The sequence below is a fragment of the Triturus cristatus genome, chromosome 10 (genome assembly GCF_964204655.1).
Source record: "Triturus cristatus chromosome 10, aTriCri1.1, whole genome shotgun sequence".
NCBI classification, from domain to species: domain Eukaryota; kingdom Metazoa; phylum Chordata; class Amphibia; order Caudata; family Salamandridae; genus Triturus; species Triturus cristatus.
The window spans coordinates 453,426,765-454,003,480 of NC_140593.1; positions in this window are offsets into that span (position 1 = coordinate 453,426,765).

Here is a 576,716-nt window from a genome sequence, read left to right on the forward strand (position 1 = left end):
CCATACCATAGTCACGGAGGAAAGCAGAAACAGATTTGTTGACGTGCTTTCTTGCTTTGTCAATCTGCGGACAGAAATGATTGGACCAGTTCCATTTTTGCCTTTGGCATATGTTAGAAAAAACAAAGGCAGTTTTAGGAAAAAGTGAAAACAGTTGTGCAAAGGTCTCCTTCATAAGCATTTCCAGACCTACCACAGTGCACTATTATGAGGTCAGGGTGTTGGATTTGCATGAAGGATTTCACCAATGGCATCAATTGGTGCCACTTTAACCCTCTCTGACCAATCCATTTAATGTCTACATTTGGCAAAGCAAGGTCTCTCACCATATCTGTTTTCTCTGCATACTTTTCACTCCAGAAGACATAGCTGTGCCCTGCAATCCACACTGTGAACATCTTCCAAGGAGATCTGGATGCACTCAGGAGGTGTAATTCAGTAGAATGGGAAAATGAAATGAAAGACAGTTTGGAAATGGAGGCATACATATTTTTTTTTTTTTAAAAAGAACTGATTGGCTGTTTCATACCATTCTAGAATAAAAACTAGGCTGCATGTGTAAATTAATAGAAGCATGTTTTGTATTGGTACAGAAAAATGTGTTACCAAAGAACAGTACTATGGATTTGCTGTTAGGTTTGAAAAGTCAAGCACTCTTGCTCTGTGGAATTGAAACATTGTGTGGCGATCTTCTGACCTAACTCCACACAGCAGTGTTCCATGAGCTGTTGCTATGGTAGCAGGCAGAAGTCAAGTTGGGGGAAGGGTACTAGGCAGAAGTCAAGTTGGGGGAAGGGTACTTTTGGAAAAGGGTTGGTTTTCAACCAATAGAAATGTGTGATTACATTTGAAAAAAAGGGGGAAGCACTGAGATTTGAAATTAACATGTATATGTGTGGAAAAAGAGAGGGAAAGTATGCCATTATCTGGTTCTGCTGAGAGGAGAGAGGTGTAAAGAAAAGAGATCCTGGCTCTGATAATCTGCTGTTTGAGTGCCACATTTCTTTCACAGCTAACTAATTTTAAAGGTGAGTTTAGAGTTTGAGAGGGGATGTATATGGTAAATTAAGAAATGAATAATAGAAATGGAATTCCTTTTGTTGAAGTTGTGTTTATCATTTTCTGTTTTGGGAGAAATTTAAATGTGAGGAACATGTAAAATAATATGGACTATGTTTTCACGATAAATTAAGGTGTACTGGTATAAAAAAAGAATAGTTTAAGGGTTTGAGGTTGCATTAGATGGAAAGGGGGAGTCATTTTTTGGTGCAGAAGCAGACTCTTAGCACACACCCAGCTGCTAACCATGTGGAATCATGCACAGTATTTACAAGCGAGTGGGGTTTGAGGTTTCAGTCAGTAATGCAAATACTTTCAGCATCACTAAGGCTGGTTGCCCTTGCTGGAGTGTAGGCAGTCACCCAGGTTACACATGGTGGTGGTCTGAAAAAGCAGTTTGGACATGTGCTGTTTTCAGAATCTGAAAAGTGGATTCAAAATGTGACAGACTGTAAAAGTGATTATCACTTGCCAAAAAAAAGAGCAGTAAGTGTGCTTTTAAATTGGCAAAGAAATTTCGTTTTGTGACTAATGTGAAAACATGACTCTGTGTGCAAAGAGGAATTATAGGCAGAGATTTATTGCGTATTGCTCTGGTGATTTCACAGTTGCATTAGATGGAAAGGGGGAGCTATTTTTTGGTGCAGAAGCAGACTCTTAGCACACATCCAGCTGCTAACCATGTGGAATCATGCACAGTATTTACAAGCGAGTGGGGTTTGAGGTTTCAGTCAGTAATGCAAATACTTTCAGCATCACTAAGGCTGGTTGCCCTTGCTGGAGTGTAGGCAGTCACCCAGGTTACACATGGTGGTGGTCTGAAAAAGCAGTTTGGACATGTGCTGTTTTCAGAATCTGAAAAGTGGATTCAAAATGTGACAGACTGTAAAAGTGATTATCACTTGCCAAAAAAAAGAGCAGTAAGTGTGCTTTTAAATTGGCAAAGAAATTTCGTTTTGTGACTAATGTGAAAACATGACTCTGTGTGCAAAGAGGAATTATAGGCAGAGATTTATTGCGTATTGCTCTGGTGATTTCACAGTTGCATTAGATGGAAAGGGGGAGTCATTTTTTGGTGCAGAAGCAGACTCTTAGCACACACCCAGCTGCTAACCATGTGGAATCATGCACAGTATTTACAAGCGAGTGGGGTTTGAGGTGTCAGTCAGTAATGCAAATACTTTCAGCATCACTAAGGCTGGTTGCCCTTGCTGGAATGTAGGCAGTCACCCAGGTTACACATGGTGGTGGTCTGAAAAAGCAGTTTGGACATGTGCTGTTTTCAGAATCTGAAAAGTGGATTCAAAATGTGACAGACTGTAAAAGTGATTATCACTTGCCAAAAAAAAGAGCAGTAAGTGTGCTTTTAAATTGGCAAAGAAATTTCGTTTTGTGACTAATGTGAAAACATGACTCTGTGTGCAAAGAGGAATTATAGGCAGAGATTTATTGCGTATTGCTCTGGTGATTTCACAGTTGCATTAGATGGAAAGGGGGAGTCATTTTTTGGTGCAGAAGCAGACTCTTAGCACACACCCAGCTGCTAACCATGTGGAATCATGCACAGTATTTACAAGCGAGTGGGGTTTGAGGTTTCAGTCAGTAATGCAAATACTTTCAGCATCACTAAGGCTGGTTGCCCTTGCTGGAATGTAGGCAGTCACCCAGGTTACACATGGTGGTGGTCTGAAAAAGCAGTTTGGACATGTGCTGTTTTCAGAATCTGAAAAGTGGATTCAAAATGTGACAGACTGTAAAAGTGATTATCACTTGCCAAAAAAAAGAGCAGTAAGTGTGCTTTTAAATTGGCAAAGAAATTTCGTTTTGTGACTAATGTGAAAACATGACTCTGTGTGCAAAGAGGAATTATAGGCAGAGATTTATTGCGTATTGCTCTGGTGATTTCACAGTTGCATTAGATGGAAAGGGGGAGTCATTTTTTGGTGCAGAAGCAGACTCTTAGCACACACCCAGCTGCTAACCATGTGGAATCATGCACAGTATTTACAAGCGAGTGGGGTTTGAGGTTTCAGTCAGTAATGCAAATACTTTCAGCATCACTAAGGCTGGTTGCCCTTGCTGGAATGTAGGCAGTCACCCAGGTTACACATGGTGGTGGTCTGAAAAAGCAGTTTGACATGTGCTGTTTTCAGAATCTGAAAAGTGGATTCAAAATGTGACAGACTGTAAAAGTGTTTATCACTAGCCAAAAAAAAGAGCAGTAAGTGTGCTTTTAAATTGGCAAAGAAATTTCGTTTTGCGACTAATGTGAAAACATGACTCTGTGTGCAAAGAGGAATTATAGGCAGAGATTTATTGCGTATTGCTCTGGTGATTTCACAGTTGCATTAGATGGAAAGGGGGAGTCATTTTTTGGTGCAGAAGCAGACTCTTAGCACACACCCAGCTGCTAACCATGTGGAATCATGCACAGTATTTACAAGCGACTGGGGTTTGAGGTTTCAGTCAGTAATGCAAATACTTTCAGCATCACTAAGGCTGGTTGCCCTTGCTGGAGTGTAGGCAGTCACCCAGGTTACACATGGTGGTGGTATGAAAAAGCAGTTTGGACATGTGCTGTTTTCAGAATCTGAAAAGTGGATTCAAAATGTGACAGACTGTAAAAGTGATTATCACTTGCCAAAAAAAAGAGCAGTAAGTGTGCTTTCAAATTGGCAAAGAAATTTCGTTTTGTGACTAATGTGAAAACATGACTCTGTGTGCAAAGAGGAATTATAGGCAGAGATTTATTGCGTATTGCTCTGGTGATTTCACAGTTGCATTAGATGGAAAGGGGGAGTCATTTTTTGGTGCAGAAGCAGACTCTTAGCACACACCCAGCTGCTAACCATGTGGAATCATGCACAGTATTTACAAGCGAGTGGGGTTTGAGGTTTCAGTCAGTAATGCAAATACTTTCAGCATCACTAAGGCTGGTTGCTCTTGCTGGAGTGTAGGCAGTCACCCAGGTTACACATGGTGGTGGTATGAAAAAGCAGTTTGGACATGTAGTGCTGAATGTTTTAAAATTACTATTTGGCCATGAGGAAAGGTAACCAATTGTATTGTGGACTTATTTAATTATTAAATAATCTTTCGGAAACCAAATGTTACAGAGAATCGGTGAGATCTGTACAATTTAAATTATGGAATTTTATTGGATTACCATTGGAAATTTAATCAAAAAAGAATTTTAAAATTACTATTTGGCCTAAAGGAAATGGAACCAGATGTATTGTGGAGTTATTTGAGATATATTTTTGTGATTATACTTCTGAAACAAAAATGTCAGACGGTATTTTAAAGAAATAAGTTTTGATATTAGATGATATTTTTTTGAGAATATTATGCATTTCTTTAAAGTTATGTTTAAGTTAAAAGTGATTCTGGGCTTTTTTTATACAATCTTTGAGATTGTTATTTTTTTTTTGCCCGCTGTAAAATGATGAATGCAATTGCTTTCACAATTTATAGTGAAATGCAATATATTCTGAAAACAGCAAAAAAAAGGCAAACATTTTTTTGGGAACAATAAGTAAATATGTGTACTGTGTTATATATTGATTTTTTTAATATTAATACTTTTTTCTTTTTTTCAGATTGTGAAAGAAAATTTTCAAGAAAAAACCAACCATTTTTTTGAAGTTAATACAATTACATTTTAATTATAAAATAAAATGGTGGGTGGGACAGGTAAGTGAGAAATTAGAAGGTCTCTTTCTTCCACTTTATCTCAAAAAGATTTTTAAAAATTAGTTATTAATTTCTCAAGGATCTTGAGATGTGGTAATTGATTTTTAGTTTTTTTAAAAAAAAAAAGTTTCAAAGAAAAAATTAAAAAAAGTTGAGAGGTAAGGTTGGCTCTTATAAGAGCCGTTGGGTTCATACAGGGATGGAGGAAAGAAAGAATGGGAGTATTATGAGCGTCTACAAACATGCTGGTCTATCTTATTGTTAATAAGGGAAAGACTGATCTCCCCAAAAACAATAAGACCACCACATCTTGTACACCTCATTTCAACCCTCCCAAATCGAGGGTTGATGTCCACAGGAAAAGAAGAAGGTGATGCTCCAACAACAGAGGAAGGGCTCAGCTGAGCTGCCGATGATGTACTCGGCTGAGCATCTGAGGCTGGGCTCTGGTGACTTACTGAAGAGTTTTCTCCAGTATGTCGAGCAAAGGTCCTTGGGTGTCTGTCCTGGAGGTGTCTCTTCATAGAGTGATTTCCAAAGGAATATTTCTTCCTTGGATTTCCTCTTGATAAAACACGACCACAAAGTCTGCAAGTGACCAATTGAGCATTAACCTTTTTCTCCCCCTCTGGAAAAGTGAAATACTCCCAAACAAAAGAAGTCTTTTGTTTCCTCCTTCTCTGGATCATGGTGGTGCTGCTAGCCTCACTGTCAGAAGAGGTCTGCTGTTCTGCCATTGTATCCCAATGTCAATCCAGCTCCTGCTCCTACAGAATCACAAGCAGAAATGAGGGGAATGGGTGTGGTGTGGGAAGAATCTGGAACTGAAAGTAGTTTCAACCAATGAAAAGTGTTCTTTCAAGCAGTAATGAGGGGAATGGGTGTGGTATGGGAAGTTTCTGGAAGTGAAAGTAATTTCAACCAATAAAAAGTGTTCTTTGTTAGTCACATGACCTGCCGTGCGCGCACGTGACGCTTACGGTGCGCTTACGAAGCGCGTACGTCACTTTCGCGCATGCGCATTACACGCCCCTGCGTAACCGCGACGTTGCTTCCGGGTATACGCGTATGGCACGCACGTATCGCGCATCGCGCATGCGCATTACACGCCCCTGCGTAACCGCGACGTTGCTTCCGGGTATACGCGTACGGCACGCACGTATCGCGTATCGCGCATGCGCATTACACGCCCCTGCGTAACCGCGACGTTGCTTCCGGGTGTACGCGTACGTCACGCACGTATCGCGTAGGCGCGCTGTACTAATGACGTCGAGAGCGCGTAGCGTCAGCTTACCGTACGCGTATCCTACGAAACGCGTACCGTCAGCTTACCGTACGCGCACGGGAAAAAATGCATAAAAAAAAAAAACATTTTCATAATGCAGGATATAGTACATATATTATTTTATACAAAGGCTTACAAAAAATGACAAAAAAAAATTTGCATTTAAAAAACCGTACAAATTCACTGAAAAAACCATGGGTTTCACACACGTTATAGTTAGAAATTAGCATTTTAAAAACCTTGCCAATTCAATGAAAAAACCATAGGTTTCAAACATGTTATAGTTAGGGATTAGCATTTAAAAAACCTTGCAAATTCACTGAAAAAACCATAGGTTTCACACACGTTATAGTTAGGAATTAGCATTTAAAAAACCTTAGAAATTCAATGAAAAAACCAAAGGTTTCACACATGTTATAGTTAGCTGGACATTTCACTCGTAAAAAACCAATGAAATTTCCCCGTTATAGTTAGTTCAGCTAACTATAACTCGCGCGCCCGCAATGCACTACTGATGACGTCACATATTACATCACTCATGACATGGTCACTGACATCACTCATGACATCACTGATGACATCTCAAATGACATCACTGATGACATCACTGATGACATCATCCTTGTGAAAGAGTAGCAGACCTCCTCTCACCCTAATATAACCTTTGATACACACATTCAAAAATAGAGACTGAAATTTTCAAAAAAATGGACATACCAATACCAATTACAACAACATCTTCAATAATTCTAAAAACCACATACACATCCACTCATTCACCAACAGTCCTCTACAGTCACTCATACATGTACTCACTCATCATATGTATTCATACACCTATACATCCTGTTACACAATGCCACTCATCCATAGAGTTACTCACACACATAGTCACTCATGCTAATAAAGAATCAAACATCCATTTACTTGCATATACAGTTATACACACACCACCACACCTACTTCTACAGAAACTTACACATACTTAGTCTTTTAAACAATCACTTAAAGAAACACATACTTATTCATACAGGAACTCTTTCAATCTCTCACTCTCACATATACTCACTTATATACACCAATAGTCACATATACTAGTTAAAAACATATGTAGTTACTCATGGAGACACTATTGAGACAGTCATTCACTCACTAACACACCCATGCACACAGTCATCCACCCATACAGCCCTGCACACATGCTGTCTTCAACACATACAAACAGTGAGTCACTCATTCATGCACCTATGCACTACGTAATACCCCCCACCGAACCATACAGACACTCAGACACTCAAACTGACAAAAAACCTACTAAAAACCTATATAGACACTCGTGTAGATACTCACCAACCCATGCAGCCACTTATACACAAAGTAAGAAACTGATACAGATATTTTCATATTTAAAGATTACTCAGTAAGCCATGTATTCACTATGATACACTTAATCAGTCAGTTACACTAAAAATACCAATTTATTCTTCCATTGACCTTGAGTTATACATAAATATAAAACATATTTAATTTTCAGAAAAACACACAATCACAAGGATGATGTCATCAGTGATGTCATCAGTGATGTCATTTGAGATGTCATCAGTGATGTCATGAGTGATGTCAGTGACCATGTCATGAGTGATGTAATATGTGACGTCATCAGTAGTGCATTGCGGGCGCGCGAGTTATAGTTAGCTGAACTAACTATAACGGGGAAATATATATATATATATATATATGCATATATATATATATAGAGAGAGAGAGAGACACATATACATAGAGGGACAGAGATAGTGAAAGGCAGAATGCAGTCATTGAATATATTTAAATTAAAGGGCTTTCAGTCAGCCTACTTCATCCATTGATCTTATGTTGCTCTCTTTCATATTTTTCTTCTCCCTTCTTCTACAACATACAACATGAAGCAATGGAACATCCCATTTCAGTCATTGTCTAGCATCACTGTGAGTGACAGTATTGTAGTCTTGCACCTCGAGAACATCCGCACACTGAGATGTAGTCCAGTGCTAGGGGTTACTATGGCAATGTGTGATTTTTGAGATCAAAATAATTATTTTGCTTTTAGTCAATGCTTTTTTTTTAATGATGTTGAGGGCCCAGCAGATCCTCTCCCCCCCAAGAAGCAGGTTGTGCAAAAACCGCGCAAAGCCAAACAAGCATTTACAAAGCCAACGGCTGCCAGGTAACATCACATTTTTTTTTCTTTGCCAATGCTTGTTAATCTTACTGCTATTTTTGCAATGAGGACTAAGCGAAACGATGAAATGAAAATGTGTTTGAGAGCAAGAATCTGCTAAGCTCTTATTATTTGTAGAAGCTTCCTCTTTCGCTAGCCTCAATCATCCGGCCTGCATCTCCGTCAACTAAGTACTGCTGGGCCTGCAGGGCTTTCATAAATGTAAAGTCATTTTTATACATCATCATTCAATTTTATATCGTATCATTAGTGATGAGATAATTAGCTGAATTTATAACATGTGATTGCCCATAAATGCACAATTAGATTTAGATTCAGTGACTGTATTAAGCATCATTTATGTTGTAAAAAAGGGAAAAAAAGTAATACCAGGTGCTTGTTTAAACAGGGCTTACTGCTCCTTTCTCATAAATTCTGCCTTAGTGTGTCAGCACAAGTGGGTACTTTTCAAACAAGAGAAATATCCATGCAGCCTTGACAATGTGGAGCTCAAATATAGTTCAGTGTTTGCCCATGATTATCAACTTTCGGTTGAGAAGGATACATGCCATATTAAATACAAGGAAATACTGATTCATTTTCAAAGAGTAATTTTGAGTTTATTTTGCTAGATGCCTCTTAAGACGGTAAATTAGGTGCGAAGCTGGTGTTTTATTACAGGACTCGTTCCAGAACTAGTCATCTCCTGCTTATCGACATTGGTTGACTGCTTCATTGTGACGATGTAATACGGTCAGATAAGGAACTAGGGGGCAGATTTACAAGCCCCTTGCGTGACTTTTGCGGCGCTGTTGAGTCACTTTTGTGATGCAGCTGCGGCATAAATGTTGTGGCCCATTTACATCGTGACGCATCTAGGGAGATGTGTCACGTTGTAAAGCCCTGCGCCACATTATACCTGCGTCAGGTATAATGTATGCAGGGTGGGCGTTCCCAAGCAAAAAGCCATGTAGAACTGACGCAGTGAAATCTATAAGATTTCACTGTGTCACTCCATGCCTTCACTGCGTCAAAATCCCTACGCCTGCTAAGACCAGGCGTAAGGAATAATGCACGGGTTTTTGAATGGGACTCACCCATCTATTGTGGCGCATTGCTGGAGTTGCGTTACTTTCATGAGCAACACCAGCAATGCGTCACTTTTGCGCCAACAGATGCGTCAGAATTTCTGACGCATCTGTTAATCCTTGCGCTATGTAGCACTGTATTGTAAATACAGCGGGGCAGATTTACAAGCCCCTTGCGCCACTTTTGCGTCACTTTTAAAATGAGAAAAGTGACGCAAATGCGGTGCACGGGGCTTGTAAATCTGCCCCAGCGCATCCATAGTGGCGCAAGGACATTCAACCCTGACGCAAGGAAACTGACGCATCTATTCAGATGCGTCAGTTCCTTGTAAATCTGCCCCATGCAGTTCAATGAGACTTTACTACTGGTGATTGCCCTTTGGCAATGCCCACCAATTCAGTGAGCCTCTACCCAAAACATTTGCCATATTAGCGCTCTGAGGTGATGGAAAGTCGACTCAAAGAGCTGTATGAACCTTCTGTACTTGTTATAAATGTTGCTGCTGTCTATTTACTGACATTCGCAACATAGCTCCATGCCATTCGGACAGCACGTTTTCAGTTCCAAGGTTCCTGTTTATAAATGATTCACAGCAGTGCCGCCTACCCCAGAGAGTTCTGCAGACAGGGAGCTTGGTGGCAACCCCACCATGGCTGGTTTTTGAACCGAAGTCAGGTTATTGAGGCAAATCTGCTCTGCAACAGGAAATGCAGTTAAGAAAGTCAGTTAGGTGTGCGCCTCCTGCTGTGTTTTTTCTGTTGATGATATTTTTTTTTACCAAAGGCTGTGCATCTTTCTAAATATAGATCTGAAATGTAATGTTAAGTATTTTTCATAGCTCGCTTTTCAGACACACAGACAAGCAAAAACAGGCCCTCCCACAAACATGCGCACGCACACACAGATGCACATGGAGCTCCCTTCAAACAGATATGTGGTAGTGGATAGCTCCTCTATTCTAGCTCCCTTTCTATTTCCTGCATACATCAAGGGACTGGATATATATGGATTTTTCTGATCAGTTATGTCCCCTATCTTGGACCCCAACGGTTTCATGTATGAATCACAAGTACATGTATGTTCCCTCCAGTTCCAGTTATGAAGACGCAAACACTTGTGCGTCCACCGTTAACATGTCCTCTTTCAGATCCGCCATGAATGGGCCGGATATTCCATTCCTAAGTACGAAAGGCCACCGGCTTTATATGGTTCACTTATGCTATTTTTCAGTCCAGGCGAGTAGGCCCTGATTCTGCCATCAAGCTTTTCCTGCCTTCTGCCTCTGAGAGCTCCAGTCTGAGCCTGCATCTGTATCCATGAACTTTGTCCTCATTCTCTGCGCAGCTAACAGTGCCTGATCCAGCCCGTCGCCTGCCAAGAACTGTATTTCACCTTCAAGATTATCTCCTCCGTCCCTATCCAATGCATTCCTGTCTAGTAGTTTAAGTAAACATTCTTCCAGCTACCGAGCAAAGGGCCCGGCTTCTCTGTCTTTATGCAAGTAATTCATAGCCCTGTTACCATGGAATATTCCTACCCCCTCGCATTTAGTGTAGACACTTAGACTCTTGTACACGCACTAGTCAGTATAGTCAGTATAGAATAAGATTCTATCCTAAGAGACCTCTCTTTTTGGATAACACAGTTCTTTAAACATAGGATGTTAGATATGATTTGGGATTAGGTTGACATAACCCCAGACTTTTGTCTCCACATGTAGAGCTAAATGTCAAGTCCCTTTCTCCCTCTAGTTGCACGTCTATCACACGTCATGCGACTGCGCACGCATCTCTGCCAAATATTTCTGCTGACATTGCAATCCCCTCCAGGTATCCACCCACACATGACAAATTACCCATTATCATCAAGTGGACGCCCACATGGACGCCCACCTTCACGCCTACTTACACGCCCACATGCTCTTATCTCATTCTCTCTTGCTCTTTTGCTTACGTACAATTGAGAAATGTATATATACTGTACTCTGTGAATAATGTTTTGAGAATATTGAGAATACTTTTGAGCCCCTTTCCAGATCCAATTTTGGTGATGGAAATATTCTCCCTTTGACTCGAGTTATTGGAATAAATCCCTTTATGAACCTGATACCACAGACTCAGCCTCTTGCTTTATGCATGATCTTATTTATATTTTAAAAGTCTGAGAGCGTAATATTTTATTTACCACATAATGGCGCCCGAATAGTTTAATCTCTTTCCCCACACGCCGGAGATGAAGGTCCAGTTTTGCCCCCTTCCACAGCCGTGATGGACTTCAAGCGCGCACGTCGCGGGTCTTCCCGCCAACTCCCTCAGGCCAACGAAGGGGACAGACTGCGACCAGGCATCCATACGAGGCGGTGAGGAACGCAGATTGTCCTACCCAGAGCCCACCTGCGAGAGAGCTGTGTCCGAGGTATACAGAGGCCCACCAGATTCCGAAGTCCCGAAGTATCCAGGTCACGAGTCGGGTCCAGTCCAGTCCAGTCCAGTCCGGTCCAGTCCAGTCCAGTTCAGTTCCGAGGCCTTCCGTTCCGAGCTACCCGGTGAGTACCATTGCCGGGGAGGCGTTCTGACGTGCACATAGGTTGTGCCGGTCAAGACGGGTTTGGGTACACAAATCCGGTCTGCACTGTTTCAGCAGTGTATCTGTACTGTTTAGCAGTATATCTAGTATGTCTAGTATATAATTCAGAATCATCTAGTTAGTGTCGAGTATTAAGCTAAGTGATTAGTTCCCAAATGATCATTGTTGTTTGTTAAATGTTAAATGTTAAATGTTTTAAATACGTTCTACATATTGTGGTGTGAATGACTGTTCATTATTGTTCATTATTTTGTTTAATTGTATTAAGTATGTTTAAGATTAAGTATCAGATCAGTTCTCAACATGCCGCTCTTTTCAAAATTAAGACAGATCAAAACTAGAAAAGGGGTACTCGAAGAAGCTGTTCCTATTCCTCCTAGGGACACTCCAGGGTACTTCATGTATCATAAACACGGCTTAGACGCTATATTATTTCTTGATTTATGGGTAGACTACACCAAGGAATTACCAGAAAGTCAGAGGTGGCCCGCAGCTGGGACCTGGGATGCAGATTGCATCATGAGAGTAGAAGAAGAGTTATGGAAAAAGACAGCCAGACAGTGACTGAAATATGACATTGAATTATGGCGTAAAGAATAGCATAGACGCACAGAGTAAGCGCTCAGAAAAGAAGAGAAAAGTAGGGAGGATTCAGACAAAGCCCGAGAAAACGTGTTAGTTGAGGAAGGTATCCGAGTAAAAGTAGAACAAGTAGATGGACAACGAAACACTCTTATGAAAGAGAAAATGTAGACCAGCTTGGAAGGATGCCATTGAGTTTTGGCGCAAGGAGTCACATAGTAGGTCAGAGTAAGTGTTTCACGAAGCAGAGAGGAGTAGACTGGAGTCTGGAAAAGCCAAGGAACAGATGTTACAGGAGTAATTGGAGTAGGTAAAATGAGCGCAGGCTGACAGAGAAAGAAATACTGACGTTGCTGGTATTTATCACGTCATTTCAGAGGACCTAGCAAGAGTGGCCCCAGTAGAAAGACCAGTTAGAGTGCCACCGCAAGTACAACGATACATATAATATTGATATAGTAGCCCAAAGGTTCTTGAGCCTCCCACCAAACGAACAGCGCATGGCTGGTGTTTTCATGGTCCCACATTTGTTCACGTTGTTAAAAGGGAATGGGGAGGGGTGTAGCTAGAGAAAGAGCACCACCTGTGATTTGATGACACCCCTAATGTACGAAGTGTTAACGAAAAATAATTAGTGATCCATTAAGGGTTTAGCTTGAGAAAAATTGTGGGTATTTCGAATTTGCAAATTGTTCAAGAATACAGGTTTGTGTTCTTGGTGGTCCAGTGAGCCAATGTGCTGGGTCAAGTCGGTAAGATTATGACCCCCTGAGTGCAAATTGTATGTAAAAATAATTTTTCAATTGGGCGAATTATTGCAGTTTTTATGGAATTGAGTAGTCTTTTTGTCTTTGACAGCTTCAGAGTGAGGAGAAGGTGGGGGCTGTGTAGAGCAGAATGTGATACAGAAATCGGAGACAGATTCTGACCTTGTAGCCAGTGTAGGTGGGGGCCGGTGAGAGGAGCAGAACAGAGGCACTGCTTAGAAAGCTTCTCTGACATCGCATCTGTGTAATGCCTGCAGGCGGAGAGCCTTGGGGGCAAGGAGTAGGAAAAACAAAAAAAGATGGCTGGCAGCCCAGGCTCAGGCCGCGCTGAGGGGCTATTTTTAGCTTCTCTGATAAGACAGGGCAGCTGAAAACTGTAAGTCGAGAAAGATTCCCTTGTTCTATTCTGTGCAAAACAAGTGCCCCGAGGAAATGTCTATGGAGAAGATTTGTTTTATTTTTTAGCAAATGTTATATTGCTTCTGGCCAGAAAGTAAAATGTTGCTCTTGCTTGGAATTTTAAGGGCTATGTGCCTATATAAAAACGATTTTCAAATTCAGACATTTTTGAATTGTGGCCACAAGCTGCCACCAGTTGCATTGGATAAATGATCCAGTGGTTAAAAGTCTGTGAGGAGAGATGAGAGGTGCGTCTTCGTCTGGGACATTAGGGTACATTGTGTTGACGAAGATGCATAGCTCATTTTTATAAAAGAAAACAAACAGGTTCGTGTGTTCTTCGTTTTTGATTATTATTGCTGATTCTGTGTGTCAGACTTGACACGGTGGTTTTAAATGGGGGTGTATAGGGCAGGTAAATAAGTTATTGATTATAAGCCTGACAAATTAAGCAGGCCAGAGTGTTCGCCTCTGAGCTGTAGGTACTGTAATTGCGCATCGCTGCTCATTTATATATGTTAGTGTAATTGTCTATGCTTTCTGTGCTTGGTATACTGATGGCTTGGCATATGTATTTTATATATGTTTTGTTTTTGTGTTGTATTGACCAGTCTGTTTAGCGTTTAATACCAAGTTCTCCTGTGCAAGTACAGAGATAGTCGTGACGACGGCGATCTTTGCACAGCGCTTGGCTGGAACTTGTTCACAATTACTAAATTTCACAGACGTGATATTACCTTTATCATGCTGTCAAAATAGCAGACAACACGTTATCAGTGTATGTCTAATTGGTGTTGGAGATGAATGAAATAAAAGGAAAAATTATGCAAGACTAAAATATTTTTCACATAACTGCCTTTCTCTTATAGACAGGCAGCCTCGGTCATATGTTTCCAGATTGGACATTAAGGAACAATTATGATCTGTGCACTCGCATCTTAACTCTTGAAAGGCCTGTTTTAAATAAGGACTGCCACCACAGAGTGACAAATGAGGCTCGGTATTTAGGGTAATGCGAAAATATCTGACAGGATTTCCTTTTTAAAGTTTGCTTTAGTAAGCTCATTCTTGTAAGTGGTGGCCCCAATAGTTGACTTGTTTTTAAATTAGGCTATTTATTGTATAGGTGGAAATTATTGCAAAATGACTGATTTTTTTAGCAGATAAATTATTAATTATCAACATTAACAACTGTTCTTAAACTTGGTTTTCCGAATATTTAGGTAATTTAGCATTCCTATTAGGGCCTACTAGCATTAATATTGACTTCAGATTGGTGTAGGTTCATGTAATAGGGACATTTGCATATGAGATGTCATTTGGCCAGCTTATGAGCTAACACAATGAGGTTTGTACATTAATTTGAAGGATTTCTCGCCGTTTCAAATACGCTGTGTATCTCCTATAATTTTGCTTACGCCCAGTAGCTACACACAGGGATTAATAGTGTTGACAAGACACAGGGTTTGATAGTGTTTGACAGCAGTGAAATCTGTTTCAGATTTCCTCCTGTCAAAAAGGGGGGGAAGGAGGAGAATATTGGCTTTCTGCTGGCCCCTGAGGAGGTTCGCTTCCCGCTAGCCCCTTAAGAAATTAAGCCCCTTAGAAATTAGCCCCCTTAGAAATTAAGTCGAGGAAATAGGTATGGTGCTTTCCCCTTTTTCTCATGTTTTATTGTGATCTTTCAGGGGAATTAGTCCAAGCCCCTAATACAGCTTCTACTAAAGTCCTCCCTTGGACACAAGAGCACACTGTGGCATTTGAAGAATTAAAGAGAGCTTTATGTCAAGCACCAGTTTTAGCAAACCCTGATTACAACAAATCGTTTATGTTTTTTGTGACAGAGCGGGATGGAACAGCACTATCTGTCCTAACACAAGATCATGCAGGAAAACACGAGCCCTGTGCTTATTTTTCTAGTACATTAGACCCAGTAGCACAGGCTTTGCCTGCGTGCCTAAAATCAGTTGCAGCAACGGCCTTAGCCATAAGACAAAGTGACTTGATAGTGCTGGGCCACCCTCTGACAGTACAAGTACCACGCGCAGTAGAGGTTCTCTTGAACCGGACACAAACACAACACCTGACTGTAGCTAGACTGACAGGCTATGAGCCAACGTTATTTCAACCACACATAGAGATCAGACGATGCAACGTACTGAATCCTGCTACCCTTTTGCCCTCCAGTACAGAAAGCGTTTCACCACACGACTGTGTTGAAGTAATACATACCGTGACTAAACCAAGACAAGACTTGACAGACGTTGCACTCCCAGACCCCGACCTAACACTATAAGTTGACGACTCATGCATGAGGACAGGGGCGGGAGAATTAGTGGCAGCATATGCAGTGACTACTGATACTGTAATAATAGAGACTAAAAGAATAGACATATTGTCAACACAAGCAGCAGAGCTCATCGCCCTGACACAAGCGTGCATAAGAGCTAAGAGAGCTGAGAGTAAACATTTACACCGATTCTCTGGCGAGAAAGAGGTTTCTTGACCTCTCATGGGGCCAAGATACAGCATGGCCCCCATATTCAAGCCCTACTGGAAGCAATACATTTACCAACAGCCATAGCTATCCTAAAATGTAAAGCACATACTAGAGCCACAGATACCATTTCCCAAGGCAATGATCTGGCAGACCGAACAGCTAAACAGACAGCTCAGACCCCACTAGACATGACAAAGTTACAGGTTCAATAAGTGTCCAAAGCCATGACAGTTAGGGATCCTTCCAAGGATGTACAAGACATACAGACACATGCTACTGTAGACGAATTAAAGAAATGATCGGAACAAGGAGGGGTACTGACTGATCAAGGTTGGATGACAAAGGGCAAATCCCCATGGTTTCTTTCTGATTCAATGGTACAAATAATCATAAATACCGCACATAGTCCTGCACACTTAGGAGAGAAAGCAATGATAGATAGCTTACAGAATATATGGTTCAACAAGCACCTGCGTGCAGCAGCGAAACAAAAGGTCAGAACATGTATGATCTGTTACCAATTCAATGCAGGTAAAGGCATTCCGATGGAACAAGGTGGATTCCATCCACCTGACCACCCTTTTGAAGTGCTCCAAATGGATTATATCCAAATAAACAGATGTAGAGGTTACAAATATGTCCTGGTACTAATGAAGCAGGTGTCCCTTCTGTTAGGGTATACCTGGAAATTCCATTGTGTGCGACATCCTGAAGCAGCAGGCCTTGTAGAAAGACATAATCAGACATTAAAAATTTGCGCAGACAAAGGTATAGATTGGATGGTAGCCCTGCCGGTTGCCCTCTTTTACATGCGAATGGTAGCTCATTCTAGAACAGGCTTATCTCCCTATGAAGTGGTCTTTGATAGACCACCAAATATGTGGGCACTCCAATGCCTAAAAGATTACTGATGTTAATAGTAACATGCTGACAGATTACCTGGCTTCCTTGATGTCTGCACTACTCTCTTGTTGTTCGCAGGTTGCTGCCGCCTTCCCTGACAACACCCAGGTCAAAGAATACTCCATCGCTCCTGGATGGAAGGCGCCAAAGTCAGTGCTCTGGACCACGGGGACGGCCATTAAAGTCAAAGTGCACCTTCACCACTCTTTTACAAAGGAAAAAGACTTTAAACTTGGAACTTGGATTTTGAACACCATTTTCTAGAGGAGACTCCCCAGAAGTTTCCACAAAGCTAAACTTTGATCTAAGAAGTCAGAACCCGTTTGATCAATTAAGTCCACTAGGTGGTGAAGCGGTTGAACATGTATTCTGGCTCGCATAAGATCTTGGACAATAACATAAAGCAAAAATAAGAGAGCAAGATAAGAAGCAAATAGATGTATAGTGACTGTAATTTTTCAATCTCTTCTGTGCATCACGATAATATGTATCAGCTTAATACTACATGCTATTTTTCCTCCTATTGCCTCACTCTTATACTCCTCCACTAATGATACCATAAAGCACACATTTAGTGATCTGCCATCCTATGAGCTATCATATCGACTTGCCTTACGCAACAATACCTTTATTCAGATGCTGCACCATTCACATCAGACTAGCAATGCTACAGACTGCTGGGTCTGTGGCCGACTCCCCCCCTATCAGAACAATAAGGGAGTTTTGCCCCTCTTTCTCTATCCGTTCACACACAATGGCTCCTGTGGAGCATGGTTTAGTTTGATTAATTCCCTAGATTCGAATTCCGCAGTTTATCAAGACAACTGGGTATGGGGAAACCTGAACTTAGTTTTGCTTAAAGTCTGCTACCCTAACAAGGAGGGACTTCCCAAAAGAACAGGAACTGATCTAAGAAATGAAGTATATGGATTAGGTAATGTTACACTTAACCTCATGATCCTGAACGTTGAATATGAAGCTCCACCAATCTTGCCCGCCATGTCCGTATTCCCAGTAGAAGGGGAATTATGTATAAGAAAGAATGGCTCCATACACATGGGCCATAGTAAATGCACCACTGTAATAAAATTCAGTGATCAAGGCATGTCTACATTTAGAGCTTCTCGTCATTCCTACTTTATATGTGGCCAGACCGCATATATACGCCTACCTCTAGATTGGGATGGTACCTGTTACATAGCATTCCTCCTACCACCTGTTTTCCTAGCTCCTCCTGATTATCATAGAAATACTCATTTAGTACACAATAGACAGCAGAGAGATCTCCCAATTGTCGATTACACTGAAACAGCATGGGAAAAATACACAGATTTCAATAAAGGTTTCTTTCCCTATATAGGTACAGTTACCAATAGTAAGCTGATACGTAGATTAACCAGAACCCTTGAAGCAGTAGTGAACGAAACTATTTCCGCCTTAGGCAATTTAACAGAAGAGCAGTCTGCTATGCGGATTGTTGTGCTTCAAAATCGTCTTGTCCTTGACGTTATCCTGGCCGATAGGGGCGGAGCTTGTAGGGTCATCAAATCAAGCTGTTGCATTTTTCATACCAGAAAATTCGCCATCTGTATATAAAGCCATAACTCGCCTTCATAAGATTGTAAGCCAGATACACCAGAATCCAGGCACCTGGACTTGGTCCGGTTGGTTTTGGAGTGTATTATCTACCTTTGGATGGAGGGTCCTATCCTTCCTAGGTATTGGCTTTCTCATACTATTCAGTTGCTGCTTATGCCTACAAATGTGGACCAGCGATTTGTGGTCTGTGTGCCACATCGTGTATTCCACCACCAAGATTTCATTCATCCCAGAAGAAAAAAGAAGAACAAATGATGCTATATGAACAGATCAACGGATTGATGAAGATTGATATCTCTTAACGGGCAAGTAGGGGACAAGGAGGGAATGTGGAAATATGGATTTTTCTGATCAGTTATGTCCCCTATCTTGGACCCCAACGGTTTCATGTATGAATCACAAGTACATGTATGTTCCCTCCAGTTCCAGTTATGAAGACGCAAACACTTGTGCGTCCACCGTTAACATGTCCTCTTTCAGATCCGCCATGAATGGGCCGGATATTCCATTCCTAAGTACGAAAGGCCACCGGCTTTATATGGTTCACTTATGCTATTTTTCAGTCCAGGCGAGTAGGCCCTGATTCTGCCATCAAGCTTTTCCTGCCTTCTGCCTCTGAGAGCTCCAGTCTGAGCCTGCATCTGTATCCATGAACTTTGTCCTCATTCTCTGCGCAGCTAACAGTGCCTGATCCAGCCCGTCGCCTGCCAAGAACTGTATTTCACCTTCAAGATTATCTCCTCCGTCCCTATCCAATGCATTCCTGTCTAGTAGTTTAAGTAAACATTCTTCCAGCTACCGAGCAAAGGGCCCGGCTTCTCTGTCTTTATGCAAGTAATTCATAGCCCTGTTACCATGGAATATTCCTACCCCCTCGCATTTAGTGTAGACACTTAGACGCTTGTACACGCACTAGTCAGTATAGTCAGTATAGAATAAGATTCTATCCTAAGAGACCTCTCTTTTTGGATAACACAGTTCTTTAAACATAGGATGTTAGATATGATTTGGGATTAGGTTGACATAACCCCAGACTTTTGTCTCCACATGTAGAGCTAAATGTCAAGTCCCTTTCTCCCTCTAGTTGCACGTCTATCACACGTCATGCGACTGCGCACGCATCTCTGCCAAATATTTCTGCTGACATTGCAATCCCCTCCAGGTATCCACCCACACATGACAAATTACCCATTATCATCAAGTGGACGCCCACATGGACGCCCACCTTCACGCCTACTTACACGCCCACATGCTCTTATCTCATTCTCTCTTGCTCTTTTGCTTACGTACAATTGAGAAATGTATATATACTGTACTCTGTGAATAATGTTTTGAGAATATTGAGAATACTTTTGAGCCCCTTTCCAGATCCAATTTTGGTGATGGAAATATTCTCCCTTTGACTCGAGTTATTGGAATAAATCCCTTTATGAACCTGATACCACAGACTCAGCCTCTTGCTTTATGCATGATCTTATTTATATTTTAAAAGTCTGAGAGCGTAATATTTTATTTACCACAAGATTGTGAAACACCCCCTCCCAACTCTCCTGTATGCAGATGAAGCAGTTATTATTGCAAGAAATGTTAATGGGCTGCAAATGTTGCTGGACTTTTTCACTTCATTTATGCTGGATCTGGATTTAAAAGTAAACTATCCTAAATCATTTGCAATGACTGGCAACCCCAAAACACTAAGTGCAGTTCTCATCTGATGGAGGAGTCCTTCGCTAAGGTTAATCATTTTAACTATCCAGGGATTCTGTTTGATTCTGTCAAAAATAGGCCTTATTTACTCAGTTTAAGATCATAGCAGTTCCCCAGAGTAATGGGCTCGATTTTTCGTTTTGCCAGGATCTTAGGCCAAGGGCCTGCGTGGGAGACTTTACAGCCCTATAAGAGTAAATTAATCCGGATGAGACTTTATGAGACTGGAGTCTGCTGTTGCACTAAAGAGGAGACTCTACAAAAAGGAATAAAACAACTTTTTATGTTGTTTATTGTTTGCTCCGCAGGACAAAGCAAAGCTGAGGTAGGAATGAGTTCTCTAGAAGGTGCTTTAAGTATTGCCTCTCTTTACAAGTCTACAACATTTATGTTATGGATTAAGGTTTGTGCACCTCAGAGGCAGGACTGACTACATCAATACTTAAGGAGTGCATATCTCTGGATAAAAGATCCCATGGCTCTCCTATGTTAAACGGACCCTTCAGTACTTAGCACTACCAGAGATTTTTCCAAGCCAAGTGTCTATGGACTCCAACGCCAAAGAGTGAATTAAATCCTCGAATACTGACTATCATTCTTAGGCAGGCAATGCTGAAGCAACGCCAGTGCAGGCATTTGTAGCCTACTGTACTTTAAATACCAGTCTTTGGGTGGAACCGTACTTTTTTAATACATAATGCGCAGTATAGATTTTACCTTACACATCAACGATTAAATATGTTAGACTTCTTGTCAGTTTTCCTGGTGCAGGGCCATTGATTGCCATTCCTCCTAAACAGGCCATGTGAAAAATGATCTCTCCAAAGTACAGTGCACCTTATGCTTTTTTGCACTTTATGTAGTTCATTACTTACCTGTTTTATTGTTCCCATCTTGCATGCAGCCAATATTATGAATTTCAGTACTGGCATGCTTTGTTTGCAGCAGATATGGTCCGTAGATATTTACCATGCAGTGATTAATCCTATAGATGATCCGTTTTAAACATCAGGAAAAGATATGAAGAGGAAAAATAACTGTAATTATTTGAAATTAACAATTGAGATAACATGTCCTAACTTTTGCATGTTATAATGCTATAGACAATGTCTTATCATTTTTTACTTCAGTCTGAAGACATTCTGATCAGTTATTAGGCACTATCAATGAGGTTTGTGATCTGTGTATGTGGTATTGAACGAGCAAGATAAGTTCATAGTTGTTAGATTGATGTCTTGTAGTTTTTAGCCATGTTTCTATTTTTGCATATTCTGTGTATTTTATTGATGTATTCTTTTATGGCTTATTGCCAAATAAAGGAATTGAATTGACAACTATTGCTACCAAATTCATGAACCATATACAGCTTCTGTCATATTTTGTCTGTAAAGGCTCCTGACCATTTCTGCGAGAAATGCATCACCCAACTTCAGAAGGAAAATGCACTAGTCGATTGATACATAAATTGCCTATAAGGGATGTATCTCTACTGACCAAAAGAGCTGACTCAGAAGCTTTGGCATTGATGCTCAGAGACATACATATTGTACATGGCATACAAGACTGCCAAATTTGAGCAGTGATTTTATCTCCGAGCAAATATTACCCTCTTCTATGTGCAAATACATACTTAGACGCTTCACCGTTTCCAGGCAAGATGGGATTCTTCAAGAAATGGGATGTTGTGGGAATGATGAAGAACTCCTTACACGAATACCCAAGGTATAACTTACTACTACTGGAGGCCTGATTAAGAGGTCATGGCAGATATTGCCTTTCTGGATAATTGATCACACAAAGTGACAATGTCTATCTCTCTGGTAGTTTAAGTCTTCTCTGCAATGGTGTTATATTCAAGCAAGATTATAAATTCATCTAATTGTGGAAACTCTGAGAAAGCTAAAGAATGTATGGAATTCACTATAATCAGATAGTTGCGAATTACCTCGGCCTCTGCCCATCCTTTGCAGCAGTCCAACTGGACACATGTTCAGTCTCTTGCAATCTAGTGCTATGGTAATATGGTAATATGGTACCATGGGGATAGCTTATGAAGACTTATTGTATTGTATTATTGAATCTTGGCACGTCTGAGGTCTATTAGTGCAAGTTTAATAACTTGTCCACAAACTCTCGGAATGAGAAAACTGTACTATTTAGTCTGGGCCGCTTAATATGCTGGTGCTAGTGAAATAATACGAAATCTACATCACCACATTCAGTTGAGGTTTACAACATATTACAAAAAATGGTGTCCTATTGAATTATTCATACATGCATGCTTCTCAATGAAGTGGGGGCACTCATTGGTCAACAGAGTATCCATTTAAAAGGATCTATGAGTTTTTTAGGCTCCTAAGGTATGTAGGGAATTAAAAGTCCAGAAGCCAAATAATACATATTTGAAGTTGAAAGAGATCTTGTGTCAGAACTGACATCAGGTAAACGGACTATGTTACCATGTTTGTGGTTGTGTAAGAGAGCATCTAATGGAAAAGTCCTGGGACGTGCTCCCAGGTCCCCGCACCATCTGTTTTGTGGACAAACAGATCTCAAATAACTCTCTACCACAACTGCATTATTCCAGTAGGCACTGGTGTTACAAACCAACCAGAATGTGAGGAGTGGTTCAACTGAATGAGCTGCTTGTATTCATTGATGTATCTCAGCCACCTCTCCTGATGGCCTCCTAGATAGTTAAAGGCAGCTTATACTCGGATAGTGAAACATTATTCCAATTTGGGGATGCATCATCATGCAAGCTTTGTTTCACAGAATACAGGAGAGATGATAAATGAGGCTTCTTCAAGAAAACTTTTCAACTCATGTCATGCCCATTCCTAGCTTGTTGGCTGCACTGGATCATACAAGAGGTGAGCAGAGGCCTGATTCTTTAGTGACCATTCCATGAGGTGTATCATGGCTTATTGTTCTGGAAATGGCACGGACATCAATTCACCGAAATGGCAGGGGTATCGGAAGTGACATCACATGCCCTTTGACCTCTACTTTCTCTCACACACACATGCTTACACAACACACACAAATCCACACATATACACTCTCTCACACATAAACACACTCGCACCCACAAGCACGCACCCAACATACATTTAAAAGTATTTTTTATTTACCTCAGCTGCCATGGAAGGGCATATTCCAGCTTATTGTACTCCATTTTTATTACACGATTAGTGAATGATTATTCACTGTTAGTGTAATAAAATAGTGACAAAATAAAGAGAGTGGAGTCCCAGCTTCTCCTGTGCTCTTGTCACCGAAATTGCCACCTCAGAGGCCAGGGGTCGCAAAAGCAGTACTAGGGGTAGCAAAGGGCAAGCCAGGGGTCGCAGCTGCAACTCCTGGTGACCCCTAAATGACGTCCATGGGAGAGGGGCGAGCTAATATTTAGAGAGAGGCAGAATATTTGTGTAGCTCTACTTTTAACATGCTCTTCTGTCCATGTAATCGACCTTTCACTAACTGTTTATGAATAAAGGTAAGACTCTCTGGGTCAAATTTATAAGCCCCTTGCACCACCAGTGCATCACTATATGTGAAGCACCGGCAGCGCATTTCACTGCCCCATATTTGCATGGACAGGAAAAGTCACCATGCATGAATTTTTCTGCCCTTGTAAATACGGCCCCTTTACACGCAACACTTTGGAACCTGACACATTTCCAGATTTACGAGGAATCGTAAACCTGGAAATGCGTTAGAATGCTACGCCACCGGCGTAGCAAGGCGCAACGAGGAGAAATGTTTTCATTTCTCCTCGTTTTTTCCTCTTTCAATGCGTGCTGCATTCTACAGCACGCATTGAAAGAGGAAAATGCCTGTAGTGATTGTTTTTTTGCAGGAAGGTGCCCCTTCCTGAACAAAAACAATCTCCCCATGACGCAGGCATCCTTGCACCATGGTGCAAGGATGCCTGCGCCGGCGCATGGCAGCTGTTTGTGCACCAGTGCAGGGGATAGCACAGGAATGCGACATATTATTGTAAATATGTCGGATTCCTGTGCTTTGAAAGTGCTGCAGCGTGGCGCAGCCAAAGGGCTTGCGATGCCGCGCTGTGGCACTTTCTTGTAAATCTGCCCCTCTGTTTCTTGAAATGTTTTAGTGAATGAATTGTTTCCCTTCATTGTTAAATTGCAAACTAAAACACTCAAAACAAATTGATCATCAGTGAAAAGGCATCGTGGGAAGATAAAATAAAGTATTCTCAGTATGGTGATAAATGTCCCAGGGTTGAGGTTACGATTTTATATTGCATTTAGGATTTCTCAGCTTGCATGAGCCTTGTCTGTCTTTTAGCTTAATGAAGTGGTGAGGGAGGGAGTGCAGGAGCTTCTTGCCCCAGGCATTACAACTTTCTGAGGATTAAAGTAGCTCTCTATCTCGGGGATTGTTCCCAAAGGTTTTTCTTTGCCAGTATGTTCAATTCATGGATCTTATCACAAGTGACAGCAAGAACACCTGCTACAGTTATATTTACAGCCTTGTAGCTTCTGCATTCTGAAGAGTGTAAGAGAACTGGAAAATGAATTATAACAATCTCCGAGTCTATAAAAAAAGTATGATTTTGGAAAATTGTAAAACACATAAATGATGCATTATATACACTGAAGATATTCCTATCTGTATATTTGGGGATTGAGTATTTTGAACATTTTGTTAAATAAGCTAATAGAAGAAATCGAAATAAAGAGATGCTATTTTTTATACACAAATGAACAATGGGCATTCTTCTTTTAATGAGCGTATGCTTTTTATATTGCCTGGGCCTGTGTAACACCAACCTGGTCCTATAGACATTTCAACTTGGCATGGACAGAGACTCCCTCAGTAACAGCACACATCACTCTTTTCCTTTATACTTGTGGCACTACTCACCATTTTCCATCTACCAAGGGCAGTCGATAAAAAAGTTATCACAGGGTCCAGAGACATCAGCAAAGGAGGCAGCAGCAAAGTGGCTGGGACACCAGTAGAAGCATGGTCAACTGCAGTAGTCATTTCTCCCATCTTCTCTGAGCAATATCTCACACAAAAGCTGTACAATCACATCAATTATTCATCTTAATTCAATGCTGGGCTGTTGCTCCCCAAGTGGCCTGCTTTTATGGTTCATACTACGTTTTGGTGTATCCGTAGCTTATGAGAATCTTAATTAGAATCTTAAATAGCTTATTGAACAAGAGGTGTGTTACCCAGGCACTGTACAACCAACCACAAGTACTAACAGCTGATCATTATTGTATGGCAGAATTTCAGAGTGTCCTCTGTTTGTGAAAATGTTTGAAAATATAGAACATGTTTGTAAATGTACCCCTAACATTAATTTTCAAACAGGTGGCAATAACTAAAGAATGGAATGATACTGACAAAATAATGAACATCCTTCACAAAACCTGTAGTTTTGAAAACTATGATAGGTAGTATATATTTGCGACAGGTCCATGTAGAAGCATGAAAACAGTCAAAGTCAATGTGTCGATGTCAAGTTATTCCCAAATGCTGATGACTTTCAAGGTACAGCATCCACAGCACAGACTGCGCCTTGTCAGGCAAGCACCACACCTAGGTCTTGCTTTCCTTGAGGGAGAATAGGCATCCACTGTGCATTTTAAATAAAGGCTTCTACCAGTGCTTATTCCAGCGAGTGACAAGTGTTAATTATAATGTACACTGGCTTGATAATTGAAGTCAAACTGAATAGACTGGTACAGTAGAAAAGTGTCTTCTCTATTATTTGTCACAAATACTTCACAAATACTTAATAGATACATGACATGAACGTGCACTTAGCATATGTTTCTTGTGTGGTTTAATGATTAAAATAAGTGTTGTACTTGACATTGTTTTTAGAGTGTATTTACTGTAGGACTAGTGAACTTACTCATAGTAAGGTGCCAATTACGATCCTGTAAAAAATTTCCCCGTACGACTCGTATCCGGTCTTTTTACCGTACGAATCGTACAAGTGCCGTACAAACTGCCAACTACGATTCGCATGGGAAAAAGTCCATACGAATCGCATTGGGAATAATTCCCCACACGTCCTCGGGTCGGAAAATGTGCCCGACACGTCTCCGGACGAATTACCGTACAAATGTGAAAAGTGAAGTCCGACCGCGGAAGTACGATCCATCCCGTGCGTCCGATGTTACAACCGGATGGAAAAAGCACCGTCCGCACCGAACTCCCATAGCAACCATGGAGACATGTGCCCGCATACGCGCCCAACACTCCCCCCAGCCCCCGTATGTACGCGCCCAACCACCCCCCCAGCCCTCCTATGTACGAGTCGAACCCCCACCCGTGTATGTACACCCGTGTACGTACGAGTCGAACCCCCACCCGTGTATGTACACCCGTGTACGTACGAGTCAAACCCCCACCCGTGTATGTACACCCGTGTATGTACGAGACGTACCCCCACCCGTGAATGTACACCCGTGTATGTACACCCATGTATGTACACCCGTGTATGTACGAGACGTACCCCCACCCGTGTATGTACACCCCCGTATGTACAGCCCATACCCCCACCCGTGTATGTATGGAGCGTACCCCCACCCCAACCGTGTATGTACGGCCCGTACCCTCACCCGCGTATGTATGGAGCGTACCCCCACCCCAACCGTGTATGGATGGCCCGTACCCTCACCCGCGTATGTATGGAGCGTACCCCCACCCCAACCGTGTATGTACGGCCCGTACCCTCACCCGCGTATGTATGGAGCGTACCCCCACCCCAACCGTGTATGTACGGCCCGTACCCCCACCCGCGTATGTATTGAGCGTACCCCGACCCCAACCGTGAATGTACGGCCCGTACCTCCACCCACGTATGTATTGAGCGTACCCCGACCCCAACAGTCTAAGTACGGAGCGCACCCCAGGCCCCAACACCAGCACCTTCACCCAACATCGCGCATGTACGAGTCGAACCAAGCCAGAGACAAGGACAGCACTGTACAACAAAATGGCCGATGTACACACCGTACACACGCTAAAAACACACGTACACAACCAGAACGAGTGGGACGGGTATGCTCAGACGTGAGTCCCGTGATCTCCATGCCACTGGAATCAAGCTATCCTGGCTGAAGAGGGGTGAAACCCCGAAACCGGTCCTAGGATGCTTGGTTCCAGTCCAGGGAGGACCTGGCTTGGCAGTTCGGGCTGGACTGTTCCCATGAGGCACAGCGTCAAGACTGATTTGCATATGGCTGGGTTCAAACTGGAATGGCATGGTGAGCAAAAAAACGATGGATTTAGGCCCAGATCTCTGTACTGGGGTGAATGTATGACATTGTTCTGCATTCTGTCCATCAATTGTTGTTTTTGCACAACCAGGACAAAGCAAAACAACACAAGAATACTCTATTCGAATCGCACAAAGCCACAAAACATGTCCAACAAGCACAAATACAACACATTCACTGACCTGCAACTGCCAAACTCCCAAACAGAGGCCCAAAACACAACCACTCCTTATAACACACCCACCCAAAGTTCAAACACAGCCACACCCACCAATGGACCAATAAAAAGGGCCCACTAACACAAACCATGAGCCTTTGCAACAGACTCACTGCTGCCAGACCCCACAGACAACCCACAGCACCATACTTGAACCTTTACTACACCTTACACTTGCACACCTTCACACAACCACCTTCACAAACACCCCCTCATCACATTCACACACACCCCTGCACAACCACACCCACACACCCACAACCATCCACACCCACACCCCCCACAACCATCCACACCCACACCCCTCACCATGCCCACTAACAAGAATCCAAAGTTCACTAGCCAAGAGTTGGAGGTCCTTGTCGATGAAATCCTCAGAGTCGAGCCACACCTCTTTGGAACATTGGTCAGACAGACCAGCATTTCCGAAAAAACAGCCATGTGGCAGACGATTGTCGATGCTGTGAATGCTGTTGCGTCCACCAGAAGGACCAGGCATGAATGCCAAGCCAGGTGGTACGATCTGCGGAGGAGGGTCCGAGTAAAAATGACCGACGACCACAACCAGGCCAACATCACTGGAGGAGGGCCGCCCCGCAGACGCGTACAATACCATCCCTGGGAGGAGAGGGTGATGGCCATACTGCTGGTGGTGGCAGTGGACGGAGTAGAAGGACTCCGAGAGTCTGGGGAGTAGACAAACATCTCACCTCACATGGGGGGAACGTCATCCACAACCAAACTCACAATCATGCACGCAACCACCCCAAGCTATCGCATGACTCAACCACACTCCATAAACACGCACATGCCACTAGCGCCACCATGCCCCATGCACCCAGCTGGACAATCCCAAGTCATAGGCCACAGAAAACACCAACACAAGACACGGTAACCCGGATGGCGGGAGTGTGGGCCTCAAAAATCACATAGTGCAACTCAGAAGCAGACAACAATGCCCTCTGCCCATATGGCCTAGGTCACAGCCAGACAAACAGTGTGTCCCCACACAGGAAAGACTTGCCAGCAAATGGCGTACGCCTTGCATTAAGACATGGGGGTGAAGGCACTTTTTGCACATGACAGCAGCTAATGAACAGCCAACACTGTGAAAGAGTGGCAGCACACACCACCACAGCAGCAGCGCAGACACAGACACTACCCCCAATGGGTGCCTGGAGATCAGAAACAAACTCACATGAACAAGCCAAGGGCCATTAAAAGATCTGCAAAAAGTGTGTGCCTAGTAAGCTGGCCTGAGGGAACAGAGGGTGACACACAGAGGGAGGGAGAGGGGGAGAGAGAGGGAGGGAGACACAGGGAGACGGACAGAGGGAGGAGGCTGACACAGGGAGGGAGGGAGAGGGGGACAGAGAGGGAGTGAGAAAGGGAGACACAGGGAGACCAATTCAGCCTTGGGTGGTGTGTGAATGTCTGCTCGTCAGCAGGTGGACTGCGTGCATGTAGACAAGGGTGGCCAGTGCCTGAATCCCCCTCTCTTCTCCATGGCAAAACACTGGGCCATGTCTCAACCTGTGCACGAGCACAACGCCAGCTACCTGCATTATATAAGTGTGTGGAATAACTCCATGTGCCCACGTACAGTGCAACACGGAAGGCGCCAATGCATGGCTCGCCACACCTGCTCACTCCACTGCTGACTGCAGTCACAATTGACGCAGCAAGTAAGACTGTGTCACACATAGGTAAAGTCTCAAAAGCTGTGGCCAAGGGACATACCCATGCACAAGTGCACTGTGAGTGGAATGCAAGACATATCCAAATACCCAGAGGAAATGTGCCAACCTTGAAACGAATGAAACATGGATGTAGCATGGCACAAAAATAACATTGTCTCTCTCACACACAGGTCAACGTCATGGATCACCCCCCAACACTGGGGGGGGGAGACTCACAGGACCCGGCTCTGCGGGATGACGATCCCACCGGCAGCGACGACTCTCACCACTCTGTGGACGACCCCGACCAACCTGGCCCCTCTGGTGTCCAACCACCTGCAGCACCTGCGTCAGGTACAACTGGGCCAACCACCACCCCCACTCCTGCCACATCCCAGGAGACACCCAGGATCCCTGCCCCACCACCACAACGCAGCCTGGCTGACCAGGAGGAACACGGTGTACCGGGCACCCAGGAGGAGGCAGGCGACAACGCAAATGCCACCCCTCAGGGGTCCCGGAGACCCGATGTGCCCACAAGAGCAGGCCAGGTGCAAGTGGGCAGGGGTGGTGGGAGTGGAGGACGGCAGAGGCGCGATCCTGACCAGTTGGCTGCGGAACCGGTATATTCCCATGTAAGAAACATCCTGGACACATACCGGCAGGACACCACGGGCATGAGCCAGGTTGTGTCCACCCTCAACGAGATGAAGGGGACCCTCGAGGAGATCAAGACCCAGCAGGCCCAGCAACATGCGGAGCAACATGCCTGTCAACTGCGACACCAAGGGCGGATGGAGGACAGACAGGCTGAGCTCGTGACGGTGTTCACGGGAATTCACCGTACACTCCGTCGGATAGCCAACAACATGGGCAACCCTCCCTGTGCCACCAGGCCAAGAACATCACCACCCACAGGGAGGGATCAGGAGGAGGAGGAGACATCCGACGGAGCATCCCAAACATCGTCACGGCCTGCTTCTGAGGGTTCCCGCAGGAGGGCGGGTTGTCCACGGAAAAGACCGTGAGGGTCGGCGCAACAGCACCATCTCCCAGGACACCTGGCCTGGCACCTGGCCCACTGGACCAACAGCAGCACATCAGCAAAAGACATTCTCTGCCACATGGACTTGCTGGTCACTGTCTGACCAATGTTGACAGAGACTGTGGCATGGACTCTGATGATTTCCAATGGCAAGGACACCAACTCCCCCAGTGAACTCTGGATTCCACACACCCGGAAAGCCCCTCTTGTCATACCCCCCCCCCAACACGTACCCCAACACAAATAAAAAGTTACACGATAAAGAGATGATGCCTACATTTTGCATTATTACCGTACATGTGTCTTGTAAAGTCTAACCATGCCTGAGTTCTCATATGACTTCAACCATCCATACCCTGGGGCCTGAGTCTGGCACAGGACACACCTGGGTCACAATGTATTAGGCAAGACAGACATGGAGCACCATACACACCCGTGATGGGCCCAACCAGCTGAGGGGGTGGCCGCACAACCGTGCCGACAGACATATTGAATACAGCAACAGTCATGCGCAGAGGTCAGGGATCATGTGGAATGTCCTGGGGGGCACCCAGGTATGTGTAGACAGGTGGCAGAACCATGTCCTGCAAGCCTGAGTCAGGTGGATGCAGAGAATGGTGGCCTGGCCAACGTTGGATGCATGGGGATGGCACATGTCACAATACCCACATAGTCATGGACATCATGCACAATACAGAGTCTAATCCCACACAAACAGCTTACATCTTGCTACTCTACACATAGACACATAGCCACTATCACGGAAAACCATGCCAGACATGCCGGATGCACCGTGGCAACACACCAGCATTGACTGAGAAGAGGCACCTTGGAGGCATAGGGACACCTTTATTAGTCATGTATTCCGGAATGCAGAGGCCACTCGGAGTACACATACACAGGTCATGTGGAGTAACATGTGGGTCCAACACTGGAACCCCCCTTCTGCAGCACAAATGCGTGATAGCCATGGAACTGGCACACAAGTGTCGGGTAACAGCTAAACACCCCCTGCTGCTCACGGAGAGGCTGCCATACACCATTGATCCTTTGATGTGGAAGTCCCACACCATGTCAAGCCAATGCAAACCGTATGTGTCCGAGGGCAGTGTTACACACATTGATGCCATCATCACAATCCACTATCCCATCACAGATGACTGTCAACAAGTCTGACCATCTATTCAGGTGTTTCCAGCTACATGTAATGTGTCCCATGGTGATGCGACATGTCTGCCAAGGAACCAAACATCGACTGGGGCAGTGTGCACACATCGTAAACAACTGCCACACCCAATACACCCCTGATGCATCCCTTACCCTAAGGAGACTTCCAAACTTGTCCGTGCGTGTAACGCTGAGTCAGCACACGATGACGTGTCCATGAGGAATAGCAGTGCCACAACAATGCAACCAGCAGACGGCATGCGCAAGTACCTGGGGATGAGAGACACACAAGAAGTCAGCCACAAAAAGCACAGCCACTTGCATGTGCATGTACTCGACACATGTAAGGATGACAACATGCTAGGTCACAATTATGACTGTGGAAATACACTCATCACTGGCACCATCACTCAGGTGACACATCCACACACACCTCTGACTCACGTGGCATACATGCAGATGGACACACACATTGCAACACATGCCACACGGGGACCAATGCGTGCACACTCAGACACTGGTACTCACCACTAAGCAAAGAAGTCGCGTATGAGCCGACTCCGAATGTCCTCTTGTGGAACCACATCCTCCACATCACTAGCCCCATTGCCAAGCCCTTCGTCCTCCACGGGTGGATGGTCCTGATCATCTTGATCCAGGATGAGTGGCACAGCTTTCTCAGCTGCCATGTTGTGCAGCATGCAGCAGACCATGAAGATTTTGCAGACCTTCGCCGGGGCATATGGGAGGGTGCCGCCGGTCTTGTGTAGGCACCTGAATCGGCTCTTCAGGAGGCCAAATGTCCTCTCTATCACTCGCCTTGTCCGGCCATGGGCGGTGTTGTAGCGGAGCTGGGCCGGTGTGCTGGGGTTGCGGAGAGGTGTGATCAGCCATGGCATGTTGGCATAGCCAGCGTCCCCTACATGGAAACCACATGGACATAAGTAGGACAGGAGAAGCGGTCGTGCTGGAAGTCTACGCAAAATACAGGACAGACAGAGTGTACCCACCAACAACACATGCTCGTTCGTTGCGCAGCTGCGTCATCATTTCAGGCACCCTGCTACGCCTCATGATGTAGGCATCGTGTGCTGATCCTGGAAAACGAGCACCGACATGTGAAATCACCATGTTGGACAGACACACCACAAGGGCATTGATGGAGTGGTAGTGTTTGCGATTCCTGTACGCTACCTCCTGTGCCTGTGGTGGTACCAAAGCCACATGTGTCCCATCTATGGACCCAATGACATGGGGCATTCCTCCCAGAGCATAGAATCCACACTTGACCCCAGTCAACTGTTCAGGAGTTGGGAAATGGATGAACTCATCCAGGTAAAGCAACATGGCCTCTAAGAAATCATGCAGCACACGGCTGAACATGCTCTGGGACATGCCACCAACATGAGCTATGGTATATTGAAAGGTACCCGTGGCAAGAAAATGTAGGGCTGCCATTACCTTCAGCTTGGGTGTCAGTGCCGTAGGATACCTGTGCAGCGGTTGCAGATGTGGTGCCAGCCTTGCCGTCAACTCCTCAATCAACGGTTGTGGGAAGCGGTAGCAGTGTATACAGTCATTCTCCCGCATGTCAGCCAAGTCCAGAATTGGTCGGGGAAGAGGCGGCGCTCTGTAGTAATTTGGAAGTGACAAGGAAGAGTGAGTGCACTACAACAACAATTTATATGTACTGAGCACATGTTAATCTGTCAATACACATATGCTACATAGGGAGTCAGGTATGTGCTACATGCCCTGGACACGTATGGCTGCCAGGTGACACTCCTACCAAGACCCAGCTACACACGGAGATTGTGAACTTCCACATCCCATGGCATGGGACTAGCTGTGTCCCAGTGTAAGTGAACAGCCAGACGCAACACAGGAGTGACATACATCAACACATCAGCAGAAGTAGGATGTCGATTGCAGAGACAGGTAGCGGAACACTAGAGCCACAGGTCACATGACATTACACTAGGACAGCCCACACACCTTGCCATTAAGGTGTACATGTCATGACTCACCACACATACATTGAGAGGATGCAGACAGGTCCTTGTTACGCTACTCCGTGTCCCATGCATACATACACACCTTACATCCGATACCACATGTGGCCTGGTGTGCGTAACAGTGTGCCATGGCCATCTACACACAGACACATGTTGGTTGCTGCAACAGCAGATGCTTTTGAGGGAACACCAACATCAAGCTAATGGGAACACACCACACATACATGACATAGACACATCGTGCACCGTGGGTAGTCACATGTCTGGTGTGGTAACCCCTGTAGCAGGCATCAGGGGACACTTGCGTGTGTTGTTGACTGTGCCATGCCAGTGACGCTCATCCCAAGTGTGCAGTACGACATGCACACATGTCAAAGGAGTTAAGGGCATGTCTGGCACATATTGCACCGTCACACATAACATCTGTACACATCTCATCATACATCTATTGCCTTCACACCTCAGGAGTAATGTGCCACATCACAGCCTTTCACACCTGTACCCCACACATGTAGTACTGCCCAGACAATGCCTTGATGTCCATCCATGGACAAGTATGTCAGCTCTATTCCTTCCTGTGTGCTGCCTGTCACCACTGTGATGTGTGAAAGGCACCGTACATTCGCTCTGAGGGCCTGTGTACGTTCCCTATCACTATGGGAGTGCTGCCGTAGGCCTAACCATGGTGATAGTGAGCATACGCGCGTGTGTACGGTCCATATCACTATGGGTACGCATACGCGAGCACACCCATAGTGATAGTGAGCGTACAGGCGTGTGTACGGTCCGTATCACTATGGGTACGCATACGCGAGCACACCCATAGTGATAGTGAGCGTACGCGCGTGTGTATGGTCCGTATCACTATGGGTACGCATACGCGAGCACACCCATAGTGATAGTGAGCGTACGCGCGTGTGTACGGTCCATATCACTATGGGTACGCATACGCGAGCACACCCATAGTGATAGTGAGCGTACACACGCGCGTACGCTCACTATCACTATGGGTGTGCTCGCGTATGCGTACCCATAGTGATACGGACCGTACACACGCCTGTATGCTCACTATCACTATGGGTGTGCTCGCGTATGCGTACCCATAGTGATACGGACCGTACACACGCCTGTACGGGCCGTTGCTATGCATTTGGGGTGCCCTAGGGCCCCAGAACGCACCGTACCTGTGTGTGAATCTCCAAATTACATAGGGGACACATGAGGGACAAGTATAAAGGCCTACATGCATGCTGGTTGTCATGGAGACCAAGTTTAAAGTATGAATTTTTTTGCTGCAGGTGCACAGCAAAAGTCGGTTTGAATGAATCTACTTTGTTGCAAAGTGGTTGTGGAGTTGACATGTCCCCTGTCATGTGGGTGGGTGCATATGTGGAGTGTAGCACCCAAGCTGCATGAGGGATGGATATACCCTGCCCATCTGATGTGAGCAGGGAGCAGTGCTGTGTGTCTGACGTGCAGAGCAAGCCCCACACCTGTGAGCCCCCCCGTCTAGTGGCACACGTGCAGAGTGAGGTTTGTAGCTGCATTTGGCAATGGCAGGTGAATGTCCTGTGCCTGTGTGTGTCTGTGTACTCTGCTGAGGTAGCGTCAGTGGCCTGTGGCATGTGACTGCTTTGAGGTGCTGCACATAATCCTGGTGTAGCTTGTGATGCACAGTGTGAGCCTGGATCATTGATTGTGTTGTTGCCCTCATTCCACCTGTGTACTTTCAATGGCACGTACTGCTTTTGCCCTTCCCCAGAGGATAATGTCCCTATGACAAAGGTGCAATGCGTTGGATGCATACTATTCCTTGTTGTAACCAGCAAATTTGTTCTAATATGTGTCTCTGTGACATGTGCCAGGTGTATTGATGTAGTGTCACTTGTTCATCCTCACAGGTAGGCGCCTCTGCCAAGAAGCAGATCTGGATGAACGCCGTCAGTGCCGTGAGGAGGACGGAGGGCCTGTGTACGTTCCCTATCACTATGGGAGTGCTGCCGTAGGCCTAACCATGGTGATAGTGAGCGTACGCGCGTGTGTACGGTCCATATCACTATGGGTACGCATACGCGAGCACACCCATAGTGATAGTGAGCGTACACACGCGCGTACGCTCACTATCACTATGGGTGTGCTCGCGTATGCGTACCCATAGTGATACGGACCGTACACACGCCTGTATGCTCACTATCACTATGGGTGTGCTCGCGTATGCGTACCCATAGTGATACGGACCGTACACACGCCTGTACGGGCCGTTGCTATGCATTTGGGGTGCCCTAGGGCCCCAGAACGCACCGTACCTGTGTGTGAATCTCCAAATTACATAGGGGACACATGAGGGACAAGTATAAAGGCCTACATGCATGCTGGTTGTCATGGAGACCAAGTTTAAAGTATGAATTTTTTTGCTGCAGGTGCACAGCAAAAGTCGGTTTGAATGAATCTACTTTGTTGCAAAGTGGTTGTGGAGTTGACATCATGCTCAAGAAAAAAAACAATAAAAACCCACTGACTGTGCTAGGTTTAAAGGGATTGGAGGAAACATAGGATGCAAATGTGAGTGACCAATCACTCTGTACTCCTGTGCATGAAACAGGCCAGCAAGGCAGATATAAGGCAGCCAGGTCCCATGAGAGAGCACTTGCCTGCACATCTTTGGATTCTACGACCCAGCTGCTGCTCGTGATTCCCTGGAACCATGTCAAGGTCTGTGGAGAGGGCCCAGCCTTTCACCCTGGAGGAGAACCTGGCATTGCTGGATGTGATCCTCCCACAGTACCCCCTGCTGTATGGGCGACCAGGGTATCAGGTGAGTGCAGAGTCCACTAGCACAGACTGTGTCCCTTTTTTGTGACTGGGACTTCTGGCATTGTGTCCAGGTGTGACACACATGCAATGTACTGTAGGGGGGGTTCCAGGGGGGGGAATGCCTGATGTCTCCCAGCCAGAGCATGCTGTGGTGCATGTCTGCCGTCCTCACTTGCATTGTGTTTACTGTGACAATCACTGCATGGTGCATGCCACATTCTGCCTGTCTTATCCTCCTGGGAATGTTGCCTCTACAGTCCTCATGTGATTATGTGGTCAGCCCAGTGTGACAGGTGACTGTACCCACAGATGTGTGTTAGTTCTGTGTACCTGTGCTGAGAGTGTCCACATGATGTGTTCGTACCCTGGACATCGGTGTGTGTGTAAGTCCCCTGTCATGTGGGTGGGTGCATATGTGGAGTGTAGCACCCAAGCTGCATGAGGGATGGATATACCCTGCCCATCTGATGTGAGCAGGGAGCAGTGCTGTGTGTCTGACGTGCAGAGCAAGCCCCACACCTGTGAGCCCCCCCGTCTAGTGGCACACGTGCAGAGTGAGGTTTGTAGCTGCATTTGGCAATGGCAGGTGAATGTCCTGTGCCTGTGTGTGTCTGTGTACTCTGCTGAGGTAGCGTCAGTGGCCTGTGGCATGTGACTGCTTTGAGGTGCTGCACATAATCCTGGTGTAGCTTGTGATGCACAGTGTGAGCCTGGATCATTGATTGTGTTGTTGCCCTCATTCCACCTGTGTACTTTCAATGGCACGTACTGCTTTTGCCCTTCCCCAGAGGATAATGTCCCTATGACAAAGGTGCAATGCGTTGGATGCATACTATTCCTTGTTGTAACCAGCAAATTTGTTCTAATATGTGTCTCTGTGACATGTGCCAGGTGTATTGATGTAGTGTCACTTGTTCATCCTCACAGGTAGGCGCCTCTGCCAAGAAGCAGATCTGGATGAACGCCGTCAGTGCCGTGAGGAGGACGGAGGGTCGCAAGCGGCGCCTGGCCCAGGCGAGAAAACGCTGGCAGGATATCCGGTGCTGGACGCGGAGGATCGCACGGGTCCTGCTGGGGGACTCACCTGAGACCCATAAGAACCGTGGGCGCCGCCGTCTGACCCACATCCACAAGCGTGTGCTGGCGGTGGTCTTTCCAGACTTGGACAGGCGCTTACAGGAGAAGCAGCAGCAGGAAGGGGGTAGGTACATGTGTGTTTGTTGTGTGTCACCAGCATTTGAAAGTGCGCAGTTGCATGGATACACTGCCAGGGTTTAAAGGTGCTGTGCAGATCCTGTTACCCACAGTATAGCGGTGCTCTCCTGCCTCCCTTCCCCTCCTTGCAATGTGTTGCCTGGTCTGTGTGTAGTCACTCCTTCACAAGGTTTTCTAGGCTGGCAGTTTATTCACGTGAACAATGCCTGTAGCATCATGTGTGGGGGTGGTGTGTAACAGGTTTTGGGACCTTGCCTGTGCCCTGTCCAGTTCAGTACTTGTGGGTTCCATGTCAGTTGGCACTGATGCTGAGTCCAGACATGGGAGTTAGTCTCTCAAGTGTCATGCCTTACAGCACGCATGTCCTATGTTGTGGCCTGTTACATGATGTGCATGAGTGTGCGATACGCATAGTGCAGGGATGGTGGCGTGTGTTGCAGTCATTCCCATTCAGGACCATGGAGTTGTGTGGCCACTACTGTCCCCTGGGGCATATTTTCCTAGGTGTCATGTGTGTCATCACAAAATGTGGACACTCTCAGTGTCTACAGCATAGGTTGTGCTCTGTGCCATTGTCCCCTGGCACCATGTATATTGACGTAAAATGTAGTACAAGTGTCCACTGTACAGCCTGACCTGATTTTCCTTGTTCATACTCACGGTGGCCAGTGCCTGTGTGTCTTGTTACAATCATCTGATGATGCCCATTTGTACATGATTATTTGGACAGGCGCACCTTGGGTATTTTGTGTCCAATCTAGCATTTTTCCAGCCCATGTGTATTTCACCCAGACTAAGAGATGTAAGTGCTTCCTGTGTCTCAACAAATTGTCTCATGTAGGGGGTGGTTGGTGCGGGCAAAGCCTACATGTCAAAACCTGAAATCTCCTTGCTAGGTCTGGCCAGTGTGTGATGTTTGTCTGGACATACACTCAAGGTGCAGTGAGCCAGTCATGGTGGGCATGTTTTCAGTATTACCTATGCAGCATGTGCCTAAAGTTCATGGATATGGTCCCTGCTCATCCCTATTTTCGGCAACGCTGTGTGGTGCAGATGCAGTGCTGGATTGTCCCCAGAGCCTGGCTCCTCTGTCAAAACCCATTTCATGTCATTTGCTATTGTGTCATGCTCTCCATAGTTTTTCAGTGGCATGGTGGGTCAACCAACTGTGTGTTGCAGGGCCTACATATGTACCTTGTTTTGTAGATATTACTCATCTTTCTTTTCAGGCTATGCACTGTAACCTATGTAGATTGGACTCATGTGACATATGTATACAGGTGTATGATTAATTCCTGTCTCTTCACCTTGCCCACAGCATCGTCGGGGGACACGGATGGAGACATCAGCACAGACCGAGCGGAGGGACCGAGCACCAGTGCCAGCAGTGACATCTTGGCTGGCACATCTAGTGGAACTGAGGCGGAGGGGAGTGAGGCGGAGGACCTGTCCACTGCCAAAACAGAATATGAAGCTGACGGGTCCGAGGCTGAGCTCTCCGAGTGGGCGGAGGCTGCACCACCAGCTGACAGCGTCACAACATCTCTCCCCGCCCCCTCCATTGCCATCAGCCGCCTCCCACTTGCTCGTGTCCATTCCCAGCGTGCCCGGTCACCACATGTCTCCTTCCTGCCAGGCACCGCACCCCCTGCCCCTGTCTCCACTGCTGCCACCAATGCCGAGTCTGTGGACATCCAGCGGCAGATGCAGGTTGGTCAGGCTGCGATGCTTAATGTCCTCCATGGCCACAGCCAAGTGCTGAACAACATGGAGGCATACTTGGAGGGCATTTTCTCATCGCAGGCTGACCAACGCAACTTGCTGAGGTCCATTGACTCGACACTGACTGCAGCAGTGGGTCTCCTGCAGCGCTTCGTCCAACCCCCTACCCCTGACCCATCCACACTTCCCACTCCCATGCCTGTCCCACGTACACCCAGACGTCAGCATGCACCCACCACAACAGACACAGGCACCACACCAGCAGGGAAGGTCAAACGCACACCTCCTGGCACGCACACACAGGGTGAAGAAGGCACACCCACTGGGTCGGGGGGCAAACGTAAGACACGCAGCCAGAGTGGGAGTCCGCATTCCACAAAATCGACTCCCTCCAAATCCCCTCAGCTCTCCTGGCCAAAAGTCGGATACAGGGTCAGTCCTGCCCAGTCTGTCCATCAGCCCCAGTGTGGCACCACCCCGCAAGCGGTGGAGGCAGGACACCGGCAGGGGAGTTGAGTCCCCCCCATGTCCACACCCTCCCCCAGTGGCGCTGCGACCCATCCCTCCGACCCCCCCCCTCCTTGGGGCCTGTGGTTCCTTCGGGTGCAGGGGAGTCGCTGGAGGACCTTGCTAAGGTGTGCAGCGCCATCCTGACCTCCGCCTTTGGTGCTGCCCCACCCCCTGTGGTGGAGTCCTCCGTCCCTGCACCCACAATGCCTACCCTTCGCCCTCATGTCCCTGCGGTGCCTGGTCCTTCCCCCCCACATGATGCCCCCCCCCCCTCTGGAAGACAAAGGAGTCTGACTGTGCAGGCAAGCTAGGGGACACGCGTCCCACTGTGTCCCCCACCTGGATTTGAACTTTGGATTGCCCTATGGGCATTGTACATTTTTAACTTTCATGGGACAAACAGATTTTGGGATGCTGAATAAAGCAATTTATTTTTCCTTAGTACACTACTGTCTATCTGGTATTGCTGTTGGTGGACCTGCTCCATTATTTTGGGTGGTGATAATGTGTTGGGTGTGTGGGAATTGTCGTCTTGTGCTGGTCATAGGGTGGACCCTGGTATCTGTGTGCCATCACAAGCTGTTGGCTACATAACTTTGTTCATGTAAGCAGTTACTGCATGGTGACATCGCCCCAAGGTGTGTTCCTTCCTCTGTGTAACCTGACATCTTCCCTGCAGGCTCATTCCAATATGTGGTGCTGAGCTGTGTCTACATTGGCTGGGTGTGTGACGGACTCGTTAGACTTTGGCCATGCATGCTGAGCGATGTCTCCACCTGCATCATTCGTGGCGTCCTTGGTGGTCACTGTACTTGTGTATGTAGACTGTTGACATGACTTCATGTGGACATGTTTTCTTTTCGGCGCTATGCATGTGTATACTCCCAGCCTCACACACATGTGGTACATGTACTGCAGGATCTTTGTGCACCTGACTGACATTTGTGGGCATTGGATCTGTGGGTACTCCACCCTTTTCTTTGCAGGGGCACTGCTGTGAGTGTTAGGCACCCACCCCTCCTGTGTCTGGGCACTGCTGTGAGTGTTAGGCACCCACCCCTCCTGTGTCTGGGCACTGCTGGGAGGACTCTGCACACACCCCTCTTATGTCTGGGCACTGCTGTGAGTGTTAGGCACCCACCCCTCCTGTGTCTGGGCACTGCTGTGAGTGTTAGGCACCCAACCCTCCTGTGTCTGGGCACTGCTGGGAGGACTCTGCACACACCCCTCTTATGTCTGGGCACTGCTGGGAGGACTCTGCACACACCCCTCTTATGTCTGGGCACTGCTGTGAGTGTTAGGCACCCACCCCTCCTGTGTCTGGGCACTGCTGGGAGGACTCTGCACACACCCCTCTTATGTCTGGGCACTGCTGTGAGTGTTAGGCACCCACCCCTCCTGTGTCTGGGCACTGCTGTGAGTGTTAGGCACCCACCCCTCCTGTGTCTGGGCACTGCTGGGAGGACTCTGCACACAACCCTCTTATGTCTGGGCACTGCTGGGAGGACTCTGCACACACCCCTCTTATGTCTGGGCACTGCTGTGAGTGTTAGGCACCCACCCCTCCTGTGTCTGGGCACTGCTGGGAGGACTCTGCACACACCCCTCTTATGTCTGGGCACTGCTGGGAGTGTTAGGCACCCACCCCTCCTGTGTCTGGGCACTGCTGTGAGTGTTAGGCACCCACCCCTCCTGTGTCTGGGCACTGCTGGGAGGACTCTGCACACACCCCTCTTATGTCCGGGTACTGCTGGGAGGACTCTGCACCCAACCCTCCTATATCAGGATATGTACGCTTAGAACATACACGGGTGTGGGTTCGCTCCATGCATACGCGGGTGGGGGTACGGTCCGTACGTACACTGTTGGGCTGGGGGGTACGCTCCATACATACGGGGGTAGTGTTACGGTCCGTACGTACACTGTTGGGGGGGGTACGATCCATGCATACGCGGGTGGGGGTACAGTCCGTACGTACACTGTTGTGGTGGGGGTACGCTCCATACATACGGGGGTGGTGTTACGGTCCGTACGTACACTGTTGGGGTGGGGGTACGCTCCATGCATACGCGGGTGGGGGTACGGTCCGTACGTACACTGTTGGGGTGGGGGTACGCTCCATGCATACGCGGGTGGGGGTACGGTCCGTACGTACACTGTTGGGGTGGGGGTACGCTCCATGCATACACGGGTGGGGGTACGGTCTGTACGTACACTGTTGTGGTGGGGGTATACTCCATACATACGGGGGTGGTGTTACGGTCCGTACGTACACTGTTGGGGGGGTACGCTCCATGCATACGCGGGTGGGGGTACGGTCCGTACGTACACTGTTGTGGTGGGGGTACGCTCCATACATACGGGGGTGGTGTTACGGTCCGTACGTACACTGTTGGGGTGGGGGTACGCTCCATGCATACGCGGGTGGGGGTACGGTCCGTACGTACACTGTTGGGGTGGGGGTACGCTCCATGCATACGCGGGTGGGGGTACGGTCCGTACGTACACTGTTGTGGTGGGGGTACGCTCCATACATACGGGGGTGGTGTTACTGTCCGTATGTACACTGTTAGGGGGGTACGCGCCATGCATATGGGGGTGGTGTTACGGTCCGTACGTACACTGTTGGGGTGGGGGTACGCTCCATGCATACGCGGGTGGGGGTACGGTCCGTACGTACACTGTTGGGGTGGGGGGTACGCTCCATACATACGGGGTGGTGTTACGGTCCGTACGTACACTGTTGGGGTGGGGGTACGCTCCATGCATACGCGGGTGGGGGTACGGTCCGTACGTACACTGTTGGGATGGGGGTACGCTCCATGCATACGCGGGTGGGGGTACGGTCCGTACATATCCGTACCCACGCTGTGGAATGCTTGTGCGGGCCATACCCAGGCCTTTGCCACGTGGGTACGAGCCGTCCCGCCATTGTTGGGGTGACGTAGGTGTGGGCGTGGTACGACTCGTACCCACGCTCTTAAGGCGTGGGTACGGGACGTACCTGTATTGTTGTGTTACCGGTTCGCGTAGTCAACCACTTCCGTTGTTGCGGATGCTGGCTTTGCTGGACACGCCCCCACCCCCTCGTAGTGACCAGGGCCTGGGGGGCAGTTATGTCCAGGGCATGTGTGCTGTGTGACTTGGGTGGGGGTTTTGTGGCCTGCCCCTGCTCCTGCCCCCCCCTTTCCCCCCTCCCTTTGTTGTTCTGACCTTCTGCGGCGTCTGCGTCGGAACCTGTAGAGGAGGTCGACTGCTATGAGGGCCGGGATGACACGTAGGTTCGGGTCCATGTCTGTCCGTCGCGTGCAGGTACTCCTTGTTCGCGTCGTCCTGATTTCCCGGCAGTTTTTGGCTGCCGGAAAATATTCTCCGTGCGGGATGACGTCGGTGCGAATCGTACTTCCTGGTTCGTGAAAGGCAGGCTGCGTGCGTCCCGACGTCACGTCGGCGCTTTCCCGGATCACATTTGTATGTATATTTTCGTCGGTCGGTGTTTTGTACGAATCGTACGGAAATAGTATTTCCGTGCGAATCGTACTTCCATGTTTGTATATTGTTCCGACCGGGTACGCGTCGGACGGAGAATATGCTCCGTCCGACGGTTCGTACCCGGTTTTTACAGGATCGTAATCGGCACCTATGTGTTTTAGCTGAATTCAAATGAGAAATTAACACACCAGCCTTACTTAGTAGATATGTATTCACTATAAAACGAGTTCGACTTACATATTGTGTGCCTTATTTCATGAATTGACATTTACTTTTTAGATAACTGAATAGATACCATCCTAAGATATTCAGAATGTGATTTCACTTAAAACGATAACGAGATTATGTAATGTGTGCATTAATATTTCATCTATTTTATTCAAATGTAGTTCCTAGCCATACTTACAAATGATTATTTTAAAGATTTACTGTATGTTACATATAATGTGAATCTGATGCACTAGAAACACATATTCATTTGTGTTTTATTCTGCACACGCATATAAATGTGCACAATTTAATTAATGCTTTTTCTTGACTAGGTCTGTATTTCACCATGCTGCACAAATACTGTTTTCCATTTTCTGCTAATGTGACATTTCTTGCAGGTATTTACATGCATTATTAGTTGGAGAATAGATACATTATTCTACTAGCGATAGAAGAGAGAGCCTGAGAAAAAGACCTTGATGAAATGAACATGAGGAGCCAGAGCATCAGCTGAAAGGCCTATTCAGCAATGATGCAATCTAACCAGTATGTGAGACAGAGATGCCATTCCCATGTCCAGTGTGAGATTTTTCCCAGATTTTGCAGTCTGCATGCTGAGAAATGGACAAGAACAATGGATCCCCTGATGATGCATACAAAAAGGGGTGTAACACAGAAGACTCGTGTGTGTTATAATGTAGTGTTCACACTGTCTGAGTTCAGATGATTTCTTTCAGATTTCAGAACTCCTTTTTCCAGAGATGCTTTAGGGGATCTTATTTGGAATCTTCCCTGCCCCTATAGAGATTACCTGTCCTTTGGACTCTGAGAGGCTTAGACCTCAATGCTTACTTTTGATCCTTTCTTCAGTGTGGCTTAGGCTAACTCTTATTCTCTGACCTATAGAACATTCTTGTCTGAGCTTCTGAAATGCTGACACATTCCTACTCTGGGGCCGATACCGATGTCGGACGGACTCAGGTCCATCCGACATCGGTCAGGAGCCGTAACCGACCGACCTGCTGTCGTCGGTTATGGCCCTGCAAGTATGATGCGACCGAACAGGGTTCGGTCGCACTCGTATACTTCACAATGCAAGCATGCATTCCGAGCGGAATGCATGCTTGCATTGTGAAAAGCAGGGGTGCAGTTCATTCCTGCACCCTGTGGCCGGCACCCCAAGGTGCCTGCCACCGGGTGCAGGAATCCACTGAGGGGCACCATAGGTGACCCCAGGCTGCCATTAGGCACCCTCGCACCCATGGGGGCCCTACTGGGGGCCCTCAAAGACAGTTTCCAACTGCCTTTTCGTGCCAGAAAGACCGGCACGAAAAGGCAGTGAAAAACTGCCATCGTACTCCCTCGGTCGTAAAGAGGTGGCCGGGGGAGTACTGAGGGATTTCCGGATGGCGGACAGGCTCTCCGAGCCTGTCATCAGCCATCCGGAAATCCGAGTTGGATTCCTTTCCGACTGAGCCCATCGGAATGGCTCGGTTGGAAAGGAATTCGGCCGACACGTTCCAGTTCGGTCGGAAGGGCTCCGGCCATCGTTCGGAGCCCTTCCGGCCGAAATCGGAATCGGACCCTTAATTGTTATTGTGTCATATAAGGAATGAAATATAAAAAATGGTGCAACAGCAGGCGACAGTAGAGAGCATCACACAGCTATACCTGGTAAAAGAGCAGTGCTAAAATCTCATGCTGAGAAAGAGGTGAAGAGTTCACTTGAAGACAGAATGCATGACTTGTAAAGTCGTAGGTAAAGGAAAACTTGAGTTTGGCAAGTTTGAAGGAATTTGTGGCCTTAGCGCAGAGGCCCACTGGCACATATTCTGTGTTTTCAATAGATAGAAATATAATTAGGCAATAGGAGATTGAATTAGCTAAGAACACACATAATCTGATAGGAGGTCTTAAGAGCACAATGATAAAGCACACATGCAAATAAATATGCTTTCACCACAGATACACATGCATTCAAAAGTAGAATAATATTTAGTTGGTTAAGTATTGTTAGAACTGCAAGAAAGGATGTGTTGAGAATTTGGTTAAAGTTTAGGAACACAAGTGATGAAATTTTTCTGTAAACCAATGTGTAACTTTTAAGTAACTAAGTGGCTGAATACGATGGCGGGCGGATCGCCACCGGATCCGCCCGCCATCAAAAGGTGATTTACCCACTGCCATATTATGATGGCGGTGGGAATCACTATAGTTCTGTGGCAGTCGGAAAGACCGACCGCGATGGTTCAGCATGGCAGTCCTTTTTGCGGAACCCGGAACCAGGCAATCATTGCAGGCGGTGCCTTGCAGGAACTGCCATTGTAATTACAATGGGCCTCTCTGCCTGTCTTTTTGCGGCGGATTCTCTGCCTCAAAAAACAGGTGGAGACTGGCTTTGGGGGCCTGTTGCAGGCCCCCTGGGGGGTGGGGGTCAGCTGTGCACTGGGGGGGTAATGGTACCCCCCTCAATTTCCATGCACAAGGTGGCAGTCACTGCACGGTGCCTGCCACGTTGTGCAGGGAAATGCACAACATGGCCATTTCACATTGTGGCGGGTGCTGCAGCCAGCAGCACCCGCCACAATGTTAAATTGCCAGATGCGACCGCAGCGGTGGCGGTCGCATCATAATTAGGGTGGCGGGACTGCCTCATGGCAGGTGGGCTGTCCCATTACCGCTAGGGTGCCATACTAATGACCCCCTTAATGTTTAAACTTTTGTTACAAGTATTGTCTGACTGTGTTTAAATGTAGCTGCCTGTGAAGCAGCACATTGAAACTGGCTCCTCACCTTTGTGGGGATGGTCGCTCCCTCTGCCGCAACAGTAAAGAGCTATTTTCACATTGCCAAAAGGAGTCTGTCTTCTTCTTTATTTTTAAGTTACCCTTCAACACTTGCCTTGTTCTAATTTCTTTGATGAAAACTCTTTAGCAGGAGCCATTTTAGCTGATTTAGAGCTATCCCTGCATAGACAACAAAACATGAGACTATTTATTGAGCATCAAGTACTTCTCTTAATCTTTTGTATTGCCCTGACTGAACTACTTGTTTTCCTAATGTTGGTCCCCCTCAGTTTCTACCGTAGGTTGGGCGTACCTGTTGCTATTTTGTATTTCTATAGCATGGTTTTAAGAGTTGTGTTTATTGACTTGATTTCGCATTTGTAATAAACCTTTGCAGCTCTATCTACCGATTCCTGGTCCTCACTGTGTAGCAAAATGGGTTACACTGTTAATTAATTTGATTGATGTCAACTCTCATCATCTCTCAGTTGGACAAAAAGGTCCATTGGAGGACCAATGGTAAGCAAATGGGCCCAGAGAATGTGGTATCAAATCCATTGCTGGTTGTATCTAATGGCAAGGAGAAGGAATGCACAGCAGCTGAGATAAAATGAACTTCACAGTAGAGAAATGGAACGGGAAAATCTTGAAAGCTTTGAGGATAAAGCTGGTGACAGAGCACCTTAACTTGGTCCCTGACAGGTGTAATTTTTTCAGTTCAGTATTTTCTTTGCAATCTGGTATTTGTAATTTTATTTCTCATTACAAACATAACAATGCAAATATACAAAAATATAGAAAAAGTGTGCGCTAGCATAGAGAAAAGATGAGGGAAGGAAGTGGCGGATCGAAGAAAGAGGAAGGGGGATCCATGACGAATTAGAACTAAAAAGGAAACCAGCAAATCAACCCAACAATAAAGGTTAATGATAAAGTACTGAAGCAACCCGTTAAGTTTCTAAGGGGCTCATTAGGATGAAGGAAGGACTGCCACCGCAAGCCATGCGGTGATGGTCCTTCCGTCCTCCATCTACGATTTCCCCCCGACAAAATAGGATGGCGCGGGAATCCCTCCCTGACCGTGGCGGTTGCAAAGACAGTGCACCACGGAACCCCTACAGGCAATCCTTACAATTGCCTGGCTGAGCAGTCTTCATAAGTAAAATGGCTGCAGTGCCTAGCAGGCACTGTCCACCAAATTACGATGTTGGCTGTAGACAGCCTTTCCATGGTGGTGGAACCGCCATGAAAAGGATGGCAGGATTGCGTTTGGGAGACTGTTGCGGGTCCCCCTTGTGTTGGGGAGGTAAGGGTGGATTTGAGGGGTACCCATGGTAACCCCCTACATTTCACAGCACTACGTGGCAGGCACTGTGTGGTGCCTGCACGTAGTGCTGTGAAATGCGCAACATGGCATATTAACATCGCCGCAATGTTAATGATCAAGATCCGACCGCCATGGGACCGCTGCATGCATGGCGGACGGTCCCGGTGTACAACAGGATGGCGGATGAACTTGAATCCGTCCGCCATCCTAATGAGCCCCTAAGTTTCTAAGGTAAAGTCAGCCACATTAAACATTTACACACTTCATTATAAACTAATCCCTGCAGGTCTGTTTTCATCTTGCAACATGCCGAGCCATATTGTGGCCCAACTAGTTGAGAATGGTAAATGTTTTTTTATTTGGTTTGACCCTGTTCAGGACTGTGCAGACTTCTATGAAAACTTTATTTGAACAACTGGTGAGAAAACAAGTGTCAGTGAAAAGAATGTGCTTACTTTTTTGTTGGAGCAATTTCAATAGGATTTTTCATCCTATTCTTTGTAAGTGTTTGACCATCTTATTGTGTGAGAAAGTAATCATTGTCCTGTACAGACCCCTTGCAAACATTCCATTCACCCTATTTGTGCTTCATACTTGAGGGTGCAGAATAGACTGTTGCGATCATAGTGAGGACTCTTTGCAGATGTCTAACAGACCTTTTTCATCAATGCCAATATTTTCTGCGGAGTCCTTTTTGTCATTATGTATTTTTCTTCAACCTCTTTCCATTGAATATATATGTGAATCATTGGAATTCAGGCCCTCTTTCACAGAAGTGACTGTGTTCTGTTATGACATCTTCATGTTGAAGTTGTTGATCAGTGTTGTACCATATGTATCATCAGTATTTTAACTTCTGCAACAACACCACTACACTGACTATCTCTGAATTCCTTTTTCAAGTGTGACATTCTGCAAATGTCTGTATTTTGCTAAGTTCTTCAATCAGTAACTATATCTTTTTGATCAATGTGATTTCTAAGTACTAAGTTGATTAGAGCAAAAGAGAAGGCTTGTAAAGGGGCACTTGGAGCTGATGAAGTTTAACCTAGAACTCATTGCCCCACTAAAAGCTTTTCAATGATGTAAAACATGCCGTAATTTTAAAAGGAATCTAAATAACCAAGTATTGTTCAGTTCAGCTGCAAATATTGTGCCATTTAAATAGCACTGGTGAATATAGCACTATTTTTGTCCAGCATGCCAATATGTGTCCTACTCACCCATTTAACCAGAGTTTCGCAATGCCCATCAAATGCTTCTGTATGCTGAAATGTTAATTCCATCTAACACACAATAGGTGAATGGGACTCTTTAGTCTAGAGTAGCTTGGTTCCATTGGCACCATGAGCATGGGACCAACATCTGGGCACTCCCTGGCCACTTTGAACATTACATCACACACACAAAAGGTTATTAAATGAATGCTTGCAACAAAACTAACCACTGGCTGGCTTTGGGTAGCATTCCACCCCATCATTCCTGTGCCCACCACCTCACCTCAGATCAGACCCAGCCATCAGCAAATCAGTCTTTATCATGCTCCAAAATGAACAGTCCAATCAGGACTGCCAAACCAGGTCCTCTCCAAAATAGGAGCACAAGCAACCCAAGAACAGTTTAGCCCTTAATGGGGCTCTCCAGTCGGGTGCAGCTAGAGGACACTGGCACAGTGAGTATGGATCAAAAAAAAGGATCTCTTGGAGAAATCAACAATCAGATGGATCGCACTCCTCTGGCTTCACAATCATATACTCCTCATTATCAGTCTTAAAAGGACCCTAGAGGCAATTAGACAAAATCTATTTAATAAAACATATTATAAAACCAATTGTACAATTATATAAAAAATATCTAATGAGAAATATATTGCACGTATATTATTAAAACATTATATCAAGAGAGACATAACAAACAAGACATACATATTTATCATTCAAAATGATTGTTAATTTGAAGGAATCAACCATTTAAAATATCTAAATAATCTTTTCCTAATAATTCATCATTCCTCAAATTTAACAACAACAGGGGGCGTCAACGCATTTCAGTGGATAAACAATGACAGACCACCTTCTTCAGGAAAACAACAATCTTTATCTCTCTAACCAAGGAACAAAACATGTATCAAAAACGTCTCATAGTATACATTTTTATTCAAGAAAGTTAGCATTTTCTTAAACTGTTTTACATTTAAAAAAATATATATTTTTTAAATGTTTAAATGTTTAAATCAAAATTATATATTTATTTGTATTTATATATTATTTCTTGTTGTGTTTGATTTACAAATGTAAAAAAATACGATTTATTATAAAAACAAGTTAATAATTTATTTAAATGTTTTTTATTGTTTTTAATTGTAATAAATTTAAAAATGTAATTTTTAAAAACAAATTTAGGATTAAAAATTTAAATTTCTTATTTTTTGTACAAAACTATTTCTCATTTTTTTACTTTTTTAAAGATTATAATTTATCATATATATATATTTTGGGGAAATTATTGTATATTTTTAAATGTTCTTACAAAATATTGTAAATTTTTAGTGTTGAATTTCAAAATGTTATAAAGATTTGAATATTTTTTAAAATTGTATTTAAAAAAAGTTTGTTTTATTCATAATGTTGCTAATTGTTATTTGTTATATATATTTTTTTATTTTACATTATCTAGCACTTTCCCTGAGTTTAGTTCTTTTTGTGAATTTCAAAATGTTATAAAGATTTGTATATTTTTTAACACTGTATTTTAAAAAAGTTTGTTTTATTCATAATGTTGCTAATTGTTATTTGTTATATATATTTTTTTATTTTACATTATCTAGCACTTTCCCTGAGTTTAGTTGGTTTGGAGTTGGAATCGTGTTTTTTTATGGTTTAATACCCAGCACTTTCCCTGAGTTTAGTTGGGTTAGAGTTGAAATAGTCATTTTTTATTTTTTTGTTGGCCCCTACGTTTCCTCAGTTTAGTTTGTTTGGAGTTGGATTAGCACTTTTTTAGGGTTTATTATCCAGCACTTTCCCTGGGTTTAGTTGGTTTGGGGTTGGAAAAGTAATTTATAATTGTTATTTGTCCAGCACATTCCCTGATTTTAGTTTGTTTGGAGTTGGAATAGTCAATGTTTCAGTTTTATTATTCAACATTTTCTCTGACCTTAGACATACATTATAAAAAAAAGGAGACATATGTGAGTTGTTTGTTAGCATTTTTATTCACAATAAAGTGTATTTATTTTAGTTGTTCACAATTAAATTGTTTAAATTCAGTTTTACTTTACAATTTTGTAAATAATACTACAAAGTTTAACACATTTTGATGTTAATCAAAATACATTATAAAGCATAAAATATTCAAACATATGTCACAGGAGACCTTTCACCATTGTATGGTCACCACGGCAACATGGCTGAGTAACAACTCGCTGCAATTCAACAGCTCCAAGACGGAGGTGTTGCATTGCTCAGCGGACCGTGTCCCGCGCCCTTTACCGCAGAACTTCTGGCCCCCCTCCTTTCAGGGCACGGTAGCAGCGGCAGACTCGGTTCGAAACCTGGGTGTGACAATGGAACCTAATCTTCAACTGGATGGCTTCATTGATAAAACAGTATCTACCTGCATGGGGCTGATGCGTACCCTGTGGAAGATTCTCCCTTTGCTTCCCGCCCATGCCAGACCAGAAGTAGTGCGCAGTATCATCTTAAGCAGACTTGATTACTGCAATGCACTGCTTCTGGGGGCACCTGTCACTGCATTAGGCAAACTACAACGGGTACAGAACTTCGCTGCCAAATTAGCACTTTCCCGCCGACGTCTTGATTCATCATCCGCAGCACTTAAAGACTTGCACTGGCTGCCCATTTCTCAGTGGGTTGAGTTTAAAGCTTTATGCTTGGTCTTCCGGGCCCTTCATGGCTTGGGACCGTTGCCCCTACAGGAGATGTTCTCTTGGTACATCCCTATTAGATCTCTCCGCTCTGCTTCAGCCTACTTGGTAGTTGTCCCCAAGATCCGGAGAATGCGGATGGGTGGCCGTTCCTTTGGCTTTACGGCATCCAAGTTGTGGAATGATCTGCCACTGCCGCTCAGATGCTTAGGAGACCTTCTCTCCTTTAAAAAAGAACTAAAAACTCACCTGTTCCCTAGGATAGTGTAGCTTGCTGATATAGTATTGACTGTGTTTCAGGATCTGTTAGATCACAGCGCCAGGATGCCCGTTGGGTGACAGGAGCGCTTTATAAGTGTGTTATACATACATACATACATACATATTTGTAATGTACAATTACATTACAAATATATTGTTAAATAGATTTATATTTCCTTAAACAATTTTGAAAAATGTTACATTTTTATTCAAACTCAGTTATGCAATAGTAAAATGAGTGTATTTCTTGTAGTTTCATTACAGACTTTTTAAGTTTAGTCATTTTAAAGAAAAATAAACATTTTAGTACGTTCATTTTTACACATTTTTTAGTGCATTTTAAAATATATTATGTATTTTACATTGTCATAGTTTATACATTTTTTGGTTATTATTTAGTATATTAAATATAATTATTTTTCTAAAATAATGTATAATATATTAAATAACTTACAAATGTGTTTCAAAAAGATATTTTTGTATCATAATTTTTCTTAAACATTGTTATATTGTTTGCTCATTCACAATATATTATTGTATTTATATAAGTAAGTACAGCAAATAAATATACATTTTAATATATATTAAATATTATATTTTATGTTTTGTGATAAAATAATATTTAATATAGTTTTGACAATTTTTGTAAATTTTGTCTATATTTTTTCATAATTTTTTCAAAATATAAAAATATATATTTAATTTTGGGGATTTTTTCCAATTTTCCATTCTTGTCTATGGGAAGGTAGTATTTTTTAAATTTTTTATTTTGCAGCCATTTCTTTTTTCTTTTGCTCTATTTCATTTTTAGGTAATTTTGGAAGACAGAACTTTGAAGTTGGGAGCTGCGTTTCATCGCTTAAGGTAAGTTTAATTTAATGTACGTTTAAGGTAATTTTAGGCCAAGGAGAAGGTAGTGGTAGAGTTGTTAGACTTGTGAGAGTGTTAAATGTCCATTTTTTGTGTGGTTTGGTGTTGTTTTGGTAGTTTAGGGGCCAATTCCGATCTGGGTCGGAAAGCACTCCGACCGAGCCAGATCCGGAGTGTTTTCCGACGGAGTCCTGCAGTCTGACCAAGCGAGTACGATGCGGCCGTATGCTGCCGGACTCGGTTCGGTCGGACTCCCATAGAAGTCAATAGGAGCCGGTCGTACGACGCGTACATGGGCTCCCATTGACTGAATGGGTACATCGCGGACAAGTGCGCCCCCTACAGTGGGTACGCGTCGGTGCCATCCGCACCGTACATGCCTGTGTTGGGGAGACCCATGGGTCTCCCCCTGTGTCCGGGTCTTAGGGGTGCGGGTGACAGAGGGTCCGACACGGACCCCCAAAGGCAACCACCCGGACAATTTGCGAGCCGGTCACTCCGGCTCGCACAGGCCGTCCGACGTGTGCATCGTACTGGCTCGGTCGTGAATCACATCCATTGCACGCCACGGTTAGCTTACGACCGAGACGTACGGAGCGGTTCGGACCCGGAAACGACTCGGTCAGTGGATTTCATGTAGCTCGCATTGTACTTGCTCGCTCGTACAGATGTACGAGTCGGCCGGAAAATATGCGTACGGCTCGTACATTTTCCGGCCGGAATGCGTTCGGTGACCTTCCGACCCGGATCGGAATCTGCCCCTTAGTGTTTGATGTGTTGACATAGTTTTGAAGAATAGTATAGTGTTATATAGTGTTAGTTATGTGATATTTAATTATGGTATATTGTATTTAATATTGCAATGAATGTGTGTGGGTTTGTATGTGTTTATGTGGGAGGGTGTCTTTGAAACAAATTACTTCTTTTTTTTCCTGGTTTGTTGGAGCTTTTTTTTTACACCTAATTTTCGGGTTTTTGAAGGTTTTGTTACCGAGAGGATTGCGGCCCTTTAGCCTTTTTTGTACAGTTGTATTTTTACTTTTTTTTTGGGCATTCCTTTTTTTCATGGATTCGTATTTCGTTTTAAATACCATGGGCCTGATTCTGATGTAGTTGGGAAGGCCTCCTAATGGCATTTGCTCTGTCCAAATCGGATCGGTAATGTGTCTTTCCAACCGACTCGGAAGAGTTTCCAACCCAGTGAGTATGAAGCGAGTAAGTTGTTAGGAATATCCCAATCCAAACCCGACAGCATTTGGAATGACCACGCTGTATGGAGCAGATTTGTATGTCTCTATGGGCTGCGTTTCCAAACGACCAAGTACGATGCTGGATTTCGACAGCCTTTCCAAATCGTACCATCTGACTTGAATCAGCAGTCAGAATCAGACTTTGGGGGCCAGTAGTGGGCCCCATGTACCTGGAGCTTTACCAATCGGGCCCGTGGGGGTACCCATGGGTCTTCCCTTACCAGTCATGCACAGTGTGGCAGGCACCAGGGGGTGCCCGCCACAGGGTGCCCGATTTTCCCAAACCACCCCTTTCTACAATGCATTTGGTCGGAACAAAGACTCCCATTGAAGTCAATGGGTGTCCAACCAAATCGTATCTGTAAGCATCCAGATGCATCGTACTCAGTCGGTTGGAATCTCCCAAACCGATTCGGTTGGAAACCATTCCCAAACCCATTCAATTGGGAAGCTTTCCAAACCGCATCAGAATCAGGCCCTAAGGGACTCATTACATTGGCGGACGGAAAAGCACTTTGACCGCCGTGGTTGTGGAAAAATTGCCTGCATGTTCCGTGGCAAAACTGGTGGTCACATTATGACGCAATGATTGAAAAATCTGACAGCGGCGGTCGGATTCCACAAAACTCCGCCCGCAACGTCCGGAAAACCAGAAAATCTGACCGTGGCTGACGAAAATGCTGTGGAAAGCGCCAAAAACGAAGATCAATAAGCGGAATGACCACAAGTGAAATTATGAAAAGATGGCGGAGCTAACGGAACGATCAGTCGTTTCCGACTGTCGCAGTTGCTCAAAAAGATGAATGGCAGAGCTGGCGGAATGATCATTGCATTCAGACAGCTGCGGTCGCGTGGAAAGAAGAATGGCGGTCGAATGTAACCACACATCAAGTCTACCAAGTCTGGCTGATTGTTTTCCGCTGCCTCCAAAAACACTTGACACACCCCAATGACACACCCCCATGTCAGTGATGGTAGATGAGATAATCAGAGTAGAACCACATTTGTTTGGAAGCATGGTCCAACAGACACTAGTAGTCAGAAAAAATCAAATGTGGGAAAGGATAATCAACAAAGTTAATGCAGTAGGGACCACCCTGCGCACACTGAGTAACATCAAGGGAAGGTGGCATGACCTCAAGACCAGGGTGAAATACTGTGCCAACAGGAACCATGAGGCGGCTCAGAGGACTGGCGGTGGCTCTCCCATTCCACCACTAGCATTCACTGAATGGGAGGAGAAGGTGTTTGCCATACTGCATCCAGAGAGTCTCACAGGAATAGCCGCGGGAGTGGAGGCTGGTAAGTACCAACAAATGTCTCCCATCACACTGCCATGTACTGTCTTGCACAACTAGAAAGCTACACTTCCTAGATCTAAATCCACTTACGTACAACACACTCTTCCCAACACATGTCTCACAAATGTACCATTTCTTTCCTCTGAATCGCCTCAAAGGTAGCTGGCAATATTTCCATGCGGGCATGTATACAGACAGCCAGCACTACAACTCCCACCATTGTCCTACAGCTGCGTAGGATGGAACACTCCCCACACCCAGAACAATGTGGCAGCCATTTCATTGCTCTCCTCAAACTTACAGGTAGGTAGCCTTCTAATTATCTCTTGTCTCACCCCTGAGCAGGATGGAACCCTCCCCTACCCAAGAGCCATGTGTAACCTATTCCCTTCCTCTGCTCCACTTCACAGGGAGGTGGCCATCTTAACAGTGAGGGGGTTTGTGGTTAGGCAGCCAGCACTACAACTCCCACCAGGCACCCTTGTCCCACAGCTGAGCAAGATGGAACACCCGCCCCACCTAGAACCATGTGGCAGCCATTTTATTGTTCTCCTCAAACTTACAGGTAGGTAGCCTTCTCATGCTCTCTAGTCTCACCCCTGAGCAGGATGGAACACTCCCCCACCCAAAGCCATGTGTAACTTATTTGCTTCCTCTGCTCCACTTCACAGGGAGGTAGCCATCTTAACAGGGAGGGGGGTTTCTGGATAGGCAGCCAGCACTACAACTCACACCACGCATCCTTGTCCCACAGTTGAACAAGATGGAACATTTCCCACCCAGAACCATGTGGCAGCCATTTCATTGCTCTTCTCAAATGTACAGGTAGGTAGCCTTCTCAACAGGGAGGGGAGTTTGTGGATAGGCAGCCAGCACTACAACTCCCACCAGGTACCCTTGTCCCACAGCCGAGCAAGATGGAACACTCCCCACACCCAGAACCATGTGGTAGCCATGTCATTGCTCTCCTCAAACTTACAGATAGGTAGACTTCTCATGCTCTCTTTTCTCACCCCTGAGCAGATGGAACACTCCCCCCACCCAAGAGCCACGTGTAACCTATTCCCTTCCTCTGTTCCACTTCACAGGGAGGTAGACATCTTAACAGGGAGGAGGTTTGTGGATAGGTAGCCAGCACTACAGCTCCCACCAGGCCCACAGCTGAGCAAGATGAAACACTCCCCACATCCTGAACCATGTGGCAGCCATTTCATTGCTCTCAACTCCCACCAGGCACCCTTGTCCCACAACTGAGCAAGATGGAACACTACCCCCACCCAAGAGCCATGTGGCAGCCATTTCCCTCCATTGTGTTACCTAACAGGTAGGTAGCCAGTGCATGCACCCTGTCATCCTTCTCAAAAGGCATGGAGCCATATGAACACAACATCCCTCACATGTCAGCCAACTCTGTATAGATCCAAATGCTACATCCAGTGTGCAGACCGCTAAGCACATGTAACTGTCACAGAAATTACACGTTGACTCACCAAGTTACATGTGAAATAAATTCAGGGTCCAATCATGTACAGAATGCAATGTTTAAGTGCCATGGTGTCAGAGCATAAAGGCCCATATGAGCCCAAAACATGCACATTCAATCTGTCAAACAATCAACAGTACATGAAATGAAAGAACATTTAAATTATTAAATTGTCTAGTTTTGCATAGCTGAAACAGATTCTATGAAGAGTAAACAAAAACCACGCATTGCCAAAAGTTGATGTGCACAAAGTTGGTAGATAATAACATGTCCTAGTAAACACACTATCTGTACGTGTCCCATGGTTGCAATTTACATGTCACACTAATGACAAGTAATGTATACCTCAACATCATGTCATGATGCTCATTATCCTTCAGCCATACCAAGTGATTGCAATGTAAAATGTTTGGCGTATCAAATGCAACAAAGCAATACCAAAGGGAATGATGGACGGAGTGTTGAACATTGCAAGTAACATCCAAAAGTCTGACACCAAGCTTGTGGAGTGCACTTAACTGACAATCTAACCTCTGTTCAACAGGAGATCCCCAAGCAATAGCTGGTGAAAACACCACCAACCAGCAGAGCCAGTCAACCCAGTCAACCGACCCCCCCCCCCCGGAACATGAACTCTTTGATGCTGGTTCTCTAAGTTTCTCATATGAGGAGCAACAACCTGGCCCCTCTTGAATGCCAGGGCACGCTCCATCTCAGGGCCTCATTGTCCCCACCACCACCACTAACACACCAGCGACAACCACAGCGCTGACCCCTGCTACAACGACCTGTGCTGCAGCCACCTCCACCATCACCACTTCAACCTGAAACACGGTCCCTGCCTCAGTGGTGAGCAACACCACCACACAAGCCGAGGATGCCAGAGAGAGTGTGCGGGTATGTCGACTTCCAACGCCACTGGTCTGTGTCAGCAGGACAGGTGGGTGGGCAATTGGTGGACAATCACATGAGGACGCTGAGACAGAAGCCCTGGCCACCATTGCAAGAGTCATTGGTGCATACCAACAGAACCATAGACAGATGGGCCAGGTTGTTGAAGAACTGTGTGAGCTCCGCCTGCTGCAGAGGTCCATGGACACATGAATGGGCCAACTTGTGGATCTCATGGGCCAGATTGTGGGTGTTCTGAGGGACATACATGCTGCTCAAATGACGGCTCAACCCCCCTCCAGTGGTCAGCCTGCTGAAACACACACCACCTCAGCTGTGGCCACAGAGAGGGGTGAGTTGCAAGACACTGACTCCTCAGACACTAATGATTCTGCAGCAGAGTCCCCCCCTGTCAAACGCAAGATGGGAAGTCCGAGAAACACCATGGGAGGATCATGTGGCAAAGCACCAACCAAAGCCAAATTGCTGAGCCAACCATGATAGCACTTGTGTTGCCCTGGACATTGACTTTGTTGATTAACCTATCCCACATTGCCATGTTGATGGCAGGAGTTTGTTGGACTGTGTGATTACATTAACTTGGGGACTAATCCTCATCTTCCATGTTTCCCAGCACTGGGAAAGGCTGATGCACGTTTGGTCATCTCCTACGTATTCTGAAAGAGGACACATGTAAATTTAATTCACAGATGAGATGTGGCAAACATCTTACATAATGACTAACACAGCACCAACAGTGACACGACTGTAACAACAGCTTAATGCACAAGTCACATGCACAGGCACCTTGATCTCATGTAGTCATTCATGTGGTCAGTATGTACATACTAACTACTTCCAAATCAGAATCAGACTATGTGAATGGTTAATGGTACACTCCTCCATCTTGTGTCATCAGCCCTGGGTGTAGCTGACACAGCACATGTGGCAAACAGAAACAATGCTGAGTTGTACGTAGCTGCTGTCCCTGCACATCCTTCTTGCTTTAGTCTCACTAAGCACAACATTATTACACAATGAGCACAGTGAGTGTAAGCTGGACAACTATCAAGATACATACAGCAGTGTACACAGTGATATAGGCACATTATGTGGTCAGTCCATCATGACTGTGGGATCAGTTGCCATTTCACACATTGGCATGTTCACAAATATGAGACTCCATTACACCTCAAATCTGTATACATGCACACAAATATCATATTTGACATGTGAGTAAGTACATACCAATGCATGTACTCATGTGTACTGACATGACATGTGTGAGCATTATTGAGTGAAATGTCACACTAATTTCACTTTACAACCAGGTGCAACAATATAGTATAAATGTATAGTGATCAGTGATATGAAAATTGCCAAGTGGAAATGCAATAGTACAATGTGTCCATAGGTGTGGTAGGCGTGCTCCGCCACTGCGGTCACGGTTATTGGCCACAGCTGAAAGATGTCAGATTGCAGGAGAGACCACCTGGCCCCCGCAGTGTGACACCGCCTATGCCAATGCCATTGCAGCCAATGGGAACCGACATCGCAGTAGTGTAATACAGTTTTAAAACTCACGATAGGCGCGCACCGCCACTGCAGACACGGTCATTGGATACAATTGAAAGATGCCGGATTGCAGTAGAGACCACCTGGCCCCCGCGGTGTGACACTGCCTCTGCCAATGCCATTGCAGCTAATGGGAACTGCCATCGCGGTAGTGCAATACAGTTTTGAAACTCGCAGTAGGCGTGCTCTGCCACTGCGGTCACGGTCATTGGATACAATTGAAAGATGCTGGTTTGCGGTAGAGAACACCTGGCTACAGCGGTGTCACACCGCCTATGCAAATGCCATTGCAGCCAATGGGAACTGCCATCACGGTAGTGCAATACAGTTTTGAAACTCGTGGTAGGTGTGCTCTGCCACTGCGTTCACAGGCATTGGATACAATTGAAAGCTGTAGACGAGGCCCACCAGTTGGATCAGCAGAGTGCCACTAAAACAACCCTAGGGGCCTATAAATGTCTGTGAGAGAGCCACACATGTCACATGCATTCAGACACTGATGCCTGCCATTCATCACCACCAACTGCTGCTGTACCTCTACTCTGGACCCAGTAATGGCTCGAACAGAGAACATCAGGGCCTGTCCCTTCACCACAGAGGAGCTGGAGGTCCTGGTGGACGAGGTCCTTGCCCAGTATGGGAGGTTATATGGTGCTCTAGAGGTACTGTAAGTGTATGAGTAAAAGTTTAAGTGCTCAGATTGCTCACATGATGTTACTGTACAGTAGTATGTGCCTGTGAGTGCAAGCCAATGTTCATGCATCAATATTTTGCCAACAGTATGGTCCATACATGACCTAGTACTTATTGCACTTGAGTATGTGGTGAGGATGGCAACATAGACACTGTGCAGCTCATTTTAAGCCAAAAAACACACATGTTGTTCTGAGACTGGGTAATGTAAATGTGTGAGACACCGCCTAGCATGCTGACTTCACGTCAATGGGGTGTGTAGCCTTATTTCCACAGATCCCAGACTGCATTTATTGATGGAAATGACATACTGTGCTTTAGCAATTATACAGTTACACTGCTGATTTGAACTCTGAACACACATTCCCTGTGCCAGGTAATGTCATAGTCCATTAAGTGTTCATATGTTCATTTGTGACATTTCAAATGTCGATTGGCCAGAGGGTGCTGAATAATGTGTGTTCTGCTTTCAAATTGACCCTATGGAGATGTGTCCATTCTTTACAGGAGTACAATGCCTGAGTCTATCACTATTAGCAGTAATTCACCTATGACACATCGGCTAAATGTAAGGTGGACATGTAATCCTTCTATTGATTCCATGATGTGTTGAGTCTCGCATGTGTATGCACTGTTTCTCCATTCTCATTGTACATGCATGTGATGTCTGTGATGGACCACATTTATGCTCAGTGTAACGCCCTCTGGCCTGCACAGTAACTGCCCAATGTTACAAGGACCCACCACTAAAATGACTCAGAAAAACATATATGTTGTCCATCATCCGATTTCTTGATGAGATATCATAGGCCTGAGGAGTACACAAGGCAGGACTACACCTTGTGAGAAGGGTGTGAGGATGTAAGATCAGGGACATAAATGAGACCACCTTGACACATGTAGCTATGCAATGGTCAAGGACATTAAGGGGTGTGTAGTGTAGGACACAGTGAGTCTAACCACTACACATCATTTCCAGTGTATCATATGGCATGCTCACTCATCACAGATGAGGCCCATTTTTACATTGGTTTCTGTGCTGGCACTCTGCATGTGTATGAGATGGGCATGTAGTGTGTCCATCATCATAGATGTATACATTGCTATGATGTGGGTTGATCCAAGTGTACTATGTGACATGCTGTATGGCTCTGCTCTCCATTGATATATTAGTGTGCTATGTATTTTCATGCTCTGTACTGTGACACAGTGGTAAACAACAGTGTTACAAAAACGACTTCTTGTCTCCCATGCCTGCAGCTCAAGGTCCATCAGCGTAAAGCCATATGGAGGGCCATTGCCCACAACAGCCTCACCCCTTCCCCTTGTGTGGTCTGATTACTTTCTTCTCAGTTTTAAAGTTAGTAGAGAACCTAACTGTCCCAAATTTTATGGGAAGTCCCGTCCCTGCAGTTTTAGACCTTTTCACCAAATCACGTCAGACACCCTGAGCTCTGCCCCAGTAATCATCTGATTCCCTTTAGTTGTAATCTCGAGAATGATGCAGTCTGTTTGGAGAACAGGCTACAGCTTCACGTGTGGGAGTTTACACCCCCCCTTCTCGCTCAGCAAAGTCAGCTCGAGCCTCTGCTCCTTGGTTTACAGAAGCCCTCAGAAAGAGTAAGAGTGTCTGTAAATGTTTGGAGAGGGTGTGGCGGAAGAACTTTAATCTTAATGACAAAATAATTTACAAACAGGCACTGAAGGTTCATTATGATAACATTTATGAGGAGAAGAAACATTTTTTCTCCTCCAAATTTGAAGTGGCAGGAAACAAAAGCAAAGAAATTTTAAAAATAGTAAGAGAGTTCTCATCGCCGAGTGCGGTTGTCAGGCCATTCACCTCCACTGATTCATGGACTAGCCATTTAGCCGCTTACTTCATGACAAAATTAAAAATATTCAAGATGCTTTTCCGGATCAGCCCATGGTCACAGGAGGATAATCGGGCCCCTGCCCCCTTCCACCTATGTGAAGAGACCTTCTCTCTTGCAGTTTCCTCCTATTCCCCTGGAAAAATCCTTGGAAGTTATGAGATCCCTCAAATCAGGCTCACCCTCTGACCCTTGCCCAGCCAAAGTATTGTCTTCCATAGCTAGGATTTTCAACCCAGCTGTGCATTTGATTCTCAATGCTTCACTGCTGAATGGGCTGGTACCTGACAGATGGAAGAATGCAAACATTCTCCCTCTATTAAAAAGCCTTTATCTGATTCCGCGATATCCTCTGATTACAGGCATATATCTTTGCTCTCCTTTTTTCCAAAGTACTGGAGAAATAGGTGAACCTTGTCACCACTGAATATGTGGAAGCCAACCAGGGGCTACACCAGAGCCAGTCCGGCTTCAAAGCAAACTTTAGCATTGAAACAGCGCTACTGGAAGTCTCTGCGGTCATTAAGGGGACTTTAGACAAGGGAGGCAAGGCTTTATTGATACTGATGGACCTATCTGTGGCCTTTGGTACTGTGCCCCATGACCAGCTCCTGCAGAGACTCCAGGAGTGCGGCCTTTGCGGCACGGTACTTAAGTGGTTTTCCTCCTTTCTGAAAGGCCATCAGCAAACGATTTGGTCCCCACCCTTTGCTGCCCCCAGTTCCCCCATGAAGGTAGGGGTTCCTCAGGGCTCAATTTTGAGCCAGACACTTTTTAATCTATATATGGTCCCCCTAGCGCCCTTTGCTGAGGCCTATGAAGCGGCCATAGTATGATACGCGGATGATACACAACTGCTCTTTACCTTTGACAAGGGCACTGATTTTAGAGGGGATGTGATTAACACCTGCCTATCAGAGGTGTTCTCCTGGCTACAATTGAACCAACTAAAGTGTAACTCCAAGTAATCGGAGATCATTTTCTTTGGCCTTCCGCCTTGCGATGTGTGGCGCCAATGGTAGCCCTCGGACATGTCTCCTCCTACAACCACGGTAAAAACAGTCAAGAACCTGGGGGGTCAAGCTGGAGTATAATTTATCTATGAGGGCCCAGATCCAAGCAGTAGCTGGGTCCTGCTTCGGCCTGCTAAAAATGCTAAAACAGTTTCTGCCCCTACTTCCAGTTGCACACAGGAAAACGGAGGTCCAGGTTTTGATAGTATCAAGGCTGCACTACGTGAACGTCCTGTACCTGGGTCTACCGGAATATTTATTGACACCCCTTCAGGTGGTCCAGAAGGCAGTGACTAGGGCGATACTCATGCTAGATTCTAGAATGCGGCTGTCCGCCCATTTGAAATCCCTTCATTGGCTACCAATCCGCAAGAGGATCTGGTTCAAAGCTTTGGTCCTGGTCTTCAAAGCTCTCCATAACACGTTTGCCTCCTATATCAGGAAAAGAGTCCAGTACTATATTCCGCCGCCGAACTTTGAGGTCTTCATTGCAGCAGCAGGCGCTCACCCCCAAGTTCGCCAGTGCCCGCATAGGTGGCCACTCCTTCCAGGTGCAGGCCTCCCGTCTGTGGAACTGCCTGCCATTGGCACTCAGACAGGTGCAGGATCTACTTACCTTCAGGAAGCAACTGAAGACATGGTTATTCCAGCAATAGGCTATGAGCTGAGTCTATGGAAGTTATACTGTCAGTGTCTGTCGTGAGGTCTTACAGCGTGGGGAAACTCTAGTTGAGTAGCTGCGTGCTCTATAAGTACCAAGTTACAATTACAATTACAAGTTACAAGTTGCGGTCTCTGGGTGTCTCAAACCGACGACATACACACTGCCACAAGAGGTGGGATGACATCTGCCGCCTGAGCAAAAACATCGCTGAGATGACGCTGGGGCTGGTCCCTCGAAGTGGCAGGTTGGAGTGCAGGAGCATGACACCACTAATGGCCCGCATCCTGGCAGTGACACAGCCAGAGCTGGATGGATGCTTGAGGGCCCATCAGCAGCAATTTGGGGGTGAGTATTGTGCAAAGTGTGACTTTGCGTATGAGTGACTATTTGAATCCAAGCCCTGAGCAAGTGCGGCCGTCTGTGATGTCCCTAGTGTGATGCAATGGCTTCTAAGTGGCCTCAGTGTTGAGTGCAGAGGTTCTGCATTCGTGCAACATTTTGTTTCTCATGAGGAAAATACATGAACGTTGTCATAGCAAATCATTTTGCCATGTTTTCATCTTACATTTTGTGAATGTCTGAACTGAGACCTTCCTACAACACAGGAAAATTCTTTGTGTGAAGTGTGTAGCCCAGGACACTTGTCAGGCTTGTGTGTGCTGTGTGGCTACCACAATAGTGTGCTCATGTGATGATGTGTAAGTGGCTAGAGACATACACAGATGTGGACTCAGGGTGCAGTGAGTTGGTAGAGGTCACACCTGTCCCATGGGTCCTTTTTTTCACAATGATAGAGATGACAGCACCATTGTAAAACATATTAGCCTAATATCAGCAGCAGGGCATAACATGGTGTAATTTCATGCCACAGTGACAGCAAGTGCACACAGGTGCTGATGGGGTAGATGGTGATGATTAAAGTGATGCATTGGCTGATTAGCATTTGCCATTTGAGCATATGGCAACATGACTGGGATGGTTAGACTCTGTGATTTAAATGCAATGTAGCTGAACCTGGCTATTGTGAAATTGTTTAGGCACTATGGCTTAACATGGTTGGATGTGATCGATGGGTGTGGCAGTGACTGAGGTGGTGTATAGTAATTTGAAAGATAATAAGGAGCAAAGGTTACTCAGAGTGTCAGTCCTCAGTATGTATGCATTGTGGAGGGGTCTCCATGTGCATCAGTGCATAGTGAACTTGTGGCTAATGATTTTAATTAGTGAGTGAATTTTGGCACATTGATGTGTCCTCAATGTCATCAGTCAGCACAACGTAGGGCTGTCATATGCCAGACCCTAGGTATTCTCACACATTAGCTGTCCTAATGGAGGCCACTGACTTCCTCATCTACATAAGACACTATCATGCCTTGCATCAATGAGGGCCTGTCAGGCACTTGTGGAGATGTTAGTATGTGACATGTCACAACCTATGAAAGCCTTGCATTAATTTCACATTATGATGCTACTGTGAATTGTCTATGTGACTACATTGTTACATGGAGCTTATTTGCACTTCATTAACAAATAAGATGTGTCCTTATGACATATGCTGCAATGTGAGTGTCAGAGACATCAACTGGCAGAGAACTGCAGTGAGCATCATGTTAGTGTGCATTTAGAGATGTGTGCTGTGCACATCAAATACATTGTAACATCTACACGGCTGACACCAATGGACAACTGTAGTTGTGCTTCAAAGCCCAACATGGTGGATTTCAGGAGGTGAAGGATATATTTCACTTTGTATCTGTGGTGTTCCATGAAATATACTTCATATGTGACTGAGACAACATGTTTGGATGTATAGCTATCTTACCTACAGGCACATAGGTGTGCCTACAGACAATTGTATGTGTGGTTACAGGTAGGCACTGGCCCAAGTATTTGGCTGTGTCAATGAAACATGGAGCATGACTATCAACTAAGCATGTTTCCATGCATCAGCTAATGATTGCATAAATGTGCCATATGCTAAAAGTACATGGAGTAGTTCAACATTGGAGTTTCATTCGAAGGATTGGACTTTGTATTGCAGATGATGTTTGTGAGTATGGCACTATACTGAACCTATGTCTCTGTCTCTTGCAGTATCTACCGAGGGCAGGGAAGGACAAGGACCTGACAGCACTGGGGAAGCAACTGGCACAACTGGTACACAGGAGTTCAGTGACACTGAGGGTACCAGTGCCTCGGAGGGGGACAGGAGTGCCCTGGAGGATTCCTGCCCGGAAACACCAACCTCCACATCTTCATAGTCCAGTGGTGACTCCTAGATGTTGGTGGGCACCTAAAGTTCAAGATCTGCGTCTACTTCCGCCACACCTCATCCAGTGTCCACCCTCCCGGATGCTCCCCCAAGTGCTATCCCAGCATGCAGCCCTAAGAAGGGTAGAGTCTCCTTTCCCCAGGCACCGCTGCCCCTGCCTCCCCTGCTGCCCTTAGTGTGGAGGCCATAGACATTTTGTGGCAGCTGTGTTTGGGTCAGACTGCTCTCCTGAATGCCCTCCAGGATCATGGTAACAAGTTGTCACAGGTTGTTGCGTTCATGGAGGGTATTCATTTGGACGTGGGTGGCCTACACCAAACTGTCCAGTCTTTGTCCTCCACAGTGACGGCAGCCATACAGCAGTCCCAAGCTCCCAGTCCAGATCCTGTCCCTTTGGCAACCACCCTGCCAGTGCCCCACCTGACCAGAGTACACACACACCAGAGCCCTCAGGCACCCGGTCATCCACACACAGCACACAACATTAGCACTCTAAGCGTACCAGACACCATACACCATAACCACAGCACAAAAAGAGCACACATGACCTCAAGACAAAAAGTCCATCACAGGACACTCAGGGACATAAGGCATAAAAACATGCATCCACATTACATTCCTCCAAATCATCACCATACAAGAGAACTCCCCTCCCCACACCTGATCCCAAAGACACACAAACACTTGCCCTGTCTGCAGTGAACCTGGTGCCTGCCACAACTAAGCCCAAACACATTCCAAAGGCAGTTTCACCCAAAACTTCGACTTCAACCCACACCCCTGTGAAGCATGGACAAGAGAGCAAAGTAGGGAGTGTACCTCAACAACAGGGGATGCAGGGGAAAAGAGAAGCCCACCCCCAGCGTACCACCAGGTCCAGCAAATCCCCACAGGGAGAGCCACCAGCACCTGCTACACCTTTGGAAAAGAGTGAGGCTGTTGTGCCCACCTCACTTCTCTCTCCAGCCAAGACACTTGTGGGATATCGTATCCCTAAACAATTGAGACCCAGCCCTCAACATTCACCCTCAGCCACTGAACCTCCGCACAGCATGTATCCACCTTCCCATGCCACCACTCCACCCGGTCCAAGCAGCCCTCAGGCTCCCACATCCATGGATCCCTCTACCTCAGCCAGTTCTCTCCTTCCCAGGTCCAGTCCTCCAACTGGCCCTGACAATCAGCCCCCTCCCAGTTCAACCTCAACCCAAAGTTGAATTCAAGTCCCCCTTCCCACACCATTTCTCCCTGAGCGGTGCCTGGACTGCCCATTCTAAGCCCCTGACCTGTGGTGATTTCCAAGGCAGTGGACTATGTTACCTATTTGATGTGCAAGTTTTCATGCGCACATGTGCAGACCTGAAATTTGGACTGGCCAATGGCCTTGATGTTTTGCACTTTTGATGCCTATACAGAGTTTATGTAATAAAGACTGTTACTCATGTTGTGAGCATTGTCGCTGCCCTTGCTAATGATACTGTGCAATGTATGTGTATATGTTCATGTGACACATGCTCTGTATGCCACATTCACATTGGCATATACTTGATTTCCTTTTGCAGAGGTTGGCAAAGGTTACAGACACTTTTGTGCTTCTTGACTCAAAGGCTTGAGGGAGCAGAGATGGTTGTCTGTGAAGATCTACTCTTATCCTAATCATGCTATTGCCAGGTCTCCAATTTTGTACACGTCATATTTGGATGCTATACCACAACAGAAGAGAGTTCTTTTCACAAGATAACTTGCGGGGTGGACAGGGTCCGTCATATCTGTGGGATCTATCTTGATGTGTGAACAGCAGTGTAGATGTTCAGTCATCTTGTGTAGGCCTGGCTTCATAGTCACATGGGTACGTTTGAATGTGTGCACTTGAGTAGTCATACAGTGTGATTGGCCTGTCATTGGCTGAAGTGTTGATGTGTATGTGCCCCTGAACATGATACCTACACACGTATGATCCAGGTAATGAGTGCCTGTTTGTTTACATTATCAGACACCTGCTTAAGATTGTGGGCACATGTAGGAGTTGTTGGTTGAGCACTGTGCAGTGTGTCGGTATGACCTCGCAGTCCTGGGGTACACCCACTTGTTGTCGCTGTCATTTGTTAGTATGCAGAGTGTGTCACTGCAATGTCTGTGTTGTGGTTTGATGATCAGCTATGGCTCTTTCTTACGTTTGTGCTCACTGTGCTGACCTGCTCAGACAAACTGACATTATAAGTGACTTTTCTAATACATTGATGTCCTTTTACACTTTTTTTTGTACAACTATGTGGTATTAAGAGTCATACCATCACCAAGAAGGGCTTTTGATGCCTACACATTGTGAGTTACTCCTCTATGTGTTTTGCTCTGTACACTCCTCACCTGTCCAATACTAATGTACACACCACTTCAGTCTAATAGCTTTTACCCCATGTCTTGCCAGTGTGTGACCCTCCCCACCACTTCATAGTGTGACACTATACTGTGGGAAGATGATCTGTGTCCAAGACCAATGTTCCACTCAGGACTGTTTCACTATTTGTTATGCGCTATTTTCTTCTACTTGATTGCAGTCATGGTTGCTCATGTATAGTGCAGATGTTTTTCCAGCACAGTCCTCTAGTCATGTTCCATGCATCTGTGGTTTCCAGAGTTGTGCAGCAGTAGGTGATAGCTAAAGTGTATGTCTGTTTGCTGAGGTAATGCTACCCATTCTGAGTGTGATGTGATCTATGCCCTGTGAGGATTTGTGATGTTGAAGTTCATGGTGGAGCACTCATATATGTGTGATACTGGTTTTGTTGGTGTTCACACACTGCTTACTGAGCATGCACTGCTCTCAGTGTATGTTGCCTTGTCCTTGCCTGGTGTGAGTCCCCCTGATGTTCAGCTGAGTTTGCTATGCGATAATTTTGTATGTGCATATGTTGTGTATTTGTTGTTGAGGGATGCAGTCTTTGGCCTGTGTTGGCTCTTTCTACTGAGAGGTCCATGTGTGTGTAATGTTATTTTTGCATGACATTGTGTGTGAGGAATTTGTGTATTGGAATACATTCAGATGTGTGTTGAATTTGGAGTGTGCATTTCTTGTGTGAATGTCACATGCAACAATATGGAGTCTTGTTCATTAGCTTGTTTTGAGTGCACAATTGTGTTATGGCCTCCTATATTTGAACAGTCACTTGTCAGGAGTGTGCATGTGCATGCTTGTGCTATACATTGACACCATGCTCACTTTGTAACTAGTGTAATATCTATGTCTGTGTTAGCAGATTTGTCATATTGCACAGTTAGTGTTCATGATTGGCATTTGATCATGTATTTTTTGATTGGGTTGGATGATGGTGTCTGTGCAGTTGGCCAGAGTAAAAATGTTATCAGTTCAGTTCATAAAGTCTTTATTTCGATTATAAAACCATAAAAGACATTGCATCAATTAAAATTTAGCACTTAAAAAAGAAATCTTAGTTAAAATAATTGAGTCATAGCAAAGTAGCATTAATGTAGCAGACACGATAATACAATTAAAATAAGTATTAAACCACGATTCATCTTACTCATATTATAAAACAATTATTATAAAAAGAATGTAGGATATAAAATAGGGTAAGCCATACGACATCTACCCCTTTTATACAAAAATATATCCGAATCAAGCTACCCCACATCCCAAAGACAATTTAAGCAAGTCAGGTCAGTGTGCCTTAAGTTTGTTAGCCCGAATCACCCATACCCAACTCATGAATTTTGCAATAGCAATAATAGATTCCTGGGTACATGTCTGTAGAATTCTCAAGGCCTCGATGGCAGCTCTTGTGCCAATATTAGTACAGATAGGTTTGAGCCATTTCCTCCTTGATGATCTATAGGGCGGGCAAACAAATAGTATATGGGGGATGGATTCTGACTGGGCCAAACACGAGGGACACAATTCTGTCGTGGGCTTGTGCCATCTACTGGTAAACGCTCTAATTGCCAGGGAACCTGCCCTGAACTGGTTATAGAGCTTCCTATCAATTGGTTTTAAAATGTTATCTATTCCAGTGCTGTCTAGGATCACCATGCCTATCCACTGTTTGCCTGCACATGGCTGAACTTGTTGGACTTCTTTTGATGTTGTTTGTGATACATGTGTTTGGCAATTGGTTTGTGATCAACATTGGCTCAGACATCCCTGAATGGGATTCTGATATTTGTAGATAAGCACCAGGGTGTGGCATTGGTTATCAGGAAAGTCACAAGACCTTATTTTCACCTTTATCTGTGCTTCTCACAGGTGTGGAGTAATGAAGGTGTGAACTGGGTAGATGAGGGGTATGTGTGAAGATCAAACTTGGGTTTGACAGTCAGGAAGTGTCACAATGAGCCATGAGTGTTGTGTTGGTGGCATACACATGTCATGATAGTTGACACAGATTAGGGGCTGGTCACTGTATGGCTTATGACAGTTCCTATCATTCCTGGGTCAATGCATTGCTTACATTGCTGTATCATAGGGATATTGCACAGATGTTACTTTAGTTCAATTTCAATCACTGTGCCACCCTTGTATGATATAATGGCCTAGGTGTAATGTATTATGTGGCACCTCTTGCATATCATGTACAAATGGTATCAGGAATAGCTCCATGTTTGTCCTGCACTGTGCACCCCACTTTAGGCTAGTTTAGTTATTGTCATACATTGCTGCTGACTTATGGCATGTTTATGAGGCTAAGTTTAAGTGTGTGAGCTGGACTTCACATGCAGTGTGAACAGTTCCAAGGTTGTTAATCTGCACAGTGACTCTTCATTTCTTCAATTACTCACTTTAATTCACATGAGTTGAAGGCAGGTGTGAGGAGGAGGAGGGTTGTCATGAGTCTCAGGTCAGAGTTTCTTGCTGTCAAGATGGACTCTTCCTGACACTTTGGGGCCAATTCTGATCCTGTAAAAAGGCCGTACGAATCGTCGTACGGAGCGTTTTCTCTGTACGACTCGTACCCGGTAAACTGTCCGTACAACCTAGGAAGTACGATTCGTACAGAAAGCCTATTTCCGTACGAATCGTACAAAAGACCGTACGGGTAAAAAAACCCTACGAATCTGATCCGGAACAGCCTGTACGCGACGTCTGTAAGCAGCGTTTTACGGCCCAGCAAATATGATTCGTCCCTACGGCACTCCGTACGGCTCTTTTTTTACGGGAGCCAATAACAGCCGTAAAAGCTGAGTCCCCAGGGGTACTTCGTAGCATCTAACTAATCCTATTCACATCTTCCCCAGCATGGTTCTTATTTGCCGTTATTGCTCGCATCAGCACTGTACGCTTTTGGCCTAATTAGCCACCTTGATAGGTCACACGCATATCCCTAATCCACTATACCACGTACCCTATCACTTCCAGTACCGCTCCTTAACTACGCAACTCACTACCACTCACCGTTCTTCAATCCACACCTTCCTGAGTTTAAAACCGCGTTGTCTTTTAACTTCTTGACATCTAAGCATATATACCCTAATTGCCTCCTTGTTGTATTTTCCTTCCACACTTTCCCTTCAGGCTAATAGGCTCTACCTAACAGGCATGTGCCTTATGTCCCGATGATGAACCGCTCATTCTCTCCACCGTTCGAAACGCCGTCGACACTTTGATACACCTTATACAAAAAACTGCTATATATTTATTTGTAAAGGTGTTTTTTGCAATTTGTTCCTCACAATTCTGTGTATACTCATGTGTAACAAACCAATTAGCATTGCCAGAGCCTCCTGTTGTTCACCGCTCTCTCTTGTATCTCATGGCTAAGTAGGACACAGGATTGTGTCCCACTTTATGTACTGTTTGTACTAATTGTTTTTAATTATTGTTTAAAAGTAAATATTAGACCTCTGTCCGGATGGGCAAGTCAAGCCAATATAGTAACAACTGAGTCTATATTCATTTCGCTCTCAAAAATTCTTCCTTCTAGGGACCATTGTTGTCTAGAATAATCACCCCACACTCATGTTACTATACAATTGTTGATGATCCTAGTGAGATGTCACTATAGACAGTGTACCTTCACATGACTTCTTGCTGCAGATATGTTGTACTGAGGGGTGCTTCTTTTAAGATACATGTGGTGTGGATATTGTGATGTTGGTCTTGCTTGTCTGGGACAATGTCCTGTACTCCTACTACATTGTGGGCACGTTTTCCCATGGCTTTACCGCTGCGGTGACATGACCAGAATGACTGGGCTAGTTGCAATCATTTCTATGGGGATGGGTGACCCCGATGCAGAGGTGTCAACTTGTGACATGCAGGACATGTGTACTTACAATGGGGTATATGTTCCTGTCTCCACCAGGGTGTCTGATGTCGACAGGACACATATTTCAGCGCGACAGTTGTGTGTTGGGGCTGTATGCGGGGATGAGTTATTGACTTACATGTGGTGTTGACCGCAATGGCGTCTTATCTGCTGGTAGTGAATGAGGTACAGCAGCGGAAGGGTTTGCAGAGCAGGATCCATGGCGGCCAGGAATGTGTGAAGTTGTCTCGGACTCAAGTTTCTATCCCCGCAGTTATGCTTCCGCTGTCTCCGAGTAGCTGGTTTCTCCGCTGCATTTTGATGAGCTGGTTGAGGCATCGTGATTTGTCCGGCGGTCGGTACGTCATTCCGCACAGCAGTCTTTCTCTATTGGCTCCCTCCGCCACCGTTGCGGAACCAAATATCTAGTGGACCCGGAAACTCCGTGACGGATGGGAAATGGGCTATCTTTTCCCATTGTAATATGGCGGTCGCAAGAACCGCTGCAGGAGTAACTAAATGACCGTTTTCCGCCAGCACTGCGGAGGTGACTACAACCGCCATCGTAATTGGCCACTAGGTATTTGTTTATTTTTGAGGACCATCTACTGCGACAAAACTGTACGTGTTTTTTAATTATTATGGGTGGGAACTGTTTTTTGGTAACATTTTGTTTGTTTGTTTCTTTTTTATATTTGCTAATTATATTATGTCATATATTTTTATGTGCATTTTTTATTATTAAATGACATAAATATAATTATTACTTTAAAAAAGAGTAGAAATATGTTGTTTCATTGATTTGTAATTTTTAAATTCTGAATGGTGTTTGTGATTATCTTAATTTTAAAGTATAGATTTTGCTATGGTGTCTAGGCATTCTAGTCCTTCGGTGTTTGGGTAGAGCCTAGCTTTGTACTGTAGGTGTTCGTACATTGTTTTTGTTTGCTTACTAAATTTAGGACATATTTTAGTGAGGGATTGTTCTAGCCTTAATTCTTGGTAACTAGGGGGCTCATTACGATGGCGTAACGATCGCCACTGCCGAGCCAGCGGTGGCGACTCTTACGCCATCATGATGTCAAATACCCCCCGCCATATTATGATGGCGGGGTATCGCGGCGGACCCAAAGTCTGTCCGACGTTTTTTCTGCCGGTCGGCAATCGTTCCAATTGCCGGCCGGGCAGTGCTTGGTCAGTAATATGGCGCCAGCTATATTACAATGTGGGTGGCATACAGGCCCTTCCATGGTGGCGATGCCACCATGGAATGACTGACGGGGATTGGCTTTGGGGGCCCGTTGCAGGCCCCCGGGGGGTGCACTGGGGGGGTACCATCTGCAGTTTCCTGCACCAAGTGGCAGGCATGGCTTGCTGCCTACCATGTGGTGCAGGGAAATTCCAGGAATGCGATTTTGACATTGCGGCGGGTGCTGCTGTAAGAAGCACCCGCTGCAATGTTAAAATGCGGAATGCGACTGCCAGGGTGGCGGTCACATCCTAATTCACAGTGCGGGACCGCCGCATGTCTGGCGGCCGGTCCCAACACCGCTGAGTCCGCCCGCCATCCTAATAGGCCCCTTTGTTCTTTTTTGATGGCTTCTATTAGTTTGTGCAAAGTTGGTTGTACTTTTCCTATTGTGGCTTGGAAGGCATTATGTCATCCTTCACTGCGTTATTTGTTTTAGCTTTTTGTCTAGGGTGCTTTCATGGACATTCCAACAGGGTGTTTGGAATTTGGGTTGTCTTCGGTGCCCTGGCCTCTGTAGTCTTTCAACCCAGGTGTCTCAAAGTAGTCAAGCAAGGGTGTTAGTTTTGCTTCATTGGCATGGTAGAAAGAACTTTTGATAAGTATAATTATAGTGGTTACTTCTATTGTTGGTACATAGGCCAGGGCTATTAGATTTTTTATTTGGTAAGCAAGTTGCTGTTTCTGACATATGCTATACTTATGGTAGCTTTTTGAGATGTCTCCATATATTTTCGTTGAAATGATAATAGCAACCTTGTATTGCAGTATGTGGATATATTTTTTAAATTGCTTGAATCATTGCTTGCTCAAAATCTATTATTATTTTTCGTGGGAAGTAGTTTTCTGTTTGTTGTTTAATTATTGTAAGGAGCTCTATGTAGGTATTATTTGGTTTGTTGGAGAGTAGGGCGTATATGAAGGGGATGTTGGTTACTTCATACCCGCAATGGAGGGTATAGAGTAGATAAAAAGGTCTAAGGCAAGCTTTAACCCCTTCGCTGCTGCGGACATTCCGCTGCAGCGCTGGGGGGGGCAGGGGGGCAGCGCGGTGGGCCTGTGCTCATGACGGAGCCGCTCCGTCATGAGCCACAGTTGAGCTGTGCTCATGACGGAACGGTTCCGTCATGACTCCGCCCATTTGCGTTGTCCCCCCGCACAGGAGGGGAACCAGCGCCGCGCAGGCGGAGCGGCCGCCAACGGGCGTGTCATGACGGAACCGTTCCGTCATGAGCACAGCTCAACCGTGGCTCATGACGGAACGGTTCCGTCATGAGCGGGGAAGGGGTTAAATGTCCCATCCATCATCCATGTTTCACATTATTTTACCTTTTGGATGTTGGTGTTGGTGGCAAAGATGATAAATCTTTTTTCATGAATATTGTTGTCATACAGAATGAATTTTTCACTGTTGTCTATAACTGTGCATTCTTGTAAAATTATGAATCCTGCAATAGTTTGGGGGGTGGTGTTTGAGAAGTAGATCTTTAGGTTCTGGCTATGAGGCGTTTTAGAGTTGGGATTGTAGGTAATTGTCCTGTTACATGTTCAGGAACACAAATTAGTAAATTTTTCAATATTTGGGAACTGGTTTGTTGTGAGTTGGTGCTTGCTTCTTTGATATTTTCGAAAACATCTCTCCCCTCAATTTCTGTGGTGTTATTGGTGGTTGTGCTGCCTAAAATTAATAACACTTGTTTCTATTGTTGTTGCTGTCCCAGAGCAAGAATTGGAGTAGTATTTACTACATTTGAAATGGGTTTTATTTTCGGTTATTTTCTCTTGTGTATAAGTATATCCCATGAAGCACAAAAGTAGTTTTCCTGTTTGTGAGGAAATGAACTTTGCCCCTTCTGAAATTTTCTTTGTATATCTGTGAATGCATTTGTATATATATACATATATATCCAACACAAACCAGCGAACAAGCTGTGGGCCTCTCTCCGCGGCCGGCAAAAGCCGCTCAACATCCAACACAAAGGGTAGTCCCAAGGAGAGAAGCCGTAGGCTGTTAATAAGTTCATTTATTGCGTTTCACAACTTGCAAACAGGCTCTCGTCAAAGAAATAGCATCCAATTCAATCCGTTCAGGTAAGCCAAACGCGTTTCAGGAATCTCGTTCCCTTCGTCAGTGGCGCTGATTGAGATTCATCAAGCAGTGTTTCTTGCGCACCTATTATAACAATGTACCTACCCCAGTGGGCGTGGCCATTTTTATGGCCTTGTGGTCCTTGTGGTCGGACAAGGTCTACCCATGTGAGTCTGCTGAATGATTCACAAAATGTATAAAACAAATAACTCCCAAGTGGGTTGGTGCCAAGTTCATGTCAGAGTGCCTGCCCCGCTTTCCAGTTGAAAAATCTTTAGACCATGCAGCCTTCCAAAGTGCCTGTTCCCACTGGGCGTCAGCATGGACCAGTGAACAAGCTGTGGGCCTCTCTCCGCGGCCGGCAAAAGCCGCTCAACATCCAACGCAAAGGGTAGCCCTAAGGAGAAAAGCCGCAGGCTGTTAATAAGTTAATGTAATTGCATTTCACAACTTGCAAACAGGCTCTCGTCAAAGAAATAGTATCCAATTCAATCCGTTCAGGTAAGCCAAACGCGTTTCAGGAATCTCGTTCCCTTCGTCAGTGGCGCTGATTGTGAGTCATCAAGCAGTGTTTCTTGCGCACCTATTATAACAAAGTACCTGCCCCAGTGGGCGTGGCCATTTTTATGGCCTTGTGGTTCTTGTGGTCGGACAAGGTCTACCCATGTGAGTCTGCTGAATGATTCACAAAATGTATAAAACAAATAACACCCAAGTGGGTTGGTGCCAAGTTCATGTCAGAGTGCCTGCCCCGCTTTCCAGTTGAAAAATCTTTAGACCATGCAGCCTTCCAAAGTGCCTGTTCTCACTGGGCTTTAGCATGGACCAGCGAACAAGCTGTGGGCCTCTCTCCGCGGTCGGCAAAAGCCGCTCAACATCCAACGCAAAGGGTAGCCCTAAGGAGAAAAGCCGCAGGCTGTTAATAAGTTAATGTAATTGCGTTTCACAATTTGCAAACAGGCTCTCGTCAAAGAAATAGCATCCAATTCAATCCGTTCAGGTAAGCCAAACGCGTTTCAGGAATCTCGTTCCCTTCGTCAGTGGCGCTGATTGTGAGTCATCAAGCAGTGTTTCTTGCGCACTTATTATAACAAAGTACCTGCCCCAGTGGGCGTGGCCATTTTTATGGCCTTGTGGTTCTTGTGGTCGGACAAGGTCTACCCATGTGAGTCTGCTGAATGATTCACAAAATTTATAAAACAAATAACACCCAAGTGGGTTGGTGCCAAGGTCATGTCAGAGTGCCTGCCCAGCTTTCCAGTTGAAAAATCTTTAGCACATGCAGCCTTCCAAAGTGCCTGTTCCCACTTGGACGTCAGCACGGACCAGCGAACAAGCTGTGGGCCTCTCTCCTCGGCCGGCAAAAGCCGCTCAACATCCAACGCAAAGGGTAGTCCCAAGGAGAGAAGCCGTAGGCTGTTAATAAGTTCATTTATTGCGTTTCACAACTTGCAAACAGGCTCTCGTCAAAGAAATAGCATCCAATTCAATCCGTTCAGGTAAGCCAAACACGTTTCAGGAATCTCGTTCCCTTCGTCAGTGGCGCTGATTGAGAGTCATCAAGCAGTGTTTCTTGCGCACCTATTATAACAAAGTACCTACCCCAGTGGGCGTGGCCATTTTTATGGCCTTGGGGGTTCTTGTGGTCGGACAAGGTCTACCCATGTGAGTCTGCTGAATGATTCACAAAATGTATAAAACAAATAACACCCAAGTGGGTTGGTGCCAAGTTCATGTCAGAGTGCCTGCCCCGCTTTCCAGTTGAAAAATCTTTAGAACATGAATCCTTCCAAAGTGCCAGTTCCCACTTGGCATCAGCATGGACCAGCGGACAAGCTGTGGGCCTCTCTCCGCGGTCGGCAAAAGCCGCTCAACATCCAACGCAAAGGGTATCCCTACGGAGAGAAGCCGCAGGCTGTTAATAAGTTAATGTAATTGCGTTTCACAACTTGCAAACAGGCTCTCGTCAAAGAAATAGCATCCAATTCAATCCGTTCAGGTAAGCCAAACGCGTTTCAGGAATCTCGTTCCCTTCGTCAGTGGCGCTGATTGTGAGTCATCAAGCAGTGTTTCTTGCGCACCTATTATAACAAAGTACCTGCCCCAGTGGACGTGGCCATTTTTATGGCCTTGTGGTTCTTGTGGTCGGACAAGGTCTACCCATGTGAGTCTGCTGAATGATTCACAAAATGTATAAAACAAATAACACCCAAGTGGGTTGGTGCCAAGTTCATGTCAGAGTGCCTGCCCCGCTTTCCAGTTGAAAAATCTTTAGAACCTGAATCCTTCCAAAGTGCCAGTTCCCACTTGGCATCAGCACGGACCAGCGGACAAGCTGTGGGCCTCTCTCCGCGGTCGGCAAAAGCCGCTCAACATCCAACGCAAAGGGTAGCCCTAAGGAGAAAAGCCGCAGGCTGTTAATAAGTTAATGTAATTGCGTTTCACAACTTGCAAACAGGCTCTCGTCAAAGAAATAGCATCCAATTCAATCCGTTCAGGTAAGCCAAACGCGTTTCAGGAATCTCGTTCCCTTCGTCAGTGGCGCTGATTGTGAGTCATCAAGCAGTGTTTCTTGCGCACTTATTATAACAAAGTACCTGCCCCAGTGGGCGTGGCCATTTTTATGGCCTTGTGGTTCTTGTGGTCAGACAAGGTCTACCCATGTGAGTCTGCTGAATGATTCACAAAATTTATAAAACAAATAACACCCAAGTGGGTTGGTGCCAAGGTCATGTCAGAGTGCCTGCCCCGCTTTCCAGTTGAAAAATCTTTAGAACATGCAGCCTTCCAAAGTGCCTGTTCCCACTTGGACGTCAGCACGGACCAGCGAACAAGCTGTGGGCCTCTCTCCGCGGCCGGCAAAAGCCGCTCAACATCCAACGCAAAGGGTAGTCCCAAGGAGAGAAGCCGTAGGCTGTTAATAAGTTCATTTATTGCGTTTCACAACTTGCAAACAGGCTCTCGTCAAAGAAATAGCATCCAATTCAATCCGTTCAGGTAAGCCAAACGCGTTTCAGGAATCTCATTCCCTTCGTCAGTGGCGCTGATTGAGAGTCATCAAGCAGTGTTTCTTGCGCACCTATTATAACAAAGTACCTGCCCCAGTGGGCGTGGCCATTTTTATGGCCTTGTGGTTCTTGTGGTCGGACAAGGTCTACCCATGTGAGTCTGCTGAATGATTCACAAAATGTATAAAACAAATAACTCCCAAGTGGGTTGGTGCCAAGTTCATGTCAGAGTGCCTGCCCCGCTTTCCAGTTGAAAAATCTTTAGACCATGCAGCCTTCCAAAGTGCCTGTTCCCACTGGGCGTCAGCATGGACCAGTGAACAAGCTGTGGGCCTCTCTCCGCGGCCGGCAAAAGCCGCTCAACATCCAACGCAAAGGGTAGCCCTAAGGAGAAAAGCCGCAGGCTGTTAATAAGTTAATGTAATTGCATTTCACAACTTGCAAACAGGCTCTCGTCAAAGAAATAGTATCCAATTCAATCCGTTCAGGTAAGCCAAACGCGTTTCAGGAATCTCGTTCCCTTCGTCAGTGGCGCTGATTGTGAGTCATCAAGCAGTGTTTGTTGCGCACCTATTATAACAAAGTACCTGCCCCAGTGGGCGTGGCCATTTTTATGGCCTTGTGGTTCTTGTGGTCGGACAAGGTCTACCCATGTGAGTCTGCTGAATGATTCACAAAATGTATAAAACAAATAACACCCAAGTGGGTTGGTGCCAAGTTCATGTCAGAGTGCCTGCCCCGCTTTCCAGTTGAAAAATCTTTAGACCATGCAGCCTTCCAAAGTGCCTGTTCTCACTGGGCTTTAGCATGGACCAGCGAACAAGCTGTGGGCCTCTCTCCGCGGTCGGCAAAAGCCGCTCAACATCCAACGCAAAGGGTAGCCCTAAGGAGAAAAGCCGCAGGCTGTTAATAAGTTAATGTAATTGCGTTTCACAATTTGCAAACAGGCTCTCGTCAAAGAAATAGCATCCAATTAAATCCGTTCAGGTAAGCCAAACGCGTTTCAGGAATCTCGTTCCCTTCGTCAGTGGCGCTGATTGTGAGTCATCAAGCAGTGTTTCTTGCGCACTTATTATAACAAAGTACCTGCCCCAGTGGGCGTGGCCATTTTTATGGCCTTGTGGTTCTTGTGGTCGGACAAGGTCTACCCATGTGAGTCTGCTGAATGATTCACAAAATTTATAAAACAAATAACACCCAAGTGGGTTGGTGCCAAGGTCATGTCAGAGTGCCTGCCCCGCTTTCCAGTTGAAAAATCTTTAGCACATGCAGCCTTCCAAAGTGCCTGTTCCCACTTGGACGTCAGCACGGACCAGCGAACAAGCTGTGGGCCTCTCTCCTCGGCCGGCAAAAGCCGCTCAACATCCAACGCAAAGGGTAGTCCCAAGGAGAGAAGCCGTAGGCTGTTAATAAGTTCATTTATTGCGTTTCACAACTTGCAAACAGGCTCTCGTCAAAGAAATAGCATCCAATTCAATCCGTTCAGGTAAGCCAAACACGTTTCAGGAATCTCGTTCCCTTCGTCAGTGGCGCTGATTGAGAGTCATCAAGCCGTGTTTCTTGCGCACCTATTATAACAAAGTACCTACCCCAGTGGGCGTGGCCATTTTTATGGCCTTGGGGGTTCTTGTGGTCGGACAAGGTCTACCCATGTGAGTCTGCTGAATGATTCACAAAATGTATAAAACAAATAACACCCAAGTGGGTTGGTGCCAAGTTCATGTCAGAGTGCCTGCCCCGCTTTCCAGTTGAAAAATCTTTAGAACATGAATCCTTCCAAAGTGCCAGTTCCCACTTGGCATCAGCATGGACCAGCGGACAAGCTGTGGGCCTCTCTCCGTGGTCGGCAAAAGCCGCTCAACATCCAACGCAAAGGGTATCCCTACGGAGAGAAGCCGCAGGCTGTTAATAAGTTAATGTAATTGCGTTTCACAACTTGCAAACAGGCTCTCGTCAAAGAAATAGCATCCAATTCAATCCGTTCAGGTAAGCCAAACGCGTTTCAGGAATCTCGTTCCCTTCGTCAGTGGCGCTGATTGTGAGTCATCAAGCAGTGTTTCTTGCGCACCTATTATAACAAAGTACCTGCCCCAGTGGACGTGGCCATTTTTATGGCCTTGTGGTTCTTGTGGTCGGACAAGGTCTACCCATGTGAGTCTGCTGAATGATTCACAAAATGTATAAAACAAATAACACCCAAGTGGGTTGGTGCCAAGTTCATGTCAGAGTGCCTGCCCCGCTTTCCAGTTGAAAAATCTTTAGAACCTTAATCCTTCCAAAGTGCCAGTTCCCACTTGGCATCAGCACGGACCAGCGGACAAGCTGTGGGCCTCTCTCCGCGGTCGGCAAAAGCCGCTCAACATCCAACGCAAAGGGTAGCCCTAAGGAGAAAAGCCGCAGGCTGTTAATAAGTTAATGTAATTGCGTTTCACAACTTGCAAACAGGCTCTCGTCAAAGAAATAGCATCCAATTCAATCCGTTCAGGTAAGCCAAACGCGTTTCAGGAATCTCGTTCCCTTCGTCAGTGGCGCTGATTGTGAGTCATCAAGCAGTGTTTCTTGCGCACTTATTATAACAAAGTACCTGCCCCAGTGGGCGTGGCCATTTTTATGGCCTTGTGGTTCTTGTGGTCAGACAAGGTCTACCCATGTGAGTCTGCTGAATGATTCACAAAATTTATAAAACAAATAACACCCAAGTGGGTTGGTGCCAAGGTCATGTCAGAGTGCCTGCCCCGCTTTCCAGTTGAAAAATCTTTAGAACATGCAGCCTTCCAAAGTGCCTGTTCCCACTTGGACGTCAGCACGGACCAGCGAACAAGCTGTGGGCCTCTCTCCGCGGCCGGCAAAAGCCGCTCAACATCCAACGCAAAGGGTAGTCCCAAGGAGAGAAGCCGTAGGCTGTTAATAAGTTCATTTATTGCGTTTCACAACTTGCAAACAGGCTCTCGTCAAAGAAATAGCATCCAATTCAATCCGTTCAGGTAAGCCAAACGCGTTTCAGGAATCTCATTCCCTTCGTCAGTGGCGCTGATTGAGAGACATCAAGCAGTGTTTCTTGCGCACCTATTATAACAAAGTACCTGCCCCAGTGGGCGTGGCCATTTTTATGGCCTTGTGGTTCTTGTGGTCGGACAAGGTCTACCCATGTGAGTCTGCTGAATGATTCACAAAATGTATAAAACAAATAACTCCCAAGTGGGTTGGTGCCAAGTTCATGTCAGAGTGCCTGCCCCGCTTTCCAGTTGAAAAATCTTTAGACCATGCAGCCTTCCAAAGTGCCTGTTCCCACTGGGCGTCAGCATGGACCAGTGAACAAGCTGTGGGCCTCTCTCCGCGGCCGGCAAAAGCCGCTCAACATCCAACGCAAAGGGTAGCCCTAAGGAGAAAAGCCGCAGGCTGTTAATAAGTTAATGTAATTGCATTTCACAACTTGCAAACAGGCTCTCGTCAAAGAAATAGTATCCAATTCAATCCGTTCAGGTAAGCCAAACGCGTTTCAGGAATCTCGTTCCCTTCGTCAGTGGCGCTGATTGTGAGTCATCAAGCAGTGTTTCTTGCGCACCTATTATAACAAAGTACCTGCCCCAGTGGGCGTGGCCATTTTTATGGCCTTGTGGTTCTTGTGGTCGGACAAGGTCTACCCATGTGAGTCTGCTGAATGATTCACAAAATGTATAAAACAAATAACACCCAAGTGTGTTGGTGCCAAGTTCATGTCAGAGTGCCTGCCCCGCTTTCCAGTTGAAAAATCTTTAGACCATGCAGCCTTCCAAAGTGCCTGTTCTCACTGGGCTTTAGCATGGACCAGCGAACAAGCTGTGGGCCTCTCTCCGCGGTCGGCAAAAGCCGCTCAACATCCAACGCAAAGGGTAGCCCTAAGGAGAAAAGCCGCAGGCTGTTAATAAGTTAATGTAATTGCGTTTCACAATTTGCAAACAGGCTCTCGTCAAAGAAATAGCATCCAATTAAATCCGTTCAGGTAAGCCAAACGCGTTTCAGGAATCTCGTTCCCTTCGTCAGTGGCGCTGATTGTGAGTCATCAAGCAGTGTTTCTTGCGCACTTATTATAACAAAGTACCTGCCCCAGTGGGCGTGGCCATTTTTATGGCCTTGTGGTTCTTGTGGTCGGACAAGGTCTACCCATGTGAGTCTGCTGAATGATTCACAAAATTTATAAAACAAATAACACCCAAGTGGGTTGGTGCCAAGGTCATGTCAGAGTGCCTGCCCCGCTTTCCAGTTGAAAAATCTTTAGCACATGCAGCCTTCCAAAGTGCCTGTTCCCACTTGGACGTCAGCACGGACCAGCGAACAAGCTGTGGGCCTCTCTCCTCGGCCGGCAAAAGCCGCTCAACATCCAACGCAAAGGGTAGTCCCAAGGAGAGAAGCCGTAGGCTGTTAATAAGTTCATTTATTGCGTTTCACAACTTGCAAACAGGCTCTCGTCAAAGAAATAGCATCCAATTCAATCCGTTCAGGTAAGCCAAACACGTTTCAGGAATCTCGTTCCCTTCGTCAGTGGCGCTGATTGAGAGTCATCAAGCCGTGTTTCTTGCGCACCTATTATAACAAAGTACCTACCCCAGTGGGCATGGCCATTTTTATGGCCTTGGGGGTTCTTGTGGTCGGACAAGGTCTACCCATGTGAGTCTGCTGAATGATTCACAAAATGTATAAAACAAATAACACCCAAGTGGGTTGGTGCCAAGTTCATGTCAGAGTGCCTGCCCCGCTTTCCAGTTGAAAAATCTTTAGAACATGAATCCTTCCAAAGTGCCAGTTCCCACTTGGCATCAGCATGGACCAGCGGACAAGCTGTGGGCCTCTCTCCGCGGTCGGCAAAAGCCGCTCAACATCCAACGCAAAGGGTATCCCTACGGAGAGAAGCCGCAGGCTGTTAATAAGTTAATGTAATTGCGTTTCACAACTTGCAAACAGGCTCTCGTCAAAGAAATAGCATCCAATTCAATCCGTTCAGGTAAGCCAAACGCGTTTCAGGAATCTCGTTCCCTTCGTCAGTGGCGCTGATTGTGAGTCATCAAGCAGTGTTTCTTGCGCACCTATTATAACAAAGTACCTGCCCCAGTGGACGTGGCCATTTTTATGGCCTTGTGGTTCTTGTGGTCGGACAAGGTCTACCCATGTGAGTCTGCTGAATGATTCACAAAATGTATAAAACAAATAACACCCAAGTGGGTTGGTGCCAAGTTCATGTCAGAGTGCCTGCCCCGCTTTCCAGTTGAAAAATCTTTAGAACCTTAATCCTTCCAAAGTGCCAGTTCCCACTTGGCATCAGCACGGACCAGCGGACAAGCTGTGGGCCTCTCTCCGCGGTCGGCAAAAGCCGCTCAACATCCAACGCAAAGGGTAGCCCTAAGGAGAAAAGCCGCAGGCTGTTAATAAGTTAATGTAATTGCGTTTCACAACTTGCAAACAGGCTCTCGTCAAAGAAATAGCATCCAATTCAATCCGTTCAGGTAAGCCAAACGCGTTTCAGGAATCTCGTTCCCTTCGTCAGTGGCGCTGATTGTGAGTCATCAAGCAGTGTTTCTTGCGCACTTATTATAACAAAGTACCTGCCCCAGTGGGCGTGGCCATTTTTATGGCCTTGTGGTTCTTGTGGTCAGACAAGGTCTACCCATGTGAGTCTGCTGAATGATTCACAAAATTTATAAAACAAATAACACCCAAGTGGGTTGGTGCCAAGGTCATGTCAGAGTGCCTGCCCCGCTTTCCAGTTGAAAAATCTTTAGAACATGCAGCCTTCCAAAGTGCCTGTTCCCACTTGGACGTCAGCACGGACCAGCGAACAAGCTGTGGGCCTCTCTCCGCGGCCGGCAAAAGCCGCTCAACATCCAACGCAAAGGGTAGTCCCAAGGAGAGAAGCCGTAGGCTGTTAATAAGTTCATTTATTGCGTTTCACAACTTGCAAACAGGCTCTCGTCAAAGAAATAGCATCCAATTCAATCCGTTCAGGTAAGCCAAACGCGTTTCAGGAATCTCATTCCCTTCGTCAGTGGCGCTGATTGAGAGTCATCAAGCAGTGTTTCTTGCGCACCTATTATAACAAAGTACCTGCCCCAGTGGGCGTGGCCATTTTTATGGCCTTGTGGTTCTTGTGGTCGGACAAGGTCTACCCATGTGAGTCTGCTGAATGATTCACAAAATTTATAAAACAAATAACACCCAAGTGGGTTGGTCCCAAGTTCATGTCAGAGTGCCTGCCCCGCTTTCCTGTTGAAAAATCTTTAGAACATGCAGCCTTCCAAAGTGCCTGTTCCCACTTGGCGTCAGCACGGACCAGCGAACAAGCTGTGGGCCTCTCTCCGCGGCCGGCAAAAGCCGCTCAACATCCAACGCAAAGGGTAGCCCCAAGGAGAGAAGCCGCAGGCTGTTAATAAGTTCATTTATTGCGTTTCACAACTTGCAAACAGGCTCTCGTCAAAGAAATAGCATCCAATTCAATCCGTTCAGGTAAGCCAAACGCGTTTCAGGAATCTCGTTCCCTTCGTCAGTGGCGCTGATTGAGAGTCATCAAGCAATGTTTCTTGTGCACCTATTATAACAAAGTACCTGCCCCAGTGGGCGTGGCCATTTTTATGGCCTTGTGGTTCTTGTGGTCGGACAAGGTCTACCCATGTGAGTCTGCTGAATGATTCACAAAATGTATAAAACAAATAACACCCAAGTGGGTTGGTGCCAAGTTCATGTCAGAGTGCCTGCCCCGCTTTCCAGTTGAAAAATCTTTAGAACATGAATCCTTCCAAAGTGCCAGTTCCCACTTGGCATCAGCACGGACCAGCGGACAAGCTGTGGGCCTCTCTCCGCGGTCGGCAAAAGCCGCTCAACATCCAACGCAAAGGGTAGCCCTAAGGAGAAAAGCCGCAGGCTGTTAATAAGTTAATGTAATTGCGTTTCACAACTTGCAAACAGGCTCTCGTCAAAGAAATAGCATCCAATTCAATCCGTTCAGGTAAGCCAAACGCGTTTCAGGAATCTCGTTCCCTTCGTCAGTGGCGCTGATTGAGAGTCATCAAGCAGTGTTTATTGCGCACCTATTATAACAAAGTACCTACCCCAGTGGGCGTGGCCATTTTTATGGCCTTGTGGTCCTTGTGGTCGGACAAGGTCTACCCATGTGAGTCTGCTGAATGATTCACAAAATGGATAAAACAAATAACACCCAAGTGGGTTGGTGCCAAGTTCATGTCAGAGTGCCTGCCCCGCTTTCCAGTTGAAAAATCTTTAGACCGTGCTGCCTTCCAAAGGGCCTGTTCCCACTGGGCGTCAGCATGGACCAGCGAACAAGCTGTGGGCCTCTCTCCACGGCCGGCAAAAGCCGCTCAACATCCAACGCAAAGGGTAGCCCCAAGGAGAGAAGCCGCAGGCTGTTAATAAGTTCATTTATTGCGTTTCACAACTTGTAAACAGGCTCTCGTCAAAGAAATAGCATCCAATTCAATCCGTTCGGGTAAGCCAAATGCGTTTCAGGAATCTCGTTCCCTTCGTCAGTGGCGCTAATTGTGAGTCATCAAGAAGTGTTTCTTGCACACCTATTATAACATAGTACCTGCCCCAGTGGGCATGGCCATTTTTATGGCCTTGCGGTTCTTGTGGTCGGACAAGGTCTACCCATGTGAGTCTGCTGAATGATTCACAAAATTTATAAAACAAATAACACCCAAGTGGGTTGGTGCCAAGTTCATGTCAGAGTGCCTGCACCGCTTTCCAGGTGAAAAATCTTTAGAAAATGCAGCCTTCGAAAGTGCCTGTTCCCACTTGGCATCAGCACGGACCAGCGGGTACTTTGTTGACCGGCAAAAAACAGGTTTAATGTGGTGGCGGTGTCTGGAAGACACCGCCATCCATATTACGATGCAGGCTGTGATCAGCCTTTCCATGGCTGCATTGCCGCCATGGAAAGGCTGGCGGTCCCTGCTGTTGGAGGCCCGTTGCGGGCCCCCAGGGTGTTGAGGTGGTGGGGGGTGCACATATGGGTACCTATGGTACCCCCCTGTGTTTGCATGTACAATGTGGCAGACACCGAGCGGTGCCTGTCACATTGTGCATGTAAAAGCACAACATGGATTTTTTACATTGCGGTGGGTGCTGCTTGCAGCACCCCCCACCGCAATGTAAAATATATACAGGATGCACCCGCCACAGTGGTGGGCGCATCATAATTTGTATGGCAGGACCGCCGCAACTATGGCAGGCGGTCCCTTTTGCAGCTGTGATGGCGGGCACACTTTGTCCGCCCGCCATCGTAATCGGCCCCCTAAGTTCCAATAACTAGATTTTAATATCTTTTGGCTTGGTTAAGGAATCAATTGAGGTTCTGACCAATAGGTGTTCAGGTATAATCAAATTACTAAGCATTTCACATGATCAACCCAAAGATCTGTAAAGTCCCTGGTCTGGATATATTATCCTCTTTATAGACACTCAACTCAGCCACAGTCCAGATGTGTAGCCAGAACAGATGTGTTAATTGTGCAAGAAAATATTTGGGTTTTAATGCAAGGTACTTCTTGGAATCCTCAATAGAGATTTAATAAATGTGCTCTTACTCAATTTAGATTAATGCAGCCATTTTATGGTTCAGAACTAAGTCCCTTTTAATTGATTGAGAAGAACATATGCTAGAATCTGGGAGCCTGATTCACATATAATCAAATTAGTGGATTCTCTCCAGGTCAAAGTCCTTTGTCATGATTGATTCCGAAAATGATTTATGTGGATTTAGTGCCTTATAACTGATTTTGAAGTATTTATTTCTAACCCTTGCTTTGTGCAAAACTGAAAAAATCTCTTTCAAAGAATTTTAGAACCATCAGGAGTTTTAGACAATAATGAAGTATCGTCCACAAAGAGGAGGGCTTGGACCTTTTGGCCTGCAGTACTAGGAGGGAGTCATTAACACAATTTGCTAAAAAATCAAACCACCCATTCATAAAGAGTATAAAAAGGGTTGGATCCAAGATGCAATCCTAGCAAACCCACTCTTTATTTTCCTCCACATGTTAATTCTCCATTTGACCCTACCAAACTTGAGCAAAATAATCAGTTTAGAAAAGTATTCTTAAGGAGAGAAATTGAAGAAGACTCCCTATTTTCCAAGCACCTCACACTGTTTTGACCTCGGTACTAGATCACTGACTGCACATGCTACATGCAAGGGGCAATCACTGATATCAATGGTCTTGATATAATTAAAAGAAAACTGAAGACTTGGACCATGGTGCTGACCTTTGATTGCACATCAGCCTAAAAGTGAGAAAAAATCCTATTGTTCTCGATCCATGTTAAATGTTTATTAAGACTCTGCCTGCTAAATATTTTTGGGATTTTATCAATTAATCTTAAACCCTTTTTGTTGATTGGAATGATTTTGGCTCCCCTTCATGATTCTGGGATGGTCTCCTCTTTCCCTATTGTATTTCATAGTTTATTTATGTAAGAAGCCCATATTATTGGTTCAGATTGAAACAGGTCACCAGGAATGCTATCAAGCCTTGGGCCGTATCAGGATTTTTGGCTCTGATGGCACCTATAGTATCAGTTAAAGGCAATTCAATGGGAGGGGTAACATTTATATTTAATAACTCTAATCCAAAAGCACCCCCCGGATTTTCTAAATTTAATAGAGGCGTTCCATGTAGCTTAGCGAAATGACACTCCCACTCATGGGTTTGAATATTGCTTCATTAGTTCACCTCTCCTACCATGAGAAACAATATGCAAAAAGGTGTTTGAGTCATGCTACTTTGCACCTTCTTTGAGGTCATCTAAAGTCTAGTTTTCCAATTTCTTTTAGACATTTGTAACATACATTTATAAGGAGCCCTAACTTGAGAGGATTTTATGTTTTCTCCTTCCTTAATAGCCATTTTTAAGAGTTCTTAGCAGGTCTAGATTCAGTATTAATCCAACCTTTCTTTTTTGATGAAGGCTAATTTGTTTGAATTCTCTAGAAAAATATTTCTTTACATCGTCAAAGAGGGTTGCTTGACCAGCAGATATCCAACGGTTGTGGTCAAAACTTGAGTTGAACATCTCTAATACACTATCAAATATTTCTATATTTCCATTTGAATTTGTGGCGAGGAAACTATCATTTGCACAATTTATGTTTCTACCATTAGTGGAAATAAATGTTCTATTACATACATTTTTAAAACAAGATTCTGCTGGGTGCATAAAAAGGTCCTCTGTTAATGTTAAGATAAGGAGCTCATGGTCACTATCCTCTCTAGGATGCGCTTACATGTCCATCATTTTGTTCCATACTTGGAGATTTAACATATTATAATTATTTTTAATTTGCTAAACTGCACTCTTAAAGGTGGGGTTTGCAAAAGCATCTAAACGAGAATAGCCATTACAATCACGAATATCACACATTGTGGTCAGTGAAACAATCTGTAGGGCTGATTTAGACCAGGTGGTTTTCTAATGAAAGAGATAGAAGAGGAACACCCCAATATGTGTCTTCCTCCTTTTTGAAGTAATATGTGAGTCCAATAGGTTTGTAGCAGGTAGCAAACGCCCCTCGTATAATCGAATAGTGATTTTGTATTGCAAATTGCCAAGAATAATGGCCGATATCTTTAAAATGATAATTATTTATTCAAAGGAATACCTCTGTTATAAATGTTTAATAGGACCAATGATTTTCCACAGGAGAGAATGATAATCAGGCCCAAAATATTATGCATTTTTCACATTAATGTACTTGATCTTACAATCAAGTGACATATTAACACTCACAGCACAGTCATCTTTAGGACTTCCTAAGTTAGATCCAGGGATTACAATGCTATAAGTTTCAAATCCCACTCTATTTAGCTGGGCAGTTGCTCAGGTGTCTTAGAAAAAGCATGATACCTGTTCATAAATAAGCCAGTCTGTTAATTTACTTTTGGTTCTTGTTAATTTACTTTTGATTCTAGCTATATTCCAATTTACAAATGTGGTTGACACAACCTCTGTGGTTAATACTTCTTTGCTGTTAGTCTTAGGAGTTATAGTTAACCAAAGAATTTCTATCAATATCAGATATACCAGGATGCAAGGTGCCTAAATCGACAATCTACGCTGGCAACTTTATCCAGCTCTTCATTATGTGTTATCAATATGGGGGTCAAAGTTTCACTTAGCCTTACAGGGGCAGTGACTATTTCTCTATAGTTCAATGACTGATTAGATAACAGTCAATCAGCATTTTTCAGGGGGCTTGTAAATTATGTGTCATTTTATTTTGTTATATTATGAAGTGTTTTGATTTATGTGTGCTTTATGTTATTGCATGTTTATTGTTTTATTTTGAAAAAGATTTTTATCATTTACAACAATTGTGTTTCAAAGTTTTAAAATATTTTTTCAGTGACATATATGAAGCAATATTTTACATTTATAAAATTAATCAAATTGTTATTTATTTAGTTTTAATAGTTTTTAGTTAATTTCTACAGATACTTTTTACATGAGTGTTCAGGCTATTGTTTCAAGGTAGGGTTATTAGTAAATATTTAGTCTTCACTAGGTAACATTTCATATATTTGTTCAGTTTGTTGGGATATTTTTGGTTGTAGTTGTGTTCGTGATTGTTTTAATCATAGCTCTTTCTAGCATTGTTCTGTTTTGAATGATCAAAGAGATTGGAATAGCGTAGGATCTCTTCTTTTGAGTGTTCCTTGGAAGGAATTGCGCCACTGAATTGTTCGTTTTTGTTTCTTGAATCATTAACGCTCCTTTGGGAAACTGCTGAGGGCAAAAAAGAACTGCAACACAAAGGAGGCTTATTACAATGATCAGAGGATTGTGGTGAAAAGATTCAGGGCGCAAGGTTACCCCGAGAGGGTTCTCAACAAGGCAATGGCACTAGTTAAGAAGTTAGACAGAGGAAAGATTTTGTTTAACAACACCCAAGGTAGTGATAGAAATTAGCAAAACCAAAGGAAATGATGGACGGAGTGTTGAACATTGCAAGCACTCACCCCCAGTCAACTGATCTGGGTTTAATCCACCACCGTTCTTTAGCCCACTCTGCCACCCCAGTTCAGACATGGCCATATGCAAATCAGTCTGACCCTGTGCCTCATGGGAACAGTCCAGCCCGAACTGCCAAGCCATGTCTTCCCTGGACCGGAAACAAGCTTCCTAGGACCGGTTTCTGGCATTTCAGCCGTCTTCAGCCAGGCTTGCTTGAATCCAGTGGCAAAGTGAGCAAGGGACTCATGTCTGAGCATACCCTGCCAACTTATGGCGAACAAAGCAAAACCAAAGGAAATGATGGACGGAGTGTTGAACATTGCAAGAACTCACCCCCAGTCAACTGATCTGGGTTTAATCCACCACCGTTCTTTAGCCCACTCTGCCACCCCAGTTCAGACATGGCCATATGCAAATCAGTCTGACCCTGTGCCTCATGGGAACAGTCCAGCCCGAACTGCCAAGCCATGTCTTCCCTGGACTGGAAACAAGCTTCCTAGGACCGGTTTCTGGCATTTCAGCCGTCTTCAGCCAGGCTTGCTTGAATCCAGTGGCAAAGTGAGCAAGGGACTCATGTCTGAGCATACTCTGCCAACTTATGGCGAACAAAGCAAAACCAAAGGAAATGATGGACGGAGTGTTGAACATTGCAAGCACTCACCCCCAGTCAACTGATCTGGGTTTAATCCACCACCGTTCTTTAGCCCACTCTGCCACCCCAGTGATAGAAATGAACCTGAGACTACAGTATTGGTGATGACGTAGAGTAGCTATTCTAATGTAATTCAGACAGTGATCCATAAGAATTGGGATAGCCTTAAGTGTGATCCAACTCTGGGAAATTTATAATAGACAAGCTCAGTGTGATGTTGTGGAAGGGCTCTTTCCCTAAAGGATCTTCGGTGCATAGTGACATCTGCATTACGAGTAAGGCCAATGACCAGGTATTGAACTTTTTTTTCACCTGTGGGAGATGCAAAACTTGCAAGAACAAAAGCAGCAGAAACGAGTATTGGGTGTTGCTTGGTAGGGGAACCAGTAGTGTAACAAAGAGTTTGACTTGTAGTTCTGGGTTTGTGGTATACACCCTGGCATACCCTAGTCAAATAAAACATGCAGGCAGCACATGCTGTCAAGAAGTGGATTTTGGAACATATGAGAGCAATTGAGAGTGGTGACCCCCACTACCCAGTGACATTTTGGTGAGCTGCACTTTGGAGATAGATCAAAGTTATCATATGTTGCCAATGAGTAGGTACCAGATAACATCAGGGGAGGCAACAGAACATTACTACTCTGAAGGAAAGAGTCTATCTATATCATTGGTCTAGAAACCATAGGTCCCCGGGGTTTGAATACTGAGGAGGAGCTGATTGGTACACCTGGGTGATAGCTACAATCTACTGTAGCCTTCATTAAAATGTTCTCTTTTTAGGCATTTCTTTTTGCCTGTAATCGATTTTAAATTGTAAATATGTCAGATTTTTTTACAGGAGAAAAAGATGGGAATTTCAGTGTGATGTGGTGGATCGATAAGACAGGAATCCCCTACTCTGTTCTTCTGATCCACACCTGGGTATTTGCACAGCACATTACAGATCAGATGTCTACTTTTGCTTGTTTTGTCTCTTATTTCATCTTTGGGTTTCTAAGTGAGGATGCAGGAGGGTACTTTTTTCCAAGTTATTTTATTTGCTTTGTGGTGGATATGTTGCCAGGTATCCATCAGGAAGACGCCCACTTTGGCTTTATATTTGGTATTCACTCCACCTAATTATGTTCTTTAGCACCTACATGTGGTTGATTCAGCACTATGAGGAAACAAGCGTGACTTTCTCCTAGTTATACGTATTGGACATAAAGTTAGCTGGAGGGACTGGCAAACAATAGGGGGTATGTTTCATGTTCTGCAGTGAAATATGGGACATTCAATAAATCTGGCCTCTAGTTGGGTCAAATGGCCTCATTTGTGAAGGTATCATGTATTTCAACTCAGAGACTGAGCATGAGAATGAACTATTATGGTAGCCTGCCTGATTTGTATTAGTTAAAATATATTCTATGTACTCGTATTATTGCCTGGTAATTACCTGTTGGCTGTGCAGTTTGTGCATTTTGTTTGTATTGATTTGAATACTGAAGTATTGATGTAGGTTTTACACTCATATGTATGTATTCATTCATATATGTATTTTTGTACTTCTCCAATATGCCACCTGTACTCTTCAATAAGCTTGTTTTCACCTAGTCCACTTTCTATGTCACTGAGGTCAAATGTTGGAATCTCACTGCCATGTTTGTCATGTTGTCATGGCCACTTTCAGGCCAAAATGCATTGTGAGCTGTTTAAACAATAAACCTGGTTTGCACTGCACAGGGCTCAGAGAGAGAGTACATATTCTCATCGGGTAAATTTGTTTTGTTGAGCTGTCGATCTCCTCCAGTGTCACACAATGGCATAACATAAGCCCTGCAGCCTCCGTGGTGCGGGGGGTCTCCTCAGCAAAAGTGCTAGTTGGTGGGCCAGGGAGTGGGGGGCCCTCCTTGTACTTTGCAGGGGGGCACCCTCAAATTGCGTTACGCCACTAGTGTCACACTCCACCCCCAGACTTTAAAAAGTTGAAATAAATGAATTTAATTAAACATTATCTTCTCTTGGTTTACAGTATAAGTCCCTGTCTCCATTATTTTCTGTGGAAGGGCCTTGCAGAATAAGTGATTGGCAATAAGTGATGGTGGACATACTACTGATCCTTTTGACAGTCGTAACCAACTGTTGTAAATTTGGCTCTAGCCCCTGTTTAAAGCAATGCAGACAAGCAAGTCCACACTTTAGAGTAACTTTACACTTGTAAATGGTTAATAGCCAAAATTACACTTGACTTACTTACAAGTGAAAGTTACCTTTGTGAATAGCCCCTTATGTATAGAGCATGCCCCAGATGTAAAATTGCATATGAAGTAAAAAATAATACCATAACCTACGTTCCTGAGACAGAAGCACTATGTCATGGTAATAGAATCTCCATATTATCAAATAATTTGAAACAAATTTTCATCACCAATGGACTATTTTGAATACAGGTGAGTGGGGTGCCTGCACCAACCAGAAGTTAGGCGCCAGCCTAATTTTAATTTACCATGTTGATATGATTATCTCAAGAAGCAAAAACTAACAATTTAGTGCAAGGGTGGCACAATTCCTTCCAATGAACACTTGGAAAATGCCACCCCAAACCATACCAATTTCTATGAATGTTCAAAAAAGAACAAAACAACAAAAAGCTATGATTACAACAATTACTAACACAACTAAAAACTCAAAATATCTAAACAAACTAAACAAATTAATGCAATTCTAACAAGCAAAATGTGAATATCTACTAATAACTCGACCTTGAAACAATAGTCAGAACACTGTGGTGAACATATCTGTAATAAATAATTAAAATACATATAAAATAAAAAATAACTTAAGCAAGTTTATGAATAGTAAAATATGATTTAATTTCTATAATGCGGAAGAAATATTTCAAAACATGAAAACCTAATTCAGAATGATAAAAATAAATCCTAATAATTATGGTTTACAAAAATGAACACCTTAGGGTCAAAACAGATACACAAAGGTGTATATATTGGTCAAAACACATTGCAGACCATGCATAAAATAGTCTCTTGGGATACCTGCAGGAGACCTTTTCGAGCAGTCTTTGTCTCACCCACAACTTCTTGCATTAGTCTCCTTCTGGCTCATTTAAAAACGGCCACACTACCTAGTCCATCCTAATTCACCAGAACACATCCTCTAGTTCCCCCACAATATAAAACCCTGGATTCACGTGTCTTACACACAACCGTACACACCCATACTACGAGTTTCTCTGTACCTCCAAAACCAAATTGCTCACTGAAAACAATTCTGTACTTAAATGCATTCTGGACAACCCATTATGACTATACTTCTTTTTCTGTATTTCATTTACGTATTGTTTTTTCTGCCAATATTAAAATCTCAATAAAAAAGTTTCTTAAAATAAAAAAAACATTGACGCTCGAATCTAGTAAACCACTTTTCATTCTGAATGCATAATTTTATAAATTGTTATGTAATTTCGTCCAAAAAAACGCAATTTTGCAGCAGATTGTAATTTGCATTTGTACTTTAATAGGTGTAAGTCATAGTTGTTTGTTGGAACCGAACATAAGTTTGTTACGTTTACTCACCGCCTGACATACGCCTGATAATGTATTTGTTTGGCATCTATGGGGCACATGCATCAACAATGCCATTAGCGATTCCTTATTAGCGAAAAATAAGGAATCGCTAATAAGGAATAGCAAAAGGCTATGCATGTAGGAATCGCTATTCAAATAGCGATTCCTTAACTTTCCTTAATTGCGACTAGCAAATTGCGAGTAGCAATTAAGGAATGCCGTCCCAATCATTCCTATGGGCCTCCAGTAGGTTCTCGCAAATTGCTCATGCAATTTCAAGGGTGCAAGGGTGTCAAAATGACACCCTATTGCACCCCTGAAATTGATATGTGCACATATGTTGCACACACACATACTCTAAGGGCATGTGTGTGCGCAACATGAAACTTTGAAAAATGCACAAAAGTGCATTTTTCAAACTTTTAGCACATTACCATGCAGTTCATCTTCATGGTAATTTGCTCCCCCTATTAGCGAATTCGCTAATTTTTTAACTTTCATGCATTGCATTTAAGGAATCTCAATTTGGGATTCCTTAAATGCAATCGCAATTTAAGGAATCGCTATTTAAGGATTCCTTAAATAGCGATTTTTGTATTTGGGTTGATGCATTGGGATTAGGTTTTATTTACTCGCTAACGGGTGTTATTAGCGATTCGGTATTTTACCGACTGGATTTTGGCTTGATGCATGAGTCTGAAAATGACTCACCAGAAAGTGGCATGGATGGTCGTCACTTATGCTTTGCATAAGTGACAACATTTTTCCTATTTCTTGTAAAAAAGCCATAGTGTGTGTTTTTTTCTTCTCAAAAGCCATTGAAAGTTATACATCTGGGGAAAAATGTTGTTGAGCCCAGAAAAAGAATAAAGGAAAAAAATAAGCTTCTGGGAACCTGTTAACAGAACGGTAAATCGTTAACTTATTCTAAGTAGGGTAACATAAAAAAGCACGGCTCACAGAGGCATTTTACGGCAACTAGCAGCTACATGCTCTTTTCCCTTTTCTCCAAGGCAAGTGAACCTTCCCTTTGGGACGGCCCTATCCCCTCACGCAAACAGTAATAGAACAAGCATTGGCATAGCCAATAGGTCTCGCCTTTGGGACCTTATAAGTGTTTAGCCATGCAACAGTTGCATAACTAAATACTTATAAGGTCCCAAAAGCGAGACCTATTGGCTATGCCAAGCGGCCGTGCGGCCTCGAAAGTGATCGCGATCAAACATCAAAGTGGCCTTGCGGCCGCGAAAGTGAAAGAAATCGAGGTGCGCGCGCCCGCGCACATGCACTGTACCTTTAGGCTGGCCTGGTAGCACTTTTTGGAGCCCTCTCAATAAGTCTCGCCAGACCAGCGCATGCACTGGGTCAGGCGAGACCTAAAAATCTGCCACCAGTCAAAACCACGTGGCCAGGCGTTCTTCGATATCAAACCCCCTCTCAATGTGAGCCTTTTTTTGCACGATAGGACGCTCCAACAAAAGCAAATTCAGTGTGGAAATTAATAAAGAGTTGTGCCCATTATATAGCTGCCTACAGCTTTCCCATTCCAGCAGACCTCTGAGAAAAATGCCACCTTTTCCTGCTCTTCTCGCAGTTATCAGTCTGTCACCTCGCTGGTCTTGTTGTTTTGTGTTTTTCTCTGGTGACATTGTTCTCGTTTGCGGGGAATGTGCCTTCAGTGCACTGAACCTTCTTTTCAGCCTCTAAAGATGTTGCATTGTTCTCAATATGTTCACTTTTCACAACCCTTTGGCGTTTCCAATTGATCGCGATGAGTCACAAGACAACCAACAAATGTAGTTTTATGTTGCAGAGATGACGCAGATAATATAAAGAGGTTTAACCACATCGAAGTTTTAAGGTGACATGGGCCTGTTCCTTGCAAATTTCACAATATATCTGAAGTTTGAGCAAAATAGAAAAATAGGAATGATGGCAGGAGATAGATAAATAGGAAATCAATGTGTATTAAAAACAAGATTCACTGGCACATGCATCAACAATGCCATTTGCGATTCCTTATTAGCGAAAAATAAGGATTCAATAATAAGGAATAGCAAAAGGCTATGCATGTAGAAATCGCTTAAAAAATAGCGATTTCTAAACATTACTTAATTAAGGAATACCTCCTTATTCATTCCTATGGGCCTAGAGGCCCATTCGAATGAATGGGAAGACATTCTCAATTTGCGATTCTCAATTAGAGAATCGTAAATTGAGAATGCAATTTCAAGGGTGCCAGGGTGTCAAAAGGATACCCTGTTGCACCCCTGAAATCTGCATATGAGTACATCTTGCACACACACATGCCCCAAGGGCATGTGTGTGTGTTAAATGGAACTTTGAAAAATGCGCTTTAGTGCATTTTTTAAAGTTTTTGCAAATTACCATGAAGTTCAACTTCATGGTAATTTGCTCCCCCTATTAGCGAAATCGCTAGTTTTTTTACTTTAATGCATTGCATATAAGGAATCTCAATTTGCGATTCCTTAAATGCTATGGCAATTTAAGAAATCGCAATTTAGAGATTACTTAACTTGCGATTTTTGCATTTGGGATATTGCATCCCAAATGCAAAAATACCGGTCGCACAGGGGCAGATTCTGAGAATCTGCCTGTTTGCGATGGGTTTTTGCTTTGATGCATGTGGGCCTCAGTTTCCATATTCTGCTCCAAATATGAGAAAACATGTAACGCTCATTACAACCCATTTTACCACAGGCTCAATGCCCTCAAAAAGCTTGAAGACATACCCAAACTCCACAGACCTGTGGGAGAATAAACATTAGTGGCAAATATTTGTTTGTTATTAGAGGTGGGCGACCCACTGTAAGTTGAGCTAGGCAGATGCCTCGTTCTGGCTCAGGTCGAGGGACTCTTGGGACCTCGAGCCCAATACCATTAGAGCTTTCATGTGGCTTCTACCTTCCTCCCTCGCTCTACCCTCATGCACAAAGAGTTAAAAGCAAAGCCTTAACATTTGAGGTAAATAAAGAGAGAAAAATAAATACCCATTAAGGTGCCGATTCCGATCGGGTAACATTTTTTCCCGTATGACTCGTATCCGTATTTTTTTACGTACGAGCCGTACAAGTCCCGTACAAACGGCGAAGTACGATTCGTACCGTAAAAATTCATACGAATTGCTTCGGGAAAAGTCTACGAGACGTCCCCAGACAGATTTACGTACGAGTCGTAAAACTGAAGTCCGAGCGCACAAGTCCGATCCGTACCGGCGTCCTGAATACACAAGCGTATGGAAAACGTCCCGTACGGAGCGAACTTTGTACGACCCCTACCCCGGGTACACTTGGGCCTGGGGTATGAGTTGTTTGGCCCCCCGCCCCACCCGTGCATGTACGTGCCGTACCCCAGCACCCGCGTATGTACGCACCGGACCCCCCCACCCCAGCACCCACTCCTGTACGCACCATACCCCAGCACCCGTGTCTGTATGCGTCGTACCCCCCCACCCCAGCACCCGCGCATGTACGCGGCGTACCCCAGCACCCGCGTATGTATGCGCCGTACCCTCCACCCCAGCACCTGCGCATGTACGTGCCGTACCCCAGCACCCGCGTATGTATGCCCTGTACCCCCCACCCCAGCACCCGCGTATGCACGTGCCGTACCCCAGCACCCGCTTATGTCCCCGCCGTACCCCCCCACCCCAGCACCCGAGTATGTACGCACCGAACCCCAGCACACGCGTATGTACGTGCCGTACCCACCCACCCCAGCACCCGCGCATGTACGTGCCGTACCCCAGCACACACGTATGTAAGCGCCATACCCCCCACCCCAGCACCCGCGTATGTACACCCCGTACCCCATACCCCAGCCCCGTACTTGGATGCACCGTACCCCAACACCATACCACAGCATCGCGTATGTACGATTCGTACAACACCATTGCATATGTGATCACTGTACAACAACATAGCCATGGACGCACCTTACATACGCGAAAACGACTCGTACTGAACCAGGACACTGTAAAACAGCACAAGGAGGGTCAATTCGACTCGCACAACACAACAAAACACGTCTACAGGACAAAAAAAACTAAAACACTGACCTGGCACATCCAAACAGTCAAGCAGAGGCAAAAACTCAAAACCACCTCTTATAACACACCCACCAAAAGTTCAAACCCAGCCACACCCACAAATGGACCAATAAAAAGGACCCACAATCACAAACCATGAGCCTTTGCAACAGACCCACTGCTGACAGACATCACACACAAACAACTGCACCCATACACTTTAACTTACACACCTTCACACAACCTCGTTCACACAGACCCCCTCTACACATTCACACCCACAACCATCCACACCCACACCCCACACCATGCCCACAGACAAGAATCCAAAGTTCACAAGGGAGGAGCTGGACATCCTTGTCAACGAAATCATCAGAGTCGAGCCACAGCTCTTTGGAACATTGGTCAGACAGACCAGCATATGCCAAAAAACTAGCCTGTGGCAGAGGATCGTCGATCGGGTCAATGCTGTTGCGCCCATCAGAAGGACCAGGAATGAATGTCAAGCCAGGTGGTACGATCTGCGCAGGGCAGTCAAGCGCAAAATGAAGGAGGAATATGCCCAGAGTAACATCACAGGAGGTGGGCTGCCCCGCAGACCGGTACATTACCATCCCTGGGAGGAGAAGGTGATGGCCCTGCTTCCGCCGGTGGGAGTACACGAAGTAGAAGGAGTTCAAGAGCCTGGTGAGTACACAAATAACTCACGTAACATGGGGGAATGGCATCCACACCCCAACTACAACAAATGCACTCACCTACCCCCAAGCCCTCACCTAACACAACCACACTCTAAACAACGCTCAGGCCACTAACATGAGTATGCCCCGTTCACTAAGCAAGGCCATGCCATGTCCCAGCCTACACAAACCACAAACCCAAGACAGGATGTCCGGGATGCTGGGATGGTGGGGATCACTAAACATATTGTACAACTCAGAAACAGACACCATTGCCCTCAGCCCATATGGCCCAGGTACATACCCATGCACCATGCGCAATGCACAGGGACTGGCAAAGTACTGAAAAGGTAGCTGACAACTTGGCCCTGCTGTAGGCAGCACAAGGCCCTCCTGTGACAACTGCAAACTCGAACACAAACACAAGCTCAGAAATCTAGGACAGGAACTCACACACACTGACATGGCAGCATGCGCCATGGTGGGACAGATACATCACCTGGGAGACCCACTGCCAAATCACACCACACCCACCAGCAGGCACCGTCAATCAATCAACAATCGATCAGGGTACTTGTAAGGCATGCTATTTACCTGTCAGAGTCTCACGGCGCAGAGGGGGGGGGATTCCACCACTGCTCGAAGAGCCAGGTTTGAGGAGTCTCCTGAAGGCAAGCAGGTCTTGGGTCAGTCGTAGGTGGGTTGGGAGGGTCTTCCAGGTGTTGGCGGCGAGGTAGGAGAAGGATCTGCTGCAGGCAGGCATACGTTGGATGCGGGGGACAGCTGCGAGAGCGAGGATGCCGGAGTGGAGCTGGCGGGTGGGGGTGTAGAAGCGGAGTCTGATGTACAGGTAGGCTTGTCCGGCGGTGTGGAGTGCCTTGTGTGCGTGGCTGAGGAGCCTACAGGTGATCCTCTTGTCGATGTGGAGCCAGTGCAGGTCTCTCAGGAGGGGGGTGATGTGGCTGTGGCGGGGGGCGTTGACGATCAGTTGTGCCGAGGCATTTCCGAAGCGTTGTAGCCGCCGTTGGTGTGTGGATGGGAGTCCTGCGCAGAGTGCAGTGGCGTAGTCCAGTCAGCTGCTGACGAGGGCCTGTGTCACTGTTCTACTTGTTTAAGTCGGGATCCACCAGTAGATCCAGCGGAGCGTACATAGGGTGTCGTAGCAGGAGGAGGAGACGCCGTTGACCTGCTTGGACATGGAGAGGGAGGATGCGAGGATCAATCCTAGGTTGCGTGCGTGTTTGGTGGGTGTCAGTGATGTCCCCAGAGCGATCGGCCACCAGGAGTCATCCCAGGGTGAGGGTGTGGGTCCCAGGATGAGGACCTCCGTCTTGTCCGATTTCAGTTTCAGATGGCCGCTCCGCATCCAGTCGGCGATGTCCCTCAGACCCTTGTGGAAGTTTTTCTTGGCAGTGTGAGGGTCCTTGGTGAGGGAGAGGATGAGCTGTGTGTCGTCGGCATAGGAGATGTCTTTGAGGTTGTGGTGGCGGGCCACTTGTGTGATGGGGGCCATGTGGATGTTGAACAGTGTCGGGCTGAGTGATGATCACTCACCCCTTACACAAGCACACACCCCTGGGGCAGCCAATGGAGTCACACACTCTCACAATGGACATGTGACACAACAAGATCAAGCCACAGCCAAAAAAGCATCCAAGGCCAAATGCGACATGTCAAAGACCCTGGATAACATTTCAATCAGTCCCCTGCAACATACCCATCCACAAGTGAACATTGATGTGAATGCTAGGCACATACAACTACCTGGAGGAACTGTGGCTACCAGAACATGTATGAAACATGGATGTCGCATGAAACAGCATTAACATTGTCTCTCTCTCACACACAGGGCAACGTCATGGATCTCCCCCAACACTGGGGGGGAACAATCACAGGCCCAGGCTCGGCAGGAAGATGATCCCACCGGCAGCGACGACTCTCAGCACTCTGTGGATGACGCCAACCAACCTGGACCGTATGGTGCCCAAGCCCCTGCAGCACCTGTGTCAGGTACATCTGTGCGAACCACCACCCCCATTCTTGCCACATCCCAGGAGACACCCAGGAGCCCTGCCCGCACAGAACAACTGAGCCAGTCTGACCTGGAGGGACAAGGTTCTCCGGCCACCCAGAAGGAGGCAGACAATCCTGCAAATGCCATCCCTCAGGGGTCCCGTAGACCCGATGTGCCCACAACGGCAGGCCAGGCTCGTTTGGGCAGGGGTGGTGGGAGTGGAGGCAGGCGGAGGCGCGAACCTGACCAGCCAGCTGAGGGAATCGGTATGTCACACATACGCCACATCTTGGAGACATACCGGCGTGACACCAGGGGCATCATCCAGGTAGTGGGGACCCTCAACGAGATTAAGAACCAGCTGGCCGAGCAACACGCCAGTCAACAACACCAAGGACAGATGGAGGCAAGACTGGCTGAGCTCCTGGCGGTGCAAACGGACATAAGCCGTTCACTCCATCGGATCGCCGACAACATGGGCAACCCTCCCTGTGCCACCAGGCGAAGACCAGCACCAGCCACAGGGAGGGAGGAGGAGGAGGATTCGTCCGACGGAGCGTCCCAAGCATCGTCAAGGCCTGCATCTGAGGGTCCCGCAAGGAAGGTGGGTCATCCACGGAAAAGACCGTGAGAGGCAGCAGACCATCCACATCTCCCAGGTCACCTGGCCTGGCACCTGGCCCTCATGCGCAACAGCAGCACCTCATCCAATGACATTCTCTGCCACATGGACTTGCTGATCACAGTCTGACCAATGATGACCAGCACTGTGGTCTGGACTCTGATGACTCCAAATGACAAGGATGCCATCTCCCCCTGTGAACTTTGGATTCCATGCACACTGTATAGCACCTATTTGTCCACACGAAACAGGCCCCCCACGAGAATAAAGCTTAATTTCTACAATTACATGTTGCATTCATTTTGCATGAGTACACAACCTACGTGTGGGGAAATGTCAAACTATGCATGAGTGTTGAACTAACTTCAGCCATCCATACCCTGGAATCTGAGTCTGGGACAGGACACACATGGGTCACAATGTATCATACTATACAGACATGGAGCACAATACTCACCCGTGATGGCCTCAAGCTGCTGAGGGGGTGGCATGCATTACTGTGCGGACAGACCAATTGGGAAGAGTATCCTGAAGGCGTAGAGGTCATGGCTCATATGGATGTTGCCGGGGAGGGAGTAGCAGGTATGTCTTGCCAGGTGGGAGAACTATGTCCTGCATGCTGGAGTACGGTGGATGTGAAGAATGGTGGCCAGGGCAAGGTTGGATGCACGGAGTTGGCACAACGGGGTCTCGGATGACAGACGGCCAAGATTGGTTTGGGGTCTGGGGTTGTGGCCTGCCTCCTGAGTGTGGGTGAGGAGTCTGAAGGTCATCCTGCAGCACAGTGATCCATTGCAGCTATCTCTGGTGGACGGTGATGTGGCTGGGGCGCGGGATGTTGATGCTGAGGTGTGCACATGCAGCCTGGATGTGGACAAGTTTCCCAGGAGTTAGGACGTACTTGCTCCGTAGAGGGCGGGGCAGTAGTTGACACGGCTTGTGTCGTGGGCCTGGGGGATGGTCTGTCTTTCCCTGGAGTGGATCTATCTGTGGATCATGTGCATCATGCAGAGGGTGTTGCACCCTGAGGTACAGATGCTGGTGATTAGCATGGCAAATGTGAGTGACAAATCCATGATGCACACCATCTTGTGTGCGTGGGCACTGGGTGCATGAGCAGGGCACTTGCGGGTGGGACACAAGCAGTTAACCCACTTGTAAGGGGACAATCCTCAGATGATTACCTCAGTCCTGAACAAGTCCAGCCTCAGGTGGCTGATGTTCAGCCATTCATCAATGGATCTCATGCCTTCTTGAATGTTGGAACTGGCAATGGCTGCGTCTTTGGTGAGGGTGAGGAGCACCTGGCTGTCAATGGCATACGAGCTGATGATGAGGTGCTGTGCGCATGTGATGCCGGTGACGGGGACCTGGACACATTGAAGATTGACACGCTGAGAGATGATACCTGGGCCATGTGCCAGATGATGCCACTATACTACATGCTGAAGGCTTGAATCCCACTCCCATGGCCTTGCTGGTGTACGGAGCCGGTGGGGAGTAGGAGGGACATGACCTGGTTGGTGTGACAGGGCCTGGAAGGCGGGGCAGCGCTGTGTAGGCAGTTGGAGTTGCACACTCATCATGCAAAGGTGTCGTGTGTGTGCCTAGGGTATGCCTGAGAGCAGGAGATAGCTCTTCGGATGGACAATGCTTGGAGGGTGGCTGCAACATCAGACTGTAGCGTGATGTGGGTCATGTAAGGACATGAGGGTCGTGCAATGTGCACGTTAAATGCGCTGACGGTCCAGCCTTTGGCACCGCGTGGGCGCAACAGTGGCACAGACAAGCTGATGCCAGCCAAATGAATGGGTGGAGGGAGGAAGGGAGGAGTATCTTTGAGGTGTGTGTGTTGCCGAATCTGTAAACTTTGTGTGCCCTTGCTGCAGGGGCCGCAGCAGCAGGCGGCTTGTCCTGGGAACTATGCCACTAGTTGCACACAAAGACAAGGATGTCAGAAAGGACTACTGCAACAGGCGTATGTAAAGGAAGGAATGTCCGGTTTCCCATGGCACACCCAGAGACAATGGATGCACAATCACCAAAGATAACTGACACCGGATCATGAAACTAAAGGACGAGCTGCGCACAGGATACACTCCCTCAGCCGGTGTTGACGGCCTGTTGTGGTCACCAACATGCCCAAATACATACACAACCATGGACATCATGCACAATAGAGATTCAAATCCCTGAAGAACTGCATGCATGTTGCTAAACTACACATAGACTCATATGCACAATCTTTGACAACTATGCCAGAGATGCCGCATGCAAAGTGGCAAGAGACCTGAATTGACAGAGATGAGGCACCTTGGAGGGTGAGGAACACCTTTATTGCTCAGGTTCACACCTAGGGAAAAGCATCAATATGAACAGACTCACAGGTCATTTGGCTGAACATGTGGGACCTACACTGGACACCCCCTTCACAACACAGATGCTGTAAATCCATTGAACTGGCACACAAGTGAAGGGGGTGAGCCAAACACCCCCTGCTGCACACGGAGGGGCTGCAATTCCCCATTTATCCTCTCATGGGGATGTCCCACACTATGTCCACCCGTAGCATCCCATATGTTTCAGAGGGAAGTTGTACACACATTGATGCCTTCATCAGATTCCACAGTCCCATTACAGATGACTGTTACGAAGGGTGACTATCAATACATGGGAGTCATGCAACATGTCATGTGCCCCATGGTGAGTCGACATGTATGTATAGTAACACAACATGCACAGGAGCAGTGCCCACACATTCCAAACACCTACCAACACCAAAATGCCGTGCAGCAATCCTTAACCAAAAAGACTTTTCACCATGTCCGTGCATGGGACGCTGATTCAGCACACGTTGCAATACTCATGAGGAATAGCGGGAGGCCAACGATGACACGAGCAGACAGCATGCGAAACGACCTGGGGATGACAGACACACAAGAAGTCAGGGAAATGATTGTCATCCGCATGCATGGTCATTTAGTCTACAGGAATAAGTGTGTCACCATGCTATATTAAAATTGAGTGTCTAAGCTAAAATGTGTGGAAGGACATCATCACTCGAGTGACACATCTGAACACACCTCTAAGTCACTTAGCATACAGTCAGCTGGACACACACATTGCAACACATGCCACACAAGGCTCCAGGCGTGCACACTCAGACCCATGGACTCACCATTATGAGAAGAAGTTGCGTATGAGCTGACTCCGGATGTCGTCCTCTTCATCCTCACTTGCCTCGTGACCAAGCCCTTCATCCTCCACGGGTGGATGTTCCTGCTCATCCGGATCCAGGATGAGTGGCACAGCCTTCTCCACTGCCATGTTGTGCAGCATGCAGCACACGACGAAGATCTTGCAGGCCTTCACCGGTGCATATGGGAGGGACCCGCCTGTCTTGTGAATGCACAGGAACCTGCTCTTCAGGAGGCCAAACGTCCTCTCGATCACTCGCCTGGTCTGTCCATGTGCGTTGTTGTAACGGTGATCTGCAGCTGTTCTGGGGTTGCGGAGAGGCGTCATCAGCCATGGCATTTTGGGATAGCCAGAGTCCCCTACATGGAAACATCATGTAAAGAAGTGGGTCAGGAGATGCCATAAGATACAAAAATAGCGCTAAACAAAGGACAAACAGAGTATACCCACCAACAAGACATGCTCGTTCGTTGTGCAGCCGCAGCATCATTTCTGGCACCCTGCTACGCCTCATTATGTAGGCATCGTGTGCTGACCCTGGAAAACGTGCACAGACATGGGAAATCAGCATGTTAGCAAGACACACCACAAGGGCATTTATAGAGTGGTAATGTTTACGGTTGCGATAGGCGACCTCCTGTGCCTGTGGTGGTACCAAAGACACATGTGTCCCATCAATAGACCCAATTACATGGGGCATCCCTCAAGTTCTCAATCAACTGTTGCGAGAAGCGGTAACGTCTTATGCAGTCACGTTCCCTCATGGCACCCAAGTCTGGCATTGGTCGGGGGAGAGGCGGTGCCCTGCAGAAAATTGGAAGGAATAACGAAGAGTGAGTACATAACAACATCAATGTCAATGAACTGAGCACATGCTCAACTGCTACTACACAACTGCTAAATACAGAGTCTGGTCTGTGCAATACATCCAGGACACGTATGCTAGCCAGGTGATACTCCTACGACAAGACAGCTACACCCGTTGATAGTCAAGTTCTACATGACATGCCCCGAAACTAGCTGTGGGCCAGTGTAAGTGAAGAGCCAGAGACATCACAGGAGTGACATACATCCACATATCTGCATTTGAAGGATGTCATCTCATACAGACTGCTGACGGCAAGCTAGACGCACAGGTCACATGTCATTGAAAATGTACAGATCACACACATAGCGATGAAGGGGTACACGTGAAAAACGAAAACACAGACATGGATACGGCGCAGATATGTCCTCATGTCAAAAAATCATCTTTGAAGCATCCAGACACACGTAACGTGTGAATCCACATGTGGCATGGTGTGCGTATATGTGTGCCATGCCCATCTACACACAGACACATGTTGGATGCAGCAACAGCAGATGCAGTTGACGGAACACCAACAGCAAGCTCATGGGAACACATGACACACACAGGACATAGTCACATCGGGGCACGCTGGTACTTAGATGTCAGGTGTTAGTGTCCTTGTCCCTGGCATCAGGGGACATTTGCGGGTGTTGGTGACTGTGCCATACCAGTGATGCAGTGCTTGACACGTTTGTACTACATGCACACATGTGCAAAGTGGGAAGGGGAAGTGTGCCACATACTGCCCCATCACACATGACATGTGTACACAGGTCACCACACATCTATTGTGCTAAAACATGAGGAGACATGTGCCATATCACTGCCTGACACACCTAGGCCCTGCACATGAAGGACTGCAATGACAATGACTTGATGTACAGCTGTGCACGAGTCTGACACCTCCATTCCTTTCGTGTGCGCCTCCTATCACCAGTGTAAGCTGTGAAACGCACCGTACACACGCTCTGAGGGCGTGTGAACGGTCCGTATCATCACATTGGTGTTCCCGCCGGAGTACGGGTGTGTGTACGGACCGTACACATGTACATGTACTACCAGTGTGTACACGTACGTGTACGACCAGTGTGTACACGGACGTGTACGACCAGTGTGGACACGTACGTGTACGACCAGTGTGTACACGTGCCGTAGTACACGTACGTGTACACACTGGTCGTACACGTACGTGTCCACACTGGTCGTACGTGTACGACCGTAGTACACATACGTGCCCACACTGGTCGTACACGTACGTTTACACACTGGTAGTACACGTACGTGTACACACTGGTCGTACACGTACGTGTAAACACTGGTCGTACACGTACATGTACACACTGGTCTTACACGTACGTGTACACACTGGTCGTATACGTACGTGTCAAACGCACTGTGCAACTGGTGCCGTAGGGGTACGTGTGAAACGCACCGTACCTATGTGTGGATTGCTAAATTACGTAGGGACACATGAGGGACAAGTATTAGGGCCTAAATGCATGCTGGTTGTCATGGATACCGATTTTCAAGTTCAAATGTTTCCATCATGTGGCCTGTAAAAGGCAGTTGGCAACTAAATACAATGTTGCAAAGTGGTTGTTGACTTAACATTATGCTCAAATTTTGAACCATGCAAAGGCACTCACTGGTGTATGTTTGAAGGGATTGGAGGAAACGTAGGATGCAAATGAGACTGACCAATCACTCTGAACTCCTGTAAATGAAACATCCCAGCAAGGCAGATATAAGTCAGCCAGAACCCATGAGAGGGCACTTGCCTGCACTACCTTTCACTCGACACCTCTGCTGCTGCCTGTGCTTCCTCTGGCACCATGTCAAGGTCTGTGGAGAGGGCCCAGCCATTCACCCAGGAGGAGAATGAGGCATTGCTGGATGTCATCCTCCCTGTATGGGAGACCAGGGGAGCAGGTGAGTGCTGACTCCACTACCTTTGACTGTGCACCTTTTTTGTGACTGTCACTTCTGGCATTGTGTCCAGGTGTGACAGACATGCAATGTTGTTTAGAGTGGGTCCCAGGGGGGGGAATGGCTTATGTCTCCCATGCAGAGCATGATGTAGTTCCTGTGTGCACTCCTCACTTGCATTGTGCTTACTGTGACATTCACTGCATAGTGCATCGCACATTCAGCCTGCCCAATCCTTTGGCCCATTTTTGTTCTATAGTCCAGAGGTGATTCAGTGCCCCCCCCCTGTGTGACAGGTGACTGTACCCACAGATGTGTGTGAGTTGAGTGGAGCTGTTGTGAGAGTGGTGAGAGTGTCCAAATGATGTGTACGCCCCCTGGACATTGATGTGTGTGAATGTTCCTTGTCATGTGGGTGAGTGTCTATGTGGAGTGTTGCACCACAGCTGCATGGTGGAGGCAACAGCTCCACCCATCTGATGTGAGAAGTAAGCCGTGCGGAGTGTCTGACTTGCTGAGCTAGCACCACACCTGTGACACCCCACAGGCAAGTGGCACATGTGCAGAGTGAGGTTTATATCCACTGTTGCCAATGGCAGGTGATTGATCTGTGCCTGTGTGTGTCTGTGTACTCTGTTGAGGTTGCGTCAGTGGCCTGGGGCATGTGACTGCTTGGAGGTGCTGTCCATCAGCCTGGTGTTGCATGTGATGCACAGCGTGTGCCATGATCAGGGAGTGTGTTGCACCCCTCATGCCACCTGTGTACTTTCAATGCCATGTAGTGCATTGGGGCTTCCACAAAGGTTAATGTCCCTATGACAAAGGTGCTATTTGTTGCCGGCATACTATGCCCTGTTCAACATATAAAAGATGTTCAAATGTGTGTCTCTGTGACATGGAGCAGGTGTAGTGATGTTGTCTCACTTTGACATCCTCACAGGTAACTGCCTACGCCAAGGGGGAGATCTGGAAGCGGGCCGTCAGGGCCGTGAGATCGGTGGAGGGTCGCAGTTGGCGCCTAGCCCAAGTCAGGAAATGCTGGCAGGACATCCGGTGCTGGACCTGGAGGATCGCCCGGTGCCAGCTGAGGACTCACCTCCACGCAAGCACGGCGGGCGCCGACGCCTGACCCACCAGATGAAGCGTGTCCTGGCGGTTGTCTTCCCTGACTTGGATAGGCGGTTACAGGAGTTGCAGCAGCAGGAAGGGGGTAGGTACATGTGTGTTTGTTGTGTCTCACCAGCTTTTGGAAGTGCTCAGTCGCCTTGATACACTGTGAGGGTTAATTTGTGAAGTGCATATCCTATTCCCCAAAGTCAAACGGTGCTGTTCTTCCTCCCTTTCCCTCCTTGACATGTGTCCCCTGGTCTGTCTGTAATCACTATTGCACATGGTCATCTAGGGTGCCAGTTAATCCCAGTGCACATTGCTTTCTGCATCATGTGGGGGGGGCCTGAGACATGTGTTGTTACCTTGCCTGTGCCCTGTCCTGTTCAGTCATTTGGGGGTCCATATTAGTTGGCACTGATGCTGAGTCTCAACATAGGAGTGTGAGTTTTCAAATGAACAGACTTGCAGCATGCATGACCGATGTTGTGGCCTCAGACATGATATGCATGAGTGGGAGATATGCATAGTGCCGGGACGGTAGCTCATGTTACAGTCAGATAATTCCAGGACCATGGAGCAGTGTGCCCACTACAGTCCCCTAAGACACCCTTGCCTCGGAATCATGTGTGTCATCCAACACTGTGCCCATTCGCTGTGTGTTCATCATAGTTTGGCCTCTGTGGCATTGTTCCCTGGCCTCATTTGTATTTATCTAAAGTGTGCTACATGTGCCCATTGTACAGGCTGACCCCATTTTGCTTGTGCATCCTCACACTGGGCAGTGCCTGTGTGTCTATGTACAACTATCTGCTGATGGTTGTTTGTCACAAATATGTGTTGGCAGCCTCACAAGGTGATGTGGAGTACATTTAGAAATTCTTGATGCACATTTTAGTAAACCCAGATTAAGAGGTGTAACTTCTTGATCGGTCTCAATAACATTGCCTCAGGTATGGGGGGTTTGTGCGGGCAAGGCCTACATGTCCAAACCTTATGTCTCCTTGCCAGGTCTGACCTGTGTGTGATAATTGTCTGGACAGACACTCAACATGCAGTGACCCAGTCATGTTGTGCAGGGTTTAATGTTTGTGCTTTGCAGCATGTGTCAAAATTTAAAATACATGGCTCATGCTCATCCATTTTTGCCACCAGTGTGTGGTCGAGATGCTACGTAGTTTGGTCTGTGTGTGCTGACATCTGTGTGGACATTCTTGCTTGCCATGAGGGTGTCTCCTCAGTGCAGGTGCTCCTTATCCCGACACATTGCAGGCCCATTAGCTAATGCATTGTCCTGTGTTTGGACATGTGTGCCACTCCACATGACAGGCAGTGGGTCAGATGTGTTGCCAACTGTGTCATCATGGTATGGATGGCCATGTGACAGGTGGCATGATTCAAGTTGTTAGTCAAGAAGTATTGTACCTTGGCACTCACTACACTTGTCAACATGTCTCAATTTTTCATATGCTTGACTTTGCTAGTTTGTTGTGAAGGACAATAATGTGCCTGCATGACAGATGTCTCCCAGGGAAGTGCAAAAGAAAGTACTTTTACACTTTCCGTGGACACGCTGACACATTTTAAAGAAAGGCACAGTTCGATTACAACTTTTTTTCTGATTATACATATCCATGTTCACACAGTGTGTTTGCATTTGGGTAAGTCCTTGGTTGTTGCTAATACCAACTAACGAGTTTCAAGTCATCCAGACCACCGTGGTGCCATGTATATGTACTTACTGATACCCCATTTCTTCTTTACAGTGGCTTATTTGAATTCGGCTGGCAGCTCATACAATGACTGTGTAAATGTAGTTTTGTGTGCACCTCATTGTGTGACTTCTGTTATACAGGCATATGTGTGTTCTGTTCACAAAGTGGCACATTCACACATTCTAAACATGTACATTGTGTAAAGTGTTGTGAGTCCCAAGGGATCGCAATGTTTTTCGTTAGGGTTTCCTAAGTACTCACAGGTCTCAGAGTGTGGGGACACCTTCAGCATTGAGGTCTGTTATTTGGCCTTGGGTGCACCAATACTGTTTCGTTCACAGTGAACTAGAGGTGGCATGCCTTCATAGTCTTGCTGTGCTCAACTGTCACCAGACACTAGCTTCTCAGTATAATTCTATATCAAGTTATTTGCTGTTGTGTCATAATCTCCATTGTTTCCAAGTGGCATGGTGGGTCAACCAACTGGGGAGTGCACGGTTACATATGTGCGAACTATTCTAGATGTTACTCATGATGCATTTCGTGATATGCACTGTGACATTTTTGTTTGGACTCATGTGTCAGTTGTATATAGGTGACTGATTATTTTCTGTATCTTCACCTTGCCCACAGCATCATTGGAGGACACCGAGGGAGACACCTGCACGGACGTGGAGGAGGGATCCAGCACCGCTGCCACCACTGCTGGCGAGTCTGCGGGAGCAAGTGGCACGGAGGGCGAGGGGAGTCAGGCAGAGGACCTGTCTAGTGACAACACTGACTACGAGGCTGACGGGTCCGAGGCTGAACTCCTCGAGGGGGCGGAGGCTGCTACAACACCTGGCAGCAGCACTACATCTGTCACCGCCCCCTCCATTCCCATCACTGCCCTCCCAGTTGCTCCGGTCCCTTCTGTCCGTGCTAGGCAACACCGTGTGTCCTTCGTGCCTGGCACCGCACCCCCTGCCCCTGTCCCCCCTGCTGCCCTCACTGCAGAGTCTGTGGACATTCTGCGGCAGTTGCAGGTGGGCCAGACATCGATGCTGAATGTCCTCCATGGCCACACCAGAATGATGACACAGATGGTGTCGTACATGGAGGGCATGTCATCAGCGAAGTCTGACCAACGGATGTTGCTGAGGTCCATGGACTCTTCACTGATGGCAGCAGTGAGTCTCCTGCAGCGCTTCGTCCCCCCCTACCCCTGCACCATCCACACTTCCCACTCCCATGCCTGTCCTAAGCACACACATACATTCCCAAGTACGCACTCCACCAGACACAGACAGCACACCACCACGTAAGGGCAAGCGCACTCCTCCTGGCACGCACACTCAGGGGGATGAAGGCACACCCACTGGGTCATGGGCACACAGGCATACACGCAGCCAGAGTCCGAGTCCGCATGCCACACTACCCAGTCCCTCCAAAGGCACTCCCCTCGGCTCCCCTACCACACAACCTGACAAGGAGGCCTACTTGGCTGTGCTGGGACTCAGCCCCTCTGGCTCTCCAGCCCGCAAACGGGAACGGCACTCCACGGGTAGGGGAGTTGAGTCCCCCCCTGTCTACCCCCTCCCCCAGTAGCGCTGCACCCCATCACTCCGACCCCCCTCCTCCTTTGAGCCTGTGTTTTCTTCGGGTGCAGGGGATAAGCTGGACGACGTGGCAGCAGTGTGCAGCGCCGAGCTGACCTCCACCTTTGGTGCTGCCCCCCCCCCCCTGTGGTAGAGGTGTCCGTCCCTGCACCCACCACACCTACCCTTACACCTCCTGTCCCTGCGGTGCCTGGTCCTTCCCCACATGATGCCCCCCCCAGTCCACGAACCTGAGGGTTCTAATGTGCAGGTTAGCTAGGAGTGACGCGTGGCCATGTGTCCCCCCAAGGACTTCTGATCTGGACTGGCCATGTGGCTTTGTAAATAGTGTCCTTTTATAAATTTTCATTTAATGCTGAATAAAGCATTTTCTTTTCACTTTGAACACTATTGCATTTCAGGTATTGATGTGGGTGCTGATGGTCCAGGAGTTGGGGTTGTGGTAATGTGTTATGTTTCAGGAAAAAGTTGTAGTCTGATGCTCATGGGGTGGACCATGGTATCTGCGTGCCATCACAAGGTCTCTGCAAAGTATCTTTGGTCGTGTGTGCTATTTGTGTTTGGATACATTGTCCCAAGGAGTGTTCCTTCCTCTGTGGCACCTGACATCTTCCCTGCAGGTAGTTGCACTTTTGTTGTGCTGACCTGTGTCTACATTTCCTTTGTTGGTGACGGATCCCTTCAACTATGGCCATGCCTGCTTAGCAATGTCTCCTGCTGCATCATCTGTGCCATCCTTGCTAGTCACTGTACTTGTGTATTGAGCATGTTGTAATGCCTTAATGGCGACATTCACCATTTTCCGCATTATGCATGTGTGTTATCCCAGCCTAGCACACAATTGGTACTTGTTCTGCAGGGTATTTGGGCACCTGACTGACAATTGTGGGCATTGTATCTGTGGGAACTCCACCCTATTCCTTCCATGAGAGGCAACATCTTGGTGGCTGTCCCAGCACCTGTACATTCCTATCAGTCCTGGGATGTGTGTGACAGTGTGTGTTCCCTTTGGCTCTCTTAGTTTAGTGGGCATTGACATGAGTATACAGTCTTGTGGCATGATCTCTGTGTGTGTATTGTGCTGCATCCGCCAAGGGTGGGTATGCATGTGTCATTTGTCCTCACACCCACATGTGTTGTGTCATGCAGTGGGGGAAAGACATCCATCCTCATGGGAGTGGGACACTGCTGTCAGTGATGTGTTGTTATGGCACTATCAACATTGTCGAACATTAGGGATGCGTACATTCACCCATGGAGTTGTGCTCATCTGATCATGATGTACACACCCCCATGACTCTGTCTACTGCTGGTATTCCTCTGCACCCACCTCTCACATGTCTCTGTCCACTGCTGGGAGTGATAGGCACCCACCCCCATGTCTCTGTCGCCTGCTGGGAGTCCTCTTCACCCACCCCACACATGTCTCTGTCCACTGCTGGGAGTGATATGCACCCACCCCTCACATGTCTCTGTCCACTGCTGGGAGTCCTCTGCACCCACCCCTCACATGTCTCTGTCCACTGCTGGGAGTGATTGGCACCCACCCCCATGTCTCTGTCGCCTGCTGGGAGTCCTCTGCACCCACCCCTCACATGTCTCTGGCCACTGCTGGGAGTGATATGCACCCACCCCTCACATGTCTATGTCCACTGCTGGGAGGGATAGGCACCCACCACTCACATGTCTCTGTCCACTGCTGGGAGTGATATGCACCCACCCCTCACATGTCTCTGTCCACTGCTGGGAGTGATAGGCACCCACCCCTCACATGTCTCTGTCGCCTGCTGGGAGTCCTCTGCACCCACCCCTCACATGTCTCTGTCCACTGCTGGGAGTGATTGGCACCCACCCCCATGTCTCTGTCGCCTGCAGGGAGTCCTCTGCACCCACCCCTCACATGTCTCTGGCCACTGCTGGGAGTGATATGCACCCACCCCTCACTTGTCTCTGTCCACTGCTGGGAGTCCTCTGCACCCACCCCTCACATGTCTCTGTCCACTGATGGGAGTGATAGGCACCCACCCCTCACATGTCTCTGTCCACTGCTGGGAGTGATATGCACCCACCCCTCACATGTCTCTGTCCACTGCTGGGAGTGATAGGCACCCACCCCTCACATGTCTCTGTCCACTGCTGGGAGTGATAGGCACCCACCCCCATGTCTCTGTCCAGTGCTGGGACTCCTAGGCAGACACCCACCTGCACCCTTGGTGCTGTACACTGCTGTCCTGGCCATGAACACACCCCAATATACTGGTTATATGCTGCACCGGGCCCCAAGCCAACATTCGTGGCGTGTGTACGCCTTGTATCACTTATGTACTGGTGCCCTAGAGGTACGGGTGATGCGGTCCATACCACCTCTCTGAGGGCGTGGGTACGGCCTGTACCATCATTGTAGTGGTGATGTAGATGTACGCGTCGTACCCATGCCCTCAGAGCATGTGTACAGCCCGTACCACGCGTACCCCTACATCACCACTACAATGGTGGTACAGTCCGTACCCACGCCCTCAGAGCGTGGGTACGGCCCGTACCACCATTGTAGTGGTGATGCAGGTGTACGCGCCGTACCCATGCCCTCAGAGCATGGGTACGTCCCGTACCACGTGTACCCCTACATCACCACTCCAATGGTGGTACGAGCCATACCAACGCCCTCAGAGTGTGTGTACGGCCCGTACCACGCATGCCCCTACATCACCACTACAATGGTGGTACGGTCCATACCCATGCCCTCAGAGCGTGGGTACGGCCCGTACCACCATTGTAGTGGTGATGTAGGAGTACACGCCATACCCACGCCCTCAGCGCGTGTGTACGGCCCGTACCACGCATACCCCTACATCACCACTACAATGGTAGTACGGGCCGTACCCACGCCCTCAGAGCATGGGTACGGCCCGTACCACCATTGTAGTGGTGATGTAGGAGTACGCGCCGTACCCACGCCCTCAGAGCGTGTGTACGGCCCGTACCACGTGTACCCCTACATTACCACTCCAATGGTGGTACGGGCCGTACCCACGCCCTCAGAGCGTGGGTACGGCCCGTACCATGCATACCTCTACATCACCACTACAATGGTGGTACGGGCCGTACCCACGCTTTGAGGGCGTGGTTACGGGCTGTACCACCATTGTAGTGGTGACGGGTACACGTACGCGGGGATTGGTGGACACGCCCCCCGAAGTGACCAGACCCTGAAGGTAATGCATGGCCAGTATATGGTATTTTTAAAATTAGGTAGAGGTTATGTTTCCTGCCCCTCGCCCCCCCTTTGCCCCTGGGTGTTGTGCTGACCTTCTGCGGCGTGCGCTGCAGTTTCGGTGCACCAGGTCGTAGGCTAGGAGGGCCGGGATGACACGTAGGATGGCTGTCCGTCGCGTACCGCTGCTCCTTCTTCGCGTCGCCCTCAATTTCCCGGGAGTTTTTGGCTGCCGTAAAAAATGGTCCGTGCGGAGTGACGTAGGCACGAATCGTACTTGCTGGTCCGTAGAACGCTGCCTGACTCCGTCTGGACGTCACGTACGCGATGTCCCGGATCGGAATTGTGGGTATTTTTTCGTCGCATGTAGTTTTTTACGAATCGTACGGAAATGGTATTTCTGTACGAATCGTACTTGCTGGTTTGTAAGGAGCATTTCCCGGGTACGAGTCGTACGGAGAATACGCTCCGTACGACCATTCATACCCGGGTTTTACAGGATCGGAATCGGCACCTAAGTGGCTGAATTGCATGAAGTGAAACCAGAAAACATGAGATTATTTATCCCAGCTTCCTTGCTTACCCAAATTGTGTGATTTTAGGCAAATATTTTATTTCCATGATCCTTCTTTTTAGATTGAAGCCTGCCAGCTGTCTGCTTGTGAAAAGTCATTTTAGTGACAATCTGAAAGGGAAATTACCTTTCCCATGAGGTCAGTACCACGCATGACCATAACCACACAGTCTTCACCACACAATGTCTTTATCACTCATCATCAACCATCAAAGATCCTTTACTCAGTTTCATAACCATCAAAGGTACAGAACATCCATGTAGTACATGCAACAGATTTTGCTTCGTTCAATATCCTTAATGTATCAACATACTGTAATAATACATTAAAATGAAATCATAAAACTTAATCCAAGCAGACCAGGTGCAGTGCAGGTTCATTGCAGCAGTTTCTGTTGGAATAATTCCTCACAATAATAGTCCTATCACTGCATGTCTAGATTAGTAATTAAAATTAATCCCAGGTTTCAGAAAAATATAAAATTCATGATATTTTATATAATACAATGGCGTAAAAAGTTCATTAAAATGGATTGGCCAACGAGTATTAACTGTATAAAATACAATGTACACGTATTACATATATAAATATAACAAGGCCATGAGGTAACGGCTGAAACGCGTTGATGTTTCACTCTAAGGAATAAAGCCAGATTGCAAACCTACGGAGTGCCGATTTCAATTTCAATTTAAAAATAGGAGGCGTTTTGCAGTTACACATATATTTATATTCACTGAAAAAACCATAGGTTTCAGGGGCGTTATAGTTAGCTGGACATTTCCCTCGTACAAAACCCTAGAAATTCCCCCGTTATAGTTAGTTCAGCTAACTATAACTCGCGCCCCCGCAATGCACTGCTGATGACGTCACATATTACATAACTCATGACATGGTCAGTGACATCACTGATGACATCACTGATGACATCTGAAATGACATCACAGATGACACGGACAAGTTGCCCCGGGGGGTGGCGGTCCCCGGGGCTGGGGGGGCCTGAGAGCCCCCCATCGCAAATACTTTCAAGCCCCGGGGCGTGGCGGTCCCTAGGGCTGGGGGGGCTGTGAGCCCCCCATCCATTTTCTATAAGCCCCAGGGGTGGTGGTCCCCGGGGCTGGGGGGGCTGTGAGCCCCCCCATATAGTATCTCTGAGCCCCGGGGGGGTGGCGGTCCCCGGGGCAGTGTGGGGGGGATTGGGACCCCCCCACACTTTTTTATTTCTGCCCCCGGGATTTGGCCCCCCGGGGGCCAATTACCAAAGAAGCGCGGGAGCCCCGCGCTTCTTGTTTTTTTTATTTTCGGCCGAAATTCGCGCTGGGTGCGCGAATCTCGCCGATTTTATTTAAAAAAAATACTTTTTTTGGCCCTGGGGGTCCTTGTGGGACCCCCTGAGCAGGCCTAAGGGGTCAGGGTGCTTCTACCCTGCCCCCTTGTCGCGTTTTGCGCCTAGTGTTGGCAGCCAATTAGCATTCAGCTCGTGCTCGGGAGGGTACGGGGAGGGTGCGGGGAGGATCCGCGGATCCTCCCCGGCCATAGATATCACTAACTTTTAACTCTAATTTTCTCAGGAACAACTGAACGGATTTACACCATTTAAGCAAAAGGTACGAGTCTGAACTGAAGACTACCTCCTTGCCAAATTTGGTGTAATTCCGTTGAGCAGTTCGGGCTGTAGCTGCGACAACAGGTCCTATGGGAAATTGCATGGGGAAAACGCATTTTGGGACCCCCCTTTTTTCTCGGCCCCCGCTTGACGAATCTCCACGAAACTTTCAGGGTAGGAGCGGAGCGGAGCTGGCCAAAAGTTTGGAAAATTTCGCGAAGATACATCAACCGGCGCCAAAGATATTCCCAATATGGAAAATAGGTCCTAACTATAACTATTTACTGGCGACCGCCAGTAGATAATATATATATATATATATATATATATATATATATATATATATATATATATATATATACACATATATATATATATATATATATATGAAAGGCTCAGGTGTAAAAGCAATGCACTTTCCTTGGATGTTCATACAACGTGGAGAGGTGCCAGAGTTAGCGGTAATGGGAGATGTACAAACTGAAGGGGTATACAACACTGGATATTGATCGACCTATCCCTCCCTCCCTACCAACTACCGCATCCAATGAGCATCCTGCTCTCTCAATTTAAAGAACGGACACATCCACGTAATGTTTAGCACATGCGAGCTGGAAGAAGGCAAGAACGCCGAAACGCGTCCTCGCGATGTGTGCTTTGAAAATAAAGGATTGAACTTCCCGTGAGTGCATTGTGTTTTTACACCTAAGCCTTTCATATTTAAGTGGACCCACCTCCACTTATCTTGCACCCATCTCAAGAGTGCAGTACGCCAAGGTGGACTTTGGAGCGTGATATATATATATATATTCACTGAAAAAACCATAGGTTTCACACATGTTATAGTTAGCGGAAATTTTACTGATAAAAAACCAATGAAATTCCCCCGTTATAGTTAGTGCAGGCAACTATAACTCACGCGACCGCAATCCTCTGCTGATGCTAATACTGTATTTAGACACTTATTTGCCCATGTCTTCTTCCATACATTTTTAGCTATACATATATTGCAAATATTTTTTTTTCATAAAGACACATATGTCATCAGCAGAAGATTGCGGTCGCGTGAGTTATAGTTGCCTGCACTAACTATAACGGGGGAATTTCATTGGTTTTTTATCAGTAAAATTTCCGCTAACTATAACATGTGTGAAACCTATGGTTTTTTCAGTGAATTTGCAAGGTTTTTTAAATGCTAATTCCTAACTATAACGTGTGTGAAACCTATGGTTTTTTCAGTGAATTTGTACGGTTTTTTAAATGCTAAGTTACTTTACGCCATTCGTGGCGTGCGCGCCCACTTAACGCAGTTCGTTCCGTGCGCGCACAGTGAGCACGCGGTGCACTTTACGCAGCCCACGTTACGCTAGATGGGCCATGTACGCACGCTGCGCTTCGCGCACCGTGCGCACATGGAGGACATATGATGCACTTCGTTTTGAAAGGTAATATTTTAATTTTTCGTATATTTTATAAGCCATGCACAAATGGTGCCCTTCGGGCACCATTTGCACACGGGGTGGAGAGAGTGTGGATAATTTTTTTTTTTAGTATTTTTTTTAAAAATATTTTAGTTTATCTCATCTCGAATAAGCCATGCACAATAGGTGCCCTGCGGGCACCAATTGCACACGGGGTGGAGAGAGTGTGGATAATTTTTTTTTTTTTTTAATTTTTACCGTACGCGTACGGTAAGCGTAATCGGCGAAATTACCGAAAAAATAAAAATTCCGTTTTTGGCCTTGGGGGATCTTTGGGGACTCCCTCAACATGGCTATGTGTGTGGGAGCTGTCTAAACAGCCCCTTTACATGTTTTTGGGCTTTATATTTTAGAAATCACTCTCAGTGCGAGAGAGAAAATGGCGGCCGCCGCTTCCTGGTTTCGGCCAATTCGAATGTTTACTAAGATCTAAGAGCCAATCAGAATCGCGCTCGCGCACACCACCGTACGCGTACGGTAAGCGTACCGTAAGCGCACCTTAAGCTGGCTCAGATATATATATTGATTTAAAGGCTATTTTCTCAGAATCTACTGAACAGATTTACACCAAACCTACAAAAGGCACTTCCTTGACCTGAGGACTACCTCTCTGCCAAATTTCTAGTAATTCTGTTCAGCCGTTCGGGCTGTAGCCCTGTCTAAAGGTCCTATGGAAAAATGCATGGGAAAAACGCGTTTTGGGACCCCCCTTTTATCTCAGCCCCCGCTTGACGAATCCCCCCGAGACTTTCAGGGTAGGAGCGGAGCGTAGCGCCCCACCTATTTTGAAAAATTCGCGAGGATTCGTCGACCGGCGCCAAAGTTATTCAAAATAGAATGTTGCGGATTTCCTATGGAAACGTGGTCCTAACTATAACTACCTACTGGCGACCGCCAGTAGGTAATATATATATATATATATATATATATATATATATATATATATATAATATATATATATATATATATATATGTTTGATGTCATTTGAGATGTCATCAGTGATGTCACTGACCATGTCATGAGTGATGTAATATGTGAGGTCATAACCAGCGAAATGCGGGGGGTGTGAGTTATAGTTAGCTATAACTGCTGAATTTATCTGGTTTTGTATGAGTGAAACCTGAGGCTAACTATAATGTCCCTGTAACCTCTGGTTTTTATAATGAATTTCCAAGTTTTTTTAAATGCTAATTTGTAACTATAACGTCTCTGTAAATGTTTGTTTTTTACTGTGAATATCTATGGTTTTTAGGTCTCGCCTACGCAGCATGCATGTGCTACATAGGAGGAGACCTCTTGGAATCGATTTGCTTTTTAGGCCAAAAACATGCACGCATTGCATTGTTTTCGATGGCAACGCTTGCACGTTTGGCGATTCCCTTGCGGGAGCAAGCTTTGAGACCATCTGTTTGTAATTAACTTTTAAACAGATGGTGCCCTTGCTCGCTCCCACAAGGGAAACGCTGTGTGTGCTCTCGGCCGCACTCCCCCCATCCCTCCCCCCTCAGCGTCTACAGGCGCGCATGGGCCATATGTTTCACACTGTAAACATCGGTATTGTAGTAAGGCGTAACTTTTCATATTACCAAACTGTGTAAACACCATGCCCGTGTTTCATTTTTTCTCTTGAGCACGGACCTTGAGACATTAGCAGGAGTCTAATTTCCTTATGAAAACATTCACCCCTTCATCAGCGGATTGCGACCCTTGACGGGGCTCCCTACTGTGAGACTCATTAGGGGCTTCCCGTTGTGAATAATAGCCGCATTCTCGAGCTACGAACCTCCCGATAAGCAAGCGGCAGGAGCCGTTTGTATTTATATTTTCCCAGTGAGTGTGCTTGCAAGCAGCAGGAGTTGTTTGCATTTCCTTTTACCGCATGTGTACGCAGAAGCGGCATGAGCCGTTTCTCTTTGTTACTTTTGTGTGGGGTTATGCCGAAGTGGCAGGAGCCATGTACAACTCTCTCTCACCGCATGTATGCCCCAAAGCGGCAGGAGCCGTTTACATTTACCTTCACCGTGTGTGTACACGGAAGAGGCATGAACCGCTCAGTATATCATTTATTGCCACATGTGAGTGTGAGAGTCTTTGATGTTGCGTAAAGCATTACGCTTGTAGCAGGCAACTCTCTGCCAGGCAACATTACCTCCAGCCGAGACGATTTGGGAGGGTTTGCTGAGCATGAGCTTCATTGTTTGAGCTACGAAGGGAACCACTTCGAGAGCTCTTCTTCCAGTACTTTTCGGATTATTTGAAGGGTGATTGCTACAAGCTTCCTGTGAAAGGAAGTTTGTTTTCCTTAATTATCTACTGGTCTCTTCAGGATGGCGCTGCCAAGGTCATAACGGACTGCAAGTCGTGTGACATGTATGAGTGACCTTTTTTCGTTTCCTTCTTCAGCTTATGTGAATATCGAACTCTGAGAGATAATATGATATTACAGAGCTATATGTTTGTTTCCTTAGGAATGTTGTGTCTCTTTCCTATACTGTTACAGGGTATACACATGGCCCCCTGTCTCTGCACTATTCATTTGCACCCCTGTTGCCTCTGCACACACCACCAAGTGCATCCCTGTATCTTCGCTGTACTTGCCCCCGTGTTTTCAGTGAAAGCCTCTCTGCGCCCGGCCTTTATCTGTCTGTATATCTGTACATGGCCTGTTTCTGTGTGGAGCGTACTTCTCTGTGCACCCGATGGCTTTCTTAGGCATTTGAAGTATGCCTGTGATTTCATAAAGGTATATTATGGGGTTTACAGCATGGGGGTTTCTCTGCTCCACTAGCTCTTGTGCATGGAGGTGGCAAGGCGTGGGGCTCACATGTGGCTGCGCCATGGATAAGCAGTGCCCAGATGAGAGGAGTATATGTCTAGCAAGCAGCTGGTACCTCTGCTGGCACAGTGGCATGTCTATGCCTGTTGAAGGCAGCCCTCTGCCCCCTCCTCCGGTCCTTCTGCAGCTGCGGGTTGAATCCATGTCCTCGGTCCTTCTTATCTCGGTCTCTTTTGTTTTCAGTGTGTGACAATGGTGTGATCTCTTCCTGCCTGAATCTACAGGCATCACCAAGACACACTCCAATGTCTGCCCTGCCTCTGTCACTCTACTTCTGTATGTATTTGTCTATCTCTGTCAACGTGCCTGCCTTCATCTTTTCATCTGTCTACAAGCGCCTCCCGGTTTCCCTGTTTCTGCACATGCACCACTTTATATATCTGTCCATTAATTCGGGTGTGCGCCTTTCTGTCTCTATCAGATAAGGTTTTTATCTGCCTTTCTATATTGTCCATGTCCGTTGGTTGGTCTGTCACGGATGCTCTCATCTTGTAAAGGGCTTCTTTTTTGTCTATGTCATACCCTCTATCTATCGCCTGCTGGGGGACTCCTGTCTTGCATAACTGCCACACCTGCTGTCACCTGGTGGGGTTCTCCTGTCATACAACTTCTGTCGCCTGCTGGGGGGTTGCTACCTGTATCTTGATCACATCTGCTGTAACCTGGTGGTGTCTTCTTTCCCCGTGACTGTCACATCCACCGTCACCTGGCAGTTGCCTTCTGTCTACTAGAGCTGGTCTAAATCCTCCGTCTGTATGTCTGTCACATCTGCTGTCACGTCATGGTAGTGTACCTTTTGTATGTCTGTCACATCTCTGTCACCTGCAGAGGGTCGGCTCACTGTAAGACTTTCATAACTGCTGTCCATTATTGGGAGGCTGCTGTCTGCATGTCTGTCACATCTTTTGTCACGTAAAGTGGGTCTCCTGTCTGTCACCTGCTGGTTGTCTCCTGTCTATCACGTGTGCTGTTACTTGATGATCTTGAGACCAGTGCTGAGCGGTCAGGGCATAGTATGTAAGGTCTGTTCTTACTGGATGTCAAATTGCATGTTACCATGGTGAGAACCCTGCTGTTGCTTTCTGCAGTGCTGATAAGGTAGAAGCTTAATATTTTTTGTTTACTTACCGCTGCATTTTATATAGCTTCTATATTAGACCTATGGCCTTGCTCGCTGCTTTGGCAATGTTAACCCCAAAGTGGCAGTGATGACTCCCATCCCAACGCTGCCAGCTGCAACTGCTGGTCCAGTTGTACACCAAGTAGTGGATGGACTGTGATATGGTGGGGCTTTTTCATCTCTAATTCTCCTTGTATGAGGTCAATCGTTAAACAGACTATAATATCCACGAAATACACCCAGCCAACGGGATTCTCCACCATTGAAAACCTGTGGCTGACCTCATAGTGTCAACATTGCAGGGGTGGAGGGGCATATCCTCTGTGAAGCATTGGCATAGCCAATAGGTCTCACTTTTGGGACCTTATAAGTATTTAGTTATGCAGCACAATATCCTTAGTGCAACAACATCAGCTGTTGCATGGCTAAACACTTAAAGGTCCCAAAGGTGAGACCTATTGGCTATGCCAATGCTTGTTTAAGTAGTTGTCTTTGCAGAGTGGCGGAGAAAGAGGGGTGAGCCTCTGAACAGCACTCAGGATCCCCACTGTGTAGGACCTACAGGAAGTATCGGGAGGGCTTCTTGGCCACCAAGTTCCCTCAGGAGTAAAGTGGACTTCATCCCCCAACCAGTAGTGCACCAGGAGGTTCGTTTGCAGAGGGGTGAAGAAAGGGGGCATGGCCTCCAAATAACTTTTGCCAGGCATGGCCCCCTCCTCGGCTGATTTTGGCCCCAGGGAACGCATCCCCTTGGGCCTGGCCACAGTACTGGATGCCCTGGTCCCACCCAGGGCACCAAGTTTTTTCAAGTTGGGGACCGTGGGGGGAGCCTGAAGACTCTTGCCCGCCCTGCCAGTCCCCTGCATCCTGCGGGAGCCGACATTGCATTTTCTGCTTTTGCTTACTAGAAGCGGAGCAGAGTTTGCTATGGCTTGGCAGGAACAACGCTCCTGCCAAGCCATAGCAAACAGCAATGTCTAGGGATGGGCACCCCGGGACATTGCTTGAGTCGGCCCTGGGGGGCCATCTAGCACTCTAGGAGGGGGGTCTGCGTGGCCCCCGCCTTTGTTTGTATTTCCCCCGGGAAGGTTGTGGTCCCCGGTTCTTTGGGGGGGCAGCACGGCCCCCTTGCATTTTTTTTACATTAAAACCCCAGGGAGGTGGTGACCCGGGGAACTGCAGCAGGGTCTGCCTGGCCCCCGCACTTATTTCTAACAATCCCCCAGGGAGGTGGATGCCCCCGGGACTGCAGGGGCATCTGCGCAGCCCCTAGCACTTATTTTCTTTAAAGTCCTGTGGAGGTGGTGGTCCCCAGGGCTGGGGGGGTGGCCCTATGGGCCTCCATGCATTAATGAAGCCCCAGGAAGGCAGTGGACCCCGAGTCATAGTAAGTCTCAGGAGGGGGCCCATGTGTTTACAAATGCCCCCGGGACCTGGCCCTCCCCAGGGGACCGACAATAAACTAAGCGCGGATACTGCCAACATTATTTTTTAATGCTTTTTTTTGGCCCGTGGGGGGGTCCCGGGGGCCCCCCCCAAAGAGGTCCAGAGCGTCACCTCACTGTTTTTCTACCCTACCCACTTTTCTTTTTTTAAAACATTTTTAGTGGGACTTGATTTAACCAAGTCCCAAGATGGCTGCCAACACTTCCTGGTTGAAGTGTTGGCAGCAAATAAAATTTCAGTAGGGTCTCAGTAGGCTGTTGGACTCCCGATATCTATAATTTTTTTAACTTGAGTATCTCTGAAACTACTGAATGGATTTTCACCAGATCACAAAAAGCACACTTTCTCGACCAACATCTAGCTTTCTGCCAAATGGTGTAATTCTGTTCGGCGGTTCAAGCTATAGTCTTGTTAAAAAAAATCGCTATAGGCATAACATGGGGAAAATGTGTTTTGGGTCCACCCTTTTCTGCCGGACCCCACTTGATGAATCACCCTGAAACTTTCAAATCAGCCACTGAACCAAAAAGGGGAAGTTTTCAGAAAATGTTGTGAAGCTTCGTCAAGCAGTGCAACGTTATGAGAAAACAAAAAACGATTTTCCTATGGAAACTTTGGTCCTAACTATAACGACCTACTGGTGACCGCCAGTAGATAATATATATCTCGTAAACCACCTTCAAAACATGTAAATATATATACTGGTGGAAAATCAGGAATGAGTGTTTTTAAAACTCTTTTATTTTCAGCAGAGGACAAAAATAATGTGATTCAACAGCACTTGGTCTTGGTCACATGACCCATAGGTAGTGTGACCAGATTTTGAGAAAGGGAAAACTGGGACAGGCCTGAAGACTTTAGCCTTACTTTTATGTCTGGCCTGTCCAGTTTTTGCGTAGCCTTGTAAATGTACAAACACACACACCACACACGCGCAAACACATTCCATTAGCTATGCGCCGACCTCTAGTCTGAGTGCGCCCCGCCCCCCTCCATCCCCACACTGTCTCCCTATCTGCTGCAGCCGACTTGCTGTGCTGCTGTGAAAGAAACAGTATACTTAAGGAGAACACACCTTTAGTTCTCTTTTCTGGAAGACAACCTTTGTCCGGGGCATACGTTTAAAATTAAGGAAAGCGTTGGGACACCAGGACAGTCCTTTGAAAATTGGGACTGTCTGGGGAAATCCAGGATGCCTGGTCACCCTAACGATATGGCATCTACCCCAGTTATGTGTCAGCATTGTTATGTAACAGGCAGTAACAAATGACTTCAAAGTGAAATGTCCGTAACATTGTAACACATAATCAACCAAAACAAAATCCTTCCTTGTTACATTGTACATTACTATGATCAACTTAATCTCAAAACTTCATATTTGTTTATACTGGGTAACTCGTATTTCAAAGAAAGAGAATGGGAATTTGTAATTCAATTTCAGTGCCTCATTGTGGCAACTCTAAAACTTTGCACTTTTCACAAATTATACAAAAATCTTCAATTAATACCTTGTTGGCTAAGTAGCCTGATTTATATATTGCCAGCTTTTGAAGGGCCGCATCATGAATCCAACCAGTGGTGTTGTATTCCATAGTGTCCTCATAAAATTTTGCTGTAGAAGCCACTCATTGTATTACATTATCTTTGCGGTTTACTGCAACCTTCCTTATCAGACTCTATGTATCACATTATTCACTTTCCGGGTCTCCCAATCTTAGTCTGTAAAACAATACATAAAGAGCAAAATAAATCTGCCAAATAAATAGGCAAATCCATCCTCCTATGAGTTCTAAAATGGACGCTAACACACAAAATAATTGCTTCTACTGTTCATACATCCTTCATCAGGAAGCCTTCTCTTTTGTTCAATTATTCACAAATGCACATGTAGCTCTTTGTCAATGTTTATTCCCAGTGGTGCTATACACCATACTTCCAAAATAAATCTTGATTCTGCTTTGCTAAGGAATGGTACCCTATCCCCTCCCCTAGGGTGTTTACGGATAGTGTCAATGCCGAAGAACTTAGCCTTCTTCCAATCTCCTTTGTGACACAAATTGAAATGCTTGGCAGTACAATAGCTTTGATCATTATTGGATATAGCATGCCAATGCTTCAAAATGCATGTTTTCACTGGAAAAATAGTGGAACCAATATACCACTTTCCACAGGGGCCTGTGAGACCCATCTCTGTCTTGCACATAATCGATTTCATGATGTGCCTTTTTCTCTGTGTTCGTGCTAGTGGCACTTCCTGCACATTACTGCTAAATTTGCAGGCTTCACATTGGCCACATCAGTCAGTCAAGACATCTTTATTCTTAAAATTCTGTTCAAATAATAATTCATTCATTTCCCCATTTCCCATAGCTTTCTTTATGAAATCTAAAACTGCATGACAAATCTCTTTTGTCGACAGTTTTGCTGCTCGATGAACTTTAATTTTTGCCTTGGGAAACACCGACTCGAGTTAAGCTAGCCTTGGGTGCATATATAAAGTGCAGAGCATTATAAAGTGAGGTGTGCTTGAGACCATATGTTATTACAGTGACAGGGCGGTAAATCACAAGACCAGGAGCATTGATCTGGAAATGCTACCTTGAAAATGGACTATATTCAATCTAAATTAGTTGAGTAAAAGGCAACAATTTTAGTTCTCAAACAAAGTTAGGTAGGGTTAAGTGAGGGCAAGAGTTACAACTTGTATATAAGCCTCTACGGACTGCATTTAGTGGGCCCTTGCTAATCCCTCAGTCGTCTTGATATCGTAAAAGCATTTTTTCACTCTCGCTTTTGAATCTTTGCCAATTGTTTGTGGATATAAAAACACTTTTCTTTTAGGCATAAAGTATAAAACATCTTTTTAACAAAGCCTAACCATGGTAGGCTTCCTGCATTATCTAAGTTTAGGCAGTCTTGAATGCACGTTCTTGTGAAGCCTGCTTCTGGGGTTATCCGACATTTAATCCACAACAAAGGTGGGACCAGTCCAATTAGATCATCTGAAGACTGCGATCCTAATTCTTTGTGGCAAATACAATTTGCCATGTTTTTTTGGAACTACGAACAGCCTACAGGTAAAACGATTTTTGACACGTTGCAACTCCTGAACTTTCATGACCCTCCACACCCCTTCACCATATAAGGTGCTTGAAACACATTTAGATTTATACAATATTATAAGTTCAACTGCAGATTTTTGTTTTAATTTTAGAGCGAACTGAAAAATGCCTTCAATGTTCCTGCTTATATGTGGGATTTCAACCCACACAGGGCTTGATTAAAGCTGTTAATTTATTTTATTTTATTAACAAGCATGTATAAACTGTGGGCGATTTTGCCAAACCATAGTATCTGATATTATGAGGCACAGTTACTGAATACATACTCCGTTGATGATATTTAAAGATGGCGGAACTTTTGTGTTAACTATACAACATCATGCTCTAATGATCCTTTTATTGTTTTGATGAACTGGGATGTCGTAATATTTGTATATAAAGAAAATGGAGATGCCAGCGTTTCGTGCAAACATTGATGAAAGCGGTTGCCGAAACGCATCTGTGCGCCCCGAGTTCCTGTGAATAAATTTGGAACTTGCCAGGCACCGTTTGTGAGTGCATCAGGCTGGTCACAGTGAGCAGAAATATATATATGTGTCATGTGTCATGTGATCAAGGCCTGTGGTGGGCTGAAACGCGTTGTGGCGAGACCTGCACCCTGGATAAATAATTTTAAGAAAAGGCACATTACTGTGGTCCGTTCCGTTCATTTTCTTTCCGAGGTGGAGGAGTGGCGGAGCTCAAGAATATATATATATATATATATATATATATATATATATATATATACTGTTTTTCAAAGGCTCTGCATTCGGATAAGCACTCGACAGCAGAACAGAAGAAAACTTCATTTATTCATGGCATTTTTAAAGGTCAATCCAAGCCGTCATTGTTACTCCTAGCCAACGCGTTTCAGAGCTGTCTGCTTCGTCCTCTTGGGCAATGAGATTACGGAAATGCAAGGCTCCTGGTAGTCCCATGATTCAGCTTACTTTAGTAGTCGCCGTTTCAGGTGTGCGCACTTAGTAGCTTTCGCGCATTCGCAATGTATGCTGGGACATGCAGTACTTTGCTTGCTAAAACTCTTCACCCATAGTGGGTTCCGCAATTTCATTTTATTTAACCCGTCCCACAGTGATTAAGTACACATCCTGTGATATATATATATATATATATATATATATATATATATATATATGTATTATCTACTGGCGGTCGCCAGTAGATAGTTATAGTTAGGACCGTGTTTCCATAGGAAATCCGCAACATTCTATTTTGAATAACTTTGGCGCGGTTGATGAATCCTCGCCAAATTTTCAAAATAGGTGGGGCGCTCCGCTCCGCTCCTACCCTGAAAGTCTCGGGGGGATTCGTCAAGCGGGGGCTGAGAAAAAAGGGGGGTCCCAAAACGCGTTTTTCCCATGCAATTTTCCTTAGGGACCTTTAGTCCAAGGTACAGCCCAAACGGCTGAACAGAATTACTTGAAATTTGGCAAAGAGGTAGTCCTCAGGTCAGGGATGTGCCTTTTCCAGGTCTGGTGTCAATCTGTTCAGTAGTTCCTGAGAAAATCAAAAGTAAATCATATATATATGTGGGCGGAGCCTAACCACACATCTCATCCTGGGATCTGATTGGCTGTCAGCACTTCATCCAAGAAGTGTTGGCAGCCATCTTGGGACCAATATACATGATAGCACCTCATTAAAAAGCATTGCAGTCAATAGAAGGTTTTAAGACTTTAGTTACATTATAAATCATTTGTTGATGGTACCATACTCATTTTAGTAATTGTGGTATGTTCTAAGGTGATTTCACCATGTGAAAAAGCCTTCTGCTGGGATATCATGATTGAGAGAAAAATATTTTCTCATGCTTTTCCCACAGAGGTTTGGAAGGTGATCTATAAGCTAAACTGAGAGCTTATTTTCTGTAAATTCACATTATCTTTCTCAGTCATGTGAGAATGAAGTCTGACATTCTCAGTAAAACATGTACATCCAACAAGGGCAGAGACTGTCAGTTGATTCCTTTGAGTTCTACTGCAGCTTCCCAGAGTGTTCCAAAGAACAACTAGAGCGCTAACAGTCCTACTTATGATAAACGTATGGCACACCTGAAGCCATCTTGCTTGGATTAAAGTGGTAACTCTTAAAACATTTAATTTAAAAAGGAACAAAATGAGGGGTTTTCATTTTTCCATAAAAAGTATGATTAGTGCTGCAGAAAGAAAAATTAGGGCACATTTTGAGTGACTTCTCAAATCCTCTTCTATTTCATTAAAAAATTCTGACATGCAGACTGAAACATGCACTTTCAATACCAGCAGCAGTTTTCCCTGGTGAGCAGTAGCTTTACTACAGTGATCTAATGAGCAAAAAGAGTGCTAACATTCTGAATTTATGGCAAATGTGTGACACATCTGAATGCCTTCTTGATGGAATCAAAGTAAAAAACTGAAAGTATTTCCTACTGAGGAGACTGCAGTAAATGAGGAAATTAGGAAACTTCATAACAAATAAGTCTCCCAAGATGGCCACCAGAGACAAAAGAGTCCAAATGTAGCCCAAATATCACCAAGATGCAGCCCAAGTATAGCCCAATGACAGAATGTCCCAGAGTGTTCTTAAAAACAACTAAAGCGCTTACTGTCTTCATTATGACAAAAGTATGGCACACCTGAAGCCATCTTGATTGGAATAAACTGGTAACACTTAAAACATTTAATTTAAAAAGGAACACAATGAGGGGGTTCATTTTGCCATAGAAATTATGATTAATGCTGAAGAAAGAAAATGAGGGCACATTTTGACTTCTCAAATCCTCTTCTATTTCAGGCTGAAACATGCACTTTTAATACCAGCAGCAGTTTTCCCTGGTGAGCAGTAGTTTTACTACAGTGATCTAATGAGCAACTAGAGTGCTAACATTCAGAATTTATGGCAAATGTGTGGCATATCTGAATACCTTCATGATGGAATCAAAGTAAAAAACTGAAAGCATTTCCTACTGAGGAGACTGCAGTACATGAGGAAATTAGGAAACTTCATAACAAATAAATCTCCCAAGACAAAAGAGCCCAAGTGTAGCCCAAAATCACCCAGATGTAGCCCAAATATAGCCCAATGACAGAAGTGTGCAAAACACTTATTATTTTGTGTTTTTGCAGTGTTATATAGTGCAGACTTGTCAGGTATTGGAGTGTTTTACATGAGCATTGGTTACATCACACAAGAACAAATTCATTTTGGTTGTAGACATGGGGAGACTAAGTGATTTGACCAGAATCACAGAATGTCGAGCTGGAGCAGAAACTCCAACTGGTTCCCCAGTTGCAAAGTCTGCAGTTCTGGAAGTAACACCACGTCCTCTCCCCTAAGTGCAACATTTAATCAAGTGGTCAACTGGATAAAAAAACATAAAGAAAACAAATAATTTAAAAGTGCTTTGTCGCTATTTGAAAACTCAGAAAATATGTCCTTATTTTAGTCTTTTAGAGCACTAACCATAATTTTGATGCCAATAAGACCCTCTCATATATGTAATTTCTAAAGGAAATGCTCTAGGTATTACAGTTTTGATTACATCAAGATGACTTCAGGCGTTCCACACTTTTGTAATAAATATAGAATGTTAGCAATCTAGTTGTTCATACTGTTGAGAGGCAGAGGCCAGGGGCACGGACTCTGAAAATTGAAGGCAGGTAGGAGGGTGCAAAGGCAACAATTTAACCACACTGAGCAGGCAGGAAGGGCCGTGGCAGCACAACCGACTATGGAGGGCAGTGGAAAGGGGGGCAGGGGCAACAAACCAACAATACAGGACTTGCAAGAGAGGCTGTGGCAATGTAATAGACCATTGTGGGCAGAAGGAAGAGGCAATGGTAGTACAACCATACATGCCAACAGACCCGATTCAGCCAGGAAACGTCCAATGTTTTTAAGCTCAAATGGGCTTTATTTGATCTGTCTCCTGTCTACAATCTCCTCTTTTTCAATGTAACTCAAAGGGGAAAATCAATACCCCAGTTTTTTTTCAAAATCTCCCTCTGACCAAGTTCAAAATGTTCGCAAGTATGGTACATTGGATCATGGACGGAAATGGGGTAGGGACATGGACTTGGATAACAGAGGACAGGAGGGACATGGAGAGGTGCACCAAACTGACCCTGCAGGGCAGGCATCAGGGTTTGCAGCAGCACAATACACCACACAGGGCATGCGGGACGTGAGTGCAGCACAACAATCCATAGAAAGCAAGAGGGAGGGGACAGAACCATGCACATGGACAAGAGAGAGCAGAGGGGCAAGAGGCAATGGTAGCTAGCTGACCATAATGGACAGACAGGAGAGAAAGCTGCAGCATAACAGACCATAAAGGGCAGGAGGGACGGATCAGGGGCATTACAATGGAACAGACAAGCCAGGAGGGAGGGAGTAGGGGTCTGCACATGTAAACAGAGGGCTGGGGGCAAGGGGGCAGGGCAGGAGCAGCAAGATAGCCATGGAGGTCAGGCAGGATGGGCACTAGAAGCAAGACACACCATGAAGAGCAACAGTGAGACTGTGATGGCATACACACAGACCATGGAAGGAAGGTGGGAGGGGGTCAGGGGCAGCTAACTGACCACACAGGGAAGGTGGGAGGGGCCATGGCAGCACAGAAGACCATGCACGATGGCAGCACAATGGCTATGATGGGCAAGAAGGAGGGTGCAGGGGCATGCACAAAGGACGATGGAGGATAGAAGGGAGGGTCAGGACCTGTGCACAGACAAGAAAGTTCAGGAGAAGGGGCCTCACAACAGACCGCACGGGGCAGGCAGGAGGAGCAGTTGCAGCACAACAGACCAGGGAGGGCAGAAGGGTGTGGCAGTACAATGGACCATGTAGGACAGGAGGAAGAGGATAGGGGCATGGCATGTGGACAGGCAGGGTGGAGGTGGCAGGGACAGGTGACAGTCATCTGACAATGCTAGGCAGGTGGGAGGGGAGTGGCAGCTCAACAGAACACTCAGAGTAGATAGGAGTGGCAGGTCCGTGGAACATGGTGGGCAAAAAGGATGGAGCAGGGGCATGCACAAAGACATCGGAGGGCAGGGGGAAGGAGAATAGGGGCAGCAAGCTAAGCACAAAGTTTAAGCAGGAGGTCAATGATGGGGCATAGAATTGGGTAATGGAGGGCAGGAGGAGTGGACTAGTACATCATACTAAATTGAGGGCAGTGGCAGCACATCAGACCATGCATGGCAGGAGGGAGGAGGCTAGTCCATGGATTCAGACAACAGAGGATAGGGAGGAGGTGGATGGGGCAGCAAGCTAACTGTTCAGAGAAGGCGGGTATTAGGAACTTTATTGTTTTTAAAACGTGTGTCTGTGCGAACTACTTACATTATGAACAAGTATGCAGCATAATCTCACTTTTATTCAGGAAGAAGAGGACGTTTGTGACTGTGACTCCGGGCTCACTTGGCAGAAACACCTCCTGACCCTCCACCCCCTATCGCAAAATGTAATGCCCGTGAAAATGGTAGGTGAACACAGTGTTATATAGAACATAGTCCTGAGAGCACGAATGAAAATGAAAACTAGATATAGTGTATGGTATAAACTATGCACCAAAAAGTGTGATATAAGATGAACCGGGCGTGAAATATAATCTGCAATACATTGTGTGCAATGACAGATTCATTGGAGAGCGCGAGATAGCACAGGCACTAGCGCATGCTATGTGATATGCGCCTTGGAGTGTAATATGCACAGGGCAGTGTTGTGTAACCTAACTAGTCTCTAAAGTTGTAATATAAAATATGTGCTGGGGAGTGTAACGTTGCATATGCACTATGACAAAGATATGGATCCCAGATTGTAATATGTATGGCATAGCACTGTGCGTTATAACATAGGCATCGAGGAAGGCACGTTAGATGGGGCAATATAACCCGTGCGAAGACAAGTGTGGCATGACATATTCACGGGGTGGTGTTACAGTGCACATGGGCTAGAGAGTGTCATAGCATATGCACTAGCTGGTGGAATACAACACAGAGGTGTGAGGCAATCGGCGGGCACTGGTGGGTGTAACACAGCATTGGGCTCTGCCAGGAGCACGCTGTGACTCTCAAGTGATGTTCGTCCCCTTTCCAGAGAGTAAAATAAAAAGTATTACACATCCGGCAGTGGATGTGTGTTTTATTAACCGTGAGGGGTGTTTCTTGCATAGTTTTGGTCGAATTTTTGTCGAATCCCCTTTGAATGGCTTGGTGTGCATGTGTATTAAATGTGCCCGTCAATAGCTACCCATGTTTGTATAAATAAACGACAAGGGTGTCTACCGGGATAAGGCACGGTAGGGCATCAGACATGTCAGAGATTCACTAGTGGTGTAAATACATTCCACGTGGATTCATTGTATGCATAGTCGCCTTTTAATGAATATCACGCAAATCGTCATGGTGATAGGTACGTACGGTTTGTCCAGCATGTCCTAGGTGTGTCTATAAATATATATTTTTTAAAAATAATAAAAAACAGTGGCCGGCCCTGGGGATTGGGTTCAAAAAAATATAATTAGGAGACAGGCCCTGGGGGATGGGGTCATCAGGGCCAATAAATTAGAATAAGAAGGGGAACCACACAGCCCCCCTTCTTAAAAAATTAAAATAAATAAAAGACTGGCATCGTGCCGGAGGCCACGCCCCCTCCTTGCAGCACTCTGCAAACACGCCCCCTGGCGTGTTGTAAGTTGGGGAATTAATTCCTCTTCAACACTGAGGCTCCCTGAGGGCCAACTAGCCCAACAGGCATCTCCAGTATGCGCCAGGGAGCTGCGCTGCAGAAAGGTGTTCGGAGGCCAAGCCCCTTTTTACAACTCTCTGCAACGCAGCTCTGTGGCGCTTACTGGAGGTACCTAGTGGTCTAGTTTGACCCTAGGGACCCTTAGGATTTAAGGGGACTTAATCTCTCAACTTAGAACAGCCACAGGGCGCGTTTACACAGTGGTGAAGGGAGGGGACGGGGCCTGAGGTGACGTGTGCAAACACGCACTATGGCACGTTTTAAATTGAGGATATAATTTCCCTTCAATACTGAGGGCCCCTGGGGGCTAACTAGCCCACCAGGTGCTTCCAGTAAGCGCCACTGAGCTGCGTTGCAGAGAGGTGGTCCAGGCCGCGCCACTTTTTACACCTCTCTGCAACGCAGTTCTGTGGCGCATACTGGAGGTACCTAGTGGGCTAGTTGGAACCTCAGGATTCAAATTAACTTAATCTCCCAACTAAAAACGGCCACAGGGCGTGTTTACACAATGGTGAAGGGAGGGGACGGGGCCTCAGTTAACGTGTGCAAACAAGCCCTGTGGCGCGTTTTAAGTTGGGGAAATAATTCCCCTTCAATCCTGAGGGCCCCTGGGGGCTAACTAGCCCACCAGGTGCTTCCAGTAAGCGCCACTGAGCTGCGTTGCAGAGAGGTGGTCTAGGCGTGCCACTTTTTACACCTCTCTGCAACGCAGCTCTGTGGCGCATACTAGAGGTACCTAGTGGGCTAGTTGGACCCTAGGGACCCTCAGGATTCAAATGAACTTAATCTCCCAACTAAAAACGGACACAGGGCGTGTTTACACAGTGGTGAAGGGAGGGGACGGGGCCTGAGTTAACGTGTGCAAAAACGCCATGTGGCCTGTTTTAAGAGGTAGTTTTAATCCCCCTGCCCTATTATGTACTAGGGGCTTACAGAGGAGGTCATGCTAATCACAGGGGGACCCCAACGCATAATGTTCCCTAGTGTATGTAGGAGTTTTCACTGTATTCTAAGTGTCTTTTAACATAGCACTGGCTCTAGGACTGGTTTGTCAGACTCAGTTACCACCAGTATCCGTCTGAAAAAGTTGAGGGTACAGGATGATATAGCAACAAGGCTTCTTTCTGCTCTTCTTTTTGTTCTTTCTGCACGTTATCCTTCTTCCTGCACTTTTCTTCGTCTTTGAGGACTTCTGTTGCTTCTTTCTGCACTTTTTTTTTTCTTTCTGTGCATTTTTTCTTCTTTCTTCACATGTCCTATCTCTGTAGGCATAGTTAGAAATTAGCATTTAAAAAACCTTTGAAATTCACAGAAAAAAACATAGGTTTCAGGCACGTTATAGTTAGGAATTAGCATTTAAAAAACCTCAGAAATTCACTGAAAAAACCATAGGTTTCAGGGGTGTTATAGTTAGCTGGACTTTTCACTTGTACAAAACCATTGAAATTCCCCCGTTACAGTTAGTTCAGCTAACTATAACTCGCGCGCCCGCAATGCACTGCTGATCACGTCACATATTACATCACTCATGACATGGTCAGTGACATCACTCATGACATCACTGATGACATCTCAAATGACATCACTGATGACATCACTGATGACATCATCCTTGTGATAGGGTGGCAGACCTCCTCTCACCCTAACATAACCTTTGATACACATATTCAAAAATAGAGACTAAAATTTTCAAAACAATGGACATACCAATACCAGTTACAACAACCTCTTCAGTAATTCTAAGATCCACATACACATCCACTCATTCACCAACAGTCCTATACAGTCACTCATACATGTACTCACTCATCATATGTACTCATACACCTATACATCCTGTTACACAATACCACTCATCCATAGAGTTACTCACACACATAGTCACTCATGCTAATAAAGAATCAAACATACATTTACTTGCATATACAGTTATGCACACACCACCACACTTACTTCTACGGAAACTTACACATACTTAGTCTTTTAAACAATCACTTATAGAAACACATACTTATTCATACAGGAACTCTTTCAATCTCTCACTCTCACATATACTCACTTATATACACCAATAGTCACATATACTAGTTTAAAACATATGTAGTTACTCATAAAGACACTATTGAGACAGTCATTCACTCACTAACACACCCATACACACTCTCATCCACCCATACAGTCCTGCACACATGCTGTCTTCAACACATACAAACAGTGAGTCACTCATTCATGCACCTATGCACTACGTAATACCCCCCACCGAACCATGCAGACACTCAGACTGATACTCAAAAAACCAACTAATAACCTATATAGACACCCATGTAGCTACTCACCAACCCATGCAGCCACTTATACACAAAGTGAGAGACTGATACAGATATTTACATATTTAAACATTACTCACTAAGCCATGTATTCACTATGATACACTTAATCAGTCAGTTACACAATCAATTTTTCAAAAACAAATCATCCATTTAGACACTTATATACCCATTTATTCTTCCATCGACCTTGAGATATACATATATAAAACATATTTAATTTTCAGAAAAACACACATTCACTGGATGATGTCATCATTGATGTCATCAGTGATGTCATCAGTGATGTCATTTGAGATGTCATCAGTGATGTCATGAGTGATGTCACTGACCATGTCATGAGTGATGTAATATGTGACGTCATCAGCAGTGCATTGCGGGCGCGCGAGTTATAGTTAGCTGAACTAACTATAACGGGGGAATTTCAATGGTTTTGTACAAGTGAAAAGTCCAGCTAACTATAACACCCCTGAAACCTATGGTTTTTTCAGTGAATTTCTGAGGTTTTTTAAATGCTAATTCCTAACTATAACGTGCCTGAAACCTATGGTTTTTTCTGTGAATATATATATATATATATATTCACTGAAAAAACCATGTGTTTCACACACGTTATAGTTAGGAATTAGCATTTAAAAAACCTTGCAAATTCAGTGAAAAAACCATGGGTTTCACACACGTTATAGTTAGGAATTAGCATTTAAAAAACCTTGCAAATTCAGTGAAAAAACCATAGGTTTCACACACGTTATAGTTAGCTGGACATTTCACTCGTAAAAAACCAATGAAATTCCCCCGTTATAGTTAGTTAAGCTAACTTTAACTCGCGCACCCGCAATCCACTGCTGATGACGTCACATATTACATCACTCATGACATGGTCAGTGACATCACTCATGACATCACTGATGACATCTCAAATGACATCACTGATGACATCATCCATTGAGGATCTGTTTCTTAACAATTTTAATATGTTTAATATATATAGAGAAAGGCCTGTTGAAGAATGAGTGGGTGTGCAAGTGTGTAAATGGATGATTTTCTGTGGTGCATAACATTATTCTTTAAGTAAGTCATTAAATGTATCTTACTGCAGACTAGCGACTAAACTGTGTAAATGTGTGTATGTATCTGTATGTTGGTGTATAAGTGGCTGCATGGTTTTGTGAACAGCTATATGAGTCTCTATATGGGTAATTGATTGGTTGTCTGAGTATCAGTATGGGTTCATGAGTGTTTGTGTGGGTAGGGTGTGTGTCACTCTATGCATAGATGTGTGAGTTGTGATTCTATGGGTGAATGGTTTTAGGAGTGCATCTGTGATGGACTGTATGGTTGAGCGAGTGTATGTATGGGTGTGTTAGGGATTGAATATATATTTCAGTAGTACATTTGTGACTAACTACATATGTGAAAGGCAGTATATGTTCGTGTAAGAGTATATAAGTGAGTAGATATGAGAGTGTATGATTGTGAAAGTGACTGTATGGATGACTGTGTGCTTGTATCAATGATTCTATAAGAGTGTAAGAATGTGATACTATTTTTATGAGTAAGTGAACTTGAGTGTGTTTTACTGCATAGGTGAGAAAATGGGAGTGTGATTATTTGCATGACTGAGTTGGTGTAACAGTAGCTCTATGGATACTTGTTAGTGTGTGTGTATCTATATAAGTGTTTAAATGTATATTATAGTTTTGTATGGGGTGACTGTAAGTATGAGTGACTTTACAGGTGAGCAAGTGGAAGTATATGAAGACCAAAGAGTTAATAAGTGGGTATGTAATGATTGGTATTGCAGTATATATGGTTTTGAGAATGGAACTGTTAAATTTTTACTCGGTGTATCAAAGGTTATATTATGGTGTAAGAAGATGTGGTAATTTTTCTCATGGATGACGTCATCAGTGATGTCATCAGTGATGTCATTTGAGATGTCATCAGTGATGTCATGAGTGATGTCACTGACCATGTCATGAGTGATGTAATATGTGACGTCATCAGCAGTGGATTGCGGGTGCGTGAGTTATAGTTAGCTTAACTAACTATAACGGGGGAATTTCATTGGTTTTTTACGAGTGAAATGTCCAGCTAACTATAACGTGTGTGAAACCTATGGTTTTTTCACTGAATTTGCAAGGTTTTTTAAATGCTAATTCCTAACTATAACGTGTGTGAAACCCATGGTTTTTTCACTGAATTTGCAAGGTTTTTTAAATGCTAATTCCTAACTATAACGTGTGGGAAACCCATGGTTTTTTCAGTGAATTTGTATGGTTTTTTAAATGCTAATTCTTACCTATAACGTGTGTGAAACCCATGTTTTTTTCAGTGATTTTGTATGGTTTTTTTAATACAAATTCTTTTTTTTATTTGCAAGGTTTTTTACATTTTTTTTTTTTACTTTATATTCTCTAAAAACACTATGCTTAATTTTAAAAAAGTCTGCAATATATTATTTTTTCTCATTTTGTTTTTACCAAACAGGAAAGATATATTACTATAACATAGTGATTCTTTTTTTCCAATTTTTTTTTTTTTTACGTGCGCGTACGGTAAGCTTACGGTAAGCGTACGGTTTGCGTAATGTACGTAATATTTTTACTCTTTTTGCGTATGGTTATGCACTTTACGTAGCCGTGCGTACTGCGTACGCGGCACGTAAGCGCATATGCTACACGCGCACGTTACGCGGAAGTGTTGCGGCGTGCTTGTTATGCGCATGCGCACGTGCGCGTGTCTTTTATACGCGCATGCATACTTTTACCGTAAGCGCTCCGTAAGCGCTCCGTAAGCGCTCCGTAAGCGTAACGTACGCACACGGTGGGTCATGTGATCCAGAAACAAAACTTTTGATTGGTTTAAAGTAGTTTCAGTTCTAGAACTCTCCTACACCACACCCATTCCCCTCATTTCTGCTTGTGATCCCTTAGGAGAAGGAGCTGAGTTGTCTTTGGGATACGATGGCAGACCAGTACTCCACTTCTGAGAGTGAGGCTAGCAGCACCACCATCAGGCAGAGAAGGAGGAAACAGAAGAGCTCTTTTATATGGGAGTATTTTACTTTTCCTGAGGGTGAGAAAAAAGTGAATGCTGCTTTAGTGACTTGCAAGCTGTGCCAGCGTGTACTTTCTAGAGGTAATCCTAACAAGAAGTATTCCTTCGGGAATCACACTTGAGGATGTACACCCTAGGACACATGCTCGACATACTGGAGGAAACCCTTCAGTAAGTCGACCAAGCACATCCACAGCAGCTCAGCCGAGTCCATCTTCGGCAGCTCAGCTGAGCCCTTCATCTGTGGGGGCAGATTCACCTTTTTCTGATCCTGTGGAAACTAACCATCGATTTGCGAGGGTTACAATGCGGTGCTCAAATTGCCATGGTCTAATTGTTCATAGGGAGACCAGTGTTCCCCTAATTAACAACAAAATAGAGCAGCACATTTGTCCTACCAGCTAATATTCCCATTCTTCCTTTCCTCTGTCCCTGCATGAACACAACGGCTCTTTTAAGAGCCAACCTTACCTCTCAACTTTTTTTAATTTTTTCTTAAAATCTTTTTTTTTTTTTTACCATAAGCGTATTTTTTTTTTTTTTTTTTTTAAACACTAAAAAACAATTACCACATTACAAGGTCTTTGAGGGATTAATAACAAAATACTGAAAATCTGTTTGAGGAGAAGTGGAAGAAAGGGACCATCTAATTTCTGACTTACCTGACCAACCCAACAATTTTATTATCAATTTATATTTAATTGAAATTGCTTGTAAAAATGTTTTTTCTTTTTCGAAAATTTTCTTTCTCAATCTGAAAAAAAAGAAAAAAGTATTAATATTTAATAAAACATTATATAATACAGTACACGTATTTACATATTTTCCAAAAACAATTTTTTGCCATTTTTTTGCTGTTTTCAGAATATATTGCATCTCACTATTATTATTATTATTATTATTATTACATTTCTTGGGCGCACAGCTACCCTGATAGGGTTACCCGGCGCAGTGGGTCTCAAATTAGACTAGGTAATCTAAGCCATTTGCTGAATGAAGAGCCATGTCTTAATATCACGGCGGAATTTTAAATAGGAGGATTCCAACTTCACATGATTAGGAAGGGAATTCCAGAGTTTTGGACCAAGGTATGAAAAAGAGCGTCCGCCCATTCTCGTCAATTTAAACCTGGGAAGTATTAAATTACCCTGGGTAGAGGAACGCAGAGCGCGAAGTGGTGTATAAGGACAGATAAGTTCTCTCAAGTATACTGGAGCTGCACCTTGTTTAATTTTAAAAATATGGCATAGCGCCTTGAATTTAATACGGTTATTGACGCTCAGCCAATGAAGATCTTGTAAAGAAGGAGTAACTGAGTCTCGTCGTGCGATATGACAAAGAAGGCGTGCAGCAGAATTCTGAACCATTTGCAGTTTCCTGACAGGTTCCTTATTGCAGCCCAAGTAGAGAATATTCCCGTAATCCAATCGAGACGTTATGAGGGACTGAACTACAGTTCTTTGTGTGTCAAAAGGAAGTATCCCGATAATTTTCTGCAGCCATCGTAAAATGGAAAAACAAGTTCCAACTGTATTTACTGCTTGTTGTCTCATAGAGAGTTGGTTGTCGATGATGAAGCCTAAATTGCGGGCTTGGGTGACCGGCTGGGGAAATGTACCCATTTCTTGAGGCCAATGGGAGTGGTTCCAAAGATGTTTATCTTTCCCCAAAATGATGACCTCCGTTTTATCCCCGTTTAATTTCAGGCAGTTGGTATTCATCCATTTTGAAACTTGGAGTAGGCCATTCTGTAACGAGGATATCGTGTTGTCTTTAGAGGAGGATAATGAAAAAATGATTTGAGTATCATCTGCATAGGAGTACAGGGTGAGTCCTGCGTCCTCAACAATGGTAGCAAGGGGACGCACATAGATATTAAAAAGTAATGGACTCAACGTCGAACCCTGGGGAACTCCATATGCAGAAACTCGAGAGGTGGAACAAACCCCAGAAGAAAAGACCTGAAATGAACGGTCACTCAAAAAAGAAGACAGCCAGAGCAGAGCTGAACCTTCCACACCTGCCAACTGAAGAGAATTCAGCAAGATAGGGTGAGAAACGGTGTCAAAAGCTGCGCTCAGATCTAGTAAAATGAGCGCCATGGTCTCACCCCGATCTAAACATTGCCGCAATTTTTCAGTTACTCCCAAGAGGGTGGTTTCAGTAGAGTGGTGCGTTCTGAAACCTGATTGGGATGGGTGCAGATATTTCGATTTTTCAATGTGGGCGGTTAGATGAAAGTTGATATGCTTTTCCAAGATTTTAGAAAGTACTGGTAGAAGTGAAATTGGGCGGAAATTTGCCAAAATCGAAGGATCGGCATTAGGTTTTTTTAATAGCGGAATCACCATTGCATGTTTCCAATCCGTAGGTACATGTGATTCACGTATTGATGCATTTAGAAGATCTCTACAAAGACTCAGTATGGGTGGAGAAAGTAATTTTAGAATATTAGCAGGCAAAGGATCCAAAGGGGAGCCCGAATTTACCCTGGAAAGACAAAAATTAAATGATTCCTCATTGAGGAGATGCCACTGTGAGATTTTCATTGTACCAGGGTCGGGGACCTCTTGCCCTCTATTAGGGGAGGCAGCCATATGTGGCATATCTGTAACAGAGAGATTCGAATCCAGGGGCCAGGTAGTAGCAAATTTGCTATATATTATTTCCACTTTTTCAGTGAAAAAATTAGCAATCTTGTTACATTTAGTAATATCAAGGGCAGGGGGTGCAGGAAGAGTATTTGCCCCGGATAATTTTTTGACCACTGAGAAAAGCACTTGAGGTTTGTTTAATGCATTAGTGATGGTTTTGGAAATATGTAAAGCTCTTGCTGCCTTACAGGCTGCGTGATATTTGTGAAGGGCATTCTTGTAATCAATTTTACAATTGGAATCATACAGTTTCCTCCACTTCCTTTCCAAACCTTTACATTGTGATTTTAAGCTCTTTAGATCTTCATTAAACCATGGAACAGGAGTCCGGTGTAAAAAACACGTTTTCGACGAGAGAGGCAAACAAAAGTTTACAGAAGAGAGTAACCAACTTGATATTGCCTTATTTAAAGGAGTAAGTGGGAGTGTAGAATCTGGAAGATTCTCTTCCAGAAGATTGGTTAACGTGCCTAAGTTCAGCTTATGCCAGGGTCTCTTAATCCTAGGTTCGTATAATGGCCTGGATGTTAAAGGATCAAAAACCGTAAGTTGGAAAGGGACCATGTAATGGTCAGACCAACTTAGAGGCAGAGCCGGGTAATTGCATACAAATGAAAGATTCGAAAAAATAGGATCTAATAAATGCCCTGCTTGGTGTGTAGAGCCCTTGTTATGGAGAGATAAACCAAGGGCTCCCAGGTTGGCTATAAGAGTAGTACTATCAGAGTTCATGGGGTCTTCCAAATGCAAATTAAAGTCGCCCAAAATCAGAAAATTTGTAGCGTGTAAAATGAAGGGGGCAATTAGATCTGGCAATGATGATGACCAAGGTTTTGCATATCCAGGGGGGCGGTAAATAAGAAGTCCAGAAATGGTGAGTTGCGGAGAAAGGGAGAGTCCAAACAGGGCAGCCTCACAACCTGGAAAGGGTTGGGACTCAAATTTACAAGAATAGCCCGATTTAAAAATAATCCCTATTCCGCCGCCCCTTCCCGTGCTCCTATCACTTCTGACAAAGACATAATCAGGAGGAAGGGCCTCAGCAATATCTGGTCCGGAACCATCATGGAGCCAAGTTTCCGTGAGGAACAGGGCATCTGGTTTCCTTGAAAGTAAAAAATCATAAATGTGAGCCCTGTTTTTTGGGAGTGAGCGACAGTTTAGACTCCAGAAGAGGAAAATCTTGTCTGCTCCTAAAGATGGCGCTTTCTCTGCAATGGGCCGGCCTGAGTATCTATTTCGTTTTTTAAGACTGCGGCCAAATGCAAAATGGCAATTATCACATACAAATATTTGCTGTAAACATGTGGCTGTGGTGCATTTAGAGGAGGCCTGGACTCGCAGAGACTTCAAAAACGTCACGGAATATTTGATGATGGTAGGTTTTACAATAACTTGTGTAGAGAGTCTCCCTTGCACTGGGCACTGCAGGGCGCGGACGGGCGCAGACGGGCTTGCCTCTAGCGCGCCTCCGGCGCGCCATCGGTGCGCCCGCTGCGCGCGCGCGCTGCGCGCATGCATCCGGCAATCTTAAGTAGAGGCCGGTGCAAGCTGATAGGCTCCCGTTACCTCAGGAGTCACGAGATCGTGAGCGTGGAGACGTCAATAGTGAAACGCTTAAACCAGCGCCATGACTGAGCAGGTAAAAGGAAATTACAATGATTTCTTTTTAAAAGCAGGAACAAAGTGTTCCAATGGTTTCCTTTTTTTAAAGTGCAAGTAAGCGGGCGACAATCAGGCAAATACAGAACATAAGAAGAGCAGATTTACTAAATAGCAATCACGTATTATAATTAAAATGCTTTAAAAATGGGGGTGACCAGAACGCTAAGTGCAGGAATCTAAACTTTATACATAAAACTCATAAAACAAAAATCGGCTTCCAGCGAGCGGCGTCAATTACAACAGGTAAGCGCTTGCATCCGGCAATCTTAAGTAGAGGCCAGTGCAAGCTGATAGGCTCCCGTTACCTCAGGAGTCTCGAGATCGTGAGCGTGGAGACGTCAATAGTGAAGCGCTTAAACCAGCGCCATGACTGAGCAGGTAAAAGGAAATTACAATGGTTTCTTTTTAAAAGCAGGAACAAAGTGTTCCAATGGTTTCCTTTTTTTAAAGTGCAAGTAAGCGGGCGACAATCAGGCAAATACAGTACATAAGAAGAGCAGATTTACTAAATAGCAATCACGTATTATAATTAAAATGCTTTAAAAATGGGGGTGACCAGAACGCTAAGTGCAGGAATCTAAACTTTATACATAAAACTCATAAAACAAAAATCGTCTTCCAGCGAGCGGGTCAATTACCACAAATCGTGAAAGCAATTGCATTCATCACTTAACAGCGGGCAAAAAAAAAATAACAATCTCAAAGATTGTTTTAAAAAAGCCCAGAATCTCTTTTCACTTAAACATAACATTATAGAAATGCAAAATATTCAAAAAAAATATCATCTAATAACAAAAACTTTTTCTTTAAAATACCGTCTGACAATTTTGTTACAGAAGCATAATCACAAAAATAATACATCTCAAATAACTCCACAATACATCTGGTTACCTTTCCTTTAAGCCAAATGGTAATTTTAAAATTCTTTTTTGATTAAATTTGCAATGGTAATCCAATAAAATTCCAAAATTTAAATTGTACAGATGTTACCTATTTTCTCAAAAATTTTGGTTTCCAAAAGATTAATTAGTAATTAAATAAGTCCACAATACAATTGGTTACCTTTCCTTTAGGCCAAATGGTAATTTTAAAAAAAATTTTTGATTAAATTTCCAATGGTAATCCAATAAAATTCCAAAATTTAAATTGTACAGATGTTACCGATTCTCTCTAAATTTTTGGTTTCCGAAAGATTCATTAGGAATTAAATAAGTCCACAATACAATTGGTTACCTTTCCTTTAGGCCAAATGGTAATTTGAAAATTCTTTTTTGATTAAATTTGCAATGGTAATCCAATAAAATTCCAAAATTTAAATTGTACAGATGTTACCGATTTTCTCTAAAATTTTGGTTTTCAAAAGATTAATTAGTAACTAAATAAGTCCACAATACAATTGGTTACCTTTCCTTTAGGCCAAATGGTAATTTTAAAAATCTTTTTTGATTACATTTCCAATGGTAATCCAATAAAATTCCAAAATTTAAATTGTACAGATGTTACCGATTCTCTCTAAATTTTTGGTTTCCGAAAGATTCATTAGGAATTAAATAAGTCCACAATACAATTGGTTACCTTTTCTTTAGGCCAAATGGTAATTTGAAAAATCTTTTTATTTGAAAATTCCAATGGTAATCCAATAAAATGGTAAAATTGTTTTGTACAGATCTTGCCAATTCTCTCTAAAATTTAGGTTTCAGGAAGATTAGATAGGAATTTGCTAAATCAAAAGGCAAACGTTGCTTGAAAATCAATTGGGAATCATTACACAGTGTCCAGCCTTTTTTACATTTAAGATAAACTGTGTAATGTCCTGAAGTTACAGTAGGTCCTTCATGGAAAATTATTGCAACTGTTACAAAAGTTTTTCCTGAAATTGATAATTGCTGTCCTATAAACTTCTTTATTAAAGTATCCAATTTTGAACCATCAGCTCTACATCGTTGCATCATTAAAATTACATACTGTCCGTATTCCTTTAAAATTAACGTTGAAAACATGTCAGATTTACACTCACTGCATTCCATGCTATGATTAGCATCTTTAACTAATTTAGCAAAAGTGACTGTTTTACTCTCTGGCAATGTTAAATAAATAAACCTTTCAGAATCAACATTAGAGCCACATGTATTGAAACAGTTTTCACAACTATGTTCCCATTTATAAGAGAGACCAAACATATTTTCAATGTGTACCCCTTCTTCTTCCAGTACCTGAAGAAAATACATCAAGAATTCCTGTGCGTCTTGCTGTACATTTTGAGAAAACTGTGTTCGTCCTGAACATACATCTAAAAGTTTTCTAATTTCAGTAGCACTTTCTATTTTAGTTTTATCATTACTCAGCTTTTGAAAAAGGAGACTCAACTCAGAACAGAATCTTTTTCTCTGATTTACTATTATCTGCTCTTGCAAACTTTCCAGATAAAATACAACATTCAGCACTACATTAGCGTAGCAGTTGACACCAGAGCTATTTTCAAAATGACAACCTACAACCTCTTCAACATTTTCCTTTTTCTTTTTGCTTGCAATTACATCACTCCTCTTTTGTTTTCTCCTCTCTACATCCTCATTATAGATATTCTCAATTCTCCTTTTTCGAGAAACAACACGTTTTTCCAACACAGGATACTGACCTAAATGAGGAGCATAGGTTCTTCTTAATCTATTATACTCCTTTACACAATTTGCATCAGCACTAACTTTTGAGTCATCAAAGTCTATCATAAATAAACCAGATAATGTTTTCACTCGTGACAAAGCAACATAAGCCATACCTTCTTTGAACACAGTTGAACCAATGTTTACAAAAGCACAATCTACAGTCAATCCTTGAGACTTGTGAATAGTTACAGCATATGCTAGAGAAAACGGAAACTGTTTCCTACGTACATATAAGTCTTTCACAAGCATGAAACGAACTGTACAAAGACAAATGTCTATAACTTCTTCTATCTGATCAAATTTTATTTTTAAACATTCAATTCCATCTTTTTTCTGGAAATTAATAAAACCCACAACTCTTCCCATAGCTCCATTCACTAAACCTTTTTCAACATCCAAATTTCTCCTTAAAAATACTCTACAGTTCATGCAAACATATAGATTTTTTTCTAATCCAGCAGTTTTGGAAATGTTCTTCTCTAGTGAGTCCAATTTATTTTTCAGTTTGCCTGTTAATGAAATAGTAATTCTTTCATGCTGAATTTTGTCCACTGCTTCCAATTTCCTAATCTCTTCCTTTTCCAATTTCAAAAGTTCCTCATTGAATATTGAGCATTCACGTAGAGTTGGCATTAAGCAGATGACACTTTTCTTTTCTGCAATGTTCTTGTATATTTTTTCTGCAACTATTTCTTCCTTTGGAAATAAATTATGTAGCAACCGACTCTGTAATGCTTTCGTGCCAGCTTCAGTGAGTAGTCCAATTCTGATATCTTTCGGAATACTTCCATATTCTTCATCGTTTGCTTGCCTCATATTAGTAGTAAGTTCCTTGTACTCAAAGAAGGACCAAATATTTGCATTACCAATGCTTCCCAATGACTTCTTTGTGTCTTCATGTGTCACAGTATTAAACACTGGTTGTCCTTTAACTGGAGTAAGCTGTAGAAGATCCCCAAAAACTATGACATGTTTTCCACCAAATAACACGTCATAGTCTGTCCTTAGAATTTGCTGCATTCTTAAATGCACAAAGGCAAGCATTAAGTTTGATACCATGCTCACCTCATCAATAATGAGAACTTGCATCTTCTTCAATAGTCTTGAAACTTCCAAGCATGCTTCTCCAGTTAGCTTGTGGTATTGTATTTTGTTCTCATGCTCCACTGGTAACATTAGCAAACGATGTAAGGTGATTCCTTTTATGTTATATGCTGCTAACCCAGTTGGAGCAGTAACCACACAAGACAAAGTTGAATCCGTTTTTTGCTGTAGGTAGCTTCTGATGACTTTTATTAAGAAACTTTTTCCAGTTCCAGCTTGTCCGCTTACATACATCCTGATTGGTTGAAATGATGTGCATGAGCACTCTTTTTTTTCATGTAGTAATCCGTGATCAATTTTGTTTCTGATCTCTTCATAAATTTGTTGCTGCTCTTCATTCAGCTGTCTTTCCAAATTTGGTAAGTCTATAAATTCTTCTTGAGCTTGATTCATAGCCGTTTCCACTTCAGTCATTGCTATTGCAGCTTCATTTTCAACGATTGGTTGTCCTAGGGGATCTTGACTGAGTGTTCCAGAACTTTGGCTGTCTTGAGAACTGTCTCTAGCTACTTCAGCTGCAATTGTAGTTTCCTGTTCAATTTCTTCATTTAACATTTGCACATAATTTGTGAAAGTACTGCATTCTATGCTGTCTTTGCAAGCATTAAAGGAATCTTCATAGCTTTGAAATTCTCCCAGTAGTTCGTCCTCTGAACACCATGGTTTAAACAGCTGTAAAAGAGCTAAGTAGTAAAATTCCTTTTTGTCAGTAGTTTCGCAACTGAGCTTCCTGTGATTAATCAAACTTCCTTTTGTTTGCTTCACCAAACATCCTTCCTCACCAACGACTTTATATTTTCCATTGTTGATGTCTTCTGCGGCTTTCCGTGAATAAATGTAGTTCTGCAGCACTTCATAGAGACACATGTTCTCTAGATGAACACTTCTCTTTGGGTAATATGTGTCCAACATGTTCGATTTCAAAATATCTGTACTTTCTGGGTCTTTCTCGGCCAAATATTCAATTTCTCCAACAGATTTCAGTACCCGATTTCTCATTGCTGCAAGGCCTAAACTTGCCCAAATTATTCTTCTTGATTTTGAGTAGAGACTTGCAGAAGATAACCTATCTGAACATTCGTAGGATCCAATTTCTCGATGCGATAACATCTTTAAACTGAAACTGTACAGCTTCTTACTGACAGTCTTCTCGTGAGAAATCTCTTCCCACATTTCTTTCAATTCAGTTTTTTCTGATTTAGTAATGTAAGACGTTACATATCGAGCAACAGCAATGGAATTGTCAGCTACATACTGTATATCCATGTTAGCATTCCACATGGATAAAATGACTGGGTTGTAGTCATTTATATTTTTTGATTCTTCTTTTCTTTTTAGGTTGTAGGTATTCTTAGGTGATTTTCTTGTAATAGTATGTCTCACAGCTGACATAAAACTGTTTACTCTTCCTTTTGAAAGAACAGGTCTAGGAAATCCAAATCGACATTTAGTGTAGAATTTATCTTTCGTCTTGTACTTCCGTCGACAGTATTTTCCACACCGATGACTTTGGAAACGTAAAACTTGCTCTTTTAACTTTTTCTCTTCTGTGCTTTTTGGTATAGCACATGTTGCATATTCTTCAATAAAAGATAACACTGCTTCATCAGTATCTGTTCCAAACTTTGGGGCATCCTTGATCCACAACAGCATATGAATATGAGGAGCACCTCTTGCCTGGTACTCTTTTCTCCAAAAGAAATCCACAACTTCTCCAAGAGGTGGATTTTTTTTATTGCAGATGAAGGACATCATAGCCTCAAATCTATGATTGAAATATCTGCAAACATTAACCGGATCCAATGAGCACAGTTCTCCTGCTGTCTTGTATTCGATGTTTTTAATGTTTGAATTTGCCTCTCGTAGAAAATCCAGTAAATCATCCCAAGCGTACTCAGCACAGCTTAGGGTAAGGAACCATGTTGGTGTTCCTAAATTCCGTAACATACATTTTAATTCACCATGGCGTCGGTACCAATATTCATTTGTCCCACGCTGACAAGCCATCAGATTGATCAGTTGCGTTTCCAAATGATCATCTCGGTGCTGCACTTTCTCCATAAAATCCTTAGCAGACACATTTTGTAAATGTACTCCACTTTTTAAAATGTGATTTACTGCATAAGACAATGCAGACAATTCGCTTTCAAATAAAAGATGGAACAAATAAGGACTACTTTGTCGAAATCTTGGATCTTTTGCATATAGTCTTGTAGTCCGATACTCAGAAGCTGGAATCTGTTCTGGACGTTCATCGTATCGTCCTCCTTTTCCTGTAGGAAACAGCTGGGGAAAACATTGAGCTTCCAAGCTCTCCTCCCATACACTCACGGGAGTTCCTTTTACTTTCTTCATCTGAAACAGATCAATAGTGTCTCCCATAACTTCTTTTGAATGAAGAGGATGTATGCTAAAATGTTCATAAATTTCTTCTTCTTTGACTTGTCCACTTTTTCAATTTGTCCAGTTGGTGTTTCTGTGTCTTCTTGTAAATCTTCTTCTTCTTCTTCTATATAAATTGATTCATACCATTTGTTATTCCTTTTCGAATACAAATTTGCTCTTTGTACTTTCCGTACATCTACCAGCTCCTGCCAAATCTTCTTATTCTTTGTAGGTACACCATTAACTAGAATAACTAATGGTTCAGTTTCCAAAGTATCTGCATCAATAGTTTCCATATTTTTTTTCAAATCCAAGGGCAAATACACCACTCTACCTTTTAAACCTCTCAGTAAATCTGAAGGAGGTAATTTACCAGTTTTGGGCTCCATACGTACTATGGTCTGGAACGGATGAACACATTGAATAAGTATAGACTCATATGTATTTAATTCAGAAAGTTCGGCAGGAATAGCATCCAATTCTAAATTATTATGTACAGCTCTGGTCGGCATTCTATTTTCTTCTAACTTATTATAACAGTATTTACAAATACGCTGATCTTCACCCAAATCAAAACAATTTTCAAGAAATATATGAGGGGAGGAGCCTAGCGCTTGACCAAGATGGCCGCGTGAGCCTTGAGCTCCCGCTACCCTCGCGCCCTCCGGCACTCATCCTGTCCTAAATCCTGATTTTCATGCACGGAATCCTGCAGATGAGTCACAGCTGGGGCGATTGACGTTGTCCGGGTCAAGATCGCCCACCGGGGACCGAAGTTGTGCATGGCGGAAGATTGCGGCCTACCTCCGAAGGATGCCAGGGGCTTGCGTTGGTAGGATGCCCGGCCACTAATTGAACAAAAGCGGCCTTGGGAGGTGTGAACTGACGGACGGATGCCGTGGCACTTTCACTTTCGCTTTCTGCCCCTTTGTTTGCTCCGGGTCGGGAGTGCGTCATACAGATCCTCTGTTGTCTGGAAGACCTCCACCCGGTCCTGACTGGTTGTTGAAGACCTAGTCGTACCTGTCCCCTCTACCTGAGTGAGGGACGTCCTCTTGAGACTGACCGTCCTGCTGTCCGAGATGTCGACCAAATCGGAGGCAGACAGGTCGAAGTCTAAGACTACCAGGCGGGGAGGCTATGTCCAATCCAACAATATGGATCGCTATGCCCAGCAGAAGGAGTCGCCTGGTGGATCGGGACAGTTGCTGGAAGCACAGAAGGCCGATTCATCCCCAGCCTCGGAGTTATCATTGCAGGATATCAAGGGGGCGATGGATGGGATGCAATCTTCGATTGGGCGACAGTTCGAGACCCTGGCGCACAAGGTGGACATGATTTTGGTCGACGTCAACTTGATTCACGCGGATCTGGGGAAAACCAATGAGCGGGTCAAGTCCCTGGTTCTCAAGACTACTGGCCTCGCGGACGATGTCTCGGAACTCCAGGCTGAGGTCCGCAAGCTACGAACCGCGAATGACCTCTCCGCTCGCCGGCTCGAGAACTTTGAAGGTCGGGCCCGGCGCAATAATGTGCGCATTATTGGGGTCCCGGAAACTTCGGACGAGCTCTCCGTGGACCTCCTCGTCGAGGACCTGGTGGTGAATCATCTTGCGCCAAAGGGCCTCGGCAAGTTTTTCGCGGTGGAGCGGGCTCACCGAGTGCCTGGCGGACGGCCTAAGGTGGGAGCCCCCCCGCGGCCGATTGTCACCCGGATCTTCCACTTTCGAGATCGGGACGCTATCCTGCAAGCATCGAGGGTGACAGGCCCGGTGCCTTTTCAAAATGCCTCTGTGAGCTTTTACCCTGATTTCACCCAGATGGTGCAGAAACAGAGGCAAAGTTTCCTGGGGGTGAAGCGGCGGCTTAGGGATATGGACCTGAAGTATGCCATGCTCTTCCCCGCTAAGCTGCGTGTGGTATATGAGGATCGGACTTTCTTCTTCGAATCGCCGGACATGGCAGGGGACTGGCTGGATGCACTCCCTCGGCGACAGCCCGGCCGGGACAGCGTGGATGGGGTGGAAGGCGACCGGGATGGACAGAAGTGATACCTTCGGTGTTGGCCTGCTTCGACTCAGCCCTAGACAGTGACTCGCATCTTATTGCAGTAATGAGAGGGCGGCGGGGGTAAGATAGGGGCTCTTTCCTCCCTTGGGGTGCTTTTTGTAGATTTGTTTTTGGTAGGGCGACAGGCACACTGCAAGTTGGGGGGGCTTTGTAAGCTGACGCAGGGGTGCAGGGTGGGGGGAGTTTCAGGATGTTGGGGTTGTTGTTTGGGGTTGCTGTTTTTTCTTGCAAGGCGTAGCAATGACTGTCAGGATTGTCCGATTGTGGTTCTCTGGGGGGGGGAGGTCTCTTTGTGTTCAGGGATGGGGGATAGGGGCTTAAACGTACTCAGCTGGAATGTTAATGGCTTAGGGGACCGTATAAAACGGGGGATAGTCCTGCAATTTTTTAAACGGACCTTGCCAGATGTGGTCCTCCTGCAGGAGACCCACCTTATAGGGAATATGTGTTATGCACTTAACAGAAAGGGCTACAAATTCATTGCTCACTCGGGGTTTTCCTCAGGATCCAGGGGTGCGGGCATACTTGTCAGAGCTTCCCTACCATTTGAGGTTGACTCCACCATTGCTGATGATAGGGGGCGCTTTGTGGCCGTGTCGGGGAGGTGGGAGGGCAGAACGTTGGTTTTGGTTTCTGTTTATGTCCCTCCTGCCTTGCAGGCCTCCACGTTTGCTGATCTGGGCAAGGCCTTGTTGGAACTCCCCGAAGGGATGCTAGTGGTGGGAGGGGACTTCAATGCGGTTGGTTCTGGAATGCTAGATAGGTACCCGCCCAGAGACACCGAGGGGGCTCAGAAGTGGCTTCCCGACTTTATTGATACTTTTGGCCTGGTAGATTGTTGGAGGCTGCCGCACCCCACTCAGCGACAATACACCTTTCACTCCGGGGCCCACGGGAGTCTCTCCCGGATTGATTATCTGCTCACTCTGGCGGCACACGCCTCTTTGGTAGCTGAGGTTAGGCACATGGCACGGGGCATATCAGATCATTCACCGGTGTGGGCACGTCTGGACATAGGCCGGGTGGCGGGGGGCAGGGTGGCTCCCGTTAACCCCTGGTACTTTCGGGACCCCAAGCTGCGCAGCGCGTTGCTGAAGACAGTTGACCACTATTTTCGAGAAAACCAGGGCTCAGTTGACTCCGCGGTGTCCTTGTGGGAAGCTTCTAAGGCCATACTGAGAGGAGAAGCCTTGTCCCTGGTAGTGGCCGCCAAGCGGTGGAGAGACGCCGAGGTGATACAAGTGGAGGACGAGATGGCGGCCTTAGAGTTGGCCTTAGAAGGGGATGTTGAGACGTCCACGCTGCACAATTTGAGCCTGAAGCAATTGGAGTATAGGGATCTGGTGACAAATGCCGCCAAGACCCTTCACAGGGAGCAGCAGGGGTGGTTGTATGATGTTGGTGATAAGGCCGGGAAATTGCTGGCATGGCTGGACAAAAAGGAGCGTGTTAATCGTGTGGTGCCGGAGTTGTTGACGGATGGGGAGAGGTTGTCACTGATCCCGACGGTATAGTTCGGTGTTTCTCAGACTATTTTCGTACGGTATACGCCTCGGTCTCGGATAGATCGACTGAGGACTCGTGTGATCTTCTGCGTGACATCGCTCTGCCCCGCCTTTCCGCCATTGATAGGGAAGACCTCAATGGTGATATCACTGTAGACGAAGTGGCAGGTGCTATCCGTGCGTTGCGCTCCGGCAAGGCTTCGGGCCCAAATGGTCTGCCGATAGAGCTGTACAAGCTTGGTCCGGATAAGTTTGCTCCTCACTTGACCGCCATGTTCGTGGAGGCGCGGAGGAACGGGTTTCTTCCGCTCGATCAACGGCTGCCGACGATCGTGGTAATACCTAAAGACGGAAAGCCCCGGGATAGGTGTGGTTCCTATCGGCCGATCTCGCTCCTCAACGCCGAGCCGAAAATCCTTGCCAAGATTCTCGCGAACCGCCTGGTCCGGGTAATTGGTGACTTGATCCACCCGGATCAGTCGGGCTTTATCCCGCACCGTAACACTGCACTAAACCTTAGACGCCTCCATGGAGTGATTGCCAGGATGGGTACGATACGAGAGCCGGCTATTGTGGCGTCCCTCGACGCCACGATGGCCTTTGACACGGTAGAGTGGGCATACTTGTGGGCGGTGCTGGCCAAATTCGGCTTCGGGCCTGGATTCGTGGGGTGGGTGAGGCTGCTCTATGAGGGGCCTCTTGCAAGCGTCGTGGTGAACGGGCGGGCGTCGGCACCTTTCGAGCTCGGGAGAGGCACCCGGCAGGGTTGCCCCCTGTCGCCGTTGCTGTTTGCCCTTGCTCTTGAGCCGTTGGCGGCGTGGATACGGTGGCACCCGGATATACGTGGGCTTCGTTGGTCGCCTGACCACGAAGACCGTATTTCACTCTACGCTGACGACATTCTGTTATATCTTGCCTCGCCTAAGAAATCTCTGATAGTGGTTTGTGACGTCTTGACATCTTTCGGTAGAAACTCGGGACTAGTCATTAATTGGGGGAAGTCACACTTGTATGTCCTGTGTGGGGATGTCCCGACTGTTCCGCGTAACTGTTCGTTTCAGATAGCCCAGCAGGGCTTTTTGTATTTGGGGATCTATATTACCACCGACCCCATCTTGCGCTACGAGAAGAACTTGCTCCCTCCCTTGGCGCGCCTGCGGCGGGATGTGGCGGGCTGGCGGCGATTGCCGCTCTCCCTCCTTGGCCGCGCTGCACTGTTTAAAATGATGTCCCTTCCCCGTTTCCTCTATGCCCTGCAGAATACTCTTGACCTGGTCCCGGCCAGCTATTTCCGTGAGATCGAAAGCCACCAGCGCGCGCTCTTATGGGACGGGCGTCCGCGTATCGCAGTCGCTAAGTTGACGCTTCCGTGGTATGACGGTGGTATAGCGCTTCCAGACATTCGACGTTATTACTGGGCCACCCAGTTGAGCATGATTAACCATGGTGTCTATGGTCCGGCGCTCAGCCCTGGCTTCGCCATGGACCGCTGGTTGCTCCGTGGGGGTAGTTACCACAGAGCGTTGTATTCGAAATCGTCGGACCCCACCCTCACGGGGCCCACCAGAGTGGCCGTCCATGTGTGGAAGGTGGCGACGGACTCGCTGGGCTGGAGGGGTAAGCTTACCCTTGCCACCCCTCTGTTTGACTCCGAGATTCTGGGGAAGCTTTGGCGCACAAAAGGGTTCGAGAAATGGGATTTGATCGGCATATCCAGGGTTGGAGACCTTTTGGTTAAGGGTAAGATAAAGTCGTTCGAGGAGCTGCAGCAGGAATACGAGCTGGGGAGCACGGAGTTCTTCCGATATGCACAAGTGCGCCACGCCTTGCGGTCAGTCCTTGTGGAGGGGGAGAAGGTGCCCGAGTCCTCTCCGTTGGAGGATCGGATCCTGGATGGTCACATGCCTGAGAGCACGATTTCGCTCATCTATAAGAAGCTTATCAATGTTCGGGCGGATCTTCTCCTAGGGTTGCGCGCCCAATGGATAAGGGACGGCCTTGAACTAGATGATGAGGATTGGCAGTACGCAGTTTCTTCTCCCAAAGAGGTCGCTATCCCTGCGCGCCTGAGGCTGGTGCAGCTTAAAATACTCCATAGGGTCTACGTGACGGGGCCCAGGTTGGTTCACATGGGTTTCTCTGAGGAGGGCCTATGTAAGAGAGGCTGTGGTTTGGTGGGTACCTTCCTCCATATTATTTGGGAATGCGGTGCGATTATGGAGTTCTGGAGGCAAGTCCACGAGGTGATGGGGGAGGTGACAGGAATTGTTATGCAGCCTGAGGCGCGCTGTTGTCTCCTGAATGTCTGGAGTCCTACTGACCACAACGCGGCACAGACTCAGTGGGTGACCCTGGGGAAAATGGTAGCCAAGCGCGATATCGCTCGGCTGTGGGGCTCCAATAGGCCGCCCACATTGACAGCGTGGATGGAAAACATGGACTGGAGCATGTTTAGGGAGAAGACAGTGTATTGTGCTAGGGGGCGCCCTCGGAAATGGCATGCTGTGTGGGGGCCATGGAACCAATACAGAGGGGACATATGCTTGCCCCCCGACCCGGATCCGCCTGAGGAGCAACTTTCCCCTTAGTCCTTTTCCGGCTTTGACTTTCCCGCTGATATGTGATTGTTTCTAGAGTCTCTGCCTTTCCCTCCTTTCCCTTACTATAGATCAGTGCCTGTTGGATGTGATGGGGCTCGTCCCCCCTGACGGGAACCTCTCTTGGTGCTTACAGTACCTTTCGCCTTGCTTGTGTTTAGGGTTGTATTTATGTTTGTGCAAAATAAAACCTTTGGCTCTCCTGTCAGTGATATGTGGACGCAAGCATGTGTTGAACTTCTAAAGCTGCCGTACCTCCGGGATGTCGGCTGAATAGCTGTGTCACTGATATAAAATAAAGGTTTTTCAAAAAAAAAGAAATATATATGTGGCAAAATCCTTCCACTTATAATTATCTTCATTTTCACTTTTTCTGTAGAGATCAACATTCCTGGTTTGTTTTTTATAATGAGTTCTGCGGCAACAAATACAAGTAATATTTGGTCTTTCATTAGAGATTATTGCAAATTTTGTTATGTGATCAATAAATTTCTTACTTACAGAGGGTTCTACATTTTCTTCCACTTCTTCCTCATTTACTGTGTCCTTTTCTGCACTTTCTTGTTCTGGACCAAAGTAACAAAACTGAATTTCATCAGTAACCTTCTCTACATCTGATACCGATCCACGGAACAGCGCCCTATTCAATTCATCTAACTTTATTGCTGGACTTTTAGCAAAATACAATCGTCTCACAAACTTTCTCATTTCAGTATGATGAACAGCCAGCATCCTAAAATGATGAAAAACACTTTTACACACTTTTCTAGATAGACAAGCCAGAGAATGTCCCTGCAAACCAGTATTCTCTCTAACTCTGCATGGATCTAGACTTTGAAGCACCTTAATCTTCTGTTTAACACTTTTTTTTACTATATTCTCTTAGAAACTCACGAAATGTATCAATAGATTCCTGACGCACAGTGCAAATACTACTACAATTCCAAGTATACACTGGGGCTTTAGGACGTCTCCCCATAGCCTCATCCGCCATCACTTGTTCCTCATCTCTTGGAACCATTTTCTCCTTCTCCATTATACAACCATTTTTCACTTCATAAGCACGACCTCTGGTGTCAACTGCATGCAGCAAACTATTACTTTGAAGATAACTCTCTTCATTAAAAAAAGGTTCACTACTTGCACTATGCATCCATTCTCCTAAAAACACTTTACAAAAGTTTGTTCTTTTCACTAGTCTTTTCCTTTTGCTTTGTGATTTCAGTACATTGACCATTTTATCTAATGTACGCATCCTGTTCAAAATTAAAATGAATAGTTTCCTTTTTAATTCTAATGCCTTTGCTACAATGGCTTCAATTTCTTTTTTTCTCTTATAAAATGTAGCTTTTTTCTTATATTTCTTCACATCCTTTATTAAATTGGACATAACTCTTCTCTTAAACATTTTTCTACGAATCTCTTTAAATGCTGTTTTTCTTTTTAAGTTAATCTTTTTTGTTTCTGAAGGTATATTTGCATTAACTAAATGCTCAATTTGTTCCTGTTGTTTTCTATTTAAAACATTCTTTCCAGTACAGACAATTTGTACATTTTTCCTTTTTTTGAAGATATTGTTTAAAAAATCTTTTGTCAACTTACCAGAAGACTTTCTCTTTTTCCCAACATGAGCATCTCCAACTAACTTAGGTCCTCCAGTTGTCTTCAAATATAGATTTTTTTTGTGGTTTTTCCTTAGTCTGGATTTTGTAGGCATCTTAAATTTTGTTCACTGCTCTTCAACAATATCTGAAAAAAACTAAAAAAAAAATCCTTTATTTTATTTAAATATATTACTATATTTTTTATGATCTTTTCAAATCTTAAAATACTATGTACCCCTTTCCTACAAGTGAAAATCACAATAACACCATCACAAATTAAATATCTAAAAACAATTCCTGTGTGCACACAGAGTCATGGTTTGATATTAGTCAGAAAACTAAATTTCTTTGCCAATTTGAAAGCACACTTACTACTCTTTTTTTGACAAGTGATAAGTACTTTTACAGTCTGACACATTTTGAATCCACTTTTCAGATTCTGAAAACAGCACATGTCCAAACAGCTTTTTGAGACCAGGAACATGTGTAACCTGGGTGACTGACTACACTCCAGCAAGGGCAACCAGCCTTAGTGATGCTGAATGTATTTGCATTACTGACTGCAACCTCAAACCCCACTCGGTTGTGAATACTATGCATGATTCTACAGGATAAGCAGCTGGGTGTGTGCTAAGAGTCTGCTTCTGCAGAAAAATAGCTGCCCCTTTCCTACTAATGCAAATGTAAAATTACCAGAGTAATACGCAATAAATCTCTGTCTATAATTCCTCTTTGCACACAGAGTCATGGTTTGATATTAGTCAGAAAACGAAATTTTTTTGCCAATTTGAAAGCACACTTACTACTCTTTTTTTGGCAAGTGATAAGTACTTTTACAGTCTGACACATTTTGAATCCACTTTTCAGATTCTGAAAACAGCACATGTCCAAACAGCTTTTTGAGACCAAGAACATGTGTAACCTGGGTGAATGACTACACTCCAGCAAGGGCAACCAGCCTTAGTGATGCTGAATGTATTTGCATTACTGACTGCAACCTCAAACCCCACTCGGTTGTGAATACTATGCATGATTCTACAGAATAAGCAGCTGGGTGTGTGCTAAGAGTCTGCTTCTGCAGAAAAATAGCTGCCCCTTTCCTACTAATGCAAATGTAAAATTACCAGAGTAATACGCAATAAATCTCTGTCTATAATTCCTCTTTGCACACAGAGTCATAGTTTGATATTAGGCAGAAAACGAAATTTCTTTGCCAATTTGAAAGCACACTTACTACTCTTTTTTTGGCAAGTGATAAGTACTTTTACAGTCTGACACATTTTGAATCCACTTTTCAGATTCTGAAAACAGCACATGTCCAAACAGCTTTTTGAGACCAGGAACATGTGTAACCTGGGTGACTGACTACACTCCAGCAAGGGCAACCAGCCTTAGTGATGCTGAATGTATTTGCATTACTGACTGCAACCTCAAACCCCACTCGGTTGTGAATACTATGCATGATTCTACAGGATAAGCAGCTGGGTGTGTGCTAAGAGTCTGCTTCTGCAGAAAAATAGCTGCCCCTTTCCTACTAATGCAAATGTAAAATTACCAGAGTAATACGCAATAAATCTCTGTCTATAATTCCTCTTTGCACACAGAGTCATGGTTTGATATTAGTCAGAAAACGAAATTTTTTTGCCAATTTGAAAGCACACTTACTACTCTTTTTTTGGCAAGTGATAAGTACTTTTACAGTCTGACACATTTTGAATCCACTTTTCAGATTCTGAAAACAGCACATGTCCAAACAGCTTTTTGAGACCAAGAACATGTGTAACCTGGGTGAATGACTACACTCCAGCAAGGGCAACCAGCCTTAGTGATGCTGAATGTATTTGCATTACTGACTGCAACCTCAAACCCCACTCGGTTGTGAATACTATGCATGATTCTACAGGATAAGCAGCTGGGTGTGTGCTAAGAGTCTGCTTCTGCAGAAAAATAGCTGCCCCTTTCCTACTAATGCAAATGTAAAATTACCAGAGTAATACGCAATAAATCTCTGTCTATAATTCCTCTTTGCACACAGAGTCATGGTTTGATATTAGTCAGAAAACGAAATTTCTTTGCCAATTTGAAAGCACACTTACTACTCTTTTTTTGGCAAGTGATAAGTACTTTTACAGTCTGACACATTTTGAATCCACTTTTCAGATTCTGAAAACAGCACATGTCCAAACAGCTTTTTGAGACCAGGAACATGTGTAACCTGGGTGAATGACTACACTCCAGCAAGGGCAACCAGCCTTAGTGATGCTGAATGTATTTGCATTACTGACTGCAATCTCAAACCCCACTCGGTTGTGAATACTATGCATGATTCTACAGGATAAGCAGCTGGGTGTGTGCTAAGAGTCTGCTTCTGCAGAAAAATAGCTGCCCCTTTCCTACTAATGCAAATGTAAAATTACCAGAGTAATACGCAATAAATCTCTGTCTATAATTCCTCTTTGCACACAGAGTCATGGTTTGAAATTAGGCAGAAAACAAAATTTCTTTGCCAATTTGAAAGCACACTTACTACTCTTTTTTTGGCAAGTGATAAGTACTTTTACAGTCTGACACATTTTGAACCCACTTTTCAGATTCTGAAAACAGCACATGTCCAAACAGCTTTTTGAGACCAGGAACATGTGTAACCTGGGTGAATGACTACACTCCAGCAAGGGCAACCAGCCTTAGTGATGCTGAATGTATTTGCATTACTGACTGCAACCTCAAACCCCACTCGGTTGTGAATACTATGCATGATTCTACAGGATAAGCAGCTGGGTGTGTGCTAAGAGTCTGCTTCTGCAGAAAAATAGCTGCCCCTTTCCTACTAATGCAAATGTAAAATTACCAGAGTAATACGCAATAAATCTCTGTCTATAATTCCTCTTTGCACACAGAGTCATGGTTTGAAATTAGGCAGAAAACAAAATTTCTTTGCCAATTTGAAAGCACACTTACTACTCTTTTTATGACAAGTGATAAGTACTTTTACAGTCTGACACATTTTCAATCCACTTTTCAGATTCTGAAAACAGCACATGTCCAAACAGCTTTTTCAGACCAGGAACATGTGTAACCTGGGTGAATGACTACACTCCAGCAAGGGCAACCAGCCTTAGTGATGCTGAATGTATTTGCATTACTGACTGCAACCTCAAACCCCACTCGGTTGGGAATACTAAGCATGATTCTACAAGATAAGCAGCTGGGTGTGTGCTAAGAGTCTGCTTCTGCAGAAAAATAGCTGCCCCTTTCCTACTAATGCAAATGTAAAATTACCAGAGTAATACGCAATAAATCTCTGTCTATAATTCCTCTTTGCACACAGAGTCATGGTTTGATATTAGTCAGAAAACGAAATTTCTTTGCCAATTTGAAAGCACACTTACTACTCTTTTTTTGACAAGTGATAAGTACTTTTACAGTCTGACACATTTTCAATCCACTTTTCAGATTCTGAAAACAGCACATGTCCAAACAGCTTTTTCAGACCAGGAACATGTGTAACCTGGGTGAATGACTACACTCCAGCAAGGGCAACCAGCCTTAGTGATGCTGAATGTATTTGCATTACTGACTGCAACCTCAAACCCTAAAAGTATTCCTCATTTATACCAGTACACCTTAATTTATGGTAAAAACATAGTCCATAATATTTTACATGTTCCTTACATTTAAATTTCTCCCAAAACACAAAATGATAAACACAACTTCAACAAAAGGAATTCCAATTCTATTATTCATTTCTTAATTTACCACATACATCCCCTCTCAAACTCATAACTGACCTTTAAAATTAGTTAGTTGTGAAAGAAATGTGGCACTCAAACAGCAGATTATCAGAGCCAGGATCTCTGTTCTGTACACCTCTCTCCTCTCAGCAGAACCAGATAATGGCAATGTTTCCCTCTCTTTTTCCACACATATACATGTTAATTTCAAATCTCAGTGCTTCCCCCTTTTTTTCAAATGTAATCACACATTTCTATTGGTTGAAAACAACCCTTTTCCAAAAGTACCCTTCCCCCAACTTGACTTCTGCCTAGTACCCTTCCCCCAACTTGACTTCTGCCTGCTACCATAGCAACAGCTCATGGAACACTGCTGTGTGAAGTCAGGTCAGAAGTTCACCACACAATGTTTCATTTTCAAAGAGCAAGAGTGCTTGACTTTTCTAACCTAACAGCAAATCCAGAGTAATGTTCTTTGGTAACACATTTTTCTGTACCAATACAAAACATGCTTCTATAAATTGACACATACAGCCTAGTTTTTAGTGTAGAATGGTATGAAACAGCCAATGAGTTCTTTTTATTTTAAAAAAATATGTATGCCTCCATTTCCAAACTGTCTTTCATTTCTTTTTCCCTTTCTACTGAAATACACCTCCTGAGTGCATCCAGATCTCCTTTGAAGATGTTCACAGTGTGGATTGTAGGGCACAGCTATGTCTTCTGGAGTGAAAAGTATGCAGAGAAAACAGGTATGGTGAGAGACCTTGCTTTGCCAAATGTAGACATTAAATGGATTGGTCAGAGAGGGTTAAAGTGGCACCAATTGATGCCATTGGTGAAATCCTTCATGCAAATCCAACACCCTGACCTCATAATAGTGCACTGTGGTGGCAATGACCTAGGCACTTTGACTGGGGTAGGTCTGGAAATGCTTATGAAGGAGACCTTTGCACAACTGTTTTCACTTTTCCCTAAAACTGCCTTTGCGTATTCTAACATATGCCAAAGGCAAAAATGGAACTGGTCCAATCATTTTTGTCCGCAGATTGACAAAGCAAGAAAGCAAGTCAACAAATCTGTTTCTGCTTTCCTCCGAGACTATGGTATGGGTTCCATTTACCACAACAACTTGCGTTACGACATGCAAGACATTTATAGAGGAGATGGTGTACACTTCACTGATGAAGGGAACAGAGTCTTCCTCTTGAACCTTAGACTCTGCGTCGGTACTTACTTGTAGGTACCACTAAAAAATCACTTCAAAAACACAACGGCTCTTTTTAGAGCCCCCTAATATCTAAACACTTAAATCTGAATTTTATTTCTTTTTTTATTTTCTTTTTCTACCGTACGCGTACGGTAAGCTGACCGTACGCGTACCCTGCGATTTTTTTAAAAAAATTAATAAATGTTTTTTTCGTACTTTTGTGTCCTTCTTTGACCCCCTTTCAAATGTTAGGGGGTCTGTAACTCTCTTCCTTGCCCCCTTTTCACGTTATCTCCCTTTTTTTTTCTGTGTGAAACACACGAAATGGCGGCCGACACTTCCTGATTTCGTCCGATTCGAATGTTTACAGTCATGTGACATCCAATCAGATTTGAGCTCGCGCACGGCACCGTACACGTACGGTAAGCTCACGGTAAGCGCACGGAGCGCGCTTACAGATATATATATTGATTTAAATGCTATTTTCTCAGGAACTACTGAACAGATTTACACCAGACCTACAAAAGGCACTTCCTTGACCTGAGGACTACCTCTCTGCCAAATTACAAGTAATTCTGTTCAGCCGTTCGGGCTGTAGCTGTGTCTAAAGGTCCTATGGAAAAATGCATGGGGAAAACGCGTTTTGGGACCCCCCTTTTTTCTCAGCCCCCGCTTGACGAATCCCCCCGAGACTTTCAGGGTAGGAGCGGAGCGTAGCGCCCCATTAGTTTTGAAAATTTCGCGAGGATTCGTCGACCGGCGCCAAAGTTATTCCAAAGAGAATGTTGCGGATTTCCTATGGAAACAGGGTCCTAACTATAACTACCTACTGGCGACCGCCAGTAGGTAATATATATATATATATATATTACCTACTGGCGGTCGCCAGTAGGTAGTTATAGTTAGGACCGTGTTTCCATAGGAAATCTCAATATTCTATTTTGAATAACTTTGGCGCCGGTTGACGAATCCTCGCGAAATTTTCAAAACTAATGGGGCGCTCCGTTCAGCTCCTACCCTGAAAGTCTCGGGGTGATTCGTAAAGCGGGGGCCGAGAAAAAAGGGGGGTCCCAAAACGCGTTTTCCCCATGCATTTTTCCATAGGGACTTTAGTCGCAGCTACAGCCCGAACGGCTGAACAGAATTATGTGAAATTTGGCAGAGAGGTAGCCATAAGGTCCATGAAGTGCCTTTTGCAGGTTTGGTGTAAATCTGTTCAGTATTTCCTGAGAAATTAGCATTTAAATCAATATATATATCTGTAAGCGCGCAGCGTGCGCGCACTGAGCAAGTCCTGTGCGCGCACCTTGCCGATCGCGAGCGCACTTCTGATTGGTTGTTAGATGTCAGTAAACATTCGAATCGGTGGAAATCAGGAAGCGGCGGCCGCCATTTTGTCTCTCGCATAAAGAGGGGGTGAAAAACAAAGGGGGAGAACTTGAAAAGGGGGCAGAGTGGGGAGATATTGACCCACTAGGCATTGTAAAGGGGTCACAGTAGGACCTTGTAGGGCAAAAAAATGATTTATATTTTGAAAAAAAATATCGTCGAGTGCGCGCACCCAGCGCGCACCCGAAACATTTTTCAAAACAAAAATTTTTTAAAAAAATCGCAATTAAGTAAAAAGATATAAGGTGGCTCTAAAAAGAGCCCTTGTGTTTATTGTGTGTTTTTTGGTACCTACAAGTAAGTACCGATGCAGAGTCTAAAGTTCAAGAGGAAGACTCTGTTCCCTTCATCATTGAAGTGTACACCATCTCCTCTATAAATGTCTTGCATGTTGTAACGCAAGTTGTTGTGGTATATAGAACCCATACCATAGTCTCTGAGGAAAGCAGAAATAGATTTGTTGACGTGCTTCCTTGCTTTGTCAATCTGCGGACAAAATTGGTTGGACCAGTTCCACTTTTGTCTTTGGCATATGTTAGAATATACAAAGGCAGTTTGTGGAAAAAGCGACATCAATTGCACAAAGGTGTCCTTAATAAGCATTTCCAGACCTACTCCAGTTAAAGTGCCTAGGTCATTTCCACCACAGTGCACAATAATAAGGTTAGGCTGTGGGAGATGTAGAAAGGTTTTCACCAAAGGCATTAATTGGTGCCACTTTAACCCTCTCTGACCAATCCATTTAATGTCTACATTTGGCAAAGCAAGGTCTCTCACCATACCTCTTTTTTCTGCAAATTTTTCACTCCAGAAGACATAGCTGTGACCTATAATCCACACTGTGAACATCTTCAAAGGAGATCTGGATGCACTCAGAAGGTGTCTTTCAATAGAAAGGCAAAAAGAAATGAAAGACAGTTGAAAAATGGGGGCACACATACTTTTTTTAATAAAAATAACTCGTTGGCTGTTTCAAACCATTCTACACTAAAAACTAGGCTGTATGTTTAAATTTTAAAAAGCATGTTTTGTATTGGTTCAGAAAAATGTGTGAACAAAGAACATTAGTTTGGATTTGCTGTTAGGTTTGAAACGTCAAGCACTCTTGCTCTTTGGAAATGAAACATTGTCTGCTGAACTTCTGACCTCTCTGCTCACACCTGTGTTCCATGACCTGTTGCTATGGTAGCAGGCAGAAGTCAAGTTGGGGGAAGGGTACATTTGGAAAGGAGTTGAAGTTTTCAACCAATAGAAATGTGTGATTTCATTTGAAAAAATGTGGGAAGCACTGAGATTTGAAATTAACATGTATATGTGTGAAAAAAGAGAGGGAAACTGTGCCATTAACTGGTTCTGCTAAGAGGAGAGAGGTGTTCAGCTCAGAGATTCTGGTCTGATAAACTGCTGTGTGACTGCCACATTTCTTTCACAACTAACTAATTTTAAAGGTGAGTTATGAGTTTGAGAGGGGGTGTTTGTGGTTAATTTAGATATAAAAAAAAGAATTGTGATTATTTGTTTAAAGTTGTGATTTACATTTTCTGTTTTGGGAGATATTTAACTGTTTTGAATATGTAAAATATTATGGAGTATGTTTTCACCATAAGTTAATGTGTACTGGTAACAATGAGGAATACTGTTTTGTGCCTACCATCAAACCATGAGTCTGTGTGCAGAGAAGAATTGTTGACAGAGATTTAATTTGTGTTGCTGTTGAAAAGTAAGACTTGCAGTTGAAGGAAAAGGACAGCTTCTTTTTAATTGTGATGGTTAGCATTTAGCAGAAATCACTTTGAAAGAAAAGAGAGGAAAATGGCAGCACATTTGAAAAAAGCATTAGTTCTGTAAGAATTGATAACCCAGGAAAGGGGCAGCCTGTGTTTTGTGCCTTACCAACACAGCATGAGTCTGTGTGCACACAGGAATTGTGGGCAGAGATTTAATTTGTGAAGATGTTGTTCAGTAAGAAATGCAGTTCCAGGAAAGGGGCAGCCTGTGTTATGTGCCTAAAATGATGGCATGACTCTGTGTGCACACAGGAAATGTGGGCAGAGATTTCATTTATGAAGTTGTTGTTCAGTAAGAAATGCAGTCCCAGGAAAGGGGCAGCCTGTGTTATGTGCCTAAAATGATGGCATGAATCTGTGTGTGCACAGGAATTGTGGGCAGAGATTTAATTTGTGAAGTTGTTGTTCAGTAAGAATTGCAGTCCCAGGAAAGGGGCAGCCTGTTGTGTTTACACAAATTATCCCTTAGCACACATGCACTGTTACATACATCCCTGCAGTCTTCATGCAGTTCTGGAAGTCTCTTTGCTCATCTGTCTTGCACCAGACAATACACAGTCTTCAGAAACACACTCTTGGCACACACGCAGCAGCTTCTCCAACACTCTCATGTATAGTACTCAGCTCTGTGTGCTGTTTCAGATAGCACTGTGTAATGCAAACACATTCAACGTCACCAAGGCCTCATTTAAATTGATCTAGTCTAATCGCTCACCCTGTAACACATGGTCATGGTCTTAAGGAGCTGTTAGGACATGTGCTGTCTTCTGCTTCTGTAAATGATATGGGAAATGTGTCAGGCAGTAACAGTAATTTGGTACTATTCAGGGACACTGTTTTGTTCCAAAAAACATAGCATGAGTCTGTGTGCGCACAGGAATTGTGGGCAGAGATTTAATTTGTGAAGATGTTGTTCAGTAAGAAATGCAGTCCCAGGAAAAGGGCAGCCTGTGTTATGTGCGTAAAAAGATGGCATGAGTCTGTGTGCACACAGGAATTGTGGGCAGAGATTTAATTTATGAATTTGTTGTTCAGTAAGAAATGCAGTCCTAGGAAAGGGGCAGCCTGTGTTATGTGCTTAAAATGATGGCATGAGTCTGTGTGCACACAGGAATTGTGGGCAGAGATTTAATTTGTGAAGTTGTTGTTCAGTAAGAAATGCAGTTCCAGGAAAGGGGCAGCCTGTGTTATGTGCCTAAAATGATGGCATGACTCTGTGTGCACACAGGAAATGTGGGCAGAGATTTAATTTATGAAGTTGTTGTTCAGTAAGAAATGCAGTCCCAGGAAAGGGGCAGCCTGTGTTAAGTGCCTAAAATGATGGCATGACTCTGTGTGCACACAGGAATTGTGGGCAGAGATTTAATTTATGAAGTTGTTGTTCAGTAAGAATTGCAGTCCCAGGAAAGGGGCAGCCTGTGTTATGTGCCTAAAATGATGGCATGAGTCTGTGTGTGCACAGGAATTGTGGGCAGAGATTTAATTTGTGAAGTTGTTGTTCAGTAAGAATTGCAGTCCCAGGAAAGGGGCAGCCTGTTGTGTTTACACAAATTATCCCTTAGCACACATGCACTGTTACATACATCCCTGCAGTCTTCATGCAGTTCTGGAAGTCTCTTTGCTCATCTGTCTTGCACCAGACAATACACAGTCTTCAGAAACACACTCTTGGCACACACGCAGCAGCTTCTCCAACACTCTCATGTGTAGTACTCAGCTCTGTGTGCTGTTTCAGGTAGCACTGTGTAATGCAAACACATTCAACGTCACCAAGGCCTCATTTAAATTGATCTAGTCTAATCACTCACCCTGTAACACATTGTCATGGTCTTAAGGAGCTGTTAGGACATGTGCTGTTTTCTGCTTTTGTAAATGATATGGGAAATGTGTCAGGCAGTAACAGTAATTTGGTACTATTCAGGGACACTGTTTTGTTCCAAAAAACATAGCATGAGTCTGTGTGCGCACAGGAATTGTGGGCAGAGATTTAATTTGTGAAGATGTTGTTCAGTAAGAAATGCAGTCCCAGGAAAGGGGCAGCCTGTGTTATGTGCGTAAAAAGATGGCATGAGTCTGTGTGCACACAGGAATTGGGGCAGAGATTTAATTTATGAATTTGTTGTTCAGTAAGAAATGCAGTCCCAGGAAAGGGGCAGCCTGTGTTATGTGTGTAAAATGATGGCATGAGTCTGTGTGCGCACAGGAATTGTGGGCAGAGATTTAATTTGTGAAGATGTTGTTCAGTAAGAAATGCAGTCCCAGGAAAGGGGCAGTCTGTGTTATGTGCCTAAAATGATGGCATGACTCTGTGTGCACACAGGAATTGTGGTCAGAGATTTAATTTATGAAGTTGTTGTTCAGTAAGAAATGCAGTCCCAGGAAAGGGGCAGCCTGTGTTATGTGCGTAAAATGATAGCATGAGTCTGTGTGCGCACAGGAATTGTGGGAAGAGATTTAATTTGTGAAGATGTTGTTCAGTAAGAAATGCAGTCCCAGGAAAGGGGCAGCCTGTTGTGTTTACACAAATTATCCCTTAACACACATGCACTGTTACATACATCCCTGCAGTCTTCATGCAGTTCTGGAAGTCTCTTTGCTCATCTGTCTTGCACCAGACAATACACAGTGTTCAGAAACACACTCTGGGCACACACGCAGCAGCTTCTCCAACACTCTCATGTGTAGTACTCAGCTCTGTGTGCTGTTTCAGATAGCACTGTGTAATGCAAACACATTCAACGTCACCAAGGCCTCATTTAAATTGATCTAGTCTAATCACTCACCCTGTAACACATGGTCATGGTCTTAAGGAGCTGTTAGGACATGTGCTGTTTTCTGCTTCTGTAAATGATAAGGGAAATGTATCAGGCTGTAACAGTAATTTGGTACTATTCAGGGACACTGTTTTGTTCCAAAAAACATAGCATGAGTCTGTGTGCGCACAGGAATTGTGGGCAGAGATTTAATTTGTGAAGATGTTGTTCAGTAAGAAATGCAGTCCCAGGAAAGGGGCAGCCTGTGTTATGTGCGTAAAAAGATGGCATGAGTCTGTGTGCACAGAGGAATTGTGGGCAGAGATTTAATTTATGAAGATGTTGTTCAGTAAGAAATGCAGTCCCAGGAAAGGAGCAGCCTGTGTTATGTGTGTAAAATGATGGCATGAGTCTGTGTGCGCACAGGAATTGTGGGCAGAGATTTAATTTGTGAAGATGTTGTTCAGTAAGAAATGCAGTCCCAGGAAAGGGGCAGCCTGTGTTATGTGCCTAAAATGACGATATGAGTCTGTGTGCACACAGGAATTGTGGGCAGAGATTTAATTTATGAAGTTGTTGTTCAGTAAGAATTGCAGTCCCAGGAAAGGGGCAGCCTGTGTTAAGTGCCTAAAATGATGGCATGAGTCTGTGTGTGCACACGAATTGTGGGCAGAGATTTAATTTGTGAAGTTGTTGTTCAGTAAGAATTGCAGTCCCAGGAAAGGGGCAGCCTGTTGTGTTTACACAAATTATCCCTTAGCACACATGCACTGTTACATACATCCCTGCAGTCTTCATGCAGTTCTGGAAGTCTCTTTGCTCATCTGTCTTGCACCAGACAATACACAGTCTTCAGAAACACACTCTTGGCACACACGCAGCAGCTTCTCCAACACTCTTATGTGTAGTACTCAGCTCTGTGTGCTGTTTCAGGTAGCACTGTGTAATGCAAACACATTCAACGTCACCAAGGCCTCATTTAAATTGATCTAGTCTAATCACTCACCCTGTAACACAGGGTCATGGTCTTAAGGAGCTGTTAGGACATGTGCTGTTTTCTGCTTCTGTAAATGATATGGGAAATGTGTCAGGCAGTAACAGTAATTTGGTACTATTCAGGGACACTGTTTTGTTCCAAAAAACATAGCATGAGTCTGTGTGCGCACAGGAATTGTGGGCAGAGATTTAATTTGTGAAGATGTTGTTCAGTAAGAAATGCAGTCCCAGGAAAGGGGCAGCCTGTGTTATGTGCGTAAAAAGATGGCATGAGTCTGTGTGCACACAGGAATTGTGGGCAGAGATTTAATTTTTGGATTTGTTGTTTAGTAAGAAATGCAGTCCCAGGAAAGGGGCAGCCGGTGTTATGTGTGTAAAATGATTGCATGAGTCTGTGTGCGCACAGGAATTGTGGGCAGAGATTTAATTTGTGAAGATGTTGTTCAGTAAGAAATGCAGTCCCAGGAAAGGGGCAGCCTGTGTTATGTGCCTAAAATGACGATATGAGTCTGTGTGCACACAGGAATTGTGGGCAGAGATTTAATTTATGAAGTTGTTGTTCAGTAAGAATTGCAGTCCCAGGAAAGGGGCAGCCTGTGTTAAGTGCCTAAAATGATGGCATGAGTCTGTGTGTGCACAGGAATTGTGGGCAGAGATTTAATTTGTGAAGTTGTTGTTCAGTAAGAATTGCAGTCCCAGGAAAGGGGCAGCCTGTTGTGTTTACACAAATTATCCCTTAGCACACATTCACTGTTACATACATCCCTGCAGTCTTCATGCAGTTCTGGAAGTCTCTTTGCTCATCTGTCTTGCACCAGACAATACACAGTGTTCAGAAACACACTCTTGGCACACACGCAGCAGCTTCTCCAACACTCTCATGTGTAGTACTCAGCTCTTTGTGCTGTTTCAGATAGCACTGTGTAATGCAAACACATTCAACGTCACAAAGGCCTCATTTAAATTGATCTAGTCTAATCACTCACCCTGTAACACATGGTCATGGTCTTAAGGAGCTGTTAGGACATGTGCTGTTTTCTGCTTCTGTAAATGATATGGGAAATGTGTCAGGCAGTAACAGTAATTTGGTACTATTCAGGGACACTGTTTTGTTCCAAAAAACATAGCATGAGTCTGTGTGCGCACAGGAATTGTGGGCAGAGATTTAATTTGTGAAGATGTTGTTCAGTAAGAAATGCAGTCCCAGGAAAGGGGCAGCCTGTGTTATGTGCCTAAAATGATGGCATGACTCTGTGTGCACACAGGAATTGTGGGCAGAGATTTAATTTATGAAGTTGTTGTTCAGTAAGAAATGCAGTCCCAGGAAAGGGGCAGCCTGTGTTATGTGCGTAAAATGATAGCATGAGTCTGTGTGCGCACAGGAATTGTGGGAAGAGATTTAATTTGTGAAGATGTTGTTCAGTAAGAAATGCAGTCCCAGGAAAGGGGCAGCCTGTTGTGTTTACACAAATTATCCCTTAGCACACATGCACTGTTACATACATCCCTGCAGTCTTCATGCAGTTCTGGAAGTCTCTTTGCTCATCTTTCTTGAACCAGACAATACACAGTGTTCAGAAACACACTCTGGGCACACACGCAGCAGCTTCTCCAACACTCTCATGTGTAGTACTCAGCTCTGTGTGCTGTTTCAGATAGCACTGTGTAATGCAAACACATTCAACGTCACCAAGGCCTCATTTAAATTGATCTAGTCTAATCACTCACCCTGTAACACATGGTCATGGTCTTAAGGAGCTGTTAGGACATGTGCTGTTTTCTGCTTCTGTAAATGATAAGGGAAATGTATCAGGCTGTAACAGTAATTTGGTACTATTCAGGGACACTGTTTTGTTCCAAAAAACATAGCATGAGTCTGTGTGCGCACAGGAATTGTGGGCAGAGATTTAATTTGTGAAGATGTTGTTCAGTAAGAAATGCAGTCCCAGGAAAGGGGCAGCCTGTGTTATGTGCGTAAAAAGATGGCATGAGTCTGTGTGCGCACAGGAATTGTGGGCAGAGATTTAATTTGTGAAGATGTTGTTCAGTAAGAAATGCAGTCCCAGGAAAGGGGCAGCCTGTGTAAAGTGCCTAAAATGACGATATGAGTCTGTGTGCACACAGAAATTATGGGCAGAGATTTAATTTATGAAGTTGTTGTTCAGTAAGAATTGCAGTCCCAGGAAAGGGGCAGCCTGTGTTATGTGCCTAAAATGATGGCATGAGTCTGTGTGTGCACAGGAATTGTGGGCAGAGATTTAATTTGTGAAGTTGTTGTTCAGTAAGAATTGCAGTCCCAGGAAAGGGGCAGCCTGTTGTGTTTACACAAATTATCCCTTAGCACACATGCACTGTTACATACATCCCTGCAGTCTTCATGCAGTTCTGGAAGTCTCTTTGCTCATCTGTCTTGCACCAGACAATACACAGTGTTCAGAAACACACTGTTGGCACACACGCAGCAGCTTCTCCAACACTCTCATGTGTAGTACTCAGCTCTGTGTGCTGTTTCAGATAGCACTGTGTAATGCAAACACATTCAACGTCACGAAGGCCTCATTTAAATTGATCTAGTCTAATCACTCACCCTGTAACACATGGTCATGGTCTTAAGGAGCTGTTAGGACATGTGCTGTTTTTTGCTTCTGTAAATGATAAGGGAAATGTGTCAGGCTGTAACAGTAATTTGGTACTATTCAGGGACACTGTTTTGTTCCAAAAAACATAGCATGAGTCTGTGTGCGCACAGGAATTGTGGGCAGAGATTTAGTTTGTGAAGTTGTTGTTCAGTAAGAATTGCAGTCCCAGAAAAGGGGCAGCCTGTTGTGTTTACACAAATTATCCCTTAGCACACATGCACTGTTACGTACATCCCTGTAGTCTTCATGCAGTTCTGGAAATCTCCTTGCTCATGTCTCTTGCAGCTGACAATACATAGTCTGCAGAAACGCACTCTTGGGACACACGCAGCAGCTTCTCCAACACTCCCATGCGTACTACTCAGGTCTGTGTGTAATGCAAACACATTCAACGTCACCAAGGCCTCATTTTCTTTGCTCTACTCTAAACACTCACCCAGGTTGCAGATACTTATGGTATGAAGTAGCTGTTAGGAAATGTGCTCTTTTCTGCCTCTGTGATTTTCCAGGTAAAATGTGTAAGGCTGTAACAGCAATTATCACTTGATCTACCAGAGTAGTAAATGTGCTTTGAATTTGCAAATCAAATTCTATTTTCTGCTTAGAAGCACACCATGAGGCTGTGTGTGCACAGGAATTGTGGCACAGATATAATTTGTGTTGCAGTTGTTCTGTTAAAAAATGCACTTGCAGGAAAGGGGCAGCTTGTTTTTTTTCAACTGTGGTGGTTAGTACTGTGCACAAATTAGTAAATCTGAAATGAGAGACAAATGGAAAAACATTTGAAATAAATGAAAAGTAAAAAAAAATATTTTAATGAATTATAATTACAAAAAGGATTTTTTTTTAGTTCCTTGCAGGTATTGCTGAGCAACAGTGAAAAAAAAATGCCTTTAAGGACAGGAAAAGGGAAAGAAAAGCAACAACAAGTATATCTGGACAAAACTGGGAAAAAAAAAATAGCAGGAGAAGCTAGTGATGGCAAAAAGAAAAAGTCTACTGGTAAGCAGAGCAGAGATTTCTTAAAAAAGATTTTCAAAAAATAAAAAAATGGCAAAAATAACTGTAAAACAAAGAGAGTTTTATGTACAAAGCAACAACACAGTCAACAGCAAAAAAAAAAGCTAATGTACAATCAGAAGTATGTCAAACTGATTTAACACGAAAATTAGATTTTAAAAACATTCGTCGAAAAATGTTTCATAGAAGAGTGATGTTAAATTTGCTAAAGGATGTGAAAAAATATAAGAAAAAAACAAAATTTATTAATAAATTTTTTTTTATAGAAAATATTGTAAGTAAGGCTTTGGAAATAAAAAGAAAACTTTTTATTCTAATTTTGAATAGGATGCGTAGATTAGAAAAATTAGTGAATGCAATGAAGTCACAAAGCAAAAGGAAAAGAGAAGTGAAAAAAAGTAACTTTTGTAAAGTGTTCTTGGGAGAATGGAAACACAGTTCAAGTACTGAACCATTTTTTTATGAATAGAGTTATCTTCAAAGTAATAGTTTCTTGCATGCAGTTGACACCAATGGTAGAGCATATGAAGTTAAGGATGGTTGTGTGATGCAAAAAGAGAAAATGGTCCCAAGAAATGAGGAAGAAGTAATGGCGGCTGAGGCTATGGGGAGACGTCCAAAAGCCCCAGTGTACACTTGGAACTGTAGTAGTATTTGTACTGTGCGTCAGGAATCTATTGATAAATTACGTGACTTTCTAAGAGAATATAGTAAAAAGAGTGTAAAACAGAAGATGAAGGTGCTTCAAACACTAGATCCATGCAGAGTGAGAGAAAATACTGGTTTGCAGGGACATTCTCTGGCTTGTCTATCTAGAAAAGTGTGTAAAAGTGTTTTTCATCATTTTAGGATGCTGTTCATCATACTGAAATGAGAAAGTTTGTGAGAACATTGTATGTTGCTAAAAGTCCAGCAGTAAAGTTGAATGAGTTGAATAATGCTCTGTTCCGTGGATCTGTATCAGATGTAGTGAAGGTTACTGATGAGATTCGGTTTTGTTACTTTGGTCCAGAACAAGAAAGTGCAGAAAAGGACACAGTAAATGAGGAAAATGAGGAACAGAATGTAGAACTCATTATTACTAAAAATTTTGAGGATGAAATGACAAAATTTACTATCACCTCTAATGAAAGACCAAATATTACTTGTATTTGTTGCCGCAGAAGTCATTATAAAATTCAAACAAGGAGTGTTGATCTGTATAAAAAAAGTGAAAATGAAGATAATTATAAGTGGAAGGATTTTGCAACATATATATTTCTTGAAAATTGTTTTGAATTGGGTGAAGATCAGCGTATTTGTAAATACTGTTATAATAAGTTAGAAGAAAATAGAATGCCGACCAGAGCTGTACATAATAATTTAGAATTGGATGCTATTCCTGCCGAACTTTCTGAATTAAATACATATGAGTCTATACTCATTCAATGTGTTCATCCGTTCCAGACCATAGTACGTATGGAGCCCAAAACTGGTAAATTACCTCCTTCTGATTTACTGAGAGGTTTAAAAGGAAGAGTGGTGTATTTGCCCTTGGATTTGAAAATAATATGGAAACTATTGATGCAGATACTTTGGAAACTGAACCATTAGTAATTCTGGTTAATGGTGTACCTACAAAGAATAAGAAGATTTGGCAAGAGCTGGTGGATGTACGAAAAGTACAAAGAGCAAATTTGTATTTGAAAAAAAATAATAAATGGTATGAATCAATTTATATAGAAGAAGAAGAAGAAGATTTACAAGAAAACACAGAAACACCAACTGGTCAAATTGAAAAAGTGGAAAAGTCTAAGGAAGAAGAAATTTATGAACATTTTAGCATACATCCTCTTCATTCAAAAGAAGTTATGGGAGACACTATTGATCTGTTTCAGATGAAGAAAGCAAAAGGAACTCCCGTGAGTGTATGGGAGGAGAGCTTGGAAGCTCGATGTTTTCCCCAGCTGTTTCCTACAGGAAAAGGAGGACGATACGATGAACGTCCAGAACAGATTCCAGCTTCTGAGTATCGGACTACAAGACTATATGCAGAAGATCCAAGATTTCGTCAAAGTATTCCTTATTTGTTCCATCTTTTATTTGAAAGCGACTTGTCTGCATTATCTTATGCAGTAAATCACATTTTAAAAAGTGGAGTATATTTACAAAATGAGTCTGCTAAGGATTTTATGGAGAAAGTGCAGCACCGAGATGATCATTTGGAAACACAACTGATCAATCTGATGGCTTGTCAGCGTGGGACAAATGAATATTGGTACCGACGCCATGGTGAATTAAAATGCATGTTACGGAATTTAGGAACTCCTACATGGTTTCTAACCCTAAGCTGTGCCGAGTACGCTTGGGATGATTTACTGGATTTTCTAAGAGAGGCAAATTCAAACATTAAAAACATTGAATACAAGACAGCTGGAGAACTGTGCTCATTGGATCCAGTTAATGTGTGCAGATATTTCAATCATAGATTTGAGGCTATGATGTCCTTCATCTGCAATAAAAAAAATCCACCTCTTGGAGAAGTAGTGGATTTCTTTTGGAGAAAAGAGTACCAGGCAAGAGGTGCTCCTCATATTCATATGCTGTTGTGGATCAAGGATGCCCCAAAGTTTGGAACAGATACTGATGAAGCAGTGTTATCTTTCATTGAAGAATATGCAACATGTGCTATACCTAAAAGCACAGAAGAGAAAAAGTTAAAAGAGCAAGTTTTACGTTTCCAAAGTCATCGGTGTGGAAAATACTGTCGACGGAAGTACAAGACGAAAGATAAATTCTACACAAAGTGTCGATTTGGATTTCCTAGACCTGTTCTTTCAAAAGGAAGAGTCAACAGTTTTATGTCAGCTGGCCGACATACTATAACCAGAAAATCTCCCAAAAATACCTACAACCTAAAAAGAAATGAAGAGTCAAAATTTATAAATGACTTCAACCCAGTCATTTTATCCATGTGGAATGCTAACATGGATATTCAGTATGTGGCAGACAATTCTATTGCTGTTGCTCGGTATGTGACATCTTGCATCACTAAATCTGAGAAAACAGAATTGAAGGAAATGTGGGAAGAGATTTCTCACGAGAAGACTGTCAGTAAGAAGCTGTACAGTTTCAGTTTAAAGATGTTATCGCATCGAGAAATTGGATCCTACGAATGCTCAGATAGGTTATCATCTGCAAGTCTTTACTCGAAATCCAGAAGAATAATTTGGGTAAGCTTAGGCCTTGCAGGAATGAGAAATCGGGTACTGAAATCTGTTGGAGAAATTGAATATTTGGCCGAGAATGATCCAGAAAGTACAGATATTTTGAAATCAAACATGTTGGACATATATTACCCAAAGAGAAGTCATCATCTTGAGAACATGTGTCTCTATGAAGTGCTGCAGAACTACATTTATTCACGGAAAGCCACAGAAGACATCAACAATGGAAAATATAAAGTCATTGGTGAGGAAGGATGTTTGGTGAAGCAAACAAAAGGAAGTTTGATAAATCACAGGAAGCTCAGTTGCGAAACTACTGACAAAAAGGAATTTTACTACTTGGCTCTTTTACAGCTGTTTAAACCATGGCGTTCAGAGGACGAACTACTGGGAGAATTTCAAAGCTATGAAGATTCTTTTAATGCTAGCAAAGACAGTATAGAATGCAGTACTTTCACAACTTATGTCCAAATGTAAAATGAAGAAAATGAACAGGAAGCAAAAATTGCAGCTGAAGTAGCTAGAGACAGTTCTCAAGACAGACAAAGTTCAGTAACACTTAGTCAAGATCCCCTAGCACAACCAATCATAGAAAATGAAGCTGCAGTAGCCATGACTGAAGTAGAAACGGCTATGAATCAAGCACAGGAAGATTCAATCGACTTACTAAATCTGGAACAACAACTGAATGAAGAACAAAAAGAAATTTATGAAGAAGTCATCAAAAAAATTGATCATGGATTACTACATGAAAAGAAAGAGTGCTCATGCACATCATTTGAACCAATCAGGATGTATGTGAGTGGACAAGCTGGAACTGGTAAAAGTTTCTTAATAAAAATTCATCAGACGCTACCTACAGCAAAAAACAGCTTCAAATTTGTCTTGTGTGGTAACTGCTCCAACTGGGTTAGCAGCCTATAATATAAAAGGAATTACCTTACATCGCTTGCTAATGTTACCAGTGGAGCATGAGAACAAAATAGAATACCACAAGCTAACTGGAGAAGCATGCCTCGAAGTTTCAAGAGTGTTGAAGAAGATGCAAGTTCTCATTATTGATGAGGTGAGCATGGTTTCAAATGTAATGCTTGCCTTTGTGCATTTAAGAATGCAACAAATTCTTAAGAGAGACTATGACGTGTTATTTGGAGGAAAACATTTCATAGTTTTTGGGGATCTTCTGCAGCTTACTCCAGTTAAAGGACAACCAGTGTTTAATACTGTGACACATGAAGACACGAAGAAGTCATTAGGAAGCATTGGTAATGCGAATATTTGGTCGTTCTTTGAGTACAAAGAACTCACTACCAATATGAGACAAGCAAACGACGAAGATTATGCAAGTATTCTGAAAGATATCAAAATTGGACTACTCACAGAAGTTGGCAAAAAAGCATTACAGAGTCGGTTGCTACATAACTTATTTCCAAACGAAGAAATAGTTGCAGAGAAAATATACCAGAACATTGCAGAAAAAAAATACTGTAATCTGCTTAATGCCAACACTACGTGAGTGCTCAATATTCAATGAGAAACTTTTGAAATTGGAAAAGGAAGAGATTAAGAAAATGGAAGCAGAGGACAAAATTCAGCATGAAAGAATTACTTTTACATTAACAGGCAAACTGAAAAATAAATTGGATTCACTAGAGAAGAATATTTCCAAAACAGCTGGATTAGAAAAAAATCTATATGTTTGCATGAATTGTCGAGTGATTTTAAGGAGAAATTTGGATGTAGAAAAAGGTTTAGTGAATGGAGCTATGGGAAGAGTTGTGGGTTTTATTAATTACCAGAAAAAAGATGGAATTGAATGTATAAAAATAAAATTTGATCAGATAGAAGAAGTTAAAGACATTTGTCGTTGTTCAGTTCGTTTCATGCTTGTGAAAGACTTGTATGTACGTAGGAAGCAGTTTCCGTTTTCTCTAGCATATGCTGTAACTATTCACAAGTCTCAAGGATTAACTGTAGATAGTGCTTTTGTAAACATTGGTTCTACTGTGTTCAAAGAAGGTATGGCATATGTTGCTTTGTCACGAGTGAAAACATTATCTGGTTTATTTATGATAGACTTTGATGACTCAAAAGTTAGTGCTGATACAAACTGTGTAAAGGAGTATAACAGATTAAGAAGAACCTATGCTCCTCATTTAGGTCAGTATCCTGTGATTGAAAAACATGTTGTTTGTCGGAAAAGGAGATTTGAGAATATCTGTAATGTGGATGAACAGAACAAAAAAAAAAAGACAGTGATGTGATAGCAAGGAAAAAGAAAAAGGACAGCGTTGAAGAGGTTGTTGGTTGCCATTTTGAAAATAGCTCTGGTGTCAACTGCTATGCAAATGTAGTGCTGAATGTTGTATTTTATCTTGAAAAGTTGCTAGAACAGATAATAGTAAATCATGGAAAAAGATTGTGTTCTCTGCTGAGTCTCGTTTATGAGAAGCTGAGTAATGATAAAACTGAAATAGAAAGTGCCACTGATGTTAGAAATCTTTTAGATGTATGTTGTGGTTCTACACAGTTTAAAGAAAATGTCCAGCAAGATGCTCAGGAATTCTTAATATATATTTTGAGTGTACTAGAAGATGAAGGAGTAGAAGTAGAAAACTTATTTGGTGTCTCTTACAAATGGGAACATTGCTGTGAAAACTGTATGAACACATGTAGTAGTAATGTTGATTCAGAAAGGTTCATATTTTTACCATTACCACAAATTAGAACATTGGAACGTTGGCAGCTCCATTGAAGACAATGGAGCGCTCCGGGCTAATACTGGCCGGTATAAGCCCGGAGCTCCAACATTCCAATGATTGTCTTTGTTCACAGCTCTGGCTGAAAGACTTCAGGGAGCCTGAGGGGATTTCAATCCCCTCGCGCTCCCCGAAGGGCTTTGTTTTGGTAGAACATTCTGCCCTCTAGTGGCAGAATGTTCTAATAGCCTTATAGCCCTTCGTAGCAGGGCTATACCGCTGTTAATGGCCCGCTGCTGTTGTTAAAGTCCCTCGCCTTCGGCTCGGGCCTTTAACGCTGCAGCGGGCCATTAACAGCCGGTATAGCCCGCTACGGCGGGCTATAAGGCTATAGTAAATCAGTGACTTTTAGTAAATTAGTTAAAGATGCCAATCACAACATGGAATGTTCTGAATGTAAATCAGACATGTTTCCTACATTATTTTTACAGAAATATGGTCAGTATGTAATTTTAATGATGCAACGTTGTAGAACTGATGGTTCAAAATTGGACACTTTAATAAAGAAGTTTACAGGACAGCAATTATCAATTTCTGGAAAAACTTTTGTTACAGTTGCAATAATTTTTCATGAAGGACCTACTGTAACTTCTGGACATTACACAGTTTATCTTAAATGTGAAAAAGGCTGGACACTGTGTAATGATTCCCAATTGATTTTCAAGCAACGTTTGCCTTATGATTTACCCAATTCTTACTTAATTTTTCTGAAACCTAAATTTTGAAAACTAAAAACTGCATCTGAAGAAAGCATTTTTTGTATTTTTAAAGGATTATAATTGAAGATATCACTTAAAAAGGATTTTGAAATTACTATTTGGCCTAAAGGAAAAGTAATAAAAACAATTGTGGACTCCTTCTCAGAAATTATTTTGGCATGTGTGCTTTTGCGACAAGGTTTAAAGACGGTTTGTCTAGAAAATGTTTATTCATCTAGAGAAGTACTTGTAATATATATGTAATATTTCTAACAAGGTATATTTTAGTGAGGAAAGTTTTAGGGCTTTTTTTAAGCAATCTTTCAGATTGTTTTTTTTTTTGCCCGCTGTTAAATGATGAATACAATTGTTTTCACTATTTTAAGTGAAAAATAAAAAATTCTGAAAACAGCAAAAAAAGGGCAAAAAATTGCTTAGTAAAATATGTAAAAACATGTAATGCTTTTTGTAATGTATGATTGAATATTAATACTTTTTTTCTTTTTTTGCAGAACTGGAAAGAAAAAATAAAAAAAAATTCTGTTCCCTTGCAAAATACTTTAAAAAATAAGTGAAAAATATTAGTATTACTCAATCCTCCCTTTTCATGCTTCCATTTCTTCACCTCTTTATGAACCTCCAAAAATTTTTTTTAAAAAATCCCTCAAAAAATTTTTGGGGGGGTTTAGTTTATAAGTGGCTCTTAAAAGAGCCCTTGAGTTAATGGAGGGAAACAGGAAGAGAAAAACGAAAAAAAAGAAAAAACATCTATGGCCTACTTGCACTCATGGGCATCAAATTTTCTCTGAATGAGATCAAGACTGGTCTCACCCACAGAAATAAGTTTACCGCAATCAGTGCAGCGTGTGGACAACCTAGCCAAACAAGGTGGTCCAAAAAGAGGTGTGGAAGAAGGCAAAGGCACCACTGCAGAAGAAGTGCTCGGCTGAGCTGCCGAAGATGTGCTCGGCTGAGCTGCTGCAGATGTCGTCGGTAGAGCAGGTGGAGGGTTTGCTCCAGAAGCTTGACGAAAAGTCACTGGATGCATTTTGTCAACATGCCTCAACATAGTGTGAATGCTAAAAGAATATTTCTTGTTCGGATTCCCACGTGACAAGACTTTTTGACAAAGTACACATGTAACTTTAGGTGCATTTACCTTTTTTTGTCCCTCTGGAAAAGTGAAAAACTGCCATATAAAGCTGTCTTTCTGCTTCCTGCTCCTCTGCCTCTCAAGAGTGTCCTGGTCACTGTCTGAAGATGGTTGCTGTTCAGCCATTGTATCTCAACCACAGAATAGCTCCTTCTCCAAAGGAATCAGAACTAATAATGAGGGGAGTAGGTGTGGTTTGGGAAGAATCTGGAACTGAAAGTACTTCAAACCAATCAAAAGTGATGATTCTTGATCACATGACTTGCCATGAGGGGATTGGGTGTGGTGTTGAAACAATCAGAAACTGAAAGTAATGATAACCAATAAGAAGTGCTGTTTTATTATGCATATACCCCGAGGTGCGCGCACTGCGCAAGCTCCGAGCGCGCACCTCGTGATTACGTATGCGCGAACGCGTAGGAGCGCATGTGCATACGTCATATGCGCGTGCGTATACGCGACCGTTATTGCACATAATTTTAGCGTATGCGGAAGTAAACCGCGTGGAGCGCGTAGGACGCACGCACGCACGCATGCGTACGTACGTACGCATACGTACTGGGTGCGCGCTCCCAGGGCGCACTACAACGCATATTTGCGTACGTAAATAACGTACGGCGGTATTCATAAAAAACTTACGAAATTGTGCTAGGAGCGCGCTCAGAGCGCGCACCCCAAGAATTTATATTAAAAAAAAAAAAGTGGAGAAAAATTAATTGCAAAAATTAAAAAAACTGTTCAACATTATCCTAATTGAAATTTTTAAAAAAAAGCAAAAACAAATAAAAAGATACAGATAATATATAAATGAATACATAGGAATTTTATTTTTAATATAACATTTTTTTTTTAATTAAATAATACAAAAATTATCATTTAAAAAACCGTACAAATTCACTGAAAAAACTAAAGGTTTCACACACTTTATAGTTAGGACTTAGCATTTTAAAAACCTTGCAAATTCACTGAAAAAACCATAGGTTTCACACATGTTATAGTTAGCTGGACATTTCACTCGTGAAAAACCAATGAAATTCCCCCGTTATAGTTAGTTCAGCTAACTATGACTCGCGCCCCCGCAATGCACTGCTGATGACGTCACATATTACATCACTCATGACATGGTCAGTGAGATCACTCATGACATCACTGATGACATCTCAAATGACATCACTGATGACATCATCCTTGTGACAGAGTGGCAGACCTCCTCTCACCCTAATATAACTTTTGATACACACATTCAAAAATAGAGACACATCCACATACACATCCACTCATTCACCAACAGTCCTATACAGTCACTCATACATGAACTCACTCATCATATGTACTCAGACACCTATACATCCTGTTACACAATGCCACTCATCCACAGAGTTACTGACACACATAGTCACTCATGAAAATAAAGAAAGAAACATACATTTACTTGCATATACATTTATACACACACCACCACACTTACTTCTACGGGAACTTACACATACTTAGTCTTTTAAACAATCACTTATAGAAACACATACTTATTCATACAGGAACTCTTTCAATCTCTCACTCTCACATATACTCAGTTATATACACCAATAGTCACATATACTAGTTTAAAACATATGTAGTTACTCATAGAGACACTATTGAGACAGTCGTTCACTCACTAACACACCCATGCACACACTCATCCACCCATACAGTCCTGCAGACATGCTGTCTTCAACACATACAAACAGTGAGTCACTCATTCATGTACCTATGCAGTACGTAATACCCCCACCGAACCATACACACACTCACACTAATACTAAAAAAAACAACTAATAACATATATAAACACCCATGTAGCTACTCACCGACCCATGCAGCCACTTATACACAAAGTGAGAGACTGATAAAGATATTTACATATTTAAACATTACTCAATAAGCCATGTATTCACTATGATACACTTAATCAGTCAGTTATACAATCAATTTTTCAAAAAGAAATCATCCATTTAGACACTTATATACCCATTTATTCTTCCATCGTCCGTGAGATATACATATATAAAACATATTTAATTTTCAGAAAAACACACATTCACTTGATGATGTCATCAGTGATGTCATTTGAGATGTCATCAGTGATGTCATGAGTGATGTCACTGACCATGTCATGAGCGATGTAATATGTGACATCATCAGCAGTGCATTGCGGGGGCGCGAGTTATAGTTAGCTGAAGTAACTATAACGGGGGAATTTCATTGGTTTTTCACGAGTGAAATGTCCAGCTAACTATAACATGTGTGAAACCTATGGTTTTTTCAGTGAATTTGCAAGGTTTTTAAAATGCTAATTCCTAACTATAACGTGTGTGAAACTTTTGGTTTTTTCAGTGAATATATATATACAAATATATATATATATATCTATATCCAAGAAGATTCCCGTTTGAACACTTCCCTCAATAGGAAAAAAGGACTCGCACTCCAGAGTCAATGTAATGATAAGTATTTACTGGCAACGAGTTTCGATCAGAAGATCTTTTTCACAAGCCAATGTTTCCCCACTAGTGATCACCATTTAAAGTGTATATACAACATAGAGAAAGGACCATCGTGATGTATAATCATAGAAAACATGCTGTCCGTATTATTTCAGGGTTTGCAGTTTAAAGAAAGGCTTTCTGCCGGCGAGAGATTACAAAGCCGGTCTTTCGATTTCACACATTGTAAATAAAATGTACTTTTTTCCGATACAATGTTATTCCATTATTCTCATTATAAGAAAATACTTAGCCACTTGATCGCGAGATAATAAGAAAACATAAGAAACCCCAGATATACACAGTGGTACACAACAATTTTGCTTAGGCTTTGGAGGAGTGCGTTTAAAGCTGGGTCACAGTCACATGCATCTGGTGATAAACACCGCCCAATTACGTTATTATTCCTTTCCAATGCTGCCCCGTGGCTACGCTTTAGTGATGGCCAAGTGGCCTTTCTTTAGTTCAGTCAACTTTCAGCCCAAATGTAACCACATTCTCATAATACAACACTGGTTCTGGTCCTGAAGACTATATACATGAAAATAATTTATATATCTCTGCTCACTGTGCACCAGCCTGATGCACTCACGAACAGTGCCTGTCACGGCGGGGGTGGATTTATAGCCGGGATCCGACACCCGGAACTCGCACCGACCCTGAGTGGAGAGGAGCCGGTTCCTGACGGAAAATTTCCTTTCATATATATAGGAAACTCTACTCCACTCTAAGCAGTTCCTGCTATTGCACTCCACTCTATGACACGCTACTCCACTCTTTGCAGTTTCCTCCACGCCTCTCCACGGCACTTTAATAAAATGCCTGTTGCAATATTACTCACCATACACGTGCATGTGTCTTTGAAAATGCATTCACATTCAAACAGTAAAAAGTACTGGCAAAGGGAATATCTTGAACTTTTAGAGGTTTTTTTTCATGGCAGCAAAAAAAAAAATTCTATCTTAATCAGGACACATAGCGCAAGCTAGACCTATTGGTTTTGCCACTGTTTGTTTAAATTCGAATTGTGCATTTTTATACTTCCAAAATTATTTATGTATTTTAATAAGATGCATTAAAAACACAAATCTGAGAACCGTAGAAAGTAAACTAAACAAAAGGCAGATAAAAAGAGAGATAGAAAGACGGGAAAGACAGACATGAACTTAGACAGGTCGATAAATATATGCAATAAATTACCCTGATATCAGAGATGACTTGAAATATCCTTTGATATATAGCTGGAGGCATTTTCTTCTTTATGGAAGGGTGTGTTTAAGCATTTCAAAATATTTTTTTCTACTACCCCATTTTTACTCGCTCACATTCTCCCATACATAGTAGCATTTTTCTATTCTTTGCAGATCATGTGCAGTTGCTTCCTGACTGAAGCCCTCATTCCTGGATACTTTTCTAGGGATTCCTTTCATTTTTGTCACAATATCCTGCTGTTTTTTCTCTCTATCTCCCTCCCTCCTCTCCATTCACATTACCTTATTTGTGATATTTCCTGACCGTGCCTATGACTCTCTCTCCCTCTTTGTTTGAATCCTTCTCTTTTTGAAACGTGGTTTGACTGTAAACTGCAGCAATAAACCACTCATGCTGACTTGAGAGCTTTTCCTTTTGGGTTAATAAAAAGCAGCCCTATATATTCTGAAAGATGATGCACGGGGGATCTTCAAATTCCATGGAATACTAGACAATGTACTTCATGTGTTTTTTACACGCAGCACCTTATTCCCATTGCATTCAACTGCTTATCTGTTTCTGTCATGGCCTGAGCAGGAAAGGTGCAATTTGCAATTTCAAAGACCGGCTTTTTCCAGAATCTCAGATGAAAGGTGGTTTATACCTGCCCAAGGACTGGGTCTGTGTGCTGCCAGTAGTATGGTGTGTCTTTCTCACATGCCTGGTGGCACAAAAACACACTGCTTAGCCATCAATGGTTTATCTTGCTCAGTGTGCCATAGCCGAGAAAGATCTCCATCGTGACATCGTTACTTACTCTTAGTCAATTATTGAAAATTAATAGAGATGGCTTCTTCTTGCTAATGGTGCATTGATACCAGTACACGGATGCAATAAGAAACTAAATAAAACGCCTTGTAAGAAGTTAACAGAGATGGATGGATGGATGGATGGATGGATGGATGGATGGATGGATGGATGGATGGATGGATGGATGGATGGATTTAGACCTGGCATCTTTGGTGTAGTCTTCCCCTAACTTTTTGCCTTCAGACTTACTGTTTTTGCTGACTTCGTTTTGCTTGCCTCAGGACTCTGTAGGAGTTTGTATATTGATTGTTAAGATAGAATGTAAATTGTCACGTGTTCCATTATATTTAGAGCGTTTTAGAGCGTATTTTCAGCCGACAGTCTAATTTGATGTAATTATCATATAATGTTATTGGTGCCACTGTGTTTATCACCAATGTACATTTGAAATTCTGAGGAGTGTTCTAGTTCAGTTGCTCTGCTTTGCTCTTCAGATATGGATGCTCCAGAAAAGCTCTTGCTTCAAATTACTTGTGGGTTTATTGATTACCACGTTTTGGCGACGATTCGGATTTAAGAATCCAAGAAGCGTCCGTGTGGAAATCTTTAAATTGATCTATAAGTATTCCATTTGCCTGTACTAGCGGTGACAACCTGATGAACTGAGCCTGCCGTCAGTCACTGAAGGCGCTCCGCACAGCTGTACCCCTGGAATTCGTGGTAGAATAAGGAGAGCACTGCTATTCGGCCAAATACTGTGAAAATTGTTTACAGAAGCTACGTGGAGCTGTGCTGAGGTACACAGGGACATGTTGTAGTAGTTCAGTGAAGGACTTGCGGCATGGTGTCCTTTGCAGGCTCAGTTCGAGAGGCCGGGCCCACCCAAACATGCGCCTGGCCCACCAAAACATGAGCCTTGGCCCTCACAGTGAGGACATGAAGGCCAATAGAAAATGGGCACTTTAATTTAAAATGTTTCTCCGAACTGTGTTTTTCTTCATATTCTGGGACATGCGTTATTGGGCCTGGGCTCTTTCTCACAGCCTTCCCCAATCACCCACCTCCTTTTAGAAAGGTGGGCTGTGTCGCGCAGGTAAAGTAGGGGCAGGGCTAAGGGGACAAATTCTTTATTTGACACCGAGTAACTTTTGCCTACCGTCCTGTTCTGCATGGATATTTCCATTATGGTATGGTACCCACCTATGTCCCCTACACCCACTACACACCCAGGGATTGGGAATGGCACCTCCCTCCCCCCCAGCGTAACACACCAATGGACACCACACCAGAATTATATAATTTTGGGGATTAGGGGGGTGTAACCCCCCGGCCGTATTTATTAAAAATAACAAACAATTTGTAAAAAACTTTATATACAGAGACTTTACGCAGAAAGTACAGATTCATTTGATAGACAGATATTCAGGGCTAACCTTAACACAGTCTAATACATAAGACACTCCTACCGTAAATCTATCAATGTATGTATTTACTTTCTGCGTGTCCCTTCTAGAGCCTACGGCAAAGTCAATGACTGGCAGCGCCCCCCGGTCCCAGTGTTTTAGCAAATTAATAAGGATGCGCAAGGGGTACAGCTTATTGGATGGATATTTTCCCCCGGGCCCCCCCTACGCCCTGTGCCTTTAACTCCCTTACGGGTGGCTGCAGACTTCTACATAATGGCGCCTTGATGCGCATGCGTGTGCGGGGGTGGCCCCAGGCCCACTGGGAAGGATGACTCCCCCGGACCCCGCACCCCGACAGCCTACTTACCAGCTGTCACTACCCCAGGAATTAAATGGTGCTGACCGCTAAGGACCGAAGAGTATGCTTACCTATCATGACCTTACCGCCACAGACCAGCGTAGTTGCCCGCCTACCTGGTCTCCCCCTCACTCACTAGAAAGGTCATGTACTGCGCCTCATACTCTCCACCCAAGCTAGGATGTCTTCCATGAAAGCCTGATTCCCTTTAAGTGAGAGGTGCAACCCGTCCTGCAGAAAAAACTGCTCACCCTTGATGTATCTGTGTCCAATGGACCTTAATTTAGGGGTCCTGAATAACTTATCAAATTTGTTGTTGATCCGCTGTACCGCATAGTTCCACGCACTAACTGACTCGCCCCCCCCTCCACTGGAACCTGGGAATCATGTGTGACCAAGCTATGGTCGCGTGCGGACACTGTTTTGCTAGCCACCCTACTTCTATGAGCAGCTCTTCCACCAGTACCCTCCTGCCTAATCTGGCCAAGTCATTACCCCCAAGGTGCAGGATCCAGATTGGCGGTGGCCACGTGCTTGCTTTCAACGCTCGATTCACCAACTCCCTGAATAGACCTACGCACAAGCCACACTGCCCGATAAATGAGTACCTTATCCCTAGCTGATGGGCCCTATTCCTGATGGGCCCTGAAAAGAAATTATTTAAACGGCGAACATATGAGTGCCCTATCACCCAAACATGTTGATCTTCCTGGTGCGAAGAGTGAACTTGCGTCACCATTTCTGTTGCGTGACCGAGATTTGTCGTCCGACGCTGTTCTGATGGCTCCTGTGGTTTGTGAGTGTGAACGAGTGCAGGCTTACCCCTATGAGTCACAGGACGAAGAAACTGCGAATGACGTGGAAAACAAGAGAACCAAGGTAAATGCCTTGCCACGCTGGCATGCCGCAACAAATACCAACAACAAACTGCTCCTAATACTAAATGATAGTGAATGTACCCCTCTCTCTGAGTAACAGGAAGAAGGGAGCAAACCCATTGCGCACTTAACAATGGACAGTCACACCGTGCTAGAGCATGTGCAGCCGCACATATCTCTTGTAACAGTTAGAGGACCATCTACCGATCTTTTTGAGACGCTCGTCCCCCAGCCCTCTTGCTGCTGCCTCAGTGGTTGCCCCTATCCTGAACGAATGGGTCCCGAAGTCGGCAGTGTCTAGCCCGGCTTTCTTTAATGCCAGCAACATGACTCTTCTAAACTGAAAAACCGTAAGCGGTGACCTGTCCTCATGTAGCAAGAGAGGCCCTCCCGTGGTTTTTTCCTGTTGGGCCATAAAGGCCTCGAGCCTGTGGACAGGGCAGCATGAATTGTCCCCCGCTCTGTGTTATACTATGCTCTCTCCCCTGCCTTTTGATCGGTTTTTGACTTTAGGATGGAAATCAGCACTGAGTCCCTTTTTATGTTAACGTGCCCTAACTGTAGGCCCCCAGCCAATCTGACTTATTCTTTGCCACTAGCTCCCCTACCCTAAATGCGCCGTAAAATGCAAGGCAGAATGCCGCTTGGAACAGGACCGCTTCGCCTGGAGAAGTGCAAATCTGTGGCAGTGCCCCTACTAGTTTCCCCAGTGTTTCTGAACCTATGGGTCTCCTGACATCTGGCTGCCCTCCCTACAAGCGTTGCCATCCTTTCAGTGCCTGGCATACCACAAAGCATCTTGTGGGATCCCCCTCTCCGTTCATCTTTGCAAAAAATGATATGGCTGAGATATGTCTTCTAGCCCCTGATACCGTGCGCCCTTGTTCCCTCATGAAAGCAAGATATTCAACTACTGCCTCTTGATTATGCTACTTGTGCACCCACTGTTTCCCCAAGAACAAACAAAAAGACCCAAACGCCACTTCGTAGGCCCTCCTGGTTCTGGGCGCTAGGCTCGCTGCCACGAGGTTCGATACTCGGGGATACCAAGCTGCCACAGTTGTTCTGGGAAAGGTGTTGGGTGTACAACTTCCTCTGGGACGTGTGACCTGAATGCCTGCATTTTGAAATGAGACAATGCATCAGCCGCGTTATTCGAAATACCTGGCACATGTTTAGCTTTAAAAAGGACATTTAATTTCATGCTTTGTAACACAATCTCCTTCAACAAGCGCAGCATCATGCCGCATTTAGCCGTTTGGCCATTTATGCATTCCACTACTGTCATTTTGTCGGACCAGAATATTACAGACTGGTTTTTTAGTCCTTCCACCCATACATTCAGCGCTACTAGGATTGGAAACAGCTCTAAGAAACTTATGTTCGTGGTGAGCCCAGATGTTTTCCACCAAGCCGGCCATCGCTGAGCTACCCACTCGCACCCCAAAATGGCCCGAATCCCTCGCTACCTGCAGCGTCAGTCATCAGGCCGAGCTCTGGGCTGGACCTAGGTGGGCTGGGCCACACCACTCTCCCATTGAAGTCACGCAAGAATGCTTTCCAAATCAACATGTCCTGTCTGACTTCGCCGGACAGCCTGGTGTGATGATGCTTCTCCCTGAGGCCCGACATGGCATGTGCGATGGTGCGGGAAAATAGGAGCGCCATTGGGATTATGCGTAGTGCGAATTTCAACTGGCCTACCACCAGCTGTAACTGGTGCAGCGTAACCTTATCCTTGTTGAGGCAGTGTTGCAATGCCACCCCGAAATCTTTGACTTTGCCAGCTGGTAATCTCGAGACTCCCTGGACAGAGTCTAGTTCAATCCCCAGGAATTCAATTGCTGTGCTTGGGCCCACTGTTTTACCGGGCGCCAGGGGCACACCGAACTCCTGCATCAAGGTGCAAAACTTTGACAATGCTGTCCTGCATTCCCCTTTTTCTGGCACTCCCAGAAACAGAAAATCATCCAGGTAATGTAGCACCCATTGATGCCTGACTCCCTCCTGAATGCCCATTCCAAAAAGGAGCTAAACTTCTCAAAGTAGGCGCAGGATACTGAGCAACCCATTGGCATACATTTGTCGACATAATACTTCCCCTGAAACTGGAAACCTAGTAAATGAAAATCTGCAGGGTGGACCGGTAGCAATCTAAATGCAGACTCAATGTCGGCCTTCGCCAGCAAAGCCCCCAGACCTAATGACCTAAGCATGTCCACCGCTTGGTCGAAAGATGCATATTTCACACTACAAAGTGTGTCAGAGATGGCATCGTTCACTGAACTGCCCCTTGGTGCAGAAAGATTGTGAATCAGTCTGAATTCGCCTGGCGCTTTCTTAGGTACTACTCCTAGCGGGGAACACACAAAATCCTTAATTGGGACGTCATCAAAAGGCCCCGCCACCCTACCCAGGCTCACTTCCTTAAGGATTTTCGCTGTTGCTATGTCTACATTGGACCTAACTGACAGCTGGTTCCGGAAGTGCGCCACCCCGTTGTAGCCCTGGGCTGGGATCCTAAAACCTTCAACAAACCCTTCCCTGATTGTCCTGGCTGCCTCGGGGCAATTGTAAGACTCTAACCAAGGTATCATAGCGCTAACGTTAACAGGAGATCTAGCATTTCTTAGCAGAACATTGCTATTCCTGTTTCTTACCCCCTTTGCCCCTGGACTTTTTGTGACACCTGGACTCAGGATGGGATGCATTACTACAGACCCGGTGTATGTTCCTGTGGGGTGCAAGAACAAGAGACTGTTCTGCTCCCCACAGCCCCCTTTTAAGGAGGGCGCCCCCAGGCCGACCGGATCAGATCGGTCAGCCTGTGGACAGGCTGAACGTCTTTCGAGCCGGAAGCAAAAAGTGCTTCCGGCTCGCCAGAGGCCACCTCACCTCATTGGTTAATGCGGGGGGGGGGGGAGGGGGGGGAGGGAGCGCCGTGCCATTTGCCGACGCGGCCTCCCCCCCGCCTTGCTGGGGACAGTGTGACCGCTATAATGGCGGCACGGTCCATTCTGTCCCTAGCCTTCTCCATTCTGCTCAGCATTGGAGAGAAGAAGTTTGTTTATTCTGATTCACTTTTCCTAACTCCTGCAGCTGCTTATCAGATCAGGCTGTGACACAAGGAATAGGTAAGAGAACGTGTTAATATTTGTGTTTATTTTTTAAATCTGCATAGGCCCAGCAAGGCACATACTTTGTGTATGCTTCATTTAAATTATTGTTGTCATTATCATGGCCATGGATGCAAGACAACAATAAAAAATGTCCAGAGAACTGGTGATTAATGATCTTGCTGGAGAGCAGTCCTTTGCCTGTTGGTAGTTTTGAAATGCAGACAAGCTGTATTTTCTTTGGATAGCTCAGTGGGTTACTGAAGTACTGGGTTTTTCAGAACCCAGCGGTGCCAGGGAACACACCCTAAGACTTCGAGTTCTTCCTGTTTCAGACTACAGAAACACAGAGTCTTCTTGGTGAAGTCAAAGATCGTATTTATTGGCTGCAACCAGTAACAGGTATCCTAGAAGTACAACACGGTGTATATTCTCAGGAGACTGCTCAACCTTACAAAGCCAGCCTTCTCTTTTTATACAAAATATTATGCTTTAGGCAAACATTCCTTATTTTACAGTTGACCATTCACATATTTTCACTACAAAGAAAAAGCAGAGTCATGATGACATGCCCATATTTCAGTTTGTCCAGCCCTCAATCAATTACCCGGCGAGGCTTAGTACTTTCATCAGATATCGATGAACCCCCAATAAAAACGGGCACCTCCTCCTCGTAAAGCAAGTCATAAAGCAGGAAACAGGGGCAGGTGTGTGTAAGATTAGGCATGGTTTGTGTGTGATGAAAAGGTTTTATGATATGCCTTCCTTGATACTAATCTCATTCGGCCACTGGGAAAGGAACTGGCCGAACAGGTTTGGCTTCAGGCGGTGGAGTCAGCTTGCCCAGGTCACAGAGGAGTCAGCAAAGGTGTATGTGTCCTTCAGACTCGATTTTTGGCCTAGTCATTGGCCTATGTGATGGCAACCACAAAATGGCTGCCGTTCAATGGAAACCGAGGGAATCAGAACGGAAACTATGATTTCAGTGTGATTTCTTCACCCAAATATGGCGTAAATGATTATGCATAGTATCCTAATCATTTGCGGTCTGCTGATACCAAAATCGTCATGATACGACGATGTTTATAACACGGGTCCAGAATTTTCTGTACCACATTACTGCCTTTGTCACAGAGATTCTTGTGTTACTTGCAGTTCAGAAGTTACAATCCTAACATAGGACAGTGACCTATGAACTGTCATCAAAGAGCTGCATACAAACATGAATGATATAGTTAGAACTTCACTTTTTTTGTGTTACTATATAGTTAGATATTCCCCAGTCTTTCTTAATTTTAATGTTGCTAAAAAGGGTTTGGGCCCATATATATTTTTATTAGTAAAGCCAACCTCCAACCACTGCGGTATGCTTTAAATCCTGAGTTTGTGCTTCCCCAGCCCAAACCCTCTTAAAATATACTGCCCACCAGTATGGATGACATGTAATTCCTACACCTTGTAATCCTCATTGGCTCATGTGACATTCCCTATAGACTGAATTACATATTTGTATGATTCCTTGTATAATGTGAGTGTGATGAAAAGTACTGTGACACCCTACACTGATATGAGTAGCGCTATACAACAAATGAAAAAGATTGAGCTGGGGCTACAGAGAGATGAAGGGCACGGTTGGAGGGTGGTAGTAATGGTATCTGTGGAAAAAGAGGTCATTGGTGAGGCGCCAAAAAAGACTTTCGCACTAGCGCTAAAACCGGCCCTGTCATGGCCTTTCTGTTTTTATTTAATTAGCAGTCAGGTCATTAGGGCAACTATGGAACATATTTTAAAGTGTGCCCTAACTATATTTACTGCTATATTCAATGTTTTAAGTTTGAAGGTGATTTTACTAATGTTTTTTACAGGAATAATGAGAGTAGAGCTGGATGGTGGCTGATATGGCGCTGTGGCCCAAGGCAGCTGTGAGATGAGGTGCACAGGAGAGGGATGGTAGAAAATTGGATAATCGGGCCTGGAAGTACTTGTGTTGAAACCTGGCCTGTTGGAATTTGGGTGTTTACACTTAGGTTCAGTCATCGCTCTTACTTTCAAATAACTCTCCACATGCTCTGTATACACACAGAATTGATCCGTTGTATCATAGTGACTGTTTGCAAGTAAATATAATGTAATCTAGGGCTTGGAGACTACCACAAGAAGTGACAAATTGGGCCCGCAGTGGCTCACCCAAATACACCCTTGACCCACCCAACTAAAAATTCCTGGATCCGGGCCTGGTCCTTTGCGATAAGGAGTAACAAACGATGGTGTGCTGAGAGGTGCGTGTAACGTTCCCTATATTTTACGACTGGAAAAGAGCAAGCGCAGGTGCAAAGGCACTTGCAGCACGAGCAAGGGTGTGAGGCTCCACCCATCAAGACAGCTGTTGGAACAAGTGCAGCGCGAGCAAGGGTGCAAGACTTCACCCATCAAGACTGCTGCTGGTGGGTCCATGCAGTATTGTACAGTGCGGGCAAGGGAGCGAGATTTCAGCCAGCGAGATAACTGTCATGCTCGTGCAGTGTTAGGAAACTCGTGCATGCCCAGCAGGAGCGGCGAGCAGACGCGCTGCATGACCAACGTGCGTCAACAGGAGCCACGAGATTGGGAGTAGTGCGCACATGCATAAAGATCTGTGATGCACACACTATTGGAGGGGGACGTGTTTATTTATAGTCAAAGAAGAGTAGAGCACTCGGGAGTGTAGCGGGTGCCATTGTTACGCCTTGGTGATACACATTTGTGTGTGTTAATTGTTTGGCAAGCTCATTGGTTTGGCAGGAATATGTTTTCTTTTCAACTAATTAAAGAGACCGGACAGATTTTCAAAAACTTGGAAGCTGACTGACTTAGTATACAGCATTATTGTTAATTGGCTTGTATTTTACATTTTAATGCTAATACATTGGCTGTTGGGAGTTTACATTATTTCTGTTTTGTTTACTTTGTTTTATTTTTTTCTTCTTTTTTTAAACAAATTTTTATTGAACATTTGTTATACCAAATTGCATTGCTTAACATTCATCATTGCAGTTACATCCAATCTGTCTTGCAATCTGCCGTATTCCTTAACCCCTAACATAGCAACATCTAATGTCTTGACATTATGACTTGTACGATTCCGGCCCTCATCAAAGCCCCGGCTTCCCACAATATCATCATATATGAACTACTCTGTACAGTTCAAGATTATCTTGCGAGTCCAATTCGCTCTTGCCTTGTCAATGGTCATAGCCCACAAAAAATAAAATCCTTTATTAACCAAACAACTCCTACCCTTCCCTCCTCCCAGGCGTGTCATGTGAGGTAGTTTTCCCAAGATATTCTAGTAGTGAAAAGCCCCTTGGTGCTCCCGGTTGTTTTAAGTTGTTGTCTCGCTCCTGTGAATTTTCTAAGAGGGGCTTCTGGCAACTTCCCTTCTTTTCCACCATCTTCTGACCTTTTAACACATGGGCCTATGGGCTCCCACTTCTCTCTCCTGAGAACCTCTTAATGATACTACATCTGTCTCAATCTCTGGGTTCTTTCGCGCCTTTACCTGCGCTATCCACGCTCTAGCTGCCTTAAGTGTTTTTTCGCTGCCAATTTCCATAGCTGTTTGCAACCGTACTGCAACCTCACATTCAGCCCATTTTATAAACTCCTTCTTCCATCTCTGTACATTAGGGCCCCTCTGCGACGTCCAGTGGCTTGGTATATCTCTTGTAGCCAAAACCAATCCCAGGTCCTGAAATGTACTTGTGATCTTGTTTTTGGAGGTGCGAGGAACCAATGCAACAGGCAGTACCCCGGTGTTGCAGCCACTTCTTTTTCTGTCACCCCTGCTAGTAATGTAGTTACTGCATACCAGAAATCTCCTAATCCCGGGCAAGTCCAGAACATCTGAAGGAACTCTGCACCCTCTTCATTACGGCGCGGGCATACCGCTGTTTGTATTTTAAAATATCTGTTAATGCAACCCGGCGTTAGGTATGCCCTGTGGAGGACATAAAAATGTACCAGTTGAAATCTGGCATTCTTCGTGCTTTTACTCGCTCTCTCCACTAGTTCCCCCATGTTTTCTCAGCTAACGGCTCACCCAAATCTTCCTGCCACTTCTGGTGTATTTTACTCAAGGCGGGAAGCGTCTCACAGCTAAGCCTCTATATAGGCAAGTAACTGCCTTGTATGTTCCAGCAGCGGTCACCACATATTGACATCCCTCCGAGGAAGGAGGTTCCTCGAGCCCCCTTCCTCAGTGTTTGCGGATCGCCTCTGTGAGTGCCGTATGCACCAAAATGTCCCCTCCAGGTATGTCGTATCTGTCTTGAAAGTCCTAAAAAAGAATCAGGCTACCCTCTTCATGGAGTCCCCCCACCGTGAGGACACCTGCATCACTCCTGTCCCGTAATCTGAGCCAATCCCCTGTGGAAGTGCTTCACATAGAGATAATGAGATCTCAGGGGACTATGGGTGCCTGATCTTTTCCCTCTGTAGACTTCTATTACAACATTTACGAGCTACTTTTAGCGCAGTGGAAATTTCATGCTCCTGAATGGGGAGTATCAAATTCACTGGAGAAAGGAGCTCCCTGCTTGGCACCATGTCTCCCCGCTGTACCGCCCTCCCCCCACTCGGTTTGCTATCCATTTCGTGAGCCGTTGTAACTGCACCACTGTATAATAATATTCTAAGTCTGGTGCCGCCAAACCTCCCGCTGCTCTAGGTCTCATTAATGTTGAGAGATCCACTCTATGCCTTCCTGCCCCCCATAAAAACTCCTTCATCTGTTCCTGTAACTGTTTAACATCTCAGCAGGGATCCAAACTGGTAGAACACCAAAATAATATAGGATTCTCGGCAGAGTCACCATTTTCAAAAGGGCTACTCTGACTATCACAGATAGTGGAAGGGTCCTCCAGAATCCAAAGCTGGCCTTCACTCCCCTCGTCGCTCTCCCCACGTTGCCCTCGAGGAGGTCTGCTTGGTCATGGTATATCTGGGTTCCCAAATATGATAAACATCAGTTATCCCACTGGACTCCCTCTATGTCCCGCGGTCCCTCTCTACTTTTCTTGGTAGGAAAGAGGCATGATTTCGCCAAACTCACTTTAAGGCCTGCCACTCTCTCCAACGCTGCCAGTCGGTCCCTAGCTCCCTGAAGCTCCTCTCTCACATTACCCAGGAAGAGCAGCAGATCATCGGCATATAATGCAATATGATGCATATACCCATCGATCTCTAACCCCTGGTAGTAGCGCCCTAACCTTGCTCCAGCCGCCAATGGCTCCCTGGCCAAAGCAAATAGTAAAGGCAACAGAGGACACCATGGCATGTTCCTCTCTCAACCCGGTAAGAATCTGACATAAGTTTGCCCGTTTTAACCCAGGCCAGGGATTCTGCATACAGTAAGGCCGGTCATCCCACAAAATCAGGGCCCAACTCAAACCTCCTCATCACTCTAAACAGATACTGTGCTGCAAATAAATTGAGTGCAAATTCCTCTCTTCTATCCCTGAATCTAGCCATTCTAGACCTTGCAATGGTATATTCGTAGTATTGGGGTGGAGAAGTGCGAATGGGGTGAAATCAATACTATACAAATCTGAAACAGCAGCTCTGCCGTCTACACTTCAATGTACACGTAACCCACCTTCCCTAAGCAGAGAAAATCCCCCACAACAGTGAGTCCAGTATTCTGAGTATTTTACTGCAATAGTTTGCACTTCCACTGCTCCTGCTGTCACCAAAGAGCAGTCTCCAAGACCAATATTTAATTTGTTGCAAAGTGTGGATTGCACCACCAATTACAGATCAAAGGTGATTGAGTCCATCCAAGGTTGGTATTGTTGGATCTCTTTATTCTTCATTCACATTAAAAACAGCCAAGCAGCCAATGCATTTCGTCCAGCTACGGTGGACTTCATCAGGGCTCTAGGACATACAAAATATATAGTGTATAATACAACACAATGACATGAAAAATTACATGACAATAAATAAGCTCCACTTATTGTGAATACCACAAATCCCTAACCAAAATACAAACAACACTTATATAAAAGTATTATCGTTTAGGTAGTCCAAGTATACATGAACCCACATGGGTATAAAATCACAAGTATAGACCACATCTAAGACAGATTCTCTGACCCCAGCAAATCAGATACTACTGGACCTGTGAAGAACTCTACCTGGAGGAAGGACTGCTGTCCTGCTTCAAGGACTGCCACTCTGCTGGACCAATGCTCTGGAAGAACTGCTTTTCTGCTCTTCTTTGCTGTCCTGTTGCCTGCTACCCTCTGCACTGCTGAGGAAAGGACTGGACCCGTCTCTCTTGAGTCCAGAGTGACTCCAAACGCATGCTGGCTTGCCCCCTGTTCTGAAGTCTCAGTGACATCAAAAGACTTCGTACAACCCTGCAACAGCAGCTGGACTTTGCCATTTGTGAGTCCTGCCAAGTGGTGCTAATCCAGTCCTGTGCCCTTGGAAGTGAGATTTTCTGTGCTGCAACTCTCAACGCCGACGCAACGCCATCATTGCGCCGATCAGAACCGGCATATTTCATCCCAACGACAATAAATTGCCCGTCTTCAGTGCTGCTCGATGTTGAAGCTTCCCTGAGTGCGTGGTTGTAGGAGAGTGGCATCGACTGCATAGTTGCCTCCAACTTTTTGCTGATGTTTTGACTGTTTTCTGACTCTAGCCAGGCTGTGGCCCTGCTATCCAGGACCCCAGCCTATCAGCTTCCTCTCTAATCTGATGTGAGTACCCTAGGTACAAACCAATTGGATACTGAGGACACCTTATTAGCCCCTTGTAGATGGTACCCTAGGTACCCAGGGCATGGGACCCTCAGAGGCCTATCAGGGGCTGCAGCACGTGTTGTGCCACCCCTTGGACAGCCATGCAAACTGACACCACCAGACCACTACTGTAGTCTGGGTAAGGTGGTGCTTGCACCCCTTACAGGGATATAGGTATCCTGTATCCCACTTAAATACAACACATATATCCTCATAGGTCACCCCTAAGGCAGGCCTTGCTAATCCTACAAGGCAGGGTGCTGAGATATGTGTGAGGGGGAACCCCTCCCTGAGTAGGACCCCTCTGCAACCTTCGTTAAAACTATTGCTGGGTTGTTTGTAGTGCAGCCATACCATATACTCTTAACCGCATTATAAATCGCGAAAGCGTGATAACTTGAGAGTGGCTGCACAGAGCCATGTCATGTTTGGTGTCAAACATTGTGGAATCATACTCCCAATCCAGCCATGGGAGTGAGGGCATGATTCCCCCCTGCTAGAGGGGTGATATGGTAAAAGCAGCAGATTTTAGACACCAATTTAAAAGTGCACACGTAGTACAAAATGGATGCTACCCGCCACCCACAAGACTCTGGCTGCCTGTTGCTGGGCAGAACTCCAGCCACGGCAGCTGGACAATAGGGATCTTGTTGCAGGGAGGTGTTCCAACCTCCCCAGACAGACTATGTGGATTGGAACTGGGTGGGTGCACCATAGGATGTCTTTCAAACTTGCACGAAGGCTTCTCCAGTACCTACTTCTTCATACACCGCCTCGAACCGGTTCAGGAGCATCCTGTCCCCTGCCCAGGTGGGAAAACACACAAAGGGGAGAGGGTGTAGCCACCCTTTCCTGCCTGAACTCTCATTGGTGGGCTCTGATTCAGACACTCCCCGAATCTCTGGATAAAGGTGGGTGCAGGATCCCCAGAGCCTCAGATTAATCTTGGACTTCAAAGACTTGAACCTTCGACGAGCTGCCGCACAGCTGAATGAAGAAATCTCCCTTGGGATAAAGGAGTTACCCCCCTGCTTGGCAGTCACCTGAAACACTGCAAGTGACCCAGTTGGAACTCCGCTGCTCCTACAGACATCGAAGACTACTGCCTACCCTGAGGTGGGTTTCCAAGCATCCCAGAGGCCAGTGTGTGTGCATAGCAAAGCTCTGCACCGTGGACCCCGTGGGTGCCGAGATATCCAATACCCCAGGACACCGGCCACCTCTTGCACAGCACACAACCCCGACCAGTGGAGAAGTTGTGCTTTGGCCCATCATCGAGCCAACCTCTCAGCATTACTTGTGCCAAAAGACGACGCTCCAGCCTGCTCCGGCGACCCGTGGGCTCATCTTTACTCACTCCAAATTGCTGTCTCCTGCGGTCCCTTGTCTCTCGACTGGTGGGCCCTAGCAGAGGTCAATCTTTACTTTAAAGGGCTCCCCTGGTTGCTCCAGACCTGCGCTCCAGTCTCCTCGCTGGAGACCTCGTGGGTCTGCACCGTAGCTGTTTTCTGATTCTTGCGTGGGTTGCAGTTGCCAAGGCTTAGTGGATCCAATCCGGACACTAACACCGCAGCGGCCTTCATCCTTTGTGGGACAGTCACCCTCCAGAAGCTGGCCTTCCTTGAAGCCTCCTGGACCCCGTGGCTACTGATCCAAGCTACCCGTCTTCAACCCGAAAACACCCGATATTGAAGGGCTCTTTCTCCTGAGCTCCCTGGTCACTGGCTAGTGACCCAGATTCTGTCCCCTCTGCTTTCAGGTCCTTACCTTCAAGATCTACATCTTCAATCTGCACGACATCGACGACACTTCACGCCAGCAGCAGTTCTTCACGTTTTTCCATTGAAAACGAGACATCGAACCGACACCAAAAACGACCTATGCACCCGGCTTCCCTGGGGCAGGTAACAGGGGTACCTCGGTACTCTCGTGGGTGTGGGCCCTCCAAGAGCTTAGCTTTAAACTCCTGAACTTGAATTCCTTCTAGAAGTGTCCCGATTCTTGTAATTTCCAACCGCGACATTTCCCATAGGGTTTAATAGGGGTCCCGACTGTAGTTTAAACACTGCACACGCTTCCCTTGGGTCCCCTTTCTCACTACCTTGGGTGGTTTCGTAAGGGGCCAGCGATCCTAAGTGCCCTAGGCACTATCTGCAGAACTGTTGTGGTTCTTATACCATTTTTTAATATATGGTTTGGTCCCCCCCTGGGGCCCTGTGATTCCAGTGCTATTTATTGTTTTTTAAATGCTTTATTGAATTGTATCTTTACCTCCAGCCTCACAAGAGACTAGTGGGATTTGTTCTTAGAATAAATACATATATTTTGAATATATACCTGTGTGGACTACTCTTTCATTTGGTTATTCAAGAGGTTATCCATGGTAAAACAAGAAGCTTAACACTCCTTCAAGACTTAGCCTGAAGACTGCTCTCCACAGGTACCACTAGGATAGCTTTCATTAAAGGTTTTCTTTTGACCTATCACCTTAAGAGTCGAATTGGACTGGTGCAAGATGTATAACTAGTGGACAGCATATGCCACGCCAACTTCTCACAGTGGTTCAATGATGATGCATCGCCATCCTCAGTGCTGCTTGACAACAAAGCTTTCTCCGAGTGCATGACTCGATAACAACGCATCGTTCACTAATCCCTCACACAGATCACAACACATCACCTCCCTGGTTCTCACATCTCGTCCTCGACGTCTACCCAGTCCCCTTCAAAGGTACTGTTTTCAGCAGGTCAAGGATGGTCCTTGTATCCGATCCGTGTTCCATCGCGGTAGGCCTGAACTTTTGAATTCACCATGGTCAAGCGCAACCAGATGTCCCCGGTTGGTGCTTTGTGACTCTAAACACTATATTTTCATTTAATTTTTGAAAATTCATAACTCTGGATCTACTTATTGGATTTTTGTTGTTTTGATCTTGTTTTACTCAAAACACTATTGTCTATTATTCTAACCTGGTGTGGAGTGTTTTGTGGTGTCTTCATTGTGGTACTATATGTGTGTGTTGCACAAATACTTTACACATATCCTCTTTAGATAAGCCTGACTGCTCTGTAACAAGCTTTCAGAGGGTGAGCACAAGTTATCTTGTAGTGTGTATCCAGCTTACCCTGACTAGTATTGTGGTTTTCTGCTGGGCTAGAGTGCCAACCAGGAACCCAATTTCTAACATTGGTGATCAGCGGTAAGGATAGCACTTGTTTGTGCAATACCATATAGTAACTAATTTTTCACTACAACTCTATACTGAGACCAATTCAAACCTTTTTCAATTCTCGTTAATTGACTTTTTGATTTTTTTGCTAAACCATATCTCTCTGGAGAAGCAGCACCTGCAGTTATGAATTTTTAGCTAGCCAAGTTAGAATCCTACACTGTGGCCCAGCTTAAGAATTTTTGCATGGGATTTCTTGTAGCTATAAAAGGCTTCACACCTGCAGGAGGCTTTAACAGCCTGACCAAAGGCCTATGATGCAGGGGCTTAGGTCCCTGAGGAGAAGGAGGAGGAGCAGGAAATTTAACACGATGAGGAACTGATCCTGGGATCTGCTGTGAATTTGGGACTGCCAGTTTAGGGGGCCAGCAACTTGCTGGGAGCAGAAGGGATTCCCACATCAAGGAGCAGTACATCATCAAGGAACCTGTCACCAAAAATGCTGGCAGACAGGAGGGAGGAAAGAAAGTTCATGCTGGAGCTTGCTAAGTTAGAGCAGGAGAAGAACCCTGTCGACCATGAGAAAGAGCAGGCTCTGACTATGAGGAAACAAGCTTTGGAAGAGAAGAGGCTGGCCTTGGAGGAAACGGAAATGTCCCATGAGCAGCACCTCAGAGAGCTGGACAATAAATCCCTGCAAGTGGCATCCAGCAGCAGTAATGGTGGCAATATACCTGCAGTGTCTACTACTGAAGTGAGAATCCGGATACCCAAAGACTTGGTGCCCAGTTATGTGGTAGGAGATGGCATAGACAAGTGCTTTGTAGGCTATGAAGTGGTTGTAAGAGTGCACACAGTCCCAGAGGAGTCATGGGGTGGTAAGGTTATGGAGGTGCATGCCCACAATGGGAAGGGACACACTTCTCACATTTGACGTGGGAGACAAGCCATGCTACACTGCAATGAAGGCCAACTTGATCAGTATGTTTGGGCTGACCACTGTAAAGTATAAGCAATGGTTAGGGCCAGCCACAAGGTCTCATCAGAGACATTCTTGGATTTCTTAGATTATGCTAGCAGAGCACTGAAGGACTGGGTGAGGGTCAGCAAGGTTGATGATTATTCCAGACTGTACAACTTATTTTTAAAGGAGCACATGCTTGATACTTGTTTTCCAGAATTACGGCAACACCTGGTATATAGCAAGCTTTCTGACTCCAAAAAGCTTACTGAGGAGGCGGACATTCGGGTCAGACCAGAGTGTCCATAAAGGTATCTGAATGAGACTCCCAAAAGGATGGTCAGGTTTCCCAACAGAAAAAGGGGGGAGAGAAAAAGAAGGAATTCTCTCAAGGACCCGAAAACAACTCAGAAGGGAAAGGGTCTCTTTCCTAATCTAACTACAAAACTACCCTGACAAAAGTCAGCAGCCCAAAACTTCCAAGTGCTATGAGTTGTTTGAGCATGGACACTACAAGGGGAATTCCACATGCCCAAAAAGAGCACAACCTCCCACTGGAGGAAAGGTTCCAGGGGTGGCGCGTAAAGTGCTGGGGGAGGAGTTTGTCCCAGTTAATGGGGGGGAGTTGAGTGTTGTTACTCTAGGGTCCTTGGGTGACAGTGAGATGGTTCTTAAGATCCATGTGTCCTCTAACACTACAAATTATAGGCAATGAGTCATCATCAATGGGTACTGTGCAGAGGCCATGAGGGATGCAGGTTCCAGCATGGCTATGGTAAGGAGTCAGCTGCTGTCCACAGAGCAGGTGATTCCCAATGCATACCACCAGGTTGTAGTGGCTGAAAACAGAGAGGGTCACTACCCAGTGGCTCTTGTTCTATTTGAGTGGCAATGAGGTGGCTCAGCTCTTCTAAAGGTTGCAGTGACCCCTGCCATGCCTATTGACTGTTTGCTTGGTAATAACATTGAACTCAGGTTTGGTGTGGATTATAGAGGGCTCAACTCAGTCACAAAGAAAGATGTTCATCACATACCCCAGGCTGATGAGCTTATTGACAGGCTAGGGGCTGCCCAGTACTTAATTATCCTTGATCTTACATCAGGATACTGACAGATCACCCTAACAGAAGGAGCAAAGGAGAGGTCATCCTTCTCCAGCCCAGAAGGCACAGTTAGAAACATGCCCTATGGACTCAAGAATGCCCCTGCCACCTTCCAGAGGATGGGGAATCAGGTCTGGAGGCCTTCATTGCTGCCTATATGGATGACATAGCTGTCTTCAGCAGAAGCTGGAAGGACCACCTTTTTCACCTTCAGGAAATGTTTCAGGCTCTGCAACAGGCAGGCCTGACTATCGAGGACAGCAAATTCCAGATAGGGCAGTGGTCTGTTGTGTACTTGGGACTTCTGGTGGGCAGGGTTAAGGTGCAGCCCCTCCAGGCAAAATATAGAGACTATCATGGCCTAGGAGCCCTGAAAAACTCAGACTGGTTTTAGAGCAAGGGATGTGGCACCATTGTTGCCCCCTTGACAGAGTTGACTTCTAAGAAGCCGCCCAGAAATGTGATTTGGACAGAGGCATGCCAAAAATCATTTGACTCTCTTAAGCAGGCCATGCAAACAGCCCTTGTGCTCAAGGTTCCTGCCTTCTCCAAGGAGTATATCATTCAGCCAGATGCCTCAGAGCATGCCACAGGGGCAGTATTATTCCAAAGTAATGAAGAGGGCCTAGACCAACCTGTAGCCTTTTTCTCTAGGAGATTACTCCTCAGGGAACAAAGGCGGAGTGCTTTCGGAAGAAAAGCTTTTGCCATGGTCTGGGCACTGAAAAGGTTGAGACAATACCTGTATGGTACACATTTCATGATTCAGGCTGACCACAGGCCCATCAGATGGCTCATGCAAATGAGGACTGAGAATCCAAAACTGTTGAGGAGGTTCATTCCTCTACAGGGTATGTACTTCAGGGTGGAACACAAACCAGGGCTAGCCCACGCTAATGCTGATGGTCTATCCAGGTGTATCCCCCTTAATGATTAGAACTCTGTAGAAGTTGGGTAGATCTCCTCACTTTCAGCTGGGGCAACAGGTGTTAGACCTGTCATCCTTTGGGTGGTCTTTCACCAAACTGTTTGCCTGCTTACCTCCTCATTTTGCGGAATCATTGTCTTGGACTTAGGACTCTGAGCACTTTACCACTGCTGACCAGTTCTAATGCATTTGTTCCTCCCCTAAACAGTGTAGCATTGGAGTATACACAACTAGCATGCTTAGTTTACTTGTAAGTCCCCTGTAAGTGGTATACCATATACCCAGGACCTGTAAATTAAATGCTACTAGTGGACCCACAGCATTGATTGTGCCTCCCACACAAGTAGCCATTCTAACCTGTTTCAGGCCTGCCACCGCGGAGCCTATGTGTGCAGTTTCACTGCCTCCTTGACATGGCATTTAAAAGGCTTTGCCAAGCCTTAAACTCTCCTTTTATTAAACCTACATCACCCCTAAGGTAAGCCCTTGGTAGCCCACAGGGCAGGGTGCTATGTAAGTAAAATGTAGGACATGTTCTTTATAAGTTTTGCATGTCTTGTAAGTGAAAATCACCTAAATAATTTTTTTTCACTACTTTGAAGCCTACTCCTCTCATAGGTTAAACATAATACACTTCTCAGCTGGAATTCCAATTAGAAAGGAGTAGCTGTGTCATGTTTTCATATCTTTGGAATGGTATTGATAAATCCTCTTTACTAGTAAAGTTGGATTCAATATTACTATTTTAGAAATGCCATTTTTAGAAAGTGGGCATTACCCTGCACTTAAAGCTCTGTGTGCCTGCAGCCTGTCTCCAATACATGTCTGGAATCAGTTACAGCTACACTTTGTGCATTCCCTCTAGATAGGCACAAACAGAGGAAGGTTAGGTGTGTCTGAATAATCATCTGCATCCTGATGGTTCTTCCTGGGCAGGAAGGGAGGAAGGAGCTGACACTGACACCTAAATAGGCAGTACCCTGTCCATACACAAATGGCTAATTATCCCCTACTGATAGTCTAGAGCCAGGGCTGGGAAGAAAGTTCTTCTATGCACTTCAAAATCCCTTCTCTGAAGTCCTCCCCACTTCAAAGGCACACCTGGGTGTAAGTACTTGCGCTCTGACCCCACCAAATCAGACATTCCTGAACCTGTAAAGAACTCTGCCAGGAGGAAGGACTGCTGTGCAGCTACAAGGACTGACACTCCGCTGGACTGCTGCTCTGGAAGAACTGCTTTTCTTCTCTCTGCTGTGCTGCCTAGCTGTCTGCCACCCTCTGCCCTGCTGAGGAAAGGACTGGACCCATCTCACTTAAACCCAGAATGACTGTGAGGGCATGCTGGCTTGCCCCCTGTTCTGAAGTCTCAATAACAACAAAGACTTCTTTCAACTCTGTAACAGCAGCTGGACTCTGCCATCTGGCAGTCCTGCCCTGTCAAGTGGTGCCAATCCAGTTCTGTGCTCTTGGAACTGAGACTTTCTGTGCTGCAACTCTCAGGCACTGATGCATCATCACCGTTGTGTCGATTTGAACTGGCGCATTTCACCCGATGATGACGCATATCCTGTCTTCAACATTACTCCACACCGAAGCTTTCCGCGAGTGCACAGCTTGACGATGACACATCGTCATCCTAAGTGCTGCTTGATGACGAAGCTTTCCTTGAGTGCGTGACTTGATGCCAATGCATCGCTTACGATCTCTCAGATCGACAAAGATGCATCTACCCCGTGCTCCTTGCAAATCGTCTTCGAGACACCACCTCCAAAGGTATTGTTTTTAGTGGGTGAAAGATGGTCCTTGTATCCGACACACACTCCATTGAGGTTGGCCTGAACATTTGGATTCAGCCTACTCAATCGCGACCAGATTTCCCTGGTTGGCCCTTTATGACTCTAAGCACTATATTTTCATTTAATCTTTAAAAATTAATAACTCTGGTTCTACTTATTGGATTTTTTGTCATTTTGGTCTTGTTTTACTCACAAAATCATTGTTTATTTGTCTAACCTAGTGTGGAGTCTTTTTGGGACGACTGTTCTGTGCCAAGCTACCAGAGAGTGAACACAAGTTATCAATTAGTGTGTATCTAGCTTACCCTTACTAGTATTGTGGTTCCTGTTTGGACAGGGTGCATAGCTCTGCTAGGCAAAAACCCAATTTCGAGCACTTCTCAAAAAACTCATATTGAACTCAATAGATCATAACAACGTCTGATATATCACATCCATCCACTTCCTTGCTAAGTCAATTGAAAATGTTTTCATGCATAACTAATGAGATATGTTACCATGAACAACCTACTAGGGCAATGTCATCCTGGGTTCTTGTCAGTCTGCAGCACATAAAATGCATGTTATCAATGATATTCACTGTATTATTGACAGTGGTTAAGTATGCCTTATGGTTTTGTTGGACCTGTCTCCAGGATTGAAAACAGTAGAACAATCAATCAGGGTATTATTAGCACGCTACTCATCCGTGGGGGTCTCAAGGCGCGGAGGGGGTCAGCAGATCTGTTTAGCCGAAGAGCCAGGTCTTGAGAGTCTTCCTGAAGGTGTTCATGGAGGGGGCGCGTCTGCCGGGAGCTCGTTCCAGGTCTTGGCCGCGATGTGGGAGAAGGATCCGCCGCCTGCTCTGGCTCTGTGGGTGCGCGGGGTTTCAGCCAGTGCGAAACACAACATCATTCTCAACGTTATGTGCCAATGTTTGGGCATACGCAGCAGAGTCTTAGACTGGGTAGCATCTTCCCTCACTAATCATTCATAAGTTGTCAATCTAAAGGAATCAAAGAACCATGTCGGCATCAAGACTTTCTTGTTTTTATTGTGATAGGGGTGTTCTCATAAAAGCTCACTTGCTCACTCTCACAAAATATTAGTTAGATCTCATGGTGACACAAATGCATCAATGGATACTCTGAGTTATGACTAGACCTAATCATTAGGACAGCAGCAGAGGCTGCTACCGGACGGGGTGGTGGGTGGGTGAGTTAATTAAATAAACAAACAAAATAACACTTCCTTTAGAAATGGGCCACCGACTCCCCTGTCTCCTCTTCCTTTCTGCAGTCCGGCAGGCAGCAGGAAGCCCCCAGCAGACAGGCTCCCCTAAGCCAATCACAATGCTGCAATGCAGCGTTGTGATTGGTCTGAGCGACGTGGATCAGTGCTCAGACTGGAACAGAGAGCCTCTGCATATTCCTGACCAGGCAATAGAATATAGCCTGGTAGGAACATTCAAAGTGCGCATGAACTGTTTGTTCGACCCAAGAGGGCCGGCGAAACCGTTCATGCGCACTTTGGGAGTGCAAACCACTCCTCCCCTGCTCTGGCCAGCTCCGCCCCAGACAGGCCACTGACTGCATGCAAACAGAAAAGTAAGTTGACAATTTAATTGTTGATACGTTATTGTCATTTTCTTTTTTCTTTTTGTGCAGTGGGGCAGCGCTCCTCTGCCTTAGTGGAGGAGCTGCCACTGTAAGAGAGAAAATGGGTCTGTAAAAGTGACTAGGTTTGAGACTTAGTGAAGGGGTGACACAAAGACTACCGGTACCAACAGAGATTAGTGACCACAAAGGAATACTCCACTGTGCTAGTTGAACAAAGCCTTTAATGAAGTATGCCGCACAATGTGACTCTGTGGTCATCAGACACAGTATAGCATTAAGAAAAAAGAAGGCCAGATCCTATTAGGCAGGTACATCTTGCTGTATGTTCATTTAATGATGGTGGGGACTAGAGTGAACAGTCCAAAATCTGGGAGTCAGATTTGACCCAGAACTGAGCATGAGGACTTATATTAAGCCAGTGGTGTCGGCATGCATTTGCCACATTAAGCCTGTACTGCCATCCTCTCTCTGAAGGACAAGAAATCAGAAATGTCAATGATGGTTAGACTGTAACTAGATGACAGCAATAATGTGTTTTAATCTCCCTCAAGTGCTTACTAAACAGCTTTCGAGTGATCCATAATAAGGCAGCCAGACTTACTTTGGGAGTGCCCAAAAGAGGATAGGGAGAGAGAGAGAAACTGATACAGGGATAAAGAGGGAGAGACATGTAAAATAGGGAGGGGTTGAGCTATTCAAAGCAAAAAAACATGAAACTATAAGATAGAAAGATGACAGAGTGAGAGAGAGAAACCTACATGTGGACATTTTTTACATCATTTTAAACATGTCAGTTTAACATTATCACATTAAGCTACATTAAAATAAGGATAGTCAAAGAAACAAGGGAGCTGCCATGAATTATTTGCAAGAGATTCATTTCCATTCTCAAGTTTTACTTTCTTTCCCCTTTGGCAACGTAATTCTTCTCACTTGCTCACGATGTACATTTTAAAAGCGCCCTGATGCTAGCAAGCGCTCGATCTACTATAATGAAAAGATTACAGTAAATTCTCTGAATAAAGCTAATTACATACAGTTTTCTTTATTTCCTCGGCCCAAAACCGATCAAGTACCTGTGGCTCCACAAAGAACTAGGAACTAGGTTTCATTTACAATGGCATCTAAACCATCAAACAACCCCCTTTACACAAATGTCGAAAATGATCTAATTCTGAAATTATTGTTTTTGACTTGCAGCCGTTCAGGGTGCTGGAGCAAAAAGCACGCCCCATGGTTCATTAAGCATAACATCTCTGAAGTGCCTTGGCAACATGGGGTTGAAGATATTAATGTATGCACGCAGGCGGCGCAGGACGCCACAACCTGAACATGCCCTGATGCATGCTGTTGTGGAGCAGTGCCTCTCACGGGAGATCTTGCCACCAGCTGTCAGCTGGAACCTGTCAGCCCGAACCCATCACACTTGGTGCGTTTCTTGAAACTGCAATCAGCACAGAAGAGCCTGAAACTCAGTGAATGCTCCACTTTCAATAGCAAGGTGACTAGAAAACCCTTCATAATTCCATGTACAAGCAGTGTGCATCCCACCGCCCTTACTGGAGCTGAGATGTAAAATATACTAGTATCAGCTGAAGAAAATATTGAAGGACAGTTGTAATATGTTTCTATAAAATGACTGTGTTAATGATTGGTAGATACACTTTTTTGTTCCTTTATAGATGAAATAAGTTGCTATTTATTGACCTTTAGGCCTATAAAGGTGGCTTTTATATATGTACTAAACAAAGATATGTCAGTTACCTTATGTTAAGGGCCATTTAACAATCGACCTTGCGCAGGAAATGTTCTTATTGGGATATCACAGGTATAGAGGAAATCACCGCAGCGCAAATTTTGATATGGAGTACCACGTAAATGTAGTGATTTTCCAAGTTGGCAAAAGAAAAAAAGAAAAACAGGGACAGTGGACAGCGTTTCTATGCACTGTAAATCAGCATGCTCGGTATATATATATATATATATATACAGCTCACAGTTCCATCGGGTAATCGTACCCGTAACAGACGACAGCACTCACGGGGGGGAGTTCAAAAAGGATTTATTTTCTTGAACTCCGGGCAAACAAGACGCGTTTCGGCACTTAGCCTTTGTCAATTTCTGCACGAAAACGCTGCGGCCATATTTTGTTTATAAAGAGTGCTAACATGATATCCGGTATAGAGACAGAAGAAAGACTATTCTTAAGACGGCAACACATCTTGTCATTCCGCCATGTTAGAATGTCTAAAAAGGAACGTAATGCAATGAATATAGCACTGTTTCCAGAATGTCACATGGATTAATCAATCCTTATTTACAATGTAAACAAACCTAAATAGGAAAGTCGTGCAAACAGTAAATCTTGCCCACAGATGGGCCAATGTTCTGCCTCCTATCAAAGATATCATCGCACCCCAATTAGGCAAAACATGATCAATCAACACCCGATATACATTTTACATATTCAACATTTTTTGTGCTAAAAAACAGGAGAGAAACCACAGAATGCAAAATTTACAAAAGAATTGGAAGAAAAAGATCCACATAGTCTACAATGTCTAATCATCCTAAATGTACAGCAAGTTCTTCGCTACTATTCAGACCCAGTGGATTCTTGCTTTGCAAATCTATAATATAGCGTGATTCTAAACGCCTTAATCTCTGTATCCTATCACCACCCCTAGGGTTTTGTGGTACATGATCTAAACAAAAATATGATAGGAGATCCCTATTACGGCAATGCATTTTGTTGTAATGCCTCGCTACTGGGTATGATTCATCAACATTGTTGATCGCCCTCATGTGTTCAAGAATCCGTATCTTAACCGGATGTATCGTGCTCCCAATGTAACGGAGCCCACATGGGCATACCAAACAATAAATGGCATAAGGAGTGGTACACGTAAGGAACTTGGTGATCTTTCTAGGTGTACTAAGGCCAGGGACATCATTTGTCAAAGTGCGTTTGCTTTTCTTACAGGCTTTACACTTGCCACATGGATAGAAACCATTAAGTGCTTTAAAAGATGTCCTACTAGGTTCTACATTATGGTAGCTGTGGACCAAATGATCTCTCAATGACCTCGCTTTTCTGAACGTGACCAAAGGATTCGATGGTAAATCTTCTTTTATAATATGGTCAGTGAGGAGGATGTGCCAGTTCTTGCGCAATATCCTCTTAAGTTGGTTAGCATTTTCAGAAAAAGTGGTGATCATACGAAAGGTCCCATTATTAGACTTTCTTATAGCTTTCTCCGTGAGTAGATCTCTCCTAGAGGTCTTTTTCACTCTATCTAGGGCTCGTGACAGGACTGCTTCGCTATAGCCTCTCACTCTAAAGCGTTGCATGCTCGATTCTGCTGCCTTTTGGAATTCCTCATTGCTAGTATTATTCCTTTTTAGCCTGAGTAGCTCTCCATATGGGATGCTATCAACAAGCTTCTTGGGATGACTACTAGTTGCAAAAAGGGTAGAATTCCCTGCGGTGGTTTTCCGATAGAGTCTGGTATGTAACTGCCCATCTGTTACATACACTGTCAAGTCCAAATAATTACCTTCCTCAGTACTTACTTCACCTGAGAATTTTAGGTTTACATTGTTGCAGTTCAAGACATGAATATATGATTTCGCCAGGTCTGGTGGACCAAGTCATGAGTGATGTAATATGTGACATCATCAGCAGTGCATTGCGGGGGCGCGAGTTATAGTTAGCTGAACTAACTATAATGGGGGAATTTCAATGGTTTTGTACGAGGGAAATGTCCAGCTAACTATAACGCCCCTGAAACCTATGTTTTTTTCAGTGCATTTCAAAGGTTTTTTAAATGCTAATTCCTAACTATAACATGCCTGAAACCTATGGTTTTTTCATTGAATTTCAAAGGTTTTTTAAATGCTAATTCCTAACTATAACAAACCTGAAACCTAAGGTTTTTTAAGTGAATTTCAAAGGATTATTAAATGCTAATCCCTATCTATAACTTATCTCTAACCTATGATTTTTATTGATTTTCATAGGATTTCTAAATCTTTATTCTTCAGTGTATCAATTCCTTTATTTATGTTTTTTATATTGTTTTTCACCATTTTTTAAAGTTTTTTTTACTTAGTTCTTTAAAAAATTAAAAAATGTGATTTTTTTTTTTTTTTTTTTGAAACCGTTTATTACAAAACTCAAAAAATATACAAAGATGGGCCTACAACCTTCCGGCCGGCCGCTAGTAAACAAAAGGAGCATATGATACACATTATAGAGCGCGCGTTGCGGCTAAGGAAGATGCACAGGAGTTAGCAGCGTTGATAGCCACACCATCCGGACCCCACTGTACGGTTTCATTTTAAACTGAAATAACAACCAGAAAAAACAAAAACCACAAGGCAATCTACAATCAGAAATAGCAGCATGTGCTCCCCTGAGAGGGGGACCCTACCAATCCATAGGAGTATCAAGAAGGGGAAGAGATCAGGATTAGGGCTGGGTAAAACTCAATGCCCGGAACAGGGAAGATGGGTCGGCTACGGGGATGGGGCAGGCGACGGATCGGGCAATAACGGTGGAGTACAGATTCCCCCGCGGTAGGCGTTCCAGGGGCCCCAGACTTTCACCCATGTCCCAGGCTTACCTCTCGCAACATACACCACCTTTTCCCGAAACATGCACCAATCCATATGTTCCTTCCAGGCCGAGACAGTCGGGGACCTCTGAGATCCCCACAGTTGAGCAATATCACGCTTGGCCACCACATATCCCAGAGTCACCCACCACGTCTGTGGCGCCGAGTAGTCGGTAGGTTCCCACACATTCAACAGGCATCTCCTCGCTTCGGGTAGCAGCACCACATGCGTAACCACACGCAGGACCTCATGCACACCACGCCAGAATCGCTCCACCTCCGGGCATTCCCACAATATATGCAGAAAGGTCCCCAAAGCGCCACACCCACGCCTACACAACCCGTCCACAGCATAGCCCATACGCAGAAGCCTCGGCCCCGTCATGTAGACTCTGTGGAGTATCTTGAGCTGGACGAAGCGAAGGCGGGCCGGTATGGCCACCTCTTTCGGGGAGGCCACCGCAAGGGTCCAGTCCTTGTCGTCCAGCTCCAGTCCATCGGCAACCCAAGCCTCACGAAGGGCAGTCAGCAATCCCGTGCGGTCATTGATCAGTTTTTTGTAGATCAGTGAGATCGTGCTGTCCGGAACGTGTCCATCCAGCACTCTATCCTCAAGGGGGGAACACTCCGGGATGGATGCAACGTCCGGGAAGACGGAGCCCAGTGCATGACGGATCTGCAAATACCGAAAGTACTCCCTGCCATGCAAGTGGAATTCCGTCTGCAGCATCTCGAACGTTTTAAATCCTCCCCTCGTCCAGAGATCCCCCACCTTGCTAATGCCTATCATGTCCCACTTCTCGAAGCCCTTCGAGGTCCACAGGGAGCCCAACTGCTCGGACGCGTATAGTGGTGATGCCCGGGTCAGACGATCCTTCCACCCCATCGCCACATTAGCCGCGTGCCACACTCGCACCATGACACGCGTGGGGCCGGTCAGCCGAGCGTCAGGCGTGCTGGAGTAGAGCGCTCGATTATAGTCCCCACCCGGGAGTAGCATCTTATCCATTTCGAATGCCGGGTTTAAAGCGGGCCCATACAGGCCGTGATTAATCGCAGCCAGCTGGGAGGCCCAATAATATCGTTTGATATCCGGGAGGGCAATCCCGCCGTCATACCATGGGAGCGTCAGCTTCGCCAGGGCGATACGCGGCCTCCCGTCCCAGAACAGGCGGCGCTGCAAACTCTCCACCTCACGGAATTAGCGCGCTGGGACGGAGTCCATAGTATTCTGCAAAGCGTAGAGGAAGCGCGGCAGAGACATCATCTTAAACAATGCCGCCCGGCCGAGCGGCGAGAGCGGCAAGCGCCGCCAGCGCGTGACATCTTCCTTCAGGCGCTGGAGGGGGGGAAGCAAGTTCCGATCATACCGGGCCTCCGGGTCCAGAGTAATGAAGACACCCAGGTACCGAAATCCCTGCGGGGCGATCTGGATCGGACAGCCCCGCGGGAGAATGGGCGCCTCTCCAGAGAGAACATACACGCACGATTTAGCCCAGTTGATGACAAGGCCGGAGTTACGACCAAATGAATGCAAAACATCAACCAGTACTATAAGTGAGTTACGTGGGGAAGCTAGGTACAAGAGGATGTCATCAGCGTATAGGGATACGCGGTCCTCATGCTCGGGGGTCCAACGGAGACCACGGATGGAAGGCTCCCACCGCAGCCACTCTGCCAGGGGCTCCAAGGCAAGCGCAAAAAGGAGCGGCGATAAGGGGCAGCCCTGCCGCGTGCCCCGGCCCAGCTCGAACGGAGCCGATACTCTACCGTTCACCACCACCTGCGCCAATGGGCCCGAATACAGCAATTTGACCCAACTGATGAACCCTGCGCCAAAGCCAAACTTCGCAAGCATCGCCCAGATGTATGGCCATTCAAGTGTATCAAACGCCATGGTGGCGTCCAGGGATGCCAAAATGGCCGGCTCCCGTATGTACTGAACACGTGCAAGCACCCCATGCAAACGCCGCAAGTTAAGAGCTGTGTTACGATGGGGAATAAAGCCGGACTGATCCTGGTGAACCAGTTCGCCCACCACGCCGACCAGCCGATTAGCCAGGACCTTGGCGAGAATTTTAGGCTCCGCGTTCAGTAGCGAAATGGGCCGATAGGATGTAACCCGGTCCCGAGGTCTCCCCTCCTTGTGGATAACCACGATTGTAGCCAGACGCCGGTCCAGCGGGAGGGAGCCCACCGAATGGGCCTCCAGGAACATCGAGCGGAGATGTGGTGCCAGCGTATCAGGTCTCAATTTGTACAACTCGATGGGGAGACCCTTAGGACCCATGGCCTTGCCGGAAACGACCGAACGTATGGCGAGGGCGATTTCGTCGGAGGTTGGAGCGGCGTCCAACGACACTCTGTCCTCCTCCGAAAGGGAAGGCAGCGCGATATCCCTGAGCAGGGTACGGGAATCCTCTTCAGTGCAGGAAGACACCGGGGAATACACCCCACGGAAATAGTCCGCGAAGCAGGAGACAATTTCTTCCGGCTCAGTAACACACACACCGTCTGTTTTCTCAATCAGCGGGACTACACGACTCGCTCTCTCCTTTTTGTCCAGCCACGCAATCAATTTACCAGCCTTATCACCCACATCATACAATCTCCCCTGTTGCTCTCTACTGAGGCCCCTGGCTGCCTCCGTGACGAGGGCCCTATAGGCCGCTTGCTTGAGTTGGAGGACATGCAATACGGCATCCGTCACCCCACTTTCTAGATTACCCTCCAACTCGGCTATCTCAGCTTCCACCCGGGTCACCTCCTCCCGCTCACGCCTCCGGGTGTGGGAAATGAGGGACAGGGCCTCTCCTCGTAGTACTGTCTTGAATGCCTCCCACAGTGAGACAGCCGAAGGCACAGACCCCACATTCTCGTCAAAGTAGCGCTGGTGGGATTTAATCAATTCAGCGCAAATAGTGGGGTCGCGCAAGTACCAGGGATTGATCGGGACCACCCTACCCTCACCCCTCGGAAAAAGGTCCAGGTGCAACAGGAGCGGGGAATGGTCCGAGATACCCCGTGCCAAATGGCGCACCTCTCCCACCCTCCCAACATAGGCCGCCGGGACCAGGACATAATCTAGTCGTGAGAGACTACCATGGGCCCCCGAATGGAAGGTATACTGTAACTGCATGGGATGTTTTAAACGCCAGCAATCCACCAATCCCAAAGTGTCCAATAGACCAGAGAGCCACGCTTGGGCCCGGGGGAGGTCCCTAGGGGGGTGACGATCCACAGTCCCGGAAACCACCGCATTGAAATCCCCCCCACCACCAGAATCCCCCCCGGAAGGCCAAGGAGGAGGCGCCCCAGGTCCGCAAAGGTGGTCGACTGCAGCCCCGGTGGGACGTATACTGACACAAAAACCACCACTTTGCCCTCCATCCTTCCCACCAAGACTGCGTAACGTCCCCTGTCGTCATGGAGCACCTCATCAATCTCCAGCGGAAGCGAGTTCTTAACCATGATGCCCACACCCCTTGAGCCAGACGTAAAGCCCGAATGGGCCACTAGGCGATAGCCACGCCGATTCATGGCGCAGAAGGAGTTGCCAATGAGGTGTGTCTCCTGCAGAAAAACTACATCGGGCGAGATTCGCTTCAAGAACTGCAGGACCACCCCACGTTTAATCCTGTCCCCCAGTCCATTCACGTTCCAGGACAACAGAGTTAGTTCCCTACCCCCCATCATAGACAAGAGCCACCATTCGTCCCCCCGAGAGCACTATAGAGCTAGCACAATGATACTTTTGCCTTGTGGTGAAAACGAACAACACCCCCCCATCCCTACCCACCCACCTCAACAAATCTCCCCCCTCCCTGCACCCCTGCATGAGCCCGAACAGCCCCCCCAACGTGCAGTGTGCCTGTCGCCCCATATATATAATAAAAACTAGCTAAGCCCCCTAGAGGAGGAGGGAGAACCCCCAAGAGACCCCACACAACCTCCATAGGAGGGGAAATTATACAGACAGATGCTTAATCGAGAGTGGCAACATTTTTGTCCAGAGTGAAGCCCAACATCACCCCCTCAGTCCCGATCCAGTGTGCCGTCTCCCCCGCCGCCCCCCCCCCGCCCCCCAGATCACGATCCCCAGACAGAGTGTCCAGCCAGTCTCCGGCCGCTTCGGGGCGATCAAAAAAGTGCGTGCGACCCTCTACCTCCACTCGCAGCTTGGCTGGGAAGAGCATTGCGTATTTAAGGTTCAAGTCCCGAAGACGGCGCTTGACGCCTTGGAAGCTCAGTCTCTGCTTCTGGACCGCTGGGGTGAAATCCGGATAAAAGTTCACCTCCATGTTGTCAAGCTTAACCGGCCCCAACAGTCTGGAGGCTTGCAGGATAGCGTCTCTGTCCCGAAAGTTGAAAATCCGGGCAATGAGGGGCCGCGGAGGGGCTCCGACCTTCGGCCTTCCCCCGGGAACCCTGTGGGCCCGCTCCACCGCGAAGAATTTACTCAGCCCCCGTGGCTGGAGATGGGTAGCGATCAGGTCCTCCACAAATAGGTCCGCCGCCGCTTCCTCCCGTCCCTCGGGTACTCCGATGATGCGGATGTTGTTTCTCCGGGCCCGACTCTCGGAGTCCTCCAGGCGCCGATCCATAAGCGCGCTCGCCTGACTAAGCCGGCGCACCTCTGTTTGTAGCGCCGCCACATCAGTAGTAAGGCCCGATGCGGTGTGGGCCAAAGAATCAACTCGGTCGTTGGTCTTGGAAAGATCGGCCCTCACCAGGCCAACATCCACGAGGACCGAGTCGATCTTCTGTGCCAGTGTGTCGAACCGCTGGCCTACCGAGGCCTTCATCTCGGCAATGGCGCCCATGACATCCCGCAGAGTCAGATCCGTGGGCAGGTCCGGGGCATCAGGAGGGTCCTCAGGGGATTTGTGCGGTCCGCCGGGAGATCCCTTCTGGATGGTATAGCGGTCCATACTGTTGGCCTGATGGGTGGTGCCACGCCGGGTCGGCTTGGTCTTTGCCCGGTCTCCATCTTGTTTGGTGGCCATGGCCACTAGTCTCCCGGTCGCACCAGTCACGTCGTGAAGGGCAGGCAATCAGGGCCACAAGCTCCGGGGGGGCCACCCCCGATCGGCGGGGTGGGTCACAGCCGGCGGGCAGGCCAAGTCTCCCAGCGAGACCACACCAACACAAAGAGCCCCGCGACCCAACCCTGCAGTGATTGCAAGGGGGTGCGAAAGCGAAAGCGAAAGCGCGGGGTGCGCGACTCACCAGGCCCGGCCCGCCGCTGTTGTTCACTTTGTCACTGGGTCACCCCTCAGCGCAAATCCGGGGTCTGGCGAGGAGAAGGCCGCAGACTTCAATCGGTGCTCACTCCGGTGTCCGAGGTCCGATTTGACAACGGGAAACGGGTGCCACCTCAGCTCAGGCTCACCAACACATTCCCCTCATCCGAGACAGGATAAATTCAGGATAGTCGTGGGAGGTTGCGGAGGTCCTCGGGAGCCTCGCACCTACGCGGCCATCTTGGTTGCGCGCTAGGCTCCTCCTCAATGTGATTTGTTTTTAATGAATTTTTTGTACAAATATTTGTAATTTTTTTTTACACTATTTTTTATATTTTCAAAAAATATTTTTATACTATATTTTTAATACTTTATTATTTTTTTTCCAATTACTTTTTGGATTCGCGCACCCTATGCGCACCTTTCTTGATTCCTGCGCGAAACATAGTCGCCATTTCATGATTGTAGTGTAGGATCCGCGTACGGTGTGCGTTGGGTACGTATTTTCGGGCGTGATTGCTATGCGACCGGTACGCGACTCCAAGCCCATACCGACACGTACGAAGTACGTTATGAAACGCTTGCTCGCTTCCGCGAAACGTCATGTGCGTGGTTGACGCAGTGGGTGCGTGAATCCCGCGAAATATTTTAAATGTCAAAAAACATATATATATGTATTTCATGTAAATATTAGGGGAAGACAATCTAATCTACTCATAAAATTTATATATTTTTACTTTTAATCATCCTGTATTGCTTTTAAATGCAATTTCGCTGATTCGCGCTCGGTGCGTGCTGCCTATGCGCATGGTGCGCGGATCCCATGTGACCTGAAAAAAAGAGATTTGATTGGTTCATCAGACTTCCTATTCTAACTATTGAAAGACCCCGCCCATTTCAATCATTCTTCTTAGACCTTCTTTGGAGGAGCATCGCTCTGCTGAGAAGAACTTTTTTTGACTAAGTTTAGACTTAGCTCAAACTTTTTTTCCAAACAATGGCTTCAGGGCAGCAGGCATCTCCAGCATCTGCTCATTCATCTGAAGATGAATTTCTGGTAGAACCACTACGCCCAGAAAGGTACTCATCTGTGGTATGGAAATTTTTTACTTTTCCAGAGGGGCAAACCAAAACTAATGCCACCTTAGTGACATGCAAGATATGTCAACGAGTGCTCTCCCGTGGCGATCCAACCAAAAAGTATTCATATGGAACAGCCAGCATGAAAAAGCACCTGAAGACCATGCATCCAGTCAACCTGGCACGTGAAGAGTGCCGAAGAATGCGAGTTCTTCCTGGTCCTTCAGAGACATCACAGCCGAGTACTTTGCGTGTGGATCCATCAGACCAACACTTGGACATCCGTCCACAGTTTGCCACATTGAAAGTGCTCTGCATAAAATGCAATGCCTTCCTTTGCTACGGAGAGCAGTCCATTGACTTAATTTGCAGGAAGCAAGAAAACAATCATTGCTATTTTTTTAATTTTTTTATTTTTTCCCTGAAGTTCATTGCTTTGTTCCTCCAGTTCTGTTGTTTCCTTTTTTTTCCAGAAAAACCCAAAAAAATAAAAAATTGTTCAGAAAACCAAGAAAAAAAATATAAAAGAAAAAAAAAAGTTCTTCTAAGAACTAACTTTCCTGGTTTAAAAAAAGAGCTATATTTGTTTATTAGTGTGTGAAAGTTTAGATGAATGTATGTGTAGTGCGTAATTGACTGAACTAATGCATTAGTAGTGTATGGTGAATGTATAAGTGCAGAACTATGAGGAAGTGCTGCAGCATCACACAGTAATCTCTTAAACTGCAGTGTGCTGTAGTACTTCCGAAGCTCAGGAATGCAACATATGTACATAAATATGTTGCAAATCTATGCTTCTCTCTGCACGGCTGCTTAAACTGCAGCCATATGGTGACACAGGCACCCTTGCACCATGATGCAAGGATATCTGTGTCATGTGGTGTTTGTTTTTGTACAGGAAGACACACCTTCCTGCACAGAAACAATCAGTAAAGGCATTTTTCTCCTTCAATGTATGCTGAGCATTTTAGCATGTTAAAAAATGAGGAGAAATGAAAACAATTCTCCTTTGCTACACCAATTGGAGAATGGTGCAGCATTCACACACATGTCCAGATTTATTATTTTTGATAAATCTGGAGATGTGTCTTGTTCTATGAGTATTCTGTGCAATCACGCACAACAACACTTATAGAACACCCTTTCAACGCAAAGTGGTGTGTATGATGAGGTCGTATTTACATTGAGAAAAAAAGGTACACAGAGTGCCCTTTCCTCTATTTGTAAATATAAAAGAGTGTCTTGTGCTATAACTATGTTACAAAAAGTAACATATTTCTGTTTGGAAAATTGCTTGTGAATGATAGGAGGTAAGCACCGATGTTTGTCTGCAAAGATGCTCAAAGAAGAATGATTGAAATGATTGCAGTCCTTCAATATGTAGAATGGGAAATATTATGAACCACTCAAATCTGTTTTTTTGGAGGTCATATGATATCCTATGGCAGAGAGATTCCAAAACTACATAGGTATAAACAGGGTGTTTTGAAAAATGTATTAAAACTTTGTAGCTTCTTGCAGATCTGCCCATTGTGCATATTAATACTTAGTTAAACTTACCTTCACAGTATTAGAAATAAAAAATGGTACACATTTTTTTCAGTTGTTTTTTGTAATGTAAATTGTGGTAAATTGCTTATTTTAGAATTAGGATCTGTGAAATAAAAGAAAAAATAGGTATAACATGTAATAATACATGTTTAACAACACAGCATCATTTAAACAAAGTAATTTGTTTGCCTTTTTTGTTGTTCTCAGAATATATTGAATTTCACTAGAAATAGTGATTTCAATCATACTCATCACATAACAGCGGGCAAAAAAAAACAATCAAAAAGATTGTTTAAAAAAAAACAACATGCTATTCTCAGTAAAATACCAGAAAATACAAATCACACATATATAAAATGCTTATTGCTAACAAAATGTTATAACTTCAATTTATAAAAACTGTAAATGTTGTCGCTTTAAAATATTCACCGAGTTAATGAGACAGAAAAAGTCCATGATTCAAACATATACCTTTCCTTGAGGCCAAATGGTATTTTTGCACTGTTTTTTATGTAAATTGTCCAATGGTAATCCTAATAAATTATAATAATAAATTCCTCAGAGAGTGAATTATCTTCCTAAAACTTTGACTTTAAAAATATTAGGTAGGAATTTGGTACTTCACTAGGCAAACGTTGTTTGAAAACCAACTGGGCATCATTACAAAGTGTCCAGTCTTTGCCACATTTTAGATAGGCAGTGTAATGTCCAGATGTTGTGGAAGGACCATCATGGAAATTATTGCAATTGCTACAAAAGTCCTGCCTGATAGTGATAGTTGTGTTGCTACAGATTGCTTTATTAAAGTATCCAATTTTCTTCCATCAGCTGTACAACATTGCATCATTAAAATTATATATTGTCCATATTTTTTTTTAAATAATGTGGATAACATTTCTGATTTACATTGGCTACACTCCATGTTTTGATTTGCAGCTTTAACTAATTTATTGAAAAACACTGATTTACAGTCCGGTAATGTTAAATATAGAAATCTTTCAGTGTCTACATTAGTGCTAGATGTATACATACAATTTTCACAATGATGTTCCCATTTGAAACAAAGGTCAAAAATATTTTCTATTTCTACACCTTTATTTTCAAAAATGGTAAGCATATACATTAAAAATTCCTGAGCATCTTGTTGGCTATTTTGCGTAAATTGTATAGAACCAGAACACACATCCAAAAGATTACGAACATCTGAAACAGTTTGTATTTTACTTGTATCTGTTCTCAATTTTTTATAAACAGAATGCAACAAGGAACAAAATCTTTTTTCCCGATTCTGCATAATTTGTTCTTGCAAACCTTCAAGATAAAAAACAACATTGACCACTACATTAGCATAGCAGTTGACACCTGAACTATTTTCAAACTGATAACCAACAATCTCTTCAATAGTGTCCTTTTTCTTTTCATTTGCAATCACAACATTACCTTGTTCTTTTCCCTTCTCTACACCTTCAGTACAGATATTCTCATACCTTCTTTTTCGACCAACCACAGGCTTATGAAATACAGGATATTGACATAATTGGGAGCATACACCCTTCTTAACCTATTATACTCTTTTACACAGTTTGCATCTGCAGTAACCTTTGTGTCATCAAAATCAATCAAAAACAAACCAGATAATGTTCTGACTCGCGACAAAGCAACATATGCCATACCCTCTTTAAACACAGTAGATCCAATGTTCACCAATGCACTGTCTAAACTTAATCCTTGAGATTTATGAATAGTCGCTGCGTATGCCAGAGAAAATGGAAATTGTTTCCTACGGACATATAAATCTTTAACAAGCAAAAAACGAACTGAAATACGACCAATTTCTTTAACTTCTTCAATCTGATCAAATTGAATTTTTAAAAATTAAATTCCTTCTTTTTTCTGATAATTAACATTATCCACCACTTTACCCATTGCTCCATTAACTAAACCTTTTTCTACATCCAAATTACACCTTAAAATTAACCCGACAGTTTATACATGCATATAGAGTCTTTTCTAAACCAGCCGTTTTAGATATCTTTTTTTCTAAAGAATCCAGTTTTGTTTTAAATTTTCCTGTCAAAATAATAGTGATTCCTTCATGCTCTATTTTATCAAAAGGCTTCCATTTTTATAATTTCTTCATTTTCCGGTTTCAATAGTTCTTCGTTGAATATAGAACACTCGCGCAGTGTTGGCATTAAGCAGATCACTGATTTATTTTCTGCAATTTTCATTTATATTTTCTCAGGAACTACATTTTCATTTGGAAACAAATTGGAAAGTAATCGACTCTGCAAAGCTTGTTTGCCATGTTCTGTCAGAAGTCCAATTCATATATCTTGAAGAATACTCAGCATCATTTGCCTGTCGCATATTTTTCATCAGTTCTTTGTATTCAAAATATGTCCAAATGTTCACATTTCCAACACTACCCAGAGACTTTCTGGTATCTTCATGCGCAAGTGTTTTAAATACTGGTTGTCCTTTTACCGGAGTCAGTTGAAGTAGATCTCCAAAAACTATGACCTGTTTTCCTCCAAATAACACGTCATACTCTGTTTTAAGAATTTGCTGCATTCTTAAATGCACAAAGGCAAGCATCAAGTTTGAGACCATGCTTACCTCATCAATAATGAGAAGTTTCATTTTCTTCAGGACTCTTGAAACTTCAAAACAAGCTTCTCCAGATAGCTTGTGGTATTCCAATTTGTTCTCATGCTCTACTGGTAGCATTAGTAAATGATGTAGAGTAATTCCTTTAATGTTATGTGCTGCCAACCCAGTTGGAGCAGTGACAACACAAGACAAATGCGACTCAGGGGCCGATTCTGATCTGGGTAGGAAAGCACTCCGACCGAGTCAGATCCGGAGTGTTTTCCGACCGAGCCGGACCCCTACAGTCCGACCGAGCGAGTTCGAAGCGCACGTATGCTGTCGGACTCGGTTCGGTCGGACTCCCATAGAAGTCAATGGGAGCCGGTCGTACGACGCGTACATGGGCTCCCACTGACTGAATGGGTACATCTCGAACAAGTGCGCCCCCTACAGTGGGTACGCGTCGGTGCCATCCGCACCATACATGCCTGTGTTGGGGAGACCCATAGGTCTCCCCCTGTGTCCGAGTCATAGGGCTGCGGGTGCTTTTGCGAGCCGGACACTCCGGCTCGCACAGGCTGTCCGACGCGTGCATCGTACTGGCTTGGTCGTGAATCGCATCCATTGCACGCCACGGTTAGCTTACGACCGAGACGTACGGAGCGGTTCGGACACAGAAACGAGTCAGTTGCTGAATTTCATGTAGCTCGCATCGTACTTGCTCGCTGTACGAGTCGGCCGGAAAACACGCGTACGGCTCGTAGTTTTTCCGGCCGGATCGCATTTGGTGCCCTTCCGACCCCGAAACTTTTTCCTGTTCCAGCTTGACCACTCACATACATTCGGATAGGTTGAAATGATGTACATGAGCACTCTTTCTTTTCATGAAGTAATCCATGGTCAATCTGTTCTTTCACTTGCTGATATATTTGTTTCTGTTCAACATTTAATTGTTCTTCCAAGTTTCCTAACTGCATTACATCTTCTTGAGCTTGATGCATTGCTGTTTCCACCTCATTCATGGCAATTGCTGCTTCATTTTCAACAATTGGTTGTCCTAGTGGATCTTGACTCAGTGCAGCAGAGCTTTGACTGTCTTGAGAACTATCTCAAGCAATCTCAGCTGCAATTGTAGCTTCTTGATCAATTTCATCATTCAACATTTTCACATAATTTGCAAAAGCACTGCATTGTATGCTATCTTTACAAGCATTAAATGAATCTTCATAGCTCTGAAAATCTCCAAGTAATTCCAGTTCTGAACGCCATGGTTTGAACATTTTCAAAAGGGCTAAATAGTAAACTTCCCTTTTATCAGCAGTGTCGCAACTCAGTTTCCTGTGATTAATTACATTTCCTTTCCTTTCTTTCACCAAACATCCTTCGGAACCAATCACTGCATATTTTCCATCATTGATGTTCTCTGTAATATTCCGTTTAAAAGTGTAGTTTTGCAGCACTTCATAGAGACACATGTTCTCAAGATGATGACTTCTGTTTGGGTAATATGTGTCCAACATATTCGTTTTCAAAATATCTGTACTTTCTGGTTCTTTTTCTGCTAAATATTCAATTTCTTGAACAGATTTCAGTACCCGATTTCGCATTGCTGCATGACCTAGACTCACCCAAATGATTCTTCTACTTTTGGAGTATAGACTTGCAGATGATAATCGATCTGAGCATTCATATGCTCCAATTTCACGATGCGATAACATCTTCAAACTGAAACTGTATAATTTCTTACTTAGAGCCTTCTCGTGAGAAATCTCTTCACACATTTCTTTCAATTCAGTCTTTTCTGATTTAGTAATGTAGGACGTTACATATCGAGCAACAGCAATGGAATTGTCCGCAACATACTGAATATCCATGTTAGTGTTCCACATGGGTAAAATAACTGGATTGTAGTCATTTATGCATTTTGACACTTCGCTTCTTCTTAAGTTGTAGGTATTTTTCGGAGACTTTCTTGTGATGGTATATTGCATAGCTGACATAAAACTGTTCACTCTTCCTTTGGATAATACAGGACGTGGAAATCCCAAACGACATTTGGTATAGAACTTATCCTTAGACTTGTACTTTCGTCGACAGTATTTTCCACATCTATGGCTTTGGAATCGTAAGACTTGTTGTTTTAAGTTTTTATCTTCTCTGCTATTAGGTACAGCACCTGTGGCATAATCTTCAATGAAAGACAAAACAGTATCATCTGAATCTGTTCAAAATTTGGAGGCGTCCTTGATCCATAACAACATATGTATATGAGGAGCACCTCTTGCTTGATACTCCTTTCTCCAAAAGAAATCCACAACTTCTCCAAAAGGAGGATTCTTTTTATTGCAGATGAAAGACATCATAGCTTCAAATCTATGATTGAAATATCTGCATACATTAACAGGATCCAAACAGCACAATTCTCCAGGTGTCTTTTATTCAATATTTTTTATATTGGTAGTTGCCTCTCGAAGAAATCCAAGTAAATCATCCCAAGCATACTCAGCAAAGCTTAGTGTAACGAACCATGTAGGAGTTCCTAAGTTCCGTAGCATACATTTCAGTTCTCCATGACGACGGTACCAATATTCATTAGTCCCACACTGACATGCCATCAGATTAATCAACTGAGATTCTAAATGATCATCTCTCTGATGCACTTTATCCATAAAATCCTTTGCAGTTACATTTTGCAGATGCATTCCAGTTCTTAAAATGTGATTTACTGCATATGAAAGTCCAGACAAGTCACTTTCAAACAGAAGATAAAACATATAAGGGATACATTGTCGAAATCTTGGATCTTCTGTATATAATGTTGTTGTCCGATATTCAGATGCAGGAATCTGCACAGGATGTTCATCATATCGTCCACCTTTTCTTGTTGGAAACAACTGCGGGAAACAACGAGCTTCCAAGCTCTCTTCCCATACACTCATGGGACTTCCTCTTGCTTTTTTCATTTGGAACAACTCAATCGTATTCCGCATCACCTCTTTGAAATGAAGTGGATGTACACTTTAATGTTCATAGATTTCTTCACATCTGGACATGTCCACTTTTTCAATTTGTCCACTTAATGTTTCAGTATCTTCTGCTAAATCTATTTCTTCTTCTCCTACAAACACATTTCTATAGTACTCATTATGTTTTTATCAGATACAATGTTGCCTTGTGCTCTTTTCTAACATCCACTAACTCTTGACATATTTTCTTATTCTTAGTAGGAACACCATTAACTAGAATGACTAGTGGTTCATTTTCTGCATGGTCTACACCAATAGTTTCCATGTTTTTCTTTAAATCTAACGGTAAATACACAACTCTTCCTTTCAATCCTCTTTGTAAGTCTGATAGAGGCAATTTACCTGTTTTAGGCTCCATACGAACAATAGCCTGAAATGGGTGCACACATTGAATGAGAATAGACTCATAGGTATTTAAATCTATCAGCTCTGGAGGAATAGCAACCAACTCTAGATTATTATGAACAGCTCTAGCAGGCATTTTATTCTCATCTAATTTGTTATAACAATATTTGCAAATACGCTGCTCAGATCCCAAATCAAAACAATCTTCTACCAACAAATAAGTTGCAAATTCCTTCCACTTATCATTATTTTCTGTTTCACTTTTTAAATACAGATTGACACTCCTAGTCTGATTTTTATAGTGAGTTCGCCGACAACAAATACAAGAAACATTTGGTCTTTCACCTGAAATTACCTTAAACTTTGTGATTTGATCTTCAAAATTTTTTGTAATCATCGGTTCTACATTGTCTTCAACATTTTGTTCTACTAATGTGTCAGTTTCTGCACTCTTTTGCTGAGGACCAAAGTAACAAAACTCAATATCATCACAAACCTTCTTCACATCTGACACCGACCCACGCAAAAGAGCACTGTTCAACTCATTTAACTTTAGTGTTGGACTTTTTGCATAATACAATCTTCTCACTAACTTCCGCATTTGAGTATGATGCACTGCCAACATCCTGAAATGGTGAAAAATACTTTGACAAACTTTCCTAGAAAGACAAGCCAGAGAATGACCGTGCAAACCAGTATTTTTTCTCACTCTGCAAGGGTCTAGTCCTTGCAACACCTTAATCTTTTGTTTAACACTTTTTTTACTATATGCTCGTAAGAAACTACATAATTTATCAATAGATTCTTGTCGTACACTAGAAATACTACTGCAATCCCAAGTGTACACAGGGTGTTTAGGATGTCTCCCTAGAACTTCATCAGCTATCACTTCTTCTGCATTTCTTTCAACCATTTTCTATTTGTCAATTGGACAACCATTTCTAACCTCATAACCTCGACCACTGGTGTCAACTGCATGCAATAAATTATTGCTCTGTAAATAACTCTCTTCATTAAAGAAAGGCTCTGAACTTGAACTGTGTTTCCATTCTCCCAAAAAAACATCACAAAAATTTGTTCTGTTAATTACTCTTTTCCTCCTACTTTTGGCCTTCATTAAATGGATTGGTTTATCTAGTGATCGAATTCTGTTTAATACTAAAATGAATAGTTTCTTTTTTACTTCAAAAGCCTTTCCAACAATGGTTTCAATATGCTTCTTCTTTTTATAAAATAGAGCTCTCTTTTTATATTTCTTCACATCTTTCAGCAAATTATGTACTACTCTCTTGTAAAATATTTTTTTGCGTATTTCTTTATACCTTTCCTTATAATACTTTATTCGATAAAAAATTTTCATCCTAAAAGTGAGTATACAATATGAATCATTAAAATTTGTTCAACATAAGCATCATAATAGATCGCATTACAAAAGATACATTTAAAATTCATCGAATTTACTCCACATTAACAACATAACTACACATTCCCCCTGCTATATAAATAAATATCTGGGGCCACTAACCCAGCCCTAGGGCCATTCCTTCATTTAGAAGCTCCAGCCTACGGGGTAAGTTGGAGCTTAAGTCTCCTCATACGGATCACCCAAGCACTTCCAATAAATTTGGCAACACCACATACCAATGAGGGAGAGGATGTGTCAGTACAGAGAACTCGCAGGGCCATTACATGGCATCGAAGGCCCAGGCCCTTGCATAAGGGTTTTAGCCATATCCTCCTAGGCACCTTGTAAGCCGGACAAGCAAACATAAGGTGCGCCACAGACTCAATGGGGGATGCACAACACGGACACGCCTTTGTTGGACTACCTTTAGGGTTCCACCCAAAGGTAAAAACATTAACAGGAAGAATTCCAAACCTGACTTTTAAATATAATGATCTATCTAGGGGTTTCTCGATATAATCAAGAAATGGTTCAAATGACCTAAACCCCTTAAATTCTAGGAAGCGCTCAGTAGAAGAACCCCCAACACCTCTACGGGAAGTCTCCTGCTGGACCCACTCCCAATACAGCTTCTTGATAATTAGTTTAGGTGGGGGGGATTGGCTCTTCCAAAGATCACTTAGGCCTATGTATCCAACCAACTGCCTCAGATTACTCAGCCACTTAATCCTGTTACCTTTATCTAACAAGATAAGTTCGTCCAATGCAGCTGCGTAGTTCTTGAGCTCCTCAGTCCTTCTTAGTCGAACCCAAAAGAGTAGAGGGCGAAGGCGCACTATTTCTTTAAGTGGGCGCCTGCCCATAGCTAGACGTAATGGTGTCAATGGGGTAGAAACAGGTAAGGCAACCAAGTCTCTCAAGAACTTATTTTCTGAGGTAATTAAATCCGGGAAGTTCTCGAACCCCCAGAGTTCAGAACCATACAGGGCAGTTGGCAATATTTGGCCTTCATAGATTGCTAGGGCCGGGGCCACAGGTTTACTCACAGACACCCTATGCTCGCGCTTTACCGCCCCTGCAACTCTTTTAAAATTTAATAACATTTTAGCCAGGTGGTCATTCCAGCGCATCCGGTTATTCACCCTAACACCCAAGTAGTCAAAGAACTCCACCATCTCCAAAGACTCCCCGTTAAGCCAAAAATTGTTATGAAACCTTTTGGAAGGGGAAAGGGCCATAAGTTTGGTTTTCGAGGTGTTAATTGTAAGACCCCTGTCATTACAAAATTCACTGAAGCGGTGCAATAGTTTTTGGAGGCCTGCTGGGGTTTTCGAAATCAGAATGGTATCGTCCGCGAAGAGGAGAGTTCGTGATTTTTCCCCAGCCAGGGATGGCGCATCCGCCGACTCGTCCCTCAGATGGTCCACCACACCATTCACAAAAAGGGAAAAAAGGGTCGGCGCCATGACACATCCCTGGCGGACTCCCCTTCTCACGGGCACCCTCTTGGTCAATTGGCCTTGGGTACCCCATCTGATTCTGGCATAATTACCTTCATGGAGTTTAACTATAAGGTCCAGAAGGTAACCCGGCAAGCCCATCTCCTCCAAAATATCCCACAGCCTAGCTCGGGGGACCAGGTCGAACGCCATCCTGAGATCTATAAACGCCAGGTAGAGACTACCATGGTTGATTGTCACAGTTTTCCAATAGATCGCAAAAAAGCGGAAGACCTGGTCCATCGTACCTACTTTTTTCCGAAACCCGGCCTGGAAATGGGAGAGGACCTGCTCCTCCTCCATCCAAGCACCAACTCGCAAGATGATGACCCTGCCAACCACTTTCTGGATTACATCTATCAAACTGATTGGTCTGTAGTTGGCAGGGTCATCCCTGTCACCCTTTTTATAAACCGTAATCACCTCAGCCCCCTTCCACGAGTCAGGGACAGGATGTCCCTTGGAAATTAGGTTCATTATTAATGCAATAAGTGTGGCCCATGCTGTGGGTTCTTTCATAAGAAGGTCCCCCGGGATACCATCTTGGCCTGCTGCCTTCCTCGGGGTTAAGTTTCTTATGGCCACTTCTACCTCCGAAGGCACAAATGTATTCTCGAGCGTTGGTAAAGGTGGGGCCCGATTGGCTGGATCATAAAAAAGAGATTCAGTTGCATCTTGTCCACCGTATATTATTGAGAAATGGGAGTACCATTGTTGGCTAGTAATATGATTAGCCAACAGTGGCCTATTATAAATTCTGGCCTTATTGATCAAATCCCAAAACAGTGAAGCATTTTTCATTTTGGATGCATTTTTGAGGTCCTGCCAATACTGTTCCTCCCACTCTTTTTTTGCCCGCACTTGTTCCTTCGCGTACTCCCTCCTGGCTACTCTAACTAAAGGCTGGTTCTTTTTACGGAGGGCAACGGTTAACTCTCGTCTTTTAGCCCGGCACTTTGCAGAGTACCAGGGATTACTGGGTTTAGGGGGTTTTGCATTAGAGCTCAGGGTTACAAATTGTTTACCAACTTCCTCAATAGCATTATTGTATATTTGAGGAAAAGGCGATTCCTGAGCAGCCCCTGTTCCCATGGTTAGGTCCTCCAACTCTCTAATCAGCACATCAATGTGCGTCTTAATCTTTGCCAATTTATCTGGGTGAGAGCCAACCTTATCCCATTTCAATCTTCGGTTGCCATCATAAGGAGTCACCTCCTTTGTTAGCTTCAATTGGGCTGCGTTTGGACCACCTTTTAAATTTCTCCACCCTAACGTCAAACATAGGGGATTGTGGTCACTGTCCTGCGAGGGGACCACCTCCGTGTCAACTAGGTCACGCCACATAGTAACGTCCAGTAAGATATAATCAATTCGGGACGGGCTGCTGAGTCTATTAAACGTCATGGCCCCGTCTCGATCAGATGGTGATCTACCGTTTACTGCTCTTAGATTATCATCCACAGTAAGAGCGTTAATCTGTAATGCTTTAGCGGACCATTTTTTAATCGGGGGTAATAACAATACAGGGATGGACCAACTAGCATCGTCCTCCTCTATACCCAGGGGGTCATCCTCACTTAGGGGTTCAAATGTACAGTTAAAATCCCCCCCACAAGTATTTTAGAATTTGAGGGGCAATTGGCTAATGCCTGTTCTAGAATCGTGAAAGTACAAGGCGTTTTATCTCCCCGGGTCCCTCTAGCATAAATATTAAATAACTCAAACTTACTTCCCATCACCTGGCCTGGGAATGAAAGATGTTGAATGTCCCTGCAATCCGAATCATGAACAGAGATAATCCAGTTTAGATCTATTTTTATCCATATATGTAAACCCCCCGAGGGTCTGCCCTTACCACAACTGTAAGCGGGTACACAAAAGGTTGCATATCCAGTTTTATATACTGGTACTAGGCTCCAAGTTTCTTGGAACATACATATGTCAAATTTTTCAATAAAGTTGTTCCAATCAGGGAGAATCAGTTTTTTTTCCAACCCAGCTATATTCCAAGATAACAGTCGGATAACATCTTTACCTCTAATGGGCGGAGCTGGAATAACTCCATCTTCACCAACCGATACCCCTGGGTTGGGTGTTTCAGAAAGCTCTCCCTGAATTAAAAGCTGATTAACGTCGCTACTACCATCCACAGGTAGTGAGTGGGTAATAGCAAGGGGACTATTAGCAACCCTACTTTTCGGATCCAAAAGAACCCTATCACTAGTAAGTGGTTCGTCAACCTCATCGGATATCTCAGTTATGTTCCCCTCTAGTCTGACAGCACCTTGGCTGTCCCACATACCCTTCCTGTACTGTAATCTTCAATCACAGTCATCCATGCCCGAGAAAACATCAAACCTGTTCCCTAGCTCCAAGGGAGTAAAAGACCTCAGGTGCTTCGTTCTCCAGTTGTTGTACCTAGAACCTCTAGGAGGTATCATGTTCCAACCTTGTGGATCGGAAAGCAAATTCTTGCCTTATAATGCTGTGGGAATAGCTGGGTAAGCTCTAACAATATTCCTAGCATGGGTTGGAGGGAACACCAGGGACCTGGGATAAAAATAAGTCAAGGCTCGGGGGCTAATTTGGCTGTTACCATTACCTAGAGGCCAATTCAATATAAAATCAACCGCTTCTGGATCTCTAAAATTAATCAGGACTATATCTCCCTCGACATCTTTACTTCTACCACCAAGCCAAGGGAGACGTCTGACATACAATATCTCGCCATTAACGTTCTTGTTTATAGGTCTATATGTTCTTAACCAATGTATAATTTTATTTTTCAGCTGATAAAAGTCTTCTCTTTTATTATCAGCCAATGCAGGGACCCCTGTCAAAACCACCACCAAGGGCACAGCTTCTGGAGGTAAATCAACCTGAGGCCCATGGGCCCTTGGACCCCCATCCCAACTGAGGCTACCCTGCTCCTGACATGTAATCCCCAGTGGTGCAATGGTAAGACCTTCCACAAGATCAATAACGGGCTTACTAGTTAAATGTTCCAAAGTCGTTGGAGGGCCCTTTCTAGCACGGTCAAGTGCTAGGCGATCAAGGACCTGTGGTACATTTTTACTAGAATCGGGAATGTCCTGAAGAATATTACTAGTGGGTACTGTGACCTGAAGACTAGCCCCATTCGTTTGAGCCTTATCTGCGGCACTCATGTTTCTCAATGTGGATTCAATATTCTCTAGCCTGTGCTCCAACCTCCTCAAATTATCAGTAATGGGCAATATAAGAGTGCTAAGCAAATCTCCCAGTTTAGTTAGGAGAGCAGTAGAAATAACAGGAGTCTGTGGGGGGTTATCAGCAGGCAAAACGGGCTCAGGGTTGATCACAACTAAATCGGGGCCTACAGAGAGGGTACAAGTGGCCAAAATTGGCCTACTTTCTGGCTCAATTGCCTGTCCAAAAGCCTTTTCAGTTATAGTCTTTTTGTGTTGGCCAAAATCAGAATGTTTAATCCTAGGGATGTTCTGTGATCACTGTGATCACTAGCGCCGAGACACCTGTATGGGTATTTGCGCGCTTTAAAAATAGCAAAAAATAAATAAATAAATAAATAGGGATAACTGGGGCCGCCCCCTCCTTGCGTCTTATTTTCCTAGGTGGACGACCATGAATTTTCCCCTTAGCCGGTTTCTTGGCCTTTTTCCCAATTTGTTTCCCACGGCCTGGTAGCCGTGTATTGAGAACTTTAAGGTTTCTTATATCATTTAAAGGGAAAGAATCACTAATGACATGAACACTGGGAACACGATTTGTAGAGGAACAATCACGTAATAGTAGCGGGACACTATCTTGGGAAAAAGGGGCATCACTGGTACCACAACTATCACAATCATCTGAAGGGGCCTGAGGGATAGGGGCCTCTAGGGCCCTACGTTTCATATTCTCAATTGAGCGTCGGCGCTCAGTTCTACGCTCGGCCATTAAAATATCCCTCTCATCGTCCACACAAATCTTCTTGAAGTAGCTATCTAAAGGGCCATTTGTCACGCCCCCCAATTTATCCCCTAGCATTTTGTTCTCTAACAAGGCCATTACAATAGTGATATACCACGATACCTTCAATGTCAATGACCAGGCCCAGCCCTGCCTCGGTCGGCCTCGGAGGGCCTTAGAGGGCCCGCTCTTTGCCCGGTCTTCGCTCCGGGCTGCGACCCGCGCGCGTCCCGCTAGCGCGTATGGATTGAACCACGTGATATACCAGCAAGAGGAAAAAGAAGGCGGGTCCGGGAAGAGGAACCAGGTGTGCTTGGAGATGTTGTAGGAGTGCACCCTGGTCCTCGCAGTACCGTAAGTATTGCCTCCTCGCCGCTACCCCTCGAAATCAGCAGTGCGTCCTCACAGGGCAGGAAACAGCAAATCCAGCGAGATCCCTCTACAGCTGGTTTAAATAGGCAAAGCCTCCGAGCGGCTCCCGCGAAGCGGGGGCCGCGAGGCGTGGAGAGGAAGAAGAAGGCGGGTCCGGGAAGAGGAACCAGGTCTGCTTGGAGATGTTGTAGGAGTGCACCCTGGTCCTCGCAGTCCCGTAAGTATTGCCTCCTCGCCGCTACCCCTCGAAATCAGCAGTGCGTCCTCACAGGTCACATGGCAGGAAACCGCAAACCCAGCGAGATCCCTCTACAGCTGGTTTAAATAGGCAAAGCCTCCGAGCGGCTCCCGCGAAGCGGGGGCCGCGAGGCGTGGAGAGGAAGAAGAAGGCGGGTCCGGGAAGAGGAACCAGGTGTGCTTGGAGATGTTGTAGGAGTGCACCCTGGTCCTCGCAGTCCCGTAAGTATTGCCTCCTCGCCGCTACCCCTCGAAATCAGTAGTGCGTCCTCACAGGTCACAGGGCAGGAAACAGCAAACCCTTTATACAAAATCTTTATACTGATTTTGCCTTCTTTTGCCATACTTCGTCTCCTTTGACTGTCCATTTGCTTTTTTGCTTTTCCTATTATTTTGAATATTTTTTCTAGTTGAAGCATTCTCAGAGGTTTCAGCATTCTGTACATTCTGTCTGGTACTACAAACATTTTTAATAAATTGCTTTGTGATCTTACCAGAAGATTTTTTCTTTTTAGCCACATTATGTTGTTCATTCAATACTTGTGGTTGATTTTTCTTCAAGTAACTGTCCTTTTTCTGTTCTTTTCTTTTTATTACTTTGTCCGGCATGATTTCTCTATTTTAATGGTGATAAACAGTATCTGTAAAAATTAATCACAAATAAATGTATATTAATATCTTTATAAATTATACTTTTCTATTACTATACAAACACATTTTATCTAAATACTGACTAAGAAATTATAGGCCTGAAGCACAAGTGTGACGGTGGTTAAACCACTACATGCATAGTGCATACTACTTTGAAGCAGTTCATGCCCTAAAGCCTGCCTCACTGAAAGACTACATGCTTACTGACTGAATGATTACAGTACTATAAGGAGAGACACTGGGTGAATTCACAGTTGTTTGAATTTTACTTTATTGAATAGATCACTACATGCTACTGAAAGACTCACTATGGGTTTGCAACAGCAGTCACTGTGTGTTTGCTGGAGTGTATGCATAGTGACTGTGGAAATGTAGGCCTGATGAACAAGTGTGAAACTGGTTAGACCACTACATACATAGTGGATAGTTATTTCAAACAGTCCTTGTGAAAAGGCATGCTTCACTGCATGAGTACCTGGATACTGACTGAAACATTAGAGTAATGCAAGGAGAGTACCTGAATGAATCTTTTAAGGGTTTGGGTTTTTGTGCAGTGAAAATTAACACATGGTGCCGGATGAGTCACTAGAGAAGAGCAAGGGGATTGACAGGGTGTTTGCTGGAAGTGTATGGATACTGACTGGCGAATTGAAGGTGTGAAAGACAAGTGTGTAGGTGGATAGAGGCCTACATGCATAGTGGATAGGCGTTTGAATCAATCCATGTGCTATGGCCTGCCTCACTCCATTAGTACTTGGGTACTGGATGAATGTTTAGAGCATTGCAAGGAGAGTGCCTGCATGAATTTATAAGTGTTTGTTTTTTGGCACAGTTAATGGATTACTTCATGGTACTGAATAAATCACTGGAGAGGTGCAAAGGGAGTGACAGGGTGTTTGCAAGAACTGTATGGATACTGACTGGGATATTGATGGTGTGAAAGACAAGTGTGTAGGTGGCTGGAGGCCTGCATGCATAGTGGATAGACATTTGAAACAGTCCATGGGCTAAGGCCTGGGTCACTGCATGACTACCTGGGTACTGACTGAATCATTAGAGTACTGCAAGGAGAGTGCCTGGGTGAATCTTTTTAAGTTTTGGGGTTTTGGCACAGTGAATAGATTAGTACATAGTGCCGAATGAGTCAGTGGAGGGGAACAAGTGGAGCGACAGAGTATTTATTGGAGTTTATAGATATTGACTGGGAAATTGAAGGTCTGAAAGACAATTGTGTAGGTGGTTAGAGGCCTCTATGCATAGTGGATACGCGTTTGAATCAATCCATGTGCTAAGGCCTGCCTCACTCCATTAGTACTTGGATACCAACTGAATGTTTACAGTATTGCAAGAAGAGTGCCTGGGTGAATTTATAAGTGTTTAGGTTTTGGCGCAGTAAATGGATTACTACATGGTGCTGAATGAGTCACTGAAAGATTGTATGGAGAGTGACAGGGTGTTTGCAGGAACTGTATGAATACTGTCTGGGGTATTGAAGGTGTGAAACACAAGTGTGCAGGTGATTAGAGGCCTGCATACTTAGTGCGTAGACATTTGATGCAGTGCATGTACTAAACCTGGGTTCACTACATAAGTACCTCAATACTGACTCAATCATTAGAGTACTTCAAGGAGAGTGCCTGGGTAAATTTATTACTGGTTGGGTTTTGGCGCAGTGAATGCATTAGTGCATAGTGCTGAATGGGTCACTGGAGAAGTGTAAGGGGAGTGACAGGGTGTTTGCTGGAAGTATATGGATACTGCCTGGGGAATTCAAGGTGTTAAAGACAAGTGTATAGTAGGTTAGAAGCCTGCATGCATAGTGGATAGACATTTGAAGCAGTCCATGTGGTAATGCATGGTTCACTGCATGAGTACCTGGGTACAGAATGAATCATTAGACTGCTGCTAGGAGAGTGCCTGGGTGAAACTTTTAAGTTTTTCGGTTTTGGCGCAGTGAATAGATTAGTACATGGTACTGGATCAGTCACCGGAGGTGTGCAAGATGAGTGACAGGGTATTTATTGAAGTATATAGATACTGACTAGTTAATTGAAGGAGTGAAAGACAAGTGTGTAGGTGGTTAGAGGCCTGCATGCATAGTGGATAGGCGTTTGAAACAGTCAATGAGCTAAGGCCTGGCTCAGTGTAGGAGTACTTTGGTACTGACTAAATGATTAGAGTTTTTTAAGTACTTATATGTATGCAAAGACATAAAGTACCCCAAACCTCCTTCTCTCTAAATGGTTCCTAAATGCATACAGACTCTCAATGTGATTCTACACAACAAACACTATCCCATACATATTACCAAATCACATTTTCTTTTCCGAAATTGGTAAACAGAGTACACACAATCCACATATTGTACTACTGCACATAATTGTAGAACCCTGACTCTTTTACAAATAACTAACCAATGACTGGTTTCTTATTCTACCAAAGTATGAGAATAGGATAGGTTTTTAACCAGTTATATATCTGCAAATACCCAAATCCTTCCCTTACTACAGTTTCTAAATGCACACAGACTCACAGTGTGATTCTAGAAAACAAACAAAATCCCTTGAATTTTACAAAAACACATTTACCATTCTTGAAGAGGTAATTTGAGTGCACACATTTCACATATTTTACTACTGCTCATTAGTGTACAAACCTGACTCATTTTACAAACACATAAACAATAAATGGATTCTATTTCTACAAAGATATAACAACAGGATAGGTTTTTAAGCAATTAAGGCGTCGATTCGGATCCTGGAGAAACCGGGTACGAACCGTCGGACGGAGCATTTTCTCCGTCCGACTCGTACCCGGTGAAAAAACATTACAAAAATGCAAGTACGATTCGTATGGAAACACCATTTCCGTGCGATCCGTACAAAACACCGACCGACGAAAATATACATACAAATGTGATCCGGGAAAGCGCCGACGTGACGTCGGGACGCATGCAGGCTGCGTGTCACGAACCAGGAAGTACGATCCGTACCGACGTCACCCCGCACGGATTATATTTTCCGACTGCCAAAAACTGCCGGGAAATCAGGACGACGCGCGCAAGGAGCACCTGTATGCGACGGACAGCCATGGACCCGAACCTACGTGTCATCCCAGCCCTCATAGCAGTCCACCTGTTCTACAGGAACCGACGCAGATGCTGCAGAAGGTCAGAACAACACCCAGGGGCAAAGGGGGGGGGCAGGGGCAGGACACAAAACCCCCACCCAAGTCACAAATCATACATGCCCTGGACATACCTGACCTTCAGGGCCTGGTCACTTCGAGGGGGTGGGGGCGTGTCCAGCAACGGAAGTGGATGTAGACGCGAACCGGCAACACAACAAGTCCGGTACGTACCGTACCCACGCCTTAAGAGCGTGGGTACGAGTCGTACCACGCCCACCCCTTCGTCACCCCAATAATGGCGGTACGGCCCGTACCCATGTTCTAAAGGCCTGGGTACGGGCCGTACCCCCACCTGTGTATGTACGGTGCGTACCAACACCCCACCCGTGTATGTACGGACCGTACCCCCACCCGTGTATGCATGGAGCGTACCCAGACCCGCGTATGTTCGGAGCGTACCCCCACGTGTATGTACGGACCGTACCCACACCCGCGTACGTATGGAGCGTACCCCCACCCCAACAGTGTATGTATGGAGCGTACCCCCACCCCAACAGTGTATGTATGGACCGTACCCACACCCACGTACGTATGGAGCGTACCCCCACCCCAACAGTGTATGTATGGAGCGTACCCCCACCTGTGTATGTACGGACCGTACCCCCATCCGTGTATGCATGGAGCGTACCCAGACCCGCATATGTTCGGAGCGTACCCCCACCCGTTTATGTACGGACTGCACCCACACCCGCGTACGTATGGAGCATACCCCCACCCCAACAGTGTATGTATGGAGCGTACCCCCACCCCAACAGTGTATGTATGGAGCGTACCCCCACCCCAACAGTGTATGTACGGACCGTACCCCCACCCGCGTATGTATGGAGCATACCCCCACCCCAACAGTGTATGTACGGACCGTACCCACACCCCAACAGTGTATGTATGGACCGTACCCTCACCCGTGTATGCATGGAGCGTACCTAGACCCGCGTATGTTCGGAGCGTACCCCCACCCGTGTATGTACGGACCGTACCCACACCCGCGTACATATGGAGCGTACCCCCACCCCAACAGTGTATGTATGGAGCGTACCCCCACCCCAACAGCGTGTGTACGGACCGTACCCCCACCCATGTATGCATGGAGCGTACCCAGACCCGCGTATGTTCGGAGCGTACCCCCACCCATGTATGTACGGACCGTACCCACACCCGCGTATGTATGGAGCATACCCCCACCCCAACAGTGTATGTATGGAGCGTACCCCCACCCCAACAGTGTATGTACGGACCATACCCCCACCCGTGTAGGCATGGAGCGTACCCAGACCCGTGTATGTTTGGAGCGTACCCTCACCCGTGTATGTACGGACCGTACCCACACCCGCGTACGTATGGAGCGTACCCCTACCTCAACAGTGTATGTATGGAGCACACCCCCACCCCAACAGTGTATGTACGGACCGTACCCCCACCCGTGTATGTATGGAACGTACATGGCCAGACACAGGAGGGGTGGGTGCAGAGTCCTCCCAGCAGTGCCCAGACACAGGAGGGGTGGGTGCCTATCACTCCCAGCAGTGCCCAGACACAGGAGGGGTGGGTGCAGAGTCCCCCCAGCAGTGCCCAGACACAGGAGGGGTGGGTGCCTATCACTCCCAGCAGTGCCCAGACACAGGAGGGGTGGGTGCAGAGTCCTCCCAGCAGTGCCCAGACACAGGAGGGGTGGGTGCAGAGTCCCCCCAGCAGTGCCCAGACACAGGAGGGGTGGGTGCAGAGACCTCCCAGCAGTGCCCAGACATAGGAGGGGTGGGTGCCTATCACTCCCAGCAGTGCCCAGACACAGATGGGGTGGGTGCCTATCACTCCCAGCAGTGCCCAGACACAGGAGGGGTGGGTGCCTATCACTCCCAGCAGTGCCCAGACACAGGAGGGGTGGGTGCAGAGTCCCCACAGGAGGGGTGGGTGCAGAGTCCTCCCAGCAGTGCCCAGACACAGGAGGGGTGGGTGCAGAGTCCTCCCAGCAGTGCCCAGACACAGGAGGGGCGGGTGCCTATTACTCCCAGCAGTGCCCAGACACAGGAGGGGTGGGTGCCTATCACTCCCAGCAGTGCCCAGACACAGGAGGGGTGAGTGCAGAGTCCTGCCAGCAGTGCCCAGACATAGGAGGGGTGGGTGCCTATCACTCCCAGCAGTGCCCAGACACAGGAGGGGTGGGTGCAGAGTCCTCCCAGCAGTGCCCAGACATAGGAGGGGTGGGTGCCTATCACTCCCAGCAGTGCCCAGACACAGGAGGGGTGGGTGCAGAGTCCTCCCAGCAGTGCCCAGACACAGGAGGGGTGGGTGCCTATCACTCCCAGCAGTGCCCAGACACAGGAGGGGTGGGTGCAGAGTCCCCCCAGCAGTGCCCAGACACAGGAGGGGTGGGTGCAGAGGCCCCCAGCAGTGCCCATGGAAAGAAAAAGGGTGGAGTACCCACAGATCCAATGGCCACAATTGTCAGTCAGGTGCACAAAGACCCTGCAGTACATGTAACACATGTGTGCGAGGCTGGGAGTACACACATGCATACTGCCTAAAAGGGAACATGTCCACATGAAGTCATGTCAACAGACTACATACACAAGTACAGTGATCACCAAGGATGCCACGAATGATGCAGGTGGAGACATCGCTCTGCATGAATGGCCAAAGTTGAAGGGGTCCGTCACACACCCAGCTAATGTAGACACAGCTCAGCACAACATATTGGAAACACCCTGCAGGGAAGATGTCAGGGTACACAGAGGAAGGAACACACCTTGGGACAATGTCACCATGCAGTAACTGCTTACATGAACAAAGAAACTTAGCTAACACCTTGTGATGGCACACAGATACCAGGGTACCCCCTATGACCAGCACACTACTACATTTCCCACACACCCAACACATGATCACCACCCAAAATCATGTAGCAGCCCCACCAACAGCAATACCAGAAAAGCAGTAGTGTTCTAAGGAAAAAAAAATGCTTTATTCAGCATGATCAAAAAATGTTTGTTTGGATAAAGTTCAATATTTACAAAGCCCATAGGGCAGTCCATAAGTCACAGCTGGATGGGGGACACAGTGGGACGCGTGTCCCCTAGCTTGCCTGCACAGTTCAGACCACCCTGTCTTCCACAGGGGGGGGCATCATGTGGGGGGGAAGGACCAGGCACCATAGGGACAGGAGGGGCAAGGGTAGGCATTGTGGGTGCAGGGACGGAGGACTCCACCACAGGGGGTGGGGCAGCGCCAAAGGAGGTGGTGAGGATGGCGCTGCACACGTCAGCAAGGTCCCCCAGCGTCTCCCCTGCACCCGAAGGAACCACAGGTCCCAAGGAGGGGGGGGGCAGAGGGATGGGTCGCAGCACTACTGGGGGAGGGTGTGGACAGGGGGGGCACTCAACTACCCTGACCGGGGACTCCTTTGCCCGCTTGCGGGGTGGTGTCACTGTTGGGCTCAGGGTCAGAGCGGCCATGAAGGAATCTTTGCTGGATTCGTGGCCAGGAGAGCTGAGGGGAGTGGATTTGGAGGGAGTGGATTTTGCAGAATGCGGACTCCCACTCTGGCTGCGTGACTTACGTTTGCCCCCCGACCCAGTGGGTGTGCCTACCTCACCCTGTGTGTGCGTGCCAGGAGGTGTGCGCTTGCCCTGCCCTGCTGGTGTGGTGCCTGTGTCTGGTGGGGTGCGTGCATGCTGACGTCTGGGTGTACGTGGGACAGGCATGGGAGTGGGAAGTGTGGATGGGGCAGGGGTAGGGGGTGGGACGTAGCGCTGCAGAAGGCCCACTGCTGCAGTCAGTGTCGAGTCTATGGACCTCAGCAAGTTGCGTTAGTCAGACTGCGCGGCTGAAATGCCCTCCAAGTATGTCCTCCATCTGGTTGTGCACTCGGCTGTGGCCATGGAGGACATTAAGCGTCGCAGTCTGACCAACCCGCAACTGCCGCAGGATGTCCACAGACTTGGCATTGGTGGCAGCAGTGGAGACAGGGGCAGGGGGTGCGGTGCCTAGCAAGAAGGAGACACGTGGTGACCGAGCACGGCGGGAAGGGACATGAGCAAGTGGGAGGCCGGTGATCGGAATGGAGGGGGTGGGTAGTGATGGAGTGCTGGTGTCAGCTGTGGGACCGCCCTCCACCCCCTCAGAGTGCTCAGCCTCGGACCCGTCTGCGTCATAGTCGGTGGTGTTTTGACTGGACAGGTCCTCCGCTGCACTCCCGTCGGCCTCCGTGCCACTCGATGTGCCAGACAACTCTGCACTGCTGGCACTGGTGCTCGCTCCCTCCTCACGGTCCGTGCCAGCGTCTCCCTCGGTGTCCCCCGACGATGCTGTGGGCAAGGTGAAGAGACAGGAAATAATCAGACACCTGTATACATATGTCACATGAGTCAAATCCACATAGGTCACAGTGCATAGCCTGAAAAGCAACATGAGTAACATCTACAATACAAGGTACATATGTAGGCCCTGCAACACACAGTTGGTTGACCCACCATGCCACTGACCAACTATGGAGAGCATGACACAAAAGCAAATAACATGATATGGATTTAGACAGAGGAGCCAGGCACTGGGGACAATCCAGCACAGCATCTGCAGCACACAGCGTTGGCGTAAAAAGGGATGAGCAGGAACCATGTCTATTAACTGTAGGCACATGCTGCAAAGGTAACACTTAAAAACATGCCCAACATTAATGGGTCACTGCACCTTGAGTGTATGTCCAGACAAACATCACACACTGGCCAGACCTAGCAAGGAGACTTCAGGTTTAGACATGTAGGCCTTGCCCGCACCAACCACCCCCTACATGAGACAATTTTTTGAGACACAGGAAGCACTTACATCTCTTAGTCTGGAATAAAAAGACATGGCCTGCAAGAAATCCTGATTGGACACAAAATACCCCTGGTGCGCCGGTACAAATACATCATCTACAAATGGCCATCATCAGATCATTTTACCAAGACACACAGGCACTGGCCCCCATGAGTATGAACAAGGGACATTTGGACAGCCTGTACAGTGGACACATGTAGCAGAGTTTACGTAAATACAAATGGTGCCAGGGTACAATGGCACAGAGCACAACCTATGCTGTAGACACAGAGATTGTCGACATTTTTGGATTACACACATGATACCTAGGAAAAGATGCCCCAGGGGACAGTAGTGGCCACACTACTCCATGGTCCTGAATGGAAATGACTGCAACACAAGCCGCCATCCCTGCACTCTGCATATCTCACACTCATGCACATCATGTCACAGGCCACAAAATAGGACATGCATGCTGTAAAGCAATACACTTTTGAGACACACTCCTATGTCTGGACTCAGCATCAGTGACAACTGACATGGACCCCACAAGTACTGAACTGGACAGGGCACAGGCAAGGTCCCAAAACCTGTTAAACACCACCCCCACACATGAAGCTGCAAGCATTGGGCACATCGATAAACTGGCAGCCTAGATAACCTTGTGCAAGTGTGACTACACACAGACCAGGGTACACATGGCAAGGAGGGGAAGGGAGGAAGGACAGCACCGCTACACTTTGGGGACCAGGAACTGCACTGCACATGTAAACCCTGGCAGTGTATCCATGCAACTGTCCACTTACAAATGCTGGTGACACACATGTACCTACCCCCTTCCTGCTGCTGCTTTTCCCGTAAGCGCCTGTCCATGTCAGGGAAGACGACCGCCAGCACACCCTTGTGGATGTGGGTCAGACGGCGGCGCCCATGGTTCTTTTGGCTCACAGGTGAGTCCCCCAGCAGGACCCGTGCGATCCTCCGCGTCCAGCACCGGATATCCTGCCAGCATTTCCTCACCTGGGCTAGGCGCCGCTTCCGACCCTCTGTCTTCCTCACGGCACTGACGGCGTCCTTCCAGATCTGCTCCTTGGCACAGGCGCCTACCTGTGAGGATGAAAAAGTGAGACAACATCAATACACCTGCGACATGTCACAGAGACACACATTAGGACAATTTGGCTGGTTTTAACAGGGCATAGAATGCATCAAACTCATTACACCTGTGTCATAGGGACATTTTCCTCTGTGGAAGGCAAAATGCACTAGGTGGCATTGTAGAGTACACAGGTGGCATGAGGGGTACCACACAATCAATCATCCAGGCTCACACTGTGCATCACAAGCGACACCAGGATTATGTGCAGCACCTCAAAGCAGTCACATGCCACAGGCCACTGAGGCGCCCTCAGCAGAGTACACAGACACACACAGCCACAGGACAATCACCTGCCATTGCCGACTGCAGCTACACACCTCACTCTGCACATGTGCCACTAGACTGGGGGTGTCACAGGTGTGGGGCTGGCCCATCACCGCAGACACACAGCACTGCTCCCTGCTCACATCAGATGGGCAGGGTATATCCATCCCTCATGCAGCTGGGGTGCTACACTCCACATATGCACTCACCCACATGACAGGGGACTTACACACACACACCAATGTCCAGGGGACAAACACACAATTTTTACACTCTCAGCACAGGTACACTAAACAAACACACATCTGTGGGTACTGCCACCTGTCACACTGGGGGGACCACAGATTCACATAAGGACTGTAGTAACAACATTCCCAGGAGGATTAGACAGGCAGAATGTGTAATGCCACATGCAGTGATTGTCACAGTACAAACAATGCAAGTGAGGAGAGCAGACATGCACCACAGCATGCTCTGGCTGGGAGACATTAGGCATTCCCCCACCCGGGACCCACCCTACAGTACATTGCATGTGTGTTACACCTGGACACAATGGCAGAAGTCACAGTCACAAAAAAGGGGCACAGTCTTTGCTAGTGGACTCAGCACTCACCTGAACCCCTGGTTGACCATACAGCATGGTGTACTGTGGGAGGATCACATCCAGCAGGGCTTGGTTCTCCTCGTGGGTGAAAGGCTGGGCCCTCTCCACAGACCTGGACATGGCGTCAGAGGATTCACGAGCAGCAGCAGTGTTGTGGAATCAAAGGATGTGCAGGCAAGTGCTCTCTCATGCGACCTGGCTGCCTTATATCTGCCTTGCTGCCCTGTTTCATTCACAGGAGTACAGAGTGATTGGTCACTCACATTTGCATCCTATGTTTCCTCCAATCCCTTTAAACCTACCACAGTCAGTGGCTTTGCATTTTTTTTTATTGAGCATGATGTCAACTCAACAACCACTTTGCAACAAAGTAGATTCTTTCAAACCGACTTTAGCTGGCCACCTGATGAAAAAAATTCAAACTTTAAACTCGGTCTCCATGACAACCAGCATTCATGTAGGGCTTTATACTTGTCCCTCATGTTTCCCCTATGTAATTTGGACATTCACACACAGGTACGGTGAGTTCCAGGGCCCTAGGGCACCCCAAATGCATAGAAACGGCCCGTACACGCGCGTGTACGGGGCGTATCACTATGGGTACGCATACGCGAGCAAACCCATAGTGAAATGGCCCATACACGCGTGTGTATGGGGCGTATCACTATGGGTAGGCATACGCGAGCAAACCCATAGTGAAACGGCCCGTGCACGCGTGTGTACGGGGCGTATCACTATGGGTACGCATACGCGAGCCAACCCATAGTGAAACGGCCCGTACACGCGTGTGTACGGGGCGTATCACTATGGGTACGCATACGAGAGCAAACCCATAGTGAAACGGCACGTACACGCGCGTGTACGAGCCGTTTCACTATGGGTTTGCTCGCGTAGGCGTACCCATAGTGATACGCCCCGTACACACGCGTGTACGCTCCGTATCACTATGGGTAGGCCTACGGCAGCACTCCCATAGTGATGGGGAACGTACACACGCCCTCAGAGCGCATGTATGGTGCATTTCACACCTGACAGTGGTGACAGGCAGCACACAGAAAGGAATAGAGCTGACATACTTGTCCAAGGCTGGACATCAAGGCATTGTCTGTGCAGTACTACATGTGTGGGGCACAGGTGTGTCAGGCTGTAATGTGGCACATTACTCCTGAGTTGTGAAGGCAATAGATGTATGATGAGATGTGTACAGATGTCATGTGTGATGGTGGACTATGTGCCAGACATCCCCTTCACTCCTTTAACATGTGTGCATGTAGTACAGAACACTTGTGAAAAGCGTCACTGCCATGGCACAGTCAACAACACAAGCAACTGTCCCCTGATGCCAGCTACAGGGGTTTTCACACCTGACATGTGACTACCCGCGTTGCACGATGTGACTATGTCATGTATGTGTCGTGTGTTCCCATTAGCTTGCTGTAGGTGTTTGGTCAAATGCATCTGCAGTTGCTGCAACCAACTTGTGTCTGTGTGTAGATGGCCATGGCACAGTGTTACGCATACCAGGCCACATGTGGAATCCGACGTAAGGTGTGTTTGTATGCATCGACACAGAATTTCAAAACAAGGACATATCTGCATACTCACAATGTATGTGTGATCATTCTAGACATGTAATCCTTCATGGCAAGGTGTGTGGTCTGTCCTTTTTCTATTACATGTGACCTGTGCCTCTAGTGTGCCGCAACCTGTCTGTACAATAAACATCCTTCCTCTGCACATATTTGGTTGTCTGTAACTCCTGTCATGCGTCTGCCTGCTCACTTACACTGGCCCACAGCTAGTTTCATGGCATGGCATAATGAGGTTGAGAATCAACATTTGGAGCTGTCTCTTGGTAGGAGTGTCACATGGCTGGCATACGTGTCCAGGGCATATTGCACAGACCTGACTCTGTATGTAGCATATGTGTATTGCCTGTTGACCATGTGCTCAGTACATTGACATTGGTGGTGTACTGTACTCACTCTTTGTTGTCCCTTCTAATTCACTGCAGGGCTCCGCCTCTCCCTCGAGCAATTCCGGACTTGGCTGACATGCGGGAAAATGACTGTATACGTCGCTACCGCTTCCCCCAACGTTTGATTGTGGACTTGACGACACGACTGGCAGCACACCTCCAACCGCTACACAGGTTTCCTGGTGCACTGACACCCAAGATGAAGGTGATGGCAGCCCTACATTTCTTGGCCATGGGTACCTTTCAACATACCATTGCCCATGTCGGTGGGATGTCCCAAACCATGTTAAGCCGTGTTCTGCATGATTTTTTAGAGGCCATGTTGGAGCACCTTGATGAGTTCATTAAATTCCCAACTCCTGAGCAGTTGACAGCTGTCAAGCGTGAGTTCTATGCCCTGGGAGGGATGCCCCATGTCATTGGGTCCATAGATGGAACACATGTGGCTTTGGTACCACCACAGGCACAGGAGGTAGCCTTCCGTAACCGCAAGCATTACCACTCCATTAATGCCCTTGCGGTGTGTCTTGCCAACATGGTTATTTCACATGTCTGTGCTCGTTTCCCAGGATCAGCACACGATGCGTACATCATGAGGCATAGCAGGGTGCCTGAAATGATGCTGCAGCTGCGCAACGAACGGGCATGTATTGTTGGTGGGTATACTCTGGCAGTCCTGTATTTAACGTCATCTTCCTGTCTTACTGCTTCTCCTGACCCACTCTTGTCCATGATGTTTCCATGTAGGGGACGCTGGCTATCCCAACATGCCATGGCTAATCACGCCTCTCCGCAACCCCAGCACGGCTGCCGATCACCGCTACAACAACGCCCATGGGCGGACCAGGCGAGTGATAGATAGGACGTTTGGCCTCCTGAAGAGCCGATTCCGTTGCCTCCACAAGACCGGTGGCGCACTCCCGTATGCACCGGTGAAGGTCTGCAAGATATTCCTTGTGTGCTGCATGCTGCACAACATGGCAGTGGAGAAAGCTGTGCCACTCATCCTGGATCCAGATGAGCAGGACCATCCACCCGTGGAGGATGAAGGGCTTGGGCACGAGGCAAGTGATGTGGAGGAGGAGGAGGCGGTAGAGGACATGCGGAGTCAGCTCATACGCGACTTCTTTGCTTAGTGGTGAGTTCCAGTGTCTGAGTGTGCACGCATTTGGCTGTGTGTGGCATGTGTTGCAATGTGTGTGTCCATCTGCATGTCTTCCAAGTGAGTCTGAGGTGTTTGGATGTGTCACTCGAGTGATGGTGCAATAGAATAATGTTGTTCCAGAGTCATCATTGTCACCTCGCATGTTGACAACCTAATACGTGTCGAGTACATGCACATGCATGCGGATGTGCTTCTTTTGGCTGAATTCTGGTGTGTCTCCCATCCACAGGTACTTGCGCATGCTGTCTGCTGGTGGCATTGTTGTGCTCCTGCTATTCCTCATGAACACAGCAACATGTGCTGAATCAGCGTGACATGCACGGACAAGGTCGAAAATCTCCTTCGGGTAAGGGATGCAGCACGGCTTTTTGGGAGTGGTATTTGTTTTGAATGTGTGCGCACTGCTCCTGTTCATGTTTGGATACTTCACATACATGTAGATTCACCATGGGGCACATGACCTGGAGCAGAATTCACCTGAATTGATGGTCAGACTTGGTGACAGTCATCTGTAATGGGATTGTGATGGAGCCATCAATGTGTGTAACACTGGCCTCAGAAACATACGGGTTGCACCGGGTTGACATGGTGTGTGAATTCCCCATTAGGGGCTCAATGGTGTATAGCAGGCTCTCCGTGAGCAGCAGGGGGTGTTTAGCTGTAATCCGTCACTTGTGTGCCAATGCCATGGATTTCCAGCATCTGTGGTGGTAAGGGGGTGCCAGTGTTGGTCCCCTGTGTTCATCCACATGACCTGTGTATGTGTTGACAGAGTTGCATTAGCATTCCCACACACATGAGTAATAAAGGTGTCCCTCTGCCTCCAAGGTGCCTCACCTCTGTCAATGGTGGTCTGTTGCCACTGTGCATGCGGCATGTCTGGCATTGTTCTCAGAGATGGTGCATATGAGTCTATGTGTAGAGTAGCAAGATGCAAGCTGTTTGTCAGGGATTAGATTCTGTATTGTGCATGATGTCCATGGCTGTGTAGGTTTTGTGGCATGTCAGTCTCCACGACGGCCACTGTGCCGCATGTGAATCCATTGTGTGTGTGTGTGCCATGTTGAACCAGACATTCCTTCCTTGATATACACCTTTTGCATGGTTCCTTCCTGAGATCCTTGTCTTTGTGTGCTACTTGTGGCATTGTTTCCTTGACATGGCGCATGCTGCTGCAGGCCCTGCTGCAAGGGCACCCTGTGTCCACGCAAACGAGCTGGTGTGCATCATGGATTGCTTGCTGACATGTGCTATGCTGATCAGCAGCATCTGTGCCTCATGCGGCAGCACACTCTGCATTCTGCACAAGATCCCCAGTTCCATCCACCTCAAGGCAAGAGGGAGACCATCCCCCAGGTCAACTATGACATCCGTGTCTACTCCTACCCTGCACTCTACGGACATGTGCGTTAGAAATCCCATGATACTTGTCCACATCCAGGGTGCATCTGCACAGCTCTGCTACTACATCCGGTGACCAGGCCACATCAACGTCCAACAGAGATGGGGGGAGTGGATCACTGCCAGCTGCAGGATGACCTTCTCAATCCACGCACACACTCAGGATGCAGCCCACACCCACAACACAACCTTGTGGCACTGTGATCCAACACCCAATTGTGCCATCTCCATGCATCCAACCTTGGCTGGCCCACCATTCTCCACATCCACCTGACTCAAGCATGCAGGACATGGTTCTGCCACGTGTCTACACATACCTGGGACTCCCACCCCAGGACACTCCACATGATCCCTGACCTCTGCGCATGACTGTTGCTCTTCTAAATAGGTCTGTGGGCACAGTTGTGCGGGCACCCCCTCAGCTGGTTGGGCCCATCACGGGTGAGTATGGTGCTCCATGTCTGTCTTGTATGGTATGTTGTGACCCATGTGTGTCCTGTGCCAGACTCAGACCCCAGGGTATGGATGTTTGGAGTTAATTCAGTAATCAGGCATGGTTTGACTTTACAACACAGACATGTAGTGGAATAATGCTAAATGACGGCATCATCTTGTGATTGTGATGAATTTTATTAGTGCTGGGGTACGTGTTTGGGGGGGTGACAAGAGGTGCTTGGCGGGAGTGTAGAAACCAAAGTTCACAGGGGGAGTTGGTGTCCTTGCCATTGACAGTCATCGGAGTCTGTGCCACAGTCTTTGTCAACATTGGTCAGACAGTGACCAGCAAGGCATTGTGGCAGAGAATGTCCTTTGCTGCTGTGCTGCTGTTGGGCCATAGGGTCAGGTGCCAGGCCAGGTGACCTGGGAGATGGTGATGTTCCGCTGACTCTCACGGTCTTTTTCGTGGACGACCCACCTTCCTGCGGGGACCCTCAGACAACTGCCTTGATGATGCATGGGACGCTCCATCAGATGTATCCTCCTCCTCCTCTCTCCCTGTGTCTGGTGCTGCTCTACGCCTGGTGGCACAGGGAGGGTTTGCCAGGCTTTGGGCGATCTGATGGAGGGATTGGCTCACGTCCCTGTGCACCGCCAAGAGCTCTGCAAGTCTTGCCTCCATCCTGGCATGATGCTCAACCTGCAGGGCCTTCATCTCATTGAGGGTCCCCACTACCTGGGCGATGCCTCTGGAGTCACGCCGGTATGCGTCCAGGATGGTTCTGACGTGTGCCATAGCCGGGTCCTGAGCCAACTGGTCAGGTTCGCGCCTCCGCCGTCCTCCACTGCCCACTTGCGCCTGGCCTGCTGTTGTGGGCACATCGGGTCTCCGGGACCCCTGAGGGATGGCATTTGCGGTGTCGCCTGCCTCCTCCTGGGTGCCCGGAGAACCTTGTCCCTCCTGGACAGACTGGCTGCGTTGTTGTGTGCGGGCAGGGCTCCTGGGTGTCTCCTGGGATGTGGCAGGAATGGGGGTGGTGGTTGGCACAGTTGTACCTGATGCAGGTGCTGCAGGTGGTTGGACACCAGAGGGGCCAGGTTGGTCTGGGTTATCCACGGAGTGGTGAGAGTCGTCGCTGCTGGTGAGGTCCTCTTCACGCAGAGCCTGGTCCTGTGAGTCTTCCCCCCCAGTGTTGGGGGGAGATTGATGACGTTGACCTGTGTGTGAGAGAGACAGTGTTAATTGTGTTACATGCGACATCCATGTTTCATTCATTTTTGATTTGGCACAGTTCCTCTGGGTGGTTGGATTTGGCTAGCATTCCTCACACAGTGCACTTGTGCATGGGTATGTCCCTTGGCCACAGCTTTCGACACTTTACCTATGTGTGACACAGTCTTAGTTGATGCATCTTTTGTGAACGCAGTCAGCAGTGTAGTGAGCGGGCGTAGCAAGCCATGCAGAGCCGCCTTACGTGTTGCACTGTACGTGGCCAAATGGTGTTTATTCCATGCTATTTGAGAATGCAGGTAGGTAACTTAACAATTTGTGACAGGGTTCTGACGAACACAGTGGGTAGGTATACTGGGTGCAAGGTTCTGTTTGTGCCTGCAGCACAGAGGTACTCGTGCACAGATTGACACATGGCCTAGTGTTTATCAAAGGTTGAAGGGGGGGTTAAGGCACTGCCAAACCTTGTCTACATGCACACAGTCCACCTGCTGACGAGCGGACATGGCCACACCACCCAAGGGTGATTTGGTCTCCCTCTGTCTCCCGTTCTCCCTCCCTCTGTCAGCCTCCTCCCTCTGTCCGTCTCCCTTTCTCCCTCCATCAGCCTCCTCCCTCTGTCCGTCTCCCTTTCTCCCTCCCTCTGTCAGCCTCCTCCCTCTGTCCGTCTCCCTTTCTCCCTCCCTCTATCAGCCTCCTCCCTCTGTCCGTCTCCCTTTCTCCCTCCCTCTGTCAGCCTCCTCCCACTGTCCGTCTCCCTTTCTCCCTCCCTCTGTCAGCCTCCTCCCTCTGTCCGTCTCCCTTTCTCCCTCCCTCTGTCAGCCTCCTCCCACTGTCCGTCTCCCTCTATCTCCCTTTCTCCCTCCCTCTGTCAGCCTCCTCCCTCTGTCCGTCTCCCTTTCTCCCTCCCTCTGTCAGCCTCCTCCCACTGTCCGTCTCCCTCTATCTCCCTTTCTCCCTCCCTCTGTCAGCCTCCTCCCACTGTCCGTATCCCTCTATCTCCCTTTCTCCCTCCCTCTGTCAGCCTCCTCCCACTGTCCGTCTCCCTCTATCTCCCTTTCTCCCTCCCTCTGTCAGCCTCCTCCCTCTGTCCGTCTCCCTTTCTCCCTGCCTCTGTCAGCCTCCTCCCACTGTCCGTCTCCCTTTCTCCCTCCCTCTGTCAGCCTCCTCCCTCTGTCCGTCTCCCTTTCTCCCTCCCTCTGTCAGCCTCCTCCCACTGTCCGTCTCCCTCTGTCTCCCCTTCTCCCTCCCTCTGTGAGCCTCCTCCCTCCCTCTATCTGTCTCCCTGTGTCCACCTCTGTCTCTGTCCCTCTCTCTGCCCCTCTCCCTCCCTCTGTGTGTCACCCTCTGTCACCTCAGCCCAGCTTCCTGGGCACACACAGTTTGCAGGTCTTGCAAAGGCTATTGGCTTGTTCATGTGGGTTTGTTTCTTCATTGCCGGCACCCATTGGGCGTAGTGTCTGAGTCTGCGCTGCTGCTGTGGCGGTGTGTGCTGACACTCTTTCAGTGTGCTGCATCTTCATTGGCTGCTGTTATGTGCAAATTGTGCCTTCATACCCATGTCGTCCTGCAACGCGGCCACCATTAGCTGGCAAAACAGTACTGATTGGGGACACACTGTTGGTATGGCTCTGCCCTAAGCCATATGGGCTGAGGGCATTATTGTGTGCTTCAGAGTTGCTCTATGTTAGTTTTGAGGCCCACCTTCCCGGCATCGGGGACATCCTGTCTTGTGTTGGTGTTTTGTGTGGCCTGTGACTTGGCATGGCCTTGCTTGGGGCATGGGGCATGGAGGCGCTAGTGTGTGTGTGTTTTTGGAGTGTGGTTGTGTCCGGTGCTGGCTTTGGGGGGGGTTGCGTGCATGATTGTTATTTGGGTTGTATATGGCGTTCCCCCCATGTGAGGTGAGTTGTTTGTGTACTCACCAGGCTCTCGGACTCCTTCTAGTCTGTCTACTACTAACGGCGGCAGCGTGGCCATCACCTTCTCCTCCCAGGGATGGTAGTGTACCGGTCTGCGGGGCGGCCCTCCTCCAGTGATGTTGGCCTGGTTGTGGTCGTCCGTCATTTTGCGGCGGACCGTCCTCCGCAGATCGTACCACCTGGCTTGGCACTCATGCCTGGTCCTTCTGGCGGCCCCAACAGCATTCACGGAATTGACTATCCTCTCCCACATGGCAGTTTTTTCTGATATGCTGGTCCGTCTGACCAATGTTCCAAAGAGCTGTGGCTCGACTCTGATGATTTCGCCGACAAGGGACTCCAGCTCGTCCTTTGTGAACTTTGGATTCTTGTTGGTGGGCATGGTGTGGGGTGTGGGTGTGGATGGTTGTGGGGGTGGGGATGTGGATGGGTGTGGGTGTGGATGGTTGTGGGTGTGCAGGTGTGTGTGTGTGAATGTGATGAGGGTGTGTTTGTGATGGTGGTTGTGTGAAGGAGTGCAAGTGTAAGGTGTATTGATGGTTGAAGTATGGTGCAGTGCGTTGTCTCTGGGGTCTGGCAGCAGTGGATCTGTTGCAAAGGATCATGGTTTGTGTGTGTTGGGCCTTTTTATTGGTCCATTTGTGGGTGTGGCTGTGTTTGAACTTTGGGTGGGTGTGTTATAAGGAGTGGTAGTGGTTTGGGCCTCTGTTTCTCTGTTTGTCAGTTGCAGGTCAGTGTATAGGATGTATTTGGCCTTGTTGGATATGTTTTGTGGTGTTGTGTGCCTCGGATTGACTGTCCTTGTGTTTTTTTGGTTAGTTCTGGTTCAGTAGGAGTGTTTTTAGCGTCTGTACGGTGCGTACATGGGCCATGTTGTTGTACAGTGCTGTCCTTTGCTATGGCTTAGTACGACTCGTACATGCCCGATGTTGGGTGAGGGTGCTGGTGTGTGGGCCTGGGGTAGGGTGCGTACGAACACGGGCAGGGTGTTGGTCTGCACTGTCCATCGGTGGTGGTGTTTCGCACCGTACATTCAGGGGGGGCTGGGTGTAGGGTCCGTACATACATGGGTGGGGAGTTGGTACACTCCATGCATACATGGGTGGGGGTACACTCCATGCATACACGGGTGGGGTGTGGGTACGGTCCGTACATACACGGGTGGGGTGGGGGTACGGTCCATACATACACGGGTGGGGTGGGGGTACGGTCCGTACATACACGGGTGGGGGTACGGTCCGTACATACACTGGTGGGGTGGGGGTACGGTCCGTACATACACGGGTGGGGGTACGGTCCGTACCTACACTGGTGGGGTGGGGGTACGGTCCGTACATACACGGGTGGGGGTACGGTCCGTACATACACGGGTGGGGTGGGGGTACGGTCCGTACATACACGGGTGGGGGTACGGTCCATACATACACGGGTGGGGGCATGGTCCATACCTACACGGGTGGGGTGGGGGTACGGTCCGTACATACATGGGTGGGGGTACAGTCCGTACATACACGGGTGGGGGTACGGTCCGTACATACACGGGTGGGGTGGGGGTACGGTCCGTACATATACTTGTGGGGGTATGGTCCGTACATACACGGGTGGGGGTACAGTCCATACCTACACTGGTGGGGTGGGGGTACGGTCCGTACATACACGGGTGGGGGTACGGTCGGTACATACACGGGTGGGGTGGGGGTACGGTCCGTACATACACGGGTGGGGGTACGGCCCTTACATACACTGGTGGGGTGTGGGTACGGTCCGTACATACACGGGTGGGGGTACGGTCCGTACCTACACTGGTGGGGTGGGGGTACGGTCCGTACATACACGGGTGGGGGTACGGTCCGTACATACACGGTTGGGGTGGGGGTACGGTCCGTACATACACGGGTGGGGGTACGGTCCGTACATACACGGGTGTGGATACGGTCCGTACATACACGGGTGGGGAGTTGGTCGGAGAGGAATAAGGAAATGCCCTACAGAATAACAGAAGAATTGATTGATAAACATAGCCACTGAAAATCCTATGTGGTGAACTGTTATTTAAATCTCCTAAAAAGCCAAGCAAGGCCATAGGAAACACATTTTCTGTCTTTCATACCTTCCTCGAAGGTATAACCTAATCCAGAAGACAACAGATATCTGGTGCAGACAGATATTAACCCAGAGACAACATTACCGATACAAGACCCTTTGATACCGAAGAACTTTATTTTCGAAGAATCAGGACGATACTGGATCAAGTCCCATATGACAGACGCCCTAAAAGAATCGGCATCTAAGGCCTATTAAGACATAAAATGACCATTCGTCTTTTGCAAACAGAATAAAAGTCCCCTCTCTCCCTTTTTACTCTTTGATGGTCCTGAGGAAGGTGATCATAGTTACACTTTCACCGAAACGTACGTAGACCAGCTATTTCACAACTGGACAACAAGCACTAAATGGATCAACCATAACCCAATGAGAAAAGAAATCCAGCCTGTTGTTAATGTCATCAAAGTAAAACTAGACAGTTTGTAAGATTAATGTGTAAAAAGATCTATCCAGTTGTGTGTTTTTACAATTCCCTGTGTGTATATTTCTTTGTGTATGGTATGATTGTTGTGACACAAGATCAGATAGCTAGTTGTGAATGAAGATATTTATGTTTGCTTGATGAGGGGCACTTCCAATGGTTCATAGTAGTGTTTTTTGACACCAAGGTAATAGCTATTCACATCATTGTTCACTTATATTTATTCATCTTTAGAGTTTCTGTTAAGTACAAAAAAAAAGGAAATGTAATATGAACATATTTTTGATATACATTAAAAAAACTTTTTGCTACTTACTAAAATAAAAAAAACAAAGAAAAAAAGCAATATTTGTGTATAGACATTGTATTTATGGGGAAAATTGTTTGTGTTGTTATTTTGATTCTTGTGAGTATTTACCATTTAAAATAAGAAAGGTCAGTTAAGAGGCATAAAAACTTATACATTTGTTTCTTTTTCCCCCCTCTTGGACCTCAAAGTAACTGGGGAAAACCTTTTTCCATAATCAGGCATGGTCCATACCTACACGGGTGGGGTGGGGGTACGGTCCGTACATACACGGGTGGGGGTACAGTCCGTACATACACGGGTGGGGGTACGGTCCGTACATACACGGGTGGGGTGGGGGTACCGTCCGTACATATACGGGTGGGGGTACAGTCCATACCTACACTGGTGGGGTGGGGGTACGGTCCGTACATACACGGGTGGGGGTACGGTCGGTACATACACGGGTGGGGTGGGGGTACGGTCCGTACATACACGGGTGGGGGTACGGCCCTTACATACACTAGTGGGGTGTGGGTACGGTCCGTACATACACGGGTGGGGGTATGGTCCGTACCTACACTGGTGGGGTGGGGGTACGGTCCGTACATACACGGGTGGGGGTACGGTCTGTACATACACGGGTGGGGTGGGGGTACGGTCCGTACATACACGGGTGGGGGTACGGTCCGTACATACACGGGTGTGGGTATGGTCCATACATACATGGGTGGGGAGTTGGTACGCTCCATGCATACATGGGTGGGGGTACGCTCCATGCATACACTGGTGGGGGTTCGGCGTGTACATCTGCGGCCGGGGGGCATTTTGCGCGTACATGCGGGGTCTGTGGTGGGGTGTTTGGCGCGTATGCGGGCACGTGTCTCCATGCTTGCTATGGGAGTTCGGTCCGTACGGTGTTTTTTCCATACAGTTGTGAAATCGAAAGGACGGGAGTGATCGTGCTTGCCCAGTCGGACTTCATTTTTCCGAATCGTACGGTAAATCGTCCGGGGATGTGTCGGACACAATTTCCGACCCGAGGACGTGTGGGGGACTTTTCCAGATGTGATTCGTATGGAGTTTTTCCCATGCGAATCGTACTTGGCAGTTTGTACGCTTCTTGTACGATTCGGACGGTAAAAAGTCCAGATTCAATTCGGACGTGGGAAATTTTTCCAGGATCCGAATCGGCACCTATATGTCTGCAAAAACATGAAACCCCCAAATGCTTCTCTCACATTAGTTCCCAAATGCACACAAACTCACAGTGTGATTATAGACAAACAACACTATTCCTTCTATTTTACCAAAACACATTCACTAGTGTGGAAGGGCTGAAGTGACTGCAGAGATTCTACATATTTTCATACTGCACACTAGGGGTGGGCGACAATTTCCGTTCCACTCGCGGAAATTGCGACAATTCGACATTTTCACGTTTCGCGCGGAACGCGAAAATGTCGAAATTTCCAAGATCCGCGACGGAACGGAAATTAAATAAAGCAGGGCCCGAGTTGAAGCTCAAATTCAGTAACGCATTAATCAGCCAAAACATTCGTGAGCGTGGAGGTGGCTTAGCAGATGTGCCTTCTCCCCATTTCCACCCTGAAATGTTAGCTGATATACTTGATGGTGGTGTTTGCATCCTTCATTTTCTCGAGCGCAATCCTCGTGTATAATTCGTGAGCGTGGTTAAGCAGATGTGCCTTCTCCCCATTTCCACCCTGAAAAAATAGCTGTAATCCTTGATGGTGGTCGTGCATCCTTCATTTTCTCAAGCGCAATCCTTGAGTAGTTCCTGTGCCAAGGCGGTTCCTTCTCCTGGTCTGCCTCAGAGACACTGCTCTGACCCTTTATAAACAAGAGGCATGTGAACTGCTGGAAGCCCCGTCCGTTTGGCCCCGCCCCACATACCAGCGGTGGGCAACGTCTTCCCGCAATTTCCCCCACTATGATGGACAGCTGACTCGAGGGACCCCGGGGCCGTCGGCGCCGTGGCAACGTTACAGACACACATGGTCACTAGTCTGTAAACAACTCTTTTGGCCCTTTACGCAGCTGTAGTGTAGGAAAAGTACTATACATTTACCCAACGATGTAGCACTTACTGATTAGCCAGTAGAAAGTACTCCAGTTGAGTAGAGGTATTGCACAAAACGGGGGCATCTTCTTGGGTGAATATGCAGGGCAGGATTCATTCTGGCACGATGCTCCTGTCACAAAAATTAAACCTCAACAGGAAGCACTTACAGATATAAATAAAGCAGGTGCCCGAGTTGAAGCTCAAATTCAGTAAGGCATTAATCAGCCAAAAAATTTGTGAGCGTGGAGGTGGCTTAGCAGATGTGCCTTCTCCCCATTTCCACCCTGAAATGTTAGCTGATATACTTGACGGTGGTGTTTGCATCCTTCATTTTCTCGAGCGCAATCCTCGTGTAGAATTCGTGAGCGTGGTTAAGCAGATGTGCCTTCTCCCCATTTCCACCCTGAAATGTTAGCTGTAATACTTGATGGTGGTCCTTGCATCCTTCATTTTCTCGAGCGCAATCCTCGTGTAGAATTTGTGAGCGTGGTTAAGCAGATGTGCCTTCTCCCCATTTCCACCCTGAAATGTTGGCTGATATACTTGATGGTGGTGTTTGCATCCTTCATTTTCTCGAGCGCAATCCTCGTGTATAATTCGTGAGCGTGGTTAAGCAGATGTGCCTTCTCCCCATTTCCACCCTGAAATGTTGGCTGATATACTTGATGGTGGTGTTTGCATCCTTCATTTTCTCGAGCGCAATCCTCGTGAAGAATTCGTGAGCGTGGTTAAGCAGATGTGCCTTCTCCCCATTTCCACCCTGAAATGTTAGCTGTAATACTTGATGGTGGTCCTTGAATCCTTCATTTTCTCGAGCGCAATCCTCGTGTAGAATTCGTGAGCGTGGTTAAGCAGATGTGCCTTCTCCCCATTTCCACCCTGAAATGTTGGCTGATATACTTGATGGTGGTGTTTGCATCCTTCATTTTCTCGAGCGCAATCCTCGTGTATAATTCGTGAGCGGGGTTAAGCAGATGTGCCTTCTCCCCATTTCCACCCTGAAATAATAGCTGTAATCCTTGATGGTGGTCGTGCATCCTTCATTTTCTCGAGCGCAATCCTCGTGTATAATTCGTGAGCGTGGTTAAGCAGATGTGCCTTCTCCCCATTTCCACCCTGAAATAATAGCTGTAACCCTTGATGGTGGTTGTGCATCCTTCATTTTCTCGAGCGCAATACTCGAGTAGGTCCTGTGCCAAGGCGGTTCCTTCTCCTTGTCTGCCTCAGAGACACTGCTCTGACCCTTTATAAGCAAGAGGCATGTGAACTGCTGGAAGCCCCGTCTGTTTGGCCGCGCCCCACACACCAGCGGTGGGCAACGTCTTCCCGCCATTTCCCCCACTATGATGGACAGCTGACTCGAGGGACCCCGGGGCCGTCGGCGCCGTGGCAACGTTACAGACACACATGGTCACTGTAGACAAACCTTCTGGCCCTATACGCAGCTGTAGTGTAGGAAAAGTACTCTACATTTACCCAACGAGGTAGCACTTACTGATTAGCCAGGAGAAAGTACTCCAGTTGAGTACAGGTATTGTACAAAATGGTGTCATCTTCTCGGGCAAATATGCAGGGCACACAGACTCACAGTGTGATTCTAGACAAGCAACACTATCCGTTGGACTTTGCCAAAACACATTCAGTACTCTGGAAGGAGTAAGGGGACTACACACAATCTACATATTTCAGTACTGCACTTTAGTGCCAAAGCCTGACTCATTTTATGAAAGCATAAGAGATGACTGGCTTCTAATGCTACTAAAACTTGACAACAGGACAGATTTTAAAACAGTTATCTGTCAGCAAATACACGATGTTACCAAATGCTTCTCTCACAATGGTTACCCAAATGCACACAGACTCACAGTGTGATTCTAGACAAGCAACACTATCCCCTGTACTTTATCAAAACACATTCACTACTAAGGAAGAAGTAAAGTAACTAAGGAAGAAGTAAAGTAACTGCACACATTCTACATATTTTAGTACTGCACTTTAGTGTCAAAGCTTGACTCATTTTCCGAATACATAAGCAATGACTGGCTTCTAATTCTACCAAAACTTGAGAACAGGAAAGGTTTTTAAGCAGCTACGTGTATGCAAAGATATGAAGTACCAAATGCTTCTCTCACAGTGGTTCCCAAATGCACACAGACTCACAGTGTGATTCTAGACAAGCAACACTCTTCCTTGTACTTTACCAAGACACAATCACTAGTCTAGAAGGGGTAAGGTCACTGCACACATTCTACATATGTCAATACTGCACACTACTGTGAAAGCCTGACTCATTTTGCAATTGCATAAGCAATGACTGGCCTCTAATGCTACTAAAACTTGACAATAAAACAGGTTTTAAAGCAGTTATCTGCCAGCAAATACATGATGTTACCAAATGCTTTTCTCACAACAGTTGCCCAAATGCACACAGTGTAATTGTAGACAACCAACTATCCCTTGTAAAAAATAAATTTACTAGTCTACAAGATGTAAGGTGACTGCACACATTTCAGAAAATGTTCTACTACACATTAGTACCAAAATGTTTCTCTCAAAATGATTCCTACATGCACACTGACTCACTGTATGATTCTAGACAAACAACACTATCCCTTGCACTGTACCAAAACACATTTCCTAATCTAGAAGGAGTACTACATTTTAGTGTAGAAACTTGACTCATTTTGCAAATACATAAACATTGACTGGTTTCTAATTCTACCAAAACATGAAAACAGCACAGTTATCTGTCTGCAAACACATGAAAAACACAAATGCTTATCACAGAATGGTTTCTACATGCACACACACTGTCAATAAGATTGTAGACAAAAAAAAGTACTTCCTGCACTTTAGCAGGATAAATACATTAATCTGATTAAAATCAAAATAAATCACATGCATCCCCTCACAATTAAATAACTCACCTTTCAAGTTGTTTTGTAGATTAAGACGTTTGTCAGTCACACACCAGATTTTCTTATACAGAATCTCTGCATTGTGCACCTGTCAGCAAAACCAAAGAATGGCAAAGTTTCCCTCTCTTATTTTGCACACATATACATGTAAACATCAAATCACATTCATTCCCACATTAATTCAAAAGCTAACACACATTTCTATTGGTTAAACATTTCAACCCTTTCCAAATGACATAAATTTGAACCCTACCCCCAATCTGTCTTCTGCCTGTTACCATAGAAACATCATGGAACACTTAAGTGAGCACACAGGTCACAAGTTCAGCACACAATGTTGCTAATCAAAACAGCAAGTGTGCTTGACTTTTCAACATATCAGCTTATCATTTATAATGTTCCTTTCAATCAGTTTTCGTTAACCAATAAGAATCATGCGTTTCAAAAACAGAAACATGCACCCTAGTTTTCAGTGTAGAAGGTTTTCAAACAACCAATCATTTCTTTTCTTTTTTCAAAACTGCATCTTATCCACCATTTTAGAAAAATCTTACTTTTCAAACTGCCATTTCATTTACAGAGACCATTTGAGTGCATCCAGACCTCCCTTCAAGATGCTTAGAGTGTGGATTGTGGGACACAGCTATACTTTCTGGAGCCAAAGGTTTGCAGAAAACAAAGGCATTCACAAAGACCTAGGTTTGCCAAATGTAGACATTAAATGGATTGGACAGAGAGGGTTAAAGTGGCACCAATTGATGCCATTGGTAAAATCCTTTATGCATCTCCAACACCCTGACCTCATAATAGTGCACTGTGGTGGCAATGACCTAGGCACTTTGACTGGGGTAGGTCTGGAAATGCTTATCAAGGACACCTTTGCAGAATTGATTTCACTTTTTCCCCAAACTGCCTTTGTCTATTCTAACATATGCCAAAGGCAGAAATGGAACTGGTCCAATTATTTTTTGTCCACAGATTGAGAAAGCTTGCAAACATGTGAATAAATCTGTTTCTGCTTTTCTCCGAGACTATAGAATGGGGTCCATTTACAATAACAATCTGCGTTTTCATATGCAAGAGATGTATAGGAGAGATGGTGTACACTTTACTGATGAAGGAAACAGAGTCTTCCTCAACAACTTTAGACTCTGTATAGGTACTTACCTATAAGTACCAAAAACTCTCAATGAACACAATGGCTCTTTTTAGAGCCACTCAAGAACGAAACACATAAGCTTGATGTTTATCTCCCAAAAATGTAATTTTTTTTGCTTGGAGTCGCGCACCCAATGCGTTAGGAACCGCGCACCCTACGCGAGAGAAATCGTGCACCCAACGCGATAGGATGCGCGACTCCTAATTTTACCGTAAACAAAAATAGCCCCTATCACTCATTTTTATTATCCACGGGGACCCCATCCCCCGGGGCTTATAAAAAACATTGGGGACCGTGGGGGAAGCCCCAACGGCCCCATGGTCCCAGCCGGCTCCCCGCGTCTTTCGGGAGTCGCCATTGCTTTTCCACATGGGGAGCTGCTGACATGCAGCTCCCCATGTGGAAAAGCAATATGGTTTGGATTTTGGAAGAGAGAGCAGGTTTCCCTGCTCTCTATTTCAAAAGACAAACGAAGTTTGGTATGGGAGGGTGGGAGACTCCCACCCTCTCATAGCAAACAACAGTAGCACCCCAGGACACTGCAGGAGCTGGCCCTGGGGGGTGGCAGTCCCCTGGGCCCTTGAGGGCTCCAGGAGGGGGGCCACGCAGCCCCCCTCCCTCAATAAATGAAGCCCCGGGGGCGGTGGTCCCCGGGGCTTGGGGGGGCCGTTCAGCCCCCCACCCTATTTATTTTCTAGCCCCAGGGGGTAGCGGTCCCCAGGGCTGGGGGGCCACCCAATAAATGGTACAGTGTTTGCCCCCGGGATTTGGCCCCCCGGGGGCTAATTATTAAGGAAGCGCGGAAGCCCGCGCTTCGGGTTTATTTTTTTTATGGCCGGATCCGCGCACCCTGCGCACATTTTGCAGTTTAAAAAAAAAAAAGGGGTCCTGGGATTCCTTCTGGGACTCCCTAAGCAAGTCTAGAGGGTTAGAGTATTTCTACCCTTCCCCCTTTATATGTTTTACACACTTATTTCCCTTACTTCTTCAGCCTCACTTCTACCGAGGCACAAATTGGCTGGCAACAGTTCCTGGTTTCGAATGTTGACAACCACTTGACAGCCAATTACCATTCAGCGTGTGATCGGGAGGGTGCGCGCACGGTGCGCATAGGGTGAGTGGATCCTCCGAGGCCATAGATATATATGTACTTTTAACTGCACTTTTTTCAGAAACTACTCAACAGATTAACACCATTAAGCAAAAGGCACGAGTCTGAACTGAGTACCACCTTTTTTGCCAAATTTGGTGTAATTCTGTTCAGCAGTTCGGGCTGTAGCTGCAGCTAAAGGTCCTGTTGGAAAATGCATGGGGAAAACGCGTTTTGGGACCCCATTTTTTCTCTGCCCCCGCTTGACGAATCACCCCGAGACTTTCAGGATAGGAGCGGACCAGAGCTGGCCAAAAGTTTGGAAAATTCCGCGAAGATTCATTAACCAGCGCCACACTTATTGGGAATAGAATGTTGCGGATTTGCTATGGAAAATAGGTCCTAACTATAACTACCTACTGGTGACTGCCAGTAGGTAATATATATATATATATATATATATATATATATATATATATATATATATATATATATATATATATATATATATATATATATATCCACAGCAGAGGCGCAACTAGAGACAAATTTCGGGGGGGCTAAGAAAAAATTTGGGGGGGGCTGAAACTTTAAGCAATAGGCAGAGTGGAGCTGCAGGGGCTCTTTGAAGGGGTGAGCAATAGGCAGAGTGGAGCTGCAGGGGCTCTTAGAACATGCAAATGGTCTTTTAAAGACCTGTGAAGTGCTCGGGTGCGGCTTTGTGTGTGCCCGGGAAGCTGTCTCATCCTGGGCTGCCACACACGACGGGGGGGCTGAAGCCCTTTGAGTCCAATGGGTGTTGCGCGCCTGCTCCACAGCGTAACTCCCAAGTGCAGTCTGCACTCACAGGAACACGGACACACTACATAGCTGGTGCCAGATTTTTTCTTTTGCGTGCATTTCAACGGTGCTGTCTCTGACACGTTTCGGACACAACACGGTGTCCTTGATCACATGATGTACAGGTATCAGAAACTAGGTTTTAAAGGGACTACGGCACTCACAATGCCTTGTACAGGCACTGGTAAACATAGAAGAAATACTGTGTGGCTCCTCATTGTTGATATATAGCAGAACAAAATTATCTGTTGATCTCAGTTTTACAATTTTAAATATTAGCGTGCAAATACACATTGTAAAACTTACATTATGCACTGTATTTCACAAATTAAAAACTTCTTGTATCATCAAGCCCGTTCGAGGTTCTCCCTTGTTCACACACATCGATATGTGTTCTCTACCATATTTGACAGTTTTATCTAAGTGCCATAAAGGTTAAAGCTACACAAATGCAAGTGCAGAGTGTAAACATTTTTTGTTGGAGAAACTGCCCTTTTGTTTGCGCAGGCTATCGAACTTCCGTGCAAACATAAAAATTTGCCCCTGTTCGTAGTCGTTCGTATCTCTGGCAAATTTGAATGCCTTCCTTGTTTTTATCACTTCTTCCTGTTTCTTTAGGCGATCTTTAATGCCTTTAACACTTTTGTCAATAAATTCCTTGTGACTTTGGTATTCTGGTTTACTTAACTCATTGTTAACTCTTGTCATTTCGTCCATATTTTTGTCACAATCTATTTTAGGGTATTTAACCAGCAAACTGACCAAGCACATAGACGCCTCCAAATTGCTTTCAGCCCACTCCTTAAGAAGGAGGGGGTTTGGGCTGTCGAAACTGGGCGCTAACATTATCCTGAGGCCTCTAGGAATCCTTCCCACTTCATGATATTTTTCCAGCGACTTGATTTCCCACCATTTGGTGAGTTCACTGCAGCTATTTTTTTCTACGCTATATATATATATATATATATATATATATATATATATATATATATATATATATATATATATCAGCTCCAAATCTCACAACACAAGGAAGCGAGGAGACCGCACTCAGTTGGGAGGTGAACTTGGTTAGTGAGAAACAGAACAGGACGCGTTTCTGCTTTGCGCCTTTTTTTCCACTGTAAGCGGGGATGGTGTGACACCATATTTAAATCAACCAAAACCAATCATTTCCGGCACATAGACATAATTGGCGAACTAACATTTACATAGCCCGATTCATTAATTTCTCCACACTTGTGCACCGATCAGCCAATATGAATAGCTCCTTGATGACTCTACTAATTCACGTATAAATGGCATTTACAAAACAAACATTCACACAAAATTGAGCCCTGTATTGGCATTTCAAAGGGGGTTGAACTGATCTCCTACTGCACATATTACACAATAGGCAGCATTACATGATACATAAACAATCTATATAGTAGTTCATGACACATGAAACAGCATCTTCATGGACACTGCTACCTTTTTTAATTTTACTTCCCCCCCCCCGAATTATTCAGAATAAAGAGAAACACGGTAAGAACCATATGGAAATACAGTACTACATCCATCTATCCCAAATGAATTGCTAGTTCCTCCTCCGTATTTAATCCTAGCGGAGATTTGGTCTACAAATCAACTATGAATCTAGATTCAAGTCTGCGTAACTTCAATTCTCTGTTTCCTCCCCGTTCCTGAAAGGGAACATGATCCAAGCAGTAGAATCTCAAAAGATTTCTATCACTTTGGTGGAATCTGCCAAAGCGTCTAGCCACGGGATATGAGAAATCTTTTTTCTCAATAGCCCTGGCATGTTCGAGAATTCTACGTTTCGCTGGATGTATAGTACTGCCCACGTAACGCTTTTTGCATGGACAGACTAAACAGTAGACGCAGAAGGGTGTGGTGCAGGTTAAAAATGTATTAATGGTTCTGAGCTTTATTTTTCCTGGGATCTCATATGTGAGTGTTTTAGGGATGTTCCTACAAGCTTTGCATTTTGAGTATGGAAAGAATCCTGTTAAGCTACTCACTCTCGGATTATACGGAAAAGCTTCAAAATGACTCTGAACAAGAGTATCCCTGAGGGACCAACAGCGTCTGTAAGTGATATTGGGGTGATCTGGTAAACGTTTCCCGATCACAGCATCAGATTTGTGAATATGCCAATTACGTGAGATAATCTGTCTTACTGCAGCCGATTCACTTGAAAATGTTGTAATGAATCTAAGTGCCTCCCCTTGATCCTTGTTGGGCTGTTTCTTATCACTCAGGAGAGAGTGTCTGGGAATTTTTTCTACTCTAACCAGAGTTTTTTGTAGCAGTGACGGTGCTATATATATATATATATATTTTTTATAAGGGTGTACCGAGCGTGCTGCTTTACAAGCATAAAAACACTGTCCACTGTTCTTGCTTTTATTTGGCCAACTTGGAAAAACACTGCATTTATGTGGTACTCCATATCAAAATTTGCACCCGCAGTGATTACCTCTATCCCTGTGATATCACAATAAGAAAACTTCCTGCATCCGCTGCACTGAAAGCTCTGCACTGGCTACCCATCCATAAAAGAATCTTGTTTAAGATCCTAATTATTACCTTCCGAATCTTTCATTCCTCAGGCTCTCACTACCTTCGGCCTAGGTTTTCACGCTATGTGCCACAGATCATCCAATGCTAACCTACTAAAACCCCCTGTTTTCAGATATGTCTCAAAAGGAGGGAAATCAATCGCAGTGATAGGGACCAAGACCTGGAACCAACTGCCCAATTACCTTTGTTTCATCCAGTCAGAAAACCTTTTCAGGAAGACTCTGAAAACTTGGATCTTTACGGCCCCTGACTCCAAATGCAGAGCACTCATTTAACTCCTTTCCAGTCTTAGCCACCCTGTCTGTCAGTGAACCCGCCTAGCGCCATGATGCTCCTCAGAGTGAAAGCTGCGCTTTACAAATGTGTTATAACATAACAAGGTTGATTGTTAAATGGCCCTTAACATAAGGTCACTTACATACCTTTGTTTAGTACAAATGTAAAAGCCACCTCTATAGGCCTAAAGGTCAATAAATAGCAACTTCTTTCATCTATAATGGAACATATATATATATATATATATATATACCCACACACATCACCGAATTGAGTCACAAATGTCCAACAAAATGGAATCATTGAAGGCAGTGTCGACATGGTGGTAGGCAGACATCACGCGGTCAAGAGGCTGATAGTCTTGGAAAATCACATTTTTATGTGTATTCTTTTTTTTAGCTAAGTATATTTCATATTCTCTAGATAGTCACTCTAACATTTGTTTCTTATGAAGCCATGGTAGGATTCCAGCGAATCAAATACCTGGATTCTTCAATTTTTCTGTGACAAAGATTTGATAATGGTTTCACTGTTATTTTGAAAACTAGTAACAATTTTGTGTTGCAAAATCTCTGTACAAGTTATCAAGCAACAGAATTCCCTGTGTGATAAGTGATCAAGAAATGACTGCGGAAAGAACCCGCACAGAGAATATCAGGGTCCGCTGGTGTCCTTTTAAATACATTTTACTCCAGCATTTGAATATGAAGAACCCAAATTAAGGTTGTGTGGAATTGGCATATTATGCCCACTACCGCCTCCTGATCACTTCTCTCCCTGTCTGGGATAGAAATATTCCTCTTTCTCTGTATACTTTAAACTCAAAATAACATGTATATGCTAAACCCGCGTATGGGCATGATGAGCAAATGCAGAGTAAAGAAAGTTTTAGTTCATTTTTGAAGTTACTGATCAATCTTTGCACGACCTCAACAGGTGAATGCATTCCATTCACCAATATTTTTGCAGTGCACTCTATCTTCATATTCGTATATATTTTAATAATGTACAGGAAAGGCATGCAGGGTTGTGACAGCTTTTTAAAAGAGAACATAGAAAGGCAGTCTGACCCTGGCCTTTGATGTGCTGACTAATTTGTATGCCTCAAAGGAATCTATGCAACTCAGTCCATGAGTGACAGCTTTGAAATGGCTACTGAGCACTCTGCAATGATAGGCCCTCTAATTTCTGCCGAAAAATACAAATGCTTCTATAACTTTGTACAAGAAAACATGTAAAAACAGAGCTCTATTTCCACTCCATGAACAAGTTCATTAAACTCTACTTGAAAAAATGCAAGAATGGCCAACTAGTTCTTAAGAAAAAACAGCAAATGGAGAGGAACTACTTATCAATGACAGTGCATGTGCGAGAATAATTTACAGTATGTAGCACCCAATTCCACATACTAGAAATTATTCCTCTGCCAGGGGTGATGGTAGGCACATTTTTAGGTCTGACAGTAGCCATGACCCTTTGATTGAACTAAAACTAGTTATTTACACACAACATTCAAATTACTATATGGTGGATGCCTCCATACACAGACTTGTTGCATCACTCATCACACTACATTAACTATAACTTGACCCTTCTCTATGCACTACTTATCCCCTTGCATATTAAATCACTTATACCTTGTGAAATGATAGCATTCGTTGCAACAGTTATGACATCTTAAATGAACGCAGTGAGTAGTAGAGTGGTGAATTATAATTAATGTTGTGTGGCAAGTGATGCAAAAAGACTGTGCACAGAGATTTGCGACACATAATAATTTGAAGGTAAAACGTTAGAATTGTTTCCATAAAAATAGATAGATAGATAGATAGATAGATAGATAGATAGATAGATAGATAGATAGATAGATAGATAGATAGATAGATAGATAGATAGATAGATAGATAGATAGATAGATAGATAGATAGATAGATGGATGGATAGATAGATAGATAGATAGATAGATAGATAGATAGATAGATAGATAGATAGATAGATAGATAGATAGATAGATAGATAGATAGATAGATAGATAGATAGATAGATAGATAGATGATAGATAGATAGATAGATAGATAGATAGATAGATAGATAGATAGATAGATAGATAGATAGATAGATAGATAGATTGATACATATTAATATTACCCAATGGTAGTTGCCAATGTGTTGTTATAGTTAGTGTAAGAAGATGACTCTTTATATAGTATACAAAAAGAGGGATACTGTGCAAGAGTTTGTCCAGGTATCTGTTATAAGTGGACAGGGACTTGTGCTAGGAATCACAAGGTGCTCTCTTAGGGGTAGTGTGGTCGAGAAGTTTTAGGGCTTATCAGAGAGGAGAGTACACACAGTCAATAAATGACGCACATGACTTTATATGGAGATCTTCACCAATTTATAAAAATAACACATATCTTTATACAAATGTAGGCACCAAGATCATCAAAATCAGGTACGTATCAAGTTAGAAATATTTTACGTTTTCAATAGTTGACACTTGCAATGTCTGAAGCGGTAATGATATCCTATGGAGGAAAGGCATGCATTGCATACAAGTACTTTACAGCGACTTACAGGACCAATTTTCTGGACTTAAGGTGTGTATGGGGCAGGGTCCAAGGCAGCACCAACAGGTCAACTTGGGCAGCAGTGGGGCTGCGGGGTGTAGAGGTGCAATACATGCCCTGTTGAAGTCAATAGGGATTGGTCCGGTCAAAAAGAGGCTGCAATCTGGGACTGGGGGGCCTGTCCGGCTGAACCAACAAGGAGGCTCAGGTCTGACAATGCTCTGGGATGTAGGGACACCTTTGGTCCACTTCTCTTTGGGCCGGAGTGGCCGGGTACACAGGTGTCCCGAGGCATTGGGTTTTTGTCAGCTGAGACACTCGTGGTAGAGGGGGCCTGCCCAATGAGGCTGAAGGCGAAGTCGAGAAGTTCGCAGTTGGCAAATCCAAGGTTGCCTTCAGCTCTGGAGAGTCTGGGGACCATGCTAGCACTATTGGCCCACTTCAACTCGGGCTAGGAGGTACAGGTGTATTTGTGCTTTCCGGCATGAGGTTTTTGGTGGTCCGGAGTCCTCGCAGCTCATCTGGGGTGCCTGCAGGATGCAGGGGAGCAGCTCCGCTCCTCCACGGAAGTTTCTTGGTCTTGGGTGAAGGCTGGCTGCCCTCCCAGGCTTTTTGAGGCACATGCAGCTGCAGGATGCATCATCTTTAGCGCAATTGTTGAGGACAGCAGGCAGTCCGGCAGGGTTGGCGCCAAGTCAGTTGTTGGTCTTCTGTTCTTGCTTTTGTGACTCTTCAGTGTCCGTCTTCTTCTTTCAGGTAAGCAGGATCTGATTTACTGGTGACAGTGGGCCCCCTAAAAACTAGACGTGGGGGTGTTAGGGGATAGTAGGGTAGTAGCCAATGGGCTACTCACCCCTGGGTTCACTACACCCCCTATATGACCACTTCCTGTGGGCTATGGGCATAACCCTGTCCCAGGGTTCCAAATTCTGCCATCACAAAGATGGCAGACTTTTAAAGTTTGTGTCCAGATCAGGTAGTCCACCTTAGGGGTTGAAATAGCCTGAGGGTGAACACGCCTCTGATTACTAATTTCCCTGCCTGTAGTGGCACCAAATGGGCCCTGGTCAGAGGGGGTGGCATCTCCTCTGAGGGAAGCCAGGTTCACATACCAAAGGCGATGGATTTTTTAAAATTCCCTGCCTTAGAATGCTAATTTACAGGTCATCCTGCTGTAGGGGGTTTAATAGACCCTCTGCTGGAGCATGCGTTGTTCCTGACCAATTGAGAATGTGAGCCCACACCCCTGGGGGTCAGAAACTCAACTGTGGAGGCAGACTAGTCGGGACCAGTCAGCCAGCACACTAGTAGTTGGTAGATTTTCAGGGGGCACCTCTTAGGTGGCCTTTGCGTGCATGTTTTAATACATCCATCACTGGAATCAGTTTGGGTTTATAAATACAAAATGCTTGATACCAAACATCTTTGGTTTCAGTGAAGCCATCCTGTAGCTGTGGAACTCGATTTTGACCAGCGCTTAGCATATGTACTTAAAATGGCTTCCTTTGTCACTTGTACTGGCAGTAATTGAACTGGCCAGCACAGGGGCATATCTGCTCATGCAGATATGTTCACACATATAGTATAATGCACCCTGCCTTAGGGCTGTAAGGCCTGATGTAGGGGTGACTTACCTATACTATATGCAGTGTCTGCAGGCATAGCACACAGGGCTGTGTGCCATGCTGTGTTTTCACTTTTGTCTGCACCAAGACATGCAGCCTGCAATGGGAGTCTTCATGAGTTTGGTGAGGGGTCCCTTAGGGTGGCACAATGCATGTTGCAGCCCTTAGGGACCCTCTTTAGCCTCCTTGCCCTAGGTACCAGGGGGACCATTTAGTAGGGACTTACAGGGGGTGCTAATGGTATTGCCAATAGGGAAACAATTGTACAGATTAGGGAAATAGATCTGGCACTGGGGACCTGGTTAGCAGGAACCCAGTGCACTTCCTGTCAAAATTGCATCCAATACCAGGCAAAAATTGGGGGTGACCTTGACAAAAAGAGACACTTTCCTACAGTTAAGACCATGTTTCTATAGGAAAAGCATTTTTTAATTTGGTAATAACATTTGCAGCATTTGACTAATAATAAGGAAACTGTTCAAATCTAGTCTCATCCATCATCTCAGCTCCTTCCTGGAAAGGTTTAGGGTGATCTGTCGAGCAGGGGCATGAATACGCAATTACCCCCATGCGATTTCCTATGGGAAAATTAGTAACAGCTGCAACCTAAAAGTCTGAACGCAATTAAACAAATTTTGGCCATTAGCTAGTTTTGCTCCATAAAGCATACTTTTTGTGATTTGGTGTAAATCTATTTGGTAGTTTTCAAAAATGAAGGTTCAAATTATTTTTTATTTACCTCGTTGAAGATTCATGCAGCAGACAAATCTAAAGATAACATCTTATTGGCAGCCACCATATCAAAAAAGATGTGGCTGCAACCATGTTAGGACTCTGAGACTTCGCCCACGTCCTAGAAAAAGTTTTAGAAAACATATAGCAGGCAGGAAAGAGATACCCTGCCCTTCTAGCCATGATAAGGGGGTCCCAAAGGGACCCCCCAGAGGCCAAAATGTAAAACTTTAGTGATACCACTTACAGTAAAAAAAAAAAAAAAGGCGAGCTCCAGTCTTTTCAATAATAAGCCCCCTGTTGTGCGCAAGGGCCCTGGGTTGGAGAAATGTTTTGGTTTTTGGGAGGGGGGCATGCAGCACTGGGCACCTTATCCCGCTGGCCAATTCCTTTCTTTAGGGGAGGTGAGTGTGTGGCCCCCTCCTTGAGCCTCTTAAGTACCCGGGGACTTTATCCCCAGGGCTGATTCCGTTTTTTAGGGGAGTGGTGCCCACCTCTACAAGAATCAGATAGGCCCTGTGGGCACTATCCCTGGGGCCATTTTTTTGGACAGGGGGCATGTTATGCTATGTTATATTGATTAGCATAGCACACTAATCACCTGTGAAGCTATCCAAGTACCTACCCTGTGAAGCCCCCCTCCCATGCCCTAGGCCACCCCCAGTACTCCATCTTCATGGGTACATTCAAGCAGTGCCCCAGGGAAACAATTTCCTGGAACACTGCTCTGTTCCTTGCCCAGAAATGTATGTGTAGTGAATTGTAACTTTTGTCTCTGCCCACACTCTCCCGGGCAGGGAGCACAGCTTTGCTCCTGCCCAGGTGGGAGCACAGAAAACAGCTGCTCCCACCTGGGTGAGAGCAAATGAACTGAGCTGGCTCCTGCTTCACCCAGGATAGATGCTCGCTGGGGAGACGGCAGAGTCCTTGGGCCTCCCCTACTGCCCACAATGATGGCCCATGTTGTGGGTGCCCTGTGTGGGCCCTGGAGCACTCACTTTAAAAATAATGGCTGGCTCCCACCGGCACCCACTAAGGGTGCCAAGTGCAGAGCCAGCAGGTGCTGCTGGGGCCTTGGGGCTTCTTACATGACCCCCGCCATGAAAAAAGATGTGGGTGCTCAAGGTGAGCACCAGGGCACCCAGGTAAAAGAAAATGGCTGGCTTCCACCAGGGTGCTTACTTGGGAGGCTGCAAGGGCCACAGGGCATTGGGGTTCACCCCGTTGCCACCAACCATTGCTATTTTCTGAGTGCCCCATATGGGTAACCAACACTTTAAAAAACTATTAAAACTATTGAAAATAATAAAAAAAGAATGGCAGGATTCCAGCACTCAACCCCACTTGTGCCCTAAAGTAACTATACGCCATGCACTGCTAATTACCTCAAATGTTACATCACTTATAACATTTTTTATGACTTCATTGATAACAGCACTGCAACATCTGAAATGACATCATTCAGAACATCACTGTGCATGGCTGGGGCTTGAGTGATAGTTACTTTGGGCCAGGAGTTATAGTTAATTGAGATAATTACAATTAGTGAATTTCAAGGGTTTTGTTAATTTAAAACAGTATGTTTTAACTGCCATTTCTATCTAACTATACTGTTTCTTTAACCTTTATATTTTTCCGTAAATATCTAAGGTTTTTTTAAAATGTAAAGTGAGAAATTATTACAATTCATATAACATCCCAGCATATAGCAGGGGGCAGTGGGTCAGCCCACTTCATTCATTGGTTAAATCTACTGTGAGCAGTAGACTTCTTCCCTTTCACATCCACACACAAAGTAGTTGTGCATCATTACATTTTACATTTTGCTGAGATTCGATAAACATGATGTACACGTTTCACCATTCTAAGGCGTTCTGCTCAGACTTGAGAACAAATGCATTATGCAAGTTCTCTTTCCATTCAGGCTCATGCGTCCTCCAGGCAGGCATCCAGGGGCGTATTTACAAGAATCTCATGCAGTGCAGCACAGCAAATCAACTTGCTGCACTGCACCTCGTGACAGGGAAAGGCCATATATGTGCTGTATTTTTGATAATACAGGTCATTCCTGCCTATTCCCCTCCGCTGGTGCCCTTTTGCCAGCCTAGTGCCAATGCCAGCACACTTGCACCGGGTGCCTGTGTTGCATGCAGGATTGCTTTTGTGCAGGAAGGGACAACTTCTTGCACAAAAACAATCCTGAGAGGCATATTCAATATGTGTGCTGCAGAAAGCATCACACATAGAAAGAGGAAGTAGCGAGGAGAAATAAAGATATTTCTCCTTGTTACGCCTCTCCTTGGAAGGCGTATCTTTTTGGCGCATTCCCAGGTCAACAAGTTCTGGTAAATCTGGGAATGTATCAAATATCATGGGAATTGTGTGTGAACACCCACACAGCGTCCATGGAACGCCTCTCTTGTGCAGAGTAAGGCAACATAGCGAATTGTTCAGCATTGCTTTAATCCAGATTTATGTAGCCACTTCGGGCCACGCAAAGTGGCCTTGAGTGCCTTCTTAAATCACATTTAAGGTTTGTGTCGCACATGTGCCACATTGCGTGGTGCAAACGTGATGTAAACCGGCACATAAATTGTTAGAATGTGCGGTTCATTTCTTTGCAAGATAATGTAAATTGTAGACTTTTATCTGTGGGGGCCCAGTATAAATTGTAAATGCTGCTCTCATCAGGAGATCAACATATTGATCGATACCCTTGAATTAGATGCATTATTTCTCACTGAAACCTGGACCCGCCCTGACTCTGAGGTCGAATTGGGAATGGCATGCCCAGTCGGCTATAAGGTGCTCCACAAGCCGCGGGTTACTGGAAGAGGTGGGGGAGTTGGATTGATATTTAAGGATATTTGTAACTTTGTGCAACTCTCTATTGACCACACCGAAGGTATAGAGGCCATGGGATTCTCTTTGACGAGTCCTAGTGGACATTTGTTTTCAGGCATTATCTGCTATCGCCCTTCTGGTGCAGTGAACTCCCACTTCCAGAATGTTAGCAATAAATTGTTCTATTTGGCTCTCACCCACTCCAACATCGTTATTCTAGGGGACTTCAACCTCTGGGCTAATGGAAACAATGGGTCAGCACTTAACGATCTTGTGCAATCTTGCGAGAACTTGAACTTGCAACAGCTGATATCGGCCCCTACCCACCAAGGTGGGCATGTTCTAGACCTCATTTTTTCCAAGGAAAATACAGCCAAAGTTGAGGCCATTTCACCTCTGTGCTGGACGGATCACTTACTTGTTACCTTCTCAGTAGGTATCCCCACAAAAAAACTAGATTTTGCGATCACTCGCAACTACCGCAAAGGCAGGGAGTGGAATAAAATGCATGATATAGACAACCAAATGTCCTGATTTTCTGACTCTAATGTGTTTGACGCAAACAAGCCTATGGAAATCAACTACCAGGAATTTTGTAAACAGATCAATAAGACGCTTGACCAGATTATTCCTATAAAAAACCTAAGAACTAAACATAAACGATCTGCCCCCTGGTTTAACGAGAATTTGAAAGTTCTCAGACACAATTGCAAATTGGCAGAAAGAAAATGGAGGAAAGGCTATGCTACTGCCGATAAAGAAGCGTTGAAGGTCACCTTGAACAACTACAAAAAAAGAAATCTCCAAAGCTAATTTTTTGCCAATTCTATTTAGGAGGCCCCTAATAAAACCCATAGGGTCTTCAAAATAGTCGAAGAATTATCCAAACCAGACTCCCTAAAAAATAAAACTGTCGCACCTCAAGAACTCTGCGACAGCTTAGATATTTTTTTTGAGGAGAAAACTTCCAAGATAAGAACTGGGCTGTGCAGTAAAACAGGATAACCCAAGTAATATGGCCTCTGAGACTTATGATCAGTCATCTACAGGTCAAATAAATGAAGAGGCTCGCGAGTACAGACCAACAACTCTAAGCAAGTTTGTTCTTCCTACGGACGATGAGTTCTACAAACTTGCTATGAGCACCAAATCTGGATCCCCCTTGGACCCTCCCCCCCCAGGTCTGGAAGGAGTATGGCAGACAGCTACTGGCACAGCTCCATAGGATCTGCAGTCAATCCTTGAGCAGTGGGATACTTCCATCCTGCTGGAAACAAGCTTTAGTGACACCCCTGCTGAAGAAACCCACCCTTGACCCTCAGTTTACGGCAACCGATTGAGAGCTGGAGAGACCTGCAACTACCAGATCGCGTAAATCATCCGACTGGCCTAAATACGACTAATTCTACCGTTGTGAGAGAATATTCCAATACCTTTATGATTCTTGAAAACACTTGAGGCTACCACATGATTCATAAGGACCTCTACTTGACTGAGACGCCCCACGCGCCCGCAGATATTCGTGAAAATCTGCGCCTGGGCTGTATACTTACCCCCACTGTCCTGAGGAGGACCCGCCGTGACGCTTATTACAATTTGCGCTTCACACGGGGTCGAAACGTCGATGCACACTATATGTCTACACAACGCTTCTGATCACAAATTAAGTTACAAAGGATCGCAAAGTTAATGTGAAAAATCATAAGGACAAAACCAAAAATTGTACCCTTCCATCTCGATTACACTTTCATTCTTGACGTATACGGAATATACTGTCTTTATTTATCACTGCATGTCACTCCTTCATCACAAGTCACCCATATTCTGCTTTCTCACTTGAATTTATGTATCACTACAGCCCAGAATATTTGTTATTTCTTTAAAAATACCAATTGAAATTCCGTCATGGTGTGTGTTATCTTCTTTTTCTGACTCATTGATATGTGTTACATGTAATGTATATATGCTTTGAACACTCTAAAGTAATTAGAAATTTTGCGACAGAACCATTGTATCTATATAATACGTATACCCAGGTTCTGAGGTACACCGGGTCACCCCAATATTTTTCTCAACTATTTGGAGAATTGGCAACAAGCGGTACGACTCCCCCCCCCTTTTCATCCAATTTTAGAACGGTTGAGCATGGGGTCCCTCAAGGATCTTCCATTAGCCCGATCCTTTACAATATTTATTTAAGACCTCTGATCCCCATCATTAAATCCTATAACATCAAGCTGGTGAATTATGCTGACGATACGCAGCTCATCCTGTCTCTGGAAGGCAGGGAGTCTGCGTCACTTAGTGACATTCACAAGTGCATGCAGAAGAAGGCTAGTTGGCTTATGGACAATTCCCTGCAATTTAATGGTGGAAACACAGAAATTCTGCACTGTACAGTGAAAAAAGTCCCTCTCCCACTTCCAGATGAATTTTGGCCTATCCAGACAGGCACACCTCCTATACCAGCGACTGATGTGCGCAATCTGAGGGTGGTCTTCGACAACAAGCTGAGTATGGAGAAACAGGGAAATAAAACAGTTGATACTTGTTTCTCCCATATAAAGGCCTTGCGGAAGATTCTCCCCATGCTGCCTCTGTCAGCTAGGGTTCTAGTAGTCAGAAGCGTCATCCTGAGCCGGCTAGACTACTGTAATGCCCTGCTTCTTGGTGCACCTAATTTTCTCATTAAGAGACTACAAAGAATACAAACAATAGCCGCCAAGTTAGCCTTAAAGAGGAGATGGGATGACTGCATCTGCGGCACTTATCGATCTCCACTGGCTTCCTCTGGCCCAGAGAATCCAGTTCAAAGCTGCATGCATTGTGTTCAAGGCCCTTCATGGACTCGTACCTCGGCCTCTGCAGAAATAATGTGTCTGGTACTCCCCTTCACAAACTCTTCGCTCCTCTTCTGCTCACCTGGCTCGCTCCACCAGAGCACGAACTTCTAGATTTGGTGGCAGAGCATTCAGCTGTGCAGCAGCACAGCTGTAAATTAACCTCCCACTTAACATCAGAGAATTAGAGGAGTTCGTACAGTTTGGAAAAAAACTTAAAACCCATCTTTTCTCCAGTGTTACATCACCTGTGGTAGGTAAACTCTGCGTGTGTATTGGAACCTCAGTCTTTCAGCGCCAGGATATCCTATGGGGTGATAGAGCTCTTTATAAATAGTGGATACATTACATTACATTACATCTCTCGGTGAGCCGATATAAATTCCAGATATAGCTCTCCACTGTAGAATGCTGTTGAGTGTTATATGGCATCAGCAATGGATTACCTATTACTAGGATCAGCCATTTACAATTGGTTTTGTCATATGAGAGATTAAACTGTTAAAAATGTCATTTTACTTATATCTGTGCATTTCAAAATGTCACGAGAACACTCGCTTTCCCAGAATCCTCCACAAGGTTCACAACCCTGCATCACTCACAAAATAAAGTCCCTGACTCCCCCACACCAGGCGTCAGTCCTTCATGAGGTCAGTCACAATGAAACTGCAGATTCAGTGTTTAACCTTGCATTTTGTGTCTGTCACTACTGCGGGCGTCGCTGACTCCTTAGGAAAAAGCTCATTTGAAATTCATCTTTAAGATGAACGCATTGATAGAAAACTTCATGGTGCAGCCTCTCCCTAAAATTGTTAATGTACAGTTTATCCAGTACAAAATTAAACACCTTAGAGAATGTACATACTTTGGAGAAAAGCTTCATATCGCCTGGGGAAATCTGGGCACTGTAAACTGTAAACAAGGCAATGATCTGCCCAAAACATCCCAATTTCCACAAAAACAAGACTCCTCACATGTTAATGAACTTTCTGCCCAAAGAATTGGGCGTCCATCCCACTCTGTATTTCTGTGTGTAGCTCAAGACTATTCTTCATGACTGCACTGGCCATATACAAATAGAATGCACGTGGTCGTGACCACAGAGGAATAGACACAAGGACCTTCAGCTCAACAAGGCACCAAAAGCAGGATTAAGAGAGGGGCACGGATTTTAGTCTATTTAAATATCCCAAAGAATCTAGATCCATGTTTGATCTTGATATCATACTCAACATTTATCATCTGAATTGAAATCTCAAAATCATGACTTCAAAAATTCAAAATCATTTATTTGTATTACATATTTAATACGGTAAGGAGAAGGGCACACTCTTCTTATAAGCACTCTTACAATTTCAATCGTCATGACATATTGCTTCTTGTTGATAAGTTGAACCGAAACATTTAGGAATATTTCTTGAGTTGCTCCTAAAAGCATTCTGCTTTTTGGCAATACATCTGGGCAACTACTCTACAAAATTAATCATTTGATCCATTGAAAAGACCTAATGGGTGGGTCTCTCCATCCGACCTCTGAAATCCTTTTAAAGAGGACCAGGGTCACTTGCTCTGTGTACCACAGGGCAGATATTAGAAATGTTTCCAGGCGGCCTTTATCTCCCAGACTGCCTTGCTTAAAAAATATATCAGTAATACATTGGCTCTCATCATAACTGGCTCATAATTTATTAGATGTTAATGGTTTCAGGTTTTTCAGTAGCACCTGGGTCCACTATTAAAAAAAGAACAAGCTTAATCCTATGTGGTCCATTATGGAATGCGGAATAACTTGCAGGACAAAGTTCTCCAGCTATGATTGGATTATGCAGAATTACTGCATCTGGGAAGAATGGGTGTGGTAATCCTGCAGCATGTGTTACCGACAGGAACATGAGTTCTGGGCCGCTCGTAATGATGGCCATTGTTTCCGCTGTCACCAGTTGCAGCTGCTACCTGGAACCAGCAGTGTAAGGGGCAGGGTGATCGGTTAAAAAAAAAACACTTACCTCCCGGTTGGCTGGCCGCCTCCACCTCTCCTGCGTCCTCTTCCTGGCTTCTTGGGAGAAACAGAAAGCAAGAAGCACCAGGGCTCACCGGCTCCCCGCAGCCAATCACAACGCTGCAATGCAGCATTGTGATTGGTCGGAGTGCCCATGACACAGCGCTCAGCCAGGGGCAGGAGGGGTGGGCATATTCTCTACGCAGGCTGAAATGCAGCTGCATGGAGAACATGGACATTGCGCATTACTGTTTTCAGCAGCCCAAGAGTGCCGGTCAAACAGTCATCGCCTACTTAGAAGTGTTCTACCACTTCTTCCCTGCTCAGCAACCCGCCCCACACCCTCACGCAAGCTGCCGCAGCAGGAGGCCAATATAAAATGATGATAACATTACATTATTATCATTTTATTTTTTCCTTTCTTTTGCTGCTTCATGACAGCAGGGAGACGCTCCTCTGCCTTAGCAGAGGAGCCGCCACTGGCTGTCACATATTGTTGGAGTAAATATTGTCACCAAGAGGACTGTTTTTCATTCCTCCTTCAAACCTGTGTATTGTTTCCTCATCTGGTCTACAGTGTTTCTGTTTTTCTGGTCTTGGTAGAGCGCATCGAGGCCAGGTGCATGCTAGCAGTGATCTAAATATACATACAAAAACACAGATGACGACGACCTATGAATGCGCTCTGGCAACTATTTCCTGTGAATTGTATGTACACCTAGGAGGTAAAATGATAGACCTCATACCATGATTTAGGATAACTCCTTCTGAACACTTTCATAAATTGCTCTGCATATATTAAGGTTTCCTTCACTGGCAGCTTTTTATTTTCCAAAGCGTTAGAGCAGGCTCTCCACTGGTGTCAACATAAAATCATTCCAAGGCAATCTTTGAAAGTGTTTCTTGTGTATTTATTTGTCCAAATGAAATGCCCCGCCATTTCACAGCCACGGATTTACATATAGAAAGCAATGTGCTTACAATGGACTACAAAATTGACAGGACAGATTCAGGCCAGATAGCAGACAACTTAACTAGAAAACAGGATGTGAAGGAAACAGACTAAAAGATATTTTGAGGTTCCGATCTGAGTTTATTTCAATACTGTGTAGTATTTTGAAGTATTTTGTTTACTATGTCAGCTGTGGCTCACGCTGTGCATGAGCTGTTTCTCGTGCCAGCCGATACTGTCATAATGTTATTAGAATGTGTCTCTCTGGCAGTTGGTTACCTTCCGTTGAGCCATTAGCTTTTAGTCTACTGCTGGGGACTGCTGTAAGAATAAACTTACTTCACTCTGCTCTCAATTTTGTAAAGTGCTTGTGAGTGTCTTGTCCAATGAGTCTTCAAAATCATTTAACGTCTTTCGATATGTATGCTAATTCTATGCAAAGGCACCGAGAAGCAAATTTAGGGTCGACACAACACAAGCAAATGAAACACAAACAGAAAAATATATTTCATGTCGGCCTGATGTTTTTTGAATGAACCCCAGCATAGATATGGAGCAATTTCCAACCACAACTGCATGTTCAATTCAACATTGTTTGCTACTTAGGAGCCGAATCCGATCTCGCTGAGAGAAGACTCCATCCGACTCGTATCCGGAGGGCTTTCTGACTGACTCGTGCTCCGGTGCTCTGGACACGTGTCACTCGAAGCCCCATTGAAGTCAATGGGAGCCTGGTGTACGACGCGTACATAGGCTTCCATTGACGAAAAAGGGCTTCCCCTGTAGTGGGGACGCGTCTGTGCCATCCGCACCGTACATGCATGTGTATCCTGTGATAGACTCATAAGATTACGGGTGAAGGGGGGTCGGGCGCGGACCACTGAAGGCTGCTTCCCGGAGCGTTTATGTTTCGGAGGCTCCGACTCGATCGGGCTGTTCGAATCGTGCATCGTACTGGCTCGGTCAGAAACCGCCTCCATTGCACGGCACGGTTTGCTTACGGACGAGACATACGGAGCGGTTCGGACCCGGAAACGATTCAGTCGGCGATTTAGCATTTTTCGCATTGTATTTGTTCACTCGTACAGTTGTACGAGTCGGTCGGAAAACACGCGTACGGCTTGTACTTTTTCCGTCCGGATCGCGTTTGGAGCCCTTCTGAGCAGGATCGGAATCGGCTCCTTAGTGTTATGCTGCGATACTCTAGGTGGGTCTGCGTATGCTCGACTGGCTCACAACTGTACCAGCAATCGGGAACTAATACATTTCATTACCTGGACCCAATTCAATACCCTACAAGTCCCTTTCACGCTGGGTGAGTGTAAACCAAAACTTACCACATTTTCATTACCATATCATCCTCACAATATCCTTTTTTGGTGATGCAATCTTTATTATGTAATCAGGGTTTGGCAAATTAATACTTGGATCTAGAATAAACTATTGTATACCTTCTTCATATAATCAGTCAATAACACTAATAAAGACAAACTCATTTATGGGTTAATAATGCTTTATCTATAATAATGTGATTGCTCATCAAGTACAATACAGCTCGAATCATAAATCACCTTACAAGAGAAACATTAATGGAAAATGACAAAAGAACATCTCAAATATGGTGCTCTGAGTGAGTGGTAAGGCGTAGAGACAAAAGAATAGAAACATAAGTCATTTGGAAACAGTTATGCAAAATCTGAATATCATACTAACCAAGGTTCAAGAAATTTGGAAAGCTATGCTCTGGCCATGAGAGTAAGCGAGGCCCCTCAAGAAGAGTTAAGGAGCAAAGTTTAAAATCAGGTTTCAGCAGAACAGCAGCCAGCCCATAGAATTTAGGAAACAGTAACACAGCCCTCTCCTCTGCCAAAGTAGGAAACTCATGCCTAAAATCCACCCTCCGGGTGCCTATAGTTATACTTTAAATTCTCTAAAGTCCAACCCACATTGTATCATATCATTCAATTTCATTTCCTTCTATCGGTCAAAACAGGGGCTGTTCTATCACACCACTCTTGACGTGACAATTTGCAAAAAGATCCATAGTCCATTTATTCATTTTATCAACTTCCAGCCAAGGAAATACAGCTTCTAGCTTCCATAATTTGTATACTTCCTCCATCTCAGTCATGTATCAACGTATGTGCCACGATTGTTTTAGTGCTCCACTCACTGAGGAAGTGTTCCATTCTCTTTATTCAATTTATTTCTTCCATGCAACCTTGGCAGGCACATGTCACTCTTGTGCCAATCTTACTTGTGTGGGCCCAGGACTGCCAACATCCACGGGAGCGAAGAACAGGATCTCTAATCTCCTTTAGAGTATAAACATCTACAGGAAGTAACTACTAGCAGATGAATAGTACTCCAAGGAAGATCCGGGACCAGGAAGAAGGGTGTCAGGGAAGCCCACCAGGGAGGCGAAACTTGCTCACAGTGAAGATGCAGGGAAGGCAAAGGCAGTACTGCAGGAGATACAAAATAATAAACGGGGAGAGAAGACATAAGACACGGTTACACCAAGTGAGTTATACTACAGAGAATGTACACCAAAGTTGAGTCTATAAAGAGTGTGTCTATAAGGAGTGTGTACCTCCCCAACCTTCTCGAAAACAGAACAGGATGATGCCTACGTATTTTCTTGACAGCCGTAGACTCTTTCTCCTGTGTACTGCAGGCAAAGATAACTGACAATATCAATAAAGTTCGAAGTTTCAATGTGGCCCAACAAAACAGGGTACTTGTAGCTTTAAGGCAAGCCAAAGCACGAAAGAGTCCTCCGATACTTCTTGGACGTGATTCGGAAAGTAAAGGGCACACACTGTGCTGAATCTACACAGTAACTAGAGTCAAACTTCGTTAGGGGAAGTCTCAGTGTGTTTGAAGTCCACTGTGAGCAGGACGGCAAAAAACAATAGATCCCAAGATAAAGTTCACAAAGTTCAAAAATCCAAACAACCAAAAAAAACAAAAAAAAAAAGGAACACGCGATCAGTGCGTGTAACGTACCCGTAGCAGCGGGTGGTGGTGACTCCGTGCAACAAAGGACTGTCCGGTCAGAAGAATCCGGGCCGCGAAGGAGAACCAGGTACGGAGCTGAGCGAAGAGATTGCAGTCAGCAGCAAGCGCGCTTCGACATCGCACACGGGAGGGGAGGGGCTCCTGTTCCGCTTGGTGCTTGATGAAGACGGCGTCCTATTCGGCGTCCATGGAGCAAGGCAGGAATTTCCTCAGGGAATACCGAGGCGGAATACCACAGCTATCCAGGGAGACAGGGTCACGAGGCGTGATACAGGCAAGGTCCGGGGCAACAAAGTGTCAAGGCGATATTCAGACGATATCCAAGGAAACAAGGATCCAGCGAGGTTTACCAACACAAAAGCTTCGTAAGCCAAGCACTGATAGCAAGGCGGTGCTTCCATTTAAACAGACTCTCATCCCATGTGATCATGTTGACCAATGCTGTCTCTTCGAGAGGTATAGGGGCGGTACACCAGACTAACTACCTTAATGATGCATTCTGGGAATGGTAGTGTGTGAGGAGTGCTTTAGAATAGTACAGGTAGAGGAGCGTGTAACAGTTCTCCCCCCTAAAGGCCTACTCACCGGTCGAGGCTTGTCTGGGTGTAAGGCATGAAACCTCCTTACTAGACGGGGTGCATGTACTTGATCTGCTGGTTCCCAAGACCTATCCTCAGGGCCGTATCCCACCCAATCAATGAGATACTGTAGCTTACCATGAAGTCTTCGGGAATCTACGATTCTCTTGACTTCGTATTCTAGTTGCCCTTCTACAGTAATTGGAGGAGGAGGAATTTCAGGACGAGTGGGTGGTATATTTTTCTTGAGTAAAGAAACATGAAAGACAGGGTGGATCTGATACTCGGGAGGCAACTCAAGTTTTAGGGCTACTGGATTGATAATTCGGGAGACAGAAAAAGGCCCTATGTATCTAGGTTGGAGTTTTCGAGGCCCAGCTACTCTAAGATTGGTTGTAGCTAACCACACTTTCTCACCAACCACATAAGTAGGTGCAGGACGTCTATGTTTATCTGCTTGTGCTTTCATATGGGTCTTGGCTTCTTGCAGTTTATGTTTCGCCAATTCCCATATAGCAGAAAGGCGTGCATGGTGTTCCGTTACCTTAGGTATGTTGGTGAGCGTGGGAGGGAGGCGTACCGACAGACACAGGGTATGGTACCCATTTAAGAAATAAAACGGGGATATCTGAGTAGCGGAATGACAGGAGTTGTTGTAGGCAAACTCGGCTAAAGGGAGGGCTTGCACCCAATCGCTCGTGACAGTCCCTAATAAACACCTTAAATATTGTTCTAAGGGTTGATTTGTTCGTTCTGTCTGCCCATCAGTTTGGGGATGATATGCTGACGACAGACGGTGGTCAATGTGAAGAACTGTACACAACCCTTGCCAAAATTTCGATATAAACTGGGGACCCCTATCTGACACAATAGTAGAGGGAAGCCCATGCAATCGTACAATCTGTTGGATAAATATGTCTATCAGATCTTTAGACGTAGGGAACTTTGACAGAGGTATAAAATGAGCCATTTTAGACAACAGGTCTACTACTACTAGAATGGAATGATACCCTCTGGTAACAGGTAAGTCAGTGATAAAATCCATACTAATGGACGACCAAGGAGTATGGGGAATGGGCATCGGTTGTAGTAGTCCTGCTGGAGCACAATGTAACGCCTTTTGTCTGGCACACGTGGGACAAGCTTTAACATATTCTGAAATATCCTGAGTCATCCCTTTCCACCAAAACCATCTTTGACAAGTATGTACAGTCTTGTCTGTCCCAGGATGACCGGCCAAAGGGGAAGAATGACACCAGTCCATGACCTGACTACGTAACTCTGTAGAAGGGACATATAAACGACTCTGGTGATAATATAAGCCGTCAATTATCGTGTTTGAGGAATCCCGTAACCAGTCATCAGAATTAAGGGAAGCACATTCTCTTCTTCCGTTTGTGAGAATACTAGAATGTCGTCAATATAGACGATTACAAAGATGTCTAGATACTCACGAAGGACTTCGTTAATAAAAAACTGAAAGGCTGCTGGCGCATTACATAAGCCAATAGGCATTACGCAATATTCGAATAGACCGAATTTTGTGCGAAATGCCGTCTTCCACTCATCCCCTTCTCTGACACGGATCAAATGATATGCACCCCGAAGATTTCATTTGGTGAAAATCTTAGCTTTTCGTACTTGGTCCAGAAGGGTGGAGATGAGAGGAAGAGGGTATTTGTTTTTTACCGTGACTTTATTGAGCGCCCTATAATCCAGGCAGGCTCTCAATCCACCTTCTCGTTTGGGAATAAAAAAAAGGGGAGAAGATACTGGGGACGTAGAATGACGGATAAAACCCTTTTTTAGCATGTCCTGTAAATAATCAAACAGATATGCGTTTTCGGGCTCTGTTAAGGCGTATATTCTGCTGACAGGCAACACTGCTCCCGGCTGTAAATCTATCCTACAGTCATAGGATCTATGGGGTGGTAAAGCAATAGCTTTCACCTTGTCAAACACATCTTTATAGTCTCTGTATTGCAATGGCAGATCAGGGGTATTAGCTGTTTCCATAGCACAACATAAGGGCTCATGCCAGGTGGGTGTTTCTTGGTAGCAATGTACTAAGCAGTAGGGAGACCTTAAAGTAACCTTTCTTGAAACCCAATCAATCAAGGGATTATGCACTTGCAACCAGGGTACTCCCAATATGGCTCCAAAATTGGGCGTGTCTATTAAATCAAATTGAATAAGCTCAGAGTGCCCGATCTCACACACCATGGTCAGATGGGGAGTTTGAAAGGTGAGTAACCCTGATGACAACTCTGTTCCATCAACTGCTCTAATCTTTTCAGGGTGATTCTTGGATATAAACTCTATACCTAGTGATCTGGCTAAAGTGATATCCATAAAGTTACCGGTAGCACCTGAATCCAAAAGAATGGGCATGGTCTTACGGTATTGGGAAGACAACACCAAGACTATCATCAATGTAAAATGCTTGGGTATCAAGGGAATCTTTTTTGACACTGCGGGCGAGATCTGGTTCACAGAAAGACTCGAAGGAGCGATCTCTTGATCCTTCAAATCCATTCGTTTTCCGAGGCAGTAGCAGAACTGTTCTGCAGGGGAGCCGTCTTTACAGAGAACTTTGGTTTTACGGGACACTCTCGAGCATAATGCCCCCCTTTTCCGCAATACAGACACAAATTGAGTTTTCGGCGTTTCTCCTTTTCCATACTAGTCAATGGACCTCTGATGCCCCCAATCTGCATAGGTTTCCCTACTTCCTTTTGGTCCTTTTTCTCAGTTTTACTTAACACAAAGCGAGGGTACTCGCCTTTGGTCTTTTCACCTCTTCTTTCATTTAACCGGTGCTCTAATTTAACCACTAGATCTATGAACAAGGCACAGTCTTCCGGAGGATCCACGATTTGTGAGAGAATGTCTTTCAGGTCATCTTTCAGGCCTCTATAGAATAAAGAAGTTCTTTTTTCTTCAGGCCATTGGGTTTCCGTGACCAATCGATTAAACGTAGTAATGTACGTTACGAGGTCTTTTGATCCCTGTTTTAGGTTCATTAATTCATTATCACTGGCTTGCATGTATGAATGGCGTGCAAACAGATTTCGCATTTTATCCTTGAACATAGTCAGATCATATAAGATGGGGTTGTCATTTTCCACTAGCGATACAGCCCATAGTGCCGCATTACCAGTGAGGTAAGAGATGATAAATGCCACTTTAGCTGCGTCGTCGGGAAATGAAGAGGCGCGACAGAGAAATTGAAGGTGGCACTGATTTATAAACACCTCATATTTACTGCTGTCGCCATTAAAACGTTCTGGCACGGCCAATGGTGTGGGAGACGGGGTGACTACGGTTACATTCACTGGAGGAGCTTGACTAGTCTGACTAACTGGCTCAGGGAGGACCTGAGTATGTGAAGGTCCCTGGAAGACGGCAGGACGTATATAACTCTTTTTTGTGTTAACTGCTATGTCTTCTACCCTGGCCCTAAAACTTTGTTGTTTCTTAAGGTGGTCTAGTTCTGTAACTAATCTTTGATTCTCCATTCCTAACTGACTACGTTCTGCTTGTAGGTTTACCACAGCGGAAGCTAATTCGTTCATGGTTGTTTCAGGGGTAACACCGGACTGTTTTGTGTCCATGTGTAACGGATCCATTTTCGCTCAGGGGATGTTTGTATTCGTGGGCTTGGCTTTCTGTCACTCTTGTGCCAATCTTACTTGTGTGGGCCCAGGACTGCCAACATCCACGGGAGCGAAGAACAGGATCTCTAATCTCCTTTAGAGTATAAACATCTACAGGAAGTAACTACTAGCAGATGAATAGTACTCCAAGGAAGATCCGGGACCAGGAAGAAGGGTGTCAGGGAAGCCCACCAGGGAGGCGAAACTTGCTCACAGTGAAGATGCAGGGAAGGCAAAGGCAGTACTGCAGGAGATACAAAATAATAAACGGGGAGAGAAGACATAAGACACGGTTACACCAAGTGAGTTATACTACAGAGAATGTACACCAAAGTTGAGTCTATAAAGAGTGTGTCTATAAGGAGTGTGTACCTCCCCAACCTTCTCGAAAACAGAACAGGATGATGCCTACGTATTTTCTTGACAGCCGTAGACTCTTTCTCCTGTGTACTGCAGGCAAAGATAACTGAAAATATCAATAAAGTTCGAAGTTTCAATGTGGCCCAACAAAACAGGGTACTTGTAGCTTTAAGGCAAGCCAAAGCACGAAAGAGTCCTCCAATACTTCTTGGACGTGATTCGGAAAGTAAAGGGCACACACTGTGCTGAATCTACACAGTAACTAGAGTCAAACTTCGTTAGGGGAAGTCTCAGTGTGTTTGAAGTCCGCTGTGAGCAGGACGGCAAAAAACAATAGATCCCAAGATAAAGTTCACAAAGTTCAAAAATCCAAACAACCAAAAAAACAAAAAAAAAAAGGAACACGCGATCAGTGCGTGTAACGTACCCGTAGCAGCGGGTGGTGGTGACTCCGTGCAACAAAGGACTGTCCGGTCAGAAGAATCCGGGCCGCGAAGGAGAACCAGGTACGGAGCTGAGCGAAGAGATTGCAGTCAGCAGCAAGCGCGCTTCGACATCGCACACGGGAGGGGAGGGGCTCCTGTTCCGCTTGGTGCTTGATGAAGACGGCGTCCTATTCGGCGTCCATGGAGCAAGGCAGGAATTTCCTCAGGGAATACCGAGGCGGAATACCACAGCTATCCAGGGAGACAGGGTCACGAGGCGTGATACAGGCAAGGTCCGGGGCAACAAAGTGTCAAGGCGATATTCAGACGATATCCAAGGAAACAAGGATCCAGCGAGGTTTACCAATAAGGGAAAAAGGTGAACACCGGGCACAGTGTCAGATAAACTCTAGTTGCAAATTGACTCCCAATTGGACAAAGCTATCTCCAATTCTACTAACAGTTAACATACATGCCTAACACACATATACCTACATATGGAAAAACAAACAGGCTAATAAGTTCATGATATATCTCTTTAATTAATACAAAATATAAATATATTTTTTTTGGTTTTCGTTTTCAATTTTTTACAGTGAATTATTTTCTTTGTATCAACATATATATTTGTGTGCAGCAATATATCAATATGTCATCATGTTTACTAATAAACATACAAGTTAATTTTAATATACTGTATGTGGGTTCTAATTAAACTATGATTAGTTTTTCATGATAAATTTGCATTGCCTGCTTGTGATATCTCAACAATTTCTCATTTCTTATACTATGATTATCTTTCCTTAAACATTCAATAGACAGTAACAATATTCAAAAAGCGGTGAAAACATATTTTTATCAGATTTTTACTCTATTGATGATAAATGAGCACATAGGCGGTCGATTGACACAACGCGTTTCGGCTAGGCCTTCGTCAGGAACCCGCTCTGAGTTTTACACTATATGTGAAAAATAATAACAAGAAAAACATATACCAATTAAAAACCAATCTAAAAAATTGTTTTTGGGAGTCAATATAGCAGTAATTATTCATTTACAAAAATTCAATTGTGTATAGATTCATATGAATTGTCGGATCCAATCCAAAGTCTCCAAACTTAACTGAGCTCAACACTCCTAAAATACAGTTGTACAATATAACAACCCTATTGTCCGTTAAGAAGGGGTCACTTTCAATCTGCTATAACCTTTCTACAAATGGCCAATAGGCTAATAACCTGGGATCAAATTTAACAGGAGAATGACATGCCCTTCTAATTCTTACGATGAAATAAGTACTCTTCTACTGTATGGGATGTATCATAGTAGCGAACTTCTGGACCTATGTGAGGCAAATATGCGTCATCTATACTCTATCACTAGCCCACTTATATCAGTTAATCTATTCAAAACGAATTTATACTAACCCTTTTTCCATTGACTGTTCTCGTTCTTAACCTCGGTTGGTGAGTTGAACCCAGATTGTATTCTTCTTTGGGAAGATGATATATGATATTTCTACTCTGAGGACAAGAAAGGTACATGTATGTCTCACAAACTAAAGGTTGGTAAATATGCGGTCCTGATCTCTGTATTATAGATAATAATCATTCTTCCATAAGATATCTCAAGTACTCACTTGCTCAAAATGTACTTTTCTGGATATCAAAATGACTTCCAATAAAAAATATATATGGCAGAGGATTACACCTTCTTTTCTGTCTTCAAGGGAGGGATCAGATCTGCGGGTTTAGATATATAAGCGAATATATTGTTAAGGCTCTACTTTTAATAAATCTATATAGAAAAGAGCCCTTGTTTATAGGCTTATTGATGTTTTCTAAGCTGATGTCGATAATTAGCAAGTTAACTATATATCTATTTGATTAATGTCAGATCTAACTGGTTATATAGTATACACTGTTACAAAGTAAATCATTTGTGCATTTATAATTTGTCAATTGTTTTTGTACACACATAGTGCTAGTTCTCAGCTATAGTAATGTTAATTCGCCCGTATGTATTGAATACACATACCTTATCGCTCTTATCTTTTTGTTCTATTCATGATCAGTCTTTTTCATTTTATCGTCTGTCCTGGCGATATCTTTTCTTCCGCGTCTCGCGATCTATTACGTTCTCCTGGTTGGTGGCATAAATAAATGTATGTCAATTCTTACTAAATATGACAACACCAGGTTGAACGTCTATTTAAAAGTGCTCCCCATAATTCTAGTAACTGGAGATTTGATAGAAAACCCGCCCTTTCTCTAATTGATCGAGATATGAACCTTCTATGAGGCGAGTGTCATAATGATTACACTCCTTAAAACTTCTGGCAACACGGCTTGTATCCCAAAGTTAATTTAACCAGCGAGGTTTACCAACACAAAAGCTTCGTAAGCCAAGCACTGATAGCAAGGCGGTGCTTCCATTTAAACAGACTCTCATCCCAAGTGATTATGTTGACCAATGCTGTCTCTTCGAGAGGTATAGGGGCGGTACACCAGACTAACTACCTTAATGATGCATTCTGGGAATGGTAGTGTGGGAGGAGTGCTTTAGAATAGTACAGGTAGAGGAGCGTGTAACAGTACACAAGGACTCGCGAAGAACATTACACAATTTCTTCCCTTCTACGTTTCTACTACTATTAATTTCAAAAGAGGCACTCAGGCCTTTTCTGCAGAGCAGAAAAATCACACTTCTAAGAAAGACAAATACAAGTGTTATTTATCGTTTATTTATTGTTTATAAAGTCATACTATTAAAAACACCCTGGTGCCGATTCCGATCCTGTAAAACCCGGGTACAAATGGTCGTACGGAGCGTTTTCTCCGTACGACTCGTACCCGGGAATTCCACCGTACAAACCAGCAAGTACGATTCGTACAGAAATACCATTTCCATACGATTCGTAAAAAACACCGTACGGCTAAAAAATACATACAATTCCGATCCTGGACAGCGCGTACGCGACGTCCGCACGGAGTCAGGCAGCGTTTTACGGACCAGCAAGTACGATTCGCACCCACAGCACTCCGCACGGCTATATTTTTACAGGAGCCAAAAAGTGCCGGAAAAGCTAAGTACGCCACGATGCATGAGGAAAAGGGGACCCGGTACGCGCCATACACGCCATCACCCACATCGTACATGTCATCATGTACGGTGCGTACCCCAACATTGCATTATGTACGGACCATACCCCCAGCCCCCCGTATGTACGCGCTGCACCCCCAGCCCCGTATGTACGCGCCATACCCCCAGCCCCGTATGTACATGCCGTACCCCCAGCCACCCCGTTATGTACACGCCGTACCACCAGCCCCGTATGTACGCGCCGTACCCCCAGCCCCCCCTTATGTACGCGCCGTACCCCCAGCCCCGTATGTACGTGCCGTACCCCCAGCCACCCCCGTATGTACGCGCCGTACACCCAGCCCCGTATGTACGTGCTGTACCCCCAGCCCCCCCCGTATGTACGGGCCGTACCCCCAGCCCAGTGATTGGATCTCATGATGGACACCGTTTCTTTCTCGCTGAGGGTATTCTACAAGGTGAGCTGGTGTGGGTGTTGGTCAGTGTGAGGAGGTTGATGTTGTTCTCGGTGGAGTGTTGGGGCGTGACATCTTGGTAGATGGTGCTGATTTTGTTGTCACAGAAGTCCAAGAAGGTTTTGCAGAGAGATTGCGAGAGTGTGATGATGTTTCCAGTTACCAAGGGCTGGGTGAACTCCCTGACTGAAAACCACCCTAGCCACCCGCAGCAATGACAGCTCCAACTGTTGTTGGAGCTGTCATTGCTGCGGGTGGCTAGGGTGGTTTTCTTGGGGTTCTATAGGAGGTGATGGTAATGGTTGAGGGCATCTTTGAATCATTTTCAGTCCTCGAGGGTCTTACTGGCACACCATCTTCGTTCCTTCTGTCTGCAATCCCATTTCAGGGTTTTCAGTTCTTCCGTGAACCAGTTGGGATGTTGTGTTCGTTTCTTGAGGTTGGTGGGTTTCCTTGGTGCGGCTTCCTCAGCGCTTGCTGTGATCCAGTTTGCGAGGTTTTCTGCCACTTGTTCTGTGTCTTTGGTGGTGGTGGGTAGGGGGGTGTTCAGGGTTTTGGTCCATTGTTGCTCTGATAACTTTGACCCGCTGTGTCTTCTTCTGCTGCCATTGGAGGCAGGGGTGTGGGGGGTTCCGAGATGGCAAAATTAATGTAGTGTTGATCAGCCCAGGTGAGCTCCTCAGTTTGGTATATTTTATTCTGTTGCTGGCTGAGAAGATGGGTCGAGAGTGTGTCCTGCAGTGTGGGTGAGGTCGTGGACAAGCTGCTTGAGTCCAAGGTTAGCCATGATTTCAAGGAGGTCGGCCGTGTTGGCATCTTCAGTGTTTCTCAGTGAAAGTTGAGGTGTCCTAGGAATATGTACAGGTTTGAGTCGATGGAGAAAGTGGCAATGAAGTTGGGGATTGCATCGCAGAAGGCAGGGTGGGGTCCAGGCAATTTTTAGGCGAGGGTGCCTCTGATGGTTGTTTTGCTCTTTGCTTAGAGTAGGAAGAGGAGGTGCTCTGTGAGTTGTCTCTGGTGGTTGATCCTTCGAGGTGCTCTTTGTAGATTATCGTGATGCCTCCACCACTTCTGTTGGATTGGTCCCAGTGCACAATCTTTTATCCTTCGGAGGTGGCTGTGGCAATGTCAGGAGCAGATTTGGGGTTCAGCCAAGTTTCTGCGATGAAGACTGCTTCTGTGGCATGGGTCATGATGGTGTCCCAGATTTCCGTGGTGTGTTTTCCAAGTGAGTGAGCATTGATCAGCAGGAAGTTGATATTTCCGGAGGTGATGGTGTCGGCCTTATTGGTGGGTGGGTGTGACCTGGTGTGGCTGATTGGACTGGCGTGAGTGATATCCTTGGTGACACAGGTGGAGCGGCAGTTCCGGCAGGACAATGGGCCTATGGTGGTCCTGAGGGAGGCATATGCGTCTCTGTTGTTGTCCTGGCACCTGAGGTTCAGGGCTCGAAGTACACCTGAGTTGGTCCGTGAGTGTTGGGGTCCTGGTGCTAGGTGTGGTCCAGGTGCATGCGCAGCATGCCCTTTGCACACATCCACTGCATGGTTACGCTGCGGTCACCATGCTGTAGGGAAGTGGGGTGCTGGAGGGAGGGGGAGAGAGGGAGTGGTGGTGGCCTCTGTGGGAGGAGGTAGCAGGAGAGCTGATGGGCAAGCAAGAGGCACAAGCATGGGGACCTCTCACCCATAGGGTGACAGTGGGGGGGAGCACAGGTTGTGGTGTGTGCAAGAGGTGAGATCATGGGCATAGGCAGACTATGTCTGCTTGGGGAAAGGGCATGAGGGGTAGACACAGAGCAGGCACACGAAGCAGGAGAAGGAGCCAGGGGCGAGGGGCGGGGGGAGCACTTGCAGGAGCAGCAGGTGCAGATGCTTGGCATGGGTGCAGAGGGGGAGAGAGATGTGGGGCGACTTAACTGCAAAGATGCAGTGATAGAGGGGTGGCCCAGCTCAACCTCCTCCAGGCTCTGACGGGCATGAATGGGCCTGCCCTTGGCCGGGGCTTTATCCGGGCACCACCAGGCTCCTCCCACAATGCTGGAGGAGGCACATTGTAATAAGGGCTTGCGGCAGAAAATGGTGGGAAAACAGGAAGCAGTCCTACTCCCAGTAGCGGAGGTTGCCAGGAGTTGTGGTCTTGCGGGGTGGAGGGTCCAGGAGATCTTAGTGAGTTGCATAAAGGGGATTTTAGAGATGATAGCAACTCACTTCTTCATCTCCCTCACCTCTATTAAGAAGTCACCCTGACTAAAAGCCCCTGGATAATTTAACAGGGAGTGCAGGTACAAGAGGCCAGCTTTGGCCAGGACAATCAAGTTAAAAAATATATCTATGATTGCACCCGCTTGAAAGGATTATAAACTCAGCATGCTGAAGGCCAAGGAGTGGACAATGATATATGGCAAGAGTTAGTGGAAGCATGCTCATCCAGAGACCAATTGTGTTTCTGGAAGCTGGTGGCCAGTGGTGCAAACTCTGGGGGTCCAGAACAGCAAAACCATGTTCCACCATCCGAATGGTTTACCTATTTTGCTGCTCTCTATTATGAGGAGACAGTCTTGACTACTGAGGGCGCCTTGCTGTTTAGCAGCCTCCAGAATTTCAGTTTTTCCACGTTTACCAAAGAGGATGCACTAGACTCATTGTCCACATTTGTAAGAGGCAGGGCTCCTGGTTTAGATGGTCTACCCCTAGATCTGTTTGCAAAAGACAGTGATACCTGGTCAGACTATATAGCAGCTCTATCAAATGTGACTGTATAGGGAACACACATCTCTGAATCTTGTCAGGGTGCCGAAGTAGTTTAAGTATTTTCCTACCAGTCAGCTACAGGCCCATCTGTCTTATTGACTTAAAAAGGTCTTCACTCGTATGGTTTTGGTAAAAATGCAAACTTGGATCTCAGTCCGCTACATTATAAGTCGGCTTCAAGCTCGATTTAGAGTTTACAATTCCATGATAGACCAGGTTTTTTAATTTGTCTTAATCTTTTGGAAGACTGTAATGATTGTCAGGGGCAACTTGTTTGTTGCTTTTGTTGATCTAAAATCTGCTTTTGACCTGGTCCCACGCTTACGGCTGTGGCAGGTCCTGAAGGTGATGAGCATGCCCCATGAGGATTCTGTCCCTAGTGATTAGACTGCACAAGAATAACTTCGCCCAGATAAGATAAGGGTCACAGGGCCAACTCATTGTTAAGATCCCAATGTTAAAAGGTGTGTGGCAAGGGTGTGTCCTGGTCTCTACCTGCTTTACTCTTTTTCTAAATGGGCTGGTTGACTAGCTCTCCGATTGTTCAGCAGATGTTCCCGTTATAGCCAATACAATTGCAATTGCTATTTACGGATAACTTTCTTTAAATTTCAAAAACCCAGAGCGGACTGCAAACACTTATCAATAAATGTGCTGCCTTCAGCCCAAAGCACCACTTAGAACTCCATGGAGCTAAAACAGAATGTATAGTCTTTAGTAATTGTAAAAAAGTAAAGGGGGAGCTGATGATAGGTGAAAAGTCCCTGGAGAGGGTCGACGAGTTTGATTACTTAGGCTTCAAATTGGAGGACAATATGTCTTGGAGTCCACATATAAATAGAGCAGGTCTTAAGCACAAACAGATAACTGGTGCCATTTTGAAAGAACACGGGGCATCTTTCACCAAGCCTATAACGTCAGTTCTACAGGTGTATGAGGCCAAGGCCCTTAAAAACACACTGTATGGGGCTGAGCTGTGGGGCTGCAGTGATGTCTCTCTATTAGAGTGATCAGAGAACAGTTTTTTAAAATCACTGGCCTCTCTTCTGGCTAGCATGCCATTACAACCTCTATCTCTCGCATGGGAGTTAAAAAGGTAGCCCTTGAAGCATCACTATGGCCTCTCTTTTTCTGGAGTAGAGTAATCGCCACCTCATAGCTGGCCCACTGTGCTGCAGACTTACAAGACATTATTGAGATAAACAGTTGTCATAAAATCTCCTGGCTATTCAGGACCAAACAAATGCTGGTCTCTCTGGGTTATGAGGATGTTTGGAACCACCCAATGGTATCCCAAATCCCTTCCAAGGGGGTGTTGAAAAAAGCAGTACAGGGCACTCATCCTCCAGAGGGAGGAACAAAATGTGGCAGGTAGTTCACTAATGTGGGCTTTTCTGATGTTTAAGTTAGGTCTGGGTGGTAAACTCTGCTCCGTTTGCGGAGTTTCTCCACTCTGCGTTCTACAGAGCTCGCGGAATGCAGAAAACTCCGCTCTGCATAGTGTAGTGGAGTTTTTATCCCCGCTCCCAAATGGTAAGTTGGCGAGCTGCAGTTCGATTAGAATTTCTACCTGAGCGGCAGGAAGATCAGCGTGAACTGTATTTTGCACTGCACTCTGTGGAACACCACAGAATTTTTTATTTTCACTTTGCAGAGTTCCACGTAGCGAAACTCCGCGAACTACGCTGAGTCAGTGTATGGTCTAGAGAAATACTGGGACTTGAGCACAGTGCCTCTTGACAAGAAGCTGTACCATCAATTCAGAGTAGGAATGCTCCCTTTAAATTAATTTACCGTAAAATGGGTGGGTTCTGTCACCGAGAAATGCCCCTTCTGTATGGACCAAACTGAGTTTGTGCCACATGTGCTGTATATATGTCCGGCCTATGCCCAGATGCAAGCCGCTTGGCAGGCATCTACGTACGGACAACTGGGCACCTCTAGCCCTTCCCCCTCTCTGAGGCTACTGAGATTGTATCCTTCCACACTCTATGCTTGTGCTGCAGCAACATATTTGGGGATGATGTGAGCAAAGAGAAGATCTGCTCTGAAATGGTCATGATTTATCAAAAATCTAACTGGCTGCTCTACCTATTTATTTGTAGGAACGCATATAAGTAGTTAAATTAATATATCTCTCAGGCTACGCCATGTACTTACACCAAAAATTATATGAGTCAATTATTGAAACAGAATTTATTTTTATCCTGCTATTGTTCAAAAGACAACAAATCAATACAAGAATCTATTCTTTACATAATAAAATATATACAACAGTAACAGTGGCCCTTCATAATGAAAATTTCCATGGACTACCTTTCATACGACATTCATGCAATCTCACATTCAAATATACCCATTCAAACCGTGAACCGACACTCGACATTCATCAAGAATTGTTATAACTGGTTCTGATACAACATCCCTATACATGTGCAAAAATAGAACAATTATCTCTTTAATAAAACAATCCGGTTGCTAGTGTAGAGTCCTCTACTTATAGAGTCGTGCTTCAGAAGATTACAATATATCTTATTATGGATAATTTGAAAACATAAACTAAATTAATATTGATTTGTTTTACATGAAGTAGACAATAAGGTGTACATGTAAGGGACTGAAAAGATCAAAACACGCCGACGCGCGTTTCGGTGTTGTCACCCCCTGTCCGGGGTATCACCTTCTTCAGGGCATGAAGGTACATTCGTATCAAGAGTCCATGGGGCCTAACAGCGGGTAAAGACCGAACACGATGAAATTACCAAGGTGGAAGGTCAAGAACGGGATGAAAGGACCAATGAGTCTGAAAACTAATAATGGATGGAATATCCCACAAAGTAAGTGGCAGATTTATGAGCCCCTTGCGCCACTTTTGCGTCACTTTTAACATGGGAAAAGTGACGCAAAAGTGGCGCAAGGGGCTCATAAATCTGCCCCTAAGTGTTTAGAGGGTAACTGCAAATAAAGTTTGAATCGATGCAACCAACCACTAGGTGGGGCCGTAGGCCTGGAACGGGCGAGAATCGGCCGACCAAGCGAGAAGTCATGATTTATACCTTGATTATATAAGTGTGATGCATTAGTTTGGTTTTATTGATTTTACCACGTTTTGATGTCATGGTATTTTAATATAGTTTGGGTGTATATGCCGTTTAGCCTACATTTTTAATGTTTTTAGGTGGTTGTGATATTTTCTTATTATCCATGCATTTTGTATTGCATTACTTCTATTGTGTTTATGCTTGCATTGTATTGTATTGGCGTTTATGGCCTCCACTGAAATAAAGCTATCTTGACTGACTGGCTGACAAGGGCAGTGATTCTTCCTGCAGCTCACAAAGGCTGGGTTTGAATCTGCCTGGCATGGTGGCAGACAGCTGTACAATCTTAGATGACTGCTGCCAACCATGTCTAACAGAGTTAATTCTGTTGCCATTATTGTTGATACTGTGATCTTGGCATCCAAGTGCTTTGCAAGAGAACCAGATTTATTAGTCTTTTTATGCACGGGGAGATTAAAGGATTTTTTTCTGAATCAGAGGGCACACAGCTGAAGCCACAACTCCTCCTCTCATCATGGAAATGGAAGAAGGCTTACAGGACAAGATAATTATACTGCCCCTAATATGCTGACATACATCCCTCCACATTTTAGTGAAACATGTTATGTGAGCACTAAACTTCCAATTTGGGAGCCATTGACAAGCGCAAGCATTTGTGTCATGATTTCCTTTCAGATTGGTAGATTGCTGCTGAAATTTTCCCTCAAAGTGCCTTTTTCACTGGCTGATACAGCCACTTTGATGGACAAATCTCTGCCGCCCTGGCAGCCACCCAGACACAGTGAATATTCACAAACCTCCTTGAAGAAATGTGTTCGTTTCCCAAAATGGCCGACACTAAATCCATCAAAATAAACTCCAGAAGAAAACGCACAATAGATGGGCAGGGTCTTCAAAGATAGTCTCAATTCTACGGTTCGGACTGGCTCCTAGAAGTGGCGGGAGTGCCGTGCAAAGCGTGTTGCAGAGACAGAGCTGCTGTTCTGTTAGCTTGTCGTTTGCACGGCAGCCGAGGCTGTCTGCTCATTGAACAAGGTGAGAATAAGATTCGCCAAGTTGGTCGTTAGGCATGGAAGGGATAACACGCTGTTTCGGAACAAATGGGGTGGAATTCACCCAGGAGTACAAATTGTGCTCTCGCTTCTCTCTGTTGTTTTCTGAAACCATAGGAACATAGGACGAATAAATTAAAACAGCCAGACATCTTTAACTTGCATGACAAGCAGCGCGCGCGCGGCATCACCCCAGGTTCCACCGACCTTGGCAGGGTTTCAGAGGCCACGTTTTCCCCTCTGATGGGCGATTCGTGCACAATGTTCCCAGTGTTTTAAGGCCCGACAAGCATGTCTTAGGCCGAGCCCTTGCATGTGTTTCCTGTCTGATATTTTCTCTTCTGCTTTCATAAGTAGGTTTGTCTATATGCAAGAACAATATGTTGATTTTCGACGGCTTAGATAAGTTTCGGCCAACTTGCCCTGCCCCGGAGCAGTCATTCAGTCACGAAGGTGGCCATTTATAGAGTTCATCGGAACAATGAGTGGTCTTTGTGGGGAAAGCTACGCTAGTAAGTCTGCATATTTCCATTTATACATGGCGATTCAAAAGATTAAGCACGCAGTGTTTGGCCCATTTTGTTTGTCGAGTGCCAGTCGGTGGGCACTACCAGTGAACGATGTGGAAAGACGCGCGTGCCATTCACATCTGCTCTCTTCCGTAGGTGACTGCAGCGTGCAAAGACAGCACTCCGAACGCTGCTGTACCAGAATTCCATTAAACGTGCAGAATCTAGCATCATTAATAAGCCCACTGTCCCTTTGCGTGTCTTAAAAATAGCCAGTCCTCTAAGGGATGTTATGACGTCCCAATCTTTTATACGTCTGCTTAAATCTTGGCCCACTTTGGCATGAGCCCATGCATTTATAACACTAGAAAGGCGCAATACCTTAGGGAGCGCGTGAACTGCCAAGCTCCGCAGATCATCTGTGGGGACTAGGATGAAAAATAATTCCTTGTGACACTAAGGAAGTTGAGACTACATAAACCCTCTTTTTTATTTTTGTAGACATTAGAGGATGTATGCATACACTTCTATATAGGTTCTGGATGGAGTATTGGTAGGTAACCAGGATGGCCAGAACAGTCGTGAATATTTTGGAAAGGGGAGGAGACCAGAGCAGTAGGCGTGACCTAACAGGGAGACGTAGGAAATTTAGATATGTTTTGAAATAACAAAGAAGGCCCTCAGATTTGTTTTACATTTGGTAGGAGGTCGGACACTATACATTTTGAATTGGGGGGGAACAGAACCATATGTTAAAAGCAATAAAGTACATTCAGTGCATAAACTACTCAGGATGTTGTAAATCACATTAGAGACCCTCGCCCGTATATGGCCAGCCATTGAATCTTCCAGTGATGTGGAATATTCTTCTGTAAACCTACGCACACACACCCCACACCTCCACATATATACACTCTCATACATTATACTTATGGCTCCCAGTTTTATGGTATTTATTTTTTTAACATTTCCATCTCTATCCATGTATATTTTATGGTCATCATATTGGTATTTATCCATATTTATGTTGTGCTTTCAGAATATATAGAGTGGTAACACTGTACACATTTACTGAACTGATAAAAGCACGCTCATACTTTGATGCCTGCTGCGTTTTAGCAAATTAAGCAGCCAATAGAGCAAAACAATACACCCAAATGTAAATATTAGCATTATATATAAATATATGTTCACATTCGCCTGTATTAAAGGGAATCTCATCCTGGTCTTTAACTCCCCGTGCTGTCTTGACAGATGTTAGCTTTGGATTCATGAAGGACAGCGTTGAAAGCCACTCACAAGAGGCACAATTTTCTGTATTTTTTTTCTCTTAACAATAAACATAGACAGGAAAGATTGATTTCTGCCTATATTTATCTGTAAAAGTCAGTAAAAACGAAAAACCGGAAGCCTTAATTATACTTAAACATAGTAACAACCCATACTCGCATATGCATAGACATGTGCATGGACATGCAGCGAGCACACAAACATAGTCACCATCCTTCGTTTGTGAAACATGACAATGTGTCTCCTAATCTTCTCCATGAGTTACACAGACATACATAGACACATCCAGGTCAGTAGCGGCCCGTGGAGGGAGTTCCGTGGGGTGGTGAGGCGGGGCGGGGGAGGGGCAGGGTGGAGTGTAGTAAACACCGGTATATGGATGAACGGAGGTAAGTAAACAATTAAATAAATAAAAATAATTTCGTTGCGCGCTGCATCGCATTTTGCGTTGCAGCGCACACAACTAAATTAGTTTTACTTATTTAATTGTTTACTTACCTCCGTTCATCCATATTCCTGTGTTTACTAACCCCCGCCCCGCCTCACCGCCCCACGGAACTCCCTCCACGGGCCGCTACTGATCCAGGTGCCTATTACTATTGCTGGTTAATGACACCCAATATTGGAATTCTTCATTACTCCTAGTCCAAGTCTTACTTGTTACAGTCCTTACTGATTGAGCATGTCTCACTCACAAGGCAGGCTTTTCTCTTTCCCCATTTTGCTTACCAAAGGACCTTCTTACTTCCCATTCAGTGTTCACTTTTGTTGCTTCACATCCTCATCCCATAACACTTTCACTATCCTCCACATTGGCCTGTTTTTTTCCTGACCTTTCAAGTGTTCTATACTGTTAAGTGATGTTTCTTATCTTCTTGCACTTATGATAATGTGACTTCTTCAGAGATGGCTGCAAAGATCTTCTCATTGTCTTTCTTGTAGCCCACCGTTTTGACTGAAGGGCTGTTGATGCAGGCCAAAGAGAGACTGTGCAGCGCTGGCCTGCCCATTATTCTGATACAACATCAGTCTGAAGATGCTTCTCCGGGGAAGTTAGCGGGCGAGCCAGGAAATATTTACAGATCTGGAGGAGGTAGGGTTTGGGTTATGTTTCCCTGTATATTAAGGTCCAAACTATAGTGGGCTTTTCACTTTGTATCACAGACATTGTGATGGAGGGTCGCAAGTGTGCTGCGCAAAAAAGGAGAAATGGATAATGATGCAGTTAAAGACCTGCCTAACAATGTTTTTCCAAGCTTTAATACTACCACCACCAATATCATTACCACCTCCACCACTGACGTTGTTGTTGAACCTCTGGTACTTGCCTCAGCATCTGTTCTAATTCGAGGCACAGAAGACAGTAATAACAGTCTTAATAAGCCCAGCTGGGCCAATGAGTCTAAAAAGTATAGAGTCCTTTCTTGAAGCGAGCACTAGTTCCTCTCGGGCTGTTAGACTTATGCCTGGTGCCTCTACATTTGCATTGAATATTATTCATGCCCTAAAGACATCCCTACATGGTGGCAGTATGAAGTCAATGTAGAGCACACAAAAAGCTCGGCCTGTGAAGGTATGAATTTGGCTCATGGCCTAATTGACAACCCTCCACCTGTTTCTCCCACGCACAACACTATTAATGCCATTACAAAAAGTCTTGATACTTTTTCTTTGACCTTATTGGCACAGAGGTTGAGGGATTCTGGTTGTTGAGCTGTGAAGAACAGCACACGTATTGGACAAATGTTTTTGAACTTGGCCGTCAGTCCAGGTCCATTCTCTCTGACCTGATGAAAACTCATTCTTTGTTGTCAAAGACAGATGACATTACCTAGAAGTTTAGAACCTTGCACTTTAAGAACAACCCCTGGAGAAGTATATAAAAATCAACTTAAAAATGAATGATTGTGGAGTATTGTGGGTGAACCCAAGCAAAATGAACACAACAACCATTAATCCACCAAGGCGAGCAATTGGCAGGTGAAAACAAACAAACTGTCTAGTTGCACCAGATAAGGTATCCTGTTGATATCAATTCTCCGGATTAAAACTGCAAATGATCTGGAAGCCTATCTTGAAATATTAATTCCAGAGGCCTGGCTTTCATTGAATTTAAAAGTCAGGGTTGCAACTCTACAATTAGGAGAACTCCTTTCAAGTTGGTCATCTGAGGATGATAGTAAGAATTATGCAATTGCACATTTAGCAGGCGAGACACAATACTAATTGTTACCGTTTTGCCATATAGTAAGCCAACCTATGAAAGTGAATGCTCACCAATGTATTAATCAACTACATGGCATCTGTGAGCGCATAGACCCATAGCTTACAAAAGCTGTGTCTAGCAGCAGGTTCACCAAGACAAAAGCATGTCCCTGGTTTGACGAAAATTGTAAACTAGCCAAGGTTGTCCTCATGATGGTGTGCCAGATGCAAGAGCCGAGGGGATGCAAAAGTAAGTAGGAAACACTACAAGTTCATTCTGAGTGAAAACATAGAGAGTGGGATAACTTAAACTCCAACTCTAACTCTAACTCCGGATGGCTTGACCTACTTGAGGCAGTTAGATCAAGAGGTGCACACCTATTTGTCATAGTGTAACAAATGGCAAAACAATGGAAAATGTAAAGCCAGAATGTACACAACTGAAGATTTCTGTCTCATGCATTGCTTGTTTTGGCACTATACTGATGGGGACCAGGCAGGGCATGGCATACTGAATGAATGTGCCTGCTGAGAGCCTCCACTAGAACCACTCTCTCTAAATGAGATTTTACTAGCAATCTCCAGACAAAAATGTCTGCAAGCCCAAGACCCAATAAAATTCCAGCTGATTTATACAATCTGAACCCAAGGTATAGGGTAAATATATTCTGCTCGTTGAGTAATGCTCTCCTGAATGGAGCCCCATACCTGTATTTAAAGGGTTGTAGAAAATAATCCAGAAAATAAAGTGCAATAAGTTACTTGGCAATGTCCAAAAAAGTTTCACCTGTGTTGTGTTAGCTGGACTAAAAACTTGGACCCAGCATAATAATATTTTATCACACTGGGAGGCATGGTTTAGGAAGAAAATTAGTAGCATAGACTAGTTGCTCAGGTTTCATCTGATCTTGGGGAAATGTTTGCCTTAACAAGCAGCTGAGGTGTTTGTGGACCTTCGGTCTACCTTTGGCAATCTCCCTAAACATCTGCTTTGGAGCTCACTATGTGATTTGGGTACTCAACCTTGTTACTTTAGCTGTAACCAAGTGGTAGCAATTGGGTGGTCTAAAGTTGCAACCCTTTCAGTTGCTGATGATGCTGTACTTGGTTTACAGACACCAAGAGGCTTACAAATTTGACTTTGAGAGGTAGTCATCAAAACTTTAAAAACCAAGCTGATAACGTTTAGACCATGTAAGGGTTTTCACAAGAGATTTGGGTTGCACAGCTCAGCAATTGAGGAAATGCCTGATTTCACTTACTTTAGATTATTGTTGGACATAAAATGGAAGAAAAAAAATTATGATCTCCAGGACCCTTCTGTCAAAGTGCACAGGTTCCACTGCGTGCTTTGCCGGTGGATGGAGCCATTCCCTGTCCTGATATTCCTCAAAGAAATCAAAGTGCTTTGCTTTATTAAGATCTATACGCACAGTCTTTAGTCTTCTTCCTTTGACTGCACAGAAAACTATGATTTAAGTTCTTGTCACCCCATATAGATTATGTAAATTAATTGTATTTAGGCTTTCATACCTTATTAACAGGATACGACCAGTTCAGAATGCAGTTGCATGGTTTATTCTGATTTTTCTGCGGACTGAGCCAACTCAACATCTTCCCCTAAATGTCTGGTGCAACACAGATGCATTTTCAATGCCCTAGACTTGTCATATATAACTTTAAAGACTGAAGGCATTACCTATCTAAGAAGAAAAGTGCGCTCATATAGACCAGTTCATGTTCTTAATTTGTCATCTGCAAATTTTCTGCTGGTTCCTTTGGTTAAGAAGAGTTAATTCGGGGGCGAATAAGGTTGCAAAAAATATGGAACTCACTTCTCTCTACTCTGCAAATCTTAATCCACGTGTTCTTTTTTAGGAAACACCAGAAAACGTGGTTCTTTAATTGCTCTAATTTTTTTTCTGACTGTTTCTGCTTGCCTAGCGCAATGACATACCGTTCCAGGGCAACTCTATGCACTTTTCAAGTGATATTCATTCTTTCATCCATCCATCCATTCATTCAGATGTCTACAAGACACAGTGGTAGTACGCTTCACTTTGTGGAGTGGTAATTTGGAGGGTGGTATGACAGAGGCACGCATGGCTAAACCACGCGCACCTCTACTACGTACGCTGTCCTGACCACAAATGTGTCTACACCATGCATTTCTATACCATGCATGCCTTTAGCACGCAATTTCGTGGTAAAGGCATGATTGGTAAAGGGATATGCATGGTAAGGATTACCACAACCCTGAACCCCCTCCCTACGCCCTAAAATCCTATCCCCCATCCTCACCTTCCCACCCTGCCCTATATTTTTACCTGATTCCGGGGTCAATAATTCAGAGTGACTGCTAACTGGAGTAAGGATGCCATCCACATTCTCTAGCTTTGGCCCTAGTATCTCCTTGCTCAATTACTAGCCAAAATGGGGATGGGGGCCTGAATGCCCCTTTCCTCACTAGGGCTTATGGATATCAGACTTACAGTCACCTTTAGAAATAAAAGTCCAAAAAATACTGTAGTATAAAAACACAATTGTTGCATGCTTTTTCACGTTCATTGGCTAACCTGAATACTTTATGATGGTAAATGTTTCTGTACTTTCGTTATGTCCTTGTACTGTAAGCAGAAATAAGTGGAAGCTTTTAAAGTTCTTTTTTCCCTATGTCATAGAACTTATTTTAAAACAATTTTAAAAGAATGGAAATCCATTTAAAAATCGTTCAGAGAACGGCGCGGTGTCACTGGAATGAAAAGAAATGTGGTACAGAAGGTACTTCACTTTCATTATCTATTCAACCACTTTCCCAGCTCTCATCTTATTTTCAAATAGTTCCCAGAACCTAGAAACCAATTAACTCTTTATTTTGGCAGCCATCGCCCCATGGTCGGGCTTTAATGGGTAATATTCTCGTTAAATTATGAATGAGCCAGATAGTAAGACAAATGCTATTATCCCGGTTATTTATTCATGGGACATCGTCTGTAACATACTCGCACCAGGTTTTTCTCAAAGTTTCGTATTGATCAAGTGCTTTAATCAGACGCATTGAGGGATGTGAAGGGATTCGACCATCGAAGGAACTGAATATCCGCGTCTCTCCCTGGGACTTGGCCTGGCCATGATTGAGTGTTCAGTTTGTTGTCGGCAGTGATAAGTGCTCAAGTCTTTCTTTAGTTTCATCGGCGTAGGAGTCTGCGTGCTCACCCTTCACCTCACTCCCCCCGGGTGTGACGCAATGATTCACGCGGGCTGGATGCCCGGTGGAATTGCAGCGCTGAGGATAACAGCTTTTGTGAGAGTTGAGTGTGCCAGTGTTTGCACGCAAATTTGCGTAAGCAGAACATTTTCCACCTTAGCTCTGAAGCTTTCTTCAGTCCGTAAGCAAAATGTCTGACAATTTGTCGAGGCAATTAATCATCATATCAGCAAATTTGATCATTCGGTGATTAATTGGCTTATGCTAGCCCTAGTTCTCCCAGCATCATTCATTTGCTCTGTTGGGGGATGCTATTTATACCCAAGCATGTGATAAGATGGAGCGCGAGACTCTGCATTGTCCAAAAGACAATGCGGTACAGTTTGTGCACATACTACTGGATTGGCACAGGATGGAAATAACTTTCTCAGAAGTACACTTTTGTTACACGTGAATGATCATACCGAGGAGAGAACAGCCCTCACTCACTAACAGTAGCCCTGGAAATGGGCAGCTGGAAATGGGCAGTTCTGCCATAATCTTGGGGGTGCTAACTTTGCAGGTTCCAGTATTTCCAGGAACAGTGTGAATTCAAAATTTGCAAACATACGTGACAAGAATTTTCAATTCTATTAAGGATACGGAGGCGAGGATTATGCTTCTCATTTTCTTTACTGAAAATTCTCAGCAGCCAATCAGATAAAGAAGAAACAAATAAACACTACAATACCCATAAATACTCCTGGGTACCACATGACAACCATAGAGTAGACCCTATATAAAGAGCATAAGAGAATACTACATCCTCTTTCTTTGCGATAAAATAAACAGTTAAGACCAATAAACAAAGTCCGATATCCGTTAACCATCTTGAAAGAAGAACCAAGTCCCCAGAACGAAACCAGTAGGTCCACCGGCAGCAAACAGAAGACTTGAAGCGAGCTTCAACGGAAACAGTGTTATCCTGTAGAGGCCAGGAAGACGTGTCCAAAGGTGAAATCGGCAAACTTTATTTGAGATCTGAACCTGAAATGTAAAGACAGAGTCGTAATACCATATTTCTCCAAGAGAGACGTATCAGAAAGGGAAGGGTAAAAAACAGCATATCTATACAGTATAGTACAGAAACAGTGCAGAGCATAAATCAATACAGAATCATGGGTGGGATAATCCTCGCCTCCGTGTCCTTAATAGAATTGAAAATTTTTGTCATGTATGTTCGCAAATTTTTAATTCTATATCAGGACCGGAGGCTCCGATTATGCTTGTTTAAAGCTGTGCCACCAGAACAGATGCAATATTCACAATAGGCTTATAATAAAAAGAATTAAACGTAGAATCAGAAGACCAGTCAGCGGCATTCATAATATCCAATAAACTGACTCCAACAGAAAAAGCTTTAGAAGCCATAGCTCCACGAGCAGAATGAGCACCAAATCTGGAAACATCAATACCTGCTTTGCCCATGAGCCAGCGCACCCATCTTGCCAAGGTAGCTGGGGTCACTGGGCGAAAAGGTTTCTGCAGGGCAATCAACAATTGACCTCCCACATCCTGACGAAAAGCTGCAGTACTTACCTCATAATCCCGGATACATTGTACCACACATAGTTTAGGATTATCAGGAAACACAGGATAAGTAATAGAAGTGGTGTCACATTTAGTGCGTCTGGTGACCAGAAAAGTAACAAGTTCTGGAGAAAAACGTCATCCCGCTAGATCTAGTGCGCGGATATCAGAAACTCGTTTGCAAGACACTAGACAAAGTAGCATGGCGAGCTTGGCAGAAAGTTGCTTACGGGATAGAAACGCATTAGAAGGCCAGGCTTCCAAGAATCGTAAGACCGTGGAGACATCCCATAGCTCAGAATATTTAGAGCAAGGTGGTTTTACCAACCGAATACCTCTGAGTAATTTACAAATTAAGGGATGTTCACCCACCGGTTTGCCATCAACCGCCACGTGACCCGCCGAGATGGTGGACCGAAAATTATTGACAGTGCGATAGGCAAGACCCGAAGAAGCGATGGACGCCAGAAAATTCACTACAATGGAGACATCTGCTGAAGCAGGATCCACGTCCCATTGAGAGCACCAATCACACCATCGTTTCCAGGCTGCAGCATAATGCTTGTGTGTGTTGTGCGACCAAGCCTCACTGATAAATCTGGTAGCGTCTCCCGAAAGGCCTGGGATTTTCCAGCAATCCCCGAAATTCGCCAAGCGACCAGCATGAGGTGACCTGAGGTTATCAATGGATTTGAGCGGATCCAATAGCAGATTCCACCACTGGGGTAGAAGGATCGGTACTGCACAAAGCATTTCCAGAAGTACTGGGAACCATGCCTGAGCCCTCCAAAGAGGAGTGATCAGAATCAGATCCGACCGATAACATTTGGTCTGGGGCAGGACCCTGGGGATCATTACAAATGGAGGGAACACATAACACAGAGATAGAGGCCACACCTGCAGAAAAGCATCCGTGGCCAGACCCTCCGGATCCAGACGCCAGCTGAAAAATACCGGAACCTGTTTGTTGAGTCGAGAGACAAACAGATCAATCTGACAAGGACTCCAAATCTGATTCAACAAGCGGAACACTCGAGGGTGAAGTCTCCAATCGCTGAAATCCCGGAGATGTTGGGAATGCCAATCGGCAATCTGGTTGTTGCAACCAGGAAAATACTCCGCCACCACAAACAGTTTGTTTTGGAGGCAAAAATGCCAAAAGTCCTTGGCAATCTCCGCTAGAAGGTAGGATCTCGTCCGGCCCAATTTGTTCACATAACGAACCGCTGACACATTGTCCATGCGGAGAAGAATGCAACAATTCGTCTGACGGGGCGAGAGGCATCGAATTGCAAAAGAACCCGCTAGAAGTTCCAGGCAATTGATGTGGAGATTCAATTCCTCCGGAGACCAACGGCCGCCCGTGGACACTTGACCGCAACGGGCTCCCCAACCCCACCAACTGGCATCGGATTCTATCACCACTTCCGGAGTTGATCCGAAGAGGGCTCGACCGTTCCAAGACTCCATGTGCTCTAGCCACCATAACATCTCCCACCTCACCTCCTCTGAGAGAGGAATCTTATCTGAATACTTGAGGCCTTTCTGGAGATGACGGATCTTGAGTCGTTGAAGTGCTCGGTAATGAAGGGGACCCGGGAAGATCGCTTGGATAGAGAAAGCTAACAAGCCGACGATCCGGGCTACAGACCTCAAGGACAAAATCTGCTTGTGCAAAATCAATCTCAACTCTCTCTTGATTGATCTGATTTTCTGATTGGGCAAGAGGAGTTGACACGTGAGGGAGTTGACCAGAAAACCCAGGAACTCGACAGATTGAGATGGAATCAAGACAGATTTCAGCGGATTGACTAGGAAACCCAGAGTCTGCAAAAGATCTATGGTTCAAGCAAGATGCTGCATCACTAGACAAGGACACTGACCCATGATGAGAATGTCGTCCAAGTAGATAATGAGACGAACGCCTCCGGCTCGAAGAAATTCGACCACAGGTCTCAGAATTTTCGTGAAGCACCAACGTGCTGACGAGAGGCCGAAAGGAAGAACTTTGTACTCGTACCAGATTCCCTGCCATTGACACTGAAGAAAACGATGATGAGGTTTGTAAATGGGCATGGACAGATAAGCATCTTTCAGCTCCAGGCGGACCATCCAGTCCCCTTCCTGAAGCAGATCGCGAAGAAGATGGATCCCCTCCATCATGAAGAGGCGATATACAACCCATCCATTGAACTCCTTGAGATTTAAAACTAGCCGGGAGCCACCCCCCTTCTTCTCTACTAGGAAGATGTTGCTGACAAAACCCTGGGGGTGACGGGACGTCTGCACTATGGCCCCTTTGTAAAGCAGAGACTCGATCTCGCTGGAACTAAACACCTGATCCTGAAGGGAAAAAAGCATCGGACGAGGAGGAAGAGTTTGAGAGGGGGAATGAAAAAACTCTATTTTGTAACCCTGCACCGTGTCCCGGATCCACGCATCCTGCAAGATTTTTTGCCAATTGTGGAGAAAATATTGGATCCTGCCCCCCAATTGCTCCTCCGAAAAAGAAATCAGGCTCACCTGTAGAAGCGGCATCATGTTGACCTCCTTGGGCACCTACAAAACGGCCTTTTCTGAACTTGTTTCGGGCTCCACGGGTCGGATAGAAGGAGGCGGAGGAAGTGGAGTATTGATATCTACCACGTTGGGAGTTATATCCCCACTGGGCGCCTTGTTGTGAACCACGGCCAAACGATCGCCCACTATGTCGTCCGGCCCAGCCAAAAACCGGACGAAAAGCCCGCTTGAGGGAACCATGTGCTTTGTCGAGGCCACTGAAGTTAGCAACAAACTTTGTTAATTACTTCAGGAAAGGCAGACCAAAAAGTAGACCTTGGGACAAAGGGCCAGATTCCGAAGTAGAGAGTTCCGCCAATTTCGGATCAAGCTTTAAGAGAATAGAGCGACGGCGCTCGCAAGACATGGCACAGTTTGCATTGCCCAATTGACAAATGGCTCATTGAGCCCATCCCATCAGGTCATCAGGATCAATAACGTAGCCAGAGGCCTTAGCCCTGAAACCTAAATCCAATATTTTGGTGAGGGGACCCGTCAAGTCGAGCAATTTATCTTGACAAGAGCGCCATGCGCGATCAATCCCTTTCTTAGGATCCTGAGTATATATTTTTAAGGTAGGTGAGCATGGAGGGGTCGACCTCAGGTGTATCTGCAACCTTGTCCGCCAGATCCGGTCTGGGACATTCCGAGCGCAAATGCGCCCTCACATCCTTATCAAACGCCTGGCGAATATGTGATTGCACATAATCAGCGACCTCAGGAGAGGGAAGCCAGGAGGAGGAGTTTGGATGAATAATCTCCTTGGGATCAAAAGTGAGGACGGTAGGCTGGGATGGTGCATCTACATAACGCTCCTTACGTTGTTTCTTAGCAGGTGAAGGAGGGGTTTCTGAGTCAGAAGCTGTGTCAGAAGAGGTAGTAGTATCATCTTGTGTGGCAAACCAGAACAAACCACTTTGGAGGAAGAACCATATGTATGGTCAGAGGACAAGGAGTGCGCTAAATTTGCAAAATCGGAAGAATGAGGATTAGTGGAAGGTTTCCCACCAGAGGTAGAACGGGGCGCAGACCCCGGAAGCCAACCTTGTTGCAGAGCATAATTGCACAAATGGCGCTTGAGAGGCTCAATAGCCCTAAACATGGCTTTATTGATGGAGTGTTGAACCCCAACAGCAAGAGCCTCAAGCAGCTCATGCTCCAGAGACCCAGAAGGGCCTTCCTAGAAATATTCCTCATTATAATAATATTCAGCCATGGGGACACTAAAGAGTGACCAATATACCCACTTGAAGAGGAAAAAATAGAGTCAACTACACTGTCGCAGTGACAGAAAAAACGACAGTGACAGAATAAGGGGGAGTGGAAAAACCCCAGACAAGCCAAGACCACACAAGCACTGAAGTACAAGTGTGTACAAACAAAGATATAACGTGGAGGGAGGGCTTGCCCAGAACAACCACTCTAGGCAGAGCCTATGCAATAATTGTACAGCCCAAATGTTCCACACAGCTAAATGGGCGTTGCAGGGGCTGGTAAAGGCAAGTGGGATTAAGAGCACTGAAGCGCTTCTCCCACGCTCACTCAAACCCGATGCAAACAGTGAAATCGGGTAAAAAATGGCACCCGCACATGCGCGGTGTGACCTGCCCAAAACCAAGAAAGAGGACTACGCGTTACAGAGACGCGCATCCTCGCCCCGACACTCCCGCTCCACAGAGAAAGACACGGGCACCGAGCGCCCGGTCCGGGAGGCAGTAAGCGCTCCCAAGCCCTCGTAAAACGAATGAAATCTGCAGGGGGTTTCAAAAGAAAGGCGTGAGCGAATTCGTGCAATGAAAACAACAGAAGCACGTGAAATTGAAATGCTCCCAAACGTGAAGGAGTCACGGAGAAAAGACCCCGATGCGGGTCAAAAGCCGGCAAGCAGATCAAAGGCAACAACAGACCAACAAAGCGCGAGACACGCGCACGGGCAGACAATAAAGGCAGCGACAAAACTGACGCGCACACCAACTACTCAATAAGAAATGGAGCGCGTCAGCCAGAGCAACAAATGCAAGTACCATGTATTAAATCAGCATCAACAAATATATATAAAGCAAAGCACTTAACTGGCTGCGGAGCAGCAAAGAAAGAGGATGTAGTATTCTCTTATGCTCTTTATATAGGGTCTACTCTATGGTTGTCATGTGGTACCCAGGAGTGTTTATGGGTATTGTAGTGTTTATTTGTTTCTTCTTTATCTAATTGGCTGCTGAGAATTTTCAGTAAAGAAAATGAGAAGCATAATCGGAGTCTACGGTCCTGACATAGAATTGGACGCTAAGGTTCCACTAAGAAATTAAGACTTACTAGGTGAATTAGGAACACTGTACCCATGTCGCCCAATATTTCCTTATTTTGTTAGAAATTTTGTGCCATTCTTAGTGAGCACGTACACGTTTACAATTATCTAGAAATTGAGTTGGGTGAAGACCAGATGGATGAGTTTACGAAACGTACATTGAGATTTTTTAATTTGCCAAGCTTTTTATTTAGAGAAACACACTTAAGAGTTACATATGTTATCTTTCATGATGTTAATAAGCTTATGAAATGTACCGATGAGCATCATGAGGCTTCTTGGGGTTTAGCACATGATTGTTATCTTTCCAGGTGAAAAAATGTTGTTGCATATTTAGTGGATGAGGAAAATTTGGGATGAAAACACTCTATCAACATTTCCAAGGGGATGCATAGCACAGGTTTGTAGGATGTCAACTACTGATCAGATAGTTCGTAAGTGACTGTGTAAAGCGTTCTGCTGGCCCTCCAAGTTGTTTGCCCCATTCTTAGTCAAACAATATTTTATAATGCCGGTCAAAAGCAAAAAGGTAACTGCCTGCCGCTAACCTTTGGAAATGCTTCACCGCGTGATCTGCACAGCTCTTTTGTCAATGGCTAAAGTAGGTGAAATTGTGATCGTGTTCTTGAGTCATCCATGAAACTTTGAGAAGTTGATCATTTATGAGCAACAGATTCATTATTTGCAAGGGGACACTGACCAAAATAAACAGGGTGCTGCACATTGTGCTCCAGTAAATTAGCCCTTGTGCTTGCATCAGCGCTTTTCTTTGTGCAAATTTTGGGAACCTTAAAGAGCTATCGGATGGATCGAAGTTCACAACTGAGGATAGTCAACAAATCATTGCATTCAATAATTGCGAAGCACATTAGGCTAGACAAGAGAGGCAGCAAATAATTAAGTTTTAAACCATCAAGGTTCTTAATGTTCCTTAATGTTAAAAGTTGCAGAATACAAAAATCAGATCAGTTTTGTTTAATGCTCAAAATGCTTATGCTTTGATTAATATGCAGCTCAAAATCAAATCAAGTTCTTATGTATCAGGGGACAAACCAGCAAGGAGTCCTCTCAAAGGGAGAAACAAAGTTCTCTCATTAAGAGAGAATTTTAAATCTCCTACTCTGCTCTGCTCTACAGTGCATCGAAAACCAGTCGGAGCTCTAATCTACACTCCACTAATTTAAAACCCGCAATTCTAATATTCTGCACACCTACACTCAGTTCTCATGAGACTATCCAGTCAAGTTAATGCAAGATTATACAGTTACATTCTCCTTAGGTTCCCAGGGCTCCTCAAAATACAGCTTATTTTAGGTCCTTCAAATGTACACTATTTGTAGCAATGTGATATACAGGGTCCAGCCTGTATGTTGCAGGTTTCTTTGTAAATGCACTACTGATTAAAACAAAAGAAAACATTTCTTCACGTGGGAAAGGAAGCAAGAGAACATTAAATTAGATAATTCTCCTGTTTCACCTAGAAATAACATATTCATATGTTACAAAACGAAGATGGCGGACTATGGTAGCCATTCTAAAATGCAGAATTACATCAATTATGGTCAATCTAAATGTAAATGAACATATTTCTGTATGAATAACATCTGCACGTTTCTGTTAAAGTTGTATTAAGGCAAACATTTTATATATAAAAAGCCTCGCCAATTGTTTGGTAAGAATGCTTCTTTATTTTATAGAAATAAATGTTTTTTTGTCAGGCTGTGTGAAATTTGTGTATTTTGCGTTTACGTAATTAAACAAAATTTTGGGAAAATGATGCAAAATTACACAAACGTGGCATAATAGCATTATTGCGGGACTGTCACATAACAAGTGTAACATGAAAATCCTAATATTATGCAAATTAGACAGGTGTAATTCTAATTTTCAATATCTCAAAACAACTACTTTTGGCAAGGTAATAATCAATCAATATATTCAAACAGTCACACCATACACCTTCACCAGTCTAGGATAGGAATCAAACAACGGATATGTATGTATACAATACATTTAATTAAAACATCATCAGAATGTACATATCAATAATAAAAAATATTTAAAATTTGTCATACAATGATTCAACATATTAAAAAGAAAAGCGTTTACCGGCACTTGGAGATTATCGGCATAGCAGAAGACTGTTTTAAAAAGCCACTTTTTGAATTCCGACCTATGGGGAAACCTTTCTATGAATGCTACTAAAAAACAGGCCCAAGCATTCACTTACCTAACACTAGATCTTATCTATTTGTTTATAGGACCGACCATTTAGAGGTACCTACTGAGTTTTAATCCTTTTTATGCCTAGTGTGGACAAGGTGGATAAAAGATTATTACGGACTTACAAAATGAATGGTCCATATGGAGGACCAGCCCACTAGTCCCTAATTGAACAGAAGGGGAGGCCTACAAAACAGTTTATACGATTAGGGGTTCTTTTATGGGAATAGGCCCGATTTTTCAAGTATCCAAGTGTGAATGGTCCACTTGAGTGAAAGTCCCCTTGATGGTAGAGGTTGCTCATAAAAGAAGAGGGGTAGTTTATACATTGTCCTGAAGAAGGTGGTCTTTTTCTGCTCTGACACCACCGAAACGCGTCAGCATTTACTGTTGTGGGGTTATATCCGAGGAATAAACGTATTGATTATAAAATATTAAATGCTGTCAATACTGCTATTTATTCTTTCGGAGTAACCAATACCAATGACAAATTTATAATATTTTTTATTATTATAATGTACATTCTTATGATGTTTTAATTACATTTATTGTATACATACATATCCTTGTTTTTCCTTTCCTAGACTGGTGAAGGTGTATGTTGTGACTGTTTGAATATATTGATTGATTATTACCTTGCCAAGAGTAGTTGTTTTGAGATATTGAATATTGTACACTGGCTCTTGGTTTTGAGGTGTCACTTTTGTGTTTTCACACGTAATTCTAATTTTATCAGCCTTTTTTCAGATGGTTTTCTTTCGTACAGCAATGCGGAAATGTCCTCTTTGTGCTTAGACATTTTTCTTATCACATCTGGAGCATCCTGTTTTTCTGTGCTTGGCAATGCTTCCTTGTGCAGTGTTGTCAGGTCTGTAGGACTGCATTTATTGCATGCTTGCTTACTTCCATGCTGTTTTTATTTTACATTCCCTTAGTGCCTCAGAAAGTGGGTTGAAATATGATGGGGACCAAAGTATGGTACTCTGGTGAAACTCGGGCAGGCACTGATAATCCTTAGAGGTGACAAACGTAAATGCTCCCATCAACAGACACTGAGACGACCACTGGGCTTGATTGGTAAGACAAATAGATATTCCTTGGGACATTTATTGGAAGCAATGTCACCCTGCTTATACTAACCGGGCCTATTGTTTGAACAACCTCTCAGAGGGGCTTCCATTTGTTTGTTGACTGTTGCTATCAGTGATATGTTTTTGCATTACATTCTTTTTCTTGCATGCTCAGTTGAGATCGAAAAGTTAATCCATGTTACGTGCTGACATCTAACCTATGCATCAAATATGTGCTGCATTTTCTCTGTCATATCACCCAAGCTGCATCTCAGTAATGAGGCCCCAAAATGCTGAAAGATGTCTGGGGTTCATTTTGTTTCGGTACCTAGGGGACTTGGCCTGCATGTTTTTGCTGGGCTGTTCCTAATGCATCAGAATTGGATACGATTGGTCCCTGTCTTTAATGGGACAATGAGAAAGCAAATGATGGACTGGAATTTGACCCAAATTACTCACTAGTGGCTGACATTAATTCACGTCTTGCACCCTTAGGTTTTGTTTTTGTCGTGCCGATGTTGCATCACATTAGCAGTCTTTAGCCATGCAGCCACATCGACCTCCTCCCCTGTTCAGCTTATAGCCCCTGTGGTTCTTTAGCCACGATGCTTACTACAACTTCTGTACACCAAGCTTTTAGTGCAAACTACAGTTTAGCATTAGCCTGATAGTAGCCAGACACTGAAACATCATCTTAAGTGTCCTTTCAAAAGTGCTAAGGCGAGCAGTGTCTTGACTTACACCAGAAGCATGAGGCGTTGAGGGGCATATTTATGAAGGTTTTGTGTCACCCTTGTGGCACGCAAAGGGGTGCAAGGGCAATGCAAAGCCTAAATCGGAATTATCAAGGCGCGCAAGGCCACCTTGCATGAACTTGCAAGGCTTGATAAATCAAGAGCAATGCAACGCAGCGCAAATCGATGTGTTGCAATATTCTGGCCCAGGGAGACGTTTCATGGGTGAAGTGTGGGTGTTTCCATGCATCCACCCATGGATTTAGGTGCATTCCCAGATTTACCAACACTGGAAAACATGGGAATGCATCAAAATGCCATGCCTGCCCAGGGGAGGCGCAAGGAAGAGAAATATCTTCATTTCCCCTCGTTTCCTCTTTCAATGTGTGCTGCATGCTACAGCACACGTAGAAAGAGGGAAAAGCCTCAGAAGATTATTTTTGTGCAGGAAGGTGTCCATTTCTGCACAAAAATATTCCTATCTGCAACACAGGCACCTGCCTGAGTTGGACCTAGGCAGCAAAAAGGAAAGCCAGCCAACGCCAGCGCAAGGAAAGGAAAGGAATGCATCGTATTATGTTAAATACGCGCATTCCTGCCCTTTCACACAGCACAGCAAGGTGGCTTGCTGCGCTGCACTGTGTTGCGTGAAAACATCATACATATGCCCCTGAATGAACTGCGGGATGCATCATGAGGTGGGAAAGGTTTGTTGTAATATTCTAAGCACTGTTAGTGCACCACAAGAGAACATATTGCATTCTATCCGTTATAAATAGTTGTGCACCGTCTCAGACCAGTGTATACCATGTAATTCCAAGCTTTTAAAGATCTGAAAAAGCCTAAAATATCCATTTACCCTAAAAAAAAACGGCACAATCATCTTACTGTGCAACTAGGGGCAATAAGTATCATTACATGGTGCTACCTCACATTCCCTAACTCACAGTAGCACAGTTTCTCAGCTCAAAAGTGGATTTCATCTGAGGCAGCAAAAGCCAAGACTAAGAATGAAACAACTTTCTACCACTACAGCACTCACAGCAAACGGTGTCATTAGAAACAATGAATGCGGCTGCTGCTCTCAGAAACGATACTCTGCAGAACACTTAAAGGGGGTCCTGGAAAGTTGCATTGTAAGTTAGAAGTGGTGGGGAATAAGAGCCGGAGAGCTAGCCTCAAGCCTCAAAACCGAATGCAATCCCCCTAAGAAAGCTATCTGAAATGTGGCACCAATGGTCAAACAATGATAAAGTCATAGAGATAGGAACTGTAGATTTCAATACAATTTCCAATGAGAAGTCTAATATATCTGACGTAGAGTATTAGAATAGGCACACGCACATTTAATTAAACTCGCACATTTTATTAAAATTGCCAAAGATCCCTCTTTCCAGGAGAATGTTGAAAGCGCTGCAATCTAGTCCTTGTTGGGCATTTATTTACATGTTATAGAACTATGTATGTTGCTTTCAGCCACATCAGAGAATCTAGGGGCTCATTACGATGGCAGAACGATCGCAACCGCCGGGCTAGCAGTGGCGATCGTTCCGCCATCACAATGATATTTACCCACCGCCATGTTAGGATGGCTGTGGGTATCGCGGCGGACGCAATGTCCATCCGCCGCTTGTCTGCCGGTGGCAATTGTAATGATTGCCTGGCGGGCAGAGCAGGGCCACTAATATGGGGGCGGTGCATAGCAGGCACCGTCTGCCATATTAGGATGTGGGAAATGAAAGGCCTTTCCATGGTGGCGATGCCGCCATGGAAAGGCTGGCAGGGATTGGGTCTAGGGGCCCGTTGCAGCCCCCCTTGTGTCTTGGGGAGGTGGGGTGCACTTGGGGGGTTCCTATGGTACCCCCTACATTTCACTGCACCAAGTGGCAGGCACCGTGTGGTGCCTGCCATGTGGTGCAGTGAAATGCTAGACATGCGATTTTAACATCGCGGCAGGTGCCTCTGTAAGCAGCACCTGCCGCAATGTTAAGTTGCAGAAGGCGACCGCCATGGTGGCGGTCGCATCCTAATACATGGTGCGGGACCGCCGCATGTCTGGCGTCGGTCCAAACACCGCAGGGATGGCGGGCGGATTCAGGTCCGCCCGCCATCCTAATGAGCCACTAAGATAGGCTAGAAATTGCAAAGAGGAGGAGGTTACAGTTCAATCAGCAAACGCTGGATGATTAATAAAGGGGGATAAAATAATAGATGATGTCCGGCCATGGGAGGAAAACAGGTTTATGGTAAACATAGAGGAAAGCCAGACATATATGCCCAAGAGCAAGAATAGCATCCATGTAAGAAATCCACAGTTAGAGGAGGGAAGGGAGAGTGGCCAAGGCCATGACCCCTTGCCACACTGGAAATGGCTGGGGATTTACTCTTTCCCGGGGTAGGAGTACGTTTATCTTCAGGCTGGGAAATGGAATGGGACATTCCTAAAATTGGTGGGGTGTAGGAGAAGAACTGGTCCAAATCTTTTTTCAAAGTAGTGAAACTGAATTGTGGCATTGCTGAAAGGCAACAGCATTCATCATGTGTAATTACACAACTGGTAAAATTATGTGGATCGTGATATACTATGAATTGTATTTTACAAAATTATCCAGGAATGCACTCCTAAAACTGCTTTTGTCACAACATTTCAGACATTCTTCTGGAAAGCCTTTTGAGTGCCATAAAATCATAAATATGCACCCATGCAAGAGAATATACATCTTTGGTTTCCTAGTGAAGTACATAGACGTCGTTCCTATTGGAGGGATCAGTGTTACGGATGCTTGGCTGTACTTCCATGCAGTTGGATTTACATGTTGAGCCTGCGAGTGAAAACTGCCATCCCACATTTTTTCAAATAATGATGGGGACATCAACGGTTTCTGGATTCCTCAGGTATTTTTTGTTTTATTTTTAATAAATATAGGCAATCCTTCGTGAAGTGGTGTCCTATAATTTTGTGAGTTCAGTCAGTGTCACACCCATAAGCTTTTTGTCTCTGTAAGGAAAATATGCTGCCACTTTTCTTTACCATTTTTAAATTATAACTTTGCCCTTTCATACATTTTGTCTGGGCAAAATATATTAGATGCTCCCCTCCCTGGAAGATCCAGTGAGAGGAAAACACGTACCTCAATAGAAATTATTATTTTGTGATTCAGAGTGCACATATGCTCCACAAGTAATCCAAGTTATTTAGAAATTCTGAATTTTAGGCAAACACAATGTTTATCTCAAATAAGCATCCTTTAGATGTCCTTTATCTTGAGGCAAAAAGTTTTCACAGTTTTTGCCAGAGATGATTAACTACAGCTAAGCAATAAAACTATCGGGTAGCTGAATGTATTTTTGTTCTTTCTGCAACTCCTGAAATAGGGAGGCACATGTTTTTAAAGGTCGGAAGTGTAATGTTCTGACCAGGGCTTCTTTTTATTATGGTCTGGCTTGAAAGTGCAATTGTCACCAGACAATTCTGTAAGCATCACCAAGAGAGGGGCTTTCGTTTCACCCACATGTTGGGAGGCAGAAGTACACGTTTGGATTGGGCAGAAGTTGTGTAATTTCACAAAAAAGAGTTTCCTTCCACACAAATGTGATCATTTTTTTTATTTATCCATGTTCTTGAGTTTGACTTTGCAGGGACATGCAGGGCATTTTATTGCTATTAAAAGGGTTTTAGATAACTAGATAGTTAAAGTTGTTTTTTTCAGCATGGCAGCACAGATGGGAGAAGGGCAGTAATTAACCTACATGGACTTTTAGGTCTGGCTTACCAGGGTAACTGCCACCAGCCCTTTTAACCTACATCAATACTACCCTGCAGTTCTTTGCTTACACACAAATACACAACCATTCCCATGCTGTTTACTTGTAATGCTTCACATAACCATACCACATTCCTGTAAAGCCAGACTTGTTGGCATGGCCAATGTGTGTTAGACTATGGGTTCCATTCAGCTTCAAACTGCCAAAGTCCACCAATAGGCGTCAAATCTCAACATGTTGACCTATCAGTCCTTCCTTCATTTATTTATTTTGGAGATTTATAAAGCGCCACACATCGCCTGGGGCCTATCAAAGAAGTAGCAGATACAGGGGTGAGTGGGGGGAATTCATTGTCCCTCAACTGTGCTTCAGAACAAGGGGCAGATTTACAAGCCCCTTGCGCCTCCTTGTGCTGCCATTGCATCACTTTTTTTGGCGCAATGGTGACACAAACAATGTGGCCAATTTACAATGTGAATGGGTAAGAAGGTGCCTTCAAGGGATTTATTTAATGAAAGTAGAAAACTTTTTGATATTAATCAATGGTAGGTTAGAAATATCCCTACAGTCTTAGTCGTTGTAATTTATATAGTTTTAGAACAACTTAATTTCTCAAAAATATTCATTAGATAAATGAAAGCATATCAATGCAAATTAGTCTTAACTATGTTACGGAGGAGAGAAAAACTGAACAAAATGATCAGAAGAAAGGTGTGTATTAAAAATTCAATTTTATAATCAAAATTCAAAAGGGTACTTTACATAGCAGCAATTGATCATGAAGTGAAAGAAAATAATTGAATCATTCAAGTCTTCACATTGATAATTGGTCAAACACTTTTTCACAAAATCATAGACAGTTGATTCATTGGAAAACAGTGTGAAGTCGACGTTTCGGTCTTTACAGTTTCTTTTATAAGACCATCCTCAGGACTAAATGATTTAAAATGATGACCCCTTGCATGGCATATTAATTTCTTTAGCCAATGGGAATAATCAAAGAGCCGTGTAGGCGAGTCTTTCGTTAGTTTGCGAACGAGGAGTCAATCGTTTCTCATGTGAGTAACGTTGTGCGCAGTTTCAAGTGAATCTTATTTAAGAAAAATTAAATCGTCTCAGATTCCAATAAAGGTGTAGACGCTCTCAATTTAATCTGGCGTCTAGAACGGAAAGCGAAGCACGTCAAGTCTTGTACGCAACGAGCGAATTGAATTTTTCTTAAATAAGATTCACTTGAAACTGCGCACAACGTTACTCACATGAGAAACGATTGACTCCTCGTTCGCAAACTAACGAAAGACTCGCCTACACGGCTCTTTGATTATTCCCATTGGCTAAAGAAATTAATATGCCATGCAAGGGGTCATCATTTTAAATCATTTAGTCCTGAGGATGGTCTTATAAAAGAAACTGTAAAGACCGAAACGTCGACTTCACACTGTTTTCCAATGAATCAACTGTCTATGATTTTGTGAAAAAGTGTTTGACCAATTATCAATGTGAAGACTTGAATGATTCAATTATTTTCTTTCACTTCATGATCAATTGCTGCTATGTAAAGTACCCTTTTGAATTTTGATTATAAAATTGAATTTTTAATACACACCTTTCTTCTGATCATTTTGTTCAGTTTTTCTCTCCTCCGTAACATAGTTAAGACTAATTTGCATTGATATGCTTTCATTTATCTAATGAATATTTTTGAGAAATTAAGTTGTTCTAAAACTATATAAATTACAACGACTAAGACTGTAGGGATATTTCTAACCTACCATTGATTAATATCAAAAAGTTTTCTACTTTCATTAAATAAATCCCTTGAAGGCACCTTCTTACCCATTCATCTATACTTGCCCAAGCCCTCAAGGGTATATTGGGTTGTCCATTACACGTACTCAATTTACAATGTGACACATCTAGGGAGATGCGTCACGTTGTAAAGCCCTGCATCGCATTATACCCGGGCCAGGTATAATGTATGCAGGGTGGACAATCCATGCAAAAAGCCATGTAGAACTGACGCAGTGAAATTGACAACATTTCACTGCATCACTCTACGCCTTCACTGCCTCAAAATCCCTACGATGGCTCAGACCAGGCGTAAGGAATGACGCAGGAATTTTTGTATGGGACTCAGCTATTTATTTATTGGGCTTATTGAGCGCGACAGCTACCCAAAAAGGGTTTCCCGGCGCTAGAAGATACTGAACCATAAAGGCAAGAGAAAATCTCAGGTTACTGGTTGAAAAGCCAGGTCTTAATGGCTTTGCAGAAATGAGTGTAGCGAGTTTCCAAATGGAGAGGTTGCGGGAGGGAGTTCCAGAGCTTGGGGCCTAGAAGGGAGAAGGATCTTCCTCCCATCCTCGCTCGGCGTGTTTTGGGGACACAGAAAAGGCCTTGAGTGGAGGACCTCAGGCAACGAGCAGGCGTGTAAGTGTGCACGAGGGTTTGGAGGTATCCGGGGGCATTGCCCCATTTTATTCTATGCATGAGGCTAAGAGTTTTGAATTTTACCCTATTTTCGATTCTTAACCAGTGGAGCGCTTTAAGGTGACCGGACATGCGTTCCCTCCTATTGCATTTGCATAGCAGTCTGGCTGCAGCGTTTTGTACCAGTTGGAGGCGTCGCATGACTGCCTGTGATGCCCCTAAATAGAGGACATTACCGTAATCTAAACGGGAGGTGATTAGTGCGTTGACCACAGTCTTTTGTGTATTGTCCGGGAGCATCCACATGATTTTTCTGAGCCATCTCAGAATTGTAAAACAGGTAGCTGTGAGGTTGTTGACCTGGGGCTCCATAGTTAGGCCATTATCAATGGTAATGCCAAGATTACGGACTTGTTGCGACGGGGTTGGTAAGGGGCCCATTTCAGATGGCCAGTGTCTAGAATTCCAGAGGTTTTGGTTAGAACCCACTATTAAGACCTCTGTTTTGCTGCCGTTGAGTTTAAGCATATTAGTGCTCATCCAGGCGGCGATGTTCCTGAGGCCTGTCTGCAGGAGGGAGGGGGAATCGTTGTCACTATTAGAAAGGGAAAATATGATTTGTGAGTCGTCGGCGTATGTGAACATTTTGAGACCAGCTGCTTCAGAGATCTGGGCGAGCGGGGTTACATAGAGGTTAAAAAGCAGGGGGCTTAACACCGATCCTTGTGGCACTCCATAGGGGGAAAGTTGCACATTAGATGCCGCACTGCTGGAGGAGATTTGAAATGTCCTGAGAGTCAGGAAAGATGCGATCCAGTCTAGCGCATTACCTTTAATGCCCATGTTGGAAAGTGAGGCAAGCAGTATGTTGTGAGAGATGGTGTTGAACACTGCGCTGAGGTCGAGTAAATCAGCGCAGCTGAGTCCCCTTTATCGACCAGTAGGCGGAGATTTTCCATCACTCCGAGTAGTGTTGTCTCCGTTGAGAAACCGGGCGGAAACCCGATTGGGAGGGGTGCAGGATGTCGTTAGCCTCCGCAAACCTTGCGAGGTGTTCATATTGTGGCACATTGCTGGAGTTGCATTACTTTTATGAGCAACTCCAGCAATGCGTCACTTTTGTGCCAACAGATGCGTCTGTATTTCTGATGCATCTGTTAATCCTTGATCCATGGAGCACTGTATTGGAAATACAGTGCATCTATGGCAGCGCAAGTTCATTTGCCACTGACGCATCTATGCAGATGCATCAGTTCCTTGTAAATCTACCTCCAAATGTTTTAGTGGTCTCTGATACCTGTAGTGGTCTCTGGCCTCTGGTACCTGAGAGGTAGACTGTAGGGCATTTCAAGAATATTAATCAATGCTGCAACGTCACTGATTGATAGACTGCACTCCTTGCAGATGGTTTAGGCCACTGTTGCCATTAACATTGGACTTGTCGCCAAGCGTGATATTGCGCAATTGTGGGGTTCCCAGAGGTTGCCAACTGTCTCGGCGTGGAAGGACAACATGGATTGGTGTATGTTTCGGGAAAAGGCAGTGTATGTTGCGAGAGGTAAGCCTGGGAAATGGGTGAAAGTGTGGGGCCCCTGGAACACCTACCGTGGGGGAATCTGTACCCCGCCGCTGACGCCTGATCTCTCACCGGCCCCGTCTCCTTAGCCTGCTTGTCTCCCTGGTTCTGGGCATTGAGTTCACTTTGTCTCCGTCGCGACCTATCCCCCCCCTGCTATTCCTGTGGATCGTTAGGGTCCCCCCCAGGGGAGCGCATGCTGCTGCTTCGATTGTTGGTTGCCTTGTGGATTTGTTTTTTCGTTTCTTATATAAAAATGAAACCGTTGTGTGGGGTCCGGATGGTGTGGCTGCCGACGCTTCTTTCGACTCCTGTGACCTCTCTTCTGCCGCAGCGTGTGTTTTACTGCTTGTATTATATGCTCTTCCTATTTGCTAGCGGCCGGCCTGAAGGTTGTAGGCCCATCTTTGTACATCTTTTGGATTCTGTAATAAACGGTTTAAAAAAAAAAAAAAAAAAAAAAACATTGGACTTGTCAGCTCCTACTTCCACAACTTTCTGGACACTCATACCATTTCATATTATGCATCCCACTTACTACAAAGGCACACACTTTGACTCTGCTCTGAGCAGGGGTGTAGTGACTGCACTTAAACACCTTACGGAAGCTACAGTGATAAATGTTTTTCTCAGTTTGTTTTTGTGTGTAATTAAGTAAAGATTAAATAATACATATACCATAAATGTGTTCAGAAAATTTCTTCCACACATATTACTTTACAACCTCCCAAACCTGTTTCGCTGCTTTTTGTGCAGCTAATCTGAAGGTGTTGAAAATACGTTATCTACTTTCATTAAGTAAGGTGAGAAAAGCGTGTACGCGGGGTAGGGGGGACGGGAGAAGCATACACAGGCCTTGTAGATGCTTTTAATGGATGTTAGTTCTGTTCATCAATTGTCGTATTTCTTTCAAAACACAAAAAGGTTAAAAATACTTATGTAAGAGGGTCATGCTGTCTCCTAGAAACAAGCCACTGCAAGCCTTTGCAGCTGTTTGGAGAGTGAAAAGAGCACTTTGTGCTCTAAATATAGGGGAGGGTTGGTTATATTTTAACCAAGTAGGCTCCATTATATCATTACGTCTAAAACAGAGGTATCCATTGCCTGATATGTATAGGCACACATGGCTGAAACCTTCACAGAGGTGACATGCAATAAACAAGTCAACTTGTTTGATTCATCTTGCGTGAGATCTCTGAGCATTGACATTTAAGTAGATCAAATCAATGCTGAGCCCAGAAGCTAATACAGAATGGCATATAGAAAAGTTATGTTCCAAAATGTGAAATAGTGCTTAGAGTTGCCCATCACTCTTTCTCAAGCAAGTTAACTTGAAAGTGCTCTAAATGCAAACAACCCTTTCAGGCCTCCAGTATGTGTACAAGACTGGCGAATACTTCAAACATGGCGCACTTTAACATGAAATGCCTTCCGTACTGCTGTGTGGATGGTTGTTACACTTAAAGGACTATTCATTAACAGGGTGAATTAAATGCATGTTGCTATCACTCCATAGCCGTTTGTTAAAAGTAAGCCCGGGTGGCGCACTCCACTCCGCCAGCGGAGTTTGCAGAGTTTTACCAACTCCGTGCTCCGCTGGGAACGCAAATTTGAGGCAAAACTCCAACTCCGTGGTGGAGCGGAGTATGTCCCTCAGCCTCTGTGCCACGGCCCCCAAAAAAGGGTAAAAAACCCCACTTACTTGCTTTCATTATAGCCGTTGTGTCTCTTCTCCTCGCCGCCGTCCTCTCTGCAAACCCCTACATTTTATGTCTTGCGTGGACTGCGCATGCGCAGTCCTTGCAAGATGTAAAACGTAGGGGGTTGTGACCGGCAATGAGGAGGAGGAGGGCGGCAAGGAGGAGACACCACGGCGAGGAGGACGGTGGACTGCTGACGCCAGAGAGCAGGTAAGTGGGTATTTTGACCCTTTTAAAAAATCGTTTCGGTGGGACTGGAGCAGAGCGGAGTTCTACGTAGTTCTTTTTTAACTCCGTGGAACTCCGCGGAGTACCACTCTGCATACTCCGCCAGGGTTAGTTAAAAGGGAAAGACTCTTTAGGACATCCAATTATGGGGCCAAAGAGAAAACCCCTACTCAAAGGAAAGGGTTTTACATGGTTACAGAAGTCTAGACTTGTGCTTACTTGCATTTGGAGTTATCAAAAATCCTTGTTCAGGGAATGCATTTTACTTGAACAACATTTTTTTGGTCTCCTGATAATTTTAACATAATGATTGTGCGGGAATTGAAAAGTTTTATGAAAAACAGTTACCACCTAATAATATAGAAATGTGTCTTGACATTAGCATCAAAATGTGTAATAAAATACACGTTAGAAAAATGTGCCTTTATTAAACATGCAAAAGAGAAAATGCTGCTTATTTCTATTGCTTGCACTGCTAGGCCTCACTATTCTTTTATTCTTCTCTATCTCTTTAAGAATATGAATGCTTACACAAAAGATGAATTAATGTTATAACTGAATTGTAGAACGTGACCTCTTTAGAAAATATGCCGTTATCCTGAAAATTGTATTTCTCTTTTCCTCATATCATATGATTTCACTCTATTTAGTACTAAATTTCGTGATCTAACTAAGACATACCAGATTTTAATGTTTCATTTCGTAGAACAGCTGATTGCTACACGATGGGATACCAAGCAGCTAATAGAGTAGGCTTGCAAAAAGGTTCTCATTGTATCTTATTGTAATAAGTTGTAGCCACATCTAAGTGACTTCATATCGACATGGACGTTTACTGTGGGAATCGAGGACGAAGATGACGGACCATCGGAAGATCTTCCTCCATTGGACGTTGATGACATATTCGTCTATTTTTGCTAAATGTTTAGTGGCTTTTCTATATAGTACATGTTCCTAACTGGAAAGTCAAGGCATTCTATGCACCCCTACCTTGCCGTGCCCCTCAGCACTTTATGATGCTAGCTCGAATTACAGGGGTGTGGAATTTAATAAAATATCTACTTGTCCATGGGGCAGGTTGCTTCATAAATCTACTTGTCCTGTAACGATATCCAGTTGTCCCTTTGGTGTCATGTAGTGTGGCGACAAATTATGGCAGCAAACTCATTATATAAGAGCTCTGATATAGCCTCTCTGATGATGTCAGGGCTCATAACATAGTAGTGTTTGAATACCTGCAATCCCCTTATGTTGCCTTGTTTCCTCAGATCTACATACTGGAGCTGAAGGTAGTGGCAAGCAATAGTTTTCGGGTTAGAATGCCCTTTTGAGTCTGTGCAATGACTGATGTAAACCTTCTTCCAGAGTTGGGGAAAAAAGTGGTTGGATGGAAAGTGAACTTGCAAACACTCAGATTTTCGCATGGCCAAATCTACACATGCATATTTGGTCATGCTAAAATGCAGTTCACAAATATTTTCTAGGAGTACTATTTCTTGTCCTACTTCTGCAAATTCTTGGGAATTGACGAAAGCCGTCTAGCGGCACTTAATGCAAGGACAGATAACATGGTTGCACTTTTGAGACTTTCCTTAATAATTGGGCCCCTAATTTAGTCTGGCATTGACCGTGACCTTTTGTGTTTATTAAAATTCTGTCTCTCTCTCTCTCTGTATCGGTTGGCTTCACTGTGAGTGACAGCATTTTGCTCTTTCACAAGAGCATATTGGCAAACAAAGTAGTTTTGTTCAGTGCCAGTAACTACTGTGGCAGTGTGTGCTTTTTTAACCAAACACAACTTTTGCTTTTGCCAATGTTTGTTATAATGGTGAGAGTCCGGCAGCTCCCACCCCAATAAGGTTTTACAAAAGCTATTCCAAAACAAGTCACATTGACAAAATTAAAAAGCTGACCACCAATTTCAGACCTATTAGCTTTGCCAATGCTCGTTTATTTTTGTTTCCCATAATCTTATTAAAACTGGTTAAACTGATTTTCAATTATGAATATTTTTGGGAAATACTAGCATGCATCAATACGTTACTAAATGATGCTCCATAGAAATGGTACCTGGAATTTTACAGTAGTTTAGCAAAAAAATGTTTTCCTGCTTTCATTTTTTTATTAACATTTTATTTTGAAAGCATGGAAAAAGCAATTTTGCTTTCAAGCTTCTGCAAATATTTGCATCCAATCAGAGGGCATTCTGGGAGCATTATAGATAGCCTCATATTGCTAAACGTTGAAAACGTGTGTACACATTTTTATACAGGAACCACTGTCAGTATTGGAGTCAGAGCTTACAACATTTACTTAAAGTGCTCACCCTAATGATAAAGGCTTTCAATTACGAACCATAAATACACGTTTGAACAGCATTAACATATGAATGCAAATATCACCTTAACTGCAGCCAGTGCCCTTCCCTGATCCATAATGTGGTACTGCAAGCTGGCCAAAGGGTTTGTGCTTTAGGGGGTCGTGGGCACCAGGCTATAGGAATTCAACATCCCTGAATTACCATAAGCTATTGCTAACAGTGATTATCTTCAATTATCCTTGCTCTAAGTGTGGAGACTTTCAGACAATCATAGCTACTGCTCTGGTTCTTCTCTTCTCCCTGTCTTAAGGGTTGCTACTGCAGCTGTTTGGAGAATTCAGCTGAGTCTCTGAACTACCCTTTGTAGGGAGTTCTACCCTTCTTAGTTATTTAATTTTGCTCCAGAATTTACCTGCTCTTTCTGGGTTCTTGATAGGATAGGTCATTTAGTTTAGACTAGGGACTAAATTCTGAATGGAACACGCTTTTATTTTTTTGTATGCTCATTTATGCTAATGAAATGACAGTTTCTGTAATTGGATCTATTTGACTACTCTGAGTAAAAAGAAGAAAAATACAGACTAATCTTTTAGAGAGAAAATAAACTTTTGAAACTTCAACAAACCCATCTTTATTGGTTGATAATCAAATGCAAATAATGATAACTATATTGTGTGATGCTCCATTCTAATATGGTGGCAAAGAGTAATCAAATTAGTAAGACGTGGCAATTCCAGGATCTCCAAGTACATTTTAAGGTGAAGTTACTTGTGGACATTTTAAAACAATTTCACACTCGCAAATGTCTTCACAGGAAGCCAATGTAATCTAGATGAACAGAACTAACGAGCATCCTAGATCCATGCAAAATTCCAAACTTTTTCCACATTAAAAACATGTAATTCATGAAAGAACTACACACATCACACTACATTTCACTCTAAATGAACTATGGAATGTAATAATGGTTTCATTTTTCCCCCCAAATTCAAGCATACATTTTAAAACAGGTACAGTTTCCTTGCATCTCTTCTATGCCAGTCAATCACGAAACAAAGGTATGTTTGGTGAACATTCAGATAAGACACCTCACCAGATTGTCATCATGTTATCTGACATGTACTAGTCAGCCATTTTCGGATTTGGGAGTTGTTCTGGAAGTTTTCAGGCTCCTTCTTTCCAAACCTGGTCCACCTATTTTTAAATCTGGGCTTTCAGTCTAGCCAAACTATTGTTTTCCCCAACAATTCATATATATATTATACATACAGAGAGTGGCTTTTGGTCAGTGGGCTTCATCCATTGATCTCTTAAATTGCCATTCACATTTTGCTTTTGCCCACACCTGCATACCGTTCTACCCATTGGCTCCCTTCACTTTGAGTGGCTGCACAAAGTCTGTGCGCATTTGTCACACCCACCTAAAAATATTTCCTTTCGCATGACTTACAAAGCATTTTCAAAGAGTACTTTAATATGTTATTTTTATATTAACTTTAAATACTGTTTTCTTTTATATTGCCTGCACTTTGGGGTGCCCAGTTAGATGGTGGTATATTTATACAGCGTTTAAGTAATATTGACACGTTGTATTTGCCTGCAATGTGAATGTTTTGTTAGGTTGTGATTAAACATTGCCTGAGTCATAAACAATATTAATATTAACATGCATGGCAAAACGGAAATAATTTTTAGCTAAAATACATAATTGGCAAAAGAGCCACATCAGTGAATGTTTTTTCCAATTAGAAATGTTTATTTCAAGCTTATGGCTGCCGTTTTGGTGTGGCATATTTTCTTTATTTCCTTTCTATTTTTGTGGCACAGACTTTCAGTAAAACCATCATACTCACTTGTAAATGCCAAACAAATTGGTGCATATTGGGCTTCTGCGTTGGACTCTCATTTTTAGTCTTTCAGTAAATGGGAAACAGTGAATGGGAGGAGGATGCAATGCTTCAGGTAGGAATTTAGAATCTGTTAGGTGAGGGCAAACTACACTTGTTAATGTGATTTTAAGATGGACATGCCTGCTCTGAAGGGTCTGTACTCTGATCTACAATGTTATGCCACTTGCACTTCAGTTTAAGAGGAAACTAAAATATGGTATTATAATGCTTGACGGAGTATATAGTGAGAAAGGAAGATGTGTATAGCCACGCCTTAGCAGGATATCAATAGTTGTTCACACCAAACACAAGCTGTGTATGGATAATCAGGTCCAACCAGAGTAGATGGTCAATACAAGAATGGCATGAGTATATTACTTTTAATGCATTATACTAAAAGCAGTAAAATGCTAACATGGAATATGTTTCCATTGAACTTTAAATGAAAACCATTACAATTTACGAACAAGCCTTGTCAAAGTCAAAAGGTCCGGGGCTGGCCACCAGGCATTCTGGCTTGGAAATTCATATTTTGTTCTCATCATGTTTTTTGCAAAACGTTATTGTTGGTAAAACTGCTGGGCCCTCGTGAATCTGGAAAAAACTTTCGCTAAAGTCAAAAATATTTTTGGGTCTAAAAAAAACATGCGTTACAAAAACAGTACCTGGCACCGAAGGGAGGTACTTTGCGTGTGGATGCGGTCCTTGGGAAAGGGCAGGATGCTGTAACTCATAGCGAAGCCAGCCAAAAGCTATAGTTGTCTGACCCATGACCCCCTGCTGTGTGCTGCTGTGAATAACACAAAAATTAACGAATGGATGAAGTCTGGCTGAAAACCTCAATAACTAACTATGTTATACACATAATTGTAATAAAATGAAAAGTTCTTTGCTAACACTAGACCTTAAAAAAACAATTGGTCTGGTGTTAGCCGCCAGCCTCTTATAGTGGCTAAATTTGTTTATTGGAATGTTTTTGTAAATCTTTGTTACAACTAGGTAGAGAGGGTGGAAAGACAGATAGACAGACAGACAGGTAGGTGGGTGGATAGATGGATGAATGGATGGCTGGATGGATGGATGGATGGATGGATAGATAGATAGATAGATAGATAGATAGATAGATAGATAGATAGATAGATAGATAGATAGATAGATAGATAGATAGATAGATAGATAGATAGATAGATAGATAGATAGATAGATAGATAGATAGATAGATAGATAGATAGATAGATAGCTTCAACAAATAATTCAGTAATTAAATGTCTACATAAGCATAACAGACAAGAACACTGAAAGCAAACTAGAAACCCATGCAAGCAGGACATGCATACCAATTTGGTTTACAAGTATAACCATAGTCTTCAAGTAAAATTCATACCAACATGATATACAAGAGTGGGGTGCAGTTATTAATGCAATTCATTCCATGCATACTAGAAAGAAGATGGCTTTATCAGGAACAGTTTCAAATGAACACAATCTGGAATGTTGCAAAATAGCTGCAGGCATACACAAATGCCACTTCAAAAGGAATAAACAATAGCATTAGCAGGAGACCGGAACTGATGAAGCTGGAATGTGCCCTGTGCTCACATCAAAAGCATAATGGAGAACTGGTAGAACGCATCCTGCTATCACATCAAGCTCTAAGCACAAAGGCAACATTAAAGTAATAACAAAGTAAAAACAAAAGCACTGGCATTGATGTGTACAACCTTGGGTGCAAATGTGCTCCTGGTGAATGAACAAAGCGCAGTCACTCAAAGTGCAGTTAGCCAGTGGCTTAATTAGGCTGACATTGTCCCATGCTAAATGCTGCAGTGGATAGAAGCAAAATGAGAATGGTACAACAGCAGATCAATGGATGAAAAGAACTGGCTGAAAGGCCCTTTAAGTAAGCATATTATAAATATAATTTTAGTAAAATCAAAAGGTCTTGGCTCACTTTGTTTTGGTAGTTTAACTTTTTAATGTAGCTGAATAAAGTTTTATCAAACTAATCAGCAAACAAACATTTTGAAACAAACGTTTCTTTTTACTGACCAGACATAATTCAATATTGTTATTAGTTGTGTTTCATCATTATGTGTGGACCCCAGAATATGTGCTTCAAAATATTCACCGCTACACTGTGAAAACCTTTACTGGCAATGAGGAAAAATGTAGGATGCAAAAGTCCATACTGTCGCCAATGGTTGTTTTTGTTCTTCAATAACAAGCAATGCTTGCCTTAAAAATCACTCCAGCTAGCTTTATTGAGTGCTATTCTTCACAGGCGGTGGGTTTTACTAGTGACTCATGCACTGTCATTTACACGTAGAGTTTATTATTCATGTTTGGTTCTCAAGACTGATAAACTCATTGTCTGTAAAGCACTTGATTACACTGTATTGCACGAGGACCAGAGAGCGCTAGGGTAGAGACAAGCAGGAAATAGAGTCCCAGTGAGTATTGTTAATGGGGGTTTTGTGGATGGGTATCTAAAAACATTTCACTGTGGCTTCACTAGGTCAGTTATTCTGATTAGCACAATTCTTGCTGAACTCTGATTTCCAAGGAAGTTGTTTGAAAAAAATACTGGTAGAGCAATGGTGAACCATGCCATTACATTTATTCAAATGCACTAAATTAGTATGATACACAGACTGTATTAAGGACCAACAAAATATATATATACATGTAAAAAAAAGATGAAACAAGCGTTGGCAAAGCTAATAGCTGTCACTTTTTTGGCCAATTGGTTTTGCTGATGTCTTTTTCTGATGCTATACTACATCGACAAAGAAAAACACTACCTGCCAGTGCTGTGCAGCATCAGAACAAATTTTGTTTAAAAAGTGCAATAACATATATGCCTATGTATCATTACTATTATTTTGTAGACATATGCATGCATGGTGATGCATGCACGTGCCAGTGTATGTGTGTGCTTGTGGAACAATGCCGGCACCCATTTTAATTTTCTTAATGTATTTATTCAACATGGTGGACACTACTTTGGCAGTAAATTAAAATAAATTAATTTAACCTAGTGCAAGAGCTCTTTTGAGGTCTCAGCTACTGTCTTTTGGAGGCATATTGTTGGTTTACAGTAGGCTTAGAGCCCTCCCATTTCTCACTTGTTGTCTTCATTTTCTCTCTGTTATGCGTGCTTCTTATTCATCTGCTGTCTGACCTTTTCTTCCTCTTTTTGTGTTTATCCTGCCCCTGAAGCATGGACGCATTACTTTGGGCCTTTTTTAGATCTTGGCGGTACTCCCACCGTGCCACTGTGGCAGAGGTTCCAAGTACTCCATCAAGTTGACGGAGTCCCGCCAATCGTATTTAGATGTGTGCAGGCTCTACCGGCTCCATCACCATCACCCCAGCCTTATTCTGCTGAACAGATTTAGTTGTCCCTGTCAGGAAACACGGGGGTCCAGCGCCTACGTAGTCTGTTCCTACATCTCCCAGATGGCCGAAGGAGGAGGGGGAGGAGATAGCGTCATAAATGGATGCAACGCACGCAATGTTTCGTGCGTAATTTTGAAATAGACATTTCCGGGTGAGAGTGGCATCGGGAAGCGAGAGTCAGTTGTCCAGAAGAAGAAGGTTCGTGTCTTGAACGATTCCGTTTAGTGGTGCTCGGCTGAGCAATTATTAGGTGACCGCGGTGCCTGGATTTAGTTTCTGGCGTTCCGAGGGGAAAATACCAGTTCCCGTGGAGACGCCGAAAACTGGACTTTAATAGTGTGCTGAGGGTCTCGAGGCAAGCAGCTGTGAGCCTAACAAAACTGAAGGTCGTTGTGCGGTGAGAGTAACCGCTGAATTCCAGTTGGATTCCGCTCCGAGGTAGGAGTGGAAAAACCTCATTTATATTCAATTGTTTTGTTGGTAATTTTGTGAAGGGAGCAGCAACCATATTTTGAGCCATGGGAAGCAGTGGTCACCAGATTTTGCTTGGTACATTAGAGGCTTACTTTAGGGAGCGAGACTTTAATTTGGCATTTTGTTCTGTTCAAGACTTTGTTGAAATTGCTGCTATTTAGAAAGCCACATAGCATCCCCCTGTTTGCATAGAACCAGTATGTATTTTGGGACTGAAGGAATGAAAGGAAGTGTTTGTTATTCGATTGTATAGGAGCGTGGTAACCTGTTGTGTTCTTTTGTACTTATGGCATAACCGCCTTTGATTGAGCTGGTGTTTCCTGAAGCAAGGAAAGGCGCAGATATCCGTCAGAGTGGACAGGTAGCTGAACGCTTAGTGAGACACATTGATAGTAGTGTTGCATTTATATGTTTTCACCTACCTTGTTCTTTGTTTTATAGGTTCTACTCCCCGCTGTTCCCATCCTACCCTTCCCTCACTTGATCGCCCTAACACTCCGTAACTTTCAGTTGGAGTTGGGGATGTCAAGGGGTGAAACCCTTATTGCATCAGCTGGACCCTGAGGAGTAAATGGTCTCGAAGACCGAGATCCTTGCAGAATTACACACCCACGAAATAATTACTCCTCCCGGTTCTGGTGGGTCAATAGGCGGGATCCATGGAAGAGGTCATACAGGCTTTAGTTGTGGTTCAACAGGAACTTGCAGCCTCCGAGCAGAAACTGCAGCTTTGCATGATAAGGTCATTAAGTTGACCAGGAATCCCTTTGACGTAGATTCTCCATCCCCTCAGATACATGTTACTGTTCCTCCTCCAATTCCATTAGCTAACACAGAGAGGTATGCCGGGGATCTGCAAAAAATTCAGGTGTTCCTAACGCAGGTTATGATTAATTTTTCTTGTAAACCCTCATAGTTTCCTAGCAACCATTGAAGGGTGACTTTCGCAATATCATATCTCATTGGTGATGCAGCGAATTGGGCTGTTCCACTGGTCATAAACTATGAGCCGGTGTTGTCAGATTGGGATGCTTTCCGTGCTGCATTAGAAGGTGCGTTTGATAGGCGAACCACCACCTTCAGCGCGGATCGTGAGCTTTTGAAGTTAAAACAAGGGAAACATGACTTAGTAACGTACCTTACATCCTTCAACCGGTTGGTAACAGAAGCAGCCTGGCCTGAGGAAAAGAGAATGACTCTTTTCTATCAGGGCCTGTGTGACGAGTTGAAGGATGTCATCACTCAGATAGATCCATGACCAGTCACTTGTACCGATCTCATGAGTCTCACATTGAGACTTGATGGTCGCATGCCGGAAAGAGGGGGCTAGAGACATAAGGGAGAGAGGTCTTTCTCTCGGTCTGATAGGAACCTCCGGAGAGGTCCGCGACAATGGCTGAACCTAAGGAGGTTGGAGCGATTAGAGCACCCCTCTCACACATGGAAAGGGAGAGTAGAAGTACACAAGTGTTGTGCATGTATTGCGGCAAAAGGGGTCACTACGTACGAGACTGCCCCTCTAAACCTTTGACACAGGTACTGACGTACAGGAATAAGAAGATAGCAGTCTCAGTCATTAGCACCAATACCGGGATATCTGGTAATGACCCTTCAGTGTCCCCGGTGGAGAAGATTTGGGAGATTCCGTCTTTGTCTAGCAAAGGGTTAAAGGACACCGAATCTCACACAGTGCTTACCATGGGTTTGGAGCATAAACAGCAGGTGTTTCAGGTGTTAGCCATGTTGGATTCATGGGCTACGGGTAATTTTATCGACAGCGGGTTGGTAAGACAGTTAGCCTTAGGTAGTGTACCCCGCGATACCCAGAGGAGGTATTAGGGGTAGATGGTAAGCCTCTTACATCAGGTCTTATCACTGAACAGACAGAAACAGTAAGGCTGTCAGTAGCAGTTGGGAAGAGACAGCACTTAGAAGAGTTGGCATTAAACATCATAGAAGCACCACAGTATGAGATTATTTTGGGCATGCCATGGTTCTGGCACCATAACCCCACCACAAACTGGAGAAATAAGATGATACAGTTTTTATCGGAGGAATGTCAAGAACATCTATCTCAGGACCACTTGTCTCAAGCAGCAACCCTGGCTCACCCGTTTTGTGTAGCTACAGTGGCGGAGAAGGAGGTGGCGTTACGGCCAGAGTATGTTCAATTCGCTGATGTATTTAGTGAAACCCAGGCAGAGCAGCTCCCACCTCACAGGATATATGACTGTCAGATCAATTTGATCGAAGGGGCGACCATCCCAGCTTGTAGGGTGTATGCATTGTCGGACCCGGAGACCAGACACCTTAGGGAATACCTTGACCACTTCCTTGATATCAGTTTCATTAGACCATCACGTTCTCCAGTGGCTTCCCCTCTGTTTTTTATAGCTAAAGCCAGTGGTGAGCTAAGAGCCTGTTGCGACTACAGAACTTTAAATAAGAACACTGTACGCAACATATACCCTCTGCCGCTTATTGCGGTGTTATTGGACCAGGTGTGAGAAGCCACAGTATACCTGGCTAGACCTGAGGGAAGCATATAATTTTCTTCAGATTCGAGAGGGGGATTAGTGGAAGACCGCTTTTAAGACACGATATGGCTTGTTCGAGTATACTGTGATGCCGTTTGGGCTCTGTAACGCCCCCGCAGTGTTTCAGTATTTCCTGAACGATGTCTTGAAGGAATACGTGGATCGCTTTGTAGTGGTGTACACAGACGATATTTTGATTTACTCTGAGTCGAACGAGGTACACCACGAACAAGTCATGCAAGTGTTGAAAACGTTGAGAGAAAATAACCTGTTTTGCAAGCTCAGCAAGTGCGAATTCGGGGTGCATGAAGTTGAGTTTTTAGGGGTTGTGCTTAGTCCTGAATGGTTAGGTATGGCAGAATGTAAAGTGCAAGCAGTGCAGGAATGGCCCATCCCTAAGAACGTAAGAGAGGTACAATGCTTTTTGGGATTCGCGAACTATTATCGCCGATTTATACTGCGATTTTCCCAGATAGCTGTCCCAATCACCAGATTACTCAAGAAGGGGGTTCCATTCGTGTGGACCAGTGAGGCCTCGGCCGCTTTTGCCTTTCTGAAACAAGCTTTCACGTCAGTGCCAATGCTCAGAAATCCTCGACTAGAGATCCCTTTCATAGTGGAAGCAGACGCGTCAGATGAAGCCGTAGGGGCAATCCTTTCTCAACGAGACAAACATACGGGACAGCTGCATCCTGTGGCTTATCTATCCAAAAAGCTGAACCCCGCAGAACAAAACTACAATGTGGCAGAAAAGGAACTGTTATCAATAAAAAAGGCCTTCCAGGAATGGCGGCAGTACCTAATGGGAGCCTGCTACCCAATCACAGTGTACTCAGATCATAGGAATCTGCAATACCTGAAGACCGCCCAACACCTCTCGCAGAGACAGATGAGGTGGATGCTTTTTTTTCAGAGTATGACTTTTTTTATCACCTTCAGACCAGGAATGGAAAACCGCAAGGCTGATTTTTTGTCTCGTCAAGACTTCACTGGTATAACGGCCACAAAACCGGCAGAAACGCTCATCGATCCAGCCAAGGTGTTATGTGTTCTCAGGACAGACAAATACCTGGAGGAAGTGATTGAACAGAAACGTACAGAGGAATGGGAAAGGAGGGCAGAGGAGGATGTTAACCGTGACCTCAGGAAAGGCTTGCCGTTCCAGAACAACAGCCTGTATCTCCCGACGCCTGCCCTAAGAAAAAGGGAATATGCCTGGTTTCATGAGTCCCCCTTGGCTGGACATCCAGGTGTCCTTAAAACTATCCATTTGGTGCAACGTCATTTCTGGTGGGACTCTCTGCTAAAGGATGTCCGTCTATGGGTAGCAGGATGCGAAGTGTGCACCAGAGGGAAAGGGGAAACAAGTAAAAAGAAAGGTAAACTTGTTGCTATGCCCACCCCTGAGCAGCCCTGGCAGAACATAAGCTTGTTCCCAACAATTTAAGAGGTATCCTATTTGGCATAGGGGATAGGGTTAACTACAATTAAAATAAAAATTATCCCCTGCTCTATCAGTTTATTGAACCCAATTGTTAACAAAATTATTGATTCAAACATACACTATTATAAAAAGCAACTGAACTCATATATCTGCAAAACTCATCAGTAATGTATTTAATTATTACAAAATTACACTTGGTTTAACACAAACATTTTAAAACATTTTGTTAAAAAGAGTATATATTGTGTCATAAATGCATATGTTCTCAACTTATCCTACCATTCAATCACAATCCTTCTAAAGATATTAATCAAATGTTTCTCTTTATGAAATGAATTTCCTCTGGTAAGTACATTCATAGGCGGAGAAGAAGAACAATTTTATAACAAAATTTATAGTGTTTTTCAAACCTGTGATGCAAGAAATATAATTTAAAACAATTCACTCTAAAACAGTTGTCAACGCTGCGTTTCGGTGGGAAGAAATCAATATGCCACCTTCTTCAGGACTCTTTAACAAATAGACAACAATTATCGTTTCTTATAATTGTTCAATTTCAGCATATGTTCAATTGGTGCCTCTGAAAGTTCTCTAAGGAATATGATACATTAAATAAATGATGAAAGATTAATTTCTGTCATTTATAAGAATGCTGATTTGAATAGTAGTCACTCTGAGATCGAGGGCAACCTTTATAGAAATACACTTGATTAAAATACAGTTTTCACTCCGATGCCATCAAAAGGGGTGCTTCAATTGTAATTAACTGCCAAGTTTATCAATTTTGTTGGTCAGTTATATGCCCTCGGTCTTTCTATCCGTGACACATGTACGTGCTCTCTTCAGTTGCGTCGGAAAAAGGATAAATAAGCTTGGACTTCATCACGGGGTTGCCTATGGATCAGGGGTGTTCAGCCATTTTAGTGGTAATGGATAGCCTTACCAAGATGGGCCATTTCATTCCTTGCAAGAATCTGCCGGCGGCGGGACAAACCGTTCAACTGCTGCTGAACAATGTCATAAGGCTACACGGCATACCCAAGGTGATAGTCTCCGGTAGAGACCCACAGTTTATTGCTAGCTTCTGGAGGATATGGTGTAAGGCATTACAGATCAACTCTGCAGTTTCAACGAGCTTCCATCCCCAAACTGATGGTCAAACGGAGAGACTGAATCAGACCTTAAAGAAGTATCTGAGGTGTTATGCCAAGGAGGCCCAAGAGTCCTGGGTTTCCCTGTTGTGGATGGCGGAGTTGGCATACAACAACGCTACGCATTGTTCTATAGGAGTATCACCCTTCATAGCTAACTATGGGTACAACACGCAGACGCTGCCCATAGGCACACCTGACAATCTAGCCGACCAACCCTCGGTTCGAGCTCACATAAAGACCATAAGCGCCATACATAGAAAGACAAGGAAGCGGCTGTTGCAGGCTAAACTGGTGTACAAGCGAAGGGAAGACCGCCACAGAAGTGACGGCCCACAGTATGCCGTAAGGGACCGAGTATGGTTATCCACGAAGAACATTAAATTCAAACTGCGCAGTGTGTTCCATCCCAGGTTCATTGGTCCATACTAAGCCTGGGCAAAGCACTACGCTACGCTCGCGTAGTTTGCAAAGTTCGTGCTACTTCGCACTACGCGAATTGCATGTAGCACTGTGAGATTCCTGTGAGAGGTAACAGGACGCTAGCAGTCTTTCACCCAGGAACCCGCCAACATATATCTGTAGGGTGGGCGGAACGCAAAGTGAAACCATTGAAAAAGCGACAGTGGGACCTTTAGCGCCAAAATCTAAATCAGGCCCTCTGTCTTTCCACTGCTCACTTTTACAAGCGCTACTTTTTTGTTTTTGTTTAAGCAATTAACAAAAGCTTGCCTCATCTCTACAACGGCCCCCCACAGACGCCGGGGATGCCTGGTTTCACCTTGGAGATACCCAGAAAGGGACCCTCTCACAGGGATAGCCAGGACGGGTTCCCCAGCGGTCTACAGCGCCGGGACGCCCCGTTGCTGGGGTAGCTGTGCGCTTTACAAGTCTACAACATTTATTTACATTTACTTTTCCACTGTCTTTCTCATACTCTTGTCTAACCCCTTCCATCACTCTCTCTCTCACTCATGTGCTTCTCTCCCACTATCCCCACGTTGTCTTCTGGCCTGTGTACTTTCTCCCTGCCACCTCCACATTGCTGTCATGGGCCTATTTGGTCCTCATTACCAGGCAACCCGGTTTTCTCCTTTACCTGTGTCCTTGGCTTGCTTCATCCACTCCCACTGGCACCCCGGGATACTTTTGTCCCTCGTCCCCTTACTGCTCCTTACCCTCGCCCACGCCCTTCTGTGTTGCTTTCACAACTCCATGTTGCTTTTCCCCACCCACTTTAGAAAAAAAGTTTACTCGCACATTTTATTTTCTCTGTAGATACCCATCAATTTCGATTGTTAACTAAAAAGAAAAACAAAAAGGCTGTGTCATTTTGTAGGCAGTGCAAGCAAGCCTCAAAAGTTTTTACAAAAATTATTCAGCTATATGGTACTATATTCACAATGCTGTTCCACGTGGCTAAAATCATTATCAAACATAATAGGCCCCAAACGCAAGACCTGTGGGCTTTGCCAATGCTAGTTTTAAAGTGAAGTGTCTGACAGAAAATGAAAGCTGTTGGGCTCTCTGAAATAATTAATAAATAAATTTAAAAAGTATGAACTTCAATTCCTAGCAATTTATGCTGTTTTCAGGATTTCATTGTGTACTTTGAACAAATTGTGACAGTCAGCATTTTGATACTTTTCCCAAAAACATCTTTAAGACTTTTTATTTTTAATGAAGACCATCTCTGTTTTTAGAAATATTTTTAACCAAAAGATTGTTTACCAGAAGTATTAGATTTTCAAAGGGGTTGAACATATATGGTGTATGTATTAATGTACCCTAAAAACACATAGTTATCCTTACATCCTTAATGTTGTGCAATCTACCCAATAAACACACACATATGAAGTAATTTCAATTTTTTCATTCAGTTTGAACATCCTCTTCATCAATCTATTATCAAAGTTAAAATATCTATGTGACACCCCCCCCCCCAGTTCGTCAGCTATGTCCACTTATATTTTTCAGCCCCAGCCAATGGAATTGATTTTTTAATCAATATATGTAATTATTTGCATCATTGTTTGAAGGTGGTGAGAGGCCACTTCAAATAATAATCACAACCCTTTTAAGGGCAAACCACAAAAGTCACTGAACAAACCTGTCCTTAATCCTCTGGTAGCTTAGCACAAAAACAGTCAGGCTTTACTTAGAGGCAATGGCGTCTCAGCCTCCAGCACAGCTTGCATATAGTACATATAATTCATTCAAAATTGAATAAAAAAATCCACAAGTGAGTTATTTGTTCTTTCTGTCGGTTGTCCAATTCTTTATCTTTATCCCCAAAGCCAGCATGTGTTTCGTCGCAGTTGAGAATAGATCTGTGACCTCCTGAGGGCTGTCCATATCTCAAGACTCTTCTTGTCTGAAAACAGACTTAGATTTGGTTGTAATTCCGTCCCGGTAACTTCAGTTAGTATCCTTCTACTTAATGGCCCCGTTTCTCAGTGTCCTCTATGGATCAGTCTGAAGTAGTTGTCCCAATAATATTTCTTCACCCAGTAGCCAGTTTAAAAGCACAGAGTCCGGTGAAAAGTGACTCCAGTTTCGGCACGTAAGGAGTGAGTGAGCTCTATGTTCAGCGTTCTAGGTGGACATATGAAATCATTTCAATTTTTTCATTCAGTTTAAACATCCTCTTTATCAATCTATTAACAAAGTTAAAGTATCCAAGTGACCCCCAGTTGGTCAGCTATGCTCACTTATGTTTTTCAGCCCTGGCCATTGGAAATGTTTTTTTATTCAACATCGGTAAGTAATTGCATCATTGTTTGAAGGTGGTGAGAGGCCCCTTCAAATATTATTCACAATCCTTTTAAGGGTGAACCACAAAAGTCACTGAATAAACCTCTCCTAAATCTTCTAGTAGCTTGGCACAAAATCAGTCAGGCTTAACTTAGAGACAATGTGTAAGGTATTCATGCAGCACACAAACACTAATAAAGTAAGAACAAAACCCAAGAAAAGTTCCAAAGAGACTTAGAAAAACAGTGGATCGTTTAAAAACTATAATAACACCAAAAATGACAAAAATCCTATCAGTAGAACCAGAGTTATAAATTCTTACAATTTTAGATTAAACATATAGGCAAACATTAGCTAAGCGTCAACTGCTCATATCTGGTCACGCCGAACCAGGACAATGTCACAATTTCAGGTTGACCACTTTGGATTGCAGGCCAGATACAGCATTAATTTCTTCCCGCTGGAAGTTTTACCTTCTTCTTTTTGATCAAGTGTTTTCTAGGCCCACTTGTTTACCATTGGTCCTCTGATGGACATTTTTGTCAATCTGTGAGGTGATTGGAGTTAGCATGGTGGAGTTCTCTCAACATAAGGTCAACACTGTCTTTCAAGCATTCTCTATAAATTCATGTAGATCCAACCTTTCCCTTCATCAGACTGATGCCATTACCTCAGTGATATCCTTAGGGGACGGAGCTCCTCTGCTATATGTGGAGTTCTCTCTTCTCTCATGGATGAGAATTATCAGCCTTATGAGCGCCAATAAGTATGGTGCCCCTTCGGATCCTTGTCCCTCCCTGATTTTTAACAAAGTGGTCAGCATGGTGGTTGGACCACTTAGAGTCCTATTGAATGAGGTGCTCAGCTCTGGACCCTCCCTGGACCCAAAACTTGTGGAAAGCAACAGGCCTATCTCTCGACTTCCCTGATAAACTGCTAGAAAAGGCTATGAACGAAGAAATTCCAGCCTTTCTGGACACACATCAACTGCTAGATTCGGCCCAATATGGGTTTAGAACTAACCATTGCACAGAATCAGCTCTCGTAGCTGCAGCAGAGGAGGTAAGAACAAGGGTGGACAAAGGCGGCAGAGTGGCTCTAATCCTCCTGGATCTCTCTGCCGCCTTTGAGACGGTCCACCTTGCTTTACTCATTAAGCGTCTGTCTGCCTTGGGTTTCAGGAAATCTGCACTAGCGCTGCTGGGGTCCTTTCTGGCAGATAGAACTCAGTGGGTGGAGATGGGAGACGCAAAATCAAATTCTTTCTCGCTCCCCTGTGGGGTGCCGCAGGGCTCGCCACTTGGTCACACTCTTTTTAATGTGTATGTGACCCCCCTGGTGCAGTTGATCCTCATTTTTGGTCTGACTGTACTGTCATATGCGCATGATACACAGATAGTGGTATCCATCTCATCTCAGGTTGAGAAAGGCGCTGTAAATGTTTGCAGCTGCATGACGGCAGTGGCGAGTTGGATACGGACCAACTGCTTCAAATTAAACTCGGACAAAACGGAGGTATTACTCTTTGGGAGAGAGACCTCCTTCTGGAATGTGTCCTGATGGCCGGCAGAGTTGGGCAACCTTCCAAGGCCTGTGCAGAAGGCAAAAAACCTGGGAGTCTGGTTTGACACAAAATTGTGTTTTTCTGCTCAAATTAATGCAGTAATTTCGGGAGGTTTTTTCATGCTGCGTGTTCTCCAAAAAGTCCTCCGTACATTCTTTTTGACCTGCAGAAGACAGTGATGATGACCCTCATCACATCTAAAATTGACTAGGGCAACTCCCTTTATCTAGGGGCTTCCAAATATCTGCTAAAAAATGCAGTCTCTTCAGAACGCTGTAGCACGGACACTTCTGAAAATTCCTAAATTCAAACCTGTATCCCATTTACTGCATGATCTACACTGGCTACCTGTGAAGAAGAGGTTGTCTTTTAAGGCACTGTGCCTTATGCACAAGGTGCTTTACAAGACTGCCCCATCGTATTTTGAAGAACGGTTCATCTGGTACGTGCCCAGCAGGAGTCTTAGATCTAGCTCTGCCTTTATGGTTACGGTACCAAGAGTCAAACGAGCCAACTGGGGTGGCAGACGCTAGCCTATCAGAGGGGAAAACTATGGAACTTTCTCTCCCGGGCTCTCCGTGCACAACCGGCACTGCAGGTATTTAGGAAGCAGCTGAAGACTTCACTGTTTCCACTGTAAATTAGTGAGGTCAACTGGTTTTCTTCTCCTCCCCCCCTTAAACCTATGACTCCCTCTTTCCAGCCTGGATCTGCTCAGTGCTAAGACACCCTCGGGTAATACGCGCTTTATAAAATCATTTCATTCATTTATTAACAGTCAATCACATTTAAATTAACAGTGCAACCTACTTGGCTACACAATGAGGACCAGGAATCAGTAGCCAAGTTCAGAAAGTTTATTACAAGTTAATAATCAAATTCAAATAAACCACTCTTAGTACCATGCTATAAAGATACAGAATGACAACAGGGATCCCCAGACATTGTAAGAAATGAAGGTGAATTAGTATCAAAGAGACAAGCAGTTGGATGACTACAATATGAAACAATAACATTAAGATCTGATGCTCAGAGAACAATGAAGACTCTCTCTCCTATACATTAGAAAGCTAATATTCAGAGTCCAGGAGATGGTTTAGGAAAAGTGGTTCTAGTAAATCAGGGAATCTCCATAAAGGAAGTCAGGTCAGGACAACAAAAAATCAAATAGGGAAACATTAGCATCTCAGAAGCTTGGTCAAGAAACTTACATGGGACAAGATTGAGTGTCAGTCTAAGCCACACTTAAGCGAAAATCAGAAAAAGCATTGGGCATAAAACGTCTCAAAGTCCATTCAGGTAATAGAAGCTCAAAGAACCAGGGAAATCAAGAAAGGTGTCATCAAGAATCTGCAAAGGGTCTGATCAGTATCAGGAAAGAGATTTGCAAAGGGGACTGCCTGGAGTCGGTAAGGGGCCTGGTCTGAAGTCCAAGGGGAATGGTATATTATAATGTATAGAGTCCATTGGGGGACACCCCTCAAACACACCACCAGGCATCCATTGAAATCCATGAATCATCACGTTCCAGACTGCAACATTTCTAGTTTGTCTCATACTGGATATGGGAATTAAATCTTTTCCTCAAACATACGTAGGTTGCAACTTGAGTACAATAGTTTACTTTGTTAGCACTCTGTTTCTCAGTGTACCTTCTGTCAAGCTCCTTTTCGCAGGCTGCTATTCCCCCTATCTCTAGTACATTAGTGTATCTGTTCTTAACTAAAAATGCATGTGAATATCTGCAAGAAAAGTCGAGCTGAAAAATGAAATCAGCTTTATGCAGCATGGTGAAATACAGGCCTACTCACATTAAGTTTAACATTAACTTCAATGGTGCAGATTTAATATCCATGTGCACATTTAAACACAAATGAATATGTGTTTCTAATGCATTAGGTTTCATACTACATGGAATATTCAATAAATCATCATAATGCTCAATGATAACTAAGACTGACAACTACATGTAAATCAAATATATGGAATATTAATGCATACATTACATAACTCAATTATCGTTTCTAGTACGATTACATTCTCCATATATAAGAAAGTGTTTAATCACATTTAGAAAGTCCCATTTCAACTCTATGGTGAATAAATGTTCTACTATCTGAATATGATTCTTTATTAATCATTCTTAGTTAAGTCAAGACGTTTATGTAAGTACATTTTCTAATCCTACAGGGAAGGCACTCTTTAATATATGTCAAGTTCAACACTTACATTAAGTCATTAAACCATATGTGAATCATGTGCTAACTGCACTTTCATACCATGTGTTTCTTAAGTGTCTGTGGCATTTGTGAAGTACAAAGGCTGGGCAATCTTTGCACTGCACCACATTTATGTGAAGATGGTGTGACGTATCTCTGTAGAGTTCTGCATTGTCCTACATCACATTAAGTTGGATACACTAAGACCCTCAGTCAGAAACTGCGCAGCTTCTATGTGGCTCTGTGTCATTCTGTGTTGGGGCCTGTGAAGCAACTGATCAGTAGCTGCGCATTGCTGTGGTGCAAGGCTCTGCATCGCTGTGCGTCAGATCTGGTGAAGCTTCCAATCAGGAGCTGTGCAATACTTTGATGCGAGGCTCTGCATTTAATCTGGTAAAGCTGTTAATCAGGAGCTGCATGATGCTGCACTGCAAGGCCCTGCATCACGTTGTGCCCCCTCTTAGTCAGATCTGGTGAAACTTTCAGTTAACAGGGAGAAGTACACAGTCCCACTGCAGCCAAGATTACATGACCTTTGGGACAGCGCTTGAGGGTCAGGCATCACTCCCACAGAGGCCAACAGAGTGGACCCGGTCAGGGCCAGTTGGGTCAGGTCAGCTGGAAAGCAAGGAAGGACTCTCAAAGCTTGTGGTGTCACTTAGGCTCAAACAGGAAGTCTGCTTTCTATGTTAACCCCTGGAGTCACTTTAGGGGGCCTGTTTTCAAGGAAAACAAGCCCAGTCTTCCTTCTTAAGACAGCTGGGTGGTCGTGCTGAATCTTCTGAGGTCCAGGAGTGTTCTCACTTTAGGTTCTGGGGATGACACGTGTTATGCTCTGTGCCAGCCCCAATGTCTTTTGCCCACTGTCTCGGAGGAATACACATCACACCACAGAAGATCCATTAACCGCTATGTGACCCTGGACTCTGGCAGAAAGGCAGAAAATGCCAACTCTCTGAAAGTGGTATTTTCAAAATAGTAATTTGAAATCCAACTTCCCAATGAAAGTGGGTTTTACACTGCAATTAGCATAAGTGGAAGAAGTATTTTTTTAGCTGTTCATACTTATTAAATGCAATAGGGTAAAACAGAGTTAGACTATGGGAGGCCAGCATTGCCACCGTTTTTCACCACCTGGACATGTAAAACATTAAATATCCATGTTTTACTTTTTAACTACAATGCACCCTGCCCTATAAGTCTTTGGAACCTAGCTTTGAAGTGTCTTACACGTATTTAAAAAAAGGGTCCTGGCCTGGCCTGGCAAGAGCTTTTTGATCAAGCTGTAATGGCAGTTTAAAACTGTAATATAGGCTTCAATGCTTTCCTGGGACATGTTATACTGTGCTTTTCTAGTGTGTGGCACAGTGAGTTCTGTGGTCCACTTGTAGCAACTAATTTGCCAGCCCTGGGTACACTAGTACCATATCCTAGGGATTGATGAGTAGAATAAATGTACCAATCATGTGTATACCAATTTAACCATGTTTAAAAGGAAGAGCACACACACTATACCACTGGTTCACAGGAGTCTTAAGGCCAACAAAAATGGTGCAGTAAAAGAAGGCAACAATCCAGGGGGACCCTGCAGAAATGAAAAATTTCTAACAGCATCTTTTCCCTCTTATGTACAAGGGGAAGGTAAGCAATACATATCATAGTGTGTCTGGAATATTTCTACCACAGATGTTTCCGTTCTCTTAAAATTTCCGATCCCAACTAACTTCGATAGTAGGCCTGGGCTAAAATTTCGTTCCATTCGCGGAAATTGCGATAATTTGACATTTTCGCGTTTCGTGGAAAGCGCGAAAATGTCAAAATTCCGCAGCTTGGCGATAATTTGTTTCTTGCTCGCGCTGTAAAATAATACATTCTCGCGCGCGCGCGATTGCCTTACCTGAATCCCTGCGTTCGCCGACAAGTTTTCTGGATCCGATCGCGTTCTCCATGAGATGTTGTATTGTTTTTAGCCATTTGCGCTGTCTCGCAACAGTTCGCGCCTGCAGTGACATCATGCGTCGCGCGATCATGTCTTTCTTCTCGCGATCATGCACCGCGAGACAACTGAAAACAAGATGGCCGCGCCCGCGAGCAACACATGGGTAAGTTGGCGAGCCGCAACCATGCAGAAAATCTCGCGAACATGCGGGAAAAAAACTTCCGCATCTTCGCGATATTTCCGCGTGTTTGCGATAATTTTTAACATTTTCGCGATAATTTGCGAAAGTGGATTTCGCAAATTCCGCCCACCCCTATTCGATAGTAGGTAGTTTCACGTGTCCTATAAGTATTGCTAAAAGTAATGATACCAAATCCTAGAGTCATGAATGGTGTTATATAATAACTATACCATAATGCTTGCCTGCAGAATTGTATGCATCTCAGCTCAGTAAAGATAACCAGGGCTACTACGCTACATTTCCTATGGTCTTTGTTCTTATAGAGTATGCGAAAGCTGAAGTGTGCAATTTTATCATTGTTGGACTCAGTATCACCTAAAAAGCAAATTTCAGGCAATGTTAGAAAAAGTAGGTTAAAATATTTTCAGCCTGTAGTGAATGCAGGAGTTGGTGGCTGACAGTTTACTCTTACTCTTGTTGAATAAAAGTGGTCCTGTCAAATGACTGAGTGTTTGAATTTTCACAAACGATGAACCACTGTATGATGAACTGAGCCTCCATTTGAAAGTGAAGAGCCAGCACGTATCATCATGACATTCCTGCTATAATCAAATGAAAATGTGTCTACGAAACACTGTGCTCGATAAAATATGCAATTTGAGCATTAATGCAGAATATATTTGCATTAAATACATTGAGACATCAAACAGATTGGCAAACCACGTTTGATGGACTAGTAGAATTTACTTTCAACATTTTTTTGTAAAGTATCCTTGCATCACTAACCAGCAATCTGGTGTTTATCTTTTCTCACACTAAACCTACATGGAACAGAATGCTCTGTTCAATGCATCATTGTTTCTTTTAGCGGATAAACAGTCTTTTACAAAGCTGACATTTTTTGTAACAGCTATATAGCGGCTGGACACATAATACATGCTAGTGTTTGTGATGAGAGATTTGACTTAGCTTGGAATCGTGTTCATGCAATTTCATGTTTGGGGCGGAGAACTTGAACACAGGTCAGGGGGCAATCCTTACCTGTACATGGTGTTTGGTGGGGCACGATGTATACACATGGTCAGTGACTGGCTACCGCCCTCCCCCTTATGACCACACCACCCCCGGACACAGCACATAGACGTGGTATCTTTGGAAGGCGGGAGGTCGCGAGACCCCCCGGCCGTATTTATTAAGTACAAAACAATACATTTTTAAATTTGCATGATAAACAGTTATACAAAAATCAGCAGGACATTAGATACATTATTGTCAACAAGTGTGAGTGACTATCCTTAACAAAGACTCTAATACAAATTGTTTCCTAACCGAGTCTAACATCCTCCTCTGCATTTTTGTATACTAACATTTCTGGGCCATATGGCAAGGTCGCTAACCGGTGTCAGGTCCTACTAGCTGCGCCTCCCCTACAGGTGTGCGCATGCGCAGCCGGGCCCGGTAATTACCCGGTCCACGCCCTGAACTTCATTTACCCACTGAAGGAGGGCCCTTACTCGGCGCCATCCGGTGACGTCATGAGTATGCGCGCGCGGGGTGGCTACCAGCCTAAGGAAAGCGTGACTCCCCAACCCGCGCCCCTTTTAAGCAGCAGCTACCTTGCCCCTGAAGTTCTAGGAGGGGCCAATGGCCCCTCCCCCTGGGCGGGCACCTCCGTAGGATGATGCCCGCCCCCTCAGACCTTCAAATAGTTGCTCACCGGTCATGACCTTACCGCATGCCCCATACCTAATAAATACGACGACCTATGGGAGAAAAGTCTAAAGGACAACTACACTGACTAAAATCACACATCATGTATAACACCATAAAGCTACAAGGGAAAGAAAGGCCTAAACACGACTGCACCAATTACACATAATACAGTATCATTCACTACCTTGGGAGAAAAAAGGCCTAAGAGAAAGCATAATCAAGAACATAACTTCACAATACAATATTGATCGCCATAATGGGAGAAAAAATTCCTAAAAAGAAAACCTCATCAGAAACTAACATTTCCTAACAGTTTACCGCGCCCAATGTCCGCTAGTCGGACTAGCAACGCATCAACCACGTACTCCAGGGATGGTGGGTGGGGAAAATTTAATGCCCTGAACGCCGGGGCACGTCCGTTGTGGGGGAGCGTCCAGGCAGCAAGGGGGTCACCTGGGCGCTCCCCACCTCTTTATCCCCCCAGTGGCCGGCCCCCCCCCTCCCCTCCGACCCAGATGTCGATTAACGACATCCGGGTCACGTAAGCAGCCAATCGGTGGTAGGGCGCGCCCCAGTGGACACGCCCCCACCACCGAGAAGTCCGGGGGAGGTCGCCGCACTGCCATGCAGGCGGGGGGGCCAAGAGCCCCCCTTTCCACATGGTCAGTGACTGGCTACCGCCCTCCCCCTTATGACCACACCACCCCCGGACACAGCACATAGACGTGGTATCTTTGGAAGGCGGGAGGTCGCGAGACCCCCCGGCCGTATTTATTAAGTACAAAACAATAAATTTTTAAATTTGCATGATAAACAGTTATACAAAAATCAGCAGGACATTAGATACATTATTGTCAACAAGTGTGAGTGACTATCCTTAACAAAGACTCTAATACAAATTGTTTTCTAACCGAGTCTAACATCCTCCTCTGCATTTTTGTATACTAACATTTCTGGGCCATATGGCAAGGTCGCTAACCGGTGTCAGGTCCTACTAGCTGCGCCTCCCCTACAGTTGTGCGCATGCGCAGCCGGGCCCGGTAATTACCCGGTCCACGCCCTGAACTTCATTTACCCACTGAAGGAGGGCCCTTACTCGGCGCCATCCGGTGACGTCATGAGTATGCGCGCGCGGGGTGGCTACCAGCCTAAGGAAGCGTGACTCCCCAGCCCGCGCCCCTTTTAAGCAGCAGTTACCTTGCCCCTGAAGTTCTAGGAGGGGCCAATGGCCCCTCCCCCTGGGCGGGCACCTCCGTAGGATGATGCCCGCCCCCTCAGACCTTCAAATAGTTGCTCACCGGTCATGACCTTACCGCCACAGGCCAGCATTGTTAACCGACGATCTGGCCTCCCCCTTTACCTAGACCTAAACCAGGAGCGCGCTTACTTTGCAAATCCCTCCAACCAGGCCCAGACATTATTAGACCACAAAACGTTCGCTGCCTCAGTCAAGTGCACCCCGTCCCTCAAGTAAAAATTCTTGCCCCAGATACACCCATGTGGAATCGTCTGCAACTGGGGGGTCCGAAATAATTTGTCCAACTGTGTGTTGACCCTCCGTACCGAGTGATTCAACGCCCTGACCGAGACCCCCCCTCGCCACTGCCACCGAGGGATAAGTTGAGACCAAACTACTGTGGAACCCGGGCAAGCCCTGGCCACCCACCCCGCAGTGGAAATGATCTCCTCAATAAGCACGCGCCTCCCCAATTTTGCCAAATCGTTCTCCCCCAGGTGAAGTATCACCACTGACGGGGAGGGCCGCTGCTGAGCTAAGAGTCCCTGGAAAAAATTCCGAAACTGGCTGAGGCATAAACCCCCCCTCCCGAAAAATGATATATCAAACCCCTTTTGCGCTGCCCTCGTCCTACGGTCTCCTGCAAGAAAAACATGTTCCGCACGCTTAACATAAGAGTGGCCCACAATCCAAATCACCAACTTCTTGTGTCCTCCGTGCTGTGCCGATGTCGATCGTTGGCGCCCGGTGACGAGTTCCTCCCCTGCGTGACAGGTTTGAGAAACTGCAAAAAACCAGAAACATACCGGGCGTGAGCACCATCCTGTTACAACATGTCAACTCGTACATAACTCTTGTAACGTTCAGACGACCATCTCCCCAGTTTCTTCACATTCTCTACTGAGAGACCCCTCGCCACTGCCTCAGTTGCTGCCCCAATCCTAAATTTGCTGCCCCAATCCTAAATGAGTGGGTGCCAAATTCCCTTGGATCGAAACCTGCCAGACTGACCGTTAGCTCCAAGACTCGCCTAAACTGGTACCTGGTCAGTGGTGTACCATCGGCGTGACACAGCAGTGTGTCCCGCGCCGTGCCCTCCCGCTGCCTGCAGAAAGCCTCCACGTGAGAAACCGAGCAGCAAGGGTTGGCCCGCGCCCGGTGGAGCACTATGGTCTGACCCCGAGAGTCCTGATCAGTTTTCAATCTCTGAATTGTTATTCTCATAACGTCCTCCCTGATCTCCACACCGGCCCACCGTATTCCGCCCACCCTATCAGCTTTTGACCCAGCAACTAACTCCCCAACCCTCAAAGCCCCATAGAAGGTCAGGGAAAACGCCGCCTTGAACAAAATAACCTCCCACTGGGAGCTACAAACACTGTGCAGCGCCCCCAATAAGGCCGTCAGCCGTGTCAGTCCAATGGGCCTTCTCCTATCGCCCCGGTAACCCTGTAACGGCGCCAACCCCTCAAGGCCTTGCGCTCCAGAAAGGTGTTAGTGGGATCTTGCATACCCTTACCCTGCGCAAAGAAAGAGACCGCCACCCTATGTCTGTTCGCAGCCGCCACTGAGCGCCCTTCCCTGTGCATCGATTCTAGGTAAGCTGCAAAGCTGTCTTCCTGGGCCCACCTAGCCTCCCATTCCTGCCCCAAAACAGCCCGGTAAGACAAAAACGCCCCTTCGTAAGCTGTCTTGGTCCTGGGGGCTAAGCTAGCAACCGCGAGGTCCTGTAATCTGGGGCACCAATCTGCCAAAGTACTGCCGGGAATTGCGCCGGCTGGGGATCTGCTGCAGGAAGATGTTCCCTGAAAACCTGCATTTTAAAGCGAGAAAGGGAGTCAGCTGCATTATTGAGGACACCAGGGACATGCTTGGCTCTGAAAACCACATTCCATTTTTAGCATTGCAACACTATCTCCTTCAGTAAGCGGAGTATGAATGGACAGCGTGCCCCCTGCTGGTTTATGCATTCCACAACCGTCATGTTATCCGACCAGAACACCACGGATTGATCGCATAAGTGTTCCGGCCAGACCATCAACGCTACCCATATCGGGAAGAGCTCCAGAAAGCCAATATTGGTGGTCAGTCCCCGTGTCCTCCATCCTGCTGGCCACCGCTGGGCGACCCACCTGGTACCCAGAATGGCGCTAAAGCCGGTACTCCCAGCGCGCCGAGCATAGCTCCAGTTGCTTTACCTGAAGAACACTTATGACCGCTTCTGACAGAGGGAACATTGCATGTGACTTCAAATGAGAGTGTCTGGCACCCACTGTGCACTTTTCTAAGGGTTTTTTCAGTAGATCCCATATGCCACCCATGGTAGAAACCAATCCCTGTCCCCAGATAGGGAGCATATGCCCTATCGGCACTGCTCAGTGGAATCTAACGGCCTCTTGCCTCTGCCCACGATGTTGCTTTACCTTGAGAACACAGATAGTGAGGCGCTGTGGTATAGAGAAGTGCCTTCTACGCAGTATTATCTGTTAACTTCAATTTCTTCCCGTACCGATTTGCAGAGCTCACATTCACCAGAGGGCAACTTGGCGCTGAATTACAGATGTGTATTGTTACCCAACTCAATGGTATTCAGTTTATCAACTCGTAAGGATAAAGACTGAGTGAACCCGTTGAGATATGAACCCGGAACATGAGTTCAAACACGAGCCTCTAAAGTGGACACGTTAGACCCTTAAGCCCCCCGGACCCACTCAATGTGGAATATAGCTGCAGATCATTAATAGTGCTGCCAAAATTACCCACTGAGACCCCTCCCGTTTCTTTTATATGACGTCCTGATTTTGACCTAATAGAAACTTTTATAAGGTTAGCAAGCACAATCCCATTTCTCTGTAGCAAGGTACCCTCAGGACATAAAAAGGAGGAACACAGCCTTTAACCCTCTGCGTCGCAGACCCAACATTACCCTGCATATAACACATATTGGGCAAACTTACACGGTGTGTGCTTTGCACAGATTCAATAATATCGCTGTATGTCCCCTGACAAACCACTGTTCGACTATCCATAAGCTGACCTTATTGCTTGTTGATAAATTCCCTATTTCAACAACACTCCCACCGAGTGTTACACAAGCAATTTTTACCCATCCGCCAAGTACTCATGTTATGCCCACATCATTGACGTCCCTAGGCCGAGCACAGCTGCGATGCACTAACCCAGAGCACATATGAACTGTACTGTATGTTGACAAACCCAGCTGGCCTTCACATGCTAGCCCCTATTACTACTATCCCATACACTGTCATTGAGGGTACCTGGAGCCTACCTTACGGGGCCTCATATGTAAGGCACCACCCCAAAAGGAAGGCGTGTGCATATGCACTATTAGCACTTTCACTGGTGGTCAAGTGACCCAAACCGATAGCCAACCGAAACCTGGTCAGGAAATGTAGGGCAAAGCAGTACATCACATATGCCACTCATGGCAAACCAATCATTGACCCAGTTCATACCGAGGGCCGATGCACTATTAGTACTGATCAGTAATGGTAAAGTGGCCAAACCTATAACCAACAGAAGCGGGGGCTGAAAATATGTGGGGGAAGTAGACGATTCACAAGCCCCTTCACCTAGGTTCATGTTTGGCTAGTCAGAATCACCCCAGTGGTATTGCACCTACCAGACAGACTTCTCGCAATACTGGTCGACTAGCGCTGTATTCTCATACCGGAGTTTAGAGCAGTAACATCACCTACACACGGCGCTTGATTCAGCTGAAGCATAACGGCCCCCCCAACGTCGCACGAGCAACTCCTTGAAGCCGTGCCCGTAACTGTTTCTCACCCCATTCATATGCAACAGACTTTGTGGGTGTAGTGCATGGCATCACCACAAACCTGCCGCCAGACTCAGGCCAAATGGTATTTCATTTGAAAATTGCCCGAAACAAGATGGCTGGGTGTATCAAACGCATGAACGTGTGCACGTTGCTACCCACCCATCCCCCGAGTGTCCAGGCTCCAGCATCCCCAAGTTGCGAAAGGGACACACACCATACTCCACTACGCTTTGAAGTGGAGTCACCACAACACGGAACGCACCATGAATCTGCGACTCTGACGCCAAATCAATGCAAATGACCAAACAAACAAATACGAGGTACGCGTGAGTTCCCATTACAGCGTGAACTCGCTCAGAACACCACGACCCATGTTCCCATCAACAATCACACAAACACGCGCAGACGCCAGCGCAGCAGGACGTACAACGCACCTGCGCGCACACAGGCCAGCAACCGCACAGGCATCCATGCCTCTCCCAGTCACCAACCATGCATTCGCAACCCTCGCTTCAAGCCGCTCCTCCCCGCATTAACGAAAGCTTGCCATCATACTTCAACTCCATGCTTCAAACGCGATCAAACATGGTCTGGCCAGTGCAGTTTTACAAGTAGCTACTGTCCGCCGTATTATTGGAAAATGAATCTGTTGCTTATTCGCCTGAGGGTGCGGGGCCGTATTGGCAAAAAATGTCCCATTTATTTGGTCCTCATTTTTTCTCGGCGCGTTAACCGCCCGAGCTATCTCCCCAGTGAAGCCGCACGTCCCCAGGTGGCAATTCTTTTAAAAACAGCGTAATCCAACTGACAAAATTGATTGGAATTGAACCCTACTGAAACGGGTAATATCTACATGGACGCGGGTGTATGACCGAAGGTCCTAACCTGGGGTAGCTCCTGCGCGCACACCGCATTCTCATTGCACATTTTCTATAGCACGGGGTGATTACGTCACCTCGCCCTCCTTTTCATGCTCGCATTTTTTCCCACAGTAGAGTTTGCTGCCTCCATGAGTCTGTGTTGGTTTTTGGCTAGACTCCTTGTTTGTGGTGCAGGTGTGCTGCAGACCTCTGCGTCGTTGCCACAGCAACCCGCCTGTGTAATCTGCTGAATATAAAAAGAAGAAACGAAAGGCAAAAAAGCCATCCATCCCCCTTTGCTCCGACCATGAGCCCCAAACAAGGACACCGCCTTCAGGCATTCTGCGTAATCCCTCCATATTGCCCAGGCAACAGCCTCGCTGAGCCACTGAGGCCCGTGGAGAGAAAGCAGGGCCTGTCTCAAGTTTACCGGACGCCCCCCCCCCCGCCCCTTCTCTCCAGGTTCACCCTTCGCTCACTGTACATTTCCTATTCTCAAACCACCAACCAAAGCCCACATCCCCTTCTACATTTGACCTCCAGCAGTCTACAAAGATGCAAGCACGTAAAGACGCATTTAACGTCTGCTGACTTCTGAAAGTTTGAGTTCAAAGTTCAAATATACGTTTACAGTCACTCTACAGCATGCTAGGATTTAAGAGAAAGAAGGTGGTGGGTTGGGCACAGGAAGACAGGAAGAGAGATAGAAATTCAGCATACGGCCATAGAGCGCGAATTTATTCCTAGAAAGAGAAGTTGACCTATTTGAGCTTTTCGTTTCAAAAGCAGTTCGATGCGGTTTTAGTTATGACAGCTGTTTCGGGGCAAGGGAAGGTTTCTCGGTGCTGCGCGCTCTCAATCCACCTCCGCGTATATAACAATGAGCACCCTCGGTGCACAACAGCATTCACTTACGCGCTCCTGTCCACCCGCAGTGAGCCTCGGCCCCCTCCCACCAGCGAAATTAAACCCATCCAATCATTTCACAAGGAATCGAACCCGTGCACTATGGGCCCGATCACCACCACAATACTTAACTGAGCCAATAGCTCGATCTAAGGCGCCTCTCCCGCCGCCGACCACGTAGAGAGACCTCAGGCCTGCTTCCGCTGTACCCGCGCTGCCCAGAGAACGCCTCGCCCACGACTCCGACGTAGATGAAATCCCCGACCGCGAACCTGCAGGGAAACAAAAGAAAATTTAATGCCCTGAACGCCGGGGCACGTCCGTTGTGGGGGAGCGTCCAGGCAACAAGGGGGTCACCTGGGCGCTCCCCACCTCTTTATCCCCCCAGTGGCCGCCCCCCCCCCCTCCCCTCCGACCCGGATGTCGATTAACGACATCCTTTCCAGGAGTTCTAGTGCAAGCTTCATGAAGTTTTTTGTTTTTTTTAAATGTAATGTAGACGAAAAATTCCACACAAGTAGGGTTTGCGAAGACAAATACTAAGAAACACCAATTTTGGCAGAACATTTTTTTTCACAAAAAATTATTTTTTTGCAGGAACATTCACAAAAAATTGTTTGGGCTGAAACGTGATTTGAAATTAAATTAACCGTTTAAGGTGCAGGTGTTTTCAGTCCAAATGGAGCTAACTACAGAGGGATCGATTGACAGAGGAATTCAGGAATAAGTCAAGAGCACTGCAAGTGTAAGTCACTCCCCCTGAAGAAAAACTCTGTGAGACATCCCCGAACTCTGGTGAGATTGAGCTCTGTTTTTGCACCATATGCGCGCGTATATCCTATAATGAGGCACGGGGTGGATGGTGACCCCACCTGGCAAATACTGACACCCCGGGGTGAAGTATTCAGCAAGTCCACAGAAACCTGCTTTTTCACGTGTTCTCTTGAAAAATGCAGCATAATACGCGGAATTGTTTGCTTACAGCTCTGAATTCCGCATGGATTGATATTTACAGAGCATTTTCCCCAGGTACATTTCAGCAGACTTGGCCTGCTAAGACATGGGGCGAAAATTGCGAGGGGCTGCAGGGATATTCACGAACGTCAGAATTCCGGTGTGTGGTAACTGAAGTCCCAATGATACTTTATTTCGATTATAGTAAATAATCATGAAAGTGCAAGAGACACATTTAAAAACACCACATTCATCGTTACATTTATCTAAAAACACATACATTTGATTTACACGTACGCACTAAAAATAGTGAGTAATAAGGGTTTCCTCGGTGCCTCATGGAGTAAACACGTATGTCTGATTTTAATGTGATCAGAACCTTAGAAAGGTGTTTTGTACCTCATTGTACCTCATTTGAAGGCCTTCGAATGTGCTCACTATTTAACCAGGAGCACAAAGGTAAATGGTAGCAGGGGTCTAGACCAATGATCAGTACTGCCATTATGGAAGGTTCAGCAGTTCTCTCTGTCATTCATTCACCCATTCACCCATGTAAGGCAGAGTACAAGCAGTTTGCCAGCATTCGCTCTGCCTTGCATGATTGAGAGAGCGCAGCTGGCTTAAATGAATGGATGAATGTGAATAAAATAACACATTAAGAATTTGAGTTGGCAAGGTGGGTCTAGACACATACTAATCTCCGGCTTGGACCTTCTGACTTTTAAATCTAGTAGCGCAAAACCGGTATTTCCAGCTGAGAAAGTATGCAGCCCATATAAAATGACCCAAGCTTGCTGTGCAAATCTTATGAATAGAAGTTTATGTACATTTCTATGACAAAGAAGGCATCCGTGCCTTCGCACTCCAGAAGGTGTAATGGCATACATAATGAGATTGACACTCATTTTTATTGCGGTCAACATATTTCAAGTATTTTCTCTTCATATCTGAGTGAAGCAACCACGGGAGGCAGGACTTGCAGTCTTCCTAAGGATGAAAAATGACCTTTTCTTTTCAGGCAATATCTCTATTTTCTGTTTGTCTGTATTGAGAGGTCAGATCCATAGTCCTGTGGTTTGTGATAACTCGAGCATCCCCATAGCAACGGATTATTAAATCCCAAACAAAGATATATGAGCCACTGGTAGGAGTAATCAGAATGAAGAAATGAGTTATGAGATGTCCCAGGCTGCCAACACCTTCTTCAATAATTAGCCTGCAGGGAGGAAACTGCCCTCTCCAAAATTACATTTACACATTGAATTCATATCTTTCTATAGGGAATGAGTAATGATCATGCTAGTTCATTTTTAATATATTTTACCAAGTAGCTTCTACTCTCTTCAGTGTCATACCAGCATTTTTTAGAGGATCATAGTTTGACCCATTGAGGTCAGAGAAGCCATGGCCCAGCCATAGGGAGTTTGGATCTGCAGTGCATCTTCCACTTGACTTGTGAGACACAGAATCAATCTGGCTATGACAAACTGAGACATGGCTTTAAATTTACCGATAACGTTCAAGTGACTGGGGAACATGGAAATACGAATAGTCCATTGTGCAGGTACCTATTTTTTATTCTGAATTGTGGCCCCTGTGGGTTAATAGAACGATTTTTTGCTGAGCTGATGCCTTCACTGGAGTTTTCAGCACTTTTGAAGAGTGGAAATATTACCATAACTAGGGCAAGCAATATTGTGATGTATTTTTCTTGCAAAGGTTTCTGTGGTTGGCCAATACCCTGCATTACTTTCATTCGATATATTGACAGCAGGTGGCTCACAGAGAAAAAATGCCGCTTCGTGAGTCCTTTTCTGCATGATGCTCTCTCCCAAGAGCAAAAAAGCGAAACTGTTTAAAGCGAAAGTTTGAGAAACTTCAATAATTTCTCATGAAGCAAAATTTGGTAATTTTGCAAATTTTGCTAGCATAATTAACATTTCATTCAGCCCTTATTCTAGCCTCTCCAGAATATGTGATGTGTGCATGACCGAAAAGTATACTGTGTACATTTATAATACTGCAATTGAGGTAGTTTAGGTATTTAATTTCCCTAATTCATCTCTGAATTTTCTTTGCAATGTCTAAAAGTGTATTTATCCTATTTCCCATCTAAGACATCATATGTGTAGATCAATTGATTTATTTTTTTAGCACCTCGAGCCGAAAGTCTGGAGAGAGGTTATGATAAAACATAAGTAATTCGATAGTTTGTGCATATGCATGGAGGGAGAGAGTGTTTGTTCCATGTGAGACATCATAGTTCTGTACAGGAATTAATAATAAATATGGTATTCTCTGTGCTTGTAGGAATTATTCATGGAAAACTTGAAAGAGTCAATGATAACAGAGGAGCTCACTCTTGAGGGTACATGAGAAGTTATGAATCAGGTGACAGGCCTCATGTCAAGAAGACAAGCTTTCAAGTGGAGGGCTGCTAAGAAACAAAATGAACCGAATCAGACTATGGACCTATGCTCTAGGGGCAGTGTTTTAGGAGCAGGCAGAGGGGTTATCTGGTTTAGGAAAAATGTGAGTGAGCAAGTGGAGGCAAAAAGACATGGGCATATTTTAATTTCATAGAAAGAATGTTTCATAGGGCTCTTTTTTTTAGTTAGGCTTCTTTTTTTTCCCGCAGAGTTTTATATAGCGCGAACTTGACCCGAATCCAATCGGGTATCAGAGCGCTTTACATAGCACCAGTTACGTTACATGAGGACACACATTCATTTTTTGTTAGGCATGGGGAGATTAAGTGGTTTGCCCAGAATCACAGGATGTTCAGCGTCATTACCAAGTCTCGAACCCAGTCCGAGGTCGAGCGCCCTAGCCGTTAGGACAACTCCTCTCCTCTCTCTTCTTTGCCTGTTTATGGTTTGTAGGAGTAGACTTTCAAAAGCTAAAAGGACGTGGTTGCCAAGGTGGATTGACTTTCTCAATGAGTTGAAATAATAAGGATGGTTAGCACAGTGGCATAGCAAGTGAGGGGGGAGTGGTGGTCCATCCCAGGCAGCACAAGTTTTGGGGGTGGCATCCCCCAACCCTCACTCTTACCTGGAATCGCCAGCAACCCCCTGCTTTTTAATAAGGCCACCGCGGGTGGCAAACACAGAGACCGCCATGGGAGGCAGAAGGTCTAGCTACGGCACTGGCTTAGCAAATGTTATGCCAATAGTCTTACTTCGTGATGATTAGGGCGGTGAGAGTTGTGCGTTGTTGTTTGTGGAAGTGGACCTTAAAGATCTTGAATAGGTAGCAGCAGTTTAAGGTAGCAGTCATTGACATAAAGGTAAAAAACTGAATGCAGCTACCAAAGTGAATCCATTTTTTATCTCAGTGAGAGGGGTGTTTGTCAGGAGGCAATGCAAAGGAGAAAGAATCGCAATGGCTGAAGAAGTAGATATTCTCAGTTTCATCTAAGTTTAATATTTGGCAATAAATGGTTATATGGTGTCAAAACACAGTGAAACGTGCGATACTCAGATTTCCTATCGCCGTGAGGGGAACGGCTGACTATTCCCTAGTGCCTACCTCCATTTACCTGCCTGCCGTGAGGGGAACGGCTGTGTGTTTCTATTTGCCTGCCGTGAGGGGAATGGTACTGTTCTTGCCAGCCGAACTACTCATCCCAGGGGGCAAAGCGCAAACGGCGCTGAAGACGTCATCAGAGGGCGCGGGAAGCTCTCATAGCCAGTGAGCGCCTCCCGCAGCGCGGGACGCGCGATACTCAGATTTTCTATCGCCGTGAGGGGAACGGCTGACTATTCCCTAGTGCCTACCTCCATTTACCTGCCTGCCGTGAGGGGAACAGCTGTGTGTTTCTATTTGCCTGCCGTGAGGGGAACGGTACTGTTCTTGCCAGCCGAACTACTCATCCCAGGGGGCAAAGCGCAATCGGCGCTGAAGACGTCATCAGAGGGCGCGGGAAGCCCTCATAGCCAGCGAGCGCCTCCCGCAGCGCGGGATGTGCGCGGGCTCGCCCGGGCAAAGCCCGGGCCAAGGGCGAGCCCGTCCTTGCCCGTCATTGTCAGGAAGAGGCAGGTGCTGCCCCCCCCCCTAACGCTGACTGCCGGCTGGTGCACATAAGGTACTGTTGATTAGCTGCTGTTGGTAGAAAGGACGCCATCTGTTGCATAGCATATCTGGCCAAACACTTAATATGGGGAAAAGAATTCCAGCTGTGCCCAGGCGAAATGGTAAGCAGAAAATGCCTGTAACAACTCCCACCACCCCATTGCCCAGCTTGACAGCCATAGACAAAATGCTACAGAAGACTATTGGTGTTGTCGCTACGGCCATCCAGAATACTGAAAGGCGTCTCTCGCTTCCACCGAGCTTGCCCCTATTTATGCATCAAGAAAATTCATTGGATTCCCTGCTTGCTACATCTTAGGCGGGGCTTCCAGGCGCTGATTCTAATGAGAACTGTATAATTGTAGATACGGTACCTCCTGGACATTTTTCTAGGGAGAGCAGGCTCTTGTCAACCCCTACTATGCTAAGGTCAAGCATGAATAGGGGCTTTGATTCTTTTTTACCCTTAGTTAATGACCATGCACACTCAGAGGGGACAGGATTATGCCCTGATTCTGATGTGTTAACTATAGACAGGGACAAAAGCGTCAGTATATCGATGCAAACTAGGGGGCAGAAAGCTAAGAGGCAAAAAGCTAAGCAAAAACAGAAACACATAGAGCCAGCGCCGAAAAACACAGAGATAAGGGTGGGCACAACCAACTACGGAGGACCCTTGCCCCTGTAGAGAAAAATAAGGGTAAGGGGGAAGGTCAATCTAGTGAGATGGATTCCCAAATTATAGAAGCCAGTGCAGCGTTGAGGAACAAGGGCTTTTGGGGGAGATTGGAGACCCTGATAACCACCCTTTTAGGGCCAATTAACCAACAAGTCCTCAATATAGATAAAAGGCTGAGAGCATTAGATGATCATGTGATAAAATTGGGCATAGGGCATAATTTAACAACTACACCAAATTCGGGGATAATTACTGTAGACAAACCCAAACACATCGTGGTTAGTACGAACACAAATGCCCATACTAATGCCCCTTTGCCAACACCAAAACCAAGCACAAGTAAAAACTCATCAAATGCGGAACTTCCAGCCAAATGGGCACCCAATCCTAAAACAACTGAAGCAGATACCCTAGAAGGTATGGATCAAATCACTGCCAAAAGCAAAAGGGCACAATCTAGACAAGCTAATAACGATGCCCCAAATCCCCCAAATCCCCCACCAGCTAAGTCGGATCAAATTACAGCAACCAATATGAGGCAGATCCCGGCTCATATTAGTTTACCCCCAGAGTGTGGAGCCTATGTGTTGGTCCTAGTTAATGTGCCTAAATTGAGGAAGGACCAAGAGGAAAACTTCACAACTCTTAAAAATAGAAGCCTCCATTGATTATCTGGAAATTGTAACTTTCCTATGGAAGGAGCAGGGGAGATTATTCATACCCTAAGAGTGGGGTGGGTGGGCCCGTTGAGAAAAAAGTTTGAGGGGGACTGCATAATTATAAATTTTAGGTCCCCGCAATGGGCGCCATCCACACTTGCAAAAGCTCCACTGCCCTCACCTCGGGAATATAATACTACTCTACTCCCTCTGGGATACTTCTATAGGCACTTAATAGATCCCAATTTTAATTTCGGGACTATCCCCCCAGCATATCAATCGGACCTAAATTTCAGTTTCAGGAATAACCGCCGATTGTGCCACCAGGATCAAAATTTCAATTTTAGGAACGGCCCCCCATTAGATCACCTGACCGCAGCCCCAGTATACCCAATGTCACACCTATTCTTTCCCATTTTGCCCCAGCATATCCCAAGGGAGAGGCTTCACGCAGGGATTAATCAAAATCTTAACATGCCCCAGAATGAGTTGAGGTAGATGTACAACATTCCAACTTATAACCGGTTTGGACACGCCTTTTCAAACCTAGAAGATCAGGATTGACTGGGGAACAGAGAAAGTAATATTGAGTGTGAAGAGGTAGTTAATGTTACTGGGGAACATTCACACCTAATACAAACTAATACAACCCAGTCAATGGTAGCGCAGGACGTTACTGTCCTACCCTCAGTCATACGTGAGGATATAACAACCATATCAACTCAACCTAAGCAGAGTGCAAGGGACAAGCTCCCAGGTTCCCCTAGTCATTCTGATTTGTCAATCCTTAGCTGGAACGTTGCTGGTTTAGAATCAAGATTGTCAGACCCTCAATGGGTCCAGCTATTGGATTGCAAATACATTATCATGTTTCAAGAGACATGGGCTGTAGGGAATCTATATATAGAGGGCTACCATTGCTTTAGTGTGACTGCATCCAAGCCTATTTTCGGTCGTGCAGTGGGAGGACTATTTATTGGTATTAGGACATTGGCGGGTGGCACCATTAAAGATTTATCAGGAGGGAACCCGAATATTCAGGTCCTCGAATTCAAGCGAAAGACTAGGATTTATTTAATTAATTTTTATAATAATGATTTTTACTCTGTACCCAATAAGAACTACACAGCACTCTCTAAGACTTTACGACATTTGGAAGCAAATATAGAACTAGAAGAGGAGACAGGGATTTTAATCGGGGGGGGATTTTAACGCGAAAATTATAAAAAAGCGCTGGCCTGAGGATAATAATTACTTAGATCAAGCTGAACGAAGGGGTATTGAATTAGCCAACATGCTAAGTGAACACATTCTTAGCAATGCTATGGAAACAAGTCAAACCTCTAGGATGGACTGCGTCCCCACGTTTAGAGGGAGGGACTGCCGTTCAACTATTGACTTTATCTTTATGTCCCCTTATTTAGTAGACCGTGTAATAGAATCTAAAGTGATAGAGACATCATTTGGAAATCATAACCCCCTCACAATCACCCTACATTTAGGCCCCAGTCCGGTATACGTCAATTTAAACGGAGCAAGAGATATCACACCATCTGGCGATGGCCTGCGTTTAAAATGGAGGGGAATCGACTGCGGGGCCATACTAGAAAGTGTGAAAAATGAACATCCCGAATTAATTAATTCCTGTTTATCTTTAGATGGGAATAGTCACAGATTAATTACGGACTTTGGCAAACTGTGTTTAGTAATAAAAACTTCTTTGTCAGTCCCACTTCCAATGAAAGGGAAAGAGCCAAGGTGGTTTGATTCTGCCTGTTCAATAGCAAATAGGGAACTGCGTAGGGCACTAACCACCAAGCCAAGGAACACAGCAGAGGTACAGACAGCTAGAAAATATTACAAACTAAAAATAGCTGAAAGGAAGGCTGCATTACTGACGGAACAGTGGGAATCGCTGGTTGGAAGTGCTAATTTGAAGAGCAGCGGCCCCTTCTGGTCAGCCGTCAGGAAAATGCGAGACATGGGCAAACATCTATACCCAATTAGCTATAATATAACCAGCAGCACCTGGGAGGCACATTTCTCCAAAATATATGCTGCCCCTTCCGAGGAAGTAACTATCTCGGCCTCTGGACAGCTGCACGGCTTACAGATTGACCTTTATGAGGTAGAAGTAGCCATCAGAGAGAGCCTTGGTAACAAGGCTCCAGGTCCTGATGGACTCCCTATAGATGTTATTAAGCACAGTCCGGATCTATGGGCACCAATTCTTTTTAATGTTTTTAATAGCCTGTCAACAGTGCCCATGCCCAAAACTTGGGCCACCAGTATTATAGTCCCAATTTTTCAAAAGAGTGACAGATCAGATCCAGCTAACTACCGTCCGATCTCGCTCCTGGATAATACCTTAAAAATTCTCGGGCGAGTTATCTATAACAGGGTGGCAGAGAGGACTGAAGATACAGATCTATTGGACCCGTGCCAGATGGGATTCAGGAGCAAGGTGGGTACGGTGGAGCAATGTTTGAACCTAAAGTTGATAATTGATAAGTATAACGTTGCTCGATCGTCCCCCATTTACCTTGCATTCATGGATCTTTCATCCGCTTTTGATTTAGTCAATAGATCTAAATTGTGGACTATGCTTCTTAATTATGGACTGGATGAGGCCCTTGTAAATTTCCTGGCTTATCTTCATACCTATCTTAAGGCACAAGTCAGGATTGGGATGGGTGGTGAAGTATCCTGAGCCATAAAAATAGGCAGGGGGGTCAGACAGGGGTGTGTTTTAACACCCCTGCTGTTTATTATTTATATTAATGGCCTAGCTAAAGCACTGAAACAAGTGACTAAAGACGTCCCAATTATCCAGGGGCACCCACTCCCAGTTCTATTATACGCAGACGATGCGGTCCTTATGGGCCGCACTCCAAATGCCCTCCGTTTGCTTGTTGAAACTTTCGTTCAACACATGGAGGCCCTAGATCTGCGTGTAAATTTAAAAAAATCTTTTATTATGCCATGTGGGCCTGGGAAACGAAAGCTCAATACTATACATATAGGGTCAGACAAATTAGAATCTGTAACCTCATTTCCATATCTAGGGTTGGTTTTCGCTACGAACGGCTCATGGAGTGGGCATTCTGCCCACGCCATGGGCAAGTTCTCGAAAGCCACCAATTCTATACTGAGTCTTTCACGTCCAAAGAAAATAGGCGCCATTAGAGCAATTTTAAAAATGTTTAGATTACAGTGCATTCTTGTAGCTACTTACAGGGCTGAGGTTTGGGGATCATGGAAAAGTCCCGGAATTCAGCGTGAAGAGAGTCGTTTTTGCAGGAAAATACTGGGCGCCCCAATCTCATCCTCTGAATTTATTTGTCATAAAGAACTGAACCTCCCCTATGTTTGTGACTTTATTAGAACTAGACCAGCTCTATTCTGGATTAGGATCTGGAGGAATAACTCAGCAACTTTAACACAAGACATTATAAAAGACTGCCTCAAATGTGACCACGGCTTATTAATCCCCTGGCTTGCGGGAGTTTTAAAAATATTGCGTGCCGTGGACAGAGGTGATCTTTTCTCCGACCCATCCAGAATTGAGCCCAAAATAAAAAGGTTGAGGTCAAACAAGCACTATTTGCACTTTTTAACACAGAAAGAATGGGAAGGGAAATATTCAAACCCACCGTTGTTACATACATAGGGAATGATCTGTGTAGGCAACCACTTCCACCCTACCTTACCCTCCGCATGTCCAACTGGGAAAGGTCCTTGTTATTTCGTCTTAGGGCAGGCTCTTTGAAATTTTTATTGGGCTTTCCCCTGGGTTATCACCATACAACACAATATAACCCATGTCCGTGCGATGGCATTAGTACACAGACCGATTTGCACTTTCTATTTTTCTGTAAATTTTATCTAAAATATATTAATTGGTTTTTAACACCTTATTTTAGAAAACAAAGACCCCTCTCCTTGGGGGAGTCTTGCTCAATGCTATTCTCCCTGGATACAGATGAATAAATTTTTCGCACTAGCACTTTCTTGAGACTGATAACACGTGTACGTAAAACGATGGAAAACCCCTGAAAATCGATTGATGAGAGCTGTATTGGTTTTTAATAACTATGAAATTGTATTTTGCTTTATTGTGAAAATGAATTGCTCTTATTGTTGTACTTTTATGGATTTTATGAAATTCGAATAAAGGTCATTTGAACTTGAACTTGAACAGTGAAACAGTTGGTCGCATGATCATCAGTGTGTTTGTGGAAATCAAAAGAGGGAGGGAAGAGGGAAATGGAGATTGTGACTCACCCTCCTCATATACAGTGTTACAATCAAGAGAAAGTCAACCTCTAGTAATCTAGGGTGGGTCCACTGGATATTGGGGATAGACCTTGTACTGAAAGCAACTCTCACTCACTGGATGTTATTGAGTATGTCATCATCAAGATCTTACTGATTCTCTGAGGGTCAAGTATGCTATAACCTCTTTACTGACAAGGGATCACTTTTTAAGGGAAAAGGGTGTGGGATCTATATGAGGTGATCTTTAAAAATGCCTAGGCAGGGCCCAAATCAGTATTTTTTCACAGGGCCATATGAGAAGGTTAACAACTGGGGAAGATGGGCTAGTTGGAGTTACAATCACTTGACCCTGAAGGATGATCAACTAGTTTCTGCCACATACCCTAATTCAGTTGCTTTTGTCAGGATGAGTATGTCCCTAATAAAACTCTTTTAGGAAATGGTGGCTGACTTTTTATTTAATCATTCACACCATGCCACACACATACATGGTGCACTACTGTAACAGCCTTTCTTAGTAGAGGGGCCAACTGAGGATAAGAAACACATCTACTCACAGAAGGGGACCATGAGTATGGTCCAAAACATGGTTCTGATTTGTACTATATAAGCAGAAAAAAATGGAAAGGTACTGTGTGTACCGTGAGGCCATAACATTAAGCCAGAACTGGTGTGTGTGTCAGTATCTTATATATCGATACAAACAAGGTGGAAACACTGCAAACACAGGCAATATGTAACAGTTCCAATGCATACACCAATATGGATAGTTAAATTGAATGCCTACTTATTTAGTGTATGACTGGTGTCCCATAGAGATCTTTGGATGATAGTGTGCCCAATAGTCACACACTGTAAAGAGAATTGGTACTTTGAATAGTTTGCCATAGTTGGTATTGTTGGTATTACACTGCTGCTATCTCAGGTAAATGGCGATGTATCCATGTCATCATGGGTCCTCAATGAGCCCAAGACCTATTCACCTCCTCTGGAGCCTACATGTTACTGATTGCAGGACTGAGCAGGGATTAAGTACACACTGGCATTCCCTAACCGGTCCAAACCATTTTCCTGGAGCAAGCCGCTCAAAACACTAGACCTACACTATACTAGACCTTACAAGATAGCCCAGTTATTAAAATTTAATTTACCCTCGGGTACTGGGACCACCACCAAGCCGTTTTAAATCACAACTCACCCAACCTCACTGCACTCTCAGCAATATACCAGCTCCGCTGTAATCAGGCATCGTAGCACACCCGGGACATACTAGGTGTCACTGGGTGGGCCAGATGATGAAGCATGCCACCAACTAGGTTGGTGGGTGAGGGCTTCATGAATACACCAACAAGGTGCCCGTGACAGAACTAATTTGAGTACTGTAACACTTTGGTCAACTTAAGCTAGTCCTCTTTGTTTAATCACCACTTCCTGGTTCCCGAACGGTACTGCCATAATGTTACATGGTGCTAGAGGTTTTGGCTAAATAGCTGATTAAAGCTTTCTGCATATAATTGGCAAACAGAAACAGCTGAGAATTGTTAAAAATGAGTGGGTCAAAAAATGAATGAAAACATTTTATAATGACGAGCAGAATGTTTGCGGTCTGGGGAAGCAGAGCTGAACGTCAGAGGTGGCAAAAAACATTAGACCTATTAACTGAAAGAACTCCATGGGATCCCATAATTGGGACCCGTCTTATGTGTCTGTAGTCTATACACCTAGCATTGTTTTCTTTCAAAGAGGATTCTCACTGAGTTACTACTGTTTTCTGATAGTTCCAAAACAACTCATTTCAAATCATCAGTTGTGTGAGGGTGTCTAAAGAGATGTGCTCTCAGTTTTTGATTTATTTCTCATTTACATTTTATATTACTGTGATATTCACAGAATCTGATTTTCACCTTCCTACAGGTCATGCCAATGTAAAAGAATCCACATGGGCATGTAACCATGAATCCTACGCTCTCTGAATTGCAATTTGTCAGGCTTTGCACTTCCCATTTAGAAGGCAGACTCAGGTCTAGGTCGTTTTCTACTTTTGTTAAGTTAAAGACTCCGCAGGACCCACAAGGGTAGTGTCCAGTAGGCTTAGTTAGATCCCATAAGGTACCCTGACACACTTGTGGCTGTGTCTTAGGGCGTGAGTGAACTAGACAGTTTTTGAGGTGAGGCACCCTATCATTTGAAAACAGTGGTTTTTCCGACTTCAATGCGCCTGCACTTAGTACACCCCAGTGTTTGTTGACAATTTTTTTTAAAACAGTGTCAGTGGCTATATTCTAGGTGGTTATGCAGATCTGGCATAGGTCTTCCTTGTTCCTGACAGGTGGTTCTAAAAGTTCACCCCTGTTGTTGGTGTCGGCCCTTCTGTTTCTAGCTTTAGAAACAATGGGCTGTGGATAGTGTCTCTTCCTCTATTTTAGGAAGAGAGCCTCTGCCTGCGATTTATAAGCGGTGATGTTACTACAGTTCTGTCGCAATCTCAGGAACTGCCCCTACTGGAAATTGTTCCATGGAGGGCGTGTGTGAAGCTATCAAAATGCAGTAGGTTATTTTTCAACGTGGGCTTAAAGTGAGTAGTGGTCCGCAGCCCTCCCTGATCTGCACTGATATTGAGGTCTAGGAACCATGCTCGCAGAAGAGATGGAATGAGGGACTTTTAGGTACCGGTTTTGGTGGTCCAACCAAATTGAAAACTCATCTGCTATTTCGCACATCCCTTTCCAGATGATTAGGAAGTTATCTATATAACTCTTCCAGGTCTTAATACGGATGACAGAGGGGTTATCAGGTGTCAGGATTATGCTGGTTTCCAAATTGTGGACATAAAGATCTGCCACACTCGGTGCAAAGGTACTTCCCATGGTAGTGCCATGTGTCTGGAGGTGTAGAGTGACATTGAATTTGAAAGAGTTTTTTGTCAAGGCTATCTTTGCACAAGACAGGATAAACTGTTATAGGGTAATACAATCCAAATTACTTTAAAACAAGACTACCTCCAGCACCTCCAGTGTGTTATCGTGGGGCTAGTAGAAAAAGACTTTTAATGTCCAGGCTGATAAGTAGGTTTTTCTCTGGATTGAAAGCGAGGTCTCTCTACATTATAAGGATATCTTTTGTATCCTTCGGGTAGGTGGTCTTGTTTTGGACGAGTGGACACAGAAATTCTTCGCAAAACTTTGATATAGGCTCTAATGCAGAGCCAATGCCCAACAGAATGGGTTGCCCCAGGGGTGGTGTAGAATGTTTATGCACCTTCCGGAGGTTTTATGAGAATTGGTCTCCCTTTTGGATACCCAAAGGTCTTCACTCACTTCTTCTACCATCATTTTTATCTCACTGATCAAACTCTCAGGAGGGTGCTAGCCTGGAAACATTTTTTGCAAAAGATTTTGGCGCAACCTGTAACTTACAATAGGGGTCTCCAATTCCGCACCGAAATGTACTTCTTTGCAGTGGATCTTTGCCACCTTGTTACAATGAAGGATTGATAAAAAACATCTCAATTGACATCATGAGTGAGTCATTTAGTTTAGTCAATGATGAGAGATTTGGTTCTGTTCACAAACCTTTATTTATCGATAAGAGATTAGTATGTCGTTTTGGTCTCTTTATCCAGATTAGTAAATCAGATACATCCATTTACAGAAATATCAAGAAAATCATGGTTATAGTCAATCAAGAAAATTACAGCGTATTTCATAAAGGAGTGTAATCCCTATTTTTCTCTAAGTGGATTCTAACCTACCAGAACCCATAAAGAGTCCTTTTTGGAAAAGAGCAAGATTTAAAGGAGCATTGAAATAGAATCAGATTGAAGCTGAACTCCTCATGAAGAGTAGTTCCAGAAGCTTGTCCAAGTCTCTTCTCTCAAATAAGCAACAGCAAATAGTCTCAGTTACAACTGTTCAAAGTTAAGCTAAGAAAATAGCCACAGCAGTAGCCATAACTGTTATACAAAATTCACACCCACAAAGTAGTAGGCGACAGAAATCACCTTCAGCATTAGGTCACAGTGAATAGGGTAAAAGTGCTAAGGGAAAAAAGGAAGGTTGCAGTAGAATGGCCTGGACCAGACTCGATCTCACTGCCTCTGTTCATACTAGGAACACGCTTATTATAAAACACAAAAACATATGTAGCAATCCATGCTGGTATTTGGTCATCTTGAGCCAATTAGGAAGCATCGTCTGATGATCTACTGCTTCTTACTTCATTCCCATGGTAAACGTACGAAGTGAGCAAGGTGCTATCTACAAGTGTCAACTTAGTTTCTAAACATTTATGTGTGTTAGCTTCACTCTGAGTTCCCATGAGAACTCTGCAGTTTAAACTACTAGCTTTTCAATATTCCACAGCATAACAATTAACTATTTTAAAGGCAGAAACATTCTAGCTGTAACCTACGATATTGTCATGAGCGTCATGTAAGCATTATTGTTTTAATATACTGTTCAGCAATCAGCCTTGTGAATATGTGGCAGCTAGAAAACTAACTTAATACTATGAGAACCTGTAGCTTAGGCATAGAAGAAATATTTTTTTTAATTCAGCACATTCTACAGAAATGACACATTTAAACAAGTCAAATGTGAATCATTTATCAAATAATGTTGCCTTGTTCACCATTTTCTAAAAACATTTATTTATTAAAGACGGAAATTAACTGAAAGGTAGAAAATGGAAAAGGCCTAGTCTGCCCTAGCAGCAGGACCGGCTCCTGGTGGGAGTGCTGATGGGCAGTGACGCAGGGCAGGGGAGGGGCAGGGTGGGAGGTAGTAAACTCCGGATTATGGCCTAACGGAGGTAAGTATGCAAATAAATAAATAAACCAAATTTCATTGCGCGCGCTGCATCGCAAGATCAGAAAAATAACCTACTGCATTTTGATAGCTTCCACCCATGCTCTCTACAGGAAAATTTCATGTGTGGCCAGTTCCTGAGATTATGATGAAACTGTGATAATATCAATGATGATAAATTGCAGGCAGAGGCTCTCTCCCTGAATTTGAGGAACAAATACTAAGCACAGCCCATTACGACTAAAGCTAACAAAAGGGCAAAAGCAACAACAGGGACGACCTTTTAGACCCACCTGTCAGGAACAATAAAGACCTACACACGATCTGCATAACTACCTACAATATAGCCAGTGATGCATTTAAAAAAGTTGTCAACAAACACTGGGGTATATTTAAGTGCATGCGTTTGGAAGTTTGAAAAGCCACTTTTTTCAAATAAAAGGATGCCAAGCATTAGAGACTGTCTACTTCACACATGCCTTAAAAGGCCGCCACAAGTTTGACAGGGTACCTTATGGGATCTACCCGAACCTACTGGACACTGTCCTTGTGGGCAATGCAGTGTCAGCAACTTGACAAAAATAACAAAAGAACTAGACATGGGTCTGCCTTCCAAATGGGAATTACATCGCCTGAAAATTTGCAATTCAGAGAGAGTAGTCTACATGGTTGCATGCCCTTGTGGACTCTTTTACAGTGGCATGACTTGTAGAAAGGTGAAAATCAGAATCTGCACCATTTTTTGCAAATTTCTGCATCCCTCTTGCCTCTTTCTGCACCCCTATTCCCTATTTATTCACCTCTCTTGCTTCTTTCTGCACCTTTCTTGCACATTTCTGTATTCCTCTTACCTCTTTCTGTACCCCTGTTACCTCTTTCTGCACTTCTCTTGCCTCTTGCTGCAACCCCTTGCCCTTTACAGCCCCTCTATTGCTTCTTTATGCACTCCTCATGCTTCTTTCTGCAACCCTCTTGCCTCTTTCTGTACCCCTTTTGCCTCTTTGTGCACCTCCCCTGCCTCTTTCTGCACCTCTCTTGCCTTTTCCTGCAGTTCTCTTGCCTCTTTCTGTACCTCTTTTGCTTCTTTCTGCACTTATTTTGCCTCTTTCTGTACCCTCTTGCCTCTTTCTGCACCTCTGTTGGTTCTTTCTACACTGCTTTTGCTTCTTTTTGCACCTCTGTTGCAAATTTCTGCATACCTCTTGCCTCTTTCTGCACCCTTCTTCCCTTTTTTCTGAACATCTCTTGCCTCTTTCTGCACCTCTCTTGCCTCTTTCTGCACACCTCTTGGTTTTTCTGCATCGCTCTTGCTTCTTTCAGAACCCCTCTTGCCTCTTTCTGCACCTCTTTTGCTTTTCTGCATTTCTTTCAATTCTTTCTACACCCCTCTTGCCTCTTTCTGCACCTCTGTTGCTTCTTTCTGCACTGCTCTTGCGTCTTTCTGTACCTCTCTTGCCTCTTTCTGCACCCCTCTTCCCTCTTTCTGCACCTCTTTTGCCTGTTTCTGCAACTCTCTTGCATCTTTGTGCAGTTCTCTTGCCTCCTTCTGTACCCCTCTTGCCTCTTTATGCACCCCTCTTGCCTCTTTCTGCACCCCTGTTGCTTCCTTCTGCACTTCTCTTGTTTCTTTCTGCACCCCTCTTGACTCTTTCTGCACCATTCTTCCCTTTTTGTACATCTCTCTTGCCTCTTTATGCACTTCTCTTTCCTCCGTTGGTTCTTTGTGCACTTCTCTTGCTTTTTTCTGCATCTCTCTTGCTTTTTTCTACACCCCTCTTGCCTCTTTCTGCACATCAGTTGCTTCTTTTTGCACTTCTCTTGCTTCTACCTTTTTATACGCAAATTTACAGAGTATGCTGTTTGAAACACAGGTATTCAGGTATTTGTATGTTTATTTTTATGTAACATGTCATTAGGTAAAAGCAGAGACACGCAAGCATACCGTCACAAACCTGGTCAGACTTACAACATTGATATGTTTAGGAATGCTGTTTTATATTTGGTAGGCCTAACATTCTGAGCAGTTGATGAATATTGAACCTTCAAGAGAAAAGTGAGGTTTAAGACATCTTGGGAGACGGATTAGGGATTACGCTAGTTTGTATGAGTCTATTGTAAAGTACAGTCAAAGTAGGCCTCTTTCTGCACCTCTCTTGCCTCTTTCTGCACTTCTCTTGCTTCTTTCTGTGTCTTTCTTACTCTTTCTGCACATGTCCTACCTATGTAGGCATAGTTAGAAATTAGCATTTAAAAGACCTTAGAAATTCACTGAAAAAAACAGAGGTTTCAAGGAAGTTATAGTTAGGGATTAGCATTTAAAAAACCTTAGAAATTCACTGAAAAAACACAGGTTTCAGGGACGTTATCGGTAGAAATTTTCATTTAAAAAACCTTTGAAATTCACTGAAAAGAAACCATAGGTTTCAGGAACGTTATAGTTGGAAATTAGCATTTAAAAAACCTTTGAAATTCACTGAAAAAAACCTAGGTTTCAGGGACACTATAGTTAGAAATTTTCATTTAAAAACCTTTGAAATTCACTGAAAAAACCATAGGTTTCGGGGACGGTATAGTTAGAAATTAGCATTTAAAAAAACCTTTGAAATTCCATGAAAAAAACTACAGGTTTCAGGGACGTTATAGTTAGTTGAACATTTAACTCGTACAAAACCAGAAAAATGTGGCCGTTACAGTTAGTTGAGCTAACTATAACTCAGTCCCCGCAATGCACTGCTGATGATGTCACATATTACATCACTAATGACATGGTCAGTGACATCAGTGATGACATCACTGATGACATCTCAAATGACTTCACTGATGACATCATCCAGTGACTGTGTGTTTCTGTAAAATGTAAATTTGTTTATATATATATATATATGTATGCCAAGGTGTATTGAAGAATGAGTGGGTGTATGAGTGTCTGAATGGATGATTTAGTAGGTGTGTATAAGTGAGTGATTAAACATGTCTTACTGAATGCATGGGTTAGTGACTAAACTGTGTGAATGTATCAGTCTGTCAGTTGGTATGTAAGCGGCTGCATGGGTTGATGTGTAGCTACATGAGAGTCTATATGGGTTATTGATTGGTTGTCTGAGTATCTGTGTGGGTGCCTGAGTGACTTTGTGGGTGGGTGGGGGTGTGTGCCTCTGGGCATAGATGTGTGAGTGGGTAATACACTGAGTGTATGGGTTCAAGAGTACATCTGTGAAGGGCTGTATGGGTGGGTGAGTGTGTGTATGGGTGTGTTGGTGAGTGAATGGATGTCTCAGTGGTACATGTGTGAGTAACTACATATGTGAAAGGCCGTATATGTGAGTGTTGACTATATAAATGACTATATGTGAGAGTGAGTGATTGTGGGAGTGGCTGTATGGATGAGTGCGTGCTTGTGTCAGTGATTGTATCAGAGAATAAGTATGTTTTAGTACCTGTATGAATACGTGAGGTGGTGTCTGTATAACTGTATAGGTGAGTAAATGGAAGTGTGATTGATTGTGTGCATGACTGACTAGGTGTGTGAGTAACTCCCTCCCTCTCTGTCCCCCTCTCCCTCCATCTCTGTCCCCCTCTACCTCCCTCTCTGTCCCCCTCTCCCTCCCTCTCTGTCCCCCTCTCCCTCCATCTCTGTCCCCCTCTCCCTCCCTCTCTGTCCCCCTCTCCCTCCCTCCGTGTGTCACCCTCTGTCACCTCGGCCCAGCTTCCTGGGCACACACTGTTAGCAGATCTTTGAGTGGCACTTGGCTTGTTGATGTGAGTTTGTTTCTGATCTCCAGGCACCCATTGGGTGTGATGTGTGTCTGTGCGCTGCTGCTGTGGTGGTGTGTGCTGCCACTCTTTCACAATGTTGGCTGTTCATTAGCTGCTGTCATGTGCAAAACAGTGCCTTCCCCCCCATGTGTTGATGCAAGGCGTCCGCCATTTGCTGGCAAGTCATTCCTGTGTTGGGACACACTGTTTGTCTGGCTGTGACCTAGGCCATATGGGTAGAGTGAATTGTTGTCTGCTTCTGAGTTGCACTATGTGCTTTTTTGGGCCCAGCCTCCCGCCATCCGGGTTACCGTGTCATGTGTTGTTGTCTTCTGTGGCCTGTGACTTGACATTGTCCAGCTGGGTGCATGGGGCATGGTGGCAGCAGTGGCATGTGCGTGCTCATGGAGTGTGGTTGAGTCATGCGATGGCTTGTGGTGGTTGCGTGCCTGTTAGTGATGTTGGTTGTGGATGCCGCTCCCCCCATGTGAGGTGCGTTGTTTGTGTACTCACCCGGGTCTCGGAGTCCTTCTAATCCTTCGACTGCCTCCACCGGCAGTATGGCCATCACCCTCTCCTCCCAGGGATGGTAGTGTACGGGTCTGCGGGAGGGCCCTCCTCCGGTGGCGTTGGCCTGGTCGTGTTCATCCTGCCTCTTGGCTCGGACCCTCCTCCGCAGATCGTACCACCTGTTCTGGCATTCCTGCCTGGTCCGTCTGGTGTCCGCAACAGCATTCACAGCATCGACGATGGTCTGCCACATGGCTGTTTTTGCTGCCTGGCTGGTGTTTCTGACCAATGTTCCAAAGATCTGTGGCTCGACTCTGAGGATTTGATCAACAAGAACCTCCAACTCTCGGTTACTGAACTTTGGATTCTTGGTAGTGGGCATGATGAGGGGTGTGGATGGTGGGGGGGGTGTGGATGGTGGGGGTGGTGTGTGGATGGTTGTGGGTGTGTGGGTGTGGTTGTGCAGGTGCGTGTGTGTGTGAATGTGATGAGGGTGTGTTTGTGAAGGTGGTTGTGTGAAGGTGTGCAAGTGTAAGGTGTAGTAAAGGTTGAGGTCTGGTGCTATGGGTTGTCTGTGGGGTCTGGCAGCAGTGGGTCTGTTGCAAAGGCTCATGGTTTGTGTGTGTGGGCCCTTTTTATTGGTCCATTGGTGAGTGTGGCTGTGTTTGAATTGTGGGTGGGTTGGTTATAAGGAGTGGTGGTGTATTGGGCCTCTGTTTGTTTTTGGCAGTTGCAGGTCAGTGAAGGTGTTGTTTTGGTGTTTTTTGGCCATGTTTAGTGGCTTTGTGCCATTCGAATGGTGTATTGTTGTGTTGTTTTGTTTTGTCCTGGTTGTGTCCGTGCGTTTTGAGCGTGTGTACGGTGTGTACATGGGCCATTTGGTTGTACGGTGCTGTCCTTGTGTGTGGCTTGGTACGACTCGTACATGCAGTTGTGATGTTGGGGCCTGGGGTGCGCTCCGTACTTAGGAGGTTGTGTTGGGGGTAGGACTCGAACGTACTGGGATGTACATACACGGTGGTTCGACACGTACAGGGGTGGGGGTAGGACTCGAACGTACTGGGTACACGGTGGTACGACACGTACAGGGGTGGGGGTAGGACTGGAACGTACTGGGGTGTAGGTACACGGGGGGTATGACACGTACTGGGGTGGGGGTGGGGCTCGAACGTACTGGGGTGTAGGTTCACGGTGGTACGACACGTACTGGGGTGGGGGTATGACTGGAACGTACTGGGGTGTAGGTACACGGGGGGTATGACACGTACTGGGGTGGGGGTGGGGCTCGAACGTACTGGGGTGTAGGTACACGGGGGTATGACACGTACTGGGGTGGGGGTGGGGCTCGAACGTACTGGGGTGTAGGTACACGGGGGGTATGACACGTACTGGGGTAGGGGTGGAGCTCGAACGTACTGGGGTGTAGGTTCACGGTGGTACGACACGTACTGGGGTGGGGGTACGACTGGAACGTACTGGGGTGTAGGTACACGGGGGTATGACATGTACTGGGGTGGGGGTGGGGCTCGAACGTACTGGGGTGTAGGTACACGGGGGTATGACACGTACTGGGGTGGGGGTGGGGCTCGAACGTACTGGGGTGTAGGTACACGGGGGGTATGACACGTACTGGGGTGGGGATGGAGCTCGAACGTACTGGGGTGTAGGTTCACGGTTGTACGACACGTACTGGGGTGGGGGTACGACTGGAACGTACTGGGGTGTAGGTACACGGGGGTATGACACGTACTGGGGTGGGGGTGGGGCTCGAACGTACTGGGGTGTAGGTTCACGGTGGTACGACACGTACTGGGGTGGGGGTACGACTGGAACGTACTGGGGTGTAGGTTCACGGTGGTACGACACGTACTGGGGTGGGGGTACGACTGGAACGTACTGGGGTGTACATGGACGGTGGTTTGACACGTACTGGGGTGGGGGTACGACTGGAACGTACTGGGGTGTAGGTACACGGGGGGTATGACACGTACTGGGGTGGGGGTGGGGCTCGAACGTACTGGGGTGTAGGTTCACGGTGGTACGACACGTACTGGGGTGGGGGTACGACTGGAACGTACTGGGGTGTAGGTTCACGGTGGTACGACACGTACTGGGGTGGGGGTACGACTGGAACGTACTGGGGTGTAGGTACACGGGGGGTATGACACGTACTGGGGTGGGGGTACGACTGGAACGTAGTGGGGTGTAGGTACACGGGGGGTATGACACGTACTGGGGTGGGGGTGGGGCTCGAACGTACTGGGGTGTAGGTTCACGGTGGTATGACACGTACTGGGGTGGGGGTACGACTGGAACGTACTGGGGTGTAGGTTCACGGTGGTACGACACGTACTGGGGTGGAGGTACGACTGGAACGTACTCGGGTGTAGGTACACGGGGGTATGACACGTACTGGGGTGGGGGTACGACTGGAACGTACTGGGGTGTAGGTACACGGGGGGTATGACACGTACTGGGGTGGGGGTGGGGCTCGAACGTACTGGGGTGTAGGTTCACGGTGGTACGACACGTACTGGGGTGGGGGTACGACTGGAACGTACTGGGGTGTAGGTTCACAGTGGTACGACACGTACTGGGGTGGGGGTACGACTGGAACGTACTGGGGTGTAGGTTCACGGTGGTATGACACGTACTGGGGAGGAGGTACGACTGGAACATACTGGGGTGTAGGTACACGGGGGGTATGACACGTACTGTGGTGGGGGTACGACTGGAACGTACTGGGGTGTAGGTACACGGGGGTATGACACGTACTGGGGTGGGGGTGGGGCTCGAACGTACTGGGGTGTAGGTTCACGGTGGTACGACACGTACTGGGGTGGGGGTACGACTGGAACGTACTGGGGTGTAGGTTCACGGTGGTACGACACGTACTGGGGTGGGGGTACGACTGGAACGTACTGGGGTGTACATGGATGGTGGTTTGACACGTACTGGGGTGGGGGTATGACTGGAACGTACTGGGGTGTAGGTACACGGGAGGTATGACACGTACTGGGGTGGGGGTGGGGCTCGAACGTACTGGGGTGTAGGTTCACGGTGGTACGACACGTACTGGGGTGGGGGTACGACTGGAACGTACTGGGGTGTAGGTTCACGGTGGTACGACACGTACTGGGGTGGGGGTACGACTGGAACGTACTGGGGTGTAGGTTCACGGTGGTATGACACGTACTGGGGTGGGGGTACGACTGGAACGTACTGGGGTGTAGGTACACGGGGGGTATGACACGTACTGGGGTGGGGGTACGACTGGAACGTACTGGGGTGTAGGTACACGGGGGGTATGACACGTACTGGGGTGGGGGTGGGGCTCGAACGTACTGGGGTGTAGGTTCACGGTGGTACGACACGTACTGGGGTGGGGGTACGACTGGAACGTACTGGGGTGTAGGTTCACGGTGGTACGACACGTACTGGGGTGGAGGTACGACTGGAACGTACTGGGGTGTAGGTACACGGGGGGTATGACACGTACTGGGGTGGGGGTACGACTGGAACGTACTGGGGTGTAGGTACACGGGGGGTATGACACGTACTGGGGTGGGGGTGGGGCTCGAACGTACTGGGGTGTAGGTTCACGGTGGTACGACACGTACTGGGGTGGGGGTACGACTGGAACGTACTGGGGTGTAGGTTCACGGTGGTACGACACGTACTGGGGTGGGGGTACGACTGGAACATACTGGGGTGTAGGTTCACGGTGGTACGACACGTACTGGGGTGGAGGTACGACTGGAACGTACTGGGGTGTAGGTACACGGGGGGTATGACACGTACTGGGGTGGGGGTACGACTGGAACGTACTGGGGTGTAGGTACATGGGGGGTATGACACGTACTGGGGTGGGGGTGGGGCTCGAACGTACTGGGGTGTAGGTTCACGGTGGTACGACACGTACTGGGGTGGGGGTACGACTGGAACGTACTGGGGTGTAGGTTCACGGTGGTACGACACGTACTGGGGTGGGGGTACGACTGGAAGGTACTGGGGTGTACATGGACGGTGGTTTGACATGTACTGGGGTGGGGGTACGACTGGAACGTACTGGGGTGTAGGTACACGGGGGGTATGACACGTACTGGGGTGGGGGTGGGGCTCGAACGTACTGGGGTGTAGGTTCACGGTGGTACGACACGTACTGGGGTGGGGGTACGACTGGAACGTACTGGGGTGTAGGTTCACGGTGGTACGACACGTACTGGGGTGGGGGTACGACTGGAACGTACTGGGGTGTAGGTTCACGGTGGTATGACACGTACTGGGGTGGGGGTACGACTGGAACGTACTGGGGTGTAGGTACACGGGGGGTATGACACGTACTGGGGTGGGGGTACGACTGGAACGTACTGGGGTGTAGGTACACGGGGGGTATGACACGTACTGGGGTGGGGGTGGGGGTGGGGCTCAAACGTACTGGGGTGTAGGTTCACGGTGGTACGACACGTACTGGGGTGGGGGTACGACTGGAACGTACTGGGGTGTAGGTTCACGGTGGTACGACACGTACTGGGGTGGAGGTACACGGGGGGTATGACACGTACTGGGGTGGGGGTACGACTGGAACGTACTGGGGTGTAGGTACACGGGGGGTATGACACGTACTGGGGTGGGGGTGGGGCTCGAACGTACTGGGGTGTAGGTTCACGGTGGTACGACACGTACTGGGATGGGGGTACGACTGGAACGTACTGGGGTGTAGGTTCACGGTGGTACGACACGTACTGGGGTGGGGGTACGACTGGAACGTACTGGGGTGTAGGTACACGGGGGGTATGACACGTACTGGGGTGGGGGTGGGGCTCGAACGTACTGGGGTGTAGGTTCACGGTGGTACGACACGTACTGGGGTGGGGGTACGACTGGAACGTACTGGGGTGTAGGTTCACGGTGTTACGACACGTACTGGGGTGGGGGTACGACTGGAACGTACTGGGGTGTAGGTACACAGGGGGTATGACACGTACTGGGGTGGGGGTGGAGCTCGAACGTACTGGGGTGTACATAGACGGTGGTACGACACGTACTGGGGTGGGGGTACGACTTGAACGTACTGGGGTGTACCTAGACGGGTGGGGGTATACATACACGGGGGGTACGTGTCGGACGTACGGGGGCTGGGGGGAGTGTTGGGCGCGTATGCGGGCACATGTCTCCATGGTTGCTATAGGAGTTCGGTGCGGATGGTGTTTTTTCCATACGGTTGTACGCTCGGACGCACGGGATGGATCGTGATTCCTCGGTCGGACTTGGCTTTTCACGTTTGTAAGGTAAATCGTCCGAGGACGTGTCGGACACATTTTCCGACCCGAGGACGTGTGGGGAATGATTCCCAGTGCGGTTCGTATGGACTTTTTACTATGCGAATCGTGATTGCCAGTTCGTACGGCACTTGTACGATTCGTACGGTAAAAAGACCCGATACGAGTCGCACGGGGACATTTTTTACCGGATCGTGATCGGCACCTTAAACTCTTCCTGAGTCTGTGGTTATTTAGAATATTCAATTAACGTCATTTCACCTTATACTAGCTTAACTAAAAGGTCCATTAACCAGAGGAAAGTACATTTTGATTCAGAAAAGATATCATTAGAAAATGTTAAGGTAAATTAAACTTAAAAAGCAAATCACACAAATTGATCCCAGCGGTACTTTACCAGCTTATGTGAATGTGTGTGTATGGGCCCAGGTGAGTATGTGGTTTGTGAGTATCTCTAGCTGGTAACCCGCTGGATCAGTAGTCCATTGTATCTACCATTGGTTGGAGAGTTATCAACATAGAGTACCAGACTCATTATTTTGGGGGGCCTCTTGTTCAGCAATCCCCCTCTGAGGTTTAGCGCTAGGCAGTGTTGGAGTTTTGTCATTTACTTTCTCGTTCCCGATTGCGTACGAGGCCAGCATCTCATCCAATTCTTCTTGTGTTAGGAAAGAGAGCTCCATTGGCATTTTATGAGTTGGTCCATCTTGACCGTGACTGTCCGCTTTCTGCAATGGTGGATTGCTCCCATCCTCTGCCAGAAGACTGTTTTTTGAGATTGATTTCCTGGGTGAGTTTGCTTCAGCGGCTTCTGAGGTTCCATTGTCCTTGTTGTCTCTGGCTGTGCTGCCTGGTTGCGGAGTCCCTAGTTGTTGCAGTTCATTAAGCTCCTTAGAGGTGCTAGTAGCTAGTCTGTCTACCTGATTTGAGCTGTCCTCCCCCCCCCCCCGGACTGCTACCATACTGCTTTAGTCATTTTCTAGTTCTGGCTCCCCACTTGCGACGCTGCCCCATATCGGTGTCATCTAACTTGTCCCGATGGGGGGCTCCAGCTGTTAGGGGTCGCTGTTTTGGACGTTACAGGTGTTGAGCCTGTCAGGAGCTGGAACATTGTTGTAATCTTCGGTTGGCTTTTGGAGTGTGCCTCGGGTCCCCTTCAATTTTCCTGAGTCACTGGGCGGATAGCCTCTGACCTTTCCTGACCTCATAGTGTTGGTGCTGTTCGGGGGATGTCTTCAGTGTGCTCAATATGTTAAATGTCTCTAAGAAACCAGCAGCCCTTCGTCGCCTCCCTGGGTCTCACTGGAGCCTCCTCTATGTCTCTCTGTTCTTTCAACTCCCTCAGGTTATTTTTACTGCTCAGTATGGTTTGGTGTTTTGGCGCTGAGACATTGTGACCTCCCTTACAGAGGCTGCTAAGGCTGCCAGCCAGTCTGGAGTTGCTCAGCCCATGCAACCTCCATGCGACTTGCCCCACTATACCTTTTGTGCCTTTAATCACAGCAGGACATTTTTTTACACAGTGCCCCCCCATGCTCTTCTCACCCCTGTTTGCTGCTGGCCCCTTGATTTATCAGAGCATGCTCCTGGCTGAACCAGGCGGGGTCCAGTAGGCGTGATGAGGGGATGGCTCTGTGAAGGCAGACTGGCAGGATGGCAGCCAGGCCACTGGGAGGCCGCCGGGAGACAGCTGTTTCCTGAACTGTGGCTCGAGTGCCTCCGAAGTTCCTTGCTGCTGGTGTCTGCTGTTGGAGGCTGTACTGGCTGTGGCAGTACGGCAATGGTGATAGAAACAGTAGGGTGCGGGTGTGGGTCGGTGCACCGTCCAACTCAGAATTATCCTGCTCGGCTGTCCGAGTCAGCTTCAGGGACCCCCCAGCCATCCTTTGCTTCCGATGGGTGTGCATTGATACATCAACTGCGTCACAACCATTCTTATGGAAATCGGCATTGATCCTACTCCACAAAGAACAGCCCACTATGCACCAGAGTCCACGTTCATCTAAGGAGGAGGAGTCCCAAAGACGACCTCAGCATACTGAGAATGGAAGAGGACATTTTCCTATAAGCTGAGGACACTGGAGGTGGAGCCCCAGCCAGTCTCTGGAGATAGGAAGGAGCCTGCAGGGCCTAAGCCTGAGCGGAGATGTGCCCAGAGTCTCTCTCCCTCATCCTGGGATGGTGAAGATGACAATTTGATCCCTGTGGTGTGTCTGAGGGTCAGAAGATTAAGGTCACTGCACAGACAGAGCTGGAAGGTCACCCCTACAGCTGCTGGAGGAAGAGGACAAAAGGATTTTTTGTAATTCCGCTTTACTCTTTGATGTGAAATTAGCAATAACAATTCCATTGCTCATGCTCACGTAATTAAGAGTAATTTGGGGTCAAAAATCCTACCACAAGGTCACATTTAGGAAGCGCTATTCGTGTTCTGTTGCATTTATGGCTATTTTTAAGCACAAAATAATTCCTCACATCCATTTTGGACACAAGGAGGAATTTTGCGTAAGAAAATAGAGTTACATGCCTGGAGTAAGTTGGGGTAACATCCTACCCCAAGTGCACATTTAGTGAATGTCTGCAGCCACTCGCTCTCGCTATTTGTGTTCTGTTGAATTTAACACTATTTCTTTATGCAAAATGCATTCTTGTGGCTATTTTGGACACAAAGGGGCATTTTTGCACTAAGAAATAGCACTAAATGGAGAATTGCTCTTCTTGCATAATTCCGCATAATCTTGCAGAACTCTTAGGTAATTCTGCGAGATTATGCTACCTGAAATTACGATAGGTGTGCCCATCCCTACTAAGAAGTGCTGGCCAGTGAAGCAGCCACAGACCCAGCTTGCACGCCACAGAGCTCTGCTGTTTTTATAGCCATTGCTTTGGACATGTCTCGACGTAAAAGGAGCACATGGGCAGAGAGCTGGGGCCCAAATGTGGACATGTTTGTTTCTAAAATCACCACTATTCTATTCCTCTCCCAGGCACTATGTAAAATCCAAACTTCAGGAAACAAGGTAGGTACAAATAACGTTTCTTTATGTAGAAAGATCGAGACACAGCACATCAAGCTACTGATAAACACCAACTGTCGACACCTGGAATATGGAACACAAACCGTACCACGCAGACACCGTGTTCCATATTCCAGTGAGCCCAGATCACAAAGCAAAACAGATAACTTACATAATACAGGATGCAACACATTTCCCCCCTTAATAAAAGAAAATGTTAATCTAAAAACCGTACAGTTAACCTTCTTTCGCGAAGATTATCCTTAACTCTACATGCCACAGAAGATGAGGAAGGAGGAACATTTTTTGATTTACATGCCACAGAAGATGAGGAAGGAGGAACATTTTTTGACTTTGAAAAGTCAGACAAATTATGTGATACACAAGATTCAACAACCACAGGCATTTTGTACCTTGCCACCCTTCTAACATTCCAGACCCTTCCATCCTGAGTGATCACACTGTTCTTACAAACTTTCACCACCTTAATGGGATGGTAAAATTTAGAATACCCCTTAACCAAAAACCCAGGCTTCCTGATCCTAACCCAATCTCCAACAACAAAGTCAGGAATCTTGACATTCATTTTATCATCAAATCTACTTTTCATCACCTCCTGTTTACTTTTAACCTGTCTAGCAACAGCATCAATATCAGTTGTATCATCAGTTTTATTGTACTTTTTAATCCACCAAGGACAAATTTCAGACGAAGGCTCCCTCCCTTTCAACAACCTGAAAGGACTAATGCCCGTCACTGAATGTGGAGTGATCCGGTAAATCCACAGCTTCTTCCTGACTACATCCAACCAAGGTTCACTTGACCTTTGTGCCACCTGAACACTGTCCTTGAGAACCCTGTTAAACCGCTCCACTTGACCATTCTCCCTTGGTTCATACAGAGACGTAGTAACATGTTTGATGTTACACATACCTAAAAACTCCTGCATCTCATGAGATGTAAGTTGTACCCCATTATCCGTAACAATTATTTCAGGATACCCTTCACGAGCAAATACTTCCCTAAAGAAAGTCACAATAGTCTGAGTAGAAATGTTAGCCACAAACTTAACCTCAGGCCATTTGGAATGATAGTCAATCAAAACCAAAGCAAAGCGAGCACTGTGAGGCAGACTGCTAAACGGACCAGAAATGTCAAAAGCCACCTTCTGCCAAGGGAACACTGGCCACACCACCGGCTTAAGCGGAGCAGAAGAAGTGTGAAGCATCTTATCGCTATTAATGCATTCTGGACACTCCCTAACAGTTCTATCCACCATTTTGTCAAGGCCCGGCCACCAAAAGTTAGCCCTAATCAAATGCTTCATCGAAGACAAATACAAATGAGTTTGATGTGAAATGCATAAAATTTTCTTTTGCATGGCATTCGGAGGAACAATCTTACCCCCTTTGAAAATTAAACCATCACTTTCCTCAATGTCGGCAGATTCCCGACAAAAAGGAGCAAGATCAGCAGAAACCTCCTTTTCCTTAGGCCACCCATTTTTCACACAACCCAAAATTTCCTGATACAACGGGTCATTACCCATTTCTAATGTCCATTCACTTTCTGACAATTTTACAAAATCCTGAGATACAAAGTCTTTCAATGTTGCAACAACATCCATATCCTGTTCAATCGAAGAAACACAACTATCATCACACGGTAACCTAGACAAAAAATCTGCAGTTACATTGTTTCTACCCGGAACAAAAGCAACTTCAAAATCATACTCCTGTAAACGGGATGTAAGACGAGCTATGCGGGCAGTGGAGTTCCAACCACCCCCAGGAGACAAAATTCCAACCAACGGTTTATGATCAGTTCTCAGTGTGAATCTGCTTCCCCAAATATAGTTGCGAAAATGCTCAATCGCCCAGACACATGCCAACAATTCCCTCTCAATAACAGCATATCTTCTTTCCGTTTCAGACAAGGTCTTTGAAGCAAAAGCTACACACCATTCATCCTTACCAGCACATTGGCTAAGAACCCCACCTAGTCCATAAAGACTAGCATCAACAGTGATAATGCATCTTTTGTTGACACACAACGACCTTAAGGTTGGGGCATTAACAATCTCCTCTTTGATACACTTGAACGCTGCATCCTGTTTGTCAGTCCATACAAACTCAGAAGACTTCCTCATCAACTCTCTGAGAGGTTCCATTTTGGTTGCAAAATTACGTATAAACTTACTATAGTATTCACATAGCCCAGCAAATGATAACAATTTATCCTTATTATCAGGAGCTGGAGAATTAATGATAGCATCAACCAAAACCTTTTTTGGTACCACCCCATCCCCAGACAGTGTGTGTCCCAGATATTCCACAGATTTACAGAAGAATTTGCATTTAGTGGCTTTGAGCGTAAGCCCATATTCACTTAACCTAGAACAGACTTCTTTAACATGTAGATAATGCTCATCATCATTTTTTGAAAAAATCAAAATATCGTCCTGAAAACATTTTACAAAAGCAGACAAGTCTCTGAAAATGTGATACATAGCTCTCTGGAAAACAGAAGCGGCCGAAGCCAGGCCAAAAGGCATTCTTTTGAACTGAAAAAGACCATGTGGTGTTATGAACGCAGTGTAATGTCTAGAATCCTCCGTGAGTTCAATTTGATGATAAGCTGACCGAAGGTCAAGAGTGGAAAATACACATGCTCCATCCAACATACATATCATCTCATTGATATTCGGAAGAGGATGACAATCCACAACAAGGTTAGTATTAAGGGCTCTTAAATCAACACACAACCTAATGCTTTTATCCGGTTTAAGGGCCAAAACAATGGGAGACACCCACTCCGAGGACTCCACTTCCTCAATAATGTCATCCTTAATCATGGTATCCAACATGTTTCTTAAGTCTTCTCTGATGTTGATTGGAACACCTCTAAGTTTTTGTTTCACAGGAATAGCACTCAACTTGACTTTAATCTTGTGTGTGAAACCTTTAAGCTTCCCTAACTTATCTGAAAAAACTTGAGGAAACATCTGTGAAAAATCAATTGTAGACACAGCTAGAGCTAGTACCGAAACTGGTTCCTTGTCTCTGGGATTTAACATAATACCTAGCCTGGCTTGGTCACGCCATCCCAGCACATTAACCCCCTTAGGAGCAATATATAATTTGATGATGGTGGAATTACCTTTAAACTGAATGGGTACTTCTTTGTAACCAATGAAATCAATCTTAGAGCCATCAAAATTGAAAGCCAAAATATCCGGCTCCCATAGAGATCCAAAATCCACAAGATCTCCCAAACACTTTGAACAATACTCTTTGGTAATAATTGTCCAAGGAGAACCAGAGTCTGCCATGAGTTCCACGTTTTTCCCCAAAATATCAACAACGCACTTAGGCGAACCAATCTTATCAACTTCCGACAAATCAAAGGAACCCTGAATTGAAACCACCACACCAGACTCTACTCCTCCAAAGGAACAATCATTTGGCATGTTCTCACACGCAACACAAGACATTTTCCCTCTTCCAGCATTGGAAGAATCTGAATTAAACTTCCTGTAATCAACTTTAGGTTTGGATAGATTTTTGCACAATTTCGAGAAGTGCCCAAGACGTCCTCATTTATTACACTCCTTACCTATAGCAGGACAATGCGGAAATGAAGCTATGTGATCCGGATTGCCACACCTATAGCAATAAAATTGTTTAGACTTATTATCAGTCTTGTAAGAAGGACCTCCTTTTGAACTAACTACGCTAACCTCATTTGAAGCGACAGATTTAGAATCTTTATCAAGAGCTTTGATCCATCTATCTGATTGTTCAAGAGCTTTGGCCGTACTAATCGCTGTTTCCAAGCTAGGGTCACCTAAAATCCACAATTGTTCTTGAACCTTTTTACTCTTAACATGCACAATTATCTGATCTCTGATCATCTCATCCGTCATGAGACCAAAGTTACAGTGCAATGATAACGCACGCAGAGCAGTGAGAAATTCATCAAAACTTTCACTGTCTGCCTGAGCTCTTGTATAAAACTTAAACCTATTAAGTGCAACACTAGTAGTAGGTTTAAATCTACCCTCAATACGTAAAATGGCCTCATCATAAACATTGTGATCACCACCAGATCTAACAGGCGGAAGAGTTCTAAAAACTAATTGTCCTTCAGAACCCAAGGAATGAAGAAAAATGTTTTCTTTCCTTTCAGCCGACATGCGTTCTCCATCGATGGCCTTTAAAAAAGTAAAAAATTCTTCTTTCCATCTTGTCCAGGGAATCGGTGGTTCACCCTTGTCCTGTAGAAACTTAGATGGCGGATCGAATTGCATGTTTACCAAACATAAAATAACAGATCAACTTTATAAATGGGACTTCAACATGTATACTTGCAAAAACTATGTCACATTAAATACCACACCTAAGTTACTAGTGCTATTATTGTCTTATCTCAAAAATAAAAATAAGTTATTGGAGCTATTTTATCCTATCTTAGAAGCAAAATGAAAAGTAAAGCTCTTTCATCATAATAATCCAGTATAGTATGTGTAAAGTCACGCACAAAGTACCTCAGAAAAGTAAAAGTTCTTTTTCCAAAACGAAGACTTGAAACACGAGCAAAATAAACTTCTCCGACTAAGAGCTTCTCCTTTACCCCTCCGTGTTACACCAAAATGGCCGCCAGCGTGATTACGTCACGCGCAGCCAATAGCAGGCTTTAACACTTCAGATCTTCATCCAATCAGAGAAGCTCACAATAAACTTGTATGCTTCTGTTTATGGAGCGTCTCTCACTGTATCCCGGATACCAAATAGAACGTAGTCACTCCTCTCGTGCAGACATGACGTATCTTTGTGATATGTCCAGGACTCGTATTTCCAGTAAAATAATCAAATTCAGCCGCTTGTGGATTTAACCACCTACGAACTCCGGATTTTCGGGAACAGCCTGAAGAGAATACGGCGATGAAAGGAGAATGCTTCTCACGTCTCTACCACCATAAACAGCGTGGATCCAAATGAAAGCTGCAGCGCACCTGTGTCTCGTATATGAAGTGGCAGCAACACCTTCCACAACTCGTCGCCAATTGTAAAATCCAAACTTCAGGAAACAAGGTAGGTACAAATAACGTTTCTTTATGTAGAAAGATCGAGACACAGCACATCAAGCTACTGATAAACACCAACTGTCGACACCTGGAATATGGAACACAAACCGTACCACGCAGACACCGTGTTCCATATTCCAGTGAGCCCAGATCACAAAGCAAAACAGATAACTTACATAATACAGGATGCAACACACTACTTAACCAAATCCAATTAGTAGAGTTCCATAAGGTATCTCAGTCATACTAGTACCAGGCATCCTCTCCATCTACTTTTCTCTTCTGTCCCCTAAGTACCCCAAAAGCAATCAGGACATTTTAAGATGAATGTACAGGAGCCTCAACTTGTATACTAAAAGATAGTTTCGTTTTTTAATGTCCCTGTTGAAGAAATATGTGGAATGTACAGGTCACTGGCATGAATCTTGGACTACCTTATCAAAGTGGCCTGTAAAGATGTTGCTTTGAGTTAGATAATGTTACCAGCAAGTGTTCTTACCATCAGGAAGTCATAAGATTGTGAAACCAAGACCTATAAAAACACATTGTTGTATAACATCTGTTTCTCTTAGACAAGGTAACAACCTAACCCATTTTTATCTGAATACAGCGTTACACACAGTTTTAAAATATTACTTTAGACCTCTCCCAGTTGCTCACAGAAAAAGCGTATGCAGACTCCTCAAGGCAGGTCACACATACACACTGTTTTCACAGCTGCCCTGCTCTAGAAGGATCCATCTTAAAACTAATTGGACTATTTATGAGGGCTTTGCTTCATGCTTGCACCACACAACGTGGTTTGTGCACAACACAAACCTCTAAGCCATCTTTATGAAGCCATACAAAACCACTTTGCATTACTCTGTGCAAGGAAGGCGTTCCATAGGCTGTGCCGTGTGTGTTCCCATGCAAATCCAATGTTTTTGTCGCATTCCCAGATTTACCAAACCTGATAAACCTGGGAATGTGCAAAAAAGATACGCCTCTCCAGGTGAGGCGTAATGTGGACAAATATCCTTATTTCTGTTAGTTTTTCCTCTTTCCATGTGTACTGCAGAAAGTACTGCATTCTGCAGTACACATGGAAAGAGGAAACACCTCTATGGATTGTTTTTGTGTGGGAAGGAGCCCTTTCCCGCCCCAAAACAATTCTGCCTATAACACAAGCACCCTCCTTGCACCACGGTGCAAGGATGCCTCTGTTGGCGCTAAGCTGCTGAAACGGCACAAGCACAGGTGGAAAAGACAGGAATGCGTCGTATTGAATAAATACAGTGCATTCCTGTCCCTATCCTATTGGAGAAATGCAGCGTATTCCTGCCATTTCACCGTGATGCAGGGCAGTGCAGCAAGGTAACTTGCTGCCCTGCGGCACAATTCTCGTAAAAATGCTCCTAAGCCTTTCAATTGTCTTTATGTATTCAGTTTTACACACTGCAACACATGTTCACAATGTACTCTTAGTGACACAGACTGAAGGGGTCCCACTGTAATTGGGAGATGTGTAGGAATGGAGGATGTTGGGGAATTTGTTGCTACCTATTGAATGTTCTTATATTTTTGGTTTCCTATCGTAAGCCAGTGCCCATATAAAAACCTTTTGAAAATCGTCATCAGAATACATTATAATTAATCCAAAATGCTGAGTGGCACAAATGTCCACTATTCCTAAACAGAGAATCTTAGATACATTTAAAAAATTCATTTTTCAGTCACTACCAATTTCTGCTCATGAGATCTTTCATTATGAAGTGAAACATTGTTGGTTCACAATTAAAACACTTTGTAAACAGTGACTCAATTGCTGGCTCTGGGACCATGGGCTTTCAAACAAAATACAAGAACTGTGCGATAGATAGAGTCTGCTGGACATAACTGCAAACTATTTTCATGGATGTGACTCTTGTAAACCAAGTTTCTTGTGAAAACTTGTGATTTATTTCCCTTTTTCCCACATGTATTCACTATCTTTTGAGTTTAACATATTGCTTTTTTTGTCAAATCCTTGAGCCAGTGCTTAATTTGAACCAGCGGTTTCCGGTGTTCGACACCAGCACTAAATTGTCAACACAGGCACTTACGACAGTGCTCCACATGGTGGTGCTGTTTGTCTAGTTTGGAGGTTTAGCATACAACAGTGTTTTATTAATCAATTTACATTAAAAATAGCTAATACCTGCCATCAAAGCAATTATCGTATCTTTGCAGGCCTGGAAAAGTCTGAATTGTCATACTTGTAGGAGTGTGATGGTTAGAAGCTATGTTGGTACTGTCATTGGCAGGGCTGGTAGGGGTCATTGAAGGTGCATGCTGTAGTACCCTTCTGACGAGGACCCTGGTACTTCTTATTTTACAAATTAAGCACTGCCTTGAGCAAACTATACACAAAACCCCTTGCTGAATTTCCAGCAATCTGCAGCTTTCTGGAATCTCCCTGTGATCTCACATGTTTCCCCCCACAAATTGCTAGCAGGTCTAAATCACAATAATGGGAAATGTCTGATACCTTAAGCTAAGACAAAAACACAGCATCTGGCTCCTTGCTGGGGCAGAAACAGATAGCTCCTTCCCCTCACATTGTGTTAGGAAGGACCTGAGTGTCTGTTTCCCAGCAAGGAGCCAGAAGCTGTTTGGATTCTGTCTTCACCAAAGAGAACATCCACACATTGTTTGGCTGCCTACTTGGGCACTGACACACAGATCCTTCCTCACTCAATGCTTATAATCGAGAGAGAAGTATTGTAAGGTGAACAAATTGTGCATCTGTACCCCAACAAGGAGTCACTGGTGATATGGAGTTTTTCTTTCTGAGGCACATATTCACAGTTCTTTGCCTAAAGAAGGAGCTAGATGCAGTTTGGATTTTCCTTGGTCGTTGAACAAACTCAAACAGTAGCTAGCTCTTTGCTTTGGCACAGATCTGTGTCTATGCCCTAGAAAGAAGGCAGATGCTATTAGGATATATTCTTAGACTAAGAATTAATCCAGACAGTGCCTAGCTCCTTACTTGAGCAAAAACCGGTGTGTCTGTGCCACCGAAAGGTACCAAAAACTGTTTGGATCATCTTAGGCTAAGAAAAAGTCCAAACAGTACTTGGCTGTTTGCTGGGGCACATAATTGTGCGTTGTACCCCAGCAAGGACCCAGATGTTGTTTGGATTTATTTTAGCCTAAGAAAATATTCTGACTTGCAGGGTCACAGAATTATGTGGACAGAGAAGATTTGTGAGTGGAAGGTGCTCTCTTAAATGGAATCAACAAGAGGGTTTGGAGGGCAAGGGATTAGGAGCAATCCCAGTCCCTTCTTTTCCAATCCCCACCACTTGGTTCGTTTCAACTGTTGGTGAGATGAGGGGTGGAGGGAATGTAGGGAATGTAGGGGAGAGGAGACTGGTGTGCTTCTCCTGCTCTCTTCCCCGCCAACCCCTAATATTGGTTAATTTCAACTGAACCAAATGGAGTGACAGATCTGACATATTGGCAAGGTGGGCTCAAGCTTGAGCGTGCCGCCATTATGGCCATCGCACCGGTCCCCCGCACTCAGGGGAGGTGAGGGGGTCACCACGCACATCAATGACGTGGTGCCTCACCTTGCCTGTGTCAGCCAATCGGTTTTGCGAGTGGTCGCGTGAACCGGAAGCACTTGGTAGTGCTTCCGGTTCGCGCGTCACTCATCGGGCAGGCCGGTCAAAACCGGCTTGCACAGGAAGGCCATTTAAAAGGGTTGGGGAGCAGGGCAGGCATTCTCTTTTGCTCCGCTCCGCAGCCGTTTGGATACTCAGACGGGCCAGGGCATCTGGAGGCCCTTAACAAATCTTTTGTTTTTTTCTCCCTCTGCAGGAAAACGAGGAAGTCGGCCATGGGATGAAGACGGACCTGTCCACAGAGGTTCACGGAGCAGCTGAGGAGAAGCGGGTAAGCTGTTTCTTCACAAAGAGGTTGAGATTGATTTCGGCGGTTAGGCAGAGGAGTGTCTCAGCTGTTTTCCCGTGCGCCAGGTACAGCGCGATCAAGTCACTTGTTGGCAAATACCCCAGGCATTCTGGCTGAGTATTTTTAAATGGACACTTCATGACAGGCAACGCGTGGGTGAGTCGTTGGGTGCCGAGAGCTCCAGGCATTCCATTTTGTGTCTTTTAAATCGGGCAGAGCCAGCATTCCATTTTGTGTTGGGATACGGTCGCGTGCATTGTTTAATTGGCATTTCACATTTCGGTCGGTTCTAAATGGCCGCAGCACGGTGGGGCGCTTTTGAATTTTGCGCTTTGAGTAAGCAAGGCCCAGGGAATCAGCTGTTGTTTTCCTGCGCATTGGGAGTGTGCTCCCGCGCATTTTTGCTCTCTTTGTGTCCCCCTACAGGCATTCGGTAAGACAGAATTGTTTCCCTGCACGGAGATCAAGGAAGCACAGCAGGCACACACCAGGTGGATCAAGGCACCAAAGAATTGTGGCTGACATCATCTGCAGCAAGGGGCACAAGACTTGCGTGTGAGGCAGCACTGGCAGGCCTGCATTATCATCGCCTCTGGGAGCCACGCAGGTTAGAGTTTACTCACCCAACCCACTAGACTAACTGGTGGGCATGGCTCTGGTTGCGTGGGTGCTGTGGCCGGCTGGTGACTGCTACTACTACCAGGTAAGGGTTTGGGCAGTGTCTCAGACCTGTGCAAGGGGGGCTGCTGTAGTGTTGGTGCTTGTGGTGCACTCAATACCCAACAGGTAATTTATTTGGTGCACAATGGCCCCTAAGGTCAAACGGAATGAACAGCGTTCACGCATGGATGCCTTTATGGAGACAATGATGCGGAAAATGGAGGACATGGGTCAGGCCTTAACTGAATTAAGGGAAAAAGTGGATGGGTCTGATAGGGCAGTGGAATGTCTGACAGAATATCGACGGACAGAAAATCGACCTACAAAAATATCGACACAAAAATATCGATGACAAGAATATCGAGATCCTATCTACAACATGGTAAGTACAAAAATATCGAAAATAAAATATAGAATGTCAAAAATATCGTTATTAAAAATATAAAGTATTTTTTAGTTAAAAAAAAATATGTAAAATAAACCAAATAATACTTATAAATAAAAGAAACATAATTAAATATATGTTATAATGTATAATAATTAATATATATAATGTAATAAAACATTAATTAAACATATACATATAATATATAATATATATACTTACTTAATAATACATTTTAATAATTGTTTTAATAACTTATAACTTGTTAAAAATTATTATAAATTACAAATACATCATACACATAAAACAATAACATGAATAAAAATTAAATAATTATATATAACACATTTAAAAAATTACATTTAATTTGAATATTGTTAAAATTAATTATATATTACATTAGCTAAAATAATACAAAATATATTAAATAGCACCGACAATAAAACTACTACTCCAGCTCCAAAAATAAACAGTAAAGAAAATGTTGGATAGCGTAGAGATAAAAATTACTATTTCCACTCCAGGGAGTGTAACAATAGGGAAAGTGTTGGATAGCGTAGGGGTAAAAATTACTATTCCCACTCCAGAGAGTGCAACAGTAGGGAAAGTGTTGGATAGCGGAGGGGTAAAAATTACTATTCCAACTCCAGAGAGTGCAACAGTAGGGAAAGTGTTGGATAGCGTAGGGGTAAAAATGACTATTCAAACTCCACAGAGTGCAACAGTAGGGAAAGTGTTGAATAGCGTAGGGGTAAAAATTACTATTCCCACTCCAGAGAGTGCAACTGTAGGGAAAGTGTTGGATAGCGTAGGGGTAAAAATTACTATTCCCACTCCAGAGACTGCAACAGTAGGGAAAGTGTTGGATAGCGTAGGGGTAAAAATTACTATTCCCACTCCAGAGAGTGCAACAGTAGGGAAAGTGTTGGATAGCGTAGGGGTAAAAATTACTATTCCCACTCCAGAGAGTGCAACAGTAGGGAAAGTGTTGGATAGTGTAGGGGTAAAAATTACTATTCCAACTCCAGAGAGTGCAACAGTAGGGAAAGTGTTGGATAGCGTAGGGGTACAAATTACTATTCCAACTCCAGAGAGTGCAATAGTAGGGAAAGTGTTGGATAGTGTAGGGGTACAAATTACTATTCCAACTCCAGAGAGTGCAACAGTAGGGAAAGTGTTGGATAGCGTAAGGGTAAAAATTACTATTCCAACTCCAGAGAGTGCAACAGTAGGGAAAGTGTTGGATAGCGTAGGGGTAAAAATTACTATTCCCACTCCAGAGAATGCAACAGTAGGGAAAGTGTTGGATAGTGTAGGGGTAAAAATTACTATTCCAACTCCACAGAGTGCAACAGTAGGGAAAGTGTTGGATAGCGTAGGGGTAAAAATTACTATTCCAACTCCAGAGAATGCAACAGTACGGAAAGTGTTGGATAGCGTAGGGATAAAATTTACTATTCCAACTCCAGTGGGTGCAACAGTAGGGAAAGTGTTGGATAGCGTAGAAGTTAAAAATAACATAGTTATAAATAAAATAATTATTTAAAATAATTAGTGATTTAATTATTAAATAACTCAAAATTATTTACAAATACCAATAAATAATTATTACAAACATAACTACCAAAGAATAATTAATTAACAATACATTAATGATAAATACCAATAAATAATAATTAATAAATATCAATTACCAAATAATAAATATTAAACGATAAAATATTTTTCATAACCAAAAACATATGAATTATTAAAAAGTAAATACCAATTAAAATATATTTAACCATTTAAAAAAATATATACCGCAAAATAATAATTATGAAACATTAATTACCAATTAAAAAATATTGAACTATTAAATATTTTTCATACGCCAAAATAATAAATATTACACATTAATTACCAATTAATAATTACTTATTAATATTTAATTATATTTAATTCACAATTAATCATTAATCAACAATTAATTATTTTTCATAACCAAAATATTATAATTTAAAATATTTACCAATTAATAATTATTGTCCAATTAATTAATTATCAATACCCAACAACTAATTTAATAATTACTTATTTAGATTTCAATTACTTCCAACACTATTCCCCTATAAACGCACAACACACTCCACTAATAAAATAATACACTTAACATAATTATCAATTAATCAACTAATTAAAACTAATTGCCAATTAATAAAAATTAATTACCAATTAATACTTAATTAACAATAATATAATTATCAATACCAATAAATGAAAATAAATTATTAATTAATTACAATTAAATTACTTCCCACCCTATTCCCCTATAAACCCACAACCCGCTACAGAACTTCAACGCAAAAATTTATTAATATCAATTTATAATTCCTAAAAATGTATAATTAATTCCATATAATTAAATTACTTCCCACCCTATTCCCCTATAAACCCACAACCCGCTACAGAACTTAAACGCAAAAAATAATTAAAATTAATTTATAATTCCTAAAAATGTATAATTAATTCCATATAATTAAATTACTTCCCACCCTATTCCCCTATAAACCCACAACCCGCTATGGTACTAAAACACAAAATTGACTTAAAAAACCATTGTTAACATATAAAAATTGTATACATATATGTTAAAACCAGTAGAACACTTAACTAAAAACATATAACACATACATATTAAATACATAATAAAATACATAACAATAATATAAATATCGATATTAGTAACATCAATATTAGTAAAATCGATATATTTGATGTCGATATTACTAACTTCGATATTACTAACATCGATATTAATATACTTACCTTAGGATCGATATTCTGTCCATAGATATTATTGACATCGATATTCTGTCCCATCGATATTAAAAACTCGATATTTGTGTAGGTAGATATTTTAGTTTCGATATTTTGGGCGCTCACCAGGGCAGTGGGTAGGCCCAGGCGATCTGGGGCAGCCCCTAAGTCAGTTGTTCCTTCAGTACCCAAGAGGAGTAGACCCAGAAAAGGGGGAAAGGGTGGGGCACCTATGCCTCTGGAAGGTGTTGGCCAGGAAGTGGCCCCGGGGCCCAGCCACAGTGGGGGTGGTACCTCAGCCAATCGACCCCATACTGATCCCATAGGGCAGTGATGGACCTAGTAAACCAGCTCCCACACTTCCCACTGACGGGCAGCCACAGGCCCCACCTGTCCCTCGAACGGGGGGCCCAGACGGGGACACGCCAGCCCAGCCCGATTTAGTGTCCAGTCTGGCAGCAGTACTTCCCTGGTTGAAGAAAGTAGGGAACTGGTCCCCAGCAGCAGGAATGTCAGGTAGCTGGGGGGACGTGATGGAGAAGGCCAAACAGTTAATGGCGCAATTTGACAAGGCTAAATCTAAGGAGGAGCCGGCAGTACTGGCAGGGGGTACAGTGCCTGGGAGCACAGTCCCAACAGGGAGTGGTGGAGTTACGCTACCGGTAATCACGCCAACAGATCCAGGAGCAGCAAAACCGGCGGAGTCAGCAGCATCAGGTATAACAAGGACCTTGCCATCCTTGGGTGTGGGTGAAGTGAGCTCATCAAGGGAGCAATTGGGGCGACATTTGTCTCAAGAGACAAGGGAAAAAATTTGGAAGGGCACGTACGTGAATATATTTTCCCTGTTAACAGATGAGGCGGAGAGGGAGGAAGCCAGAAAGAATAAAGAATGGACTCACCCAAGGGAATGGGCTATTACCATATTAAAGTACAGGGTGGAAGAGACTTTACTAAACTGGATAAAAGGTTTCCCAATTTATATGTCAATTATGTGTGAGCGTTACCCGGGTCTGGATTCAGAAATGGCTTGTTACCAGAACAGGATTACTTGCGCCCATGATAAATATGGGGGGAGTGGGTGGAAGGAGTATGAGAAAGAATTTAGGAGAGCGAAGGCATCCGATCCGACACTGGTTTCAGGATCCCCGCACTGGGCTACATTGGGGTGTCACATTGCGAAAATCAGTTATCGGTCAGGACCAATGAGGGGGTTGCAGCTTGAAAATTTGAAAAGGAGGTTAGGCTGGGCAGAGTAGCAGGCCCATTTGATGACCCCCAATGGAAAACTTTGTCTGCTCCCAGCTAGGGGTGGTTCCCAAAAAAGAGCACGGGGAATTCTGATTGATTCATAATCTATCGGCCCCCAGAGGACAGTCCCTGAACGATGCCATTGATGGTGACCTATGCAGTGTCAGGTACGCTTCCTTTGATAAAGCAGTTGAGATGCTCAGGGGTTTGGGGCAGGGCGCATGCTTGGCCAAATAAGATATTGAGTCAACTTTCTGCTTGCTGCTGGTACACCATCTGGACTTTCATCTGTTGGGTTTTCAATCTAGGGGGAAGTACTACGTAGACAAGCGCATGCCTATGGGCTGTTCAGTTTCTTGTGCCTATTTTGAGAAATTCAGCTCCTTTTTGGACTGGGTTTTCAGGCGAGCGACAGGGCACCAGATGGTATTACACAATCTTGATGATCTCCTTTTCAGGGGCGCACCAGGATCAATATGCTGCAAGTTGCGCACTCATGCAGGAGTTGGGAGTGCCATTGGCACAAGGCAAAATGGTGGGGCCAAGCACAGAGATTGAATTCCTGGGTACAGAGTTGGATTCTGTGCATGGTGTGTCACGGTTGCCTTTAGAGAAAATAACAGCTTTTGGGTCCGCATTACAGCACTGCTTGACGAAGGAAAGTGTGACATTTCACCAGTTAAAAGACAGGTTGTAGGGCAACTGAACTTTGCGTTGAGGATAATCCCAATGGATCGACCTTTTTCACGCACCATCGTACAGGCTGTGTCAGGACTTAGGGAGAAACACCATCACACCAGACTGTCCGGTGAGGTCAGGCAGGACATGCAGATATGGAAGGCATTCCTGCGTGATTTCAACAGAAGGATTGTGTGGCCCAGCCCTCCCAGGTCCAGCCCGGAGATAGGGTTGATGACTGACGCAGCAGGTAGCGAGGGGTTTGGTGCCATCCTGGGTCCAGCATGGGTTGCGCAGCATTGGCCAGCATGGTGGGTGGAGTCAGGACTCACAAGCAACATCAGCTTCCTGGAGCTATTCCTCTACCTGGTGGCTTTGTCCATTTGGCCAGAACAACTGAGGGACCAAACTGTGGTATTCTGGTCAGACAATATGGTGGTGGTGGAATGTATTAATAACCAAACTGGAAAGTGTAAAATGATTTTGCGGCTCCTAAAAGAGATAATACTGCTGTGCATGAAGATGAATATGCTGTTTAGAGCTAAACATGTGCCAGGAGTATTGAACTATGCCGCTGATGTGCTCTTTCGCTTTGAAATGCAGGTGTTCAGGTCCAATCACCCAGAGGCGGCAGAGAACCCAAAGCCCTTCCCAGAACAACTTTGGCAGCTTGGTGCCCCCAGTTATCGGACCTCGTGGCAGCTAGCCTAGCACACAGGACCAGGAGGGCATACGAAGGGGCGTTTGGAGCATATTGCTATTTTTTGGGGGACAATTGGGAGCACAAATGGCACAACACTGGGCCTGTTCTTTCCTATTTGAGATCCATGAGGGACGAGAGGCGCTCAGTGGCATCAGCAAGGCGTCATATTACAGCCATTTCCTTTTTTGCAAAGGCTAGAGGTAAGGGGGATCCCACCGGCACTGTCATAGTGCGAAAAGCGTGGAAGGGGTGGCAACGCCTACAAGGGGTGCAGCCTGATGAAAGAAGACCCATAGGAATCCAGACATTGGCCACATTGATGGATGCTCTGCACCAGGTGTGTAATTCTCCGGGGGAGGCAATTCTGTTTCAAGTGGCTTTCTGTATGGCTTTCTATGGCGCTTTCAGTATAGGGGAGCTAGTGGCAAAAAACAAAAGGGACTGGCAGGGAGGGCTTCAGTTGGGCCATGTACAGATTAAAGGGGACTCCGTATTGATTTCAATACCCAGGTCCAAAACAGATCAGGAAGGCAGGGGGGAAGGCATAGCCTTGCGTGGAGCTGAATTAAGTCTCTGCTGCCCCATTACCAGGCTGGAGACCTTCCTGGCACAACAACCAAAGGCCATGGGGGGGTGCTACTAGTTCATGCGGACGGGACACTGCTCACCATTTTTCAGTTCAGGAGGGTCATGGGTCTGGCCATGCAGAACGCCGGTTTAGATCCAGCTACCTTTGGGACCCACTCCTTTAGGGATAGGGGCCGCCACCGAAGTAGTGGCCAGAGGGTTTAATAGAAATGAGGTACAAAGGCTCGGTAGGTGGTCCTCAAATAGTTATAAATGCTTTGTGCGCTTACATATGCTTTAGCGGTTGCAGGCAGATGTACTGATGGTTGGTTTCTTTCCTGGTTGATTTGCAGTTTCTACATCCTGTGTCGCAGGGGTGAAGCTTGCATCGGTTCACCATCCCGCAAAAGGTGTGCCATCCTGTCAGGCAGGAGGGCAACAGTCAACGGTTCAGCAACGCACAGCACATGTTATGGTCCAGGTTCACGCTTGGGACCAAGAAGAACAGGAAGTCTGGATTATTGCACATTCGTACATACGACGTTAAAACATTTCTTTACAGGTTCCTAGGAGGTTAGGGCACGACAGGCAGGTGCAAGAATATCTTTTCATGGATAGGGTGGACAGCGCTTTGGTCAGTTCAGGGAGCTGGTGACACGCGCGCTGAGCAAAAATCAGAGACCCCCTGTTGTTTGTATCTTGCATTTAGGAGGCAATGACCTGGTACACCTGGGGCAGAGGGGCATCATAGAGACCCTGCTTACTGAGGTGGGGTGGCTGGTGAAGAAATGCCCAGAGGCTGTGATCGTTTGGTCATACATGATCCTAAGATTCCAGTGGAGAGGGGGTGAGTTTGTGTGGGCGTTGAATCACTCAGTAAAGAGGATCAACAACAAGATGGAGAAGTTATTCAGGACCCCTTGACTGAGGTCAATGGGACACGGGTATATCCGGGGCGAGCAGTTTTTTCTGCAAAATGGGGTTCACCTCTCGAGTCGAGGGAATCAGGCATTCATGGAGGACATACTAGCATGGTTGGAGGGTGCAAGGAGCAGGACATGACCTTCTGAGTAGGCAGAGGGGGTAGGCCAGATAGTCGGCCAACTATACTGGCTTGTGGCGGTAAGGTCATGATTGATGAGCATAGTTTTCGGTCCTTAGCGGGCATCACCATTCTCAAATGGGGATGCCCGAGGGGGAGATAGAGGGTCTCTCATGGAACTCCAGGGGCAGTTACAGTTGGTAGGCTGAAAGGGTGCGGGGGGCAGGGAAGTCTTGCTTCCAGTAGGTTGGTTGGCCACCGCCACACGCGCATGCGCTCAAGGGCGCGAAGGATGCATAATTGCAGCAGCCCCTTTATGGAGTTAAGGTTCAGGGCATAGGGGGAGCCCAGGGGAGGTATCCATCCGGTAAGCTGGGCCCCCTATGTAACATCACGCTGGTAGGAGTTTTTGGGACTTAGCTTTATCGGGATCTGGGGCCGCCAGTCAGTGACCTTGCCGCAGGCTCTAACAGCGATACGCAGAAGGAAAAGTATATTCATCTCTTAGATTACGATAGGAATGGCTATATATTAGAAACATGTTAAGGTTAGCCTATTGACATCTTATACCTATCAATGTATTGGACTTTCTGCGTATTGCTGATAATGTAAATAATAATAATGTGAATGTTTTATTAATTTTGTAATAAAATTCGGCTGGGGTTTCCGGCCCCTAATCCAAACAGTTGTGGTGTTTGAAGTGTTTGCCTTGGAGGAGGGGAGGTTCCTCACCCCAAGGGTCTTTTAAGTAATACGAGGAGGGGGATTAGGCAGTACCAGCTCATAATAATTTGTGAAAAGAAAGTGCCAGACTGTACAATTTTGCTCCTGATGACATGAGGCCAAGTAAAAAGCTTAATGTTGCTATTTGTCGCATGCAGGTCTCATTCTGCCCTCATGATCCTTCTGGCACAATAGTTGTCCTTCTCTGCCCTCCCCTTGTCAATGCTTGTCACTGCTCGCCCCTTACTTTAATAATCCCTGTCACTTACTTGCTCTCCCTCTCCAAAATACCTGTCACTAGCTCTCTCTGCCTGCCCTGTGAGTAGCTGTTACCTGTTGTCCTGTACCTGCACCATACAACACCAACCTCTGTCAAATGATGTGTTAGCTACACTGTCCCTGTCTTTCTAATGTCCAGATGACTGTCAATCTGTGTGATCATTTTATTTGTCTGTCCTCTGACTCACCCAGTCTTTGCCTCTGACTGCTTGGTTGTCACTGCGTACTGTAGGCAACAAGTGCCTTACATGCCACCACTGCAAAGCACACATAGAACTATAACATCGTTTTCAAGGACCAATTGACATACACACGTTTGCCAATATGGTTGACTCTGCAGTAGTAGAAATTGCATTAACATGTTCTTTAAGGTCTGAGGACCTGTACAAATGGCCAAAAAGTGCAAGATATTTAGGGATCAGAGAATATTTGTCATTTTAAAAATATGGGGACATATTTACTAGAAAACGTTGGAGCGCTGAGATGCGGCAAATTTGACAGTGCTGCGCTCTGACATTTTCAAAATATAGGGATGCACCATATTTACTACAATATGGTGCACCCCTGCGTTTTGTCCCTAGCGCTGCTGCTAAATTTAGCTGCCTAGCGCCAACGCAGGCACCCTTGCACCATAGTGCAAGGGTGCCTGCATTGCAGGGAATGGTTGTTTATGCGCAGGCACCCTTGCAACATGGTGCAAGTGTGCCTGCCCTGGCGCTAAGCAGCTTTTTTAGCCCCAGCGCTAGGGAAAACTCAGGGGTGCACCATATTTGTATAAATGCGGCGCATCCCTGCATTTAAAAAACTATCAGAGTGCAGCGTTACCAATTTGGGCGTAACACCACCCTCCAACATTTTATCATAAATACCCCCATTGCATGCCCCTTTTTCAAGCTAAATGTTACATGCTAAGAGGCCTTATTTACAAGGCGGCGTTAAGCCACAAAAGGTGGCTTAACGCCACTTTGTAAATATGCAGAAGGGGATAATGCCACCATACATCGATAAAAGTGACGTTCTAGTGGCTTTATCCCCTTGTACATATGCCCCATGTTTTCTATTTTTCAAAAACATGATCGCTTAAGGTTTATGAAACTGACACCGTCCATTTAAAAATGCATGATATTTCCGCTCATTGTGCATGTTCTTAGCGCTTGACAGAAATTGGTTCCAGTTGGTTAAAAATAATGCAGAAATATGTGCACTTGTTTCTTCCTGTATGAAACATACTTTAAGATCAAAAGTGTGAAAGAAATAATTTCCAGCATAGTAAAAATGCTTGCTCGCCACTCCATGTAGCAAGGTGTCAAGCTAGACCAAGTAAATACAGGCAATTTTCCACATGGGAGCTTTTCCATAGACAGCCGAGCCCAAATTGTCAGTGACTGAAAGTCATTATCACCTTGTAGCTCAGTCACATGAAGAGTAAACTGACCAGATGATTTTTGCAATCTGACAGGTATTGGATGGCCTGGAGAAAATAGGTTCATATTCCGAATTCCAGTTGGCAGATGTCAATATCACAAAAACACCCTTATAATTTGCCTGGTAGATTCTCTGCTCAGAAGCAATTGTAGGGGTTGAAACGAAACATCCAGAGGCGCGTTCCTGCCCATATACCCTTCCCTCTTCTAAGCAGGGATGAGGCATGCGATGAAACGTTTGTTTCTGCCGGATTATTCCGAAGGGTAAACATAATTGGCTATGTTATTTCAAAACCTGCTATCTTGGGCTCCTAGTCGATACTATCCAGCCACTTTAAAAGACTCAGAGTATTCATATATGTTGCCACCTATGCCAAAGCTATAGTTTATTTTATTGGTTCTCTGTTCTGTAGGAATTCTATTTCTAGGTCTTGTGTCTGTCTGATTGTTCCTTTAACATGGCTGGCCGCAAGTGTTCTCTCGAAACTGTATCATCACTCACCCTTCATTTTGTATCTCTCTTGGAGACCCTGTCCCTGTTTCAGATGGGTAAACAGCATTTACAATGCATCATTTACAACGCATCGTTTACAACGCAAGTCGTTACAACGATGCATTGTTAAATCGCATGCCATTACAACGCAAGTCGTTACAACGACTTGCTGTAGGGGGCGGAATGTGTTGGATTTGTTGGATTTTCTATCCAACACCTTCCCTACTGTTGCACATGCTGGAGTTGGAACAGTAAATTATACTATTCCAAACTCCAGCGCCCCCCCCACCCCCCCTCCCCACGGCAAGTCGTTGTAACAGCTTGCGTTGTAATGGCATGCGATCTAACAACACGTCGTTGTAACGACTTGTGTTGTAAACGCATGCGTTGTAAAGAGTGCTATTCTTTCAGATGCGCTGGCTTTGGTGGCTGGGCTGTCTCTGTCCCAGCTCCTCATCTCGGGAGCACGATGGGCTTTCAACAACTGTCTAGTCACGGAAGCTTTTATATAAGGCGTTGAAGTGATCTTAAAAGCCCCCCGGCTTATGTTGTGCTTACAAGTATCCAAAACCTGAAGGAACATGCAAGTAGAAAAATTCAAATATATTCAACCCCAAACCCTTATTTGTTCCATTCAAAGTTTTCCCCCTATAAACTTTTGAGAACTGAGATCATTCCTACGTATGGTATTACCCCAGCTATCCTTCAAGAAGACTGACAGAGGGCAGAATGTGGAATGCTTTCATTTTATGTTTTAAAATGGGCAGAATATTTTTGGCGAAAGACAAACATACTTGATGACGTGTTAGATAATTATTTTCCCCGCTAAATTTACATTTTTAAAGTGTTAACTGAAAACTATACTAAAAGAATGACATGTTGAATCTATTACGACGAAAGTATCTACGGTTTAGGTGCAAAATAAAAATAGGCTACTTTTTAAAATCTTTCCCTAAAATCAGTCTACCTTTGTAGCTGAAAGCAAAGAGAGGAGGATGTAAAATAAAGGTGTTCGTCTGTTTTTCCCTCTCAAAAATCTCTACAATTCTTTCAAAATAGGCACTGTACAGGACAAACAAGGAACCAAAATCGTTTCAATGTGTGAATTTTACTCACAAGTAGAGCAAACGATGCGTGCAAGGAACTGTCAGTAAAATAAATACCATTTTTTATCTTCCACATGAACAAAGTCGACCAAAATAAGGCTCGCAGATGAGATGGGAAAGGGATTGAAAACGGATTCACCTTGTTTGAAAACGCTCTCGCCAAACTTGCAGATGGCAATATCCTGGAGACAGGAAATAAACCTCAACCTGTCTATACCTTCGGAATGTTAGTTAGCTAGTTAGCATTTTTTATTGTATAGTTGATTAAAACCATAACAATTGAGCATAAAATAGTTAAAACAATGAACATGATACACTAAATTTTCAAAAACTTAATTAACAATAGAATCAACGATAGTCCATTATTTAAGTAACCCATGCGCTGTGCCTTATTAAAGTGCCAAGTGCCTCGGTCTAACTCAATCCGAATGAGTGATTTCCATCATAAAAGTATAACATAATCTCATAGCCACTAAAATGTATATTCAATCTAAAATATTCCTAATATAAAATCAGGAATATACACGCAGATCTGGGTTAAAATAACGGTGAACCAAATAAAAATAGCGCCTAAATCCTTTCCATGGGACCAGTGGTGCAGTTCAATCTAGGAAGAGGAAGTGCTTGTTGCAGTCTAGTCTTGTCAATCTTAGAGCCTCCCATATACCTGTTTGAGCTTGATACCAACTGGGCTTATCAATCCTATGACCTCTGCCCTACCCTCCAGGTGCCTCCCTCACCAGCGCAGAACGCCCAAATACAGGGGTACCCACCCAGATGCCCTACCTAATCTTCTTTTAGGAGCCTTAAAATGCCAAATGTTCCTTCTAAAAAGGATTAAACCTCGCTAACGGGCACCATCCATCCTGGGTGGCCAATACTTACTACCACAACATGCACCACTACCAAAGAGAAGAAGGTTGTGGGTTCAGGGATGTAGGTGTGCAGCAGGCCGAGGGACATCATGAACATCTGCACTCTTATTGTGGACGGTGCTATTTCACAGTCCAGCTCAAGGTAGGAAGGGACATTATTTTCTTGCTTGTATTAGAACTTGCTTGTATTGAACATATTTTTGTGTCCGTACCATTTAGATGTCTTGGGGTGCGGGCTTGATAACGTGAATTGCTTTGTGTCCTCGTGGTATAAATGACAGGCTGGCAGAAGCTATAGGTGGCATTTGTGTTTGTTGTGCAAAGCTTTATCCGTTGAAGCAATGCTGAGAATACTGAAAAGTACATTTAAAGGTGCAATATGGTACTGACATTAAGCACTTTACAATTAAATGCCTTTGAATTTAAATACTGTTGACACTCACACATGTAAGTACAACTAACGCGATTGAAAATATGTTATCTGCCCCTTTAAATTATATTTTTGAACACAAATTTCCTCAAGATCATATTCACATGCACAGCAGTTCCTCGGTGGATGCGAGGAAAATGTAGTTGTGGCATCAAAGCGCGAAGTTTAAAGCTGCCAACGAACTCATAATTTGAAATAAAAAAAGAAGATACCCATTCAAAATGAACTTCTTTTTCTATCTCAAATGGTTATAATTAATGTCTAACCTAAATCCCCTGATCTTCTCTAAACATGTGCACATGTATCTCTAAATGTTCTTACTCCATTAAAAATGTTTTTTTCATAAGCACCTTACATTTGTTGGATCGCCACAAAAGTCTCTGATACTTAGAGGACATCCAATCGGTTTACTGTTGCATTAGAAAAAAACGTCCTTCTGCACGCGGGCAGGTAGATTGTAGGAGTAGGTTTATTCTCAGCACTTACTTTGTCTACCTGAACACATGCTGATTTTCCCCCATATGAGCTATCTGAGCTTCCCCACTTCTGCTCCTTCTACTCATTGTAGCATATTGATGCTGTACGCACAAGGACCCTTATGGTTCTGGGCAGGATTGGATAGGGATAAAAAATCGGCCCGGGCACACCAAAAAAAACTGACCCGCATTTGTGCATTGCCTTTCCACAAAACACTGCTTCAGCGAAGTTTTATGAGAAGAAAGGGGGTGGGGGCATGTTTTATTAACTTCACTTAGATAAAAAAAAATGTGTGGATTAGTTCACACTGCTGAGCCACACATGAATGCAAGTGAGAGCACTTCTGCTCAGGCCCCCTGCCCCCGCTCAATCAGCATACATTAATGGTCCGGCCCAGCACGAGAAAGGGAGTGATACCTCTGCCCATCTGCCTCTAGAAAGGCCACTCAGACACCCACTGGGCCGCTGGTGGCATCCTCACAACACAGACAGCCCCCAGGCTTCCCAAAAAAGCAGCCCACAGCTGGAACTAGGCTACCGGCCCTTCAGCCATTTCCCGAGTGCGCATGTTACAATGTGACGCTGGATCTGGGCAGCTTCTGAACAGAAATCACGTAATATGTGGGGGAGATGTTACGGCGTGTTTCTGGGAAGTATGGCGTAATGTGCAGCGCATGAATGAATGTTGGAGAATAAAGACATGTTCACCCGCAGCTCCCGTTTATGGTGTAATCTATTTGCATGCTCCAGGGCTGGGGAAGATGCTACACTCATCTTCCTTGTTTTCCTCCAACTCCGCCTCCGACAGTAGCAGGTGTTTATCATATCACTTATCATTGTTAAGCTGGTTTTCATTCTACACCTGAAGTTCTTCATGTTACAAGTTCTCAGAGTTTGCAAAATCACAGTCAACCTGACAGTGTGTGTAATAGTGACTGTAGTAAGCTCCTAATATCGCAAAAGAGCAACACCTCGTGTGGTGCCTTCAAGTCTAATTTTTTTTACTGACATTGTTGGTTTACCTGTTCTGTTATAGCTATATTAACTAACCTGATCTGGAACTTTGACCAGTTTTAGCCTCAGCATCAATGACTGCCATGCTACTGCCAAGGTCTTTGGTGCTGATTTTGCAGTGGTGCTGTGGTGTGCTGTCATGCACGGTTTTGTAGGTAATCTAGAGAAGCTTTAGCTTCATTAATATGCCTGTCTTCCAGATCAGATGTAGGTGCCCCCATGTGCTTCTTTTTTTGGCATCCATGGCATTTATTTTTTAAAAAGCATGAAATTGGCAAGCCACCTAAAAACGAATTAGGGCCAGAGTGCAAAGCAAGGCAACATTGGTTGGGTTAATCTACTATTTTTCAGGATTGGCTGGCTAGGGAAAGAAGTGGCATGAAATATGTTTAATTTAAACAATTGAGTCCATCTCATTCTTACATCCAATTCAAAGCACAATGTATCAACATATCAAGGCAAGGATTCAGAATCTAACTGAGGACAAAAATCCAAACAGAACAATAGTCAAGGACAAGGTACGTCTAATGTGGGGGTTAAGGCTATACTGCTGCAAGAAAGAAAGAATGGTGCTGGTGCTACAGCTAGCACTGCAATCATCACAATCTCCACTTTATGTAAATGTGTCTCTCACCCCGAAAAACAGTAACAGCTGATTGTATGAGTGGACAATTATGGAGCACATGATCCTTATTTTTTGGCACAATTAAGCTCCTACAATAAGTTTGGAAGATACTGTAAATTCCCAGGGATTTGAGGAGAAATTGACAGCCTCTAAAGTCTGCTACGAACTATCTATGGAGGGAATGGTAGCAAGGATGGACTGGTACAGGAAGTAGACCTGAGCACTAAAATAAAAGTGGCTGTGTTAGTGAATTAGATAGCTAAAATTGTGGACCATGTTTACAAATATCCACTGTATCGGTAGTTTGCAAGGTATGAATGGCTGCATGGATTGGAGCTTGCTGCAGGCACTGTTTGTTTGATGAGAAAAAATAACAGTAAAACCCAGCCAGGTGGACCATAAAACAGGCCCACAAACAGCCAAAACACGAGCCTACATACTGACCTTTCAGACCAACCTGTCAGACACTGCCTGATTGCCCTATGGGCAAGTCCAAACCTGAATGGTAACCATATTGAAAGAACAATGATGACAGCCAGGAAGCACACTTTTTTTCCCGTGTTGGTGAGGCATAAGACTGTATTTGAGGATCTGGCAAACTCTGTAGAGGGACATCAGTGTTTGAGAATGGAAAGCTCAGTCAATTTAGCACCTGTGGTGAAGAGTGGGGGGTAAGAGGCAGGTACTCATTTTATGCAACTGGAGCAGTAAGGCATTTGTTGGTCTCAGTAGTAGACTGTATACGCCTAAACCTAGGATGGGCAATACATAGCAGGCTTTACAAAGGTAAGCAGGTAGCTCAGACTCACAGCAGTTGTGTGCTATTTGAAACCAAAATATTTCAGTCTGTCTAGGGCTCATTTGAAGTGCACTCTGGGTTACACGAGTCCCATAGACATAGTGATGATAAGGCCTGCTGCAATAATGGGAAGACCAAATGGTTGAACTGAGGTCAAGGATAGACTGGGCTCAGGAGTTTTCACTGAGCACAACCTCAAACAGGAATCAGGAATGAGTGATGATGAATCTGTAATAAGGAACTGAGCATTTGGGACCCCTCCCAGCTTGGAATAGCAATGAAAATGGGGAGACTTAGAGCCGGTGTGGTGCACTGACATTGCCTGACACAGAGCCTTTGCTGTGGCAAACAGCAAGTGAGAGGCTAAGTAGCCAAACCAGGTAGAGGAAAGATGTTCGAATGATGCCCCAGTACTCTTTGGAAGAACATTTGCAAAGCATGCTCTAGGCTCCATTGGGATATTTTAGTCCTGTGCCTTGCTGGGTGCAGATGTTTTGTGTTCAATAATTTCCCTTGTAAGGGATGAGGACATTGTGAATGAGTGAAAAGTATTGGGTTACTCACAAGTAACTATGCAGGCTCACAGAAAATGGGATCAACTCTTAACTGTGAGATTTGGTTGAAGTGGTGGACCATTACAGGAGAATTTATTGTGAACTCTCCTTGCTGAAAAGGCTGAATGTTAGACATTTTGGCCTGGGTTTTCCCCAAACATTTTGCTTTCACTCCTTATGTTTTGCTGAATTCATTTTTGTTGGCCTTAGGATTCTGTTCACTTTGCCACTGCTAGCCAGTAATAAAGTGCTTGGGCTTTCTCACTTAAACCTGGCAAAATTGGCTTACACCAAAATTAGCACATTTAATTTACTTTTAAGTCCCTACTACTGAGGTACTACAAGTACACAGTGCCTGTAAGTTAAATGCTACTGGTGGGCCTACAGCAATGATTGTGCCACCCATTTAAGTGGCATTGCAAACATGCCCCAGGCCTGCCATTGCAGCCTGTGTGTGCAGTTTTAAACTGCTCTTTCAATGTAAAAAACAAACCTTTTGCCAGGCATAAATGTTTCTTTTTAGTACATATAAGCCATCCCTAGGGTAGGCCTATATAGCCCATAGGGCAGGGTCCATTTTATTTAAAAAGTGGGACATAATTGTTTCAGTTTTACAATCCCTGGTAGTGAAAAACTCTCAAATGTGTTTTTCGCTATTACACGGCCTACTTCTCCCATAGAATAACATTGGGTTACTGAATTAATAAGAGATAACCTTTGATTGGGAGCGGGCAGGAAAGTCATGTTTGGTTTCTGATGGATTGTAATTTAAAACCCTCTTTAAGGGTATAGTGAGATTTTAAGTCACAATTCTAAAAAATTCCACTTTTAGATAGTTGCCATTGTCTTGTTGCAACCACTTGGTGCTTGTGTCCTGGGTCACTTGACCAGGTGTAGTTGGCAGTTGGTCTTTGTGTGTTTCTCCCAGACAGTGAGACAAAGGGGGGAAAAGTATTGGCAGGACGGGCCATCTCTGTCAGGATGAGGGGGAGGAGCTGTCATCTACCACACTTTCACTTCTGAGTCTCTGCCTCAGCACTCTCACAAGGGGTTTCACACTAGTTTATTGTGACCCCAGACAATCTGGAGCCAGAGCAAGTTAGTAGACAATTCCGAATACCTCTTTAGGGGTAGGATTCTAGAAGCTTCTCCCACTTCAAAGCAGACACCAGGTTTACATGTTGGACCCTCAGACTCAACTCTTCAGATAATTTGCGGGCCTGTGGAACACTCAGAAGAAAGACTGCTTTGCTATCCTGCTGCAAGAAGGACTGGCTGGCTTCTCTGGTGCCCTGCTACAAGAGGAACTAGTCTGCTGTCCTATTGCCTGAGGAAGAAGGACTGAATCTACAGCTTGAACCCAAGATCATCAGAGTGTTTCTAGGGGCTAGTTAGCTGGTCTTCTGCTCTGAGCTACAGGGACATAACAGGGTCCTCTGTGCTGATACAATCCGATGCATATCAACGCAGGACCACACATTGCTACTCCATTGCTACTGCGACCCCATAGCTGCAATTTGCGCTTTGTGCTTTTAAGCACTATTTTTACATAAGCCTTTAAAATTGTGTATCTACGATTCTACTAATTGGATTTTTCTGTTTTGGTGTCAAATAATTTATCACATTTTACTAAATTTTTCTAAAGTGGTGTGGGATGTTTCTTGTGTTGTGTTTTTACTCTACTACAGTTTGTGTGCTGCATAAATGCTTTACACAGTGACGCTAAGTTAAGCCTGCCTGCGATTGTGCCAAGCTATCAGAGGTTTAAGCACAAGGTAATTTACTCACTTTTGTGGTTCACCCTGACAAGGATTGTGGCTATTTCTTGAGAAGGGTTTCACCTCCCTCAACCACCTCCCAATTTCTCACACTGAAGAAATGTTGTCTTTAATGATAATGATCTTACTGTATTGGTAGCCCAGAGTAAGGGGCCAATTCAAGGAACAATTGCATAAGAGCAAAATGTGTTTAATTTGTTTGTGAAACTCCACAGGTGAAACACAAATCATATTAGGTAGTGAATTCCAATAGCTGAGCCACCCCAATATAGGAGAATTGGGCTATTTCCAGTATATCTCAAGGAAAACTGTTTAGGGCACAATCCTAAAAAGTGACATCATGGACTATGCCCAAACTCTAATTACTGAGATTGTGTGGAATGGTGAAGAGCTGCATGCCGTTCAAGAGAAACTATAACACATTTAGCAATAAGCAGACAAAGAGAACATAGATTTCATTGGCAAAGTAGAAGAGGCTCCACCATTCCAAAAGCTTTATTCGACAGTTAAGTCATAAAAGCACATACACAAAATACTACATAACACACTAGATAATCAATAAATAATTTTAAAACATTATTAAATATTCACATTAACTGTCGAGGCGAGTATTAAAAGTTTCCATGTACTAAAAATCAGAGAATAAAATTGATAATTTTATCGCTGAACATAAAAATAAATATGGCACTACTATATATGATTTTTCGGAAACCTTACACTTAACCATAGAACCAGACATAAATACCGTACAAAATGAATGATAACCAGCAACATATCGCAATTTTCAGTGCATATTTCCAATTACAAGGGTTCCTCGTGATCTAATAGTCCATGACCAACTCAAGAACTTAGCCATTGCGATGGCAATACATTGAGAAGTTTCAGTGCGTAAAATTCTCAATGCATCGGTGCACCTTCTACAGATTGGCTTAAGCCACACTTGACGGGGCGCCTCATAAGCTGGGCACACAAACAATAAGTGTGCTAGGGTCTCTTGTTGGTCCGGGCACAAGGGGCACTTACGATTACTAGATGGAATCAATTTTTCAGTATGCGATCTTATTGGCAGTGTGCCCACCCTAAATTGAAAGTACAGCTTCCTGTCAAGTGGTTTGGTTATTACATCCCAGTATTGCTCTAAATTTGGGAGAAACTTGACTTCCCAAAAACTTTCAGTAAGCGTTGAAGTAGCGCTATTTCGATGAATCTCAGAGAAAACCAATTCCTAGTACTTTTCTTTCAGATACTCTTTTGGGGGGAAAGACGCATTAGCGGGGTCTTCCCACTACATGGCTGTACCGAGCGTAACTAATACAGTTCTTATCTTCCGTAGCCATTTGATTTTCTGGTAGCAATCTGCACGGATTAAGTCGCTAAGGCCAGAAGCATAAAGTGCTAATTCTGGTGTGCACCAAATTCTAGTAGTGGGCGTATTCTTGCAATATCACCCAAAGATTTTCTGTCTAATTCTAATAGCATTGGGCACAATGGGGTACTTTGCGGAAGGCCCGTAATGCTACGTAAAAAACTGTTTTCTGCAATTGCTAATTGAGCTAGGTTTTCAAAACCCCAGAGCTCGGCCCCGTATAGGGCAGATCTCACAACTTGCATGTCATAAATCTGAAGTACAGGGCTAATTGGCTTTGTGAGCAAGGTTTTAAATTTGGTAAATAGTGCCCCAGGTAGTTGCCTGTGTTTTAAAGTGGCCATATCAATTTGTCAGTTCCACTTCATGTCTTTTTGGAGGATTACCCCCAGGTAAGTGAAATCCCTTACTTGTTCTGAGGGGCGATTATTCATACATAACTACCTTCAAAGGTTTTGTGTTGGTTAACCCCTTCAGTGCCCGCCCCTTTCCCCGCCCTGTGCCGGCCGTTGCATTAGCGGGCGGGGTTTATGACGAGCTGGACTCGTCATGGGCACAGCGCCACCGCGGCCCATGACGAGTCCAGCTCGTCATGGGCACTGAAGAGGTTAAAAGACATGAACTTTGTTTTGTCAAGTCAAGTCAAAAACACTTTATTCGATTATTAAAAATCATAAAAGTATACTATACAAATAAATAATTTTAAAAATTCCAGAGCATATCATAAATACATAAAAGCCAGTAACATATACATAAAGATCAGTTCAAGTATACACTGAGGTTTTATATTAACAGATATTTCATAATTCATAACCCTGGTATTTCATATAATACAGGAAAATTAATTTATATTATAGAATTAGAATTTAAAGAAGTATTTACTGTATCAACACCTATAATCATCCGGAGTCTCTTCCCTCTGGCACGGATTGAAGCAATCAGAAAATTAGCTACACCAAACATCACTAGAGGGGTCTCCAATAACTGAAGATAATACAATGCAGGTTTATACTTTACAAACCCCTTTTCCCTTAACAGTGGTTTGATGAACTTTTTCCTACTTTCCTCATAAAAAGAACAGAAAAACACAAAATGTGTCTGATCTTGATTGGAGAAATTGTCACATTCACAAGGCACATTCTCCCTTGGATTACACCATTTATCGTAAATACCCAACAGGAAATGTGCCTGGTTAAATCTGAATTTTGTTAGAAGCCACCGATGGTAAGGTCTAGTAACAATGGTCAGATAAGGTTGCATTGACAGTGTCGAAATCAACAAGTAGTGTGACCTAGCTGTTGGCTTAATAATTTCCCTTGCTTCTCGATCTAATTCTCGTGTTTTCATAAAGTGAGTTTTTACCCAAGTAATATCTTCCTTGGTCAGATTTTCCGGATGCAGGTATAGTTCAGGGCGACCCAACAGTGCTGCAGATGTTTTAATAAATGTCAACCACAAAATATCTGCCGCTTTGTCGCGCCCCATACAATCCTTAATAATCTTATGATTTAAAGTAAGGTTGGGGTTCAACCAAATTCTAATCCATAATAAAAGCGGTGCCATATTTAACATATCTGTAATATACCCTATCCCTATTTCCAAATGCACTGCAAAGGAAGATGTAGATTGAGGGAGCCCCAAGACAGATCGCAAGAATTTGTTTTCTTCTCTTTGTAACGGTGCTAGGTCTTTATAGCCCCAAATTGCTGCCCCATGCCTTGCTATGGCTAGAGTTTTTGACCTGTAGATCTTTAGTATGGCCTCAGCTGGTTTGCCCCCTAGTCTTTTCGCGAAGCCTAATATAGCTGCCGCAGATCTTTTCACGGCTACTACTTTATTAGCAACTTGGGGTACCCAAGACCCAATGTCATCAAACACTACGCCAAGATAGGTGAAAACTTTCACACTCGATATTACTTGGCCATTACAAGTGAGAGTTTTCATGTTGTTCCTGCCTTTCCCCATAGCCATGACATGCGATTTCTCTGCATTTATCACAAGGTCCAGATTTTGCATAAAATCCCCAAAAGAATTTAACAGATGTTGTAGACCCACAGGGGTCCTTGACAGCAACACCGTGTCATCAGCATACAATAAAACAGGCACTGGGACTCCCCCCATGCGCGGGACATCAGCAGATGCTGCCGCCAAGGTAGAACCCAGTGAGTTTATGTATAAAGAAAATAACATTGGGGCCAGGATACACCCCTGGCGGACTCCCCTGCCGGATTTGAGACCAGCAGTACACTTCCCGTCTTGTGATATACGAATAACCGCAGTCAGATCTCTATGGAGCTCTGCCAAGAAATTCACCAAGGCCCGATCTAAACCCAGCTCCAGGAGCATTGTCCACAGTTTCGATCTGTTAACTAGATCGAAAGCCGTGGCCAAGTCCATGAAGGCCAGGTATATTGCCCCTTTTGTCGCAACAGTATATTTACTGACTATTAGATGTCAATTCAGGCACTGGTCTTCGGTGCCTCGACCACTTCTAAAGCCATACTGTGCATTACACAGGATATCGTTATTAGATGCCCATGCGGAAATTTTGGACAGAATAACCTTTCCCAGTATTTTAAAGGAGGAATCCAATAATGATATGGGCCGATAACATCTAGGGTCCCCCCTCTGGCCCTTCTTAAAGATCGGGACAATAATAGCCCATGACCAGGATGTAGGGAATCTGCTATTGTCAATAGAAACCACATTAAAAACATTAGTAAGGACTATTGACCATATTTCAGGATGTGCTTTAAACATATCAGCAGGTACCCCATCTGGGCCAGGGGCCTTATGACTAACCGTCTCCTCTATAGCCTTTTGTGTTTCTTTGATCGTAAATCTCAATGGGGGCTCCGATTCCACGCTTACTGTAGGAACAAAAACGTCTACTGGGAGGTCACTACCATACATTTTCCCAAAATGCTCAAGCCATTCTCGTTCCGGTATGTTTAGTTCAAGCGGGGTATTATCCTTATCATTAAAAAGTGGAGAGTTAACAATTTCCCAGAATTTGGAACTGTCCCTCAAGCTAGCCTTGTCATACAATGAGTCCCAAGCGTTTTTTTTTATATCACTCTTCCGCGCCTCAACAGTCATTTTGTAGAATTTTCTTCGCCTGGCCACTTCCTCGCTATCTCTGGGGGACTTTTTTAGTTCCACCAGTAAGTTACTATGGGCTTTGGAGCATTTTGTGTCAAACCATCCATGTGGTTTTTGCTCCTTATTTGATGTCTTGCATGTCAGATCCAGGGCCACTTGTTTACAAATAGAATCAAATGAGGAGATAACATCCCCTCCCTGCCTTAGCGGGTCTAAACAAGTATTAACTTCCTTGCCCATCTTCTCGCTTAATGTGGAATAAAACACCTCTGGGATTATCTTACTCCATTTTAGACGTCTTCCCTGCTCCTGAACAATTAACTCCCGGGGGGGTACTGTATTTATATTTTCAATAAGTAGATATGGGTTGTTATTACTTAATTCCAGTAACACTGGATTATGGTCACTAAATGTAGCTTGTATTGCATTGTAAAAAATGACATTTCGCAATAGCCCTGGCGAGACAAATATAAAGTCTATAATTGTATTACTGTCCCTAGCACTATATGTTGCTATCCGGTCATTAATATCAGAAAATTCCGGCTCAACTAGATTAACATCGGCCAGTAGTTCTTCTAGGGAAGCCCCCTTTGATGAGTGTTCAAAATGTGAGTAGGGCAAGCAATCTACATCTGTTTTATCCCTATACTGGCAGTTTAACTGGCACAAGTGTATATTAAAATCCCCAAAGAGAATAAAATGAACAAAAGTGGTTTGACTTTGCTTATAATTTATTAAAAACTTTGCTAATTCATTAATGTTTTCATTTCGGTGCATACCATGTGGGGCATTATAAAAATTAACATACAACATTTTGTGCTTATTAGGTAAAGTAAATTCCAATGCTAATAAATTAGGGGATGTGGGTCTTAAGATTTTCGCAGTTCCCATATGATTCACAGAAATTAGGAACATAAGCCCCCCTCTGTCTCTCCCTGAGCTTGAAGCTTGGGCAGCTTCAAAATACGATGAGTATCCATCTATCCAGAAATTACATTCCCTATCCCAGGTTTCCTGGAGGGCCACTACATCATACTCCTTAATTTGTTCCAGCCATATGTTGTCAGCCCTCTTAGAACGAAGCCCTGCAATATTCCAGCTAATAAATTTAACTGATTTCCCAGCGCCCCTAACTGTGATTGGAGTACCATGTGTATGATGTGTTTGAAACTTATGGGGTGCGTAGCAGGACAGTCAGTCATTTTCATCCAGATGAGATAAAACTGCATATCTATTTGTTAAAGCCACAGTGGACCTAATAATAGTTCTACTAATATCAGTAAATTTTGAGGTAGAGCATGGTGTCTGAAGGGCCCAGGTTGACAAACCGGCAGGACGTCTCGGAGCATCAGGTTGACCCACCTCACCCGAAAATGATAATTGTGGGGGATTTGGGCGGGGGTAAAAATAACCTAGAGGTACCACCCGGATCTCACCTGCCTTAATGTCTGATGCATCCCAAAACAAACGAGCAACCTCATGGGGTCTATTAAAATTTACAATGATACAGTCTCCCGGTAGCTTTTTTGCCGTGTACCCCACCCAATTGACTCGTCTCACCGTCATGATATGAGTAGATATATTTTTAGGGCCTGTACAATTTTCATCACACCATAACTTTACACTTTCTAGTAGAGAACCCTGTGACTCTTCCTCCTGTGGGCTTAAAGGTGGTATATTTACTAGGACAGCGACAAAAGGAGTTGCCTCCGGTGGTAAATTTACACGGGGCTTCATACGCGGCCTTGTTTTCCCCTGTGGGGCTCCATCTTTATTGGTAATAAATTTTGCCGATAGGGCATTGGAGCTACCCGCATCATGGCCCAGTTCGAAATTATCATTAGTCTTAGGTAATACAGTAACTGCTTTAGATGATATTGGGCATGATTGGTTGTGTGGGAGTGAGGGCCGCTTTGAGCCTAAAGACGTGTCATTCCCTATTACTTCCATAGATGGATCATGATCAGTGGCAATCCCAGATTTTTTGGGTTGCGAGCAATCCGGCGTTATTAATGTTACCAACTTATTTATCTGATCACATTTCCCTAGTATTTCTGACACACATTCTTTCAGAGTCTCTATAATATCGTTAGCAATCTGAACAAGAATAGTTTCAATCTTGTCCGTAAGTACTTTTTCCACCATCTCTCTCATGCGAGTTTCAGAGTTACTTGTGGCTGGGCGCGGTTTAGGTGAATGGTCCGTGATCTTCTTTAATGGTTTCTTTATGAGCCTTTTCACGCACTTGGTAGCAGTACCAACAGACTCTCGTGTGGGCTTTGAAACAACGTCTGTACCCAAAGGGCTGCACTCCCCATGGGTTGTTAAAGTACACTGAGCCTGAGATAGCACTTCCTTAGCAGACACAATCTGGATCACAGGTTCCAAAGGCATAACATGTCTGCTGACCAATGGGGACACAGGGGGTTCCAAACAAGATTTTTCTAACCCAAGTTCCAGTTCTTTCTCTGCAATCTCTTGGTTTAGTTTCCCCACAACAGAGGTAAGGTAGGACATGATGTTATTAGATGTTACAGATATACGGGGAACTTTGGCTTTCCCCGCCCCCCCGGAAGTTGATGGTTGTAATTTTCGCTTACCCATGATGGTATCCTGTGCTCAGGGGGTGAGCCCGGCCCGTCCCCTGTCGTCCACTGACGGCCACAGACGGCCCGCCCTTTGCCCGGGCTTGGCCCGGCGCCGCCCGTGCGCGTCCCGCGACGCGGAAGGAGCCTCTGCAATTTAAGCGCCTCCGGGCGCGCTGCTCAGTGGGTCCAGGAAGTGGCACCGGGAACTCTGGGAGCTGTAGTATCCCCCCACAGCGGCCAGCGGTAATGGTGGCGGCGGGGGAGACCAACAGCGTAACCGCCCCAGGAAAGATGTAGCAGGAGATGTCTGGAGATAACCTCGGCGTCAGGTGAGTAATTCCAACTGCCCCCGCTCCACCGAGGGAGCCTCTGCAATTTAAGCGCCTCCGGGCGCGCTGCTCAGTGGGACCAGGAAGTGGCACCGGGAACTCTGGGAGTTGTAGTCTCCCCCACAGCGGCCAGCGGTAATGGTGGCGGCGGGGGAGACCAACAGCGTAACCGCCCCAGGAAAGATGTAGCAGGAGATGTCTGGAGATGACCTCGGCGTCAGGTGAGTAATTCCAACTGCCCCCCTGCTACGTTAATTTCCAGATCCCTAAGATGGCAAAACTCCTCAAATAACAACATGGCACGCTGAAGGCCACTGGGAGTTTCTGAGATAATCAGCGTATCGTCCCCGAACATTAAAATGGGAATATGAATTCCCGCCAATACAGGGGCATCCGTGGGGGTTAACGATAAAAATGTAGTGGTCCCATTGATAAAGAGTGAGAACAATGTAAGGGCCATTACGCAACCTTGCCGTACCCCTCTATCAATGGGAAATGGTTTGGTAACAATACCTTGTAGCCCCCACCTTATTTGAGCAAAATTGTCCTCATGTAAGCGAACCATAATTGATAACAGCTCGGGTGCCATCCCTAACTCCTGAAGCACTGCCCATAACTTGCTGTGGGAAACTAAATCAAATGCTGACTTAAGGTCAACAAATACAGCATATAAGGAACCCTCACCTAAAACCACTGTCCGCTAATATTTTAAAGTAAATCAAAAAACCTGGTCAATAGTGCTGATATGGGTCCGAAAGCCTGCCTGTAGTGGTGAAAGAATGTCATACTCATCAATCGAGGCTTGGACCTTGTTCAACACTAACCGGGGCCCATAACCTTTTGCAGTGAATCTATGAGGCTTATTGGCCTAAAATTACCTGGATGGGATTTATCCCCTTTTTTTGTATACCGGGATAATCTCAGCCCCTTTCCAGGAATCAGGCACTGGGGCTCCTTTAGCGATGGCATTGGCCAGTGATATAATGTACCTGCACCATTTATCATGCAAGAAAATATCTTCCGGCATGTCATCTATACCAAGTGCTTTACCCCCTATTACAGCTCCAAGGGCAATGTTAACATCAGCCAGTGTAAAGGCTGTGTCTAGGTAGAATACATGTGTAGGCACTGCAGGGTCCCCCTCTTTATCACTACAGCCATATTGGGGTTTAAAGTGATTAACTCAATCCTCCTGGGCTACATGATTTTGAGGCGGAACTGGCTGTCTTCCCCTATCCCATTTCACAATGTTCCAAATCTATTTGGAGTTAATACTAGCACATGCCAGTCTCAAATTCTGCCATCTGCATTCGCCCCATTGCTTCTTGGCCTTTTCCTGAATCTTCCTATATAATTACTCCTGGCCACCCTTATTTTGTCTGGCACCCCGTCTTGAGTTCCACTCCCAGTCTTGTACAAGCGAGCCTACAATCCTCACTAAACCATGTACTAGGTTTTTTCCTTTTTGTATTCTTATCTGTAACCTGTTTTAAAAAATACAATCTTAAATGGGAAAAAAATTATTTATGGGTTGTGGTAATTATCTTAGGGAACTCGGGGTGGTCACAACAGGTCTCTAGGTCAGCTATAACAAAATCAATATCCCTATTAATAGTATCAAGGAGATCTGGGTTCACAATCATATCCCCTAAGGCGTGCCATAACTTTAGATTAATTAATAAATAATCTATGCGGCTGGCACTATGGCCGTTGTCAAAAGTATTAGCCCCATGCCTATCAGAGACTGTGCGCCCATTTGCTGCACGCAGCCCTTTTTCAAGAGAGAGTGCTTTGATTTGGATTGCAGCATCCGTCCATTTTTTTATGGGTGCTAAATCCAGTTTTGGGATGCCCCACCGAGTATCTTCCTCGCCTATGAGATCTTGGTCCTCAATGCCAAGAGGCGCAAAGGTCGAGTTGAAGTCACCAGCTACTAACACTAGAGCGTCCCAGGAATGTATATCCAGGAGATCGTCAAGGGCCGTTATAACCTTGCACTTCTTCCCCCAGCTCAGACCCCTTGCGTAGACATTATAAATGTCAATACTATATTGTGGGCTTACTCTCAGCCGTATTGCGAGGACATCCTTACTCTGGGTCGGAAGAGACTGGATTTTATAACTAGTCTCCTGACTCACCCAGATCGAAAGGCCCCGTGCAGGTCGACCTTTACTCCCTTTTATGGCTGGAATATAATGGTTCAGGTAACCTACTCGAAAGACGGGGTCTACTAGCCATGTCTCTTGAAAGATGCAAATGTTAAACTGGTCAATAAATGTTGACAAATCAGGGGATGAAACCTTGGTGTCCAATCCTGCAAGGTTCCATGACAGTACTGCTAGCCTACGTGTGGTTGGTCCATTTGGGGTCCCCCCACCGCTCTCGTTGGTAGAAAGAGTACCACTATCTCTCCCTCCAAATATCAACAAAGCAATGTCAAGTGTTTGACATAGATGAGGCTACACAAAAAGTAATCAGCAACCAGACTAACGAAACACCACATCTTACACATCTTCAAGAACAAGGGTGAAGCTACAGAGAAAGATATAAATAAAGTTCATTAGAATAGATCATAAAGTGACAACATTGTATGTGAAAATCCTACAAGGAGAAGGTTTCATTATGAATTGTGCTGAAGGAACACCACAATGGCTGTGTAAAGTTAGGGTCTTTTGTGCAAAGAAAATCAAGGTCACAGAATGGATCATGAGAAGCTTTTGAATCAAACAAGCCATTAATGTTTGCATCTAAATGTTGAAGTTTTTTTGATTTATGCACTCCTAATCCCCCTAAGTAGATAACAGACCAATCCAATGACAAACAAAATCCACTCAGTCTTGAAAATGTCAGGGAATCTTTCCCTTTAGATCAGTTTCAATCATAGAAAGAAGCAATATCACAAGATTAAATCCATAACATGCAGTTAGAACTGCAGATACAGCATTGACATGAAGTGAAGCGTTGGAGAAAACATCTTATGAGTGATTAAGATGGCTGTGGAGATACCTTCAGGGTCAAGAAGATCTTTACCCTTTGTAGTTCTTTTGTCCTGACAGCACCCTCTTAAGGAAACACTAGACAGATTTGATGTATGGTATTCTGTACAGGGTGGCACTATGGGACCCAAAAGGAGTCACCCTTTACTTCTGCTTTCAAGAAGTGTGCCAAACAGGCCTTATCAACCATGAGCTCTTAACATTATTTGAGCAATGAGCAAGAACCTGAATGGAGGCTTTAGAAAAGTACTTAATACTTATATTTAGTATCCTTTAAGATATTAATGCAATTTTGTTGTTCAATTAATAAGTGCTTAGGGTTGAAGTTATTTTGATTTTCAATTATATTTGTGGAAATCTACATAGAAGTGCGGCAAACAACCAGTCTTCATTTCCAGTGCTATGATTATTTAGTTATTAAATCCATGAATTTTGATGGCCTGGCTTGAGTGACACATTTATGGCTTATGTTGCGATGAAACTCAGATAAAGAAAAAGACAAGACTCCTCTTGGCAAGGCAAAAGCAGACATGCAGTCTCAACAGTGAGAGTAGCCATCTCCACACAGGTAAACAGCTGGTCTCAAATGACTTCTCACAGGCAGCCTCTTAAATAGTCACACAAACAATGGGGGATATTCTCAAGAACGTGTGATAACTTCCGCAAAAATAGCTTAACACAACTCTTCACATCGCAGTCTATCACGGAAAAATAATTCTGTGTTAACGTGGTATTCACAAGCCGGTGGTACCATGCAGATAGGCCGACGACAATGCGTCAAATGTACGTGATAAAGTCAACGTAATGCCGCAAAAATGCTATAAACAAACGCCCAAAAAGTTGCGATGAGGCCAATCGCGATACAAAAACCAGCGAAAACCAGCCACAGGCCTGCAAATCCCAGGCGTCATGCGGGAAAATGCACTATAAAAGCAACGGAAACAAAAGAGAGAAAAAATAGAAACTAAGAGCACCATGGATGCACCCGGACCGAGTGCAGAGGCCAACGCGAACCCCACAAGCCCCACAGACTGAAGTACTGGGTATTTTAGACCCAGCGGTGCAGGGGCACACACCCTATGACTTCTGGGTTCACCCTGTTCCGGACCTACAGAAACACAGAGTCTTCTGGGTGAAGTCAAAGAATCGTTTATTGGCTGCAGACCAATTACAGGTATCCTAGAAGTACAACAGCGTGTATGTTCTCAGGAGACTGCTGAAAATCATAGGAACGGACATCATCTTAAATACCCTTTTCCTTGCCTCAAGCATACATTCCTAGGTTTTATGATACGGCAATATACAAGTGTACATTACAAAGAAAAGGCAGAGTCATGATGACCATCCCACATTCCAGTTCGGCCAGCCCACAATGATTTACACAGTAAGGTTCAGATCCCACATCAGATGTAAACAGACCCCCCAATAAACATGAGCATCTCCTGTTTTGGGAAACAAGTCATAAAGCAGGAACAAGCAGGTGTGGAAGAGATTAGCCGGGGGATTGTGTAGAATGAAAGGGTTTTATGACGGGTCAAGCCCTGATGCTAATCACAGGTGGACGGAGGAAGGGGAGCTCGTGAGACCGGTTTGACCTGGGGCAGCAGAGCCAGCTGCCCAGGTCACAGAGAAATCAGAGGGAAAGCCCATGTACTGTGAGGCCCGTATTTACTCCATTATAGCCTATGTGAGGGCAATGACAAGATGGCCACTGCTTCAAAAATGGAACCCGCGTAGTGAAGCAGAATAACGTGTACACAGTGCATTCATAGCTAGAACGATATATAAAGCACTCGTACATGCCGCATTTACCATTTGCGGTTCGCTAATACCAAGATAGACAGGGGTAGGGCCCTGTCCCCTACGCGGTCCCGAATATTAAAGTACGACAAGACCACCAGCAAGGAACAATGGGGTCGGGGAAGGCCAAGGAGAAAAGTGAGAGGAAGACGGGCTGCAGTCCGCAGGAAAAGCAAATCAGCGTCACGGAGGTGACAGAACACTACCATCAACTGACACACAACTAGACCAACGTGAATGCAGTTGGAGTGTCCAGAAGGGCAATGGAGGACGCCGCGAGGCACTGGCATGATGTGAAAAGCCAAACCAAGCACAAACCCGCTGCCAACAGGAAGGCAGCAACGGCGACAGGAGGAGGGAGTCCTGTGCTACAGGAGGAGCAAGAGGAAATGGGGGCCACAGTCATCAGTGTGGAGACGCTGCAAGGAGGTGGGAGTCCGGACACAGCTCGTGAGGACCTGACACAACATCAACAGGGTGAGTAACCACCAGGGACTGGGAGAACGGGGGGAGATGGCCACAATGGCACACATGCACAACGATGATTGCATACCCACAATGACCCTGGATCATGTCCCTCATCCCCGTGACACACAGCAGCACACACACATAGCAATCACAGCAAATACACATTGACGACAATGTGGTACAATGTGCAGACCCGACACCACAGAACAGAGGACACAACTGGCTGTGCTCATGCACTGAAAAAGGCCAACCACATCTAACAGAGCAGGAAACTGTGAGAAGGAAATGTACACGTACAACCTCATATCCGTCATGTAGTCCAAATGTCCACTGTCCCGCATTAAAATCCAGCACCTCACAAACAGTCACAATGTACATAGTCATACAGTCTGCATGTAAACAAGAACAATGCGCCAACATACATGTCAACACAATGTCAACATGCATCTCCCCTTCACATTGCAGAGGGACAAACAACACCTCCAGCAGACCAGACCAGACTACCCATCAGCGGTGCTGGAGAGGACCACCACAACTTCGACACCAACGCCCCACAACAGCTCATGGACATCCCAGGCAACCCACCACCAGGAGCAGGGCAGACAAGCCACATAGAGGAGAACCCAGCCCCATGCACAGACCACACAGCATGAAGCACCCTCCAGCACGGCTGGCTCCCAACACCTCACCAATCCACACATGGCACTTCAATGCCAGGTGTCAGGATGCCAAACGGAGTTGGCCGAACAGGTGCAGGTGTGGTCCGAACCCATAGAATACGAACTAGATCACATGCGTGGGTGTCTAATTCCCCTCAGGGACCACCTACACCACACACAGAGACCCACACTGTGACAGAGACACATGCATCTGCACATTTCCAATCCTGAACCATGCCCAGAGGCACGCAATTATCATTCACAAACCCACGCTGGACCTGCGTATGACGGCCCAGTCCACTCCTCTTACGTATTGAGTGGGTGACGATAAAGCTACATGTTGAAGATCTAACATGCTGCCTGCGGTGACATGTTTGCGTCCGCTGTACACAACACAATGTAATATTGTCGGGCCCGGGGCCCTCATGCATACATTATGACCACACGGACACACCCATATACTTTTGAGGAATGGGCCACAGGCACGTGCGTCCGGCCCCTTTATTGGCAGGGCCACATGTACAATGTCGCCTGTGCTGGATGTGTGTGGGGTGAGTGTGATCCAGCCCCCACGAAGTGGTTGGTGCAGGCAACAACTTGAACAGTGAACACCATTAAAACAGAAACTGCATACACCAGCATAACAGAGACAAATGCGGAGCATCATGGAGGTAGCCGGAGCAAGTACAGAGGCCACCCAATATGCAAACAGAAACGTCCGTGAGTTGCAGTGCATTGAGGTTGGGGCACCTGGAGTGCCGAGCAGGGTATCAGGCAGATGATGGCATCCACGACACGTGTGAGCAACTCCGTTAGTCTGCCTGTACGACTGTTCTGACTCTTGCAGTTGGGGGTTGGAGGTGGGCCTGGCGGTGGTGGTGTGTGCCTCCTGCGGTGATGCGTCGTCCGGGCCGGTCAGGACTCGATTTGATGTGTGAGCCCTGGTGTAACGCAGTTGATGCCGGAGATATGCATAGAATGTCAGGTGCATTGGTAACTCCCAGTATTTACATAAATAACATAATAACAATTTAAATACCAATATTTTTTGTATTTCTTTTATAGCATTATAGTGCTACTCATCCCATTGCAGGATGTCAGAGCACTTAACATCACATGTACACATTATACAATGACAATAAATCATATGTGTGTAAATCAATGTACAGGGTGTGTCACATAAGACAGTGAGGGTTACAAGGAGTAGGAGCCACAAGTTCTTGATGGTATATTAGAAGGGTTACAATTCATGAACTGCAAGTAACAAAAGGATCGCTGTGTTAAAAGCAGTAGAGCACTTCCCATTTACATAAAATATAAATCTACCATCTATAAATTAAATAAAGTGTTTTGCAGGAGACATATTAACCCTATAAGCTACTTTGATTTAATCCTGGGACTAAGCAAACACAGACCTCTCCAACAAATAGTTATCTTACAATTATTTTTATTCCTTGAGATTCACTGGGCACACATAGATTTCTGCAGCAAGTGCCTCAACCCCATAACATATTTTAAAATGCAGGCTTTGCAACTAATTAAGCAGAACAGATTTACTGACACGTTTCTCCCTGTTGCCAATTTATTTGTGACAGGGTTTAATAAAATAAATGTAGAAGATAAGGCCCAGATTTTGCTGAGAGGTTGCATCACTTTTTGGACACAACCCTGACACAAAATCCTTTTTTTATATATCTTTTTATTTTTTGCAAAGGGAGATCATCACAGCATATACAAATATGCAATAAAAGAAAAAAAAAAGAAAAACAAGGAAAAACCGGAGTAGCGCCAAATCACATAATTTCCATAAAACAAAATTGGTTAATTGAGAAAATAAACAGCAGGAAAATCATATTTAAATTATCAATCCTTAAGTACCTTATGCCAAACAGTATGAAATTTCTGCATAGCACGTATACCTCTAGTTTTTGACACAGCTTTCTCCCTTTCACGGATCTTGACCACTAAAGTCCACCACTCCACCGAGCCACTAGGTTTAGGGGAGATCCAAGCCCTTGCGACGGTGAGCCTTGCAGTAACCAATAAGATGGCAAAAAGTGCATGACATGCCGGGCTAGGATCAACCATAACACCGATCATTATCTTCTGTATGGTAGATCTTAGTTTTAGACCCAACCTGACTCTACAAGCGTGGTTAACATCATCCCAGAAAGCCCAGATCGGTGGGCATGTAGCAAACATGTGCATTATGTCGACTGCAATGTCTCCACACTTGGGGCATTTTGGTTTATCATTGGTGGCTTGATCGCCTCTTTTTCCCCGCCACCTTGCTATCTTCTTAGAGGTGTAATATTGCATACACAGTGTCCTAAAATGTTGGAGCTTTAAATTAACTGAGACTACAGCTTCTTTTAGTGTCGTGAATGCGTTGTTAATTAGTATGGCAGGGATATCTGTCCCCAAGGTACGGCTCCACTTCAGCACGATCTGGAGACAAGGGTCTATTCTGAGTTGTGATAAATATTGGTAAGCAATCCGTATTGAGTGTTTACGGGGTGTTTCATGAATAGATGTCAGTATCTCATATGCAGAGATGGATACGAGCCTTTGTGATCTCAAGAAGAAGTCTCTAATCTGCAAATACTTGTAATAAAATTGTTGAGGAAGAGAACATTTATTCTGGAGACTTTGAAAGGTCTTGAAACCATTAATGTCGTATAAGTGACCTAGGGCCTGATGTACGACCATTTTTGCATGTGCAAACGGGTTTGTGAACCCGTTTGCGCATGCAAAAACAGCATGGGGAATGTACAAACCCTATTTTGTGAGTCGCAATTTTTTGCAACTCGCAAAACAGGGTTTTGCGACTTGCTATTAGGAAGGGGGGTTCCCTTTCTAATAGCGAGCGCAACCCTATGTAAGAAGGTTTTGCATCTTAATTGCAGGCACAAAACACTCGCAAATTACCACCCTCTTCAAGAGGGTGGTAATGCACTCGCAACAGGGGACCTCTTCCGCTTTGTAAATGCATGGGAAAACATTTCAATTTTTTTTTTATTGTATCCCGTTTTCCTTTAAGGAAAAAGGGCTCCATTAAAAAAAACCTACTTTATTTAAAAGCAGGCCCAGACATGGTGGTCTGCTGAGCCTAGCAGACCACCATACCTGGGAGGGCCTGCCAATCCCAATGGGGTCGCAAATTACAAGAGGCTCATTAATATTCATGAGCCTCTCAATTTGCGACCCCATTGGGAACCGCTAACAGTGTGAAAAACACTGTTGTACACTGGAAATAGCGCCTCGCAAATTGTGAGTCACAAAAAACTCGAAATTTGCTAGGCGCTATTTCCAGGGTCGTACATCTGGCCCTTAGTCTCTCCACCCCATGCATAGCCCAACTTTTTGCCACCCTATCCTTGAAGATCTCAAGCAAGAGTGGGTTATCCTAAAGAGGGAACCTATAGTGAAAAATTGGAAGCAAGTAGCCAGAGAGAATATCCCGCCAAACAGTAACAGTTTCTCTAAGGGTCTTGAAGTGAACTGCTTGTAGTAATTGGGAACTAGAGTGCGATATAAAAATCTACTACTGTCTTGGCCCAATAAAAGCTGATGGTCAAAATCTTGGTCTTTAGTTGAGAGGAGGCTGTCTAGACGGCCCGAGAAGGAGGCCCAGAAGTAGAGCTTAAAATCAGTCAGTTGAAGACCGCCTTTTAATTGCTCAACGTGCTCACTATAGCCCCAAATGAAACTGCTTCTAATCCCGTCAAGTTTTTTAAAGAAAGAGTTAGGAACTCTAAAAGGAATAGCACGTAATAGATATAAGAAATTAGGTAATATTGACATCTTTATCATGTTACATCTGCCGATAATACTGATGGGGAGATTATGACATTTTTTCAACTTTTTAGTGACTTCATGTAAAAGACATTCATAGTTCAGATTAAGTATGTTTCGTAGTTCCGAAGTGATTCATACGCCAAGATAGGTTGACACATGGCAAACCCCTGCTATAGGGCTAGCAGGCTTAAAGTTAATAATCCCTTGTGACGTAATAGTGTTTAGCTTGTAACCAAAAAGTGACCTTAAGGTTTGTGCCTCTTTTTAAATTATTTCTAAAGAGGCAGCGGGAATAGCTGTAAAAATCGCAATGTCATCTGCGTAAACTGTAACTTTAAGCGTGCATGTTCCAGAACATAAAGATGTAATTCTATCATTAATTATCAGTATCCGTATTAAGGGCTCAGTGTAAAGAGCGAATAAGAGTGGGGACAGGGGGCACCCCTGGCGTGTCCCTCTATGTATACAAAAAGGCATGGATTGAATGCCAAGATAACTCAATTTAGCCTGCGGTGTACTGTATAAAGCTCGGATCCACGTAGGAAATTGGCTAGCAATTCCGAAAGCCGTGAGAGTCAGCCATAAACAGCCCCAAGCAGCGCGGTCAAAGGCCTTTTCTGCATCTAAGAGTATCATGCCTAAATTGCTACCAGTATGGTTAGCATAATCAAAGGCCATGATCGCAGTGTTGGTATGTACTGTGGAGCCTCGACCGACTATGAAATCATGTTGCTGTCCGGAAACGAGGTCCGGCATCAAAGGGGCCAAACGATTAGCAAGCACCTTGGCGTGAAGCTTGGCATCTGCATTAATTAGGGAAATAGGCCGATACGAGCAGCATTCATTGGGGAGCTTACCCTTTTTTAAGAAAAAGACGATATTAGAAATGTCCCAGGTTGAAGGCGTGATCCCGGAAGTGCCAATCCCTTGTATAACCTTGGCAAGTACAGGTATCAGAACATCCTTAAACCGTTTATAAAATTCCATGGGGATCGAGTCATCTCCAGCAGCCTTGCCTGATGGTAGTGCCGACAGAGCAGTAAGTAGTTCCTCCTGAGAGACTTCAGAACTCAGCTGCATAGCAGCCTCCTCCTGCAGGAAGGGAAGAGCTGCTCTTTCTAAGTTCTTAGAAAGTTCCTCAGGAATTATCGGATCAGATTCAGCGTATATGGTTTCATAGTATGTAATGAACTGTTTAAGAATCATACTAGTCTCTGTATGCAGCGTATTATGCATACCCTTGATTGCCTTTATTGGGTTTTTGGCTAGATTTATTTGTCGGAAGGGTTTGGAAAGTAAGAATTAAAGGGTTATGGTCGAAGTGATTATAAGTTCAGCTCGATTGCCACAGACTGGAGAATCTGATCCTAGGTCCACACCATATTTATCCTGGAGTACTGTCTGTGTGGGCATGAATAATAAGTAAAGCCTGGAAGATCTGGATATAGCGTTCTCCATATGTCACTAAGGTTATACAGACATGGTAATTCTAAAATCGCTGCCCTAACTTTAGGCATTCTAACAGTAGTGCGAGGGCTAGTGGAATCTACGGTATAGTTCATAACCCATAATTATCAACACCCCCTGTAGTTTCAATAAAGTTAGCATTAACTCTTTAAAAATCACTGGGTCGTCGACGTTGGGGCCATACAAATTAACCAAAACATATTTCATATCAGAAATAGCCACCTGAGGGATTACCCACCTCCCTCTTTGATCTGCTAAAACTCTGAGCATTGTGTACATAAGTGTTTTGCTAGCAAGGATTGCAGTTCCTCTAATTGAAAGACTGTGAGGTACAGACAATAGTATGATTTTTCAGTTCATTAAGAAGTCTACTATCTTTATGGGCTAGATGAGTTTCTGATAAGAATACTAGGTGTGGTTTATATGCGTTGAGCTCTTCCTGAACAAGCCAACGTTTGTTAGCACCATTCAGACCAGAGACATTCCACCATCAGCATTTAAGTAACGCCATAAAAAATCAAAGATTGATCACCATATAAAGGTTTTCCTTGTGAAAAAGTACTTTCTTAGTGTGATACATGCCCATACAAACTTTATTCATTGTACCGCCCTGGTATAAATGCAACTTAATAACTACTCGCTGCCATTCTGTTCGCCTACCCCCTTTGCTTTTACCAATCCCTTAAAGCTAAACCTTCCCACCATCCAGAAACTAACCCACCCAAATCCCACCCTGTATCCTGAGAAAAGTATCACCCCCCTCCCTGCTGTCATTGGCAAGACAACAATTGAGAGCACCAGCACCCTGAGAACCTCCCCACCCCTCCCGTGCACCCTGAAACTCATTACTTAGAGGGTCTTTAGCACACAAAAAAGAGAAAAGAGAAAATTATAGAAGGAAGTATCATTAAGATATAAAAAGGGCAAGCCAGAAGGACAATATCATTTAGTTGACACAAAATCTAATTAGTTAAATATTGTAATGCACTCAAATATATTTATGATAGACCTGGTAAAGATGTGTGTGAAGTCTTAAGATCTGATGTCAATTCTTGTGAGGTCATGGGTTGCGATGTCATTTCCTGTGATGCCACGCGACATGATGTTATGCACTGTGATGTCACATGCCATGATGTCATTTGCATACTGCCTAACTTGGTTAGTCCCCCCACTTCTGGTTTTTGGTCTTGTGCCCTGGCTATATGAAGAGGACACTAGTATGTGCTATGCATCGTTGTTTGAGTGAGAGGGAGAAGGGAAGGAGCATTATACAATCTTCAACAAGCATCATGCATGTGGTGTGAAATTTAGCTTTTCCACATGTTAGTGTAATTTGCTGTTTTCTTTGGTGGTGCTGTTAAAAAGAAGTCCTGTCTCAATTTTTTCTTGTCTCAATGTAATAATTAATTGCTCATCGCCCTTCATGTTTGCAGGGAACTGCAAAGATAGCCTAATGACAAACTTGAGATGTATTTAAGTAAAATAATGTAAATAATTGTGTGGCAAGTGTGCTTATATTCTGCTTTGCTGCTTCAAAAAATAGCAATAGAAACACATGGAATTCGGTTGAAAGAAGGACATTTTTCAGAAAAGAAGTTGTCAAGACCATAAACAATAAATGCCTGATTTGTGTTAATGTATGTTGACTGTAGTATTGCTCTATATATGCTAAAGACTATGCTTCTAGTTACAGGAACACATCTGTTCAAATCTATGGAAATTCTGGTCATTGTTCAATTAAAACAATTGTAATGAAACGTGGTTTTTAAAAAGAAAGCCTAGGAGTAATTATAATGTGATTAGGGTACATGGAGAGCTCTGGTAACCTTAAATGTGTCTTGAGTCAGGGCAAGGGAGATACAGGTAATGAAACACAATGATATACATTTATGATCATCCAACACATCATGTAATGGGAATGCAAAGTGTAGCCTATAATAGAAACCTAGAGACTGTTCTTTGATGTATTTACTTCATTTACAAATTGACATTTCAATTGCTGATTTATGGCTTTTGTTTTGGAAGTGCTGCTGTCTGGAGTCTGAGCCTCTCACAAACGACCAAAGCTATTCTCCAAATTGATATTTCAAGTTGATTTGTTTTACTTTGCTAACGTGTTGCTGTTCACAAAGTAAGGACTATGACGTACAAAAGCTTTCTTGTAGATGTCACAAGTACCCAATATGCAATAGTTTGCTCTTTAAGTCTTTCATGTGTGCCATTTACAATGCCAGCTTGTTCTTCTTACTCCTTTTCATAATACTCTTTTGTGAGCAGAAAACCTACTCTACTGATGCAGTCTGCACAATAAAGGAGCCATATGCCTAGGTTATATTTAGTTGAGGTCCAATATGTAGCTTCGTTGTGGGATTTTCTATCTAGGAGAACTAGGTCAAAATGCATGCAATTACCCAACTATTACCAATCACTTCCTGTACCTCAAATGCAGGCCTCTTTACCTAGCCAATGCTAAATAAACTGCTTTCACAGTAAGAGTTTGTGGTCACGTGGGATCACGGCTAGTGTTGCAGGGACACAGCTGCATTTCTGACTCCACAATGCATGCTTGCAATGGGCCAGCTTTGAAGACTGACCCAGAGTTCCCATTGGCAGTTGGGGAGATAAAGGAAGGCGGAGTCACTGGATAACACAGATCAGGACTTGCAGGGAAAAGTGGAAAGAGCCACTGGCAGAATAGCCAGAACATTCCGAAAAGTGCCAGAGGGTTCTTGGCTCTTCAGGGTCAGATGGTTTAATCAAAGTTTCACATTTCGCCTAGCACCAGCAGTTGGTGGGTTCTCTATCACGGTTCCATTGAGCTCACCATTTGCGTTCCATGTACCTTTTGTGTTTTGCTCCCCAACAGTTCCCTCAGGTGGATTGAGAAGCTTAGATTGACGCTTCCGTTCACAGATTCGGAGATCAGCTTGCTATCATTCAGGAATCCTTGCTCAAACATCAACCACTTCAAACCATCCTGGCTCCTGGCGTCTCAACTATTGGAGGTGGACTTTCATATTTGGCGCTCTCAGTGTATCCTGGTCATCTGGGGCTAATCACAACCCCCCTAAACCCATAACCTGCTCGGCTATTCTAATGACACTATCTAAACAGTTTATTCTGGGCGGCACAATTGTATTTAGATTAATTGTACCTTGTCCATACTTCTGAGGTCAGCGATCTGAGGTGCTTACGAAGTGCTTTCTTTCTCTTTATCTCCCTCCCCTTTTCTCTGCTTTACAGTAAATTCAAATTCTGGAGTGCATTACACATATTTCGGTGAAAGGGGCAGAAGTAGAGCTGCATCAGGGTCCATGGCCTGAGCTCTGTTTTCTAAGAGGTGACCCTTTGGTATGCAGAGGTGCATGAATTTACAGTGGTCCTGATACACAAACAGGCACATGCATCAAACCTTTTTGCGATCGCAAACGGTGCGAATCGCAAAAATTGGCCGTTTGCGATCGCAAAAGTCAGTGTTGAAATGCATCAACTGTATATTTGCGAAAAACCATTTTTTCGCAAATATAAGGAATCGCAAAACATTCTGCGAATCAAATAGCGAATCGGTATTAGCGTCTCCCAATTAGGGAATCGCAAACAAAGATTCGCTAAATGGATGCATGAAAAATCGCAAATAGCGATTCCCATGAAAATCGCAATTTAGCGATCGCTAAATAAGAAGGATCACAACCAGGTGGTAATCATGAGTGCAAATCACAGACAGGTGAAAACCAACTGAAACCCATTTAAACACAGCCAGAATGAGCCAGCACTGTTCACAATGGCAGGGATTTACCTGATGGCGAGGAGGATGAGGCTGCAGGCTGCCGCACAGAGACGGAGGCGAATGAATGAGCGCATCTTCAGAGTCCGCATAACTTTGCTAGGCCAGCAAGAGGATGAGATATACGACAAGTATAGGCTCAATGCAGCAATGATCCATGACCTAATCAATGAATTGGACCCCATAATGCAACGACAGACACGTAGGACCAATGCCATCCCAACGCATGTGCAGGTCCTATGCTGCCTACACCTCCTGGCGTCAGGCAGTTTTCAGGGGGTCATTGCTGTTGCGGGAGGTGTGTCACAAAGCGCACTTTCACGAATATTGAAAGCATTCCTTGATGCCATGATGGCCGTGATCGGGTCTCACATCAAGTTCCCTACCACCGCGCTTGACCTTGCAAAAACCAAACAGGAGTTCTACCAGATAGCTCGTTTCCCACATGTTTTGGGTTGTATTGATTGCACCCACGTTGCAATATGTCCCCCTGCAACACAGGAATATTTATATAGAAATAGGAAATGTTACCATTCCCTCAATATTCAGGTTGTTTGCAATGCCAAAAACATTATCACTGACATTGTTGCACAATTTCCAGGGAGTGCACATGACTCTTATATCTTCAGGCAAAGTGGCATACACACCCGTCTTGTCAGGGGAGAATTTGGAGAGGGACATCTGCTTGGTAAATATGTGTTATAGTTTATCACTGTCATTGTACGTATGTCAATGTGAAGCTGCCACTGACTCTTTGCTCCATTACATGTAGGTGACAGCGCATACGCCTTGCGTAATTACCTTATGACGCCTTACCTCAATCCCACAACTGCCAATCAACAGAGGTACAATGCAGCACATATTTCGACAAGGAACATCATAGAGCGCACATTTGGGCTGTTGAAGAGCCGATTCAGATGTCTACATAAGACCGGTGGAGCACTGAAGTACAACCCTGAACACTGCTGCAAGATAGTAGCAGCATGTGCCATGCTGCACAATATAGCGACAAGGGGAGGAATGGACATCGAGGTGTCTGACAGCGAATCGGAGGATGGGAACCAGCAAGTGCCACACCACCATGCAGCACAAGGGGCAAGCGCAGCAGAAGGGCGTAGGAGAAGATTTGACATCACACAAAATTATTTCTGAGGTGAGTAATGATGACACAGAAACTGAATATTGCTATCAAAGTATTCTTTAATTAAATAAAAATGCCATGAGTGTTCAAGCACACTTGTAATCTGACCAGTGCAATGGACATAAGTGGTTTGCAAATGTCAATTTACTTGTCAGTCTGTGAAAAGTCAAATCCAAATAAATGGTTACGTCACCATAGTGGAATGTACTTGTACATGCCAGTCTAGCGCTTTTTCCCACGAACACCCAGACGCCTGTCAGACCCAGCATTGTCATCCGTAATGTTGGAAGCGGCGGGGGTACTGCTGCGTGTGTTGTGTCTTCCTGCAGTGCGGACTGGAACTGCCAAACTACTTAGGCTTGAGCCACCCTCACTACCCTCTTCGGGCGTGGAATTGTTGGCCGCAATTGTGGAAGCATTAAGCAAATCAACTGCATTGGTGACCTGGTCCACTGCTTTAGCCACATCCCCGCTCCAATGGCACATTTCAGTTTGCATGGTCACAGACCTACGTGCCAGCAGTGCAGTTGTCGTGGCCAACCTATTGTTTGATTTAGCAAACATTTTCAGGTGCAGCATTAGTTGACGATGCTGTCTCTTCTGGGATACATTTCCCTCATGCATCACCTTGCTCAGTTGCTGCACACTTTCTGACAGTACTGCTATGTTGCTAGCCATCTTGCCAACTTGCAATTGTACTAATCGTGTGTTTTTTGTCTGCAGGCGCTGCATACGGAGCATCTGTCCCTCAAGACCACCCCAGACATCACTTGGTTGCTCCTCCTGCTGTGTCCTGAGTGCTCTTCCTCTCCTACGCCGGACTCTGTGATTAGTTCTGGGGACCTGTGGTTGTGGTTGTGTGATGGAAGTTGTCTGGCCATGGCTGCCACCTGGTGTTGCATCAGCCTCATCATCACACTCCATGGTGACTAGGGATGGAACAGTAGCCCTGCGTGACTTTGTTGGACGTGAGGGATTTATTTGCACCACGGGTGTGTCCATCTGTTCACCTGCGCTGGTGTCCTGCATGTCTGGGGAATCGCTATCCACATCTTCTACACGTTGAGCATCTGTGAGGTGAAACAGTGCAACACTGCCTTATTTCATGTCTGTGATATTAATTTCACAGTAATAAATTTTTGCCTTTGTAAATGATTTTATACTCTATTAAGCTTTTTTGGGTTGTTACTCTGAGATTTGACATTGTAACTGCTTGACCTGACTACATCTCCCATAATGCCCCTCACCTACTGAATACATTGTGTAGTGGATGTTCAGAGTCTGCACTTGGGCTGTACTGTGGTCATGTTCTACCTTTACATTTTAAAAAATAAGGTAACATACATAAATCTTACCTTCAGATGTGTTTGCTGCTCCGGACGTGTCCAGCTGGGTCACACCAACAACAGCTTCTGGCTGGATGGTGGATTCAACCAAGTCCTCCATGGGAGTGTTCCCAGTGTCTGTTGGTGTTCCCCCTCCTGTCTTCTTTGCCTCCTTGAGCCGGTCAGCTATGCGCACCTTAGCCCGACTGCGCAAGTCGTACCATCGTTTTTTGAGTTCTTCAATGGTGCGGTGTGTCACCCCAATGGCATTGACCCTGTTTTGGATCCGGAGCCAGATTTTCCTTTTCTCCTGCTCTGCCACTTTCAATGATGCCTTTCCAAACAGCTTATCATGGCTGTGGACTACTCCCTCAATGAGGGTGTCAATTTCTTTTTCTGCAAATTTAATTTTGCCTTTCCTGCCTGTTTGGCTCTCCTCTGCTGTTTGTGAGGCTTCCATTTGATAGCAAAAGTTGTTCTTCTGTCTCTGTCACACTCCTGTTCAGCTCCCAGAGCCAGCTCCCTCCTCTCCCTGACACTGTGCACTGGAAATGAGGCTGGTGCTGCTCACTTCCTGGTTGTGATGTCATCAGGATGCATCAAAAAGCGACTTCGGTATTTGCGATTTCGCTAATTGCGAAATCGCTAATAGCGAGTTCGCAAATGCCAAAATCGCAATTTAATTAGCGATTTTTAGCGATTCGCAATTTTCTCGCATTTTTTTTGTTGCATCGTGTTTTGCGAGTCTTTATTTGCGATTCCTTAAAAATCGCAAATAAGGACTCGCAAATTCTCTTTTTGATGCATGTGCCTGAAAGCTATTTGTGACCATGTGGAGTAACATTCCTAGCATATATACAGAAGGTAAGTTGGAGAAACTAATTCAGAAACTTATGCATTGTAGTTCTTTGATATAAACATGCAAATAAGGCTGCCATGTGTGCAGAATATAACACGTACTAAAGCACCTTCCCGGGTTGTTAATGTGGCTGTGCAGAGGGGGATTGTCCCAAAAAGGGGAAAGATTAGTTCCAAAGTGGATGTGAGAAGGGCATAACCGGTACAATGAAAATCCACTAACAAAGCTACACATTTGTAAGTCAGGCTCAAATCCCAGAAAAACCATAAAATACTTCTTAAGTAGTTCTATAGACCAGCTCAGCTCAAAATGAAGCTGAACCAGTCTTGAATAAAGTCCCACACACCACATACAAACAATTCATATAATTCCAAAGAAAACAGGGGTTAATGTTCACAGAACAAAGCGAAAAGTTGTCAAATAAAACCTTAATGGTGCAAGTGTATACACACAGCCACCACAATAAAATTATTTAAAGATACACACAAAAGAAAGTCATTTAAAACATTATAATAATGAGACAAAAAATGAAAAAAACAGACGCAGGAAACGTTTCACATGTATTGTGAATCACACAAAAGAAAAACACTTATTGGTGACTTTATAAAGGCACAGAGCAGAATATTTATAGCATCACTCTGCTAACACTGCAAAACACATACACAGAAATGCTGCTAAGGAATATACACATTTAAAATTATTTACACACAATGAACACTACAAGAGGGGACTCATTGATAGGCTTCTGTCATCTTGCATCCAACCAATTACTCTAAGGTTGCCAACATAAATAATGAATCCACGGCACAACATTTTCACAATGTTGACGTCATTGGTTTCCCCAAGTGCTATGAGCCATCAACTGCCACATGTGCCATTTCAGCAACGCTAGTATACCTATATCACAATTGACACCACTGGCATCAATGGGCAAGCTCTCTGTTTCACCACTATCTATGTTACTTTTCTTGGTGCAACAAAAGACAGCTTCCGCTACTGTCAGATGGCACATTAATACATTTACAGACATTATGGAGACAGTTGGGAGATGTGGCTACTGAGTGAATACATCATTTACACAAATGATATGCATTTTCACTTGGAGCATGACAACAAGGTGACTGGCATACATCACTATACTTTCACTTTTAGAAATCCTGATGCAAGTTGTGAATGTTTGCATCTGTGAAATGTTCAGAAATTTGACTTATAATCACCAAGTCAGTCTCCATGATGTTTTTCAGCTGATTGCGCTTATGACATAAATTAGCACACCCACACTTTACATTTCTTGATAACTCAGGAGGGGTGGTATTGCACTCTCCTGATGTATTGTGCAGGGTCGTTCTTGGTTGTTGAGTGCCACACAATATCACATACACTCAGACCAATACCCAACATTAAGGATCAACCAGTGGCGTAACAAAACTTGAGGGGCCCCCCTGCAAGGTATGTGGAGGGGCCCCCTCGGAGCTCAATCAGGAGCTCCCGGGCCGGAGCATTGTGCTGAGGGGGCCCCCTAGAGCTTGGTTCCCCGCACCGTGGGGTATGCGGGGGCCTGTGTTATGCCCCTGGGATCAACTGAGGTCCTGAGCTGACCCAGTGCCTAAAGTTCAAGTTCTGTGTGCACACAACCATCTCTTGGTCTCACACTTCACATATTTCATGTCTGATTGTCGTATCACAGTGGGTGGACGTTGATGATTCGATGATGAAATGTGGAGAGGAAACCAACGTCAGCTGCACCATGTTAAAGAAGCAGGTGATGGTTATCTGGAAGACTAACCAAATCATACAAGCTTATTTGCACATTTGTATTGCATTAAGTTTTGAGTCTGTGTTGTATCTTCCGTTTCCAATTTGGTGTGTGGAAAATGATACACTTAGTCCATGCACTCACATATCTAGCAGGTGTAACATTCCAAGTCATGTTGCTCTGTGGATGTTACTGAGGCTGCTGGTTAACAAGTATGGATGACATCCTTTGCAGTGCAGGTTTCCATCCAACCTATTGTGGTAACATCCATCTCTATGCTGCTGCTATTCCAGCTGTTTCTCCTTCTCTGATTGTCTCAAAGTGACTAAGAGAGAGGAGTGAGAACGAAAATTGAGAGGACCCCTAACTTCATTGCGGAAGAAGTTAAGATTGTTGATCAGGTGATCTTTAGGAAGTTCTCTCAGCTGTGTGGAGCCCGAACCATAGTTGTGCAGCAAAGCAAGGCATGTGTTCCCGGAAAGTTATAGTCTAGAAGTGCACAGCCATGCAGATTCCCCCCAGAAAGGACTAGGACATTGGGAGACATTGGAAGGACCTCTGCAAATGGTCCAAGATCAAGACCATGGACATCTTGGCCACCAAACGAAGACCATCTCCTGGCTCAGCTCGCTTTGTTTTGGGCAAAGTCTACCTAGACTTACTTGCTCGGCAGGAGGAGCATGATCAGGTTCAGGACGATAAGTGCCTATGCCATGTAATACCAAGTATACTGATGTACATGTCATGCACTTGTATCTCATAGGATATTTCTAATCTTGTGCTATTTTAATGTTTTAACATCATTTATAGCATAATTTGTCATGGGGCACTTTTTTTTAATACTGACATAACTTGTTTACATTTTGGTAATCAAGTAAAGAAAGCTTTATTCGACGATTGTCATAAAAGCATACAAAATTTATATATATACACAATTTACAAATAGCATATTAAAAATGGTTTAAGACAATAAATAAAGGCATTTGCAGAGGGATTAACATTGCAGAATATCGGGATGGTTATCCCGCCAACATTTTATTCCTGATCACCCATGCCCTACCTAAAAACTTGGCAACAGATATGTAAACAAATGGGATTTCAGCAGAACGCATAATACGCACTGCCACCTTGGCATTTCTGGTACCTAGGAGTCGGCACATTGATTTTAGCCAGAACTTGCGGGGAATTACATAGGATGGACATTGGAACAGAAAATTATTGACCGATTCAATAGGTGCAGTACAGCCAGGACAGTTAAGCACATTAGACACGGCCCACCTAGAAGTAAACTCTCTAACTGGGAGACTGCCAACCCTAAATTGAAAGTATAGCTTCCTGTCCAAAGGATTTGTAATGTCATCCCAAAAAGGTGCCAGAGAAATAGTATCCTTAAAATCAAGAAAGATACCAGACAATGAAAGCGGGGCTGTGGAACTAAAAACTCGAGTTGCTACTTTTTCCCAGTATAGAGCCTTCAATACTTGTTTAGACGGGAAGCTAGCATTTAGTGGATCCTCCCACAAGTTTTTTAGGCCCAGATCTTGGAACGAATCACGCATTCTGCAAAGCCACTTGACCTTATGAAAAGTATCCAATTTAATAATATCCATCAGGCCAAGAGCAAAAAGCCTGAGTTCAGGAGTCACCCATAGGCGTCTCCAATATAAAACTGGGCGAAACAGGGCAATTAGTGCTATTGGCCTTATACCTAGATCATAGGACAAGGGACAAAGGGGAGTACTCTGAGGTAGTTTAATGAGATTCCTTAAGAATTTATTTTCAGAGGTAGATAGTTTATATACATTATCAAAACCCCACAACTCTACCCCGTAGAGCGCAGCACCAACCACTTTGCCATCATACACCCGAAGAGCAGGGTTAATGGGTTTAGTCAGGGATTTGGCGTGCTCTTTGCTTAACGCGCCAGAGAGCTGGGAATGTTTAAGGGATGCCAAATCTACTTGCTTTTTCCATCCCAAATCATGTTGAATGCAAATACCTAAATAAGTAAAATCTTGGACCTGGTCCAATGGCATGTTATTCATATATATTTTACTTTTAAAAGATTTTGACTGGTTAAAAGACATAAATTTAGATTTTAAAACATTGATTTCAAGGCCGCGGGCTAGACAGAAGTCCTCAAAAATACCTAGAGACTTCTGGAGGCCACTCGGCGTTTTAGAAATTATAAGACAATCGTCAGCGAACATTAAAATAGGAATTTTTTTACCTGCCAAGGAGGGGGCATCTACATTTGCATCTATCAGTAATGCAGCAACATCGTTAATATACAGGGAGAATAAAGTTGGTGCAAGTACGCATCCCTGTCTGACCCCCTTCTGGATAGGAAACTGTTTAGTCACTTGGCCGACACCACCCCATCGGATCTGTGCAAAATTGTCTACATGAAGTCTGGCAATTAGGGAGATTAAGACAGCAGGCATCCCCATCTTGTCTAGGGTGGTCCATAGGGATGCCCGGGGGACAAGATCAAAGGCTGCCCTAAGATCTATAAAGGCAGCATATAAGCTGCCCCCCCCTAAGTGGACTACTTTCCAATAGAGCATAGCAAAATGCAGCACCTGATCAATGGTGCTTATTCTAGCTCTAAAACCAGCCTGTAGATGGGAAAGGATTGTATTCTCTAAAGCCCAGTCCAGCACTTTATTCGGGATCAACCTGCCTAGGATCTTTTGTGTAGTATCGATCAAACTAATTGGACGATAGTTGGCAGGGAGGGACTTATCTCCTTTCTTGAACACCGGGATAATTTCAGCACCTTTCCAGGAAGTGGGAATCGGGGCACCTCTAGCTATCAAGTTGGCTAAAATTAAAATATAATTTCCCCAAGATTTACAATTATTCAGAAAAATATCCGCAGGGACTCCATCCATCCCAGGGGCTTTTCCAGGAACCAGTGTCTTAAGGGCAATGTCAACATCACCTATAGAAAATGCATCTTCCTTATAAAAAATAATTTGATAATTAGAAAAGGGGCACGTATCTTCTTCAGCAGCATACAAGGCCTCAAAATGCTTGACCCAAGCGTCTTGCGAGACCCAATTTTGGGGTTTTTCAGGATTACCCCCAGTACCCCATTTGAAAACAGACCAGAAACGTCTCATATCCTTCTGGGCACCAGCTTCCCTAAGTTCCTCCCATCTTTGAAAGTCCCACGCTCTCTTTGCTTTAAAGATAGCTTGCTTATAGTCATATCTGGCGATACGAACTTTCAGACTGTCGCCAGATTTCAAAGCAATTCCCAGATTCTCATGGGCATCTCTGCACTCAATAGAATACCATCGTGTTGAGAGATCATGATTGGGCTTAGGTAGTCTGGAGGGCCTTACAAAAATATTTTTAAGTTCAAGGAAGAAAGAATCGTGGATCGACATTTCGGGTGTGGAATGTGAATCCAAAAGACACTGGTCATATACAACACCAAAATCTTGGGTAGCAAGCTCTAAACTATTTAAAATACGTGTTAAGCATTCTTGACTTTGGTAATCATGTATGTAGGAGGAAGAGCGGCTAGCGACACTAGAACTGATAATACATAGTAACACAGTAGTTTGAATAAATGTATGTTGGGAGTAGGCAGCAATGCACTTCTGACAACGTCTGAGGGATCTAGTAGAGTGAATTATTTGCAGTGTAGCATTTATTGGGAGGTGTCTTTCAATCAATCAATCAATCAGTAGTTTCTATAGCACAGCTACTTACCCATGAGGGTCTCAACGCCCTGAGGGGGGGGCTACTGGTCCGTCTAGGCGTGTAGGTTCAGTCGAAGAGCCAGATTTTGAGATCCTTCAGGAATTGGGCTAGTGACAGGGATTGCCTGAGGTGGAGGGGCAGGGTGTTCCAGATCTTGTTGTCGAGGTAGGAGAAGGATCACCCTCTGGTTCTGGTCTTGTGAATCTGTGGGATGGTGGCCAGGGCAAGTTGGGCGGAACAAAGTTGTTTGGTGGGTACATGGAATGAGAGGCGGTGGGTTAGATATGCTTTTCCTACTTCGTGGAGAGCTTTGTAGCACTGTGTGAGGAGCTTGAAGCTGATTCTCTTGTTAACTGGGAGCCAGTGGAGTTGTCGGAGGGGTTCTGTGATGTGGCTGCGGCAGGTGATGTCGAGGACTAGTCTGGCTGTGGCATTTTTAATGTTCCGTAGTTTCCTGAGTTGCTTCTGGGTGACGCCGGCATAGTGTGCATTGCAGTAGTCGAGTCTGCTGGTGATGAGTGCATGGGTGACCATCTTTCTGGATTCTGTGGGAATCCATTTGAATGTTTTTCAAAGCAGGCAAATCGTGTGGAAGCAGTATGAGGATATTGTGTTGATCTGGTGGTTCATTGAGAGAGTGGAGTCCAGTATGATGCCCAGGTTGCGTGCGTGGTCAGTTAGGGTCAGAGGGGTTCCCAGTGTGGTGGGCCACCAGGAGTCATACCAGGCTAAGGGGGAGGGTCCCAGGATGAGTACTTCAGTCTTGTCCGAGTTAAGCTTTGGGCAGCTGTCTTTCTTCCAGGTGGCAACAGCCTTCATCCTGTTGTGAAAGTTTCTTCTGGTGTCTGTGGGTTCATTGGTGAGGGAGAGGATCAACTGAGTGTCGTTGACATAGGAGATGACGTTGAGTCCATGGTTTCTGACGATGGCCATGAGGGGGGCCATGCAGACGTTAAAGAGGGTGAGGTTCAGGAAGGAGTCCTGGGGTACTCCACAGCCGATCTCTGTAGGTTCTGAGAGGAATCTAGGTAGTCTGACTCGCTTTGCTCAACCGGTAAGGAAGTAGTGGATCCAGTCCAGGGCTGTGATGCAGATGCCGGCGTTGTGGAGTCTTGTGATTATGGTGCAGTGGGCGATAGTATCGAAGGAGGCTCAGAGGTCCAGTAGGATGAGGGTTGCGGTTTTGCCTTGGTCGAGGAGGGTGCAGATGTTGTCGGTGTCAGCGAGGAGTGCAGTCTTGGTGCTGTGGTTACTTCAGAAGCTGGATTGAGAGATGTTGAGGACGTGGTTCTCTTTGATGAACTTGCAGAGTTGGAGGTTGATGGCCTTCTCGATGACCTTGGCTCGGAAGGGGAGGAGGGAGATGGGTCTGAAATTCTTGAGGTCTGTCGGGTGGGCTGATGGCTTCTTCAGCAGTTGGTTGATCTTGGCATGTTTCCAGTCGTCGGTGGAAGGTTGCAGTTTTGATGGAGCGGTTGATGGTGCGGCGAAGCTCTGGGGCAATGGAGATGGCTGCTCTATGGAAGATGTGATAAGGGCAGGGGTCTGATGGGGCTCCAGAGAGGATGCTCTTCATGATCTTGAGTGTCTCGTCTGTAGTGAGCAGATTCCAGTTGAGCAGGATCTGTTGGGGTTCAGCGTGGTTGCGTGCAGTGGTGGCGGGCATTGAGGCAGAGTCCTAGGTGTCGAAGCTGTCTTATATTTGCCTGATCTTGTGATGGAAGCAGGTGTGTTGGCATTGATTCTTTCTTGGAGGGCCATTTTCTTTGTGGTTTTGAGGAGGAGGTGGTGTGTGTTTATGGTGGTTTCGAAGGTTGCATGGATCACCCGGATTTTGTTGTTCCTCCATCTCTTCTCAAGTTGTCTGCAAGGGGGGTCTGGAATTGTGGAGGGTGGGAGTGAACCAGCTAGCTTTCTTGGCGTGCTGCTTGCCTGGTGACTTCTTGAGGGGTGCCAGAGTGTCGGCGCAGTTGGAGATCCATCTGTGAAGGTTGAGTGCTGAAGTGTTAGCGTCTGTTGACGTCAGAGGGGTGGTAGTCCTGTTCTTCTGTGGCCTTGTTCCAGCTACGACTGGGGGCAGTGAGGGTGGTGGTGTACAGTAGGAGGGGTGAAGGCAAAGTGCATGCAGTGATGATTGTTCCAGAGGTGTTAGGTGGTGTGGCTGTAGGTGAAGTTCCCTCTGGCAGAAAAGATGGGGTTGAGAATGTGTCTGGCTGCGTGGGATGCGGTTACTAACTGCTTGAGTCCAATGTTGGTGAGGTTCTCCAGAAGGGATGCAGTGTTCTGGTCACTGGGGTTGTCCAGGTGGAAGTTCAGGTCACCAAGTAGGATGTAATCGGTGGATGCGAGAGCCTGGAGTGTGATGAGGTCCACGTTGGTGTCGGTGAAGTTGTCATCGGGTCAGTCGAGTGAGTGGTCAGAAGGAGTGTGTTTTTGTGGACGATGGCGATGCCTCCCGCAGGTCTGTCGGCACGGTCCTTGTGGGTGATTTTGTCTCCGTCGGGGGTGGCGGTGACGATGTCCGGACCAGAGCAGGGGTTGGTCCAGGTTTCAGTGAGGAAAGTGATGTCGGGAGAGGTGGCGTCGAGGAGGTCTCAGATTTCTGTGCTATGTTTGCGGAGGGAGCATGTGTTGAGCCGGTCAGGTGCGCTGCTGGTCAGTTGGGCAGCTAGAGAAGCTGGCGTGGTAAGGTGGCAGGCGGTGTGGTGTCCTGTGTTGAGGGCAAGGAGGGTGCTGGCATTGTATTGTGGAGGGTCCAGGAACCAGGTTCCATGGCGCTGGACTCGGTCGAGGTGTGGATGAGCACAGAGGGGCTTGCCTTTGGTGCACCGTTGGCGTGGTGCGCCTGCTGCACAGCCATGCAGCGCCCGCCATTAAGTAGTGTGCAGGGGCTAGACAGCTGAGAGGTGGGAAATGCGTGGAGCAGGAAAGGATCACTGGAGTGGGCAGGACCACAGATCGCAGCAGCAAGGGCAGCGAAGCACAAGGAAATGTGCAAACGGGGACAGGGAAAAAGGCTAAAAACAGAATAAAGGCAGCAGGAGAAGAAAGGCAAAGGGCAGAAAAAGAAGAAAAATGAGAGACAGAAGGGCAGTCTAGCAGCAGAGCAGTGATGCTTTACTACTATACTACGAGTGAAGAGGCACAGGCGGGAGCTGGCAGGACTTAAACTCCTGACCAGAGGGTCAGCAGCAACAATGGGAGCAGCAGCAGCTACCAGGTGGAGCTGTGCAGTGAAGGGAGCAGTCCACTAGAAGGTTGGTCTTTAGAAAAAGTCTTCTCTTTGAGATTGTCAAATGTTTTATTAGTTTCAAAGATGTTGGCCTTTGACAAATGAAGGAACTAGATCCTCAACATATATTATTTGCAGTATATTTTATATATAAATATATAAGAGATCTATCTACTTGTGTATACCATTACAAATAAGTTTCACCAATTGGCAGTTGCCCCGTATATTGGAAGAGAGTGAAGGAGACCTAAAGGAGAACTTTTTTAACATCACACATTGATTATTTTCCTATTTGTTTTACTGTTCTGTGGTATCACTATTTCTTTATTGTGATTAAAGTAAAGTTGCATTGTCTACTGTATATTTTATCTTGGGTCTATGATCTATATTACATTGTTATATTTTCTTAAGCTGGAATAATCTAGTATATGTATGCATTTGTCTTGTATTGTTATGAACATGCCTAACAGTAAATACTATTGTGACTATTATGTAGCAAACAATGTAAATAGTAATGTAGTGTCTGTTGCCAAGGAAGGCAGTAATGAGGTGTGAGGAATGGACCGTTTCTCAATAGCTGAAATTTCAGGTTTTTGTGATTTAGGACATAACATTAATATCACTGTAACTAATATTTTTATAACTTTTTTTCAGAAATATCTCTCCCAAATGGGCTGAAAGATTACAGACTCAAGCTGCCAAAGTATCCTGTGAAAGCATTAGCACATTAAACCAGCCATTAAAGCACTCTGTTGGTTCTGAGTGAATGCGAGGATTATGATGCCGATGATTTGCACTAATTTCAGACAAAGCTGACTGAGGCAAATTGGCAAGATTCCTGTTTTTATGCAAAACAGGAACTTGCTCTCGACAACCACACTTGATATACCTGAACCCATGCACTGTGTCTAAAACAAACTAGAAGCATGCCAGGAAATGCCTTAATACAGATTTGTTTGTTAAATTTTCCTTCCACTGATCACTTGTTGGAAAATGTACCACCATTGGAGAATACTGGGCTAAAACATATTGTAATAATTACATTCCAAGGATAATATTGTATGGGGTGTGCAAATCAGCTGTCCTGTACACCACGTTTGTTAAAAGAACTTTAGCATCTACTACTCCTGCCATACAAGAAGAATAATAAGAGAGGATCTATTACTTCAGTTATGTGCCGTACATGTTCTTTAGTCATTTAATTTTCATTATTTAAGGGCTTGAGGCATTTTATTCCAAATGCATCATGTTGATCACTATGTCTCAATATGTAGGTATAAGGATTAAGCCTGGGCGGTGAACTCCTTTCAGTTCGCTGAGTTTGTGGAGTTTTCCACACTCTGCAGAGCACGCAAAGTTACGAAAAACTCCACTCCACAGAGCTGACTTTTTTTCTTCACAGGCGCTACCCACTGTCAAGTTAGTGAGCGCGAGTGAGGAAAATCCACCTCACTGCAAGAATTTTCCTCACTCACACTCCCCAACAGCAAGTTGGCAAGCGCGAGTGAGAAAAATCCATATGCGCATGATTTCTCAACACGGATGGTTGGATTTCTCAATGCAGGGGGTCGTGGGTGGTTGCAACCACTCGCGTTGAGAAACCTTCCATTTGCTCTGAGAAAGTTGCCAGCCAAGCGGCAGAAAAGAAGCAGTTGGTAGTTATAGTTAGGACCACGTGTCCATAGGAAAAGCATTTCTCTACTTGGCTATAACTCTTGCATCATATAGCCAATCTTCATGAAATTTTCCAGAAAAAGGTTTTGTGTGTCCTGGAAAGCTTGGGGGTGATCCATGCAGTACGGACTGTGAAATTGGGGTACGAAATAGGGGGGCATTTGTAATGTTAATTCCCATAGGAAACTATAGCCTCACCCACAGATCCAACCGCCGAACGGACTTACACCAGATTTGGCAGGGAGGAAGATGTTGGTTGAAGGAAGTGTATTTTGCTTAGTTGTTGTAAATCCATTCAGCAGATGTTGAGAAATTTAAGTTTAAAATTATAGTGATATCTCTGGTTGCGAAACTTTTGGGAAAAAAATGAGCTCGTGCAAGGAAATGCACCGGTCTGGTTGGCTGCCAACACTTCAACGAGGAAGTGCTGGCAGCCATCTTGGGACAGTTTGACCCCCCAAAAAGTGAAAATAAAGAAAAGGGTGCAGGGTAGGAATACGTGGCAAAAATGTTTAAAAAACAGCGAGCACAGGCACCCACGCTTGTTTTTAAATAATCCCCAGGTGGGCCAGGTCCAGGGGGCATATAATAAATATAGGAGGGGGTGCACGGGGCCCCCCTCCTAGTGCCTATCACTTCCCAGGGTCTGTAACATTCATATATGTAGGACTGCCACCTCCCCGGGGCACAAATGTAATATAAAAATAATGCTGGGGAAACCCTATGGCCGCCCATGCAGCCCCTGGGACCGCCTCCTTAATATATGTAGGACTGCCACCTCCCCGGGGCACAAATGTAATATAAAAATAATGCTGGGGAAACCCTATGGCCTCCCACGCAGCCCCTGGGACTGCCTCCTACCAGGGGTAGTAACTTAATTATATGTGGGGTATTGTTCTATGCAAATGCATGGGGCCAGCTCAGCCCCCACTTCCCTGGGGACCACCACCTCCCCAAGGCACTTGCACTAATTACATTTCTTTTTTAAATGCTGCGAAGACCTTACTAAATCCTCCCCTGCAGCCCCAGGGACCGCCACCTCCTCGGGGCTAAAATAAATATTAATCACCCAACCCTGGGTACTACCACCTCCCCGGGGCTTTACTGAACAAAACATAGGTTGCCCTAGGGACAGCCAACCCCATGGCTGGCTCCAGCCGTGTCTTGGGGTGCCCTCCCCAGGACATTGCAGTTTGCTGTAATGGTGACTGAGTGGATGTGTGTGTAGACCTATGAATCAGTGAGTGGGTGTGTAAGTACTGGTATGGGTGTGTCAATGGTTTTGAGAATGGTAGTGTGGAGGTTGGAGTGGGTGTATGAAAGGTTATACGGGGTTGTGAGTGGGTGCATTAGATATTCTGTGGATGATGTCATCAGTGATGTAATTTGAGATGTCATGAGTGATGTCATTGACCATGTCATGAGTAATGTAAATATGTGAGGTCATAAGCAGTGCATTGCGGGCATAAGTTACAGTTAGCTCAGGTAACTATAACTGCTGAATTTCTATGGTTCTGTATGAGTGAAATCTGAGCCTAACCATAACGCCTTTTTAACTTTTGTTTTCTTCAGTGAATTTCTAAGGTTTTTTAACTGCTAATTCCTAACTATAACAATCCTGTATCCTTTGTTTTTTTCAGTGAATATAAGTATATATATTCACTGAAAAAAACCTCAGGGACATTATAGTTAGAAATTAGCATTTAACAAACCTTAGAAATTCACTGAAAAAACACAAATTTCAGGGACGTTATAGTTAGTTGGAGATTTCATTCATACAAAACCAGAGTAATTTGGCCGTTATCGTTAGTTGAGCTAACTATAACTCGTGCACCCGCAATAAACTGCTGATGATGTCACATATTACATCATTCATGACATGGTCAGTGACATCACTGATGACATCACTGATGACATCTCAAATGACATCACTGATGACATCACTGATGACATCATCTAGTGACTGCATGTTTCTCAAAAGTTTAAATATGCTTTTGTCTCGCGCCACCCTCTAAAGATTGAGGACACCAGAAAGGAGGATCTCGGCTTTAATATATATATATATATATATATATATATATATATATATATATATATATATATATATATATATATATATATATATATATATATATATATATATATATATGCCAAGGTTTATTGAAGAATGAGTTGTTGTATGAATGTCTAAATGGATGATTTAGTAGGTGCATGAGTGACTGTATAACTGAATGATTAAATGTGTCTTACTGAATGCATGGGTTAGTGACAAATCTGTGTGAATGTCTGCATCAGTCTGTCAGTTGGTGTATAAGTGGCTGCATAGCTTGGTGAGTAGCTACATGAGTGTCTATCTGGGTAATGATTGGTTGTCTGAGTACCTGTATGGGTACCTGAGTGTGTGTGTGGGTGGGTGGGGAGGTATATCTCTGTGTTAGTATCTGTATGAATTGTGTCAGTGATTGTATGAGAGAGTAACTATGTGTTAGTATCTGTATGAATAAGTATGGTGGTGTGTGTATAACTGTATTGGTGAGTAAATGGCAGTGTGATTGAGTCTTTGGAATACTGACTTGGTGTGTGCGTAACTCTATGGGTAAGTGTCAGTATGTGAGTGTATGTATGGGTGTATGAGTGCATATATCAGAGGCTGTATTGATGAGTGACTGTGTGTATGAGTGACTGTATCGGTGTATGAGTAGATGTGTGTAGACCTATGAATCAGTGAGTGTGTATGTACCAACTGGTATTGGTGTGTCTATGGTTTCGAGAATGGTAGTCGAAAGGTTATAATAGGGTGTGAGGAGTTGCATCAGATATTAAGCGGATGATGCCATCAGTGATGTCATTTGAGATGTCATCAGTGATGTCATCAGTGATGTCACTGACCATGTCATGAGTGATGTAATATGTGACATCATCAGCAGTGCATTGCAGGGGCGCGAGTTATAGCTAGCTAAACTAACTATATCGCCGATTTTCTCTAGTTTTCTACGAATGAAATGTCAAACTAACTATAACGTCCCTGAAACCTGTGTTTTTTCAGTGAATTTCCATGTTTTTTTAGCTGCTAATTTCTAAATATAAAGTCCCTGAACCCTATGTTTTTTCTGGGAATTTCTAAGGGTTTTTAAATGCTAATTTCTAGCTATAAGATAGTAGTCACATTTGCAGAGTGCTGCAGAAAGAGGCCTGGGCCTCTGATCAGCTCTCAGGAATTCCACAGCGTAGGACTTACAGGAGGTACTTGGCTGCCAAAGTCCCTCAGGAGTAAGTGGACTTCATCCCCCAACCAGTACTATGCCAGGATGCGCGTTTGCAGAGTGGTGGAAAAAGGTGAGCGTGCCCTCCGAAGACCTCTTAGCAATCCCACTGTGTAGTACTTACTAGAGGTAACAGGAGGGGTAGTTGGACCACAAGGTCAACCTTGAGGGCCAAATACCCCTCCTATTACCTCCAGTAAGTCCCACACAGCGGGATTGCTAAATTGTCATAGCAGGCCACGTCCCCTTTCCCCACCACTCTGCAAACGCACTCCCTGGCGCGTTGATGGATTGGGGTTTAAAATACCCTTCACTGCTGGGGGTCCTTAGGGGCCAACTAGACTACTTGATACCTCCAGTATGCCCCAGATAGTGGGATTGCTGACAGGTGGACACAGGCTTCCTGGCACGTTCTTGGTTGGCAGATTAAATCCCCTTGAAACCTGAGGGTCCCTGGGGGCCAACTAGCCCACCAGGTACCTCCAGTAAGCCCACACAGCTGGATTGCTGAGAATGGTCGGAGGCCATGCCCCCTTTTTACACTACTCGTGGTGCACTGCTGCTCGGGGGGTGAAGTCCACTTTAATCCTGAGATACTCAGGACACATGTGGACCTCATCACCCCACCAGCAGTTTGCCAAGAGGTGCATATGCAGAGTGAGTAAAAAGGGGAGTGGCCTTGGACCACCTCTCAGCAATCCCACTGTATGGGGCTTACTGGAGAGGCCTGGTAGGCTAGTTGGCCCCTAAGGACCCTTAAGGATCTAGGGGACTTAATCCCCCAACCCACAACGTGCCAGGAGGCGCGTTTGCAGTGTGCTGCAGGGAGGAGGCGGGGCCTCCGGTGAGATGCCGGCATTTATTTTGGTTACAAGGGGGGCTGTGTCACCCCCATTCTCTCTATATTTTCCGGGCCCTGGGGACCTCATCCTCCAGGGCCTGCCACTTTTGATATATATATATTTTTTGTAACGGGAAGGAGGTCGCGCGCCCCCCCGTTCAGAGGCCGATTAAGGCCCGGGGGCCCCATTCCCTGGGGCTTGGCCACATATTTATATATTTTTTCGGGAAGGGGGGCCACATGTGTCTCCTGCTTGGGCCACTATTGGCCCGGGGGACACCATCCCTGGACCCTGGCCAGCCTTTCTTTTTTCTTTATTTTGGAGGGGGGCCGCGTGGCATGGACCTCATCCCCGGGGCCTGGCCATACGTTGAAGAACATGGGAGAGCCCATAATGACCCCGCGGTCTCAGCCAGATACCCGCCTCCTGCGGGAGTCGGCATTGCTTTTGGAGAAGGGAAGCTGCTGACATGCAGCTCCCCTTGTCCAAAAGCAACCTGCTTCACTTCATGGAAGCGAGAGGAGGTTTCCTGCTCCCGCTTCCATGAAGCAAAGCAGGAGTTTGCCATGCCAGGGCGGGAGCCATGCTCTCACCCTGCCATATCAAACTGCAATGTCCCCGGAGGTGGTCACTCCGGGCTATTGCTGGAGCTGGCCCTTGGGGGTGTCGGTTCCCAGGGCCAAGGAGGGGGGCTTCGTGCCCCCCCTCCCAACGTAGACTTAGCCCCGTGGAGGTGGTGGTCCCCAGGGCCAGGGGGCAGTAACGAACCCCTGCATTTCAATAATTAGTGCCCTGCAGAGGTGGTAGTCCCTGGGGCGATGTGGGGAGGGGCAGGAGTCCCCCCACACTTCTTTAAATGTATTGGAGCCCCGGGGAGGTGGCAGTCCCTAGGGCTTGGGAGGGTCCATGAGGCCCCCGTCCCCCGAGGAGGTGGCGTTGTTTTTTTTTTTTTACCGGATTCGCTCACCCAGCGCGACTCCGGCTGAAAATTTTAAAAACAAAATGCTTTTTTTGGGCCTGGGTGTCAGGGCCCTTTTCTTGTTTTTTATCTTTTTTTCTGTTTTTTTGTGGCTGCCAACACTTCTTGGTTTGAAGTGTTGGCAGCCAATCAGAATCAAGCTCGTACTCGGGAGGGTTCGCGGATCCACCGCGGTCACCAGATATATAATCAATTTTAAATATTAATTTCTCAGGAACTACTGTACGGATTTGCACCATTTAAAGCAAAGAGTACACTCTGCCAAATTTGGTGTAATTCTGTTCAGCAGTTTGGGCTGTAGCTGCGACAAAAGTTTCCTATGAAAATTAACATGGAGAAAATGTGTTTTGGGACCCCCCTTTTTTCTTGGCCTCGGCTTGATGAATCACCCCGAACCTTTCAAGACAAGAGATGACCAAGCGTCATATTAGTTTTGAAAATGTTGCCAAAATTCATCAAATGGCGCCAAAGATATTGGAAAATCAAAAAAACGCTTTTGCTATGGAAACTAGGTCCTAACTTTAACTACCTAGAGAGAGAGGGAGAGAGAGAGAGAGAGAGAGAGAGAGAGAGAGAGAGAGAGAGAGAGGGATATGATGTTGTATAGAGGCTCTGGTAGATCAAAAGCTAAGATCTGACTAGTTGCATCACATCAACAAGATGCTCGAAAGTCAATTTAAGACTCAGGGACTCAAGTCCCATGGCCTGAGTTTATTTTATTTTAAGCGAAGGGATGCAGGGAAGAAATATCCTGACACCCTAGGCATGGTGGGGGGTTCAAAGAGGCACCTCTCTGTGGTCATAAATGGATCTTGTTTTAATGGTACCTATGTACCATGGTAGTACCACAGATCTGCGGTACCATTTAGATAAAAAGGACAGGCTCCCGCTCATTTATATTTGAGCGCCCATGGTATGGGCTAGGCCTCGGGGATGACGCACATATATTTTAAGGGGAGGTCGGTGAGTGATCCGCGACCTGTGTCAGCAATTGGCATGAGGGACCCTTTCCCTGGGGTGTGATGTTTCACTTATTAGGGAGAGAAGGATGTGTGGCACCCCCTCCGCAAACAATATGTAGGCCTCAGAAACCCCATACCACAGGGCCTAGTCCCAACTAAGCAGATAGTCAGTGTCTGCTGTTTTTTTGTATAACCGTATCCATTGCTTACGGTAAGGTCTTGTAGCCCTTTCCATGTTAGCGGCTGATGGGCTCACTCTTTTTTGAAGAATTTCCAAACTAATTATAAATACTTCTGCTCAATAGGATTGTTACTGTGCAGTACTAATGGTTCAGCTATGATAGATTTGAAACGGAATCTCTCATAATAGGTGACTTGTCGACTACTGGATGTGCTCATCGTGGGCAGGTTCATCCTTTTCACATTTATAGTTGAGTGGATTGGATAAGCAATTACCTCTTTGTAAGGTACGGTTGTTTACATTTGGAGAATCGTCCTACGTTTATTCCTCAACCGTGGTGACTTTCACAGTAGATATAGTATGTCTACTACTTGTGGTAGAGCACCTACATGGGTGCATTTAGATCACAACTTAGACATATGTCTAATGGATATGGTGTGATTTTTTATAACTATGTATAAACACATTGAATTGCCTTTTAATCTCATACCCTTTGAAGCTGTGAGCTATCTGCTAAGGAAACTGTATTAGATGCACATCTGGACTCACATGTGGATGAGTGGTGGAACATTAAGATACATCACAGAGTGTAGAATACATTCTTAGAATACATTATTTTTAAGAAAATTTTAAACTGGGCTCCGAGGCAAGCTCCCGTTGGAGCCAACCTTATTCCAAAGGGGGAAAACATAGCGGCAGCTAGCTAGGCTGCCATGGTGCTCCGAGGCAAGCTCCCGTTGGAGCCAACCCTATTCCGAAATGCAGTAAAACAACGACTGAAGTCCTGGTGGTCGGAGCAGCAGGGTTTGTTATGGCGATGGTAGAGGTCCACAATTCTCCACTTTTAACCGAGTTAAGGCAATTTTGTTGTTGCTTCGTCTTGTATCGGCGGCTGCCCCTTTAATCCTTGTTTGAGATGCACTACCGTGTTTCTCCACCCGACGCCCCATGTCACTCTGCCTGCAGCCTTCGCCCGTGTGAGCCCTCGCTGGGTGGAGGACGCCGTGTATTTTCTCCTCCCACTGTCTCTGTTGTGTGTGTTGCACCTTTGGGAGAAGCGGGAGTGTTTCGGCGTTCTTTAAAGAAAGCGTCGCTCCAGGAGCTAGAATCTGGCCAAATTGTTCCTCTTTCATTACAAAAGCCCCCCGGGAAGCCGAGGCTACGTCTTTGGACAGCCGCGCTGGAGCTGAGGCAGAGGAGAAAGTTGCGGAGCCTTGGGCAGTCATTCCGAGGTCCTGCCTATGTGCCAAACTCTAGAGGAGCAGCTACTAAAGCTTTTTCAGCTGGGGTGCAGGAACTTGAGCTGTCGCCTCCTTTGAGAGCAGTTGAGGAGGGAAGGTCGGTGACAGAAGTTTTCGTCTGCGGTGAAATTACTGAGAGTGTTGGAGCGTTGGCTGGGTTGCCGCCAGGGTCTGCGGTTATTCGTGGTGATTCTGGCGACCTGTTGTCTACCATCGATGAGGAGCAGGATATTCAAGTGCCAAGTAAGGTGGTTCCATCAGCTGTCGGGGGGGCAGGCACTGTTCAGAACTCTGAGGCATCCGGTAGGAGGAAACTCTCTTCCTATCTAAATACAGAAGTGAAGGCCAGAGGAAGTAAACACAAGCCTAAATCTAAATCCAAAGTGAAGGGCCCTAAGGTAGCATTAACTCTGGGCTCCAAGATTACTCCATCACTTAGATCTTATTTTAAAGCGGTCCCTCAGACTCTCAACCTTGTGGAAGTTCACAATATGGCAGGGGTCTTGTATGTCCCGGATACCCTCCCCTCTCCGTCTGCTAATGTGTTATCATCATCTCTCCGCACACCAGGTAGGGACGAGGTCACAGTAGGGGGGCTGGGCACACCACCAGATTTAGTGGGAGCTGGAGGAGGTCAAGAAGGTGTGTTGGGGTTACAGGTCTCAGAAGGTTTGGCTACCATGGAACTGAGACCCCCACTGAGTCCCCCACTAAACCTGATAACGGCGGAAGGATCAACTTTTGACACACAGGTGGCAGTAACATCGGAGATGGAGGGGGCAGTTGGTGGAGAGTGTGCGGATGAAGAGAGTATTAAGGCCCTGTATCAGAATGCTGATTCTGCTGGTGCTAGTACAGCCAGCTTTGAGGGTGAGTCCTCTATCTCTGCCACGTCCTTGTTGGCGATGTTCTCCGCGCTTACAATGGAGATCAGGAAGGGGTTCTCTGAGTCCTCTGCAAATCAGATGGAGATAAGGAACTATTGTGAAGCTCTTGACAATCAGATTGAGGGTTTGACTGTCAGAACAGGAGTTTTGGAAGAGACCTCAGTAGTATTTTCTACTAATTTGGAGCAAGCCAAGGAGGATATAAAGAAGCTTACTAGAGAGGAGCAAAGCCTAAACGAGAGATTGGAGATGTTAGAAAATATTGCCAGGCGAGGGAATATACGGATTCTCAATATTCCGGAAGGAACTGAGGGCTCAGATATCAAGCATTTCATCTCTGTTCTGTTAAAGGAGTCCCTGGGCCTAGAGCACTCAGTTGAGGAGTTAGCCATGGACATTCAGCGAATCCACAGGGACCCCTTTCGACGGAATCCCCAAAGATCGAAGCCGCGTAAAATTCTGGTCAACTTTCACACGTATGTGTTGAAGGAGCAGATTCTTAACCTGGCATTAAAACAAAAGTCTCTCGCAGGGAGTGGGTTTACCTTCCTAGTTAGGTCTGACCTCTCCAGAATTACATTGGAGAAACAATGGGAGTTTGGAAGGCGTTTGGATGCCTTTAGAAAAGTAGGAGCAACAGCTCAGCTCATGTTCCCGGCAGCCATCAAAGTTATCCACAATAATCGGATGTATAACATCAGGTCAGTTCAGGCAGCCGATGAGCTTTTGATGACATTAGAGAAAGAGCACAATTAGTTTACGTATACTCTGAGATATAGTTGGTGATTCTTTCTAGAAAAACCTTACAGATAACATCCACTATTAACATATAGATGTAGGCTCCTCATCTTACGCCTCCTCTACTTATTAATACCGATTAGTGGGCCCTTTTCTTCTAGGTTCAGCTAACCGGTTAAAGTGGTTCTGGTTACCTTTTTTTTTTTTCTTATTGCATGTTGGGTGGGGGTTCCACTTTTTATGTCTTACACTTTATCGTTGTGTATCCTTTTCTTGTCTTTTCAGGGGATGAGTGGGGTTCTCCTTGACGGGAGCTTGTCAGAGGGGTGCTATCTACCGGATCATTTCCCGGTTAGATAACACAAGGGTTTTCCAAGGGCGGGGGGGTGTGTTGGAGGTGATGCACGGGGTTAGGAGGGGGGGTGGGTGGTGTCAAAAATATAAAATGGTCCTCATTGTTCAAAGTAGTACTATAAAGGATGGTAACAGGCAGGTATTGACCCAAGAATCAAGGCAACTAATGGTAATCTTAGCTTTTTGTCTTTTTTTTCTTCTTAAGTATGGGTAGTGTAAAATATATCTCCTGGAATGTTAATGGCCTCCGCACCAAGCCTAGAGCTAATAGAATCATGCAATATTTGCGAGACTTGGATGCGCAGGTCACAGTGCTCCAGGAGACACACCTAACTCACGCTGAAATGCTTACCCTTATTAAGAAAAATAGGTGGATAGACTTTGCAGTTTCAACTACTCAAATAACTAATACAAGAGGGGTCTCAGTTGTATTTAAAAAAGGAGCTAAAGCCAGGCTGATATCACAGGCGGTTGACCCAGGTGGCAGGTGGGCCATAGCGTCAGTTGTTATGTCTGGTATGCAAAGTACAATCTTAGGATACTATGGTCCGAACCAGGACGACCCCTCCATTCTGGAGTCTATTTTTTCACACCTCCTTACCTTCCCTGAACCCATTATCCTGGCTGGCGATTTTAATGTCGTACTGGATCCCTTATTGGATAAATCGGCCAATAATCGATCCTCTGTTCGAGACTAGGGCCTTGCTCCAAAGTGCCATGAAGCAATATGGGTATGTTGATATTTGGAGAGTGACGTCGGGGCAACAACAAGGGGTTTCTTTTCGGAACTATAAATACCATCACCAGTCCAGAATAGACTTCATCCTAATAAGTCTGCGGCTGGTAGATTCCGTGAAGGGCATTAGCTACCTCCCATTACATCTGTCAGACCATGCGGCTGTAGTAATGGAAATTGCTAGATCGATTAAAAAGTGTTCCATCACATGGTCTTTCGACCGCTCTCTTCTCTCATCCCTTGAGGATATCACTTTTCTTAAATCTGAAACCCATAATTTTTTGAATTCCAACAGAGGCTCAGCTACGACTAGAATAATCTGGGGTTCGTTTAAAGCTTTTTTGAGAGGGGTTATTATGGGGAAAGTCTCATACCGTAGGAAGGTACATAGAGAGGAAGTCACTTCCATTGAAGATCAGATATGTCAAATACAACAAGACATAGATTCCAACTGTGCGGCTTCCGGATTAGATCTGCCCACTCTTCGTAATCAATTAGTGGCTCTGAAGGGTAGTTTGAGTTCGATATTAAATCTTCGACTTCAACAAAGATGGGAAGCCAGTAAGTTGGCCCATTTTGAATACAGTGAGGGCGCAGGGAAATTACTGGCCTGGAAGACCAAAACTGATCTGGTGCGCAATAATATTGCTGTAATAACGGCAGATAACAACACTTTCTCTTCAGATGAGGATATCAGGGGTGCCTTCAGAGATTACTTTCAGGTGATCTATAAGGAGGATAAGGAAATCTCGATAGATGCCATTGAGGATTGGCTGAGGGACATTAATCTTCCTTCGCTATCTGCCGAGCAATCTCAACTCTTAGATAAGGCCATCACCGAGGAAGAGGTAAGATCTGCCATTAAAAGAAGTAAGAAGGGGAAGGCGGCCGGACCTGATGGCCTGCCGGCAGAAATCTATAGAGCCCTTGAAACTGAATTAGTGCCATTCCTCACTGTTCTTTTTAACCAAATATTATTGGAAGGTCAGTTCCCGCCACCCTCCTGGGATAAATCCTCAATCACCCTGATCTAGAAATCAGGGAAACTAAAGACCGCTTGTGGTTCTTACAGGCCAATTTCAATTCTTAATGTGGACTATAAGATCTTTACCACAATCTTGGCATCAAGGTTAGCTGTGATTGCACCTTTGGTCCTCCACCCTGACCAAAAGGGATTCGTTAAGGGGTGACAGCTATTCGAGCTAACCTTTGACCTAATAGGTGCCATAGATATAGCATCGGCTCGGTCTCTACCTTTGGCCGCCCTCACGTTAGATGCGACCAAGGCTTTCGACAGAGTAAACTGGGTGTACTTGTCGGGGGCTTTGGCTAAGTTTGGCGTGGGGGCTGGGTTTTGTAGGGCAATTGGCTTGTTATATCATAGCCCAGTAGCACGTCTTTTGGTCAATGGAGATCTATCTGACCCAGTTATTATCACTAGGGGGACACGGCAGGGCTGTCCACTTTCCCCCCTGTTGTTTGATTTTTCCATCGAACCCTTTGCACAACAACTGAGGGAGGAGGTTAATATTAAGCCTTTCTCTTATATAGGGTGGGAAAGGAAAGTAGCCCTATATGCCGACGATGTGCTTATTCTCACTTCAGATGTCGGCACTGCACTACCTATAATTTTAAGGATCGCCCATTCATTTGGCCAAGTTTCCGGGTACGGAATTAATGATACTAAAACCGAGATGCTTGTCTGGAATGACGATGGGCAAGCTAAGGATTTACAAGCGGGTTCCTCGATGAGGTATTTGGGTCTACATATAGGGAAGGACATAGAAAAAATTGCTCAAATTAACCTGACAGCAGTAGCTAAAGAATGCCGTAGGTTATTGCAGTCATGGTCTCACATTCCACTATCTTTAATTGGGAGGGTCAATTTAATTAAAATGTCAATTCTTCCTAAAATCTCTTTTCTGTTCTGTACCATTCCCCTGCACTTTGATTATTCTTGTTTAGCTAAATTACAGTCAGACATAACATCTTTTATTTGGAATAACAAACAGGCAAGGATTTCATGGAAGAAGCTTAGGAGGCGAAGGGACAAGGGGGGCTTGGCGGCTCCGGATCTGAAACTATATGCTTGGGCATTCCAGTTAACTCACTCCTGTATGTTGTTAAAAATACCTTCAGACTACGGGGTGGGCCTGATGTTTTCAGCCATGTTAGAAGGGGAAGAAGTTAGTCAATCGGCCTTTCTTTTCAAATTCGGCAACCCTAAGTACTTTAAAAAGATCAAATTGAAGGTACTACAGGGATTGGCAAAATTGTGGGCCGATGTCACAAGATCTATAAAACAAGGTTATTTTTGTGATAAGACGCCGCTATGGGGGATTCCTGAAAACCCTGTCTGGCTTGGAGACATATTAGCGGCACCTATAAGAGACGCAGGCTTAGAGGTCTGGGGAGATCTTTTTTTTGAAGGGGAGTTGCTCTCATGGGAACAGCTTCAAGCTAAGATCGGCCCTAATTTATCAAGGCTCAAATACCTTCAAATGCATGGTTGGACTCAGGCCTATAAATCTCAAGCTCTTGAAAGAAACAAGTTTCCACTTGGAGGATATAGCCTGCTTATAAATAACTTGGTTAATAATCCCATGGGTAAAAAGGAGACCTCACAGTGGTATAGACTCCTACTGGATGAAACTGAGGGAGTTTTTAATTTGCCTGACTTGCTATGGAGCCCTTCAATCTCTGGTCCAAATTTACAAAATCTCTGGTCAGAGTCATTCAGCCTTTTGTGCAGCATAGTTAAGCCATCATGGCTACGCAGGAACCATTTGTTTACACTGCATAGGGCATATTATTCTCCTCTCAGATTATCTACATTTTCCGAGGGCAACCCAATAGCTTGTTCTAGATGTGGGTTTCAGGCTGCATCGGACACCCACATGTTTTTCGACTGCCCTAGTTTGGTGTCAAACTGGGCAGCTATTAGTAATACTCTAACTATTTCATTGGGTGTTCAAGTTAACATTGATGTACCTCTTGTGATCTTCGGGATTTTGGAAAGAGTCCATGGTGCAGCCAAAAACTTGGTGTTCTACGCGGTACTGTTGGCAAGAAGGGAGATCTGCAGGAAGTGGAAGGACGCGTCTCCCCCATCCTTCAGCGAATGGCAGGCCTCCGTTTTGTATACATCACGTATGGACTTGGCTAGAGCGGGTAATCCAAGTAAAAGAGCTTTCTGGTATTTGTTGTCATGGGTACACTGAAACACCCGGGTTTTTTTTTTTTTTTCCTTTCTTTTTTTCCCCGGGTCCGATGATTACCCTATTATGGTGCCCCCCTTGCTTTCCGCACCATGTGATTAGTTTTTACCTGGTCCTAGCCCGGGTTGTCTTGGCTGCCACTTACACAAAGGTGGTTTACAAGAAGGGAAGTGCCTGGTTCTTCGCCTTCCAAGATTGAGACTGCAATAGCTGAGGGATACTGCCTATGTACCATCTTGGCTATATATCCCTGCCGGTTCTATGAATCGAGACAGCTGTGTGTAGGTTAATCTGGTCTGGCATGGAAACCATGGTAGTTATGAGGACAAAAAAAAAAAAAAGAAAGAAAATTTTAAACTGAGGATTGTTGGTGGATTTTGTCTTCACTGTATGCATGCTGAGTAGTCAGATGACTTGCTCCTGAAGATACCCTAACATTCATATGGGGTCGAAACGTTGACAAACCCCTCTTCGTTTTTATACAAAGTGATACTAATATGCAATGTGGATTGTATTAGAGCACATTGCTTTGGATGCTCACGAACTGCGTTCAAACCCAGGGGGAATTGTACAGTGTCTTATGTCATATATGTTGTAAATATTCATTTGCTTTTTAACCACTGACTCGTCTGAACCTGTTCACATATCATTGCATATGAATTGATAATATATGTAATTGACAGAAATCCATAGCAGTCCATTGCTCCCTTTTTCAACATTAATTTAATCTAGATGAATTTTATATTGGATTAGAAGGTGGATTCATTTGAATTGCTAAGAGGTTTCCAAGATTTGAAATTAGACTCACAGGACCAATGCTTATGAAATATATATTGATCTTGGTGCTCGTGGGCATATAGGGTTGTCTTTGTCTTATGTTAGAAAGCCCTAAACCATTATGGGTTGCTTCTTGTCAGTGAAGAGAACAAATGAGTCATATGCAGAGTGTGAGGCTGCACAGACTAGCAGCTGAGTTTGACGAACCAAATTTAAGCTGACATGAGGCTGGACAGCTCAAAGTCTCACCTTCACCTGCAGGAGCAGAAAAGGCTGAAATTATTAAACGGTGTGCTGTCATCACCATCATTTTCTGACCCTGCAGTAATGGAGGGATTAAACTAAAAGTGTTTGTTTAACCCCTAAAGTGTACCACTTGGCAGGGCTATGTAGGTGTGTTGAAAAGACAAATATCAAAAGAACATTGACCTACTTCCTAAATTTACCACAGGCCATGAGAGAAACAACCACACCAGTAAGTATGCAAATGAAAAGACCCGCGCTTTTCCAAAATATGCAGCATATTCATCAAGAGTGAACACTAGAGAATCACAAAACATTTTTGGCTGGCACTAAAACATACCCTTGGTTGTAAGTAGGCTATTGCTTGGTGCAAACACCCGTTACCACTGCATTATGAAAACAGATTTGTGTTGATGGGAATGTGTGACTAGAGTATTTGAGCCCATTTGTTGAGTGTCTGCAAAACGAAAATAAAATGCTGGCCGTCAACCACGTAGCCAAATTCGGTTTTGGCAAAAGCACTTCTGCCATATCAGTAGAATTGTTTTCTGTGACCACTGTGTTGGTGGGGATTCCAAATATTGCTGGGAAGGCAAAGGCAATATCTTTTCCAACCTAGTGGCCTGGTGATTCATCTACCATACTCTAACTAACCATGGGGGCAGATTTACAAGCCCCTTGCGCCACTGTTGCGTCACTTTTAACATGGGAAAAGTGACGCAAAAGTGGCGCAAGTGGCTTGTAAATCTGACCCCATATGTCTTAAATTAGGACTTCCAGTGCCCACTTAATGTGATGCGGGTCTCTGCTTGTAGACACGATTTGCTCGTTTTGTCTCCAATGAAGGTGAAAAGTCAATTAGTTTTGACATTTTCAAGAGAAACTTGTGATATTTAGGGGCATAGGTATCAAGCCCTTTTCCCGTTCGCAAACGGGCCGATTCTCAGAATCGGCCCGTTTGCGAACGGGAAAAAGCCTTTTGGGATGTATCATCCCAAAAGGGCATTGCAAATTAGAGAATCGCAAATTTGCGATTCTCTATTTTGCGATTGCATTTAAGGAATTGCAAATTGCGATTCCTTAAATGCAATGTAACAAGCACCCAAGTTGTGTGATTCCTCCTTAAGAAATCGCAAATTACCACCAACTTCAAGTTGGTGGTAATTTGCGATTTCTTTGAAAGATGCACTTTGTGGTACCTTTCAAAGTGCCATGTGGCACACATACATGCCCTTAGGGCATGTATGTGCACCACATGCGCACATATGCTAATTTCAGGGGTGCATCAGGGTGTTCTTATGACACCCTTGCACCCTTGAAATTATTCTCAATTTGCGATTCTCTAATTGCGAATCGCTAATTGAGAATGTCTTCTCATTCATTCCTATAGGAATGAATGGGAAGGTATTCCTTAATTGCGATTAGCAATTTGCTAATCGCAATTAAGGAATGCTAAGAAATCGCAAAACATTTGCGAATTTTTTATTACATCCCGTTTTGCAATTCTCAAATAGCGATTCCCTAAAAATCGCTATTTGAGAATTGCAAAAACGGAACTTTATACATATGCCCCTAAGTCACGTTCTAGGGCTAGAAAACATTTATGTATCTGGAATTTAAATGTGTATTTTCATGTTTATGTTGATAGAGGGTTACGAAGAATTAAAACTGATTATCCCCGCCCTCTCTTCAGTATTCTGCACATATTGTTCACATGCAAAACTTGTTGTATGTACTTTGTTGTTTCTTCCCGTTCCATCGAATGGGAGTGGATGGAATTTCGAGCCCTTCCATTTCTTTCAATATCAGTCCTCGAGACTGCGGGTCGCCTGCGGGATGGGATGGTGAGATTTTCGGCTTAGCCGTGTATAACATTTTCAGGAACAAGCTGTCCTTTAAATAATAACTATACTTTTCTGTAATTCCGAGGGCAATCTGCAGACCCCCTAAGTATAAAAGCCAAAAGTACAATTTATTTGCTTTCCTGGAAGCTGTCAATTGATAATAATCGTGTTGTCATTATTTCGAGGGCTGTCACCAAAATGTGAAACTTTCCACTTACATGGCTGTCTACAGCTTTCAATGTTACTGAGAAAGTCACAACCTTGACTTTGGTGCAAGTTTATTTACACTTCAGGAGGCAAGTGGCAACCAGCTTAGCGAAATAGCTTCTACTAGAAATGGTCTGCTCTGCCCTGGTCAAATATATGAAAATACTTTAATTTCAGAAAATAAGTTGCTTTTCAAACGCAATCTAACTTTTTACCTTCCTCTCTAGGCAACGCATTAATTTCTATTTCCAAACATCTAAAGCTTCACAATTCCTGCAGAAAGCAACTCAGAGAAGACAGGCTCGTCTCAATGGATAGTAATAAAAATAATAATTTGAATTATTCAGAATTACCGGTAATTATTGATCTAGGTTCATCCAATCTCTTGTTTTAACTTGGGAATACCAATGAATAGAGACTGGAATCAGTCGTACACAAATCAGTTTTGCCTCGCATCAAAAGGGACTCTGCACCTCAAAATGCAAGGTCAGAACTAGAGGTGGGCGGAACTCGTAGTGTTTCACTCGGCAGAGTTCTGCAGAGTTCTTTAAAAACTCGTCAGAGTTCCCCGAGCAGCAGAGTTGTGGTACGTCGCGCTGCTTGCGCTGATATTTAGCTCCAGGAGCTTTGCCGGCGCTGTAAATACGGCACGGACTGCACCACATGGCGCACCGGAGGGCGTGGCTTCTTTCTTCTGTTCGAGTAGATTTTCTACTCAAGCTGCAGCTTTCTCACCACAGGTGGCTCCTTTCCCAACAGCAGCCGCGGTGCGTCCATTGGGGCGCAGGGGCGGAGCCCCACTTACCGCGAACGCGAACGCATGCACGCAGACCAGCAATGCAATGAATATATTGCGAGCGTCGGACAAGAAGGGGGTGGGGCCGGGGGGCGAGCACTGACAGTGACACAGTTGACAGCGGCAGCGGCTCACAATTTATTTACGCATGCTCGAGTTTGTCTCACGACAAGCACGAGCATGCGCATTTGCCGCACTGTACTGCCATGTACTACTAAGTGAGAGGAGGGGGCCGAGAGGCCGAGGGTTGCCTCTGCAGCAGCCCCGTCTCTCGGTATCCGGGCGAGCCCTATCCGTGCTCTTTCGCCAATCCAGGGCAGGCGCTGCTAATGCAGCGTCTCTGGATTGGCTGAGAGAGCCTGAGACAGTCTCTCAGACCCCGCGCGGCAGCCTACGAGTAACTGCATTGGGTGCCGCGCAACTATGGCCAATCACTGTGGCTTAGTCTGAACACAGTGACAGTGATTGGCCATGAGGTGCGCTGCGCACTCTATGCAATCTGTCGCGTCCTCACGCACGCGGTGGTGCCACTGCCACACTGTCTCTGCGTACACACCTCGTGGCGGCGGTGCGTACAGGAGGACCCGTCGTGTGACTCGTGTCGTGTGTGTCGTTGACTCCGACCGACTCGTCGTGGTGGTGGTGACAATTTTCTTGTGTACTGACTGAGTCTCTACTACTGTTGTCCCCCCTGACCTGTCCATTGGTGAGTACTGTCGTCCGTCGAGTGTGTGTCCCCCGAGATCCATTTCTGTGTCACTTCTTTCTCAATCCTGTAGCAGTTTCTTTTATGGGTCAATTTAGTTGCTAGACACCCATTACATTTCATAATACTCTGGTGGGAGAGGCTTGAGGGCTCTCTTTACAAAACGTGGGAGAAGTTATGTTATTTTAAAGTGTGTCTCTCCTAATTATTTAGTCAAAATATGTTTGAGTTTTCTGACAATATTCCAATCCCTTTTGTTCATGTTTCCTGCAAGCTTTTTTAAATAATAAATAAGGCACGCGGTCACACTTTTTGCACCAGGTACCGTGGATCATGCACCCACGCAACCAAAATTGCAAGCATAACCCTGACATAATGGTGACATGATCACATTCGTCATTCTGGTCGTAAAATGTACTTTTCTGAAGTGTCCGTCAAATCTAAATGCATTGCTTTCTTCATGATGCCGCATATGCCATGTTGTTGGTTCCCTGCGTTCAGCATGGTGCTGCGGAAAGGTAAGCCAGGAAAAACCAATCAGTGGAACCAAGTCACTGCACTTCTCTTTCCAAAAATATTAAAAACATGTAATCGCCAACACAACACCCCGCCATGGAAAGTAGTCTTAACAACAAATTTTAAATAAACAATAACACTTATTTCACTTGCGTCATCAGATTACGTGGCAGAATGGTAACCGTTAATTATAGGGAAATATAAATATAACCTGTTTAAATTAACCTTGAGATTATTTTTATCACTTCCATCTTCAAATTTGTATACACATAAAATTAAATAGTTTTCACTTTTTTCCTGAATCCAGCATCTCCTTTGTGCTGACTGTGGATGTTTTCGATGATAGCATTAACTTGTTTTTTTTTTCACTAATTCACCCCGCTTTGTTAAATATATTGGTTTGGTATGTCTCATACTGTATGGTACAGTTTACACTAAACAGATACTCCATTAGATCACCTACTGTGCACCTCACCAGTGAGGCCCTGTATGGTCAAAGGTGGTAGGAGGTTTGTTGTGTTCCTGGAAAGGGACCAAGGATGATTTGCATATTGTTATATTGTTTACAGTAAAAAGATAGACTGGAATGCAGGCAGGGGAAACTACAAGTGGCGGAGATTTAGTCAAACATTTCATTCGTCACTTTTTGGGTTTTTGTACTCATAGATTGTAGGTGATTTATTTTTTCTTTGCTATATTACACTACCAAATCCTTAATGAAATAAGAGTTAGCTAAATTTAGCCTTAATGGATTTACATTACAGGAAAAAATATTTTGGTATCTGTTTAAAAAGTAATATTTTAACATTTTTCTACTTAACAACCTATGTCTCGTCTGCTCTCCATCACTTTGGGTCTTTGTGTCTGGTAACTTTTAAATGCTGAAACTAGGAATTTGATTTTCATTACTTGCTGCTATCTAATATCATGCTGGCAAAAGACAGCATTCTTATTCCATGACTTCATGCTTTTCATTTTCATACAGTGTTCTATTTTGATAAGATGAGTTGCTAGAAGTTGGGTCAGAGAAAAATGATAGCTAGGGGAGAGGTACATGTTTATAACAGTAGAATCGAAACTACGAGCTGCAGATTGCAAAGTGTGGTTGTCTGATAAGCCACGTGTGTCTGAAAGTGTCACGCGTGACATGGTGGCTCGAGGCAGCTGTACGTTAAGTAGCCCTGCTTGTGGTGGGAGCGTGATAAAGGGGGGCTCGAAGGGATCACGACAACTGACCCCCACCCCCAATAGAGCAGTAATTGTCTCAGCGAGGAGGGCGACCACGTGTGCAGGATGAAGGGGTGTGAGGCATGCTGGGAGGCCAGCTTCCGGTTCCCTGTAGCAGTGCCTTCTTGACACTTGGCTGATGGGGTGGGCACCGGTACTGTCACACGCAGCAGATGGCAGGCTGCCCTTCACAGACGTCAGAGGGCATTCCAATATTTCGTAAAACACGAGTTATAGATGTGAGTTTTGCATAAAATAGTAATATTTCACTAAGCATTTTTTCTGGACGTATTATGATAATTCCGGTAAACAATATAGTAGAGCTGCTGGCGCCCGGTGCGTCATTCACTGAATTTGTTGTCGGTGTAATCTTAGCCTCTGCCCTCCTCCCTCTTCATCCCATGGACCACATGATTCACCCCACAAACGAGTCAACGCCGAGAGCCCCCCACACCTTAGTAATCTTTGCCTCTGCCCTCCTCCCTCTTCATCCCATGGACCACCAAATTCACCCCACGGACGAGTCAACGCCGAGAGCCACCTACCTGTGGAAATCCGAGCCCCTGCCCTGTTGGGGAGTTCTCAGACACACCATTAACAACATTCAATAGTAAGAAGTGTTCTGGACACTGACTGCAGTGCACAATTACTCTGGTGTAGGGGCGCCCAGTGATTTCAGTCCTTCACCCACCGACCGAAGGGGAGAGAACTTCCACTAAGAGACATATTTCAAATAAATACATATTTAGTTCTGATTCTGAAGGAGTTGCACTCTGCAGAATACTGTTTTCGTAACTGGGCCGCACTGGGTCCAAAGTAGGCCTCGACTCCATTTTGAAAGTCTGAAGGTGACGCGTGTTTCCATTTCTTCTCTCTGCACCCACATCAGAAGGCGCCCACATATAACTCTGATGCCGTTAGGTCAGAATGGGACTAATTAATATTCATCTAGCTGTGGTGTTGGATGTGGTGGAGTTTTATTCAGTATTGTGCTTTGCTGAGTTTATGAAACTTTTTTGTCCTTTTCTGCTGACTGTAAGATTTTTACTCTGCTGTTTGCCATAAAACCTGCTGCAGGATTGGACATTTGATTGAAACGTACATGCCAACATTTCAGAAGAGCAAAGTGGGAGATTGTAAAAAAAAAAATCGGGAGAATGGGGCCTTGAATCGGGTTACTGTCATGTGTGGGCTTTGTAAGTGTGCTGCAGCAGGATCGGACATTTGAAACGCAAATTCACGTGTTTTTTTATCACCTTTCAGAAGCATGGAGCGCAATGGCAGGCAGAGAAAGAGGGGGATGCAAGAGTTGTGCTGAGATAACGCTTCGAAACGTGTCTTTAGTAGAAACGTTTGAATTTAAAATTTTGATCTTTTATATTCCATAAAGATACTGAAAGCTAAAAATAATAGCATTATTACATTTAAATGTAAGCAGGTTCCAATGGATAATTTTAACGTAGCAGACTAAAAAAAGTCTGGTTTCCCCGAACATCAAACAAAATAAATATTTTAAGAACACTGTAGTTATTTTATGTTAACTTGAAGAACTGACGCTGGTAAAATTCATTGGGATTACTTGTATTTTAAAAGCAATGCTTGTCTAGTTACAGCACGTTATTTTTATTTTCAGCACCTTCTAAAGCTTGACAACCCTTACCAAATTTTTGGTCATATTTCCGGCGAAGAACAAGACCTCCTTTGCTGCTCTTTCACCCCGGCTACAACCCAGCAAACACCAGAGTTAAAGGTAAGGAAACTGATGCTATTTTTTTTTTAGATTGGAGTTAGAGCTATGTGTGTGGTCACTGTACATGGTGGTTGGGGTAGGCACACATTCTGAACATTGTACCCTCAGTGGATGGAATTTACTAACAGCCTTAGCCCTGTGATTTGGGCAATAACGGTTGTTAACAGCACTATCTATCCCTTGCCTTGTTCAAGGCCCTCAAGCAGTGCCTGTTTCAGTGCCTTCAGCAACCACTATGGCACACAGGCAGCAGGCAGTAAGGCTGTATTTTTTGCAGTCATGTTGTGCAAAGGGGAGCTGTTGGAGATTTATTGCGATACTGCACAAGATATATGTATTTATACTGAAATTTGATATTATTGCACCGCACCTTATATGTTGTACTTTGATTATTGGCAGGTTTCTTTAATATATATTGGTAAGGCCAGCATCGGCATCATGAACACAGTACAAGAGCTGATTACAAGGTCATTCCAGGCACGGCCACTTGAAGAGAAAATACATTTAAAGCAATTGGGACCTCATCGGCCTGACCTAAAACTACAGCAAACTTCCCAGGACAGAGGAAAAATGTCCACACGTACATTCTCAAACGCCTGGTACACAAAAGCTGATTGGCTTACAGGGTGCCCTTTAAGAAATTCTCTGTTCTGCTTCCCCTGCTTGCTGTTTGGTGGTGAGTTTTCTTGGACAAATCAAGGAGTAACAGACTTGAAGCATTTGTCTGAAAAAATAAAGAAGCATTCACGCACAAGAAAGCATATGGAAAACCTGACTAGACTGGGAATGTTGGGGGAAGATTCTCCGATTGAGCAGCAGATAAGTGATGCATACCGCAAAGCAATACAGAAACACAATGAAGCAGTTGATAGGAACAGGCAGATTCTATCCAAAATAATTGATTGCATTTGTTTCTGTGGTGCTTTTGAACTGGCATTGCGAGGCCATGATGAATCGGAAGGTTCCCCAAATCCTGGAATATTCAAAGGCCTTGTGGATTTAATAGCAAGCATAGACAAGGATATGGAAGCACAGTTAGCACGTGCTACAGTCTTTAAGGGCACCTCTAAAAAAATACAAAATGAACTTCTTGAGTGTATGCTCGAAATTATGAGAAGCCATATTGTGCAAGAATTGCAAAACACAGACTTTGTGGCTATTCAGGCTGATGACACCACTGATGTGGCCACTAAAACACAGTCCGTATTAGTGTTTCGATACATTGACAATGACAGACAAGTTGTGGAGAGGTTCTATGGTTTCACACATTTAAGAGACTCTAGTGCAGAAACCATTACTGCAGCTATACTGCGTCAACTAAGCTTAATTTTTCCAGAGCTGACTCAAAAAAAAAAACTTATTGCGCAAAGCTATGATGGTGCGTCCGTAATGAGTGGAAGCCTTAGTGGAGTTCAGAAGAGAATTCGAGATGTCTACCCTAATGCTCATTATGTGCACTGTTACACTCACCAACTTAATCTTATTATGCAACAGGCAGTATCAAAGATCACCGAGACACGAATTTTCTTTCAGGATATAGGAGGCATGGCAGCATTCTTCCCGCGTTCCCCCAAAAGAACAGAAGCACTTCATGACATTGAAGACAAAAGCGTTCCAAGGGGATCCTCAACTCGTTGGAACTTTAACATCCGTACAGTCAACCTAATCGATGAACATAGAGAGGACCTTCAGAAATGTTTTGAAGCCATAGAAGCCAATGATGATTTTGATTACAAAAGTCAGATTGAAGCCCATGGCTTTGCTAGAACACTACAAGACAGAGAGTTTCAGTTCTTACTGTTTTTATTTCATGATATAATGGTAGCTGGCGACCTGTTATACAATCAGTTACAAGCATGAGAGATAGATACTGTCAAAGTGCAAGTATATACTACTATGTTTGTACAAAGCATAAGCAAAGTGCGAGATGGGGTTGGCAATTTAGACAGCAAACTGCCAGAGCAATCTATTTTCTCAAACCACAGGAAAAACATCACCACTATGGTCCGAATTGCAAAGGAGATCTGTGACATTGTAATTGTGCTGGCAAAAGAGCGATTTTCTTTCACAAAACATTTGGTGAGTGCCACATTATTGCAAAGTCAACAGTTTGCCAAATATGCTATGCTCAATAAAGAAGAGCTGAGAACTGAGTTGACTGTACTGTACGGAATGCCTGTGTACCGGAAGGCCACAAGTGCCTTGTCTTTGCTGGCTTTAATACATAAACTTAATATGGAAAAGTCACTTGGAGAGACAGTGGCTTTACTTAAAATTGTGATAACCAGTCCTATGACAACAGTCGAGGCAGAACGATGTTTTTCAGCCTTTAAGAGGATTAAGACATTCCTGAGAAACACCATGCTTGAGGAAAGACTCAATGCTTTGGCAATGCTCTCTGTAGAGAGCAAGCTAGTTCAGAAAATCTCGGTTTTTAACACTAAAGTTACTGAAAAGTTTGCTGCTCTTAAAGAGAGACGTGCTGATTTCATTTACAAAAAGTAAACAATGTTGAATGCTGCTACTTTGCAACCAGTTTAGTTTGTTAAATAAAAAACATCTGTGAGTGAGGTACTCAGAAATGCATTGTATCTCGAAGTCTGTTATGAAGCTCTGTGGTTATACTGAATAAGCAGCTACCTATGTTATATGACATCTCTTTATTAATGTTATAACTGCACTTTCACAATTGCTTTATTAACCTTCCTGCTTTCTCAAATTTGCTTCAAAATGCACCATTTCTCTTCTCTTTTTTCAAAATTTTCTCGGGGGGAGAACCCCCCCCCGAACCCTCCTTATAGGGGTTCGGCCTCGCTCGCTACGCTCGCTCGCTACGGTGAAGTATACCAATCATTTCACGCCCACCACTTTAAACTGTCACCAGCCACCCCTGCCCAACAGGAGTGGTAGCGACCAGTCGCAACTGCCTGCATTGGGAAATCTCACCAGGAGGCCATCCTGCGCTTGATTTTCTTACTCATGCTCGCCATTTTACTGTTGACAAACCACATGCGAGAAAAAACTCCGCCGCACAGCGGTTGGCAGTTTTTCTGAAACTGCGTGCTACAAGTGGAGCGCAGAGTGGGCAAAACTCAGTGAACTCTACCAGAGGAATGAAGTTTACTCTCCAACCCTAGTCACAGCCAATCTGAGTGGGCCTTTAGCAACCAGTGTAGCCATCAGCTTCGGGCTATAAGGTTATATAAGAATCTCCATCAAGGTCTGATGGGTTGTTAGTCTATAAATACCAGCCACTGCAGACTACCAATTGTCCTCTGGCATTTCTCTTTCCTTTCCAATTTCTGTAACCTTTATCTCAATTTAGAAGTTCAGGCTTAGAAGGAAAATTTGCGGATAAGTTTCAAAATGTCAGAAATCTGTAGAAAATGTAAAAAAATCTTAAGAATGCAGGGAACTAATAAATATGATGTGAAATCTGCCTTTGTATCTTTCCCTCCAATTACTTTCCTGCCTCACTATCAGCATCCTGATTTGATCTGACATTTACCATTCATAAAGGAAGGGGTTGAATTGCTTGAATTGAAGCTGATGTGGTGTGAAACCGAGTCTAAGCGTAGTTTAGTGTAGTTTGAGTAGTAATGTAGAACAAGAGATTGCCCAGACTTTATATCCTTAGTGGGCCGTGGAAAGGATAACCCTATGAGACAATAAGGGCATACAGGTACATTTCTGCACAAAGACTAGCTAGCAATTTGTTGAAATAAACTTGCCCAAGCAGAATAAGTGAGCTGCCAATGACTGGTCTTTCTCCATACCTGGACAAAGGCTTCATTTGGAGAATATCATAAATGATTCCTGCCTGGTGTGTAAATCTAAAATAGTTTTTGCTGATGTTTTGGGGTTCCTCCCATTAATGCTTTGTGAAAGCTAACAATATCTTCAGTTTCATTTCAAGTGCTTCTGATATCTGGTCTAGAATGAATATTGTATTTGATATATACGTGAATTATAGCACGTTCACTTCTGAACTTGACCTAATCTGCAGGATATAGCAGGTCTTTCAGAGTTTCTCATGGGACAAGGCCCAACTTAATTTGGAAGGGTTCCTGCCCTTTTAAATGAGCAGTTGCCCTGCCACCGGCAGCCTCAACTGTCTCTCATGGTGGAAATGTCTACAAGGCGCTCTGACCACTAAATGACGCTGGTTTGTGTGCGTCAGGAAGCCTGACAAATTTCAGTTTAGGGCTTCCGACATTCATTTTTCTTATCAGGGACTGTTATTTGAAGCAGTTGGGGGCAGAAAAATATTGAATACCCTTTCTATGTAACAGGGCCATTGATTTTGTGTTGCTCAGAAACAAATCCCATCTTTCGGGGTTTGTTTCTGAGAAACAAAAACAATGCGAAGCATGTTAACTGAACAAAGTGGCCTGCCTGGTAATCATTTTTTATTATGCAAAAGAGTGATGGATAGAATGTTTGAATTATTGTCAGCCACTGGTAATTATTCAGAGCCACATCCCAGTCCATCATTATTTTGCACACAATGCCACCTCAGTTTGGGCCCAGCCATATGCAAATCGGTGTTGACCCTGCTCCAATAGGAACAGTTCAGTCTAAAGTGTCAGACAAGGTCCTCCCTGAGCTGGAACACAATCCTCCCAGGGCCAGTTTCGTCCTAGGTAGGGCTCATAAACCAGGTATAGCTTGCTTCCAGTGACCAAGTAGGCACGGGAAACACATCTTGGCATAACCATCTCACTTAGGGCGACACACTAAAGTATACAAATAAGTGATGGCTGGAATCTTTGAACTAAACTCAGCTGCTGGTAATTACACTGGACTGCATCCTAGTCCATCATTACTTTCCACAATGTGCCACCTCAGTTTGGACACAACCATATGGAAATCAGTCTTAACCGTAGTCCAGTGGGAACAGTCCAGCCTGAACTACAAGTCCACATCCTCCCTGAACTGGAACACAACCAACCCAGGACCGGTTCCACCCTAGTTAGGGCTCATCCACTAGGTATAGTTCTATTCCAGTGACACAGTGTGCACAGGACTCACATCTGTGCATTTCTGTCGCATTTAGGGTGACAAACCAAAGTATCTAAAAAAGGATGAATGGAAGGCTTGAATTAATGTCAGCCGGAAGTATTTACTCAAGACTGCATGACAGTCCATCCTTTTTTTTTCAAACTATGCCACCTAAGTTTTGACCAGCCATCTGGGAATCAGTCTTGAGCCTGCACCAATGGGAACAGTCCAGCCCGAACTGCCAGGCCCTCCTGAACTGTAACGCAAGCAACCCAAGACCGGTGTTGCCCTAGTCCGCCTCATCAGCCAGGTATAGCTTGGGTCCAGTGACACATTGTGCACAGGACCTATGTCTGCGCATACCTGTCCCACTTAGGGTGGCATACTAAAGTATGCAAAAGAATGATGTATGTAATGCTTGATTTAATCTCTGTCACTGGTAATTACTCAGACTGCCTCCCAATCCATTGGTATTTTGCACACCATGCCACCTAAGTTTGGACATAGCCATCTGCAAATCAGTCTTGACCCTGCTCCAATAGGAACAGTCAAGCCCAAACTGCCAGGCCAGATCCTCCCTCAACCAGAACACAAGCAACCCAAGATTGGTTTTGCCCTAGTTAGGGATCATCAGCCAGGTATAGCTTGGTTTGTTCTAGTGACTGAGTGTGTACGGTGTACATGTCGTGTCATACCCAAAACACTGAAGTATACAAAAAAGTGATGGGTGGAATGTTCAAATTAATCTTAGCCAATGGTAATTACTCGGACCACATTCCAGTCCATCGTTATTTTGCACAAAATGGCACCTCAGTTTGGATCCAGCCACATGCGAATCAGTCTTGACTCTGCCCCAATGGGAACAGTCCAGCCCGAAGTGCCAGGTCAGGTCCTGTCTAAACTGGAACACATGCAACCCTTGATCAGTTTCTCTTAAGTTAGGACTCCTCTGCCATATATAGATTGGTTTCAGTGAGACAGTGTGCATGCATGGGACCCACGTCTGGGCATGGTCGTCCCACTTAGGTATGCAAAAAAGTGATGGATGGAATGATCTACCAGTGATACCATGGTTAGAATGTCTTCCGCCTGGTGTTCTTCCCTCTCTGGTGCCCTCTATTCTGTTTTTTATACACCCAATTCTTCTGCTATAAATATTGTCATGCCCAAATCTGCCAAGTTCGACTGTAAATGTCAACATTTACATGATTCTGCCCCAGAGTAAAAGGGGCAGCAGATCTTGGAGAGTTTAGTGAAAAAAGACTCGACGAGGCCTGCCCCAGAAAGCCTAACTCTTGGTGGATATGTGTCCTAAGATGATCCTTTCGATCACTCCCATTAACTATGATGATAGCACTAACAATACCAATGTTGAAACCTTTGCGGCCCATTTTCTTGTTTTGTTGCCTCCTTGAAAGTCTTTTTCCACAACATGGGGACCTCCTGACCCAGCCCCATCTTTGCCCCACCCCCACACTGGATCTCCTTGCACAGTCCACAGCCCATTATGTTTGATCCTACTGAACATTGCCATCCTAACTCTCGTGAATGGTCTCTTCTCAAATCTCTCTCTTTCCCTACCACCCTAGATAATTCTTCCTTCCCCTTCTTCCAGTCCCACTGTTTCTTCTCTCTTTTCCAAAATTTAGGTTGTATTATGTAATTTCTTTCCAAATGGTTTACTATTGCCACACATTTTTGTGTCTTATTGTGTCCAAATATCGCATTAATTTTTGGTCTTTTGCCTCCAGCACAAGCACCCCTTTTTAATGTATTTTGTCTGTGAAACATCTGTCACTGTAGGCCACACAGTCCAAGATATGCTCAAGAAAATGTCAGCATTCTTTCTCTCTGACAGGGAGGCATCCTTTTCCTTGTCAAGAAATAGGCAAATGCCTAAAACTAGGCATACATTTCCGATCCCTCATCATTGGATGGTCTATTGCCAGTCCGCCAATTTAGCAGAATAGGCTATTTAGTAATAAATGGTCACTCACCTACAGATACCCTCCCGGACTGGACAAGAACTAATGGCCGAAACCATTAATTTTTGGACTTTACATTAGGAAATAGCGAAATGCTCACCTTAATTGAGTGCCATTACATCGCAGCACTGGGGGAAAGTGACCATCGACCTCAAATAATAACATTATCTCTCAACATGCTTCGCCATCACGCACTTACTCACACAACATCATACAGCCACTCGGAGAATCTAAGGTGAATGAAATGGTCGTCCAGCACTGCCCCCACTGCCATGGAGAAATGCTGTCATCTCCTACGTTTACAATGTGCAAAACATGTGCCTATTATCGATGGCTGGGAAGCACTGTCGAACAGTTTATTAAATTAATTTCCATCTAAGTCTTATCCCTGGCAAGGTACACCACAACCTCGCATTTCACCAGCAACAAAAACGTTAAAATCACTAAGAAATGCTGCCCTACGCCGGGCCAGAAAAAGTCCGGGAAACGTAATTTTATTCAACCACTACAAGCAAGCTCAAAAAGCTTTTAAGACATCCGTGCACAGAGACAAACAATCAGCATCAGACCAGTTCTGGTCGAAGTTAGTCTACTCCCTCAAAAGGTCCAATACAAAGTTATTTTGGTCCCTTGTGAACAGTGGCCCATTAGGAGGCAGAGGACAAAGCAGCGCAAACATAAGTGATGACGACTGGACTGAATTTCTATTTAATCACTTCAGAGAATATAAGCAGGACAGAGCACCCCAGTCCCCATTCGACTTGCAAACTTTGGCCATCGCTCACCGAAGACCACTGCACAGGCGACACCCAGTCCACAACTACAGTTGAAGGCGTCCTGGATTCACCCATAATTGTGAGAAAGGAGCTACGCAATGATTCAACCCCATAGATCTTGACGACACACAGAGTTTTAATAAACACCTTTCCAGGACAATTAGGAAAGGCAGGTCAGACGGAGAACCCGGCCCCAACAGTCTACCTCACAGCCTGTTCAAGTCAGATGAAACACTGTGGTCAGGTCTCCTTGCACCACTGTTCCAACATTGCAGGCTCAATGACCACATCCCGGATTCCTGGAAAGGTGCCATCATTCATCCCATCTACAAAAGTGTTAAAAGAAATGATCCAAAAAATTACAGAATGATAGCCCATCTTGACATCGAATCCAAATACTACACCAGCATTTTACTAGAAGAACTGTCAACCTGGCCTGAATCAACACAGCGTCTCCCCTTCAACTAGACCGGCTTTGTAGCTAATTCAGGCACAACCAGCAACCTATTGACATTAACTGTTTTGATGGAGGACGCAGTCGTTCGTCGTATGCAACTATATTGCTGCTTCGTCGACTTCAAGGCGGCTTTTGATCGGGTGCCTCACGGCCGCCTATGGCAAAAATGAGACCGCTGGGATATATCCCCCGCCCTCTTACAAGCCATAATCCAACTCCACACACAGACCTGGATAAGGATAAAGTTGGGCGACGGGTCCCATGTTTCAAAGTAGATCCAAACAGGAAGCGGTGTCCAACAAGGCTGCGTCTTGGCGCCCCTTCTTTTTAACCTGTTTATTTCGGATCTTACTTCCATACTTGACAAGATGAACTCCCACCCACCTCAACTGGATGGAACCCACATCAGCAATCTGTTATACGCTGAAGACCTTGTGCTACTGAGTCACACAAAGGTAGGCCTGCAGAGGCTTCGTGACGAACTCCTTCCCTACACACTTGACAATGCTCTTGGATTGAATCTGTCAAAAACAAAAACGAATTCATTTCTGCAAACAGACGCAGCGGAAAAGCAGGTGGTTTTTCAACCATAAAAGCATCAATACAGTGCCACACTATAAATATTTGAGAATTTTCCTTGACCCCAGAGGTTCTTTCACCAAACAAAAAGACGCTGTCAAGGCTAAGGCATTGTCACTTGAGGTTGCATCGGCAAAACTTTCAAAATATTTACCAGGGCCAAGACTAACTCCTCTGCTCAAGGTGATGAAGGCCAAGATCACCAATTCCTTATCATACGGACACGAGATTATGATGGGCTTAACAAACACCTTATTAAATAAATCAACCACCAGAATCTTTAAGCGAGCATGGCGCCTGCTGAGGTCTTCTTCTCCGGCACAAGTCAGATTAGAACTCGGCCTGTTAGATCACAACGGCGTTGAGGCCGGTGCTTTTATCAAGCTCTGCAATAGGCTGCACAACTTCCGGGATGGCAGCCTTGAGTCAAAACTCTGGAATGAAATATCAACCAGCGGATTTAGCCAAAAATGTCGGCAACACTTGGCCCGCTCCCTACAGCTACTCTGAGTCAAGGAATATTGGGGAACAAACCCACCACAAAAGGCATTGAAGACCGTAATCAAGCAAAGCGTTCGGCTCTGGTCTTTCCACTCCAACAGGGCAAAATTATCCAGAATAAAACATGCCTGGGCCGTTGTCTCCGATTATAAACCAGGGGTTGAGTCATCCTACTTATCAAGCACATACGCCCTCTTTTGGAAGGTTAAGTTCATGGCCCTAAGGCTAGGCGAGTGGCCCTTTTTAAAGTATTTGCCGCAATGGCGGTGCCTCTGTCTCAACATCGAATGCAGGGAATGTGGCTACCACTCTGAAAGCTTGGAGCACATAGCCTGCGCATGCCCAGCGTTGCTAAATGACAGAAGGACTTTCGCTAGGCCATAATAGCAGCTATGAACCAAGAAAATACAAAGCTGAACATTCGGTTCACCAAATTTGTCATCAGAGCTGCTAAAGTGCTGGGGAAAGAGAAGGCAGCAATTCTTCCGCCGGTTGGCCTTGTCATCTCTGTAATAAAAACTCTAGTGGCCACTGGCTCCCTCCGCCAGGCCGACACGGACACTGTTTTCAGAATTTTAAAACCAGCTGCCATATTTATTTGTCCCTTTTGGTAGATTTTCTTAAAATCACTCCGTGACAGTTATGTTATTTAATGTGCCTGAGCCGTAAAAGACAAATGCACATTCGGACAATTTTTAATTTCAACCCACTTTTATCGCAAAATTCTTGCACGGTTCCTGCACTAACTAGGGTTCTTTTTTGCTTCCTTTTAAATCTTTGTATATGTATTCATGAATTACATGGTTTTAATTTTTTGTTATGGTTTTTAGTAATCAAACAATAAATTTGAATTTGAATTTGATCTATTGCCACTTCACAGTTGTGGCCATTCAATTCCATGGGACAACCTTCTTCCTGGAGACTGGATGGTTTGACTGGCCATGAATGATGCTTAACAATTAATTTAAATCTGTTCAAAGTGTCAGCCCTGTATATAATTTCAGTGATGAGATCAGAAGCGGCAACTTTGGTGCATTCCCTATGGTCTTTTTTGTTTTACCAAGGTCTTTTGATTGGTTAGAGCTCACCTATGAGCAAGGGACATTTGCCTCATTGCCTATCTGGTGGTATTATTTCGATGCACCAATGTCCTCTTATTCTCATCCAATTACTCAAGCCAATGATCTTTCTTCTCCATGATCTTTTTTGTAAGTCTCTTCAAACCAAGAACTTCTTAGGCTACATACTTGACACCTGCTTTTGTGTTGCCAAACTACCTCAGTAGATTTATAGGATAAAGCAAGAGCTTTGGTCATCTCTTTGTTCGCCCTCTTTCCCTCAAAGCTCTATCCCACCTGTTCAGTCTCTAGTCTGCATTCATCAAAGCTGTTTTCCTTCCTTTTGCTTTATCACACCTTTCAATGTTGTTAGACAAACCATCTACAGCAGGGCCTTTCCTACCGAGCCACATAATCTTGGATGACTTCAGCTCGAGATGCTCTAGTGGCTGACCCATATGGAAGCCTAAAATTACAAAATTACAAAGAAAATTTGGTTTGATCCCTGATCACATCCTTGAGTGGGAAGCCAGCAATCCAGACTTGGGAGTCCATATCGACAAAGTCATTAATGGAAGTTCCTAACTGATGCCAGCATGCCTCCTCCTTATCAATGCATCAGAACTTCTTGTGGCTACTACTGGCATCAAGAGTCTGGCCAATACTGGACTCACTCTTGGGCAGACCTCAGAATGAAGAATTTGTCTGCAGTTTGTTGTGTAAATAGACTGGTTTGAACATGGTCAAAACATCATGAGTCTTTATGGTTGTTCCCTCCACAGCAACCTGAAGGGAGCTGTCTAGTACCTTCTGGGTTTCTCCAATTTGACTGTGAAATGGTTCTCTAGACACATAGGGACCCATTAGTATGCGGACGGACTTTGTCTGCCCACCATACCCTTGGGAAACGGGACCGCCCGCTGAGGGTGCGGCGGTCCCGTACTCCCAATTAGTATGCGCCCTCCACACTGGCGGGCGCATGGCGCATCTGCAACATTGCGGCTGGCAGTGCAGAGAGCACCGCCCGCCGCAATGCCACAAAGGCAGGTTGTGCGTTTCAATGCACAACGTGACAGGCACCGTGTGGTGCCTGCCACGTTGTTCATTGAAAGGCAGGTGCACCCCCCAGAATCCCAGGCCCCCAATGGCGAAAACCGCCTGCCTTTCCGTGGCGGCGTTGCATACTAATATGGATGGCGGTGTCTACCAGACACCGCCACCATATTAACTGCTTTTCCGCCCGCTAGGCAATCGGGCGGATTGCCTACCGGCGGAAAACTGGCAGACGGTCTTCCCGTCCGCCGGGGTCCCCCCCCCCGCCATGGTAATGTGGCGGGGGAATTCATACACGGGCGGTGGTTTTCTGCGGGCGGATCGCCACCGCCATATGGGTGGTGGCGATCCGCCCGATGTTTTAATGAGCCCCTAAGGTTCCATTGACTGAACGCTGGACCTTCTAGTTTCTCACCACAGTTTGTTTCTTTGGACCCTCTTGATTTGAGCCTTTTTGCCAATCACCTGAACCATCAACTTGTAATCGTTTTCAGCTGGCAGACAGACTCCAAGTCTTTAGTATGCCTTCCTCCAAGACTGAACAAGTTCCGTCCTTATGCCTTCCCCTTTTTGCTTGGTTCAAGCATCCTCTTCATGATTAAATGTTTTGCTTGCTCACTCACTATGATCACCTCAGATTGGCCTTCCCAAGCTTGTTTTCCTCACCTGCTGGAGTTGGGAATCGACATTACAAAATTACGACCTCTTTTCAGCTCTATTCTCCAGAGTTTGGAAGGCCTTTCCCATGAACTAGTCCCTAAAGCTCATCTCTGATTTCTTGCCTGGTAAATCTCTGGTTATCATATTGTTGGGCCGGTCTTTCAGGATTCGCTGTTGAACTGGCCGACGTGCCCTGCGCCTCTAGAATAAGATCTGCCCCTAAATCTGACAGGGCAGCTTGGGTTTACGGGAGCATGGGAAGGGGTCAGGATTCATAGTTGTTGCTCTCTCATCCTTGTGTACTAAGAGTTTACCCTAAAGGATCATTATTGACATTTTTCAGTTGTACCACATCTACCCTTTCTCAATTTACGTTTTATTAGAAAGAACCCATATGATTTGTCATATGAAGAGCATTCACCTTAAAAGGCTTCCTCAGTCCTGGTACTCCTCTACATGGGACATTTCTCTGGCCCTTAAAGTTCTTTCACTTTTCCCTTATTCCTTTCTTTCTCCTGTTGATTTTTTCTACTGTAGAATTGTTTCTGGGGATTGAGCCTTTCTGCTTCAGGCCTGTCTTTTTCTGTGATGGTGCTGGTTTATATTTTGGCAACACCGAAGCCTTTCTCTCGTTCTCTGTTATCTATCGCTATTTACCCATTTGCCCTTCTTTGTGCATTTCTTCCTGTTTTACTGCATATTTTTCTGGCAGCTTCATCACTATTTGCTGCCTTCTGGCCTTTTTCCTCAATCCAGTGGCTCATATATCCAATTCCGTTTAAAAGGTACTTTAAAGTTACATATTATCCTGCCTCATTGCCTTTCATAAATTAAGGATTTTTCTGGCTTTAGTGCAAAGGAAATCTATTATTTTATTTAATTCAATGAGGTGAATTTATCTCTCCCAGTCCTGTTCCTAGAGAAGGTTTATGTTTTACGTTATATCATTGTTCTCTGTTATTGTATTTATTGTCACTGATTATAATTTTTGCATGACTATTTAGTCTGTTTGCTTTTCTCTCTTTCTGGTATGTCCTGAGCTTTTTTGCCTACCTATTGTGCTGCAGTTGTTGCCCTCTTCTCTTTGCTGTTCTGCTCTCCTTCTTTCTACTCATCTGAAAGTTTTGCTGAATTCTAATCTTTGTTCATTTCAAATTTTTTCTGAACTGCTGCTCCAGTTCCTCTGGCTGGTATCTGCTGTTTATTTGATATTCTTGATGGTTCTGTTATTATTTGAAGTTTGATTAATTTTACTGTTCTCGTTAGCCTTTACTGTTATTAGTGTACTGGGTAATGTCATAATTCACTTTTCAGTCTTTCAATTGTTGCTGCAGGTAGTAGAATTATCAACGTTGTTTGCATATTATACTCACCTCATAGTCTCAATTTTCAAGATGGCCGCCGAACTGGAGCTCCACAAGCAAAGTGCTGGGTTTGGGATCATTGATCATTGAATATCCCCGATTATACCCAGCTGTCGACCCTTCTTATACATAAATGCAACAAAGATCATATTGGAAAGCTTTGTAAAGGATCTGGTGTCACTCATGTGCATGATTTTGAAGATTCTCGCTTCTACACATCTAGAGAGATCCTTAAGACTGCATCAAGTCCCAGCTGTCCGTTGAGCCCTGCCACCATGTTGCCAGTCACCGATCTACCTGACCTCCCTCCGGTTCTGGAATTACGAGGAGTTGTACATCTGCTGCCTTCCTGAGAGGTCATAAGCTGATGCATCGTTGATGTGTGCAGGTTACTTGCATTGCCAGCCCTCTTGAGATATTAACATAGCTATTGACTGGGCACCATGAGTTGAATCAGGCTGGCCATAGCCCACGCAAAGGTACACAGTGAGTGCTTTTTCTATATAACCATCCCAGATAGATGGCACACCACAAGTCCCTGCCATCTATCAAAAACACAGCACCTGTATGCTGACTTATGGTGATGGGCTGGTGAGTTCCTGGGACTCCTCGAATGGAGCCAACTTGAATCCTCTTGGTGAGGAACTGCCTTGCTCCACCAAGGGAACCTTACTCTCTCCGGGGCTATCCTGTGGTGGGGGCCAGCTCATGCTTGGGCACTTACCACTGAGATTGCCCCTGTAAGCTTTAACCTTGGAATTAACCCTGGGTTAGCCGTGGCTGATTTTACGGGACTACATCCTCCATAGGGTCCCCCTCTGCTGGCCTCCACTTGCCGGGCTCTATCACACATGAGTTCCCGCATTGGCCCAGTTTTAGTTCCTGCCCACATTGACCACTGCAGACGCTGTCCTTCTACTTAGGAGACGTCTGCTCATTTGCCTCAGGTTGTGCCAGAATCTTTGTTCCTTTAACTCATGGCTCTGGGGCTTAAGCAATGCTCGCCTCTGCCTCAGAAGGCCCCCTCGCGCTTCCTCAGTCAATGCCTCTGACTGGTTTTGAGCTCTGTTTGCCCCCGGCCTAGGAACCTTACTTTTTGACAATTTAGACTGACGATGCCTGACCCATTTGCATAGAGGGTTTCTTTTTGGTTTTACTTTTTGGGGGATCTTGTTGGACTTGGCTAGCCCTCCATTTTGGGGGCCCTTCTCCTTTTTCCCATAGTAGGGTCCCTTACCATCCCTACAATGCTGGTTCAGTTCAGTAATCGACATAGGAATTACTCATCCATCTCATGAATATGAAAGAAGAACTTTAGACACTACAACAGGAATTTACTTCATGAACATGAAAGAAAAACTTAGATGCACAACTACATGCAACAACTTTGATGCGGCAGTCATCTTCTATTCCTACTATGCCTACCTATTTTCTAATTGAAGATAACTTCTAGCCCCAATTAGGCAGCATTTTCATGACCACGCAAGATGCTTTGAGCTACAAGTTTCTCCACTTCTAAATTTATCCATGAAGGCATTCCCCTCACGTTTCATCTTCCTGTGCATTTTTTCTCCGCTGCTCCAGATAGTCCCACACTATGCCACTCTTAATAACTGGGTAAATCTTAACCATTTACTCCTATAACTAACATGGATCCAAATAAACCAAGTACTAGTGATAGCCTTTTATCACAGGTGGCCCGTAATGCTTTCAAGATCAATTAACCCCTTCACCTATCCAAAAACGCAGCCAAAAACTAAAATCATAAATTACTCAAACAGCACTCAGAAATGCTCATATCTGATTCCCACTTTTGTGAAACAATTGGAATGGTGGTTAATGATCTAATCTTCTTCACCAACAGGAGAGCTCAATGGAGGAAAGCTATAACCGCTATGCTCCAAATCAACACATCCAAGTGAATACCACATGGTTTATGAATCTCATTGATCTCCAAGGTCGAAGTAACCATCTCCCTTTAGAACAACAGGAATGTACTCATTTAGGGGCATATTATCTAGGGCTGGCGATAGATTTATCGCCGCTTTAGCGCCCGTTTTCAGGCGAAAAGCGGCGATAATTCTATTGCATTATTAACAAGGACACGCTAGCGCGTGTATCCTTGATTTATCTCCCATTTCTGTCACCACTCGCTACGCATCGATAATGAAATGCAAAGTAGGCGTGGCTGACAGAAACATCATGGGAAAATATCGCGAAAGGCAGCTTCGTGATATTAGCGAGGAGGGGTAGTGATGATAATAATCGCGCTACCTCTGGCCTAACGCAGGAATTTTACGTCTGCTAAATTCCTGTGTTAAGCATACCTAACAAGGGAGGTGGATTATGGGATTAAGGCCTCAGGGCCTTATCACCAAGATCATCGCCGTTTTGAGAGGGACATCACTGTTTTTTAGGCGATGTTTGGCCATTTGCCCCGCTATCGTTGGAATATTTATCGCCATAGCGCTGAGCATTGGTAATACAGCGCTAGCTTGGCGAGATATTCCAGCGATAGCCGGCGATAAAGAAAAGCGCGCTAAGCGCGCTCAGCGATAATTATCGCCAGCCCTAGATAATATGCCCCTTAATCTTTCTGTCTGAAATCTACAGAGGTTTGATGAAATCTTCATGAGGCTCACACATATGGTGTCAAACAATTTACCCACTGACTTTTTAAGTCAACCTCTCTCCTCCTGCTCCATGACCAATACACTGACATCTGCCAGTCCCAGACATACATTTTCACCAATGCCACCTCGAGATCATTCTGGCACCAGACCACCCACTCCTAGGGATCTCTTGCCCTTCTTCCATAATTCCCTTGACTGTCCCTTAGTTCATCATGGGATGGGATCTTAATATCCACTGCCTGAAAACTGTCAATAGCCTTAACCCAGATACTTTTATGGACACTAATTACCCTTTGTCGATCAAGAGCTTCCCCTCTCCTACCGCTTCTGCTACCCATTGAATTACACACTCGACCATTTTGGCCCCTAACCTGCTCCCAACGCCACCCCGACAACACATGAGGCCTGGCACTCCAAGGAGATCTCTTCCTACCACTCGATCAGGCATCGCCTCTACCGCACCTTTTACTAGCCCTCATCCCCCAGTCAATCATCCTACTGCCTCCATCTCCTCTTACGACCCTTCCAGTGTGCTGAGCACTCCTCACAACCGGGAGGGACTACACATGTCTCCCCTCCCTAGGCCACATCATACATCTATCTGTAATAGTGACCCACCATTCCTTGAGGACAAACTCACCAATCTAGAGCAAGACCTTCATCTAGTAAAAGCCGATCTCAAGAACCTTTTACAAATCACCTCAAAGTTTGAGAAGCTTTGGTTTCTCAACCTGATACCTAGACCTAACAGAACTCCTCACACAAAACACTATAAACCACCCACAGGGGGCAGTCCGCATTATCCGTGGCATTGGTCAATGATCACTAAGACTCCACCTATCCTGCATTGGAGATCTAGACCTCATCCCAGTACCTCTTCCAGATCACAAAGGGTTATAGATAGGGCTCCCGGTTTTCCGCTTTTACAGATTTTTACATATAAATAAAGACGTAAATCTATATTTCCTTTGTCTGTATTTATATTTAGAAACAGCAAAATACTAGAAAATGTTGCCTCACTGCCGTGCTCGAATCCAGCCATGCCCCCTTCATGCTGCTGGAAATTCCTTCCCAGGCGCTCACACAGCCTCACCCGAGTACTTCACAGGTCTTTTGAAAGAACATTTACTTGTTAACGAGGCTTTATTGTTCTTTCACCCCATACATTTCACGCGGCAGCGTGAGAGCTTCGGACCGACATAGCTGTGCATCCGATTCACGCTCAGCACCAGGCGTCTAAAGATAGGAGGAGGAGACAGAAGAAAGGTGCTATTATGGGGCATAACACTGGATGTAGCCTGCAGGATATACTTTTGCACCCCAGCGGGGTCAACTCAGTATTTCATCATTCGAGGGTCGCTAAAAAAATAATACCATTGATGTGGGTTTTATAAACATCTCCTATGGATAGGGATATAAAAGGGATGTATCACCCCCCCCAACCAGTTTACCAGTGGTATGTAGCTTTTAAAGAATTACCAATAAAAAGGAAGTAAAGCAATGCTGGATATGGACTAAGGATTTGATTCGAATATATATAAAAAACAACTTCTTTTAGATGCATCTTCATACGAGATAGTTTGCTCCTTCAAGCGCTCTAAATGCATGGTTATATCATAGCCCAGTGCAATGATACTAAATTGAAATGTACGTAATTAGACGACCTGGGAAGGATGAAGGCTGAATTGCCCATGCTGGCTATTAAAGACTTGATCTACAGCTCAGAGCCGATATCACGTGAGATCGTTTAACTCGTGTTTATAACCTTTAACCTTATAACATTTAACTGCTATATTCAGAAGAAATACACAGTTCAGTAACATACTGTAAATCAAATGTATTGCTATCTCACAGAATGAATTGAGTCCTGCCACTTTAATGATTATCCAAATCGCCATGGTAGTCATTGTATGGACTTCAGATGTTTAGGCGGGAGTTTGGTAGAAGGGGCATAGCTGCAGGGTGCTTGGTTTCACGGCCAGGTGTGAGGCGATAAGAAGGCTGGCGGGTAGAGATAGTCCAATCTGAAACCTTGGCAGCTATGAGCAGAGGAGGAGCCGATGCTCCCCTCCCGGGGTATTGAAAACAGCTTTTGGCAGCAGAGAGCTCCCAAGCTGCATGCCACGTCCTTAATTGTTACATATATATATATATATATATATATATATATATATATATATATATATATATATATATATATATATATATATATATATATATATATATATATATATATATATATATATATATATATATCATGTATATTGGTCCCAAGATGGCTGCCAACACTTCTTGGATGAAGTGCTGACAGCCAATCAGATCTCACGATTGGATGTGTGGTTAGGCTCCACCCAGATATGTATGTGATTTTACTTTTGATTTTCTTAGGAACTACTGAACGGATTTACACAATTTAACAAAAAGGCACGATGACGGAGAAATCCAGAAACACGTGTCTAGGGATATGCTGAGTGCAATATGGAATTAAGCCAAGTGAAATTTTGAACTTTGTCCTGTGCAAAGAAGAAAGAACTACCCTGACCAAGATGCCTTGAGGTAATGACGCGGAGACGTGAAGCAGCGTGCTCCCACCACCCTCTCACACGAGTGTGAACCAAGGGCTACCTCTTTGCCAAATTTGGTGTAATTCCGTTCAGCAGTTCGGGCTGTAGCTGCGACTAACGGTCCCTATGGAAAATTGCATGGGGAAAACACGTTTTGGGACCCCCCTTTTTTCTCGGCCCGCCCTTGACGAATCACCCCGAGACTTTCAGGATAGGAACGTACCGGAACGGGCGTGTAGCTTGGGATCTATCTATCTGTCTGGCTATCTGCACACAAACACACCACCACCAATATAGGTAACCTTACGTACTTTCTGTGTGAAAACCATAGACACTTGAAGGCAGATTTCTAGCTGGCTTTAGATGGAAATACAGAAGCGCTGGCACATGTTTGCTCCTGATAAGTGCTTGTACTCTATCCTAATGTGTTTTTATAGCAGAACTGAGAAGCATAGGTACTCTCCTTTTCAAATTACTCAGTACCGGACCATTTAAAGCACTGGTAAAGCCACAACAAATCGCTGTGAGCGCATGTGTGCATTGTTAATTTAAATAAATGTGGAAAAATACTAGCTGTAGCATCGTCTTTTACTTGTGGCAAAAATAAATGTGGATAAATACAGAAAAAATGCCCAAAAAATAAATATGGATAAATACAGACGGAAATGGCAAAAGAATAAATACCATAAAACCGGGAGCCCTAGTTATAGACCATTTATCTGAGACCGACATTCAGTCCCTTCTCTTATTATATATGACTACACAGATGGACTTGTCACCCTTGCAATTCACTATCTGAACTATTCCCGCCAACCCGTTCAGGGGACCCAGTATGCCACCACACGCAGTCAACATCACTGATCTCGACCTTCACGTAGCTGTCCAATCCCTAGACATTTTCCTACTTGACTACAGGAGTGCTACACTTGCAGGCTTGCATAAAGCAAGGTTAGCACAGCTAAGGGCCATACTGAACTCTGCTGCCAGGCTCATAACAGGATCCATAAGATTCAACCACATTACTCCAGTTCTAAACCATCTAAATTAGCTCCGGTTCCAGCTGAAGATAGCCTGCACATCTCAAAAGGCCCTGTACCATAACACTCTTGCCTACCTGGCCAATGAACTAGAAATGTTTTGTGGTAGTCGTTCCTTAAGAAGCGCCAACTCCCTATTGCTGAAACCACAGAAGTTCAACGAAAGAAAACTTACAACCACTCATTCTCCTGTTAAGCCCCAAGAATTTGGCACACACTGCCTCCTGCAATTAGATCTAACCCTCAACTTTCTCCTTTAACAAAGAAGTATAAATGCATCTGATAAATAGATTCCATCAAGATTAGCCCTATAGCCACTGAGCTTGACTACCTTTCGGGGGCACATCCGGAGCATGATTATGCCTGCCGATTGTTATGTCGTATATGTTTTGCTGCTTGCTTATTCGCTATTGCATTTCTCTCTGGTATGTTATAACTTACCTACCTTTTGTACATTATTGCATTTCTCCTGTATATATAATTTACATGCTTTCTGTACAGCGCTCTGATCGAATCACATTCGCGTTATATAAACTACCAAAATAAATAAATAACTAAATTCAATTTCACATTTCTGCTGCACTACAGCTTAGAAAATTCCCATTTTTAGTCCAAAGTGCTCCTCCCTTCATGGCGGTGGGAGGCCTTTCAGTGTAAAAGGGCTGCCAGAGTCACAGTCGTCTTTAAATCCTAGGGTGGTCTGCAACGAAGGGGCCTTCGCTGCTTCAGCAGGTTGTCAAACCACTCTCCAAGGTGTAACTGGTCCATTATTGCCCTGGGAAATTTCTTGCAATCTAAATGTAAACCATATTTTTGTTTGTCTTCATCTACACCGTAAACCGACGTTAGCAGCGACCTGGACTTTAGCGCTGCAAGGAAATATCAATATAGAAAGTGCACTATACAAATCACTTTGTATATAACATAACTTTTAGAGGAACAGAAGTTGTGAAAACTTCAAATTTAAGGAGAATACAGGATTGTTCTCCTTCGATGAAAGAACAATGCTCTAAGGGGACCTTAGTAAATAATTTAGATAAGGTGTTGCATGAGTTTAACTCTTTGGGAACGCACTTGCTTGTTTGCTCAAAGCAATACTACTGCTGTGCACTTCATTAACTGCCTGACACCCTTGGGAATGTATCTTAGGTGGCATCCCAAGTCTTGTAAATGGCCTTTCCTGCCTTTCCTATCAATGTTATGTGCTGCAACGGTGTTGAAGTGTATAGTTTCCATAATTGACTTCTTCAACTAATTCTGTAGGGAATGAAGGAAAGTAATTTGGGACTGGTAGCGGTATGAGGTTGGGTAACTTGTGGGTGTGGCGCCTGGTGTTGTGAAGACCTGCAGCTGGTGTGCTGCTGCTCCTAATGAGACTCTGGATTGTGATTGATGACCGGAGGAGGCTGCAGTCTGGAGTTCAATCAGAGCGCCATGTTAAAGAATCCCTTTCTAAACTCGCTGCAACATCGCGGGTATTGGGAGGACGACACTGGCTCAGGGGAGCTTTAGCATCGTTATTACGGGCAGGTCTGGAGAGGACGCGGACGCTCAATACCAGCACAGAGAGAAACAAGGGCAATTTCGAGATGAGGCGGCCAAACCAACATGAAAAGGTCACTCGGTTTCATGCAGAGGACCGCCATCATTTCAAGCTGTGTTATAAGAGCAGGTTACTGCCGATGCCTGGTCCACTTGCAATGTGAATGTCCTTTATGTTGAAGGTCACGTGCAGTTTCGAATAAACATTGAGCCATAAACGCTAGGTGCATCTTGCTGGGATAGTTCCAAGTGGAAAAGGGCTAACTTGGAACTGCGACCTGAAACTGAAACGACAAAGAAATAAAAGCAGGACCCGTGCGCGCTCTGCCTCTTCCTTTACACATTGGTGCGACCAAACGTACACAATGCAGTATGAAAAGCCCTTGAAATATAAATGGCGACAGACATAAAAACACACTTAAAATGGCGGGTTAGTGGTTCAGTAGCGTGTGCTGTCTGTACCATTCCATGGATTTTAGTTTAGATGACAGTTTTGTTGAAAGGGGTAGCATGCATGCCAACATTTTTAGAAGAGGTGAGTATCATCGGAAGATTGATTTAATTTTAAGCAGAGGGATTTCAGGCGGGAGACAGCCAAAATAGAGCCATTATTTTCCTGCCGGGATCGGGACTATTTTCATAAATGAGATAGTTGCAGGAACGACGCTACTCCTATGATGGATTAAGGATAGGACATATCTTTTTTTCAGGAAAACCTAAAGAAAAAGGCGATTTATACCGCATACTTTATAAACAACTTCACAAAAATAACTGTAATTAATCCTGATGCGTACATATAAAGCCGAACTTTATTATTATTGTTCAATTTAATCTCGTACCACACAGGGCGCACTACAGAAGTTGCAATTTTTTTTTGTTTATGGAAAAAGGGATACATTTGACTCCGGAGAAGAAGCAAAAGTAGGGACTGGGACGGTAGGACGGGAAGGAGAAAAGAGGAAGCAAGGGAACAAAGAGAGGAAAAAATGAAGATTGAGGCGATAGGTGAGAGGAAGTGGAGTGGAGTGAGTAGGGATGACGGGAGGTAAAGGAGAGAGGAGACAGTGAAAAGAGGAATAAAGAGTGATGGGGGAACAAACAAAGCATGTAGAAGCGAGAGGGTGGAGAAAGAAAACATTAGGAAGTTTAATGGCTTTCGGCCCCTGGCCTTTGCATGTCATCAGGTAGTACAGGATACATGCTGGTTGTCTAACCACATTCCCTTCCACTGACAGTGATTGTATTGTTTCAGACAGTTTATATGAAGCTACAAGTCCACACTTTGCCATACAAAAGGATCAATGAGAGAATACTTTGCATATTACAATAAACAACAGAGTGGTACATGTATGCAGTAACTCTGAAAGAACTTTTGGTCATACTTAACATTTAAAGAACTTACAAGGAAAGCCCGCCATTTTGATGTGAGGACCTTGCAGACTTCTTCAGCTTTGTGCTTTGTGTGCATCCTCTCATAGCTTCATAATCACTCACAGAGAGCACCAACCAGGAAGAACTGAAGCCATGGATCTTGGTTCAGCAATTGATCGAGACATGTTCTGGCTGTGGTGAAATGAACTGGAAAGAGTCATCTAAGTCCAAAAGAAACTTTTTACAAGAGGCTATCTTTACATCTCCCTTTGAGAATTAAGTTAATTATCTCTTAAATGCTTTTCATTTTGTTTTTTCCTGTCTTCAGTGCACCTCTTGCTGAGTGAAGTCTTAAGCCTGGCCAAAACTACCAAGAGAAGAGCAAAGGGTGCCACAGTGATCGTTTCACTTGCTTCTAACTGTCAACAGGAAGTGTTTTGAGAAGCTCAGGTAGAGCACAACAAGCCTCTATATTCCCTTTGATTTCTCCCACTCAATACCTTTCTCACAATGCCAAATCATTGTTACATTCCCTCCCTAGATTCGAATAAATAAGTCTTGCATTCTTGTTGGTCTTAAAATACCAATTTAGGTCTGAAGGCGTTTGTATTTGAATTGCAGGAAGAATTGTTCCTAAAAGTAAAGATGAGGTGGGATGGGTTTCCTCCACCCTCATCTGGAGTGGAAATTAACCCACCTAGATTGGGGTCCTCAAAAACATATGGGCAATCATAAGGTTTTGCTGATAAGTCCCCTACATTTTCTGTAGCTCCATTTTGAGCATCTTACAACAATGATCTCAAGTTTAAGATCTGAAAATGTGACCTTCCATTGCATTCATGGGAGGTGGCATTATTCAACCACGGTTTCACATTTATTTCAGACAAGTTGTCCAGTTGTTGTAGTGTTTGTGTCAAGTTCCACTTTCCACATCTGCAATACTGCTTCCTTGTCGAAATTCTTGTGATGCATTTCCTGGTAATAGAATTTCAACCCTCAGTTTTTGGGTATGCATCAAAGAGCACAATTTTCAGTAAATATTTCTTGCCATTTAGGAATCAGTACGAGAATGTCAGTAAAAGTTATATCTGGCAGATAATCTAGTGTTGATTTTGAGAGGAATCATGTTAGAACTTTCAGTAAATGTTGCGCGCTTTTAACTGATTGCTTGAATAATTCTGTTAGTGTTTTGCTGTGTGATAAAAACACTGTCGCGAAGCCCCTCCCCCGCAAATAAAATGCAACTTGCTTTGGAACCTGATGATGCATTGATTTGCACCAACTTAGATGAAGCAGAAGTGATTTTAAGGAAGAATTGAAAGAAAATTAACAACGGCCTTGCCTGTCACAATGAAAGATATAGAAAATCAAAAGAAATGGCTACATTTAATTTCCAGAAAATACTTGCAGTGTTACTGTAATATAAATCCATGACAACAAAACCACAAATTAATCCTTTTCTGATCATATACGTGGCAAGAGAAGCTTTAAAGAAAAGGTTTAAAACTATGCTATATTGCCTTTGCTACGAGTGCAGAAGTGTAGTATACCGTCTGTACACGAAAATGAATCCTAGCATTCAGCATTTTTGTACCTTCAAAAAAATATGGCATTTATGGGTTTTATGGGACACCCATCAATCTTCATAAGTTAAATCTAAAAAAAATACCCTTTTTCTGAAGATGCAAATCAGCTAATGTAAAATATAAATATCTGTTTGATCGTGGTCCAACAATTCTGAAGTGGGCGGAGAGAGTGGAAGCTGAGTTGAACTGATCACAGGGCAGAAAATCGGGGTCACATTTCTGTAATTCAGAAAGGACTGGATTCAACCAAAAGTGGGGTAAAATGCCCTGTCCTTTTGGTCTCAGAGAGATTTACCACAACTAAGTACCTCTTTTGAGGTTGAGTATAGATGATCTATAGGCTTTAATAATTCTGTTATGGGCCATATTCACTCTATTTTCAGTTGGAGGGATTTTAAAATCTTTCTGACTGAAAGGGTCACCGCACTCCAATATTCGATTAGGGCTGGAATGTGTTTGTGCCTGCAACAGCAGTCACACGTAATTGTTGAGTTACTAACCTCCGAAGTGGGGTGGTAACTGATTCACAAAAGGGAAGGTGTCCTTTTGGGACAGATGCCCCTTAGTGAATCATGCCTGCTCTCCCTGAATATAGTCCCCAATGGCAATTTTTTAACACCGGTTCCTCTAGGAACAGAAACTGCTTAAAATATAGTTTCCCATTTGGGAATGCAAACAAAGGTATGGTGGTCTGCTTTCCATTGCAGGCCACCTTCCCTCTGTTTGCAGCCAATAGCAAACTGCCTAATTAATATTTATTCATCAGGTCATTCTCTGCTCCTGTACTGCAGGATATTTTTCGTTGTGACCTGTTAGAGCTGGCATTCATGACGTGGGTTTCCCCAGTATTTCTGCCTTTGCCTCCTGTTATTTTGCTTTGTGTAGGGCTTCGTTTTTGCTGGTCTAGATGCTTTGGGCACTTTGCCACTGCTTATCAGTACCAAAGTGCAAGTCATTCCATGATTGGCATATATGATTACTAGTCAGCCCCTAGTACAGTGCACTGCGTGTGCCCAGGGCCTGCAAATCAAATGCTGCTAGTGGGCCTACAGCACTGTTTGTGCCACCTACATAAGCAGCCTGTAAATGTAACCCAGATCTGCCATTGCAGTATCTGTGTGTAGGTAGTTACTGCCATGTCGACTTGGCAAGTGCACTCACTTGACAGGCCCTACCCTTCCCTTTTCTTACATGTTAGTCGCCCCTAAGGTAGGCCCAAAGTACCCCTGCGGGCAGGGTGCCGTGTATGTGAAAGGTAGGACATGCCCTGGTGCGTGTGGCATGTCCTGATAGTGAAAAACTGCCAAATTCGTTTTTTACAATTGTAAGGCTATCTGTTTCCATAGGGTAGAACGAGAAGTTTGCTTATGACATCTTATAAGCATAACCAATCCTGGGAACCAGGTAAGAAAAGAAAGTTTAGTATGCCATAACCCAGAATGTTAAGATGCATCTTTTAGTGAAGGTGATTTTTACATTCTGTTATTGAAAATACCACTTTTAGAAAGTGGGTATTTTCTTGCTTAGCCATCCAGTTTGCCTCTGCTAGGATGTGTATTGACTGTCTGGCTTTGGAGTGACAGAGGCTGGGGATGTGCATTCTGTTCAGACAGCCACTTGGAGGGGTTAGGTGTGTCCTGCTTTTCCAAGGTGAGTCAGGACTGGGCAAGAAAGACCTGGGCTGCATTTAGAGTAGGAAGTAGAACCATAGAGGACAGAACTGGTTTTGACTGGACACCGGGCTTCTCTGCCACCAGAGAACAAAGGATTTGCTGTATAAATATTGGAGCCCAGACCCCAGAACTTTAGATCACTTTTGGACTTCAAGAGGAACCTCTTCCAATGAGAAGAGCTGGAGAAACTGGAGGAGGAGTACGGCCCCTATGCTGTGTGCTGTCTGGGGATGGCCTGCAGTGGTTGTTTCTGCCAAGGAGATGAACTGTGTGCGCATCCTGTTTGAGAAAGTATCTCCAAGGACTTGAAGTGGAGCTTGCCCCCTGTTCGAGAGATCTCAGGAAGAGCACATACCTCACAAATCCTTCTGGGCACCATCTCTGGTTCTGCTGGTTCCAGTCGCTGCAGAAGAAAAGAGCAGCTGACTCCATCACCAAGTCTGTCGCAGACTCCGTGTCCTCAAGGCACTGCAGAGAGCACCGCCTTCACTTGCAACGCAACCCTGGTCTCACCGACTCCATCAACGACCTGCTGCTCGCACCATGCCCTGTGGGGACCGCACTCCGTACTGCTTCGCTACACGCTGCACAGACATCACTGACTGCGTCACTGCCCTACTCAAACATCAACCGGCTACGTCGCCGCACCATGACCTGCCAGCTTGCATCGAGCACCGTCTCACCCTGCAACGCAAGCTTTGATTTCACCGACTCCGTCAACGAGCCGCTGCCTGCACTGAGGGCACCGCACACTGCAATGCTTCCATCTTACCTCGCAACCGTGACAGTTGCCCCTAACAAGCTTGTATCATCGTATCGGCCGCAACAAATAAAGCTACTGTTTTCGAGTCTGTCTTCGCTTTAGCTGACCCCGCACTGATGCGGTCAGCTGGAATTGTTAGACTCTATTGTTTTCAGCATTGAGTTAGCCCCGGACGGAGCTACCGACTCAGGAGGACTGAGTTTTTCAGCTATTCCTGCAATTTAAATATTTGATTTTGCACAGTGAGTGACTATTTTTACAGTATTGTAGGTTGGATTTTTGTCGCGTATTGTCTTGTTGGTTTAGATAAAGCTTTGCTTATTTTTCTAAACTGGTGTGGTGTCCATTTATAGTGTTTTCACTGTGTTACTGTATGCATGCACAAAAGTTTTACAGACTGCCTCTGAGATAATCTTGTCTGCTTGTGCCAAGCCACCAAGGGGTTGAGCAGGGGTTATTTTAGAAGTGTATCCTCTTATCCTGACTAGAAAGAAGGCTCCCTACTTGTTCAAAGGTACCTACCTCTGCTGCAGATCGGCGCATATAAATTCTCCCTTCTTCCACGAACAGAGTAAACCTACAGTCACACGCACATACATACATCATACGCTAGGGCCCATCACACTAAATTCATACTATTACTCTATCCACACTGAATATAGGAGAGAAGACCTAAACCAATCTGCATCTACAATGAGGTCAATGCGACCTTAATGACATTGTCCTGAGTCATGATTTTAAACATAAGAAATACATTTGGAAACTCAATAAATGACAAGGAATAAACACCCGACACTAGAATTCAAACAAATGCTTGTTTATCTAAATTAATACAAATGGAAAGTCAATCATTAGCAAAATCGTTATTCTCATAGTTACCTATTCTAGCTAAGAAAGGACAGGTCTCTCAGTAAAGTCTCTCGAGCTGCCGTCCTCAGCATAGGTTCAGGAAGAAGTCCAAAACGCGATGAACCGCAAGGAACACAATGAATGTAATGAGCGCAATGGAACACAGACCCTCTCTAGTCTAACATATTTATAGGGAAAATAACAAATAAAAAGTTACAAACAAATGTTGAATATCCGTTGAGCCGCTGAGCAGAGCGAGCAGGAAAGGATGTCACTCGGTTACATTTAGAAAACCTCCGCTCAGGAAAAATCACAAAAATAAAAACACGGAAGAAGGAAACTCGAGTTTGCAAATGTAACTTTCGTAAATGCTCTTCCTTGGTATCATAGCAGAGCCACCGCAGACTGGTCATTGTTCATTGTGGCTTTATCCTTCTCCAAGGACAATTGGAATCGTTCCCAGAGCTGCTGTCCTCACGGAAACTTTCTACTTGGGCAGAGGCTGTGGTCAGGTGACTTTCAACCATGTTCAGCAAGGCCTCTCGTCAAAATTCAATCACTCGAGTGCAGGCTGTAAATGGCAGCCATCTTGTTTTAGGCCAAAACGGACCATCTTAATTAAAAGAAACACAAAACAACGTTACCACAGCATAATGATTAAACAGTGTAAATCCCCACTAATAGCCTTATGTGTATGTAATTATCTAGCCTTCTGCAACGCAATAAAACATTAGCACACGTTATTTTAAAAGCATAAACATGAAACAAATAGCACTCTTACAACACTCATTTAGTAAAACCGCACATTATTATTTAGCAACATATATGCATCCCACGTGTAGTTGTTTCTTCTCATTAGTAATGTTGGTTAGTCAAGACTTTTAACAAACTAATAATTAGTAATTATAAATCAGTAATTTTAATTTTAACATATAAACAAAACTGGAGCTTAAAACTCGATAAATTTTCAACAGAAAACTCTGCTCCAGCAATCCCCCCTTTGGTGATATATTATCACCACAAAAACCAACCCAAAAAAAAAAAAAAAAATGTAGTCCCAATTTTAGGAGAAATTGAAAATGTCTTTTATGACACAACATTAAACACCAGACTCTCTCACATCATCCCTCTTCGACTCTAAGTAAACACTCTCCCTCAATTCTTCTAATTCTATTTCTTGTGGGTCTCTCCTTGACCTCTTTTGTTTCTCTTCAATATTTCCTCTAATTATTCTCTTCTTCCCTCCCCTGTTGTTACAACACAAACACCCCAATCTTAGTATCAATAAAGCAACAATTACACATGTCAATGGAAATAAAATTTTACCAATAATGGTACTACCTATTTCAGCAATAAAACTCTTAACAGCAACTATCTTATTAGCTATTTTAGTCCAGATACTTTCAGCTTCCAGTGGCACTAAATCTTCATGCAGATCAGTAATATTTTTGATATAGACCTTTAGATCTTTGCTTTCGTCAGGAATGTAAGTGCAACAATGTTGAACTTTCAGCATTCCGCAGACTCCACCCTCCTTGGCCAATAGAATATCAAGGGCAAGTCGATTTTGCATAGACATGGCACGTACAGCAATCATCTCCGTATTCACCAAAAGAAACCCTCCAGCGGTACTTGTCGATAAGCGATCCACCACTGTTGACAGTTTCGAATTCCATATGCATTTAAAGAAATTCCCACTGCTGGAATTAAAGCACCAAAAATGTCACCTACGATTTCTGACCAAGATTCTCTCTTAAAACGTGTTAGTAAATTAATGTGTTCTACATCTTCTATCCTATCTATATGAAAAATCTTTGGAAAGACCAGGCCCACATAACACGTGCCATACCAATGGTCAGGCAACTTGTAATAAGCCTTGTTCCCACAAACATAATACACTCCTGGGAAAACTGGATCTTCTCCACCTTTAAAACCCCATCCTGTTGCAATGAAGTATGTATCATGACACTCACTAGTCCCAACAAAATATGTATCATATTGGGATCTCTTTCTGGTAATGCATAGTTTACCCTTCTGTGGTGCATCTAAAGCCAAAGTTGGACTAGCCCCATTCCTCAATTCCTTTCCCATCTCAATATCCCATATTGTCTCACTCACTTTATATTTCCCTGCCTTCTCATGCATGCTCATTCTCCTTTCCTCTACTATGTTTAGGAAAGCTTTCTCCTCTTCTTTCAGACTGCAAGTTAAATTGTTTCTAAAAATGTAATCTAATGTTAATTCTTCTTTCTCAATAAAAATCTCACCAAAAATGTGAGCTTCTTTAGCTGGATTCAGCCTTTTGTTCATAGGCAATTGCCCAAAAATGTTATCTTTTTTAGACATTTCATAATCTATTTTTCCTAACAAATAAAAAACACTACTTAACACACTACATGAAATTCCATACGTAGCTGGTAAATGGTGATAAGTAACACCTTCTGAAACGGATGCAGGTAACTGCATACATACGTAGCAATCCCTAACTTCCATTGTCTTTCCGTATTCGTACAACAACTTTGAAAAAACATTGCTAGAAAAATCATTAATTGACCTATCTTTATGTATGTAAATGTTACTACTTCTAGTCGGAACTACTTTCTGTGAACTCTTCTCTACATTAGTCATATTCTCAGTATGTATTCCAAAAGTGTTTATTGTAACTCTAAAAGTAACTAGTAAAGCTAATACACCCCATAATAGCATTAATAATCCAGTACAGCAGCAGCACATTCTACACCATCTTTTCAAGAAGGCACATCTACTTTGATTATTCCCTGTGTTAGCAATTTTACTACTTTGGCAGTGTCTTTTGACTTAGCCTCTTCTACTCCACTACTGAAATTTAGAATTCTAGATTATTTCAAAACAGCTAATTCCAGATTTTCTTCTTTTCACTTTTCTCCAAATGGCTCCTTTAGTTCACTCAATTTGGATTTTCATCACTTTTCACTTCTTCTTCAGCAACATCGAATTGTATCAGATCTTCAACAACGTCCTGTTAATCTGACTCTTCTCCAATGTCAGTCAGGATAACTTTCAGGATTCCAACAGTTTTCTCCTCAACCACTTCACGTACGGTCCCCTCTGGATTTCCTTGACTCTCTGCCTCTTCACCTTCAGACAGTGCCACGTACGTCCATTCCGGTGACCTATACTTCTGGTTAGGTTTTCTGATTCTCTTGATCTCCTCTGGTTCTTTTGAGACCTTTTGTTTTTCACCTTTTGTTTGATTCTGACTCGACACCTCGTTCACCTGTTCAGCTTTCGATGAATTTGCTCGTGTCAGTCTGTACCTCAATCTCTTTATTCTGTTAGGCCAAAGATCTCCTCTTACAACCCTTTTTGGTCTCACTTCTTTATTATTTCTTTCTCCAATCCAAGTTCTCTTTCTCAGAACTCGACCCTCTGATTTCTCATTTTCACTCTCATCTGATTCTGTTTCATTTGCCTCTTGTTCTTCAACAATTTTCTTTCGCTCCACAGTCTTTCCCACCACTGATTGAGATTTCCCTATTTCTGTCCCTCCTCGGGTCTCCAACACGCAATCTTCATGCTGTCTACTTGTCCCTTCACCTAGCTTATCAGGAATGTTCCCTACACCTCCTCGGGGGTCTTCCGCAATCTGTCCCTCTCTATCTTCTTCTGACCCTACTTCTTCAGGTGTAATCTCAAGTGGATTTTCAACCTCTTCATCTGATTCAGGTGTAATCTCTGTGGAATTGCTCTTTTCTCTTCTTTCTTCTCCACTGCTTGTTGGAACTTCAGGCCCTCTTACAGAATCCGATCTCTCCTCTGAGACTCTCAATGTTTCTGTTGAAGCCTCTCTTGGAAAGAAAAAAGAATCACCTGACTCTCTTTCTCCTTCACCCCTTTCTGGATTCTTTCTTCTTCTCACTGGTTCAGTTTCTGCATCATCACTAGAATCTGACTCTTCAAAATACTCCTTACCAGTCCCATCTTTTGGATTTGGAACTCTCAGAGTATGACTCGCATGCACCCAGTTTTCACACCAGCACACTTTACTGCAGTCGTCGTAGTCAGAATGACTTGTCTTGGCCTTCCCCACCTTGGAACCAAGCAATTTCTTCTTCTGTGCACCTTAATCCTCACCCAGTCCCCTGGACTCAGATCATGGGCTTGCTTCTTCTCAAGTGTGGTAGCGTCTTCTCCAACCTGGTGAAACACAGAATGAACTGCGTCAGCCAGGCCTTTACAGTAATCCAAAATCATGTCATCAGTAATTGTCATCAACTTGTTGACAGGCACGAAAGCATGTCTCATCGCACGTCCCATTAAGATTTCGTGCGGACTCAAACCTGTCGTTCTATCTGGAGTAGACCTAATAGTCATCAGCACTAGAGGCAAGACATCAGGCCATTTCATTCCAGTGGCTAAACACATCTTACCAATTCGGTTTTTTATTGTGCCATTCATCTGTTCAACGACGCCAGAAGCCTCTGGTCTGTATGCACAATGTAGCTTCTGCTGTATGCTCAATGCTTCACAAATTAAACCCATGAGCTCATTGTAGAAGTGTCCACCTCTGTCAGACTCAATTGTCACTGGGAACCCGTACCTAGGAATCAATTCTCTTAACAGTAACTTCGCAACTGTTATTCCATCATTTCTCCTAGTCGGCTAGGCCTCCACCCATCTTGAGAACAAACAGACTACCACTAGAACATACCTCAATCTGTTCACTTGGGGCATTTCAATGAAATCTATTTGCATTCTGGTAAAAGGACCTCCTTCTCTGCCTATTGTTCCTAGACTCACCACTGTCTTTTTTTCAGTATTGAACTGCTGACAAATCAAACATCTCTGACAGATGCTCTCTGCAATTAACCTGAACTTTGCATTGTACCAGGTTTGCTTGAATGACCTAATCATTGCGTCCCTCCCCAGATGTCCCTGGCCATGATACATTCTTGCCATTGTCGACAGCATGGAGTTAGGCATGACTGGTCTACCATCTCTATAGATCCAAACATGATCTGTCTCTCTTGGGGCACAACCTGCCTTGATCCAATCTCTCATTTCCTCATCTCCTGCCTCATCCTGCAACTGTTTCACTTCATCCCACGTTTCTAGGACATTAGTAAACATCACAGAACAAAAAGACATCTCCTTTTCTCGTGCCCTATTAATCGAATGATTGTTCTTTGCACAATACTGTGCTATGTCATTGGCAAAACGATTACCAAGAGTAACAAAATCATCTCCTTGTCCATGAGCAGCACACTTCACAACTGCTAACTCTTTAGGCAGCTGTATCGCGTCAAGCAATTTTCCAATCACTTCAGCATTCTTTATTGGAGTCCCACTCGACGTCAAGAAACCTCTCTGTAGCCAAAGCTGACCAAAGTCATGAACGACTCCAAATCCATACTGACTATCAGTCATCACAGTCACTCTCAGATTCTTCCCAATTTTGCAAGCTTTCGTCAATGCCACCAATTCAGCCACTTGAGCAGATCTCACTCCTTTCAAAGGCGAAGCTTCCATAACTTCTGAAACTTTGCACACCGCATATGCTGCACTCAGCACACCATCATCAGTTCTCAGACATGATCCATCCACAAACAGCACATGATCACTCTCAGGCAACGGTAAATCTCTTATGTCTGGTCTGGGTTTTGTGCAGTAATCAAGCACATCCAAACAATCATGATCAACATCATCTCCAACATTCACATTTTCAGCATCTGGTAACAACGTTGCTGGATTCACATTTACACATCTCTCAAGAGTCACATTTGATGCTCCCAGAATGATTTTCTCATATTTAGTCAACCGACTATGTGACATGTACTGAGTTCTGCTTCTTGTCAAAAGAATTGCCACATCATGAGGTACGAATACCTGTACAGGATATCCCATTATTATGCCCTCACTCTGTTCCAAGCTCCTGCATGTAGCAGCTACTGCTTTCAGACAACCTGGCAAACCCACAGCTACGGGGTCAAGTGTCGATGAGAAGTACGCAATCGGCCTTCTTAGTTGTCCATGCTTCTGGATTAACACTGAAAGTGCAGATCCATTTCTCTCACTGCAATACAACTCAAACTCTTTCTCATAGTCTGGCATTCCCAAAGCAGGGGCTTCACACATTCTGCTCTTTAACTCTTCAAATGCTGCCATTTGTTCTCCATCCAATTCCAATGGGTCTCTCACCTCACTTTTTGTCAACTTAATCAGTGGCTTTGCTATCAGGGAGAAATTACTTATCCACTGACGACAATAACCCACCATCCCCAGAAACATCCTCACTTCTCTCTGGGTCATTGGGGCTCTCATTCCTCTGATAATTTTGATCCTGTCATCGGTCATCTTTCTCAGACCCTTCTCAATATTGTGTCCAAGATAATGCACCTCTTTCTTGCAAAATTGCAATTTGGCTGGAGATACTTTTAACCCTCCATCTGCCAGATGATTCAGTAAAGCTATGGTATCTACTTCACAAGCTTCACGCGTCTTTGATGCCACAAGTAAGTCATCGATATACTGCACTAGTACTGAGCTTTCAGGCATGATCAAACTCTCCAATGATTTCTTCAATAACTGATTGAATATTGAAGGACTCTCTGTATACCCCTGTGGGATACGACACCATGCTAAAATACGCTGGCCAAACCGAAATGCAAAAATCGGCTGGCTGTCATGATGCAATGGAATTGAAAAGAAAGCATGACACAAATCAATCACTGTGTACCACTCAGCATCATGAGGAATCTGATACAAAATCACTGAAGGATTTGGCACAATAGGACAACATGCCACCACAATCTTGTTAACTTTTCTTAAATCTTGTACAATCCTGAACTTCCCATTAGGTTTCTTCAGCCCCATTATCGGTGAATTACACGGGCTACTCAGTATTTCTCTCAAAACACCCTGTTGAATCATCTTGTCATTTATAGGAGTTATTCCCTCAATTATCTCTGGTGTCAATCTGTACTGAGGAATATTAGGATAAACAATCCCCTCTTTCACTGAAATCTTCACTGTATCTACATTATTAATCAATCCCACATCTTCTCCAGTAAAATCCCAAACTGCTGTTTTCACTGTGTGTCTCAACTCCTGAGGCAAATCATCTGGATTAAACACTGCATATGTACCAACAATCTCACTCTCTCGATTATCTAGAGTCATCCGGTACAAAACATCCTCATCTGGTGTCTCAAAAGCTATTCCATCCAGAGTACAGAAAATTGTACAATTCATCTTGCACAATAGGTCCCTACCTAACAAGTTCACTGGACTAGTGTCACAGACAACAAATCTGTGCATGTCTGAAAATTTCCCTATTCTTACCCTTACTGGTTCAGTAAGACGAGTCTTAATCTGTGTATTGGCTACACCAACCACTTGGATTGCTTCGTCCGAAAGAGGAAGATTTCTAATATCTGCTGACCTGACAGTTGATCTCGTCGCTCCTGTGTCTACCAAAAAAGTAACACTCTCCCCATTTATTTTCCCATCTACAAATGGTCCTGCCTGGTCTATTTCTAGAGTTGCACCAAGTATGCACTCTTCCTCCTCTCTTCGGCACCGTCAATAGTCCCCTTCAGACTCACTCCCCTCATTCTTTCACCAGTACTGCTGTACCGGGTTTGAACGTCTCGGTTTGTTTACCTGCTCATCATTGTAGAATCCTGAGTCCTGGTTATACTTTTGGGACCCTCTATTCTGCGGCAAGGGCGGTTTTGGCTCTTGACTCTGCTGTCTGATAACCTTCTGTTGTTGCTGCTGATGATTACACCCCTCGTTCTGCACCTGTTGATTTAAGGTTTTATTCTCATTACTCACTAATGGTGGATTGGTACACTCGGATCTCCAATGCCCCGAATGTCCACAGTTGTGACAAGGGAACTTTTTCTTTGCCTCTTCAAGATTCCCCTTTCCCTTTCCTGCATATCTGGGTCTATTTCCTGGATTATTTGCTTGTTCCACCATCTGTGCTTCTTGTCTCTCAGCAGCTTTCACCTGTGCCCACATTGCCTTTTCTTTCAGCTTTCTCTGTTTTGCTTCAATCTCATCACTGAAGTATTTTGCATGTCTCAAGATTTCATCAATCTTTTTACTTTGCCAATCAACTGTATGCTCACGTATTCTTTCACTGATTTCAGGTCTCAGGCCATATACAAATCTGTATACAAAATGACTCAAATCCTTATCACCCAGGTGTTCATCTCCACTGAACTGTTTAAAAGCCAGTATCAGCCTTTCGTAAAAAGCATGAACTGATTCTTTTGCTTCCTGATGTGTTCGATCTATCTTAACCCAGTCTGTCTCTTTCGGGGGTACTTTATTTTTCAGGAACACAATTACCTGATCATATTTCTTCATAACCTCTGGATCTGGTGCTCCTGTTTTCGGATCTCTTGGATACTCCTTTGCAGGCCAATCTACAACTATTTTACACTCTGCCCACAAGTCTGCTGGAACGATTATATCAAACAGACTATTCAGGTCAATCCACAGCACTTTTGACAATTTCACAAACCTGTCTACCTGCCTATACCACTCGACGGGCTTTTCTCTCAATCGAGGGAAATCATTCGTAAATGACAAAATATCCTGTCTAGTCCATGGGACATGTACATATCCTCCTCCAGGAATCTCTCTCATAGGATAAGCATCCACTGTTTTTTCTTTTTCTCTCATGGGAAAAGCTGAGTAAGTCCTGTCCACTGAATCTTCCCTTTTCTTGTACCATCTATCCTTCCACTTTTCCACATCACCCCATTTTCGCAATAAGGCAATCATTTCCTTAATCTGCCCTGTTCTACCAGCACCATTTAGATTTTCAATATCCTTGTCGGAGAAATCCACCCTGTAAGGCTTCTGCAAAGCTTTCACCTTATCCATGTCAACTCCTTGTTCACTCGCTATTGCCCTTAACCTGTCATGTGTACTCTTAGCCCTCCAGGTGATACTTTTACACATAAATAACAACTCTCCATCATGATGGTTGTTCAGTATATCTGTAGGAATTGTTCCTGCAATAAGCTCCTCCAATTCTATGCGCAACCTTGCTACATCAATTGCCTGTGAATCTTTATCCTTCTTTTGAAGAACTTTCAACCAATCATTCAAATCCTCAGCTGTTATTTCAGTAGACTTTTTCACTGCACCCACTTGTTCTGCCATCCTCTGTGGTTCCAAAATCATTCCTCCCAAACAACCAGTATTCAATCCTGAATTAGGCTGTACATCTAATTATCCACTACAGGCATCATGTCTCGACTGTCTCAAAATTATTTTCACCCGTTCTTATTCTTGATTCTTCCAAAGTGCAAGAACCAACCAAACCATTTCCAACATAAGGAACTGTCAAACTATTTTCACCCATTCTTTGCTTATCAAAAATAGGCACAACCGGACCTATGGTTACAGGCACCGTAACTGCCTCAAGATTTTTCGTCAGCTCCCTAATTTTCTCAGTCAGCTCAGATGTGGTTCTGGCTAATTCCCTTGTTTTCTCGTCACTGACTCGATTCTCTCTCTCTCGCTCTCTCTCTCTCTCCCTTTCCGTGAAAGAGCTACCACTTTTCAGATCAGGTGTCACAACTTCAGTTTTAATAATTCGCAAAGTATCCCTTACAGGAGTAGCAACTGGCGTGCTTTCTTCTGGTTCTGGCCTATATGGAGGTGGTCTCTTGTAAATCATGTCATCCAAGACCTCATCCTCGTAATCATTAACTCCATACCTTCTCACTTCTGTATCAGGCACCTTCGCTGCACCTTTCCTCCCTTCCGCTTCTTCAACAGTTCTCATAGGATATAATCCCTCTGACATACTAGCATCACGCCATCTCCTCATTCGATCATGATGAGTTTCACGATCATATTTCCTCCCAAAAATGTACCTATAATTGCCTCCACTCCTCTGCTTTTCTCGCTCATGCACCTCATCTTCCCATTCTACCAACGCCTCGAACTGTGTCGGCCTTGGTCTAGGCTCTAGACACATCATCTTTTCTCGTAAATTTCTCAACACAGCCAGATTAAATGAACCATGTTCCGGGAACGCTAAGACACCATCTTCCTTAGTATACTTAGCCCAGTTATCTAACCATATACTGGTATGATACCCATATTTCGCAACCATGAAGGATGCAGGAGTTCTCGTCGGAGGTAACAATTCACCTTCTCTAGTTATTATATTTTTATCCTTGTCAAACCACCTCTTTATTTTACCGAACAAGGATTTTTTCTTCTTTTCCTCCGGTTGGTAATACATTTTAACGTTTACCAATATTCTCTAGTCCCTTCCGCAACTGTACAATCTTTTGTCCAATAACAGCGCGACTCACACCAACGCACCAATCCTGGAACGTCTACGTCACCCTGTACTCCTTCCAATCCCTGCGCGGCTCACACCAACACACCAATCCCAGCGCGAGCACTGTTCTGATCCACTGCCCAATCACAGCGTGGTCTGTATGACGTCAGTAGTCGCTGCAGTCGCTTCTGCTCCTGTCTCCTGTCACTCGTCTACCCCCTCCTTTACAAAGCCTTCTTGGTAGACTTCGTTTCAAATTCCACAAAATCTATTAGTTACAACATGTAAACATCTCCATTGCCTGTTTCGCTAACCACAGAATAGTAAAGAAAATTCTTTCTCACAAGAATCCCGCTTCTCTCTTAGAACAGCGCTTACCTCTGCTCCACTACGGAATAATTACTTTCGTTGACACAGTAGCACATCCCTCTACTCTGCCCTTCTAACATGCATCCATTAACTGTTTCCTCTAGGACTGCTCCAAAGAGTCTTACAATCAATTAAATGCTCATACATTCACGCACTTTCACACCAGAAAATGTAGCACAACCACACAGAATCCTGCCTTTCCCGAGAACAGCGAACAGTCTGTCCCACTACAGAATTATAACACTCGTTAACCAAGCAGCGCTTACCTCTGCCCAGTCCTTCAGACAAGCTCAGAGAATACCTATTACTCCTCCAGCAGTAAGCTTTAACGGCAAACCTTACGGATCCCTGGGACTTAAGACCAGACTTTCACAGATAACCTTCGCTACCATACAAACTCCTTTTATACTGAAAATATATCTCTAGTAGTAACACACGACGATGTCACTAATTCCGAACCCAGACAGTGTGACGCGCAACTTCAATTGTCACACGTTCTTCCTGCATACGTACAGGTAATTCCAACAATCCCGTCTTTCCCGAGAGCAGCACACACTTCCCTCTGCCCTACTACGGAACCGTCACCAGCTCCCAAGTTCCAGAAGCACTACATAAAACTCAATACGACGACTTCAACATATAGTATTAGTACATATACCAACATCAATCAATAATCAATGAATCAAAAGCCTATATACAAGCAATCTAATCAGATCAAGACAATAATCAAACCATCATACTGCTACCAGGAAACTGCTGCAGATCGGCGCATATAAATTCTCCCTTCTTCCACGGACAGAGTAAACCTATAGTCACACGCACATACATACATCATACGCTAGGGCCCATCACACTAAATTCATACTATTACTCTATCCACACTGAATATAGGAGAGAAAACCTAAATCAATCTGCATCTACAATGAGGTCAATGCGACCTTAATGACATTGTCCTGAGTCATGATTTTAAACATAAGAAATACATTTGGAAACTCAATAAATGACAAGGAATAAACACCCGACACTAGAATTCAAACAAATGCTTGTTTATCTAAATTAATTCAAATGGAAAGTCAATCATTAGCAAAATCGTTATTCTCATAGTTACCTATTCTAGCTAAGAAAGGACAGGTCTCTCAGTAAAGTCTCTCGAGCTGCCGTCCTCAGCATAGGTTCAGGAAGAAGTCCAAAACGCGATGAACCGCAAGGAACACAATGAATGTAATGAGCGCAATGGAACACAGACCATCTCTAGTCTAACATATTTATAGGGAAAATAACAAATAAAAAGTTACAAACAAATGTTGAATATCCGTTGAGCCGCTGAGCAGAGCGAGCAGGAAAGGATGTCACTCGGTTACATTTAGAAAACCTCCGCTCAGGAAAAATCACAAAAATAAAAACACGGAAGAAGGAAACTCGAGTTTGCAAATGTAACTTTCGTAAATGCTCTTCCTTGGTATCATAGCAGAGCCACCGCAGACTGGTCATTGTTCATTGTGGCTTTATCCTTCTCCAAGGACAATTGGAATCGTTCCCAGAGCTGCTGTCCTCACGGAAACTTTCTACTTGGGCAGAGGCTGTGGTCAGGTGACTTTCAACCATGTTCAGCAAGGCCTCTCGTCAAAATTCAATCACTCGAGTGCAGGCTGTAAATGGCAGCCATCTTGTTTTAGGCCAAAACGGACCATCTTAATTAAAAGAAACACAAAACAACGTTACCACAGCATAATGATTAAACAGTGTAAATCCCCACTAATACCCTTATGTGTATGTAATTATCTAGCCTTCTGCAATGCAATAAAACATTAGCACACGTTATTTTAAAAGCATAAACATGAAACAAATAGCACTCTTACAACACTCATTTAGTAAAACCGCACATTATTATTAAGCAACATATATGCATCCCACGTGTAGTTGTTTCTTCTCATTAGTAATGTTGGTTAGTCAAGACTTTTAACAAACTAATAATTAGTAATTATAAATCAGTAATTTTAATCTTAACATATAAACAAAACTGGAGCTTAAAACTCGATAAATTTTCAACAGAAAACTCTGCTCCAGCACCTCTGCCAACTAGAGACCCCCATTTCTAACATGACTTATTGGAACATAGATGAAATTGAAACATTAGATACCGGTCGCAAAATGTCAGTATATTTTTAGAGCACGAATGACCACCTGTGCCTTAATACATATGGCTCCATGTGTTGTAGTTGAACCCAGCAATTGGTCTATTTCTGGGACCCGTTTTGTGAGTTGGGGCCAGGTGTACAAACATTAGGAATACTGATTTCCTAATTGCGATTCTCTCCGAATTGCAATTAGGAAATCAGTATTCCTAATGCATGAAACCCACTACAGTTTAATTTAGGGATTCCTAGTGGGTCGCAAATCAACCTACCTTATTAATATGAATAAGGTAGGTCGCAGTTTGCAACCCATCAGGAATCCCAGCCAACACAGGAATGGTGGCCTGCTGAGGTCAGCAGACCACCATGTCTGTGATTGCTTTTTAATAAAGCAGTGTTTAAAAAGAAAAAGGTGAAACCTTGAAGTTTCCTTGCCTGCCCTTATAAAATATATTGTTTTACATTCTCAAAGGGAAAGGGTTCTTTTGGGGACACTTTTCGCTTTGCAAATGGGTTACCACCAGTTTAAAAACTGGTGGTAAAGTATTACTGTTTTGCAACCGAAATTCGGTTGCAGTAATACATACCATCCCGATTCAGTAGCTGGAACGGACGCCTTAAATATGCCCCTTCCAAATACTGAATCGCAAATGCAAAATGCCATTCTGTAACAAGTTATCAAATCTCATTCTGCATTTTGTACATTTGGAAAAGCATTTTCCCGGTCATAAAAGGCCCAATTCTGCGAATCGAGCTGTTTGCATCCAGAAAAATGCTTTGTGCATCTGGCCCTAAACCTTTAGAGAAAGTTGTCTTACGACGGCTATCTGAGTATTAAAAGGCTAGCCAACTTCAGGGACACCTTGTATCATGTTTTCTACCATCTTACAATGCAGAGACTGCTATTCTGTACATCTGTGAAAGATTGCCCAGGAGAGTGGACAAGGGGTCGGTAGCACCTTTAATGCTGCTTGACCTCTCTATCGCATTTGACACAGTGGATCATACCTCCAGATCACCATCCTACAGCATATTGCTGGGGTGCTTCCCTCTTTTTTTGTAGTGGTTCAAGTCATGCTTGCCCAATCAAACCATTCGGTTCTTATGGATGATGCAATCCTCTGTGTTGATGTCATCTTGTGAAGTTCTGTCGGGTTCCCCAGCCACCTTCGCATTTTAATGTACATATGCAACCTTTACAGGATTTGCTTGAAGTTCAGAGGAGTAGAGTTTTTCATCTACGCCTATGATACACAGTTACAGGATGACATCACCCATGTTTGTATCTTTTCTGTCACTGTAATATGTATGTACAAATCACAATCCTCCATGTGCGAGTTGGTTCTTTATTCTATTCATTTTTAACTTGGGTAAATGTATGTGTATGAGACATGCATTTGTGAAGCTGTTTCAAAGGGTAAATGAGAAAACAGTGATTTAGGAACTTTTATCCAAGCCTTCCTTCTACCTTGGCCAGAGGGTTTGGGTACTACCACTCTCTGTGGATAAAGCAAGCAACCTGGTTGTGCTCCTAGATATCAATATATGGTTCACAATCCCAGATAAATAGGGTCTTCAAAACAACATTAAACCATCTATGCCAGCTTAAAAGGGTTATGCAGTTGTTCCACTGTTTTCAGAAATTTGTCTTAATTATTCCATGTTCACTTCTTGCCTAAACTGATGAAAAACCCTGTATACTGGCACCCCAATCATATCTTTATCAAAACTTCAAAGAGTTCAAAGCTATGCAGCTTGTCTGTTGTTTGTTCTGATTTTACACAAACACATCATATCTGTTTTGAAATCCTTCCACAACTATGAGCAAACACTATGTCTAACTATCTTGCAAATCTGTTTGTCCCTAACCAATCACCCAAAAACATTAGCTTCACCAACCGGTTCCTATCATCGAAATAACCGCTAAGATGCAGGAGATATAGCAGTCCTTCAATCCATAGCAAGACCTCCTCTCTGTGGAATTCCCTAGCTCTTCAATTTGTATTGGAAATGACTACCTAAAATTAAGAAGGGTCTTAAAGACTCACCTCTTCATCTTGGTGATAGGATAATCATATACTTTACATGCCATCTCTCCTCAGTAGGTTCAATATTCCTGCTGGTCAGACACCCACTACTGGATTCTTTTTTTCACCCAGGTTTTCAAGACCCTGCTCACACAAATCTCTGACATATATTTGAAGGTGGGTTAACTTGAGGTCATGTCCATCTCTCTTTGATGATAGATCAGTCCTCCACCGCCACAGGTTCAGGTAAATGAAATATAATGCAATTGAAATTATCTTTTATTTGTACCTTACCCCAAAGAGCTTAGGGGATGGTGTGTTTATAGCCACCTGTAGCAGGCAGCGATGGTGATGACTGGACCCATGTGCTAATGGGGCCTATAAATAAGACCAGAAGACATATGGTGCTGTTAACTTGTCCCCAGCATGGGTTCACCTCCGACCCGCACACAGGCTGAGAGTATTTTACTCACTTGTCCGTGTGACTACGTGGACCATACTATTTTCAAAATACCAGCAGGGTCAGACATTCCTGACCCTTGCTACATTATTATATTATGGGCCAATCCTGGTCGCTCCAGTTATGTCACTGGAGTGACACAACATTCCTCCCCGAAACAAAAGAAAAAACATCACACAATAACCTTTAATTAAAAATTCCTTCACAAACATCACAATTATTTGAGTCCAGCCATCTGTCCATTGTCAACACAAACATGCAGCGCTGAAGTCACATAGCTGGGAAGGATGCCAGTCCTCGGACACAGGAGAACAACATGTCTACTTACAACAGATGATCTCTCAGTCAGGTAGAGGGCCCTGCTTCGGAGACCATACCGGGTGTAAATGGCTCGGCTAAATGGGGGCTCAGGAGCATTGGCAGCACAGCTCACCAGAGACATCTCAGCCCCACCAGAGGCCTCATTGCCAGGTGCACCATGCTCCATCGACTCCCATTTGGGGCAATACTCCTCATTGCCCCTTTCCGAGGCATCCCCAAAAAGGGCCACATCAAGAGTTACTCGTGGACCATAGTGGGACTGATAAAATCTCTTGAACGCGGAGACATTCCTAGTGATGACCTCCTGTTCTCGCCGAGCAGTGATCTTGCTACAGTGAATGCCGACAATAGTCCAAGGATTCCTCTCGAAAGGTAGGTAGAACTTACTGCCTCGGCATTGGTCTTGGAGAAGCACTTTTACGAATCCCTCACTTGATCATTAGACCTCCTCCTCTTATTGTGGACGGCAGAACCATTGACAGTTCAGGTTTCCAGGTTGGATGGTGCGGAATGGTGTCCTCAACTATCCTACCAATTGAGATGTGGATGGGAACCCTCCCTGTGGTGGAGTGGGGAGTTTGACAATAGGCATGTAGGAACGAGTATGTTGCAAACTCCACTAGTGGATGACTGGCAAAAGCAATTTGAATACCCTTGTTTAAGGTCCGCATGAAACGTTTGCCCTCCTCATTAGCCTGGAGCCATCTGGGGGTAATCTTTTGGTGAGTAATCCGCAGCAACATTAAATTGGAAGCCAGCTCTTGCCCCTGAAAAGGCAGGCAATTGTTCTGTGTGTGTTTCGCAGGTACATGTGCAGTTGTGTTTGTGGCTTTTTAAAAAAATATATCTGTTGGCCCAGTGGAATCTGGCCCTGTGATTCGGTCTGACCACTACAGTGAGGCTCCGCATCCTCAGCATTCTGATCGGGTAACCTCGGATCTGAGTGAGAAGCACGCAGAGTAGTGTAGGGGCAGCCCAGATACCCGGCACGAGCACCGCACCCTCCTTGATGTTAGGGGCATGGCTGCCTTACAGCGCCGGGGGAAGCGGGAAGCAAGACACCCACTCTTTGCCAATGTTGTATTTATAGCTGCTGGTAGCAGGCAGCATTGGTGATGACTGGACCCACGTGCTAATGGGGCATATAAATAAGACCAGGAGACATGGGGTGCTGTTGACTCGTCCCTGGCCCGGGTTCAACTCCGACCCCGCCCACAGCAGGGGAGTCTTTTATTCACTTGTTAGCGTGACTATGCGGGCCATACTATTTTCACATTATCAGGAGGAGCGGGCATTCCCGACCCCTGCTACATTATTATAATATGGACCAATCCTGGTCGCTCCAGTTACGTCACTGGAGTGACACAACAGGAGCCAATGCTTGGTGGTTAGCAGTGATTTACGAAACAAATAAATATATATTGTAACGTAGTAAAAATAAGTCAGAATTCATTAATACAGCACTTGACAGCTGCCTGGCACAATTTTTATTTTTATTACATGTACAATACACTAACACCTTTAGCAAGGAGTGGACAGTGGAACAAATTCCTTCCATCATTTGGCCAGGTAAGGTGGCTACTAAATACTCGCCCAACTCTGGCTACTCTGACAGGAATAATATGTAATGCCTGTCCTTGTACAAGGTAAGCACTACCTGAACTACCCCTGGACAAGGCAGAGGGCAGCAACTATCTTTCCAGCCTTGGACTAGGTGGAAGCAACAAAATAATATTCTTCACCATGTTTGGGAGCTACCAAATCCCTCTGCCCTTGTCCAAGGTGGGTGTATACATCCCACTGAGCAAGGTTCAGGCCCAACAAAGTCCATGGCCATGGCCAATCTCAACCTTGAGCAAAAAATATCCCCTTGCTGTTAATTAAGCTAGGTGAGAATTTAACAGAACTTGGGCAGAGTGGGCTGAATCCAATAAAGTTCCGCCCACTCTGAGCCAAATTGACAGGGATACCATTTATGAACGAACAAATGCCACTACCCTTGGTGAAGTTTTGGTGGCTGCTAATTTCTGCAGTGTACATTGAATCTCATGAAGGAAAGGGGCTTTGATGCTACAGGGTGTGAGTTGCAACTGCAAAACCCCATTATAAAAGTTTCAGATTTATTTAAATGTAGTGGAATGTGGGTTTTGAGTCAGCCTGGCTGGGGGAGCAAAAGTTTGTCTTCTTCAGGTCACAAATTTACTTGTGAAAGGGACGGCCTTTACAAGCTATTGAAGTTCCTGGGCCCACCCTAAGTTGCCTTCCTGCAAGGTGAGGAAAACCATCTCTCCACACCCAGGCCATTGTTCCTGCTCTGGCAGCAGTTTTCACACCGTATTAAGGTTAAGCATTGGCTAGGCAGCTGCTGGTGAGCTAATGCAAATTAGCCCCCAGGAGCAGGGCTTTTAAATAGATATTAAAAAGTGTGGTGGAATAATGTTTCGACCTGGTCCTAAACCTGAGCTAGCAGAATTAGTATTTTTATCTGTACTCTAGTTTTCCTCATAGGCCAGCCACAGCCTTCCACTGGGAAGTAAATAACCTTTGGGGGCTTGTCACAACATTACATTTCTATATGGCCACTTTTAAATACCATGTACCTTAGCTTGTCGGCTACAAGGCCTACATAGGGGTGACTTATTATGTTTTATCTGCCTCTCAAAAGGATCATTAACACTGGTTGAACTACAGGTTTAAATTGCAACAGGCAGGCTAAAATCATAGTCCTGAAGTCATGTTTTCTCCTTTGTCAAACTAGTGGATGGGCCATTAAGTGCTGCAGTCCACAAGTGATATTTAACATCTACACCATAAACTATTGCCTTATAGGAGAGTTAGGTATGCCAATCAGAAATCAGACAATTTGTACATGTTTTAGGGGGTCAGAGCACATAGACTGGGCACTGGACTGCAGTGCTCTAGTGCACAGTCTAAAAACCAGCAATAGAATCCTGTAGAAAAATGTTGGTGACCACGTAAAGACAGGGCATTTTCTCACAGGTATGGTTTTACTACTTTTTAAAACTCATAAACATTCTCAATAGTATGCTTGGAAAGCTGTGCTAGGTGCAGCTTTTCAAGCATTCTACTGGACATGTCATGAGACATTTTTGGAAACTGGTTTTCTGATAGTGAGAATTTGTATATACTGCGCAAGTGTGCATGAGGGAAGCCTGCATCTATGTGCAATTGCACACTTTTATTTATTTTTCTCTTTGGAAAAACATTTTACCCTGCAGAGAAAGTCTTTCCGTACATCCCCACAAAGCAGGAGAACATTTTTCACCCTGCTTCCTACACTGGAAAGAGGTTTACTCCAGCCATTTGTAGGAGAACATTACTGATTATTTGCAGGCTGAAAGAAAGCAGAAAAAGTTTGTGAATATTCACAAGCTCATAATTTTTTATGCGTCCACACATTCACACTTACATCCATGCCTTGATTAACCCACTCCCCTTCCCTCCCCTTGTGAAGCAGTTACTCGTGCACTTAATGCAATTAGTTGTGGCATGCAATTATATGGCTAAATGCTGTTACACCTGCTACACATTCTTCTGTGGATACCAAATAAGGGGAATCTAGTCATTTTCAGTCATGAATATATACGTATTGGGCTCCATGTGTGTGGCTAACTAAGTTGGGTTTTATCTTCTGGCTATGGTTTTCTAGTTAATCCTTGAAACATGACCATATTTCCTATTATGGGAAGAGACACCCTGTTGTGTTACTACTCTTTCCCTCCATAGGTTTGCAAAGTACTAATTGCTTCATCATACTTTTTTAATATGCCTGTGATTTAGGAGTGCCTATTGATCTACTTCTGGAAGATTTGTCCAGTTTGTTGTCTATACTCACAGTAAAATCACTAGCAATAGTAACTTGATGTGGAAAATCCAGGAGATTGGAAAAGATCGCCTTAAGCGGTTCTATGTCATCACAATTCAGTCCATAGTACTCCACTAGTGCCATATCATACAATTTTTTTTTTTTGATAATCCACCTTCCAGATTTATCAGTAACCATTCCCAATATGGATGCTTTGACCACCCCTTTGTCTTTGCATTATGATCAATACAGACCATATGCTGGACCCACCTTTGAGACTTGAACAAATCAATGCATTCCGCTTTGGTCAAATGGGTCTCTTGCAAGATTATTATATGTGATGGTGAATACCTTAGATTTTACAGGATACTATCCCTCCTCCCTTTTGTACGCAGCCCATTAACAAGGGGTGCCTTCCTGCACATAAACAATCATTCCCTCAACGCAAACACCCTTGCACTATTGTGCAAGGGTGCCTGTATTAATGCTAGGCAGCTCAATTTAACAAACAACAGCACAGGAAGAAATGCTGGGGCGCACCGAATTATTGTAAATATGGCGCATCTCTGTGTTGGAGTGTGGCATTAGCTCTTTTGGAACTTACCCGCGCTCTGACACTTTATTGTAAATATGCCCTGTATCGCCCACAAATGCAGTTTTTTCATTGACCTTTTCTATCTTCATACCGGACTTTGTCCTACGTCCCTTCTCAAAACATCAATCTGCTTCTCAGAATTTTGTCACAATTCCAGCATGTCAGACTTGAGGTGCTCTCCTTCTCCTACTTGGCTGCTAAAACCTGGAACTTCCTGACATCATAACTTACTATGATCTCTCCTCACTTGATCTTCAGTAAACTGATCAAGACTTGGCTCTTCTCACACTAAGCCTGTATCCTTCCTGCCTATCAACTGCACTATGGTCTGAACTCCACTCCATGACCCATATACTAGCAGACACCTACGCCATAGGTGTGACAACAGGAATTCCAAAATGTTACACGTTTCAGAGGTGTGCCATCATTACATCTTCCTGGGAGGCTATTATACTACACATTGAACAGGCTACAGACAGGATAATCTCTAGAAAACCACAAAACATGCCTGTTGGGACTGATGCCTTACACCAGGAAAGAAGGACAAACCCTAGGGCCGACATTACAAGTTATGAGCTAAATTCTGATCCCTGCAAAGACATGTATTTGCACAGGTATCGGAATGATGAATTGTGTGATTCCAGTAGTTCAAACTTGCCGACATTTATTGAGAGAAAAGAACCGGAAAAAGGCAAAACAGGCGGATTTTGGTGTGTTCAAAACCGACTCTGCTTGTTATTCTCCATTTTAATTTTAAAAACTTGGAATAGAAGGAATTTACCACAAGTGGTAAATACCTCACCCTGGGGTAAAGGTATTACCATGTATAGTACATATACCACCCTATTCGTCATACTAATGAGGGCCTAAGTTTAGAAACATATCGATGCTCATAGCCAAGATGACAATAGCCAGGCAGCGGAAAGCTAAAGACGCTTAATGGAGTAAAAAACTGATAAAACGGGGGAGGTGGAAGGTACAGCTATGGAAACTTGTAACACTGGCAGGGGTAGATCCAATGAAATTTCTGGCTAGGACTAAATTCTACAGAAAGTAATTCGCAGAAATAATAAGTAAGGAGAGGTTTCTAAGATATTATAACTCCTGTCAGACAGGGGCAGTGCACAGATGGTACCCTCACTCTAACCCAAAGGCATGACCTAGTAATAAAAGTCAATGATTAGATGTAGCTTTCATCACGGCTTTAAGTGGGCTGGGTTTCACCGGTGCTGAGCCCCCGCAGTTTTTTAAAGGGGGCCTCGAAATGTGTCTCTATCGGGCTCTGTTTTGTGCCCTGGCACAGTCGGTCCGTTTTTGTTTCTGGACTGCAGTGACAGCAGGCACTTCGATGTACGCATGCTCACACTGCTCACTTCTCACTAGTGGTGAAGTTTCGGCATGACGTCATGCCAGGTGGGCATTGTTGGGGAAGGGAAATCCTTTTAAGAGAGTCATTTTCTCTCTGGGTTTCCCTTCAATTTTTTAAACTTAGGAGCTGCAACATTGTCATGGTGTCACCAGGGCTTTAAGAGGAAGCTTTTTCAATAATATACAAGCCATGGTTGCTGTTTATTTATCTTATGCAACTAACAACCATTGACAAAGCACTCCCGACTTGCTGCAGGTATGATGTTACTTTTTGTATCATATATCTGGAGGCAGTAACAGAAACAGCAAAATACCAGTCCGGCAGCACACTATGCTAAGTAAACACAGGTTTTTTAGCGTATGTGTTTTAAACCACGCCCTTCATTACATTGGCCACGCCCCTTTGAAAGACCTCCCAGTTTTTTCATCCCACTTAAAGCCCTGGCTGTCAGATTTACAACAAGGTAAGTGAGTAGCCGAAACAGGAATTCATCCCTCCCGATCTTTCCCACAAAGGTTCCCCCACCAGCCATTTTTGATACATTGAGCTGTAACCCATGTGCACACGCGGCTGCAGGAGTGAAGCCCAGGCCTAGGGTATACAGAACTGGAGAAGGCAACGGTTGAGAAATTCTCAAACAAACCCTATGAATTAAAACATGTTTTAAGTGATTGCATGATGTATGTTGGTGATAAACGTCCAAGCGTGTAACAGGATACATATGAGTATTTTATTGCCAATGTTTTTTTGGAAAACTATAAAAATATATATATATTTTTAAAACTTGAAGCACTTTCATATGATGAAATGACAGAAGATCTGCAGCCAAGGGACTGACTGATTACACTCCACAAATAGGTCAGTGCCACTCACAGCTTTATGCCCACTGATGGTACATTTCAAAAGCAGCCAACTCAGTATGTCCCAGAGTAGGCCTGGGCGTAGTTCGCGAAGTAGCACTTCGCGAAGCTATGCAAAGTGAAGTTCGCACTACGCGAGCTACGCGTAGCACTTCGCGAACTGCGTAGTACCTTGTTCGCACTGTGCCAGATGTCGTTTTCAATGATTGCACAGTGCGGACAAGCAACCGGCACTGTGCAATCATTGAAAATGGCATCTTGCACAGTGCGAGCTGTAGTTTTCTGCTGCTCGAGTAGATTTTTACGCGAGCTTCAGCTTTCTCAACGCGAACTGGTAGTTTCTCATCGCGAGCGGTCGCGAGCATACGTGACCACTCGCAATGAGAAACCTGACCTCCTTGCGTTGGGAATCTCGCCGGGAGGTTTATTTTCCATGCTCGCGATCGCCAACTTGAAGTTGCTGATCGCGAACAAGGAAAAAGTCTCGCCGGGATGTCATTTTGCTTGCTCGGGGTCGCCAACTTGACGTTGAGGACCACGAGCAAGCAAAAAATGACCGCAGCACTACGCAACACTACGCTACGCGTGTTCGCACTGTGCTACGTGCAGTTCGCATAGTGCGAAGTAGCGCGAACTTCGCAAACTACGCGAGCGTAGCGTAGTGCTTTGCCCAGGCTTATCCCAGAGCAGCAGGAAATAGTCTGTAGCTACACAGAGGCTATATAGGCACATGAACAATCGCAACCCCCAAGCATGGGTTAACCCCAACCAGCAGACCGCAAAAGAGAATGATGTCAGTGTGCTGAAAAGCATCATCGACAAGGGGGCAGATAAAATATGACGAACCAGCATGTTCATAATACAGCTGGATGTGAAATGATGGACATCATGCCCAGCTCCCAGATAGTCTATACATCATTATTTAGTGGCTTCTGCATATTCAATTATTTAAGGACCATAAAGACAAAATACTCATGCATGCATTTCGTTTTCTATGAAATCCTTAAAACTGGATAATACGCTAGAGATCTCATATTGTAATTCTTAATTTACTACTTTATTACATCATGATATGGCAGTCATTTATAATAATAAAGCAATGTATTCCGTTTAAGTCATTCATATGAGATTTATTCTGCACACAAAATGTAATTATAGCGAAGTTTCAATTTCTTTCTGAAAGTCCAAGAAAAAAATCTATTTGGTGCAGGTAGTTAATCTAAAAGTAATGATTAATTTGTAATGCATTGCTTTATTCCTTCATTAATCTGTAATTGATCACTTTTGTAGTATCCTATTCAGATATATAATACCCATTACTTTTCCCAAGTTATATTATCTGTTCTACTCATTCATCTGCTTTAAATTGCACATGGCAACATGGGTTTATGGCCATCATCTCTGCTGTGGTCGTCACTGCTTTTTCAACATCTTGAAGTATTAAGCCCTGGACTCCTGAAATTGGCAAATGGCTATTACATTTTGTTGTGGAAGGAAAAAGCGTAATTCCAGAAAGAAACGTCGCTTTCGGCAAAAGACTTTAAGTGGACTGGAAACGTTTGATATAAAAGGTATTTTCAGAATAAATATGCTTGAAAACAAAAAGATAGGAGGATTTCAAATACATTCATATGGCGTTGTGAGGATGTTAATCAAATTGCTGAACCATGAAATCTTCTGCCACAAAATGTTCAGAATCAAAAACGATTAGTAATTTTTCCTCAAACTGTCGATTCTTGGTTTCTACTCAATATTGTATTTTATTGTATTTGTTATATTGTGTTTGTTGGTAATGTGTTTGCTCAGCAAATATCTTGAAGTAACCCAGGTGACTGACTGAAGTTTTCTGCAAAATAAATAAAAAAAACTAAGTACCACCTTGAACCTTCGCATGCCGGTCTTGAAACAATACAGCACAGCAAATTATACGTGCTTTGGTTTGGTAGTTACTGTACTTGATGGATTGGCTATGGCGTACATTGTTTCACAAGAAAATTGGCCACGCTGATTGGAGAGCAGAAAAGGCATGATCAGATATAACAAAACATCATTTTATTTTTATTTTTATTTTACAGCACAATTTTATCAAATGTTTGTTTTCAAGGGTCACGATTTCTGGTCATTAAGGAGGACCTATCCTATTTACAAAAAGAAAATTTAGGGGCCTATTACGATGGCGGGCAGACTTTGTCTGCCCACCACCGTATCGGGAAACGGGACCGCCCGCTATTGTCGCGGCGGTCCCACAAGTGGCATTAGGATGCGCTCACCAGACTGGCGGCTGCATCCCGCATTTTAAATATTGCGGCGGGCGGTGCTGCTCGCAGCACCTGCCGCAATGTGTAAAATGCATGTTGTGCGGTGCCTGCCACCTTGTACATGCAAATGCAGGGGGGGTACCATTGGTACCCCCCATGTGCACCCCCCACCCCCAGAACACCCTGAGGGCCCGTAACGGGCCCCCAAAGAAAAAAACGCATGCCTTTCCATGGCGGAGTCTCCGCCATGGAAAGGCAATTCACCGCCATGATAATAATATGGATGTCGGTGCCTGCCCATATTCCTGGGCTTTTCTGCCCGGTAGGCAATCGGGCGGATTGCCTACCAGCGGAAAACCGGCGGACGGTCTTCCCGTCCAACGGGGTCCCCCCATCATCGCTATGTGGCGGGGTAAAAGTTATGCGGGTGGTAGATTTTGGTGGCGATCCGCCCACTATAATAATGACCCCCCCACTGGTTAATTGTTCAAACAGCATTTTTGCCATAAATTTTAATTCTCTACTACCTTGAACCTTTTTCCTTAGTCAGGATTGTCCGCATGCTGTGAACCGTAGGTCTGCTGCTACTCCCATGTAGTCAATAGTTATATTGTGGACCTGCACTAAGTCTATCAGCCTATCTGGTGACTAGCTCTCAGATTTGCACTGCCTGTGGCAGGAGGGTGGCTAAGCAGTAGCCCTCCTTTCTCATTAAGTATGAATGGCTAACAATGCCACAGCTTTACCCACATGAAGACTGGTGGGGTGATCAGACTTCACATCATCAAAGGCGTCCTCAGAGCCCTCCATAATCTACTTATGCCTTACCTCCCTAGTTAATAATAAGGGAAAGCTTTAACACCTCCCTCCTAAGGACCTCCTACTGAAGAGTGAATGCCACATGAGTAAGAGAGGAGAAGCTGCATGAATGTCACATTGAGATTGTAGAAAACATACAGGAACTATGATTGTTCTAAGGAGTACTTTGGGGACATGCATGGGACACAGGAAAGCAATGCACAGGGTGCACAGGTGTTAATGGAGGAGTAAGGGATTGGGGTTGTTATGAGAGGGTTGTTATATTAAACAAGGAGCATGAAGGCCATGGAGGATAGGTTGAGGATATAGAAGGGATAGAAGAATAAGGTTTGTTATGAGAGATGTCTTGATGTTAGGGAGAGGGAATGAGAATGAGAATGGGAATTATTAAGAGTGGCATTTTGGGGATGGATGAAGTGGGAGATTGAGGGCTTGATGTTAGAGATGTTGCAAGAAATGGGAATATTATGAGAGGGGGATATTGGTGATTAAAATATTTCCATGACATATTGCCTTACCATAAAGTCCAGCAGCATTTGCCTGTAGTCAGGAAATTGATCGTATGTCCCAGGCATGAACATTCTGTTCTTGGTGACTATGTTGTGCAATTTCTCATGTTCCATGATGACCAAATGACATTGCAAACTTTCTCAGGTGTATTGTGCCCGTTTAATAATGTGCAAGCAAAAGAACAGGATAACTTGGCCCTTCATGGGTTTGTGAAACTGCGCCACCCTGCCCTTCTACACATTCTGAACTGCCCTGTGAACTCTTTTCACTGTCAGAATAAGAATCATGCAAGCCCACTGGAAGATCAGTTCTTTAGCACTCTTATGGGAGAGGAGAGCACTCATCCCTGCCAAAATGCAACCCACCTCTCTCCATTAAAATGATTTACGACCAGTTTTTCCTGCCAAATGGTGTCTAAGTCCACAGCCATTTTGTATTTTACTGGAACTGCCAAAACTTGTCGAAAGGTGGAGATACAATCGCAGACCTAATCTGGACAATGTGGGAGTGGGTTCTGTCCGGGGAGGCAAACTACTTTCTGTGTTGCAGTGTGAAGTTCTTTACAGAGGTAAATGTTCACCTATTTCGTAACTTGAAGAGCTTACAGGTGGTGCAGCAGGATACAGAGATGTAATTCCATATCCCGGGTGCACCGATGATGAAGGCCTGGAGCCTAGTTTTTGGTTTCTTGCATTTTTTAATCCCTAGTCAGACAATATCCTTGCTGCAGATGAGCTGTGAGATACCAGAGATGGTGAGCTTGCCAGCCAACTAGTGGGTGGTGTCAGTCATAATGGATTTGTAGATGATACAGCAGGCAATGAAGGTGATAAGTGCCAGCAAGGGGAGCCAGTAGAGATCCATTAGGGTATGGGTGATGCTTTATCTGAAAGGCCACAGAGAAGAGCCTCCATACAGCTGTGGGAGTATGAGGGCTTAAACTACAGTTCAGAAGTCACTTTGTATGACAAATAGTTTCACTTTCTTTAGTAGAAAGATCTGGGACAACGCTGTCCTTGGTTTACATTGTGATGTGTTCCTTGAGGGTGAGTTTGGTGTCAAGGGTGAATCTGTGTGGCTGTAGTGGGTTATTTAGAGTGCACACTCTAAAATAAGGTAAAAAGGAAATTCTCTAGATTTTGCCAGATGTACTGCATACTCCAATCTCTGAATGCAGTCCCTTTGTTGGCTGAAAACTAGGGTTAACCTCCTTAGTTTCTTGTCATCCAGCCTGATTTGGACTAGTTTTTGTTTTTGTTGTTGTTCATCATGCCTGGAATATACCTCTTCAGGATTGAAGCACACCAAGGAATTAAAAAACTGGTAGCACCCCTTACGTGATTGGCAAGACCTAGCTTCAGAAAAGGATTATTAATGATATCAGCAACCAGTACTTTGTTCATCATTTGGCTCGATAGCCAAGGGGTCCTAACTTCCAATGCAAGAGCAAAGATAACTGAACTCAGAGAGGTAGTGCTGATAACTCACCACTGTGCTCCATGAACACTAGTTAAAGACCAGGACATTTGCAGAAAAGCCTTGATGCTTGCAGGTGGGCGAAGGAGATCACCCTACTTGGAGAAGAGCTGTAATGGAAGGATCACCTCCTTCCTTCATGGAAGAACCCAGAGGCAGATCCTTCTCCTACCTGGCGGCCAAGACATGGAACTCCCTCCCCATCCACCTTCGGCTGACCCAGGACCACCTCGCCTTCAGGAGACAACTCAAGACCTGGCTGTACGAGCAGTAGCGGACCCCTTCCCCAAGCGCCTTGAGACCCTCCCGGGTGAGCAGCGCGCTATACAAGTGTTATGATTGATTGATTGATTGATTGAGAGGATCCACCTCCCACCTTTCACCTCTGAACTCAAGGAGATCAACAACGGCTGAAGACGCTCCTTTTTAAAGAGGCTTTTTGCCACTTAAAATAGCTTGCGTAGGGCATCTTCTCTTCTCGCGTTCAGGGCCTGATCTATAGTTGTTAATCATGGGTTCAAAGCGCCTAGAGACCTGCAGGTGAATTGGCGCTATATAAGCCTAATATAACATAACATAACGGCATCCCCCAGGGCTCATCCCTCAACCCCACGCTCTTCAATGCATCTATGACCTGCTGGCCAACATAGTCAGATCGCCCGGTCTCAACATAATTTCCTACGAATATAACACCCACCTCATCCTCTCACTCACCAACGACCCCCACTCCCACAGAACCAACTTCGACAGATGCATGACAAACATCACCGACAGGATGAAGAACAACTGCCTGCAGCTGAACACAGACAAGATGGAAGTACTGATCTTTGGTAACAGCAGCAACACATGGAATGGCGCCTGATGGCCATCAGACCTAGGACCTGCACCCTCTCCCTCCAACCATGCCATAAACCTCAGAATCATCACTGATTACAAGCTCACCATGAAATCACAGATCAATGCTGTCTCTTCCACCTGCTTCCTCACTCTGCGCATGCTACGTAAGATCTTGAAGTGGCTACCTCTACACATGAGACGCACCATGACACAAGCCCTCATCACCAGCCAACTGGACTATGGCAATACCCTCTACGTAGGAATCACGGCACACCTTCTACAGAGACTTCAGACCATACAGAACGCCACAACAAGACTCATCTCGGCCTTTCCTGATGAACCCACATCACACCTTACCTCAGGAAACTCCAGTGACTCCCCATAGAGAAGAGATGCCAATTCAAGCTGTGGACCCATGCACACAAGACTCTACACAACCAAGGACCAGTCCACATTAACCACTGCCTGAACTTCCACCAACCATCGAGAAGACAGCGCTCCACCTCATTTATACTTGCCCATACTCGCCCGCATCCACTGAAGCTGAAATGGAGAACGCTCCTTCTCCCACATCGCAGCAAAGACTCGGAACAGCATTCCCATGCACCTCCGGACCATCACCTCACTTTCGGACTTCCGAAAGCCCTCAAGACCTGGCTGTTCGAATAAGCCTCCGGAGCCTGCAATCAACTGGATACTCTATTGGGCAATTAGCCATGCTTTATAAATCCTGATTGATTGAATACTGCACCTAACTGGCGTAGTAACTTCACTTTCTTACTGAAAGAACTGATGTGCAGGACACCTAGACCTGAGTCTTAATGTTAAATCAGCCAGCCACCCAGGAAAAATAGCACTGAGCATGATAACATATGGGTTGAGAACAGTCTCCATCACTCTCATTCAATAGGATGAATAACTCTGTCCTATCATGACCATCCTTGTGCCTCTGTGGTGCCTGTAGTAATCTCTCTTGCTGCCTCTCAACTTACATCTCAGGCCTAAGATCCCATCTTGCTGTCTGGGGGGCTCTCTCTGATTTCAGAAACACTGAAATAATCTTCATAGCACTTATGGCTCTGGAATTAGTCTGTTTTAACCACTAATCACTGCCTCATTCTGTTCAGGAATCTGAATTCTGATCAGTGGACACTCTGGTACTTATTGTGAGTGCCCGGTTTCGTTTGAGTGGCCCAGCCATGGGAAAATCCATAGCATGGCCAGTGTGTTCTGGGATACTATTCTCCTACCTCTGTGATAATCTAACAATGGCTGAACTAGAACCCTTGAACTGGGGTGGCGAAGTGAGCTAAAGAATGATGATGGATTCAACTCAGATTTGTGACTGGTGTGTGTCTGAAAAGTTTCAGTGCTCCGTCCATCATCTCCTTGTGTTTGCTTTGACCTAGAACCCTAGCCAGCCACTGTCCCTATTGAGAAGCTAAGAGCCTGATACCAATCCCCAGGCATAGGTGACCTGACAATATGTCACTCCTTTGACATCTTCCAGGTACCACAATGAAGGATTTTACTTACCTGGATGAATAGCTTTCCTGTTCCTTTGGTGGTGGGTTTCTTGTATTTTTTGGCCTTTCGTTTCAGGTATATCACGTACGTTTTTGATCACCTTGCTCAGTTTTATTGGCTGCAATTAAAACCTCACAAACGGTTATGTTTTCATTTGTGATAAATCTGTTGAAATACTTTGAAGAGAAGCCTTTACTTCCTCCCTGAAAACTCCTAGGACTTAATTGACTGCACCAGCAATTCCCCAAAGAACAAAATGGAGCTTAGGGCTCAGGGTTAAGCTATAGTGCTTAGTGGTAAGGAGCTACATTAGTGTTTGGGATTATAACTCTAGCTCAGAAGGTATTAGAGACATCAGGTTTGCAGAGTTGTATGTGTTTAATCTGTACTGAGCCTGTTGTAGTTATCTGTAAATAAAATAATGTTCATTCAAAGTTAAGAACTGCTTGTACGTTGATTTAGAACATGTTATTTAAGGTATCAGCCAGTCGTCTGAGTAACTAAGCCCACACCATCTCCTTGATTAAACCTTTGGCTAATAAACTCCAAGACTCAGAGAGAACTGAGTGGTAATAGAGAGTATTTGGTCACCTAGCTGGAGAGAAATCGTGTAGTGCTGATTTATTTCAGTGGTACCACAGATTGAAGCCTTCCAGATGGAATAATAACAGTTTCTGTAATATCACATTATTTATTACAGATTCTATAACTACTGTGTGTGGTACAAACCAGAACAAGTATTACTACATCCAAAGCAATAATCATTTGTTTTTTTTTAACCAAAGTAGCAAATTCTACTAGTTTAAAAATATGAGTGCCCAGTATTATCTACGGATTCTACTTCTATGGCAGGACCAGAATTGTACATAAGCTTCTACATGGGAGGAGGGGCGTTAGGGAATAATGCACATCTGGGAGTTTTTACCTCAATTGCATTTCCTTTTTCCTGAAACCTTGGAACACTGTCCATTCGCAAATGTAAACAATGCGATTCATCTCTACCTGTCCATTTCTACCAAGTTTTTACGCAAACAGGTACATTTTAGCCATTTTTAATTTGCGCACACGCAGTACTAGTAGCGTGTGTTATGGTATTAATACTAGGCCTGGGCTAAAATTCCGTTCCGCTCGCGGAAATTGAGATAATTTGACATTTTTGCGTTCCGTGGAGAGCGCAAAAATGTCAAAATTTCCGCAATCCGCATTTTACCGGAAATTTTTTGCTTGCCCGCGCTATAAAATAATACATTCTCGCGTGCGCGAGATCGCCTTACCTGAATCCCCGCGTTCGCCGACAAGTTTTCCCTATCCGGTCGCGTTCTCCACGAGATGTTGGATTGTTGGTAGCCATTTGCGCTGTCTCGCGACAGTTCGCGCCCGCAGTAACGTCATTCGTCGCGCGATCACGTCTTTCTTCTCGCGATCATGCACCGCGAGACAAGTGAAAACAAGATGGCCGCGCCCGCGAGCAACCGCATGGGTAAGTTGGCAAGCCGTGACCACGCAGAAAATACTGCGAACGGGCGGGAAAAAACTTCTGCATCTTCGCGATATTTCCGCGTGTTTGCGGGGATTTTTAACATTTTCGCAATAATTTGCGAAAGTGAATTTCGCAAATTCTGCCCACCCCTAATTAATAGAAGGAATCTCTTCCACTTTTTAAATATGTGTATACAATAAATTCTCTGTCACTGCAAAAATGCATTGTGGATCAGTCCCACACGGCTTACCCCAAAGAATGACGTTTATAAGATGAACTTGTACTTACCCAAATGTACCCATCTCCAGGTATCTTTGATTCGTCTTAGTTGCATAGCCCTCTGTCAGATGTGCCTACTAGCGCAAAGTACCCCGCAGCCTTCCATCAGTGATCACTGGCATTGTTTAAACAGTTTTAATTAAAGTGTCTTAGAAACCACCCAGCTGTTCTGTGTCCAACTCTGTGCTCAGGAACATTTCAGCGAAAGCGACTTTTTTAATTAAAGGATTGCAAAAATGGAGGTTTAGCAGCGAATTAACTGGCGTAATGCACCAGCGACCTCAAGTAGCTTTTCTTCTTCGCAGCTTTAAGACTGCCACATTTTGAATTCCACAAGTCACCCAGAGATTAATCACAGTCAAGTTATCCACTTTCCGATGCAAGTTTATAATTGAGGAGGAGTTTGGGGCCAGACCCACTCGAAGGAATTCGTGCTTTTCAGCTCAGGAGAATATTTTGGCAATATTCACGGTTTACATATTATTTGCTTTAAGAGTCAATTAAGAAGAATCTGTCCATCAAAACAGCCATTGCAAATTCAAAGCAACTGGCTTGTTAAGCCCAGGCATTCTCTCTCAAGGATGCTCATGGCCTGAAGTCACAGAACTTAAATATTTTTACAGGCAGTGTAAGAAAACATAAGCACTTATTAATTTGATTAAGCCCTAAAGATCTCGATATTTTGATGCAAAAAATATATGCATTGTGAGTTTGATACAAATTTAGGCTGCCTAGAGTGGCTTGCACATAGGATAATATGATAACAACATGCATTGATTTTGTAGTCTTGAAAATAATAAAGGACACCTGTAAACTACATAATCCTTTAATTGGCAATTAAGTTGTGTTTTGGTGCTACATTGTACCGATTTTCACATAGCAGCAGAGCTATTTTACTGAAAAGGATGCTGTGATGAGGTAACGTTGTCTCCAAATTTCCTGGTTCTTTCAGTGCCAGACACAACGCAGCTGATCTGGAAGGGACTTTGTGATTCTGCAGCCATGCCCACTAAGATTGCCTTCTTCTCAAGCACTGTGAGAACATACACCTGTGAGGAGGAATATTTAAAAATAATATTGCTCATCTCCTTCATTAACGATTTAGCAAATAAGTAATTTTGAAATCATAGGTCATGAAGTGAGAAAAGTTCTGGAGCACGGAGCACATTGCATCGTATTGCATTCAGCTGTCTAGTCCACCCCAAACCTCTATCTTATTCCCTCAAAGAGCACCTAGTGGGGTCCGACTGAAAACTGAAAGCAGCTCGGACATACATTTTCTGTCTGTCAAAAACTTTATTTCGGTCTTTTATGACCATAAAAGTATACAAAATAGACAGCATACAATTCATTAGACATACATTTTCAAATGGGGCAATTCTGGCTTTCCTGGTTGGATCATGGCAGCCCATTGGGATGTGAAAGCAGCCCCCTAACTTGCATCTATTCAATAAAATGACAAAAGTAGCATAAAGGCCAATCCGGCCCTGACATCTAGACCCCTCCCACAAGCATACAGTGATTGGAATGGAGCTGGCTTATTATTTATTAAAACGTATATATTTACTTACCGTGTTTTTCTATAGCGCTGCATCACCAAGTGATATTTTAGAGCTTTAAATTTTAACAATCTTTCCCTACTAAAAGACTTGGGTGCCGATCACAATCCGGCAAAAAATTCCCCCGTGCGACTCGTATCGGGTCTTTTTACCGTACGAATCGTACAAGTGCCGTACGAACTGGCAATCACGATTCGCATGGTAAAAAGTCCATACGAACCGCACTGGGAATATTTCCCCACACGTCCTCGGGTCGGAAAATGTGTCCGACACGTCCTCGGACGATTTACCTTACAAACGTGAAAAGCCAAGTCCGACCGAGGAATCACGATCCATCCCGTGCGTCCGAGCGTACAACCGTATGGAAAAAACACCGTCCGCACCGAACACCTATAGCAACCATGGAGACATGTGCCCGCATACGCGCCCAACACTCCCCCCAGCCCCCGTACGTCCGACACGTACCCCCCGTGTATGTATACCCCCACCCGTCTAGGTACACCCCAGTACGTTCCAGTCGTACCCCCACCCCAGTACGTGTCGTACCACCGTCAATGTACACCCCCCCACCCCAGTACGTGTCGTACCACCGTCAATGTACACCCCCCACCCCTGTACGTGTCGTACCCCCCGTGTACCCACACCCCAGTACGTTCCAGTCGTACCCCCACCCCAGTACGTGTCGTACCCCCCGTGTACCCACACCCCAGTACGTTCCAGTCGTACCCCCACCCCTGGACGTGTCGTACCACCGTGAACCTACACCCCAGTACGTTCCAGTCGTACCCCCACCCCAGTACATGTCGTACCACCGTCAATGTACACCCCCCCACCCCAGTACGTGTCGTACCACCGTCAATGTACACCCCCCACCCCTGGACGTGTCGTACCCCCCGTGTACCTACACCCCAGTACGTTCCAGTCGTACCCCCACCCCAGTACGTGTCGTACCACCGTCAATGTACACCCCCCCACCCCAGTACGTGTCGTACCACCGTCAATGTACACCCCCCACCCCTGGACGTGTCGTACCCCCCGTGTACCCACACCCCAGTACGTTCCAGTCGTACCCCCACCCCTGGACGTGTCGTACCACCGTCAATGTACACCCCCCCACCCCAGTACGTGTCGTACCCCCGTGTACCCACACCCCAGTACGTTCCAGTCGTACCCCCACCCCTGGACGTGTCGTACCACCGTGAACCTACACCCCAGTACGTTCCAGTCGTACCCCCACCCCAGTACGTGTCGTACCACCGTCAATGTACACCCCCCCACCCCAGTACGTGTCGTACCACCGTCAATGTACACCCCCCACCCCTGGACGTGTCGTACCCCCCGTGTACCTACACCCCAGTACGTTCCAGTCGTACCCCCACCCCAGTACGTGTCGTACCACCGTCAATGTACACCCCCCCACCCCAGTACGTGTCGTACCACCGTCAATGTACACCCCCCACCCCTGGACGTGTCGTACCACCGTGAACCTACACCCCAGTACGTTCGAGTCGTACCCCCACCCCAGGACGTGTCGTACCACCGTCAATGTACACCCCCCCACCCCAGTACGTGTCGTACCACCGTCAATGTACACCCCCCACCCCTGTACGTGTCGTACCCCCCGTGTACCCACACCCCAGTACGTTCCAGTCGTACCCCCACCCCAGGACGTGTCGTACCACCGTCAATGTACACCCCCCCACCCCAGTACGTGTCGTACCCCCCGTGTACCCACACCCCAGTACGTTCCAGTCGTACCCCCACCCCTGGACGTGTCGTACCACCGTGAACCTACACCCCAGTACGTTCGAGTCGTACCCCCACCCCAGGACGTGTCGTACCACCGTCAATGTACACCCCCCACCCCTGTACGTGTCGTACCCCCCGTGTACCCACACCCCAGTACGTTCCAGTCGTACCCCCACCCCAGGACGTGTCGTACCACCGTCAATGTACACCCCCCACCCCTGTACGTGTCGTACCCCCCGTGTACCCACACCCCAGTACGTTCCAGTCGTACCCCCACCCCTGGACGTTCCTGGCGCACCCCCAACACAACCTCCTAAGTACGGAGCGCACCCCATGCCCCAACATCACAACCGCATGTACGAGTCTTACAAAGCCACACACAAGGACAAAATCGTACAACCAAATGGCCCATGTACACACCGTACACACGCTCAAAACGCACGTACACAACCAGGACAAAATAAAACAACACAAGAATACACCAGTCGAAAGGCACACAGCCACTAAACATGGCCAACAACCACTTAAATAACACAATCACTGACCTGCAACTGCCAAAAACAAACAGAGGCCCAATACACCACCACTCCTTATAACACACCCACCCAAAATTCAAAAACTGCCACACCCACCCATGGACCAATAAAAAGGGCCCACACACACAAACCATGAGCCTTTCCAACAGACTCACTGCTGCCAGACACCACAGAACCAGACTACAAGCTACACCACACCTTACACTTGCACACCTTCAAACGACCACCCTCACAAACACCCTCTCATCACATTCGCACACACACACAACCATCCACACCCCCCCCCCAACATCCACACCCCCCCCCACACCCACACCATCCCCACCCACACCCCTCACCATGCCCACTACCAAGAATCCAAAGTTCAGTCACCGAGAGTTGGAGGTACTTGTTGATCAAATCCTCAGAGTCGAGCCACAGATCTTTGGAACATTGGTCAGAAGCACCAGCCAGGCAGCCAAAACAGCCATGTGGCAGACCATCGTCGATGCTGTGAATGCTGTTGCGGACACCAGGAGGACCAAGCAGGATTGCCAGAACAGGTGGTACGATCTGCGGAGGAGGGTCAGAGCCAAGAGGCAGGAGGAACACGACCAGGCCAACGCCACCGGAGGAGGGCCCTCCCGCAGAGCCGTACAGTACCATCCCTGGGAGGAGAGGGTGATGGCCATACTGCCGGTGGAGGCAGTTGAAGGAGTAGAAGGACTCCGAGACCCGGGTGAGTACACAAACAACGCACCTCACATGGGGGGAACTGCAACCACAACCAAAATTAATAACAGGCACGCAACCACCACAAGCCATCGCATTACTCAACCACACTCCATGAGCAGGCACATGCCACTGCTGCCACCATGCCCCATGCACCCAGCTGGACAATGTCAAGTCACAGGCCACAGAAGACAACAACACATGACACGGTAACCCGGATGGCGGGAGGCTGGGCACCAAGAATCACATAGTGCGACTCCAAAGCAGACAACAATGCCCTCTGCCCATATGGCCTAGGTCACAGCCAGACAAACACTGTGTCCCAACACAGGAATGACTTGCCAGCAAATGGCGGACGCCTTGCATCAACACATGGGGGTGAAGGCACTGTTTTGCACATGCCAGCAGCTAATGAACAGCCAACAGTGTGAAAGAGTGGCAGCACACACCACCACAGCAGCAGCGCACAGACACACAGCAGACAAAATGGGTGCCTGGAGATCAGAAACAAACTCACATCAACAGGCCAAGGGCCACTCAAAGATCTGCTAACAGTGTGTGCCCAGGAAGCTGGGCCAAGGTGACAGAGGGTGACACACGGAGGGAGGGAGAGGGGGACACAGAGGGAGGGAGAGGGGGACAGAGAGGGAGGGAGAGGGGGACTGAGAGGGAGGGAGACGGACAGAGGGAGGAGGCTGACACACAGAGGGAGGGAGAGGGGGACAGAGAGGGAGGGAGAGGGGGACAGAGAGAGAGGGAGACACAGGAAGATGGACAGAGGGAGGAGGCTGACACACAGAGGGAGGGAGAGGGGGACAGAGAGGGAGGGAGAGGGGGACAGAGAAGGAGGGAGACACAGGGAGAGCAAATCAGTCCTTTGGTGTGTGGGAATGTCTGCTCGTCAGCAGGTGGACTGCGTGCATGTAGACAAGGGTGGCCAGTGCCAGAACCCCCCCTCTTCATCATGGCAAAACGCAGGGCCATGTTACAACCTGTACACGAGCACAAGGACAGCCACCTGCATCATATGAGTGTGTGGATCCACTCCATGTGCACATGTACAGTGCTACAAGGAAGGCGCAAATGCATAGCTCGGCACACATGCACACTCCACTGCTGACTGCAGTCACACTTGACGCAGCAAGTAAGACTGTGCCACACATAGTTAAAGGGGCCAAATTGGTGCCCAAGGGACACACACATGCACAAGTGCACTGTGAGTGGAATGCAAGACAGATCCTAATTCCAAGAGGAAATGTGCCAACTTTGTAACGGATGAAACATGGATGTTGCATGGATCAAAATTAACATTGTCTCTCTCACACACAGGTCAACGTCGTGCTGCACCCCCCAACACTGGGGGGGAACACTCACAGGACCCGGATCTGCAGGAGACCGATCCCACTGGCAGCGACCACTCTCACCACTCTGCGGACGACCCCGACCGACCTGGCCCCTCTGGTGTCCAACCACCTGCAGCACCTGCGTCAGGTACAACCGTGCCAACCACCACCCCCACTCCTGCCACATCCCAGGAGACACCCAGGATCCCTGCCCCAACACCACAATGCAGCCAGGCTCGCCAGGAGGGACACGGTGTCCCGGGCACCCAGGAGGAGGCAGGCGACAACGCCAATGCCACCCCTCAGGGGTCCTGGAGACCCCATGTGCCCACAAGTGCAGGCCAGACGCAAGTGGGCAGGGGTGGTGGGAGTGGAGAACGGCGGAGGCGCGAGCCTGACCAGTTGGCTGGGGATCCGGTATTTTCCCATGTCCGTAACATCCTGGACTCATACCGGCAGGACACCACGGGCATGGCCCAGGTTGTGTCCGTCCTCGAGGGGATCAAGGTCCAGCAGGCCCAGCAACATGCGGAGCTAATAGCCTGTCTACAGCTACACCAACGGAGGATGGAGGACAGACAGGCTCAGCAAGTGACGGCGTCCCAGGGGATTCACGCTGAACTCCGTCGGATGGCCGACACCATGGCCGACCCTCCCTGTGCCAGAAGGCGGAGAACATCACCACCCACAGGGAGGGATCATGAGGAGGAGGAGGAAACATCCGACGGAGCATCCCAGACGTCGTCACGGCCTGCTGCTGAGGTTCCCCGCAGGAAGCCGGGTCGTCCACGGAAAGGACCGTGAGGGTGGCTGCTACATCACCATCTCCCAGGACACCTGGCCTGGCACCTGGCCCACTGGAGCAACAGCATCACAGCATCAAGAGACATTCTCTGCCACATGGCCCTGCTGGTCACTGGCTGACCAATGTTGACAAAGACTGTGGCATGGACTCTGAGGATTTCCAATGGCAAGGACACCAACTCCCCTACTGAACTTTGGATTCCCTAATCCCGGAAAGGCCCTCACTTGCCCCCCCCCCCCAATAATAAATCACACTATTAAGAGTAGATGCCTGCTGGTAGCATTATTACCTAACATGTGTCTTGTACAGTCTAAACATGCCTGAGTCATCTGTTCACTTCAACCATCCACACCCTGGGGCCTGAGTCTGGCACAGGACACATGGGTCACAGTTTTCTAGGCAAGACAGACATGGAGCACCATACACACCCGTGATGGTCAGAACCAGCTGAGGGGGTGGCCGAACAACCGTGCTGACAGACACATTGAGTACAGCAACAGTCATGCGCAGAGGTCAGGGATCCTGGCCCGTGTCCTGGGGGGCACCCAGGTACGTGTAGACAGGTGGCAGAACCATGTCCTGCAAGCTTGAGTCCGGTGGATGCAGAGAATGGGGTCATGGACAACGTTGGATGCATGGGGATGGCACATGTCACAATACCCACACAGTCATGGACATCATGCCCATTACACAGTCTCAGCACACACACACAGCTTGCATCTTGCCACTCGACACATTGACACATAGCCACAATCAGGGAATACCATGCCAGACATGCAGGATGCACCGTGCCAACACACCAGCATTGACTGAGAAGAGGCACCTTGGAGGCATAGGGACACCTTTAATAGTCATGTGTTTGGGATTGCAGAGGCAACTTGAAGTACACATGAACACATCATGTGGAGTAACATGTGGCTCCAACACTGGCACACCCCTTCTGCAGCACAAATGCGTGATAGCCATGGAACTGGCACACAAGTGTCGGATAACAGCTAAATACCCACAGCTGCTCACGGAGAGACTGCCATACACCATACATCCGCTGATGTGGAAGTCCCACGCCATGTCAAGACAATGTTAACCGTATGTGTCCGAGGGCAGTGTCACACACATTGATGCCTTCATCACAATCCACTATCCCATCACTGATGACTGACAACCAGGCAGCCCATCTATTCAGGTGTACCCAGCTGCATGTCGTGTCCCATGGGGATGCCACATGTCTGCAGAGGACCCAAACCCCGACCGGGGCAGTGTGCACACATCGTGAACAACTGCCACACCCAATACACCCCAGATGCATCCCTTACCCCATGGAGACTTCCAAACGTGTCCGTGCCTGTAACGCTGAGTCAGCCCACGATGCCATGTCCATGAGGAATAGCAGTGCCACAACAATGCAACCAGCAAACGGCATGCGCAGGTACCTGGGGAAGAGAGACACACAAGAAGTCAGCCACAAGAAGCACAGCCACTTGCATGTGCATTTACTCGACACATGTATGTATGACAACATGCTAGGTCACAATTATGCCTGGGGAAATACTACCATCACTGCCACCATCACTCCAGTGACACACCCACACACACCTCTGACCCACGTGCCATACATGCAGGTGGAGACACACATCACAACGCATGCCACACGGGGACCAATGCGTGCACACTCAGACCCTGGTACTCACCACTAAGCAAAGAAGTCGCGTATGAGCCGAGTCCGGATGTCCTCTTGCGGCTCCACATCCTCCACATCACTAGCCCCATTGCCAAGCCCTTCGTCCTCCACGGGTGGATGGTCCTCGTCATCTTGATCCAGGATGAGTGGCACAGCTCTCTCAACTGCCATGTTGTGCAGCATGCAGCAGACCATGAAGATTTTGCAGACCTTCGCAGGGGCATATGGGAGCGCGCCGCCGGTCTTGTGGAGGCACCTGAATCGGCTCTTCAGCATGCCAAACGTCCTCTCTATCACTCGCCTTGTCCGGCCATGGGCGGTGTTGTAGCGGAGCTGGGCCGGCGTGATGGGGTTGCGGAGAGGTGTCAGCAGCCAAGGCATGTTGGGATAGCCAGCGTCCCCTAAATGGAAAGCACATGGATATCGTTAGAACTGGCGAAGCGGTAGTGCTGCTCGGCCAAACAGAATACAGGACAGACAGACTGTACCCACCAACAACACATGCCCGTTCGTTGCGCAGCTGCATCATCATATCAGGCATCCCGCTACGCCTCATGATGTAGGCATCGTGTGCTGATCCTGGAAAACGAGCACAGACATGCGAAATCACCATGTTGGACAGACACACCACAAGGGCATTGATGGAGTGGTAGTGCTTCCGATTGCGGTACGCCACCTCCCGTGCGTGTGGTGGTACCAAACCTACATGTGTCCCATCTATGGACCCAATGACATGGGGCATCCCTCCCAGGGCATAGAAACCACGCTTGACCTCAGTCATCTGTTCAGGGGTTGGGAACTTGATGAAGTCATCCAGGTGAATCAACATGGCCTCCAAGAAATCATGCAGCACACCGCTGAACATGCTCTGGGACATGCCACCAACATGAGCTATGGTATATTGGAAGGTACCCGTGGCAAGGAAATGTAGGGCAGCCATTACCTTCAGCTGGGGTGTCAGTGCCGTAGGATACCTGTGCTGCGGTTGCAGGTGTGGTGCCAGTCTCGCCGTCAGCTCCAGAATCAACGGTTGGGTGAAGCGGTAGAGCCGGATCGTGTCATTCTCCTGCATGGTGGCCAAGTCTGGAATTCTTCGGGCAACAGGAGGCGCTCTGCAGTAATTTGGAAGTGACAAGGAAGAGTGAGTGCACTACGAGAACAACTCATGTCTACTGAGCACATGTAAATCTGGCAATACACACATGCCACATAGGGAGTCAGGCATGTGCTACATGCCCAGGACACGTATGGATGCAAGGTGACACTCCTTCCAAGACCCAGCTACACACGGTGATTGAGAACCTCCCCATGCCACGCCATGAAAATAGCTGTGTCCCAGTGCAAGTGCACTGCCCGACGCAAGACAGGAGTGACATACACCCACACATCAGCAGAAGTGTGATGCTGATTGCAGAGACTGGCAGCGGAACACTTGAGCCACAGGTCACATGACATTACACTAGTCCAGCCCACACACCTTGCCATGAAGGTGCACATGTCATGACTCCCCACACATTCCTTGTGAGTTTGCTGACATGGCCTTGTCACGCTACTCCGTGTCCCTTGCATACATGTGCACCTCACATCCGGTAACACATGTGGCATGGTGTTGGGAACAGTGTGCAATGACAATCTACACACAGCCACATGTTGGTTGCTGCAACGGCTGCAGCTTTTGAGGGTGCTACAACATCAACCCGATGTAAATCCCGGACACATATATGGCATAGTCACATTGTGCACTGTGGGTAGTGATGAGTCATGTGTCATGACCCCTGTACCGGGCATCATGGGACACTTCCGTGTGTTGGTGTCCGTGCCATGCCAGTGACGCTCACCCCAAGTGCGCAGTCCCACATGCACACATGTCAAAGGAGTCAAGGGCATGCCTGGCACACATTGCACCCTCACACAGTACACATGTACACATCTCATCATACATCTGGTGCCTTCTCCACTCAGGAGGCATGTTCCACATCACAGCCTGTGACACCTGTGCCCCACACATGTGGTAATGCACAGACGATGCCTTGGTGTCCATTCCTGGACAAGTATGTCCATCCATGGACAAGTATGTCCGCCCTATTCCGACATGTGTGTCGCCTATCACCACAGTGATGTGTAAAATCCGCCGTACTGCTGCTGAGAGGGCCTGTGCATGTTCCCAAATCACTGTGGGAGTGCTGCCGTATGTGTACCCATCGTGATGGCGAGCGTAGATGCGAGTGTACGGTCCGTACCACTACGGGTACGCATACGCGTGCAGACCCATAGTGATAGAGAGCGTAGATGCGAGTGTACGGCCCTATCACTATGGGTCTGCACGCGTATGCGTACCCGTAGTGTTACGGACCGTACACTCGCATCTACGCTCACTATCACTACGGGTACGCATACGCGTGCAGACCCATAGTGATAGAGAGCGTAGATGCGAGTGTACGGCCCTATCACTATGGGTCTGCACGCGTATGCGTACCCGTAGTGTTACGGACCGTACACTCGCATCTACGCTCACTATCACTATGGGTCTGCACGCGTATGCGTACCCGTAGTGGTACGGACCGTACACTCGCATCTACGCTCACTATCACTATGGGTCTGCACGCGTATGCGTACCCGTAGTGTTACGGACCGTACACTCGCATCTACGCTCACTATCACTATGGGTCTGCAGGCGTATGCGTACCCGTAGTGGTACGGACCGTACACTCGCATCTACGCTCACTATCACTATGGGTCTGCACGCGTATGCGTACCCGTAGTGGTACGGACCGTACACTCGCATCTACGCTCACTATCACTATGGGTCTGCACGCGTATGCGTACCCGTAGTGGTACGGACCGTACACTCGCATCTACGCTCACTATCACTATGGGTCTGCACGCGTATGCGTACCCGTAGTGATAGTGAGCGTAGATGCGAGTGTTCGGTCCGTACCACTACGGGTACGCATACGCGTGCAGACCAAAAGTGATGGAGAGCGTAGGCATGCATGTACGGGCCGTTGCCATGCATTTGGGGTGCCCTAGGGCCCCCACACGCACCGTACCTGTGTGTGATGCTCCAAATTACATAGGGGACAAGTATTAAGGCCTACATGCATGCTGGTTGTCATGGAGACCAAGTTCAAAATTCGAAATTGTTCTGGAAGGTGCACAGCAGAAGTCAGTTGGGATTTGTCTACTTTGTTGCAATGTGTTTGTGGGGCTGACATCATGCAGGAGAATGAAACCGATAGAGAACACACAGACTGCTAGGTTTGAAGGGATTGGTGGAAACATAGGATGCAAATGTGAGTGACCAATCTCTCTGTACTCCTGTGCATGAGACTGGGCAGAAGGGCACATATAAGGCAGCCAGGTCCCATGAGGGAGCACTTGCCTGCACATCTTTGCATTCGTCGACCCAGCTGCTGCTACTGATTCCCTGGAACCATGTCAAGGGCTGTGGAGAGGACACAGCCATTCACCCTGGAGGAGAACATGGCTCTGCTGGATGTGATCCTCCCACAGTACTCCATGCTGTATGGGCGACCAGGTTATCAGGTGAGTGCATAGGCCACTGCCACAGACTGTCCCTATGTGGTGACTGTGACTTCTGCCATTGCGTCCAGGTGTAACACACATGCCATGTACTGTCGGGGGGGTCCCAGGGGGGGGGGTGCCTGATGTCTCCCAGCAGTGCCCTGAGACAGGAGGGGTGGGGGCCTATCACTCACAGCAGTGCCCTGAGCCAGGAGGGGTGTGTGCAGAGTCCTCCCAGCAGTGCCCTGAGACAGGAGGGGTGGGTGCAGAGTCCTCCCAGCAGTGCCCTGAGACAGGAGGGGTGGGTGCAGAGTCCTCCCAGCATTGCCCTGAGACAGGAGGGGTGGGTGTGGAGTCCTCCCAGCAGTGCCCTGAGACAGGAGGGGTGGGTGTGGAGTCCTCACAGCAGTGCCCTGAGCCAGGAGGGGTGGGTGTGATGCACAGTGTGAGCCTAGATCATTGATTGTGACATTGCCATCATTCCACCTGTGTACCCACTGTGGCACGTAGTGCTTTTCCCCTCACCAGGGGATGATGTCCCTATGACAAAGGTGCAATGCGTTGGCTGCATGACATGCCTTGTTGTTACCAGCTAATTTGTACCCATATGTCTCTCTGTGACATGTGGCTGGTGTATTGATGTGGTGTCACTTGTTCCTCCTCACAGGTAGGCGCCACTGCCAAGGAGCAGATCTGGCTGACCGCCGTCAGTGCCGTGAGGGGTGTGGATGGTCGGAGGCGGCGCCTGGCCCAGGTGAGGAAACGCTGGCAGGATATCCGGTGCTGGACGCGGAGGATTGCACGGCTCCTGCTGGGGGACTCACCTGAGAGCCACAAGAACCGCGGCCGCCGCCGTCTGAGCCACCTCCACAGGCGTGTGCTGCCGGTGGTCTTTCCAGACCTTGAGAGGCGCTTACAGGCGATGCAGCAGCCGGAAGGGGGTAGGTACATGTGTGTTTGTTGTGTGTCACCGGCATTTGTAAGGGTACAGTAGCATGAATCCACTGGCAGGGTTTAAAGGTGCTGTGCAGATCCTGTTTGCCCCAGTATAGCGCTGTGCCCCTGCCACCCTTCCCCTCCTTGCAATGTGTTCCCTGGTCTGTGTGTAGTCACTCCTTCACAGGGTAATGTAGGCTGGCGCTTTGTCCACGGGAACAATGTCTGTAGCATCATGTGTGGGGGTGGTGTGTAACAGGTTGTGGGACCTTGCCTGTGCACTGTCAAGTTCACTGCATGTGGGTTCCATGTCAGTTGGCACTGATGCTGACTCCAGACATGGGAGTTGGTCTCTCATGTGTCATGCCTTACAGCGCGCATGTCCTATGTAGTGGCCTGTGACATGATGTGCATGACTGTGCGATACACATAGTGCAGGGATGGTGACGTGTGTTGCTGTCATTACCATTCAGTAGCATGTAGTTGCGTGCCCACTACTGTCCCCTGGGGCACCTTTTCCTCAGTGGTGTATGTGTCATCATGAACGTGGCCACTGTCAGTGTCTACAGCGTAAGTTGTGCTCTGTGCCATTGTCCCCTGTCACCATGTATATAGACGTGCTAATTTGTACAGGTGTCCACTGTGCAGCCTAACCTGATTGTCCTTCTTCATACTCACAGTTGCCAGTGCCTGTGTGTCTTGTTATACTCATCTGAGGATGGGCACTGGTACCTCATTATTTGTACAGGCGCACCTTGGCTGTTTGGCGTCCAATCTTGCTTTTTGCCTGCCCCTGTGTGTATCACCCAGACCATGAGATGTTGGTGCCACCTGTGTCTCCACAATTTGCCTCGTGTAGGGTCTTGTTGGGGCGGGCAATGCCTATGTGTTAAATCCTGATTACCACTTGCTGGGTCTGGGCAGTGTGTGATGTGCCTGGACACACACGCAATGTGCAGTGACCGAGTCATGTTGTGCATGTTTTCAGCATTACCTATGCAGCATGTGTCTCAAGTTCATGGATATGGTCCCTGGTCATCGGTATTTTCGCCAACGCTGTGTGGTGCAGATGCAGTGCTGGATTGTCCCCAGGACCTGGGTGCTATGTCAGACTCCTTTTCCTGTGTTTAGCTATTGTCTCATGCTCTCCATGGTATTTCAGTGGCATGGTGGCTCAACCAACTGTGTGTTTCATGCCCTACATCGGTACCCTGTTCAGTAGATGTTAGGGATCTTCCTTTTCAGGCCATGCAATGTTACCTATGTAGATTGGACTCATGTGACAGATGTGTACAGGTGTCTGAATAATTTCTGTCTCTCCACCCTGCCCACAGCATCGTCGGGGGACACAGAGGGAGACATGGACACAGACCAGGCGGAGGGACCGAGCACCAGTGCCAGCCGTGACATCGGGTCTGGCACATCGAGTGGGACAGAGGCGGAGGAGAGTGTGGCCGAGGACCTGTCGACTGGCACATCAGACTACGAAGCTGACAGGTCCGGGGACGATGTCGCCGAGTGGGCGGAGGCTGCACCAGCAGCTGACAGCGGAACAACACCTCGCACCGCCCCCTCAGTTTCCACCAGCCGCCTCCCACTTGCTCGTGTCCCTTCCCAGCGTGCCCGGTCACAGCATGTCTCCTTCCTGCCAGGCACCGCGCCCCCTGCCCCTGTCTCCACTGCTGCCGCCAATGCAGAGTCTGTGGACATCCAGCGGCAACTGCAGGTTGGTCAGGCTGCGATCCTTAATGTCCTCCATGCCCACGGCAAAACCCTCACCAACATCGAGGCTTTCTTGGAGGGCATTCATTCATCGCAGGCTGACCAACGCAACTTGCTGAGGTCCATCGACTCCACACTGACTGCAGCAGTGGGTCTCCTGCAGCGCGACCTCCCCCCACCTACCCCTGCCCCATCCACACTTCCCACTCCCATGCCTGTCACACGTACACCCAGACGTCGGCATGCACCCACATCAACGGACACGGGCACCACACCAGCAGGGAAGGTCCACCGCACTCCTCCTGACACGCACACACAGGGTGAGGTAGGCACACCCACTGGGTCGGGGGGCAAACGTGTGACACGCAGCCATAGTGGGAGTCCGCATTCCACCCAGTCCACTCCCTCCAAATCCCCTCCCCTCAGCTCTCCTGGCCACATCTCCCCCAAGGACTCCTTCATGGCCGCTCTGTCCCTGAGCCCCACAGTTACACCACCACGCAAGCGGTCACGGAGGTCCCCGGTCAGGGTGGTTGAGTCTCCCCCCCTGTCTCCACCCTCCCCCGGTGGCACTGCGACCCATCCCTCTGACCCCCCCCCCTCCTTGGGGCCTGAGGTCCCTTCGGGTGCAGGGGACTCCCTGGAGGACCTTGCAAAGGTGTGTAGTGCCATCCTGGCCTCCGCCTTTGGCACTGACCCACCCCCTGTGGTGGACTCCTCCATCCCTGCACCCACAACGCCGCCCCTTTGCCCTGATGTCCCTGCGGTGCCTGTTGCTCCCCCCCCCCCCTGATGCCCTCACCAGTGTGGAAGACGATGCCATTTGACTGTGCAGGCAAGGTAGGGGACACGCATCCCACTGTGTCCCCCATCCAGCTGAGAATCATTGACTGCCCTATGGGCTTTGTGAAGATTGAACTGCCTGCGATCCACGGACATTGTGCTCCTGCTGAATAAAGCTTAATTTTGTTTTCATTATCACACTACTGCTATGCTGGTATTGGTGTTGGTGGGGCTGCTACATGGTTTTGGGTGGTGTGTAAGGGTTTGGGTGTGTGGGATATGTAGTAGTGTACTGCTCATTGGTGGGACCCTGTGATCTGTGTGCCATCACAAGGTGTTGGCTAACTTTCTTTGTTCATGTAGGCAGTTACTGCATGGTGCACTTGTCCAAGGGTGTATTCCTTCCTCTGTGTACCCAGCTTTCTTCCCTGCAGGGTGTTCCCAATGTTTAGCGCAGAGCTGTGTCTACATGAGCTGTGTGTGTGACGGAGCCCTTCTACTTTGGCCATGCATGCAGGGCCATGTCTCCACCTGCGACAATCGTGGCATCCTTGGTGATCACTGTACTTGTGTGTGGAGTCTGTTGACATGAGTTCATGGGGACATGTTCCCTTGTAGCCAGTATGCATGTGGATAATTCTGGCCTCACACACATGTGTTACACCCCTCCAGTCTCAGGGCACTGCTGGGAGTGATGGGCACCCACCCCTCCTGTCTCAGGGCACTGCTGGGAGGACTCCACACCCACCCCTCCTGTCTCAGGGCACTGCTGGGAGGACTCTGCACCCACCCCTCCTGTCTCAGGGCACTGCTGGGAGGACTCCACACCCACCCCTCCTGTGTCAGGGCACTGCTGGGAGGACTCCACACCCACCCCTCCTGTCTCTGGGCACTGCTGGGAGTGATAGGCACCCACCCCTCCTGTCTCAGGGCACTGCTGGGAGGACTCCACACCCACCACTCCTGTCTCAGGGCACTGCTGGGTGGACTCTGCACACACACCTCCGATTTCTGGATATGTGCGCTTGGCACATACACGGTGGGGGTACGCACACTGCATTCGAGGTGAGGGTACGAGTCTACTGACACTGGTGTGGTGGGGGTACGCTCCGTACGTCCGCGGGTGTGGGTACGGGTCGTACTTACACTGTTGGGCAGGGGGTACGCTCCGTACGTCCACGGGTGGGGGTACGGGTCGTTCTTACACTGTTGGGCAGGGGGGTACGCTCCTTGCATTCGCGGGTGGGGGTACGGGTCGTACTTACACTGTTGGGCAGGGGGGTACGCTCCTTGCATTCGCGGGTGGGGGTACGGGTCGTACTTACACTGTTGGGCTGGGGGGTACGCTCCTTGCATTCGTGGGTGGGGGTTCGAGTCGTACTTACACTGTTGGCATGGGGGGTACGCTCCGTACGTCCACGGGTGGGGGTACGGGTCGTTCTTACACTGTTGGCATGGGGGGTACGCTCCTTGCATTCGCGGGTGGGGGTACGGGTCGTACTTACACTGTTGGGCAGGGGGGTACGCTCCTTGCATTCGCGGGTGGGGGTACGGGTCGTACTTACACTGTTGGGCAGGGGGGTACGCTCCTTGCATTCGCGGGTGGGGGTACGGGTCGTACTTACACTGTTGGGCAGGGGGGTACGCTCCTTGCATTCGCGGGTGGGGGTACGGGTCGTACTTACACTGTTGGGCTGGGGGGTACGCTCCTTGCATTCGTGGGTGGGGGTTCGAGTCGTACTTACACTGTTGGCATGGGGGGTACGCTCCGTACGTCCGCGGGTGGGGGTACGGGTCGTTCTTACACTGTTGGCATGGGGGGTACGCTCCATGCATACGCGGGTGGGGGTACGGGTCGTACTTACACTGTTGGGCTGGGGGTACGCTCCGTACGTCCACGGGTGGGGGTACGGGTTGTTCTTACACTGTTGGGCAGGGGGGTACGCTCCTTGCATTCGCGGGTGGGGGTACGGGTCGTACTTACACTGTTGGGCAGGGGGGTACGCTCCTTGCATTCGCGGGTGGGGGTACGGGTCGTACTTACACTGTTGGGCTGGGGGGTACGCTCCTTGCATTCGTGGGTGGGGGTTCGAGTCGTACTTACACTGTTGGCATGGGGGGTACGCTCCGTACGTCCACGGGTGGGGGTACGGGTCGTTCTTACACTGTTGGCATGGGGGGTACGCTCCTTGCATTCGCGGGTGGGGGTACGGGTCGTACTTACACTGTTGGGCAGGGGGGTACGCTCCTTGCATTCGCGGGTGGGGGTACGGGTCATACTTACACTGTTGGGCAGGGGGGTACGCTCCTTGCATTCGCGGGTGGGGGTACGGGTCGTACTTTCACTGTTGGGCAGGGGGGTACGCTCCTTGCATTCGCGGGTGGGGGTACGGGTCGTACTTACACTGTTGGGCTGGGGGGTACGCTCCTTGCATTCGTGGGTGGGGGTTCGAGTCGTACTTACACTGTTGGCATGGGGGGTACGCTCCGTACGTCCGCGGGTGGGGGTACGGGTCGTACTTACACTGTTGGGCTGGGGGTACGCTCCGTACGTCCACGGGTGGGGGTACGGGTCGTTCTTACACTGTTGGCATGGGGGGTACGCTCCTTGCATTCGCGGGTGGGGGTACGGGTCGTACTTACACTGTTGGGCAGGGGGGTACGCTCCTTGCATTCGCGGGTGGGGGTACGGGTCGTACTTACACTGTTGGGCTGGGGGGTACGCTCCTTGCATTCGTGGGTGGGGGTTCGAGTCGTACTTACACTGTTGGCATGGGGGGTACGCTCCGTACGTCCGCGGGTGGGGGTACGGGTCGTTCTTACACTGTTGGCATGGGGGGTACGCTCCATGCATACGCGGGTGGGGGTACGGGTCGTACTTACACTGTTGGGCAGGGGGGTACGCTCGTTGCATTCGCAGGTGGGGGTACGGGTCGTACTTACACTGTTGGGCTGGGGGGTACGCTCCTTGCATTCGTGGGTGGGGGTTCGAGTCGTACTTACACTGTTGGCATGGGGGGTACGCTCCATGCATACGCGGGTGGGGGTACGGGTCGTACTTTCACTGTTGGGGTGGGGGGTACGCTCCTTGCATACGGGGTGGGGGTAGGGTCCGTACATATCCGTCCCCACGCTATGTGATGTTTGTGCGGCCCGTACCCAGGCCTTTGCCACGTGGGTGCGATCCGTCCCGCCATTGTTGGGGTGACGTGTGTGGGCGTGGTCCGACTCGTACCCACGCTCTTCAGGCGTGGGTACGGGACGTACCTGTCTGGTTGTGTTGCCGGTTCGCGTGGTGACGGACTTCCGTTGTGGCGGTCGCTGGCTTATCAGGACACGCCCCCACCCCCTCGTGGTGACCAGGGCATGGGAGTCAGGTATGTCCAGGCCATGTGTAGTGTGTCACTCATGTGGTTGTTTTGTGGCCTGCCCTGGTGGTGCCACCCCCACCCCACCCCACTTTCCCCCCTCCCTTAGTTATTCTGACCTTCTGCGGCGTCTGCGTCGTAACCTGTAGAGGAGGTGGACTGCTATGAGGGCAGGGATGACTCGTAGGTTCGGGTCCATGTCTGTCCGTCACGTACTGGTCCTCCTTGTTCGCGGCGTCGTCTGTCCGTCGCGTACTGGTGGTCCTTGTTCGCGTCGTCCTGATTTCCCGGCAGTTTTTGGCTGCCGCAAAATATTCACCGTGCGGGGTGACGTCGGTGCGAATCGTGATTCCTGGGTCGTGAATGGCTGGCTGCGTGCGTCCCGACGTCAGGTCGGCGCTTTCCCGGATCGCATTGGTAGGTGTTTTTTGTTCGGTCGGGCTTTTTTACGAATCGTACAGTAATGGTGTACCCGTGCGAATCGTAATTCCTTGTTTGTAAAATTTGACGACCGGGTACGCGTCGGGCGGAGATTATGCTCCGTCCGACGGTTCGTACCCGGTTTTTGCCGGATCGTGATCGGCACCTATGCAAACAAGTAAACATAAATTTCATTGAACAAGAATCAAGAAACAGGAAGTGGGGGTTCGAGATTTAAGGGGAGGAAGCAAGTACTTATAGATATCCACCCATTGAATATATCCCACGATTAAAATGAAAGATACCAGTGGCTATGGACCTATATCCAATGTCATTAGTGCTAGATTGAAATTGACACTGGCTCGGGATGTCCCACAGCAAGGTTTCTGTGTCAAAATCTCCCAAAACACTTTAAATTATATTGCAGCACATGGTTAGGGCGACGACATCATCCACCAGATTTTTGTAGGTTTATCAATCTAGATTTTAAAATTTGAAATGCAAGCAAAACACCTAGCATTGGTCTTACAATTCATACTGTAACAAGACTGAAGTCTTGATGTTCCATTCGGGCAAGGAATAATGATATGGAGCCGGATTCAATAAGTATTTTGATGTATGTTTTAAGTGATTTTTCCCCAAGTGGCCATACGAAAATGTGGTCTACTGGTAGACTTTTTGTCCTGCTCTACACTTATGTTTACATGCTTAGTATTAGAAAATTAGAAACTATTTGAAATCATATTTTTGTTTCCTTTTGCACAAAATACATTTTTTCAATAAAACACTCTCCTCTTAGCCAGCAGTATATTTAACTTGGTGTAGAAGTAAGGGCCTTTGGTAATCACTTCGACTATCTACCCTGGGGTATGCAATTATCCTAGAAAAAGGGGCATCCTGGGGATTCCCTCTCTTTTCCAGAAGGATCTTTGCACACCTCACAGATTGTAATCCTACCCCATTATTGAGGTGGGTTAGGGGGCATGGCTTTGAGACCCCTGTCCTCTCAGGGGTTACTGCAGTCCACTGGGTTTCCCAAAGGACTGCCACCTATACACAGGCATATGGGGACTAGCATTATTTCAAAATTATCAGACCACACCACCACTATGCTATCAACCTGCATCGCCACCTTCTAATGTTGGAATAGGATGTTGAGTACACCACTACATTTCAACATGGTTGGCGTATGGCAAAGCTATAGTGGCAATGGAGTAAAGGATTAAACTAGCAGATAATGGAATCCCCACCACACATTGTCTTATTATTCGTGGCACAGGAGTGGATTGTTGGACCATGGCAGCAGGTAGCATTTTCCAAGGTCTTGTGGTCATCCCAATATTACTGTGGTTACTCTCTGTAGAACCCATTAGCTCCTAAATAAAAATGTGCCACCAGTCCATGTGTTTAACCCAGCCCATGCACTGGTACCTTATACACTTTTATCACTAATCGTGCCTCATGAAGTGAGGAGGGGTCACTTATGCTGGGCTCATGTCTCCCTACAAAAACATACAAACAATGCCCCTTTGCAGAAGAACATGGAAGCTATGGATACAAATGCTGCTTCTCTCTCCTTTTTAAGATGGATCTCCAAAAGGTCACCTCCTTTTCAGCCTTACAGCATGCTTACCAGAGAAGTTGGAAGTTCTCCTTCTTGTAGCAGAGTACTATGTCCACCAAACGTACAGTCTGCATGCTATTGAGAGTCAGGTGGACTGTCACATTTCAGGCAGTGGCCACTCTGCTTTCTCTGCCGTTGAAAACTCGACCTCGATGGCCCAATGAAGTTGGGGCCATCGGTGTATTCACATCAGATGATTTACCCTATTTAGAGAAGGCGGTCACCCATATTTATTTCTATTCAGAGCTGCCAGGAAAGCCCTGCTGATCCTGAACAAAAATAACTGTAATTGACCACAAACCCTGGGAGAAAACCCCAGGGTGTCATGATCATTGTCTTTTTATTTTTTAAAAAGAAACTCACACTTTGGAGTTTCTTTAGGAAAGCAAAAAACGTAAATGAGCGGCCACTCACTACATTTTCTGTACCATCAGCGGGGTAGACATGATGGCGGCTTATATGAAGGCACAGAAATCCCTGCAGGTCTAACGGAGATCTCAAAAGACAGGACGTGAACATGCCAGGGTAGTAGAGGTAGTGACTTCACCAGCCTGATGGGTGTCAGGATGCCCACCATAGCCTAAATGAAGCCTAGAGTTTCTAAACACTGTTAAATTTACCTTACAAACAGGTCCTTTATTTATTATTACCAACATTCCTTTATATTAAAGGCAGTTTTGTATATATGCAATTAGGTCTACATGCATTATCATTATACAAAAGCCCTGGCACATGACAGTCTAAATAGGGTCCTTGTTCATAGATTTAGAAATTTTCCCATTTTAAAACATGTTTCTTTTTCATGGTAAATGTTTTTTTTATGGAAGTTCTTTCCTTCCTCTCACATTTAATGTAAAGATAGGTAATATTTCTTTCTCTTTTACACATCGTATGTACTAAAACTCTCTTGAATCTCCCTTCGTTTCTCTTTTGAAGATGATGATTCCTGTGATTTATTGATCATCATCAGATCTCCATGAGTTACCTGCATAACCCATCAAACCTTTTAATTTCTCACACTGAGATCTGATGTATCAAGTAAATCCAAGAAACATTATCAATATGGAAGCTGATATCTTACTGTATATTCGATTCTGTGCCAACATTAACGGGCTCAAGAAACATGCTCTAGTGCAGGGTGGTGTTGGAGGTTAATTCCAGAAGCCTGGAGTTAATAATATCCGGGGGGGGGGTTTATCAACTCCGGAGATTTGGGAGTAACCATGATAATGGGTTGAAACCTGAAAATCCCTGAATAAGGAGGAATTATTAAGAGAATTAATAATTCCGGGTCCATAATCCCTAATAATTCCTAGTTCTCACATATATTTTCCTTCAGTATATATTTCATACAGATCAAGGCTGCTTTTATCAGCCAAAATCTCCTGTCGGAACCATGACAGATGTGCTGTACATTTATGGACCTAATTCCAGCGCTGGCTGTGAATGAGTTGACTGACCCCATTAGAAATTATGGGTCTGTCAAAATAAGGGCCTTACTGCCTCTTGACACATATGAGACATATGTGATATAAACAGTGCTAAATTTGAGCCGGTGATTTCTAGTGCTCAGCACATGCACTTAATTGTCAACACCAGGCTTGTGCCAGTCGGCCACATGGTGGCGCTGTTAAGTATGACTACTGACTGCCGCCCAAGCCTTTCTTATTGCTTTGGGGGCCTAGAGTAGGCTGAATTGCCACACTTTTAAGAGTGTGATGATTAGTAATTGTGTTGTTACTGTCATTGGCAGCGCTGGCAGAGGCAATGTGTGGTGCAAGCTGCAGGGGTGTCCTAACGAGGGCCCTGGCACTTCTTTTTTTACAAATGAAGCCTATATGAAAAGAGTGTTCTTGTGATTATCTGAGCCCTATGGCAGATTTAACAAATTAACATGCAGGTATGCATTTTATAGCTTGTGGTTATAGACTGCATTGTCTAGCTGTGCCCGTGGTATGGAGATGGAAACCAGTGGAGGTGCGTTTGGTGAGCCGGCTTATGCCATTTTATCTGACCCTGTGGTGAGGTGTTATCTCATGCCTTCAGTCACTTGCTAATGCAAACACTACTCTTATTTCCCAGCACTCATTGTGTTGTTCCATCCTGTTTCAGGATCTTACATCCTGGCAACCATTCCTTCCCTTCTTCGTTTGCACAAAAGAAGCAAATTATTACTTGTTGTATGATTCACTCTCAGCGCCATCAAAGCAACATCTTCAGAAACCCCAAGGAAAAGCTGAACACATTTATCAAAATAGATTGCTAAAGAAACTGCAGGCGGAAGGAAAGCCTGCCATAACTTTTGTGTGAAGCTCAGCAGTTTTTGCTGTTCACAGGCTTCCTGAGTGGTAAAAAGGATCCAGCCACCCATGCAGCTAAGACAGAGCGTGGAACGTATTTTATTGCTGAGATTTCCTCCGGGTGATACCCATCGCGTGACCTTTTTACTTTCAACAAACATCATCATTCATCTTACAATGCTTCCACTTTTTTACTAGATTTCATTGAATTGTAACATTTAAATAGTTGAAGTCTGCTGTGTTGCAGGGTGATACAAATATTTCTCTACTCCTTGCTGCGCTGAGCCTGCAAATTAAACCTAATGTGAGGTTGTATTGATACATATAGCAGTAATGTATAACAAAAACCCTTTTATTGAGCTGACCTAAGTTTCCACCAAAGGATAGTAATATATATAATTTGGGATCAAATTGTCTTAAAGAGTAGATCCTAAGGGCACAAGACGTAAATGATCTGTGAGGGTCTAATTAGCACATGCAATCATGTTGCTGGAAATGACGTAAACGGAAGTGACATGACAGCGCTGCCATTCCTGTGATTAAAGCGGAAATTAGTTTATCAGGGCTATTACAGTACAATACTCTATCAAAATTATTTAAAATGGTCATTTGGGGCTCATCAGGGTGTGTTTGCTCCCGATTTGACGTTCCAGGTTATGCTCAAGTTCCGTAGTTATAAGCAGGGCTTTAAATGGGATGAAAAAACGGGGGGCTGGAGAATCCCTCTAAGGGGCGTGGCCAGTATAATTAAGGACGTAGCTTAAAACCCGAAAGCTAAAAATCTCTGCTTACCATTGTGTGCCGCCCGACTTGTATTTTGCTGTTTCTGGCATTGCATCCAGATATATGATGCAAGTAACATCATACTTACAACAAGTCATAACTATTGGCATTGAAAATGGTTGTTAGTTGCATAAGATAACTAAGCAGCAACTATGGCTTGTATAAAATATTGAAAAAACTTCCACTTACAGCCTTGGTAACACCACGGCAACGTTGCTGCTCCTGAGTTTCTAAAAGAGAAGCAAAATCCAGAGAGAAAATGCATCTATTTGAAGTATTTCCATAGTGACCACACCGTCATCCGCTTCAGTCAACACGCATACACAGACATCACCCAAAGATTACACTGACACTTTATTTGTGGGTGAAGAACTGCTGCAGGTTTATTTCATACAACACAGTATGATAATAAAATTGGGTTATCTTACGGGCGATCCAGGGCAGGCAGCCCCTTGCTGCCCGCCCGCCTGGTGAGCCAGCACACACGGTGGGTCGATGCCCGGCAGTGTGGCACATAAATATCTGCAGATCATCCACTGGGTCACGTGATCTGCCTCCTACTCCCGCCCCTTCCGACAGGGGCGGAGCGTGTTGTGGCCACCCCCGGTTGGTCAGGCCCCCCAACCGCCCGAAGGACTAACGGGGCGCCGTCGCGGTCTTCCCAGAACCCCCTTCGGCTCCTGGACCTTGGCTCGGGCACCCTTACTGTGCCGGACAGGGGTACCCTTACTGTACCGCCTGTCGCAGAGGTACCCTTACTGTACCAGTCTGCATCCAGATCGCCCTGTAACTCCGCCACAGCTCTGGGGAGGCTACCGTCGCTGCCAGAGCCCCCCTTCCTCCTTTCGCTGTTTATGGGTGCCCGCCCCTGCGAACCAGCTTTTAGTGGGCTAAATAATGGGTCCTGTTCTGTAACCGTAAATATACGGCATTAAGTTGCAACATTACTCAGAAGCCCAGGGCAGACTAACCACGAATAACTCTGGACCCTAATGCCGCTCAGATGAGGCGTGACTGGAGTTACTAGCCTTATAAGCGATGCCACTGCAGATCTTCCTATCGTAATTATGGGAAGATCTAGCACCTACAAATGGAGTCAGAACTAAACCATAGCTGAATTCGTCAATCCATCGCTTCCCTTCATAACCTAGCACTAAGGTGTTGATTTCCGCTTTGTCTACCCAGGGATGTATAGATAGCGGCATGGTACCTAAAACACAGCTGCTGCTGCGGGCAATTGCATGATTTCTTTAGCAGGACAGGAAATTTTTAACTGCTAAATGGACGTCTGCTTCTTTCATGACTCCGGATAAAGCCGATATGGCTGACTGAGCTGCCGAAGGTACATCGCTCAGCTCGAGGACCCAAATTTGTGAACGTTTCCCCCCCTCCCTGGCTCCAAGGAAATGCTGGGCGAGAAGGGTAACACCTAAATCTGATTTTCAGGCTGGAAATATGGCCTTGGTAACAGGGCATTGGTGAAATAGGCGCTTATGGACCTGCCATCCCCTTAATACTTTCCAATTGGCCAATTTGGGTGCCAACTGGCACGGAATTGTGTTCCCAACAGCTACAGCACCATAAGCAGGGTGAAGGTAACGTGTGAGTTAACCCCTTCACCTACGTATATAAACACAAGCTGACATCCCTGTTACCTGACTTTGCTCCCTTTCACATCGTATTAGTCTATTGTTTACTACAACCGGCCCATATCTTAGCAACATCTCCCGGTTTTGGCCTCTCTACTTGCAAATTAAGTTACCTTAAATTGGACGATAGAGTCGTATACTAGTCCCGCTGTTATCCCACTCTTTCCTTACTCTCCACTGGGACAGCGTATCCAATTCCTTGCTTGTTGAATAGCAGCTAGCTTTGGACTCTACTGCTGCTGAAAGGAGTTAATATCTTTGCCTACAGTCCCCGACTTCGGATACAGCCAATACGACTGACTGAGCTGCCGAAGAATACATCTCTCAGCTCGAGGACCCGAATTTGTGAACGTTACCCCAATTCCTTGGCTCCATGGAAAGGCTGAGCGAGAAGAGCAACACCTAAATCTGTTCCTCAGGCTGGAAAATATGGCATGGGTAACAAGGCATAGGTGAGATAGGCGCTTATGGACCTGCCATCCTATTAAGATTTATCCATTCGCCAAATTGGGGGGGCCTTCCTGGGATCTATCGTAACTAACCAGGTAATGCAGGTTCAATGAATATATTTGCAAATTAAGTTACATTAAATAGGTGATCGAGTCTTATTCCAGCTTTGTTGTTCAATGGTTCGTATAAACTCAAACTAAGATAAATATTATTGAAATATTTCGGTTCATTCCTACTTTTTAATATACTTATAATTAAAGTTTATCACCTGAAAGCGATACCACAACCGCCCTGGCTAAAGCGCGTGGGACTTTTGGTTGCAGGGGCTTGCCCCCCCAAGTGTATATCTGGACCTGTTGCTATATATTACCTTCAGCTGATACTCCTGCAGGCCTAACCCTTGGCTTTGGTGCCCGGCTCAGTGTGCTGATGGCTGGTGTTTGATCAAACGCTTGATCAACCATAAAAATGTATGCCTGTGTAATATGTACCTTTCATGCACAGCTATTACCAATAAATTGTAACATGTATTAGCAAAAAGTGGGGGGGCCAAGTACTCTTGGTGCTGAATAACAGATGGTTATTGCTCTCCAGCTCAATGGTACTCATTTTATCCATCTCCGAATGATACCAGGCTGGAAAGACCCATAGGGATCAGAACTGTGGCCAAACCCAGGCCATTATAATCCCCTAGGCCACCAGGCCCGACTCTACAATTTAGCACACTTCTGGCACCCTTTGCTGTACACGTTGCACTAATGAATTTTCCGGAAACGACTTGATGTTCCCAACTTCTAGCCACAACACATTTACTAGAAATGTTTTACGTTTTCATGATGCAAAATTGGTAGCTACATGACTTGCATTTTTGTCATGCCCCTCACATATGGTTGTGGGTGCTCTACACCGACTTCAGGGTTTTTTTTTTTTTTTTTTTTTTTTTTTTTCCTTCCTAGTTTTTTAAGGGTGTCAGCTCCCCACTACAGTCCTCCGCTCTATCCACTGAGCAATCGAAGGCTCATGAGAACTGAAAACAAACAAAGCCTGCATATCCCTCCACGTCCTGTGTCCAAAAGCGCCACTTTCCAAAAACGCAATAAGCAATCAATAACGTAGCCCTTGAACAGGACTTAATTATGTATTGAGGGTTGCATGGTGGTGTCTGCGTGAGTTTAGATTTTGTTAAATCCCCCCAGCCAGAAGTCAACTTCCTCCCCCACGTAACTATGGTTGTACAGGCAGGGGATGCTGTTTAATAGAAGCATCCTGTAACATGGCGAATCTTGAATGGAGATAATCTGGATTGAGGGGAGGTTTGTAATGTGCCCATAATTGCAGTCACTGCACCCCATGTGGGTGACCCATACACAGCCCCCCCTGCTTCCTTGCTATTGTCCTAGCCCCGGTAACCCTACCTGCTGACCAACATGACCCTTGGTGCTGCCAGCACAGAAAGTCACCGAAACTACTGCCGCAAAAGACCTATGGTGTCAAACAGAACTCATTTTACGATATATTGGATACACAGGCGGCTGCTGTAGAGATCTAGCTGAGTCAGTCCAGGCGGGGGCTAACAACTAACCGGCTTGCACAGGGGGGGATGCTCATACTGAAAACATGTGTGAGTAATATCTGGTGCAGCCCCTACCAGGATTAGCAGCAGCGCGTGCTGGACCTGTCCAACGAACGCGCAACCCATTCATGGGGCGCAGGATGAGTGTTGTGCGCACATTTGCTCGCAAAGTGCTCCAGAAATTACCCCTCTCCACCAGATGTATCTTTCGTGAATGACTGACAGGCGAAACCAAGGCAACCAGCAACAGCTGTATTTCCAAACAAATCATTCCTAGTCTGTGGAAACTGTATACAGTGAGGAGCTGGGCACAACTTCCTAAAAAACTTACAGTGAACTCAAAGAACAAGGTTGTATCGTTTATAACAGTGGCTGCTGCGAAGTAATGTCCGGGCGGGGAGGGGGCTGATGCTTATTGGTAGGGGCTGTTTGTCTCTACCAGAGATAATTGCCCGACGTTGTAAGTCATAAACGTAAATCCTACTCAAAAAGAGTGAACTCAATTGAAAATATGTATTCGTCACTTCAAAATCAGTTAGTGGTCAATAAAGCACCAGTAGGTCAAACCCAAACACTATACGTATCGATAATTCAGATCAGAATAATAACTACATTATTATCTATAGTTTGGCAACATTTCCATTTTCAAGAACAAAACGTAGTGGCGCACAACCGTTAGAGAAGCTCCACGCATGTTCATAGTACATTAACCCAGGAAAGAAATCGTTCCGGGCTTTTTAATTTGTATTCATGCATTAATGTGTATATAGGGGAACCGCCTTTAGAAAATAACCTCGTTGTTTGAAAGCACGTGTTTCATTTGGAATTACAGGCTGTCGATTCAACGTGAACACTCGTACTCCTACCTTCTAAACTTTTTCATATTGTAACCCTGGGCAAATCACTATCACTGTGCCTATAAACCACATTTAGGGACAACCCAAGGTAGCAGTTGGTATCTTTGGCTAGCTCTTTCGACCCATGGCATTGACTAACGCTGTCATTCCAGGGTTTATAAAGGGTAAGAATGGCTATCTCAGCCTTGCTTACATAGTGTAGCGTTGCCATTTCCCCACCCTTTCAGCACCAAATAGGTAGGTATGCATTACTTTATTTCTTTTGGAGTTTGATAATGCGCTGTGGGCAACCTTTAGGTAGTTAGTCTGTTTAGTCTGAATACTACCGCCCGACACTGCGTCAGATATGCTTCACTGAGGATGCAAATACAAGGGAGTTCATGTTTCAGGCGTGTATATAGCGCAAACGCCGAGCGCTTTACATGGGCGCCAGGTACATTACCCAGGATATATTCCTTTGAATAAATGAACATCGGGCTCGAACAGGGCATCTCAGATTGAAAGCTCCGCTGCTCTAGCCTTCCGCCGCCCTTGCCGACCAAACGAGCTACTGTTTAGTGTGCCTGCTGCAAAGAACGTGTCCCAAGCAGACTACAGAGTGCGCCTGATGTAATCGCTCAGAGGTCACTGTTCCCTACAAGAGGCATCCCTTTGTTACTTCCTGTTGGAAAACCACTCCCACACTAGAAGGGGTGGTGGTGGTCTTCCGGACACACTGTGGTAGCTTGGCCCGAGTGGTCAGGAAACAGGCGCAGTGCTAAGCATACAATATACCCATACAATAACCATGCGTGCATCCGTTCCTAAAACGACTCTACACCGTAAAAATTATGAAAATATCTCTCTTTATCTTTTTCTCTTAGTTGCTGATTGGAAAAATAAATAAGTCAATCACAATATACAAGTTTCAATTAGTGCAGGTCAAATAAATATTGGCTGTTTGATGAAATAAATAGGGGTGATCATAAATAACAGGGCATAAATACAAGTGCAATATATACAGACAATTAAATACTTTGAGGCAATAAATACTGTACCAATAAATATTGTACACCATCAAGTCCTGTGGACCTATAAATATAGTGAAGCAATAAATAGGTAAAAACTCAATAAATACAGTACCCCCAATAAATAATTAAAAGTATACAGCAACCCTCATATAATCAGATGACACTTCAATTCTTATGGGCTGATTTGGCCCAGGCACAGCTTGTAGGGTTGTGGAAGGCTTGAGGGGGGGCTACTCCCTGGCTGGGACAAGGCTGAGGCCTAAACTGAGGTAGATCAAAGGGGGGAATACCAGTGCCCTGGCTTTCTCTCTCCACACAACCTCTCTAGGTTAGTCCCAGTTCACCCCAGGCACAGTCAGGTGGGTTTCAGCACCTCCCTAGCCCCTTAGAGCAGTCTCTCAGGTCTCCACAGGGCCTTAGGCGCCCTCTACTCCACTTACTGCCCTTTTTCTGATGTTCCGACGCCGCTGGAGTCGTGTCGACGCCGTGAGGCGGTTCCGGTTCGGTCTCGGCGGCCTCGGCACAATGTCAGTTCTTTGACGACGCCGGCAGGCGGTTCCGGTCCGATGTCGGTGGCCTCGGTTCGATCTCGACCTCCGATTCGACGGCGTCGGGCAGTCTCTTCACGATGTCGACTTCGGGCGGCTCCGGTCCGATGGCGCTCTCGGCTCCGATGACGTCGGCCGGCCTGGCCTCGATGTCGACTTCCGGCGACTCCGGGGTGCGATCCTCACCCCCGACCTCCGGTGCTCCTCCTCACAGGCTCCGGGCGACTCCGGAGTGCGATCCTCACTCCCGACCTCCGGTGCTCCTCTACCTCGGTCTCCGACGACTCCGGAGGGCGGACTTCACTCCTCCGATGACGCCGCTCGCTCGACCTCGGTTCACTTCCTCCTCGACCTCTGGTATTCCTCACGACCTCCGTCGGCGCCCTCTCACGACCTCAGGCGGCTCCGGGTACGACGTCTGCTACTTCAGTCAGCGCCGCTTCTCCACCTCGGGCTCCAGGTCTTCAGGCTACTCGACGCCGGACTCCAGGGAAACCAGTTCTCAGGTCAGAATCTTGCTGTTTTCTTGGTTCTAAGGCCTGTTCCTGCTGTCCAGGTCCTTAGGATAAGTTTCTTCTGTCTTCTTCCCACACAGGGCTATAGGCTGGGATCCATCAGTAGGGACAAGTATCAAGGGTGGGTTTATGGACCCCACTCCAGGCACAAGTTTCCACCCCTGCTGCTTCACTCCTTCCTCCTTCACTGTTGTGCTCCTCTCTCTTCACCAGTCAGGTGCCAACTGCCAGCTCCAACTGCCAACTGCCTCTCTTATCCTCCCAACATTCTAAACGGTCTCCAACTGTCACAGAGTTCTGGAATCTCCTGGAATGTTCTGGAAGGTGCTGGTAGGTTCCAGTGGATGCTGGTGATGTCACAGGTGGCCACCATTTTGTGCTCCAGGCCCTCAGACAGAAGTTTCAGGGGTAGATAACATGGCTCCCTGAATCTGTAGCAACACGAAAAATGAAAACAACTGAGGGAAAAAGGGCCAAGTCCTACATAACCCCCTTCCAGCCAAAGGCCAGGGTAGACCGATCAATGCCTTGATGGTCTTCCCTGCTTGGGGCGAGAAAAGGTGGACGCAGGCCCGCAACGGCAGGAGCACCCGCAAGTTCTCCTCCGCTCTGGAACCCAATGGCTCCCTAACAAACCTCCCTGGACCAACAAAACCACCCCACGGGGGCTCCCTAGCTAGTTGTGGCCAGGACCGGCCCCTGGGCCATCCAGATGTCTCTGGCCCGGGTGATCTCGCGGAGTGGGGGGCAGTAGCCCCAGGCCTGTAGTGCCCGTTGACCACTCCGGTCCTCCTCCTTGCAGTCCTAAACTGCCTCTGGTCCTTCTTCCTGGGGTTCACACCCTTAGGCTGACCAGCCTTCCGGGGCGAGGCTCTCCTCCCCCTAACTCTCCTTCTGGGGTTCCTCATCCTACCCTGCGAGGCACCCTCAGACCAACACTTCCTCCTCAGTCTAGGGCCTTGACCCCTCAACTGATCCTTCAACCTAGGGTCTAAACCCTTAGGCTGAGTCGGTGCCCGAGGCGAGACCTTCCTCCCTCTGCACCCCCTTCCAGATTTCAGCACCCTCCTAACGGGAAAAGTACCCCTGGAAGTCAATTTCGGGGGGACCCGGTTAACCGAGGCCCCACCCGCCAGGTCAGGCAACCCCTGAGCCTGGCATCCCAGCCCAGGACCTAAACCCTGAAACTGAGCCAACCCCAGAACCTCAGGCGCGCTGGTTACAGTCGCCCTGGGTCCTCCTGACACTAGGGGCTCCCCTGCACTGGATGGCACTTCGGGACAGCCTAGGCTCCCAACCTGGGGCTCCCTTACGGAACTCTCCAGGCCCTGAGACTTCGGTTGGGGCACCTCGGGACACCTCCCCGTCTCACGCCTTCCTACAGATAGGTCGTGAGGCCCTACAACCCTCTCTCCCTGGGACCTAGCTGGGCTATCTGCCCCTTCTCCCACCTCGCTGGGTTGGGAGATCCCTGCACTACCCCCTTCAGGTTCACACCCCAATGCCTCCTCAGACACCCTGGTGATGTCATCCTGGGGTAAATAAACTTCTAGCTCCTGTGGAGCTTCTGGTATGCTGCCACCAGTGTCCTCGCTGGACACACTCATCTGGAGGGCACGCAGCTTCATCTCTTTCAGTCTTATCTCATGAGCCATCCTCTGTTTCTCCGTCTCATGAGCCATCCTTTTCTCCTCCATCTCTTTCTCCAGCCTTGCTAAGTCCCATGTGAGCTGTCTTTCCTCCCTCCGGTCTGTTAACTTCACTTTAGACAAGCCACCGCTAGAGGCACTGCTGCCCTTCCTAGAAAGTGTCCTGGGCCCTGCTGACAGGTTCTCCACCTCAGGTTGGTACATCTCGCCCACTCAGGTTAGAGGACAGGTTTTGTGCAGTAACAATGTAGGGGGGTACCTTTAATAATACCTCCTCCCACCACCAGAGTAAATTTGGAAAAAAACAAAAACCCACAATTAGGAAGGCCGCTCTTGAGAAAACTCCCGGTGTAGGCCTATGGACTACCCACAGTTATTGTTGATTATATGTAGGCACAGCTCTATCCCACCGCTGAACACCAATTTATGTTGGAAAACCACTCCCACACTAGAAGGGGTGGTGGTGGTCTTCCGGACACACTGTGGTAGCTTGGCCCGAGTGGTCAGGAAACAGGCGCAGTGCTAAGCATACAATATACCCATACAATAACCATGCGTGCATCCGTTCCAAAAACGACTCTACACCGTAAAAATTATGAAAATATCTCTCTTTATCTTTTTCTCTTAGTTGCTGATTGGAAAAATAAATAAGTCAATCACAATATACAAGTTTCAATTAGTGCAGGTCAAATAAATATTGGCTGTTTGATGAAATAAATAGGGGTGATCATAAATAACAGGGCATAAATACAAGTGCAATATATACAGACAATTAAATATTCTGAGGCAATAAATACTGTACCAATAAATATTGTACACCATCAAGTCCTGTGGACCTATAAATATAGTGAAGCAATAAATAGGTAAAAACTCAATAAATACAGTACCCCCAATAAATAATTAAAAGTATACAGCAACCCTCATATAATCAGATGACACTTCAATTCTTATGGGCTGATTTGGCCCAGGCACAGCTTGTAGGGTTGTGGAAGGCTTGAGGGGGGGCTACTCCCTGGCTGGGACAAGGCTGAGGCCTAAACTGAGGTAGATCAAAGGGGGGAATACCAGTGCCCTGGCTTTCTCTCTCCACACAACCTCTCAGGTGGGTTTCAGCACCTCCCTAGCCCCTTAGAGCAGTCTCTCAGGTCTCCACAGGGCCTTAGGCGCCCTCTACTCCACTTACTGCCCTTTTTCTGATGTTCCGACGCCGCTGGAGTCGTGTCGACGCCGTGAGGCGGTTCCGGTTCGGTCTCGGCGGCCTCGGCACAATGTCAGTTCTTTGACGACGCCGGCAGGCGGTTCCGGTCCGATGTCGGTGGCCTCGGTTCGATCTCGACCTCCGATTCGACGGCGTCGGGCAGTCTCTTCACGATGTCGACTTCGGGCGGCTCCGGTCCGATGGCGCTCTCGGCTCCGATGACGTCGGCCGGCCTGGCCTCGATGTCGACTTCCGGCGACTCCGGGGTGCGATCCTCACCCCCGACCTCCGGTGCTCCTCCTCACAGGCTCCGGGCGACTCCGGAGTGCGATCCTCACTCCCGACCTCCGGTGCTCCTCTACCTCGGTCTCCGACGACTCCGGAGGGCGGACTTCACTCCTCCGATGACGCCGCTCGCTCGACCTCGGTTCACTTCCTCCTCGACCTCTGGTATTCCTCACGACCTCCGTCGGCGCCCTCTCACGACCTCAGGCGGCTCCGGGTACGACGTCTGCTACTTCAGTCAGCGCCGCTTCTCCACCTCGGGCTCCAGGTCTTCAGGCTACTCGACGCCGGACTCCAGGGAAACCAGTTCTCAGGTCAGAATCTTGCTGTTTTCTTGGTTCTAAGGCCTGTTCCTGCTGTCCAGGTCCTTAGGATAAGTTTCTTCTGTCTTCTTCCCACACAGGGCTATAGGCTGGGATCCATCAGTAGGGACAAGTATCAAGGGTGGGTTTATGGACCCCACTCCAGGCACAAGTTTCCACCCCTGCTGCTTCACTCCTTCCTCCTTCACTGTTGTGCTCCTCTCTCTTCACCAGTCAGGTGCCAACTGCCAGCTCCAACTGCCAACTGCCTCTCTTATCCTCCCAACATTCTAAACGGTCTCCAACTGTCACAGAGTTCTGGAATCTCCTGGAATGTTCTGGAAGGTGCTGGTAGGTTCCAGTGGATGCTGGTGATGTCACAGGTGGCCACCATTTTGTGCTCCAGGCCCTCAGACAGAAGTTTCAGGGGTAGATAACATGGCTCCCTGAATCTGTAGCAACACGAAAAATGAAAACAACTGAGGGAAAAAGGGCCAAGTCCTACACTTCCCATTTGTAACCTAAAGTCGTAATATTCAAGTGAGCTATCACGTTCATCCTAGACTGCATACACACCGCAAAGCATACACCAATAGAACATTGATTAATGTTGCAAAAAGCTTAACTTGGCAAGAAATTGACTCCGAGCTTGTGCATTACCACCCCAAGCAACCCTAAACTACACGGCCCACCAGTAGGGACGATACGAAACTCCCACACTTCGAGTCCTCCGGCCCAGGCAACACCTACTATACACCGATTCACACGCGCACCCGACCCAATAACTCGCAAGGGCTCAAGGACTCCAACACTAGCGCCACACAATAGACACAGAAAGGAGGCATACCACAAGCTTCCTCCGCTGCCCCACCAAGCGGGCGCGCATTCGGGGCAGTCAACAGCGCCTTTGGGAGAGGACGCGCCGGCATCCCAGCGATGGGCATTGCGGGGCGAACACAAGCAGACCGGCGCGTGGCTAGACACTTCCTCCTTGAGAAAGTGGCATACGGGGCGCAAATGATAAAGCATGACCGGAGAGCCAATGTCTCAACTCGCGGCCAACCCGCTGGCCGGAACACCTCGAACCCCTCCCACCAAGGCCACCCGCGCGCAGGAGACAGAGGAGGAACTGGGCGAGAGAGCCCACTAAGTAGGGAGTAAGCCGCGCCCCCCCAGCCCGCCCCCAGCTCCACGCAATAGGGGGTTTTCCCAAGTGGGCGTAGGCCTCGCGCGCGAGGCAGCAAGGGGGAAGGCTCCGACGGGCGGCCACTAGAATGCTGCCCTGCTGATGTCCCACTGCTTGGGACGCGGGCAGCGGCATTCCCCTACCACGCTCACCTGGCATGACGTCATGCCGTAACTTCTCCACTAGTGAGAAGTGAACAGTGTGAGCAGGCATATCCATGTGCCTGCTGTCACTGCAGTCCGGGAAAAAACAGACCGCCAGTGCCAGGGCAGAAAACAGATCCCGATAGAGACCCGTTTCGAGGCCCCCTTTAAAAAACTGCGGGTGCTCAGACCCGGTGAGACCCGGCACATTTAAAGCCCTGGTTATAAGCTATTTTTCTCCACATACATTCTTTCAGGTGTTAGCTGTAGGAGTTTGCATGGGGAGGGAAGGGACGGGTTCAAGTTCAAGTTCTGTACATCGAGATAACTGAAAACCTAGAGTTCATTCATGGGGTAAAACAGAAATCTGTTGTTATTGTTCAGTGAGAAAGGGGAGGTGTTGTACAATCACAATAGTGAAAAACTGTATGGTAAAAAAACAGAATAGTTTGTCTGCAGAATAATTTTACCTTTCACTATTCCTGCAGGCATTGAAATGACGACCTATGTATACACCTGGGGTGCATTCTGTTTAGTCATCTAGTGATGTATAGGTTTATACATCTTGTATACTTCATACTGTTTTTCATTTTGCCTCTTGTTTGCTAGATATTAGCACTGCAACCCCAAATATGTTTGAATAAAACTCAGTGTGTGGCACATGAACTGCTGAGATTTCTCTGTAACCTGCAGGTGTTTCAAGTCAACTATTATGGAGTGAGATTGTGGCACCGATTACTGATGTTAATCCACCACCCTCCTGACTGAGGGGAAAGCACACACAGATACTGGTAAATGCCACAGTTTCTCTCCCCAGGAGAAAATGGGTTTAGAGATCTGAGGGAGAGAGACAAGCACTGGAGTTAGTTGCACCGGTCTGGTCTTTTACCACTGATCATCTAATCTCCTCAGCCAAGGGGTTTTCGATGGCTTCTCATGAGTGTAGCTCTTAAATAAATCATAGATAAACCTATATTAAGATAATGTCACAAACAAATTCATGCTGGTTTGTAAATTTCTCCATTACAATGCACGCTTACCTGATGTTCCAATAAATGGGTATTTAATGACGCTGGAGAGTCCTGTAACCAAAATTCTTTTTGGAAAGCTTAAGGGTAGCAAAAAACTCAAGTAGAGAACGTTTTTAAGCAGTTCAGTTAAAACCTTGTAAACATGGAATACTGAGCACTATTTTAGTCCAGATGAAGCATTTTGCAATAAGCTGGCAACCTTTTTGCAGTTTAAAGTTAATTCTATCTATCAAACATTTTCATCTCCCCCTAATTTACTAAGGGCAGATGATTCTTTGCTGTGCATGCAGGAATCTGACCTATAAAATTATGTTACTTCCCCAGGATGCCCAACATTCTGTAGCTTCTCTCCCTTTACTAAGGAGAAAGTAATTTACTCTATTAATCTCATTAAATCCAGGGCTCCACCAGATTCTTGCCCACCACAGGATTTTAAGCAAGTTGCCAATGAGGTTGCCGGCCTGCTTCTGGAACCTTTTAATGAGATAGAAACCCTCCTTGGACCCAATGAAGATGGAAAACTATGGGCCCATATCTTGCCTACCTTTCCCAGCCAAAATTCTTGAGAAGACACTAAAAGAGGAGATGTCAGCGTTTTTGGATGCTAACTTGCTGCTTAATCCTGCACAGTACGACTTTAGAGCAAATCACTGCACTGAATCTGCCTTAGTAGCAGCCTCTGAGGAAATTAGAATGCCAATTGGTAAAAGTGGAAAAGCTGCACTGATTTTATTGGATCTCTCTGCCGCTTTTGACACGGTTCACCATTCACTACTCTTAAAACGTCTCCATCTGCGTTGCTAAGCTCATTTTTTAGCAATAGGCATCAATGGAATCATTTTCGACACTGAATGATCAGCCGCGGCCCGTGGAGGGAGTTCCGTGGGGCGGTAAGGCGGGGCGGGGGAAGGTCAGGGTGGGGGGTTCTAAAAACCGGAATATGGACAATTACAGGTATGTAAACAATTAAATAAATAAAACGAATTTCGTGGCGCGCGCTGCATCTCAAAATGCGATGCAGCGCGCGCTGCAAAATTCGTTTTATTTATTTAATTGTTTACTTACCTGCAATTATCCATATTCCGGGTTTTAGAACCCTCAACCTGCCCCTCCCCCGCCCCGCCTTACCGCCCCACGGAACTCCCTCCACGGACCGCGGCTGTGAATGATCCTTTTTGGAGCAAATAAACTTCATCACCTCATTTCGTTTTTTTTCATGTAGATTTTGAAAAATATCCTTCCATTTATTCCCCTTGACCTCCAGAAGACGGTTATATCAGCTCATATTTTCTCTAAGCTGGACTACTGTAGTGCTCTGTATCTGGGTGCTCAGAAATCTGTGATACAGAAGCTGCAGACTCTGCCAAACGTAGCAGCGAGACTGCTGCTAAAAATTCCTAAATTTAGTCCTATGTCTGAATCATTGCAGAGTCTTCACTGGCTCAATTGAGAAAAAGGATTATCTTTAGGGCCATGTGCATGGTTCACAGGCCCTTCATCGGATCGGCCCAAAGTATTTGCAAGATCGTTTCTCCTGGTATAAGCCAAGTAGGAGCCTTAGATCCTATTCCTTATGCTTCATCATCATTCCTAGATCAAACAAAGCAAGATGCGGGGATAGGGCCTCTTCTATCTGTGCAGGAGAATGGTGGAACTTACTTTCTCTCACACTGCTATGCCAACATGGCTGTTCACCACAGTAGTGGAATAAGCTGCTGCTAGAGTCACACTGCGTCCTTACAACTTACTTGCTCTCTGTCCCCCTCCCTCCTGTTATCTTCTCTTTTCACTTTTTTCCTCTAGCGCTACAACACCCTTGAGTATGTGCGCACTTTATAAAACTAATTTCATTCATTCATTCATTCCACAGATTAAGAAACACTAGCAGTCGAAACATGCAGGATACCCCAAGATGTGAGGGAAATAAGAGGAAAATAATAATTGTTAGAAATTAGGTTGTTAGTTGACGGGGTGTAAGCACAGGTCAAGCAACAGCCACAATCACTTGCAAGGTGAACCACAAATATTCACTAACTTGACCGGTGCTTAACCCTGGGTAACTTGGCCCAAAAAGCAGTCAGGCTTAACTTAGAGACAATGTGTAAAGTATTTATGCAGCACACAAACAGTAATTTCTTGAAAAAAACAACAGAAGAAAAATCGCAAACCAATTTAGGAAAATAGAGTACATTTTAATAACTTATTTGACACCAAAACAACAAAACTCCAATCAGTACAACCTGGAGTTGTGAATTTTTAAAGCTTTAAATGAAAACTACCACCTAAAAGATTAAAGCGCAAACCGAGGACATCTAGTTACATGAGACAAAGTCAAAGCAAAAAAATATGGCTGATCGAGATAGAGCTAGGTTAGGATACAAGAAGTGGATTGGTCCTGGTCAGCGCTTACCTTCAGACCTTTCTGAGAAAAATGTTCTGAGAAGGTAAAGTTTAGCGGGGCAAGGCTGCAGGAGGTGTCCATGAAGGAAGCGTTATTGTCAGATAGGCTTGGGTCAAAGTAAAGATTCTTATGTTTGGATTCTCTCAAATGGAAGTCGAAAATCTCCAGTGGGATGAGGCACAGCGCTGTTGCTGAAAACTGTTTCACAAGGTCAGATACCCCCTTTTTTCTGAAAAGAATTTGCTGCTGTGGAAAAGAACGTACCAGGAAAAACTGTGAAGTCAATCTGACTGACGATGCACCTCAGGCAGATAGGTGAGTGGTTTGGTCCTGGTCGCCTCTTGGTTCTCGAAGCAGTTTTTAGCCAAAGTCCCCACTTTTGGAATTGGCTATCTGGTTACCTTGAGCAACATTTCCAATAGTCTAGGACTGGAGAGGCACCACTTGGAGGGTCAGGACTCACTCAGGCTGGGTCCAGCACGGATTCAAGATGGAGGAAGCCTTTTGTGTTTACCTGTAGCTCTGAACAGGAAACCAGCAAACTAGTCCTTGTGAGTCACTCTGGAGGTCCTGGACAGTTGAAGATCCAGTCCTTGTACCCATACAGAATAGCAGGGCAGCAGGACAACAGGATAGCAATCAAGCAGGGCAGCAGTCCTCAGAGCAGCAGTCCACCAGAGTGGCAGTCCTTCCTGCAGCACAGCACTTCTCCATGGCAGAGTATCCACAGGTCCAGAAGGGTACTGAACAGTCGGGTTTTGAGGTCCTACTTTTATACCCTTGTGCCCTAGTTCTGGAAGGTGGGAGAACTTTCAAGACAGTGGCCATCAAGTGTATGAAAATTTCTGACTTCCCTGTCCTGGCTTTAAGCTGGCTGCAGTGACAATCTGAGGTTGTTAGTCCCTTTATGTGAAGGCAGAGCACAGGCTATTTGGTTTCAAGTGGGGAACTGCCTCCTAATCCTGCCAGTAGATGGCCCATTCAAGCACACCTAATCCCTCTGTTGTGTGACTGTCTGGGAAGAATTCACAAAGTCTGTCAGTTACACCCAGTCATGTGACCCAGGCTAGGCTGTAGGCACAAAGGGCTATGGGAACAAAAATTATAACTTTCTAAAAGTATGCAAAAAAGTGATGGATGGAATGCTTGAATTAATCTCAGTCAGTGGCAATTACTCAGGCCGCAATCCAATCCATCGCTATTTTGCACACCATGTCACCTCAGTTTGGACCCAGCCATATGCAAATCAGTCTTGACCCTGCTCCAATCGGAAGAGTCCAGCTCAAGTTGCCCAGCCAGGGACACCATGAATCGGAACACATGCAACCCAGGACTGGTTTCACCCTAGTTATGCCCAGACATGGGTCCCTGACTCACTGTGCAGCTGAAACCGAGCTATACCCTGCTGAAGGGCCCATAACAAGGGTGAACTGGTCCTGGGTTAGTTGTGTTCCAGTTCAGGGAGGATCTGGCTTGGCAGGTTGGGCTGTACTGCTCCCATGAGGAGCAGGATCAAGGCTGATTAGCATGTGGTGGGCCCAAACTGAGGTGATGTGGTGAGCAAAAAACAATGGATTGGGATGCGGCCTGAGCGATTGACAGTCTCAGTTCTATGTTAGACCATGTGTAATGTATTTATTGTTAAACTGTAAAGCACATCTATACCTTTTTTGACAATGTGCTATAGAAATCTGCTAAATAAATAAGTAATATACATTAGCACCTATGTCACAGTCTGGCAGATGTTCAGGACAAGCACTTCACCGACCAGCGCAGAGGTAGCAGCCTTAGCTCTGGTGGAATGGACTCTCAGACTTTCCAGAGGCTGCTTCTTGGACAGTGCATCGCAGATCATAATGCAGACGATTATCCATCTTGAGAAGGTCACTACCACAACAATAATAACAACAAAACTTTATTCGGCTTAGAAAGCCATAAAAGCACAATATAAAAACAACATTGCACAGACATAAATCAAAAACGTTGGCAATCAATAAGAATGTCATATCTAAAAATGGGTCTCATAAACTATACATCAGAATAAAAGGAAGAAACTGAAAATCAAATCATGCAAAAATGTACAGGGTCCTACATCTATTTCTAATGCTCATAGCACAGTGTACAAAAGTCACTACAGCAAAGCACAGTTTCCTACTACTCAGTTCTTGCAAGAAGGCTAGTGCCACCTTGTGTAATCTAATATTAGATAAGCACAAGATTGGAACAAAATAACATGTACGTGGACACAAATATAGCTGACAGAAAAGAATGAATTGTGATGCGCATTGAGAACAAACATTATCTCATAGACATTTTGGCAATGTTGTGCTCCAATCTGCCTTCCTAGGAAATGCTGCTAGAAAATGTAAAATATTACAACAAAATCTTGTGAGATAAAACCTAGAAGTCACATTAAAACCGATGTCAGAAAAGGCTCACAACCCACGGACAGTTTGTTTAAATTATAGTTGGTGCTGGAGAGCAATTTGTCAAAATCCTCCTGATGGAGTATAGATTGCCTTCCCATAAACAGCTCTGTCTCCTGCATTCTTGAGCTCCTCACTGCATTCTCTGGATTGCAGAAGAGCTCCGGAGACCTTAACCTATAAAACTATTTTTAACATAATTCATCCTCGGAATTGCCATGGCATTATCCAGGGAGACTTAAACAAAGGGATCCACCCGCATGTATAGTAGATCAAGAGACTCCCGTTCATACCATGTGTGTCCCACGGTCGTGGAGAATACACATCAGTTGTTAAAATACCCCTCACACACCAAAAGGGCCCTTGGTGTCATGCTTCATCATAGGGGTCTTCCCGCCCCTCTACGGGACGGGGCGTGCTACGACCAACGTATACGTGGGAGCACTGTTCTTGGTGAGACTACTATGTGTAGTGCAAGGGTGTGCAAGGAAGGGTCAGGAGTGAGTGGAGAGTGATTTTAAAAAAAAATATCTGGCTCACTGGACTAGGAAAAATTTTTTTTTTTTTATTCTGCCATCTAAGCTGGTATTAGTAAAAAGGTGGGGGTGGAGGGTGTATGCCTCAATGAGCTTGACCTCCTGGTGTCGACATGTTTCGAAGCTTCCCCAAGCTTCTTCGTCAGGACCTAAGAAGATCCCTTCCAACGACGCACTGTGATGTGGTGAAAAATAGTGGGTGAAAAAATCAAATAGGAGGTAAATAGCCTCCAAGAGTTGGTAACGCCCCAATGGGTCTTACATACTCCTTGTAACTTGCTGCAAAGAGAACAATTTCCTCATGAGCTCATTTACCGAGTGGTTGGAGTGCCAAATAGGCTACGCCTCCTAGGATCAGTGTCCCGCTCAAATAACCACCCCGGTCGCCTCCTATTTGATTTTTTCACCCACTATTTTTCACCACATCACAGTGCGTCGTTGGAAGGGATCTTCTTAGGTCCTGACGAAGAAGCTTGGGGAAGCTTCGAAACATGTCGACACCAGGAGGTCAAGCTCATTGAGGCATACACCCTCCACCCCCACCTTTTTACTAATACCAGCTTAGATGGCAGAATAAAAAAATTTTTCCTAGTCCAGTGAGCCAGATATTTTTTTTTTAAAATCACTCTCCACTCACTCCTGACCCTTCCTTGCACACCCTTGCACTACACATAGTAGTCTCACCAAGAACAGTGCTCCCACGTATACGTTGGTCGTAGCACGCCCCGTCCCGTAGAGGGGCGGGAAGACCCCTATGATGAAGCATGACACCAAGGGCCCTTTTGGTGTGTGAGGGGTATTTTAACAACTGATGTGTATTCTCCACGACCGTGGGACACACATGGTATGAACGGGAGTCTCTTGATCTACTATACATGCGGGTGGATCCCTTTGTTTAAGTACGCTTCATTGGGAGGAAGTATCCACCTCCACCACTCGTTCAGTGGAACCTCTCTACTCCCCCCTTTGTTTTTCTTTCCATTATCCAGGGAGAGACAACCTGCCAATCATTTTGTTGAAATGTGTGCTTCCAGGTTTCCCTGAATTCTAAGCCAGTGAAGCAGCAGCTCCAGCATTATTCTATCCACCATTGGGACCAAACCAAATTCCAAGTAACACATAAAAGATGCTACAGAGTATGGAACTGCTAAAAGTCTGCGCAATTTTTATTCCACCACCAGTAGTTGGCCAACACCCAAATACCTCCAAACACCAGCTCCATAAACTGCAAAGAGATACACTTGCTTTATAGATATTAATCAAGTCTTGTACAGGCTTATGCTCAAGTCGGCGGGCAAATCTGAATACTGACTTGCAGCTCTTTGGCATTGACTTAACCTGATGTTGAATAAACTATTCTAATTTAGAACTGAATCAAGGGGATAGCCTAAATAGGTAAAGGTCTAAACTTTGAGAATTTCAGTCCCTCCCAATTGAAATGGTCTGGTTTTATTGTTTTTCGGGCCTATACTCATCACAAAGACTTACTGAGGTTAGTTTTAAGGTCCACCCCCACAAAACTATAAAAAGCATCTAAAAGGATTTACAAAGCATTTGCAGTCCTTGATGTCAAAACCGTGTCACCCGTGTAGAGTAAAAACTGGTAAAACCCAAGATTCTATTTTGGGTAGATCTTTTCCTGCTTTACCTAGGTAATGTTCTAGGCCATGAATATAAATAAGAAACAGTAAAGGGGCCATCACACAACCTTGCCAAAGCCCTAGTGAAGAATCGATGATAGGGGAAAGTTCACCATCTGTTCCATATCTAATTCTAGCTATGGTATCCACGTGCATCCTTTGAAGTAAACCAATCAGGGCCTGATCAATCCCCATTTTGCCATAATATCCCAAACCTTGTCACTATTCACCATGTCAAAGGCACAGGAGAGGTCCATAAATGCCAGGTGAATGGATCCCCTCCTGGCCTTGAAATACTTGCCTATAATCAACTGGAGGTTCAAGCACTTTTCGACAGTGCCCATCCCAGGGCGAAACACAAACTGCACTCTCGCCAGAGCCTGGTTTTCCTCCAGCCAAGCCTCGAGCTTCGGTGCCAGAACTCTGCCTAATATTTTGAAAGAGCTTTTCAGTAGGGAGATTGTGCGAAAGCAGGATGGAGAATGTCTATTCCCTTTTTTTTAAAATGGGGACCAGAACCACCTCCTTCCAAGACGGAAGAAATATTTCCCTCTATGGCAGCCTTAAAAACATTTGTTTGAGACAGTCCTCTTCTGCACTTCCTTACATTTATTTGTTCCAGAGAGCCCTTCAAATGTTACTTCGGGCAATCAATGTAAAGAGTTAAAGCCCTTTTGGGGTCCAACCTACGAAGCCTCTCTTTTCTTTTGAGGAGTAATCAAGAGTAAAGAATGCTGGAAAAGTGATTTATTGCCCAACGTGGAAAAGAGTCATGACTTTCAGTGGCCAAGATACCAGAGTCCTCAGCACTATCTTGTCTTAGAAAAAGGTGGTGGAGGGTGGTTGCAGTGAAAGTGTCTGAAGTTCACTTAACCCAGAAGCTGATTTAATTGCAATAAGGAAATCAGTCTTCAAGGTCAAGATATCTAGTAAGCAGATATGTATTGGCTGCAAGAGCAAACACATAATGTTCGGTCCAAGTTAAGGCTCCATTGTGGCTTCACAAGTAGCTTGGGAGGAAACGTGTGCCAAACCTTTGGTAAACCGCATCACAACAGGGGATTTAAACAAGGATGGTTTGTTCAACAAACGTAGAAAGGCCAAAAGGGCCATAAAATATCCTTTTATAGTGCTGACTGCATGGCCTTACATGACAAAACAAACAAAAGGACTCCGACATCTTTGCCTGTTAGGTGTCAATGTTACAAACATCACACTATATTACAAATTTGTCCCAGTTCCCGGAATAATCGGATTTTGTGGAAGGACACCTGGTGGAAAGGGTGACATCAATCACTTCAGGCAGCAAATCAAGCACAGTCAATTGCCCCTGCTCAATCTCTATGCATGTAGGTGTAGATTGTGCAAATTCGTGTGTAGACCCTGGCCTGGAGACAGGAGCTCTTCATGAAGAGAAGGACAGATGCTTATTCCCAAAACGTCTGGGTATCATACTATCTCGGGCCACTACAATGACAGGGGCCTGAGCTTCTTCAGAACTCAGCAAAGGAGAGGGAGAGGTAAGATGATGCACAGGAGACCAATGTTCCTTTCCAGTAAGAATGTTTTTCCTAACGAGTGTTCTTGCGGAATTGCAGGTGTGCAAAATTGTTGTCACTGTGTGTTCTTGGTGGTGCTAAAAAGATCTAGCTAAGGATCTCCCCACTTTTGGAAGATGCGCTGCTTCAAATCAGGATGCAGATACCACTCCCAATCTGCTGGATGACATCTGCTCAGTTCGTCCACTCTGGTATTCATTGACCCTGCCGGGTGATTCACAATCAGGAAGTTGCCCTGGGTCTTCAACCACCTCCAGAGGCACAAATCCTGCTGGCACAGAATGCAGAACTAATTGCAAAATGATGTGACATTCCCTGTGGTTGATCCAACCTACATTGGAGGGAGGGGGGTGCTCTTTGTTGAAGATCCTTTCCTTGCCCTATTCAAAATGTGTTTGTGTGAGTGAATGGAGAGTATGAGAAATGGGTGCAGTGATATATTGCAACCTTAAAAATATGGTTTGAACCAGTTGAACATGAACTTTGGTCCAAATTGTGGTCAACATTTTTCATGCGTGGTTGCTGAAATGAGCCAGTGGCATTTTGTCAAGAAATCTGTGTGTTACCTTACTTTTTAATAATTGTAACCATGTTGCTAGTCCATCTGGGGTTAATTGGTTCCTTATCTAACATACATTGATGCAAGACCAAAAACAAGAAGTGTGTATCCTGACGTCTGGGAGCTCATGTGTTACTACTCCAGTTATTTTGGAAATAAAATACCATATATAGGTACACAGACAAATAGAAACATACATACTAATACAAATCTGTGGAGGTATTGGCATTGCCAGATTCCTCTTTTGTTTGATACATGGTGCAATTTCTGACTGTGAATTTAAAGTGAACAAACACTACACATATTGCATGCACACTATTGTCGACACAGCAAAGTGTGAGCACAGCAAAATGTAAACGGTTTCAGTCTATTATGTTATCTGCAGGTCTTAATGTGTCCTGCCACAAAATGGGGATACCCTAAATATGCTAAAACTAATTAAACAACTTTATTGGAAGGCATCATAGTACACACCACAAAAGTTTATCATTCAATCAAGGAGAGGAGTGTGTCGTAATGAAGACAAACTAAAATTAATCACCACCAGATTTGTATATTTCTAGAATGCATCTTAACATGTAGAGAGCCTCACCCCAACTACCGTTCCAACTGCCACCCACCCCTCTGAATGTTCTGCTCCTACTGTTCTAAGCTCAAACCATCCCCCAAAGATAACACCTAGGGAAAGGAAAGGAGGAAATGTGCATTCAAAATACAATACAACAGAGCTGTAATTTACAAAAAGGGGTTGGCGTTGGAATACCTACTATATATGAATATGTAGGTGCTAAAGTATCATTGCAAGTTCTCCCTATGTGTAATATACATGTTATACTTACATAGCACCAACTTGGGATGGGCTTAATTAGAATGATAAGGGGTTGTCAGAAACACATTTAGGGGAACACACAGTTTCACCAAGGTTCATGGTTCAACCAATAAGAATTGAGTGGCAGGGCGAGCCTTCTCCATATGGTACTAGGAGGGGCTCAAGTGGAAACTCCACTCAGGAATTAAATAAGGCCAAAAGGGTGTTTGGTGGGGAGAAGGTTAACATTCCATGTAGAATCAATCTATCAACACCCTATTCATAACAAGGTGAATAACAGAAGAGAGCGGAACACAACATGCTGTAGGAAAGGGGGAGGAGCACACCATTTTCATGATGCAACCCTGCGTGTGGTTAGGATGGGCTGGGCCAGTACTGGTAACATATGAAAGGAGTGTAGCTGCAGGTCCACATTTGCCTCAAGATAGTACTTGATGCATGCAGGACATGTAAAATTCAATCAAGCCTCAGAAAAAAGAAGGGTGTGCGGAAACACTGAGGAGTTGTGTAGATGAACAATGAAGTGTCATTTGCAAAGACTTGCACATACATTGGAAGAGATTACAATGTGATCTGCAGGACTACTGTAATATTTTGCAGATAGACTACTCAAAGTAACATACCATAGGCAGACCAGTGTTTTCACACTGCATATAATAAGTTTTATATAGCAGACATAAAACAATGATACTAAAATAAAAAATATATGGGGCATCATCACTTTTCTGGGGCAGAAGGCAGAATGTGGTAGGGGAACATATATACAGCGCAAGTGATCCAAAATGGGATCTGTAATACCATTTACAATGACATGTACATTTTTCAAATTTGCTTTCCATAGAGATGTCAATATATTCATGGAACATTTACCAAGTTATCTATATATTGAATATAAAACAATGATACAAAACAGGTGGGGCATAATGACTTGTCAGATAGAAACAGCCCATTGATGTAAACAGACTGTTTTGTTCTGTTTTTCTAAATGTTCCATGTAATAAAATAACATTCCATTCATCAGAACAATTGGGAACTTGTTTATAAAGTTGCACCAGAGAAGCCATTTATGTTCTAACCTCTATAGGATAGAGTACAGATCTCCTTGCTCTGGTCAACAAGGGAAACATTTTGGTTCTTGCAGCAAATTCTACTTCTCTTTTGCGAGATTCTGTACCTAACTTTCTGTGACCTCCGTCCAACGTAAAGCAAGTTCCAATGACACTTAATACAATAAATTACATTGGTGGATTTACAGTTCAAAAACAAATTTAGATTATGTGTGATGTGAAGGTGATTGAACACTGTGGTATTACAAGTGTAATCACAAGCTGCTCAATTGCCACATTTGAAATATGGTTTCAAACCAGGGGGAATGCCCTACATGGAAGTAAGAGTGTTTTCCATAGGCATTCACTGGGAGGCAATCACAATGTGATCCCTGATATTCTGACTTCTTTTAAAGGAAAACAAAAGTAAATCCAATGCAAGGTTGCTAGACGGTATTACATTCCAGTGTTTTAATCATCTTCACTACCTTGTTAGTTAAGGGGTAAAAATTGTCCCACAAGGATTCTTATTCAAGGGTTGCTCGTTTTTAGGGACTAAAATACTTTCTGTGTGGGAGTACCAATCTCTTTTCATTAAGCCTCAAACTTTTAGGCTAATCCACTCCAGCAATTTCTGAGAGAAGATAAATGAAAGAGATGGGCCAGCGAACGCTCCATGAGTCTTTGTCAAGACTTGCTGACACTCTGAGTTGCTGAAGACCAGTTTCAATGTATCTCCTGCAGTAGTGGAAGGTCCTAAGATCGGTGAGAGAGATTTTGAGCTTCCACGCTAGTTGCAATGTTATATTGTTGTGGTATTTTTGGTTTGTCAAACCAGATGTTCAGATTTACCAGAATACATAAATTGGGGTGTTTGATAGGTGTGTCCGATCTCCTGTACTGGAAGGTGTTTGTTAA